Below are 534,197 nucleotides of genomic sequence, written 5' to 3'. Positions count from 1 at the left end.
AGGAGGAGAGCACTGTTTGGTTCCTCTGCCTCCTCTGTTCCAGAGCCCACCCAGCTGCTCCCCGATGTATTTCAAGACCCATGAGACCGAAGCTAGCCTTGCTGTTCAACAGTCCTCCTGAAAACGTGTTCCCGTGTGCAGGGGACACACCCCTCACCAGTGATCTGACCCCCACAGTAGAGTGGGTGGGATGAGAGAGAGCTCCCTGGTGGTCTCAGTGCACATCTTCCCCGGCATGGAAGGGCTTCCTGGCCTTCTGGCTTCACCCTCTGATGAACCCTGCTAGTTGCCACCTGCTGTATACTCTCAAGTTCCGCTAGATCTCTTGAATGCTGCAGGACAAAGATCCCTTGACCTGCCTGCCTGCTCACCGCGCCCGCTTCTTTCCCCTTTCTGCCTTCTGAGACACTTGCAGTTTCCTCTAAATGCCATGCTCCTGCCTCTAGACCCTCCCGTCTGCTCTGCTTGCCCTCCCCAGCCGTGCCCTCCATCCCTGATCTTCCTTGTGTCCCTAATTATGCATGTTTTCCCTGTGAAGCTGTTTCCGGAGCCCACACTGTCCCTAACCGATGTTCTTTTGCACTTCTGCCTAGAGCTCTGGGGCAGGCAGACTGTTCTGTGCCTTCTCTCATGGTCTAAGTTCACGCCTGGTTCTTCAGAAGCTGTTAGCACGTGTGTTTGCACTGGTTTCACTCATGGCACTTTCATTATGCTGCGACTTTTCTGACGTCTTAGCGGTCCCAAGCAAGTGACCAACTTTCCTGGCTAACCAGTGTTAGAAATATTTTCTAACAGCGCCTCTCCGCCGGCTCAAAGAATTCCAATCAGACCAGATTAAACCAAATTAAATGCCCGTGTTTAATAGAAGGTGGTCCCAGATGGTCAGGAACATGGCGGGGGGGGGGGGGAGACAGAGGGAGCACACACCAAACCCAAAACCATGTGTTCCTAAATACCCAGTGGGAGTGGTCCTGACCCTTCCCAGGGAGGGGTCAGCGCTTGGCAGGCTGGGAGTTGGAGTCCAAGTGGTTGGTGGGCTGGGATAACACTTCCAACTCAATATTACAACCAAGAACTCAAGACTGAAAGTGAGAAAACATCCAGGGGAGGGGATCCTGGAAACAGATAGGAAACATACATTAGGGTCCCTTAGACTAAGACTTAATTTGCTGAATGCAGTGGTGAGCATCTGTAGTCCCAGATACTCAGGAGGCTGAGGCAGAAGGATGTCTTTGAGTATAAGAGTGCAGGACCAGCCTGGGCAAGACAGCAAGATTTGCATTGAGAAAACAGGAATTGGGTTTGGGGCAAAAGAGAGAGAAAGGAGGAAAAAGAGAGGCAAGGGAGAGGAATACGGAGGGGTGGGAAAGGGAGGTGGAGCAATTATTAAATATTACAAGTATTGTCATTTATTGCTCTGAAAATTCAGGGTCGACTTGCAGAAGAGTTCTTTCTATTGCTTACGGAAACAAGTTGTTTTCCCTCAAGGAATTACCAAAGCAGGTCCAAGTCCTAACGTATTCTTTGAAACCAGTTCATGGGGGAGAAACCCAGACTGGAATAAGACCAGTACCTGACCCTGGACCTCACATTTCAGGCCCTCCTGGAAGGCTGGGGTTCGGCCTTCTTGGTTTTCAGGACTAGAATGAGATGCTGATGTGTCCTTATACGAAAGAGTGATGTCAGTGTTTATGGCACAGCCTCTTGATAGCCGCCTGCCTGCTGCCCTGGGTTTGGTTTTCATCTAATGTAAAAGCTCCACCTAGATCTATTAAGTTGGATTGGAGGGTGTGGGCTAATAGCTTTGCCACGTCTCCATGAGTCACTTCTGCTCTCCAGATGACAGGAAGACCCATCAGAGGAGCTTTTGTGGTAATGTTTAAGAAAATCTCTGTCTCCACTGCTTTCCGGCTGACTCTATTCTACACCATGATAAATGAGCTATTCCTAGGCCAGAGAAAGAAATGGAAGCTTTGAGAGTAGAGTCCCTGCTGTGTCAGTGCAGAAGGCCAGCTTGCCTCCTTCACCCACCAAGGGCTGTGGGAACTCTGTGTATAGGACTAACCATTGTTAGGTAGAAGAACACCCCCAAATACACATTACTGATCTTCTCGTGCTTACAGAGTCTACGGGGCAGGAAGTCAGATGGGACACAGTGGAGTTTGTATTTGTCTCAGTGTCTGCGACCTCACTCGAGAACCCTGGAGTAGCTGAGATACCTACATGGGCTGAATCCTCACCCACTCCCATGTCTTCAATCACAGGAAGCTCAGTTGGGACCATGGGATCTTGTGTGCCTTCCTGTGGCTTCCCCATGTAGCATGATGCTGGCTGCAGGAGAGGCAGGGAACAGGTTGGAATTCTATAGAATGTCTTTGACCAAAACCAGTTGGTTATAGCAAGTCCTTCAGGCCAGCCCATGTTCAAGGGTAGGAAAGTCACACTCTGTCTCTTTTTGAGGGATTCCCAAGGACATACTGGAGGAGAATGTGTTTGATGGGCATCAATGTGGTCATCTTTGGAAAGTATCACTCATTCTGTAGACCAGGCTGTCCTGGAACTCACAGAGATCTGCCTGTCTCTGCCTCCTGAGTGCTGGGATTACAGGTATATGCCACCACTGCCAGGCCAAGTATCACATTCTTAAACTACGCCTTCCCACTAATAAATCTGCCATTCTAGGCCGTGTGGGTATGAGAATGACTGTAATTTAGAAGTTGTTTTTCCAGAGACCATCCTGTTGTCAGTCATCTAGCTAGGACATGTGCCATGTCATGCGCATAACAGATACAGCAAACCACCTGCAATGCTACTTCTGGAAACCTTGGCTTGTATTCCAGAAGCCTCAATATGAGGTACTGGACCAAAAAAATTCATTTTAAGTGTAGTGGAGGTGTGAACAAAACAGCCATTTCCTGGACAGGGGATGCAGCTCAGTTAATAGAACGCTTGGCCGACATGAACAAAGCCTGAGGTTCAGTCCCAAACCCTGCACACAGGTGTGGTCCCTGCCCTGACATCATTGCTTCTGTAACTCCAGCAGTACCCTCGAAAGTCCCAAGATCCTGTTTTTTAAATTGATAATGTTGCCTGTGCTTATAGTTCATGGGTGGTACTACCAGAGAGATTTACTTGACTGGTACTGGGGAGAGGTCAAAGGCTAGTTTATAGAAGGGAATATATTTATCTTATTTTTTTTTAAATTTTGAATGATCCCACACTTGAAAGATTGAACTTTTAAAGAGATTTTAGAATTTTACAAATACTTTGGATTTTAAAAGAGATTGAATATTTTAAAATGACTGGATTTTTAAGTGTTTGAAGCTTTGAAGACTGTAGGACTCTTAAAATTCGGAATGTTTATAGTGTAGTGTTGTTATTCAAGTGTGATATTGGGGATAAACAAGAAAGGAAAGGTTATGGATCAATAGTGATATGTTTACGTGTGTTAAGCTGACAAGGGGTCAATTGTGCTAGCTAGTTTTATGTCAACTTGACACAAGCTAGAATCATCTGAAAGGAAGGCATCTCTATTGAGAAAATGCCTCCATAAGATCCAGCGGAGGATCATTTTCTTAATTAGTGATTGAAGGGGGGAGGGCCCAGCCCATTTTGTGTGGTGTTACCCTTGGGCTGTTGGTTTTAGGTTCTGTAAGCCATGGGGAGCAAGCAAGTAAGCAGCACCCATCCATGGCCTCTGCATCAGCTCCTGCCTCCATGTTCCTGCTCTGCTTGGGTTCCTGTCCTGACTTCCCTCACGGATGGACTATGATGTGGAAGTGGAAGTGAAATAAACCCTTTCCTCTCCAACTTGATTTTGGTTATGGCATTGCATAACAATTGTAACCCTAATTAAGATGGAAATGAGACAGAATCCTCAGAAGTTCATGGACCAGCTAGTATGATATACACAGTCTCAAACATCAAGAAATCCCATCTCAAGCAAAGTAGAAAGTAAATACTGTCACCTGAGGTAGTCTCATCTCCACATGCATGCTGTGGCATGTGCACATTCACATTCGCACATATGAACACACATACACATAAACGGAAAAAGAATAAATATTTCTGAATAATGAGGGACTAACCCCAGAATGTCTTTGGGGACACAGTCATGCCCTCCGATGACAATGATCAGGAACTCTCAGTCTAATGTTCAGTATAATCCCTATTACAGATCCACTCATGGTGATCTTCTCGAAAAATGACCCTACCCCCATCACTCCACCCTACAAGTAAAGGTTGTCCTGATTTCCAGAGCGAGGCAGAAGGCAACTGTAGCCAGCCTTGGCCAGGTTCCCTTTCCAGCTTTGGGACCCTCTACAATGCAGTATTAGTCTCCTTCCACAGCTGCCCAGATCCCCTTCCGTTTTCCATGCTGGCCTGATGTGACCTGATACTGCTCTCTTCAGGAAGACCAGACTCTCAGGAGCGCCAGGTAACACAAGAATAAATTTGATATCCTCTGAATGGCCACAGCCCTCATCCTTCCTCTGAGATGGACGCTGGGGGAGAAAAGGTGTCCTGAGTTCTATTCCCAGGTTCCTCACCCCTGAGAAGGACTCCATGGCTGCGCAGTCAGTACTCAGGTTCAGATAGGCAGCATATATTCATATTTCTTTATCTCAAGGGAGTTGAAGCCCGGCTCTGGCCTCCATCCCATTAGCTATCAGGGGTGGTTTTTCTTAATTGAACACCGAATGGCTCTCATTTAAAGCACATGGCAATAAAGCCGGTACGATTTTTAGTCTCATTGTAAATGAAAAGACAGAGGCACGGATGTTTAGGCAACCAGCTCAGGATTGCATTGAGCTTCTGTGACTGTGCCCTGCTCCTTTTTTGAATCTGGGTCTCATGGAGCACAGGCTGGCCTGGAACTCACTGTGTAGTTGATGATGACCTTGAATCCCAGCTCTGGGATTTCAGGTGTGCACCTCGCCACCTGGTTGAATACACTGCTGTGGATCAAAGCCAGGGCTTTCTGCACGTGAAGCAATCACTCTATCAGCTGGGCTACATCGCCAGCCCATCAGGTCCTCACTCTAATTCTCAGATTTTTCAGGCACCATTTAAAACATGAGTGAATAAGTGGCCAAGATCCTTTTCTGATTCCCTAATCCATTTCTCCTTCCTCTTCCATGTTTCACCATCACTTACCCATTCGTGTTTCTTTTACCCACACTACTTCTTTCAAAGAACTTCATGAGCTGTAATCGTTAGTTCTAATGCCAGGTGCCATTCTAGGGATGCAGAGAAACTCTTATTACATATGGCTGGAAATGGTAGATTTTTGAAATATTACTTCAAGTTGCTATTGGGTCACAATGCTTTCTTTTTTATGCTGGGGTATTTTTCTCTTGTAACGTTTAACTCACGAGCAAAATGTTCCAGATAATTAAGTCCTGACTTACTTTCCCTTGGACGGTAGAGCTTATGCCACAGAATGGGGCAAGTCCTGATTAATCTGGATATTTTCTGTCGGTTAGGTGATGCGTGTGATTTGACCAAACTTAAGCATATATCTCATGTGCTTCAAGTGGATCTTATTCTTAAAAATCTGGGAGAAGGTTGAAGGGAAGGGGAGAGGAAGGGATGGGAACAGAGAAAAATGTATAGCTCAATAAAATCAATTAAAAATTTGGTTTTATCTTCCATGTATGAGTGTTTCCTGGTATATATGTGTGCTTGATGTACATGGAGGCTAGAAGAGGGCACTGATCCCCTAGAACTTTGGATCCTCTAGAACTGTACTTACAGAAGGTTGTTTGTGAGCTGCCGTAGGGGTGCTGGGAACTGAACCCGGGTCCTCTGAAAAAGCAGCAAGTGCTCTTAACCACTGAACCATCTCTCCAGCTGCAAAGCAGGTCTTGTTCTAGGCAGGGCCTGCTTGGGGTTTGGAACAAGCTTGTGACACCGCAGATTAAAACCTTACTAGTAAACCGGGCGGCGGTGGCGCACGCTTTTAATCCCTGCACTCGGGAGACAGAGGCAGGTGGATCTCTGTGAGTTTGAGGCCAGCCTGGTCTATAAGAGCTAGTGCCAGGACAGGCCCAAAGCTACAGAGAAACCCTGCCTTTAAAAACCCCAAATAAAATAAAAATAAAAAAGCAAAAACAAAACTTTACTAGTAAAGGTATCATGCTGCATGAGTCTGCTCATGCTCTGTAAGATACCTCTTCAGCCTTCCATCCTTATTGTGCTGAAGAAGAAACTGAGGCACAGAGAGGTTCTGTGACTTGTAAGGTGGTTCTGACTGGCAGGCCGGCAGCCTCCACAACTCCTTTTCAAAAGCAGAGATATGGAGAGAACTTGGGGACATGTGTACAGATGGCCCAACCAGAACCACACTGCCAAGGCCTAGGGATGAGAAGCTCAGAGGCTAGCAGTGGCTGAAGAGAGACAGGCTCTGGGGGGAAGAGTCATAGACCCAAGGGCCCCGGAACCACATCCCCACCGCAGGGGAAGCACAGAAAGCTGTAAGGGCTTCTGGAGCCCGATGCTGCATATATACTGGAGTGGGGTGCTAGCTCTGGACAGATGTCTTGGGTGTGTGTAGAAAGGGGCAGGTTTTCAGTGATCAGAATGTGAACGGGTGGGGAGAGTCATGCCAGTCCCTGGATAGCCTCCTGTGCCAGCCCTACCACCCTGTTCTTGCTGGTGCCTGTCCCTTCCACCCATCCCCAACAGCCTCCAGTCATCACTTACCTACTGACTGTGGTCCCTGCCTTGACATGGATGGTTATATGAGTAAAGTCCCCCACCGTTTCAGCCTTCTTTCCAGGTTCCTTCTGCCCCTTGCCATGGCCCTGGGCTTTTATCTTGAATTCCCTTCCTACCATGCTCTACCTTTCTTTAAAAAATGTACTTATTTTGTTATGGGGGAGGGAGTATCAAATGAACAAGATCACTTTCAAATGATAGTTTTTATAAGATGTTATAAACTTGTACCTTTTCACCATTAAAGCGCAGTGTGTGTTCCTTTGTGATATATTTAGATAAAAAGAATGGTGCTCTTCTACATTCCAAAAAACAAAAGGAGGTAGAGCCACGTATCACAGAATTCGTCTCCTTAAAGTGTGGGGTTCATAGATGTGTGCTGTATTCATGAGGTTGTCAAGGTGGGCTTACATTGCTGTTATCCAGTTCAGGACCATTTTCTTCACCCCGCGACAATCATGACGTCTCTTAGCAGTTACTCTTCCATCACCCACCTCCTGGTGTCCCCAAATCTACCTTTGTCTCTATGGGTTTGTCTAGGCTGGACATCTCATACAACTGACTTCTGTGCTTATACAGCTCTTAGTGTAATAAAGCGACTTTGGAGTCATTCAACATGAAGCAGGCCATTGACCCTTGTCAACAGCACGTCCTTTGCTGTGCATTATGAAGCAAATGCTGTTGAGACTGACGGGCGATGGTCTCAGCGTTGAATTCCTATCTATGGCAGCCTAGCCCGCATTTCCAAGTTGTGTGCAAATGGAAAGTTACAGGTTGCTCTGTCTGCAGTAGCAATGGAAGCCTTTGACGTGCTGAAGGCATCTATTAATCTCAATGCACCCCAGAGACTGCAGGCCAGTGTCAAAATGAGAGTAACTTGACCCACAATTGGAATTCCCTGTGCAAGGCACCGGGTGAGGTCTGCACATTTGTACGTGCCGCTCAAGGCCTGCGCCACCTTTCTGCAAGGCATACTGCTGTGTGAGCTCCTGGGCTCATAGAATCCTTTCTCATACCCTCGGGGGACCAGATGGGAAGGGCACCTGGCCTTGGTTATTATGTTCCTGGCCTTCAGGGTCCAAGAAGAGCACCCCATCCTGTCAATGGTTGCCAAGGCCCTGCCTTTGTCTGTCAGGAAGGTGTGCTTAGTGACTTCCTCCTTGCTGCAGGGCAGGGTACTGCTGCCAACCTGGCTACTTTGGGTTTCTGGGCCTGCTCGGGGATTTTTCTCTCTTCACAAACACTGCTGTGCTGGATTTTTTTTTTTTTTTGACTAAGTCAGCTAGCTGTTAGATTTTTCCCTCAGAACTCCATGCCAGCACTCCATGGCACCAGTCTTGCCATCACAGGCCATGGTATGAAGTGGAACTGGGGCTCTGGGGAGCGGTGTTGTCATGGAGCACATTCGTCATTTCAAATGGGCAAGGTCAACATTTGCCACACCCCAGCCTGATCAGCGGTGACCAGCATTGGGAGGAGCCTGGGTTCTACAAAGCTGTGCTACCTAAGATGTCCGCCTGCTCCTAGTTCTCAGTTCCTCTGTCTGGGTCACCTGAGAGAGATGCTACCTACATCAGTTCAGGGCAAGATGCAGGATCCCAGGGCTAGGCTGGACCCAAGGGGAGGAGACAGTCGTTAATGGGGCAGCCAGAGGCCTCATAACTGAATGGGAATTAGAACTAGATCAAGTGAGAGGTAGAAGTTCAGAGCCCAAGAAATTATGTAAGCAAAGGGGATAAACAGGAAGAGGCTTCTCAAAGGCCCACACGGGTTGGCAGGGGCCTCAAAGGGGTTGGTGGCCAGTAAAAGTCCAAGTGGTATTAAAGGGGACAAGGGATGGTGGAGGGCTCAGGGAATGCTTCTGTGAGAATGTTTAGGATCTGTCTAGGACATTTGTGCTTGTTTCTCCAGGGACCTCTGGGACATGGGTAGTATAGATCTATGGCTAGAATTAATTGCAAGAGAAGTGGATTAAGCCCAACCTGTGGATAGATTCATGTTTATAAAGATGTTTCCCTACCCAAAATCCAGGCCAAGGCAGACACTCATCTCCATGACCTCTTCTTGGCAAAGGATGTGCTCTTTTATCCTGATCTGTTATTTCACTGTTGATGAAGTACACTGTGGTATGAGGACTTTCAGTAGCAGGAGAAGACTCTCAGATACATTATGCTGCCATTTCCCACGTGACAGTTTAAGCATCTTGGTTATCAAAGGTTGGAGGAATTTGTCAAGGGAACTAGCTGTAGTGTCAGTCACACACGAAACCCTCCATTTTTCTGTTTCCTCCTTGTCTTTGGTCCATGAAAATGTCTCATATTTTCTTCTAAGTTCTACCATGCTTACAATGGCTTTCCAGTGGTTTACTGTATGTGCATTGTGCTGAGGTCTTCAGATGCCCAGCAGGTGCTGTTACTGTAGTTTTTGAGCACTTCTATGCAATCCCTAGGCAGTTGGGAGATGGTTCCTTTTACCTAGAATCCGAAGTCCTCTCTGCTTCCATGCTTTCTCCCTCTTTTCCAGCCTTGCAATAGTCAGTGTGATCTTTGTTTGTTTTGAAACAGGGTCTCAATATGAATTTGTAACACTTGTGGCCTGGAACTCAATCTGTAGATCATGCTAGACTCAAACTCAAAGAATTCGGCCTGCCTCTGCCTCCTGAATGCTGGATTTAAAGGTGTGCACCACCACACCCATGTGGTGCTTTATTTGTTTATTTGTTTGTTTCTAGGAAATTAGTTTTTGTTTTCTCCTTTCATAAGCCTTCAAGCAGTGTCCCAGCATTCTGTTTGTCACCGCTGTTTTCTCAGGGACCTGGTACAGCACAGAGTTCCCAATTTCTCTTCTATAGTCAGCACTCCTGTTTCTTGGTAGAGACTCCTTCCTGAGTCTTAAAATCCTAAGGCTATCATCCTTAGGACTCACTTGTTCTTTCCCTCTCAATTCTTCTACTCTAGTTAGAGGGGTAGGAACATGGCCCAGGTTAGAACACATGCCCTTTGAGCCACCACAAATATTGGCTCATCAAGTATGTACATGAATCAAACTATGCCGGACTTTGGCCTTGACTCTTTTCCTCCCATTTTGAAGACATCTTTTCTTTTCAGGTCATATTTGGAATATAAAGATAGAAGCCTGGTAAGTTTCAGCTAGGAAATAGAGAAACAGGGATGGAGAGATGGCTCAGCAGTTAAGGTTACTTGCTGTTCTTGCAGAGGACCTGAGTTCTGTTCCTAGCCATCCACACAGGGTAGCTCACAACTACCTGTTGTAGAAGAAGTTTCTGTCCCACCAACAGCTCCCAAGTAAACACACAGAAGCTTATATTAATTACAAATGCTCGGCCAATAGTTCAGGTTTGTTACTAGCTAACTCTTACATTTTAATTAACCTGTCTTTCTTGTCTATGTTTTGCCACACGACTTGGTACCTTTTCTCAGTATGGCATGCCCATCTTGTTTCTCTCTGTGTCTGCTTGCAACTCTACACTTCTTCCTCCCAGCATTCTCATTTTGGCTCTCCTGTCTAACCTTATCCTGTCCAGCTATTGGCCAGTCAGCTTCTTTACTAAACCAATCACAGTGACATGTATCCACACAGTGTAAAAGAATATTCAACAACTTTTGACTGAGTTTTTCTGTCTTGCCCAGTTCCTGCAATTGTTAGGTCCCAAAGAAATCACACAGAGGTCTACATTAATCATAAACTGATCAGCCCATTAGCTCAGGCTTCTTATTAACTCTTATAACTTAAATTAACTCATTACTCTTATCTATGTTAGCCACATGGCTGGGTACCTTTTTCAGTGAGATGGTCACATCTTGCTTCTCCTATGGCAGGGCATGACTGCAGAGAGATGGGTTTTCTTCCTCCCAGAATTCTCCTGTTCTCATTGACCCACCTCTACTTCCTGCAGGTTGCCCCGCCTATTCTTCCTGCCTGGCTACTGGCCAATCAGCATTTATTTAAAATATAATTGACAGAATACAGACCATTCTCCACACCAAACAACCTGTAACTCTAGGTCCAGGAAATCTGATGCCTTTTGACCCCTGAAAGGTATCTGTTTACACATGCACATGCATTTACATAATTTAAAAAGAAATGCAGAAACCAACCAAGACAGTTAATTAGTAGAAAAAGAGACTCTTGATGATACTACCTAAGCTCCTGGATTCATCCTGGCTTGAAATTTTAATACCAGAATTTATATAAATCAGCAAGTTGGCTTTTCAAGACTTGATCAAGATAGGGCTAACACGGAGGGTGAGACCATGTGTGATCTGATTATCATCAACTGTTTCTCTTGCTTCTCAGTGACCATCCGTACAAATCTTCCTGCAGTTCCGCACTGGGCCATGCTCTTGGTGTTAGGGCCTTCACGCCATCAGCTCTTACGCTCACAGGTGGCCGCGTGTCTGCATATAGGTGGTGTTTTTAGGGAAGGCTTCCCAAGCTGTCTGCCTAGCCAGGGTCTCCCCCTAGCCAGGGTCTACCCTTCCCCCACGGAGAGTCCTACTTGAGCTTTTGTTCCCAACTGAGTCCGTCACAGTCATGAAGAACAAAGCCCTTCACAGCGAGGTCGTTTCTTGTTTCCAGGCCCTTTTTTCTGTCAGCTATCAGCAATATGAATTTAGAGACTGTTCATTTGGGAAGGGTGAAACAGTGTCTCATGCCATAGCCCAGACTGTCCTGGAACTCACTACATAGCCTAGGTTGGCCATGATCTTAAAGCCTCCTGAGTACTAGAACTGCATGCATGAGACACTCTGCCCTGCTGAAAACTACTTATCTTACGCCCCACAATGCGTTTAGTATGTAGTAGCACATCATAGAAAATAGGCGTCCTGTTAATATTTGTCAGTTGCAAACAAAAAGTATGAATGTTTGACTTGAAAGTTTTTGATTTCTTTGAGCTTTGTTAGCCAGTGGATAAACACAGGTCATCCCGAGTCACAGTCCACTACAGGAATCTCCCTAAAGAAGGTGACAGCCTCATGCCCAATCTAGTCCTGGGCTTTATGCAGACTTCTGTCTGCATACCAGAGTGGCCCTCGCTCCCAGGAGATGGCAGCGTTGTATAGTCTCTGATCTGCCTAGGCTTTTAAACACTTCTCGAGTTCTGGGAGCTATCAGGCTGGACTTTGTCCTCCAGAGCCCTGGAACGCAAGTGAGGACTGGCTGAAAGAACTGTGTGTGTTCAAAAGAGGAGAGTCTTTGTCCCGGGAACGGACGTGTGCAAATCCAAGACAAACAAATCCCTGATTGATCCATCTGCTTTTCTGTGTGGTTTGAGAACTCCGTCTATCTGAGGATAGCTCAAAGGGCCCCTTAGCCTCTCCCGGAAGGCAAGAGTTGGGCTGTGGAAGAGTCTCCCTGCTTGTAATTTCTCTCCTGAGACCCTGAGGTTGCTACAGTGAGAATAGATTGATCCAATTATCCCCACAGACCCACATGCGGTCTTAGATCAGTCACTTATTATGTGACCAGGGACAAGATCCCCCCTTTCAACACACACACACACACACACACACACACACACACACACACACACACACGTACACACATACAGTAGCACTGCCTGTTTCCCAGGTTTCTGACTAAGGCAATCATGTGAATGTGGCTGGAACATTGTAAATATCCCCTTCCTCACTCTCCCTCCCCCTCCTCACCCTGCTACCACATGCGTAAGGATGAACGAGTGGGGGAAAATTCACAAGGATTTTTACTAGAAAATGTCTAAAACCAACCTCTTCCTACCCAGCTCTTTCATCCCCAGTGTGACTCTAAAGTAGATCACCCAGGGCCTTTGGTCATTGGACTACGTCCAGTCAGGTAATTCATGTCACCAGCCCATCCCACAAGGCAGTTCCCGCTGCTCCCCAGGGTGGAGACCAGGTGCTTCTGGGATCCTGGCTTCACCATGGCCCAGAGGCCTTGGCTCCATTTCAACGTGTTTCTGTCTTCTGTGGCAGAGCATCTGGCCTGTGGTGCTGGAAGGCTGGAAGCGTTTTGGCCTCGTGTTGGGCCCTTATCTCAGAGCTGTGTGCGCCCCATTCCTGCCATGTCAGGACCCATTAGAGGGCCCTCTGCTGAGGCTTTTGAAGGAATAATCTGCCTGTAGAGGGAAGGGACTGTGCCAAGCCAGGCCAGATGGAGTCAGTAATGAAGGCCCCAGATTAATCTTGCTTGTCTCTCCTTTCCCACACGAAGGCTCAACCCGAGTACTTGGCAGTCTCAAGACAAATTACTTGTCAGCTTCAAAGTGTGAGCTCCCTTCCAAGCCAGATTGTTTGCACTTTTTCCTTCTCTCCTCTTGTCTTCTTCTCCTTCTCTCCTGAAATAAACACCAAAAGGTTTTTTTTTCTTTTAAATGGGGTGCCTAGGAAATGTGCTATTTTTCCATGGTTACAATAGAGGCTCCCATTGGGTATTTACTGAGTGCTCGCTACATACATTCCACTTATTTCTCATGATATCCCTAATAGGCAATGGTTGCAATGGCACCATTTTACAGATTAGGAAAGTGGGGTTCAGAGATTGAGGACATACAGCTAGTGAGTTGTGGAACCAAATTCAACCCTAAGTGTCCAATTCCAGTGACAGCACAAACACGCTCTTCCGTCTTTGCAGTCAATCTCTCTGAAATCTTGACCTCCAGGGAAAACCTAATTCTGAAGCCAAGAATGCACTCCCTACTCCTTCTCATTGTTAAAAGTCCCTTGGACTCAGGGATTGAGAGTAACAGATAAGGATTTGGTTCCCAGAAATACTAATGCTGAAGAAGACTCTAAAAACAGCCCCTTGTCATTGAGATGTTTAGGAAGATCCCGCAGCTAAATATGTATTTCCCCATATACCCACAAGTCATGTGAGCAGTGGACAGGGCCTCAAAGTATAACCAGGTGTGGTGGCACATGGCCCAACCCCAGCACTCAGGAGGCTGGGGTGGGGAGTTCACGAGTTTGCATTTAGCTTAGGTATCACCGTGAGATGCTTTCAGAACAGCCACAAAGGCCAGAGGTGCTCCAATAAGGAAACTCTATCATCCTCACAGGCCCCCCAAAACCTTTGGCCCAGCTATGTTTCTCTAGACATCCCTGGGAGCTTCCACTGAAGGAACCCTCATAACCAGTCTGAGGGTCTTGCCGTGCACAGAACTGTGTTTGGATTAACACAGCAGCAGCACTTGGGAGCCAGCGAAATGCAGTCTGTGTGTGAGGTCACAGCCCAGGTCACTGTAGTCCTATAGGAGCCTGGCTATCATCTAGAGCATAAATAAACTAAGACCAGGAGACCAGCGAGCCCCTTAGGTAGACAAGCATCTTTCAGATGCTCGGTTTCTGAACGGCACCAATGTGGGCATTGTGTAGTGGTAGGCTAAATTAGAAGGGCGGGGCGTGCCTTTCCTTTGCTCCAATAGCTCTGGTCCCACAGAGCACAAACATTGCAGAGAACAGGATGCCATACTGAACCTGTATACGTGTCTACATGTCTACTTATACATTTCCTGGCAATTCTTCATAAGAAGAGATTTACTTCTGGGAACTATCGTTTTCACTATTATTTTGTACGCCCTGGGGGTTTCTACCACTGGGTTTCTACCCAGTAGCCTAATAATGTCCAGGCATTTCCACTGAACCAGACTTAGCAGCCACACTCCTCGCCATACCCCATCGTCCCTCTCTGGTCCTGCTTTCTGCTTCCCACTACTGTCTCCTGTTGGCTGAGTCCACGCAGACTCCTGTGGACAGAGGAGCCCAAGGAGCGTCTGTGAAGATAGCCATGGGATGCAGAGTCACTCAGAAACGGAGAAAGTGGGCCCCAGACTGTACAAGTAGTTGATGGTCCAAGCCTGGCCCCTCGTGAATGAGGGTATAGACAGTGTTCCTCTCAGAAAGAACAGGAGATGGAGGTGAAGGTTTGAGGTCCTAGGCCTCAGGTTTGCCTGAACACTGGCCTTCCCATGATTCTAACATGTCAAACTAATATGTAGCAGCAGCATATGTGAGCCAGGTTGTGGGCAGACCCCAGTGCCCATCGAGACCTTCCCCCCAATACAAACATAAATACCATCTCCCCATTACCTGTTCTTTCCCTGGTTTTCTCACTCTGATTGTTCCAAAGAAAATAGTTTCTTTGATAATAAAAGGTAAAAGATTTATATGAATACAAGAGAGAGTCAAGTATAGCCTTAATCCCTTACGACCACTGCAGGATACTCTCTTTGAGGGGATCTGGGCTCCTCTTCTTTGGTTTTGGCCCAGGTCCTCTACTAGCTACAGAGGCTTTCATTACTCATTTCCCCAAAGGCCAGTGCAGGATGCTGCCAAAAGGAGGATCAAAGTTCAAGAGGGAAGATCTACACAACTTTTTTTTTTTTTTTTGGAGGGGGGATTTTTAAGTCCTGGGCTCACATGAAGACCTAAGCGTTCTAGTCATCCTAACTGTCAGGATGAAGCAATAAGCAGTTACTGAATAGCTGCTGTGTGCTGGTTGTTCTATTGAGAACTGTGTGGGATACACTGAGTCACTGGACAGCAGCTCACCCCTCCTTTTTCCTAGGCAATCCTTTCTCAAAGACTACTGAGCCGTTTGTTTCCTTGCTTGCTTGCTTCCTTCTGCAGATACTTATGTGCCAGCTGGGCGATGCAATGGTGAACAGAGTAGGGCATGGTCTCTGCCCTTAAGGAACCTCAGCTTAAAAGGTGTTAGTCTGTTTTGTGTTGCCGTAACAGAATATTGCAGATGTAGTGCTATTTCTTTTTTAAAAAATGAAGAATAGAAAGTCGTTTCTCATACTTTGGTATTTGTGAAGGCCTTCATCATGTGTCAAGATATGACAGAGGGCAATGCAAGGCAAAAGATCATGTGGGAGATGGCAGGAGCAAGGGAAGACTTAGCTCAGAGCACAAAGTCATAGACTCAGTCTTCAGTGAGGCTGGTTGGCCAGTGAATTCCCTGGATCTGCCTGTCTCTGCCCCCGCACCCAACATTGGGGTTACTGCTATGCACAAGTAGGCCTGCTTTTCTTGTGAATGTAGGGGTTTTGAATTTAGGTTTTTATCCTTGCAGAGCAAGCATTTTTACAGAACAAGCCACCTCCCTGGTTCCCTAGGGTCAGTGTTTTATTATTACAGATGGCTGGTGTAGTCTGTACTTTCAAAGATAAGTCAAGAGCAGTTCAAGAAGGGGGAAGTGGAGAGTTAGTAACCAAATGAGCCTGAGAACTATGATGTGTGAGTCACCCAGGGTCCTTGTCTGCACGGTCCCACCTCCGTTTCTAAATCTTCCCTTGATCTATTCTGTACACATCTCTATGAAGTCCTCATCTCAGAAGTCAGATGAATCTCAGTACTCACTCTCGGCGATTCTGTTTTTTCATTCCGAGTGGGTGGCTGACTCTGAGAATGAGTTCAGGGTGTTGGTGCTTCAGTGCCATTCTCAGCAGGAACTTGGCAAAGCCCAGGCAAGGGGACATCAAGTACTGGGTCCTTAGGAGTCAGCCTCAGTTTCCCAGAAATCAGTCAGCAGAAACTCTTTAATGGGTGCCCGGAACAGGACTGAACAGGCTAGGGATCTGGGCAGAAGTGGGATAGAACTGGCATTAATCCAGAAGAGAGATGAATCCAAAACCCCCAGGACCCCAGAATCTGAAAATGTGGTCCTTTTTTTATAAGCAATTAAGTTCTTTTTAAAGGTTCATTGGGACCCAGGATGACTGGTGTCTTTATAAATGGGGGATATTTAGACATAATTTGGAAGCTCTGTAAACCAGTAGCAGGTAGAATACACTAAAGTACCCCAGGATTCACTATGGACCCTTGTTTCTCTCCAACTAGGTCCATTGTTCACTTCCTTTACTTTCAAGCCATCCTTAGATCAATAAATTTCAAGTTTAGGTCTGTAGCCACGGGCTCTCCCCAGAACTTCAACCTTCCAAACCCTGCTGCCGGTTTGTCACCAACCCAAGTGACTTTTAGGCTTCGCAAACTCACATGCCTTACACAGAAGTGCCCAACCTCTGAACTTTTTTTTTTTCACTAGAGTGGTGGTTAATTTTATGTCTCAACTTGATTGGGTCCTGGGGTGCCCAGATAGCTGGTGAAACATTTCCTTGTGTCCGTTTGTGAAGACGTCTCTGCATGAGATGAACATTTGAATCTGCAGACCGAGGAAAGCAAATTACCTTTCCAAACATGGAAGGTGTCATTTAAGCTGTTGGATGTCCTCATAGAAAGAAGGCAAGGCAAGGCTGTGTTTGCTCTGGGCCTCGGACTGGAGCTGCAGCTTGCACTTGCCTCCTTCTGCAGACTTAGGCTAGGATCATGCCATTGGCCACACTCAGTCTTCAACTCATCCGCTACAACCTTGAACCTCTTAGCTATGTTGCTTACGATCAAATTGCTTGGAATAAACCCATCTCCTTGCCTCTCCTAGGGCATATCTGTGCGTTCTGTTTCTCCAGAGAACCCAGATTCACAAGCATTCCTCAGGCATAATTACTGGAGTTATCTTTCAATGCTTTCTATCCGAGACACCTGAGATTGCTTAACAGTTAACCGTAGAAACCCAGGCTGAAAGTATTTTTCTCTTCTTTGAGCTTGCACGGCTCCTGGTACCTCTCGCCAACACTGCAGCAGGGGCTCCACTTCGGCCCCTTGGAGGCCATTACCCCCTTCTTGCATTACTCTTTCTGTCCCCACCCCAAAGACTGCTTTGGGGGCGGGGCTCATCTTCCTAATAAAATATGTTCATCCAGAGCTTTGTCCTGGTCTCTGCTTCCAGGGTTGCCCAAATCCACATGGCTGTTTTCTGTTTCATGAATGATTAGGTCAGAGTAGAAGATTTCAGAGCAACTTAAGAAGTATTGTCTGCTATATGCTTTGAAGATATTCAACTGCTTCTATAGCCTATATATTTATGTCTTGTTATGGTGTACCATTTTAAAAAATAAAAATACAGGTTCTTGTTAATACTGACAAAATCTAATCCTGGAAAGAAAACAGATTTTTCATAGCTAAAGTTTTCAAGGTATTTTCTCTACCATGGGGTGCTTCTTTCTGGCAGGCTTTCTGTTTGATCTTGACCAAAGTATCTCACCTCTTTTCTTCTCAAGTATAAACCCAATGAGCTATATAGACATTTTCTGAAGTATAGTTTAGTACTGAGGTTCTGTTGGTCTGTATGCAATGCCAGATTATATTTTGCAAGCCAAGTCCTATATAGAGATGGGGACAAATTTCCTAGGACCTGAGGAAGATGTACTATTGCCTGCTAGTGGTCTAAGCTTCTGAGTCCCTCACTGCACTGCCCTTGTAAAGGTTTTAGCAATGTGCTCCTGTGGTCCAATGTTAGTGTAAAATAAAAAATTACAATATAGAGTAGGCTGCAACATCCCCAGTGGATGCCTGAAACTATAGACAGTGTCAGCTCCAACAGATGAGCACGTGGCTGATGTGACAATGAAGACGTCTAGTAAGTGACTGACAGGTGGGTAGCTTATAAAGCATGGATACACCGGCCAAAGGATTGATTCCTGTCTCTACAGTGCAGAATGGTATACAAATATAAATGGAGAAGGTGCCGATTTCTGAAAATTTCTGTTTAATATTTTTAGTCCCTTGTTTGCCTGAAGTAACAGAGTCTAGAGGGTGAAACCATGGCAAAGGAAGCTACTGAAGTTTTTCTGGGTGAAGATTCCTCTGTTTCTAGGAGTCAAGTTACCCAAACCTGAATCTGCCATGAGTTAGTTCTGGTGTCATTTTACCCTGGCCACAGCCCAGTGCTGTTCTAGTACAATGATCACAGGCTGGGTAGCTCACACGGAGAGGACCAATGAGTGTGTTCGCATTTCAAAGTAATTCCATCTTCTAACCCCTAGAGATGAAGTCTTTGTATTGCTGAGCCATCCTCTGTATCTGAGAATTCTTCTTTCTGGCCGACTTTGTGTTTATTTAGAGACTTTAATTAATATGTTTTAGTCTAGATTATTGCTGACTCCCTGAAGTGAGTTTTAACACATGGTAGATCATACTTGTTGAGTAGACTCTTAACTACCAAGGGCCTTGGGTGAATCAACACCACTGTCTACTCTTTCTTAAAGTTACTTACTGTTTACTGTTTGACAGGCACTGCCTTAAAACATTCATGTTCATCCACCTTTCTGGAGAACATTGTAAGGTGTTCTCCACGTCATACAGATGAAGGAACCAAGGCCCAGACAGGCAAAGAAAAATGTTCCAGATCACACCACTAGGAAATGGACAAGTCAGGGTCAAGTCAGCCTTTGACCACAAGCACTACACAATTTTACCTTTAGAGGCAAAGAAAAGCGTCATGGCAGAATGTCTTCATAGCAGATATACTTGAAGTAAAATGCATTTACAAAATGAAATGGACACGCTACTTACAAGTCTTTACCCCTTTTATTAATGTTTTGTGATTGTCATACCGTACATACATTGGCATTGCCCATCCGTCCATTTCTCCATTCACCCATTCATAACTTACCCATCTATCTGCGCATCCACTTATTTACCTGTTTATTCATATGTTCATCCATCCACTTATTAAATGGATAGCTCTATTCTGCTGTCCATTCTTTCTGCCCACTTCTCCATCTAACACACACATCCATCCTCCAGTCCTCCATGGATAGGGCCTAGTCTAGTATTTGGACTTCACCATCCGTTCCCATTATGGCTTTTCTTAACCATTTCTCACACTCAGAACAACTTCCCCTCTCTTTTATGTTCATACAGATTCTACCTTTTCCCCACACTGAGCTCAAATTCTTTGAAGTTTTTTCCTAATTGTATCATCCTAAATAAATACAACCTAACTCTAGACTGGACATTATATTAAGAACACAAGACTGAGAGGCCGAGGCAATGACTCAGTTGGGCAAGTGTTTGCCATTCAAACATGGACCTGAGTTTGGGTCTCCAGAGCTGACATGAAACCTGGTGGCGGGGCACACTTGTAATCTCAGTGCTTCAGAACCAGAGACAAGAGGATCTCTGGGATTCACTGCCGACAGCTCTGGCAGAGCTGTTGAGAGCTCCAGGCTTGGTGGGAAACCCTGCCTCAAAAGTAAGGGGGAAAATCAGAGCCCTACTTCTTTAAAAGCACCCTGAAACATACACACATGTAAAAGAATTTAAATGGACTTACCATATTAACAGGGGAGAATTATTAATTATTTAATGAGTTTAGAAACCACGTAAATCCTCAAATGGATAGTTGTATCTGCCGCACTTTTCTATCTACGTTGGAATGTGCACGATCCCAGAGACCCCCGGATGCCTGGTTAATAGTTGTTGGATCAAACATCTTCAGTGGTTTACCTACATCTCTCAGTTCTCAAGAAACAAAGGAGCCAGGAAGCTTTTCAGGAAATCTCTGAGGGCTCCGTGGAGTCTGGGGCTTGACGTGCTGGCTTAGTCTAAGGCTCCAGCAAGACTCTCCCACTGGGTCCTGGGATTCTCTGCATCATTGGGGCTCTTGCCAGGTCATTTTGGCAGCAAAACTCTCCCACCCAACATCTGGGGAAAGCAGTTGCAGAAATGACTGATACTGTAGTCATCTGGGCCTAGATCTCTATCAGGGATTCTCTTTCTGGAGGACATGGGGGCAGATGATCAAACCCAGGACCTCAAGTATGTTGGGAAACTGTACTCTATAACACAGCTACTATCTGATCCCCACGGGGGTCTCTTGAAGCCACAACTAAGGATTCTGAAGGGTGGGTCACCAAGCATGTAGGAAGTGGCTAGCCAGGGGACAGAGCAAGACATGGGGCTGAGACATTCCTGAGCTCAAAAAAGTAGGTAATAGTCCTGCTGCTATCATAGGAAATAGCATGTATAGCTTAACAAACTTCCTGAGAACTGAGGGAATCACTATGAGAGCTGCCACTGGGCTATCAATTATACGACTTGTCCGTTTTACCTAATCTATGTGCGGGGATGCTTCCCTTCATTAGAAAAGAGGTAAGAGGCTTGGGATCTTTGCACACACCTGTAATCCCAGCCCCTTGGGAGCCGAGGCAGGAAGATAAGTAACTCTCAAGGCCTGTGTGGGTCTCAGAGTGTGTTTGAGGCTAGCCTGGTAACTTAGTAAGACCCTGTAAAAGATTATATAAAAGATTTTAGCAAAACAAAATCCTGAGGCTGTAACTCAGGGGTGGAACTCTTGCCTGTGATGCACAAGGCCCTGGACTCAATCTGCATCACCGCAAAAGGAAGGTGAGGTTGGTGGAAAGGGAAACTGGAAAAGAAAATGGAAATGGTAAAGTAAGAATTTACGACAAAGGGATGCCAAAGCTGAAAGACTGAGAACCCTCAGGATCAGTTCACCCTGCAGTGGAGAAGAAGACCTGGGGAGGACGTGTGTGTATGTGTGTGTGGGGGGGTCACAGCAGGTTCTGCTACCATGCAGTGCTGCCAACCCTAGCAAACTTCTCAACTATAGCAGGCACTCAGTATTTTTCCACTAAATGAATGAGTCTACGGCCACATCCATTTGGGAATGGCCACAGGAAGGAAGGGTAGGAAACCGATCTGTGCTGTGTGCAACGGTAGGACACCCAAATGCAGATTCTGTGCTCCTGGCCGCTAGCTGTAACACAACTTGGACTCCAGTCTTGAGAATCCACTCTCAAGATGATGAATAAAGAACTAGAAAATTCCAGGACAAGTTGAAACTGGATAGGTAATAGAGATCCATAATATTTTTTATAGCCACCTAGGAGATGCTATCAGGTTGACCCAAATAAAAAGCAGTCCTTCCTTTCCAAACTAAGCCATTTGTTATGTAAACCAGTTGCTCACCAAATTAGAGTTTGATGTCAGAAGAAGTAAGGAGGGGATAGAGTGAGGAAAAAGTGCAGCAGTTTGAAAGAAATAAAGAAGAAGCGGCAAGTTCTGTGGGCTTCACATGCCATGTTGATACAGTGGCTCAGCTGACCACAGCGGTTGGGTGACCTTGACTGGATTCTAAATCTAATTTCACCATTTACCTGCTGGTTTTAGACATTTGCTAAATTCTGGGTCTTAGTTCTCTCGTTTCCATAGGGAGCTAAGTTCCATCTTACGGATGTGTGAGAAGGAACAAGATGAAAACATGGACGTGATGATAACTTCTCATGTTGTTGCTAAGAGCAAGGCCGGATACATGGCCAACTTCATCCTCCATCAAGGACTCCAGTCTGGGGACTCAGAATCTTCAGCATCTTGTACAATAAGTGGCACAAACGAAATTCAAAGGAAGCAATGTAGGATTGAATGGAATCGTTTCCTCCTTGACATTCTCCCTTTCTACCCAAGGAATACTGATGGTTGCTTCTAGAGTTTTGAGCTGTAGAACTTGAGAACAAATAAACTAGGAGCTGCACTGGGGCCATTTTACTTCTCTCGCCTGCATTCCAGCTACAGATAATTTTAGGTATGGTAAAAAACAAAACCAAACCCCAACAAAAACTGGTTGGAATTAGAAGTAATTTTCCATATGGAAATGCAATTTCTGTAGGTTGAAATGGTGACATATTAGTAATTTTATAGGTTTCTATTTCGCACTTGTTGCCTTAATTTTCCTCATTGTGTGGATGGAACTGTGAGTTGAAAGGATAAGATAGCCTGGATCTCAGTGACTTCTGGTTGGGAGCAGTGAACCCCCAGATCCTGAATTTCTTGTAAACAACTTGTTTTCCTATGCTCTGAGACAACCTGCAGTTGCTCTGAACACGAGACCCTCGGGAGTTCCTGATGGCAGGAGATTGGTTTCTGGTGGTTTTGGCTGGGGAATGGCTATCAGTTAAGGATCACTATGCTCTGGTACACAATAAAGGGGGCATTCTTGGGGCATTCCTGTTTCAAGGATGACATGTGTCTATGTCTGTGTGTCTTTGTGTGTTTAAATCTCCAGGCCCTTGCCGGAGGCTCACGAATGGTCCTGTAGTGCAGGCGCTGCAATCAGGAATAGTACCGTAGTACCGGTAGTACAGACGGTAAAACTTCTCACTCTGGATTGTACTCAGGAATCTGCGGGGGCCTTGATAAAATGCATATAGTGGATTTGTGTGTTGGGGGGAGAAAATAATTACTTTTTCTGGAGCCCCCATGTAGTTCCTGATGGCTAATGGACCAACCACTCTGAGCAGTTGATTTAGGTTTTTGACCCTGAAAGGGCTGTTGGGGTTGCCAGAGAAGTCAGATAAGGAGACTATCAAACAAGCATCCTGTGGTTTATTAAAAAGGTGACTTTGGGATAGACATGGTAGCTCACATTTGTAGTTCCTCTGAGAAGCTAAGGTGAAGGTCAGTGAGAGTTTGAGGCCAGTCAGGAAGACAGGGTAAGACCCTGCCTCAGAAAAACCAAACCAAACCAACCAACATACCAACCAAACAAACACCAAGACAAAATAACCTAAACAATTAATTTTCCTCTAGTTTAACTTTTCTTGGATGCCTACCATGTACTAAGCATGTGCAAAGCTATCTGTCAACCAGAAGACGCCTCCAGTTTCTTTTCCTATTGCTCCTTCTCTCCCTCCTGCCCCCTCCCTTCTTCTTTTCCTCCCTCATGATCTTTCTCTCTTTCTCTTCTTTTCCGACTTCTCTTTGTTGTTGTTATTAAGGTACAGAAATCAACTTTGGGTTCATTAAGGTGAAGGGAGAATAAAGGAGAAGACACAGACTCCAGACAATCTGGCTGACAATGGAATAGAGGTGAGAACCCAGATGTTTCCACAAACTCTGAAGATGGCAGGCACTTCAAGCCCTGTAGCCCATTGGGGGGGGTGGCTTGGACACCTCTTAGTTGCCTCCCAGTCCCCTCCCATGGTGCTGGGGATTGCACTGGGGGCTCCCGCATGCTAAGCAAGCACTTTGCCAGTGAGCTACACCCATAGTTAAGGACACATGCTCTTGATGGAGACTTGACTACTCCAGCCAAGCCTTCCCCCCTGCCCTACTCCATAACCACCACCATAAAAACATTTAATAACTCTCCATTTCCACGGGAGCCTAAGCCCATGGCAAGGGTTTCAGGTGACTGATCTTGGATTTCATACTCTGTCTCTAACTGCCAGGGGGCCAGCAGAAGGAGGCAAGGATGCCCCCCCCCGCCCCAGTAAAGCGTGGGTTGTTGCTGGGTAGCCACAACTATGCACAGCCTAGTTTCCTTTCTTCAGCTTTCTAGAAAAAAAGAAAAGAATTCTACTACCCTTCAATTACCGAGAACCTCAAAGAAAGAAATGAAAAGGATAGCCATTAGTTTAAAAGTCTGATGACCCGAATCTAAACAGTGCCAGGCATTTGATTCTGCTCAGTTCTAGGAGAAAGGCATTACTTTGGTTTGAAAATCTGTTATCAAGGGCGCTGAGGTGTGTTCTGCCCCTCCCACCTTTCCTCCATTCTATAGATGAACAATGTGCTGTCCTCTTCCGTCCATTTGCACGTGCCTGTGTTTGATGACCACTAATTGATCACCTGATATGAGTCAAGATCTGTGACCTAAGACAGCAAACAAATATAAACAGTTCTGACTGAACGCCGTAGTGAGGCGTGATCATGACATACGCAGAAGGAAGCGCTCCAGTAGAGTTAATCTGAAGGCCTCTGAAACGGAGGAGAGCTTTTCTCTGCAGGGAGTGAGTTGTATCCACCTCTGGTGGTCAAATTTACTCTTCCAAGCAAAATGTTTTTAGCCTAAAAGCTCTGATGTTTTCAAACCCTCACCCTTAACTTTAGAGAGTAAGTCACCTGCCATTGCTACCAGTAGAGGGCGACAATATGATGGCTTAGAACTGGTTCTTGGAGAGGGAAACCCACAGGAAGTGTGCTTAACTTCCCTTATTTATGCAGGAGCCGGAAAAATAAAGACAGACAATAAAAATCTTCCCCCATTTCTCTTCTAGAAACCTGTTCCAAAGCTTTATGGTCTGTTCTCAGGTCCTTATACCTTATACTATAAAGAAATCAGGTCGGATGTAAAATCAGACTTTGGATTTTAGCAATAAAAGTTTGGGACAACCAAAATTAAAAACAAACCAAGACCAAACCAAACCAACCAACCAACCAACCAACCAACAACAACAACAAAAAAGCATGCATTCGTGTTAAGATATGTGTCTTTGTAGAGTAGTTGTATCTGCAGTATTTGTAAGACAACTACTTGGTGATATTCTGGGAAATCAAGAGCCTGCAAAGAAAGCAGTCCATATTCAGGAGAAATAGAAATGTCATGGTTGCACATGTGGTGATGAACTTAATGCTTTAGCTGAGAGATGGACCTTATAAAGCGTGTAAAGCAAATAACTCTACACTGTGATCTGAGACCGCTGACTCCTACGGACCTCTACAGACTCAAGAAAGTACAAGAGCATCTTCAGAGTTGTTTGTGTAGCTGGTCCTTCAGCTAGTTGAAATACATAGGTTTCTGCATGCTTGTGGCTCTTGGAGATCTCCAAAGCATAGTCTCTGTCCACAGGAATTTGAAAACTACACAGAGAAGTTACAGAAGCTATTTATCAACAACAAAAGCAGCTGTGTGTGTCCTTGGAATGGACAGGCTTGTGATGGAAGACGGTCCAAGTGCTGGGATAAAGTAAGGGTTTCCCGATTGGCTGGCACCCTGGCTTTCCGATACTGTAGGGTGAGCCCAGGAAAATCTTCCTCCTTACTGGGAACCCTGAGGCGCAAGCAACAGAATGCTGGGTTTGGTCCTGGAAGCAGCTTCTGATCTCTATGGAAACTAGGCACATTCACTGCTTTGAGTCTCAGCTTTCCTATCAGTGCTGTGGGACACAGTGTTATCAGTTTAGGGATTGTGGAAGATACTCTGTGCAGTCTTTGAAAAGTATTTAGTCCACTGTGGTTAGGCTCTTTGGCGACAGGGTTTCTCTATGTAGCACAGGCTAGTCTTAAACTCCTGATCCTTTTTGGGATTGTGGATGCAAGCCGGGGTAAGGAAAAAATGTAAATTGCAGAGCACGGCACTGCGAGTTAGAAGGGAATTGTTTCTTGCTAGAATCAGCAGGGGAGGCTTCCTGGAGCAAAGAGCCCCCAAAGGATGGACAGTTTGCAGGAAGAACCCAAAATCAGGCATTCTCTTAGGGGTGGGATGGACAAGCAAGGCATGGAGCTTCAGCTCCCGCCAGACCTTTATAATGGCCGCTAGACTCAGGGATGGTCACTCTGATGCAACCCCACCCAAGAGGCTGTGAGAACAACGGTTTCCCCAAGCCTTTTGTTCCTCTGGGCCTTAGCGTTTGGGTCAGTCATGGAAGACAGGAATGGTTCATCATCAAAGGCTCCTTTGGGGCTAACATTCTCCATCTTGGCCCCGCTTCTTCCACAGTGGATTAAAACAAGCATGCACATCTGTATTCACCGGGTCCAGGGGCTTTTAAAATTTACACATGACTCTCTCAGTGCTAACACAGGAGCCAGTTTCCTGCAAGTCATTTCATCCATTTTTCCATCCATATATTCATCGACAAAGTGTTTACTAAGTACCTACTATGTGCAAAGTGTTGTCCTAGGTGCCAGAATTTGCTTTCTGTTCACATCCCAGTCTGATGACCTGATTTTAGTGGCTTTCCATTCTCGAGTGTTAACTCCAGGTCACACCCAGCATGCCCTTGCCTAGCTCTCTGCTTTTCTTCGTGTTGTTACCCATCTCTGTACCATCCTTGCCAGTGATCCAGGCTGACCAACAGCTAATGATTCAAATGCTTACAAAAATTCTTTAAGTCTGCTACCAAACCTACCTTGGACCCCGTTCCTCCTGATGCCAGCCCATGATTCCTTCCTCTGAGCTCACGCAGCTGTCCCTATATTTCAGTTCATGTTTTCTGTGGCTTTCTCGCCTGCTGGATTTGCAATTGGGTGAGGCAGGCAGTGAACCATAATCATCTTTGAAACCCCAGTCCCTAGCATACTGCTTGGCACCTGAGAGCCAATTAAGTCTCTGATGAATGAGTTTGTTGAGGCTTTGGAAGTGGGTCAGAACAGGGATGTGAATGGGAATGACACTAATAGTGACTACCTTATATCACGTACTTCTCACGCGTCAGACTCTGGGCCAAGAGCTATACATCTGATCTGTTTAGTTAAATCCTCACAGCAGACTGTGGGGTCAAGGAATTGAGGTTGCTGGGAGAGCGCCCCTGGAGTCAGAGGCCAGGCTTGGAATTCTAGCTACTTGAGCCCACCATGGACTCCTGCATTCTGTTCCTGCAGGAAGGGACATGGCTAACAGTACAAGTGGTAATAAAGGCTTCCTCTCTTCGCCAAACTAAGCACTCTGAAATTGGACTGTATCTGCTTCGGAAAGCAAGGTATCTTTTCCAGTGTGAAAGGGGTGTTCCCTGGACAAATACTGGTCTTGTCTAGCTCCACTTTGTGGCAGCTGCGTGCCTTGCACACGTTGCCTAACTCTTCCTTTTGCCTTGATATCCTATATGCAGTACGGAGTTAGGGTGCTCAGCTTCACAGGGCTCTTCGGAAGGAAGGTATGGTGATGCCAGGGGTATGCCTAGGGCTTGTTTCATGTGTGTATTTGTAAGTAGTAGTAATGGTCCTACATACTAAAAAGGAGGATTTAGAGAAGAACGAGACGGCTGATGCAGGAAGATCAAGATTTCAGAAGCAAGCAAGCAAGCAGACAGAGTTGACTGGGAATAGAATTTGGGGGAAATACTTATTTTGAGGTAATAGAAAGATCCAGGAGTCAGAAGACTTGGAAATATTGAACAAAGATGAATAAGAGGAGAGGTTGGTCACATGCTTCATGTGTGACCATTAGGCTGGATTTGACAGAGATCACTGGGAACCTTTGAAAGAAGACAGTGACAGCCCCTGGTGGGAGGAAATAGATGCTGTAGGTTCAGGATACTACAAACAGCAGGAATAGTGACTCGGACATCTTCGTAGTGCTTTAGGTGGTGAGGTGCTGTGGTCTGAATGTTTCAGCCCCTCAAATCCATATATGGCTATCCTAATTATCAAGATGATGATGATATTTGAAAGCGGAGCTTTTAAGAACTAACTGGGCCATGGGCATGGGCTTAGTGTCATTATACAAGAAACCAGAGAGAGACACTTCTTAGCCCCTGTATCATGTGAGAACACAATAAGAGGGCATTGTTTGTGGAAGACTTTTGGCCCTTACTGTTACCAAATCTGGACTTCACAGTCTCCAAAAACACGAGAAACAAATTTCTGTTGCTGCCAATAAATTCAGTTTATGGTATTTTTTAAAAGCAAGTTGAATATTCTAAGACAGAGAGTCTCAAACATCAGTTGCCTTAGAGGGATTCAAGATTAGCAAACCTTCCCAAATACATTATTTAAAGTGATAAGCCTTCTATTTCAAAGTCCAGGCCAATAGCGTGCTAGGGAAACACAGACTCCCTCCCCAGCTCAATTCCATATCTGTCTAGATACTCCTAGGATAATAGGAAAGGTGGCTAGCCTCAAGTATTCAGCTCATGGAGGAGACTCTGATTTAAAGAAAAAAGAGTTAAATGCATGATGTTAGGCGCAAGAAAGTCAACAGAAAGCAGATGCAAAACTTTTTAGGGGGATGTGTCAAGATCCCAAGTGGAGGACTCATGCTAGCGGGTGGTGGGATGGAGAAACCAAGGGTGGAGAAAGCACAAACAAGTCAGAGATGTCGCCGAAGGAAACTAAAGGTCCTCTGGGTGGCCCACTTGTCTTAGAACAGAAAGAGACAGGCCTGTTAACCACGCCACGAGGAGTGGTTAATGGTTAATGGGCATCACGCATGCCACATTGGCCAAACTTCAGTCACAGGGCCATTCCTAGGGACTGGAAAGCATCATCCAATTGTATGCACTATCTTTCTGCATTCGTGGGGCTGAGCATGGTGTTTAGGGTACAGCAGATGCTTGGTAAACTGGTGAGTAAATTATTTTTACTAGTATCCTACTTGAGGTTCAAAGATTGCTTAGATCTAATGCCCCAGAGGTGAACTTACTTAGAGCTGTTCTTAGAAATGCTGACACACTGCAGGGACCTATTCATCTTCTCTATACCTCTATATGTAGTCTTTATATGTGCTACCTGGGTTAAAGCCGAAAGTCCGTGCTTAGTGAACCTGCCAGAGTGATGCTGGCTTGCTTTCAGGGAGATAAAGATCAGGGTCTTTCTTCCAAAGCTCAGGGCTGTAGGAAGTTGAGCTTATTAGTCAACGAGTACATTAACCAACTACAATTTCCAATCAAATATGAGATATCCAGTCCTGCATTCTGTGAACCAGAACACCACTTGAGTTCTTTAGTCCCCTGCTGAGCTAACTAGTATAGTACCAAGATGAATGGGCAGGTTACTGACTAAGCTAACGAGTCTCTAGATAATTGAAGGAGTTCCCAGTCAAACTAATAAGTCACAAAGCACCACAGATTCAAATGAGCCCTCCTTACAGTTTAAAACTCAGGGGTTGGATTCATCTGTGCGACTTTTATAATAGTTCTTTTAATGAATAATGTGATCTTGGAAAGGAAAACTGGTGAGGTGGGTCAGAAATTCCCCGAAGGGCAAACAAAGTGCTTCTTATCAAACTGGCAAAGCAAGCCAGGATGCATAGCATGACGGGAACCATATCGGGCAGGGAATGTTAGGGATATTTTTATAAACAACTCCAGAGCTATCAACAATGCAGGGCCAGGGCAGAGATTCCCATATATGCAGATGCTATTTCTTGAAGAACAGTGCTTATGAAAGGGAGTGGGTGCCAACGAGCCCAAGAAGGACGAGGGAAGCCAGGCAGGCAGTTGTAAAATAAGTCAGTGCCGTGGCTAAAGTCTCTGACTCATTCAGGCTGGCTTCCGGAAGCAGAGGCAGGCAGGGTGGCAGGGTGCTGGTTACATGTGAAGAGTGTGATAGATCCTGGCGCTGAGAGACCTGCTAAGCATTAGAAGGCAGCTGGACCCATAAGGATGAGAGCCTGGGTAGAGAGGAGATGGGTCTCAATCCAAAGCACCAGGTCACTGGTACTATACAGGAATAAACCCTGCCCCGACCTGAACCAAAAATCTATCTGGTGAATCTGGTTATCCCTACAGAGGATAATTTGCCTTAACTTCTGAACTCTGGACAGTATCCTGTCTCATGAGAAAATAACCCCTCTCAGAGCAATATTCCTACTATCTAGCAAGAAGCCAGGCCATGCAGGCAGCAGGTGGTAATCCTCCAATTGTTTCCCAATAGCTATGGTGGTATGGGCAATTCCCTCAACCTCTCTGGGTTTCAGTTACCTCTTCTAAATGACGTAATTCCGTTTTTGAGTGTTGGCAAGGACTACTTATGAATTTGTGCCACAAGCAGCAGGTACTTAATGAAAGTGCTGCCTGCCATCTCCCATTGTGGGAATGAGATAAAGCCCTCCTACATGAATGGCATGTCTTCTTCCTCTGGTCCAGTATGGATATGGAGTGTGTGAAGTATCAACCGCATCTTCCTCCTCCTAGACATTGGTATCACAGGCAGAAATGTCAACCACAGTTCTGTCTTCCTGGGTGACTACAACCTGAGACTGCTCCCCTACAAAGACCTGCCGCCAAGATTAAATACCTATTGTATCCAATTGTATGTAATACCACCTGTATGTAATTGTGCCTGTTGTATGAAATACTGGTGCAGCATTTCTGAGCTTCTGTTGGGGCATCTCCATCAGGCCCCACAGCTACCTGGTCCCAGCTTTTCTGTACATTTGTGTCCTTCCTTCATTTTCTGTTGCCCGAGTCAAGTCCATCCCAATGCCTCGCATATCTCTGCTATCTACCCCTACTCGGTGATCTTTGGAAATCCCTTACTCCTTCCCCTCATGCCTACTGTTCCACTTCTGCCAGGCCATGCCATGCTCCTGCCCACTGGCTGCCCTGGCTCGTGTAGGCCTCGACTGGCTTAGCCTGTCTAGCGGAAGTTCCTTTTTTCTCCCAGTCTTTGCTTAATACCAAAGCAAGGTAAGCTTATTCTTCTATGGATCTTGGAAAATCCAGGCAGATGAAGTGGTGGCATTAGATAAAGGTTGAGCTCCCCAGCTAGACTTTATATAAGGAACCAAAAGCTGCTGGTGAATAAAGCAGCTCTGGCCAAGTTGTCCTGTTTTTCATATCCACAGAGAATAATGTGTCAGTTAGTGCCAAGTTCTGTAGATGAAATAGTCCAAAACAGTAACCTGACCTAAAGATGGGATCCAATTCGGGACCAGATTATGTTTACAGAATCTGCATGAACTGGACTGGTGTGAAAGGGTATATGCTCACAGTCAAACAGGCAACACCTCTCGCTCTTGGATCAAGTTGGGGTGAGGTTTATTTTGGTAAGTCTCAGCACATGTAAGGGTCCAGGTTTGAGTTTAGTACAAGGAAGGAGCTTTAGCTCCCCCTCATCCACTTCCCATGATGCCCATACACTCTGTTTGTCCACCCTGGCTTTCCACCCATCACACTCCCAGTATCCCCAGCCGAAGCTTCTGTCCCGCTCTTCCCCTGCTCTTTTCCCTCGATGCCTCCAGGATCCACTGCATCAGAGAAGCTCTTCGTATAAAATCACGACATATCCCAGCACCCTCTAGTTCCTCTTTGCGGTGACTTTTCTTTTTCCAGATTACCATGCGATCTACTGTGTATTCTTTGTTTATCATCTGTCTGGCCCCACTGGAGGACAGGTTCTAAGAAGAGGAAAGTTCATTGTGCCTGTTGCTTCTACCCACTCCACAGAACAGCCAGGCTCCTGGAAGGCTTTGGCAAATACTTGGGGGGCAGACATTAGACTCGGGCATTCATTTGGGCTCTTGTTAATGTATAGAGACTCAACTTAGGAGCTGATCATTAATCACACTCTACAGAGGAGGAAGCTGAAGTTCAGAGAGGTTAAGTGACTTGCCCAGGTCACCAACTGGCTAGAGACAAGGTCATAAGCAAACCCCAGCTCTCTCGGCTAGCAGTAGGAAGCATGTGGTAGGAGCTGCTTACGTCTTCCTATTGCTCCAGTCATTTCCCAAAGGGCAGTATGCTGTATCGCCTGAGAGACAGCCCTTACATGGAGCTCTGACTCCATTTAACTTGATTGATTTTGCTCCTGGACTTGTCAGAAATCGGAATGTAGAGGTAATGGGCAGAGACTAGGGGTTTTAAGTACAGACCGCTTTTTCAACTCAGCCAGCCTCGATTCTGAACTTTGTTTATTCCGGGACTAATGCAGAAAATATATGCACTAAAAAACAAATTAAAAATAAACGATAAATGAATTAGAAACTGCCCGGGGATATCAGGAACTTATGTACCATGCTATGTGGCTTTTGAGTAAATATTTGCTTTGCAAGCCAAGAAGCAATCCGTATTTGCCTTGGCCGTCTCTGACTGAAGGGCACATATGCTACTTCTGGGTCTGCATAGTCTTCAGGAAGTGTATACACAGATCTGAGCACTCCAGAGACTCTGAGAGGAGGAGATAACTTGGGATTAGACAACCGGGCCTTTGGTTGAGTTCTGCTCCTTGGTTGTTGGGCAAAGTTGACAGCTTACTGCTCTTTCTGAGCCTCCTCAGAGGTCCTCACCATCCTCTTCCATCAAGCCCAAGAGGGTGCCAATAGCTTCACAGTGAACGAATGGCTTGATGCCAGACAGGGTAGGTTGAGGAGAGGAGAGTACCAGCATTTCCGCCATCTCTCCCTTCTCTCTGTTCCATGGAGCCAACTCCCTTGTCGTTTTTGCCCTCCCCTTAATCAATTCTCTCCCAAGATTGTAGTGTCTGAAAACTTTAGTTTTGTTCTTTGATCAGCGAAACCTGGCCTAACAGAATGGCCAGCTTCATGGGGTGATGTGATGGGGATGAGGGCTCAGAGACTTCTCCGTCTGGCAACCCTACTTAGGAAACCAGAGGATAGGAAAAACATTCTCTGAATATGTCCATTAACTGACTTGTTAAGATTCTTCCAGAGGGACTCAGCAGCCACAACTCTCAGCCCGACCCTCCTAAAACTTCCGGGTTAGTAATGAAGAGATGGCCGTGGGTCACCCACATATTATTCTCTCATGACACAGTGAGAGGGAGGCACATCCGCAGGAGAGGCAACTCAGTCTTGAGGTTAATGCCAACCTTAGTTATTTTTTAATATTTTTATGTGTTTGAGTGTTTTGTCTGTCTGTCTATATGTTCACTCCATATGTACAGTGCCCGTGGAGGCCAGAATAGGACACTGGATCCATCTGCAGTTACAGCCCATAGAAGGTTGTGAGCTGCCATGTTGGTGCTGGAAACCAAACTCTGGTCCTCTTCCAAGAGCAGCAAGCACTCTTAACTGCTGAGCCGGTCTTCCAACCTCAGTTTCGAAGAGGAACATTCTGGCAAAACTTCCCCCCAAAAATGGCATCTAAAATTCAGACCTGAAATCAGCAGGCCTGGAATTACTTGAGCAAGAGTGAGAAAAGAGAAAGGGATCCCAGCTGAGGGGGAAATGGGGGTGCAGTGGAGGGCAGGGGGAGAGTGTGCAGCCACAGAGGCAGGGCGTGAGGTCAGGGAGAGGGAAGACTGCCATAGGTCTCACCGAGAACCTTGTGAGCCACTTGTAAGCATTGGGTACCCACCTGAACTGGGAGCCCTTGGGTTCTGTCCCCCGAGAAGTGGTACCTACCTGAATTGAGGGGATTCCGTTCAGCTCTGCGTCTTAAGAAGGTTATTCCCATCACCCTGTGCAGTTCACTCCAGCGGGAGACGAGGCTGAGAACCCAGAGCCCAGTAGTGGCTTAGAGAGAGAATGATGCCGAAGAATCGTTTGAGTTTAAATGGCAGGCCTGGCTGCTGAAAGATCTAGAATGTGCTTTGCTTCCCATCCTTCCGCGGACTTCCACCACTCCCTTTCTCCAGGCATTCTCAGATAAGATCCCAGGAAACTGGAGTTTTGTCACCCTAGAACAATGGGATCCACCCTTCATCAAGGGAAACTCTCTCATCGTGTCCCTTTGCCAGTCCATGACACAACTGTTGTAGCACATGAGGCCCAGGACCATCTGAAAGAAGTGAGTGACTCTGCAGCCCCCCTCGAGGGCTTGGGAACCGCTGCCCTGGAACGTGTGTTGAGAAGCCACAGAGACATCTGTCCCTGGAGCGCAGTGCATGGCTGCCTTCTCTGTAAACCGTGGGGTGCACAAACTCAGCTGGTTCTAATTGCACAGGGCATGCCATATTGTTGCCCGATGTAATGTCAATTTTTATTTATTTGTGTTTGTGAAAAGCGGGCCTGATTAGACCACTTAAAACTACACAGGCTAGTTAGAGCCAGGCTGGCGTTAGTGAGTTCAGCTGCCCTCCCTAAAGTCATCAGAGCTTCCAGCTCGGCCTCCCTCTGAGAATGTAAACTTGGGGCCTTATGCTATCATGATTTCTATTTCATCCTCACTCTTATAAACTACCATATAAAAAGCAGCCGCCAAGGGTTCTTTCTTTCTTCTTCTCCTTTTTTTTTTTTTCCAATTTCATTTTGAGGCTTGGAAAATCACAAAATAAAAATAGCCCTGAGAGTGGAAAGTTTGGGGGAGTTTGTTTAGCTGTCTTTGAAATGTACTTTCTGGAGGAAGAAGAACGTCCTAAGATCCTTCTTTGCATAGTACTTTACTGCGGGCTTAATTTTTATGGCGTTTTCTCCCGTTTGATGCTCATGGAGTCCCTGTGGGACGCGAATCGCTACTATCTTCATCTCGCTACCTCAGCACAATAGACGGGCTCCAGCTAAAACCACATGAGTTGCTATTGTCAAGATACCTATAAATCCTGAGCCCCAATCCTGGAGTTCTCCTCCAACCTATGTCTTCCCCAGAGTCCCTATCCAGGCCCAACTTCTGCTTCCCTTGCTAGGCCATCCCCAGGAAAGGAAGACGTTCAGGCTGTGTCTGGACAACTGTAGGCTCAAGATGGTCACTCAGCACACTCCTCCCTCTCAGGAACACACTATGTCATATAATAACTACATATAAGCACTCTGAATTCCACCACAGTCAGTCAGCTCCTTGGGGAGAGAGTCTTTGTCAGTCATCTATGGCCTCAGACCTTGGAACAGAATTTGCTACTTAGTGGGTGTGACTAGGTACCTGTTTCCATAGAAACATTGCTAAGCAAGGAAACTGTGACTTGAAATAATCCTACCATTTCATTCGATTTCCTGATTATAATAATGAATCAACCACCATTGTCCTGGTTAAAATTGGGCTGTTTAGAGAGTGGTGGAAGCCCTGTGATCATTGCTTACCTCATGGTTCCCCAAACTGTGTCTTCCAGAATGCCCTGAAGCACATAACTGGGTGTTCCGGAAAAGTCACAAGTTCTGTGATGTATAAATTTGGGAGACACTGATTCAATAAGTTCAACAACAACCAACCAACCAAACAAACAAAAAACAGTTTTTAATTGCAAATGTCTTCAAAGTATAGATTCTCCTCCAGGTCTGGTTCCCTTCAAGATCTCCCCATCTGCATGAGTTTCAGGCATGCCATACCATTTTCAATTGTTACACACACACACACACACACACACGCACACACACACACACACACCCCTACACTCACTAAAAGAGATCTCATCTATACCACATTCTCAGACTGAGGCTTCATTTTCCCTCCTTCTCTTCGGCTTCGATGGTTTCTGAGGAGCGAAGCATCCCTTCTTCTGAAGCCGATGAGTCGGAAACACACTGGAATCCAGCCAGTCACACCCCCAGCCAGTCACACCCCCACGTCGGGATCACTTTGTAGTTCACCCAAACTCCCGAGAGCCACCTGGGACTTGCCTAGACCTTGGCTTCAGCATGCTGGCCTCTTTCCTCAGTCAGTCCTGTTCTTCTGTGTCATAGTATTCTCTGTGACTCAAACACACCAGTATCCATTTGAGTCTGGCTCCCAGGAAATCGGACCTCATTCAAGAGAGGTTCTTCAAGTATCTAAGGACGTAAATGTTAACAGGAAAACTTGAAGCTGAATTTTGAGCTGGCAGCAAGAATAACTGGTGGTAGGTGGCGTGTGGATGACGTCTGGCACAAGGCAGAAGTGTGGTCCAGGATAGGAGTTACGGAGTTATAAGAGAATAGAACGGAGTGGGTAATGGCACTGAGTGGGTATGGCTGAAAGCAGTCGCAGCTTTAGAGAAAAAGGAGGCAGACGGAGGCACCACATTCAGCAGCATGTACTAACCCTTATCTCCTCGAGTCTCAAGTGGGAAGAACTTAGAGAAATGCCCAGAACGGATTCAGAGAGAAGCAGAGTTTGCTGGACCCATGCAGAGCTATTTCAATAGTGTTGACTGCAGTGTGGTAGGAATGGAATCCTCCACGGTGGAGGAGGACATCCTGGTGATGTTCTTGGCAATCTTTGGACTCTTCTGGGCTGCACCTGCAGTTCACCACATCTAGCTAAAGGCTAATGCTTCCTATTCGGTTGCAGGTAATGCGGAGACCTTTGCCTTATAGAATAACACATGATCTCCCCATTTCCTTATCCACCAGACCAGAAAACAATAGGCTGGAATTTCAACACACTTTAGCCGGAGAAGTGTTCGGCCTGTCGAAGGAAGCAAAGGAACTATACGCCAGAGAAACTGTAGAACCTAAACAACATATGTCAACAGAGACTGGGAAAATCACGTGGAATGGGATCCTGAGATTACTCAGTTAAGTAGGTGGGTAGGAGGGGATCAGACCTTAAATTTTGTTGCAAGGACTTTGTCCCTGATGAGGCCTCTGAGAAATGCTATTCACGCGCCTCCAGAGTGACTCTCGGGAGGTTGGAAAGAGCGGTAATCCCCAGCAAGTGAGGTTCCAGTGCCGCAGTTGGTATGGAGCCTGTCAGAGGGAGTTAGCAAAGGGCTTACAGAAGCCTGACTAGTGGAGCGAACAGCTAGGGAAGGCTGACTAAATCCGCCGGAAGATGATAAACCCACAGGGCAATCGCAACTAGCAACCCACTGGCAGAAAGAACAGGAGATGCCTGGCCCAAAGGAAAGCCGCCATGGCTCGGAAGCTCAGGGTTGGCTGTCCTCGGTAGACTGGAGCCTGTGCTGGGAGACTGGGGTGATTCATGATGCCAGTGAGGATGAGGTATCAAAATCAGAGACCAGATATTAGTGGTCACCTGTGAGACACACCAACAGTACAAGGAGCACAATAAGCGACGGCATAGGAAAAGCCAAATCTGCCGGAAGCTATGGAGACGGTAGGGTGTGGGGCATGTGAGAGGAGGAGCCAAGGAGCTTAGCAAGGGAACTTCCTTCTTATCATGGCTCCCCGGTATTCGCCTACAGAGCTTGGACCGCACTGCCACACCTCTGCTGTCTGCATGTTGAGGAGCCCACGCGCAGAGGGGAACACCCAACAGCCTGTTGTCTACTCATTGCCAGCACCCAGTCCTTATCAGGAAGAGATGGTTTGTATCTCATAATGGGGACACAAACGGACATAGATGGCACCCAAATGACTCCTTTCAGTGTTTACTCTTTAGGTCCAATTTTAGAGGTAAATAGCTAAATGTAGCAGTCGCTCCTTGAGAAGGGCAGAGTGACCCAGTGTTCTGCTCCCTCCGAGATTGGCCTCTGAATCACGGAGTCAGGCAAACAAAAAGATTACAAAAGGTAATCTATAAAAAGTCATTAAAAGACTTTATGGGATAGCCTTCCTGATTATTGGTATACCAAGCAGAAGGCAAGAATAGTCAAGTTTAGGGTCTGAAGAAATGGCTCAGTGGTTGAGAGCGCTTGTTCTTGCTCGGGACCTGAGTTTAATTCTCTGCACCACATGGCGGCGACTCAAAACCACCCATACTCGTGGGGTCCGATGCCCTCTTCTGGCTTCTTCAGGCCTCAGGCACGAGCAGAATTACCATAGAGTCTGGCTATACTACTCTAGGCCTATACTGAAAGCATTTCATATCTGCCACAGAAATACTTACACATCCTTGTTCACATCTCCTCTGTCACAATTGCAAGGAAATGGCATCAACATAGATGCCTATAAACACATGGATGTAGAGTGAAAGTGTGGTACATGTACACAGCGGAATTGTGAGTGTGTGTGCGCGTGCACATGTGTGTGTGCCTCTGTGTGTGTGTCTGTCTGCGTGAATAGAAGCCAGATATCAACTTTGGGTGCCTTTCCTGATTTCCCCTTGGCTTATCTTTTGAGACACGGCTTCTCTTTAAACCCGATGTTTATTTACTTAGTCAGGGATCCCTCAGTGTCTATGCACCTTGTACTAGGTTCACAGATACAGACACCATGTTTTGTTTTGTTTTTTAATATAGGTGCTGGGGATCTGAATTCAGGCTCCCATGCTTGTGTGGTAGACACTTCACCTACTGAGTCAATTCCCTAGTCCCCACAATAGAAATTTTTTCAGCCTCAAAGAGAAATTGAAGTATAAACTTTCCAGGAAAATGAATCAAACAGGAAAGTATGATCTTAAATGAGGTAAGCCACGCTCAGAAAGATAAATACCGCATATTTGGATTTTTTTTATTTTATTTTTATTTTTTGGATTTTCCATAATTTTTGGTTCTTGTCCTGGAACTAGCTCTTGTAGACCAGGCTGGCCTCGAACTCACAGAGATCCGCCTGCCTCTGCCTCCCGAGTGCTGGGATTAAAGGCGTGCGCCACCACCGCCTGGCTATTTTTATATGTGGATCCTAGTGTCTAATTTTTATATATGTATAATTGTGTGAAGGTGGGTGTGGGCAGAGGTCAGGAGAGTAGGAAGAAGCTCATGGGGGATGCGCTTGAGGAAGTGGGGGTGGAAAGGGTGATATAGAAGCGGACGGGGGATACTGGAATGGGGAGGCTAGGCAAGGATGCAGAGGAGAGGGCCAGGACATGCAAAGTCGACAGCTGCTAAAGATGTACAAGAATGAGAGAAGGAAACCTGTCTCTTTGTACATTAAATAAAATAAATTAAAGAACCAAAAATGGAAGAAAGAGAAAATAAAGCTCATAAAGCACAAAAGCAACAAGTTATTAATCTACCGAAGTTTCTTCCTGGCATTGTTCACTTTTAGATCAAAATGCTAAAATAACAAAAGGTACCCCGAATACAGAGTTCCGGCCTCTCCCCCTCCCAGCTTTGCATCCTTCTCTATGAAATCCTTATTTCCTGCACTTGGAGCCAACTGCTGGAGGAGAGCGCTGAGGATGGATTTTGCAGTGGGGCCTGGGGCGGAAACAACAGAGAGAGTGGCCGCCTGTGACGTCTATTCCGTGGGCCGCTCTGGCGGCCCATAGCTTTCTCACAAAATGAGATTTCATCCAGCAGTAAACAACTAAGGCTACAAAACTGTTCCGCCTCCTTGACCAGCAAGTCCCATTCTTGGAAACACTCTTGTGAAATAACACTCAGCGAGAGAGGCAGGGTTCCGGTGAAAGACTCTCCAAATTGTGAAAGCTAACAGAAGGATCCAGTCCTACGGGCAGGTGAGGAAACTGAGTCTGAAAGGGTTTCCTGCCCTGCTGGGACCCTGTGCTCTCAATGCCCTGTCCCCTGATGTGCAGCTCACAGCTGTGTCTAATAGAAAAGGACCGGAGAGTGGAGCAAAGGGATTAGGGTTTATTTCTAATTGTTTTACGAATGATAAACAGTTTAAATTTGGAGAAGGAGAGATGCCTCAGCCGGTAAGAGTGCATTCTGCACCGTGGAGGACCTACGTGGGGTTCTCAGCAGCCACAGCAGGGATCTCACACAGCCTACAATTCCAGAGGAGCCCATACCCTCTTCTAACTTCCTTTGGCATGTGTATGCGCATACACACACACACAAAATAAATAAATTTTTTTTTTTTTTTAAAAAGGGGGAAATGTCCTGTTCCTGGAAGCTTAGCCCTGATCACACACGGATACTAGGATCTCTGCAGTGGGGATGATCACACCTGAGCACACACGGATACTAGGATCTCTGCAGTGGGGATGATCACACCTGAGCACACACGGATACTAGGATCTCTGCAGTGGGGATGATCACACCTGAGCACACACGGATACTAGGATCTCTGCAGTGGGGATGATCACACCTGAGCACACACGGATACTAGGATCTCTGCAGTGGGGATGATCACACCTGAGCACACACTGCACTAGGATCTCTGCAGTGGGGGTGACCACACCTGAGCACACACGGATACTAGGATCTCTGCAGTGGGGGTGATCACACCTGAGCACACACTGCACTAGAATCTCTGCGGTGGGGGTGATCACACCTGAGCACACACTGCACTAGAATCTCTGCGGTGGGGATGATCACACCTGAGCACACACGGACACTAAGATCTCTGCAGTGGGGGTGACTACACTAAGTATCTCCTTGCTCATCACCTAAAGCACCCCAAGGGCTTATTTATCCTATGCTTGCCCTCTTCCCTCCCTGCCTGCCTTGCCTGGAAACTGCCCGCGACACAGTAAGCTACTGCTCCTACCAGAAACATGAATATTTATTTTTGGTTTGTTTGTAGACAAAAACAAAGGCCGAGGATCAGGGCTTCTGTGGTTTGGATATAGTTGACAAATATGTCTCCCGAACGCTCGTGCACTGGAAGCCTGGTCACCACTGTGACAAAATGCAAAGGTAACCAGAGTGTTAAACGGTGGGACCTACCAGTAGGGTAGGCACAGGACTGCCCCTGTGAGGAGACAATAGTGAAGAGTGTGTTAGGTCTTTCTGATGGGCTGAGTTCCTAAGAGCGGTTTATTAGAAAACAGCCAGCCTTGTCCTCCTTCGTCTCCTGCTTCCCTTCTTACCACATGAGTTCTCTCACGCCTGCACCTGCCGTGTGATGTCACCCACCACAGGATGACCTACCTAGTCAGCAGTTCTAGTCAGTGAAGCATGATTAATAAAACCTCAGAGACTGGTATTGGGGTTCAGCATGAAGGTTAGAAAAGCAAAACAGCCGTCAGACTTGATGCCATTCTGTTTGAACTTTGCAGTCATCAAATCGAAAATCAAATACATATATTTCCCTTTTACATTATCTAGCACCAGCTATTTTATTAGAGCAACACAAGAATAGACTAAAACCACTGGCTAGCATGCTTACCAGAGGGTCCCAGTGAAAACCCGGGAGCCTGTGCCATAGGCAAAGGAAGAATTTCTTTCCAATGTCACTGCCTCAAGCAACATGGAGGATGCATGGGTATGGGAATAAGTGTGATTTGGTTTCCAGTCTTGGATCTCCGCAGTTATAGGTAAGACCTAGTTTTAAAGAAATACACACACACACACACACCTTTAACTTTTCGTAGAAGCCCCTAGAATGGCCTAGTGACTTTTTCCATAACTAGTAAAATTAAATTTGTGGCCAAGAAAATGCACACGTTTTTGTGCTGGGATGTTTCCATAGAGATGAGGGTCAGCCACTACTTGTATGGGAATCCTTGGGTCTTTCTAGCTCACTGGCTATTCAGCAACCATAGCTGTGATGGCAGCAATCCTTTTCCTTCCCCCAGGGCTACCTGCTCCTGTAGTCTAGGTGGCTAGCGTCTCCTTAATCCATCCTACCGGAGAAGCAATTGGATTGCAGGTGTGAATTACCAATGGATAGAAGTCGTAGACAAACTACACAGCCAATCCAGGTAAGAAATGGTGGTGTCTTCAGGTCCAGGTGCAGTAGACCAGGGCTATTTTGCCATCAGCACAGCTGCTTCTGAATTGTCCTTTCTGGCTGTTCCCAGGATGAGGGGTTTTCCTTTCCTGACTTTAAAAGTGGTAGGGTGAGGGTGTTAGGGGACCGGAAGTGATGTGGTTTCTGAGATCCCCGCAGTCAGTAGATCTCCCTGCCTTGACTGATTGGAAGGAAGCAACAATAGTAAGAGCAGGAGCAGACATGGTAATTTGGAGAGTAAAGGCACAACCTGGGTACAGGGTAGAAATTAGAAGGGGTGGTCCCTGTGTTCAGACTTCTGGGAGGCACTAGGAAATGCAATAACTTACAGTTATTAATAAGTTTAGTAAGCCAAGTAACTTAATAAGTTGCATGACTCTGGGCCAGGTAACTGACCTCCCCGATAGTGAAGGTGCCTCGTCTGAAGAAGGGGGACAGTCCTTCCTGTGACGTAGAGGCATAAAAAATAAACTGACATGTCTGGAAAGGTGAGACTTGTCCAGCCATTGTTGTGCATGGGGGTACTGCATGGTCCCCTCTTTCCCTTCGCTTGCAAAGGTAAGCTGCTCACAAATCAGTGGAAAATGGGGCAAGGCGTTGTCAAGGCTCTGGTTTTAGATGACAGGCCTAAGTGAGAACCCACAGAACCAGGAGAAGACTGCCATCTTGGGGAAGAGGACCCAGTAGGCATGTGGCCACCAAGGAAAGACAGTAGCCCTTTTCTGTGTGCCCAGTCTCTCCACTGCCTGCCTAGCCTGATCTAATCACACTCCTATGCCTATTCCAGGAGCGCCTGCTCCATTGATGCAGACTAATCTTACATGGGAAGTGAGGCATCCTGCTCTGTGTGTCTGATCTCCGGGGATGAGGAGTAGCTAGCACCACGTGACACCATATCATGTTTTAGTAGCTCACTGTCTCTCACTGGGCTGTTAGACTGAGTCATACTTATCCCGGTCCCTTGGGACCTCGCCTGGTGCTGCGCCTGGCTCAGGCGAGACAATTTTGCACTTTGAAATGGTAAGCCAGGATTTGGGTGATGGGAGGACTTCATTCTCCCCTTCTCTTTGTGTTTTCCTCTTCTGTTTCAAGCAAATACGCTTTCCTGGATCAGGGCGGGTTAGGCTGTTTCGTAAGAGCCCACTCTAAAATCTCAGTGGCTTCACTTAACAAAAGTTTATTTCTGACTCATGCAATGTCCCCTGTGGTTATGGGCAGCTCTCCAGGACAGCTGTTCTGCATACAGTGGCCTAGCAATCCAAGACTCCTTTGATTTGGTGGCTCCATCATCTCAACACAGGGCCAGGCAAGAGCCAGCAGGAGGCACAGGCTCTTCGCTCAGTCCAGAAGTGCATCTGGTGACTGCCTCTGCGGGCCCAGCCAGATCGAGGCATATGACTATTCTCTACCTTAAGACTGTTAGGAAAAAAATGGAAAAGAAAAAAGAGAAAAAAAGAACAAAAAGAAAAAAAGAAAAAGAAAAAAGGGAAAGGCCGCACATGTCTGTGGACCAATCATGTTTATAAGGTCTCAAATGAAAAGGTAAGTTAAAAGAGTTAAAAGTGAGAAATGACTACCACCCTGCCCCTGCCCACAATGCCTGAGGCAGGTGGGAGCGCTGGTCCTGAGGTCATAGGAGTGGGAGAGCTGTCCCTGAAGCTATAGGTATGGGAGAACCAACCCTGTGGAATTGAAAGCTGGAGAACCGCCCTGCTCCTCGCTCATGACTGCAAGGGGTAAACTAGGCAGGGCAATGCTGGAGAGCCCACCCTGGTAGCAAAGATACGGGAGAGCTGGCGGGCTGACCCAGTTCCAGAACCAGGGTTGTGTGTCGGCCTACCCCAACGTCCACCCCTTCTGTGATCTGCTGGAGCACTGGGTTGGGGGTTGGGGGTGTATCAGTCCTCTGAACCCAGGGCTGCAGGATCTCCACGACACAGGACAGCGAGGATGTGTTCGGGAAGAGTCCTAATGAGGACCCAGCAGCAATAGTGTAGCAGAGATCAGGGGCCTTGAACCAGAACAATGAATCTTTTTTTTAATAAACTCCTGCATATAAAAATATATGGATAAAGGGGTTTACTGCATGAAAACAAAGTGAGACTACCAGTATCCAATTCCTGCATTTATTGGTCTCCCACTAAGTGCAAGACGCTGGACATTTGTGAGACACATACCAGGTGTCAAGCATGGCTCTAGGGACCGAAACACAGTAGGTAATTAAAACCCGTCATGAGTTTCTGTGCTCCTGAGAGATGGGCCATAAACAGATATGCAAAGTGTCAAATGTTCCATGAAAGAAAATAAAGGGAGAAAAACAGAAAGAGAGCATGCTAGAGCCCCTGTTTTGCATATGGCAGGGAGACCTTTGAGATAGGTGCTACTGGCGTGGGTGAGAGGGAGGCAGTACCGTAAGCGCCAAGAGGACTTAGGGCAAGGGCTAGGGTGATTGATTGGTTAAACAGTCTCTGTGGAGTTGGTGACACCAACATGAATAAAAACCAAACAGGAGCCCCCAGCTGTCTCCAGTACATTGGAGGAGAGAGATGTACAAACGTGTGTTCAGTAAAAAGTAGAGTCGCCGAGGACACAGAAGAGAGAGCTGCCGTTTCCATCTTTATGGAGGTGAATTGAGGCGAGAAAGTGGAAGTTTTACGATGTGTTGTGTATCTTGTCTATTGCTACGCAACGCAAGAAACATGACTTAAAAAGATGTCTTATTTCTCCCGACTCTAAGGAGCAGCCAGGCTCTGCCAATAGTTCGGAAACATTTATGCTGCCCCAGTCCTCCGTGCAGTGAATTTAGTATGTGATATGACATGGGGGTGATATCTAGGCTGGCCACCTATGCCTGATTCCCCATTGGTGTGGCAGGGACATCCAGGGCTGTTTGTAACTGCTCCTCTCTCCAGGAAAATTGTCTAGTCAAACTCAAATTTTCTCGCATGGTGTCTGGACCTCACAAGAGTGAAAATCAGCTTCAAAGCCACACAAGGCCTGGAAGTCCCCTCTACACAGTTCCCAGTGTATTGCACAACTCAAAGGGAATTGAAAAACAGCCAAAATTCAGAGGAGACAGACCTGTATTCCTGTCCAAGGAGGAGGACCTGAGGAGTCCGTGTTTTTAGACAATCTAAGTAGAAGCAGCAGAACCCAACACATGTGTCTGTCCCCACACTCTTCCTCCTCACAATGTATGCAGGTCCCTGACTGCTGAGTGTCCACCTTTCTGACTCATTCTGAAGCCTCAGGAATATTATCGGCATTAGGGTAAGAGATGATGTTGTACCCAGAGCCCAGACCCCCCAAAGACAACCAAGAGAGCAGATCCGATGCAAAAGCAAAGAGTCTTTAAAAAAAAACAAAAAAATATTATTCCAGCATGCTGGGGCCGACCATCCTACACAAAGGCAAAATGGCCACAACCCCAAGAGGGAGGTGGGGGCTTTTTTAAGTCTTCCTGAGGGGACTGCCATTTTAGACACGCCCCTTCGTCATTTTAGGTATGATTGACCTAAGCAAATGGAAATCATATTAGTACAATTTAATTGGCTAGGGCTCGTCAGGGGTTAGTCAGGGCTACAGTTTTCCACTTTGGGGCAGGCCTGGACAAGTCCTGGGCCCTGTTCCTGAGCTGCTCTGGAGGCTGGCTCAGGCCTGGCCTGGCCTAGCACTGCATGCACCAGGCCTCCTCCTTGTTGTTGGGAGTGTTGGAGATTGATTGCCCTTTATTCATGGCTTTTCCTCTCAGGAAAGAGAAATTGAGGCCTGATCTCCGAGGAAAGACTGAGCAGCCTGTCACGGCATCTGCTCAGTCCTGTCAGTGAGACACACTTGCTGTCCACCACAGAGGAACAGTAATGGCCAACATCGTCTGTGGTACAACACTGCTGGCCTCATGGCTCCGTGTCAGCCAATGAGCAAACTGAGGGTTGGTAGAACTGTGGATGGTGCTATCTGCTGTATTTTTGTGACAAGCTGGAAGTTTTAAATTTTGAAAGTACGCAAAAAATTGAAAATTGGGACAGAAGAGATAGCCTACCAGGCAAGAGCCCTTGCTACCTTTTTATTTATAATAAAAAATAGTTATTTTTTTTTTTGAGACAAAGTTTCTCTATATAATGTAGAAGGAGCAGCGGGCTGCGTTCCTGCCGCCCCAGCTCCCAGCTGCCTGGCTAGCTTATGCCCTGAAATAATTACACAGAAACTGTATTTTTTGAAACACTGCTTGGCCCATTAGTTCTAGCCTCTTACTGGCTAGCTCTCATATCTAGATTAACCCATTTCTATTAATGTGTGTAGCACCACGAGGTGGTGGCTTACCAGGAAGGATCTTAACTTGCGTCCATCTCGGAGAGGAGAGCTATAGCGTCTGCCTCACTTCCCTTCTTCCCAGCATTCTGTTCTGTCTACTCCACCCACCTATGTTCTGACCTATCAGGCCAAGCAGTTTCTTTATTAATTAACCAATGAAAGCAAAAGATAGACAGATGACCCTCCTCCATCAATATAACAGTCCTACCTGTCCTGGAACTTGTTTGTAGACCAGGCTGGCCTTGAACTCACAGAGATCTGCCTGCCTCTGCCTCCTGAGTGCTGGGCAAACCCTTGTTGTTGTTATTGAAGACCTGAGCGCAGTTCCTGGTACCTATATAGAATGGCTCACAGTCACCGGCAACTCCAGTCCCAGGGCATCTGGTGCCCTCATCTGGCCTCTGCAGGTACCTGCCTGCATATGGTTCACATACAGAAAAGCAGGCATGCACAGATATACCTAAATAATGTTCTTAAAGTTAAGTAGAAAAATCATACTACATGGTAACACATTTTAAAAAGTCCTTGAGAGGAAGACTGGGGGAAGGCAAGCATGACTGTCCTAGAAAGAGGACTTCCTAGGGGCCCAGAGGAGAAGCAGGTGACATGGGCCTGTCAAGGGGTTCTGAAATAACCAACTTTGGTCTCAACTCAGGAAATCAGACTTGGTTTTCAGCCAGAATGAACTTGGCACTCGTGCGCACCTGGGCCTGGGGAAATAGCCTAGCTGGGCTTAGAGGTTCAGCAGGTTGGAATGCACAGGCAATGTTATGCATTGGGCTCTGTGAGCTGAATTCCCCAGCAAAGCCCAGTGCTGGCAGTTGACCCGCTTCCATGGGGTTTGAATCCCCACGTGTGCCATAATGTGTGCAGATTAATTTTGTGCTAGAAACTGCTGGGAGTGCAGAACTTGAGGTACCCTGGCGTAAACGAGGGTTGCAAAATAGGACTGTGCTCCCAAGAACGGAGGCAATAGACATATGTTACCCCTTTTGGTGATGTGGGCAGCTGACTTAGCCAGGTTCCAAACTGAGGGGCCTGGAGGTTTCCTCTGAGCTTATGAGAACACTGGCTTCTGGTTCTTTAAAATGTTTTGGTTTTATCCCTTCAGCAAAGCACAATCCTGATGCAGAGGCAACAGTGTAAGTTTTTTCTCCAGTGTAGCAGTGAGACACACAATGCATCCAGAGGGTCGTGGCCTGGATGGTACCCATGGTACACAGTGGCTTTCAACACCATCTGGGCTTTGACTTGAAAACAAATTCGACCATTTCTAGGTTGGGTGACTTGCATGCCTCAAATCCGTAAAGCAACATAATGACACCTGCTTCTCAGAGTTATAGAGATAAATATTTTCAGTGTACTACTGGTAAAAGAATATCGCAGAATTTTCAGCATTTCATAGGCATTCGTCAGTGGGAGCCGTCGAACTTCCTTTAGCTCAACTCAGTCCAGCTGTTCAGTGGCTTTAGAGGTCGGGTCCAGACTGCTGTCCCTGACACAGATGAAGAGATGCTTTGTGCTGTGGCTTCAGATCAGACTATCCAGGAGGCCGAGTTATGGTGCCTGTGTTTTGGAACTCAGGGACTTTCCCTGGATAGCCCAGAAGAGCGTGGCTAAGAAGCTCTTGCCTCCTGTGTGATGTTTTGGCCGCTGGAGCCTGATAACTATTGCCATGCACTCTCCCTCTGGGTATTTCAAGCTCTTCCCATAAAGCTTCCTAGCCAGAACAAGCCCTTGGGAATACAAGGGACAGTCACAGATTAGAGGGTAGCTCATCACAGAGGAAGCCTTCCGGGTGGGGACTCCAAAGTGTATTTCGTCAGGAGATTCAGCTTCTGTTTTTAAAGTAAAGTGATGTTTTAAGCTTCAAATATTTCTGTATCTCCATCTTCGGTGTTTGTCTAGTTTTTAGTTTGCTGTGAAACATTTTAGAACTGGCCCCCGTGTTTCTAGTGGTGGGATATTTGCAGCAAATTCCAAACTTGCAAGCCGTTCACTCACCAGTGGCAGGCAAACCCAGGGAGATGGATGGAGTTTCAGGCACAAACCGAGTGATTCTTGCAAACCAGGCCCAGCACAACTGCAGAAAGCAAGAGATAGGGCTCAACCCTAGAGGAACATAGGTCCTGGAATGCCACACTTCGGACTGTGGGCCTTTCCTGTCCTCAGGCAATGCCACTTCACCTTTGTGTATTTGATTGGTTTCTTAATTTCCTCTGAGCTGTATTTAACAATGGCCAGTGTGGCTGCTGTCGCAAGCCTTGTAAAGGTGTAAATGATCGAGCCGAGTTGCCCACGTCCTGTTCATCAAGTCCATTTATGCTTGTGTTTGCCATGCTGCTCTCATCAAAGCAGGGCAGCAAAGGCCCCATGTTTAAAAGACCCTCTGCCTTCTGCCAGCTCCTGGGGAAAGTTTAACTGGAAAAGGAACACATCAGCTCTGACCCAGAAGTGGTACCCACACGCCTATCCGCATCCCATTAGTGACAAGAAGGTGCCTTGCCACATCATAGGCAAGCGGAAGGTGCCTTCCACAAATACCTCTCTGCGGTGGAGGGGGAATGTATAAAATAAAGGCAATAATAATCGCCATATAGAAGTTGTTAGGACGTGTAAATGTGCATCTCATCCCTTCTACGGTGTCCGGCCAAGGACAGAAACTCAACAAACGCTTAACTGAGAGACGGATGAGTGAGGCTCTTGCCAGTTGTTTCCCCGCCAGCTCCCACTGGTTGCTATGGCTACAGTTCGTGGCGCTTTTTAGATGGGAGCGTGTGCAGGGGTGACGGGAGGGACTGAAGTTTTCCCAGCTACCCAATAAAGTAGCTGAGTGCAGGAGTGTGTGCGGGTCTAGTACACGTGCTGGCCCGTGTGAGCACGGGAGGGATGCTTAATAAAGCAACGCGGGGCAAGTGAGTCTTGCTGAATGGCAGATGGGTGATGAGACCATTGTCTCCAGGGAGCTGAACTGAGGGTGGCTACAGACCACCTCAAACCAGGTGGTCTGTAGACCAGGCCGTAGACCAGAGCTGGGTTCCCCTGACTCCCCCTCCCCCCAGAATCTCATGAGTTTGTTTTCCTGGTTGTCAGGTGGGAAGGTCAGTGCCGGTCCCCTCCGGCCGCGAGTGTGACAGGACTCTGTGTAGCAGGCAGATGGCTTTGGGCTCCTGGGGTGACCTCAGCCATCAAATTGCCCACTTGTGTATTCAAGGCAATAAGTCTTGGTAGCAAAACATTGGCAACTGTGGTTGGGCTCAGGTTGGAAGTTAAAAGATGTGGTTTCCAAGCCTGAATGTGCCACTGACCTAACGCGGCTGAGCAGAGCAGAAGGGAAATGGGCCGCATGGCTCCACAGCTCTGCCTCCAGCGGTGGATTGGAAAGAAGTCTTAAGCAATGTATTCAATCAACCCAAGACTCAGTTTCCTCATCTGAAAAATGGGAAGCCATAGTCACGCCACCTTCCACTCCACTCTCTTTGCTCAGATTTTGAAGGCAAATTAACACTGTAACTTACGTTTCTGTGTCTCAAGAACCCCCATTTGTAAAATAGAAGTTTCTACCTACTGTGTTTATTGGGAGGATCACCTGGACTATTTATGTGAAGTGCTTAGACTACTGCCCAGCCCGAGACAAACAGTTGTGGGCAATAAATAATAATAGGTACGATTACAGTAATCATTGCTACCAAGATAACGAGTGTGGTGGTGTCTCGCAGTTCTAAAGCCACGAATCAGAGGCGTCATTATGAGAGCCTCAGGCCTTGCCTTGCCCCAGCTGGTGAAGTTGCTCTGGGTCTATTTCCTGGTCTCTTTGTAACAGTGGGGCACTTCTCAGACACAAGAGAAGCGCTTACTGAACTTGATGCTACTGGTTCCCATGGCCAAGAACTCAAGGCTCCCCTCTCATTCAGGTCTGTGCCCTGGTGTTTCTCCCCAGCCTGTTGAGGTCTGTGTTTTCTTTGGTAAACTAATCATGTTCACAGAGCATTTCTGCCACATGCTAACACCATCCCTGGTGGGTGGGGCTGGAGATGAAAGGATTTGCTGTGCAAGGGTGCAGACTGGAGTCAGCGTTGCTAGAACCTGTGTCAGTGCTATGACAGCTTGAACATCATTGGCCCCCATGATCCTATAATCCCACAGGAAGTGGCACTATTAGGAAGTGTGGCTTTGTTGGAGTGAATATGGCCTTGTTGGGGAAAGTGTGTCACTGTGCAGGTGGACTTTGAGGTTTCATATACTCAGAATACTGCCCAGTGAGTCAGCTGACTTCTTGTTCCCTGCGAGATGTGGGACACTTGGCTCTTTCTGCAGCACCGTGACTTCTTGCACGCTGCTGTGCTCCCTGTCATGATGGACTGAACCTCTGAAACTGCAAGTGAGCTAGCCTCAGTTAAATGAGTTTTTTTTTTAAAATATGAGTTGCCATGGTCATGGTGTCTCTTCACAGCAATAATAAAAACCCTAACTAAAGACCTGTGTGTCAAGCGAGCCTATAATTTCAGCCTTGAAAGAGAGACAGAGCAAACTGGCTACAGAGACTAGCCGTATCTGCAAACTCTGGATGCGATTGGCTCTGCCTCAATGAATAAGGTGGCAGTGACTGAGGATGACTAATGACATCAACCTTGGGCCTTCGCATGCCTATGTGCACACACGTGTACTTCCACACATGCAAGACATGCATAGACGCAAATGCTCAGCACGCATGCACTAGAAGTTACAGTTAACAACAGTCCAGCTTTTTATTATCAATGCCCACAGTATCCTGTATCTCTGTAGCTATTAGAGTTGTCATATGTCTCTCATATCCAGTATTTTATTTGATTATCACTACACCACCAGCACTTGGGTGTTATTTTTCCCTTTTACACAAATAGAGATACTTAGATTCAGAGAAATCGATTAGTTTATTCACAAAGAAAGAGTGAGCCAATGAGAAGACTGAGCTTCAGAGGCAGGCTGCCTGATGTCAGGCTCTATCTTAGGGTTTTGTTGTGGTGAAGAGACACCATGACCATGGCAATTATTTTAAAGGAAAGCCTTTAATTGGGGCTTGCTTACAGTTCAGAGGTTTAGTCCATTGTTCTCAGGACTGGAAGCATGGTGGCGTGCAGGCAGACATGGTGCTTGAGATGTAGTTTAGAATTTCACACCCAGATCCTTAGGCAGCAGGAAGAGAGAGTGACATTGGGCCTGACTTGAGCATTTAAAACCTCAAAGCCTTCCCTTAGTGACACACTTCCTCCAAAAAGCGTCACTCCTACTCTAACAAGGCCACACCTCCTAATAGCACCACTCCTTGTGAGCCTATGGGGACCATTTTCATTCAAACCACCACAGGCTCTAAGCCTTCCTTTGTTTTGTCTCTAATATTATTAATTTCGGTCTTCTTTCTATTTCATTTGACTGGTATGGGTAAGGGTTTGCCAATCTCTATTAGTTTAGTTTTTCAAAGAACTGTTCATCTTATCAATTATCTTTATATTTCTATTTAATTGATTTCAGTTCTGATTTTATTTATTTTCACCTGTCAGTTAAAAAAAAATCTTACATTTTTTAGGGTATGCAAACATGTTTGCATGTATGTGGAGGTCAGACAACAACCTGTGGGAGTCAGTTCTTTCTAAGGTAGTGTCTATCTTTGATTGGAAGTTTGCTTATAGAGGTAACAAAGAGAAGAATCTCATTTTATGACCCAATTTGTTAGTCTGACTTTTCACTGAGAAAAATGAGTCATTTATATTGATAGCTATTGTTAAAAGACATGTATATAACTTTTCCCTAACGACGTAAAGCAGCCTACATCACAGAACACAAATGACCAGGAACAACTCATTGTGAGACCTCCCTCATTACTTCCTATACCAAGGATGTCCCACGGGGCTTCTGGGATATCACTCAGAATTTAACTTGAGTGTTTTTCCTGCTACCTTTGTGTTTTCTAAGGCTAGAAACACAGGATATTTGTACCAGTTCAGTAAAGATGAGTGAAAAGATTATGTCCACACAGTGATTGCTGCATCAGAAAAGAACAGTGTTCAACATGATGTCATTGCTTGGTAAAGAGTCCTCGTATGGACACATAGACTCTTGCAAGGACTTGAGAGTGGGAGACCCTCCTCTGTGTTATTGTTAGTAAGATGATTAGCAGTGATTTTGCAGTTTCTCTTCTCTCCAGACTTCTGTATTGTAGTATTGATAGAATTACAGTAATAGGTAATTATGACCATAAAGAAATTAGACTCAGAATTAGGTGGTCATTTTCATATATGACAGAGGCTCACCTGCCAGGTCAGTGTTCCAGTTCAGCCGAGGGAACCTTTTTGCATCGTATGGGCCATCTATTTCTATCTTTACTCTGTCTTGTCAAAAGTTTAAATCTCTCTGCACCCTTTGTGATATATGGCCTCCTTGCTCCCTGAATCAATTAGTGCCCCATCTAACTTGTGCTAAGGCCCCAGAGAGGGAAGGTTTTGTAGTTAAGATAAAAGCTTTCAGATTGCTAACCATCTGGATATCTCAGCATTAGCTGTTAATTCAGAATTATTTCTATGTGATTTATGTTTTCCAAAAAAGTATTTTCTTTTGATTTTAAAACACCACATTGAAGGCTAGATAAGTTGGCTGTAATCAGCCTTTTTACTGTGGACTGGCACCATCTTCAAGACTGACTGTTTGTCCAACCAGGAACAGCTTAGACTGGGCACACTTTCTCCCAGGCCACCCTGTTCTTTCATGAGGAGTTGGTACTAAAATATTTACTCATTATCTTCTAACCTCATAACCCTCCAGGCTAAAATAAAGCCTGCCTGCCAGACTGTGGCCATTTGAGGATTAGGCCGGAAGAACTGGTCCCTGCACGGTCAGGTGACAGGATTCAGAGCTGAGATACAATCTCTGTCACCCACCCCACGAGAGGGAAGGGACAGATGCCGTGCAGACGGCAAACGCATCATTTAAAAAGAACGCCGCCCCTTTCTCAGTCACTCGAAACCCCCTTCATCGCAGGGTCTGGTTGAAGCTCTTGCATTTTTGAGTAAGGATCAGGCCTGCAAATTCTTACTACAGGAAGCTTCTGGAGCTCATTCACACCTGCAGACTCTTAGCTGAGCAGCCGCCCCGGGGAAATGAATTTTATTTCTAGTTCTGACTCTGCTTTACGGATAACTCCCATTCCAGTCACTTTGCTTCTGAGGTCTGTTGTCTAAACGAGAGCAACAACCCTCGACTCACAAGGCTCTAGTGCAAAACGGAGGAGACTGGGCAGGGGGAAGCCCCATCTGTGCGAGCATCCCATCGACCACTGTTGGTGCCCACTGTGATGTTCTCAGACGTCACTAAGTCACCAAACTGGGCTTATTGAGCCACTGTGCACTGACCACTCACTCCAACGGGTGAGCTCCAGCTCCACTCTGCCAGTCCTGGAGTTCCCTGTCCTATTCTTCAAGAGTTCCTGTAGGACACTTGGGAAGAGAAGGAAGCTGTGCTGCTCTCAGCAGCATGGGCCACACCCTGTCACTTTTGAGTTGGTGATGGTGGTTGCATTTTGTTATTTGGCTGTTTGTTTTAAGACATCCGCCTCCTGTTACACAGCTGGGGCATAAAATCAGGCTTAAGTTGTGGGACTTTCTGTTTACTTTGCACTCAGGAGTTTAACCGAGGTCAATGCCTTGGAGTCTGTAAAGAGAATTCTAGCAGTTTATAGCTACTAAATCTTCTGGTGTATAAAGGAATTTTAAAAAAACAAAAAACATTGACCTATGCAGTCTGGTTGTGTTCAGGATAAATTCATTTTTGTTTTGCATTGAAAATAATAACAACTGTCTAGATGTTTATGTTTTCATTTTGCGCAGGCAGCCTTGACAATGCTATTTTTTTTGGTAGAAAAAAGTAGAGAAATAAACATGGCAGCCTTCACAGCTGCAGATCATTGATTTGGCCGCTCGAGAAAGGGAGAAAGAGAAGGAAAAATAAAAAGGGGAGGCCAGAATGGTGATTTGTCTTCTTGCTGGAGGACGACTCCATGCCGGTTTTCCTAGAACCCTCCTCATGTTGCCGCTCCGAAAGGCTCAGAGGTTTGGGACACATTGGATTTGTAAATAGTGAGAAACTGGGTTTCTAGGGGGAAAGTCTCCCCACAGTTATTAACCCTTTACACTGTTGCGTGATGCACACGATAACAACAAAGGAAAAGATGCTGACGAGAAGAGAGGGGGCTCCTTGGCTCCCGTGCAGCTCTCTCCCACCCTTTGGCACATCTCCCCGGGGTGATGGGGCGGGGATGCTTCGCACCCTGATCTTTCACAAAACAGTTAACAGCGTTTACTGGAGGCTTACTGGATGCCAGGTACCGTCGGCTGCTACTCAGTCTCTTTGTCAGCCTGACATTCCCATAAGTCCACAGGATCATTTTATCCACCATTATCAATTACACAAACATGAGTTCGTCCTTTCTGTTCCTTTGGCACCACATCGTGTAAAAACAGCTGGATGAATTTTCAGCCAGTATGAAAGGTATTTGAGGATGGCCTCATTTCAAATAAATGCTCCATGACATCCAAATGCCACCATGGGAAAGGCTGGGGTGACAGGGAGAGCTTCCACTGTCCTGCAGAGGTAGCGTTATGATGTCACAATCTAAAGATCCCATTAAGGTCAGACATTTCTGTTTTTAAAATTCCGCTAGAATAAATCTTTGGGTGAGGAAGCTCCTTGGGTTCATTCTATTTCACAACACCCATCGTTTTGCCCCGTAATGAGTATGCATACACTATAGAGGATGGAAAGCCCCTTAAAGGCCTTAATTCAAGGCCAGGAAGGGTTCTTTCAAAAGACAAAAATGTAAAACGTCAGTGAGAATGAGAAAGACACTCGAGGTCCAGAGAAGAGATGCACAAAGAGATGTCTTATACCAAACAGGACAACTGTCATTGACAGATTGACACATGAAATATGCCTTTGTTCCAACCAGCTGGACAACACTTGCGTACGCAATGACTTTTTCTAAAACAAAATTTAAGATTATTTTAGGGTCTGATTATATCATTACAATGTAGAACACTCATTTTTTTTTTAAAAAAAGTTTCTGTTAAACTTATTGATTTCTTGTGTCCTGATAGCTTGACATTATAACAGCAATACTAAGTTAAAACCCTGGTAATAATCAAGAGGATGGGAGATGCCCTGCTTAGCATCGTGTGTGCTTTGTTGTTAACGGTCCTCACAGTGTTCCCATGAGGCCTTGCCTTCGGTATCCCTGGCTCATGAATCTGGGCAAACCTGCTCCCAAGTGTGTTACTTTCTATTCTTTTATTCTGTTTATTTTGAAGATGAAGAAACCAAGACCCTGTAGAGTCAAATGACTTATCCAAACCCCTCAGCTAATTGTGACAGAGAAGGAATTTGAGCCAGGTCCTAATTAGTCCTACATGCTCCTCAGTTTTCATTTCTTTTTTTTTTTTTTTTTTTTTTTCAGTTTTCATTTCTTACTTTACTAATGGGCTAATGATGGCCACCATGGATGGGCACCTGCCTCCTCCACTCTTACAGAGCTGACAGACATAGGGTGGGGCACAGACAGTTCGATGCCTAAGGGCAAGCATTATCTTTATGGCAGATAGCAGGCACATCTTCCTAGGGAAGGGGAAGTAAGTCTGTTTGCCAGAATGTCTTGGTAAGCAGCTGGTGGGTAAAGGTAACCTCTGGAGTTGGCAGAATGAATGAATGAAGTGATCAAGTTGCTCCTGAGAAAATGAGAAAGACAGAAGAGGGAAAAATAAAGGGAGAGAAAACAGGAGAGAGGGCGAAAGTAGAAGATCTATGAAGATAGAGAGAAGGGGGAGAAAAGGAATGGAGGCAAGAAGCGGGGGGGGGGGGGGAGGGCGGGGACCAGTACGTGGAAGTGAGGCTGTGGATGATGAAGGCTTGGGGCCCTGTCCCCGTGCCATGCCTCCCCAGAGCTCAGTGAAGTCTGTGTCACAGAAGCTTGCTGTAGGACAGTTTTGTACTAGAACGGCAGGAAGCTCACAGGAGCGCGGCTAGCTCATGCTACACACTGCACATGGTGAAGGTTCCTTGTGACTAGATGCAGAGTTACCATTGACTGGCCTGAGCTGTCCAGATCTTTTAGTCCTCTTGACTAAAAGAGTGTCCTGAAGCAATATACAGTCTCACACCCCTGGCAGGATATTCTTGACCACACCTGGGTTGGGACTGTGCACACTAAAGTGCGTAGGCATGGAAGCAAGAAGTGCAGACGAGGGAACCAGGAAAACAGGGAATTCACAGTAGCCTTGGGGAGGATTTTGGACTTTCACAGGCCGCCAAAGAGATGCAGTGGGTCTCACTGAGCTGTGTCAGACTGGAAACACGCCTGTATAAACAGACAATCAAACCCGTCATAAGAGCGCGCTGTCAGCAAGTGCAAAAGTGTAACAGAGTGTAACAACTAACCTTCCTTGGGAAAGCTAGGGAGACTTCCTGGAGGAGGCAGAGGTTACTAGTATGCCATATAAAGTCAAGCTTGTAGAGAAAGGAGGTACGGAGAAGAAATTTCTTGGGGAAGGCATAGTAGAATGGGGGGATGGAGAAAGGTTGAAGTAGGAGCAAGACTAGAATGCAGAGAAATGATGAGGCTTGGGATAGAGGAGATCCACCGCTGAACTTTAAGATGGCAAAGTTTCAGTGATAAGGGCTGGGAAAACACGGAGAAATGGCGACATAATCAGTGTTTGTTTTTGGAATGAAGGAAGAGGATGGAGCTGAGAGGAAATGTGTCCTGTGTCCAGGTGAGGGACTTGATCCGCATGCGCGAGGCAGTAGCCAGGCCATGGAGAAGAGCAAAGTAACTGAAAAATTGCTAGCCAATACAGGCTGCCAAGACTTGGCTAACTACGCCAAGAAGCTCACTGCTACTTTTCCGTCCCCACACGTTGCTGTGTTTACATGGCCTCACGCCCTTCCTTTGGGCCAGGAGAGAAACTGTTTCCCAACCGTTGGCTGTACCAGCCCAGGCAGAAGAAAGGGGAGCACGGGAGAGTGGGAAGCCATGCCTATGTTGGCTGCTGCGCATGTGAAGGGTGGATCAACTACAGGTCAGTGGGTTGGTCATCGGCCTTTCCAGATGGTGGCGGATGCAGCAGGGAGCAACAGGGAAGCGAGAAGCAGGAGTCCCCCTGTGCACCGCTGCCTCCCAGGGTAGCAAGTCAGCTGAGGAGCGGGACTGCATCCCCCAGAGTGAGTACTGAGTCAACGAGGCCGCTAAGGACGAGCAAGGACACTGTGGGAAAGTGGCGGGAGTGCCCTCTTCGCTCCCAGGAGATTGTCTCTGTCAGTTAGCTTGAGCAAAGGCCTCATAACAAAGTACGTTGGCGGCAGGAAGGTCCCTCTGAGATCTGAAGTTGAAGGATGCAAGAGCGAGGAGTAATGGCAGTTCCATTTTAGAGACGGCAGTATTTGGCACAAGCGATGTTGAGAATTTTGCTCAAGGCTCCCCAGGCCGCAAGAGTAGGTGCCTGTAATGGCAGGCGACACACAGGTGGAATGCGTTCGGTTCAGGCATTGCGCTCGGCACTTTATTTGAATTATGGCACATCGGTGAAATAAGCATTTATATTACCCTGCTTTATTGGTGGAGAAATTGAGACACAGAGAGGCTAAGTGGCCTGGCAAATCACATTGCACACATGACGGAGCCAGAACGCAAGGCCAGGCAGTCTGGCCTCCGAGCACAGGTTCGACCGTGGTACTTTGACTTCTGCGTCAGCCAATTCTGATTTCAAGTCCACTGTTCTCTCCAAGACACTGAAGCACTCAGCTCTTGGCACCAACACATCAAGTCTCCTTCCAGCAATCTCATATGTCAGGGCTTTCCAAGGTACACCTCTGGGGAGTCTGTGATCTCAGTGGTACTCCTAGGAAATACATTTCAAGAATCCCGTGTCTTAAATTCAGATTGCAAACAGTGCTAGCAGTGGGGTAGAAATCCTAGTAAAACTTCATCTAATTAAAGAACATCTGTTTCCTGGAATTTGACAGCGTTCTCAGAGAAGAATGGTGAGGCTGGACAACTCTCTGAGAAAGTTTAAGTGTACTTTCTCATGAAGCTGTGTTAGTTGTAAAAGCTATAGAGATGAAGTGAAGGGGTAAACAGTCTGGATTTTACTACCTCTAAAAGAAGGAAGGCAGATACATTGTCTATCTGCCCAACTCTAAGCCATTCCATCTCTCCCTTCCCAGTCTAGTGCTAACAAGACCCAAAAACCAGCCAAGGAGAGGATCTTTAGTGGACGAAAGGATTTTTTTTTTTTTGGTTTTTCGAGACAGGGTTTCTCTGTGGCTTTGGAGCCTGTCCTGGAAGTAGCTCTGTAGACCAGGCTGGTCTCGAACTCACAGAGATCCGCCTGCCTCTGCCTCCCGAGTGCTGGGATTAAAGGCGTGCGCCACCATCGCCGGGCTGGACGAAAGGATTTTGGCAGGGAAGTCAGCATAGTCCAGAATACTGGGAGGGGCCACTGTCTTTCACTGACTTCTGGAATTGGGTTGAGCACCATGGCCGGACAGTTGCAAAATGTGGGCCGATCCTTGAAGCATTTTGCAGTGTGGCTTTGCCAGCATCTCCATTACAAGCTAGATGGAGCCTCGTTCTCACCTCTGGAATCTGGGCTGTCTTGTGACGTTAGTAGTAATTGTGGCAGAAGGGACGGGACATCAGTTGTAGGCTTGAGGACTTGAATCAAGACCTGTAGGTTAGCTCTAAGAGTTCTGGAAGACTACCACTCTCTCCCATGCCCCCTGCCTGGGTGATAGCACAGTGACCAGCTCACCTTCTAGGATCTGAGACACCTGGCTAAGACCTTAAAGTCTCTGGCAGATTCTCTAGCTCTGGGTAAACGCAAGCTCTGGGAACACTATTAGATCAGTGTGGCTGTTCAGGCAGCCTCTTGAATAACAATAAATGTGTGTGTGTGTGTGTGTGTGTGTGTGTGTGTTTAACTTCTAAATGTATTTGATCAGATTTCCATGAGTTTCCAAACTTGGCTTCACTTCCTTGGAAGGGAAACTACCAGCCTTGAAACCCTTAGTTTCAAGTCAAGAATCTAGTTGCACAGGTCTGAATTCAACCTCTGCTTTGGCTACACACCAGCTGTGCACTTTTGGTTAAGCTGCTTAACTCACTGTGTATCAGTCTGACTGTGTGAAGGGGGCTGGTCTGTATGTGGTGGTGCTGTGGGGATTAGGAGGGGTGTCTGCTTAGAATGTGTTGACTAAATGGCAGGTTACCTTTCTAGCCTGTTCTCCCCAGTTCTGAAACTGGGCTCCCTCTCCGAATCCTGTTTGGGATTCATATCACCTACTCAACTGGCATGTTGCTTGCTTGGAATCTTGTCTTTGGCTCTTGATCCAGTTTCTAGTCTTGTGTGCACTCAGACTAACATACCAGGTGCCCCTTGGTGCATGCTAGCGCCAGAGCAGAGCAATGTCAAAGTCATGTTTCAAGTGGGTCAGTGGATGAGTGTGCTTCCCTATAAGTTCCCTCTCTGCTGCCCTGTGATGACTCTCCCATCATGCACTGGGCCCTCCCATTCCCAAGTAAGGGTAAGCTTTTTTCTGTTCCCATGTGCTCTGCAGAGACTCTGTCCCGCTCACATGTCCGCACCGACTCTCTCCCTTCTGCTTTCCCCCGTGCTTGTCTGGAGACCCGCATAAGAAGCTCAGGCAGCATTGACTAATGTCCCCCAGGAACAGCATAGCGAGGCCTGGGCTGTCAGATGACTTGTGGGAGAGCTGCTTGTCCAAAGCTTAGACACAAAGCTGGGTGAGAGCAAGCCTGGTGACGTCACCGCCTTTTGTCAGATCAGAGGTTCCTCGCTCCGAAGGGAAAGGCAATTACACGGGGAGATGGGCTGGAGAGCACATGTGATACATAAAATGCAGCGAGATTTCCAAAAACAACACGCTGGTTCATAACTACTCACACTTGGGGAGCCCTCTGCACCTCAGTGCTGGCGTTTCACAGGCGACGTCTCGCTGAACTCTCAGCAGCTCTGGGAAGCAGCGTCCCTGGTCCGCATCCAGGCAAGGGCTGAGGTCACGCGGTGAATGACAGAGACTGGGCCCACGTACAGCTCTCTGGACCCTGTCCTCAGCACCCTCTATCATACTGTTGTAGCTGGTATATTTCCCACCATGATTTAGGCCTGATGTTTTTGAAACTTTCCCATGGAGGCTTCCCTGCCAGGAGGCAGGAATGAACATCCTTCAGTACAAAGGGCTGCCAGGGCTCATGTTTTATGTAAACAGTTCGTTCATACTGTGAATTCGACTTCATTGTTTACATTATATTTACATTAAATATATTTTGTATTCTCAATGTAAAAGTAAGACTTTGTTTTAGGTTTTCTTAAAGTCCGTGTTTTAGGAAGAAGTTTCTTCTTCACTCTTGGCAACTTCAGGGGCCTGGAGCACCAGGTTCCATCTAGAAGCTTCTAGGCAGTATGGAAGGCAAGCACATTCTCTCTGAAGAAGGCTTTATGAACCATCACCTCAATAAAGACTTGTTGCTCTGTTTTTTAAAAATAGATTTATTTTATGTTTACATTTAGGTGTGTGTGTCTATGTATATGTGCGTAGGAGGGCAAGTGCCTATGGAAGCCAGAAAAGGGTGACAGAGCCCTTGGGGATGGGCTCACAACCAGTTATGAGTCACCTGACATGAGTTCTGGAAAGCAAACTCTGGTCCTCTGCAAGAGCAAGAGCCCTTAACTGCTCAGCTATCTCTCTAGCCCTTTATTTGGTTTTCAAGACAACATTGCCCTATGTAGACCAGTCTGGCTTAGAACTCAGGATCCTCCTACCTCAGTGTCTTGAATGCTGGTATTATAGCCCTATATCACTATGTCTAACAAGTATGGGACTTTTTACTTAGGATTGTTGACAGAGGCTTCTTATCTCATGCCCCAAATATTCTCCTCTGTGCTCATGCCAAAGGAAGGACATGCTTGCCGGAATTGCTCAGTGGTCCAAGGTCTAACAAAACAAGCTTTTGCTTTGTAGTTACACTGTGAGAACAGAAAACATGCTTTGCAAATGGGAGCAGAGGCAAAGGACCGTGTGTGTGGGAAGCTCACCTATAAGGTCTAAAGATGAGACAGAGGGTCTTGGAGTTAATTGTATATTATTTTTCTATCATTGTCTGCTTATCTGTGTCACTAGAGACCTTGAGGGGAGCCTCATTGTCACTCAGCGGAATTCCTTCCTCCCACTCCTTCCAGGAGGTCGCGGTTTTTGGCATCACGACTAGCTTCCCAGGGCCCTGAAGTTTCAGCTTCCTCAGGCTCTGCTTACCTCGTCAGTCCTGTTGTTCTAGACAGACCTCACTAGGCCATTGCAGAGGACTGTTTATCCCAGCGAGGACTCGACACCAGCGGCTGTCAAGGACAGCACAGACAGTTGCAGCACACTGAAAACACACAGACTCTAAATCGCAGTCAGAGGTACAGAGACTACCACAGGAATCCACCTCTTTGTTGCAGGTTCAAAGTTCCTAGGAATCTATTGCAAGCAATCTTACATTCGTTTGCAGACATGAACATGAGATCTGCTGGAGGAGAGAGAGAGGGTAGAGACAGGAGCTGGGGACAGATGGTTTCCATAGCTACGTGTACAAGGGCTTTTTCCATGCCAGGTACTAATCTACTAATCTAAACATCTTAGGAGCTCAGTTAGCTTACTTCCATTCTATCATCTCTGTCTGTCTGTCTGTCTGTCTATCTATCTATCTATCATCTGTCTGTCAATCATCTCTTTATCAATCATCTGTCTTTATCTCTCAATCATTTGCCTATTTATCAGTCATCTATTATCTATCTGTCCTGTGTTTCTGTGTGTGTGTGTGTGTGTGTGTGTGTGTGTGTGTGTGTGTGTAGCAAGGCAGCATGGTGGGGGGAGTTGGAGATTAGATCCAGACTTCACAAATCATAGGCAAACAGTCCCAGCTCTAGACACCAGAGTTTCAACTGCCATCAATATTAACTGTTTGTAGATATTGATGTAAAATATTGATTGTCCATGTCCCTGAAAAGACTAGTATCTGAACCATCTTTGGGGGTCTTTAATGTTAGGTGGCTGGCCGAATACTCAAGCAGGTAGATCTCCCACAATCCTTAACAACACACTCCCAGAGAGAAATTGCTATTTGACTTCCCTTTTGTAAATGACTTCCCCTTTGAATGAGAAAATGGAGGCTTGGGGGTGTGAACTTGTCCAAGGTTATGTAGCTAGCGAATGACTCTGCTGAGGCCCAGCTGCTATGCCATAGCCTGGGGCCTCCTTACCTGAACAGGTGTGATCCAGGTCAGCTGGTGTGCCTCAACTTGCCCACTGGTGAGCAGGCTAGCCCAAGATGCAGTTGCCACACCCTGTGAACCATTACCTAAGGGCATTTGGTCAGTGGAGCCTCTCCTGCATGCTTGCTGGACAGATGGAAAGTTTTCGGTCTCTGAGCAACTGAGTAACAGCTCAATGACTGATGGGATAAATACTTGGGCCACTTGTCCCATTGGGTAAGGTAACTGTAGGTTACATGTCTTTGTCAGCTTCCAGGTACGCTATCAAAATGCCTGAGGCTTATAAGAAAAGTGGCTAATTTTGACTCACAGGTCCAAGGTCAAGAGGGGAGTGTGTTTTGCTGACAGAGGTCCAAGGTAGAGCATAGCATCACAGGGTTTGAGATGGAGCGTGCACGTGAGTCGTCTTGTCTCTCCCCTTAACGCCACATGTATTCAGTCACGGGCCCTCCACCCCTGGGGACTTAGGCAATCCTACTCTTTTTTCTGAAGTCCCACTTCTAGGCATATAATTGGATTGAATTACCTAATTCTGTCTCCTTCATATATCGCAATAGGAGTAACATTTCGACACAGGAACCTCAAGGCAGACATGTGGCCAGATAAAACCCATAATCGTGCATGATCTTTGCTGTTCTCCCCAGATTTCCAGCTGCTGGAAGTTTGCTGTGAGAGCTCCTTCAACCAATAGGCTTTAAGACGCCAGCACACTTTGGGCATGGTCTCATGTACTATAATGCAGATGAAAAGCACTTGTGGGCCTCTTGACTGCTGGATTCAGTTCCAATTCCCGGGGCACTCAGAGGATTGTGAATCAGTTTATCTCCAGATAAATAAAGCTTTGTTATACTCCATTCTGGGCTATGGTGGAACTCTTTTGTATGCCAACAAATTGGCACCCGCCAGGGCTGTAGAGATGGCTCAGTGGTTAAGAGCATTGCCTGCTCTTCCAAAGGTCCTGAGTTCAATTCCCAGCAACCACATGGTGGCTCACAACCATCTGTAATGAGATCTGGTGCCCTCTTCTGGCCTGCAGGCATACACACAGATAGAATATTGTACATATAACAAATAAATACATATTTAAAAAAAATAAAACAAATTGGCACCCACTATCTGGGGCGTGGATCCACGTAAGGCCTAAAAAAACTTAAGGGAAAAAAAAGGTCTTCTAGACCCACAAAAATGGGAGCCCAGACCACCTTCGTGGTAACTCAGATAGGCTCTGTTTGCTGGCTGCAAGCAGTGGCGTGGCTTCTTTAAAGATGACTTCCTGGTTCGTGCTGGTATCACAGAATGGCTCTGACTTTTTATGAAACATTTAAATGGGTTTTGTGAGCAGAGTGTTACAAGTTGCTTAATGGCCACCTAGACCCACTGTGCCCCTGGAGCTGGGGTAGTAAGAACGGCTCATAGAGCTGGTGGTGAACTTACCTCTGCTATGTTGAACTAGGTGGAGCCAAAAGGCAGGGAAAGCAGCCTTTGTCCTAGCCACACTGCTTAGCATTTTAAGAGGTACTTCTGATCAGAAAATGATTACAGATATGCAATAAAGACAGATTCAGACTTAAAATACTTCTAAATGAGTCACAGTGTGTTTTAAAAATGTATGTAGGTGGGGCAGACGCACGCGCCGGGTGGAGGAGACCGGCCGGGAGACGCATGCGCCGGGCGGAGACCGGCGGGCAGTCGCGGTGGATGTGGGATAGTCCAAGCATGAAACAGTGAAGCCCACACTGAGAGCAGATCGCCCCACTACAATTAAATCAAGTAGGTTTCTTGGGGCCTAACCTGCAGAGTGGGAGGCCTTTTATTGGCAAGGTCCACTGGCCCGTCCCAGAAGACCCTCCTGGGTGGGGAGAGTGTTCTTGACCCGCCGCGGGTCACAGGAAATGGGGAAATGGAGCAGAGGCATTCCCCGACCCCCTTGACCCCCCCCCCCCCCCCCCCCGTTAGTCTGCGAGGGCTGGTCCCCTCTGCTGCTGGGGCTGCTCCTCCTCTGCTGCGACCTCTCTCTCCCTGGCCCATCCCAGCTTGTGCCCAGGGGCCCCCTTCACTCTCCCTCCCTTCTGCGGGGCCACGGGATCACCCATTTTAGCCTGTTTGGTCTCTGAGTCGGGAGCTTGGGACAGAGGTCAGTGGGAGTTTCTCTGTTTTGGTGGATGGCCTGCAGAGTGGTAGGCCTTTTGTTGGCGAGGTCCCTGGCGAACGGGGAGCTTGTTCCTGTTCCTGAAGACCCTTCTGAGTGGTGAGAGGGATCTTGGCCCGTGGAGGGAGCCAGGAAACGGAGCAAGGGCATCTTGTAAGTGGGGCCCCTGGCCAGCAGGGAAATCTGATCCTGCTTTAAAAGACCCATTAGATAGCATTGATAGGAGGAGATGGGCAGGCACCAAGGCAAGAATTCACCCAACAATCTGAAAAACAACATGAAAACACCAGAACCCAATGATCTTACAACAGAAGGACTTGAACACCCTAACACAGAAGAAGTGGAAAAAATTGACTTTATGAAAGCAATGGAGTCCCTTAAACAACATGTAAAAAATGCCCTTACAGAAATGGATGAGAAGTATAACAAAAAGTTTGATGAAATGAGTAAATACATAAATGATACCCTGGGAAACCAAAGAAAAATGATCAAACAGGTAATGGAAACAGTTCAAGAATTGAAAACTGAAATGGAAGCAAGGAAGAAAACACAAACTGAGGACCAGCTGGATATGGAAAATCTAGGTCAACGAGCAGAGACTACAGAAACAAGCATAATCAATAGAATACAGGAGATAGAAGAAAGAATCTCAGATTCTGAGGACACCATAGAGAAAATAAACGCACTGATCAAAGAAAACAGCAAAGCCAACAAATTCTCATCACAAAACATTCAGGAAATATGGGACACAATAAAAAGACCAAACCTAAGAATAATAGGGATAGAAGAAGGAGAAGAGTCACAGCTCAAAGGCCCAGAAAATATTTTTAACAAAATTATGGAAGAAAACTTTCCCAATCTAAAGAAAGATATTCCTTTGAATATTCAAGAAGCATACAGAACACCAAACAGACTGGATCAAAGAAAAACATCCCCTCGCCATATAATAATCAAAACACAAAATATACAGATTAAAGAAAGAATATTAAGAGCTGCAAAGGAAAAAGGGCAAGTAACTTATAAAGGTAAACTGATCAGACTTACACCTGACTTCTCTATGGAAACCATGAAAGTCAGAAGGTCCTGGATAGAGGTACTGCAGAAACTAAGAGACCATGGATGCAAATCCAAACTACTATACCCAGCCAAACTATCGTTCACTATCAATGGAGAAAACAAGACATTCCAGGATAAGAACAAATTTAAACAATACGTAGCTACAAATCCAGCCCTGCAGAAAGTAATAGAAGGAAAATCACAACCCAAGGAATACAACATTGCTAACACTGCCTACAATAACTCAGGCATCTAGCAACCCTTCACTGGCACAACTCAGAGAAGGGAGACACACAAACTCTACTACCAAAAACAATAAGAATAACCGGAGTAAACAACCACTGGTCATTAATATCACTTAATATTAATGGTCTCAATTCACTTATAAAAAGGCACAGGCTAAGAGATTGGATATGAAAACAGGATCCAACATTCTGCTGTTTGCAAGAAACACATCTCAACCACAAAGACAGGCATCTACTTAGAGCAAATGGTCCTAAGAAAAATGCAGGTGTGGCCATACTAATTTCTAACAAAACTGACTTCAAACTAAAATCAATCAGAAGAGATCGAGATGGAAACTTTATACTCATAACAGGAACAATTCAGCAGGATGAAGTCTCAATCCTAAATATCTATGCCCCTAATATAAAAGCACCCAGTTATGTAAAAGAAATATTACTAGAACTTAAGGCAGACATCAAACCACACACACTAGTAGTAGGAGACTTCAACATACCTCTCTCACCAATGGACAGATCAATCAGACAGAAACCTAATAGAGAATTAAGAGAATTGTTGGAGGTAATGAAGCAAATGGACTTAACAGACATCTATAGAACACTCCACCCAAATAGGAAAGAATATACCTTCTTCTCTGCAGCTCATGGAACCTTCTCGAAAATTGACCACATACTTGGAAACAAAGGAAACCTCCACAGATACAAAAAAAATATCAGTGTCTACCTGTGTCTTATCAGATCACCACGAATTAAAGTTAGAAAGCAGCAACAATGCTACCGCAAAAAGCCAACAAACTCATGGAAACTGAACAGTCAACTACTGAACCACACCGGGGTCAAAGAAGAAATTAAGAAAGAAATTAAAGTCTTCCTTGAATTTAAGAAAATAAAAAGACAACATACTCAAACTTATGGGACAAGATGAAAGCAGTGCTAAGAGGAAAGTTCATAGCACTAAGTGCCCACTTAAAGAAAACAAAGAAAGCATACATTGGGGACTTAACAGCACACCTGAAAGCTCTAGAAAAAAAAAGAAGCAGACGTGCCCAGGAGGAGTAGAAGACTGGAAATAATCAAACTGAGGGCAGAAATCAACAAAATAGAAACACAGAAAACAGTCCAAAGAATCAATGAAACAAAATGTTGGTTCTTGGAGAAAATCAACAAGATCGACAAACCCCTATCCAAATTAATTAAATAACAGAGAGAGAACATGCAAATAAATAAGATCAGAAATGAAAAGGGGGAAATAACCACAGACACAGAGAAAATTCAGAGAATCATTAAATCTTACTACAAAAGCCTGTATGCCACAAAACTGGAAAATGCAAAAGAAATGGACATTTTTTTAAGATAAGTACCATATACCAAAGCTAAACCAAGACCAGGTGAACAATCTAAACAGACCTGTTAGTCGGGAAGAATTAGAAATTGTTATAAAAAAATCTCCCTTCCAAAAAAAGCCCAGGACCAGATGGCTTCAATGTAGAATTCTACCAGAACTTCCAAGAAGAGCTAATACCTATACTCCTTAATGTATTTCACAATATAGAAACAGAAGAGTCATTGCCAAATTCCTTTTATGAAGCTACAGTTACCCTGATACCAAAACCACACAAAGACCCAACCAAGAAAGAGAATTACAGGCCTATCTCACTCATGAACATCGATGCAAAAATTCTCAATAAAATACTGGCAAACCGAATCCAAGAACACATTAGAAAAATTATCCATTATGATCAAGTAGGCTTCATCCCAGAGATGCAGGGCTGGTTCAACATACGCAAATCTATCAATGTAATCCACCATATAAATAAACTGAAAGAAAAAAAACCATATGATCATTTCATTAGATGCTGAAAAAGCATTCGACAAAATTCAACACCCCTTTATGATAAAGGTCTTGGAGAGATTAGGGATACAAGGGTCATATCTAAATATAATAAAAGCTATTTACAGCAAACTGATAGCTAACATTAAATTAAATGGAGAAATCTCAAAGCCATCCCACTAAAATCAGGAACACGACAAGGATGTCCACTCTCTCCATACCTCTTCAATATAGTGCTTGAAGTTCTAGCAATAGCAATAAGACAACATAAGGGGATCGAGGGGATTCGTATTGGAAAGGAAGAAGTTAAGCTTTCGTTATGTGCAGATGATATGATAGTATACATAAGCGACCCCAAAAATTCTATCAAAGAGCTCCTATAGCTGATAAACACCTTTAGTAATGTGGCAGGATACAAGATCAACTCCAAAAAATCAGTTGCCTTCCTATACACTATGGATAAGGAAGCAGAGAGGGAAATCAGAGAAGCATCACCTTTCACGATAGCCACAAATAGCATAAAATATCTTGGGGTAACTCTGACCAAGGAAGTGAAAGATCTATTTGACAAGAACTTTAAGTCTTTGAAGAAAGAAATTGAAAAGGACACCAGAAAATGGAAGGATCTCCCTTGCTCTTGGATTGGGAGGATCAGCATAGTAAAAATGGCATTTCTACCAAAAGCAATTTATAGATTCAATGCAATCCCCATCAAAATCCCATCAAAATTCTTCACAGATCTGGAGAAGACAATAATCAACTTTATATGGAAAAACAAAAAGCCCAGGATAGCCAAAACAATCTTATACAATAAAGGATCATCTGGAGGCATTACCATCCCTGACTTCAAACTCTATTACAGAGCTACAGTATTGAAAACAGCTTGGTATTGGCATAAAAACAGAGAAGTCGACCAATGGAATCAAATAGAAGACCCGGACTTTAACCCACAAACCTATGAACACCTGATTTTCGATAAAGGAGCTAAAAGTATACAATGGAAAAAAGAGAACATCTTCAACAAATGGTGCTGGCAAAACTGGAGGTCAATCTGTAGAAGAATGAAAATAGATCCATATCTATAACCATGCACAAAACTCAAGTCCAAATGGATTAAAGACCTCAATATCAGTCAGAACACACTGAACCTGATAGAAGAGAAAGTGGGAAGTACTCTACAACACATGGGCACAGGACACCACTTCCTATGTATAACCGCAGCAGCACAGACATTAAGGGCATCATTGAATAAATGGGACCTCCTGAGACTGAGAAGCTTCTGTAAAGCAAAGGACACTGTCATTAAGACAAAAAGGCAACCCACTGACTGGAAGAAGATCTTCAACCCCACAACTGACAAAGGTCTGATCTCCAAAATATATAAGGAACTCAAGAAACTAGACCAAAAAGACTAATCAACCAAATTATAAAATGGGGCACTGAGCTGAACAGAGAATTCTCAACAGAAGAAGTTCAAATGGCCAAAAGACACTTAATGTCATGCTCAATTTCCTTAGTGATCAGGGAAATGCAAATCAAGACAACTTTAAGATACCATCTTACACCTGTCAGAATGGCTAAAATAAAAAACACCAATGATAGCCTTTGCTGGAGAGGTTGTGGAGAAAGGGGTACACTCATCCATTGCTGGTGGGAATGCAAACTTGTGCAACCACTTTGGAAAACAGTGTGGCGGTTTCTCAGGAAATTCGGGATCAACCTACCTCTGGACCCAGCAATACCACTCTTGGGAATATACCCAAGAGATGCCTTATCATACAACAAAAGTATATGCTCAACTATGTTCATAGCAGCATTGTTTGTAATAGCCAGAACCTGGAAACAACCTAGATGCCCTTCAATGGAAGAATGGATGAAGAAAGTATGGAATATATACATATTAGTGTACTACCCAGCAATAAAAAACAACGACTTCTTGAATTTTGCATGCAAATGGATGGAAATAGAAAACACTATCCTGAGTGAGGTAAGCCAGACCCAAAAAGAGGAACATGGGATGTACTCACTCATATTTGGTTTCTAGCCATAAATAAAGGACATTGAGACTATAATTCGTGATCCTAGAGAAGCTAAATAAGAAGGTGAACCCAAAGAAAAACATATAGGCATCCTCCTGAATATTAACCTTCATCAGGCGATGAAAGGAGACAGAGACAGAGACCCACATTGGAGCACCGAACTGAAATCTTAACATCCAAATCAGGAGCAGAAGGAGAGAGAGCACGAGCAAGGAACTCAGGACCACGAGGGGGGCACCCACACACTGAGACAATGGGGATGTTCTATTGGGAACTCACCAAGGCCAGCTGGCCTGGGTCTGAAAAAGCATGGGATAAAACCGGACTCGCTGAGCATAGCAGACAATGAAGAATACTGAGAACTCAAGAACAATGGCAATGGGATTTTAATCCTACTGCATGTACTGGCTTTGTGGGAGCCTAGGCAGTTTGGATGCTCACCTTTCTAGACTGGGATGGAGGTGGGTGGTCCTTGGACTTCCCACAGGGCAGGGAACCCTGATTGCTCTTAGGGCTGACGAGGGAGGGGGACTTGATTGGGGAGGGTGAGGGAAATGGGAGGTGGTGGTGGGGAGGAGGCAGAAATCTTTAATAAATAAATAAATAAATAAAACTTTCAATATTTAAAATAATGTATGTAGGCATGGGAGAGAGAAGAAAAAGAATATAGACAGTTATAGAAAATAGTTTTAATAAATAAATCAAAGTCTTTAAAGAGATAGTAAAAGCAGATAAAAAGATAATAAAAGAGTACAGACAGTCATAGATTAAAAGAGTAAAGGAAAATAAGCCATGTAAATATGGAATATATATTGAGAGTCAAGATTATGTATATTATTGTGTTTTCTTTAATTTTTTTGACTACAGAGAGACATTTGATTCTGGAGGTTGCTAAGCTAAACCAACACATATGTTTTAAAGGTATCTTGGCTTCAAAATTTGAGTCTAGGATACATACTTTGGAAAAGAGGTTCTGCTTTTGTTTCCACAGAAGATGAGAACCTGTGAATTCCTTCCAGGCTAATGTGGTTTGATGAAACCAGACCCCCAGAAAGATCTCCATGAACCCCTAAAAGTACTTTGCCAAACAAACAGCAGGAAGCAGTTTGGAGAAAACTAGATTCAACTTCCCAAAATGATTGTTCATTTCCATTTTAAAAGGGTTGGTTATAGTAATTAATGGTCACAGTCAATTTCTAAAAATAAATAAATAAGGGGATATGATTTATAGAGATGAATACTTTATATTGGTATGGACTTTGGTCTATTGATACAAATTTAAGGTTGATTTGCAACACTGTATATATATGCTCTTGTTTAAGTTATTGTGTTTGTGCAGCTCATTTTAAAATGTACAGTTAAGAAATACAGATTAATAGATAGTCATCTGTAATAATCAAACATTGTAGTCATGTTAGTTTTTCTAGATATACAGAAGTATATTTCAGCTAGAAAGGTAATCTTCAAACACCTCAAAGAACTGTAGAATACGGCATTTAAATTCTGTTGACGTGAGACATGATGTCCTGGTAGTACTGATCTTTTCCCAAGAGAAGGCTGGGCACCAAAGACTCTCCACTTGGAGCTTGTTTTCTTCTTGGCAAACTGTTCTTTGGGTAAGGAACTGCACCTGCCCCGATCACTGACAAAATGTACAGTGTCCAGACTGGAGAAGCAGAATACAAGCAAAAAGACTGCAAAACCTTTCCAAAACAGGGTAAGACAGTTTTTCAAATTTTCCTACCTCCAAAAATTGTCTGTCAGTTACTCTAGGCCTTAGCCAAAGTTGGTTGTCTCAAGATTGCAAGTGAGACTTTGAGTGATTGCCCAAGTATCCGGTTGTCTCAATCATTTCTTGCACCTTTTAGAAGTTGCTTGATTGTAGTTCCTGTTTACTCAAGTAATATTATTTCCCTTCTCAGGTCTTTGATGGGGTTGAAGACTATATAATCATAGTAACTTTCCTCTCATTACTTAGCCAAGCAATTTTTAATATAAGGTTTAGACTCCTTAGGATATTATAACTATTGAAACATTTAGTATACGTTTCTTGTTTGGTGTGGTTCATGCTGGTTGTTAAGTCTAATTTTTATGTATATTTTTTTTCATCTTTTCCCTGAACAATACTTGATATTTGTTTTTATTGTATATATAATTTTGTATTAGATTTAGAACTCTCTTATTTAGACAAAAGCGGGAGGTGCTGTAGGAACTCCTTCAGCCAATAGCTTTTAGATACCAGCCCACTTTGGTTGTGGTCTCATGCACTATAAATGCAGACAAAAAGCATATGTGGGCCTCTTGGTTCTGGATTTAGTTTCAGCTCCCAGCATATGCAGGAGACTGTGGATTGCTACTCTTTCTGTGAGTTTATCCCTAGATAAATAAAGCTTTGTTATACTTCATTCCAGGCTATTATGGAACTCCTATGAATGCCAACAGAAGTTGGCTTGAATTGTCTTCTTCTCTTGTCTCCTTTTCCATTGTACAGTGATAATATATTAACCTTCTGTACCCAGGGGCTCATGAATCAAAAGCTTTGAACTGAGAACCAGAGGATTTGAGTTTTCATCTTTCTTCTAAACCAACAGCTCTCAACCTGTAGGTCATGACCTCCTTGGGGGTTGAATCACCCTTTCACAAGGGTCTCCTAAGACCATTGGAAAACAAAGATATTTACAAGATAATTAATAACAGTAGCAAAATCACAGTTATAAATAGCAATGAAAATAATTTTATGGTTGAGAGTCAACACAACACGAGGAACTGTATTAAAGAGCATTGAGAACCAGAGTACTAGGCCGTGTGCTCTTGGGCAAGTCATTTGCCATTTCACTCTTCATTTGCTCATTTTAAAATCAGAAACATTGAATTTGATGGAACATATATGTATGGTTTCCATTCATGTCCATAACTGTATTTAACAGTTAAGTTTTTAGGCCCTTTTACCTGCCTTGAAAAATCTTTCCACCCTTGTTTTTTTTTAATTAATTTATTTAATTATTAAAGATTTCTGCCTCTTACTCGCCACCACCTCCCATTCCCTCCCCCTCCCCCAATCAAGTCTTCCTTCCTCCTCAGCCCAAAGAGCAAGCAGATTTCTCTGCCCTGTGGGAGGTCCAAGGATCACCCACCTCCATCCAGGTCTATTAAGGTGAGCATCCAAACTACCTGGGCTCTCACAAAGCCATTACGTGCAATAGGATCAAGAACCCATTGCCATTGTTCTTCAGTTCTCAGTAGTCCTCATTGTCTGCTATGCTCAGCGAGACCGGTTTTGTCCCATGCTTTTTCAGACCCCGGCCAGCTGGCCTTGGTGAGTTCCCGATAGAACATCCCCATTGCCTCAGTGTGTGGGTGCACCCCTCGCAATCCTGAGTTCCTTGCTCGTGCTCACTCTCCTTCTGCTCCTCCTTTGGATCGTGAGACTTCAGTCCAGTGCTCCAATGTTGGTCTCTGTCTCTGTCTTCTTTCATCGCCTGATGAAGGTTAATATTCAGGGGGATGCTTGTATGTTTTTCTTTGGGTTCACCTTCTTATTTAGCTTCTCTAGAATCACGAATTATAGTCTCAATGTCCTTTATTTATGGCTAGAAACCAAATATGAGTGAGTACATCCCATGTTCCTCTTTTTGGGTCTGGCTTACCTCACTCAGGATAGTGTTTTCTATTTCCGTCCATTTGTATGCAAAATTCAAGAAGTCATTGTTTTTTACTGCTGAGTAGTACTCTAATATGTATATATTCCATACTTTCTTCATCCATTCTTCCATTGAAGGGCATCTAGGTTGTTTCCAGGTTCTGGCTATTACAAACAATGCTGCTATGAACATAGTTGAGCATATACTTTTGTTGTATGTTTGGGCATCTCTTGGGTATATTCCCAATAGTGGTATTGCTGGGTCCAGAGGTAGGTTGAACCCGACTTTCCTGAGAAACCGCCACACTGCTTTCCAAAGTGGTTGCACAAGTTTGCATTCCCACCAGCAATGGATGAGAGTGCCCCTTTCTCCACAACCTCTCCAGCAGAGGCTATCATTGGTGTTTTTGATTTTAGCCATTCTGACCGGTGTAAGATGGTATCTTAATGTTGTCTTGATTTGCATTTCCCTGATTGCTAAGGAAGTTGAGCACGATCTTAAGTGTCTTTTGGCCATTTGAACTTCTTCTGTTGAGAATTCTCTGTTCAGCTCAGTGCCCCATTTTATAATTGGATTGATTAACCTTTTACGGTCTAATTTCTTGAGTTCTTTGTATATTTTGGATATCAGATCTTTGTCAGTTGCGGGGTTGGTGAAGATCTTCTCCCAGTCAGTGGGTTGCCTTTCTGTCTTAGTGACAGTGTCCTTTGCTTTACAGAAGCTTCTCAGTCTCAGGAGGTCCCATTTATTCAATGATGTCCTTAGTGTTTGTGCTGCTGGGGTTATACGTAGGAAGTGTTCTCCTGTGCCCATGTGTTGTAGAGTACTTCCCACTTTCTCTTCTATCAGGTTCAGTGTGTTTGGACTGATATTGAGGTCTTTAATCCATTTGGACTTGAGTTTTGTGCATGGTGATAGATATGGATCTATTTTCATTCTTCTACAGATTGACTTCCAGTTTTGCCAGCACAATTTGTTGAAGATGCTCTCTTTTTTCCATTGTATACTTTTAGCTCCTTTATCGAAAATCAGGTGTTCATAGGTTTGTGGGCTAAATCAGGGTCTTCATTCTATTCCATTGGTCGACTTCTCTGTTTTTATGCCAGTACCAAGCCGTTTTCAGTAGAGTTTGAAAGTCAGGGATGGTAATGCCTCCAGACGATCCTTTATTGTATAAGATTGTTTTGGCTATCCTGGGTTTTTTGTTTTTCCATATAAAGTTGATTATTGTCTTCTCCAGATCTGTGAAGAATTTTGATGGGATTTTGATGGGGATTGCATTGAATCTATAGATTGCTTTTGGTAGAATTGCCATTTTTACTATGTTGATCCTCCCAATCCAAGAGCAAGGGAGGTCCTTCCATTTTCTGGTGTCCTCTTCAATTTCTTTCTTCAAAGACTTAAAGTTCTTGCCAAATAGATCTTTCACTTCCTTGGTCAGAGTTACCCCAAGGTATTTTATGCTATTTGTGGCTATCGTGAAAGGTGATGCTTCTCTGATTTCCCTCTCTGCTTCCTTATCCTTAGTGTATAGGAAGGCAACTGATTTTTTGGAGTTGGTTTTGTAACCTGCCACATTACCAAAGGTGTCCACCCTTGTTTTATTTGATTTCCAATATGCTTCTTTGATTTAGACAGGGTCTGGATATTCTTCCAGGTAAGAAAGGAGATCATTGAACACCATAAAGAATCACTTGCCTGTTCTGTTCCTCTAAATATCTTAACTAATTTGCTTATATTGTTACCTTGCTTGAGCAATTCCCTTATCATAGTCTTCTAATCTTTACCTCCAACTTTGATGCAAGGCATTTCCTGTTTACTGATTGCTGAGAAGCATGTGGAATCATGGCTAAAACAGGAAGGGCTACAGAGATTTTAGGATATAAAGTTCCATCTTTAATAGCCTCGGTCAACTTGGGTGTTTGGGCAGTGAGGATGTGGGTGCAAACTTGTTCCTTATGTCAAATTCAGTTAGCCTGGGAATTGTTTAAATGGACTTGGATAAAGAGGCAGCATGAGACACATTTCATAGTGATACAAAGTCTGGGCTCTTTGAGGGCTCTACTATGCAGATGGGATCTCCATATGAATGGTTTCTAAAACTGGAACTGACATAGAGTTGGTATCATCTAAATATTTGGTTAGTGCCAATATAAGAATGTTCACATGAAAAATAGCACCATGGGAGTTCTGGAGATATACCATGTTCTACTGGAGTGCTGAAGTCAACCTTCTAGAGACTTGAGTGATGTGGGATGTCCTTCTGAATATGTGTTGCTTTTATTGGTTAATAAATAAAGCTGCTTTGGCCTATGGTAGGGAAGAATATAGCCAGGCTGGCAGAGACACAAGAAGAGAGTAGGCATAGTCAAAGAGATGCCATGTAGCTGCCAAAGGAGAAAAACACTGGAACACCAGAACCTTACCAGTAGACCACAGTCTTGTGGAAATAAACAGATTAATAGAAATGGATTAATTTAAGATGTAAGAGCTAGCTAGAAGTATACCTGAGACATTGGTCAAACAATGTTGTAATTAATATAGTTTCTGCATGATTATTTGGATCTGGGTGGTTGGGGAATGAAAGAGAAGCCTCTAGTTCACTTGAGACAGACCTTGAAAGGCTGCCCAAGATTCAGTTTGCAGAAGGCATGGCTCATAGCAGAGGTGAAGATATTTAAAATGTGTTCAATAAGATGGCTAAGGACTTGTGACTAAGTCATAATGTTTCCATGGAAACATCCCATGTGATGATCCCAAATAACACTCCAGGGCCTGGAATCTCCTAGGAGACACACATGGGTCTTTGTGGTGGTTAATAGTTATTGCTAACTTGAGAAGACCCAGGATTGAGACAAAGCTCTTGGAAATGTATGTGACAGAATTTCTGCTTTGAGTCAGTTGAGGTGGGAAGGACCTCAGAATCATAACATAGTCAGTATCATAACAGGGTGGGGTCCCTTATGGAATTAACAGCAGAAAGGAATGTGAGCACCAGCATTCATCTCTCTGCTTCCTGACTGCAGATACAGTGTGATTAGCAGCCTCACGGTCCGCGTCTTCCTGTCACAATAGACTGGGATCTTTAGAACTGTGAGCCACAAAAAACCTTCCCTTCCTCAGGTTGCTTTTGAGAGTAACAAGAGACTTGGCCATGACTTGGAAGGAACTATAGTCAGCTATGAGGGCATCATGTTGATGGAAGGAAGGATGCAGAGGAGTCAAACTGAAAGAGAAAGGGTTTCAGTCATACTGGCTCTGTCTCAGTGTTCTGAAGGAATTGGGACTAGGGAAGGAAGAAAGTACCAATCTCAGTAGAAGTGGTTACTAAATTACTATGGTTACTATGACTACGATTTTTTTTTTAAACCAGGGTTGGCAGCATGCTGTCTTGGCTTTCTAGCTAAGCCTTTGTGTTTCTCTCTCTGTTGCTTCCAGCAGGACCAGTAAACCACCAGTGTGAGGGCTCCTCAAAAAGAAAGAGATTTCTATATTGTTACTGAAATTTTTTTAGAAGTTTAGCTTATCAAGGAGCATAGTTCTTCTTCTCCTTCTCTTTCTTCTCTTGGTGAACAGAAAGTTTGTGTGGTCTCTGGTCCCCCGCACCCAGATGATTTCTTTGCAAACTGCTATGGAGCACACTGTAGAACAAGAGCATTTCCTGTGTTTGCCACCAAGGGCTTAACTAGTGTCTGTGGCAGGAGAGGTTCGCCTATCCCTTTCAATTATGTATAATGAAGACAATTTTGGACGTAGTTAGCACCAATCACATTTTTTCCTGTTCTCACTGTGCCTGCCTACAAATCTGCCCCATTACACTGTAGAGATGATAACCAATACGCGCTAGCATTTCATGCTAGGTTTAGAAGCCTGCCTGTTTCCTAGTGGAGTGCTCTGAGTGGGTGTTTGGACTCTGAAACCAGAGACCTGAACCCCTCACACAGACTCTTTCTGTAACTCAGTGGGAAACGCTGCCATTCTCTCCTTCAGTTTCTCCAGCTCTAAACAGGCATGCTGCTCATTCCCTCTGGCCTGAAGTTCTTTAAGCAAGTCCAAAAAGTTACAGAGAGATGAAAAACCCCACGGTAACTATACATCCTTGATACTGTTATGAATCCTGAGCTCAGAGTTCAGGGAGCATTAGCATAGACTAGGACACAGCATCGAGGAGAAAAGACAAATGTGCTCTCGGCTCCAACTGTGCCGCACTCCAGTCTTGCTGATCGCGTCTGCGTAGTCCCCTGGGGGATGAGCCTGCAAACGGTTTTGTACTCATTCCCCTAAAGGAAACCCCCAGCCTCACAGTTTTTGAAGGATCCCTTTCCCCACCTCCCCATTACCTGCCCTTTAATAACTGTAGTAAAGAAAAAAAGCGCCAATTGCCTGCAGCTTGCTCGCTGATGGCAAAGGAATCTGTATCTCTTTGGAAGCCTGCTGATCAAAGGCTGTGTCATCTGTGCAGGATGCGTTTCTCTGAGCAGGAGGCAGAGTAATCAAGATGCTTCTCTACTGAGCCAGAGACAGACGCTCTGAGCGAAGTGGGTCTGTTTTGGAAAACAGAGCCAGGACTCAACGATTGTGCTGCGAACGTGTGGAGATAGTAGTGACTGGAAAAGACACCCCACATTCCAGAGTTTTGGGTGTCTATGTCAAGAAGCAGAGGAAATGTGCCAATAAAATCTGGCATTTGTTAGAGAGATAAGGAAGTCTGGGGTAAATGGTGGTTCTGAGCAAGGCAAAAACAGAGAACAGAAATGTTTGTGCACTCTGAAGTCTTGGGTTTAGCTATACTTGTATTTATTTTAAAAATTTATAAAACATTCTCTTAAAACGATTGTGAGCTTTTTTTTTTTGAGTTCTCCCTTCTTAGCTCGACAATATTTATAAGTTATGCTGGACAATAGATCATTAACTGTGACGCTTAACAAATAACTATAGAAAATGGGTCTATGTCACACATTTCTCCAGGGAAATAAAGTCCATAAAAATATTAACCTCAAGAATCTCACTGTTTGTAGAAACAAAAGAAAATAAAACAAACCATAGGCACAGAGAATGGGTTTCTCTGTTCTGCAGAGGCTCGCTTGTAGCTCCACAAAACTATCCAGGGTAATTATTCTCAGAGTGACCCCTGTCTTGTGGTGGCAAGATCCAGGATAATCAGAATACCTAAAGCTTCAAGTTCTTCCTTACAATCTGAATTTGTAGTTAGGAGGCCAGACAAATGAGACGATGCATCTGCTTCTAGATTCTGGCCTTGAAAAATGTTTTGAAATGGGATGGTTTCCTTGCAGGCTTCCTGATTTAGTGTTTAGGTTGAAAGAGTGAAAATATTTTGTATTGACAGAAGATCAAGAGCAGATGTAGGCCAAGGTCTGAAAGCATACGTTTTAACTTACCTTTGTGTGCTGCGAGGAACTGCCTTGGAGCCAGAGTGAGATCTATAAGCATGAATTGTAGGCAGTGCAGGGCTCCTGTGGAGGAAATGGTATTTTTACTGCTGGTTTCCTCATCTCTCATCCTAACCATGCACAGCAACCCCACTAAAGGTTTACTAGGGATCTGGGCAGTGCTGGCCGTTTCCCTAGGAAACCGAATGTGGGTTATCAACCTACTTAAGCTCACAGCTGTTGCACCAGGAGTCTACGGGGATGGGGTGTGCACAGTTTTAAAATACTTTTATTCATTTGTTTTTTGAGAACTTTCTCCACTCCACAGCACTACTACTCCTCTGTCTCCCCTCAAACTACTCCATGTCCCTCCTTGCAAATTCATGGTCTCTTATTTAATTATTGTTGTGTGTGGCATGTATACATACACATAAACCTACCAAGTCCACTTAATGTTGTTCGTGTATACATCGTCTACGGCTGATTACTTGGGACTGACATCCCAAGAGGGAGCTCAGCCTTGGAGGAATCCTCTCTCAGCAACCATTGATCTTGTGTAGATCTTTATCCAAGGTAGGACCATGTGAAATTTCCCTGCCCACATTTGCATGTCAACTGGTGTTGTCATTGTTCTGCCATTGTTTGGTACAGTGTCAAGTTGGAACATTTGAAAGTCAGGACCTCAAAAAAAAAAATTAAATAAATAATGCTCACAAGATGGTTCAGTGGGCAAAGGTGCTTGCCTGGAAGCCTGAGGACCTGAGTTCAATTCCTGGGACCCACATGGTGTAAGGAGACAATAGACTCCTCTGAGCTGTCCCTGACCTCCACATGTGTGCTGCTATGGCACACACACACACACCCCAAAGGAGTAAGTAATTAACATCCATGCTGAGTTTCTCCATTGTTCAAAACCTATTAGAGGATTGGCAGATGTCTGCTTTTGCTGTTGTGTAGAGCCAGGAGGATTCAACGCTGTTGAATGGGTCCACGTGTTGGTGTTTGTAGACGACAAACCACAGGTACACTTGGTCCTCTGGAAGCAATGGCTAACTGCGGTAGGCTGGAAGATGTGGTATGAATTCCTTCATTTACTGGGGTCAGGTTGTGAGTGAGGAAGTATTATTGTCAGAGTGTGAGGGGATCATGGGTACCATGTAGCTCTAACGAGACCTGGCTCATCTTAAGACTCTCCAGCCCTCTGGTTCCCTCCTGGCTTTCTACAGTGATGGTTTCATGTTGTGTTGACAGTTCTACTCCCCTATACCAAGTAAGCAAGATATGTGAAATATATATATCAACTTTATGAAATATTCCAACTATATGAAATATCTCAAACTTTATACATTGGGTGGAATTTCATCTCCTTCTTTCCTCTTTAGGTTTTTTTTTTTTTTTTTTTTTTTTTTTTTTTTTTTTTTTTTTTTTTTTTTTTTTTTTTTTTGATGCAGGGTTTCTCTGTGACACCCTGGCTGCCCAGGAACTTTCTCTGTAGACCAGGTAGTCTAGATCTTAGAGATCTGCTTTGTCTCTGTTTTGGGATTAAAGGTGTGCACCAGCATGCCTAGCTTGGTTAAGATTTCTTAAACCAGTTTGTGCTTGGAGACTAAATAAATCAGAAGATCAAAATGGCTGTCAAAACGTCATTTTGAGACCTTTGAATCTTCATTTTGGAAAAAGAGAAATTCAGATTCCCCCTGCAGTTGTCTTTCTAGTATTTTCTGTTTTTTTCATTGTTGTTTGTTTGTTTTTTAAAAAATAACACTGCACTGGTATTTCAAAGCTAGGCTGACCAATGCTATCCTTCCTAAAGGAAAGCGCTACACTGCTTTATCAGTTGGGTCATAGAATACAGAACCAACTATTCATCTTGTCCCAACAGTATTTACTAAAGACTCTTGAATGTGGTGCATTTTATTTTATCCTCCAATAGGCTCCTATGTAGAAACTTTTGACATGTAGAGAGATGAAGAAACTGAAATCTTGCAAATGTTAACAAAACAGCTCAAGGTCATGAGCTAAGAAGCTGGGGAAATCCAGAGCAGACCTTTTGATTCTTGGTCTGTTTTCCACTGTGAAAGCAGTTCTTAAAACAGAGCAAGAAATAGCTACTTAAATCGTCAGTGAGAATATCGTCTGGGCCTTTACTTACCTCCTCCTCCTACTCCTCCTCCTCCTCCTCCTTCTTCTTCTTCAAAAAGAAGTTTTTTGAAAATAATTTATCTATTTTTATTTTTTTTGTGCATTGGTGTTTTACTTGCATGTACGCCTGTATGAAGGTGTCAGATCCCCTGGAACTGGAGTTACAGACAATTGTGAACTCTCATGTGCATGCTGGGAATTGAACCCAGGTCCTCTGGAAGAACAGCCAGTTCTCTCAACTGCTGAGCCATCTCTAGTACTCCTGGGGTCTTTCTTTCAAACTTCTAAATACAGAGTTACCAAGGACCCTGACTAGGGCAAGTCACTGCGCCCCTTTGTATGTCAGTTTTCTTTACTCTTAGAGGGAGGAGTGAAACATACCAAGGTCACAAACTGACATTTTGAGGGCTTTACTCAGTCCAGTTGTGTTTGTCTGGGCCTATATATATATTAATTTTCAAATGTTACCATTATTTCCTTACATTGTCTTTGGGTGTGTATGTGCACCACAGGCCACAGCACGTAGATAAAGGTCAGCGCACACCTTGCGGTAGCTTCTTCTTTCTTTCCATTTTTTGCATCCTGGGATTCAGACCCAGGCATTCACTCTTTCTGGCAAGTACCTTTGCCTGCTGAGCCATGCGGCCAGCCCACATTCTTTCCCCCTTAAAACCAGTTTATTGATTAATAGCCCACATAAAATAGAGAGCACATGTCTTATATGTACAATCTGATAAATTTTGACACATGACCACACCAATGTAAACCATGAACACATTCAAGACGATAGACACATCCATCACCCCAAGGTTTCCCCTGGCGGCTTTGTCGTGCATCCTTGTCTCTTTGTCCCTGGCTAACAATGCATCTATTTTCTTATACTATACGCACACACAAATTTGCATTCTATGATGCTTATATAAAGTAACATCATTTTTTGTGTATATGTATGTATACTTGCACATGTTATTATGCCACAACATGTATGTAGACTTCAAAGGACAACTGCTCTTTCTTTCTATAATGTGCTTCCTGGGGACTGAATTTAGGCTGTCTTAGTGAGAAGGACCTTTAACCCATTGAACTATCTTCTGGCTGGAAGGTTTGTTTTTTTGTTTTTTTTTTTTTAATTTTGATAAAATCAAATTTATCCATCTACCTTTTAAAGAATTTACCCAGATCATTAGACAAATGATTCACAGGCTTCTTAGGTCTACAGGCTTTGAATGGGCTGGAACTCCTCTCTCAAATACAGTGGATCATGGGGGATGCCTGGGTAACATTTGTTTTAAAAGGTGAGACATTAGAAACCCAAATAGCTAGCATCCAGTGCTTTTTAAAAAAGTATATTAACATCTTCCCAATATAGTCTATAGCATTACCATCAACATAATATTACAAGATACTTCAGGAAGGGAAAAACGGTTCCAGTTTGTAAGATCTAGCCACCAAAGCAGAAGAGACCATGAGACCAAAGAAAGAGGCAAACTGACTCAAGATGGTACGAGTGAAATTTATTGAGGACTCATAAACAACAACAAAAAAATGCATGTTAGGAAACTTCAAGATCTCTGCATCCCAAATCTCAGAGAAGTGCTTTATATGTTAAATCAAAGATGGACTGTGGCCAACCAGAGTGCCTCTGACCTGTCTCAAAATTGTTTCGTAAGGACTAAAATCAGTTAGGAAGCAGAACAAGCCAGTGGTCAGCGTGTTCGTCTTTCCCCACAGCTGTGTTCCATGGAAATCTTGTAGAAAGAGAGCAGTTCCAATCAAGATGCCTGTAATCATGTTGCCCTGAATCCCTATGCAGTCATTTGAAGTGACATTACTGAGATGATTCTTTGAGTGGGAAATATCCACGGTATATCATTAAATATTTAAAGAATAAAAAAAAAGGGAATCGTGCATTTAGTTTTGCAGGGAGATATTTGGGGATTGGGATGTAGATCAGTTGGTAGATCCCTGGCACAGCACTAAGTGCTTGTAGTCACCTGTACCTATAATTCCTGGTCTTGGAATGTGGAGGCAGGAGGATCAGAAATTCAAGGTCATCCTTGGCTACATAGTGAGTTCAAGATCACCTGTGATATGTGAAGCCTGCCTCAACAAACAAACAAAAAACAAACAAATAAGCATTTGCTTATTCTATGAAAAAAAGTTTTCCCTTACCTTTTCTACATGTCCTTTGTTTGCAATGCTACATAATTTTAAATTTAGAAGCCAAGTTCATATATTACCACAAATCTAAAAGGTTTGAGAATGTAATTGAAATTTGGGGCATTTGTATAGCCTTACTGGTTGAACCTCCCTCAACTTAACATTTTGATGTTTAGGTGTTGGGTGTTCAGTCAGAGGTGCTCAACCTATAGCTGCCAGCATTAAAACTTGGAAGATTTCAGGTAAGAGACCAGAACTTCCAATTTTTCTTAAAAACTGGGAGACTGGCAATACTGGCCACACCGTGCAGGATGTGCTCCTCTCAACTACGCTTTGCTGCAAGGCGCCGGCCTCACTGGGCAGCCCCAGCTGGAAGGATGGATGCAGTTACTGTGTTTGCCATGAGGGCAGAGTTGACTAATCGGAGAAGGTTTTGAAGTATTTAATTCTGAAAAGCAATGGTTTGACTTAGCTGTGGGTGCTCCATCTTGCCTTGCTGAGTGCAGAGACCTGCCACCTCACAATGAGATGTGCTCCGGGCCCTTTGGGGGCTCTGCTTTGGCAATTCTAAAAAGGGTTCGTTTATTATAGTTTCAAACCTCCCTCGGGAGGTCAAGAGAGGTAGCTCCCCCACGGCGGAACTGTAATGAACCAGGAGGTTCTGGAAGGATGGCCACAGTTACTGTTTTCACTTTTACCACGAGGGTAGAGTTGACTAATCTGGAGAAGGTTTTGAAGTAGTTAATTCTGGAAAGCAATGATTTGACTTAGCTGAGGGTGCACCCTAAGTCTTCTTCATTTGCTTTCTGTTATAAGTTAAAAAACTTTTTGAAGTATAAATATACACCATAAAATGCACACAAAATAGTACAGTTTAATGAGTTTTGGAAAATGTAACTACCACCCAGTTAAGATATACAGAATTTCTAATACCCTGCAAGCATCTTGTTCCTTTCCTATCTAATTCCCCATTTGGACTCAATTGTTAATCTAATTCTAGTAACAGTTGATCTTTTTTTATGCTCTTAAAATTATAAACAGTGCCAAAGAACAGTAGACCCTCTTTTTAATCTTATTTCTTCATCTGGGCATACTATTTCTTCTTCTTTTTCTTAATTATTTCCTTTATGTTTTGAGATTACAGTATAGTTATATCATCTCCTCTCTCCCATATACCATCCTCATCTTCTTTCAAACTCATGATCTTTTATTTCATTAATTCACAGACACACAGACACATACACACACATGCCTGCACACACATACTCAGACACATGTTCCTAAATATACAAATAGAACCTGTTCCTTCTGTGCGATGTTACTTGTATGTAAGTGTTCAGGAACGAGCAGCTAGTACTGAATAACCATTTGATGAGCTCTTCCTGCAGAATGCTATTCTTTTGTTCGACTTTCAGCATTCTGTCGTTGCCTGTAGTTCTGTATGTAGGGCTGAGTCCTCGTGGGGAATCTCCCATCCATTTTAGCCCGTCTATTGTTGTCCTTGTTCAGCTCATGTGTAGGCAGCTGTATTGTGGAAACTTCATGGCCTTAGCTTCTCCCAGAAAATCTCCTGTTCCTCTGGCTCTTACAATCTTTCCTCCCTCTTTTCAATGATCCCTGCCCAATGAGGGCAGGATGGTAGATGCATCTGTTGGGATCAGGATCCATAGCTCTGCATTTTCATAGGTTTTTGTTTCCTGGTCACTGTCTGTTGTAAAAGAAGATTTCTGGATGAGAGATAAGGACTACACTTATCTATGGGTACAAGGACACATATTTAGAATGAAGGTAGAGATTATTCTGGTTTAACACAGTAGCAGTTTTGAGCTCTTTTCTAAGATCTATGACTTCACTATCCCTGGGGAGTTAGCTGGGTTTCCAGTACCAGGCATGATTTCCATATTGTTGAGCAGGTCTTAAGTCCAATTAGAGAGCTGTTGGTTACTGCCAAGGTCTGTGTGCCCCTACTGCACCCTTAGAGTTAATATGCCATGCCAGTCATTCTTATAGTCCATAGGTGTCATATCTGGGTAGGATTGTTGGTCATTTTCCTCCTTTGGGGGCTCATATGGTACCTTCTGATACCGTAAAAACTCATCTTTGGAGTGAGTATTTATTTACTTTTGCAGACAAAGTTTTACCGGGTAACCCAGGCTGGACTTGAACTCTTATCTACTTCCAAAGTGTTGTAATCACAACTGGTTTGTGAGCCTAGTCAATTTGATTAATCAACATTCCTCCTTATCATTAATGGATAGCATTCTATAATATGAATTTCATTTATTAACATTGTGTTATTTTGTTTTCATTGGTGGATATTGCTTTTACTACTTTGCTAATGTGAAGAACGCTGAAGTGTATGCTGGTTTATAAATCTTTAGGTTATTCATGTATTTTTAATTTCCTTTGGATAATTATCTCAGAGTAAAATTGCTAATCATAACACAAGCATGCCTTTTAGGAAACATCTAGAAAGTTCACCACAGTGTTTGTAACATTTCCCACTCTTACCAGGAATGTATTAGAGACCTAAGATTTCCCCTTTTCTAGAATTCTGTGCTTTAATATCTGATTAATTAACCTTACTTGATTGGAAATAGTGGCTCATTGTAGTATTATTGTGTTTCCCCATAGTGGCTGTGAGCATTTTTTTGTCTGTGTGAAAGTATTTGCCATTTACATTCAAGTGCCCTGGTTTTCGAAACACCTTTCTAGGTCTTAACCTGTTTGAAAAATTGAGTCTCTTGTCTTTTTATTATTGACTTTAGGAGTTTCTGATATCATTTAGACACGTGCCACAACATAGATGTGTTCACATGGAATATCTTCCAGCCTGAGTCAGTCTTTTCTCCTTCCTAGAGGTGCTTTGACTTAACATATGTCTTTAATTTTGCTGAGTTCCAATTTGCAATTTTGCTTTTATAATTATTGCTTTCTGTGTCCCAAGAAACATTTACATAGCCCTAATTACAAGGCACTTCATTTATATTTTGTCCGCTGAGTTGTTCAGCGTTAGCATTCATGTTTAAGCCTTACTTCATCTGACTTAGGTTTTCACCATGAGGTAAGATCAAGGTTTGCTTTTTCCTGGCACCACTCCGTAGACTTTACTTTCTTCTTTGAATTACACTGATGCCTGGAAAAGTCAACTGTGTGTATGTTGACAGTCTCTTTCTGGACTCTACATTCTGCGCTAATGATAATTTCTACAATATTCATAGTACACAGCATTTTTCAATCCATGAACATGATAAAACTTTCTGTTTATAAATTCCTATTTATAATATTCCAGTTTTTGCATTTTAATGTAGTTTAATTTTCTTACTTTAAAATCAGAGGTTCTTCTTTATTTTTGCTGCTTTAATGTAATTAATTTTATGTTTGGTTTACAAAAGATATGAGGTTGGGGATTTCTGTTCTTGTGCTCTCTCTTGTCAGTTTTGGTAGGAAGGCTAAGGCAGCTTATCTGAGCGAGGATGGGTTGTCTTCTCCCCTATCACTTGAGAAATAAATTTTATTTATAGAAATGTGGTTATTTTGATCTTACATTCATACTATCACTGTGGTAGGCTACATTTCCCAAATAATTTGTCCCTCTGCTTGCCCTCATTTCATGTGATGCTGTAAGGTTGTTCATTATCTTTGTGATATTTCAGAACATGTGGTCACAGTCTTGGTGATGGTAACCTATGCTTTGTTACCTTATTTTTCTTGACCAAATCACTAGAGGCTTAGCAAGTGTATTAATACTGTCAAGGATAAATTTTAGGGTTTGTCCGTTTATCTCTATTACTTCCTTCTAATTTCTCTTTCACACACTCTCTCTCTTTCTAACCTTCTTAGTTCCTTCTGCTTTGCTGTTCCTTTGCTGGATTCTTCAAGTAAATGCCCTGGTTATGGCTCCTGATCTTCCTTTTCAGATGCAGATACTGATAGTCAAGAATTTCTTCTTCACATCATATTAACTGTGTCTTCACATTTTACTGGGTGATGATTTCTTGTCATTTACACATCCATTTTGAAATCTTTTCTACTAGGGTTATTAACACAGCGACTAATTTCTAGATTCATATCGAATCTCTGTGTTTCTTTTAATTGTGAGTTTCTGCTTTTATTGTTTTGCTTGTGATTTTTCTCCCTCAGTCTATGATACGATCTTTTAATTTTCTTCACTTTTTGAGGAAGGAAGGTCTTGCTTTGTAGCAGGGGCTGGCTCGGAAATTACTTTGTAGTTGCATCTGGCCTGGGAATCTTGCTTCTTCTGCCTCTAACTCCCAAGTACTAGGTTTGCAGGTGTGTGAGACCATGCCTATCTTGGTGAATGTTCTATAAATGACCGAAAAGGCTATATGTACTATTGCATTTCTTTTTTCTCATGCAGTTGGAATATTTATTAACTTTTAAGGCTACCATACAAAGCGATGTTTTTATCATAGCAACCTCATACATATGTGCTTTTATATGCTGTTCACCTGCACTTTTGTTTCCCTGTACTTTTCCATGACCACTGATGCAGCCGGTTCCCTTGTTTCCCCCAGTCAGTATCTCCTTTCTTATTATATTCCATCACCCTTTCTGGTTTTCACCTCCTTTAATATCCCTTCCTCCCCTCTCATGATCTTCTCGGTATTAAAGTTTGTGTACACACACACACACACACACACACACACACACACACACCACATCACACCACATTTGCTTTCTTTATTCATCTGTCAGTGGAATCTAGGCTGATTCTGTTTCCTGGCTGTTGTGAGTACTACAGCTAGAAACATGGCTGTACAAGGATCTTCCATTACTTTTGACTTGGAGTCCTTCAGGAATTTGGCCAGGGATGGTCTATTGGGCTCACATGGTAGCTCTATTTTCAGTATTTTGAAGCTCCATCACACAGTGTGTGCACTTTTGTTGTTGAGTGTGACATTCATAAACACCCACTGAACTGAGCTGGTTGAGAATGCTCACATTTTAAGTATCTTTAGTGATTTTCTATAACCCCCTCTATTACTAAGAGACGATTCCATTTTCTAACTGTGATGGCCTATTTTCTATTCTTCCTTTAAATTTGCTGAGTTTTTCTTCCTTTTTATTGAAAACATACATATAAACATAAGAAAATTTAGTTTATATGTGCTTCTGATGAGTTGAAGTCTTCTGCACTAACCTTCTTTAGGGATGCTCTTTGCTTTAGCAGTGATTATATGATGGTGGTAAAACCACCCCAGCAGTTGTGACTCTTAGGTCGTGTATTGTTAAGGGGTCCATCACCCCAGTAGCTTGGATTCTTTGGTCGTGTATTGTTAAGGGGTCCAGCTATTGGGATTTTGAGACACGGTCTTACCGTAGAACTAAAGCTGGCTGGAACTCATTCACACCAGTCTCAGACTCTTAATTCTTCTGCTTCTGACTCTAGTGCTGTACATTAACATGCCCAGTTAGTTTTTAAATAATTATTTATGTAATATTTTAAATACATTTTCTTCTAGTCGGTCTTTTATGTTTCAACTATATTCCATGAGTAGGGTACGTAAGGCATTTGTACTTTTCTATTTCTATTGCCCTTTTCTATAGCCTTAGACTCTCTTGGCATCAATGGAACTGTTCTACTAACCTCACAAAACTCACACTAAAATTTAAAGTTATGGCTAGATGCTTTCTAGTTAAACCGGACTCATCATGCCAAGAGACTAATAGTCAAGTAAAGAAGTTGCCATTCTGGAAGAGTAATTGGCTATAATTTTGGGGAGAAGAATGCTGTTTTTGTTTTTTTTTTTGCCTTATCTTGTTTGGCTTTTGAGACAGGGTTTCTCTGTGTAGCCCTGGCTGTCCTGGAACTCATTCTGTAGCCAACAGTAGCCTCAAATTCAGAGATCTGCCTACCTCTGCCTTTCAAGATCTGGGATAAAGGTATGTGTCACCATACCTGGCTTTGACTTTTATTTTATTTTTGAGTGTTTGGTAGATATCTATTACACATGGCATAGTTGGTCACACAGAGTCTTAGCAATCTATTCTGTGATTTTATAATTCAAAATTGTCTTTTACTTCATACAGCATCTGTCCCACATAGCCATCATTTAATAACACAGAGTATTCTGGGTCATATGTGCCAGACGGCAGCCTTGTACCACAGCTTGGTTTGGCTGAAGATTTGGTTCTTTTGATATACTTACTGCACTGAGATGGAAGATTTCTCCCTAAGCATCTGCCCTCTCATTGTGTTCGGCATTTGAAAACTGAGCATGAACTAGAACCAGTTAGCTCTGTGTGTACACACATGTGTGGTTCCTGGAATAACCCTTAATTGCCCATCATTTGTTTATTTTTGTTGGATGGTTTGAAAACGGCCTTGTTCACACAGTGCTTTACGTACATTTATCCACGTCTTGCTCCAAGGAATGCTGAGTCTGTTGCCCCGCTCCATAATTCCATAAGCCAGCTCCCCTCCTTGGCTACCCTTCTCACCCCACTGTTCCTCACAGTGACTTTGTCTACTTCTCTTCTTCAGTTAAGCCCTTCTGTTTGGATTTCATTCAGTGATATTGCCATCCTCATTGTTATCCGCAATTCCTGTGCCCCAACAGCATCTTCCTATCTTCAGCTCTGGCCTATAGGAGGGCAGCACGACTGGGCTTCTCTCTGTGATGCTGGTACCCTCGTGGTACGTTTGCCTTCCCATACTTGTTTCCTGATTTTCTTTCCTCCAGTTGTATCGTTCAGATTTATCTTCACAGCTTCAAATAACATGAAGCTGTATCTTGATATTTCAGTCAGAACATTATCTCTTGACTTTCCATTATGAAATATGTTTACTATCCATTGCCAGAAACACCACTATATACTTCCCATCCTGTTCTCCCTGGGTAATAATATAATTTTGACCACATTTAGTGTTTTAATAGTTTGTCTGCATGGTTTTTATCTACAGCTAACTAGATCACAGAATATCTTTCTTTTTCTTTCTTTCTTCTTTTTCTTCTTCCTTCCTTCCTTTCTTTCTTTCTTTCTTTTTCTTTCTTCTTTTTCTTCTTCCTTCCTTTCTTCTTTCTTTCTTTCTTTTTTTTCTTTCTTTCTTTGCCCTTTTGTTCAACTATTTTTATTTCATGGAGTTATTGATTACCTTACAGTTGTTTCTCTAATTTTCTGTATGATCATCACCAATTCACCCTAAAATACTTCCTTTAAAGTGAAGTCTGTCTCAGACCTAAACCCACCTGAGATTCTATCCAGTGATGACCTCTCTCCTGAGCTTTAGACCTATCTCAGTCTTGGTTTATTCTTCCTAATTAGTCATTCACTATGTCCTTTCCTTACTATTCTGAGAATTCCCTTCACCTCTCTGTTACCCTAGATTCCATGCATGGGACAGATTTCCTCTGTCCCCTGTTAGTTTATGCTGGGTTGAGTTATTTATATTTCAGTTCCACAAATCTGTGAGTGTATTCTGTTACATGACAAGAGGTAAGGATATTATGATAAGAATGTCAGCTCGCTTTAGCAAGTAGACTCTGTGGACTCACATAGGTCTTTAGCAGAGAGGAAGTGTGGAGATGGGGACAGGGAGAAATTTGAAGATGATGCATGACTAGCTTTGAAACTAGAAAAGGCATGAGGAAGGAACACAAAGAATGATCTTTGAGAAACTAGTAAGTTATAACTTTCCCTCTTGAGCCTCAGAAGAAATGTGTTTGGCTAACACTTAGACCTTAATAAAACTGACTGCAGATTTCGAGTCTGCAAAAGAAAAAATTGTGTTGTTTGTAAACCACCAAGGTTATAGCAATTTATTACTGAAGCTACAGGAAATTATTACAAGATGCATATATAATTTTTTGTCATTTTGCATTCTTTTCATATTCTAAATAATAGTTCAGCTGGGTATAGAATTCTTAGTAAAAAATACTTCTTCAGAATTTTAAAAGCACTACTCTAAGGCTTTTTTTTTTGCTTCCAATACTGTGGTTATAAATACTAAATGCTGCTCTCATTCTTATTTGTACCTAATTTGTTTCTGTTAACTATTTTATATCTTGGAAAGTTTTTAGAAACTTCTCTTTGTTTTTAGTATTTTGTATTTTTGCAATGATTTTTTTTTTAAGCCCTAAGAGTCTTTTGTCACCTAACATGCTGTTGTGCTAAGATTTCACTAGGATTGTTGAGATTTGGCTATGAAGAATCTTGCCTCATTGCTAGCTGGTGGACTTTTGGAAACTGCATGAAGACTCTGATGTAATCATTGGATTAATCTGTTTAACGATTCATAAATGAGTAGAACATTAGAAGGTGGTGGGATGTGGGACTCGGTTGGAATTAGTGAATCACTAGAAGTATGTCTTTGAAAGTCTATCTCTCACCTCTTCTGTTTCCTGACTTCCCTGAGGTGAGCAGCGACTGGAGCCAGCTGCCACAAGCATGACACTCTGCCCTGTCTCAGGCCCAGCACAATGGAGTCAGCTTAACCAGGGACTGAAATCTCTAACACCAGGGCCCAAAACAATTAAATTATTTTCCCGTAAGCTATTTTTCTCAGGTGTTTATCACAACCATGGAAAAATAATTTGAGCTTTTAATGTGTTAAAAACACATCTTTGAGTTGAAGCAAACTTTATTTGTTAACTATCTTATCCTGTTTTATACAATTATCTCCTCTAGAGTCCTTGTTCCTAAGAAGACTTCCTCCTCTGGTGGTCCTGTAGTTTCTTCCCGCCCCTTGGCTACCATCCCTTTGTGTCCCGAGCTTACATTTTCATTCCTCTATATTCAATTTCAACCATGATATTGTGAACTCTAGAACTATCCTTGTTTTCCTAGCCTTCTTTCTTGCCCTGTTGCAACCTGTTCTTGACTTATTAAGGAATATCTTCCTTGAGTTCTCTGAATGTTTGAATTACAGAAGGATGTGGGGATATCTATGGTTTCTCCTACCACAATGGTCTAATCTATCCCAGTTGCCTCTTCTAATTTTCTCAATCTCAGTCTTTTGTGTTTTGGGTCTTTCTTCAAACAATGTTCTTTTGATTTGTTTTGAAAATGTCTTTGAAATATTATTGAGATAAATATGTTTAAAAATAGACATCCAGTGACACATACACAAATGTAACAACTATTAAGGTAAAAAGAGGCCATAAGTTTAACAGAGAGCAAGGAGGCCCACACTGCAGGGTCTGCAGGAGGGAACGGAAAAGAAGAAATAATGTAATTAGAATCTCAAAAAAAAAAGTCAGCAAGTTTTTTGTTTTGGTTTGTTTTTTTTTGTTTGTTTTTTTTTTTTGTTTTGTTTTTGTGTGTGTAATTCTGTCAGGTGGGCAAGGATGACCCTGGGTAACAATTATTTGAAATGACCAACGCTGGTGCACTAAAGAATTAAAGAATTCTGGCCATATCTTTGCTGCATTTGTCTCCATCTGCCTAAGTAGCCAGACTTCCAGTCCTCTGTCTCTGTTTAAATTGTTCAAATGTAACCTTGGGCTGAGACCTGACAGAGATTTAAGGATGACAGCATATGTGGACTTTGTGAGCCTAAGGTGGGTGCGAGTTAACAAAGTGTTCTCATCAAGGCTTTTTCTTTGGGCATTAGCCAGAGCTAGCTGTGTGCTATGGTTAAAGTGTTTTTTACTTATATTTATAAAAAATTAGACATACAATAAAGTGAACAGTGTACACTTTCTGCTTGCTCCTCTCAGTTCTGAATTTACCCTTAATATATACCATATAAGAAACACTGGAATTTTCTAAGCATTTGTCATTTAAAGCAATCATTTTTAGGGGAAGAATTTGGAGGACAATTTCGGGAAGAAGACACTTTTTGCAGTTTTCATCATAGGCCATCCTCATGTTGCCTGGTAACATCTATTGGAGTCTGCCTGCCCGCCAGATGAGAACAGTCTCTCCGTGCAGCCTCTAGCTCAAAGTCTTTCAAGATGAAAACTGTGCCGGCTAGTTTTAACGTCAACTTGACGCAAACCAGTCGTCTGAGAGAAGGGAACCTCAAATGAGAAAATGCCTCCATAAGATTGGGCTGACGCCAAACCTGTAATGCATTTTTTTAGTGACTGATCGAAGTGGGAGGGCCCAGCCCATTGTGGGTGGTGCCATCAGGGCTGGTGGGTCCTGGGTGCTATAACAAAGCAGGCTGAGCAAGCCACGAGGAGAAGCCAGTAAGCAGCACTGCACTATCTCTGTACCAGCTCCTGTCTCCAGATTCCTGCTCAGTTTGGGTTCCTTCCCTGGCCTCCCTCAGTTGACTGTGATTCGGGATATGTGAGTCAAATAAACTCTTTCTTCCTCAAGTCTCTTCTGGTCATGGAGTTTCAACACGCTGGCCCAGAAACCACGTGACTTGCATGCAGTCACTTCTGGCCTGCAGATCACATCCTCAGCTGCTGCGCCTTCTGTGGTACCCACATTCTATCTGTAGGCTGCAGGGTGCGGGGAGAAGGGTAGCGCTGCTGGGTCATCGCACACCGCCTGGTGTCCTAAAGGCCTCCTGCCTACCGCAGTGCTCAGACTTCTCCGTGTTTCTGCTTTTGATCCTGCTCTCTGGACCATCCTTGGCCTCTAACAAGCCTCTGATGACTTGCTCAGTCAGACTGTTGAGACCAGCAGTTTTCCATGCCATCGAGGTGTCCCTGGTTACCTGAATTTGGCCTTCTCTAGTAAAGTGTGACTCCTTTTCCAATCTGCCATTCATGGAGTGATCTCCCTCTGCTCTGTGATGCCATGTAATTATCGTATATTCCTGGCTGCTCTTTTTTTTTTTTAAACCAAAGTTACTAATTCTTTTCATTAAACTCTTTCTACTCAATCTGTGTCTCTCCAGGTTAGACTCAAACTTCTCCCACGAGCTTCAATACACGCACACACTTAGGAAACCATCACTACATTGAGTATAACGAATGTCTTAACATCCGTGTGTCATTCATCCTCCCCTTACGTGACCCCAGGTCAACATTGTTCTGTTTTTTTTTCCCATCTGTATAGACTAGTTTACGTTTTCTAGAATTTTATATAAGTAGACTCTCATAGTATATATATATTTAAAATGTAGTTATTGCTCGGCATAATTATTGTCTACATTTAATTGTGTGTTAATAATTTCTTACTTTTTTATTGCTGAGCTGTATTGGATTATATGGATATACCAGAGTTTATCCATTTACCCAATGATGGACATTTGGGTTATTGCCAACTTTTGTCCATTACAAATAAAACTGCTATCAATTTTCCTGTATAAGTCCTTTTGTGGGCATTTCCTTTCATCTCTGTTGGATAAATATTTAGGAGAAGGATGGCTGGATCATATGGTAGGTATAGATCTTGCTTTTAACTGAAAAACACTATTTTCTAAAGTGACCGTGCTATTTTATATTCCTATAAGCAAAAAGTGAAAGTTCCAAGCTGTTCCAAACTCTGAATCCTCACCTGGACAGGGCTCATCTTCTTAGCATCGCCTTCTCTTTTTGTGGCTTGTGTGGCGTCTGATGATGGTTTTAATATGTGTTTTGCTAATCATGAATATTGTTTATCTTTTCATGGTTTCCACGCCCCCTTCAAACATCTTTTCTGGTGAAGGGTTTGTCAGGTATTTCCCCCACTTTAAGGGCCGGCTTGTCTTCTTGTCCTGGAGCTGTGGGAGTTTCTATGTGTATCTTGTGTATTCTAGAGACAAGTCCACCATCAGACAGAGGCTTTGCACTTTCTTTCTTTCTATTTTTATGGACATGTTGTAAAGAAAACTTATTCTATTTGTGTCTCTGTGTCAGTGTGAGGGTACGTACACATGTCTTAGAGGCCAGAAGAGCGCGTCAGATTCCCTGGAGCTGGAGTTACAGTGAGCTTACTGATGTAGGTACTGGGAACAGAACTCCATTCCTCTGAAAGAAAGGAAAGTGTTCTTTTTAAATTTCCTTTTCTGTTTTAAAAAATATTTATTTATGTGCATTGATGTTTTGCTTGAACATATGTATCTGTATGCATGTATATCTGTATGAGGGTGTCAGGTATCCTGGAGCTGGAGTTACAGACAGCTGTGAGCCACCATGTGGGTGCTGGGAATTGAACCCAGGCCTTCTGGAAGAGCAATTAGTGCTCTTAACCACTGAGCCATCTCTCCAGTCCATAGGCAAGTGTTCTTAACCACTAAACTATCTCATAAGTCCCGGTGATGACTTTTGCAAGGCAAAATTTGTCAGTTAAAAATTATTGAAAGTTAAGCCTTTTTGGTTAAGAAATTCACACGGAATAAAAGATTACCAAGACTTCCTTCTATGCATTTGTCCTTGGAAGTACTACACTCTGTACTCTGTGCCGGCTCAGGATTAGCTTTATCTACAGCCCTTACAGGCTTTGCTTTCTTTTGTATGTACTTGTTTGTTTGTTTGTTTTAGTGTGTGCTGAGAGTTGTGTGTATGTAGTGCAGGTGTGGTTCTGCACAAATGTTGTGCACATGACCCTGCGTGTGCCACGTGGAGGCCAGAGCTCTCCATCAAAAGTCTTCTTCTGTTTCTTTCCACTTTATTGATTTTGAAAGCAGTCTCTCACCGAACTGGGGGCTCTCTGTTTTGAGCTAGCTGGCCAGTGAGCTCTTGGGATCTGCCTGTTTCTGCAGCCCCACCCCATAATTCCCATCCTCAGTGCTGGGAATTACAGGCTTGTACAGAATTCCAGCTTTTTATATGACTACTGAAGATCAAACTCAGGTCTTCATGTTTCCCCAGCAAGTGCTCCAGCCCCTCGAACACTTCTTTAAGTGTTTCTGATGACAATTCTTTTCTGTCCATGTGCAAATAGACACAGAAAGATAGAGGATCAAAATACACATCGGTATTGTGTTAGGAATTCAAGTTGTGTGATCAAATTAATCTACTTATTCTATCTTATAGTGTAAGAGTTATAGCAAAAAAAGAATAATAGTAATAATTTATTTAGTATACAGATTTTAAAATTGTATAAAGAATGCCTAGTATAGTAGTTAATGCAAGCCTTTAATTCTAGCGCCTCAGGAAACAGGGCAGGTGGTTCTTTGTGAATTTAAGGCCAACCTTGTCTACGTGATGAGTTCTAGTCCAGCCAAGGCTACGTAATAATATCCCATCTCGAATAAATAAATAAATAATATTTTATAATGAATATTTTTATACTAAAACTACTTTGTACAATTAGTTCTATTACCTGGAAGAGAATGTTGTATCACAAAAAAGTTAAATAATTTGTTCAGGTCATCTAGCTAGACCCATGCCACACTAAACCTATGTTATTAATCAGTAATAAGCCAGTTAGCACACAGTGACTACTTAGTCTATGACAGGCGTTGTGCCAAGCTTTTGGGAAACATCAACTGTTCAGAGCATAGCTGGATGGTAAACATTAATGTATTTCTTTGCTGATGAGGAAACTGAGATGCTATGACCCAAGTTCCTACAAGCAGCTAAAAGCAGAAGCAGGATTAAATTCCACATCACCCGGCTCATGAGTTCGTACACATAGCCATCCTGTCATACAGTTTCTCTAAGAAGGAAAATTAGTCTTATATTCCTGGACTAAACCAACAAAATGCACCCCAAGGGTCTTTTATTCAATAATATCGTAAGGTGAAATAAATGAAATACAACTTTTTTAAAAATTTACTTCCTGTGGCACCTGACCGTCCTTGTAGCTATATTTTTGAGTATTCACAGTGGTAATAATTTGAGCTAGAGAGGGGGAACCCAAGGCAGAGGATTACCTTCCTGGGTATCCAGATCAGAGCTTGAGCTGGGAGCCCAGTCAAGAGACCAACTTCACCTGTGTTCTCTAATCTGCTTGTGCCAGTACTGGCTTGGCAGAGGCAAGGGCAGGGTCAGAGGAGGCCTGCAGGAGAGACATTTCAATAGTTCGCAACCTTTCTCCTAACCTGCCACGGGAGGCAAGGCAAGGGTGTAGAGAGAGAGAGCCAGAGAGAGCTTGATGTGGGCTTACGTACAGCCTTGGACTGGTTGGTCTGGGCTCCGGTAATGCTTTTGGCCAGCTTTGTGAATTTGAGTGGGGGAACTTTTACCGTTCCGAGTACCACGGTTCTCTTGTATAAAAATGCCCAGGAGGGCGTACTTGTTCATTTCCAAGGCCTTTTCCAGCTCTCACATTCCACAAGTCTGTGATTCTGTGATTAAGTTCCTGGAAGGTTTAACTACTGATAAAAGCGCCATTAAGTTCTGTATACTCGGCCGTGGCAGCTGTCTGTTACCTAAGATTCCCAGTCTGGTGGGGGACCAGGGGCAGTGTGAGTGGACAGGAAGGGTTCCTCGTTGGCTGGATGGCTTCGTACACTGCAGATGGAGGGAGGGCCACCTGCACTGTGCACGATAACCAAGCCCCTTTGATTTCTGTGTCACAGTGCACTAAAGCCAACCATCAAAGACACTCTCCCAACAAGAGAGCCTTATGCAGCACGTTCCCCAGGCGAGTGACTAGAGATAATTGAGACAGGACGGAGTGGGCCACAAGCAGTAAGACTTGGAAGACATACCAATTTGTGGGGGTGAACTGGTTGACCCAAAGGCCCTTCTGTCTATCATTCCCTGACCTCAGGTCAGACTCACAAAAAAAGGGAAAACTATTAAGGCAGCTGGGCAGGCTCTTGCCCTCCAGTCTTAGCAAAGAATAGGTGATTATTTGTCCTGCATGGCCTAGCTGTTCACCTGCCTGGAGGCACCAAGCTGGAGGTTTAGAGTCTGTGACCTGCTGGGATATACGCTGTTTATTCTCCACGTTTCTGCTGTTTAGGAGCCTGCTTTCCATGGAGCATAGGAAGTCCACGGAATAAGACAAGGAACAAATAAGACAAGGAACTAATTAGATAAAGAAGATTCTCCAAATGGTGGTCTAATTCTTGTTCTCAGACCAAGCTCTTATTGTCCTCCAGTTGTTTGAGGCATCCGGGACACTTAGAGCATCGAAACAGAATTCTTATTTGCAGCCAAGTGACGCTCATTTTAAAAACCCAGAGATGCCAGGTGGTGGTGCACATCTTTAATCCCAGCACTCGGGAGGCAGAGGCAGATGGATCTCTGTGAGTTCGAGGCCAGCCTGGTCTACAGAGTGAGTTCCAGGACAGGCTCCAAAGCTACAGAGAAATCCTGCCTCAAAACCAAAAAAATCCTAGAGCCGAGGCCGGGAGGGTACTACAATATTGATCCACTTTAGCCCCATTTACAGAAAGATTATAACATGTCAGGTTTGGGTTAAAATCGTTTAGTGTGCTCATGGGAATGGATCTGGATATTGTTTTGCCACCCATGGTCGATAGAGAGTGTGGACAAGCCATTCACTTTCTTTCTGCACACCAATTTTTAAAATTGTAATATGGGAAGTAATATATTTAATGAAGCAAAGTAACATGCAGTTTAGTTTTAATGACTTAAAAAGTCTCAGTGCATATAAAGCACCAGGCAAACAGGAAATACTTAGTAAGTGATCATGTGATCACTGGCAGGGTCTGAGCATCTTTGTGTTCTGGGGGACAATACTGATAAGGGTCCTTAGTTACTGGCATCCGTGGAACCTAAAACAGGGCCTAGGACGCAATGGGTGCTCATTTTATGTGATCCCGGGTATTCTCTGCAGGGGAACACTAAGAGCATTTATGATACAAAGTTAATAACTGAAGACCAGTAGAAAAGGATAAAAAACACAGTAAGTAGGAGGTTTAAAGACTCACCTAAACCAGAGCAAAGCAGGAAAAACACACCTTATTCAAAGAAACGGAATACCTAAGTGACATAACCAGTATAAAAAGGATCGAACTGACATACTACCCTATGTTTATATTTGGAAGGCAGAGAAACCCCTTTCGGGAAACCTGGAGACAGTGACAATTAAAGGACCCAGAGGAATCTTCTGTTCATGTCCCCAGAGAAGCAGAACAGATGACCTGGATGTTAATGTAGTGGGCCCAGGAATTAAAAACAAAAGGACACATGAGTCAGAGTGGTTTGTGTCAGGACTCCCTCTTCAGCAACTCTTGGGAAGGAAGAAATCAAAGGGGCATTGTATACTTGGGGTACATATCCCCTCACCAAGCGCCATAGTTAAACAGTGGCAAAGCAAGACGGCTACAATCTGGGTCTCCTAAGTCATCCAATCACACATTGGGCTGGAAGCCCCCCCCCCCCAAGTCCTTTTTTCTTAAGGGGTCTCAAGGGTCCGGTCAACGTCAGTGACTGGCCCCAAGCAAGTGGGGGAAGGGAGGGATGTTGGTCCTGCGGGAGATGCAAGAGCTGCTTTATGGGATGCACTGGAGGGTGCGGGTCCAGAAGGCGGCAGCAGAGGGCGCTGGGATCCCGGCCTGAGCCCGCCTCTGCCATTGGTCCGGGCCGGGGCTCTGGGTTGTAGAGTTGGTGGAAAGTGACAAGTTTGGCGAGAAGAGCGATCGCGGAGAGCTGGAGGAGCCGCCGCCGAGTGAGCCCAGAGTCCGCAACTCCAGGCACTGGGCACGGTCTTCTAGAGTCAGAGCCGGGAACACACGGTGCGCTAGAGCGACCGGGACAGCCTGGGACTGAACGGCTGGCCGAGGCAGGGCTGCTTCCGAGTACCCCGAGAAACCGCATTCCCGAGTACGAGGCGGCCGGGCGGAGGCGGAGGGAGCAGGTCAGAGGGACAAAGAGCTTTGCAAAGGTCCCCCCGGTATTCTGCGAGTGCCTGCGGGTGTGACGAGGTGGTCAGGAGCCCAGGGCGAACCCGTGGATGTTCTGCGCGCCGCCAGGGAGCCACCGCCGCCGCCACGAGAGGAGGAATGCACCGGCCGCGCCACCGCGGGACGCGCCCGCCACCGCTGGCGCTGCTGGCCGCGCTGCTGCTGGCGGCACGCGGGGCTGCTGCCCAAGGTAAGCGGCGCCCGCGCCCGGGTTCCACGGTCTGTCCCGCAGAGCTGGGAGGCGGACAAGCGCCTCGCCCACCCGGGAGCAGGGCGTTTGGCCGCCTCCAGCACCGATCGCCGGCAGGAGGCCAGCAAGGACTGGCCATGAAGCTCGGCTGCAGGCTGAGGTGTGCTGGGGTACTGGTCCTCGGTGTCAGCCACGATTGTCAGCGCTGACAGGAAGTATAGAAGGAATTGAAGGGGTCATGGGAGTGATGCTGGTCCTCTGCTTATCTCTTCCTGGATTCCCAGCGCACCCCAGCTGGGGTCCAGTTTGTCTACTTCTCTGTCTTGGAGAGAGTTTGCATCTCCAGCCGTGCCTCCGACTGAGCTCAGGCGGTCCGCGAACCCACTCAAACAAAAGTCCTGTGCTCCCGGGGACTCCGTTGGCCTCGCATCTCCACGGCTTGGCGCTCAGAGCCTCCCGCCCTGCAGAGGGTCACTCTGCAGGCCAAAATGTTTGCTCCGCCACTACCACTTTGTGCAAAATAAGCAGTCAGAGGAGGCCCACTGCTCCAGAGTGCTCTGGGTGTGCACGTGTGTGTGTGTGTATGTGTGTGTGTGTGTGTGTGTGAGAGAGAGAGAGAGAGAGAGAGAGAGAGAGAGAGAGAGAGAGAAGAAGAAGAAGAAGAAGGGGGAGCCATCTAATGCATACTTGATTTTGGTCATCTCCAGAGATAATGGCAACAGTTAGAGAAAAACTCCACGGTCAGCCAGAGCGTCTTAGTTCCCTGCAGGAAGCTTGGATCCTTGCTGGGTCTGAGCCGGTACACAATGAGAGCGAAGAACCCGCTGCGCCAGTGGAGACAACCAATTCATTCTTTGGAGGTTGGAGGGGGAAAGTTGATTAAAGTCTCCGGGGGTCTTGGGCCTCACTTTTAACAGGCATCCCTTGAGGTGGGGGGGAGCCCCTGGACTCTTCCCGCCCACACTTCCAGTCCCCAGCCTCTGTCGATAAATAATAAGTCTTCTGTCACTCATCTCTCAGCCAGTTAGAGAAGAGTCTAGTTTACTTAACAGCTGGGAAAAGATCCATTCACTGACTGACTGCCGTTTCATCTTCACTGAGAGTTAGGGGTGACTTTCTTGGTACAGAGCACTCTGCAAGGAAGCTGGGTGCGGATTTTGATCTCCTGGAGATGACTTTGGGACAGGAGCAGCACTCAGAGAGCAGAGTTCTGAAGTGCGTTTGCGCTAACCTCAAAGCTGTGTGTGTGTGTGTGTGTGTATACAGCTTCTAATTGTCATTAAGATGCACCTCAGCAGAAATTTTTTTTTGGGAAACCCTGATGAAATATAAACAGTTTGGTCTCATGGCTGTTTTGCCTGGTGATGCCAAACATCTGGCTCTGTGCCATTACACCTGGATGTAAAGAAGAAAATGGGCCGTGCTGTTGACCCGATGTAAACATTCTCCTGAGGTCCATGGTCCAGCACAACTGGGGGGGTGGTTCTAAGTAAGGCTGGGTTCCTGGCACGGCACCCGTGATTAATTGCATCATTCCTGTGGGCTCCTTTTGCACTTACCTTTACAATAGCCAGTGCTTTTTAGGTGACGGCCTCTGCTGGTGGGAATGGGGTTGGGGGTTCGAATGTAGGGTTGCTCATTTTTTTTGGTCATCTGCTTTTAAATAACCATTCACACAATGAATTTTCACGTGTAAAACTATACTGTTATCAGCAGCTTCCCCAAATTCCCCTGTCCTTAATTGTGGGCTTTCAAATGTTAGAAAGTTCATTTTGCCTATTCCTGTTCTATTTCCTAATAATGGGCTCAAACCTGTTGCTCTCTTACCATCCCTTAAATCCCTTTCCTTTTTTTTTTTTTTTTTTTTTTTTTTGTAAACTCTTGACCTCTGTTCTGGCCTGAGGTTTCTAAGGTAACCCTGTCAGTGGCTCAGGAGATCAGTGTAAGGAGGTGGGGGGGGGAGCATGGCGTATATTTTATCTATTTCATTGTAAAAAAAAAAAAGGTGGATCAATATTTCTCCCATCACTTTACTATTTGATTGGCAGGGAGGAGGAAGCCTTCACATGCATTGTTTCCTTTGCACATGCCTCCTACCTTTCCAAAGCTGAACCTCTGTAGACAGAGCTCCAGTCATTGGAACCTACCTGATCCTTTCTCAGAATCCTGCTCATTTTGTGTCTTGGCTGCTTGAAACCAGAGGGAGATGTTCCGAGACTCTGCTGTTATTTTCCAAGTCTCCAACTGCCGTATCAGTAGGGGTCTATCCCTACTGCATTTAGGATAGGAGTCTCCTGAGGGTCACGAGCCTGTAAGCTTTGTTGGTTAATGAATACATTGAAGGCCCAGGTCAACCTCATATTTTATTAGGGATGCTTGAAAAATCTGACCTCGATGACTAGGTGGCACCCCAGAGGCAGGGTAGGTAGGGGGTGTGGTCCGGCAGCCTCTGGCAGGGTTCATTTATTAGTGAGTGGCGTAGGGTATGTATGTATGTATGTATGTATGTATGTATGTATGTATGTATGTGGTTCTGTGGGTTTATGCACATATGCACATGCATGTGGGTGTTCCTATGAAGCCAGAGGTCAGTGTTGAGTGTCTTATTCAATTTCCACCTTGTTTTTTTGAAATGTGATCTCTCATTCACTCAACCTGGAGGTCATCCACCCAGCTAGGCTGGGTGGCCAATGGGCTCTAGGGATCTCTTTGTCGTGCCTGGGGTTATATGTGCACGGCCAGCTTTTCCCTGAAGGCTGGGGATCTGAGCTCGGATTCTCATGTTTGCATGACAGGCACTTGTGGGTTTGTTGTTGTTGTTGTTGTTGTGTTTTGTTTTGTTTTTGACTGAGTCATCTCCCAAGACCCAAGACCAAGATTCCTTCAAAAACTCAGTTTTGTTCTATTATATTCTCTGTCTCCTGCATGTGAAAATGGGCTCTAAATTCAACTTTTCAAATGTTTCTAAACACATGCCGATTGCATCCAAAGTAACATTTTGCCTGTTGTTTGATTACAAGCACCTACACCATCTCAGATATTTAAAAAAAATGTACATAGTATATTCGGAAGAGCCGATTCTTTTAAACCCTAAGTACACTGATATAAATGTTGATTTTCAGAGAAATGGGTTAGTGGTTCTCGTAAGCCTTTGTTAGTACTATCCCTCGGAGCTCTCACCGTCATCCTGTGAGGACAACCATATAACTAATTCGTTGGGTTAGGTGAGGCACGGAGAGGTGAAGTTGCTTTCTCAAGGTCACATGACCAGGGGATGGCTTTGCTGGGCTTGTAAGCCCCGAGAGTTGCCATGGTTATCAGAACTGACCTCTATCCTACACAGTCTCTCCTGGGTTGGTTCTTATAATTACCTTCTTTTAACGCCTGGGGTAGAGGTGGTGCTTCCTTATGTTTTTAAGGGCAGCAGAGAAATGTTTTCTTTGCCATCACCTAGAGGGCCATGGCTGCTCCCACCAGTCTTGCTGTTAGTAGAGAGACAGACTGCAAGTGCTGGGGCTGGCCAGAGCCTCTTGGTCTAAAAGAATTGCATTTTTGCATTGTGGTAATGCCACTTTGCTGTGATTTTAGGAGTGTGTCTGGTAGCTCCTTCCAGCTAGCGATGAGATGTCTGTTGATGGAGTACATGTGCATTGGCAGTTCGGTCATTACCAGGGGTGGAAGAGGAGGAGGGTTGATTTAGCAGAGGGCTATCTAGGAGGAGAACTGACTGCCAGCTCAGGGTCCCAGTAAGGAGCTGATCCAGGCAGGTCCGGCTGCAGCTGGAAAAAACTTGACTTTTCCAGGGGCTTTCTCAAACAGAAAGTCCTGGACCTGGCTTCACTGAAACTCTGGGTTATGACAATGGAGATGGGTCTCTGGACATGCAGGAGGAGAAAGAAACAGTCTTCTGGGACTCTGAGAAAGTTCTGCGATTGAAGGGGGAAGGGTGAGGGGACGGCTTCAAAAATCTTTAACTAAATGCAGCTGCCTGTTACATGGAGCCTGACTTGCATGCCAGGAATATCTCAAAAGCTAACGAATACAAAATAAAAATAAACATCAGGAGAAAGGCTCACTCTTTGCTGCAGTAAGCTTGGTTGGGGTTTTCAGTTTGTTTAGGAATGGGATAATTGTGGCATCCACTTTATTTTGGTAAGGCAATGAGTCGCGGTGGATGTGGTGTCATTGGGATGTCCCACACCACCTGACCCCTTTCCTTGCCCCCATACTGCCCCCAAGAACACCCAGGCTTGGTCATCCGTGGGTCCCAGAGCTCAAGCTGTTGCTCTTGAGTGAATTACATTGGAAGAGAGCAGATAATTTAATGGGATAATCTTGGCAGACTCAGTAAATTTCACACCCCATCTCTCACTAACAGAAACGCAGCGGAGAGCTACAACATTCTCAGATGAAAAGGTTGTAGAAAACGACCCCGCTTCTCAGTAACTGTCTGTCCATAAATAAGGTTCTACAGAGTTTTGATCCAGAAACTGTTATTAAACACTGATAAGTCAACCCCATAATGCTTGACTTCCCCCACTTTTCCATAGAACCAAAGTTGTTTTTTTTTCTTATATATATATAAAAAAGTAGCCTCAAAGACCAATCAGTCTAGACTGTTTATTTTTACAAGTATGTACATATAGAATGGGCCTTCTTTGATAGCCATTTCAAGGGGTGATTTGGCATAACAGAGATAGAATGAGATTACTTTCATTACTTGGTTACATGTTAGTCATATTTGTATTGTCGTGACCAAAAGCTTTAAAGAAACAGTTTTATGGAAGGAAAGGTCTCTTTTGATTTCCAATGTCAGAGGGATTTCAGCTTGTGGAGGACGAGGTGGGCTGGACAGCTCTGTCCATGGTGGTAGGAGCGTGAGGTGGAGAGGATGTTCACATTGTGACAGAACAAGCATGGCAGCAGGTCAGGACCTTCAAGGGCCCATTTCCAGCAACACACTCCTACCAGTCAGGTTCCTCCTCCTCCAAAATGCGGCATTCAAAACCGCTCCATAAACTAGGGACTGACGGTTCAAAACGTGAGCCCTTCGGGGACATTTAGGATTAAAACACTAACCAGTTTCCTGTCTTTTCATAGTTTCCTTATTTGTAAACGGGGGTTAAATTAGTATCCAGGCTGAAGGTGGTTTGTGAGAATTAAAGAACGCTTGGGTAGAAAGCGTCCAAAGACGCCGTGACCCGGAAGTGGAAAGCTGCCAGCCTCCGTGAGGACCCTGCGCTTCCCGGAGAAAGCGGAGAGATGGGCTCCCAGTCACCGACTGCCATGTAAGAGACACAGCTGAGACTCCTACAGCGGCGCTCCTGGGTTCTCCTGGAAGGTCAGCAAGTGCCTATTCGGTCACTGTAGGGGGCCCCACAGGAGGAGATTCCAAGGTGCTTTTAAAACAAAGGCTTTCCCCCCAGAACCTTTAGCTCTTTGAAGAGGAGCAACCTCCTGCCGGCATTTGGCCGTGGTGACCATTTAAAGATTGGGAGTACCAAGAAATGTTCATGCTACCAGAACAAAGATGAGTAATGCCGTACCGGGAGGGGAGAGGTAATCAAGGAAGTTCTGAAAACAAAGCAGAGTGTGCATTCTTGTTTTTCAACAGGAGAGCCTGTTGTCCGATGTGTTTCAACTCTTATTTATTATATGTGAGGTGCGTCGTCAGAGAAGTAAAGATAATCCTTGCTCCAGGGAGAGGGAGGAGGGTGGTTCTAAGCATTCTGAGCACCCACTATCTGCTCGGCATCACTTTACAGACTTCCGCATCTCAGCAGCATTGGAGGTGGGATCTTCCAAGTCTGTTTACAGATAAAGGAAACTCAGACCCTGAGAGGTCTGTATTGTAGCCAAACTCAAATTATTATAAAATCAGGATTTGGGGTTTGAATCCGGAAACTTTGACTGACACACGTGCCCTGTTGCCATGTTCTTGAGGTGTGGGGAGCTGTACCAATGAGTAGACCCGTTATCTCTAGACACCAATCGTCTGTCTTGCAGGAGAATTCTAAAGGCTGTGGGGAAACACAGGGGCGGTAGAAAACATGAATTCTCAGGAAGGTGGAGGGTGAAGGGCAAAGAGGACATTGCCTCCTTCTCAGGAGATTGGGAGCCCTATGAACTAATTATAGAAAATGTGTAGTGCAGTACCGTGTGTGTGTGTGTGTGTGTGTGTGTGTAGCACAGTACCGTGTGTGTGTAGCACAGTACCGTGTTTGGAGCACAGTACCGTCTGTGTGTGTGTGTGTGTACTACAGTTACCGTGTGTGTCTGTAGCACTGTACCATGTGTGTAGCGCAGTACCGTGTGTAGTGCAGTACCATGTGTGTAGCACTATACCATGTGTGTGGCACTGTACCATGTGTGTGGCACTGTACCATGTGTGTGGCACTGTACCATGTGTGTGGCACTGTACCATGTGTGGCACTGTACCATGTGTGTGGCACTGTACCATGTGTGTGGCACTGTACCATGTGTGGCACTGTACCATGTGTGTGGCACAGTACCATGTGCGTAGCACTGTACCGTGTGTGTAGTAACATGTGTGTAGTGTAGTAACATGTGTGTAGTGTAGTAACATGTGTGTAGTGTAGTAACATGTGTGTGGTGCAGTAACGTGTGTGGTGTAGAAATGTGTGTAGTGTAGTAACATGTGTGTAGTGCAGTAACATGTGTGTAGTGCAGTAACGTGTGTAGTGTAGTACCATGTGTGTAGTGCAGTACCATGTGTGTAGCACTGTACCATGTGCATAGCACTGTACCATGAGTGTAGTGTAGTAACGTGTGTAGTGTAGTAACATGTGTGTAGTGCTGTACCATGTGCGTAGCACTGTACCATGTGCGTAGCACTGTACCATGCGTGTAGCGTAGTAATGTGTGTAGTGTAGTAACGTGTGTAGCACAGTACCATGTGTGTAGCACAGTACCATGTGTGTAGCACAGTACCATGTGTGTAGCACTGTACCATGTGTGTAGCACTGTACCATGTGTGTAGCACTGTACCATGTGTGTAGCACTGTACCATGTATATCGCATGCTTGTTTGGCCAGCAAGAGGCTTGGGCAGGATTTCGTCTGCTTCCAATGCCCTTGTGTTCTTGCCCCCTGATATCTCATTTTGATGTCATCTGGATGTTGAAAGTAGCTGTGCTGTCCCTACACGGAAGGGCAGACAGACATCAAGACAGTTTCTCTAGCATCTTTTCTCACAACCCCAAACTCAGGCTTTGGGTTGAGGGAGGAAATCAACCACTTGGGTATGGTGCCCCAATGAGTCCTCAGTATTGACCGTGAACCGTGGTATTTATTCTAAGACCTCTGCCAGCATATACCTCTTCCCCTCCTTCATCACTAGTCACACTTTGTTTTGCTGTTACTTTGAGCTGAAGGTTCCAGTAGGTCCACCGGAGAGACAAAGATGGTCATTGCCTTGGAGAATTTTCCAAGCAGTAGATTTGTGGTGATGATTACTAGCTGGTCAGTAAATCTGTTTCATCCCTTCTTGAACACGTCATTTACAGCTGTCTTCTAGTTAAGTGAGGCCGTGTGACTAAACACTAGCCAGTGGAATGAGGCTGAGAGGGCCAAGAGTCACTTGCAGGATCCATTAAGACCTTCCCAGGCAGGTTTCTATGGTAACTTGAGAAGTTATGTTTTGGGGACGCCACATGGTAGAATTTCCTGGGAGCGTCCCTTCTTCACTGCTCTGTAGCTGAAACCAGCAGCTGATCCACACTGGCTTGGATTTTATGTAAACCAAAAACAAGTGTTTATTGTTAAAGCTCAGATTTTGGGGTTTTCCAGCTCTAGCTATTAAGGCTATCACACTTAACCAAATAGTATGAACCACAGCATATCTCAAATTAGTTTAGCGAGGCAGGACCAGCAGTTTTAGATAGAATAGAATAGGCAACCTAGTTTTGGTCTGATTATCTCCTATGGGGGGGGGGGTTTCTATAAATTAAACCTCATCTTGAATCATTTATGGCAGATACTAGGGTCATCACTGTGGAAGATCTGGAAGAACTGGGATTGGCTGTAGGGCAGTTCACTTTCAGGAGCCATAAAATAGACTTTTGTAGCCTCAAAGTTCGGAATTAGCGGTGACCAAAAGCAGAATCCCTGGAAGGGAGAGGCCCTCAGGGAAGATGTGAGCTGTGTTGAGAGAGCTCAGGAGTGGCGAGGGTTGTCAGCACGATGAAAGAAGGGATGGGAGAGGAGGAGCAGAGCAGGCCTTGGTCCTGCAGCAAAGGGCTGGATTCTGCACCAGCCTGCAGCTAGCCGCTCTGCTCTGCAGGACTCCTTCAGGGTTATTCTGGGGCCTTAGATGGGAATTCACCATGGAGTGAAGGAGACCTCTAGGTGGAGGTGAGTAAAGAAAAGACTTGGAGCGGTACCTGGCGCCTAGAGGCAGAAAGGGGAGAAAGAAACAGTATTTCGCTGGACTGTGACTATTTACTTCCTCCTCCCACGAGTGCCCCAGAGACTTGCAGATGCCTTGGACCAGCAGCTCACCCGTGATTGTGCCTCTTTTCCTCCTCCGTAGCAGCTTTGTTTCATAGTACAGGCTGCTAAGTATTAGTCCCATTGTGCCTGCTTGATGAAAATCCTGGGGGTCGTAGGACAACCTAGAATGCTGTGTTGTACACCTTTATGGGTGTCTGTTTTGTTGCTAGGGATTGGACTCAGCTTGTTCTCAGCTCTCCTGCTGAGCTGCACCCCAGACCTCTGAGTCCTTTTAGTATTTTAACTTGTATGTTTTCCAGGGAACCCTACGAAAGAAGCAGTCATTGATTACTTTCATTGGATTGAATTTTTTTCCCTCCATAGAATTGCTATTTTCCATATAAGGAAACCGAGGCACAAAGAGTGTTTTGTGTGCTTATAGCTTATCAAGAGGGAAAGTCAGGATTTGAACCTGGATACCTGGAACCTCTGGCTTTGTCCTTAATCATGATGCCACTATACCACTGTAGTTCTGCTTTCCCCATCCTCCAAACTCTACTTGGTGATTAAAACTCTACATGAGATCCTAGCCAAATAGCTGAGTGCAAATAATTATAATTAAATCTCTTGATTTGTGTAGGGCATTGCGGCTTAAGGAATTATTTCATGCACAATATTAACTTTAATTTTCCAACTAATCTAATGAAATGGATTTCTTTTTTCTCTTTAGTCTTCCGTTCTTAAGTCAGGCAAGTAAGGTTGGCAGTTTACCCAAGGTCACTATGCAGGTGGCAGGGTCTGTCTGAGATGTGGACCTTCTCCTTAAGTCCCAGGGGATGTTTCACACTGAAGGATGGCTGTGTTCACAATTTATGCCTCTGACACATGACGGGTTTCACTGTTGTTGACCCAGCAAGCAAATTGGCCTGATTCTCACTTGTCCTGCTGACACAATCCTCAAATCAGCCACCAGTTTAAGGAACAGTCTGGAAGTATTTGTAGTGTGGTTTGGGACTGGCATTTCTTTAACCGAAGGAAGTTCCTGAGCAAATAGCCTGAGAAAAGCTACCTCAAAGTGAGGGCTTTCCTAAGGGGCTGGTGAGGGCATCTGGTAGATCAACCCGGAAGAGCAGGCCGTTGGCATTCCATGGGTCTTGGTAGAGGGCTTGGCTTTCCTTTGCCCATCAGCACAGCAGCTTTGTGACCTCTGTAGGGTTGTTTTTTTTTTTTTTTCTCACCTGTTGAATGAGAGGCATACTGGGATGAGTCCACCGTGGGAGTCCGGGCAGGATGCTGGCGAGTGCTGGGCTGATGGTCTGTGGTCAGCGTGTAATTTGCAGCCACATCCCCAAGTGCAGAGCAGCACTGTGATTTTCACAGGATAGAGAGGACGAAGTGTCTAGACTGCAGGCCTGGCCGGGCCCACTTTTGTGATAGAGTCACCTCTGAGGGAGACTCTTAGCATCTACAAGTCTTAGGTTATAATTAAATTTATATTTCTCAAGGACAAGGATGTGAGACAAAAATAGATCCTGTTGCCTCAAATTCAAGACATTCTTGAAAGGCTCTTATCTGTTCTTCCCGGGAACTCGACACCGGTTCCGGATGGGATTAGAGAAGAGGCTATGAAAACAGCTTGTTGTACGTTTTCTCCGCATGAGTGATGATAGCCTCACCTCTTGGATTTCACTCCAGCTGAGTGTTGCGTGGTTTTGTTTTGTTTTGTCTTCTTTTACATAATGTTTCCATCCCCTGGAGGGGAGAGGTGGTTTTCCTTCATCCCTTTAGAACCTACCTGTAATGAGAAGTCCTGGCTGCAAGTGCAGGCGCTAGGAAGATATGGTGCTCACTGCTCAGAGGATTGCTATGTAAGAACTTGTGTGCTCAGCATCCACTTGGAGGTGACTGATACCCCGCAGCAGCAGGCTTAGTGACATCCATGGTGGTGACCCTGTCTTCTTTAGTCACAGCATAGTGCTCTGTCTGTAGTAGCGGCTGCGGGCCTCTTCCCACAGCCGGGCTCATGGTTGCCTGGCTAGCTTATGCCCCAAAATAACGACACACAAACTCTATTCTTTTAAACACTGCTTGGCCCATTTCTGTTCATGTATGTAGCACCCCAAGGAGCGCTTACCGGGAAGATTCTAGCCTACGTCCATCTTGGGTCAGAGCTTCATCGCATCTGCCGGGGAGAGGGGAGCATGGTGCATGGCGTCTGCTCCAGAGAGCAGAGCTGTCGAGTCTGAGCTCACTTCCTCTTCCTCCCAGCATTCTATTCTGTTCACTCCACCCACCTAAGGGGTAGCCTATCAAATGGGCCAAGGCAGTTTGTTTATTGACAAATGACCTTCCTCCATCATTTCCCTTTTTTCTGTTTAAACAAAAAAAAAAAGGAAGGCTTTAACTTTAACATAGCAAAATTACATATAACAAAACAGTTATCAAGTAAAAATTACAATATTTACATCTATTTTATCTTTATCATAACTAAGGAAAACTATAACTATAACTATCTATCTATTATTCAACTCCATCAAAGACTCCAGAAGAATACAATATTACCTAAGCAAACAAAAAGTAAGCAACTTCTAAACTCTAGAAATGACAGAGACATCTCACTGCCTGGACAGTCACCCAAAGTTCCTCTGTACCGTTGGGGCATCCATCTTCGGCCTAAAAGTCCATAGTATCCAGAGACGTTTCCATGAAGCAGGAAATTTAAAGGCAGTTCAGTCACTATCTGCTGTGTCCTGCAGAATGTCTCGCAGACTCTTTCATGAATCAGGAACCCCGAAAGATCATCTCACCTTTAGGCAAGTTCAGCAGTCCTCTCTCTGCGGGTTCTTTGTGTCCAGTTTATAAAATAGTCCAGGCAAGAGCAGTTTCTTGCCCAAATGGCTATCAAACTCCATAAGGATCCTCTTCGATGCCCATCTTCTTCTTGAAGTAGATTGGTGCTGCCAGGAGCAGAGTATCTCATTGTCATGAAAAACCCTAAGTTATTAAAACATTTAAAATACCATATTCTCTAGCCTTTGAAAGATATGATGAATGCCTATCTGAAATATATGCATGCACATCTAGAAAATCTAACTAACATGACTACAAACTTGACTATTATTGATAATTATCCATTAACAACCTATAGACATTACATTTTTAAGTGAACTACACAATCACAATACCTTAATCAATATCAGAAATACATATACATATAATAAAATTGACCTTAAATTAATATCAGTAAACCAAGATTCATATCAATGCAAATTATTCACATCTATATCATCTCCCCCTTTAAATGTAAAAGAACATTTATAAACAATATTTGGGAATATGGGCGCAGTTATTTCTCTCCAAACTGCTTCCTGCTGAATGGGGGCGCTGTTAATCAGATATTTCAGGGTATAACCTGTGTGCTAGGTTCATCTCAGTTGGCAGTTGAGCGAAGCAATTTTTTAAGGGTGTTCACAGCAACCCTTCAGGAGGACGTGGTCTATCATACCATATCGTGATCAAAGAAGCAATCCACAGTGTCTCATCTTCTGTGAAAACAAAAGAAGAAACTCTTTTCCAAAGTATCATATCCTTAGATCCAAATTCTGAAGTCAAGGTATTTTGAAAATATCTATCTTGGATTAGTTCAGCAGCATTTATAAACAAATATCTTTTAGCAGATGTTGCTCTTTCCTCAGCATTCAAACAATTCAAAGAGAGCATAATAGCATACAGTATCAAGATTCTCTGTGTATTTTCCATCTTTGTGCGGCTTTATTTTAACTCTATTTTGTTTATTTTTACTTTTGTTTTATATTTTCTGTATATCTTTGTCCTGGAATAACTCTTTAGACCAGGCTGTCCTTGAACTCTCAGAGATCAGTTTGTCTCTACCTTCTAGGCACTGGGATTAAAGGCGTGTGCTACCACACCTTGAAGTCTCAGAGGTCAATCTCCCTCTGCCTTCCAAGTGTTGGGGATTAAAGGTGTGTACTACCACACCCAACTACTCTCTTTCTTCCTTATTTTACTTTTAGGAACTTTAACTTTCAGCCTGCATATATTTTTAAACACACTGTAAATCATTTAAAGTTTTCTTTGTCTTTGAATCTCTCTTTACTGTATATCTCTCTTTTTCTGACCACATGAGTCTTTAATTTACCAAGCAATATCAGTAGGACGAAAGCCGTGCCATTCCTTAGCTTTCCAGCCTCATGGCGGAGATACCAGCTGTAGCCATGTTTATCACAACTCTGTGGCGTTTCAAGGTCTTTGCCAACAAGCAAACTGCAGCATTACATCCACAGACAACAATCAAGTCCTCTCTCTGTAGTCGGCCCTCCTGCCTCAAACAGTCAGAGTTTGCCCTGGCAGGATGGCCCAGAAAGCCGGCATTTTAAAACAGCACAACTTTTTTCCTGCTACGGCTGAAAACCGAAAAGCATGCCTTCAGCTTTTCACCAACACCGTTTTAAGTATTTCGTGGCAGGACCTCTTAAATGAGCTGCAAGGTTTCACAGCTGAAGCTGAGTCAGGAAGCCTCTCTTAGATGAGAGCACTTGCTTGCCTCTAGCAAGCAGAGCAGACCCGAGAAATTGCTGCTACCAAGAAAACACGCTTTACTCTATTCTTTCCCAAGCTTTCTCAGGCTTTCTGTGGATGCAGTTATCCACGTGGGCGCCATCTGTAGTAGCGGCTGCGGGCCTCTTCCCACAGCCGGGCTCATGGTTGCCTGGCTAGCTTATGCCCCAAAATAACGACACACAAACTCTATTCTTTTAAACACTGCTTGGCCCATTTCTGTTCATGTATGTAGCACCCCAAGGAGCGCTTACCGGGAAGATTCTAGCCTACGTCCATCTTGGGTCAGAGCTTCATCGCATCTGCCGGGGAGAGGGGAGCATGGTGCATGGCGTCTGCTCCAGAGAGCAGAGCTGTCGAGTCTGAGCTCACTTCCTCTTCCTCCCAGCATTCTATTCTGTTCACTCCACCCACCTAAGGGGTAGCCTATCAAATGGGCCAAGGCAGTTTGTTTATTGACAAATGACCTTCCTCCATCATCTGTCTTAGAAGACACCCATCTGGTATCTCTAAGACAAGGAATGAAGAACTTCCTGTGGCCAGATAAGCTTCGCTAGGCAGGAATGGTTGCTGGGATCTTTAGGTGTATCCTGTGGAGGAAGTAGGAGAGGAACTGAGCATGCTCAGTTTATTCTACCCATACCTATCTCTAGGCCACCGTCTGGGATAGGTGCCCCATGGTCCAGCAAGGAGAGAGAAAAGGACTAGAGAGGTCCAGAAAAAAACCCACTAGTTTCCCTCCCTGGAAGAAAGTGGAGGATACAGCTTAGAAATCCTCTTTACATCTCCAGATTGAGTTCTTAAAGGGCCAGTCCCCTGGATCTCAGGGCTGTGTTGATGTTGAACCATTATGTAGGTCAGTCAAAATGTTTATGAAGAGCTCTCCTGCACTTTTGTCTAAGGACTCAGGTTTAGAGAGCTCTTCAGCTGATGTGGGATGTGCCTTCCTGCAGCTCTCAGAAGCAGCACAGTCATCGATCTGTCTTTTTAAGCCAAGGCATTGGTGTGGTGATGAGGGGGGAGGGGTACTGCCCCCTCACCTGCCTAGTGACACCTCCTGTGTAAACTACCAGGTCGCCTCGGCTTCCGCTTGGTTAAATATTTGTTCAACACCTAAAGTGAATGCTGGGGAAATATATGGCAGTATCTTCCCCCGTGGGAAGTTTGCTGTCTTTTGTTAAGAAAGCAAGATTGACTCAGCTAAAATGGTCTCAGAAGACAAAGCCTGGCCTCTGTTCAGGGCATCTTCCTGGTCTCGCGACCCCAGAGCATGCCCACCCCTCAGCTCCCGTGGCTTCTGTCTCTCCACACTGAACTCTCGTTTGCCCTTCAGCCTTCAGTGTCTACAGTCAGCACCATCCCCATTTGCTTGTCTTCTGTCCTCTCCCATGTCCTCACCTCTTGGTATTGCTTCCACACACGCCATGTGTGTTTCTCTCACTCAGAAATGGCTCAATAGCCAGATTTGACTCCTCCCACTACTGGTCACTGCTATTTATTGATCATCTACTATTGGGACTCTCACTTTGCAAGAATTTTGTGTTTCATTTTTAAAAAGACATTGCATTTTATTTCGTGTGGAGGTATAGGCCTCACAGGTGTGGAGATCAAAGGACAAGTAGGGGGAGTCATTTCTTGGTTTCCACTGCATGAACTCCAAGTGTTAGTCTTAGTGGTATACATCTTTATCCACAAACTATCGTGCTGGGCCTGAATTTCATATTTCATAGTGGAATCTGCTTTTTGGTTTTTCTGCAATGATTGCGCTAACCCCCTCCCTCACTCTGTTTCTTCACCCAGTTATAGGGAAACTGCTCTGGTTTTATCATGAAGGGTTTGCAGGTTAATTCTCAGCTACCTAAGCCCAACTATGAGGGAGAAGCCCAGATGTACTCAGGATTTAGGGACAAGCTTTCTTGGGCAGGGAAGCTAAGAGATGCTCTTGGGTACGTCAGTGTTCAGAGAAAGCTGGAAATATGTAGAAAGACTTGACTATCTCATAGGTCCTGCTGAAGGGCAGCAGAGGCCACCTTGTGCGGAGGTTTCTTTTCTTCCCAGGTCTCTGACCTGTGCAGGAGAGAGTGATTCTCATAATGTTGCTATGTCCTGCGGTGTAGACACCTTACCTCACCAGTCATTACCCGAATAATGTGTTATTCTTATTCTTTAACCCAGGAGTGTTTGTTGTTTTTCCCAATGTGAGCATATAGAGCAATTGAAAACCAATGCAGTGCCGTGCGATCAAACCAGAATCACCAAGAGTCCAACCCCTCAGAGGCTAGTTATAGAGGGAGGCCTTGCCTGTATTCCCAAGGGAACCTGGAACTCAGGGATGTGAAGGACCCCAGGATGTTTTCCAACTCGCTTTCTACTCTACCCCCTTCTTTGTGGCAAGGCCCTGAGCTTACCATTGGTCCATTTTACTCATGGGAAGATTGCTATGTATGTGCATGTTGAGAGTGTGCCACATCAATGTCATTAAGTGCCCCCCACCCCCAACACTCACACGTGCAAAAGAGGTGTGGGTAGTAAGTTTTGTGGGCAAAGGAGGGAGAATCACTGGAAGGTTTTGTGGAGCTGGAGCTTAAGAATATCTTTCTCCGTTTTCCATGGCTGTGACAGAACACCTGAGACGGGGTAAGATACGAAACAGTTCCTTTAGCATCTGCTTCTGAAGGCTGGAAACCCAAGACCGGGTGATTTCCCCTTGAAAAGGCCTCATGCTGCAACACCAAATTAGAACAGTGGTGGGAACAAGACAGGAGGCAATCTTGGAGAAGACTATTAATCCTTAGAAACCCTCTAGAGAGTTCTAAAAACCCGGTACTGCCACAGTGGCAAATTTCAGTGTTGAATTGGGTGGGGAGGAAGCCATGTTTAAACCATAGCAGGACACAGTATCATATTGACATTTCCTTTGCCTCCTGAACAGGGAGTGTCAGAGAAAGTGAACACCTGGGTGCTTCTACTCTTGGGCCTGGGCACTGCCAGAGACAAGGACTACTCCTGTGCTTTTCTGACGTACAAGTCAGAGTGGCAATATCTGTGCAAACACGACAAGGAGGGGCAGAGAAAAGGGCTACCTGAGTCTAGAAGAACATATATAGGTATTCTCAGGAGCAAAGACCAGAATCTCACTTGAAATAAAGAGGGGGTGGGATAGTGGGTACCACCACAGATGCCATCAAGGACTTCCTTCTGTGACCTTGAGACTGCCTGCTGCCTTTTTCTGGCTCTCACTGGGCACTTTTTATACATGGTGCCTTTTCCTGAGCTCTTCTCTCCTGAGGGTACACGAGCCACAGTCTTTACTCTGGCCCAGACACTCTGGGCTCAGTTAGGTTGGGGCCCTTCCTCTCATTGTATTGTAAGGGTTGCATGATGCACCCTGTCAGCAAGTGTTTGCTTGTGCAATGCTCCCTTGAGTCCCTCATCATTGGGTGCTCCCTTAGATGGAGTCTGCTTCAGGGTCTGCCCAAGAAGAATATGGCCTGGTAGCTGTTGCATGGCATCTACTGGCTCTCACCAGGCCTCCTTCTTGTTTCATAGAGATGGGGATAACCCCAGTTTTCTTGACTGCTCCTAGAAATCAAGAATGGGTTGCTGAATAATTGAATGCCTCAACGGCCACCTTTTTCTAAAGAAAAGGACTCCAACTTAGAACAAGTTAAGCCTACTGTGGCCTATACAGCGGAGCCATGACAGTTGCTTTCTCATGATGAGAAGTCTTTCACAACTCTGGCTTTTACTTTGTAAGTTAGCCCCGTTCTTTTTCTAATTGGCAACAATTCCTATTTTCTGTCTCAGTCCTTTTTGTTAGGAAAACAACAATCTTGGTGTCATAAGAGGAACACACGGACAAAGTGACGATAACCCGGCAAGATTTCTTTTTGTATAAAGAGTGTACCATAACCCATACGTGGTTTACGTGGTTAGTGAGCACAATTAGTCCAAATGGCCTGTGTCTTTCATCACTGGCATAAGTGGTTCCTGCCTCTCATCTCATTGGTTGAAGCTTCAGTTTTCCAGTCTGACATGATTGGCTAATTGGTACAAAGAGGAAGAGGGAGATTCAGGAAATACTGTTGGGTTGGCTGCCTTTGCCAGAGCCCTCCCACCCTCCATTTCTCGCATCTCTCTCTTTTGGAAAGTCTGCCGTTTTTGCACTCTCCACAGAGAAGAGGTCTACCCCTGCTGTCCCTGAGGAATTTTGAAAGAAGTCCTTTGTGATGGTTGCTATTGATTGTGAACATGACAAAAAAAAAAAAAAAAAAATCTCAAAGACCAAAAATGAAAAACTAAACCAAAACAAACAAACAGATAATTAAGGAATCCCCTTTACTAGGGAAGTCTTCCCTGAGGAACAATTTATCTCTCTTCTTTACCTTTCAAAGGAGAGAGAATTATCCAAGATTTGAACTTGCAAGCCATCTATGTGCTAATGTACCCAGAAAGGGACCTTTGACTTTCTAGGCTCATCTATGCCACACAGAGACACCTTTTCTTCCTGCCAGAGAGAGAAAGGGGGCTTGGTCAAGCTTTTATCAGGTCCCTGTTGGCTGCTGTTTGACTTCTTGCCCCGCTGTGGTTTGCTCAGCAAGTTTATCAAGGTGCCTGAGACCACAAAACCTTTTGCTAGCATCTCGAAGTCTGACCTTGTAAGGAGTATGGCAGAGATGCTAGGATGCAACAGAGCAAGGGTATCAGTTCTGGAAAGGGTGGAGGGAGTGTCGTGGAGGAGGGAGGACCAGGAGAAGCTTCTCAAGGTAGGCTCTGCTGCAGAAAGTGTGTCTTGGATGCTCACACCACAGTTCCATAGGCACTAAGTGTTAATACTAGTAGAAATATATGAAATTATTTTGTAAATAAGTTCACAAAAGTCTGCTGTCAGTTCTGTTTGATTTTTGATGAACATAATAATTTCCAAGTCAAGCTCTATATGCCAGCAGGGCCACAACAGGTCAGAGATGAGACCCCAAATGTGATTGTTGGATGCAGAGAGGTTCTGTGCTTAACCCTACTGGTTGTCTCCCTATAGAACCAATGAGTTCTTTTTGGTAGTCCTGGGGTGAGGTTGTCTCAGTTTCTCTGTTTTCTTTGGAGAGAACTATCACATACTACATGGAGAAGGATGGGAAATGAACCTTGAAAGGCTGACCCGAGATGGAAGGTCAGCAGGCAGGCAGCAGTGTTTTGCGTTTGTTTCTTGGTAAGTGGGCTCACCTGGCCCCCTTTATTCACTCAGAGCACATTGATATGACAGACATTGCTCTGGATACCGAGAGAACAGCTGTGACAAAGCAAACATGCCTCGTGGGCGTGCGTGTCAAAAGATAAACATGTGTTCTTCACGTAACGTCAAGTGCCAAGGAAAATCTAGCAGGGCCAAGGGCTCGAGACCAGTAGGTGATGGCGGTGGAGGGGCTGTCATCACGTTGTGTGATCAGGAAGGCTTCTAGCTGAAGTGACTCAGACTGGATGACGCTCGAGATGAGCTCTACAATGGGCCTTGAGTGCAGGGTGTTCTCAGATCAGCTCCGGCTGGCAGCAGTGAGAGTTATGTAAGTGCCTATTGTATACCAGTCTTCACCACAGTACTGCTAGGCGGGAGAGATGGCTCCGTGGGTAACAGCACTGACTGCTCTCCCGAAGGACCTGAGTTCAGTTCCTAGCACCTACACTAGTAGTTCCCAGCTGTCTATAACTCCAGTTCCAGGAGATCTGACGCCCTCTCCGGAGCTCTGTGGGCACCAGGCATACATGTAGGAAAAGCACATATACACATAAAATAAAATTAAGTGATACAGTTAGGTAGGGCCTATTGCTATGATACCCATTTTCCAGATGTGGAAAAACCAAGCAAATGGGCAGAAGCAGCGGCCTGTGAATGTTAAATGAGGCAGTCCCAGACAGAAGAAAAAAGACTCTGTTTGGGTCTTACCCTCCCCCCCCACACACACACTCATCCACTCTGTAATCCTGGGCAGATGTGCAGGGCCTGTTTCCTGAGTTTTAGAATTGCCTAGTATATAAAAACCCAGGGAAAGGCTTTGCAGACTGCGTGTTACCATGAAAGTGCCAGTTAACAACTACGAATATGTTTACGTCAGTTATCAGTCCTTACTTCTGGAAAAGAGATGATGAGAAAAAAATACGTTTGAGACTTAACAAAGCTTCCCCTGTTTGCCTGGAACTGTGTTTCCCACTAAAGTCTCTGTGACCGAACTCAGCACAATGTCCAGTTGAGCTAGAAGCATCTTTGTGAAAGATAGACCTGGGAAGTAAAGTTGGTACCCAGGCTTCTTGCAATTCTAAGGAAGTTCTTGGAGCATCTCCCAGGAATTCTCCATAGATGAGTCTGCTCTCTACCTCACACACCTGGTGTTAGTCAGAGCCGTGTCGCTATAGTGAGGCAAGGTTGTGGCAAGGACCAGGCCCTAAGGGACAGTCAAGGCTTGAAGCACTTCTTTCCAAACTAATCTCTCTCTCTCTCTCTCTCTCTCTCTCTCTCTCTCTCTCTCTCTCTCTCTCTCGGTTAGGGAACAGCTAGTATTGTTAAGATTCTGGCTGTCAGCTGAGCGGGCCCTCTGGCTTCGCTGAGTTGCCCTGGATTCCTCCAGGAAGGGGAGAAATTATCTTTTCTTCTTCTTCTTCTTCACTGTCTGTATTTTAGAGTATTATCTGCAAGACCCGCATTGGAAGCCTTATGTGGGATCTGCTGGTTTGGACAGTGGAATGGGGCAGGAGGTTAAGCAGCTGCCTTTTTCATACTATCTGCTTTTTGGCCATTTAAAAGGAAGGTCCCGTCCACCACATGGAAAATCTGTGGCTCATTGGCGGCTATGCCTGTGGGTCAGGAGCGGCTGTGGGCCTGCTGTGTTCTTGGTTCTGAGGTGAGGCATTTTATGGAGTGAGTGCTCTTGAACTCTCAAGGCTGAAAATATAGTTCCAAGCCACAGAAGCCCTTTGAGGCTTCCTAGTGGCAAGAGTGAGGAGGCTTTGAATCCAGTCCCAACACTTAGACTGCGGAGTGCCAACACTTCCCAGGCTGGGCTGGGGGGGGGGGCAGTGCAGGGGGCCTTCAGGAAGGCAGCACCCTGCTGACTCTTATCTATTCTCAGTATTGGTTTAGAATAGCAGCTCGTTTTGGGCTACTTCTGTCCAAGTTAAATTTTTTTTTTTTAAATATTTATTTATTATGTATACAATATTCTGTCTGTGTGTATGCCTGCAGGCCAGAAGAGGGCATCAGACCTCATTACAGATGGTTTTGAGCCACCATGTGGTTGCCGGGAATTGAACTCAGGACCTTTGGAAGAGCAGGCAATGCTCTTAACCTCTGAGCCATCTCTCCAGCCCCCCCAAGTTAAATTTTAATTTAGGAAATGCCTTTAGGAAAACTTAGCATACAATTCCTCAAAGTTTTAATGATATGAAGTGGCTGACCAGAAAACAGTCTTTGCTTAGATAAAAATAAATAAAGATGTTATTTATGATACCTCCCCCCCCCACACCAGTTATTTTGAGTATTTTTTGTTTGCAAGAATCTGTGTTGGAAAGTGAGGAAGAGATTAGCATCCAGTCTGTCTTATCTCTGTGTGACTTTTGCATGTGTAGTATTATTTTTAATGGGAAAAGAGAATTATAAAGATGAAATTAATTTTTGGTTTTTCTCCCCTTTGGGGGAAGGGGACACTGGTGCATAGCAGGAAGAAATCTGGCCTGGAGTCAACTCTTGTCTGTCATCTAGTACTAATTCTAGATAGGTGTGGGACTCTAGGCAAAACACGCGCCTCTCTGACCCTCAAGTTCTTGTTCGCAGAAGAGTGGGCTGGGCAAGCTCTATGGACCAGGAGCAAGTTACCTTGTAGCCTGGAGGAAGGGTAGTCCCAGACTCCCCTCTAAGTCTCCTGTGGCAGAGTCTGACTTAATAAGGTCCCCAATGCTTAAATACTAAATTTATTTGCTAAGTACTCCCTACAGGTCAGCTCAGATGGCTTACTGAGGGGACAGAACTAGGCCAAGGTAAGTGATGGGCTTCGATTTTGTTCGTGTTTGCTTCTTCCCCTTGAAGTTTGGCTCTCTACTTCATTTTGAGCACAAGACACCGCTCTGTGAAAGCAGACCAGGGGCTCGCTAGCTCTCTGTACTCCCAGTTATTGTGAGGGACCCCATCTGTAGAAACACTTGATTGCATAGTCAATGGCAAATTACGGCACTCAGATTGGTTTGTTGCTCATCTTTTGTACCAATCTTTGCATGCTAAGTTTAGCAGCAGTAGTGCCGGGTGGACTTCCTGCTTCTGAGTCTCAGCTGTCCCGTCTCTAGGAAGGGATGACCGCAGCCCCAGGGAAAGCAGGGAGGAATTTGAGACTTGGCATCTCCAGGTTTGCCAGCCAACTCTCTAGGATAGACCAACAATGGATGATGCATAGGAGAACACACATGTACGTTTACTATGTTCATATACATTGGAGTAAGACAGTAACTAAGAACCAGGCCACTGAAGTTCGTATGTCAGGGCTTCTTGAAGAGAGGAAGAATGTCTGGGAGAAGTGAGCAGAGAGATGCTGGGAGTGGGGGATGGTGCTGATGCAGATGGACTATGAGGTCATGTCTCAGAAGAGCCTGCCATCACTCAGAACAGTCTCTGCCTAGATTTGGGGTCAGACCCCAAATTTGTCTTCCTGTGATCTGAGTAAGCTTCCTTGAATCTGTAGGCAGCTGAGTAGCATCTGAGTAACATTTGGGTACCTCACTCTTCTTTACGAACGCAGGCAAGTGCAGGTCTGTCAAATGAAAGGGAAGCTTTCAGAGCCATTTCTATGCCTGAAAGTTCTCCCAGCATGCCAGAGACGTATGCTTTGAGGTGCATGTTTTAGTCTCGGAGAGAAGACTGCTAGGAAAATTAGAGATAAAACATGCAAAGCTCCTGAAGTACTGGCGACTGGCACATCATGTTAAACCGCCAGTTGCTTTTCTTATTATAAAGTAGATATGTGCACAGCTTCCGTCACAACATTCTCCGTCCTGCTAGTCAGCTTTCTATCACTACGAGGAAGGTACTTGAGACAGTGAACTTCTAAAGAGAAAAGATTTGGCTTGGGTCCTAGCTGTGGAGGTTCTGGTCTGCTTGATTGGCCATGTGGCTCTGGGCACAGCAGCACATCATGGAGAGCTTACTTCATGGCCTGGAACTAAGAGAGTTGGGACGATAGTAGCATTCAAAAGCCAAGCTATGACAGGCCTCCACATTCACGGCTACAAGAGATGAGGCTCTCCACGATCTAGCCACCTTCTACACGGGCTTCTCTCACTAGGGTTTAAAACTCTTCTGGAATACTGGTTGTGGTTTATTTTGTGGAGACAGTCTCACTCTGTAGCACTGGCTGGCCTGGAACTCGCGATGTAGACCAGGTTGGCCTTGAACTCACATCCACCTGCCTCGGCTTCCAAGTTCAGGGCTTGTTTAATGTTTTATTTTTACACTTTTACACTGTGCATGTACGTGCACCTGCCACATCATGAGCGTGGAGGTCAAAGGGCATCTCCTCCTGCCCTGTAGGTCCCCCAAATGAGCTTAGGCCACCAGACTTCATGGCTAGCTCTTTTACCAGCGGCGCCATGTTGCTGGCCTGTAATGGTTGCTTTGGATGCATCACTGACTTGTTCCTCAAGGCATTAGAAGGGTTTCTAGGCCATCACTGGTGCGCCCAGCTGAGAGCCTGGTGTACACTGTGTGGCTTTGGTTATTACCGTGGGAGGTTGCAGGAATATGAGGCAGCTTTGCTGTTTCCATGTGTTTATATCTCTTTGCCTCTTCAAGTTAGAAATGGGTTATGGTTTTGCATTGAGTTAGGGGGAAAAAACAACGAAACCAACCAACCACTCACTCTTTCATCTGCTCTTTGTTTCTGTTTTTGCGTTTTTGAATAGCCAGTCTCTCTTCTGGAATTCCTTGTTTTGTTTTTTTTTTTGTTGTTGTTGTTGTTTTCCTTTTCGTATGGGGCAAGGAAGGGTTGAGGTTTAATTTGCCTCTATTATCTCAGTGCTCAGCATGTTGAACCTCTGCAGAAAAAGAGGCATCCCCTCAATATTTGTCCAGTCAATGGGTATTGGGAGGCTCAAATTTTTATGGCAGACGAGAGAGGCTGTGGGAGCTGCCTTCTGACTGGAAAGACATTGTCTATTAGATCTGTATGGCTCGTTTGGAAGGTATGCAGTTGGATATCTTTTATGGTCAAAGAAGAAAATCAGTATCAAATGGTTAATTAAAAGCAGAGGTCCAACATTTCCCCTTGTAATGAAGTCAGGATTGTGAATATTTTCCTTTCGTTGGCCCGGGAGATGGGCAGGCAGCCAGGCCGAAACGCAGGGGACACTGTAGAGACAGATAAGAGGGGTTGCCTTACAAGCACGAGCCTGTCAGTGTTAAACATGTGAAGAGATATTCTGTGTCAGGGCCGCCTCCTTTCAGATGTCTGTGCTCTGTGACTTATGAGGCTACTACTTGCGTATGGCCTTATTACAGTTGTAGCATGTTCTCTTAAGGGGAATGAGCTCCCAGGGGCTTGGGGCATTCGCATGGAGGATGCTCTTAGGAATGTGATGCCCAGAAATCTTTCTTGGCACCAGTGACATTAGTTCACCCCAAAACTGAAATAGCTGAGGACCAACCAGGAGTTGAGAAGGCAGAAATGGCCATGAAGGTTTGGTGACCTCTGTCACTGCAAGGAACGAAGCTTCTGAGGACACTGAATGGACTTCATTGTCTGGGACGTTAGCATAGGGCTTTGCTTCTTAGGTGTGAGCAGGCCCTCTTCATTGGCATCATCTGGAGTTTCCTAGAGACAGGCGTACTACGTCAGACAGTAGGCGTGGTTCATTTACCTGCCCCCAAGTGAGCAACCTGGACCTTGAAGCTGGATAGTCTGCATTTTTGTCTTTCTAGCCTGTAGTGTGGCAGCTGCTCCATCCTCGAATCCCAGAAGTGCCTGGAAGAAAGTGCTACTCAATCCTCTTTGATCTTAGATGTACCCCCTCCCCATGTTTATAAGATATGTGTTTTGCTGGTTTTCTTTCCCCTTTTTATTTTTCGGATGGGGGGGGGGAACAAGGTAAGTATAATATCCTTAGCATGTAATAGAACATTTTTTAAAAAGTTCTATTTTATTTCTCTGTGTGTGCCTGTATGTGAATGTGTGTGTGTGTGTGTGTGTGTGTGTGTGCATGTGTACAACTTACAGGAATTGTTCTCTACCACGTGGGTCCAGGAATTGAAGTGAGGTCGTCAGGGTGGCAGCAGGCACCTTTATCCACTGAAGCGTTCCACTGACCCGCAAATATCTTTTTGTACTTTGCTCGCCGTATGTGAAATGAGGTGAGACAATTCAGTCTTTGATGAATGGAAGGCAAATGAGTAATGGAGAGAGGCGGAGCTGCGTCATGACATCACATTGTCACATAAGGGTTGCCTGGACACAGCTACTGCGGCAGCAACACGGCATTAGCCTAGATTGGTATGAGACTAACAGGGGAGCAGGGTACACAGTGCGGATGCGCTGGACACAGAGAAGATTCCCCATGGACTTAGGACAGAATGGGGAGTTGGGAAATTTCCCGAGGATGATCAAATGGCACACATTTACAACTTATGAGTTACGTATTTCTGAAAATTTCACTGAAACTTGCAGACCTTGGTTGGTTCTGGGTAATGGAAGCCACAGGCAGGAGAAAGGAACTACTATAATTTGAAATTCTCTGGCAGCCAAAAATTTAAAGCACAAAGAAATAATTGAAGTTATTTTTATAGTGTTGTTTTAACTTGAATTTAACTTAATTTTTACTTTACCAAAATATTTTATATTCTCTTTTTGTATTAAGTCCTAACCAGAGCCTACTTCATGTTATGGCCCAGCTTACACTGGCTGTGTTTGAGGTGCTTCAGAGTCCGGTCTGAGTGGGTGACAGCTGCGTGGCTTGAGCAGTTTGTGGAGCCAGTAGCAGGGGAAACCAGTGTTTATCCCTAGTGCATGAACTGGCTCTTTGGAGACCATTTCCTATGGAGGGTTACCTAGGGGGTAGGATGGGGGGCTTTGTCCTGCCTCAAGTGATGTGACAGACTTTGTTGACTCCCCATGGGAGGCCTCACTCCCTCTGAGGAGTGGATGTGGGGGTGGGGATGGAGAGGGAACTGGGATTGGTATGTAAAATAGGATTTTTTTTTAGAGTCAGGTCTTCTAGGCAGCACGCGGGTGTGGGAGTGGGAAGGAGTCCGAGACTACTGCAGATGTCAGTGGTTCAATAAAGACTCCAAATAATTCACAGTAGATCAACTTATCACCATTTGACTCTATTTAAGAGGACAGAGCAGGGTGTGGGATATATAATTTTAGAAAACTCCCTCTCCCGCCAAAAGACTTTTCAAGTATTGGTGATCTGACTCCATGGGTGGAGGTGCTTGCTGCCAAGCTGGATGACCTGAGTTCCATCCCTCATGGTGGAAGGACAGAAATGGCTCCCGCAAACTGGCCTTTGACCTCCATGTGTGTGCTCTCTCCCAAATAAATAAATGCAATCAAAAGACATAAAAGAATAAAAAGGTTTGACATATAACATGGCAGCTATACTCCCAGGCTTGTGTCCCCAGAAATGAAACCATGCTGACTGTGCTAGAGTGGAGATAGTCGTGACATAGTGGACACACACATGTTCCTCCACGGATGCACGGCTAAGCGTACACTTCCACGCTATGGGAACTGCTCAGCACCAAAACAAGGAAGGAACCGTTGAGACACAGAAGTTTGACAGATCTAAGAGGGTTATCAAGAGTGGCCAAAAACGTATCTCAACAGGTTTTACATTTATAAGACATTTTCAAAATAACAAAATTAGATGTTTGACATTTTCTGGGGCCTAGAATGAGGGGGCAGGCAAGCAGAGTGTGACATGAGACATCTCTGTGATCCCTGTGAGGATGGGACGGTTCGACATCTTGGTGGTGACGGCAGTTTCACACATCAATGGGCAACAAAACTGTACAGAACCTGTAGACACAAGGACGTGAGTCACATCCAATGGGCAAAATTGAGTAAGACCCAAGGACTTACTGATCTGGAGTCCTGATTTTCCTGGTGTGCTGAATCAAGTAAAATATCAATGTAGGATATTTGCAAGGTAAGGAGGCACGGTGAACACTGCCTAGGGCCTTCCCTTCAGCACTGTCCCTTAAGGTGACTGTGGTGGCTCACCTGGAGGCTCTCCAGACTGTCCCCCAGTCTGAGCCCACCAGGACTGTTGGAGGCTAAGCTCATTTTCACGTTTTCATATTTGCATCTCATTGGCTCCCAGCAGTTAGTCCTCAGTAATGCGGCCAGTCCCCCGTGAGCATTCCACAGCCGGATGAACTTTAATCCTGGGAAGCTCTGAAGGGGGAGGACTCTCTGCCTCTTTTGAAGATTCTGCTCCCCATCTGAAAAGTTCACAAGTTAATTAATAGATGAAAGAAATGGGTTCACATGGAGCCCGAAAGGAGTCAGCCTAGCTGCCAGCCACCTGCAGGCCTGGGATAAAATGAAAGCAGCCCTTGACCAGAAGCCACCAGGAGCTCCAGCGCCAGCCCTTGCCTGGTCGTGTCCCAGAGTTCAGAGTTCTTCCTTCCAGACTCTATTGGCCATGGACGCTGGGCAACTTTGAAGCTCAGCCTTTGGGATTCATCTTCTCACCCTTTGAAGATGGAGATGATAATGTAGGCCCTTCCTTCCTCCAGAATCATGTTGCTAGGAGGGGGTACAGGAAAGTCTGCTGAAAGGGGAAGCAGTTCCCTCCAATGCAACTTTTCTCCTTCCTTCCTTCCTTCCTTCCTTCCTTCCTTCCTTCCTTCCTTCCTTCCTTCCTTCCTTCCTTCCTTCCTTCCTTCCTTCCTGTCTTCTTTCTAGACAAGATCTCACTCTGTAACCTGGACTGGCCTTAAATCCCGATGCTCCTGCCTCAACCCCTCAGCCTCCCAAATGCTGGGATAACACGCCTGAACCACCAGACCCAGCTGACTGTAGAGTAGTTTAAATGATTTCCAATGACACACCACCTCGATCACATCTGTCAGTGCAACCAGAAGATACAGAGCTCTGTTCTAAAAACCCCCTTTTTTAAAGGAGAGAAAAATGATGGTCTTTCGGTCAAAAAGAAATGTTTTGACTTGTTTTGTTAAGGTAATAGCAATAATCCAGCGGTGCCTGTCCAATCACCTCTGTGAGATCCACACATTCCTGAGTGTAGGGAGCATCGTTCATTAAGCAAGTTCTCTAGGGGATGTATGTAAGGAGCGTTGCCCTCTTGGGGGCTTATAGTGAATCACTAAAGGTTGGGACAACGGCTGGTCCAGTAATCATTGTATTCTTTAAGGGCCTCTCTCCTGACTCTTGACTTTCTCTTTTCGTTTACATAGCTTGGCTGAGTCCCCTGGTTGTACAGCTCAGCCAGCTTTGCTGTCTCCTATGGTGTTCAGTGCTAGGAATCGAATCCAGGCATATGCACTACCATCGGTGTATGCCTGGACCTTGGTACTAAAGTGGGGTATTTTTTGTTAACATGTCAGTTTCAAGTAGTATAAACATTGTTCTCTCTCTCTCTTCTCCTCTCCTCCCCCTCCTCTCTCATCTTCCCATTTGTCCCCTCTCCCCTCTCCTCCCTCCCTCTCCTTTGCTTTGGTCTTAAGGAAACTTGGAGAATTTGTAATCCAGGTAAGTTTCGTTTCGGGAGGGGCTTTCCCTACCTTAGTGTGTCATTTTCCTAGTTTGTTTTTCCTTGTGTTCTTGTTGGATCACTGACTCCAACTGTAATCACTGTGTCATAAGCCCTTTCAAAGTGCATTAAGACGGACTAGGAACATAGAAAAACAGAAGGAGACTAATCAAAATGACAACAGTGGCTCTTGATCCAGGATTTAATATTATTTCTCAAGTGTTTTATGAGTAAATGATTTCTTCCTTCATTTGATCAAGGCGGGTTCACTACCAGATGGCATCTAACTGCCTGTTCAATTTAGAGTCTCCAAATCTTACTGCTGGGAGAGACTTTGGACACTTTCTGATCTTGAGAAATAACCTTGAGAAGGGTGAAAGTCTAGGCCAGCCAGGTCACATGGTGGTTCTCTATGGCAACCTGTAGCTAATCTCCATCCTTCTGCCTCCTCTGGGAAACTGCCTGAAGGAAATAGTGTTGTAGCTGCAAGCATGACACCACACAGGATGGGTAAGGTGAGGCGCTCCTCGTCTTAGGAATACTGAGGTCTAGCGCCAGGCCAAGCATCCGAGCCAAGCCTCTGCAGCAGCTGGACTGGCAGTCCGCTCATCTTCTAGGTGGCACTGCTTCCGCTTTGCTAACATCTTACTTATTTGTCCTGCTAACAAAGCACTAACTGGTGACATTCTTCCTCATGCTGAGCCCTTCTGCTGTCCCAGGCTGGGAAGAGCTTGCCTCCCTGACTGACACTGGACTTCACATTTCCTGAGCTCTGTTCCTCCATGTAGATGGCCCATCTTCTCTCTGTTTCTGGATGGGACCCTCTTAAGGGCAAAGCTGGTGTGATGTCCATAGTGTGGGGTGCACCACAACACGAGGAACTGTATTAAAGGGTCACAGTGTGAGGAAGGTCCATTATTCTTGACCATAAATATGATTCCCTATAGAATCTCTTCCTCATCTTTTATGAATTAAATATTATCATTGTGGACAGTAATTACTAATTTTAGCTAGAAAAAGGAAGAGACCAGCACTCCTGCGTATGAACCAGAGGACTTACTTGCTATCTGGTCTCTTCTACTGGAGTGTCAGAGACTGAAGTGACCCTGAAAATTGGCCTTACAAGAGACAGATGAGGCTGAGCGGCCGTGAACCAGGCAGCTGTAGGTTAATAGATAATTTATTTTAACCTAGGTGAAGCCGGGGAAGGAAGAATGGGAAAAAGAAGAGTTTGCACACATCCAATTACCCTTGAGAGTTCTGTGCGCCTTTTCCTTAAGTGGTTGGCAGCTCATGGGATGGGGTAAACACCTTTACACAGCTGAGCAGAACTGCCTGTGGTGGGGGAGAAAGTAGTTAATGATCAGTGTTCCTAGGATGGACACAGGGGCGATTAGTTATTTGAAACTGGCCCAGCTGTGTAGACTACTTTTGACATCAAGAGTTTGTGTCCCCTTGAAGGACTAACTTGGTCAAGGAGAGACTAACCAAGTCCCAAATGGCTCTGGGGGCAGCAGGTATTTTCGACAGGCCTTGCAGGGCCTCCTCCCTGAATCTATCATTGTTCCTTCTGGAAAGGGAGAGTGAGGGGGGGGCAGGAGAAGGATCTGCTCTGGAGGCGTGACTTTGGCTCCGGTTCTATGAGTCACAATAAAGGAACCTAAATGGTTCTTATTTTTCCTGGGCCTTGTCTGCGGTTCCAGTGGAGGTTCTGGAGACCAAAGGTTTTCTCTGCTCACAAGCTGCAGTTCTCCTTGCCTGTCTGGTCTATTTGTGTTCTCTCTCTGCCCTTACTGAAAGATATAGTCTAGAGAAGTCGAGGTGACTTGGGCAGTGTGTGTGGGGAGGCTGCTGCTGTTCATGGTGGTGTCTACCTCCTCAGATCAAGAGTGGGCAACTAGAGAGGTTTTCGGAAAGTAAAATCTTACTATTTTCAAATAAGATTGCAGATTGAATCTGGTTATGTTAATGTCTTAGGTTATCCTTTATTTACGTGTATACACATATGTGGGGCTGGGTGTCATGGTTTGTGTACAGGAAAGCAAGTGTCTTTGGAGGTGAGAGGTGCTGGCTTTCCCGGAAACTGGAGCTATAGGTGGTTGTGAGCTGCCCAGTGTGGGTCCCTTGGAAGAGCAGGAGATGACTTTAACTCGAGCTAGCTATCTGGCCTCAATAGAGCTTTAGTGGGACATGCCCACATTTATTCATTTACACTTCATCTATAAGTGTTTCCAGCTAAAAGCCAGAGTTGAGCTGTTGCCTTGTTCTGGCTAAAGTATTTGCTTCTGGGCCTTTATGGAGACCGTTTACTGACTCTAGGAGGTGTGGAAACATCAGAGATCCTCAATAGGCTTTGGGTGAATGAATGGATGGATGGATGGATGGATGGATGGATGGATGGGTGGATGGATGGATGGATGGATAGATGGATGGATGGATAAATGAATTAGTGGTAGAAAAGACAAATGAATAACTAGACAGAAAATATGTAATTCGATAACTGACTTCCTATTCTAGTTTTTATCTGTTTATTTAAGACAGCGTCTCATGTAGCCCTCCTGGCCTTGAACTCACTATGCAGTTGAGGAAGACCTTGAACTTCTGATCCTTCTCTCTCTACTCTCTGGGTGCTGGAATTATAGATCCAGCTCATCTATTTCTGGGGACCGAACCCAGAACTTCATGTATGCTAGGCAAGTGCTCTATCGACTGAGCCATACTCCCAGCTCCGTTTCTCTTTAAATCAAACAAGAGCAGTGGTGCTTATGAACTGGGCAGTGTTTACGAGGACTGCTTCCTACAGTGCAACTCTGCAGCTCTTAAAGTGCTATTAAAATATTACTACTGCCCATTAATCTTTATGTGTCAAGCACTCTATCAAGGCCTTTATTTTTATTACCCCATTTAGTTCTCATTGCCCCTCACAGTGAGGGAGAAATGGTTTGACCCTATTTTATAGAAGAAGGGATGGAGCTCAGAGAGGCTAAGCCACGTAGTGAGGTCACACAGGTGGTAAGAGGTTAAGTTGAGAAACTGACTCTCTCTGGTCTCTGAGTCCTTGTAGGTATCGCCTGCATTTCCTTTCTTAATTAGAAAGGCAGGAACTAAGTTTTGCGGGGGAGCTGGCTCAAAATAAAGACATGTCAAATAAGAATTATTTAAAACTTTTAAAAAATTGTGTGTATGTGTGTGTGTGTTGGGTGTTTCAGAAGGCCCTTACATTACATTATATTAGTTGGTTCTTCAAGTATGTGGGCCACACAGATTGTCAGGCTTGGCAGCAAGCACCTTCATCCACTAGGCCACTTAGAAGGTCCAGGATTGATTTTAAAATCTTTCTGAAGTTACTTGAATCTCCTCCTTAAAAAAACGGTACGGCTTAATCATCCCGCGGGAAAGCTAAATGAAGGAGCAAGTCTGTTCCTTGAAGGCACAGATTTGGGTGATGGACTGGTTAGTTTTATGTCAACTTAAAACAAGTTAGAGTTATCTGAAAGGAGGAACCCTCAATTGAGAAAATGTCTCCAGAAGATCTAGCTGTAGATCAAGCATTTTCTCATTTAGTGATTGATGGGGGGAGGGCCCAGTCCATTGTGGGTGGGGCCATCCCTGGAGTGATGGTCCTGGGTTCTATAAGAAAGCAAGCTGAGCAAGCCATGAGGAACAAGCCAGTAAGCAGCATCCCTCCATGGCCTCTGCATCAGCTCCTGCCTCCAGGTTTCTTCTGTTTGAGCTTCTGACTGTCACCTGGAAGTGTCAGTGAAAAAAAAAAAAAAAACTCTTTCCTCCCGGGTTGCTACTGATCTTGGTGTTTCATCAGAGCAATAATAACCCTAACTAAGACAGGCTCGTTTAAGGGAGGTAGAGATTTTCATTTGCTTAGCAATATCGTTTGTGGTGGGGAAATGCATGTGAAGGCTGATTTCCCTCCTTGCCCATCCTGGTTGAAAGGCTCGCCCTCCGATCCCAGCTGCTAATGACAGGAGCTGAGCATGGATAAGCGAGCAGGGAATATATACTTCCCAACCTGGTGTTTAGCGTGCTGGTTTAGAAGGCTGAGTCAGCAGCTCCTAAATAGTTTCTGTAAGCATCTTAGATCTGGGTTTCTGGGCAGCAGCTAGGGTGCTGCCTGAAGCAGGCCCGGGGCAGAAACAGTCACCTAGAGGAATTTGGCCTGGTGTCCCAGACAAACACAGGCACCCTGTGTGCCTCTTGGCAACAGGGCAAGAAAGCCGAGCCCTGCACCTATTTCAGACCAACGCAACCCCGTCAGAAAGGTTCTTGGCTTCTTCCCTCCTACTTTATTGATTTGTTGCCTGTGACATCAGCCCTTTGGGCACTCAAGGGGTTGGGTCAGCCCCTTCCTCTTACGACTTGTGTCTTTGCTGGAATGTGCCCCCTAGGCTAGGAGTGTGGACCCTTCGCCCAGTTCCTGTCTCTGCTTGCCCTTGCCCGCTCACTTACTTTGTTTTTGCCTCCATCTTTGATCTCTTTGGAGAAAAAGCTCAGGAGCCCTGGGATATCATTACTGGCCTCTTTGTGTTCCAAATTCACCCTGATCCACAGTTGGTTTCTTGGCTAATTTGGGACCACCTGGTCCTCGGGAGCCCGAGTTCCTCCAGGTTGCTCTGGGTAGAAAAACAGTCTTTGCTCACTTTTTAATCGTGGTGGTGAAAGTCTCCTAGTGACGAAGGCTTCTTGGATGTGGAGAAAAGCAGAGGCAGAGGGTTACCAGTAATTATGCTAATCTGTGAGCATTATATCTTCAAATATTACGCATTTTGGGGATAAACATTTCTGCTGTTTTCGAACTGTGCTCGTCTCTTTGTTTCTTGAGTGGTGGCCTGTAATTTTGTATTCCTTAGGGAGAATGTGCTGCCTTTGCATACTGACTGGCTGCGGGGGGGGGGGGGGGGGGGAGGGGGGCGCTCAGGCTTGTGTTTTCCTCCCTGAATATTCATCAAAGGAAGCCAGGAGAGCACTCAGGTCTATAATATGAATGAAGACAAAATGAATAATAATACTAATGCCACTTCAATGGCAACGCTTTGACTTTCAAAGCATAGCTCTGTGTGTGCGCGCACTCTACAGTGGCAAGGGTGCTTTTGGTGACTTCTCATGGTGATGATGGATCCGTGTGAGCTTATCTGTCAGTGTAGATGAGTTGAGACACTTCACCTCAGGGATTCCTCTTCAGTGTGAGCCGTCATGAGCTGCTATGAATGACAGCTTCCCAGGTCCAGTCCCTGACAGACCCATGTGGGGGCTGCCCATTTGGCAAAGTTTCTGGAGCTCTCTCCACTAGAGCCTCAGGGACTTGGGGAACATGGTGCTGTCATCTGGCAGAATGAGAGATGCCATGCCTTCTGTGGTTGGAACTAAAGGAGATGGAGTCCCCATCTGGGGGTTGTGTAGAACCCACAGACAGCCTTTTTTGGAAGCTAGCCACAGGCTGAACCATATTAACTATTTTAACAACAGCTGAGGGTCTGCCCTGGGACACTTGCCTGCCACCAGAGACCCATCCCACATACTATCTCACATAATCATTTAAACCAGTGCCTTCTCAACTGGCCCTGAAAGAAAGCAGACCTCCTACGGGGTTCGGGAGATGTGGTCGCTGCGTGGGTTCCGCCAACATGAATTTCCACAGCTTCACTCTCTTTGTCCCTGGCGGTGTCAGGTTGCTGATGGATCCCCACAGCCGTCCCTGGGGACTGGCTCAGGCTGCCTCTGTGCATAACACGGGTCACCACAGGATGAGCCTCGGAGTAGTTGTTGTTGGTGAGCCTTGTGTTCGACAAGGAAAGCGAAACCCCTTGCCCCTGCCTAGTGTATCTCAGATGCTCAGCCCACAGCAGGCGCTTTCTTTTCTTGTGGGTGACAGATCTGTGAAGTTGGCAGGGATGCATTTTGTCCAGCTGGCATTCTGGAAGGGTCTGTCTGATGCTCTGCACACCTGTTGCTGCCCAGCAGGAGATTGTAATGAAAGAGAGGGAGCTGTGTTTACTGTGTGCCAGGTACTGTGTTGGGGGCTGGGTGCTAGTGGAGAAGTCAGGAAAAGAGGGGGATCCACCCCCAACAAGATGGTTTTCAAAACATCACATATGCAAAAGGAAAGCGTTCCTATAAGGGGCAGCTTCTAAATATGCCTTGCATGATGGAGCGGGCAGAATGTATCTTCTGGGAGGAAGTGGAGCTTTGCATTTCCGGCCTGCCTGTGCTGTTGGATTTGTGACTGTAAGGCTGCCCTGCACGAGGTCTCGGCAGTGTGATATAAATGCCCCGCTGTCTCTGTCCACAAGAAAGATGGACCCGGGGCAGCGGGGAGAAAGGAACATTTTCTAGGTCTGCCTTGAAGATTTGTGTGGCGCTTTGCTCCAATCCGTCCCTGTCTCCTCCAAAGGTCCCTAAGTACTAGAAACCATGCCAGTGTTTTGGAAGATTCAGGTTTGACCACTGTAAATTGGTTCATATTTCCAGCAGGGCAGTTATTTAATTTCCTGTTGGAAGTCTGCAAATATTGGCACTGTTTGCTTCTTGGCAAGGGACCAAACCCCAGAACAGTGTCATTAGCCAGCTCTGGTACATAGATTAAAGCACGATCGTCTTAATAAGAGGCCATCCCTGTTTGGAATGGGGCTTCAGGGGCTGCGAGGGCGCAGAAGGCACAGAAGAGCTTTCTAATCAAAACCAAGAGCAGGAACTGCGAGGAGAAGCGTTAGAAGGAAGGCAGAACTCAGCTTTCTCGTCTCAATTTCATTTGTTTGTGTTATTTTTCTCTTGACTCTGGGAGAGCTCTGGGAGCTGAGACTGACGGGTTCCTAATGTGTGGCCCCGTGCCCCTTTTTTCTTGGGACGTCCCCTCTCTTGGCAGTTTGGCTCATGGGATCCACTGAGCTGCTGCAGAGAGAGGTAAGGTGAAGTATAAGCGTCTCCTAGAGAATAGGTACACAGTCTCCTGTGGAGATTGACTTTTTTGTGTTGGTGGGCATGGACTAAGGCATTCTGCTGGTGAGACTTGTGTTCTTGTCATTTTGGGGATGAGTTTGCTGACGTACAAAGGCGGCACCCCCGACGGCGGCCATCTGAACTTGAGTAGGAACTCAGCTACACTGCTTGGGAAGTTCATGCTCTTCCCATAGGTTGTGTCTGTACCCAGAAAGGTTCTAGAGTTTAGAGTTTCAAATTTCTTGAGGAAATGGTGAGAAGCTTGAAAATCTGTATGTTAGGAGGTCTGGAGGTTGATTTCTAGATGCCCCTTGCAGAGAAAACCCTATCTTTCTTCAGCAGGGGGCTTTTCCTGTCAGCTCGGTGGTGGAATTAGCATAGAGATATGCGTTTCCCGGACTAAATGTGTCAGCGACAGATGGAAGGTGAAGAATCTTCCTGGTGAACATCCATTTCCCCCCGTGCGCAGTCTCCCACCACTATTCATTCAGTCGCCTATGCTTTCATTTGTTCCTCAGCTGTTCCACGTTTCAGCTTTGCTTCAGTCCTTCTGGTTCTTTTCTTTATGGCAGTAGCCAGACTGGAATTTCTTCATAAAAAGAGGGCTGTGTCTTATAGCCTTCTCCTACGAAAGAAGAAAAAAAAAAGGCCTCTCAGATTGAGGTAGAGTCCCAAGCCTTTGTATCCTTCTAACTGAGCTGAACTTATGATTTGACAGAAATGAAATGGCGGTGATACTGGCGGCAAATACACGAGCTCTAACTATTGTCCTCTTCTGTGCGTGGCACCAGCACTAACTTCCGTGTTAGTTTATCCCACGTATCCTTTGAACATTCCAATCCATAGAGAGCAAGCTGAGCCATTCAGTGGTTAATTCCTGAGCTGGGACTTGGATCAAGTGTGGAGACTTTGCGACGATGGCTCTCCGTTTCAAATTATGCTCCCCCGTGCTTCTGTTCCAGGGTCTAGATGAACCATCTGGGAAGGTGATTAAGACAACAGAACTGCTAATGTCCCAGCAGAAGCTACCAGAGGCTTCTCAAGCTTTTCTGGGATTAGGTGTGGTTCAGGGTCCTTGTCAGGTGGTCTCCAAGCAAGAGGGAAAAGTTTGGCCCTCCTGAGTGTCCCCTAAAGTTTTGGGGATTTTAGAGTTCTTCGTGGGTAGTTGACATCTTCTACTTACATCTTAAAAAAAAAAAAATAATCCAGGGGCTAGTATGATGGCTCAGTAGTTACAAGCAATTGTAACCTGTGGAAGATCCCAGGACCTGAGTTCAGTTCCTAGCATCCACATCAGGTAGCTCACATCTGTCTGTAACTCTGGCTTCAGGGGATCAGACACCTCTGGCCTCAGCACCTGCACTCATGCGCACATACCCACATGCAAGCACACACAAATGCATACTTAAGAATAATAAAAATAAATCTTAGAATAATCAAAATATCATTGGGTCATTAGCTGATTTTTTTTTCTAATAGTGAGATTACCTTAGATCTACAAACACATCCTCTTTCCTTTATGGGGCAGAAGATGGTATTTGTGGACACTGAGTGAGAGCAGCAGATACAAGTGTCGAGTGTGTAAGTCCCTTTTGTAAGGGGCCAAATTTGAAAATTAAAAAAAAAAATTGTCGGTGGTTCTTGAATCACTTCTTGTGGTAGTAATTATTTTCAAGGCATATGTATGTCTGTGTTCAACTGCACATGTACCTAATGTGTGCATGTTTGTGGAGGCCAGAGCACATCCATCTTTGGATGTCATCCTCAGGAACACAGTCCGTCTCCTTGGAGACAAGGTCTTTCATTAGTCTGGAGCTCCAGTTGGGCTAGACTCAGTGAGCTCAGGGGTCCCTCCAGCTCTGGGACTGACATATATGCAGCTACACCTGGCTACATGGTGTTGGGGATTGAACTCAGGTTCTCAGGCATGCAGGGCAAGCATTCTATCAATTGATCCACTCCTGTCCCCAGACCATACTAGTTCCATAACCCCTGGGCCTCCTTGTGTCAGGAACTGTTGGGAGAGGGAGAGAGAAAAGGTGCAGCCCCTGGCTGTGAGAGGCAGACAAGGAGGTTGCGCCCTGGGGAGGCCGGAGGGAGATGGCCTATCTGTTGCCTGTGAGTGCTTGAGTGGATGAAGAAAATGTGCTGTGGATTAAAGCAGAGTTCTGATCTCACAGCTGACACCTGGCAACCATGTGATTTGGCCTCCCTGGTCTTCAAGTTGTCATCATAAAATGATATTATTAATATCTGCTTCATAGCATCATTGTGCATAGTATCTAAATTTTTTCACACAGCGATTGTCAATACAAGGTACGCGGTTTAGGAGACATGAGAAAACTGAGGAAAATATATATGCAAAATAATCCAATCCTGAAGGTATTTTACAAATGTCACCGCAAAACATTATGAAGATGTTAAGAAGCATGGATAAAACGGGAACCCTTTTTTAAAATAAACCAACGCTAGCGAATTGAATAAGCAAAAGCTTCCAGTTTGTTTGGTAAAATGTAATTGGTAGGGCTTCAAAGCAGCCGCTGTCATTTTGGTGGGAGTTGTTGGTGAGGACACAAGGACGGAACTGGTAAACTGATTGATGTGTGGGAAGCCATTGTACTGTCTGGTGGTTTCTATAAGGCACGCTATGAAGTAGATGGTTCTCTCTGCCCCTGCCTCCTTGACATCTGGCAGTATTGTCCTCCATGTCCACGTGGATCTTTCATGAAATCTCTCTGCCTTTGTACCCATGTTCAGTAAGGTAGATTATGGAAATCGAAGCTGCAATTCCATTGACTTTGGTTGTTGCTTGTTTGCGTTTAGCATATGGAGGACTTTAGGGAGGTTAAGAAGAGGAACTTTATACATGTTTCCTTATGGAATCTGCACAGCCCACTTTCGGTATCAGGCAGGTCTTATTTTTATTGCCTTTGTATACATACAAAGGAGGTGAGGAAGGAGAAGGGATAGCTCACCTGAGGTGCTGCAGCTAGGAAGTGGAGGAGATGGGGCTGGAACTCAGCCCTCGGCCCCAGGCCCTTCCTACGACCTGGAATATGCTCTTTCCACCACTGGCTTCTCTCTAGCTGGGACTCTATGAGCAAGTCCAAGGAGTGCAGCGAGGGCGGTGGTTTCCAAGATAATGCCAGGGAAAGACACACTGGAGCTATTGTGGAGTAGGTACTTACCTACATTGTGCCTGGGTGGAAACAAGGTGCTTTGCATAATTATTACATCTAACCGTGGTACCATTTCCTGTTTTGATCCACGTGCACCGAGGAGCCAGGTTCCTTTCCCCTCAGATTTACCTGGGAGAGGATTCTGGTGGCAAGATCCCAAGGCAGATGAGTAGAGCACCTCGCTTCCATTTCAGCTCAGGTGACTCCTACCTGCCAAGTTGGTAGCTTTGATTTCAGGGAACCTGCACATCGCTGCACAGTTTGTATCACTGGTACCCATTGAAAACTGCTGGGACTTCAGCTGTTGCTTTTCAAAAATCTCTTAGTGAGCGGTTGTGCTCATGATCCCTAATGGCAGGGCACTTTGTGTGCTTACTTTGAGTTTTGAACCATAGGGAACAACTCTGGCCCAAAAGCAGAAATCTGTCTTCTGAAACTGAACACAAGTCTCTCAGCAGCTTAGCTCGGTGGGGAGCCACTTATTATATAAGCTGTACCCCAGGTCTGTGGGTTTCCCTTGCCCAAAGAAGAGGCGGTGCCTGGAGTTATGAGGAAAACAGAAAGACCCACTCCTCCGCTGCGTGACACTTAACAGACTGTTTCAGCCGGGATGATTTTGGCTGGAGGAAAAAGTAGCTTAAGGAAAGCCCCAGCTGGTCCAAGTAACTTAAGCTGAGCTATTCATGAAATATTATCTGACAGCAGTTCCCCTCTCCTGAGCGGCGAGAGGCTGGCTCAGAACCGTCTCAGGAAGCCGTGTTGTCAGGCTAGGCTTGAGTATCCCAGATTTAGCCACTTCGTGCCACAGAGAGTTGCAGGGTGGGGGTGGGGGAGCGTGTTTAGCACCAACTTTTCTGAGTATGAGTGTATGAATAGAAGATCATTTGGTGGGGCCAGGAGACACACGAGGTCTGAGTTCAAGTCTCCAGCACCCATGGGAAAAAGCTGGGCACAATGGTGTGTCTGTAACTACTCCAGGGATAGAGGGTGGGGAGAGGCAGGCTCCCTGGGACCACTGATCAGCCAGCCTTGCTGACTCAACGAGCTCCAACTTTTATTGAAAAAAAAAAAAGTCTCAAAAACTAAGATGGAGACTGATGGAAGAAGATATTACATGTTTTTCTGGCTTTCACACGCATGTGTGTCAGGAGCACATGTACCTACGTACTCATGAACATGAACATACAGCATACACCTGTACACACACACACACACACAGTGCATGTTCTGGACTGAATACTTTAGCTCAAAAGTCAACCATAATTGATTTCTAATGTAGGGGGCTTTACTTACTGTCTAGTACTGTGTGTGGTGATGTAGGAGACACAGAGACATGGGAAATATACATACTCTAAATGTCCCATGAAGGCAGAGGCTTGTCTATTTTGTGTACTCATGAAGGAACAGAGTCTAGGACATATACTACACTAAAGAGATACTTATTGAATAAGTCAGTATAGGTCTCTGCCCACAAGGACATACGACTTATTCTGTATTAATATTTATTTTTTCACTTCACTTTTGTATCTTGGAGCCTACAATCCCTTAATAAAAATAAATAGCTGTGTATTAGTTACCTTTTTCATGGTTGTGACTAAACACGTGATACAATTGCCTTCAGGGAGGAAGGCTTGATTTTGGCTCTTTGTTCAGTGTGGGGCAATGGAGGTGTGGTAGATGTCTTGACTCGATCTGTGGTCGTGGGGGTATGATGCAGCTGGTCACATTGTGGTGCCCAAAGGAAGCAGAGAGGGCACAGAAGCACAGCTGGCTTATCATCTTCAAGGTCCCATCCTTCCCTGCGATGCTGCTCCTGCTAGCTAGGTCCTATACATTTCAAACATTGTACAACCTTTCAAATGAGTATCCCTGGCTGGGGACCAAGTGTTCTTCACACATGAGCCTGTGAGGGACATTTCATAGTTAAACCAGAGTAACCACTGATATGTTTGTAGTAAAAGAAAAATAAGAGCAAAGAAGGAAAACAGAGAGGAGACAATTATTTTCATTTAAGCTTATGGCCTGTAAAGTGTTTTCCATGGCAATGTCTGCTCTAATAAGGTAGGCTTTGCCCTTGCAAGCTGGTTTTGTGATGTAGTTCTTCTTCTGCTTACCACCGTTAGTGTGAACAGCTTTTTATATCTAAAAATAATTCTCAAACCTTTGAATTTTAAGCTGTGTACAATCTGACTTCACGTGGGATTGTTTGACAGGTCTCTTGTCCTCTATTGCTGGGCATTAGGGATTCCTCTGTCCTTCCACTTTTGCTCTGTCTGGTTGCTAGTGTAAACATGCTGTGGCCTAAATCCTTGTGCATATTTATGATTATTTTCTTGGCAATAATTCTTATGAAAGTACTGGTTAAGAGAGCAAAGGCTTCTGGTGTAGACAGTACAGTGCCTACCTGAAGACTGGGTGAGTGCGTATCTCTCTCTGCTTCACGGAGAGAAAGTGGCCTCCCGCTCCTCCTGACTCTGTGTGCTGCCCCTTTTGAAATTTCGAGCTTTCTGGCTTGTGAAAGGAAACGGTGTTTGACCCCCTTAATTGACAGGTGACGTCAAGCATCCTTGGCATAATTTGCATTTCTTGATTTGAGATTTGCTGGTTCATATTCATTGTCTTGCTCAGAGTTTCCTGAAGATTGCCCTATCCTTGATCCCTTCTCACCCACATGGGGATGGCTGTCACACTCAGGCCACAGTGAGCACCTAATGAGTCCCTCACACCTCTGCCCTACTCACCTAGTACTCATACTCATCTGCCTACTCACCACCCACCCCCTTCATCCGTCCCTTTATTTCTTCCAGTACTGAGAGCTTCCTTGTTGCTAGGCAAAGAAACACAAGTACTTTGGAAGTTTTGGTATTGTTTCTATCAACTACACATCCTCTAGAAAGGACATATTAATATGAATGAATACAGAGTGGCTAATCCACATTTTTCTCAACTTCAGTGAACTTTCATTAAAAAGGAAAGAACTGAATTTCTTTTCTCCCATGAGGAAGGCACAGGCAAAGATCAACAAGCTTCCTGTAAGGGGCTGACTAGTAGAGGCTTGAGACTTTGCAGGTCCCGTGACTTCTGCAGAATCTGTGTCGCTCTGCCCTGCCAGAGTAGAAGCAGTCACAGGCAGTTCAGGTACCAAGGAACGGGACTGCACTGAAGATGTTGCTTCATAGGACTGAAATCTAAATGTCATGCAACTTTCATGCGTCACAAAATGTTAGTTGTCTTTTGTGCCCCCTTAGTCATTCATAAATGCGAAACACGGTCCTTAAGCTTATGGGTCATATGAAAATGGGGCGGGGCAAGGTTGCAGTTTGCCTTTTGCTGACTGCTGGTCTAAGGTCTCAGAAGCAGAGAGAAGCCCATCTGGGTTTGGCAAATAATACCCAGAATTGATAATAAGAACCAAGTGCAGCTGGGGCTTGATTCTTAAGACTTCAGTGTGTAACCCTACTGTTTTAGTATGATTATCTAATTTCTGAGTGCATTTTTACTATACATTTAATCATTCAAAAAAATTCCTGGTGAAATCTTAAAAAAAAAAAAAGGAAAAAGGAGAGATAATGCTGGGTCAAGACTTTGATGTGATTTTTTTCCCCTAGGCGTGTATGTAGTGCTTACATACGTATGAGATCATTCCGTATAAACAATGCTGATACTTCTTTCATGTCTCTTAGTATTATATGGTAGGCATTTCTTAGTGTTTTTGACAATTTCAGTTTTAATAAAGCCATGGGAAGATACTGCTGCACATCATAGAACAGCTGTGACTAAAAACAAATGATCAGTACCGCGTGCCGGGGAGGATACGGAGAAACAAACTCGAATCCAGTTCTGGTGGAAATAGAAACTACTACAGCTGCTTTGGTGACAGTGTTTGTCAGCATCATTGGGGCAGAGACTCCACACACAGCTGCACCCGGTTACCTGCAGCCGCCAGTGGAGTTCTTTGCAGTGACAGCTACTCAAACGACAATAGGATCCTTGACTTTGTTGCTGAAAAGAATTTTAGGTTCAGCGGCTATGGAGCAAAGTTTAAGAAGAGGTTTCCTGTAGATTTAAGCCCAAGGTTACTAGACGGGCTGTCAGCATAGGCTGGGATGCACCAAGTGTGGATAGGGGAGTTGCAAGAGAGTAACCATTGTCTTTGCAATAGCCATAGGCAGGATTTTGGTGACTTCTGAAGTTACATCTCAAAGGGTGCTTCAAGACCCTACATGAGATCATAGAGTCCTTCATGGTATGCACAGGATAGGGTTACAGCTTCTCAGTTAAGACCCTAGTTCATAAGGCTGCACTCGGGAACTACAGACATGCTTTTCCTATAAACAGAGTTTACAGTCCTGCGCCTGAGGTTCCCAGGAGGTTTCCGGTTTGCATCTGGGAAAGCAGTAAGACCATCCAGGAAGGTCATACACATTTAGGAAAGCAGTAAGACCATCCAGGAAGGTCATACACATTTAGGAAAGCAGTAAGACCATCCAGGAAGGTCATACACATTTAGGAAAGCAGTAAGGCCATCTAGGAAGGTCATACACATTTAGGCCTTAAGCAGGGTTCATTGGCGTTTTAACATTCCTACTGGAATAGGAATATTGTTTGTATGTAGGTAACCTTAGTGGCAAATTTTGTTAATAGATTATTGGCTGGTGAGAGACCCCATCAGAGAGAGGGGCTCCTTTGCCTTCCTGTGTCCCCTTAATCTTCCCTGTATTTCTATTATATCTTAGTTTGGCAGTTTCTTTTTTAAATATAAAATTTCAAGTACTTACTTGAAAATTTCATAAATGCACACCATTTATTTTGAAGATATTCAGTCTCTAATTCTCCCTCTAATTCCTCCCAGATCCACTCCCTACCTTCCCATTCTCCTCCCAACTTTGTGTCCTATTTGTTAAAAAGTAGTCTACCAAGTCCAAGTGCTGCTGCCAATATCATTCACAGTAACCCGAGTGTGGTAGCAGCAGAAACATCTGTGAGTTGATACACAAAGTGTATGCGTGGTGCATTCGCGTGGTGGGATATGATTCAGTGTGGGCTAAAATACAGACAGACTGCAAGGACGCTGTGTCGGGTGTCTGGGTCCCTTTATATTACATGTCTAGCTAATTGAAATACCTGGCAGAAGAGGCCAGAGGCAGGGCCAGAGGAAAGATGGGGGATGGAGGCAGTCTTCTCAGAGGAGCTGTGGTGATGGCTATGCAGCACTGAACTCTACCTTAAAATAAAAATCACCACATTATTGCCGAGTATCTGGTGAAATTTACAGTGCAGTGTGATAGTTAAGTATAGTCTTTGAAACTTTTTTTTGCTTTATTTTATATTTAAGTGTGAGATAAGATCTCACTTTGCAGCCCAGACTAGTCTTGAACTCAATGACATCTTCCTGCCCCGGCCTTCCAAATGCTGGGATTACAGACATGTACCATCATACGGAGTCAAACTGAATTCTTGGTAGCATATTATTCTGTCATGAGAATGTACCCTGTTTACCCTGTAACTTGAAGAAATACTGTATTTATTTTGTGTGCAGTCAAAATTCATGCTCGGGGGTTAGGTTTGGGTCACTGGGTTAAACAAGGATTCTATGGAGCATATGTGCCTTTTAATGACCTCCACACTGCTTCCAGCCTGGTGGACATGGCTTCCTCCTGAGTGAAAGAGAGGTAGATGCAGAAAATACAGGCCCCACGGGGTAGAGGGATGAAACAGAAAACAATAATGGTAGTCCTGGTTTCTCTACTACTGTGAGGCCAGAACACCTGCCCCCCCATCCCAGTCCTCACCGTGTCCTTTCTCTCCTTGTACTGATGGGGAGTCAGTAAGAACTTGTGGGAGTCTGAAGTGGTCATTAAAAAAGAATGCGAGAGCCCAGGAAACGGTGGTCCCGAGAAGCGACTGACAAGTACGTGCTGTACAGACTGAGGCATCCCACGAGTGCTGGCAATTGCAAGGGTATTAATGCGACTCTGGGTGATGGGGTTGGCTAGGAACTAGATTTCGTGTTCTGAGATGTCAGGAGCAGAACCCACGGTTGGAACACTGACGCCGGAAACATTTTTAAAATCAAAAGCAATGCAACTGCAGAAACGACCAGCATGCCTTGCTTACCTTTTGTGAGGGAGCTGGGCCCTGATGGCAATGGGGCGTAAGCAGGGTGGAGCTGGATGATTCTCCAGGTCTCCATGTTCTCTGATCCCAGCCATGTTCCCGGCTTTCCTAGAGTGCAGCCAAGAACATCTGCACCCAGAGAACACAAAGGAGAGCTATGGAAACCAAACTCATAAATGTTTTTTTCATTAGCCCAGGCTCCCAGCCACCAATAAAGTATATACTTTTAAAAATCCTTCATTATTTTGTGTTTTTTTTTTTTTTTAAATGAGCACACTCTTTTTATTTCTAGGTCAGAGATTTTCTTAAAATGTTACTTATCAAGCATTTATCTGGTTAATTATCCCAAAGGTAGCAGCATTCTAGGCTTTTTTTTTTCCTTTTTGCATAAAACAGCAGGGGGGAAACTATTTAATAAAGTCGCTGTAATCTGAGACTGTTGGTGGTCTTGGGGGAAACTGAAACCCAGGTTTGGCTGATACTGTGTAATGTGAGTGCAATTAGTAGCGGTTTCCCTAAAGCAGAAAGAGATGTAGCAAGACAATGTGCAGCGAATTTAGGTTAGAGCTGGGAAGCTTACAAATCCTTGTTGTTGTATAGTTACTTTAAGAAACAGGGACGCCTTTGTCTTGATGACGTCATTTCCCGAGCACTAATACATTTTAAAACTGCTTTCTGTTAATTTCATCTGTTTGAGGAGAAGCCACAGCCCACCCCCACCTTGTGATGTGGCTGCTGGCACTGTTTACACGCGGAAGAGGACTCCTGATTTTGTCCCTTGGAAGCCCCAATGGGAGCAGCTTCCTCCACCTGTTTCTTCCTTCAGGAGGTCTGACGAACCAGTTTCAAGGGATTGGCCTCTGGTAGGCTAAAGAGTGAACCCACTTTCTGTAGAGCACACTGTGTTCCAGAGCTTGCGATTTTGTCCCGGAAAAGTAAAACCAGCATGTGTGGCCACATGGCAAGGTCTTTAAGGACAGCGAATGTGTCATGGTGGGCTGTCACGCCACTCTGGCACATAGCAGGCAGGCAGGCAGGCAGGCAGGCAGGCAGGCAGAAGATGCTAGCTGTTTTGATGCTCTTCTCCAGATAGGAGGTGTGATTCAGTTCTCCGTAGCTGTATATGTGACCCTTGCTATTCCTTCTGGAACTTTCTGGGCCTCCTTCTGCTGAAGCATCTTGGCGCTTAGCATTCTTTCTGCCTAAATAAAACCTAGGTACCTGCATAGATCATTTCTTCATCTCTGTCTTTGTTCATATTATATCATCTTATAACCTTTCTCCCCCTTTTCCTCTTATAAACTGATATAATGCATAGTGTATGTTTTGTTTGTTTATTTGATGTATTGCTTGTCTCCTGCACGTCTAGAATGTAAGCTCCACAAGGCCAGGGATCTCTGTCTGATCTGGTAATTACCATGTCTCAGGTGGCTAGAACACCGTAGTTTATGACTTAAGTTGATGAGAGAGTGAACATGCCATCACCGACTGTCCATACGACCATTCATTCTCTTGGCACCTTTGCTTGGTTCTCCGTCTGCTTCATAAAAAGGATCAGATCAGATGAGCTGCTGCACATTGAAGCTCTTTTGTGAAATGCGCTATGTGAACGCATTTATTAGTTTCTTCATTACCAGACACAGTCCCCACCTTCACAGTGCCCAACGAGTGGGCAAATGCGTGAGTGCTTTTCGTAAAATGAGTTAGTAGCTATAGTAGGAACATGCATGAGCTGGAGAAGTATCTGGGAGGGACATCTAGAGTGGGGGACAGAACTCCAAAGGACTTCTGGGGGGAAAGGACATGGAGGCTGAGATGTAGAGATGGAAATGGCATGTTGTAACAGTGGGTGGCAGGGGGATCAGACGAGGGCATGAGGAATGCCAAGTTCAGAGTCTGGGAGTGAGAAAACATGAAATATGTGTTGGGGGTGACTGCCCATGATTCAGTGTGTCTGCCACAACCGGTGTGCAGGTGAAGCAGGAACAGAGATGGGGATTGCCTTGCTCTCTGGGGTTTGATTCTGAGGGCAGGTGCGGAGCTCTGAGGAACTTGGTCAGATTCCCTGCGCAGGGATTGTCTTATGGAATAAGACCTTTCTCTGCCTCATGAGGGAGTGAGAACATCAGCTTCTGGGAAGTGGTCTTGTAAAACAGGAAAAGGGGCTTCTAAAAGTGAATCATCCAGTTTTGGAAAATCTATCAAAATTCTCCCCGTCTGTCTGACTGTCAAAGCAATGAGTTAAGAGACTAGAAAGCAAAATCTTGGTTTGAGGCTGAATTGTCTTCCACACACAGCTCGCAGTGTGAGTAAAAAGTAACTCAGTACGACAGATGGCACCTGTGTCTCCGTGCACTAGACAGCAAGCCATAGTGAAGTCACGCAGTTTCTACTCTGCTTCCACTCCGGAAGAGGTGAGCACTTCTTCCTCTACCAACAACTATGCTTCAGATGGTGGAGGAAGGCCCCAGACCAGCTCTGCAGGTCACCTATCAGCAACAATGAGGTACTGGGAATCCGGGAATCCCTTGCCTTCTCTCAGCCTCAGTTTTTTTTTTTTTTTTCCCTAGAAAGCTGACTTTGCCTTCCACTGCTGCTTTAGGCTCAGTGAGCTTAAAAAAAAAATTGCTTTTTGCTTTCTACCATGGCATGTTTCAAACATGCTCTCAGCCTTACTGCTCCACCAGGGAGTTTACTTGATGCAGTTTCACACTTATTTAGGATATGGAAAACAGGAAGTGAACTCAGCCAAAGTGAGGCAGAAACTCAGATTGCCCCCCCTCCATCACCTGCCAACGACTCACCAACTTCATTAGGTACCATACCTGCCCACATCTGGTGTCACCAGTCCTCTCCCGTTGGCTCACACTAGCTACTTGCTGTCCCCCTTCTGACAGTGACTTCATAAGTGTATTTCAGGTTGCTCTCAAGGCAAAGTGCCTCTTTTATCGGTGCAGTTATGTTCAGCCACTGTGTGCGAAACTCTGACCCCATTGTTCCTAGACTTCTGTCTTTTACATTTTGTTGTGAGTGGTGTGCCTCACCCCTGTTCCCCCCCATGAGCCCTGTGGTTTTTAATTGCACAATTTTACCTAGCGTGGTGCTTTTCAGGGCCTTGTATGTTACAGCTGAACTGACTCCGTCTAAATCATCTCACACAATTCCTGGCAGACAACAGCACAGTAGCTGTTCTTCTGTTAATCTGAATCCACTTAAGTATGACTTTGGGTGGGACAAGGCTCAGTAGTTCAAACACTTAATTTACGCCTTGACTGTGTGTGAGTCAGTCGGACGAGTCCTGAATGCAGGGCGGTAGTGCTTTTCTCCCTCCTGCGCCTGCTGTTGGGACGCTGCTGGGGTAGCAGGGACAAACCAGGTACGTGCCTTTGAGAGCAAGCCAGGAAAAACTGCTGGGGGACTTGGGTTGCTCTGGGAGAGGAGGATTCATGCTTTCTGGGCCCAAGGCTGGTGTGTTCTCCAAGTGCCCAGTGATGGCTCTGGGTGATGGTTCCCAGTGCCAGCTGCTGGCGAGGAGTCCGGCTTGGGTTTTAAAGTTTGATCTTATGGATTTATTTACCTAGAGGCAGTGTGCATGTGCAGATGCTACAGGGCTGACCAGAAATGATTTCAGACAGAAACAACCCAGTCTTTCCAGCAATTCGTGGACCTCTCTGCGGGCCATTTTCTGTAGGATAACTAGCCCATGTGCCTATTTAACACTGGTTCCTTTAGTTACTGACCATGAAATGAGCATCCCTCACACATAGTCCTGGCTCCAGCGAGCTTGGGATAGTGGAAACACATCATTACCGTCCATCTGTCCTCTTCTGTTTCGTTTTCTTCCTTCTTCCAACTCAGGGAAATTAATTCTTGATCTGGTTTTAATTTTTCTCCAGCATCCTGACTCATGTTTGCCTTCCCACTAAACCCAGGATGTTAAGCCCTCATGACCTAGCAGATGCCTTTTTAGTCTTACTGGGACTAAGATGGGTGAGCATCAAGAGGCCAGGGACCCTCGAGAGAGTTCTCGGCTACCCTCAAATCTGTAGAATGACATACAACCCAGAGGTCTCTATGGGAAAAACCATTCCCGGATTCCTAGAGGCATTCAAAATGAATTACACCGAGTGTTTCGGTTTGTTTGTTTATGGATATTTAAGATTCTAGCTTTCTGTTTGATGTCACTATTAAGAATAGAGGACGTTTAAACATGTTTGATTTCGTTAGATTAGCCTCTCCTCTAATCATAGAAGGCACAGTGTTGTTTACATGCTAAGTTTTAACAAAACTATTAAAAACACTTAGCCAAATGCCACTTGGAGAAGCAGCTGTCCTGCTCTTGTATTTTAAAAAATAAGTTTCTCTTTTTGTTTCTGTAAAAAAAAAAAAAAAAAAAAAAAAAGAACATGCGGGAGCTAGGATCGCTTGGAGTTTGATTTCAAAAAAACAAAAACCAAAACCCAAAATCAAGAGTCATTATGTTTCTTCCTTCAAGATGAATTGCTCAGGGCCCCTCTCCTCCTATCTGTTTGTCTGGAAAATGTGCACAGTGCTCTCATTTGGGAGCTCAGATGCATGCAACGTTTTGATGAGCTGGCATGACCTTGTGGGCCTGTCAGTAGTAAGCAGGCTGGCACTGCCATCACACAAGCCGATAGCTGGGCCAGTTCTGCTGGAAAACTAACAAGCACTCTTTCTTTCTCCTGCTGGGTAGACTGCAGAGAGCAAGACCTGTGGTAGTTTACAATTGGCTAGGACACTCAGCCCAGGCTTTGCAGCCTACACCTTTGGCCTAGTCCATGGTGGCTTCAACCTCCCTTCAGATGAGGAATGCCGCCTGTTTAACACCGTCCTTTTTCCTTTGGTTTAGAAAGATCAACTCTTAGCTCTGTTCTTCATTGACTACGTGATTTGGGGCAAGACAATTCATCACTCTGAACTCTTGCCTACTTATTAAAACAAACAAAACCCAAAAAACTCGACAACCCTGTAGCAATCATCTCTGATTTCCAGGGCTGTTGGAAAGTAGCTAGGACAGTGGTGCTGAGCACATAGGCGGAACTAGACCCACTCAGACCTGGCCATTCTCTGATCCTTAGCGCGGATTATGGTTCAGTACCATTGACACATCTCCAGCGTAAAAAGATGAGCGGCTTCAGCTTGTGGCTGCCAGAGTAGCCCAGGGCTACAGAGATGAGCCCTCATCTGGATTCCCAGTTTTTCTCTAATCTGTGCTCTCAATGAACATTTTGAGACTGGCTGTGCGCACAGGTTCTTTTGCTCTTTGGAAGAATACAGAGGAGAAGGCGCAGACACTCGTTTATGTGTGGGTCACGTGTTCCAAGCACACATTTTCCTGTGTGTTATGGTTGGAAAGTACATGGAAGTCAGCCTTGCCTTTGAGAGCCACAGTCTGGTCCAGTTCATCAAATGCTGCTGTACACGAAGGGAAGAGAATGCAATCTGGTCTGAGCAGGCACTTGTGTGTGGCTAGGCTGCAATGAAGCAGGTTACGTTTTCCTAGTACACAGCCCTTGGGATTTTGAGTTCCATGGAGATGATTCTTTCACTTATAACTGAAGAGATGGAGCAGAAGAAGCTGAGTTACTTTGGGTAGAAGTGAACATCCGTCCATGACAACTTTTCTGGTGTAGCGACACAAGCAGAAAACATACTCACTGTTCTCAATTCCAGCATCTGAACAGGAGGAGAAGTTCTATATTCAAAAGGAGGAGAAGTTCTATACTCTGAGTTATTCTCCAGAGGGTGAGTAGCTCCAGAAGGTGGAATTTCAGATCTGTCTTGCTTTTTGGAAGTTATCTCATTCCTTGCTCTTACCAGTTTCACTGCAGTCAGGACCGTGATGAGCCCAAGGTCATAGGGTTTGCCAGACAAAGTCAGGATTTCGACTCAAGTCTGTACCATTCCAAAGTCCAAGCCCTTGACATGGTGCCCCAGCCATAATGCACCCTCACAGTGGTGTCTGAAGGCTGTTTGTAGGAAGAGCACATGTCACATATAACTTTTACAGCAGCGGTTCTCAACCTTCCTAATTCTTGGATCCTTTAATACAGTTCCTCATATTGCAGTGACCCGGAAACATAACATTATTTTTGTTGCTACTTCATAACTGTAATTTTGCTATTGTTACGAATCGTAGTATAAATATCTGTGTTTTCTGTTGTTGGTCTTGGGGGACCCCTGTGAAAGGGTTGCTTGATCCTTGGAGGGATTGTGACCCACAAATTTAAAGACTGTTTATGTGAACCAGTATGAAAATTAGAGTTATGAGGATAGGTCCTGGCGGGTGCTGGAATGTCAGGTGATTTAGAGAATATGTAGGGAACAGGTGGACATCAAACTGTTGTGTTCCCCATACCAGTGTCCTACAAATGTCATGATGTGAAAGGAGGGGGGCTCTGCAGATAGTTTTGGGGATGAGACCCAAATCCAGAGGCCACCAAAGGGAAGAGGGACAAGCTTGTAGATTTCCCTCTAATTCACAGCAACTTTGTGTAGGCTTTCAATATTCGACAATTCCAGATTGAAATTGATTTCTTAAAATCAATGATTCCTAATTTAAATAGCTTGGAATTCCGAAGGCATGCCTCGCGGTCACACAAAATAGGCCCTGCTCCCTCTGAGACTTCAGACGCACTTGAATTTCTATCTTTAAGTATGTCTTATTCTCCTCTTTGACTCTCAGTTTATAAAACCTTGAGTATGGGGGGTTGGGGTGGGGGAAGCCCTGAGTGTCTAGTCCCGAGTGAATGTATACTGTTAATAGGAGCTGGCCATGTCAAGGACCCTAGCCTCAGACAGAGATGGCAAAGCCTTCCCTTTTGGTCTATGTATAGATGTAGATAGTGTATGCAGAAATGCCAGTTATAGCTCTTCCCTCCACTTCCCCAGATTATGCCCTGAAGACTGTTCCCCTACAAAGATTACTCTGCCAAGATTATCTTGATCTCGATTCAACCATGCATCATGAATCCCACCTCCTTATTTATCTGTATGCAATAGCCCCACCTCTTTGTTCAACTCATATAACAGATGCACTGAGCTTTGGGATGCTGATAGCTCTCCATCTGAGGGCCCAATCCACCCAACCCTAGCTTTTCTGTGTATTCCTATGTCTGTTGGTTTGGATTGTCTTCATTTCCTCGTATTCTCAGTCGGGTGCATCCCTGGAGCCATTCTAGATATGGCACTTGAAGGTTGCATGGCATTGCTGATGGCGCACAACCTCATAGAAGCATTTTATACAGAAGGAAAGGTGCGAGGACACTTAACATTGGAGACCTGTCTTGGGCAAGTGGCAGGGAAGTCTGGACTTTGCTTCCTCCAGCAGCGGGGACAAGCAGAATATTTCTGTGCCCGCACAGATGGTGTCAGGCACCTGTGCTTCCCACTCAATTCCCAGTTTTATTCTCCTCTCGCCATTGCATGGTCTGTCCATGACAGCCACGTGACAAATGCTGAGCGTGCCAGATTTGTTTTCATTTTGTATTACATATGAGTTTGGCCTCCACGGTAGGGCTGTGTTAATTTCCCAAAGCTTTACCAATCGTTGTATTCTTTTTAAATATGCATACTATTATTCTTCTTGGGGCTGTGTTATGACTGGTGTTTTGAGAGTGGCTAAAGGATTTCTGGTTGCATATGGAGCCATGTGTACGTGATACACATTCCCAGATGTAAACAGCTGCCGAAGTTCATTATATAGTTTGTGTAGCATTGCTCCGGCCCTTCTGCCAGACTCGGCTCAGCTCAACATTTCTGGCCAGCAGAGCCAGTTTTTCCCCCCCTTAAAGAAAATCAGTTCTGGATGGTGTTTTCTACAAGGTAGCTTTCTGGTTGCCATTTTGATATTTGTGACTGATGGAAAGTATGCATGGTCTTTTGTGTGAGGTAAATTAATCTTACGTTCTAGTTGCATGGTAACTAGTGGTTCCCTGCACTCTCCATCCAGGGTTTGGAAGTTATATGCGTATGTCTTTAAAATAATGGGCAGTTGGTGTCTTTAAAGAGAGCTGAGTTGAAGAGGGAAACTGAGCCATGGTTTGTAAGTGGTCATGGGATTTCTTTTGCCGTTTATTAATTATAAAACCCAAGGACTGATGTAAGACCTGAGACCGTTACCATGGCCATGATGCACCCGTCACATGGCCTTGTAACTCCCCAAAGCCCCCACAACCTTTCCGACCTACCTATTTTCCCCATACAGGACACTCTTCCTCTCATCTTGGATGAGCCAAGGACTTGTTAATTTATTCTGGTCAGCTAAGTGTGAAATCTGCCTTTCAGACCGAATGCTCTATTCAGTTGAATAACGGACCGCGATATAAACACAATTCCCAGAACAAAGTGGGGGCACTTCTGAAATGTTTTAGCAAAGGTCAGTGGGTATCTCTTCCTCCTCACCTTTCTCCCCCCCGCCCAATTCCCGTCCTTCCTTCTCCATTAATCTACCTGTGAAACAACTATTCAAAATGTTTACAAAGTATAAGAAGTATAAACAGGTGCTTTTTTTGCAGTGAACTTCTTTTAAGATTTGTTTGTGTATTTTATGTGTATGGTGTTTTGTCTGTATGTATGCATACCAAAAGAGGGCACTGGATCCCATGGAGCTACCATATAGACTGCATAGAGTTATATACAGTTATCAATTGTATAGGCTGCATAGACAGCTAGATGCAGTTACAATTGTTAACTGCCGTGTGGGTCCTGGGAAGTGGATGAAGGTTCCCTGGTAGACAATACAGACTGTATAGACGGTTATATACAGTTAGAGTTGTGAGGTGCTGAGGACCAGTGCTCTTAACCGCGCAGCCGTCTCTCAGGCTCTTGTGCAGTGAACTTCTAAGCAATATGGAAACTCTAGTTCTCTGAAGAGCTTGAGAAGATCCAGTGGAGAGAAGATAGTAGATGTGGGTCAGCAAAGATGGCTCAGCAGTCTGAGAGCACACATGGCAGCAAACCCCAGTTTGGTTCCCAGTACCCACATGGCAGCTCACAACTCTCTGTGATTCCAGTTTTAGGGGAACTGGTGCCCTCTTATGCTCCATAGTCACAAGGCACATACATGGTGCATATACATACATGTAGGTAAAGTATATGTATTACAAAATAAACAGATGTTTTGAGTTGTACTGATCACCTTTCTCATTGCTACCTCTCTCCAAATTGTTTGAAAGCTAGTTTGCTATAATTAAGACAATACAAGCAATACATGTACATCAGAAGAAAATTCAGAGAAAGGTTCAAGCCAGGTTACTGCCCTTCATGACGGGAGAAGGACACAGACTCCTACTCCTAACCACAAAGCTATCTGCAATTGATATCTGCTAGCAAAGGAAAAGTTAGTTTTCTTCAATGGACTCTCACTGGGTATATTAATCACACTTCAAGGTAGGCCTCCTGTCCAGGAGTAGTTGACCAACACAAAATAAACTCAATAATATCTGTGTAGATTTTTGCCTCATTTTGCTTTGTTTAGATATTTTTTTGAATTATTGATCTTTTGCTTATTTATTTTGGTTTCTGGTTTTGTTGTGGGAGTCTTTGTGTGTTAGTGTGTTGTTTTTTCATTTTTAGTTTTGTTTTAGAGATGGAGAGAGAAAGGGCATGGAAGTGGGTGAGGGGTTTGGGAGGGGTTTGGGGAAGCATGATCAGAATATATTGTATGAATATTTGTATTTTTTCAATTAAAATAAAAGCAAAGGGGAAGAAAATGAAAATGAAAATACTTAACTCTCTCCTAGGCTCAAATGACAGTCACTTTTAATATTTTGCTATAGCTTCTTTAAGACTCAATTTCCTTTATTCTTTTTTGATCTTTGCTATCCATGGTGGGTTTTTTGAGACTGGGTCCTGTATAATATTATTTTGAGATGTGTTATATTTATTTATGTTGTGGAACATTTGTTTAAACATGTAAAGATGTTTTGCAGTCTTTTATGTTGAATTTGTTTAACTCTGAGAAGCTTTGTTGCTTTGTCTGTCTAAAACACCTGATTGGTCTAATAAAGAGCTGAATGACCAATAGCTAGGCAGGAGAAGGAGGGGCAGGGCTGACAGGCAGAGAAAATAAATAGAAGGATAAAAAGAGAGAAAAAGCATCTAGGAATGAGAGAAAGTGGAAGACTCCAGGGGCCAGCCACCCGGCTACACAGAAGACACAGAGTAAGAAGAAGATATATAGAAATAGGGAAAAGTAAGAGCCCAGAGGCAAAAGGTAGATGGGATAATTTAAGAAAAGCTGGCTAGAAACAAGCCAAGCTAACGCTGGGCATTCATAAGAAAGAATAAGGCTCCGTGTGATTTATTTGGGAGCTGGATGACAGGACCCCTGAAAGAGTGAAGAGTAAAAACAACCAACAACAGGGTCTCATGTAGCCCAGGCTGGTCTCAAACTCACTATGTAGCCAAGGCTGTCTCTGAACGCCCAGTCATCCTGCTTTTACACCTTAAGTGCCATCATTACAAACATGAGCCACCATACCCAGCTAATTGTCAGTCTCTTAATTACACTGACTTTGTATCAAGTTTCTTTCACTTTACATGACAATATATTTTTCTCAAGAGTCCAAGACTTCATGACATTACTCTGAGAGAGCACAACCTTCGATCTACTCAATTAGCTATTTAGCGCATTTTGCCCCCATTTCTTTGAAAATAAAATAAAGTAAATATTTTTTGGGTGGTATGGTGATAGGTAAAATAAAATATTTGATTTATTTGATTATTGCTTATTGTGCTGGTTGTCAAACACAGGGCCTTGAGACCCCTAGGTGAAGACTCTGCCACTGGGCACTTAAAATAAATGTTGACGGGTAAGCATAGCAGCTGTATTTTGTCATCTGTTATATTATTCACATTAAAAAACAAAGAAACTTTGCATCTGAGAGGAATGTATATTAAAGTAAATTACTCCACCAACACACTAGGAATCAGAGCTGGCAAATAGAGTTTCGCCTTCAAAGTTGCCTCCAGCTTTACTTCCCAGCCCTTTGGCTTGGAGTACATGAAGTTCATGTGTCTACCCCTGATGCACTGTGAGTTTGTCTTGCTTGAGAAGACCTTAGATCTTATTCAGTCTTTAGAATCTGTAAATAGTACCCTCATCAAGGCATAAAAGCCTGTCCACTAGGTGTTTTGGTTTTTCTGAATTACCCTTCAGTACAGATGGAGAGTAGTATCTGTGATGGAAAAGGAAAGCTGAGTGGGCCTGGAGCTTCTGTGCCTGACCCCCAACATATGCCATGAAACACTCCTGGTTGCCTGGAGGAGGCAGTGGGCAGCTTGGGACTCTAAAAATAAACATCTGAAAAGCTTTTTCCCACTCTCCCATTTCTGTTTGGCTGACTTTTGGTTTTCCATTTGGAAAATGGGAATAATAATCATACATTTATGTGTATGTAGAGGTGTATTAAATAAGTAAAAACCCAGTAGGGACTCAATAGTGTTAATTATTGCTTTTTCTCCTGTGCTTCTAAAATTCTGAGTTGAAAATGATTTAAACCTTCAGTAACACTGATAACACTCTTTACTATCCCTCAGTAAGTGGCCTTTAAAGTTTTTTTTTTACATTAAAAATAATTATATTATTTCTCCTTTTCTAGCTCCAACTCTTCCCATGTACCACCCTTGCTCTCTTAAATTCATGGCCTCTGGCCACTTTTTAAAAAAGTTCTTGCTACATATACAGACACATACATATATGCATACAAACATATGTGTGTGTGTGTGTTTTCTTAAATATATAAATACCATTTGCTCAGTCTGTATACTGTTTCAGGAATGACTACTTGATATTGGATGACCAATTGGAGGGCTCTTCCTTGAGGAAGACCATTTTCTTCCATTCTGCCTCTTCCTTAGTTGCCTGCAGTTCTTCATCTAGGGTTGGGGCCTTGTGAGATTTTCCCACTCTATGTTAGCATGTCTGTTGGCGTCATCTTGATTAGGTGGCCATATTGTTGAGACTTCATAGGTGTAGATTCCATGACGTATCCAGGAGACAACAATCTCACAGCTACTACACCTTTCCTCTGGCTCTTAAAACCTTTCTGCCTCTTCCACAATGTTCCTGAGCCTCAGACACAGGAGCTATGTTGTAGTTGTATCCTTTGGGCTGGTCATCACACACAGGAGCTGTGTTTTAGATGTATCCTTTGGGCTGGGCATCACACACAGGAGCTATGTTGTAGTTGTATCCTTTGGGCTGGGCATCACACACGGGAGCTGTGTTGTAGATGTATCCTTTGGGCTGGGCATCACACACAGGAGCTGTGTTGTAGATGTATCCTATGGGCTGGGCACCACACACGGGAGCTGTGTTGTAGATTTATCCTATGGGCTGGGCATCACACACAGGAGCTGTGTTGCAGATGTATCCTATGGGCTGGGCACCACACACGGGAGCTGTGTTGTAGATGTGTCCTTTGATCATTTGCCACTTTCTATAATGATCTCCATCATTTGCAAGAGAAGTTTCTTTATCGAAGAATGAGAGTTGCACTTACCTGTGGGTAGAAAAGATAAATATTTAGAATGCAGTTAAAAATTTTGCTGGTACGGACTGAAATCCCAAGGTCCAAATCAGGAGCAGAAGGAGAGAGAGCATGAACAAGGAACTCAGGACCGCGAAGGGTGCACCTACATACTGAGACAATGGGGATGTTCTATTGGGAACTCACCAAGGCCAGCTGGCCTGGCTCTGAAAAAGCATGGGATAAAACCAGACTCGCTGAACATAACGGACAATGAGGACTGCTGAGAAGTCAAGAACAATGGCACTGTGTTTTGATCCTACTGCACGTACTGGCTTTGTGGGAGCCTAGGCAGCTTGGATGCTCACCTTACTAGACCTGGAAGGAGGTGGGAGGTCCTTGGACTTCCCACAGGGCAGAGAACCCTGACTGCTCTCTGGGCTGAGAGGGAGGGGGACTTGATTGGGGGAGGGGGAGGGAAATGGAAGGCAGTGGCAGGGAGGAGGCAGAAATCTTTAATAAATAAATAAATAAATAAATTTTTTAAAAAAAGAATTTTGCTGGTTTAGTAAACTGACAGCTGTAGCTTCTACTACTCCAAGAGCAATGACACAACCCTGAGTAGTCGGCTAGGTTTCCAGCACCAGGCGTGATTTCCCTCTCATTGAGTGGGTTCAATTAGAAAACTGTTGGTTGCTGCCACAACATGAATACCACTATTGTATTCCTGAAGATACGGTGCCATCCTGGTCCCTGTTGTGACTCATAGGTGTCAGAGTTGTGTGGGACTATTTGTAGTTTGTTATCTTTGGAACATCCAACACCATAAAAGCTAGTTCTTAGGAAGAGGCTTTCTGGTTGGATCCAGCTCAAATCCTCTGTATTCCATGTCTGAATCTGAAGTGCATGGTGTCTTCAGCCACGGGGACTTACCTTCCCTCCCTGGGGAGCAACCAAAGGTAGCAGCAATAACCTATCATGTTTTGGGAGTCTATGGGACCTCTCTGACTGGCAACCCATAAGGGGACTTAACATGCCTGTTGTGTGGGAGGATTGTTAGTCAGTGGGACTTGGGGGAAACCATTGTCACTAGATATGAAAATTTCACTTAAATCATACATTCATATGTAAGCTAAATATGAGTATGGATAGACTTATATGTATTATATGTAATTTTAGGTAAATAGATAATATGACTCCCTATGACATTTTCAGACTTCCTTCTTGCCTCCTCCTTTCCGCTCCGGTGTTGACTACCTTCCCTATCCTAATTACCCCCCCAGCCCCCATTTTCTCCTTCAAATTACTTTTACCCTGTGATTTCCTTCTCCATTGTCTCCTTTGCCCCATTGCTCCACTTCACATTTCTGGCTCTGGCAGTTACTCCAAGTTTTACATACTCCCAACTCACAATATGACAATACAGAGTTAGGAGACAAAGATAAGAGATGACATGTGACATATGCTTATTTTTCTGGGACCAGGTTTTACTATTAACCCTAGCTGGCCTGAAACTGTGTAGACCAGGCTGGCCCTGAACTCGTAGAACTCTGCCTGCTTCTGCTTTCTAACTGCGCAGATTAAACACACGAGCTGCTCTAACTGGCTCTTGAGCAATTTCTTTTTATGGGTAATTAATTCTTTCTTGGCTGGCTTATGCTGGTGGTGAGGAATGAGCCACTACTTTTTGCAGGAGGTTCTAGGTGCTCCGTTATGAGTATTGTCTGTTTATAAGTGTTATCTAGTCATGAGTGTGCAAGGCTGAATGCATCCGCTCATAATGAGGGAGAAGAAGGTTACAGAGGGTCGACTGATTTCCCGAAGACCCTGAATCTGCTAATTATAGATGAAGAAACAAGCTCCAGGCTGACGTTTTAGCCATCACTCTGTTTGGCAGTTCCTTCAAGGGAATGTTTATAAATTTAGATCCCTTAGAGCTTTTTACTTTTAGTTAATTTAGTGTGTCTTCAATGAAGTGGATAATTTATTTTTTCAAATGAGTGAATGAATGAATGAATGATTCTGCGGATAAAAGAACTTTTCTCTGAAAAGACACCCCGCAGTACTGCTTTTTAAATGAACTTGCAACTGTGATTTTTGGACCAGATTCTGCTACTCTATTGTGTGCGAGAGAATGAGAGACTTGAAATCGTGTGTGTGTGTGTGTGTGTGTGTGTGTGTGTGTGTGAGTAACTGGCTGAGTACCATGTGACACCCTGACTCTAGGAAGTCTGGATTGGCATTAGACAGGTAATGGTGAAACAGCTTTAGTGTAAACAACAGCTGCAGCCGAGTCTAGATGTGCTTTGGGCTTTTTGATTGATAGTTATATATTTAGTGTATCCCTTGCGATAACTGTTCTACTGGGCGTGATGACACTTCCTTGGAATGCTCTGTCCTGGGCTGAGTGAGGGTCTAACAGACCTTACATGTTAGGCTGAGACTGGTATTATCCAATCTCATGGTTTCAAGCACTTTTGATGTCAATAGCTCCTGCAACTATACTTAACCCTGCCTTCTTTCAGATTTCATCGTCAAGGTCCATGCTTCATAGACTGCCATTTCCCAGCAGCCTCTGCTCTTCCATCTCAATGGTGCAGCCCAGACCCCTTTCACTCAGACCCAAAACCTAGCAGTTCCCTTTGTTTCCTTTCTTCCTCTGTCTTCTACACTTTGCCCATCTCTAAGCCTGCTGGATTGGTTTTGCTCCTAAAGATTGTCAAGAATGTGAAGAAACTGAGACTTCTTTTTCACAGCAAACTAGTTGGTGTCATGGATGCCGGCAGTCACAAAGGGCAGAGAAAGGCCAGCTGCTGGCTTCTCCATGACTCAGTTCCCGGAGAGTTACGGGTAGAAGTCCACTTACACGTGAGATGCATCGTGTTGCACAAGAAACCTGATCTGAGAAAACCAAATGCTGTATCCTAGGAAACACAGGTGCTTTGCCTGCCCTTCACTGGAAAATCATCCCCCCAAAGCCACTCTCCACAGAAACAGCTTTGAAAAAAAAAATAGTCCAAACCCAAGGCAGCCAGCATGGTGCTCATGAGCTGTACAGACTCAAAACTCCATGAATGTCTTGGAATTCTTCTCTCTGCTCTTCCTCTGCCTGCTGGACCAGGTTGCCCTACCACTCACAGGCCCACTCTGGCAACTTCTAACTGATCCCTTAACTTTAATTGGATTTCCCTGCATTTCTACCCCCTGTACCTTGTGGGAGTGAGCTCTGGGGACACAAAGTGGAGCTGGTTTCCCTCCTTATTTGAAGTCATTTTTATCCCCTCTTCAGCAGCACGTATTATAAAATTGGGATGATACTGAAAAGATTAGCACGGCCCTTACATGAAGATACATGCAAGTTTGTGAAGTATTCCGTATGGCTTTTTTATATCATACTACAGAGATACTTACAAACCATGTTTACTAAGGCACTTTCACAATAACCAGAATACAGAACCAGCCCAGATGCATGGATCAAGAAAAGGTGGTGTGATGTGTGTGGGGGGGTGGTAGTGGTATGTGTGTAAGTAAAATGAAGTTGATTGCAGTCATATATTAAAATGAAATCATGGCATCTGTAAGGGAATGGGTGGAACTAGAAATTTTCCTATTAAACAAAACAATCCCGATTAACAAGTATTCTGTTTTCTTTCAGATATTAAAATGTGTGTGTGTGTGTGTGTGTGTGTGTGAGAGAGAGAGAGAGAGAGAGAGAGAGAGAGAGAGAGAGAGAGAGAGATGATAGTAAAAGAGGGCTATTTGAAGTGAATAAGGGCACTAATGGGAGGGGGAGGAAGGTAATGGCAAGAGAAAAAAGACAAACATTGGTTGTGTTCTCATGCAGAATCTACATTTAAACACACATATAACATGAAAACAAATAAGGAAGATCTATTTGGGTGAGGAGAAGGGCAAGAAGGCCAATGGGGTGGCGAGTAAGAGCTACATATGATGATACACGTACATGAAACTATAATGAAACCCATCGCTAACTAAAAACAATGCATCTGAGTATGGTGGCACACATACTTAACCTCAGCACCAGGAGGCAAGGGCAGTACAGTCTATGTCGGTTCAAGTCCAGTCTGGTCTACGTAGCAAAAGTGAGGTAGAAGAATCAGGCCAGCCCAAGCCAGCCAGGGCTACAAAGCAAAATCATGCTTCAAAACAAACTAACAAAAACCAATTAAACCAATGAACTGCCTTCTCATGGTTCATGGGCAGATTCCAAGCCCCTAGGAACAACTGCCAAGGAGACGTCATGCCAGTTCCCTGGTCTTTTGAGCCTCTGAGGCAGCTTAGGTTGTAGTTTTGTTACTGACCATCTCTTAAGCTGTTGTCCTCAGTTTCCTTACCTGTCGAGTTGAGGTCACAAAGACATCATGGTGTGTTTGTGGGGATTCATTCAGCTCCCACATAGCTGGCTTTCAGTGCACGCTGGCTGTTCTGGGCTTTCCCAATTTTTGACTCACACTTTAACATCTGACCGAGTGGGTTTCTTCCAGTCCTGTTACACTGTACACACTGATGCCTCTGTCCCTGCCACCCAGTGTTTCTGAATTGTCCCCCTTTGTCAGGTTAGGCTGCTTCTCTGAGTCCCCTCTTCCTTCACTTGGTTGTGCTAGAAAGATGGACTGGACCGGACGACTAGACGGCATGGGGGCTGTTGGCGTCTATTCATGAGTCAGTTTCTGTTATCGGACTGACAACTTCCTGGGGATGGTGGCTACTTTACTTTGTCTCACTGGGATGGAACATGTTTGGCACAAGATGACAAACAAATTCAAAAATAAGGGGGAGTTCCTGGTCTGCTGGGGTGTTTGGGTTGCAGAGGTAGTCTACAGGTAAGAGAGTCCGGGTTCACGTTGGGGACAGGGATGTGAATGAAGCACTATAGAAACCCAGTGAAGTGATCCTGTAGAGTGTGGCTTAGGGGCTCTGTTCAAAGTCACCTTTTCAGTGAAAGACAGCAGCTCCTTCTGTGTGCCTGTAGTCATTCCCTCCCCTGAAAGAAGCCATTGCAATCTGCCTCCTTGTAAGAACTTTGGAATACAATGAAGGCCCTGTTACCTGGTGGGGAGGAGCAATGGCGCTTCGTTTTAATTAACTTGTCTCTGTAGCAAAAAGTGACTTTATCCCTCTTTTGCAGTGCCTGGATCTCCCAGGCCTAGCTCGAATCACTGCCCCAACTTTCCCACCTCACTGGGGGCATCTCACATAGGAAGTTTAATTTTGTGAGTCTAATTCCTTATGAGATGGAGGCTCTTTAGGAATTTGTATTTTCTTCTGACTTGTTGATTGTTGTGCTTTTGAATTGAGGAGTGTGACCACACACTGTAAGTGAGCACTGACTGACTGCAAGTCTCCGTGTTAACACCTCTAGCTTCTGAGTAAGTCTTGACGGCAGAGGGCACATGACCTCCGGGGGCTCTTGCCTTTCTTGGCAGCTGCTGTTTGCATTTTGTTAAGCACTGAATACATTGAGAGTAAGAAAGCTTGGGTTCTGAGCCATGACCCAATGCTAGTGGCTGCTGATATCGGGACTGGGTTTCTGGAGTCTGCCTTCCTTTGCTTTGTAGTCTCGCTCCTCTTTTTATCACATCGCTGGCATTCTGCTGCTTTCCTCTGAAGTTAATGCTTATTAGAAAAGATGCTGAGGAATTTGGTGGTATATGTCTCTTTCCCTTTTAGCCCACAGTTTTTCCTTGCCAGTCTTTGCTTCTTTTTTTTTTTTTTTTGGTATTCATGTATATATTATTTAGGCTGGGATTGAAGCCAGGACCTTCCTCCTTCGTGCTAGGCAAGTGCTCTATTGCTGAACACTCCCAGTTCCTTTCTGTTCTTTCTTGATTTATCTGTCTTTGTAGATTGACACCTGCATTCTGCTCTTGGACACCTACAATGACCTTCATACTGAGTTCTAATGTCACCTCATGCCCGTGGTGCACCCAATGTGCGTGTTCCTTTTGCGCACTTGGAAATCAGATGACGAGATGTCCATCAGCATCTCACAGAGGCGGGGTTTAGTCTAGACGTGTGATTTATAAAAGATCACAAAGCTCTGAAGCTTAGTCATTATGTCCAACCCCCTCTGGAGGATGGGAAGTTGCCATCCCACTCCACACAGCTCCCCTAGGCTCCAGGACCGTCTGGAGCGCTGGCTTTCAGGGATTGGGTTGCGTTCACGTTCAGTCCTATGCTATTCTTCTGAGGGCCCCCGAAGCCCACTCCGCTAGACCAACATATGTTTTGTGGGTAGAGGGGTGGTGAGAGGGAAAGAGAGTGAGCACAAAAGAGTGAGAGAGCACACAGACTGAGGCGTTGTGGGCTTTGCTTTCTTGTGGTGATGAGGTGAGCGAGCTCTCACATCTGTTTCCAGACCCTGACCCCAGTACTGGCTTGTTTCTACTAAGCCAGTGCACCTTTTCTTTGTAATTCATGTCAGTTTCCCTCACAGCCACCTGCACAGGCTCTCGCGCTCTCTCTGGCTTGCTCTCAAGGCCGTGAGTCTGTGCTTTGTGTACTTGCCGTTCTCGATAACTCTTTCTAGGATTTAATGTCATTAAAGATGCTATTCATCAGCCTGCCTTTGTCTGAGATGTCTGTGCTGGCAAGCAGGCAGCGAGGAGCAGTCGTGTTCTCCCCAGCCAGATGCAGGGTAGCTGGGGTTGGGGGGGCATCCAACCGAAGCGCATTCCTACCATGACTTGGCAAAGAAAGAGCTACTGAGATTACTGGAATAATCCTGGCTTCTGACCTGGATTTATCAGCTGAATCTAGGGCCTCACGATTGGAAAGGACCTTAAACTCAGCGGTTCTCCTTTGAAATTTGAAGGAAGCACGGTAATAGATAATTTAAGGTTTCGGAATGCTAAGACTTCCAAGGAATTGAGGCATGACACATAGCCTTGCTCTCCCATTCACTCAGGCAAGGACTGATGTCTATACACATGCTTATGCAACACACTGTCTCATTGTGAGCGACTCTTCTCTGATGTCCTGACTACAGCTATAGGAGGTGACCTGGCTTCAGTCTCAGGAGGGTGACCTGGCTACACCCTCAGGAGGGTTACCAGGCTGCAGCCTCAGGAGGTGAACTGGCTTCAGTCTCAGGAGGGTGACCAGGCTTCAGTCTCAGGAGGGTTACCTGGCTACAGTCTCAAGAGGGTTACCAGGATACAGCCTTAGGAGGGTTACCTGGCTACACCCTAACGAGGGTTACCTGACTACAGTCTCAGGATGGTGACCTGGCTAACAGCTTCAGGAGGGTGACTTGGCAGAGGAATTGCTGCCCATCAGTTACTAGGGTACATCTGGAGATTCACCTGGCCACAAGGAAAATTCCTTCCCTCCTATCCAAACTGGCTTCCCAGTACCTCTGGAGAAGCCCTCCACTTGTCCTCACTGCCCTGCATGTCTTCCACTTGACTAGTGGTGACTGCCTCCTCCGGAGTGGCAGGAGCCAGGTGACTAGCAAGGGAAGGGAAAGCAAAGGAACGGAGCTAGAGGGGCCGGGCTGGGCGATCTGGATTTTTCCTGATGTGCCTTTTGAGAGGGCTTTAACTTTGCAGTGGGAACAGTACTTGGTGACTCTACCCACAGGGAGTCCTGTTTTCCTTTGTTCCACCCAGAAGTTTATACATTCTTTGTACTGCACAAGATCCAGCTTAGTGCCCCCAGTTAACGCACCTGCTAGTCTTCCAGGTGCAAGCCCGCATGGTGAGCAAGGAGCATCAGGTGGGCCAAGAGAGTTCCATGTGCTAAGCATGCTCTCTCTGCGGTCCTGGGCTAGAGGACATGGATGCACCTTCACGTACCTGACAATGCAACAAGAACCCTTTGTCTTCCCAACAAGGCTGGATTTAGTTAATCCTAGTGCACTGAAAGGCACTGTGCTTTAACACTTGGTAATTAAAATTCTAATCGGTGAATTCCAGCAGTCAAGGGACCAGGGTAACTAGAATATTAAACTGCAGCTGCATCCCTTTGCAGACTTTCTCATACACCTCTGAGGCTTCATTCGAACTCCTCACTGTAGATCCGAAGTCCTGTGGTTAGTCAGTGTGTGTGATGTGGAGAAACAAAAGTTGATGTCTTTGAGTCCTCCCAGGGGTAAGAGTTAATGGAAAGCAGAGCCTTTGAGATCTCCTTTTGTGTCCCTCATGACCGAAAACAACGCTTGGGAGGGACTGTATGCCGAAGTGGGCATCAGCTGGAGCGTCAGGATTTATTCAAGTCGTGAAGCAGCCTGGGAAAGTGGGTGCTCACTACCTTCTTGATTAATAAAGAGGTCACTTTATCATCGGGCCTTTGAATCTGCCTTTAATGGCTTCAGCAGTTGATTTTGATTTCTGACAGGGTATGGTCACCTTACAAAAAAAAAAAAAAAGGAGACCCCGGTGGGCAGGAAAGAGCATCTTCAACCCCAAAGCACAGGTCGGTGTTTTTCAGTTTGCTTCTGTGAGAGGCAGACCAGGTGGCCATACACACACGCAAGAAGTTTCTGTCTGCTGAGTGGAGGCTGCTGCCTTTGGGCTATGCCTTTTGTAGACTATCAGGGACTCTAGGGACATCCTCCTTTTAGTGAAGAAGATATTTAGAAGGATATTTAAAATGTATGTATTTACTTATTCACCCTGTGTATGCTGTACTTGTCACAGTGGGCATGTGGCAGCCAAGGATGGTTCTGTCCTTCCACTGTGGGGTCCAGGGATTGAACTCAGATTGTCAGGGTCTGTAGCCAGTGTTTTCACCCACTGAACCATCGGATCCTGCCCCCCGATTATATAAAAGTAAGTAAATATTTTAATAACGAAGAAGAAATCAACAAATATCCATTCTGTTTAAGATAGCAGAGGCCATGCCTGGCGGCGGTGGCGCACGCCTTTAATCCCAGCACTTGAGAGGCAGAGGCAGGTGAATCTCTGTGAGTTTGAGACTAGCCTGGTCTACAAAAGCTAGTTCCAGGACAGGCTCCAAAGCCACAGAGAAACCCTGTCTCGAAAAACCAAAAAAAAAAAAAAAAAAAAAAAAAAAAAGATAGCAGAGGCCTTCAAGACTTGTTCCTTGATTTGAGTCCTAACCTCTAGGAGGCCTCATATCTTATTTTCTTCTTTCTTTTAATCTAATTCACTTGAATATTTGTGAAGAACCAATAATGACAAATACTTAATTTTATCAAACCTTACAATGATGAAGATCTGAATCCCAATGGCAATTTCTTGTTATCACACATTGCATTCTAGTATTCTTGACTTAGTTCGCTTCATGGGCAGCCTACACTCAGGAAGGCAGGGCAGTTGAGACACTTAGTGCACTGGCAGGAAAGGCAGAGAAATGTGGCCCTCCTCCTGGAGCCTCAGAAGAAAGAAGAAGCTTTTGTCGACAGAATTTCCTAGTGCTTCCCCCTGTATTTCAAGCTGATAGCAACATCCAGGGGTCTGTTCCAGTGATGAAGAAATGTGTCTTCTTAGATGAGAAGAAAGGGCAAAGAGAAGATGCTGGATGTTAGAACTAGAAAAGCCTTGTCCATCCGTTTTCAGTCTTTGTTAATGAGCTCTTTAAGAAGCATTCCGTGGACACACACATATTTGGAAGTAGTTCTAATTTTAAATTGTTGTTAGCAGTGGTTGCTCTCCCATCTTTATAAACAGAGCCACGCAAAAGAACTGGGTTGTCGGTTCACCGCTCGTTTGCTAGCTCACTGGTTCTTCACTAATTCATCATTTAAGTTGCTATTTTCAGCTAGTCGCTGTGCTGGACAGGAGGGCACAGAGGTGACTGTGAAGCCACAAAATGTGCTAAAATGTCCCCAACCACACTGGACCTTTTATTCTCTAGAAGATTTATGGCTTTGCCACCATGATATATGTTCTATTTTTTAAAAAAATTGAACTATTTTAAGTATGCAGAAATAAACACAAAATGACAGAACCCTTTCAGATGCAAGCATGCTTTTTTTCCTCTTTAGATAATTGTTCAACTAAGTTCGATGTCTTCTCATTCCTGTGTGTGTTTGTTCCTATGTGAATATAAACCTACTACCATTACATGCCATTTCTCTACCAGTTCAAAGCTTCATATAAAAAAATGAATATACTGGGCACATCCTTCCATATCTTGATTTTATTACTTCAGTATTATGCTTTTGATATTAAATTTATTAATTTAGGGTCTATGACTTAAGCCTGAAAATTGTTTTACTTACCATGGGATAGCTTGGCTATTGTAAGATCATGTCACCATTATGTACAGTTCTCTCCTATTTCTTCCTGTGTTATAAAACAGTGCTGCACAAAAGTTTTGTAACAGTGTGGGGTGACATCTCTAGCTAGAATTAGAATAGAGGATGCATATCATTGGCCATTATCAAAATTTGTGAACTGCCCTCTGAGGGTCTTGATCCACCATGAATGACTTTCTGTAACAGATAATCTCCTGCTGCCCTGCCCCCTCTACAGTTCATGGTGTTGGATGGATTTAGAAGTTTCTGTTTATTGGATGACCAATTGAAATTTGTATATATAAAGATAGGCCAAAAGGAAAAAAAAAAGTAAGTAAATAAATAAAATTTTAAAAAAGTGAAAAAAGTGGAGACATGCTCCTCTCTTTCCCAGACTAGCTCTATAGTAAGAGGGTAGGTGTGAGTGTCTGGCTGAGTGGTCATCCTCATCCAATCCCTGTAATGGTTCAGGCACCCTGTTAGGCATCTGTGACACAGAATACATTATGCACCATTCTAAGGGAAGTGATCCAAAGGCACAGGATGTAGGAGGCAGATGGCAGGGGGATGGGTGGTAGGAGACAGTATCCCAAATTTACAGTGACTTCATTGTGATGGGTGAAGACCAGAGGGCCCTAGATCTGCAATCAAGCCAAGGCTGCTGCCAGCTGCCCTCTGGGCGTTAGTGCCCACCTCTATAAAGTGAGCTGTTGCATCAGACACCCCTTCATGTTCTGGTTTTCTTTTTCCCATGTCAGCATTCTATGTTTCTAAATGGCACTGTTCCTTGGTACTTTGAAAGGTTTTGGAACTATGAATACTCAGTTTATCTTGAGGACAGAGGAGGACTGTGCAGAAGCAGCCGCTCAGCAAAGAAGAGTTAAACATGCTAAGAAAATCCACTTTGAAACTGCAATCTAAGTTACATGTGTGTAGAAAAGGATCAGTGTCACCCATGCAGAGAGACGATGGGAGACTAATAATGTCCAGACTGCAGGTGATTATCCCATATTTCTACTTTCCAAATTTTCCTTAATAGCCATGTAGTAATATTCTTGGAATAAAATAATAAGCATATGCAAACAATTATAAGTTCATCTGGCAGGAAAAAAGGAGTAAGATTTACAGAAAACATATGCCAGGGAAAGGGGGAACACCTGTAAGTGAAAATGGGTTGCAGTGATTTCTCAGACGAGCCCACTAATCCCTCCCCCAATGAAGGCTGGCATGTGACGTGTGTCTTTGTGCGGCTATCGGGAGACTCAGAGAGGACAGAGGACAGCCGAACTGGCTTCTTACACAGAAGCAGTAGCAAACACAGAACAGAGCAACCAAGTTTCTCTTACTAGAGTTAAAAACCAGAGTGGTGGAAAGCAGAATAGCTAGAGGGATTTTAACCTTTAAGTCAGGCACTCCTCCGATTCCAGAGGTGTACAGGAATCCATGCTGTGTATGAGGTAATAACGAGGAGGGGAGGGGTCACACAATCTACCATACACTGGGCACCAGAGATGGAGAACTTTCCCTAATTCTGAATCAGCTGTAGAATGGAGGATTAACCTGGGTACAGACGACTGAACTGCATGCTTCAGGTGGGCATCTATCAGTGGCACCTGGTTCTCTATGAAGTCTGTTTCCTCACACGAGGCATCATGTCGGGTGTCCTTGAACTCCAGGCTTTCTTCCCTAGAGCTGACTATGCTCTCTCTCGAGAGCTCCCTTCGGTAGCCTGCTCCTTCTTTCCTGAGGCAGCCCTTCAGATCTCTGAAGGCAATTCTCGTGGCTATGCCTCACATCTCCCCTCTTACCCATCTTTTCTGGAGAGCTTGGAGAGCTGTTTTTATTCACAGACGCCCTGGCGGAACTTGGTTGTATTTAGATTCACACTGAGTTTGTCCAGATGTGCCAATATTTTCATAGGCGATATAAATTAATTCTCCAGAATAAATAAAAGATACCTGGTGTGGGCACTGATTAATACAAGTTTGTTACTTTGGTATGGAAGGTAAAAGGCTGTGAAAACACGTGAGGTCATTTTCACCAGGTCAGGGTAGCTGTTGATGTGAAGCCCACTTTCAGGACAAGTCCTCAGCATCACAGGTCAGGACTGCCGCATGCTTTAACTGTGAGAAACTAGAGGAACACTTGTAGTGGGGCTCAGCCTTTACTTAAGGACTTTGCAGAGGCAGAAGAAAATGTAATATACTTTTGCTTTTACGACCATGATCCAGCTAGGCTTTGCCGCATAAGGAGGTGAAGAACTTAGATGTAGATGGGTAGTAGTGTCCTTATAAGCAAGGCTCACATGTCTGAAAAGGCATAGATTCTTTAGGAGAGGAACTTTGAAACAGAATGTCCAAGCATTTCCAGTGCGCTCTCCCTCCCCACTTGTGTATTTGCTTCAGAGTTTTTTTTTTTTTTTTTTTTTTTGGAGAAGCAGAGTTCAAGTGATAGCCCATGTTTTGATATTGAATTGTGAGACAGTAGCAAGGATATAGCCTTCCCACATCACAGTCAGAGTGTGGCAATGGCTGCTGCTAGGGCTTTGAACCCCTTGGTATAGCTGGCATTGTGCTTTCCCCTGGTGACACCATTGACTTCTTTGGTTCGGGTGGTAGGTGCCCTCCTTAGCCTCATTCCTCAGTATGTATGGTCCAGAGCAGAGACTCGCTCATGCCCTGCTCCAAATCTTGTTTCCATTCTGACGGAAACAGATTCTTCCGCATTAAACAGAACACTGGGGTCATAGTAAAGGGTCTCTATAAACAAACATGCATGAAAATTTCCCCAAATTAAACATTTCTTATTTTTACCAAAGCTGTTAAGCCAAAGCTTTATCAAGGATTCATTTCCACAGCCAAGTATACCTATTATTTCCTATGTTGTTCACTTAAGAGATGGATAATGGTGTTGGATTAAATGCAGAGATCACCAGATTCCCAGAGGCAGGGCGACACCAATTTTAACTCTCACTGCACTAAGTCTTCTGTGGCGGCAACCCACTGCCTTATTCTCTCCAGATCTCAGTATTCCCACCTATAAAATGTGAGTGAGAGAGAGACTCTGGGAATAAAGATGCCTTCTAGCTTCTCACAATCCATAATTCATGACTCCTAGCTTTAGGAAGAATAAGATGTCTTTGTTCTTTAATGGAAGTCTGATGCCAGCCATTGCTTTGAATTTCTTATTCCCTGTGCCCCCCGCCCCCCGCCGCTAAGAACCTACGACTTAACTGCCCCACTGTCCATCTATTTATCACATTTGACAACAAATTTGTCTGAAATTACCCAAATCCCAGCCCCATTTAGGTGTGGCTGATTGCCCCAAGGGGGAGGGTTCTGACTCTGCCTTATCTGCTGCTGTGAGTTGAAATCAAGATGGTACGTCTTGGCTTCCTGCCTTCTTCCCTGGGAGACTTTCCGTGTGGTTCCAGCAGCTCCGTGAACAGCCAGGTCTGGAAGCAGACTAGGATGGAGATCCTAGAAATAGGTGAAACTTGCTGATTTCATGAGTTTCTGCTCGGCATGCTTCTCAGTAGAACTGAGTACCTCCCTCCTCACCACAGCCCAAATTGTTTTCTGCTGAGTGTATAGGAGACGGACAGCCATATTTCTCTTTTGCCTCTGAGTTATTCCCCCATCATGGGTAGAGACAGAATCTGTTGGGCTTGGGCCATGTCGGGTGAACTTTGTCCTAGGGAGATACAAACAAATGCGGACAAACCAAGTGTAATTTCCCAAAGTCCAGCTTGGAGAACCAATGACTTTGTCGGGCGTCCTTACAGAGCCTGGTTGGGTTTCTTACAGAAACACAAGTTATCCAGAAGCAGCCGCACCACAGAAAAGTCTCGTCCCACTGTGGACGATGGCTTCCCATAGCTTCAGTTAACCCTCCTTAGCACCTCCTGAGTCCATGAGGCTACATTCAGTTGGGGCAGAGTCATATAAATGGCTGGGGAGTGCAGGATGGGGTGGCTGGAATCTCCAATGAGGTGACCTCCCGACCTCCGTGAGAAAGCATCCACATCTTAGAGGCTTGACCTTGAAGGTCTCTCCCAGGTTGTCACAGCTGACCTGATGCAGGTGGTGGCCACTATGCTCCTATAGGGTGCTATAGTAGATTGTATCTCATGTGCAAACTTTGCCCAATATGTGGCAAAAGGAAAAGATTTGTGTTTCTCAATTTTTGCTGTGCATTGGTGCTGAGATTGCCACCTTCTGAAACAGAAAACACGCCTCCTTTCCGACCCGGCCCAGTATCAACCTGAAGTAATCCTTTCCAAGCAGTCACAAGGTCTCTGGCAATTAATAATCTACTGCCTCATGGCATTTTTCCGGTTCTGATAAATATTTGTTTTTTTATTTCTTATCTTCCCTTATAACAAATTGTTTCTCCATTGAGGTTGTAAATTCTTTGAGGCCAGGGGCAAATACAAAAAGAAGTATTTATTGCTTGGTTCTCTCTTCTTTGGGGGACTCAAATCACAAGTAAAAGTTGTTCTTTAGCTCAGCAATGCTCTGCTTATTTCTAAATTCTCTTTCTTTCAATTTGAATAGTTCTTAATTTTTTAATTTTCAGATTCACTCGTCTTTACTTTGAATGGCTAATCTGCACGTTAGTTCGCCTAGACTGTCTTCATTGCACATATAGAATGTTTAACTTGCTTGATTTGAGGCTTTAAAAAAATCTCAATGTCTCTAATTAAATTTTGAAAAATGTGAACTATGGTTTTATTTTGTTCTGTCAATTCCAATACCCCTGTGTGTCACCTCTGGATCCATTTTGTTTGGTTGGCCTTTTCCTCCTTTAGAGGGTCCTGTGTTCCAGGTTTTCCTTGTCTGCTAGCTTTTGATTGGGTGTCAGACATTGTGAGTTTGATCTCATTGGGTGCTAGATAGCTTGTGTCCTTGTTCATATGTCAGTGTGCTCTGGGATGCGGTTAGGTTGCTCCAAAGCAGTTTGATCTTTCTGAGTTTTGTGTTGTAAATCTTTGTTGCTCTGATTTCTCTGGACCATCAGCTCTGTGCTCTCCACTCAGGTGATGTCCTGGACTCTGCCTACTTCCTGTCCTTTCCCATCCTCCTGTTGGCCACACACTTTAACCTGGACACTCTCTTACAGGACACACTACATGTTTTTCCTTCTAGAGATCATATTCCTTCATTGATGGTTACTTTGGTCTTGACAATTACCTGCTTCTCTTTCTGTCCAGAGGCAGAAGGTATCTGTTTTACTGCACCTATTTGAAATTAGCCTCCATGTCTGCATTCAGGCCCCCACGAGGACAAATAAGGGGCTTTTCTCTGGGCTTCCATTATGGCTGCATATTATAACCCAGTTTTTATTCTTTTTTTCTCTTACGTTTTGTTTCCTTGAGAACAGGGAATGGCTTTTTTTCTCTGGGTTTCTAATGCCTAGTAGTTTTTCCAATAAGTATTTGTTGAATGGGTGAACGAATGAACACATCAGATTCAATTTTTGAGTGGCAGTTTATGAACGAGTTTTGGATGTAGTTATTTTAACAGAAGTGAGGTTGCATTAGAATGGATGCAATTGAAGTTTTTCAAATTTCTAGGTAACTGTTTTCATGGTTCAGGATTTTTAATTTTTTTTGTGTGACCTATTTATTTTTTGTAGCTTCTCACTGGAAGGTTTTTGTTTTTGTCACTTAGATAGTGTTTGAAATGACATGAGGAAGGAAAGCAAGACAGCAAGAACTAAGAAGCGAATAGCCTAGTGTACGCACCATTGACATTGTCTGACTTTTGGGTAACTCACTTTAGGGCAGACCCGCGGCTGTGGGCTATCCACTCCTGAAAGGATCTGAGGCGATTGTTCTTATCTCAAGTACCTTTTCCATGTTGGATATACTTGGGTAACTGCTCTGCAAATAGCCCTCAGCCTGTCCGCTCTTATCAATTGGAGATAATTGACTGTGGATACGTACCACCGGGACCAGAGCCAAAGACAAGTTCATGCATTTGGGTCTTAAAGGGCCAGTAGCCTGGGCTGTATTTTGTGAGCCTCTTGAGGCCTTTGCTCCATCTGCTCAGCGGCTGTTGGTACCGTAGGTGACTCTGACAATGGGCAAGATGGAGAGGACTTGGAGTCTACTGCATGTAGGCTCAGTGTTAGCTGGGAAGTAGACATTACAGCATCTCATCTGCCATGTTTCTTCTTGGAGCAGATGAAGTACTACACAGTAGTTTCCATTGTAGGTCTAGGTGTGCAGGACCCCTCCCTCTCCTTTGTAGCTTATTCAAAAGGCAGGCATCTCTCTCTGTAGTTAAATTGAACCTAGTGGCTACCAGCACTCAAGGCAAATAGGGTCACGGTACCTGTGTTTCCCATTTATTTTTTTCTCCTTAACAGTTTAATGTATGTTCATTGCTTTTAAATGAAGTGCTCATTTTCCCAGCATAGTTTCCTTGATCTAAAACAACCCCCCCCCGTTGCTGGTGATGATATTATTAAAGATATCTCCATCCTCCCTGGTTTTGTTTTGTTTTGTTTCCTTCTTCTTCTAGGGATCAACAGCCAGGTCCTGGGAGGTTTCCATGAACAGAAATGCTCCACATGAGCCAGGCAGTTCAATTCTGCTTCTTAGGTATGGATGAAGGCAGCCTCTCTGGTTTGCACAGGTGAAGACAGAGTGTATTTTGCCTATTTTTCTAGAATGGCAATGATTCTGTGGCTAAACCAAGATTAGACCCTGTCACTTTAAAGAGTCTGACTTTCTGCTTCAAGAGGAAACTGTGTTGCCTTCTGAACTACTGGTTGAGTATGGCTTTGAAGTGCACTTAGTATTTAGATCTGATGACAGTGTGGTTTTCCTCCTCTCTTGTTTCCTTGCTGGTCAGATATAGTTTCCCTGCCCTATGCTGCCTCAGAGACCCTGACAGCAAGTCTCAGTGCTATCAAGAATGCTAACCAAGATGCTTCTTCTTCTTTGTCCTATTCTTTGATTCCTGTGATCTTGCCCACTACGTAATAAATTTTGTTATATTCCGCTCTATCAGGTACAATAAGTGCCCATGTAAAGAAACCGATGCATACATGAACATATGAGCAGACTAATCTCTTTATTTACCTATTTACTAGTTCTATTTACTATTCAAGGGTCTCCAGGGTCCTAGTTTGACTGTGTAAGTGCTGTCAGGAAACAGGAAGTGGGATAGTAGAGTGAGAAATTAGTCTGTCTTAAGAGAGTCAAACAGAGAGTCCGTGAAAAGATGGTCTCAGGCTGAGCCTGCATTCACATGACACACACACACACACATACACCCCAAGTAAACAAATATTTAAAAGGTAGGCGAACAGGTGATACCTTGCATACGTTAGAAAAGGAGTTTGACCCATCTTGTGTGCCCTTGCAGGGATGCTCAGAGCAGCTGGAGGAGTTTTGCGTGTGATTTCATATTCATGCTCCCTGCAGCTACCCAGCACAGCCCTATGGTCATCCTGCACCCTTTCTAGCTGGCTGGGATCTTGAGTTGCGTGCTCTTGAGAGCAGTTAACCCTCCCGCTCACCAGTGTTTCATCACAGAGCAGACCTGTGAAGGCGATGGTCCCACGTGTTGCCCGCAAGACTCTGTGGTGCTTCTGTTCCCACCCCCACCCCTCCAGCCCTGGAAGGCAGCTTCAGAATCTCTGCGATGTTTATCTTCGTTGCTAAATACTTGGAGCAGACTGGTGTGCAAATGTCCTCAATGTTACAGAAACCTCATTGGCTTTTGCTAGTTGGTGGTCTCAAGACCAATCACCCATCTATCCTGGTGCTTGAGACTTAACCTGTACTAACTGTCCCTAGACATCTAATTGCATTTCTCTCCACTTCCCTGCAGATAGCTCAATATCTATCCTCCTGCCTTTCCCCTCTTCCTATATCTTGACTGCTGCCCACGTGGTTTCTCTTTTACAGAACCCCCCCCCCCCCATTTGCCCCAAAATACCCAGGACCTTCTGTTCTTTGAAGCTTACTTTCAGGGAAAGTGTGGCAAGAAAAATATGTCCCCTTGTCATTCTACAGAGAATTTGCTTTTTAGGTTAAATAATAAATTAACATACGTGTTGTTTTCTTAGAACCGCGCCCACCATAGTAGGTGGTCAGTACCTAGCTATAGCCATTACTTTGTTCAAATCCAGTTAGCTGCCCGTTCAGCCCTTCCGTCTCCTCTCTGCTGCACTGCTCCTGCTCCAGACTCAGGGACGCAGAAATGAGGGCGCTGTGGAGCTTGTAGACAGAGGCAAGCTGTCCTCCACTTTCCTGGAGAGTGGTCTTGGCAGGAGGTTGGCCTGACCCCACTAGACCTTCCTCGCCCCTATAGTCTCTCTTCTGTTCGTTCGTGTTCCTGGTCAGAGTGAGGCAGGGGCAAGAGCAGAGGCTTCCCTATGGACAGGGGCAGATCTGGATTCTAACCTGGTCCCTCATCAATCAGTTCCCCGTGCCAGTCTCTTCCTCTTCAGGAGAGTAACAAGGAGGGAGGCAATTATAAACTTGGCCCAGAACTTCACTCTTCTGGTTTTGTAGAAGCTGTAAAATAGCCCCATGACTATATTAATAATCCATATTTTTTAAGGTGAGGAAACTGAAAAAGAAATGTCAGGATGCTGGCCTGTGTGAGCTCCAAAGAACGGAAAAGTCCTGGGAATTTGTGGAGGAATTGGGGGCATTCTGAAAAAGAGAACCCTGTGGGCAAGGGTCAAGGTGTAGGACCCCGGCAGAGGTGGGCAGAGAGCAGTAATATGGAGCCAGACCCAGGCCCACTGCACAGCTCACACCACACTTCTTGCTGTTGTGCCATGGCAAACTCTGCCATGGTTACAAGCATGCTACGATTTCTGACACACAGGCCAGAATGATACTAACTGCCATTACTGTTCTATAATTCAGGCCTTTTCTCAGCACAGGAACTCCAGGGACATTGCTTGGAACAATTCATTGGATTATGGGTATAAGAAGTCGGGTTAGTGTCCCGTTTCAAAAGGAGAATGCTTGGAGACCATCTTAAAAAAAATAATAAAAATGGCAAGCAGAATCCAGAGGAGCACAATATTAAACAAGATTCTGTATTGGAAAATTTTTGGGGGAGGGGAATGGAAGCGCTTTGGGTAGCTCATAGTGTTTTCATCAAAAGCAAAGGAATTAATGCGTTGCTCAATCCCATAGACTCTCTTGGCAGTCACGGCAAATCCATAGGAAAGACGTGCACTCTTAACTGGTAGAAGCCAGTCTGCCCTCTCACACCCCTCCCTTCACTTTAGTACAAAGCTGACAGTGGTTCGCTGGATGGTGTTTCAATAGAGTCAAGTTTGCTTGCCTTGAACATGACTGAACCAGAAGACTAGAATTTCGCTGTTTAGAAAGGAACTCCACTCCAGAAAAAGCCTGTCTGGGAGGGGTCTGGAACTGTTGAGCACAGCAGCCTCGAGCCTTCTCCACCCTTTGCCCATTTCAGCAGCAGAAGGCTGTTATTGTGAGCACGTGATAAAACAAAGCTGTTCCCTGAGACGGGGCTGCCAGAACTTTTATCTTTGTGGTTCTCTTGAGTTTGGGGCAGGGGATAATTATAGCAAATGTAGGTTCAAAGTAACAGTTTCCATCCTGCTAATCGTCACTGTTTTGATTTTTCTTTCCTAAACTTTTATTTGTTTCGGTCCCCTTTCGTGCATACTACACAATATGCGTGACAGAGCAATGTATCTCGGAAAGGGCCAGGAAGTCACTTCTGGATACTGGGTAACCAAGAACATTCTATAGTCCCATCTAATTACCCTGCAAGACAAATCCGAAGGCAAGTTCAGCATGTTGAAACGCTTGCACACTGGGAGAAGCCAGAATCCCCTCCCCTTCCCGTTGCCCTCCCCAGCAGCTTGCTGGGGGCTCTGTTCTATCTGAGTTCTTTCTGTGATTGCCTGCTGTCAGACCAGGGAAATCTGGGTTTGGAGGAGTTCTTTAAGATCACGGTACTTAACAATAGAGCGGAAAGCCACCAGGATGCAGAGGAAGTGTTCAGAACACTTCAGGAAATCTTGAAAGATTAAATATTTGTTCCAGTCGGCTAGCACATCAGTGTTCCCATTCTTTCTGTGATGTATGAAGTTTAGAATTGATCTCATGTATGTCCCAAGGCTTATTAGAATGAAGAAATTGGAATATTTAGCATAATCTATAAAAAAAGAATGTTCGTGCGGTTTTGATCTGATGCGAACAGTAAGTAATGCGTATTGCACTCTCTCTTCTCCCTTATTTCAGGGTTTCTCTTCCTGTGACATTTCCACAAAATGCTTAGAAATGAAGTTTGCTTTACTGCAGGCAGGATGCACACAGAGTCTCTCTCGTCTGATCTGTCTGCCAAATCTCTTGACTTCATAGCTCTCATAACCTAGCTAGTCTCCCCGTGGCTGTGGGGGAGACATGGCTTTGAAAATAGAATTTTGAGTAAAGAAATCTGGAGGTTAGAGAGGGGTGGCCAGGCTCCATGGCTCCTGGTCAGTTTCAGTGCTCAGCCACATGCTGTCTTCCCTAAGGCCCTGTAAGAACCACTGCGTACATCTTGCCTTTTTCAGAGTGTGTTTTGCCTCTTGGTATGGGTGTTTTTTGCTGTTTAATTCATAGAAGCATGTGGCCTCCCTGTGCCTTGGTACCATCCATCTGTATTGTGGGGTTATCAGGTATTTCCTGAACAACTTCGGGTTGTAGCGGGGAGTAAGCGATCCTATGCAGAGAAGCCTTTTAAGAATGATTAAGTATAGCACAGGCATAAAGTGACATAAAAATCATCAGAGCCTTTATTAGTCAATTCTACTTTTGTGACCCCATAAAATTTGATTCCTTCCAGCTCTGGCAAGGATAGGGTCTTGCCTAGCTGTCTTCTTTTAGAAAAGCTGAATGCTTGCCAATAGCCTACAGAAGTTAAGGAAGCAGCGAGATGCTCAGAGAGTTCAGGCCTCCCCACTCACCCCAGAAAAACTCTCAGGCCATTTCTGCCCAGCCTTACTGTTTGTGCCAACTCTTTGGGAACTAAGGCAACCCTCTCCTCTCTCAGGTTAAAATGGTACCAAATAGAAGCCAAAACACTACAGCTCTTTAGTTCTTTCAGTCCCGTTTGCTGGAGCTGTCTGTGCCCCTGTGGCTATGCTAGCGTGGAGTGGGTAAAGACAAGTGGGGCCAGGTTGGGGACTGGGCTAACAGTCTAGGAGAAGGAAGATAAAGATACAACAGACGTTCTTGCCTCTGCAGTTTAACAAACAAGATGTCTCTGGGAAAGCCATGCTCTTCTGTGGGTTTAGGTTTCCCAGGTGTGTGGTGCAAGCCTGGGCAAGACGTTTGGAGTGACCTCCAACCCTGAGGTTTCTTTTAACTTGCCCATCTGTTTGTCTGTGATAACCCAAAGCTGTGTGCCAGACCACCTTCACAGAGTGAGGGAAGGGAGGTTATGAATCTGATGGCATATTTTAAATATTTTAATTTTAATTTGTATATGCATATATGTATCTGCTCATGCACATCCTGGTGCATATGTGTGCAGGTGCCCATGGAGTCCAGTGTAGCCCATCAAATTCCCAAGAGTGAAGTTGTCTAAAGGTGGTTGTGAGCTAGCTAATGTGGGTCTTGGGAATCAAACTCCGGTCTTCCGTAAAACAGTAAGGACTTTTAGCCACTGAGGCATCTGTCTAGCCCCTGGTGGTATATTTTCAACAATCATTATTTGTGATCAATCTCATTGGTTAGTTGCATTATCGAGCATTCAAAATTAGCATTGCCTTGTTTTGTCTTATCTTAAAACAGTGGACCATAAATGGTGGTACTTACTCATCTAACCTTGCAAATGAGGTAGAAGCAAACATCTGGTGGGCACACACGCATGCATGTGCTACTATTACTACTGATGTCTGTAGTGGTGCGGGTACTTCAGTGATAGGGGCCATTATAATCAAGTCATCTTTCTTTATCCTAAATAGGACTATGCCTATATGTTAGGTTCTAAGTGTTCATCTCTTCCCCCCACACATATTCACACATGTGTGATGGTTTGAATAGGCCTGACCCCAGAGGCTCATATATTTGAATGACTGGTTATTAGAGGGTGGTCCTACTTGACCGGAATTAGGAGGTGTGACCGTGTTGGATGAAGTTTGCCACTGGTGGTGGGCTTTGGGGTTTCAAATGTTCAAGCCAGACCCAATGTCATTCTCTCTTCTGGTTGCCTGAGGATCCAGATGTAGAATTCTCAGCTCCTTCTCCAGCACCATGTCTGTCTCTATGCCACCATTCTTCCTGACTGATGACAATGGACTAAACCTCTGAAACTGTAATCCAGCCCCAATTAAATGTTTTCCTTTATAATAGTTGCAGTGGTCACAGTGTTTTTAAACAACAATAGAAACTCTAACTAAAACAATACATATACGTGTACATATAACTAATTTAATCTATACAATATTTTAAACTAGGTGTTTGTTATGAGGCCATAAACTAAGAAAGACAGATGAACCCTCTTCTCACATCCCTAAACTTAGCCCCATCCTAAAGTGTGAGGAGTGACTAGGCACAAAGTTCATTATCTGAATTCCATGTTCAGAGAATTCATAGACCCAGGGAATTGGGTGTAAATTGAATTCATGTGCCCAGCTGTGTACTTTTGTACCAGTGTGGGAAGGGCCGGTACCTGAAAACTTCCACCATGTCTTTAGAATTGTCCCTGTTCTGTCCTTAGCAGGACCTGCTGGGTCAGCACTATACCTGGATGAATGTTCTGGGTTGCTAGTTAGGACAGTGCATGGTCAGGTGAGCTCATAGGAACCAGATGTCTCCAATGTCCGTCCCTCGTTTAGTTGATTGGACAATGCCATCTTCATCCTTTGAAGCCTTCTGACTCTTCTGATCACCTTTTTCTTTGAATTTTTAGAGTCACGATTTTTCTTTTGTTTTAATGCATCCTTGCTGACTTTTCCAATCTTTGTTCAGTCCACCTATGACTTTTCAAATATTTTACTATATATTTTGCGTTGATTAAAACTAGAATACACATACACACACACCCCGTTAGCTACAGATCTCAGAAACTGAGAGCACAGTCAAGGGTAAATCTTTAAAGAGTTCCAGTTATTAGAAAGATGACAAAATTCCACTACAAAATAGGTTTGTTATGCTCTTGGCCAAAGGAGTAACTAGCATGTCTCTGTTTTAATCTGGAAAGTTTTACCACCCGAGGCCTGCATGTTATAATGAAGTGGTGCACAGGCATGTGTGTGTGTGCACGCACACATGTGTGTGTGCAGCATGGGGGATTAAAACCAGGTCCATGTCGGTGCTAGGTGAGTTTTCTGCTGCTGATCTCCAGCCTCCCCCTTCGAATAAGCTTACAACGTTGTTTCTTGTGAGCTCTCACACTGTGGCTAGGCATGGACTATGAGGTCAGGCTTGGGTTCAGATTGCAGCTGTGTTCCTGACGAGCTGGGTGACTCTGGGCAAGTTTATTTCACCTCTCAGAGTCCCCTTCCCTCTCAGAGGAGAAAGCAATAATTATATATTACTCAGAGAGCCGGAGGGAGTGAAACCAGGCATGTTTATATATTTAACGCTAGCCTTTTATAGAATAAGCACTTGATAAGCGCTGTTGTTGTTAGTGATTTTTATCATCATTAAATTAGCATCTGTAATGTGGGAGACACAGCGCTGGCCACGTAGTAGGCACCACAACGGGCACTTTACTGGATTTGATAGTGTGTGTTCTTCTGTGAGTGAATCAGGTGACCAACAGTAGCTTTTTATGAGTGGAGCAAACGGAGGCTCTGCCTTGAAGCCAGCTGTCCGCCCAGTGAGTCGGCTAGCAAGCTAACACTGGAGTGGGCAGAGTAAGGCAAACAGCCTCGAGCTGTGCTAAGGTGCACCCCCTTCCCGGCTGAAGGAGGAGAGGAGAGGGGCAGAGAGGTTACTTTCAAGAACTGCCACATGTCACCAGAATGCCCCCTCCTCCCCCGGCATCAGTGCTGTTTGGCTGTCTTCTCTTTGCCCAGGAGAAGCCAAAATGTTAAATTGGTGCAGCTTACAAGATCTGACAGAGAAATTCTTCACGTCTGGCCTGGATGTCTAAGTAAATTTGGTCTACTCCTTGTGGTCTGGGGCAAGTGCTGGAAGCCATTAGAAATCTGAACAAAACCCTCCATTCAAAGACTGCTCGTTTCCTGCTGGGGTAATCCAAGTATCAAACAGAAGAAACATGGGTGAGGAGAAAGCGGCTGCCCAGGGCAAACCCCACCAAGGTGTCTGCGAAGTCATCGCCCCAGATGACTTAGAATGTTACTTCCACTTGATCATCTTGAATAAGTGGTTTCGTTTGAAAAACGAGAGCTGTGCTTTCCCTCCGAGAAGGGCAGTGGGGGAACGGCCTGCGTCTTGTCAGTCAAGTTTCGGAGCTGGCTCTTTCTGCTTCCCTTGAAGTCCCAGAGTCCCTAGTTTGGGGTTTCGCTTTCATTAGTTATGGTGCAGGGTCTACTGCCTTGGACCGGGCAGCTCAGCGGCTGGCAAAGCCTTTATTAAGAAGGCTTTGTGGAGGAGCCTTCGCTTATCTCGGGAAATATCGGAGTTGCTCGTAAACTGCTTCCTTTTTGTGCAGAAATTTATTTTCTGTGACATTCCAGGTGTTCTTTTATATGGAGTTGAAAGGAATAGATTTGATAGTTATGTTGGATTCTTTGCCCCCACTAAGAAGAGTGTTTTTTTTCCCTTGGTGGATTAATCGAGGTTGAAATCAGATAATCTCTGCGAGACCACTGGGTGCCCACCTACGGTGCTCTATTGCTTTAGTTTCAGCTCCGCTGTGCCATGTTGGGAAGCTGTTCAGTGCCTGCGCTTTCACTGCTTGAGGACCTTTTTCTTTTCTTTCTTTCTTTCTTTCTTTCTTTCTTTCTTTCTTTCTTTCTTTCTTTCTTTCTTTCTTTCTTTCATTTTTCCTTAGGACAGTCTCACTCCCGCCAGACTGCACTTCTGGAGGAAGAGACAAAGCCTTATTCATCGTAGCATGCGTAGTACCTCATCAGACACACAGCCAAGGCCTTTTCAAAGTGAACCAATGAAAGGGGCATTTTTCTTAGACCTGAGTGATGGGCCAGGTGGTCTCACCCAGCAAAGGGGCTGAGCAGGCTCCTCCCCGCTTCCCCTGAGGTGCTCAGCCTCTTCCTGGATTCCATCTCTGCCTTGCTTCTTTTCTCAAAGGCGGTGGATGCAGGAACGCCTCTCCTCTTTCTTCCTGGAGGAATTCAGCTGCAGAATTAAATAGGTGCAGCCCATTCTTTCCCACATATTATCTGTGTGAGATGTGAAGTACGTGGAGAGATAGCATCGCACAGGAAGAACCCAGCCATTTCGGTGACATTTAAGGAGTCATGGCTGTACACATAGCAGCAGCTCCCTTGTCAGACGATGGCAGGTCTGGGTTATATCAGGAGTCGCATGGTGTTCCCTGTCAGGTTTTGTTCCCCCCTCCGAGTTGTGCTGACCTCTCAAGAGAAAATATTCCCCATCTAATAAAAGTCAGGGCAGATTTATGGGCTTGCTCCTAGCCACTTGTCCTTTCTCCTCGAACAGAAAAATAAATCTAGGAGAGGAATCATGGTCACCTTTGGACCACATAGATGGGGGCAGGGCAGGGCAGGGCCCAGAGTTCCAACCTTCTCTGGGCTTACTTAGCTCCTTCCCAGTTCCAACTGCTGGGGGATGTTGAGACTTGTGGTCTGCTGTCAGTGGCGAAAAGGGTCATTCTCAGCCTGCTGGGCCTCACTCTGGCACCCAGGTGGTACTGAGCCTCCCTGACCAATCTTGTTGGTCTTAGTGGGAAGGACTCTTGGTAATTAGAGGCCCAGAAGAGTGTTCTTTGTTTTGTGGCCTCTGCTGTGACGGTTGCCTTTTGACCAGTTCTCCTAAGTGTCCTGTCATCATGTCATATCCTTTGTTCAACAAGGATGTGCTAAAAATTGACTCTGCCTTCAGTTCCCTGTGTACTTCAGCAGTGACTTAAAACAGGTCCTGAGTGTGGGACATAGGCTTTAGTCTGGACTTCAAGGACCTTGTCACTTAGGGAGAATGAGAAATGTGGCCAGGCCCTAGGATCTAGTGGGATGACTTGAGCAAGGGGCTTGGAATCTTGAGTTCAAATTCAGCCTTTGCAATTTGTTAGGCTCTGGGCAAGTTCCTTAATCTTTTGAATTCTTTGAAGGGTAAATAATGCGTGCCTTCCCAGAAAGGTCACTCGAGGGTTTGGCATAAGGAATGGGAAGAGCCCAGGCAAGAGCTGATGCCAAAGCCTGCGCAGTGTCTGCCCAGGTCTAAGCCATATGGGAACCCAGGGCTTCCCTGGGACTTGAGGGAAAGTGGACGGGAGCTCCCATCCATAACCAAGAAGCTATCTCCAGTTGACAGCTGCTGGCAAAGGCAAAGTTGGTTTTCTCCAATGGAGTCTCACTGGGTAGACAAACCAAACTTAGAAGCAAAGGGTAGGTCCTATGCCCAGCGATAGATGGCCAACACTAAACAAACTTGATGGTATTTTTGGATTTTTTTTGTCTCTTATTGTTTTGTTTGGGCTTCTCTCCCCATTTCTTCTCTTTAGTGGTTGTCCTTTCTTCCTTCCTTCTTTTCTGTGTGTATTTTTCATGCTTTTTCTTTGTTTTTGTTTTATTCTGGCTTGTTTGGTTTTTTTTTTTTTGATAAATGTGTTTGTTTTCTGAGTAGCAAAAAGGTATGGATTTGGAAGAGTGGGGAGGTGGGAAAGATATGACAGGAAATGAGGGAAGTATTTAAAATTATTGAATTATTATTATCAATAAAAATAGTGATACAAAGAAGTGGTAGCACCTATTGTTTTTTGTTTGTTTGTTTGTTTTTGTTTTGGATAGGTGAAGTAGATAAATCCCTACACAGGTTCTGAGCAACAGCTGTGTACCATTTCCCTGGGCCATCAGGACAGGAAAAAGGCACTGAGCAGTTCGTAGGGGATATGTACATAAACTGAGTGCAGAAAGATGCGTGGGGTTTGGAGTGTGTTAAGGGAGAATAAACACAATATTGCATCTGAGACATGTATTTTTACACCTCTTTGTTTGTTTTCAGTACACAGTTACTCATTCTGCATGGTTATTATTAGCATTTTTTAAGAGGGCACTAACTGATTCCAGCCAGGCATCCTCACTCATACTTTCTGAGTGGCTAATGCTTAGCTGACATGTTATAAAGCTAATTTGTTTATAGTCGTGTCACATAATTATACACGCCGTATATAGTATGCTTTGAAATTATTATTTATTGCATAAACAGTGCCACAGAAGCTGAACTCAAATCACAAGGAAGAGTGGGTGTGGGTTCGCAGCCTTGGCAAATGTGCAGCAGGGACAGCAAGCACTCAGTGTGTCACCATTTGCACAGATAGCTTTGGGGCTCATCAATGGAGCCTCTGCACTTTATACATGGACGTTCTCTCGTACATACCCTTGGCTTTCTGTTCTCCCCAGACTCCCACCATAGTAGTCATAGTGTGCTGCAAACATTAATCACGTGATATTTAGAGAACCCCCAACTCAGACTTGGACTCTGAAGAAGAGAACCCCACTTCTATCATTATTTGGGTCCATTCTTTGCTCCCTGGGGTGAGAGTAGGAATTAAGGATGGCAGAAAGAGAAACCACAGTTCGTCATCCCAGGCAACGAGGTGCTTTGGTTTAGAAATTTAACAGCATTGTCTATCAGAGTGAAACAAGCTGCTTTGTCGTTTACGTTCAAAGACGAAGAACTGGATGGCAGTATTTAGAGGCTCTGACACGTGCGGGAGTAAGGGCTCTATATTATCAGCTTCAGCAGAGAAAGTGGGGGTGTGTGCAATTGTAAAATACTTAGCTCTTTAGCTTATTCTGGAATGTTTTTACTCAGGTTCAATGCACCTGATGATGTATGTTTTGTCTTACTATGTGTGTCTTGTCTTGGAGGATGAGATAAGTCATGGCACATCTGGGTTGACGGGGTGGGGTTCTGGGGGAGAAAAATGATAGCTTAACACTTTCCAAAATTTTCCAAAGTGGGCACAGTGCACCTGACATTTCCTGCAACCCAGAGAAGCTGGCAATGCAGCCGAAAGTGAGAAGCAGTCTTTGAAGTTAGACAGTGGGGGTTCAAGTCTTCACTCTGGCACTAGTTTGTTAGCCTCGGGGCAAATGACTTAATGTTTCTAAATCTATGAAGAAGATAATTATAACAGCTACCTCGCATAGTTATAGTGAGGATTAAACTGGATGATATAAATAATACACATAAAACAATGCCTGGCATGAACAATAGACACCCAATAAATATACTGTATTGTTATTTCCTGCTTCACATTGTAATTTTATTGCTTTGCAAACTGAATGTATCCTCGGAGCAAGGCAGTATTGGATCCACATATTATTCTCAGTAGTTCGAAACCTAAGAGAAGTAAACAGTTCTGGTCATTGTAATAAGCATGTAGTAGATAATGTCCATGAAATATGGTGCCTACAGAGGAAGACTATAAAAGGGGCCTCTGGTTTTAAAAACTGTGGCACTCCAGCTGAGGAAGTTATTCCTTTATTTGGTGAAAGCTTGTGACCTTCAGTAATTAATGGGAATCAACTTATGGAGAGACTAGATTACTTGCTATAAGAGATTGTTGCACCACAGAGCCCCTGACATCCACACACTGGAGTCCCGGTCCCTCGGTTGTGTTTACTGAATTGTGCCGCATGTTCCCCCTGCCAAGTGCCTTGGAAGGCATGAGAAGAACTGGAGACCTGGGAGCAGTGAGAAAAATTCTAGGCAAATGGAAACCGGTTTCCCTGCCCAAGTTCGGTGGAGCATTTGCTCTAGGCGACCAGGCAGGCTCCAGCTCCAGAGACAGTGTCTTTACACTACCCCTCCCAGTCGTTTAAAATATAATTTAAACTGACATGACTTGATTTTTGACATTCTATCATGGTCTCTGTGGATTTACCATAATGTCCATTTTTTTCTCATGCTCATCCTCACTGGAGCCTGACGGGTAAACGCCACTGTGGGAGCTGGTCGGAATGGAACTCGTCCAGGAAATGATTAGGGAACTTGAAGCTTTCTGAAGCTGGGTGCAGGGTGGATGAAGTCATTATTATTTTAATGAAACTTGTTTTAGCCGGGGTCTCTTAACCATTTGTTTTCTAGTATTAATATTGAGTCACTAATTTACACTAATGAGACGCTGTCAAAATTGAACAACACTCTCATTCTGGGTTAGCCAACATATAAGATATAACTTGAACTGTGGCTCCACCGGGGCTGGATATTAAACTTGGTAGGGAAATAGAAACAAGCAAAGTGTCTGGTTCCAACAGAAACCGCTGCATCTATGAAGAAATCCTCGCCAAGCTATTTCATCTTATGTACAGGGGTGGTCTAGAGCAGTCCTGTCAGCAAGCAGGTATCACCCTTCCTGTGACATCTACAGACTTCTCTGTCTACTGTGCGATCCATATACATCACTCTTTTGAGAGTTATCTGGTGGATCATCCATTGTGAGAATTATCTCTTAAACCTGGGAATAAGCAAGGCATAGTGGAAAAGATGAGCATTGGGAGACACAGATATAGGTCCAGATCTCCAGTCGGCAAGGAGCACATTAGCCTCCTTTTCCTTTGGTTCTCTGTAACACAGGGTAGTGGTGTTTTTAGTGTATTGGTATCCAGAGCATTAGTAGAGATGGCATGAGGAGCTAATGGCATGCCTGGCATCTAGTTGGTGTTCATTAAAGGGAGGTTTAAAGATGTGCATACCATCCAATTAAATTCCTCCCAGATTTATTCAAGGCCACCCAGCCTTTCTTGGCCTTCTCATCCATTATCAGTTATGTGTGTGTTCTGGAAGACAATCTGATTTTATCATTAGCTCAGAAGGAAGGCAAGCCTACTGCCAAAAGATGCTTCTCTCTTCCTGTTGTATACAGGAAGGTACATATGGTATTGGGTCATCCAGTACTTAACTTCATGGTGCTAATGGTCTGTGTTAATTGTGATCTTTTTTCTTTACATCATACAATAGTAAGAATATCTTGTGCTTTCTTAATCTCTCTTGTTTCTCCAAACCTAGAAAAGAACTGTATGTGACTGTGGCTAGGACTGAGAAGCGTCTCTGTAGAAGGTGAAACATTTTTATTGGGATAACATTTTCCTTTCTTAGTTTAGCCTTCTCTTTGCTTCTCTGATCCACTGTGAGTGTATCTGTTTATCTGTGTCTATGTGTGAATGTGTGTGCATATATGTGTATGGGCATATGTTCATGCTGGAGGTCAGCCTTGGTGATGTTCATAGGAGCCTTCTCTCTTGACTCTTAGACAAATCTCTCATTGGGACTTGGGCTTGCTGCCTAGACTAGGCTGTCTTACCAGTAGATCCCAGAGATTCTGTTACCTCTGCCTCCCTAGAGCTGTGTTTACAAGTATGTACCATCATACCTGGATTTTTGTGTAGGTTCTGAGGACCAAGCTCAGGTCCTCATGTTGGTGAAATAAGGTTAGAATGCTTAGCCATCTCTCCAGCCCTTCCAACTCATTCTGTCCTTAGAAACAAAATGGAACAGACAAACCAACATTTGTATTACAGTGATAACACCCAGAAAGAGTTAATAAGCATTGTCTGGATCCTAACTCTGACAATGCAACCTCTTTTTGGTGGACAAATTCCAATCTAAGAGTGAACCATACAAATAGCCCAGCCCCACTGATGCAGTAAAAGAAAAATTCCTGCCAAAAATCCCCAGAAATGGTTCAAGAAAAGAAAAGAACTCTTACTGGAAAATACATTCCCTTATGGATAAGGATGCTTGAAATCGCAGAAGATTCTTTAATTATGTCTTTTCCTATGTATTATTGTCCAAAAAATGGAAAATAATCTTAAAACAACCACAGAAATACCACACACGTGCTTAGAGCACAGCAAAGCTTTCTATACATTTTGATTTTAATGAAGAATGTTGTGCTTGGCGCTGGTGAGATGGCTCGGTGACTGAGAGTGTGTACTGTTCTTGTATGGGTCCTGAGTTCAACAGCATTCATGTCAGGTGGCTCACAATGCCTTAGGGGGTTCAACATCCTCTTTTGGCCTACACGCACATGTACACACTCACCACACGGGTACATACATGCACATAAATAAATAATAAGTAAATGTGTTTTTAAAAGAATGCTGTACTCCTGAGAGGCATTGTCAAACTGAAAAGCATTGTGATAGTTCTGATGGATATTTCCTCTTGGAGATGCTCCTTTTCTGGAATGTGTTTATAGATCTTGACCTTGGATGCTTCTCCTGACTCAGAAATTGGAAAGCATTTTCCTAGGGGAGCCAGGACTGAGTGTGGGCCGCTGCCATGGTTTGGACCGGCGCTGGCATGCAAGGAATCATCCCATCCTTTGCAGAGCCCTGGTGCTGGAGGCATAGCTTCTTTGTTTATGGTGAAATATAAACAATGGGCAGGGCTCTCTCCCAGAGCAAGGTGATTGCTAAGTAGATATCTTCCCAAACTCAGTAATGAAAGAGGAACTGGCGAAGGAAACGGAGGTGAGAAAGTGCATTTTCCTTATAATTATCTTTCACTGAAGAACTCTCTTCTCTTGTTTCGTCTCGTTTACAGTGTGGTTTGTCTCCCTACTGTTAAAACTTGTTAACTTCTTGATTTAACTGGAAAAACCTTTCTTTTCCTTCCTTTTAGGGTCTGATTCCTTTGGTCTTCCGGGGGGTGGTGCAGAGCTGTAAAGGGAAGGACCGGTGACGTCAAGGGTAGTGGCAGCGCAGGGCAGGAAGAGGGGCCTGGGGGTTCCAGGGCCACATCTCTACCATCCCACTAGGAGCAGGCGTGGTCTCTGCCACTTGGCTTCTCACTTCTGTTGGATGAGCGAGTGCAGCTCCCGCACTTGTGAGATGCAAACGGTCCTAAGCTGGGGAACTTTCCCTGCGTGTCCTCTATGCTGATCTCTGGGTAGTAAAGACATGAGCAACCAGATGACAGCGAGGGTACCCCCTGGGACTCCTCTCCTCTTAGTATGCTTAAGACCCTTTTGGAAACACAACAAATACACATCCAGCAAACAGCCCTGGTTAGTCCCTAATCTTAGGACATTGTTTGGACATGTTCTCTTGTTCTGTGCTGAATGTGTTCTAGTGTGTCACTGCTTTTCATAAAATGCTGTGCAAGTATCTGATCAGCATGCCCCATACACTGTCCATGAGCCCTGTGTGCAGAAAGCATGTTACTGTCCTACTGCTGGAAAGGGCAGTTTCTTGGATTTCTACGAGGCCACCGTACTTCAACAGGTGGACGGTAGAGTGACGGCTGGGAGGACACCCTGAAGTCAGTGGCCCCCATTTGAATGCAATTGCCACTTAGTTTGGCCCTCAGGGGAGCTTACATAACCGCTCTGCATCTCAATATATTCATCTGTAAAACTGAGTATGCCATGTTAAGTTTTACTGACCTCCCTACAAAAACCTCTCACATTTTATTGTCTAGGGCACAGCTGATTTTTCTGTTGAGGCTTTGCCATTCGGTAAGACTCTGTTTAAACCCTCGTTCTGACAGTGTCTGTTCCTATGCAGTTACCTCACCTTTTTTCACCGGCTTCTTTTACGTCATATGCAGAAGGCATGTAAAAGCAAACATCCATGGCAGTGTTGGTCCCTCCCTACGTAAGATTCTTGAAGACAGTAGTGTCGTTTATACTTCTTGTGACTGTAATGGATGTTACACTAAGTTGTTCTTGAATTTTTTTTAAAAAGTCTACCCCATGTGTCGTGTTGATAGCTGCCTCTTAATTATAAGAGTTGATATTTAAATTGAACCTTCACTTTGGGTATCAGCGTATAGTGGAAGAATAATGTTCTTATATGTTACTTCAAGCTATGTTCTTACAACTAAGTCTTTTGCCTGGTTGTTTGGAAGGCTGTAGTCTTTGCCACTGGGCACTGTGTAGTTTACTCGAGTTTTAGGATAAATTAGCCTGCAGGATCCCTTTTCTTTTTAGCAATTGCTGTCAAAAATTCCTGAGGAATATTGGGCCTGGTATTCACTAGTGTTTCAAATGGTTTGTGGGTTGAGTGTATAATCAGGTGAGTAGCAAAGGTTACAGCCAATATTCCTGGGACTCTGGGGCTCATTTTTCTTGTGTCCATAAAGCTTTGAACAAGAGACTTTAGACTATTTTTTAAAAAATGGTTTATAGTTATTAATGTTTTCAAATCCTGGTTGGATTTTAAAGGTAAGTTAAACTGCTAAAGTGAATATAAATTAAAACCAGTTAAACAGAGGAGTTCCTACCCCTTTCTGCCTTTGGTGTGCCTAGAATTCCATAAATTTTAAGGGTTTCGAAAGCCTTGCCTTGTTTTGAATGTTTCTAATAAGAAGGAGTGGAGTGGCTCACACCTCCTGAGACATACAACAGTTGCCGAGGAATGCCACTTGGCACTCACATAAAGAAAACACTAGTCTGTTGATTCATAAAAAATGTGTGGCTGATTTTCCTGGGACATGTGCATTATTTTCACGAAAAAAATTCATTTTTCACTCCCTCCTACTCTGTGCATTACTTGCATGCGTTTGCAATGCATCAACTCTGATCTCCAACGTTTCCGATCCCTGCTTTCTCTCCCTGTCTCCATCCAACTACCCATGGAGACAAAGATCACACCGGGAAGGGAATTGTTTTCTTTTTTCTTTTTCCTGATGTTTGTATAAAATCATGACTATTTATTATTTATTCTTTGTGAATTTCACATCATGCACCCCAATCCCACTCATTTCCCAGTCCTTTCATATTCTCCCTCCACTCTTGTACCTCCCCCCCCAAAATTTAAATAAAAAAAAAACCTCACCATGGAAGCTGCGGTGTGTCACACACTATACTCTTGTTTATTGTTTTCTTGAGACAGGGTTTCTCTGTAGCTTTGGAGCCTGTCCTGGAACTAGCTATTGTAGACCATGCTAGCCTCCAACTCACAGAGAACTGCCTGCCTCTGCCTCCTGAGTGCTGGAATTAAAGGCATGAGCCACCACTGCCCAGTTACTCTTTTGTCCAAATGGCTTTGCGTGCAAGTGTTCATCACCATGAGTTACTGGTCTGGTTCAAGGCCTCTGGCTTCTGCTACACCATCAATACTGGATCGTTGCAGGCACTTCTCTCAGATATCTTGCTGTTGCCCTGTGCCATGGAAATCCTGCAGCTCTGGTTCTGTAGGACTGGCCCCCTCAGACGCTCCAGCAGCTCAGAGATGAGATGGATGTGGGGCTGGGCCAACTCAGAAGGCCTGGATCTGGACCTGGGTGGTAGCTGAGTTGGTTAGCCCACCAGCTCTCCCATACCCAAGTCATCAGGGCCAGCTTTCTGATGCTGCCCTGGTGAGAGAAAAGGTCAGCTCTCCCTCACCAGTGGCACCAGCACCAGCTCTCCTACACTGCCCAGGTAAGGGACAGGGCCAGTTTTCCCATACCCATTCCAGGCATGGCCGGTGAATGGAGGGGCCAGCTCAGTGCAGCCCTTCGACAGCAACATGGTCTCTGGCAGCAGCTTAGACCACAGATGTTTGCATGACCTTTGATGGGAACATGGGCATCAACACAGACCACTGCTGTGGCAGGGCTGTGGACCTAGACATGGCCCTTGGTGCCAGCATGGCCCAGCACATCACCATAGTCTCAGGCTACTCACATCAGGCTATTACTTACCACCGCTGCATCTCTGGTCCCGTCTCTCTTCTTAGCACACAAACCACTCCACTTTTCTTTCTCTTCCATCTTTCTATCCCTCCCACCTTACCAGGGTGAGTGGGCGACCTGGGGAATTTTCTTAAATACCCCATTTTCCTATATGCAAGGGGCAGAGGGAATGTGAGAAGTAGTCTCAGTGTGTCTGCAGATGAGCCACTAGGAGACAAATGGGAAATTGTTTCCATAAAAGAGTGTGTGTATGTGTATGTGTGCCTGTGTATGTCCGTATGTATGTACCTGTCTATTGTGTATATGTGCATTGTATATGTGCCTATGAATGTGTGTATGTGCTTGTGTGCATGTGTTTGTATGTGTGTTTATGTATATGTGCGTGTGTACGTGTGTGTGTGTGTATTGTGTATATGTGCATTGTATGTGTGCCTGCGAATGTGTGTATGTGCATGTGTGCATGTGTTTGTATGTGTGTCTATGCATATGTGCCTGTGTATGTGTGTGTGTGCGTGCATATGTTCCTGTGAGTGTGTGCATGCACGTGTGTGCTTATCTCTCCACCCTTCTTCATTATGTTTTCTGAAGTGTTAATGTGATTTAGCTTGGCTGTACCAAAATGAGGTCATGCTGACAGCTTCACTCCCTAAACCCAGAGCTCACTGAGTGAAGACTGAAAAGCTCATCCAGTAAGAATCTTGGTTTCTCGTCATTGTCAGTGGGGCTGCCAGAAAAAAGTGAAGAGCCCGTGCTGGCTTAGGGAGCGATGACTTTCCTGCAATGAAAGCAGCATGTTTATTTTTTTTTTTTTACTTCTGAAAGATCTTCATAGAAAATCTGGACTGGCACGGGATTAGTGCTCACTTCTCTACCTCAGACATTCAGTTTGTAAAGCCGAGGTGAGGCAGGTGATTTCCTTTCAGATGTCTGATGTAGAGGAAAGAGAAGCAACTTTCAGTTTAATCCTCATTCAGCCGCCAAGTCTCAAAGAGGCGGTAGTTTCGCCCTGACTTGAAAGAAAAAAATATTACCCAGGGTGCACAGTGAGAGTCTTTCCAGTGGGAAGCCATAGGGGTTAAAAATGGCCTTGGTACCAGATCCACGGAGACTGAGCTCACAGTGGACGAGGCTGGCCCAGCTCCCACATTGTATGATGGGTGATCCAGGGATATGAAGGCGCCTGGGTAGAGGCTAGCAGAAGGCGACAGGCCCTAGATGGGGTGCGACAGGCAGGAAAGATACCCTGCGTTTGGGGAAGACAACAGCAGCTCCTCAGGGCAAGTCATATGACTTGGAAATCACGTTGTGTTGCATTCAGACCACAGGCAACCTCTGTATCTTTCTTTGTGGGCTGTCCTGAAAACAGTTTTCAGGGAAGATTTAGGCTTCTGATATAAAAGGAAAACCGTTCAGCTCCTTGTTCCGAAGAAATGACCTGTGAGGACATTTCGGAAGGAAACCAGTGGACGGATGATGTGGAGCCCATTTGGTGCATGCCATCCTAGCTCCGCACTCCCTGGGAAGAAACTAAGGCATCCTTGTTGCCATGACCAGAGTGGCTATGTGGGCCGCTACTACGGGATGGCGACACTCTCCCTTTCGAGGGCCTGGCTCTCGTCACAGGACTACCTTCAGGGGCCTCTTTGTCCCTTTTTTTAAGTTCATTCCAGCCCTTTCTCCTGACACCTGCTTCCCGCACCTTGTTTTGACACACAATCTCAAGCCACTGTCTGGGCAGGTGCTTTGGCATCAGAGAGTCCATAATGCTATTCTTCCCCTTCTCTGTCAGCGTGGAGAGTACACCAGCATCTGCCCATGGGGACCCAAAGACAAGGGGGTCTGATAGAATGTCCAAAAATGCTTATGAGCACTTGGCTTCCAGACCTACCTTAGTACCCTTAAGCTTGTATGTCTTTCTCACTTGCTTTGGAGACACTCTGCTGTCCTTTGGCACTGAGGAGCTGGTTAGAAACAAACCCCATTGCTCCTTACTCAACCGTGGTGCCCCAGTGGCAGCCTCGAGACCATCTTGTCTTCTCATTGATCACCACACTGCAGCTTGTATTCCAACCCAGGAGTCTGATCACTGGCCCGCTTCATAGAAAACCCTTTTCTGGCTCTCACCAAAGGACTGAAGCTGGTGTGGCTTGTTTTCCAGGACCCTGGATCTGACAGTAGCATTATTCCCAATCCCTTCCTTTCCCACAATGGCTGAGGCAGAGCCCTTTCTGCTCCCATTCTCCATCCTGCTTCCTATAGACCCCTTTCTCTCCATAAGCATGCTCCGACACTCCGCAGCAACCACGTGTCTGCCTCTCGCCTGTCCAGGAAGGTGAAGGCCATGGTTGGTTAAGCCACTCTTCTATGTGAAGCTAGCCACTTCACAGATTCTGAATGCCATCTACCGAGTGACTTCACTCATTTACTTACTTTTCTCTAATAGTTTTAACAACAGAATAGACTAAAACATATTGCAGAGACAGTTTAATTTAAAAGAAAAGCAACCTATGAGTCGGGAGAGAAATGGGAGCCTCAGGATATTGCAATGAGTCAGCTCTTACAGTAAGAACTTGAACACAATGTACAAATACAGATGTCATCACCTTATGGTGCTAAGAAAGGGGGATGTAACTCCATCCAGGTTATGCATTTAGTTACCGTGGCAGTAGGGTCTGGTTGTTATTTGAGGCTGGCCCAGAGCTTGCTCTCTACCAAGAGTTGCTTCAGGCTGGCATCCTTCTGTTTTAGCCTTTGGAGTACTGGGATTACAAGTGTGTGCTGCTATACCTAGTTCAGATTACTCCTGGGTTGATTATTATTACAAAATGACCTTTTATACAATAAGCAGTCTCTTACTGGACCCTGGGGAGATGACTCACGGCGTAAGCACTCACCGTGCAAGCCTGAGGACCTGAGCTGGGATTCCCCAGCACCCACGTAAAAGAAGAGGTGCTCGCCTGTGTCTCTGAACTGGGAAGTGGAGATGATATTGGTAGCTGCTGAGGCCTTGCTGCCCGGCCAGCTTATTGCTGAATTGATGAATGCTGTGCTCCCCGAGAGATCATGTCTTAAAAATGAACAGGGTGCAGAGAAATCGAGGAAGACACCCCAGTGTGGACCTCCTGTCTCTATATGTACCTGCAAAAGCGAGGGTGCTCCCCACATGCATATACCGTGGTACCCACAAATAGACAATGTCTATCCCATGCCCACAGAAGCTACTCTCGGTGTCATGTGGATGACTTCTGCTATCCCCTAGTGTGGTTTTGTCAAAGGAAGGGGGTCTGTGAGAGAACGTGGTTGGGCTAAGGTAGAGATAAGAGCCTGCGTATAATTTGTGGAGGCCTTCAGACACCTCGAGCGACAGCCTGTGATGTGGCATGACGACTTAAGGTCACAAATGTTGGGGTACTTGCCCTTTCTGACAATGTTTTCTTTCTGACAATGTTTCTTGTGTGTATTCTGTGGGACTTGAAGATATCCTGTGCTGACAGGATTCTCTGGCCAGGGAAGCTTCCGTATCTCATCTGAGTTAGCTCTCAGAAATGGCGACTACACATCCACAGACCCAGAGAAGTCTATGGCCAGGGAGAACTGTCAGCTTCAATAACTCCTGGTCCTTTAAACCTACATAATGGCAGAACTTTGATTTGATTTGCTTTGACTTTTGCAATGCTGGATAATAAACTCAAGATCTTATGCCTACTAAGTAAGTATTCTGTTCCCTTGTCTAAATGTTAGTTCAGGACTTCTCTCAACAAGAACCCAAGCAAATGCTAATATATCTTCAACAAAGTAGTGAAAATCATCCATCTATTTTGGTGAGAAGAAAGTTGAAATACAATTTCAAAATTCATAGTTACGGTGGAGTGCTCAGTAAAAGGAAGAGGGAGAGGGAGAGAGAGCATCTTCCTGGAGGACACTGGTGAGGCCTCACCTGTTTAATAATGACTTTGAACTTGACGGGGCTAGGTTGCCAGATCTGCTGTGTCTCATCCCAATAACAGTGGAAGCATCCTAATGTCTTTGGGCCCACATTCCCAGCTGTGGGATATGGCTAACGACAGCGGTGACGACGACGACGGATCTCCTTAGAGTTAAATGCGATGATTCCAGGCAGCACTGAGAGCCAGTCCTGCTTCAAAGACACAGCTTAATATATGTTGGCTACAATTATTAGTATTGCTGATTAAACGATGCCAAAGAATTAATAAGCATGGAAAGATCAGAGCCTTTTACTTAGAACAAAATCCAGAAATGTCTAATGGCCAAAGTATTCTTCCCATGGAGCCCTTCCAGCCTGCGGCTGGGATATGTTTAGAAGCTGTCGGCCAAATAGGTTCCAAGATGGGGAGAACCTGTAGGCTTCCTCTTAGTAGAGCGGACCACAGTGGGTACTCAGTACTGCCAGGGAAGTCATGTTGTACAAGTGCCCTCTAATCAGTGATTGTAATCAGCCTGGATGACTGAACGTAACACCTTCCTTTAAACTGTTGCTGTAAGAGATGTGTTGCCTAAGCCTGGGGTACACATCTGTCACGTCAGCACTTGGGAGATACTGAGACAGTCCAAGAACACTGTGACAGAATGCCCGACCTGATGACTGGAGTGAGGGGAAAGCTTATTTTGGTTTATCATTTCAGAAGTTACCGTACATCATGGCAGGAAGGATTGTGAGGAAGTGGCGTATTCGCGTGGTAGCAAACAGGCAGCAGAGAAAGCAGGCTGAAGCCAGAGGCATATATAGCCTTCAAAGGCCCATTCCTTGTGACATGCTCCCACCAGGCAGGCCTCAGTTCTCAAAGGCTTCCACAACCTGCAAGACCCACCACCGGCTGGAGACATTTCCTATTAAACCACGGTGCCCTTCCTCTGTCTCTTCTCCCTTCGGTTCTGCTACCCACCTCCCACGTACAAATCATCCATACAAGGTTCCAGATTGTGGTTTGAGTACAATACTAGAAATTCCTCCGGTCCTTGAAAGTTACTTATGGAAATGAAGGAGATCCTCCTGCCTCAACCCTCTCCTCCTCTTCTTTGGGAAAGTCTGTTTTGTGTATACTATGAATGTGTAGTCATAGTGTTGGGGATGGGGTGGAAGGCCTAAAATACCCTTTCCTCAGCTAGAGTTGCACAAAGAAGGGCTAATTTGTAAATCATGACTAGCTCTCAGACGTGCTGCCGTTTCTGTCTTTCCATGTGACAGCTGCTCTTGTTCTCATCAACGGGCCGTCTCTTCCCAGCACTGCAGTGGGATAATAAATGATTCTCCTTATGACTTTTGCCTTTTATTTTAAGTAGCTGTCTGTGGCATATCCCATGGGGAGGCAATCTTCATGAAGCTTGTTTCTTGGGCATTAACTTTGGTAGACCCCGGAAGCAGCCAGAGTTTTCTACCCCTGTCATTTAGACTTTCTAAAATTACCTTTAGCTAGTAGGTGTTAGGATACATACAGTTGAGAAGGTACTCAAACTGCTTCTAGGCCCTTCGACAAGTATGAGGAATGAGGTGAGAGCTGTGTGCAGGCCTTATGGCCGGTGCATGAATGAAAAGACAGTGAGGCAAGCTGGCTAGTCTTCCCGGGCATTTTGCTCAGAATTGGGTGGAGAAAGGTCATAAGCATGGTGGTCATTTGGCTTTCTCTAATGCGAATTAATATTAGAGAACAATGGCCACCTATTGTCATATCCAGAAGGATTTTTGTGTGGTGATCTTATGTGTACACAGAGAAATCCATTTCAATAAGCTAGACCTCTGTTAAAGCAGCCATTTTCTGAGTTAGTTTTCTGTGCAACCATTTTCTAGGCCTACCATTATGAAGGTGACTATGGTTTGTGCCCTGAAGGAAAGATGGCGTATCATAGAGTTTCAAGGTGAGGGTCAGATCCAGGGAATTGATGAGTAACAGCTGTCTGGAGGGTTGTGTGGGGCCCCATTCTGCAGCAGAGTGATCAGTACTGCCTTCCAAGAGGTAGAAAAGGAGAGAATGGTGAATGTTTTCTTTTCTATTCTTGGTCTTCTGGGAGACAGGTAGGCTATTGTGGTTCAAGACGATAGGTGGTACAGGAAAAGATCATGCAAAGTGCTGTGGAAACAGCTAATTCTGTGTAGGGCACAGAAGAGGGAGCTTTTGAATCAAGGCATGGCACATTTATAAGCATGTATCTGATGAACTGACCAAAAAGGCAGGCAAAGGAGACACAGACAGAAGTGGGCCAAGGACAGTAGGGAAGGCACTAGCTTTCTGTGTACTAGGAATACATACAGTTCCACTAGAGCCATGCAGGTTCTGACACACACCATCTTGAAAATATTTTTCTAGAAGGATGTCCCCAGTGGTGCCCTTCCAACTCTGACCCCTGACCCCTGGCCTCTTTGTTTCCAATGAGATGATTAGACCAAGGTGGCATATATGGTGATTACATTAGTTGGACACACAAGTCTGGAAAGGAAGAATAAAATTATGCTTTGGTTAAAGGGATCAGTAGTACTTGATCAGTAGATCAAGGGATCAGGCCAAGACAGATACTTGGCCTGGCAGTAACGGACATGAAAAGGAACATATTTGGCTTGCAAATCTATCCATCATAAGCGTGATGTGATCATATTCAGAAAATAGCAAGATTGAACAAAGAGTGAAATAGACAGAAATCCTCTCTACTCCCATTATGGTTGCATCATGGAAGAAACATTCATTGTGAAGAGCTATGAAGAGAAAAAGTAAATGGCACGTGTCCAGAGGAGAATTAGTGTACTGAGCTGTTCTGAGGTTGTTGAAGCTGGAAATAACACACACACACACACACACACACACACACACACACACACAGACCCTATCCTCAAATATTACTGAGGTAGTCTAAAAGGCAGGTATATGTTGGCTAGAATCTCTCTGAGTATCTCTGTGTCTCTGACTCTGTCTCTTTCTCTCACACACATGGGGCGGGGAGCAGTTAGACAGTTATAGAAGGCAAGTTTTCAATGTTATAGGAAGAATTTATGGATTACATAAATTTTGAGCTCCAAAGGATCTTCCAATTCTGAGAATTCCCCTCCATTCTGGCAAAAATAACATCCCCACACTGTACTGTTTCTTAAGGCCAGAAAACGAACATTTATACATTTGAATCTGGTCTTCAAGGTGTCTCTTGGCTGGGAAGATTTCCTGTTAGGGCAGGTTTCTTGCCTTGCTGTAGTGACAATGGGACCTTTCTGTCTCTTTTCTGGACCTTTCTTGTTCTGTTCTTAGAGTCTCCACCCTCTCTAAAACAAAGACCTCCCCCTTTCCCTGCTTCCTGGGCCAGTCACCCTAAGACACTGCGTAACACTGCCACTGGAATGAAGGCACTTTCCAGTAAAAATAGCAGTAACCTGCAGGAGACGGCACTGAAGCTTCCTTTCCCAACACCAAGCTTTTGCTGCCCCCGTTATGGCTGAGTGAAATGAGTTGCTCTCAGAGTCCAGAGAATACAAGCTGCCCCGCTGCTGATTGGCGTCCTCTGCTAGTCTCGACTCTGCAGCCTGTGTTGTCTCTGGCCATCAGCCCGTCAGATGTTTTGGCAGCCTCAGTGCTGACTCTGACTTCTCACGCCAGGTTGTTTTGTTGCTGTGTGAATGGGCTTCCCATCATCACGACCCCACCCCCGACGCTGGTTCAGGAGGAATCCACCCAGAAGGCTTTGAGGATGGGAGAATCGCGGATATATACCGTGGTCATCAGACCCCGTGGGGTAGCTTAGTGGCCAGGCATGATTCTACTCTGTTGATTGGCCAGCTCTCAGAGAGAGGACGGATCGGGGGAAGAGCACACACAGGCCAAGCAGGGATCCAGTGCTGGCTCACAATTTCTTTCAAAAACTTGCCTGCTAATCACCTGTTTCCATTGCCAGGAATGCTTGGCTGACTAATGACAAGACAAAGGCAGGGAAGGAGGAGCATCCTGGGTTCTGCCCCAGAGCAGTAATCCCTTCCCGCCACGCAGGCTATTTGGTGGTTTGGGTGCAGACAGTGTGGCTGGTTCTTTTCTTCTCTCCCTGATAGCTGGCCAGCAGCCCTCCTTAAGAAGTTGGACTCTGTACCACGTCAATGGCCTCTCTCCAGCGCTTCCCATAGCCTTGTGACTTACTCATTCCTATTAGCCTTCTAGCCCGCTGCTCCTGGGAACTCTGTAAGGTCAATGCTGGAGTCCACACTTCTGGATGTCCCTTGAAGGTTGCAGATCTTTTCTCCCAGTGTCTTCTCACACAGGTCTGCCCCAGTGCCACGGGCCTAGGATGCCCTAGCTGACAGTCCACCTTCTTCATTCTGACCCTGAAGAGTGAAAATCAGAGGTACAATGTTGCTTGCTCAAGATGATACAGGCAGTTGGTGACAAGAACCAAGATCTGGCCTCTTAAGACACATTTGAGGGGGTTTTGTTGTCTCTCACATTGAAACATTGCCAGGACAAAGAAGAAGAAAATGTGTCTCCGTAGAGAGCCATAGTCCAAGGGAGAAGACAGCATTTGTATTGAGCATTTTGACTCATGTATGGAAGATTCCAGCAAACAGAGGCAAGAACAAAATGCTGTGAAGATACAGGGGTGTTGTTTACTGGTTTATCGAAGAGAGATGGAGAAGGTGCCTCAGTGAGCTGCAGGGATGCAGTAGTTAAGTGAATAGGGTGACTGAGTTCAAATTTCCCTTGCTGGCTGGCTCTCTTTGTGTCCTGAGAGGGGAGAATATGGGTGGAGGGAGGCACAAATGTTTGGATCTTAGAGAGGGAAACCAGGAGAAAGAAGCTTACCTGAGCCGTGTCATCTGGTCCCAGGCCTCTGTCTTGATTTTCCAATGCCCCTCACCTGCTTTTCTGCTGTCTGGGAATTGAAGTTTTGGATACACTGTTGCTGCGGCTGGGTAGGTTGATTCTTCTGGGTGCGACAGTCACCTGTGTTAAAGACTCTTTGCTTATGGGACACTCTTTCTCTTGGAAGTGTGGCATTTGTGCTGGGTCATTTAGCAGGGTGCTTTTTGAGCTACCATCCTTGTTCTCAGGACGTTGCTGTATGACTCTTGCCCCTTTCCCCGCATCATGATTTGTGTGGGAGCTGGGATATAGTCGTTGGTAATCCTGCTGCAGCAAAGCTAGCTGGTCAGCAGATGTTCTCAGACGAGGGTGCTGCAGGTTTCTGGGTCTTTCCCATGAAGACTGGCTACTACACCGTGTCCCTTAGGACTGACATGTCTCTCTTATCCAAAAGAGACTCTTATTTTAAAAGTGAAGAACTTACTCACCCCCAACCAGATCTAGACCTGATGGAGAACCCTAAGGTCTCTGAGCCATTATTAGGAGATGGCCCCGAAGAGAGAAAGAAACTGAATGATTACAGTTAATATGGATAGGTGATGTTTTATTGCTCTGTTTAAATATGGATGGAAGGATTTTTGCACCTTCCCCGATTCCTCCCTTTCTTAGGTGAGTTTCTAGGCTGACAGTGCAGGAGACTGAGTCATTCTGTCGGGAGAATGGCCGGGAGAGTGGGTGGGTTTAGGCATCTCTGAGGGAGAGAAGAGGGGCCATGTAGGAGCTCACCTTACTGTGCCCTGTCATTTCCTATTTGGTTTGAAAAATGGGGGAGGGGGAATTGGAGTGCACAGCAGACTATGCTTGCCCATGGGAATACGTGCAGGGAAGAGGAGAGTGTGGACTTGACATCCTGAGAGGTCAAAGCAAAGTGATTTTGGGGGTAGGATTCATAAGGTAAGTTTTGGACTGTTAGCTTATTCTTTTAATTAACATGGATGGACTATAAATGTCCATTTGTGAAACGTGAAATTACTTCCTAAAGCAGGTCAGAGACATTCCTGTCATTCCAGAACGTTCTCTTTCATGCCCTTCCTGTCCTTTCCACCCAGCTGGTTCCCTTACCACATACCTCCACCCATTCACTGCCTGACTTCTTCCATACCTGTTACACACAGAGCGTTTTTGTTTGTTTGTTTTAAAGAAAACAAATGTTCATCATTCCTCATGTGAATGCTAAAAGGAAGTGGTGGAGGTGGTCCGTATAGGAATGTGATTTAATCACACAAATAAATGCCCATTTGGGAGCAGTCTTCAAGTCTCCGACATGGTAGGCCTTATTTCTGAAAGGAGCCTAAGGGTACGCCGTACGCCAGAGCAGGTGGTGGCAACAATCATTGTGCATGTGTCCTGGCCTCTTTTGTTCTAAATGTTCCCTTGTGACACTCCATGATAAGTACCATTTTCCTGTTGTACATGGAGTGAAACTGGAGCTCAGAGGGATAGAGGACACCTGCTGGGGCCATAGGGTCATCAATTCTGGTTTAACCTCAGGAGACTCTGCGTCCAGTGTCACCCAGATAGGTCTGTGAGTGATGGACCGTTAAGTGAGGAGCAGCTAGATGCAACTTATTTGTGAAGATACTGCCTATCCAAGAATATTTTCATTTTCTCATTATTTTTTTAAATATTTACATTTTTAAACACTATAGTTCCCCTGTTTAACATCAGTGGGTATCTATAGATTAGACCTGGTGCCCAAGGCAGGAAGCCTGAGAATATGTGCCATTAAGACTGGTGACTTTTCCAGTAGTTTTTCCTCTCATTCTAGTAATTACTGATTCTATGACTTTCACTTTCATAGCTTCTATGTGAGTGCCCAACAGAAGTCACATGTGGATTCGGCATTTGATACTTACCATCCTGCATCACAAGCATTGGTTTAGCTAATTGTTGCTTTATAACAAATGATCTCCAAATATAGCAGGTTGAAATACTTGCAACTTTCACAGCGTTTAAAGGTCAGGACTTAATAAAATGGGTAGCCCTGTAACTCATGAGATCGAAGTCAAGTTGATCCGCTGGTGCGTGTTTGAGGTTGACCTAGGGTTGGAAGTTCTGCTTCTGGGCTCACTTGGTGACAGCTGCCAGGTGTGAGTTCTTCAGCTCCTGAGCATCTCCAAAGCACTGTTCACGGCATGCCTTATCCTGAACGAGGACCAGAGTGAGTGACGAGACAGTCCCACTTGGAGCCAACGTCCTTTGCAACTTCAATTCAGAAGAGCCATGCTGTGGTTTCTGCCATCTGCTAACAGCTAGAGCTTCCCCTGGCACAGTGGTGAACGTAGGAAGGGACCACAAAAGGAGATGATGCATAAATAGCAGGACCATCTTGACAGATCCTTACCCTGGGCATTATCAGCCATACTTTACTGATGAGAAATGGATGTTCAGAGAGATTCAAAAGTCCCCAAATCATACCTCCAGGAAGTGAGCAGACTGGGATTTGAATACTGATCTAACAACCTACTTTGCCTATGCTTTCTAGATGAAGACCTAAGACTTGGAAGCCTCAAGAAAGAACAATGCATGTTCCTAAGAGAACCCTAAACTACTCCTATATATACCATCTTTTATAGTTCATGTATTTTCAAAGATGTGAGTATAAATTTTAAAAATAGACATCAACTTACTTAAAAATGCACATAAACTCAGTATTTGAATTTACTTGCCTCTTTTTGTATCAGTCTGTTGGTGATTCAAAGCTGTTTTTGTTTAGGTCTCAATTACATTGAATACACTAATATAGTGGTTCTCAACCTGTTGGTTGAGACCTCTTCAGGGGTCAAATGGCCTTTTCACAGTGGTAACCTATCCTGCATTTCAGACATTTACACTATGACTCATAACATTAGCAACATTATAGTTATGAAGTGGTAATGAGATAACTTTATGGTTGGGGTCATCACAGCATGAGGAACTGTATTAAGCATCAGGAAGGTTGAGAATCACTGCTCTAATCCATATTCTGATTGTATATGAATGAAAGTACCCTGTAGGTAAAAGTCTGTTTTTCTCTGGGATAAGAGTAAAATGAAATCTCATTCACAAATATCTTGAGGACACTAGCAAACTCTGAGAGTGTAGCCGGCATGTTTTAGTCTTGAAGTGGTTGGTGAGAAGATAGTGTTTTCCCTGACCATATAAGCCACCCTGGCTTACCACATCCAGGAGAGGACATTTATATAGCTGCTTTTGCTGCAAGAGGATCTGACCACTGAGATAAATCTTCCTGTCATAACCTACTTAAGGGGACTTCATTTTAGGGAAATAATTTGGGGAGATGGGGGTGTTATATGGTCTCTAGCTGGGTCATTAAAAATGTAAACATTATTCTACTTTTTAATGTTCATACGAAGCAAGTAAAAGCTACACGTTGCTGAATCTCCTCCTCTTTGGAAACCTTGGAAATCATATAGAAACTTGATGATGTTGCCATCTTACTGTTCTTCTCAAATTCTTTCCTAATTTTCAGGTTTGTCCTGGCTAGTATAATGGGATTCCTTATTCATTCCAAATATTCTTCCCTTTAGCACTTACTTTGTGCTATTGTGATGCTGGAGGTATTAGGTATAAAATTCCCATAATGGACGAGGGGTGAACACAACAGACTCCTTGATTCAAGTCACTCACAGTCCACAGGAGACTCCCATACACTGATGGCTACATCCAGGACGGATCTTGCTTTATAAGAAGCCACAGAGGAGGGAGTCCTTGGATTGGAGTGGGGGGTGCAGGAAGACTTCACAGGTGTGAAGAAGGCGGAACTGAGACTAGACGTGTTGGGGGAGGGTTCTGGATGAAAGCGGCAGCAAGCAAGGGACTGAGACGTGGGAGAGCGGCGGTAAGGGCTGGAAGGAACCGGTTGCCAGTCACACAGCTGACAGACAGTCTGGCTTGTTTGCGAACGACTTGCCAGGGCCCTCACTGGCGATGCTTTTTCTGCCTTCTTAATTTCAGCAACGTGAATGTTGAGCTTGTCTAGGGCTGTCCCATTTCCAGAGGTTGCATCATAGATTCTGGAAGACACTCCATGGCAAGGATAATAATAATATATTGTTATTTATTCCCATTGCCATGGCTAACAACACCTTAAAAGCACATTTTTCTGCTTGATGATCATCATGACCCCTGGGAAGAGATCTCTGAGGCATCACATGGCTCTCCAAGAGACAGGTGTGGGAGTGTCTCCTATCAAACCAAGTTTTCAAGGCAAACTCACCAAATGCTAATCCCTCCAGTGTTCTTGAGGCTTACAGCTGTCACAAGTTCCAGGTCGCTAAGAAAATCTCCCTGTGAAATTGATTATGTAATGGTTTCCATCTGACCTGGAGGTTGGACGCGTCTTTAAGCAAATGAAAGAAACCGAGTGTGCCTTCTGAAGCAGGGTTTGCATGCAGAGCAGGCTAGTATTTGTCTCCGTGCTGTTACACATTACACCTGTGGCACTTTCAACTGCAGCCCGCTGCGGCTGTATTTACTATTCCCCAGATGAGAGAGCCGGGGAAGGCACAGTTAGTTACATGCTATTTCCTCAAATTCCTCAACTAGTGAGTAGAGAGGGTAGGCTTTGACTATTCCATTTTCTCCCTTACAGGGAGCCCCATGCTTATGCAAGCCTGTATTGGAGTACAGCCAGTAGTCCTGTGTTGGCTCAACCCTTCTGCCACTAACGAGTCCTATGAATTTAGAAAAGCTGGCATGTTTCTCCTTCCTTCCATTTCTCATCTGAAGCATGGAGAGAATAATTAGGGCTCCTGGTCCTGCAGTTATGTAGCTATATATATGTGTGTGTGTGTGTGTATGTATAATATATATAGAAAGAGACTGGGGAGAGACTAGAGGGAAGGAGGAAAAGGAATGACTGGAGAGTCTGGGTAACTAGGCACGAAGACGGGCTCTGTGGCCAGTCCGTTTCCTGAGGCCTCATGGAAGTGACGATGCTGTGTTCTTCTGACACCTGCGCTAAGTGACAGAAGAATGCCGAGCGCAGCATCTGTGAAGATGGGCCTGTTTGTCTCCCTGGCGCCAGCCACACTGGGTATGATTTTCAGGACCGTCGTGGTGGACGGTCTACAGAGAGGAGATGTTTCTGGAAGGAGCAGTGGACAGTGTGCTTAGGCAATAGACATCTCGGGGCTCAGTGTGGCTGTAAGGACTTTGTATCTAGAGGGCAGCAAGGCGTGAAACCTAGGACCTGTGTGGTACTTCGTGCTACCAAAGTGACGGCAGAGCTTGGCAGCTCAGAGCTCCCGGATTTGGTGCCTGCATTTCCAGCTTTGTTTCCACAAGGGTGAGGGACAGGTGGATGGTCCATCTTTTGGAAGGGCACACAAAGACTGCGTTATTGGAGCATGGAGAGGATGCTTTAACTTGACCCATGATTGCTTAGAAAACAGGCTGATTTCTAAATTTATTTCAAGTGTATTTTCTGTAATATTACATAAAAAGACCTTTGAAAATATGTGTATAGGCTTTTAATTTTTTAATAACTATATGGTTCTCTTTTGGTCTTTGAGTTCCAGGTATCAGGGCAGCAGGCTTCCTTTTCTTTTTCTTTTTCTTTTCTTTTTTTTTTTTTTTTTTTTTTGTCACTGAATGACATTAAAATAGTGGTGGTTCTCTCCAAAGAGCATTAATGGATAGGATTGATTCGATAAGTTTGTAAATGAAAGCAGTTTAATGGTGCTCATAAGCACCACGCTCATTCACTCCCATCCTCTTCTCTCTCCTTTGTGTATCCCCTGCATTGGTGCAGTTGGTTTTCTGAGCCTGGTGCTTACGGACATCAGGTCAGAATGATGGATCTAATGTGGAAATGTAGGGGCTTGAGAGGAAGGAGAAACCCGAGAAAGGAGAAGCAGAAGGGGTCTGCTCCTCAGCTATTTACTCCCAGAAACAATTGCCCTGTGCATCACAGGTCAGGAGACTTGACGGTGAGTTAGCAAAGCAGAGGAAATGGAAACATTAGTTACAAATATAATTCACACACTGTAGTTCACTGGGATTGGCCGATAGATTAGAACGGACATATCCATACGGTCCAAACCTGTTCTCTGCTGCCAAGAACAGCACACCTTACTTGTACTCTCTTCATTTGGCCAAGATTGTGGCACTTCAGACCTTTGACAGGGATGTGGGGGTCCTGCTGTACTTGTTTTTCCTCAGCTCCCAAAAGTTCTTGGCTATGAACTGTACAAACTTTTGTGCAAATGCAGAATGCCTTAGTGAAATATATTTGGAGCATACACAACACCAACAAAACTTTACAGTGTGGTTGTATTTTATGTAAGAGCGAGGGAAGAGTTATAAAGCTCCCTAGATAAATTCTCTGAATTGCTTAAGGTAGAGATGGCATAAGGCAGCATGCTAGCACAATAGCATGGAGTCACAACAGCGTGCATGCTGGCTGGTCAGCGCAGATGCTTGGACGGTGTTACTAGACCATTAAGTTCCTGTAATGGGTCCATGTTCTTCTTGAACACAGCGTTATTACTAGGGTGCAGAACCACAAACAAATCACCTGCGTTTTCCTCCACAAATAAACGAGAGACACATATAGTTTCTAAAATTCCTTTTGGTAGCAGGTAATGTTTCAGTGTTTGGGTGTCTGCTTCCTTTCTGTGTTGCTCAGATTGCGATTATTTCTATGGAAAGGTAATCCCTGAACCTTGAAGTGATGTGGTTTCTGTTCTACTGCTTGGGCTCCATGCTATGGAGTCTTTCTCCTGGGAGTTTGCTGACTACTCTTTCCTCTGAATGGCTTCCTTAATTGGTAGGTACTAAAGATTGCTTCCAGGAGCAATCCTTTCTACTTTAAATTGACTTGTCAAATTAAAAGTGTTCCTCCCTCATCTAAGCCAGGAGCTGGGTTCTGTGTCCACGTCACGTGATCAGCCTAGGCCAGCGATGCTGGCAAAGCATCAGAATTGATTGACAGGATGCTGAGGAAAAACTGGTCTCTGGGTGCCTGATGAGCCAGCCTGAATTTATTATAAACAGAGGAGGAGCTAGCCACTGGAAATGGGGAAGTGACCCCTGCATTTTGTTTACTCCCTCCTCCAAGATGACTCCTCCCAGCAAGGCTCCTCAAGTGTGTCTCATGTCTCAACTTAATCCATGCACAAGAAAAGGACCAGATTTCGATTTCTGACTCTTGCTGATTATTGACTAAATTTAGGTAAATCTCTTAATCTGTTTGAGTTTAACAATAGTGAGCCCGGAGAGCTACTAAATGGGTCAAATGAAGGAAAAGTTGTGGGATGCTTTGTAAACTCTACAAGGTCATAAAACATGAGTTGTTATCATTAGCAGTATTTTACTGTAGACTTTTGCTACAGCCTCTTCAGGTGTTCGAACTTTGTCTTTCTCAGCACTAGCAGCTGGCACTACCTCTGGTCTGTCACACGCTCACCTGGGATGTTAATACCTCTAGGTATTCACTATGACAATATTGTAATTTAAATATTTTGAAATTAGTTTTTCACTCTCTAAAAAGTGATCTTTGGTAGAAAGGATATGCATGGTACCTTGAAAATTTTAAATCATAGAATTGTGTTTTATTCAACACTTAACTGAGTGTCTGTGGAATTATTGAGACAATGAGGGTCCTGAAGATACCCAGACAAATGTCTGTTCCTTGGACATTTCCTGTTCTGGTTTACTGGTAGAGGGCAGAAGTGAATGAACAGAGTGTGTGTGTGTGTGTGTGTAGGAGGGTGTTAATTAGGATTTCTATTGCTATACAGAGATACCATGACTACAGCAACTCTTATAAAGAAAATTAATTACAATTTCAGAGGTTCAGTCCACTGTCGTCATGAAGGGGAGCATGATGGCATGCAGGCAGACATGGCTTTGACTACACCTTGATCAGAAGGCAACAACGCGTAGACTATTTCACTGGGTGAAGCTTGAGCAGATCTCAAAGCCCACTCCACAGTGACACACACTTCCTCAAACAAGAGCATTCCCACAAACATACCATAGTAAGAAAGCCACAACTTCTAATAGGGTCACTCACTTTAGGGACCATTTTCTTTCAAGCCACCACAGTGGGTACTTTTTTCTCATTGGAGTTATATATCCTGAGAGTGTTCTGGTTCTAGAGTAAGTCCATTTTTGCACATTTACTGAATTTACTTGGAATTGTTTGCTTCTCCTTTCTCTCTCTCCATCTCAAATGTAAGCTCCATGAGCCTCCGAGCTATGGCTCAAGAAAGTGTTTATTTCAATGCCTGCTCTGCCGCCATGTTTCCTCTGGAACGGCATCAGCTCTTGGAAGCCAGAGGTTTAGTGTCTCCTGCTCACCAGTGTATCCCCAGAATGCTATCTGATACACACGGGGCCCCAATATTTGTCAAATGAACGGTCACACTGTGTTAGATAAAAAGAGCACGTCATAACTCATAATCCTTGGAAACCCCATGGACAAACGCAAGCAATGCACTTTTGTTTGTTTAAAGAGGACCTTGTTTGTGGTGGCTCAAGAAGGGAGAAGCACTCAAGTACCAGAACAGATTGGGAGAGCTTTTATTTTTCCTTAAAGGGACTGTGGTAATTCTTCCCCGTAGAGATAGAACTGAAAGGGCCTATCAGCCGTTCTGGGTCTGGGGGAAGTGTGGAGGGATGGGCTCCGAGAGCCCCCCGGGACTGAAGTGCCCTTTGCCAGGCAAGTTTGCTTGCTCATATTACCATTTTCACACTTAGCACCAAGTATGATTTGGTTGGAGAAAGGTATTTCCAAGAAGCCATTTTTACTATATGGGGGAGAAAAGTTGACTTCAACGAGTGCCTTAATTTTCTTTGGCTAGGAGTCTGGTAACCATGTGTCAGAGTGTGGTATGTATGTGGGAATCTCAGATATGAGTCAGTTCTGTCTCTAAGCCATAAGTGAAAAAATGAGGCTCATGTTGTTTCTACATTGTACCCCTTTTCTGGTTTTTCTTAATTTTTGATAAAGCTTTAACAAAAAAGATAGAAATTGTATACAATTCCACATTTAAGTGGAAACCACTGCTAATGTTTGTATTTTTGACTTATGTGGAAATTTTTCTTTTTTTTAATTTATTTATTTATTTAATTAATTAATTAATTTAATTATTAAAGATTTCTGCCTCTTCCCCGCCACCACCTCCCATGCCCTCCCCCTCCCCCAATCAAGTCTTCCTCCCTCCTCAGCCCAAGGAGCAAGCAGGTTTCTCTGCCCTGTGGGAGGTCCAAGGACCACCCACCTCCATCCAGGTCTATTAAGGTGAGCATCCAAACTACCTGGGCTCCCACAAAGCCATTATGTGCAATAGGATCAAGAACCCATTGCCATTGTTCTTCAGTTCTCAATAGTCCTCATTGTCCGTTATGTTCAGCGAGACCGGTTTTGTCCCATGCTTTTTCAGACCCCGGCCAGCTGGCCTTGGTGAGTTCCCGATAGAACATCCCCTTTGCCTCAGTGTGTGGGTGCACCCCTCGCGGTCCTGAGTTCCTTGCTCGTGCTCTCTCTCCTTCTGCTCCTCCTTTGGATCGTGAGACTTCAGTCCAGTGCTCCAATGTTGGTCTCTGTCTTCTTTCATCGCCTGATGAAGGTTAATATTCAGGGGGATGCTTGTATGTTTTTCTTTGGGTTCACCTTCTTATTTAGCTTCTCTAGAATCACGAATTATAGTCTCAATGTCCTTTATTTATGGCTAGAAACCAAATATGAGTGAGTACATCCCATGTTCCTCTTTTTGGGTCTGGCTTACCTCACTCAGAATAGTGTTTTCTATTTCCGTCCATTTGTATGCAAAATTCAAGAAGTCATTGTTTTTTACTGCTGAGTAGTACTCTAATATGTATATATTCCATACTTTCTTCATCCATTCTTCCATTGAAGGACATCTAGGTTGTTTCCAGGTTCTGGCTATTACAAACAATGCTGCTATGAACATAGTTGAGCATATACTTTTGTTGTATGTTTGGGCATCTCTTGGGTATATTCCCAAGAGTGGTATTGCTGGGTCGAGCAATTCATGTTCTCTCTCCGTATATATGTGTGTGTGCCTGTGTGCGTACGTGCACCTCTATCTACCTGTTACAGTTTTTCTGAGGCAGAGACTTGCCGTCTAGCAGTCGGTCACACACTCACCATCCATCAGCCTTCTCCTCTCAAGTTTTTCTTCTCCCAATTAGGAAACAGTGACAGATAGTATTTACCACGGCTCTCTCTGTGTCAGGCACTTTCCTGATGCTCGCTCTATTAACTCACTTATTCTAACAAAGCTCTGTGATGTAGCAGCTCTATTATCCTTGCCCCCACTTTAGAGATGGGGACACTGAGGGCCTCTTTTCTTCCACATTAGCTCGCTTTAGTTCACTGAAACCGGCACAGTTAGTTATTAGACTCCTACTCAATATCTAGTCCCCCCTTTTTTCTTTCTTAAGAGAACCCTGATTGTGGGGATCAAGAATGCACTTTGCAGGAAAACGTTTCCCAGATTCCCTAGCTGCTGAATAGCCATGCTACATTGTTTAATCAATGAGAGCAGTAGGAAGTGCCCAGACAACTCCCTGCCTTTTCTTTCTAATGGTTTCAGAGAACCGTAAGTGTTTTGTTCTGTAAGTTGAGGTTGGGGTAGACTCCAAGTCGTTTTTCCTTTCTGGCTCACTCTTGAGTCATTCACGTGAAATGTAGTTGGATTCATTAGTAGTGCCTGTTATTTTTATTTCATCCCATCCCCACTGGTTTTCTTTATTGATACTAGTTTTACGTGTAAAACTGTAACATGGTCTAGAGAGTCAGAGTGGTATGTCCCTCCTTGTTGTCCTTTTACTCATTGTACCCTCCCATCACTGTACCCCATCACTGTACCCTCCATCACTATACCCCATCACTGTACCCCATCACTGTACCCCATCACTGTACCCTCCATCACTGTACCCTCCATCACTGTACCCCATCACTGTACCCTCCATCACTGTACCCCATCACTGTACCCTCCATCACTGTACCCCATCACTGTACCCCATCACTGTACCCCATCACTGTACCCTCCATCACTGTACCCCATCACTGTACCCCATCACTGTACCCCATCACTGTACCCCATCACTGTACCCTCCCATCACTGTACCCCCATCACTGTACCCTCCCATCACTGTACCCCCATCACTGTACCCTCCCATCACTGTACCCTCCCATCACTGTACCCCCATCACTGTACCCTCCCATCACTGTACCCTCCCATCACTGTACCCTCCCATCACTGTACCCCATCACTGTACCCTCCCATCACTGTACCCTCCATCACTGTACCCTCCATCACTGTACCCCATCACTGTACCCTCCATCACTGTACCCCATCACTGTACCCTCCATCACTGTACCCCATCACTGTACCCCATCACTGTACCCCATCACTGTACCCTCCATCACTGTACCCCATCACTGTACCCCATCACTGTACCCCATCACTGTACCCCCATCACTGTACCCCATCACTGTACCCTCCCATCACTGTACCCCATCACTGTACCCTCCCATCACTGTACCCTCCATCACTGTACCCCATCACTGTACCCTCCCATCACTGTACCCTCCCATCACTGTACCCTCCCATCACTGTACCCCATCACTGTACCCTCCCATCACTGTACCCTCCATCACTGTACCCTCCATCACTGTACCCCATCACTGTACCCTCCATCACTGTACCCCATCACTGTACCCTCCATCACTGTACCCCATCACTGTACCCCATCACTGTACCCCATCACTGTACCCTCCATCACTGTACCCCATCACTGTACCCCATCACTGTACCCCATCACTGTACCCCATCACTGTACCCCCATCACTGTACCCTCCCATCACTGTACCCCATCACTGTACCCTCCCATCACTGTACCCTCCCATCACTGTACCCCATCACTGTACCCTCCCATCACTGTACCCCATCACTGTACCCTCCCATCACTGTACCCTCCCATCACTGTACCCTCCATCACTGTACCCTCCATCACTGTACCCCATCACTGTACCCTCCCATCACTGTACCCTCCCATCACTGTACCCCCATCACTGTACCCTCCCATCACTGTACCCCATCACTGTACCCTCCCATCACTATACCATCCCATCACTGTACCCCATCACTGTACCCCATCACTGTACCCCATCACTGTACCCTCCCATCACTGTACCCCCATCACTGTACCCCCATCACTGTACCCCCATCACTGTACCCTCCCATCACTGTACCCCATCACTGTACCCCATCACTGTACCCCATCACTGTACCCTCCATCACTGTACCCCATCACTGTACCCTCCATCACTGTACCCCATCACTGTACCCTCCCATCACTGTACCCTCCATCACTGTACCCTCCATCACTGTACCCCATCACTGTACCCTCCATCACTGTACCCCATCACTGTACCCTCCCATCACTGTACCCTCCATCACTGTACCCTCCATCACTGTACCCTCCATCACTGTACCCTCCATCACTGTACCCTCCATCACTGTACCCCATCACTGTACCCCATCACTGTACCCTCCCATCACTGTACCCCCATACTGTACCCCCATCACTGTACCTTCCTGTCACTGTACCCCCATCACTGTACCTTCCTGTCACTGTACCCCCATCACTGTACCTCCCATCACTGTACCTCATCCCCACTCACCTTCATCAACTCCATTCATTTCCGATCAGTCTCATTCATTTAAGGCTTAGATCCTGTCTTAGATGCTTTCCTATTGCTCTCAACAGACATCATGATCAAGGCAACTTATAAAAGGAAAGGTTCATTTTGGGCTAACAGTTCCAGAGGAATGAAAGTCCATTGCCATCAAGGCAGGGAGGTGTGGCAGCAGTCAGGCATGGTGGCAGAAACAGCTGAGAGATGACATCCTGAATCATAAACTGGTAGCAGAGAGAGCAAACTGGAAATGGCTAGTGGCCTGCTCCACAGTGACACACTTCCTCTAGCAAAGCGACGCCTACTAAGCCCTCTGCAAAAGTGCCATCATTTGTGGATCAAGTGTACCATAGAAGGTATATACATTCCACACTTTCCATATATATGTGGAACATAGGAAAAATGTATGTGCTACACATGGAAACAAGCATACATGTAAGGGTTATTATACATATACACACACACACGAACATATTGTTTTTCTTACATAACAGCTATCGAAACTTTCACAATGAGGGTTTGGTGTAGATCATTATGAGGAACGGAGTACTATTGAGACCAAGGAGAAAGTTTGGAGAAGGTCCCTTGTGCTTAGAAGTGGCTTTGTGATGGCTGACATGGCAGCCTGCGGAAGTTTGTCAAGACATAGATAGAAAAGGGAAAAGGAGCAAGTGGACAGTTTAATGTCAGCCAAGAGGGGCCAGGCCAGGGGCGACAGGCCAGAGGAGCCCCACAGTGGAGGCCATGACTACCCAGCTGGGGAATGTGACCCTTTGGGGACAGTGTGAGGAGAAGGTGGTTACCAGGTGACGGCAGAGCCCTAGCGTTGTAGTGTTGTGTGCATATCCTGCTTTATGAGGTTTGTAGAGAGTTCGAGGATTTTTCTAATGATTTGGTTTATATTAACACCACATGTCTGTGTTAGGAGAAGCCAGGCCCCAATAAATGAGAGCATTTTCTCACAGCCAGGGGCTGACAGAGTCGGAGAGAGCAGCACACTGACTCACACTCTCGGGACCTAAGAGCTCAAAAGAGTGGGAGGTGACCCTGCACTTCTTAGTCCTGGTAGGCGTCAACCTTTGCCAGCTTCTTTGGACTGTTTGAGTCACTGAATCCCAAATACTCAAGTTCATCAAGACTGGAAGCAATTTTCAAATGGCCTGTTATGGATTGGATCCTGTCCTCCTCTCTGCCACACCTAAGGATATGACTGTTTTTGGATGCAGAGTCTTTGAGGAAGAAATTAATTAAGATGAGGTCACTGGGTAGGGCCCCAGTCCAGTATGACCAGTGTCCCTAGGAGGAGAGGAGACTAGGGTTTGTGTGTCTAGAGCAAGGGTCCTTTGAAGTAGCTACAGAGATTCCATAAGTCCAGGAACCAGATTTCATGAGAAACCATCACTGTGAGCCATTTTTATTTCAAGCTTAGAGCCTCCAGCAAAGTAAGAAAATGAATTTCTGTTGTGTAAGGCACAAACTGGTGGTACTTTGTCATAGGGTCCTCACAAACCAACCAACCAACCCATGACTTAACTTTCTCTTTAGGGATTCTGGCGCCTTTACCCTGCCCTGATACCGTGTTGTGGCTTTTCAGTACTCTTATCCCTAAGAGTCCTCGCTGGACCCCATTGCATGTTCCCACCACAGCCACGGTGACTCGGAGGCAATAGAAGGAAGCCCATCCCAGAGCTGAGGAAAGCAGTAAGGGTCGAGGCTCTAAGGACAAGGCTGTAAGGTGGCCATTCCCTGCTAGGTAAGCTTTGTATCCCCCTGAGTGCGATGCAGTGGTTGAGCTAGCAACCTCTATGGTCATTCCATGCTCCTCTATTCTACACACTGGGGAAAGAAGCAGCATTCTGGTTTAAAATTCACGAGGGGTTATAGGTATTTTTTTTTAATCAGATCATTTTAACTTTTTAAATTTTCTAAAATGTTATGTCTTGCATGTTGCTAGCAGGATTTATAAATAAGGCAACCAGACCTATTGTTTTTTTCTCCCTTATGCTTGTATTATATGTGGAGGGAGCCAATCATTTAGCCAATGCAAATGGCAGAGCATCAGAAAAACATACACTCATGTTACCAGACAGTGCGCACAAGTAGATGTAGACTGAATGCCACATGCAGGAAAGACGAGGCTGGCGAAAGCCGTCACAAGTATCTCCTTAGGATGTCTTGTCTGGGTCTCAGCAGACTCTCACTGTCATGGAAACAGCTACCTTGTGTCTGCCTTGTCTGTCCTCACAAAGAAAGAGTGTCCTAGAGCCCGTGCAAAGGAGGCAGACTCAGAAATGGCAGATGCAGCCACATAATCTCAGGAAAGGAGCAAGTTCAAAGTCAAGTACAACTGAATTCTCCCAGCGACAAGCATAGCCAGTTATTTAACTCACTAGTAAGTAAAGCAAATAATGCACTTGAGGTTACTGGGGCAAAATAGCTTAGCGGATATCATAATCACTGTCAGCTTTAAGCTAAGCATGCCCAAACTTTGCAATTTACAGTGGCCTTCCGTTGTCTTGATTCCTGTGGCCATTTCCTGGAGAATGGTTTGCAAGAACAGGTGAACCCCAACTCTCATATTACATAGTGCAGGACTAAACTTGGCAATGGCCTTGCTCCAGGACCCCTTTCTAGGACTTGGTGAAAGGCTATGCTCCCGTTAGCCCGGCAACAAGAACTTCTTGCTCTTAAACGCCTACGTGCACAGATAGGACTCTGATAACTCAGAGCTTTAGCTTAAGATTGATGATGAGGCCAACACTCCTCCCGTGTCCTTTTTTGTTGATGGCAAAGATCCCTTTGGAAAGGGATCTTGTTTCATCTCCAAAGTCCGTCCGCAGGCTGTTATTCTCTCTCTCTCTCTCTCTCTCTCTCTCTCTCTCTCTCTCTCTCTCTCTCTCTCTCTCTCTCTCTCGTGTTTGTGTTTGTCAAAGACATGTTATGTAAGGCTCAGAATGACCTTTCTGAGAATCTCATGCAGCAGCTTGTGGCTATTCGGGCTTTCCCCTGAACTTCTCTTAAATGCATAGCCAGCTGTGCTCATTCCCTTAAGCCCTCTGTGCCTGCTCAAGGTTAAACCTGCAGTCAGCTCTAAGTGTCCAGAGGGTAATTACCCAGATGCACCTAGGAGGGGTTTAACCCGTTGCGCCCCACCCTCCCCACCAGAGTCGTGGGGGAGAATCACGTTTGTGTGAGAGAGGCACAGCTAGTGAAAGTCACACCCCGTCCCCAGAGGTCATTTGATCTTGTCAAATACACTTTTACAGAACATGTGTGCTTTAGTTCTATCTTAGCTCCTGGAACAACAGACTCCATTTTGTTCACCTCTGACACATAAAACTTTTTTAGTTTTGGTGGAAAGAAAAGGGACACATCTTTCTCAGATCACAATGAAGTGATTATTGGATTGTTCCTTTGCTGAGAACAGCAGACAAGAGAGAAAAGTTGTGAAAATTCTATTCACGGAAGCCTGGGAAGAAGGCAGAAGGACAGGCCTGGAAAGGAGCACTCTGTGGATGCTGTGGGCTAGCATTTGGGAGCAGAGTTGGTTAAAAGCGAGATGTATGTACACTTGCTTAGCTTGGGACCAGCTCTCTCCATAATTTTTCTCTCAGATACTCCCGGGGGCCGTGGGTGCGAGCTTGAGGTGGGATCCCATGGGCAGGGCCACTCTAGCTCCTGAGTACTCGGTGCTATCACTAGCAGCACAGGACAACACCCTGCATGGGGACCTGGCAGTGTCCTTGGAGGTGTAAGTGCATGCACTCCAGCCACAGACCTTTGACACCCGGACGGCCTCAGGCAGGTTGCCAATGTCTGCTGGGCCCCAGCTTTCCTCTCTGTAACAGGGCCATTGAGACTCACCTTGGACAAAATGAAGCCAACTATGTTAAGTCTTTGGTATATCCTGAAGTATCAGATATTTTATGATAATTGCTCTGTCTTGTTTATGATTTCCATCTTTTTTTATAGTTTTTTGTAGTTTTCTTGGGTAAACAGCAGTTAGACATTAGATTATATAGGTTAAATTCAGGTGCACAAATAATGTATTAAAATGTCTTATAGTCTAGTCATAACTAGTATTAATATTTTGCTGTATAATAACTGCATATGTTACATTTTATATTTACCTATATGAATATGCATTCATCAAAATGCCCCTAATTTCCCCATACCTTTTATAACCTATCTTTAATAACAAAGCGTGTTTCCAATTGTCCACAGTCAGTAGCATGGGGCTCAGATTGTGCCCCTACCTCGACAGGTTCACCCTGCTTCCCTCTGTGCTCCAGGCTGCTCGCTGGGGAAAGCCAGTCCTCGCTCCTACCGCCTTATGCATTCCATCTGCAGAAAAGGCTGCACACTGGCCGGCGTAACTCCAGATGCGGTGGAGCCCTGCAGTTCTGCTCTGGGGCTGGGGTGGGGGTGGGGACCGTATCAGTCCTCAAAGCCCTGGTTTCTTCCAGCAGGCCAGGTCTCGGATGAAGACTGCACTACTAGGAACTGACTTCTCCTCAGGGGCTGGCTAATACAAGCCAGATGTGCAGGGAATTCAGGCCACGCAGGGTCAAGGTGAGGTAGGAGAGAAGGAAGTTCTCTGAGCCATAGAGGGCTTGTGTCACTGTTCCATCCTGCCCCATGTTCCTTTCCTCACCTGCTTTCTACCTGAGCGCACCCTCCCTTGCCTGCCCCTTAAAGCTCCTTTCTTTGCTCCCTTCCTCCCTTTCTCCCTCCCTTCCTCCCTCCCTCCATTTTCTCCCTCTCTTCTTCCCCAACCTGAGATGAGTGATATCCACCACATATGAAGGCACAATCAATCCCTTTTAGTTAGTGTAGCTTCTATTGGTTATTACTGCATGTGACTACACTTGAGGTTGTATTTTTCTGATGTTGTCTTCAGTGATCATCTGCTAAAAAAAAACAACAAAAAAAAAAAAACCTTGAAACCCATGCTCCTCCTTATTCTCCCCACCAAGAAGATCTGGAAGACACAAGCAAGACATGGTAGCTTTTTACCCTCTGTATGACCTTCAGGCTGCAGAGAGAGAGAGAGAGAGAGAGAACTCAGATAGAGCTCAGTTCACCCAGCCTCATCCCCCCCCCCCCCGCCACCTTTCAAGTGTGGGAGGTTTGAAGTCTACACACATTTTCCCAGGACGAGGCGCTGTACGCATCTGGGTCGGCTTTGTTCCCGTTTTTTCTTTTTTCAAGTTAATCAGCGTGGTAACTGCTACATGAAACCGAGGGGAAAATGGAATAAATATGTTGGAAGTGCTTGAAATTGATAGGCACTTGTTGATTGTCCTCAGCCTCACTTCCTGGCCTCGTTTTAAAACATTCAAAGAGTCTGAACAATGCTTGAGACTTGTTTGGCATGCTGGAAAACTGTCTTGTCTCTAATGTGGAAGAACTTTGATCTCCTCGCTTCCTGGGTGTAGGAGAGTGAGGAGAAGGGTGTAAGGATCCCCAGAGCTGAGCAGTCCTCCAAAGATTATCTTCCCCTTTTTCTTCTTCTTTGAGGTGGGCAGTATATTGCTATATGGCCCAGACTGGCTTCAAACTTCTGGGCTCAAGTGATCCTCCTGCCTCAGCATCTCAAGTTGGTGATTCTAGAGATATGTGTCTCCTCACCTGGGAGCTCCCTTTGTAAGACCCTTATCTATTGCATAGTGCAGTGCACCCAATCTAGCCTGCAGTGCCCTAATCTCCTTTGGTTTCTTGAGGCAGAAACACTGGACCAATAGAGAACTGCCCCAGATACCCACATAGGAAGAAATGGGAGCTCTGGATGTGGCTTAGTGATGGGCGTTGCCTGACATGAGGGAGCTCTCAGGTACTAGAGCCAAATAAAATAAACCCACTGGGCAAATGCTAGAAATGCCAGCTAGTGGAGAGATGTAGATGACAAGACAGCGCTGTTGTCAGGCATCTCACTGTTATCGTCACAGGAAGGACTCCCCGGCTAACTTAGAGATGGGCAGGTCCTGTGAAGGCAGAAATGGTGCAGGAGGGCTATGCCCAGGGTCACCTGGAGATGATAATGTGGGGACGGCTAGGAATTCTGAGTTCATGCTTGAAATGTGGCCCTGGAGTCCCATCCCTTCAAGCCTTTCTCTGAACCGTAGGACACCTCACTCAGCGGTGTGAACACCAGCCCCACACTTGGACTGTCTCCAGGCCCCGCTTCCCGTTGACTGCTTGTCTCTCTGACCTCCTCCTTCCTCTGTATGACTTAGAGGACTGTGACTCTCAGGGTACCTGGCACAGTGTCATCTACGGGGGAACTTCAAGAGCATGCGTGGAAGCAAACTTGCTGGCGTGTCATTCAGTAGATGGAGACCTTCCTCCAGTGTGCTCTGTGTTCCGCCACACCCTTTTACTCAAGCCTGAGATATACGTTTCTAGATTTTTCTCTAAGAGGGAAAAAGGGTTCCCAGAGAATCAAGGGATAGCTTGTTCCTTATGTGTACTGGTCACTTCAGGAGATCCTCAGAGAAGGAAGTCACAGGAGGGCGCTAGGACCCCCGCTTTGTCAGTATGCTTCTAAGCTTGTGCACTCCAGTTTGAACCCAGGAAGCTTGTAGCATCAATTCTAGATTGAGAAGGCCTGGGTTTGAAGCTACCCTTGTATTCACAGGCCTCATTTTTCTACCTGTGAAACAGAGATAACAGCTGCTGCCTCTAAGGGTAGCTTTTGTGGCCTCTGGGTATAGCATGCCTGTTATAAAGTCGCGAATACAGAATGAACTAAAGTTTAAGTGTTGTCCTGAGAGGAATGGGGAAGACACCATGAGGAAGAGGCTAGGTTCATTCAATAAGCATTTATTTGAAAAAAAAAAAAAAGACTTTTTATTTATTTTATGTGTGTGTGCCTGAGTGTACGTTTGTATATTACATGAGTGTAAGAGTCCACAGAGGTCAAAAGTATCAGATCCCCTGGAATTGGAATTATAGACGGTTGTGAGCTGCCATGTGGGTGCTTAGAACTGATCCCAGGTCCTCTGTAAGTGTGGTAAGCATTCTTAACTGCTGTGCCATCTCTTTACACCCTCAGGGAACATCTGTTGAGAACCTAGTGCGTGTGATGTTTATTGGTGATAAGGACAAAGACACAGTCTTGACATCCACCCAGGTGTTCTTAGTCTTGTGGTGACAGATAAAGTTTGTCTGAATTCGAAGAGAAGATGGATCTTAAAGGCAGAGTTTACAGTGTGCCTTGGTGCCCAGGGATCTCTTCGGAGTATTGGAGAAAGGCAGCCAGGCTCTGGCCTAGACTTGGAAGAGGAGGAGTTTACTGAGAGGGGCTTGGGGTTTAGAGAGGATGCATGGCACTAAGAATATAAAGAGATGCGAATGCAGTGGCCTGGTGCTGGCCAAGGTAGGGAGTAAGCAGGCCACGGGGGCGGGGGGCAGCAGCAGGACGTTAGACAGCTAAAATGAGCAGCTGGACAGGTTCTTTTCAATCATGGGAGGCTGTGAACTCTTTAAGGGGTTAACAAGGTGGCGGCTCTCATCTCATCCTTGGGGCCCTTCGATCTGTCCTTCAGCTGCTCCACTCTCAGTCCTGGGAGGCAGGATATCCTTCATCACGATTGGGATTAACCAAACAAATTAACCTTGGTGGAAGGGGAAGCGCTCTGGATAAGAGATAGACAGATTCCACTGTGTCCCATAGCGACAGTCAGCTTTGCTGGCTCTACTTGGCTGGGTCATTTAATTTTCCACCCCACTCTAAAAACTGTTGTATTTCTAAAAAAGGAAAAAGAAAGGGGGAAAAAACCCAAAACCTGCATCTTCGGGAATGCAGTGTGGTTTTACTTCTGGGAAGGAGTGATGAAAATTGAGCCGCTCAAGTTTTCTATCACTTGATAAAGGGCAGAGTATATAAATGTAGTTGTAAAACTCTCTCTCCAAACTGTTCTTAAAGGAAAAGCTGCCCGTGCATAGATGATGTAAGTTCCCTGCTGCAATGCAAGCTTTTCTTCTGTTCTTTACACGCTTTTCCAAGGAGGTGGCAAATCTCCAATGTTTTAAGCAAGGGTTTCAAGTGTAAGGCCCAACCTCAACCTTAGCAACAAAGACAGCCCCAAAAGGAGGGGGATGACTTGGGGGATAAGTGTGCATCTGGGAGTGAATGGCCTGTCTCTTGTCACTGCCTTTCCCCATGGTGGTGGCAGTTCTTGTTTATCTAATGTGTTTGTTGAGCAGCTACTCAGCCATTAGCTACACACTCCTCAGTGGTGGTTTATTTTGGACCGTGACTCTGTGCTCGAACTGCCGCCTCCTTTGATTTTCTTAGCTGGGCTTAGGATGGTCACACGACTTGACCATTCTGTCATCGTCTTTCTCTCTGGGAGGCTGGTCTAGAGCCCTCCGTAAACTCTCTGTCCCAGCTTTTTGGATAGAGGCAAGGGGAGATGCCCATAAAAACTAAGGAGGCTGGAAGGCTCTACTGGCTCTGCTGATGCTTGGAATGGCTTTTCATGGCATGCGAGTGCTCTGTTGTCTGCCGTCTAGGGCCTTGTCCTAGCACTCCATTGCCCGTGAGTGCCAGCTTTGCCTGGAGCCTCTGCTAGCCATGCAGATGCAGGTATGGGGGAAGGCCCGACGTGCCTCTGAGAATAAACCCTGTAGCAGTGGTGGGAGCTGTAGATTAGATAACAAAAGCTCTGGCTTCACTCCAAGGAACTGTTAGTGTTTTCAAACGAGTGTTCTGAGACGTGGCACACTATGAAATCTGTAATCCCAGCACGTGGGATGTGGAGGAAGGAGTACCAGGAGTTCAAGGCCAGCCTAGGCCAGATAGCCAGACTCCACGGAAAAAAGTTAGAAGCGTTTGGTAGCCTATAGTGTAGATATGCACACACATCAACAGATGCAAATAAATAAAACCTAAAAATGTAGAAATGGGGGTATTAATAGGTAATGAGGAAGAGTGGGGTGAACACATGGGACATTGAAAGAGAAAAAGAGATTTGGGACATGGGATAGGCTACTAGGGTAAATCAGGGTGACTGAGGATGGGGACAGGAACAGGAAGGAGATTAGCGAAAATATTCTTTGTTTGAAATGTCATATTCTAATTACAGTTTTAAAATAAAAGTATATAAAAAGTACTTTGGTATATGGTTAAAATGATTAGACTTTAGTAGCTCTTGCTTTCTTTTTCAGTACAGCTAAATAGCAAGAACCCTGAGCTAAACTTGAGAATTCAGGATGGCGAGACACAGAAAATAAACTGTTTTATCAACGCGGACTTTTCAGTAGAGACAAATGGTAAGGGAGGAGAGTGGGAGGACTCCAGCTCCCAGAGTGCCCACGGGCTATTGCTGTTGTGTTGTGTGGCTTGAGTTCCTGGGAAGAGATGTTGTCACGAGGAGAGAGAAAGCAGTATGGCCGTGACCGGGTGCGGTGTACAAACTTATCACTCTAAAGTCAGAAGGAGGGAGGGAGAAAGAGGGAAAAGGGAGAGAAAGAGAGACAGAGAGAAGCTGACAACTCTGAAATTCCTTTGTAGGTTGTTCAAATCCATTTGCATGACTCTTAAGGCTTTTTAAAGTGCAGTCAACTTACTTTTTTCCAGATTGTTCATTGCCCTGGCCAAGTACCAAATGTTTTGTTCACACATGACCCTCAAATCCTTCTTTTTGGCTTGGCAAAGGACAGTTCCTCCCAACGTCCAGTTTAGAACTGATCAATAAGGTCAATCTTTAGAAGAAAAATTGACTGAACTCTGCCCCCGTTCCTTCACTCTTGCATCCCATCTGCCCTAACAGGAACTGATCTCTTTCTGTGCAGCTTGTCTCATGAGCACTTCTTAGGATCAAGGAACCCAGTCTGGGAGAGCAAGTTGAGGTTGCCAAGCATCTTATGGGGGCGGTGTGTTCAGAATGCATTGTTCCCAGTACGGTACTGGACCAAAATGGTCTCCCCCTTCACTAGATCCAATAGGTGTGGCTCCCTCATGGTCCCCGTGTGGACATCTTCTTTTAAAGCAATGAGGAAATAGAGTACCTGAGAGTTGAGTGTATGCCCAAGACCACAGTAAACTGACAAGTGGCAAAGTCAGAATTTAAATCCGGTACTGATTCTGCGGCCACATTGCTGAGCCACAAACAATGCAGCGGGGAGCAGAAGTGCAGTCCCTGCCACACATCATCCACTCAGGGCAGAAGCCCAGGCATCACTGCTTGTACAGTGTTGAGCGGACAGCCCAGGGAAGAGCTTTACCATGGGCACTTGGCACTTGTAGAACTGAAGATGCTTAGTATCTTGTAATGTACTGCTCAGTGGGTCAGTCATACCCAGAGAAGGATCTTTGCCTCAGCCTCAACAGTATTGCCTGTGGGGGACAGTGTGGGACCTCTTTCTATGAGGATATGTGTCTTTCTGGGAAGCTGGTTCTGTTCTGGGAATCTGTCCCCTGGGGCTCACTCTAGAACGGTTGAGTTGTTTTTATCCCTTTCTTTTCCTAACCTCCAGAGCCTCCCCTTTATTCTGCTCCCGAGACTTATAACTGAGATGCACCCCGACACGTGGTTTCCCATTCCTCGTTGCAGAGATGGTCACGGGAGAGGCTCTCAGAACCCTGCTTTAGGAAGGAACAATAACTTTAACCCAGTCCCTGTGATCTAGTCACTGTTGTTGCGAGCAGGGGAGATGAAGAGCATTTGTGGGGCCCAGCACTTCTGTGGGTGCAGAACCGACTGGTATATACTTGCAGATGGTTTGAAGGGGGGGGGATTGTTGGGATTGAGGGGAAAGAAAGTAGAATCTAATTGGAGATAGTAGATGGCACCCCCCCCCTCCCGTGAAGCAAGGAAGAAAAGACTTTGCTTCACAAACACAGGATGGGAGGGGTTTCGTGTTTAGTGTAAATACACCTGCCATTTGTTCTCCAAAGCGCAGGGTCCGGGTTTCGAGACAAACTAGAGTTTTGAACATTGTGCCAGTGGAATTTGTCTTTCTGTGCCCAGGAACTTCTGTTCACTTTGCTCCCAACAGAACCTAGAGAAAGGCAAAGTGTCCTAACTGGTTTAAAGGTCTCACCCAGCTCTGCACCCACGTGGTTTCAGCATGGCACCCTCAGCAGACAGGTACCCTTGTGACCAATCCTAATCATTTTATTCTGCTATTCCCATGCTCACCACTGCATTAGAGACAGAGGCAGAAACCCTCTTTAAAAACAAACAAACCAAACCAAAACAAAACAAAAAAACCCTGCTGCTTTTTGCCCTAAGCTCATCAACCTGTCCATTGCTCGGCTCCAGCTACTGGGTCTGACTTCAGGCTTAGTCTGTCAGTACACTGGCCTCCTCAGAGCCTGGACTGGTCCCCTGCCTGCAGACCCTTCCCCTTTCTCTTCAGCTTTCAGTTCTGTCCATATCAGTCAGTGTTCTGCATTATTTCTTTAGGGTGCTTTCTCTGAATCTAGCCCATCAGTCAGAGATATTGAGCCCTTCCTACACTGCTCTTGGTGCCCGGTGCCCCCCCTTTGTGGCTGTCCCTGCTTATAACTGTGGGTTTGTATAATTACTTGGTCAATCTCTCCATCTTCTACTAGGCCGTGGGCTTGTTGGGGCTAAGTTGGCCTTGTAACACTCTGGCACTGGCACAGCCTGGCACTTGGAAGGCCCCACCAGTGTCTGCTCAGTGAAGAACGGAAGAACATTTTCAAGTAAAACACCTGAACAAATAGGAAGGAAAACAATCCTAAAGTTATAATTCTACAACTGAAGAAACTCCATGTTTGATTTTTTTTCAGTGTATGCTTTTTAATTTTTGCTCATTCTTAAAAAAATAACATGGCTTTTCATTTAACAATATTGTGAACAGGATTAAATTTCCACCAATTGTATTTAATTTCCTATCATCTTTTTAAACCAACCTTTTTTAAAAAAAAAAAAAAAATGAGCCCCTCCCCAACGATCACGTGGTATGTTGTTTCATGGAAACTGATGCAGAAATAACGCCATGTCAACTTAGCCAATCAACACTTCACCTTTCCCCAGATGAGTACATGCTACAAAGTCAAGGCTGGCTGCACAGGCAAATGGAACCACGCGGCAAAGGATCTGTAGACCATGCAGGAGAGCGCTGGCCACAGGAAATGGCTGTGACTGGCCGTGGGCAATGTGATAGGACTGTTAAAGTTACCACCTGCTCCTGATAAAAGCAGGCATCTTGTGTGGAGTGCCCTCATGGCGCAGTGACGTGGGCAAGCAAAACCGTTGCCCTGGGATCATCTAGAACCCCCTTGGTCTGTGACAGGACACCGATGGAGAGTGCCACTTGCCTTGTTTCAGGCTGAGGCAGTGAGGAGAAGCCCACCTGGAACCCACAGTGCTGTGGAAGAGGGAGTGATTGGTCAAGCGATTACACAGATTCATAGCAGACAGCACAAGACAGTGACTCGCTATGCAGATTCCCACAGGACCTTCGGTTTGACTGACCCTGAGGGACTTTGGTTTACCACGAAGGCACGGAAGAAGGGTGAAGAGGGGTAGCCACAAGGGGGCACTAAACCAGAGCTAGAGATAGGGAGGAGCAATGATTCTTTGATTCTTTGTCATTGTTTTGTGCTGTCTCCTGAAGAAAGGTCCCTTCGAGAGTCCAGATGATGGCAGGCTGCTTGTATTTCAGCCACCAGACACTGTGTGCTTCCTGTGACGGGGACATCTTATGCTCTAGAACCTTGGATCAAGGAGGACCTTACCGCTTTTATCCCAGATTTATACACTAAGTCCTAGAGACATGAGGAAGGTGGAAAACAGAATTTGAATGCAGGTCTGTGTGAGCCCAAATCCTGTGCCTTCTTAACCGCTATTAGTGAGGAATCTCAGTAGGTTCTGAAGAACGGGCGCTCTCCTCTCCCGAGCCTTTGTGACCCAACGGCATGAACAGGAACAAGGCGAGCTCTGTGTCCCACTTGGGGAAAGTTAATACTTCACTGCTCTCCAGAATTTAGGAGCTTGGTAAAAACTCACTATTAAACAGGGATTTTCTTTAATTCCTTTTGTTTAAAGATTTTCTTGTGAAACACTCTATGTACTGTGCCTCCCTCTGAGACGGCAGCAGTGCCAGACCGTTAGGGAGTTTGTATAAATAGAGAGACGGCCAAATGCTGCCCACACAAGTCGTGAGGCATGAGGCCGAGTGTGTGAAACCGTTTCCCAGGCAGCCAGGGCTCAGGGAGTGTCCTAGGACCTCACCTGCTTCCCCAGATCTGTGGACAGGGCTGTCCAGGTCTGAGGATAAAGATTCAAAAATGTCTCTAACTGTTCATTGGAAAAAACAGAAGTTTGATAAGGAAATACAACCATTTAGTCTTGAAAGGTCAATATTAATTATCGTTAATGTATATCTGGATTTTGTTTTGATTTTTCAACTGACACTTCTTACAAAAACCAGGAATATCTAGAGAGTAAATACTGGGACAAGAAGGCTTTGAAACATCTTTGAAATGATGGTTCAGTGCCCAGGGTCAAAGTGTAGAGCTGGTTTTCTTCATGCATTAGAAAAAAGACCCATTTTTGTATTTAACATTGTTTTGGGAAAGACTGCATTATATTGACACATTGAGAAAAAAAATTCCTTTTTGTTTTTCTACAACTAATAGGAGCTTAGCATTGTGACTAAGGAGCAAAGAGAACCGGTGTGGATGAATAGCCTCTTTCTTTAGCTGTAGAATTTAATAGCTGCCATGGAGAGCGTTTTCTTTTAATCAGCAAAAAAAAAAAAAAAAATTTATTTTGTCCTTGACATTTATGCCAAAAACCAGCCCAGAGAGTATGTTTTATAGCCAGCGCTGGATTGCCCTAAAGGTAGAATTTTCCCATGTACAGTAATAGCTGAGTACAGTTTACGTTAGATAACCCATCTGTTAGGTAATCTGCAGTATTTTCCCAAAGAAGAGGATGCCTAGAGACGGAGGAGCATCACAGGTGAGCACGTACCTGCTTCCTGCCTTGAGTGACCAGTCCTGAGTCTGTTTCTGGATACAACAGGGGATCTTATGTGCCAGTATGATCACATTGTCACAGTGATTAATGTAGCTAAACATCTAACATAGCCCTTGGCAACTACTGAGCAGTTACTAAATACTTGTGATACATAAATGATATAATAACTTAAGACTTGCCCCAGAGAAAGCTTTCTTTATGATCTGGTGATTATAAGAAGGCATAGAAAACGAGACAGTTCAATCATCTAGAACAACTAATAAATGTAAGTTTAGCAGAGGCACAATAAGATATCGCTTAGGATACTGCAAGCTGAGGTTGTTGGAGAGGTGTTTCTACCTTATTAAATGTGATAGGAAAACTGTGTCTATGGCCTCTTAATCTTTACCTATTTGTAAAATCAGGACAGGCTACACATGTTAAGCATTATGGAGATTGCAAAGAAACACATGATATAGGCCCTGACCTGATGGAATGTTTAGTGTTTTTGTAAAATGAAATAGGTAAAAATTAATTACCAAATAATAGCCTCCAAATAAGGGGAGCAGAGGAAGAGCCTGGCAGATCCCAGGTTGTAGCACTGACAATTGGGAGGAAATGTGGGCCCCACGACAGAGCAATGGAAAGTCTGGGGAGAGGCGAGAAGGAAGCTGGCTGTGGTGGGAAAGAACAGGGCAGAGGGAAGGAGAAGTGGTTGGCAAGAGAAGCTCATTAACATCCAAGGCTCCCTTTGAACCTAAAGTGTCCGTCTGTCTGGACTGATCAAGCTTGTCCGTCATGCCCTTGTCCACTGCCATGATTCATTACCCTGCCTCTCTTATCAACGTATCGCAAGTAAGACAAGAGGCAGGCACAGATAGGAGGAAGTACTTTGCTTCTCACTACTATGCCAAACATAGCTTACATACCACCACTGATGGCCTGTCAGCCCACCTCTCCTGGACACTTAATCACAGCTCTGGAATCCACTGGAGCAAGTTTCCTATGCAGTACCATGTGCTTCCTTCCTTCCACATGCTCGCCGAGTTCCAAGGTGGCCCAGGCTGCACATTCTCTCTCAAAGTCGAAGTGCCCTGGCAGGAATGCAGCTCCTCCGTGCCCCGTCAATGGGTGCTTAGCTTAGGCTGGGTATTTGCTGTATGTCTGGCACTATTCTGTGTTTTTTCCACGTAAAAATTCAGTTACTTCTCTAGAGGGAAGAAACAGTCGAAACAAGGGGAGGCCTTATGAGTGTACCGACTTATTAGATAATTCATCTTCAGTTCCTCCTACAAATATTTATTGAGGAGTATTTTATGCCAGGCACCAGGACTCAGGCCTGGCAGAATTCCTGAGTAGACAATCAAAGATTGGAGTAATTCAGTCATAACTGAGCTGCCAGGATGGATATTTTATCAGCGTTCCACATTCTGAATTGACTATTCAACATACTTTGTGTCCATGAGAGCGGTACTGTATTCAACTTTAACATGCGTGCGGATCTCCTGGGAATCATGGAAAATGTATATTCTCCGTTGGCAGTGCTGTGGCAGAACTGGGGAGTCTGGGTTTTTAACGTGTCTGCTGGGGATGGCGATGCCATGTGAGCCCTCGGAGTGGCCAGGTCCAAGAGAACCAACTCACAACAAAGACAACCTGAGGTCAGCGGCAGGAAGAGATGATGGCTACTTGCACACTACAGAGCAGCAGGCCTCAGCTTAGCATGGTCCTCACAGCCCCTCTGACCATCGTGCGCATTTGGCAACACCAGTGCCAAGTGACACTCCCAGTGTGCCTTAAAGGAACAGTGCCAGCTGTCCTCTTTGGGAGAGACACGTGGTCAACCAGCGGCCAGGACTTATCTGTAGACTGTTGAGCTCAGTGAAGTCATGGGGGCTTTCTGTGTCTGTAAGGCAAAACTCCGTCGATGCCAGGGGTGGCAGATGAGAGTGTGCAGAGGCTCGTGGGGGAAAACCAAAGGAAAGCTGCAAAGGAAGCTGCTGAGAGAGGGTGGTGAGTTCTTGCAAGCTGAGTTACCACTGTGTGCCTTTCCGACAGGGGAAGTGTGATCACAGCCTATCCTGCCGATTCTGGGGTGCGAACCCTTCTATATAAGCCCTCTGGGATGTAGACCCTTCTAGAACAAGTCAGCTCAGCTCCAGATTCCCCCAGCCCATTTGATAGCTGAAAAACAGCGCCACCGTTTCCCTCTCTGCTGAACCTGTTATGAATGAGGGACGATCCAGCTGGGCTGAGGCTCAGTGGTAAGGCATTTGAGATGCTCTGGGTTTGATCGCTAACGCTTCAACAATGGTAATAACTTATTGTTATTACTATTATAGAAGTCTGTTGAAAAGGGAAAGTAGAGAGTGGGTAATATTTATTGAGCATTTTAAGCAACATCTTTTATGCACTCTTCATAACTCTCACGAGGAAGACATTATTCTAGTTCTATAAACGAGGCACCTAAAGCTCAGGTGGGTTCACCTGCCCATGTTTTCATTTGTTTCTCTTAACGGAAGGAAAGCCCTGTCAACTTCAACTGGATTGTGCTTGCTTCATTTGGTCTGTGAGTTAGCAGCCTCAGGTACCTGGCTAACTGCTCATTGTACACATGTTATTCCAGGACTCCAGTTTAGAATGCAGCCAAGAGTTTCTTGATTACACCTGTCTCTTTGCAGGAGACGGAATCCTTTCAGAAGTCTTGGAATTTTAAACGTGTAGACTTTTTTAAGGAGCTCTACAGCTCGCCTCCCCTAGGACCAGGGAAGACGTGCAGCCGGAGACCTAGGTTTCTTCATTCTTAGTGTTGATGCGAGTGGTAAGGAGGGGCTTCTGCTATGTAATTTGCCCGCGCTTGGCAGTATGTGATGCCCATTGCACAGACCGTCCAGGCAGTGCTCGCAGCCTGGAGTCTGTGGTTTTTAGCTGCTTGCATTTCAGGTTAGAGGAAGGTGGCTACTTAGGGAGCACAGGTCTGGAAACTCCCAATGGGCCAGATGGACTTTAGTTTTGTTCTTCTAGCCCCGCCACTTGCATTTGCTTCTCCAGGGTCCCGCAGCCAGGAGGCTGACCACTTTGATGACCACCTGGCCTTAGAAACCAGCAGCGCCTGCAGAGGGAAAGAACCACTCAAACTAATAACAATAATAATGAAAGCGATTGCCAACTTCCTCTGTGGCGTGTAAAGCTTCCCTGGCCAAGACCTGTCACATCTCATCATGTCACAGGGTGTGTGAGATCACGGGGCTCGGAAAGCCCTGGGCAACTGATGGGATAACACAGATTGCATGTGACACCAGCCCTTCGGAATCCCAGCATGCCACAGCGGCCCCACTTTGCTCAGAGCACATTTAACTTATAGGCCGCGTGCTGAGATTCCTCAAAGTCTCACTGTGACATCTAGAAAACCTCACAACCCTGCTAGCTTGGATGAGCTAAATGCTGGTAAGGCAGTGCCCCTCTCAGGGCTGACGGGAAACCAAACCAGTGATGCCAGATCCACAAAGCATTCCAAAGTCTGTGCCATCTTCATGCGTCCCTTCTCATCTGTTGCTTTGCCTTGGAGCTTTTCTTAGACCCACTGCTCCCTGTCTGAGTCAGCCCTCTCTCAAGGCTAGTGGTTGTACTGACTTGTTGCTGCTCTCCTGCTTGGCAGTATCTGTAGGGTGAGACCCTTCCTCCCCTCCCCTCACAGTCTCCTGTGGTTTTGCACTGCACTTTGGATCTATCTATAGCTCTTACCTTATAAGTCATTGCATGATCTGGGCCCCGTCCACTTCCCTGCCTTCACAGATGCCTCTTGTGCTCTGGGTCATGGAGCACCAACCGTGGTGACCTTCTTTCTGTTCCTTGACTCACTGAAGCCACAGACCCAAAGACCTTTCTTTGTCCCTGACACTCTCAGATCATGGTGTGGTTGGAAATATCTCGTTATTTATAGGGGTCCCCTTTTCTCTGTGGAAAGTCACCACACAACCTTCTAACACATTATCCTGTTCTAATTTCTTCACTTAACATTCTTTCATGCAGTATATTTTGATCATGTTTTCCCCTCTCTCAACTCTTTCCAGATTCTTCCCACCTTCTGACCCACCTGACTTTATAATTTTTCTGTTGTTCAAATTTTCATTTTTATGTTTTAAAATTTTCTTTCTGCATTCCTCAATGTCTGATTTTCATATTTGTTTGATTATAGCTCATATTCTTTGCACTAGAAAGTCAAGTTGATGACTCTGCTCACGGGTACCTCTGTTGCCTAGCATACAGGAGGCACTCAGTAAACATCAGTTGAATAGCTGAATGAATGCTACCCTGGCCATAACTAATTTTCAAGTAAGAATAAGTATAAACAAGTGTCTTAGAGACACCATGACCAAGGCCGCTTACAAAAGGAAGCATTTAATTGGGGACTTGCTTACAATCTTAGAGGGTTAGTCCAGACTGTCTTGGTGGGGAGCAGGGGAGCAGACAGACGTGGTGATGGAGCAATGTCTGAGAGCTCACTCCCCTGACCTGCCAGATAGAGACACAGAAAGAGCAAGAGTAGGCCTGGTATTCATTTTTGAGAACTTAAAACCCACCCTCAGTGACAGACCTTCCCAACAAGACCACACCTCCTAATCCTTCCTGATCAGTCTATCAACAAGGAACCAAACCTTCACATTTATGAGCCTTCAGGAGCCATTCTCATCCCAACACCATAAGAGATGATTTTCAATATGTATCTTTCACCTGAGCCTTGAGAATCTCCATTCATAGGTAGGCCTAATAAGAAGAGGCGGGTGCATGAATGAGCCTTTGTTCAGAGCAATAGGGTGTGAGGGAAGACTGTCTACTTTGGCTCCCTGCTCCCAAAGGCTTTATTCAGTTATTGGGTAGGAGCCTGCTCTGGGCTGATCTGTGTGCTGAATCTAGAGTCCACAGCTAACCACGAGAGGGTCAAGCTCTACTTTGAGCTATAGTTGGACAAGGAAGACTGGCATTGAGCACAAGGAGTTTTAAGTAGAGCCAACAGATACCTTCAATAAGGAGAACCATGCAGAAGATGCGACGAGTGTTTAGCAGCAGGCTCATTTGGAGCATCAGTGCTTACTCCCTAGTCTTACGGTTTAGATATAGTTAGAGTGTGTCCCCAAAGGCTTGTGTGCTGCAAGCTGATCTGCTGACAACTGTGGGAACTGTTAAGAGGTGGAGCTTATGAGAAGGTAGAGTAATGGCGCGGGTGGACATTCATGCGTGTTTATCCTAGCGAGGGATTAATGTAGTTATTTCAGGATGATTGTTCGGCTGCACAACAGTTGGTTGTTAATTAAAACAACAACACAGAAATCATACGCTTAGCCCCCGAGTTTCTTTGGTTTCCCATCTCACCACACGATCTCTCCTCACAAATCCCTACTTTATAATGCTTGCTGCCATGAAGCCCTCCGTCGGAGGCTGAACTGAGAGAGATAACTAAACCTGAACTCAACTAACTTTCAGTTCCCAAACTGTAGATCCGGCTGACCTCTTTCGTTTATAGAGTACTTCGTCTTAAATATTGTCTTATTGTAACAGAAAATGAAATAGCAATACAATACAATGAGTGACATTTAAACAAAGCCTGATGGGTCCCTGACTGTCCAGATTTCTTTTTTTTTTGTTTTTTGTTTTTTTTGTTTTTGTTTTTGTTTTTTTGTTTTGTTTTGTTTTTTTTGTTTTTTTTGTTTTTCGAGACAGGGTTTCTCTGTGGTTTTGGAGCCTGTCCTGGAACTAGCTCTTGTAGACCAGGCTGGTCTCGAACTCACAGAGATCCGCCTGCCTCTGCCTCCCAAGTGCTGGGATTAAAGGCGTGCGTCACCACCGCCCGGCTCCCAGATTTCTTACAATTAACTCGAGGAGGATACACATCTGTATAGCTTGGATCAGAAAAGGTTGTAGATGATTGGGTATTCTGCTACCAGAAGGCAGACACCCTCTCCTCTTTCCTTAAGTTCGTGTGTACCAGTGGATTAGAAAGCCATTGCTCATGCAGGAAAGGCTGTTTTTCACATTCACACCACTGGTCAATGGGAGGTGAGGCCCACATCTTCGATGATTTCCTAGCCTATATTCTTATAGACAATTCGGGTGTCCCTAATCTATAATCTTGAGAAATGTATGGTTAGGATGCTCTGCCCTGTGGCTTTTATTGCCTTGGTCACGTGTCCAGTCTTAGATTTTTGGAGTTAAAATGTTGGCTGTTGCCTTTTCCAGTCCTAACAACATGTCACCATATCTGTAGTTCTGTGAAACCTGGCAAATGAGAAACTGTAATGCAGTTGGCACCCTTCTGCCAGCTGGCCTGACGATGTGCCACTTTCAAGTTGAGCAAGTGGTTTTGAACCTTGAGGCCACCCCTAAGTACCCACATCCCTGCCCTAATATCATCAGGAACTCTTTGTAAAATGGCCAGTGCAGATTTATAGAGGGGGTTGGGGAAATGCTCATGAAATTGATCTGAGAGTGCTTGGCAATTGCCAGCTTTATAAAAATCCGAGGTAGAAATAATTACTGATTTTGGAGGATGGATTTACTTAGGAAAGCTCCGACTGCATTGAGGGTGGGCCCTTTCCCTGTTGCTCCTGGCATGTTCTCTTCAAGTAATGTTTGCAGCAGTCTGGGTGGTTCGTCTGCTTAGAGCCATCCAGAAAAGTTGGTGGGAAAAGCCAAGAGGCCATTGGCACTTAGCAACTGGAGTTGGCACCAATCGTGGTGAAAGACGTTGCTTTTATTAGAACTTAGTCATTTTACGGCAGGCGTGGCAGAAGCGCCATCTATGCAGATTTAAGATGTTAATGCCATCCTTTGGGTGGGTAGAGTGTCTCTACCTGCATTAACAGAGGTCCCATGGTGTAGACACAGCACGCCTTTCACGAGTATGGTGCTAGGTTTATATACTTCCTCCCAGAGAGGCCTGTTGGCAGTCCCGTGGTCCCATAGTGTAGTGTTTGAATCCCACCTCTACCACTTGGCTTTTGCTAACCTTGCGATCTCATCTGCAAAGCAGAAATCTTAATGGTGTTGGGGAAGAGGGCGGACTGTCCTTTTACCCTCTGGAGGTCTGTGGAGCCAGCTCACAGCACACTAACTGAAGGAAAGGTACATAGATTTATGACCAGCACAGTGCAACACATGAAAGAGAAGGGAATGTGTCCGACCCACTGAGATTTAGAAGCTGCTGTGCTCTTTTCACAGGGAGAGGGGAAAGTGGATGGTTTGGGGGAAAGATGAATGGGCCCTCAGAAGTAGAGATGACAGCTTGTGACAGAATCTGTCTGGGCCTGGTGACAATCCCCAGCCTCTGTAGGAAGTCAGGCCAATAAGGGGAGCGCAGAGAAGTTGCTGCCTGCGTCTGTTATTCCCGAAGTGCCCCCGGCTCAAAGGACTTGGAATATGAAGGAGGCATATTTTGGGGAGCCATTTTCTCAACTCCTCCAGCATCTACCTCACTGGGCTCTTTTCAGGAGTACCCGGTTAATGGTGCAACCCTCAGAATGGTGCTGGACATGGACTGTCCAGTCGTGACTGGCTCCTCCTGTTGTCACTGGCCTGCAGCTGGGCCCCAGCTTCTGTACCTCACCTCATTCTCAGAGGCCTTCAAAGACTTCCTCGGGATAACTTCATTTGAACCCCCCAAATCTGAACACCCATGTGGACTGTTCCTTACTAAATTCTAACGAGGAAAGGTCATGGTGTGCCCTTAGATTGACCCCTGGCAGAGGTCGTGCTCATAAAAGTCAGAGGGAGGGATTTGGAAATTTGACACAGCTGGAGCATCCCAGATAAAAGGGTTGACTTTTAAAGACTGTTACAGTTTATATCAGCTGAGGTACGATTCGGTAGATGATACTTCCTGTCTCAGAAATTGGGGGGCGGGACTTTTGCTTTTTCTATGCTTCTCCTCCTATCCTGGTGTTTTGTTTATTCTCTTTGTTTCGTGGGACTCTTACCTCATTTGTCTGTCTGTAAGCACCAAGCCTTGGACATCACCATTCTTGGATAGCTGAGCCAATAAACAGAGCAAACTGAGCAATGGGTGCCCATGTGTGAGCAGGTTGACTCAGGCCAGCTCCCATTCATCCTCAAAACCCACTTCAGATCCCAGCTCCTCTAGGAAGCCTGCCTGGACTTCCTGCATGCTGAGTGTGTGAAGTGGGCCTGGTTACATGGAGACTGTGAGCTTCTGGAGGGCATACACCATGGACTCAACCGAGGCATGTGTTATGTAATTCTCTTCTATCTCTGCATCTCCTAGTACTTGGGTGCTTAATATATGCTTGTTGATTGAACTGGCAAATGAAAGAGAATGTGACAGAAATCTATCAAAACTGGTTACCTCTTGGAAAGAGTTTTGATCCCCCTAAACTGGAGTGGCAGATAACTTTCTAGGGTCTTTTTGTTCTGTGTGATTTCGCTTTCAGGAGCTCATCTGGTCCTTCTGTCTAGAATCTTGGAAATCGACACTGGAGTTCTAGACACCTAGAAGTCTAGCTCAGGCCCCGCGCATGGCAACTACACTGTCTCTACAGGGGGGAGTCTTTGGTCAGCGCTCAGGGCTTTGCTAGCTCTTCTTCTTTGGTCCTTCAGAGGCAGAGATTCCAGCATTTTTTTTTTTTTTTTTTTTTTGGCTTTGTGGCAAACTGACCAAAATCTTTATCCATTTACCTGTAATCAGGTCCTTTTTTTCTGGCCTCAAGATACACATTTTCCCAGTGATGGACCATGGACCAAGGAAAGCAAGTCATAGAGGGATTCTTTCCAAGTTAAAGTACTTCTTAGCCTGAAGGTCTACAAGCCTTTGTAAAGCTCTTTCTTGTAGTCTCCAGAAAGCCCCTTCTTGCTGCCCTTGAGTCCACTGATGTGCAGACAACATTTAGGCAGACACTACGCAATAGTTTCCTGATGTCACAGTTGGCCAGTCTGTTAGCTGTGTCAGGAAATGGACACCCTGTGTAAGGTGTAGGGAACACAGAGCCTTACAGAATTCTGAACCCAGGTACAATTCTGAGCTCTATTCCTGCCAGAATGGAGTGTTGTAAGTCAATCACTTTTTGAGCATTACTAATTTTCCCTGTGAAACGTTGTCTTACTGTGTGTTTATGTGCATGTATTCTATATTTTATGCATGTTTATATGGGTGTGGATGTCTATGCCTGCAGAGGCCAGAGACTAACACATCTGTATCTTCTTCGATTGCTCCTCACCTTTGTTTTTGGGGAAGGGTCTCTCACTTCAACTGAAATTTATCAGTTTGACCAGCCTGGCAGGAAGTAACCTCAGGATCCTCTTTTGTTTTTGCCCCTAGTTGTGGGATCAGACACACAAGCTGCTGTATCTGTCCTTTTGTCTGGGGGCTGAGAACCTCATGTTCATGTGGCAAGTGCTTTATCAGCTAAGCAATCTCCAGATTCTCCAAAACTTCTTTCTAATTTCCCTTATTAATGCATGCTCATTAATGACCCCTCTACATGCAGAATCAGATGGTGACATTTGACATACTCGAAGGCTCATCCTTTTTACTTCTAAATACCCATCCCTCGCATGTGAATCCTTAATTAGGTTACTTGAGATGTTAGTAAGGACCCCTGGAATGTTGATTCCCTGCTTAAGCTATGCAAATGGCAACCAAATGTTACCCAGCCTATGCCCTGTAGAACCAGATGTAACTTAGAAATAGCAGTGGGCATCAAGCTATCAGTTGCAAAAAGCTTTGAAATAAATCACAGGCAACATATGTTCAGATGTTTTATAGAGAAAGACTCTGAGACCTTTACTGTCCATTTTTACCTGAGAAATTTTATGTTCACCTTGGTATATAGACATAAACTACATGTACAAATCAAGTGACTACTGATTATAAACCATAAAGGAATGTCTTCTGAAACAGTTCTTTGGTATGTTTAATTTAACCAGTTTTTAAGTCAAAAGCAAATTTACATACAAATGACATGAATGTGTCTACTAATTTTTACATGGAGAATTCCAGTTTGGCTATTTGATACTGCAATTTGTAGACCGTCCTCAACTATTTTTTCTCAATTAATTGGCATTTTGCTTTTATAATTGTCAGTGCAGAGAATGCCACTTTGCATAAGTATGTATAGAGTATGAAATGGCAGAAGTGTACTTATGGCCATTTGGATAATTGTTGGAAATTCTGTCCTAATCCCATGCCAAAATTCATTTACTGATTTTTTTAAAAGGAAGCTCAGGCCGGGCGGTGGTGGCGCACGCCTTTAATCCCAGCACTTGGGAGGCAGAGGCAGGCGGATCTCTGTGAGTTCGAGACCAGCCTGGTTTACAGAGCTAGTTCCAGGACAGGCTCCAAAGCCACAGAGAAACCCTGTCTCGAAAAACCAAAAAAAAAAAAAAAAAAAAAAAAAAGGAAGCTCAAACAACCCAAACCTCACTTTTTAAAATCAAACATTCAAATGCAATAAAACCCAAAGACATACTAATCAGATGCTTACTTGCTGAAGAAGGGCGGTAGGAAAACACGAGGAGTCTGTTTCCTATCGTGAAATCTTTATGTTTCTCTAAGAGAAGAAACCTTCATGTGTTCCACGAAAGCACTGTACGCTGGTGCCATATGCATGGTGGCATGCATCTCCTGAGCACATGTGCTGTGTTCAGAACCTGCAGTGGCGTTCAGGAGGCAACACGGAGAACACAGCCAGCAAGACTTCGGATTTTTTACATGGTTGATTTCCAATTCATTTCTCGTCATCTGCTGGCAAATGTCCCACAGCCCCCACATCTGTTTAACAAGGATCATGAAACACGCTTTGAGACAGAATGAATTCAGGTTCCGCCTTCGTCTGTGGCTGTGAGCAAGTGACCACTTCCCAAAATCACAGTCTTTACAATAATGCCAGCCCCGCAGGCTTGCAGTGAGGAACAACTAGGTATATATAAGCACTTAGCTCAGGGCCTGGCACCAAGCCCCAGATATTTGGAGCTCACATAATCAACGCCAGTTCTGGTCAGTCCTGAGATCCTCGGCAGGTGCCTGTGGGACGAGTGAAGGTGACATTACCTGGCACGGGAGGGAGGTGGAGGTGTGGTAAGGAAGGTTTTTAGCAGGCCTCTGGGGGCTATGCTAGGCAAGAAGGATGACAGGGGATTTACGGATTTGACTCCTCCAATAGCCAGAATCCAAAGTGGTGCTCTGCTTGGCAATGGGAGAGGGCAGACAAGAGCGTAGACCTCTAGGGGGCTCTCCCAGTCTCCTTCCCTTTGGTCTGTCACCTCAAGGCAGGTTCCCTATAGACCCACTGTCTTTGTTGTTGCTAACGCTGAGGGAGGGGTGCCCTTTCAGGTGGCACTTCCTGTAAGGGAGATGCTATAGCAGGCAGGCATGGTTTCTCTGAGTCTCCGCAGAGTCTCCAAGTTAGTGTCATCTGTTATTTTCATCTGTTTTATAAAGAGAAACAGTCCCAGGGAGGGCCCATGACGTTCTCAGCCAGTTTTGGATGCATTTGCCGCTGACTCTGTAGTCGTGATGATGGGCGTGTGTATGCTGCTTCCCCAGTTCCTTGCTGGATGCTCATTCTACCTGTGGGTGTCTGCTCCTCAGTTTAACCAGCAGCTTAAAGACTGAAGCCATGCGGTGGATGGGCAGGTGAGGGACCTTCGGGAGCTGGTGCGTGGACTTGTGGAAATACTGACCCCTTTTGCTCTCCTGGGCATCAGTCCTTTACCCCTGCTGTAACCATCAGGAGCCCAAGAAGATCCCCTTTCCCCACCTTATTGTAGGAGCTGAGTTTGAGGCCAGGGGCCAGCTCAGCCCTCATTTACTTTGCTGAAAGTTACAAGAACTCACCTTCGTTTAATTTCCCCTAAATTAAATGCTGTGGATGGATGAGAAGGTGGAGAGCAGCCGTTGATCCTGAGAAAAACTCAGCCTACTGGTGTGACGTCTGGTGGAACTGAATGGGCAGGGCAGTGTGTGGGCAATGCCTGGTGTGTCTGATAGCCTGTGGGACCTCAGCCCATGATATTGTCTCTGAGAGTAAGTCCTATTTTCTTACATATAAAGCAGGGCTGATAGGACTGGTCTCAGTGCTTATGGCAGTCAGTGAGATTTTCTAAGTTAAGTCCTTAGGGATTGGCAGGGCTAATAGTCCTCAGACTAGTCTATGTAAGACCCTGGCTTCAGTTCACAGTACTGCTAAAGACAAATACTGAATTTTTATGGGCAGAGATCATATAACATTTATTGAGTACCAGCTCCCATAAGATGTTGTGTATGTTTGATTTGATTAGAGTTGTGGAAAACACTATTATGCCTATATGTTAAATGGCACTATTGGGTCTCTGGGGAGTTCAGTGAGAAAGCCAAGGTCATGGCCTTGAGGTATAGTTGGTATGTGATCTAGGGCGAAGGCCAGAGCCTGTGTCAGCACTCACAAATGCCATGCAGATGACAGTGTTGAATGTACATAGTCCAGATGACTCCTGCTATCTTCTTGAGTGGAGCACATCAGACCTCAAACAAGTTTAGTACTTGAGTATTTGATGTGGGGTCAGTATGGTCTATACACAGTGAACCCCAGTAGTGAGAAAGGGGAGAGAGATAGAGTATGGCAAGCCTGGAGCCCCAGGACTGGGAATCAGCTCTTGCCTCTGACCTTACCCCCAGTTAGTTGCTGCTTTGTGGCTGCTAAATTCCTGGGGAGCAAGGCGATGGCTATGAGTTCTATTGGAGAGAGCAAGCAGCCTTGATGGGGTTCAACAATAAGGACGATGGGTGAGATACACCATTGATGGGGTTCAACAATAAGGACCCATGGGTGAGATACACCATTGATGGGGTTCAACAATAAGGACCATGGGTGAGATACACTGAGAGGCACCAGGCAGTAGCTCTGGAAGCATGGGGATTTAGAACTTCTAGGGAGGCCCCAAACTCAGCCCTCCCTGCAGCCCTGCTCCACACCTGCTGTGAGCCTTCAACTTGTTAAAAACAGTGATGGCAGAGCTCACCTCATATGCTTTCGATATGGCGTCACAATGGCACCAGGCCTGTACAGTCCTCAGTATAGCATCTGACCCCTGCAGTAAGCATGTGACAAAAGCTTGGTGTCACCACCGACCAAAAGAGCACATCCTACCTTGAACTCTACTCATTTCCCAAGTGGACTTTATGGGACGATTTTGACAGATAAAGTTGTTTACCGAGTTCTTGCCCTGGCTCTGATTCATGAGGACTGCTGGGAAGAATCAAAATCAACACATTTATACTTCACAGAAAGAAAATATTTGGGTTGGCTTTGGCAAGGTTTCCTTCCTTCTTATAAAAGTTTGTTTTAATTTTTTCCCCCTGCTTTTAAGATATCAGGGTCTTGAGGGACAGCCAGCCTATGCCTAATGTCTGGGCCTGAGAAGATCTTTAAGGGGGAGGCCTCTCCAGTGAAACTGAATTTTCAGACAGAGCCTGCCATAGATTTCCTGAGGATTTAGATGACATAAAGGGGAGTTAACCCATCTCACATTGTAAATTATTTTTTCAAAGGGAAGATGGGGGAGCCAGGGAACAGTTTGTCATTCTTTTACGTTTTGACTCGACAAGAATTTACCCATCTGCACTTATCTAGAGCTCTTTGGTTTGGGAGAAGTTGGGGTCGAGTGTGGAGAACTTTTATGAACACTTTTAAAAAAGCAATCTGCTTGATTTTTGTTGAAATTTAAAATGTGATTCCCCCTTAGGAACAAAAATTAGTACCTTGTCTCTGAGTAGCAGGATTAAAATTTCATCATTTGTCTATGGGAGCAAAATTTATGTTTAAAAAACAAACAAACAGACAGACAAACAAATAACTTAGTAATGCATGCCCAGAAAGTCACTTTCCTCATTCAGTTGGGGCAAATACATTAAAACTAATAAACTAGTAAAACTAGTGAATAGTTTTACTATTAGTCAAGCCCAGCTAAATGATGGAATAGTTAGACTCTCTAACTGTGAGGCTCTGGAGTCTGAAAGAATAAGTAGGAATGGAAGACAAACTTAGTACTACTGCCTATGCTTAGACGTCAGTGATGCTACTGATGGTGATGAAGGGAAAGCAAGGAAGAGGAGACAACTATGCAGCATCTTGGCCAGCCACCTTTGGTACCTTTTGCTACTTATCAGCTCAGCGAACACTGGCTCGAAGTATGTATTTTTCATCCTCATCTATTGGTATCCAAGCAGTTGCTCAGCTCCACAGAGGTGTAAACCAGACATTCTAGATTCAGATTCAGAATTATGCTGCAGCGTCCAAGGAGGAAAATGACTGTGGAAGGGAGTTTCTAGAATACAGCACAGTGTCTGTTGGAGCTGAGGTGTCCTGAGTACTTTGGGAAGAAATATGGAAGAGGCTCACCTCTGCCTGGGATCCTGGGCTCACTCTAGGAGGGTCCACATAAGCCGTATCGGGAAGGCCAGTGGCACAGTTTCTCTTTGGAAGGAAAAGAAATCAAGGCTTTGCCTTTGAGGGCACAGCTGGTGGCAAGTTGTGGCTCCTGGGAGACCCAGTAAAGTGGTCAAGGTAGGTACAGATGAGGCCTGGCTGTGCTGAGGTAGAGAAAAGCAAGTGTCTCCAATGGAAGCCCAGGTTTCGCTATGTGAGTTATTTTCTTTTCCCCCATCCTGTGGTTAGGTTGCCGAGAGAAGGCCTCTTCTCAGGATTATATATGGTGTCTCCATGCTTGATTGCTGAGAAAAGAAACCAAGACTGTATTTAATCATCCACTGTACAGTGTCAAAAAGGTCCTGACACTCTGTCTTGTCACTGCCCGGTGGTAGTAATTTATAACTTGAACAGCAGCTGGGGCAGGAAGGAGCCTTGAAAGCAGTCCGATTTGCTGGTTAACTTTGGTTAACCCTGAGGTCAAAGCAGTTTCTGTCTAGCACATTAGATAATGTTGGAAGCAGTTGATATGTTGCAGGTAGCCTTACAGGAACATCCATGCTTGGGATAAAGAGTTATTTATGAGGTAGCTGTGCTTTCAAATGTAAAAGAAAAAAAGCTCTGTAGTTATGAGGGCTCTGGTATCAAAGCCCCAGTTGGGTATCACTGGCCTTTCTGAGATGTTGCAAGGGAGACTAGCCAGGAATGAACCAGGAAAAGCAGAAAGGCAAAGATGTGGATCACAGTAACTGCTGGTTCAAATACCCTCTCTGAGAAAAGATGTGGATCACAGCGACTGCTGGTTCAAATACCCTCTCTGAGAAAAGATGTGGATCACAACGACTGCTGGTTCAAATACCCTCTCTGAGAAAAGATGTGGATCACAGTGACTGCTGGTTCAAATACCCTCTCTGAGAAAAGTTTTGGCCTTCAGCCTTCCGGTTGGTTGCCTTAGGTGTCATGAGTTGCTATAGACAACATAACGTATTGGTCACTCTCAAAACTCTTGTCGCCGGGTGGAGAGATGGTTTAGCTGTTAAAGGCAAGGCTCAGAGCCGGGCGGTGGTGGCGCATGCCTTTAATCCCAGCACTCGGGAGGCAGAGGCAGGCGGATCTCTGTGAGTTCGAGGCCAGCCTGGTCTACAAGAGCTAGTTCCAGGACAGGCACCAAAGCTATAGAGAAACCCTGTCTCGAAAAACCAAAAAAAAAAAAAAAAAAAAAAAAAAAAGGCAAGGCTCACAACCAAAATGTCAAAACTCATGTGGCAAAATATCACAAAACTATTAATTTGCTGAATTGACTTAGCATAGTGATTCCAAAAAGAAGAAGCAAGAATCATTGACTCCTGACAATCTAAATTCTTCCCACTCAGGCTATAAACAAGCCAATCCTTGCTGTATTGTTAATAATAAAATAAACACTTTCAGGCAATAGTAGCTTTTTTTTTTTTTTTTTTTTTTTTTTAAGCGTCTTTCCTTTAAAATACTGAAAGGCTAGTATTCTCCCAGATTCAGATGCAGGTAGCCTTACAGGAACATCCATGCTTGGGATAAAGAGTTATTTATGAGGTAACTCATAGTTTAAGAACCACTTTTTAGGGGTTGGAGAGAAGCTCCATGGCATGTGCTGTTTTTCCAGAGGAACTGAATTCAGCTCCCAGCCTACATCAGATCGCTCACAACCATCTGTAACTCTTGTTCCAGGGTACCCATTGCTTCAAGCCTACAACGGCACCTGAAATCATGTGTGTATTCCTCCCTACTCCTTACAGGGAAACATACATACCCATAATTTAAAAAACAAAAGACACTGTCTTTTTGTAAGAGGGAGTTCTTTTCCAACTAGTTTACAATGGGAATGCAGGACTGAGGAAGGAAGAAAGAAATTGCCCCTGGCTCTATTTAGATTCTCCCCCCACCCCCCACCCCCGTTCTTGTCTGTCACTGTACAAACCACATACCACACGAGAACTGCTCCTAACAGAAGCGTTTCTGGCTAAAAAGCTGAAGTAGGTAATATAACCAACCCTTTTGAGCCCCTGGGAGGGTAAGCATTTGCTTTAGCTCCCTACAAGGCTATCATGGGAAGCAAAAGAAATTCAATGTCTTAATAATTCTCTCAGTACTGGAGAAGAAGCACCCAGGTGCTCAGTGGTGAGCATAGACTCTTCTTTAAACCTTTCCCCATCCCCTCCAGCAAGCACAGTGACATTTGTTGAAAGATCAGGTAGGCAGCCAGCATCCTCTTTATTTCATCCTTGGCCTAGTTTTTGGTTCATGCCCAGTGTATTTCTTGCTTGAACTTTTGGGTTGATAGTTATCAGAGCTGGGAGCAGTGATGTGGTCCCTCAATTAGAAGCTAACTAAAGAAAAAGATAGGTCAAGATGTTACGAATTTTCTGCTTCTCAGGACCTGGACTGAGCCCTACTCATTTTCTGTGTCTTAGCCCCTGAGACTTACTGGGATGCGAACTTGGCAATGAGTAAGGTCTGTTTCCAGACAGAATTTTCGGTGACACTGGCCTTTTCTCTTGTGCCGCTGCAGAACCACTGGACACTTGCTCTTCTGAACCGAGTTTTGAGCTGTGGCTGACTTGTCTTCACCCTGCCTCCAGCCCTGTGCTAGGTGGGCTCGTCTAACAATGCCTTTGGTGCAAGTGTGTGTGTGGTGTGTGTGCATGAGAGAGAGTGAGAGAGAGAGAGTGCTGTATGTTCATGAAGAGATGAGATTCACCTTGTTTTGTTTTTCTATTTGGAGACTGAGTCTTTCACTGACCTACAACTCACTGAGTGGCTGGTCTGGCTGTCTGTGTCTCTTTGGCGCTGGGATTTCAAACACATGCCACACTATTCCTGTGACTGGTTTTTTGTATTTTATTTTATTTTTGTTTGTTTGTTTTTCTGTTTTTGCATGGATTTGGGCAATCAAATTTGTGACCGTATAAGCCCTTTCCCTGCTGGAGCACCCTCCTAGTCTCCCTGTCAGATGGTCCTGAGTGTTCTAAAGACTTGGGTTATAAATGAGGGAACTACGAAGCGTATAAGTCTGTTAGTTGCTCGCTCTGCCATGTTTGTTGAGTCTGTCATCACGGAGTCTATTTGGGCAAGTACGGCAGTATTAAACAGGCAGAAGCCCAGGCTAGACCACTGCAGTGCTCAGACCTTCCCTAGTGCCCACTACCTCTCAAGCCCTGTGTGCTGTTTAACCTCCTTGGATCCATGCCCAGGGCTTCCCACTGTGGGTTGGCTCTGCACATACTGACTAGACTGTGAAATTGCAGGTTAGCCCAGGGTGTTAACCATTCTTTCACTAAGCTAGCTTTAGCCATTTCATTTCTGCTGTTCAGTTTGGTTTATAATATATTTAGAATTTTATTAAGAAAAGAATTATGTTTTTTGTGTGTTTTTTCTTGTTTTGTTTAATTTTGTTTTCCATTTCTAGATCAGGGCTTGTAAATGCCTTCCCATTCACATTCTCGTCTTACCTGGGAAATTTATATACGTCCTTGCATATATAGATATGTAAACTGTGTATACAAATCAAACTGATGGTAAAATAATTTAAATAAATCATAAGTGTAAAACATTTCTTTAGGGAATGTATACCATTTTCCCATTTTAGAAGAAAACGCCATATTTTCCAACTAGTGAGAATGGGTGTGCTTGCTTATGTTTAAAGAAAGAATTAAAATCTTGGTTGAGCAGGATGCGGAGCATCTTCAGTGTGGCACAGAACGGCCCGGTCCTGTGGTTTGTAACTGTCCATGTTGAGAATGCCACTTGATAGAACTTTGCAGCATGAAATCGTAGAAGCGCGTTTACGGGCTGTTTCAGCAACTTATAGAAATTATGCCCCAATCTCATGCAGAAATTCATTAAGTATTTTTTTTATAAAGCTCAGGTAAGAACATCAAATAGCAATTTTAACAATCAAACCAACTAACAATGCAATCCAAAGTTACACCAATTTGATACTTGTACACTGAGGAACGGCAGTGGGGAAATTAAGTTTGATTTCTGTAGTGAAGTTATTGTGTGTGTAGGCAGAAACCTTTGTGTAAACAGTGAAAGCCCCACAGGCCAGATGTTCCTATGGTCTTGAATCTGAGGTGGGTGTTGGCGGGATGGTGAGTTGGTGCTGGGTAGTTTGATCGCCTCACAAGGCAGTGCACGTACGTTGTGCTCAGAAGCAAGCTGCAGTGAAATTTCACTGCACATGGGCAAATGCTTCCGGAAGCTCCTTAGATTCTGAATTAGTGTTTTGTCATGGCATGCTTAGTGATCATATGGAGTTTTGAGCCACAGTTTAAGATGCCATGTCCTAAATAACTCTGTGCCACTGAAGGAAGAAGAGTAAAGGTGACTTTAGTGATTTCTGAGCAGTCCATCAGGTTCTGTCTAGTTATTGCTACCCCTACGTTCCTCGCATTGTGCCTGTCAGTGGCTTCCTTCAGACTAGAACAATCTGAAGAACTTTTAAAATTCTTGGTGTCCAGGTCACTTTCAACGCCATTAAATCAGATATGGGGGAGGGGAGCATGCTAGTATTCGTGCCAGAATTTTGGGGATCTTAGCTGTTATGGAATGACTGAGATTATAGCGTGGGCCTCTTCTCTATGGAGAGGAGGCTTCAGATAGCTAGTCATTGAGGAGGTTAAACTGAAATCCCTCCCCGCCAACCCAGAGAAAGAAAAATCAAATAAATGAGTTGTATTTTAGTTAAAGAGAAAATGTCCAAACATTTCAGAGATGGTACTGGCCACTGCTTTGGTCTGAATGTTCCCATTAGAATACACAATGATCTCTATGATGAGCTATTAAAGTTGGTACCAGTTGGTACAGGTAAGGGGTGACTAAGTCATGAAAGCAGAGCCATTCTGGAAGTTTAGCATAAGATGAGCTGTCACAAAGTCCAGTTTAGCTCCATCCCTCCTGTCACATGATTCCCTGAGCTGCCTGGGGACCTTGCAGTGTCCTGACCAGCAAGACTGCTGCTCAAAGCCACCCCTCAGTTTTGCAGGCTTCATAACTGAACTGATGAAACTTTCTTCTTTACAAATTACCTAGTCTGTGGTATTGCCATAGCTACAGAAAATGGACTAGAACATTTACAAGAAACATGTAACTTAGAGAAGATGAAAGCAATGGAAGGAAAATGCCCATCGGCTTCTAGAGTGCATTGGCAGTCAGGTGCTCGTGGAAGGAAAATGCCCATCGGCTTCTAGAATGCATTGGCAGTCAAGTGCTCGTGGAAGGAAAATGCCCATCGGCTTCTAGAGTGCATTGGCAGTCAGGTGCTCGTGGAAGGAAAATGCCCATCGGCTTCTAGAGTGCATTGGCAGTCAGGTGCTCGTGGAAGGAAAATGCCCATCGGCTTCTAGAGTGCATTGGCAGTCAGGTGCTCGTGGAAGGAAAATGCCCATCGGCTTCTAGAGTGCATTGGCAGTCAGGTGCTCGTGGAAGGAAAATGCCCATCGGCTTCTAGAGTGCATTGGCAGTCAGGTGCTCGTGGAAGGAAAATGCCCATCGGCTTCTAGAGTGCATTGGAAGTCAGGTGCTCATGGAAGGAAAATGCCCATCGGCTTCTAGAGTGCATTGGAAGTCAGGTGCTCATGGAAGGAAAATGCCAATCGGCTTCTAGAGTGCATTGGCAGTCAGGTGCTCGTGGAAGGAAAATGCCCATCGGCTTCTAGAGTGCATTGGCAGTCAAGTGCTCGTGGAAGGAAAATGCCCATCGGCTTCTAGAGTGCATTGGAAGTCAGGTGCTCATGGAAGGAAAATGCCCATCGGCTTCTAGAGTGCATTGGAAGTCAGGTGCTCGTGGACCTCTGATTCCATGGCTCCTCCTGTGTGACCTTCAGCCGGGAACATTATTCCTTTCTGAACTGCAGATTTGGAAATAGGGATGGAGGGTGGTCCAAAGATGAGAAGTTATGCCCTTGAGAAACTTGTGCCCAGTGCAGGCTTCTGTCCCCTGCCTGTTTCAGGACCCAGCTCCTTTTCTTAGATCTGTCACTGCACAGGGCTGTCGAATCCCTGAGGTTTAAAGAATTTGAGAGTTCCAGGTCAGCCACGACTGACTGTTACGGAGAAACCCTGTCTCGAAAAACAAAAAAACAAACAAAAGGGAATTTGCATTCTCCATGTGCTGTCTGGATTCCCATGGGTGGTGTAGTAGATTTTTGCATGACCAACTTGTAGAGTGAAAGCTAAAGAGAGAGAGAGAGAGAGAGGGAGGGAGGGAGGGAGGGAGGGAGGGAGGGAGGGAGGGAGAGAGAGAGAGAGAGAGAGAGAGAGAGAGAGAGAGAGAGCGCTCAGATGGGCCTCAGTGGCCAGCACACTGAAGTGGCAGAAGGGCTCATCTGATAAACACATTTTCTGAGAGTCAAAATGATGATTTTCTGGTTCTGCGATGATTCACGAGCCCCACAGGAAAGGCAGGTTTTCATTCATTCAGTTATTTAAGTGACTATGTGCCAGGCTAAGAATAGAAGTATCAGGTTATGACATTTTCTTCTATTAAAAAAAAAAAAGAGGAAAAAAATTGATTCCGTGACTTGGGCAGGGATGGTACAAATTAAGCCTGGAACATTTTGTTGTGCCAGAAAGTATGCAAACATAATCAGTGATGTCTAGAAGATATAGAAGCCAGGTTAAAAATAGCAAGTCTTGGGCAATTTTCATGATAAAGTATCTAAGAACACACTGAATAAAATAGGGATCCATAAGTCTATTCTGTGATGATAGATGGATGGAGAGATAGATGGATAGAGAGATAGATAGATAGATAGATAGATAGATAGATAGATAGATAGATAGAAAGATAGATAGATCATAGATATATAGTAGATAGATGGTAGCTATAAAGATAAATATATAGATATATGGTTGGTTGTATAGATAAACGAATAGATAGATGATAGGTAGATAGATAGATAGATAGATAGATAGATAGATAGATAGATAGATAGATAGATAATCATTACAAATAGGTAGGTAGATGATGGATAGATGACAATTACTAAGGTAGATGATTAATTGGCAATAGATAGAAAGATGGATAATTAGATAGCTGAATAGTTCAAAGATAGTTGAGGGGTGGCTCTTCATCATAATGTCATGAAAACTGATATTTATAGAAGTAGTGGACTTGGAAAGATATCTTTTGCAAGAATCATCAGTGGTTATTAAATCTAGAGTGAGTAGGTTTGATAATGAACAGGTTATATGGATTGAAAGTATCTTCTTGACTTGCTCGTGGGTTATGATGGAGAAAATGGTAACTAAGACAGTTGAGAAAATGGATAAGACCATGGCCAAGTGATCAGGTCAGTATCACCAAAAGGCAGATGGCTGTCATGAGGCATCCAGATGTCCAGATGCAGGAATGCAGCAAGCTGCAGAGAGTGCAGCGTCACTTGCATAGCATTCTGACTGGGAATGAATAACCTGCATCTAATCACAGGAAATACCAGGTCAGTGCAAGCAAGGAACATTCTGCGTAATTACTGACCTACATTCATCATAGGCAATGCCATGAAAATCAAAGGCCAGGGAACTGTTCCAAGTTAAAATAGACTAAAGCTACATGACCAATGTCTGCAGCCAGTGATCCTGGCTAGAGGGGAAAGAAATACAATGAAAAACATTATTGAAACAATTGAAAAATTGGACTGTGGCCATGACAATAGAGTTAGACCAATATTAATTATATGTGTATACTATAAAATATGGTGTATATTAATGCAGAACTATTTAGGGCTGTGATGTGCACAACTTAAACTTTTCATTAGTTTAAGAAGTGAATTCCTGCACAGAATGAGGTGGCAGCGTAGTGAGATGCTGAAACTGACAAGTTTGGTTAACAAAGGCTTCTCTGGGTTGTTCTTGCAACTGTCCCACGCATTTGAAATCATTTCAATGTAAGTGAGTTTTTAGTTTGATTTTACTTGTTTTGGGTACTGGGGTAAGCCAGCCTCACAATCTGCCTTCACTTAGCTCTCTTAACCTCGGGCAAATCCCTGAGAAGGTCTAGTCATTGGTTTTCTTGTCTTTCTGGTGGTGATAACCCCGGAACTTTCTGCTTTACAGGGACATAGGTGTGACAGGCTTTCTGCAAAGAACTTAGACAGTTAATAGCTAGTGACACTTCCTCTAACCATGTTCATACTTCCCAGACTTGTACTGGCCTCTAGGCTCCAGCCCCTTCTCTAAACAGTTGATTAAGCTTGCTAAGGGTAAGGTTCTGCCACCATCACTGCCCATAGCATTAGAGGGTCTGGCACACATCACTCTATAGCCTTTATAGTGTTTCTTTTCTAAAGATGTATTTTTATTTATGTTTATGTACACCTGTGTGTCTGTGCCACCCATGTGCAGGTGCCAATGGAGACCAGAAAGGGACATCAGATCCCCTGGAGCTAGAGTTATGGGCATTGTGAGCAACTCACTTGTGGAAGAAACTGAGCGACTATTCTCTGAAGAGCAGTGAGTGCCTTAACAGCTGAGCCATCTCTCCAGCCCTTTCACAGTGTTTTCTGTGACATGCATTGTGCCAAATACTTTATATCTTTGTGTACATTTAATTTCTACTCAAACCCTGTTAGGTAGGTATAGCTATTCTCAGTCTTAATGAGGGTGGGAGCAACAGGGATGGTTGGTTCCAGAACTCTAAAATTGTGGAGTATCATTGATATATTATAGTGTTTGCAAATAACCTGTATTCCTGCTCCCATGAACATAATATCATATCTAGATGATGTATAATTTCTAACACAATGTAAATGATATGAGAACAATTGTTATTCAGAGAATAATGACTATATATATATATATATATATTCAGCACTAAATCCTTTTTTTTTCATCAGTATTTCTAATCTTGAACTGTTTGAATCTGGTTATAGATCCCATGTAAATGGTGGGCTGGCTATATAAGTATGTTTGCAGAGAAGGAGACTGAGGTAAGATGAATCAATAGAGTTCAGATACAGGCAGTCTACTCTTAGTTTGTGCTCTGAAACAGGAACCCCATGTGCCTCTGAAATCTATAGCCTCCATGCCTCGCACCCCTCCCGGCACAGCCTAGAACAGACCTACTAAGTCTCTATACAGTGAATAGTACAAAGGAATATTTCAGGACATCTTAGCACTTTGGAACTTGTTGGAGCTGGTTGAGCACTCACTTCAACTCACCTTTTGTAGCTACATTCAGATTTTCTGACCAGGTCCATGTTGTATACAGTTAATTTTAGCTCAGAGAGACAGGGAGCATGGTTCTCCTCCGTTGTTCTTCATTCTTGTCTGTGCTCTGGAGACAGGGTCTCTGTAGGCAGTGTTTGTATTGCTTTTATTGTGAGTGTTATGTGCCAGAACATTCTTTAAAAAGTTTTTTATGTTTATTTTTGTGTGTGGGTGTTTGCATGTATGTTTATGAGCCATGTCTGTACCTGGTCCCTATAGAGGGAGGAAGAGGCTTTGGATGCCTTCGAATTGGAGTTACAGATGATTGCCGACTACCACTGGGAAACCCCAGCCCCCTGCTGGGGAGACAGTGCGGCATTGCTGAGGATCGTCCCAGCCCTGGATACATCATTATGGTGTTTGTAACTTTAGTACAGTTATTTGCTCTCGGCTTCCATTTAGAATGGTTCCGTGAAGTCAAAAGGCAACCCGTTTATGCTATTGTGTTTTTATTGGCTGGTGCAGTGAGTGGCCCTTGGAAAGAACCCTTGCCCCCTTATATCACACCTTCATGAGATTTAGAAAAAGGCGCCCTCTCTGACCAGATTTTGTACTGCAGGAATGACGTCTGGTGACATCATTCTTTACCTTTGGGTAAAGAAAAGGCCCTTTTCTTTGGAGAGCACAGTCCTGTGCTAGAGACACAGTTTGGGACACAAGGCCACACTCTGCCCCAAGTGTTCCTCGCCACTTGTATACTCTGTGCAGAAGCCACTCTGTTCATCAGTCACTTGGGAAATGTTTGTAGAATGGCAAGTGACAGGTGATACTTCCTCTTTTCCCATCTTGGACCCCTGTGGTGCCACCACTGAGCCAGGGAACTTTCCTAAAGCTGCTTTGTGGGCTGCGGAAGAGTCTTTGAGTGACTTCATGGATGACAAAAGGTGGACCAGGAAACAGACTCTCCAACCTAGGAAACGTAGGTGGGCTTAGCAGGCTCAAACCTAAGAGTAGACCTTGGGCTTTCTGGCCTTCACTTTGAAAATAGCCAGAGATGCCTACACTGCTTTGACCTCCCACTGTGGTCCGCAAGCTTCCCCAGAGGCCACACTCTCGGGCCCAGGAAGCTTTCCTGTTAACTGCTGGCTTTAGCAGCAGCACAGACACTGGGTGACCGTCCTTCTTCTGCAGTCTAAGTAGCCCTCAGATGTCCATGTCATCTGATCACAGGCAGCCCCATTGCTACTCTTCTTTTACTTGTCATTTATGATAATCATTTTCCAGTTAAAATAATTTTTTTCTTAAGATTGCTAAGTATTTGTTACAGAAGAGGTATTAAAAAATATAATTATCTTTCTCAGTCATAATTATTATAGATACTTACGTATAATCTTTCAGTCTTTACACACACACACATACACACACACACACACACAGAAGCCTCACTTCCCTTTGCCCATTGTATTTTAGAACAGCTTCGCAGGTTCAAGATTATGTCAATTTGTAGAAGTGATCAAGGGATCGGCAAACAGAAAGCATTATTCAGCTGTTAGGGACAGGGTGAGATTATGCTGATTATGCCCTGAGTTCCATGGGCATGCGCTTCTAGCCTGTCATTCCTGAAACAAACTTGCTGTAGTCTGAGTCTCTGATGCCAAATGTGCAATACACAAAGGGCCTGCATCCCAGGACATTGGCTGAACCCAGTGCATTATGTTCTATCTTTATGATGAAATACAGATTTCCTATTAAAAGGAAAATCTCTTCCTTTCAGAAGGTTGCAAAAGATGATACTTACCAAGGGCGGGAGGGGGGAGCAGAATCCAGCTGGTTAAATTTAGGGCGCTGAAAGAGATCCAATTGGCAGATAGTCCCTGGCCCCAGGCCCACAGCATTTTCATTTGATTGTGCACTGGATACATTTTCATTCATTTTAAGCCCGTGCCTTTCAGGATTTTGTTCCTCGGAGTCAGGCAAACTAGTATCAATAGCTCTCTGGGCCCCCATCAAATGACTTGATTTACTTAAGTGGTCTATTTTGCTATTCCTGTAAGGAGGGATGTATATTTGCTGATGCATTTCCGAGAATTCTTGGGCAAAGGAATTCTGGGATTCTGACCATTTCTATCCTTGGTAGCCTTTCTGGAACTGGAGGATGTTGGGTGAGCAGTGAGGGCCGAGCACTGAAAAGAAGCCACACAGGAGACCTGGCTCGACACCTACTTTTGACACTGACATAATGGGTTCAGCTGTGGCCAAGTTTCCTAACTGCCAGGGGCCTTCATTTCCTCACTTGAAGAAAACGGGGGTAATCATTTCGCCTCTACCCCTCTCCTGGAGAAGTCGGATAACTAATGACCTCATCGGTGGCTTAGATTTCAGCCGCACATTGATATCACCTGAGGAGGTGGTGACAATGCTTTGACTAGTCTCCAGCCTGACCAGCACCGCAGTCCATGGGCACAGAACCTGAACCTTAATACTCATAGGCGGGCACACATATGCACACACGCACACACGCATGCACACATACCCTCTGAGATTATGTTGCACAAGGAGGGCTGGAGACTCTTGAACGTCACAGACTATTTTGATGGGAGGCTTGAGAAATCCGTCATGAGAAGAGATTAAAACTGCCTGCTTTGCATGGCCCTTGCCATTATTTATACAGTGTCACCTGAAGAGCGGCAAGACAATGAACATCACATTTTAGGTGGAAACCAAAAACCACCCGCGTATTTCCATGTACACTGAGTTTCTAAGGATGCCGCACCCTGCGGATTCCTATGGGATAATGCTTTCCCTCTCTGTGGTCCACTCACTATAGTTCACGTTTTTCCTCCTCTATGCAATTATGTTTAGGGTAGTTGGCTTCACCCTTCTCCTTTCTATGCTGCTAGAGCGCCATGGAATTGACGTCATACTTTGCTAATGAGTTCTGGACTGTGGTTTGAAAGGTCGAACTAATGGCGGTGTGTTTTTGAGAAACAGCCTCACCAGAACATCCGATGCTTGTCTCCCATGTCTCCAGGAGTCCACTGACACATACAGTAGACACTGCCACCTACAGAACATCTCCCTTTGTCACCCTCCTATGCCTTTACTTGTAGGCAGCCGGGCTTCCTTGGTTCTATTCCCATCTTTCCTTGGGTGAGTCAGAGCCTCCCATTATGTTCTAACTGCCCAAATCGTAGATCTTTTACATAGTCTCCTCTTTCTCACACAGGATTTCTGCAACAAACTTAATGCACACTGGTCATTGAATTATATACAGTTGATTAAAGACCTTCCGTAGCAAAAATACAGGAGGTTGTAGTTATTACAGCAGTAGGATCTTGTCAGTGGTTACTCCATGTTCCTGGCATTGCAGGGATGGAAGGAGAGCTCTCTGTGTTCTGACCAGTCCCTCCTCTCCTACGATGTCGGGCATCACTGGGATATTGTGCTGTGATAAGACTGTTTTTATGAGCTATAAGCTAGTCTCAGCTTCTCTTTTGGTCCAGCGCTGGCTTGCAGTTGCTTCTGTTTGCTGGGATGTGGCTTTAGGCAAGAGCTCAAGGCTCCTGGTTTGTGCTTAGGAATAATGTGAAACAGTCAAACTGATCCATCCACATTGATTCCTTCTGCCTGAATCATTGCTGTGAGGCTTAGAAGGTTTGGGGAAACTTGGCCTGGAAGAGAGTGTGTTCCTCTGATTTCCGTTTAACCTTTTCAGGGGTCTTGCTTCAACTTTCTTTAACTTTGACTCTGGCACAAAGCCACATATATATTCAGCTTTCTTGAAAAGATTTTCCTTCATTAACCAATGAAAATCAAATGTGTTTGTGGTGTATAGTATGATGTTTTTATATGTGTATACATTGCAGAACAGCCAAATCAGATCTTCCATATAATATTTGATCACACTCTTGGGATTTTGTTCTTTTTATTTAATTTCTAAAGCAGTCTTGGGAGAAAAAGATTATCATTTCCTCTATTTATAGGGATAGAGCAGAGACTTGGATTAGCAAGGGAATTTCCACGGCTCCTGAACATCTGGGACTTGAACCCGGGTCTTTGGATTCTGAGTTAGGCTCCCCTCTTGTGCACAGACTGTGTATGTTTGTGACAAGACTCAGGACAGCTTGGCAAAGAGTGTGTCCTATGCCAGGCATGAGCCTGGCAAGGGTTAACATGGGGCTCCCACCACATGCCTCCCACCCAAGAAATTAGCTGGGCTTTGCCAGGCCAGTCAAATCCAAAAGCTGTCCCTTTGGTACTTAGGTTTGGCTGAGGCTGCCATGATTGACCAACATACCAAGTCTCCCCTAGTGCTGGAGGCAGAGTCAGAATGGGAAAAGAGTCTTGGGGGAAAGATAGTTCTACCTCTCCTGACTTATGCTCCATGGGGATTTGAGAGCATCCTCGCCCAGACGGCTGTCTCGGCTCCATGACGATAGGCATCCTGGGTAAATACTGTGATAGACTAAACACACGTTGCCCATGTTGGCTGGGAAGCAGCAGTCAGGGAGTGGGCTCCGTGTAGTCCCTGGTGCAGCAGCCTAGTTTGTTAGTCATCGCCATCCCAGCAGGCTGGCCTGGACAGAGATCTTTCGCATGGACTTGTGTGCTACCCTCGACGCTAATGTGAGCTTTCTGAGAAATAGAATTTCTGTTCTGACCTCCGTGCCCTGTTGTTATAGAGAATGCAGACATAAAGCAATTCTTGAAATGGCAGAAAGCAATTGCATCTAATGGGGGGTACCTCTGCCAAGGAAAACATGCTTAGTTTTAAAGCATTCCCACACAAACAGGGACATTTGAAAACTACTCCTGGATCTGCCTTGGAGTCTGAGCGCTTTTCCGTGTCCTTTAGTAACCTCTAGCACACCAGCCAGCTCTATGCAGACCCCCCACAGACTGTGACAGAGGTAGACCGGCAGATGGGAAGTGACAGCTGAGACCTGTGTGAACTGGTATCAGTTAGAGAACCTTCCAGGGGCTGAGGCAGGGAGATTTACAGTGGGAGCAGATTCCATAGACTATAATGTCCCGCTTCCATCTGTTACACTGCAGAATGTGAGCCCCTGTTGGGTCTTGAACTCTTGGCCCTTCTGTTAGGTGATACCAGTGACTAAGCAGCATGTCATCCAACCGTCAGAAGTTTGCATTAGGAGATAGACAATCTGTCTTCCAAATGCTTGTGGACAGATTCTACTTAGAAATAATAATACCATGTTGGTAACAATTGCAGTCATTATGTGTTTATAATATGCCAGGAGTAAGTACTTTCCCTAAATTATCTCCCTCTGCCCCTCCCAGGAATTCTGCAAGATGAGTTCTCTTATCTCCAGCCGACAGAGAAAGCTGCAGCACAGAGTGGTAGATAACTTGTAAACGGTCACACAAGCTACAATTAATCCTCTCAAGCCTGAGCAAGATAACCCATTGAGATAACCAAGAAAACAAAACAAGAAAACATTAGTTGGCAACTATATTTATTTTAATCTCATCCTTTATATATTTTATTTATGTAAAATGTATGCAGTATGTGCTATGATGGTACGGAACTGTATTGTGTAGTTTCTGAAAAAGTAAATCCACACATAATAGAAGCTTGTGGTCAAATATTCCTCATTGGTAGTACGAACTTGGGGAGTACTTTGAAGTTCAGTTGAAAGGAAAATCTCTTTTCCTGATGAGTGACTAATATTAATAGTACCATAGGAAATTTGATTACTTCAGCGTGTGTAGGACCCTTGAAGGCACATAATTTCGTCTGCTTGCTCGTCACCAGCTGCCCAAACCAGGCTTCACTACAGAAGATGATAATAAGGTTTGGAACCTAATTGGGCATAGAATCCTGTAAATAGAATGTGTTTCCCCCAAGTTCATGTGTTGAGACCCTAACCCTAATCCTAATAAGACAGTCTTAGGACTTGGAGGAGCTGGGAGGTGACATGGGACTGTGGAATTCTTACGTGTAAGATTAGCTCATAAAGAGGTCTCAGGAAGCTCCCTTGGTCCTTTCCTCATCTCTCTGTGACTAAACGTATAGTTTCACCAGACCCTGTCCCTGACCACACCTCAATTTTATTCGTCCCAGCCTCTAGATTATGAGAAATGAATTTCTGTTGTCCAGAAGTCACAAAGTTTGTCACCGTGGACAGTGAATAGGTTATCGCCATTGGGTATTGGGATACATCCAACGACATGGTACAGTATGTTTAATGGTCATCCCTCATAAGCAGTACAGTGTTCAGTGTGCTGGGAGGAACAGGCGTGAGTGTGCACTGCCTTCCTCTTACACATAGCGCCCTTAACTGACAGTAGGACCCAGTGCTTTCTCCGCGGAAAGAGCTGGGACTCAGGAGCATGGAAGGGAGAGAGAACTGTAGCAGTAAATGAAATCAGGTCTATGTATGGGTACCACAAAGGGATTTTCCCTGATTATCTGCTCATGCAGGGACACCCTTCCTTTTCCATACTCCACCTCCGTGTGTGGTGCTATCAAAGAGGCAGGTTTTGAGCCTAGTTATAGGTAAATTGGGAGAAGAAAAATTACCAGAAATAATTGTCACCCAAACCCACTCGTTTTATTCCTCTGCTCATTTAAAAAAGACACAAGCTGATTCTTTGAGTGCCCATGCATCTCGCCTGAGCTCACACGCTGGCGTTCTGACAAGGCTGCTGTTCTTCCTTCGCCATACCCCTCCCCTGAGCTGGACATCACTCTCAGGATGTGTGTAGTCTTAGCCGATGCTGGAACTCTTCCAGGTGCTAGGGCATGGAGATGCACTCTCTCAGTGACCAGTCTGGTTCTCCCGAATTTGAACCATTTCCAGAAATGTTTTAAGTTTCTCAAAATGGATAAGATGGAGATTTATGGCCCATTGGGTCTTGTTGTTGTTGTTTTCTTTTTTTAAAAAAATACTCAGTTTGGCCAATGCCTTATGTGTATAATTTGAGGAAAAGAAAATTAGTTTTGTGGGCTGGGCAGATCTAGGAGGAAGAGTTTCAGTTTTCATTAGACAACGCATGTAAACTTGGGCCTATTTCCCAAGTCGGCCCAGTTGTTTTCTCCTTTGTCCCATAAATGCCCGGAAGATCTCTTCTTCAGTTCTGGAGTTTCTTAGAATGCCAGCCATTCCCAGACTTGACTGTGTATCAGATGGTCAGATGCTGGATGCCCTTGCCAGACTCTCCATATTCAGACGAGCCTGACTGCAGCTTCCCGCTTCAACAGTCTCTGCATATGAACATGAGAGTAGTCAGTCAGAGTTTTGGAACTGGTAGACCAGACCCCTTTGAAGGAGAGAGTAATATGTGTAAGCCAAACCTGCAAGGCTTAAACTATTTCAAAATAGTGAAGGAAGCAAAAATTGGCATTTAAAGTTCATCCATACACTTGAGTCCACAGGGCAAGATCACCAGTCATTATAGCATGATGAAATATAATGAAAAGCTTTCATGGGATAGTCTCCCTAAATTTACTAGAAAGTTCTAGTCTCTCCAAAGTAACATGTCAAGTAAATCCCTAAACTTTGCATCTTTTGTGAGAAGAACTTTCTTCTAGGCATGTGACTGAACTTTTTCTTTAGAAGCCAGAGGAACTTAGTGAAGGCCGGTATGATTCATTGTCTTTGGTCATTAGCCATAGAACCAACATGGCTTACTTTCCCAGAGGTTGCAGAGAAGCAGGCAAGAGAGGGTCAGTGAATTTACCGAGTTCCTCTGCCCTGATCCTATTTATCATCTGGGCGTTCATAGAATGTAGGAGGTGGCGGCTGAACCCTTCGTACCGCACTGCAAATCCTTTTTTAGCATGGCTGTGCGACAAACATTGCTCCAGGCAGGCTGCACCGTTGAACCAGACCACGTCTTTATGAGCCGACATTCTTGTGGTAAAGACAGACAATAAACAAGTAAATGAAATACTAATAAAGAACATGTCAGTTCGTGATAAGTGATGTGAAGAACCTACCGGATCATGGAGGGGACTTGTAGAGAACTCACCTCAGGGATGAGAACAATTCGTACAGACTCTTGGCTGGCAAGACAAGTGCCACCTGTAGGGGAGAGAGAGAGAGAGAGAGAGAGAGAGAGAGAGAGAGAGAGAGAGAGAGAGAGTTTCTCAGAACATGAGCACGAGTGTTGGCCAGAGAGAGAAGAGAGTGAGTGATGCTTTTTGCTGTGCTTGGCACAGCCTCTCCAGGGCCCTGGGAACAGTCTAAGCTATTTTCTGTTTAGATTTTTTTTTCTCCAAGTCATGCTTCACCCACCTACTGGCTCCTGGTTCTTGATGGTCAGGCCCTATAAAACCCCCGTCTGCCCTGGGAATGATGTCCAAAGGCCCCGAGGAAAGACAAGCATGTTGTATTTGAAGACTCTAAAGAAATAAAAATAGACCTGTGGTCAACATGCTGCGTGGTCACTGATTTCCATTAGTTTGTTGAGTATGAGGTGCTCTTGAGAGGCACATGGTTCTCTGTCCTTTCATCTAGAGGAGACAAAGAGAACAAAGTACAAAGTGCCAACTGGCCTTGGGGGACATGAAGCAAGTGGGGGGTGTGGTTAGATACAGAGTCTGAGGGTGGAACCTGCATGCTTGCTCTTGTATAAGGGATAAACATAGAAGTTCCCCTAGATCTTGTGAGACCTAAGATCTGGAGGGTGATGCATAAGGAGAACATTCCAGACAGTAGAAAGCTGAACCTGCTACTGGAGGGCTCAGGCTTCATTCTAGGGTAATAAGCATACTTTTGACTATTGGTGCTTTCAAAGTCCAAGTAAAGAAAGAGCATTGGATAGCTAGGGCCTCAGAGCTGGCTTTGGGTTGGCCATGGAATGATCCAGTAGAAAAGAAACCATGCAGAAGAGCAAGGGCCACTATAGTAGATGGAACAGGAAACGGACAGCTGTCTAGGAGTCGTAGAGATGATGAGCATTGCTGGTCTAGAGTCCTTCTTGACACAGGACTAGGGATGGGTTCCAAAGTCCAGTTTACCTAAGTCCTGGAAAGCCTAGAAGGCAGGCCAGATAAGCTTGATATTAATAAATATGAACCCCCAGGTAACATAAATCCAGTAGTTAGTGATCCAGAATTTCTAGGGATAGTCCAAACTGTCTCTCTGGTCAGAGAGAACAGTGATAAAGAGTGACAAAGGATTTGGCATGGAGCCAGACTGTGTACCCCTTCTGCAGTGCTTCCTGGAGGAGTGACTGTAGAGATCTGAGCTCCGGTCCAAAGCTACATGGAATAGGAAATAACTACACAGCTTTTGCTGGAATGATATTCTGTTTGGATAAAGAAGAGAACAGTGAAATTTTGAGGGTCTAATCTTTAGCTCTAAATTGGGAGAAGGAAAATGACAGAAGGTAACCGATTTACTAATGTTGATAGAATGAGTGTTAGGAAGACATCCATCCATCTGTCCCTCCGTCCATCCATCTATCTATCCATCCATCTCTCCATCCATCTATCCATCCATCCATCCATCCATCCATCCATCCATCCATCACTTCATCCAACTGTTTATTGAAGCTCCAAGGTGCTACCTACAAGCTATATGACGTGATCAATGTTTATTTGGTTTCCTAGAATCTGTTAATAATGACGACACCTGCCTTAGTCATGGTTGTGATTAGAGATAACATGTGCTCATGTTCAAGCCAGGGTTTGGGACTTAGATGCTCAATACATGGAAACTCCTATTGAGTTTTGGTAAGTCGGGGCACTTTAAGCAGAAAGTTGCTACCATTCGACAAGATGTGCCTCAATGAGGCCTTCTTTAGATAGGGTGAGGGTGAGGGTCTAGAGGGGAAGGGGTAAGTTTCCTTTTTTTCTTACAAGTGTTTACTAATACTCTTTCAAAAAATTTATTAGTGTGCAAGGAGTTCAATTTTGTTGTTTTTTTTAAAGATGAAATTAATCTTAGTTGTTTTCTTATCTCCCCTCTCTCCATCTTCCTCCCTTCCTTGCGTCCCTCCACTCAGCATAGCCTTCTGTGTACTTTCATGTCACGTGTAACCTTTTGTCTTTTCTCCCTTTCCAATACCTCTTATTTCCCTCTCCTGGCCTCCTATCTATTAAAGTCTAGATGGGAAGGGGCAGTTTGAATGTATATTATGGGTAGTACTTGCAAGCTGAAGAAGAAGGTTGATTCAAAGATAACAAGGAAGTTTTAAGCACAGAGAATGTGAAACTAGATTCTCTACCTAAAAGAGAGGGATATAGAAGGAAGTGTACTTGGAAATAAGTTTCAGTTTAAGATGAAACTGTGCCAAGTGGAAATAGCCTTCAGGTTTCTGGCTATGATGTGTTTCAAGAGTGAGATCTGGGCTAAGCTCACAACTTAATATAATCATGACTACTGTGGTGTAATAGAGCATAAATTTGGTTGCCATAAAGATTCCAGAGAGAATTGGCTTATATGAGGTGACAGCATAAGCTATTGGAAGGGCATTTTAGGTTCCTATCCCATTGCTCCACCTTATTAAATATAAGTGAAGTCAGGATGGTTTTGTCAGTGTGTCTATATCCCACCCACAGAAAGAGAAAATAGAGTAGAGAGACCACACTCATCCCCTTCAAGACCAGACCTGGTCATATGATCACACTTAGCTGCAAGAGAGGCTGGCTAAAGGGTCTACATTCTAAATTATAATTCTGTTGTCTTGGAAGAGGAAGAGAGCTAGTATTCAGGCCCTCCAGTGGCCTTAGCCACACACAGAGTTGAATAAAGATCTGAGGTTGGGTGAAGCACAGCCAAAATGACTGCCACAGAGCTGAGATGGCTCAGCTTAGTAAAGCAAATTTGAGAATATAAAAAAACAGACGTAGTGGCGGGCCCTTGTAATCCTAGTTCTTGGGGAAGTGGAGACAGGTGGATTCCTGAGGCTTGCTGTTGAGATAGAGACCATATCTCAAAACAAAAATAACAGCCAACAACAAAATACAAACACAAAAAATAAAACCAAGGTTGATGTCTGGCCTTTACCCACAAAACATTACACACATGTGAATATAAGCACACACACAAAGAGAGAACATGCAACAGGGGTGATTAAAGTCAGGTAAGACTCTTAAGGCAGAGGAGGGGCCCAGGAAGGGTAGTCATATACAGAAGATACATAGTTGGAACAGGCTGGTGAAGACTGTGCACCAGAGATGTGGACAGATGAAACAGACCCTCTAGAGTCTGAAAGACTCGACTCTGGTGACAAATAGCTTAGGTACAGTCTAGCTTGCAGAAGCCATGGGAGTGGGACAAACCGAGATGGTGCGCCTGGGTCACACTGGAAAGGGTTAGCAGACAGAAGGACCTCGGAAGAAGGCAGAACCTCAGGGCTGCCGGGCTGAGTGAAATTTAGTTCACATGTCTGAAAGGGTTTGATGATACTAATTTACTCTTTTATTTTTTTTAATTGGAAAGAGGCTTTTAAAACAAAACAAAACAAAAAATCCTCTTAAGTAAAAGGAGTAGATCCTTTTGGGGAGTTAGCTAATGTGTGCATAAATTTTTTTCTTTGGCAGGTTTTTTTTTTTTTTTTAAATTCTCCTCTTTCAGATAATCTTATCTCAATTTGGAATCAGAAATCTTATTTATAGCTTTTCTGGAGAGAATTATTTTGAGGGGGCAGATTCTTTGCCCTTTGGACTTACTTTCTTTTTAAAAGCAGATAAGTTATCCCTCCTTTTTCTCAGGAAAGACAGTTGAAATATTAATTTAAAAACAATGATTGTACGCTGAAAGGGGACATAAATCAAGGCAGGCAGCATACTTTCAGCTGCCTCCTGTTTTATGGGCTTTTTCTCCTTTGTCTTGTGGAGGAACTCTGGAAGTTCCAACTCTATCTTCCCATGAGGACTAGATAGGAACTTAGCAACTTACACCCCAGCTCTACCTCTGGTGCTGACCTAGCCAAGGGCTTGGCACTTAAGACTTGGGAAAGTCTACAAGCACACTTGGTTATTGGAGTCATTGCAGGGACCATGGGGTAGATGTCATCATACATATAGCTTCGTGCTGGAGTTTGCCAGCTTCCTCAGGGCAATCTTAGGTCCTGCTGTTGCCTCAGCTCAACCAAGAAGAATGGGCATTGGAACTCTAAACTAGTCAGTGACAAAGTCTGGCTTTGAAGGTCATCTGACTCTGTAGCCTATGTCTGTATGCTTAGCCTACGATTATCTCTACAAAGCTCTGGCCATGGAGTGCTGTTTGGAGAGAAAGAGTAAGTGCTGCCCCAGGGTATCCCATGACTTCCTTCTGCTCTGCAGCCTGACCCCATGGCTTGTGTTGGTCATGGTGTCTTGCACCGGGGCCTGGCCAGGGCACTGCAGCCTGAGGTTGAAGGAAAGATGGGCCCTTTAAGTCTCTTCTTACATCTGATCTGAGCAAAGAGCTCTGCCATTCTGTATCTGCCTGGGGAGTCCCTGGGGTGAGTTCCTGTATGGGCACGGAGACCTTGCAGGATATTTGGCTCTTCTCAATGGGTTTACAACCAGCATCCAAACACACACCTCTTATTCCTAATGCACGCAGGGACTCACTGACAGAGGCTCAGAGCTCAGCCCTCATGAAGCTGAAAAGAAACTTGAGCAAAACCAGGGCCTGCCAAAACAGTAGGCCTTGATTCCTCTTGGAGCTCCAGAATCTAATTTCTACAGCAACAAGACTGAATGAGTTAACTTAAGGGAAGGATTTGTTAGGGTTCCCAACATGTGGCGAGCTTCAGTAAGCGCTATCTGTTATTTATTATCCGATGAGCCTAAGGTGGCAGCCTGGATTCCACCCCAGCCGTCTTTCGTCCAGCTCACACAGTAGATCTGAGGGGCCTGCCTGGTTTTCTTTCATTTATTTTGTGAGTTGTCCATAATGACCCTGATGTCTCAGGTGTGGAAAAGGCTTGTGGAACCAACGCTTTTGAAGATCACATTGTTAAAACTTATTTTCAACTGTCGTAATGCGATAGACGGCTATGGCGAAAGGACTCGATGTTGACTAACGAGCATCAAGGAAGAAATAGGTCTTCCTTGTCTTCCTCCAGTCCTCCGTACCATTTTTAAAATGACAAAATCATTCTTGGATACCCTTTCAAAACCGAAGCCCAGTTCCCACGCAGATGTAACAGAGCTGCAAACATTGCCTCACGGATGTTCTCGCAAGGAATGTGGTTTTTGTTAAGTCTCGTTCTTGTTGGGGTGAGCCAGTGGAAGCAGGAAGGAGTCCTGGACCCAGGCCCTGGCCTCTGAACCCCCGACCGGGCCAGATGTCTATTAAGGGAGCTCATGACTAGTGAGTCTGTAGGAGGCCTAGAGTTGGAAGCCTCGCCGAAGTTATCTGCGGTGAAAAGTGTGGCTAATGTCCACCATCACTGGCAGTTCCTTCTGATCTCCCGACAAAGCTTCAACTGACCTGCTCGTGGGAGTGTCTTGTAGCTTTATCTCATTGCAGGACCTTTGTGTGTGGAGTTCTCATGCCCATCACAAGCTGTTCATGTTGCAAGCAGGTGAGGCTTTCTCCTCCACAGTTCTTACCTCAGTATCTAGAATATCAGTTCAGTTATGGAGATCAAAGATGCCAACACATTGCCCCAACCCCAACTTGCATTTTCCTAGAGGTACAGACGATGAGGATCCATACCCATCCTTAAGTCCCATTCTGCTCTAGTCCCCCTCAGTGTCTCAAGGTCAAATGGCCAATGGGCAGGAATGGAACAGCACGCTGGTTGCAGGTCTTTACAATATACCCACTCTGCAAGTCTGTCTGTCAGTCTGACCGTGTGTTTGCTTCTGCATTTTCATTTGATTCCAGAGTTTTGGGACTTACCCTCACTGATGGCCAACTCTCACTGGCCTTCCATCGCAGGGCTTCCCGGAACACCTTAGACCATCTTGTGGCTGTAATGGCTTCTGTTGCAGCACTATATCAAGTTTACTTGACTTGTTTTCTTATGAATTGACATAGACTTATCTATGGTTATGTAAGTATGGCTGGAAAACACCCCATAATCCCTGCCTGTGTTTTCTTTCCTCTTCCATGGAAATTCCTTTGCTCATCATCAAACATGCAAGCAAGTAAGGAAGGAAGCAATCAAGCAAGCAAGCAAGCAAGCAAGGAATCAGTCAATCAATCAAGCAAGCAAGCAAGGAATCAATCAAGCAAGCAAGCAAGCAAGCAAGCAAGCAAGCAAGCAAGCAAGCAGCAGTATGCCAGTTAAGAAGGCTGCCTTCTTCATGAATCTCACTCCTACTGTCTAGCCCTATTTTACATCTGTAAATCTTTCTTGACAGTTTTGACCCAGAGCCCTGGGGTTATAGTTTTAAGAGAATGAACACCAATAACAGGAGGACAATGTTCACATTGCCCAGGACACATTTTTTTTTCTTTAAGTGCATGCCCTGAGTCCCAAGGGAAAGAAGCACATTTCCAGAAAGGATTGATATTTCTTCTAAACCCAAATCTAGTATCTCCCACAATTTAATATTTTACTTTCTTGTATAGAAAAGGTTGGGATGCAGATAGCAGTGTGGGACTCTCTGGGGCATCTGTGAAATCTTTGGGATGTTCTTGGCTTTCTGCTTCATCTACATCTATTGTAGTTTCCACTCTCAAGGTTACAAAAATGACATCTATCATATCAGCATTCCAGGCATGGAAAAGTCGAGTGGTACAGGACACATGAGGCGTGCGCCAACTTGCCACCTGCTGTTGACAGAAGGCCATTTGTTTGTTCCCAACTGCCCAGACTCAAAATAACTGTATTAATGAAATCACTGCTTGGCCTATTAGTTCTATATTCTTTTTTTTTAAAAAATATTTATTTATTTATTATGTATACAATGCTGTCTGTGTGTATGCCTGAAGGCTAGAAGAGGGCACCAGACCTCATTACAGATGGTTGTGAGCCACCATGTGGTTGCTGGGAATTGAACTCAGGACCTTTGGAAGAGCAGGCAATGTTCTTAACCACTGAGCCATCTCTCCAGCCCTAGTTCTATATTCTTATTGGCTAGCTCTTACATCTTAATTTAACCCATTTCTATTAATCTGTGTATCGCCACATGGCTATGGCTTACTGGCAAGGTTCTGGAGCATCTGTCTGCTGTGGGTGGCTACATGGCATCTCGCAACTCCGCCTTCTTTCTCCCAGCATTCAGCTTAGTTCTCCCTCCACCCTTCCCCCACCCCCCGCCTAGCTCTACTCTGCCCTATCACAGGCCAAGTCAGCTTCTTTATTTATTAACCAATGAAAGCAACACATATACAGAAGGACTTCCCACACCAGCCTGCCTTTGTAGCAGCATCTATGGAATCCCAGATAGTATTGACTTTGTAGCTTAATGATCAGAGCTTGGGCACATGGTCTCATTAGCCACACCTAGACACAGTATCACCCTTAATAAAACTGGGGTGTGGCTAATAAATAACAAATCTAAGTCAAAACAGAGTAGCTGCTCTGTCTCATGTGATTTGACCCATGGTTTGGATTTCTTATTTCCCTGAGAGCTCCCACATCTGGAACAGAACATGTTGCTCAGGACAGAGTATAAAGTAGCTTGAGTTTATCTCTGTACCTCCCAACATCTGAGTTCCAGCCTCCTACCTCCCACTTTCTGTAATAAATTCTTGATTCTGAGTGAGCAGGGATGCCAGCATTCAACCAGAATTTAGAAATATACCATAGTAAGTACTCACAGTCTCTTTTGCCCTGTCGTTCCTTCAAAACTTCTCTATTCCAAGTCCCCTTTTTGCTAGGTGACATGATTCCCTACACAGGAGGTGGGCACTCCTAGCTGATCTGCCCCAGCTTCTGTTGCTATCATTGTCTTTCTCTGTTCAATCTCTCCTCTAGCTAGGATTAATTCCCTTCCTTGAATCCATCATGACCTCAGGCAACACATCGACATCTCCCTGCCTCATTCACAGACCTGTCCCTGGCACAGAAAATCCCACTTGACACGACACAATTGACAAGAGCTTGTACAGGAAGGCTCCTTCTGAGGTTGCAAAGCCCCTCGAGTGCTGTGCTTAATGGCGTTGGTGCTAGCCTGCCTTCACCCTCTAGACCTGGGTGGGCTCTTGGAGGGCAGAAAAGTACATTTCCCACTGGCCTCTCTCCTTGTTGGATGCATGAAGACAGAGGTCCCAGAAAACATTTGTCTGGTGGAGATGGAGGCCAGGCACACTGTAATAGAGATGTCTCCCGCCTTCCTCACAGGACAAAGCCTGCTTGCAGTCGCTGATATATTAAACTTCTCCACAGCACTCGCTCCGTGGTCACAGCCATCATCGGAGAAGGACCTAGTTTGTGCAGCTGAAGGGTCTCTTGAGACACTGCCAGTCACTTGAATAAAATGCTGGGCTTTGTCTAATGGTTTATTTTCACATAGGAACAGGTCCTTGGCGCTAATCCTATTTGAGTCCTGGGCTCTGTGGAGCAGAAAGATGAGCCAGAGACCTCAGGTTTCATTTGTTGTTGAAGTTTGACCAGACATTTGGTGTAAGTGTGTGTCATGCATGACTTTACTTAAGTAATTAACATTCCTGTCAAGGCCCTGTAGAAGGGTCCTATGTTACCGAGTCCCTCCAAAGGCCACTTTAAACCTTTGAACTCCCAGCCTGTCTCTTATTGCCAATTGCAATATGCTTAAGTTTCATTTAAAAAATACAAAAAAAAGAATTTGATTTTTGGGGAGAAATATTTATTATTAAGAGAACTAACCTTGGAAAGTAAGGTGATTTCAAAATAAAAAGAGTAAGTACAAAATGTCGTGCAAGAATACTTGGGCAAGGAAATGTCTAAAAATACTTTTTAAGTTAAGAGAAAGGAAGAGTGTAGGTAAATCTGGCAATAGTCTTCAAATATTTGGGGGCTGGCATGAGAATAAACAAATCAACTTACCAAAAGACTGAAATCTTTTCTTTTTCTTCTCCCTCCTTTTGCTTCCTCTTTGTTACCCATCTTCCCTTGCCCGTGACCGCCTTTCCTTCATTCTTCTCTTCTTTCAGCTTCTTCTCAGGGTTGTTAAGAGCATGAGGCCTATGGAAGGAGAAGATGAATCTCATTTACTAAGAGACACCTCTTGAATGACTGAACGAAGGTATAGATGCTATCACAAGGTGATGTGGAGGCTGAGAGGCTGAGTCTAGAGGGGACAAGCCAGGAGTATGTCCGTTTGTGGAGGTCATGTGATCACAGGAGCTGATGGCAGAGGTCTGCTGCCAGGAGGGGGCGGTGGTCAGAAAAGTCTTCCTGAACTTTAGTGATGATGTAGCTGCATCCCAAAGAATAGTCAGATGAAGGGATGGGGAAAGCGCCTTGAGTGCAGTATGCAGCAAAGCCTGGAGGCTAGTGTCGGGGTACAGGCTGTGACCCCAGACTCTCTCTACTCTGTCTGTGGGAAAGCTGGAGAAGAAGGGATGGGGGATAATGCTGGCAAGGTTGGAGGTGGGATGCATGGCACTAGGCTTTGCCTGGAAGGCCAGGACACTGGGTGGGTTTTAAACAGGAGGGCTGCTCTGGTGGGTGTATGGACAATGGCTTTGAAGGAAAAGAGAAAGCACTTTTCAGTAGATTAGAAGGAAGGACTGAGAGGATCGGATGGAAGCTGAAACTGGGTTTGAAAAGAACTGGGATGTGGACTTGAAAGGTTTACTTGACTCGATAGAAGATGCTGCCATGTCCATTAGACTGTGGATTTCTTAGTAACGGATGCAATGCACTGTCTCTGTATCCTGCATCAGTATCTAGTACCTACAGTGGCTTAATTTTTTTTTTTTTTTTTTTTTTTTAGTAACAATTGCTTGGTGGGGATTTATTTAAGGCGTTATTAAATTGCAGTAGCCTACGCATCATAGTTGTGGGAGCACTGGTTGCCTTCCAACATCAGTTTTTCTTTTAGAAAAAGAACGCCAACTTGAAACTGATTTTGTTGCTTCCCAGCTTTAAAAACTGCGTTTCCCACATCCTCATAGAGCTGTGATGTCACTGTGTGAATTAGTTGGTTTTTTTGTTGTTGTTTGTTTTTTAATTTTTATTTATTTATTTTTTATTGATTTTTTACTAAGCTCTACATTTTTCTCTGCTCCCCTCCCTACCTCTCCTCTCCCCTTCAACCCTCTCCCAAGGTCCCCATGATCCAAATTTACTCAGGAGATCTTGTCTTTTTCTACTTCCCGTAACTTAGTTGTTATCTGGAAGTTCAAGAAAGTCTTCTGCTGCCCCTGCCTCCTTTTTGCTGTTTGCAATTCAAACACTGGTGGCTTCCATGGTGGGGGTGGGAGAGCAGAACAGGGGAAGTCTTCCCCTTCTGATTGTGAAGCTGCCTCCCAGTCCTAGATCACTTTGAGCAAGAAACGTACTTCTACTGCGGCTGCTTCTTAAAGGTTAATATTCTGGAGCAGTGTAGCTAAGCCTACTCCCAGAAGAAGCACCTAGAAATTGCTTTTGTGTACACAGTCCCCTTTGACATTAAACCGCACTCCTGTGTGCTGTGAAATCATCCGTATCAGACAGGGAAAGAAACTAAGACTCCTAAGTTTTGTTTGATTTCCTTACTCTAAATGCCACTCGGGTTCAGCCCTCTTTTCTGCCAGGCGACAACAAATGCCAGCCACACTGAGTCACCTGAACCGGGCCATTTTCACACACTCAATTTGGGTTGAGTTTCGTTGTACCTGTTTAACATCTTATGGCTTCCCTGGGATAAGTAAACCAGTTCCACCTATTGTGCCTGTACATGTGTGCACGCACACGCAGAGAGCTGGCCCTCCATGTCTGCTAACCACCTGTGTATAAAAACCGTAGTCCAGTGATGGTTGGGCCTGTACTTCAGATCTATAAATCATGCTAGTGACACCGTTCTGCACTTTAATAATTATTTACATAGCATTTGTGTTGTCGTGGGAAGGATGGGTAGCAGAGATGATTTAAAGAGGAAGGAGATTCATGGGCCATTTGCAACTATGTCACACTTTCTGTAAGAGATTTGCACATCTCTGCCTTATGGTATCCACAAAGGCATTCTAGGATGCTGAGGACCAGTTGTACGTGTGAAAAATAGACAGTTGGGCATCGTGGTGATCCTGGTATTTGAAGGCTAGGTGGAAGGATTATAAATTTGAGGCCAGTCTGGACTACTTAGGAGTTCAAGGTTGACTCAAACGGCATTGTGAGACCCTTAGACACATAAACAACCCGACACAGCAGTCCTAATGCAGTTCACTTCGTCAGGTATTTGTGGAAACCTTATGGAGCTCTCGGGCTGTACGAAGTGCTTGTGTTGGCTTTTGAGAGTTCAGAAGAATTTCTTCCCCTTCTAATTACACATGGATGGTGTGACAAAGCAGGCATGAATTAACCCGGCTATGCAGAGAAAGCCCGCATGCCCTCAGCAATGGCGCCTTCTGATTGTATGCCCGTGGAGCCTGGTGTCTCTGACAGATGGGATATGATTTAGCTCTTAGTTCTGTCTGCTGCCTGGCTCTTCTCACCTGTTGTGTCTAAGCATCTTGCTACGGGGCTAGCGGCCTGGCCTAAAGCTTCGGCAGCTCTTTGAACCTTAAAGTGGCTCATCAGTGGAAAACAGAAAGGACTTGTTAAAGGGTTCACTTAGGCATAAACTTTCTCCATGCCTTTATGCAACAGGTACAGGCAACAGAAAGCTCTAGCACTTATCACTACTATTTTACAAACACTTTCAAATGTGTGACATATAACAATGATTTTATTCTTTCAACTCTGCAAACTAGGAGTATATGTATTTTATAGATGAAGCCGCTGAAGTTCAAAGTTACAACCTCTACTTGAACTTAGCACAGTGAGTGTGTAGGTGTGTTGAACTCAAATCCATCCAGCTCAATATGGCTCTAAAGCTCCCCATTGGGATCTCCTGCTGCCTTGGTTAGTCTCTGATCTAGATACTCATAGCACGTTCCTACTGAGCCTTACTGCAGGGTGAGACAACCAAGCACAGCATTCACTCACAGCAAGAATGGCAATCACCGGCGGGTTATTATCATGAATGGTGGTTCCATGGCAAATGTTGGTAGTAATCGTAGCAAGATTTCTTGTTGGACTATCTTTGGATTGCCAGCCCCCAAATAATGATGTGGAGAATTATTATTAATTATGAAAGCTTGGCCTCAGCTTATGCTTTTTTCCAACTCACTCATATAACTTAATTAGCCCATATTTCTAATCTATGTTTTGCCTTGGGACTTGGTTACCCCTCCTTAGTAAGGCATGTCTGACTTTCTCTGAGTCTCTGACAAAATTCACACACCTAGATTCTTCCTCCTCCTCCTCTCTGCTCCCCGCTCCCCGGAAATCCCACCTATCCTCTCCTGCCTAGCTATTGGCTGTTAAGCTCTTTATTAAACCAATCACAGCAATACATCTTCACAACGTGTACAAATATCCATCAACAATGTTCTTACATTTCGCATTTCTCGATATTACATCTGCTTGAGGAAATGGCCCGTTTTGTTAACTTGAGAAAACAAACCACAATTTGTATTATTTTCTTTGTAAAAAGACGAAAACCCAGCCTTGGATTTTCAGAATCAAGCAATGGATGGGCCCTGCTCAGCAGAGTCTTTCACAGCTGCTTTTAGAACCCCTGAGAACTAGACTTGCTTGGAGAGGCTTTTATTCCCTTTTGCAGCTATTACTTCATTCAGTATAATCTTAACACTTTCCTTCCTGGGTCTTGGGGCTCAGAGTTGGTGAGATCGTTACATATGAGGGACAGTCCCTTTTAGGAGACTATTTCAGATTAGTTGACCAAATAGCAAGTTGTTCTTGTGATCTTGAAGCACAGTTGAGTGACAGTGATTAAAAGAACCATGCTACAGAGGGTTTGGAGTCAGAGTTAGAGTCCAACTCGTTATCTACTGTGAGACCTTGGACAAGTCGCCAAACCCTTCACAACCTCTTTAATACGGTATATGAGTGTCTTTGGCTGTGACGAGGGCTAAATCCTATGCTGGAGTCTGAATGCATTGCCTGCCACGAAATGCCAGACATTTGTCACTCACAATCCCTTATCATTCCGTTCTTCATATTCTACCATGCAATGTCTCAGGTGTGGTTGAAACTAGCGATCTCCTTTCTAAGTCGTGAAACAGGCAGGCATGAAACGAACAGCAATCGTGAAACAGGCAGGCATGAAATGGACGCTGCCCCACGGGTTCTGTTACCCAGAACTGTCAGAGCCACGGCCAGAATCCGCTTCATTAAACGTCAAGCTGTGCGTGTCGAGTCTGTGCCACCAGGTCTGTGCATGCTGCCCGCACAGATGGTAGGGCACACCCAGGCCGGCATGTTGACTTAGTCATCACCATGGCATTTAATGAGAACAGCCAGTTCTATGCTAAAGCCTGAGCTTTAGAGGAATAAGTAGATGCCAAAGTTTATATCATTCTTGCTGGCCAATCTAGTAGAGAAAATACAGTCAGCCTACCTCAGGTCTTCACCAAGCCAGCTAGGCTGAGGTGACATTTTAGACTAAAAGAACATAAAGCCTGAGTAAGTTTCTTAGGGTGTTACGCCTCCCACCAAAAATTTGCCTCCTACAAAATGTAGCACTTGTCTCCAGGTTCAGCTGGGCAGGTCCAATCCAGAACCTTTGGAATCTTTTTGATGTTGCTTGCCATTTTGTGTTGACTTGGCTTTTGTGTTCTGTTTTGTTTTGGGTCCTTTTGTTGCTGTTTGGTTGCTTCTGAAAACTTATCAGTAGAGAAATTAAATAATACTGCTTTGAGTTCATCAAGTTTTCTCTTTCATTTCTTGAATTACATATGGCGAGGCTAACTGGAAGGTCACCTAACATTGGACCGATGAGGTTGAAATGTTCTCACCGCAGGGCCATTTCATAGACCAGATGCTGCTGCCTGCCAGGGAGCCAGCCCTTCACATCTGTTTTCTAATGACCCTTGTGCTCCAAAATCAGACGGTTGCTGTCTCCTTGGATTAGGTGATGCCCCATCTGATTGGAGTCTCTAGATCTCTGTGGGATGTTATTCAGCTACATCAGGTTTTAGATTTTCTAGAATTAGGTCCTAGGGGGACTTGCTGCTGTTTAGGAGAAGCTCGGCCTAAATGATTGCTGTAACCAAAGGGTTTGGAATGATGCTGGTTGCACAGGAAGCACTCAGCAAGTGTAGCCATCCCAGTGGTGATGATTATCCTGCCATCTTGTCAAACTGGGAAGGTCAGTTCTTTAGTCCTCTATCCAACTATCGGGATGAGCATAAGACGTTTCCATTTCGTCTTGAGAAATGATATCATGAGATCCCAGGCTGGCAAAAGAGTTGGTGGGTGACATAGTGATACTATCTTACAGAGGAAAATAGATAGGGTTCCTTGTAACTCCTGTCAGTCATTCTCTGGAACTACGTCCGCCTTTTGTGCTCACTCGCCATTTCCAGGATTTGTTTCAGAACCCAGCATGTGGGAGACTTTCCGTTAGCATTGAGCTCACCTAAAGTGATCTTCCTAGTCTTCAATCAGCAATTTATTATTTATGACACTTTATCACTAGAAGCAGTGATAAAATCAGCTTCATCTCAGCTCCTTCATTCATGATTGGAAAGGGTAGTGAAGCTGTAGGATGTCAGGAGCCCTTGTGACATTTGGGTGCCCGTAAACTGGCAGTGTGCGGCAGCATTTTATGTGCTGTACTTGAACTCTTTCTATTGCTGTGATAAAGGCTATGACCAAACGCAACTTGGGCAAAATAAGAGTTTGTTTGACTTACACATCCTGATTGTAGTTCATCATTGAGAAAAGCCAAGGAGGGAATGAAAGAGAATAGGAACCTGGAGACAGGGGCAGAGACCCCAGAGGAATGCTATTTACTGGCTTCCTCCCCATAGCTGGTTCAGCTTGTTTTTTTAAACAATTAAAGACCACCTTCCATGGGTAGCAGTGGGATGGGCCCTTTGATATCACCCAAAAAATTGCTCCACCCCTGATTTGCCTATAAATCAAGTCTCTCAGTTGGGACTCCATTTTCTCCAATGACCCTAGCTTGTGTCCACTTGATTTTAAGAATGCACCAGCGCCTATCCAGGCAGCAATATGAAAACAGACTATAGATCGTCACAAAGTATCCTGAAAACTGAATTAGACAGAAGTTTCAGAAGCCTCCCTTAGAAATGATGCTTTCTGTTTGCTTCATGTTGTGCTCTGAGAATTTAGAAATCAGTGGGAGTCTCTCAAGGGAGACTCCCTGTCCTCTCTTCTTCCCCTTCACTGTGTGTGTGTGTGTTTGTGTGTGTGTGTGCGCACGCGCATGTGTGCATGCATACATATGTGCATGCATAGTTTAGCATCTATTTATAATTTATAGGTAGAATGGCAAGAATATTTTCTATCCGATCAAGAAAGGTAAAGTAGTTATTATATCTGACCTAGTGATTTGCTTTGGGGTGGAGATATTTAAGACAGAGATTCTCAATGTAACCCAAATTGCTCTTGAACTCATGAACTTCCTGCCTCTGCTTCCTGAGTACTGAGATTGGAGGCATGCACAACCACCTGATACCCAGTAACTCACTTTGTGGAATCTGTTCTGGAGATGTGTTTGAGAATCTAGATAACAATTTTCAAACGATAAAGTTATTAGTAACATGCTATTATTTCTGGTGCCAAAAATGAAATAAATGCAATCTCAGCTAATTGAAAGTGCATATTGAAGTAGAGGGAATAACCCCAAATGGTTGTGTATTTCTAGATTTTGAGATAATAAAATATTCTTATTCTCTTGCTGACATTTCTTTAAGGGATTTGGAGGGCAGACAATGAGTATTTTCATATGAGAAACTATATTTAAAATCTTAGACTTTTCTTAGAGTAGATTTTGTTCTACTGACTAGTAGAAACATCAGCACTAATTTCCCTCTTGCACAAGAAATGTCATGCCATAAGTGAGAGGTCTCATTGGATTCCCTCCCCAAGTTTGTTTGTATGTACCAAGTAGTCGAGGGCTTGACGGGAGGACCTGCTCTGAACAGTCCTAACTATGTACTCATGGAGCAGCATGCTGGGCTTCTTATCTGCAGCCCTGTAGTTTCATGAGAAAGAGATAATTTATGTGCAGCTCATGTTTCCTTTTCCTGTCCCATAGATTCTCTCATCTCTCATGGTTGGATTTTTCTCTTGACTCTCAAAATGTCACCTGGATGTAGAATGTCATTGATGTCTCCTTGAAGCCTGGGCATCACTAACAGGGTGATTGCCCATCTGCCCATCCTCAGGGTCTTCCTGAGCTACAAACTCCTACAAACAGTGGTCAGACAGCATTCTCTGGGGATCTTAACAGTCCCCTAAAACTCCTGACTAGTCCAAAACTGAACTTCATGTCACTTCTGTGCCCAAACCAACTGTTCATCCTATGTTGCTTGCCTCTGGAGGTAACTTGATAATTGCCCATTGTCTGAGCCAGAAATCTCCACTCCTATATTCCATCTCTTGGAATATGTAGTTGTATTGAGTTCCCTCTTCCATGGATATGGTTTATTGTTTCTTTCTTTTCTAATCTTCCTTCCCAGGCTCTGTTGCTGCTGATAATTTCTCCCGTCCTAATAAAAACCTGTTCCTGACTGAAATGGTGGGCGTCCACCGTCTATGCAGCAGTTCCTGTTTGGATGCCCTCTGTCCTCCAAGGGCACTGAAGTCCCTCTCATCTCATCCTACTGGTTTCTGCAGTCTCAGGGTCTGCCTCATTCCTTATGTCAAGCTAAAGTCCTCTCTTTATTTCCATAAGATATTCGGCTTCTTTTATGATCGTATAGTGACACATCTTTGTCTAAAATGGTCCTCTTTTCATCTTCCTTCCTTTTCTCATTCATCAATTAGCTGGACCATCTTAATCCATTCTTTAGATCAGAATTCATCTGTGATTTCCTCAGTGGGTGTTTCTTGAACTCCAATGTCTAGGTTGAAGACTGAGCTGATGAGTTTTAACTCTCAACTTGACACAACCTAGAATCACCGAGTATCAATGGAGGAATTGCCTGGATCAGACTGGCCCATGCAGCTTGACGACCAATTCATTCGTTAACTGAGATGGGACGACTCAGCTTGAACAGAGTGGTACCTTTCCTAGGCAAAGCCTGAGGGTGTGAGAGTGAAGAGAGCCCTCTGAGCACAGCAGAACTCAAGCAGGCATCGTGGGCACATTTGTTTCTTTCTGCCCTTGACTGTGGACGCTGTGTGACAATTGTCTCAAACTCCTGCCTCTGTGGCTTCCCTTAAATGATGCCTGAACCTGTGTTGTAAATCAAACAAACCTTTTGTCCTCTGTTGCCTCTGGTCAGTGTGTTGTAATCACAGTGACAGAAATGAAGCTGAAAAAATACCACCTGTCTATCTCACACTGCCAGGGCTATTTTCCTTCACCTGAAGACATTGTGCTCCATTAGGACAGGGCCCTTCACAGTCGGTGTTTCTAGATCTAGGGCAGTAATAGATAGTTGTTGGTACTTAGTACATAATGATGAAAAGGGATTTTTGTTTCTTTAGGTTACATTAATGTGCCACAATGATAAGTTTATAATAACTAGCAATTGATGAATAATAATAATGAGTTATACTGTTGCTTTATTCCTTTCTGGGCCTGTAGTTGGACTTTTCTTCAGGACTGCCAGATCACAAATAATGGCATGGGGACTTATTATGAAAGCTGGGTCAATAGTTTAGGCTTGTTTCTAACTAGCTCATATAACTTTAATTAACCCGTTTCTATTACTTTGCCTTCTGCCTCGTGGCTTTATTAGCACATCTCCACAGTGCTCATCTTGCCTGTTCTGTGTTTCATGGCGTCTCCACCCTTCTTTTTTCCAACCTCCTTTGTGCCTGAAAATCTTGTTAGCTATTGGCCATTCAGCTCTTTATTAAACCAGTCAGAGTGGCACATCTTTCCACTCTACAGGAAGATTATTCCACAACATGGGACCAAACACTGCCTGTGATTCTTTCTTAGAAATTAGGAAGTTCTTCAACCTCGCTGATCAATTGATCCCAGCTGGCACCTCCCCTAATCTCTAGACCCTGCTTGGATGTGTCAAAACTCTAAGGTTATTTACATTTAAAAAAAATCTGAAACATGAATAAAAACAAGCAGGCCTTCCATGCAAGATTGTGGCCAGAAAAGGGAGTGACCAAATAAGAGTAACTGCTGGCTGAGATGTAACTGCTGAGAGGTTCTTTCATGGAAACATCTTCTAACATCCTAACATGCATAAGTTTGTCCCAACAATGTTATAAGTTGAATATAATCATTTTCATTGTCCACATGAGAAATCAGAGATCCTGAGACATGGCCAGTTTGTGGACTCAACAGAGAATGGAGAACCAGCTTAGGGAGTCAATCAAATTCCACATACCCACGGCCTCTCTTCATGAACTATAAAGAACGTTTAGCTCTAGCCAACAAGGCTGTTGAGTTGTCCTTATCTTCCCCTTCTCATCTTCCTCTTCTTTCTTCCCCTCCCTTAGACATTGTCTTCCAGTTGCTCTGGAATCCAGTCTAGTCTGATCTCACTGTTATTTCTAGAGTAGATGTATATATTCTTCATGAAAGGCAATATAGTGACTTAAAAGTGGTCTCCAAATTCAGAACCTGCACTTAAACCACAGCTCTGCCACTTAGATCATATTTGACTTCAGGCAAGTCATTTCCCATGCCGTCCCCATCTATCCAATGCAGACAATGATACTACAGAACCGCAGACTGTTACATGGGGCTGACGTGTGTGGTGCACTCAAAACAAAACTTGGCTGGAAGCAAGCACAGTGTGCACCTGAGTTTTGCAGTTTGAGATGATCCTAGTAATGTTTGCTCAATGCAGTATTGAGGCGTGGTAGTTCCAGGGTAACTAATAAGGTGCTGTAGAAGCCTACCCAATTTTTCCTCTCACGTGGACTTTAAATACACACCCTGTATAAAATATAACTCCGGAGGATAGAAATAAATCACCTGTAAAACCTCACGTGAAAGCTGCTCATGAATCACGTAAAAATGGGGCCGAGTGTAAAGATGGCGTACAGATTGGGTTAAAGCCCTCCTTGTAAGCTTCTAATGAGTGGCTCTGGAAGGGCCGGGTATGCAGTGTGTGTGGTCACTGGGATCAGGCTCTTTATCTACCTGAAGCATGTGAGTAGGAGGAACTGATGGAGGCTCAGAGCTAGTCAGCAGATGATGAAGCCTTTGTTCTCAGATTCAGCCGGAGGCTGGGAGGAAATACACCATGGTGTCGCCATCCCCAGCAGCCATGGTTTTCTCTTCAACTCTGGCCATTTGTTTTGCTTACAATTTTCTAACCCATATATCAGTAGAACCTGACCATGTGCCTCAAGGTCCCCAGGTTACAAGGCATTTCCTTCTTGAAGCTATTTCTGAGTCCTTTAACTGCCTGCATCTTCCATCTTTGGGCAATGCTCACTTCTCATGACTGCCTGCATCTTCCATCTTTGGGCTATGCTAACCTCTTCTGTTTATCTTGGACCTTGTTGTCAGTGTTTTTACTGGGTGTTTGCCCTGTCTCTGGGCTCCCAACACCATAAATTTTCAAACCCATTCTCTCACTTAACCCCTAATACAGTTCTGTGAGTCCAATGTTCCCATATTCACTTTGCTGACAGGTAACTGAGGCTCAAGTGAAGTTTGCTGCAGGGGCAAAACCACACCAGAGGGGCTGCAGAGATGACTTAGCAGTTAAGAGTACTGACTGTTATTCTAGAGGACCCATGTTTATTTCCCAGCGCTCACATGGTGGCTCACAATTTTCTGTAACTCTAGGCCCAGGGGATCCAGTACCCTCTTCTGACCTACTTAGGTACCATATAAGAGGTATACAGATAGACATTAAAGCAAAACATTTGTGTGTGTGTGTATGTATGTACATATATTCTATTTAAAAAATTATTTATACACATATATATAATGAAATCTCATAGGAAAAATTTTAAAAAAACCAAAGCCAAGGCAGAGGCCAATGGTGGAGCCTCTGTCCTTTACCCAAGGTTTCCTGTCCGAAGTCTGGTGTCATATGCTGCTCAACCTCATATCTCTACATAGCGTCTGGATGTTTGGTTCAATATGTTTTTATATTCATTCAGCTTCTCTATTGACCCAGCAAAATGGTATGTCTCAGACACCCACATTAAAAAATAGAAAGAGATCTACAGAAGGAATTAAGGTGACATTTTAATGACATTTTGACTTCCCTTAGTAAGCTAGCAGGAAATAGGGTTCACAAACCCCTGATGTCAGCAAGGCAGGCAGCAACAGACAAGCAATGAAGAAGGCTGAGCGTGATCCACTGAGAGATTGCGAAGCCTCCCTCTGGTGGACATGCTCACTCTGCCCAGTGGAAGTGACCAGCAGTTAACTACTGGTTGTTGCTGTGGTGGAGTACAAGCTTTGTATTATGGCTTTTTTTTTTTCAAGGAAGGCGGAAAATTTAAGTTTGGATTTATTTGTACTATTTCTTTATAGTCAAGTTTTGAAAACTATCTTAGTTTTTAAAAAAGACTGAAAAGCTAAAGAACATGTGGTACGTGTGGTTACTATGTGTCGCATTGAAAAGCTGCAGGCCAAACTGAGGTGCTGCCCACAAGGTTTGTATTTTCAAGGTCGAAAAGCCAGCACTATGGCACAGTAAAGCCATCCTTTCTCCTCTTGGTCCTCATTAGCCAGGATGTGGGTGTCACTGGCCTGGAGGCTGACCTAAATTTGCAGGTCTTCTGGTGTCACTCCTGACCACATCTGCCCCACTTCCTTCCCTATCCTAACAGAGATGACTGACCTGTATCCTTCCTACGGAGTCCCATGCTCTGGATCCTGCTCTCTAGTTCACATGGCCAGCTTTGCTGCAATGGGTTAAGGTGCACAGACGGCACGCCAGTGTAGCCCTTGAACTGTCCAGTAGATTTATGTCTTTGCTGCCTAGGGAAGCCCTATCCCTGAGCAGGTGGTATCTGTGAGAGTGCAGTTCTGTCCTGGGGTCTCTTGCCGAGTCCTGGAGGAAGGTAGAGGTTAGGAACGACTTTAACAGAGATCTACAGAAGCAGAATTCATGATGGCCTGTTAGGAATTCTCTTCTTAGCTTTGTGATTTAGTGACTACAAATAAATCGAACTATTGTTCTTTGAAACTATAATGCCTGGTTAGTGTTAGGGATGTTTGATCACTGTGTGAAAATGTGTCGCTGTTTTACCTTGCCTGCCTACGCACCTTCTAATTGGTTTAATAAAGAGCTGAGTGTCCAATAGCTAGGCAAGAGAGGATAGAAGGGACTTCTAGAAAGAGATAGGAACTCAGGGAGAAATCTGAGAGATGGGGAATTCACCAGAGAAACACTGAGGGGTTAGACATATGGTTGGAGGAAAAGAAATGAGTCACGTGGCAAAACATAGATTAACATAAATGGATTAGTTTAAATTATAAGAGCTAGGTGGGAACAAGCCTTAAGCTAAGGCCAAGCTCTTTTTTTTTCTTTTTTTAAGAGTTTTTCTTTATTTGACAATTTTTTATTGACTTTTATTGAGCTCTACATTTTTCTCTGCTCTCCTCCCTGACTCTCCCCTTCCCCCTTCAGCCCTCCCCCAAGGTCCCCATGCTCCCAATTTACTCAGGAGATCTAAGAAGTCTCTTTGTCATTATTTACGAATTGGTTGTCCAAAGAAAGTCTGGTAACAGGTGAATGATCGCTATATGCTTATATCAGTGTATCATACCTCTGGTATTGGGATTGGGCCCATGGTAGCTTGAGGTGTGGTTTAAGAACTACCAGTACCAGGTTTACTGGGTGTTTTGAAGACTGTCAGTGCGTCTCGTTCCTTGGTGTGTCATCAAAGGGTCTGCTGTGGTTACGGATCACTGCCCAATCTTGCTACTCATATAGATATTGTATGAACAAGTCATATCCAAAGCCTGGCTGTTAAGTTGTCCCTGATATCCAGTTCTATATTTTTGACCTGGAGCAGAAGTAGGTGAATTGTCACTCTGTGGCCTATGTGGTCAGATGAATATGAACATCTCTCTCTCTGAACCCCAGAGTAACTCCGTATTTGTACCAAGTACACAGTAAACATTATGACAAAGTTGGCTTCCATATTCCAGTTCATATCCACTTTTTCCATGTCATCTATGTCAATAGAGTTATTTTGTGCTGGGACTGACAGGTTTCAGACAGTCATCACAGCTGCCTTTCCAGGCTCCAGTGGCCATGTTTCTATCAGCCATCTTATCATGTCCATCCTCATCAAGTGAATACAAAAACATGTAAGGAATGCCCTTACTGGGACAAGTTCAAGTGATCTGATTACCAGAAGAAGATCTATCTCTCAAAACCTGGTACTTGACCAAGTTTAGTGCAGATGAGTTTAAAGTCCTAGCAGCTAAGAAGTGGTTTGTTCCCACTGGCTATGTGGTCATCAGATATATCCTTAGTCACGATGCCCTGGACACACAGTAGATTTGTAAGGGCTTTCACTGTGATTAGTCAAACATGTTTGCGAATAAATTTAATCTCCCTTCTATTGAAAAAAATGAGTCAATTTCTGAGTTTCACCCCAGTTCTCTGATCCAGGAGTATGGTTTCTGCAATGTTCTTTCTAGAAATTACAACACAGTTTTACCATTTCCCTCCATTCTCCTTCATTCCTCTGACAACTCAAATCCTTTCCTACTGTCATGCTGTCTCTCAAGTTCCTAGTCCCTTCTTTAATCATCTGTTTGTGTGCACATGGGCACAAATATATAGATTCAGTGGTGCTTGAATGGATGTGTTTTCAGAGTTTACCGCTTGGCATTAGATAACCAATGAGGAGGCTCTTCCTAGGGGCAAGACTCGTTCCACTCTCAGCATCCTTTAGTTGCCTGCAGTTCTTTGTTTAGGGGTGAGGCAGCGAGATTGCCCCCTTCCATGTTAGCATGTCTGTAGGTAGAATCTCAGGAGATTCTGCTCATGGTGTTTAATCTGTATCACGTGACGAGGGAAGCAAAGACCTCATTATTCCATCTGCTCTATTCTCTTGCAGTGTGTTTGTGAGGTACTGGGTGATTTCTCAATGTGTTGGGCGATCACCACTCTTTCCAAGGATGTTTTGGGCACTACATGGATGAATACTTTTTTTTACTTTCAAAGGGTTTTTTTGATTTAACCTTCATACAGCGTTTGTGTGTTTCATTAACTCCCTAACTCATAATTTTGTGAGTTACTTTGCTTAATAGTCAGATTTATTTAAGTAAAACTGTGAATCAACTTAGAAAAGAAGAATAAATCTTAGCTCCAGAAATAAAAACTGTAGAGTGTAAACAGGTGATATTCGGGAAGCATTTAGACAGCTGAAGAGTTTCCGAGCAAGGACTGAAGATGAATTAAGGTGGAATTAAGTTCTTCCTGGCCATGTGCCCTTGGGCACATATCTTCTCATAGCCCAAGTTTCACTTTCAGAATAATCAAAGTATTAAAAGCCAGTTTTGTTGGGCCATGGTGAAAGTCCTTTGAGAAAATATAAATGAAAAAGTGTGTTCTGAGCGGTCGGGAAATATTGTTGAACGCGAACATTACTGGACTCTTCCTGAAAGTTTAATTGAACATGCATGTTTCATGTGGACACTGCATGATCCTCCCCAGAATGTTAGAAATATGAGCTGCTATTTTCTCATTCCTCTCTCTGCATTTACCAGATAATAGAAGGGGAGAGCCCTGGATGGAGTGTGAATATTTGGCTTCTAGTTTGAGTCCGCGCTACCTCCAAAGAGACAAATCCTGTCTCACTGTGCTCCAGTTTTATAAGCTGTAAAGTGAATTTCCACTAATAGGCTTGCCAATGCTTTCCCCCAGCCCAGCATCCTATTTGTTCCTGTGCTCACTCCCCATCACCTGTAACACATGGAAACTCTCAGAACATATGTTTAATAGCATCGCAGGTACACTACGCTAGGGTCACCCAGCGGACTGATTCGCTTTCAGGCCTTCATGTGGCAGTGCAAATGGATGAGAAAACAAAAACCAGAAGATCCTAGAACAGGAAATCTGGAGCCTCCTCAGCGAGAGATAGTTCCCAAAAGAATAAAGGCTGCTTCTCTCTTTTAGCACCGTAAATTGGCAGTGTTGTGCAGCTCGCAGTGGGATCACACCAACGTTAGATTGGAGATCGAGACATAACTAGTTGCATCTGTTCCCTACTCTAATAGAAGTAGTGATGAATCTGTATTCTTCAAGCTCATCTTCAGGCTCTGACAGAACGAATTAATTGCTGTTGTGGCATGGTTACCTGGCGGACAGCTCCAGGGAGACAGTTTTTTTCAGGTCAGCTCTCTCAGTTAAGCAGAAATGTTTTTCTCATGCTGGAAGTATAAAACAGAAAAATGGGATAGTGAAATTGCTGAACACACACGAAGTGGTGCCATGGTGTCCCCACCCCGTGCCAAAGCAAATTTCTGAGCCTTATGTAATTTCTCCTTGGCTGTGAGGTCTCATGATCCTGTCTGAGGTTGATATAGCGGGCTTTGCCTTAGCCAGATCCTGCCCAGCCCTCCCTTGGTGGGTGACATCTTGTAGGCATTAGGGACCCATGATGGTGATTGATGAGAAAAACTTGTATCACTTCAGCTCATATCCAGTGTCTGGTCATCTCTGCAAATTCATGCTGGGGGCAGGGGTTGCTAAAAAAGATAGTGTTTATTGGCAGCAGAGTAAGTCACAACTTCCAAAGGCACATTCGTTCATTTGGAAAATATTTGTGATCATTCCCTGGGCCAATAGCACTATGGGGAATTTTTTAAAAATGTATTTTATATGGTTTAAAAAATTATATGGTAGGGATTTTGCTCTTGAGGAATTTACAGCTCTTTGGTGCATCAGGGTAGGCGAGGGACTTGTTTGCAAGTTGAAGAATCAGACAGTGTGGCAGTAGTAGGGGTGTCGGGATAATCTGAAAATAGTAACTCCAAAATTCTAAACTTTCTGACCACTGACATGAGTCCACATGCGGAGAGTCTCCCGCTTCACCTTATGTGACATGTCACAGTCAAAATACAGCTGCTCCAAAAGCATTATGTGAAATTGCCTCCAGGCCATGTGTGTCAGATAAACATGAAACAGACATATTTCCTGTTTTCACCTGTATGTTGTCCCCTCCCCCCCACTGATTCCGTGTATGTATGTCAGTGGTACATTGTACAGCCTGAAGAAATCTGAAACACGTCTGGTTCCAAACTTCCCATGTCAGGAATTCTTATGATGTAATAGTAGAAGCCAAATCTACCACCAGCTTTTGTCCACTTGCTCTGATGGAGGCAGAACCTGCAGGCTCACAGCCTCTCTGCCACTTCTTTCTCGTGATTTCCGTGTATTTTGCAGTTATAATGAGACCAGCTCACCCTAGAGTGGAGCCAAATGATGACTCAGGACCAACAGTCCGTGTTAGTCCCTGTGACAAGACACCCGAGAGAGACAGCTTAGGTGGAGGGGAGTTTGTTTTGGTTAACTGTTTCAGAGGCTTCAGTTGGCATCACTGGAGCTAGGATTATAGCTGGGCAGAGCCTCCTGTCAGGGAATGCGGAGCAGAGCAGGGCTGTACATCTTGTGGAGGCTGGGAAGCAGAGGCTCATAAGCAAGGTCCCCATAGCCTCTCCCAAGGCCCACCCTGATGCCATCACTCCATTTCACTAGGTCTCACCTCCTAAAGGTTCCCGTAATAGTGTCACAGGCTGGTGACCAAATGCCCTCAGGAACATTTGAGATCCTGGTTGGCAGTCTTCCTCCATCTGCTTCTCACAAATGATTTACCACGATCATGATGCTGCCAGGGTCCTGAGAGAAGGGGGTGCGCGTGTGTGAAAGTTCAGAGAAGGTTGAGGTTTCCCAAGAAAGGCTAAGTGACGTCTCTCTATGACCAAGTTGTTATCTCTCCTTGCTTGGAGAGGGGTCCATAATCTGATGGGCCATATTCTGAAAGAAACACCCAGTGAGAAGAGACCTACAGCATCCACATGCCCAGGGGGTAGACTGCACCAGAGGGTTGATCTCATTTCTTAAAAGCCAGTTGTCTTGGAACACTTTGCCTAGACGGAAAAACTCTCCTGGTCCACAGGAGTGAAAAGACATGGCAGGTAGGCAAGGGCCTGATTCCAGCCATCAGCGTTAGGCTTGTCTTGGAGAGCAAAGCTCCTCAGCATAGAAGTGGGGGGATCCTTGGCCATCAGAGACTCGTGCTGAGTTCCCTGCTCTGGTGCACCTAGCCGCCACTTCCATTCAGGTCACGCACACACCTGCCATCCCTTCCTTTGCAACCTGTCCCCTGAACAAAACCTGAACACACTTTGCCTGCTGTGTTCTAAGTGTTTGGATCCCACCACCATCCTTTTGATTTTTTCTTTGTAAAGATATCCTGTCATAGTAGCAAATAAAACTAAAACTAAACTATAAAATCAGTAATTAGAATGTGAAAGGAATAACAATACTGGTAACCCGTAGTGAGTGCCCTTTCAGTTGCCTGTCATGTGTCACCTCAATGGATGCTCTGCAGAACCTAAATTACTGCCCTCCATTGGCCAGGGAAGGAGACGAAGCTTGGAAAGGTTGTGAAAATTCAACGTTGCACAGCTAGAAGAGTGGGGAGCAGGGGACAGGACCCTATTCTGTTTCCCTTCAGAGCCCGAGATTCCTTCTACTTGACCACATTGCCTATAAAACAAGGATGGTAATAGCAGTTGCAAGGCTGGCTTTGCAGGCCTGCGGCGAGGATCAAATGAGAGAGTAATTGGGAAAGCACTTTAGAAATTGCAAAGGACTATATAAATATATGGTATTATTCTAATGTATCACTGGCCTACAAAAACACTGCTCAAGCATTGCGTTTAAGGGAAGGCACACCAGCCCATTATTCAATAAGATAACACCACATGTGAGCCTTTTATCATCGAAAGAATGTTTATGAAGTCCACAAAAGCCAAGCCATTAGGAAGGTTTTGTTTTCTGGGTAGACTCAGCAAACTTGGAGCCGGCTCAAGAAGTCTTTAAACAGTCAGGAAGTAAAAATGAAGAGAAGCGTTTAGTGTCAGAGAATTAAATGTTCTTTCATGGACTCCGGGAGTTGAAAATATACAACGTTTGATAAGTTAGACGGTTCCTCGGAGAGTCTTTCAAGTAGTGAATGGGGATCCCGTTGGCACGAATGGGAGTTGTAACAGTGATGTCAAATGATGACAGTAATTTTCAGCGGGGTAAAGTGGGAGCATTGGCTGTCCAATCAGACTTCTGGTTTTCCTGGGACCTGAGTAAATGGCTTCATCTTCATGCGCCCTGGTTATCTTATGAGTAAATGGGAATAAAAATAGCACCTACCCTGTAAGGCATCTGTAATGGTCCTGTGAGTCACCAGAACTGAGCCTGGCACATAACAAGGCATTGGCAAAGGTTATTTCATGGCATTGTTACGCTTTGCACAGCCCACAAAATATTCCTGAATAGCACAAGAATTGAAGAGTGGTGCCAAAGGCAGCTGAAATCACTCAGGACCTGGCCTCGCACATGCACTGCAAGGGCTCCGAGCTCATGATGCATTTCTTGTGTGTCTTTTCCTGGGGACGTATGAGCAAACATGGGCTCACTTCAGATAGGGAACCAGCAGCAGACCAAAGTGGGGACACCAAAGTCCAACCTGGTGAAGCTGTGAGTCTGTTGAAGTCACTGCAACAGCATTGACATAGTGTCGGAGTCTTGTCTCTCTCCGCCCCTGTAACTGTTTTCTGAGTCTATAACCTTGAGGAGCTCCAGGCTCTCTACAACTTGGGATATTGTTTACTGTTTCCTGAGCCTCATGAGCCTCCCTCCAGGACGCAAAGCTTCCATTTGGAGGCTGTCTCTACCCGACAGCACTGTCGTCTCTTCTTAGCAATAGAAGAGTTTGTCACGGGTGGAGACACTGATGTCCAGAGACTGTGTGATGATCTGAGCTGTTTAAAAACGTTTCCTCTTAATAAATAAATAAATAATAAATAAATAAATAAATAAAAATTTCCTCTTTCTTTACTTTCCCCCTCAAACTCCTATAGATCAATGGTTAGTTGCTGGCCCTCCATCCATGGATGTGCTCCTGAAAATTGGGTGTCCAGTGTCCAATACATTTCCCCTCTACGAAGACACAAGCTGCAAGGGCGAGAGGCCTCTCTCAAAGCAATGCCTAGGACTGCTGAGCCTGGCTTTCCACACCTTTCAGGGCTCTGGATGTCATCAGCACTTACCCCACCTGATGGAAGTGCTTTGCACTGGATTTTAGAGAAATAATCAGTGTGGCGGAAGAACGGCGCTGGCATTGCACAATCCATCAGGGGTCCTGTCTGCAGCTGGGCTGATTTAGATGACATCATGTAAACGGAGACTGCTCATTCATTTCCTGGCCACCCAGACCCGAGTAATCACACAGAAACTATATTAATTGCAACACTGTTCGGACAATAGCTTAGGCATATTCCTAGCTAGCTCTTACATCTCAAATTAACCCATTTCTATTCATCCCTGTATCGCCACAAGGCTGTGGCTTACCGGGCAAGGTTCTGTTGTGGCGTCTTTCTCCTTCAGTGGCTACATGGCATCTCTCTGACTCTGCCTACTCTCTCTCTCTAACTCTGTTTGGATTTCCTGCCTGGCATTACTCTGGTAAGTCATTGACTGAAACAGCATTATCCATTGCCCAATCAAAGCAGCACATGCACAGAAGGCCATCCCCCATCAGCATCACCTGCTCTGTAGTATTAAAGCTTTCCTTAACTCTGCTATTCTGGAGAACAAGGTCTCGGTCTTCGGGATCAGTAGATTGGAAGTGTAACTTTCGAAGTCTCACAGTCTTGGTCCGAATCTGTCATTAAGTGACTGTGAGGCTTTCAGCTGAAGTTAATTCCTCAGAACCACAGTTTCCATACTTACAAAGTGATGCTTCCTTGCGAGTTGCTGTGATGATCAAATAAGAAAGGGCGACTGTCTGGCCCCTGTAGCTTATAGAACCTAAGTACCAAAAAGTAGGTCTCTTTCTTTCACTCAGCAAGGGGCGTGTAACCCTTCCTAAATAGATTTCACCCTTCCCATTTATATGGGCATGTGCATATGCCTGTGTGTTCATGCCCTATATAGTTTAAGGAGACCACACTGAAGCATGGCATTCTCAGTTTTGGCACAAAAATAAGACATTTAGGCCAAATGGCCTAGCTTAATTAATGCTTGGGACAATATGGCCTCTAACTAAGATGGAATGAGCGAAGGTGGTCTAATGACAGATAATAAGTGTGTTGGTAATATTTTCCTACAAGGGGTTACCAAATTTCCTTGGGAATCTCAGATTTGGAATTGGCCAATCACTAACAGAGATTTCAGACTGTATCATGTCTTTCCTAAATTAAATATTTGTCGTCCGAACCCCAGCCAGACCCTGGCCAGTCACATTTAGTGGCTAGCCATTAGTCTCCTTGGAGGCATGCCACATGGAAGAGGATTAAGCTGTATGCATAGCTTTTGGGGGCTCAGTCAGAATTGTGCTAATTCCATCCTGGGGCCTAGCCCTGTAAATATGTTAGAGTGTAGAAGCCTCTGTTGTCTTCACGTTCACTTTCTTGTGTCACACATAAGGTTCTATGGGAGCTCCTGTGCAGAGAGCGCTTGGTGGGTCATGTAGCCTTGAAAAGTTAGGTCAGGAGTACCTAGAAATGCAATATCGCCTGAAATGGCATTTAAGATCTTGACTCCATATGCAATATTCTTAGGATGTTTCTTTTTGTTCCTTTCTATGTGTTGTTAGATAACTAAAAAATAATATATACAAAATAGGAAGTCTCTGGTTCGTACAGTGATACTATTTATCTGGCAGTGCCGGCCCTTTAATGCTTGACTTAAGTGGATTTTTAACTAATGAAAGCATTCTTCACTAAATTCCCAACAGTCCGTTGTTGAGTGGAAATTGGTTTTGGTGGATTGCCCACAGGTCTCTGTCTTCCCTGGGAGACTACCTGTCACAGTACTGCAAGTTCACTACAGAGTGACTGCAGGTGTTATCCTATAGGACCTAGCAGGGTCTGGTTCACCACTGAGTTACTACAGGTGCTGCTGCCCTATAGGACCTTGCAGGGTCAAGTTCACCACTGAGTTACTGCAGGTGTTATCCTATAGGACCTAGCAGGGTCAAGTTCACCACTGAGTTACTGCAGGTGTTGCCCTATAGGATTTAGCAGGATCAAGTTCACCACTGAGTTACTGCAGGTGTTGCCCTATAGGACCTAGCAGGGTCTGGTTCACCACTGAGTTACTACAGGTGCTGCTGCCCTATAGGACCTTGCAGGGTCAAGTTCACCACTGAGTTACTGCAGGTGTTATCCTATAGGACCTGGCAGGGTCAAGTTCACCACTGAGTTACTGCAGGTGTTGCCCTATAGGATTTAGCAGGATCAAGTTCACCACTGAGTTACTGCAGGTGCTGCCCTATAGGACCTGGCAGGATCAAGTTCACCACTGAGTTACTGCAGGTGCTGCCCTATAGGACCTGGCAGGGTCAAGTTCACCATTGAGTTACTGCAGGTGTTATCCTATAGGACCTAGCAGGGTCTGGTTCACCACTGAGTTACTGCAGGTGTTGCCCTATAGGATTTAGCAGGGTCAAGTTCACCACTGAGTTACTGCAGGTGCTGCCCTATAGGACCTGGCAGGGTCAAGTTCACCACTGAGTTACTGCAGGTGCTGCCCTATAGGACCTGGCAGGGTCAAGTTCACCACAGAGTGACTGCAGGTGCTGCCCTATAGGACCTAGCAGGGTCTAGTGACCCCTAAGCTGTCACTCGTCCTGAGTCATTGATGGACTCTGTCTTCTGAGCGGCTTGTATCCGTCTCCACTTGTTGTGTCTAGTCCATCAGGCTCAGGAAATCTGATAAGCTGGCTTGTGAAAAGGGCGTACCAACAGCCTCTGTGTGAAGACACTTTGCGCGTTCTTAAGAACTAAGACTTTGGAGAATCCTTCTGAGTAGGTGTGTCAAAACCTAAGACCACTATTTTGCCAGATACTTGTTTACTTAGCTGCCATATTTGAGACCCAGAAACTCATCCCGGTTTTGAGAGCAACCTATGAGTCACTACTAATTATGAGTGTTTTGTTTTTGTTTTTTAAAGGAGATTTTTTATAAGGCTTTGAAAAAGATCTGTTCCATCATTTCTCTTTTTTTCTGCCTGTCACTGAGCCAAATGTGGACTGTTTTCCCTCCCCTCACTGCCCCTGTCCTTAGGATGGTGAATGTATAGTTGGGGAAATGTATAGAGAAAATAAAGTTAGGAAAGAGTATGGAAGGTACTACTGTGTCCTTCATATCTCAGAGAAGAGAATGATATCTGCTTGGAAGGACAACAGACAGAGAAAGAAGAGTTCATTCTCTTCCTCCCTTCCTGTATGTCTTTCTATAACTCTCTTGTTTCTACCCAGAATAAACATTTGTTCAGCACCAACTGTATTCTTTCCCTGAGATTGCAGTAGTGGATGAGGCAGACCTGATGCTTGCTCTCATTTGAATATCAAAGAATGAAGGCATGAGGAGCTGAGGGGAGGAAACAGGTTCCCCATGAATAGAATCAGAAAGGGCAGAGCACGGCTAGAAGGTCAACTATAACTCAACATGGCCGGAAAGCGTGGGGAGGTGGGGCGGGGCAGGCTGCAAAGAGCCTACATGTTCTGCTGGTGCCAACAGAGATGCCCTAGAAAGGTTCTTCCCAGGGGCGGCTTCGAGAAGTGCAGCCTTTGGGTGCATTGTGATACTCAAAGCCGTCAGCCACAGAGGAACCCCAAAGGACACATGGCAAATGTAATGTAATTTCAATTTCTCCCTCCACCCTTCCATTTTGAGAATCCTATCTCAGTTACCCAGAATCCATTAACAGCCTAAGGTTAACCTCTCTTCTTTTCCCTTGAATTTTATAGCATTTTCAAGCAGTCAAAATGTGAAGAAAGTCCTAGAAGCTACCAGACTCCTGTGGCTGCCATGGCCATAGTTTCCCTTGGAATGGTGTCACTTATACGTATTAACAATTAAATTACGCCTCATGCCATACTGGTTCTTCAGTCTCATCACGAGGCTTAAATGTGACCATGGATGTGGGTCAGGCCTGTTCTCATGTCTGCTCCACGAGCACTGAGCCTCCTGTTCTACGCTCGTTCAAGTCTGTTGGTGCCACCTTCAAACCAGTCTCGCTGCTTCTTAGGGACGGTGTGCTCCGCTGCTCCCCACGAGACTGCAGGCCCTCCGCCGTGGCGACCTCGTATCATACTGGCTTTGAGTTTAGGTTATTTCTTTGGATTGCTCTGAGCACTAAGGTAGAGAGACACATGCGTTCCAGGAAACAGAAAATCCAGCTTTAATTTCTCACTGCGTTTGAGCTAGGAGGGTAGGGTTCACAGAGACCTTAAGTAGAACAGCATTCTCAGTATTCCCTGGTTCCATTTGGCCAGAGGCACTAGCACTGGCTTCGGTTTGCTATTTACATTCCCCCATTTTTATATAAATTGTTCTATATTAGCATATATTTTACACTGTGACCCAGTGTTTCTCGGATCCTTTAAGCCGGGTTATTTGTGCATTAGTCAATGTCAACAGGAGTAGAATCTCAAATTGAGTGCAGACTACAGCCCAGTTCCCTTGCCCACTCTGTCATGCTGAAACGGATCCCTTGTTCTAAGACTTGCTGTGGAATACACTCTATTTACATTAAGGAGACCTCTGTATATTTAAGGCATAATTGTTTTAGGGCCTTCATTAATTTTTGAACTGTGAGCCTGAGACTGTCTTCTCTTGTATCTTTTCTGAAACAGCGGAAGTTAGAATCTTCCACAAAATAATAATAATAGCAAATTGGTCCTCATTAAAGCAAGCTGGCGGTGGTTTTCTGGCCGTGCGCTTTACAAACAGTAGAAGGATCTGATTGTAAATCGGCTCCAGAGCCCCACTCTCCCAGTGGCCAGACTGGGAAACTCCGGGATAAAAGGTAGTCTGGATTTGTATGGAAAAATAAAAAAAAACCTTGCTTTGCTTCTGTGATTGATGAAGTGTTTATTCTGCCATGCAAACTTAGAGGTGGAAGTTCTCAGAGTTCATCTAATCGAGCCCCTATTCAGAATAAGCGCTGCCTCCTCAGGTCTCTGACAAATGGACAGTTCATACTTCCTTAAGAAGACTGGTGTGATTATACATAATATTAAATTATCATTTTAGCCATTCAGTGTACATAGTTTAATGGCATTAAATACATTTCACAGCCCTGTACAGCCATTGTCACTGTCCATCCCCTGTACTTTTTATTGGCTAAAACTAAGCTCTCTATTCTTTCAAAAACTGGCAGCCCCACCCCACAGCTCCTAGTGACCAGACCCTCCCACATCCACAGGTGACCAGTTCCCACCACCACCCAATCCCCTGGTGACCAGTCCCATGCCATATCTCCTATGACTAGTTCTCTTTACCATATCCGCTAGTGACCAGTCCCCACTACCACATGCCCCTGGTGACCAGTCCTTAGCACCACCTCTCCTGGTGACCAGCCCCCTCCACCACATCCCCTAGTGGCCACTCCCCCTACTACATCTCCTGGTGGCAAGCCTCCCCATACCCTCTGGTGATTAGTCCCCCCCATTACAAGCCCTGGTGATCAGTAGTCTGCCTTTAAAATCTTTATTTTTATTTATACATATATTTATTCCTCTGTGTGTTTGCCTTGCTTTGGGGGTGATCCTGTAGAAGCTAGGAGGGAGTACCATATCTCCTAGATTTGGGGAGTGTGTGAGTGGGTGCTGGAAACCAAACTCCAGTCCCCTGGAAGAGCAGCAAGTACTTTTACCCACTGCACTATCTCCCCAGCCCCTAGTCTGCTTGCTGATGTAATGAATTTACCTGTCTTTGGACCTCAGGTAATTGAGTCATACCATACTTGTCTTTCTGTGATTGACTGGCTTATTTCAGTTACCACACCATCTATATGGATTGTTCTTGTTGGACGGTATTCTAGACTTCCATTCCTTTTGAAAGGCTGACAGCACCATATGGTGGGAGCATACTCATCTTCTTTGTCCGTTTATCCATCAAACACACATTAAGGCTGCACCATCCTTGGTCTATCATAAATGCCGCCATAAACATCGATGCCCATGTCTGAGTTCTTGCTTTCAATTTTTCTACAATATGTTCCTCCAAATCAATGACAGAAACAGACATGTTGATTCGTGTGGAAATTACGGCTTTCAGTTTTTAAGGGACCTACTGTACTGCTGTCAAAATGCTCCCGCCGTTCTAACAGTTGCTAGATTGTTCTCGATGATGCTCTCTACAGACCGACCAAGGCATATTTCTGGGTTTTAAAAGTTATTTTCTTAAAATGATACCATATACTTATAAAAATAATGGACATTGTCCAGTGGTGAGCAGACAGTAAGCCCAGCTGTAGGAGACAGGGTTGCCTACGTGGAGATGGCTCTATGCCGAAAGCATGGGGAAGACTAGAAATAGAAAATGAAATGCTCTTGTCTCAGAAGATTGCACATTAGCTTTTAAAAAGCAAAACCCAGAGAAACCCTGTCTTGAAAAAAAAAAAATCGGCTTTGATTTTGAAATTTGTTTTTTTTGTTGTTTTTTTTTTTTTGGTTTTTTGAGACAGGGTTTCTCTGTGGCTTTGGAGCCTGTCCTGGAACTAGCTCTTGTAGACCAGGCTGGTCTCGAACTCACAGAGATCCGCCTGCCTCTGCCTCCCAAGTGCTGGGATTAAAGGCGTGTACCACCATCGCCCGGCCATTGATTTTGAAATTTGGCTGAGCTTAAGCTTAATATCAGTCATTTGAATTTGAGTCAAATATTTTGTCTTTCCAAGTCTCAGAGATGTTTTGTCTGTTTATGTAAAGTGTGAGTAGCAATACTAACTCTTTAATTAGAAAAATGAAACAAAAATTAGTATAAGATACTTTATTTAGCGTCTGGAACAGTAGGCTCTCAGTGACTGTATTGGGATTCTGGAGTCACTGGTTGGTCTGTTGTTGTTGGACACCCTTGATTGTTGGGTTGTCTTCTTCAGGTTGAATTAAAGTCTATGGGGCCAGTGAGATGGCTCAGGGGGTGAAGGAGCTTGCCTCTCAGTGATGCAAGTCTGATAGCCTTAATTCAGTCCCTGGAACCCACATAAAGATGGAGGTGAGAACTGGCTCTGCAAAGCTGCCCTTTGACTTCCACATACACAGAACAGCAAATCCCAACCTCTCTTTTTTTTCTGATGGCTAAGATTCTTCATGGCTCTCACACTAGCCTTTGCTCAGCTTGAAGCATTTCAGACTTTCTCTATTTTGCTGGCTATCTTTTGTCATCTCCTTGAGTGGGGCCAGAACTACCTGCTCCTGGGGACTTTCCTCATGTCTACTGGGGTCAAGGGGACTCAAGGACTCTTCTTTTGAAATACAGTTTGTTGTAATTTTGGCACAGAATTGTCACCGGACAAACTGAAGGTGGTGTCTGCGGTCTGAGCCTTTCCCATTGTTGAATAAACACCTAGAGACTTGCCCAGGAAGAGAAGCCTGGGTGGGAGGGTATTTTGGCTACAACTTTAAGGAGCACTTTGAACCTGAGTCTTCAGACATGAAAGTCCAGGGAGGGTCTTGTTCTACCCCACCTGGTCCTGTAATTCATTGACTCTCCAATGCCAAGTCAAATTGCAAGTTTCCGCATTTGCCCTCAGGAGGGTAAATGGAGCACCCTGGAAATGCCAGGGTTGCTCCTAAAAGCTCCCAAGACTTTGGCTCGCTTTTAGTTACGTGTCTAACTCACCCAAACACTTTTTTCCTTAAGACCTCTCTGACATCCACTAAATGTTTCAATTTGACTATGAACCTTTTTACCCTTAAAATTAAATTTTTCAATCTCCTTTTCCTGAGGAGGAAGTTGTAACTTTGTCAAAGATGAGATGTTCCAGTGGCCCTCTCTTCCCTAGCCTTAGCTGAGTGTCTGAAATCCACTTCCTGGACTCTTATCCTCCCAGGCATATCACGTTGACAGAGGGAACGGAAAAAGCCAAATTCTCTTCCTGACTTTAAAAACAGAAGAGAAATGAAGTGGGGGGGGGGGGCGGGGGCTGGCATTTCCATGGAGTTCTCAAGAGCATTTTATACGAAGCACTGTGCGCGTTGAGGGATAGGTGAAAAGCACATGCCTTTACTTTTTTATTTTTTGCATTTTTTTTTTTTTTTTTTTTTTTGCTGTAAAGGATGATTGGATTCCCTTACAGTTGACATGGATGGGCTTTCTGGCATGGGCTTTTGTAACTTCTACTTGAACCACAGAGACTGGATTTTTTTTTATTATTATTATTATTGTTTTTTAATTAAAATTTCCACCTGTCCCCATTTCCCATTTCCCTCCCCTCCTCCCAAATATTGCCCCCTCCCCCCACTCCCCTTTCCCTATCCCCACTCCTCTTCTCCTCCCCCCACTCCATTCCCCCTCCCTCTCGATACTGAAGCCCAGTACAAATTCCCTGCCCTGCGGGAAGACCGAGGTCCTCCCACTTCTATCTAGGTCCAGGAAGGTGATCGTCCAAACAGGCTAAGCTCCCACAAAGTCAGTTCATGTATTAGGATCGAAACCTAGTGTCATTGTCCTTGGCTTCTCATCAGCCTTCATTGTCCGCCATGTTCAGAGAGTCCAGTTTCAACCCATGCTTATTCAGTCCCAGTCCAGCTGGCCTTGGTGGGCTCCCAGAGTTCATAGCCATTTGAGATATTGGACATGCAGAATGGTGATAAATAAAGTCAAAGCAAAGTGGTAATTAATTTACCAGTTTACCACATGTGTATATGGAACAAAGTCATACTCCTTTGGGTTGAGCGCCCCAGCATAGATATTACAACAGTGTCTTCAAAACATGGAGGCTATACTCTAAGACCCCCACTTAATGAGCTGCAGTGAGCTGAATGCTACCAGTCTTGTGACATAATGTTTACATAACAGTGGCATAGTGGTTTCTTGAACAAAAGTTTAATAATGGCAATAAGTGATCAATATGAACTTTTGTTCAACATGGCTATAAGTGATCCAATAATCAGATGACCACTGAGACTAAATAACTAGTTGTCTGTAGATAGCAAAGATATCCATAACAACCAAGGTAGAAAAGGGTGAGGTGGCGGGAATATCTTCACACTAAGTATGGTGTTAAGTCTTAGAATTTTCCGTGTAGTCTTTTTAGATCATTTTTGATATAAGTTGTGAAAACTTCAAAAGACAAAACTATTGGATCGGATGGTGAGGACAACCAGCCAATACCCAAGCCAAGTGACAGGCAGGTCCTCTTCACCAGGGGCCTCCCGTGGTCTGCTGTGTCTGAGGCTGGTTTGCTTGTATGAACACATGGTTTTTGGTCTGGCTCTTGGGGAATTTGGAAAACATCAGGACTAAATAACTTGAATTTCTTTTGGTTGAAAACTCATGTGTGGGAGTGTGTTTGCAACAGAAAAGAAGGCTGCTATTAACTTTTCAAGGTGTCTGAGAAGCCAGTCAACACCTCAACAGGGTTGTCGGGAAAGGTGATGACCCATCTTCCTGCCTTTGTCACTCTGCTGACTGTGCCACCCATGTTTTAGACTTCAGCGTGGAAAACACAATGTGACAATAGGAAGTGAGAACAACTGGTAACATCTGTTTGGTGTGGCCAACTCTACTGGCACAGACTCTGACATTGTAACTTTCAGAAAGAATGCTTTCAGTATTTTTTCCTGTTTGTTTTGCAAACTTAAAGAAAAAGTGCGCATCCCATTTGTAATACATACAATGTGGGCAGGCGTGAAGCCTACATCGATGCAGAAGGTTGACTGTCACACACACCTCTCTGGCAGGACACTTGTGCTGAAAGGGACGAACCACGTGAGAGTGCACCCTGATAGAAGGCTTTAGTTGGGAGAATGTCACAGTGCAAGGAAAGAACTAGGATTCAGGTCTTGGTGACATTTTTCAGAGCATTCTATAACTGTGGTTTTTCATCAGTGATGTAGAAATTAGAGTTTTGCTTTGCAGGCTATAGTAGAGATAAGAAATATTAGTCTGAATATTTTACTAATTTGTTTGCTGACGTCCTGTCTTCTATTCTCTTTCCTCATCCCCCTGCACACTACATCATGCCTGCCTTTTATATCTTTGTGTCATTAGGGTGGAGCCTGTACTTCTCACACACATTATTACAAGTTCATCAAATATCACATAGAAAGATTATAACTCAGAAAGCCAGTGACCAGCCAGTGGTCCCCCCAGGTCCCAGCTTCCTGGTGTGGGAGACCTTGAGTCAGTCTGTGCATTCTGCTCCTCTTCACAACTCCAGGCAAGAGTTAACGCCCCTTACCAACCTTTGTCGGCCGTTGCTGTTTCCTTCCTACCTGCTCTGTTGAGTTGGTCTCTAGGGTCCTATAATACATTGCCCCAGAGGCACTAAGAAATCCTTTTATAGTCTCCCCATTTCGCACATATAAAGTATATAACAGTTTATAAACTTAAAAGAACATACAATGAAAAGTTCATCTCTTTCTTGCACCTGGCCTATTAACTGTCCTCCTTCTCAGATGCAGACATTGTTCCTAATTTTTGGGTATCTCCCATTACAGCTATTTCTTGAGGATGTGGATTTATATGTGTAGGAATGTAGATGCATGTTACATGCTTGGTTTTATAATTACTTTTTTCTAGACATGCTTTCCTTTTCATTCTTAACCTAATGGTGTATGATGCAGATCTGCGCTCTGTTCTATTGAGACCTTTGCATGCACTAATTTATTCATCAGGTCTTGCTGTTTGAGAAACAGGTGATTTCCACTCCTTTTCTCTTCCAGACAGCATCCTGCAGTCCTATCAAGTGTCACTTCCTCCAGGTTAGGGTGCACCTGCATGCTGCATTCCTGGAAGAGAAGCTGCTGCTCACATAGCAGGACTTTTTATGTTTCCATAGAAACTGCTAAGTGCAACCAGTTTATACTCCTCCCACGCACCAGCACTTATTTCTTCACAGCCTTTTCCAGGCAGTGCATCATCAAACTGTTTTATATTTCCAATATGACTTGGACAACACAACTGCCTATTGAAGTTTTAAGGATTAAAATAAATTATTTTGTGGATGTTTCTGTGCCTGTGTGCACACACATGTATGTGTGTCTGCAGAAGCATCTTCTCCTGGGAGCTAGGGTTACACATGGTTGTGAGCGGAACATGTATGTGCTAGGACTTAGATTCCAGTCCTCATAGAGATCAGCAAGTGCTCTTAACTGCTGAGCCATCTCTCTGCCTCTTCATGTGGAAGTTCTAATATTTTGCATTTCTTATCAATGAGTGCAGTATGTTTCTACCTATCTGATATTATTGCATCTCTTTTCCTGCAGGCTGTCAGCTCATTCCCATTGTCCACTTGTTTGTTGTGCTCTCCATTTTGCTGTGTAGAAAACCCTGTGTGCTGTGCTCTTGCAGTTGGTCCTCTGTCTTTTGAGTTACAAGAATGTTTTTCTCTCTAGCTTACCGTATGTCATGTTTGGGTCTTGTTTTGTCCTGTAGTATTCCTTTAATATCCTCTGGTTTACCACCTTTATTTCCATGGTGTTTGGATACTCTGTCAAACTTCATTTCTCCTCCATGCTAAATGTGCACTTGCTTGCTGACAGCAAGGCAGGAAAGGTGAAGAAAGGCTATAGATCTTGTGGGGAAAGGTGTATGCAAGTGGGGTGCTCCCAATGGAACTCTGGTTGTGAAGTGAGGGACAGACATACTCCTGAGGAATTCTACCACCCACAGGAAATGCCCCCAACACCCTGGTCATCTCTCACTGAAAATAGATAAGCGTATTTCAGAGAAGAGAGCATTCTCTGTCAACATAGGAACTGTTGAAATCACTCTCTCATCTGCAGGAGAGCAAGGTGCCCATCTTGTAGATGACACTCACGAGCAAACAGACTTCCTCATCCTTCATGTATGCGGTAGCTTTGGCCGTTCCTGTTCATTGATGTTGACTGACAAGGCCCCTGAAATAATGCTTGTGATAACTCGGTGGCAGGAAGAGCCCTTCCTTTTCAAAAGTGAGGGACGCTTTGGCACATCTGAAGCATGGGCTTGCATTTTTGTTCAAAGTTCCCAAGTCTATAGCCCCAGACCTATTGTGTGTAAAGACCACGGGTACAGTTAATTGCCTTTCATTTCCAGTGCAAACAGTGGAATACATCCTTGGCAGATGGATGGCCAAAGGAAATGAAGAGTCAAACACTGATTACATGGAGAGTCATCTTTCATCTCATGAGGGTATGACATTAAATCTGTTGAACAAGGAAATGGCCACACCGCCATGTTTGACTAGACATTGCTGTGACTGAGTTCTTTGTTCGTACATAAGAGAAGATCCTTTATCCTCACATCATTGAAAGAGAACCTGTCTTTGCCTCCCTTAAGTATGGCCATAGGAGTTCGAACACGTGGTCTTCCCAGACTGGGGTGACTTCCTGTCCTCTGATGTTCTCCAGAGCACTTGACAGCATTGTCAGAGATGCTTGCTTCCCTCGGGCTGTCGCTTTAGAGCCTCAAGCTTACCTTAGAGCATGCACGAGCATCTCGAGTCTGGTCTTGTATTTGTTTGTCTTCAGGGGAGAAGATGGAGACTGCGAGTTTTAGAACTGTAAAAACCGGTTCTAATCTTGCCCTTTTCAATGTGTTCACCTGTTTTCAGAGTTTATAGCTTTAGACTATAAAGCTTATTGAGCCTCGTTCCCCTTATCTGTAAGTGGTTGCTGCCCATAAGTAATTTACGCACCAAACCAGCCCAAGGGTTAGTGGCTTCAAACAACAAGCATTTAGTCGGCTCATAAGTCTGTGGATCCATGATTCTGATTTTCACTGAACGAGGCCGAGCTCTGCCAACTCTGGGAGTTAACACCAGTCACAAGTAGTTTAGATTTGATGGTGCTGTAATAGACTCCATCACTTCATTGAAGATGAAAAGGTGTGGGTCCAGGGAGGAATAAGCTGTAGGAGTCTTGCATGGAGATAGTTCTTTTCCTCTTAAGAAAACCAGCACCCAGAATAGATGTTCATTTACCACTTCGCAAGGTCCAAGACAATAGTTCTGGCTTTCATCTGAAATGTCTTTGTCTTATACAAGGTCATGATTTGACCTATTCCCCAGCTTGTAGTCCTGGTCTGAAGGTTCTGAAGTCTTTAGTAGGAGGGTTTCGCTGGCAGAAATGGGTCACTGTGGACGGGTCTTTGAAGGTAATAGCCACTCTAGGTTCTGGCTCGGTTGCCCCTTGACAAAGGTCCTTCTCATGTTCCTGCAGTCATTAATTAAACAACCTGCCCTAGCATGACTTCCTCGCCATGCAGATTTCAAATCCCTCTGGAACCACCAGCCCAAATGTAAAAACAATACAATTGTGTCCCGGCTGGACGTGAAGAAACCCAGACTTGGGCATAAACTTTCCCTAGGGAGAGTGTTAGAGCCAACCACACTACCCTGGAGAAATAAATCCTGTGCTAGCTTGAAATGTCTCCCAGGGGCTGGGAGGCATGTGGAGAGCACAGGGATTGTGCCACTACTGTGCTTTCGGGACACATTTGCTGGCTGGTGACTTCTCTCCAGCCTCAGAAGCACATCATCTTGGTGACAAAACAGAACACTCGAAAATGTTCTGCTCACCTTACAAAGTAAAAAGTGTCTTCAGGGAGCAGGAGACAGAATACCGTGGGATTGCACAGAGACGCTGGGAAGGCTTCTGTTCTCTCTTCGGGCTCTGCTTTATGTTTCGCTGTATTTAATTCTCATTATTGATCTCCCCAGGCTTTCAATAAAGGCACAGTTCAGGAAACCCGGTCCAGAGCAACAAAAACACTTAAACCGGAACAATCTGTGGCAAATTAAGTATTTGAAAATTAGCAGCTAGCCTGATGCGGCATGCCCAGGCTGATGTGGCTGGAGGAGAGCCATTTACATTCTGTAGGGTGGTAGCCACCTCTTGAATTTACTTCTCAGAGTAAAATGATTTGCACTAATCCTGGGACCCCTCAATGCCGTTAACTTAAATGTGATTTTTCAGGAGCAGCCAGAATCTACAAATTACACTTGCAGTGTATTTTCCCCCTGAAATCTCCCCTGCTTCTGCCACCACCTTTGATTCCTCACACTTTGGAAGGTTCAGAGAATTGAATTTAGAGCACAGAGTTTAAACAACTTAACAGTTAAAACAGACAATCAAGAAAAAAAAAAAAACCTGAATTCTAAAGCGGCATGAGAGCCATGAGGGCTGCAAGCAGCCAGGCTGAGGCAGAGCTGGGGAGCAGGAGGTCATGGGTATGTTCTGCTGACATCTGGTAACATGTCAGGAGACCTGAGGCAAGCTTTTCTGCCTAGCTCTGGGTTTCTTCAAGTCTAATCAGACCGCGATAATCTTGGGCCTTGGGCCTTCCCACACGGAGTCAGGAGTTAATAATGCCTGTTTGCGAGCTGCCTTTCTTGAAAGGAAAAGTAAGGCCTAAATACAAGGTGCTTGTCTCACTAGGAGGTGCTTGAGATCTTAATGGCTTTCTCACTGGCATCCAAAGTGGGCTTCTCCATGGGAGTGCTTAAGGCGGCTGGGAATCAAGGCTGCAAAGGGGTTTGCGTCTCTCTCCTTCCGTGCCTCAAGTGGGATTACGGCTTGCTTTTAGAGTGTGCTCAACTTGCCCATCTCACAAAGGGTTCCACAAACGAATTGAGAGCCTGTATAACATAGAAAATGGTTCAGACAGTTCTGCTTTGCTGCTGACGCGGTCAGCCTAAAATCTATGTGTCAAAACTAGTGGGCAAACAATTGGGGGGGGGGGGAATTCTTCAAATTAAAAATAACATTTGACTTTGAAAGGTTCTCTAGAAGTACCAGTTTGTTTCTTGGTTAATAACCATTAATCTATCTCAATACTGGAGGAATTACCCCAATAATATGTCATTCCCTTTCTCTCTGATTTTGAAACCACTTCGAAGTTCTCAATTCCTTTGCTCCTTTTCCTATTTCACTCACTTAGGAGGCCTGTCAGTATTTGAGCTTGTCACCTGAGTGGTCTGTCAATGACCAGTGCTGGGTTATGGAATATGTCAGACTCACCCAGCGAGATTCAAGGGTTGCAAAAGCCCAGTCCAGGAATCTCTGCTGGTTGCCACACTCCCCACCTGGGTTCTGGAGTGGTTGAGTTGCACACCCTTTGGCCGGGTCTGTGGTTAGCGAAAGTCTTTATCCACAGCCATCAGAGCTACTTTGCAAAAGGCTGACTCACCTGACCTATCTCCAAAGCATCCTGAGAACAGTCTGTGATCATGACAATTAGGCCCATTTAACAAGGTAGGCACTGGGGGTGTGAAGCAACTCTTCCCCGGGTCATGGCCAGGTTATGGTAGAGCCAGGATTTGAACACGTCCAACTTAGAAACCAGTTCTTTGCCTCCTGCTTCCCTCACCTCACCTTGACATTCCCCAGAGCTGTCTGAAGTCAGCGTGGGCACAGAGGAGGTCAGAGTTCCGATCCTTGCTCCCAAGACATTTATGGTCTAACTAGAACGAAAGGGAGGGAATGCTTGAAGGCCAAGGATGTAAAAGGGAGCGACAGGTGTAGAATAGAAAGGTTAGGCTCTTCTATTTTTTTTGGTTTTGCCTTTTTAGTAGCAAATGAATATCACTGAATCGCCATGTTTATTTTATTTTTTCTATTGAATTGCATGGTTGTCCCCTTGTGATTTAAGCTGCACGAAATAGAATCATTCTGTTTGAAGCTCCAACATGAGAAAGATTTTACTGGTGTCACGAGGACATTTGTTCACAGAGATGGAATTTTATGTTTTGATACATACTCTTTGGGGCCGGAGAAATGGCTCAGTGGATGAAGTATTTGCCATGAGAGTATGAGGGCTAGAGTTTGGATCCACAGAACCCAGGAAGATAGTGACTTCAAGGCCATCCTCCACTCCCTTGCAGAGCCCCATCTCCAAAAGCAACAACAAAATGTTGTATTGCTTGTGACTCAGTGACAGAATGCTGGCCCACCAACTCAAGTCCTCATGGTAAGACTCCAGCACCAGCCCCCCCCCCCAAAAAAAACCACTTTTCTGTATTGGGTTTTGACACAGATCTCTATACAGGCAGACTAGAGCGGAAATCATCAAACTTTCCATGGTATCATGCTGAATGAGCAATGATTTTTCTGTCTCTTAGTGACCAAGTATAAATTAAAAGGTAAAAGGGAATGAAAGCTGAGAGCCTGCTGCACAAGTGTTAATGTGTTAGGTTAGCCGTCCAACCCCAGCAGGTGCCAGCGTTGCTAGGGAGATAAAAGCACAAATGACTCCATGCTGGTTGAAAATCTACCAAGGATAGATAACCCGGGACAGACTCTCTGTTTCCAACAGAAGGCTCTCTCAAGCACCCAAGCTGTGCAGGTAAAGGCAGCTCTGTGCTCAGAACAGAGATGCCAGCCAAGACTGCCCTTCCTCTGGCGACAAGAGTTTCTGAAGGGGGTTGCTGGCTTCACTAGGTCTTTGCAATTGTTCACTCCTAGAAAACCTTCAAAGGAGACATCTGGAAGATTGAGCAGGTGCCATCCTAATGACTGAACTTGCCACCAACCACAGAAGGCTTAAGAGCAGCACTTTCAGTCAGGACTAGCTCTTCTGAGACTCTGCTCGCCCTTCCCTGCCAAGCCCCCACAGCATTTGTTCACTCTGTTTAAATTCTTTATTTTCCTATGTTCATTCCAGACCTCGAGCTCTGTGAAGCAAGCACTGCCTTGGTTTCGTTCGCTACCGCTGAGCTTGTCTGGGTCAGAGCTCAGTAAATATTTGTTGAATGGCTAGATGGATGGATAGGCATTGGATCAATGAACAAGTGAACTCAGAGGCATTAAGTTCTCGGTGAAAAAAAAAGTCCTTTTGTTCCTTCTGGTCATTCATCTTCCACACTGCTACTATATGTCCTGTGGCTTTAGGGAACAGTCAGTACAACTTAATTCCATCCCTTGTGTATAGGACTCAACCAAGGCTTCATTTATTTAGCAAAACTCAAGAATAAATTCTCAGACAGTGCTGAAAAAGCAATGCTAAAGGCTGCTTTCTTGAATCGCTTACCTTTTTTTTTTTTTTTTTTTTTTTTTGGAATAGCCAATGGCCTTGCTACATAGATTTTTACTATAAAATGGACTATAGAATATGAAATTGGACCATATGTAGGCCAAGAAAACCAGGAAAAAGAGATGGATAACACCATGGATGAAGATGCAGAAGGATGGGGGAAAGGAAACATGGCCAGGAGGCACCTTCTAGGGGAAGAAAGTGGAATGAAAAGTCACATGACGATAGAAATCTAAGAGTGAAGTGTGTTGATGTCCTTAGACCTCTAGGTGTCTGCAGCCACCAGGAGGAAGTTGGAAGTGGCACTTCCCGAGAGAGTCTTAGGACCAGTTTCCGAACAAGCATTTTGCAGCATGCTTCTCTTTTCACTCTGCCTTTGCCTGCTTACCATGCAGCCAGAAACAAACTAATCTGCTACTGTACTGAGCATCCGTTCAGCGCCTTGTGGCCTCAAGGGCTGGTGAGAGATGACGAACACCGCTTCACTCCCTTGAGTAAGATCAACATTAACCCATTTTGAAGTTTCCCTTGGAATTTTGCACTGTCCTCAGAGAGATCTTGCTTCCTCAGTAACAGGCTAGATGCTGTATTTTTGTCTTGAAGAAAACTGACACACACACACACAACTGATAACAAGGAAAAACCTAGAAGCCTCTAACTAGAAAGCCTTGTTGTGGCTGTAGATAAGTAAAGCCATTGAATGCTTTCTGATTGCTAGTCACAGATGCCTTTGTCTTTGTTTCTTCCCCTTGCATTTTTAGCATCCCTTTTCCCCATTGTGGTATACATTCGTCCTTTGTGTTGTCTTATAGCCCTCTGTCTCTAGCTGATGTACATCTATTGCATTTTTAATTTTAGGGTCAAATCCTATATTTAAATGCTGTAACATGTCCAGCTGATCAACTTGTTATCACTTCCTGCATCCAACTCTTTTACTTTATTGGTGTGTGTGTGTGTGTGTGTGTGTGTGTGTGTGTGTTGAATATCTACTATAGGGAAGAAGAATGGCTGATTTCAAGTAAAATATTCAGCCTCTCTTTTAAAAATGATACTAAAACTGCCTTTTAAAAATAATCACTTTTCAGGACTGGGGGACCCACCCAGTGGTTAAGAGCTCTTGCAACACACCTGAGTTCAATTCACTGGGTGGTGCACAATTGCCTGTGACTCCAGCTACAGGGGATTCAATGTCCTCTTCTGAACTCCGTGGACACCCTCACACAAGTGGCACACCCCCGCACAAACACACGCGCACACACACACACACACAGAAATAATAAAAACCAATCTTAAAAATACCATATCTCATGGAGTTATGATTGATATTTAAAATATCTCATCTGCTTGAGTTATTACTTTCTGTGAGAAGCTGAAAGAGTGGCTTTTGAGCTAAGAAACATCTCTCAGAATCAGCCTAATTAGGTAATGAGCTTGAAAGCCCAAATTATCCTTGCCATTGCCCACGAAGCAACTGGTAATTAGTGTCTAGGGACACTTGGGGAACAGTTTCCCCGATTTGTACTTTTGTCATTTGTCCGAAATTAAATACAATCAGCAATCCAAACTCAGGTTGGAAACACAGAGTGGCACAGCCTTTGCTTCCTGCGGAGCTGATGCTATAAAAGGGACCCTGGATTCCTGGCAGCTTCACGGTGAGAAGCAGTAAGAGGAAGCTTTGCAAACACTTCCCGTAAATGCTCTCAAGGTCTGTCTTAGTCCCCACCCCTCACCCAACCTTTGCTCCTTGCCCGTGTTGCCACCCTAGTTGGCCGGCATGCTTCTGTTCCCAGGCTCCCAGGAGTGTTGTTTTTCATCAGATGGGTCATAGCGATCTGTCCTATAGCCCAAGGAACTGTCGTGGTGGGAGGAGCCAGAGTGGGTGACAGTAGATGGGAGTCAGGATGCAGTGGAGACTCCATGTCTATTAATACTTCCTAGTAATTGCACCTGCAAAGGCGCCCATCCTTGGGCAGAAGTCAGGAGAAAAATCCTCCCTCTGTGGATTCACTATCAGTGGTTTCTTACTTGGGTCATCTTTCTTTGGGGATTCACAGTTCGGCATGTAACATGCTGTTAGATACACTGCTGCTCACCTGCCTTCAGCTGCCCTTGACAAATCTGTAGGATGAAGGAGCAGACCAGGACCATGGGCAGGGCATGTGGCACATGTCTCTTTCCTTCCTGCCTGTTCGAGGACAGGGAAGGTCTGCCTAGTGCCCATGTGTTTCTGCGGACAGGCTAGAAGTGATCTTGGCAAGGTTTCCGTCGACGGACATTAGTCTGTGGCACGAAGGACAAGGACATGTGCCATCTCTAGCCAGTTGGTGGAGGCCCAGCTGTTGATAAGGAAATATGGAATGTGCTTATTTCTAGACAAGTGAGATCCAGAGATGGGGTGGCTCTCACAGCCTCAGTACTAGGCAGCCCAGGCCACCAGGAGGCTTGTGGGTAAGCCAGGCACTGTGCTCCAATGTCAGGGATTCTAGTTACTTTGGAAGTTCAGCTTATTTCCAATTCAGACCTGGTTTTAGTGGCTACTTAAAATACCCTACCTTGCAAAGACTGTATCACAGATGCTGGGTTTAATAGGCGAAAGGAATCATAATAGATTGATGATGTTTGCAAGGGACTGAAGGTGGGGTGACATCATATGTGCGGTGTCTGATGACCTTGGTCCCCTCAGAGCCTACCCAACACTAATGTTCTACAATACCATATGGGTGTCATTTGTATATAGCCCAAGGGGAAGTTACAACAACCCTAATGTGTGTAAAATGATGCCATGCTTGCCTTGAACTTTATAGAAACAAGAAAGCCATTCTATGTGTAGCAGAGTCTATTATTGAAAGGTTTTTAAATCTTCATAGTATATTGTGTCCTTTAGAGGGTTGATTTGCATACTTGCTTTAAATTATGGTGACTTTGAAAATTACTGTTTAAGTGTAGTTACCACAGATGACACTGCGCGTTCAAATGCCTCGCTTTCATTTGCCTTGACTTAAAGAGGCAGTGTCAAGAACTGAATTTCTCTGCCCATAGAGTCGTACACCCAGTACAGGAAAGCAGCAGGCAAGGCAACACTGTCCCCTGATAGGACTTCTGAATGCATCAGTCCGAGGCTGGTCTTCTGGCAAGACTCTTGATAAAATGTGGTTGTCTCTGTCGGTATGGTTTTCTGTTGACATAGTTCTTTACATTTTAACCCTCAGGGTAGAATTTTAAAGTCAAGGTCTGGCCTGCAGCCTGGCTGGCTCAGAGGCCTCTGTGATGGGGACCACAGCTGGCCGCTGGAGCTGCCTCACTTATACTAAGTCATAATACCATGGCAGTTTGTCTCGGAAGGAAAGCCCTTAGGATGTAATACTTCTACCAGCCCGGAAGTGACCTTATGGAATAATGCCCTCCCCCTTCTTTCTCGTTCCAGAAACAGAGCTGTCAGTCACTGCTGAGCTAGTGCCTACCTCATCCTGGAACATTTCAAGTGATGTCGACAAAGGTACATGGAGGGGAAAACACGGGCCAGAGGAGGAGGGAGAAGATAAAGCTCACCCCTAAGCCCGGCCTGCTCTTCCTTGTAACGAATCTCTGTCCACATCAACAGGGAGAGGAGGAGGCACCTGCAATGAACCCCTGGCTCACATTGTGATGACTTAACGTTTAATTATTTGGAATTATTTCTGAAGAACTTTTTTTTTCCTTTTCTTTTTCTCTTCTTCCTCTAAAATGTTCCACATGGTTAAAATGCTTCAAGATGTGAAACGGGGCCGTTCCTGACCTTCCTGTCTCTGCATCCAGGGTACCTTGTTTGGGGGATTTGCTTCAGCCTAAGCCAAGACTGATCAGAGCTGTTGGCTGGGTGACCTTTCTGGACCAGCATTTGATGTGCTTGTGGGGTTCAGGACCCAGCATTCAGAATGCTTGTAATTGCCTATGTGTACAGACAGCAGCTTCCTATGTGCACGTGGGGAGCATGTTCCTGGCGCGGAGTTGTGGCTTTGCATTAATTAAGGCCTGCCATATGCTTTGGCTGGTCTGAGGAGATCCTATGGCCTAGGCAGGGCAGAGCCCAGGTGTGCTGGCTCTGTCTGCCTCCAGCCTTGTTTCTTTTTAGTCCCCCTTGACTTGCTGCTATCCCTAGCTGGATTTCTGCTTCTTCTAGTGTTTCCTCTTTCTCAATATGGCTCATCCTTTGCTCTTCCTTTGCTCATACCCATCCCCCACCTTCTGCAAGGAGCTCATTCTTTCTCCTCGAAATTTCCATTGCCTCATTCATTCATTCATTTATCCATCCATCCATCCAGCCAGCCAGCCAGCCAGCCAGCGATACATTGTTTAAATTCTTATTAATTCTTTCTCTGGGTACTATTTGTAGAATTAGGATCCAGAAATGGATTTTTTTTCTGTATATTCTTCTCTTAACTAACTAGGTGCTTTAAACACCCATCTTCCCTCAAGGCTGGGAGAGCTTTATAGGTGGATTTCTACAAATCTATCTTGGTTTTGGGTGGTGGGGCTGATAGTGATAAGGGTACAGACTCTAGTCCTTATTAAATCCTCAATGAAGGTGGATAAAAATATGAACTCACCATACTATATGCAAGAGGCTATTTTGATACTTCAGATGTTCAAATACTCATGTCCAGCAACCTGCTGGGTTTCTCCTTTAGCTCGGGTGTGATTCTGAGTTCTGAGACTGTAAAGGGAAAAGGAGTTTGTGTCCTTTTCTTATCACCATAAAAAAATATCTCAAAGGAAGTGGGGCAACCCTGTTCAGGCTGACAGTTTGTGAGGGTACAGTCCATCATGGTAGGGAAGTCAAGGCAGAGTTCATGGTGGTTCAGAGCTGTGGCAGTGGAATTGGGAGGCTCACGGTTGTGGCTGTGGTACTGTGAGGCTGCTTGTAGACCTGGGGACAGAGAAGTCAGATTAGAACTTGGACTTGGCAATAACCCACAAGAGACCCACTACTTCTAGCTTCATCCTGCCTCCTAACAGTTCCACCACCTCCCCAAACAGTGCTACCAACCAGGCACCAGGAATTCAATCACACAAACCTGTTTAAACCCTTAACAAGTGAAAAGTCACCTCCATCATTTCCTTTTGTGACCAGCTCTCCTGTCACTAAAAGCCTCACTGGGAGTGTGTTTCCTGTCTGAGGAGAGAATACTTTATAGGAGAGCACAGTAGATAGCAAGTGTTCTTAGGCATTTCAGAATGCCAGCAGGGGACAGAGAGAGACAGAGAGAGAGACAGAGAGACAGAGAGAGACAGAGACAGAGAGAGACAGAGAGAGAGACAGAGACAGAGAGAGACAGAGAGAGACAAAGAGAGAGAGACAGAGAGACAGGGAGACAGAGACAGAGAGAGAGACAGAGAGACAGAGATACCTTTTTTTAGCATTGAATTGAATCTATATTTTTCAAATGGTATTACTGTTATTCCTCTTCTTATCAGGTAGCCAAACAAGACCTAGGAGGCAGTAGAATTCTAACGCATGTTTATGGAATAGTTTGAATGGGGAGAGGAGACAAAGAACACCAGACAACTCAGTTTGCTTAGTGCTTATTCTGTGGCAGCTGCTGTGGCAGATGCTTTCAGTGTGTGAACTTACGGTGCAAGTTCCTTGTGACAACTATGGAGTCCTCACATTCAGGCCACGTGCAAATCACCAGCCTCCCATTCTCAGTACCAAGAAACATGAATGGGCCAGAAAGGTCTAAGGCTGCTGGTGAAAAACTCACCGGCCCGGTGTGCGGTCTCTGCACAAGCAATGTCTGTGATAATAGTTGCTTTTTGAGAAAAAAAGCAGTATCTATTGAGTCGCTGGGTAGTGGGCAGGGGAAAACCCACTCAGGATCTTTCACTTGTTCAGGAGAGCCTTGCAGAAAACATGGGAGCTTCCTAGTGGTTCTTGCTGTCATGTTGTGTTATATGATTAATGGGGACTGGTCTTTCATCCCCATCTAGAATTAGAGAGCTGCTTAAGTAATCCACTTATTCATTGCTTAAATCTTCATTGATTTCTTTTCTGGGTCGTATTTGAGCAATTAGAATCCATAGACCAGTCAGGAAAGGGATCCTGCTCCTTGTTCCATGAACTTGGAGCTTCATTGCAAATAGCAATATCCAGATATATCGTTAAAGCCTTTGGGTTGCTTGCTTTCAGAGATGGAGCTATGGCAGGTGGAGCCCATTCCCTAACCACATAGGCAAGCTGGTAGGAATAAAAATGAAGTCCACTGTCAGGCTGGCACACAAAGAGAGGGATCACTGGGTTGTAGAAATTAAGAGTGTACTCAATGCTTTAGTGGTGACCAGTGATGGGGAGATAAGATGAAGGTCCTGTGGGAATGTAGGAAGTATGTGTGATTCTTAGGGTGGTGCCAGGATCCCGGCCATGGTCTTTGGGCCTTTCTGCCCAGTCTGCCAGCTGAGCACACTGTCTCCCTGCATCCACATGAAGAAGGAATGAAAGAAAAGCCCTACTAGGCACACGAGGATACTTTTCTTCTAACCCATCCCTCCCAGCTGACCTCCACAGCCTCCCCTTGAAAGCTGCTACTGATGGACCAGCAGGGGGTGGGGGTGGAGGTTTCTGAAACAAATGTTTCAGAAGGAAGTACCAGCTAAAGTGGACTCAGTGGCTCATCCTCAGGACCAACATGGGACACTGGAATGAATGTCTTGAGAGCCCCGTTCCCTTCACAGGTTCAATTGCAGGTTCTTTACCCAAGCCAAATGTTTCTTTTGGAGAAATTGACTGGAAATTGTACCCGTAGGAAGCGGAAAGGAGGGAACCTGTGGCTGCAAAGAAATTGTAAGGTCAGCCGCCAACTACAGATAGTTCTCTGTGGTGACAAATGGGCTTGAGAGCATTGTTTAATGGAGATTTGGCTTTCTTTCTCAGCTTGGAACTTTATACATTACAGAGACATTGGCTCTGACTAGTACAGACTCTGTCTGGACTTTACCCCGAGTCCTGGCTTCCTTTTGTGGTTGTATCTATTGCCTAAAATTGTTTTCCTGGCCAAGAAGAACACCTGTGGTGTTGTCTGTCTGTGCAGAGCTAGGGTGGCTACTTGCACACCATGACATACAGACCTGGACTTGGCACCTTAACCCAGAGCTTCACCATCAAGAGCCATGGCAAGTCCCTAGTTCAGGGGTGGTTGCCTCCGCTTCCGGCTTGATTCATCCTTGACACACAAGTAGTCTGCATTAATTGTATTGGGTGACCTGTAGCTTAGAAATCCATTATCAGCTGGACAAAATAAGGCAGCAGTGTCATTATATTGTGCTCCTAATTATATAAATTTGGAACAATGGCAGGGCTTAAAGGTGACAAGGTACTTTGACACCTAGCACGCTGAAGGTCCTCCTGGAACTTGGCTCTCTGAGAGCTTACTCCACTTTGTGTCCCATCTTCAAAACTGGCATCTAACTGAAGTGCTTTCTCATCAAATCCCCGGCATTGCCACATGGTAGTGAAGATTCTCAAGTTGAGCAGTTTGAGTCTTCAGCGACATCTACTCATGCTTACACAGAGGCCAGCAATGGACAAACCAGAGAATCTCTGCTCGGAGATAATAATTGGTCCATGCATGGAGGACTCAATGAGCCAGACACTGCCATTTTATCCTGAACTTCATCTTGTCCTGTGCCCTGTGCTAGCTCTGCACCCAGCACACAGGCTCCCTTCAGCATCTCTGGAAAGCCAAGCTCTTAGCTGGTGGAGCTCTTTGAACTGTTCTTTCTTCTCCTCAAGGTCTGCTGGTACTCTTTCTTTCTCTGCCCACCTCAATTGTTGTAAGGTAATCCTTTTTAAACAAGCATGCTACTGGTCTAGAAGCAGCTCCCTCCAACATCAGGCTTTCTCTGAGACTTTTGTTAGTCTGCTCAACAAACCCATTCAGTTTTGCAAATGGACTTTCCAAAAGGAGGCCTATGGGATTCTGTCATAAAAGAGGAGGATTAGGGATGCTTGTGGTCTATCTTGATTCATTAAAGCTGCTCATAGGAGAGACTCGCCATTAGGCACGCTTTCTTGTCCCTGCCACTTCAGTCCCTCACACCATGGCTCCTTGTCTGCAGCTCTTAAGGGACATTCAGCTGAGAGGAAGGAGGCCAGTAGGGTGCTCAGGAGGTGACCAACTTCCTTTAAAAAAAAATCCTAGCCCCAAACAGACAGAACAGTCCAACAGCTTGGTAGTGTGTATGCAGGCAGACCTCTGCACCACTTAAACTGAAAGAGATATTTAGAGATGTTTACCTTCCCCCTGCCATGAGGATTTGATTCCCTACTCCTTTGGTACCATTTTCCTTGACTTTCTCTGACTTTCTCATTCCTGCAGGTTCCATGGGTGGACTCCAGCCTGCTTCCTTCTGGGGTTGTGAGGGATCCTCCTACGGGATCCACTTTGGTAGTAGCTTTGGAGTTTGGCTTTAAACTCCATCTAGAAAGCTGTGGACCAGGATTGTGCTTATAGGGATCATAGACAGCCATGAACTTAGGGTCTTGGTCAACCCAAATAAAGGCCCATCGGGCTGTTAGGTGGAGAGACCACTGGCTAAGGGCCTGTGAAGGGGGGCAGCCCCTGCCTTAGCTGCTCTGTTACTCTCCTAGCTATGCTACTGTAGTGCCAAGCTTTCCACTGTCCCCACCCTATTTCAGTCATTTGTCACACTTGGCTGTTTGCTCTGGTGAGAATCTGCCCCCGCCCCCTGCCCAGTCTTTTGCTGTTGATAATTGGCCCAGGTCAGACATCACTATTTCCTTGACTCCCCCTTCCACATCGGTGTTCACCCGTGTTCCTTGTCTCTTGCTAGAACATGTCTTCATCCCTGTATGTTCTTCTCACAGTCCTCCATCTCTCAGGAGAGGAGTATGTGTTGAGCATCTTCATCTCAAGTAAAGCTCTCCCTGGATTCCCTCTTGTAGGGGCAGGGCCAGCCGGGAAGCTCAGTGCGCAAGTGGCTTTGGGAAGACTCGGAATTCCACACTAAGAGCCTCAGGACCAGGAATCAGCCTCACTTTCCTGTCCTGGTGGCTCAGTAGTTTGAATGTTTAAGTGGATGTGTTAATTCAGAATGTGGAAGCAAACATTTTTAATGCAGCCCCCAGAAACTGTAAGAAGCAAGAAATGGGTTCTACCTCACACCCCAGAGGAAGCTCCATCCTGCTAGACTTTGAACATCTAACTCCAAAACCAGGATACTTATATTTTTATTGTCACAGTGATGTCAGGAGCGGAATAGACCTAGGCAAGTTGCCCGAAGTCACAAGAGAGTGAACCTGAAGTTTGAACCCAGGTTCAATTAATATTAATATTAGATTATATCATCTCAAATCAAATGAAAATGTTATAATAAAGTTTCCTTAGATTTGTTTAATGAACAGAGATTTACTGAGCGAATACTGCAGTTATCTCTGTGCTGGAGGCTGAAGATAAGGAGGCAATAATGAACAAGACAGATGCAGGTTAATCTTTGAATGGTGTTACAGATTTGAGTGTGAAACATCCCGTGGGCTCTTGTGTCCCCAAGATGGCACAGTTTTTGAAAGGTTGTGGAACCTTTAAAAGGCAGGGTCAAACTGGAGGAAGAGGATCACTGGTAGACTTTAGGCTGTTATGGATTTTCCTGGCTCCGGCCTAGGTCTCTGTTTCCTGATTGATGCCAGGTAACAAGTCCCTGCCACACAGTCTGCATGGAGCCCCCTGCCATGCCTTTTCTTCCCATTTTTCCAAGATGGCTCAGGCTGTGTGCCCAGATAAATCCTTCCTCTCCTAAGCGCTTCATTCTGATATCACAGAGATGAGGAAAGTACATTATACAGGTATTTAACTCTAGTTCAATGGGAGAGACCTTAAATGATTACTTTCGTCTGCATAGATTTACTCAAAATCATGTCGATCCTGCAGTGGGAGGTGCCACAAAGGAGGAGTATAAAAGCACAAGACTTTATTCTGGAAAACAAGCAAAACAATCCTTGCCTGCTCCTTGGTAGGCCCAACTAAAAGCTACCAGAGGTAAGGTCAGCCTTGTGTCCTCTCTAGCCTATTCCTGGGAGTCTGAACTTGAAACTGCACCTCAGCCGGCCGGGGATGTGAAAGTTGGTCACTATGAAGCAAATCTCTGAGAATAGGGACCCACGAAAGGAGGCAGCGAAGCTCGCACACATGCGAGCTCTGCAACCCATTACAGACATCATCAAGAGGCGGCGGGGTGTGGGAGGATTTCTTCAGACAAGGTTGCAAACTTTGGCATTCCAGCGCCAGGCCCGATTTCCTGGAGGGCTGTGAGAAACTCCCTAATTACCCTTCATTCCGGACCATGTTGTTTCAGAGCAGCTCTTGCCAAGAGCCTGTGCTTAAATGTCGCTTTGCTTGGTTGTCCTGCGCACGATGCTCATGGACTCGGAAAAACTACCTTGCTGCCTCGGCCGAGTAGGAGGTTCAGGCCCCCAGATGTCTCAGGAGCTCTTGGCTCAGCTTCCAGATGTCACAAGGAAGGCTGATTTACTTCTCACCAATTTTGTTTTCTTTTTTTGTTGTTGTTGCAAATGAGTCCATTTTTATGGATCCTAAATTCCACCTGACCATCTCAGATCCCTGGAATACGCTAGGATAGACTGACCTGTAAGGGTGTCTTGTCTGTAACCTTTGCTTATCTTCTGGACTCGGAGGGAGGGATTCTCCTAAAGGACCTTTTCCCGTACTTTACATCAACATTGCTCCCCCAAATCATATCCACTCTTTCAGTCAGTGGTCACATAGACTCACTATGTGTCAGGACCACACAGAACTGAAGCAGTTGGCGAAAGCATCAGAGTCCCCACTCTCTGGGGGGGTTAGTGAGTCCCAGATGCCATGCCAACTCTTCCTGAATGGTTCCTGCTGAGTTCCATCAAAACCCTGGGCGCACGCTGCTGTGTCCATTTTATAGATAGGAAAGCAAGTCAGAGCAATGTAACTCAGCTAATAAAATGCAGAGCCAGAACGTTGGGCCTCAGTACCCACTGTAAGCCATTTCTATTATATTCTGGCTCATTAGACTTAGTACAGTAGTTGATTCTGTGATTTAACATATTTCCAACTTTGTATCTTATGTGAGTCTGGTCCTAAGAAATTTGTATGATTTTTTTTTTTAAGCAGGAGAAGGATGTAGACTAAATCCTGTTCCAAATAATAGCTTGTCCTTTGGTGAATGTAGACAGTTTTAACTAGTTCAGTTCTTGTCTTTACAGAATCTACAGACCAAATTTGGCATCTTCTTGTTTTCCCTCTTTTCCCCCTTATGCTATCTCACACACTTTTGCTGTTTTCTTGCATGCTCCTTCCTGTGCCAGCTAATCGCCCCTGGAGGCAGGGTCGGCCACACATCCTTTCTGGCCTGTTTTCCTGTGGTAGTAAGCTGAGTAACCAATTAACATGTGCTCTCCTCTCTAATAGTCTAGCAAGAGAAGGAAACCAGAGTGGGTACGTGTCTTAGTCTGGGTTTCTATTGCTGTAAAGAGACACCAAGAGCATAGCAACTCTTAGAAAGAAAACATTTAATTGGGGTGGCTCGCTTACAGTTTCAGAGGTTCAGTCAATTATCATCATGGTGGGGAGAATGGTGGCCTGCAGGCAGACATGGTACTGGAGAAGCAGCTGCAAACCCTACATCTTGCAGGCGACAGGAAGTCAACTGAGACACTGGGCAATATCCTCAGCATAGGAAACCTCAAAGCCTGCCCCCACAGTGACACTTTCTCCAGCGAGGTCATAGCCATTCCAACAAAGCCACACCTCCTAATAGTGTCACTCCCTAGGAGATTATGGGGGTCAATTACATTTAGACTACCACATTCTAGTCCCTGGCTCCCATAGGCTTATAACACTATCATAATGCAAAATTCATTTAGTCCAACTTCAAAAGTCCCCATAGTCTACCACAATCTCAATAATGTTTTAAAGTCCAAAGTTCAAAGTCTCTTATGAGATTCATGAAATCTCTTAACTGTAATCACCTGTAAAAATAAAAATAAAAAAGCAGATTAATACTTCCAATATATATTAATAGCATAGGATGTACAATGACATTCCAACATGTAGGAAAGGGAGGATAGTGAGAAAATATTGGGCAAAAACAAGATTGAAACCCAGCTGGGAGAACTCCAAACTCTGTACCTCCATGTCTGATGTCAAAATGCTCTTAAGATCTCCAACACACTTCTTTCTCTTGGGCTGGTTCCATTCCCTGTCATCAGCTCTTCTGAGGACTCTGGCATCTCTAACATTATGGATACTCCAAGGCAATCCAGGCTTCAATTTCACAGCTTGACACAATGGCCTCTCCAATTAGGCCTCCATTTAGGGACACTTCTGACACATGCCTGGCCTCAATGACTTCTTTTAAGCACAGACACAAATTCCATAACCTTTTTTTTTTCTGTCCTTAAGCCTAAAACCAGAACCATGCAATCTAAGTTGCCAAATTCTGCTGTTTACTGGAGCTTGAACATGCCCCCCCCCTAATTTAATAACATCTTCACCAGCTTTCTGTCCTTCAGTGCCCAAGCTTGACTGTCCTGAAACTTAGTGTATAGACCAGTGTGGTAGTTTGAATGTATTTGGCCCCCATAATCTCATAGGGAGTGACGCTATTAGGAGGTGTGCCTTTGTTGGAATAGGTATGGCCTTGCTGGAGGAAGTGTGTCACTGTGGGGGCAGGCTTTGAGGTTTCCTATGCTCAGAATACCACACAGTGTTTCAGTCGACTTCCTGTTTGCAAGATGTAGGACTCTCAGTGACTCAAGCCTCACATCTGGCACACACTGCCATGCTCTCACCATGAAGATAATGGACTAAACCTCTGCAACTGTAAGCGAGCCACCCCAATGAAATGTTTCCCTTATAAAAGAAGCTGTGGTCATGGTGTCTCTTCACAGCAATAAAAACCCTAACCAAGACAACCAGGCTGGCCTCAAACTCAGAGATCCACCAGCATCTGCCTTCTCAATGCTGGGATTAGAGGTATGCCTCACCATACCTTCCCCAAGCTTCTCTGTAGTTCATTTTCACAAATGGAAACATAGCTGGGTGAAGTCTTGCCCTGAGGTCACCACTCCTTTATTCCATTTCTTAATCCATTTATCTCCTGGAACACAGGATTTAGCTCCATTCCAATTCCTAGTGCTCTTTCTCCGAAAACTTTACATTTTGTAATTTACCCTGCTCAGCTTGCTCCTTTTCATCATAAATCTTCATTAGAGTTACCACTAATAACCATACAACAGAGTCTATGCTAGGCTGTTTTGAGATTTCTTCTGCCAATGAAATTAATCCAAAACCTTCACGTTAGCATAAGGCAGTAATCCAAAAACTCTTCATTTTAGCCTCAGGCAGAACTCTAGGGATTAGGACACAAAACAGCCACTTTCTTCACCAAAATATCACAAGAATGATCTCTATGCAACATAATAAAATTCTTTTTGTCTGAAACCTCTTGAGCGAGCCCCTGACAGTTCAAATAACTCATAGCACCACTGTATTCCATGTGCCTACTAGCATGGCCCATTGAGCAGTGTTTAAAGCATTCTACTGCTTTCATAACCCAAAATGTCAAAGACCAAATTCCTTCAAACAAAAACATGGTCAGGCTTATCACAACAATACCCCAGTACCTGATACCAACTTCTGTCTTAGTTTGGAGTTTTATTGCTGTGAAGAGACACTATTACCATGGCAACTCTTATAAAGAAAACATTCAATTGGGGTGACTTGATTACAATTTCAGAAATGCAGTTCATTGTCACCATTTAGGGAGCATGGTGGCAGCAGTGTGTTGGCAGACACAGAATTGGAGAGGTAGCTGAGAGCCTTGCATCTTGCAGGCAACAGGAAGTCTACAAAGACATTGGAAACGTCAAAACCCACTCCCACCATGACACACTTATGTAGCTGGGATTTCTTTTACTCAAGTCCCATGTTGGAACGCCAAAATGTTGTCATTGGTTTTTTATTCTTTGCTCTTTACTTTTTGGCCCATTGGGAGCCTGCCACTCTGCTCCCAAGTAAATCATGACAGAGGCTTATATCTACTTACAAATGCCTGGACTAAGCTTGACTTGTTTCTTGCCAAATTTTTTTAAATTAACCCATCTACCTTTTGCCTCTGGGGTTTTACCTTTCTCTTACTCCATAGCTGACTGGGTGGCTGGGTGACTGGCCCCTTGTTCTATCTTGCTTTGTCTCCTTTCCCCCACATTTCTACTCCTACTCTCTCTGCCTGCCAGGCCACCCTATCCTTTCTCCTGCCTCGCTATTGACTGTTCAGCTCTTTATTAGACCATCAGGTGTTTTAGACAGGCAACAAATCGCAGCTTCACAGAGTTAAACAAATGCAGCATAAACAAAAGCAACACATCTTTACATCATTAAACAAATGTTCCATGACATAAACAAAAATAAACACCTTAAAATAATATTCTACAACGAAACACTTCCTCTAACAAGGCCATACCCACTCCAACATAGCCACATCTCCTAATACTGCCTCTTCCTATAAGATTATGGGGATCAGTTACATCCAGACTACCACAGTACATGATAGATAAATGAGTGATGTACTCCATACAACTCAATGGGGACAGTAGCTGAGTATTATAGGATGGAGAAGAAATAGGAAACAAAGGAACACATCTGGATATGCCCTGCTTCTCTTCTCCTCTGCCCAAATGAAGGTCAAAATTGTATGTCTATTTTCTCATGTAATTCTTCATGGATATTTTTTTCAAACAGTGTCTTCTTTTTCATAATCAGGTTTCTGCTCTTGGCATTCTTGGAGACATAACTGTCGTCCCAGAATGTGAGAAGAAAGGATGGGCACGATCCCTTAGGAGAGGCTTCTAAGAAGTGTTTATATCATCAAACAGCATGTATGGCTCTTAGGTTTTACCACAGAATCAGTGCTGTTAGCAACACTGATTATAACAACGTAATAAAAAGTATAGCAATAATTCTGAATGATTCTAGAGTAGCTTCCACATAGCGGACAATGTAAGTAGTCCCCTATGCAAATGATCTATTTCTACTTGCTCCCAGGAATCTGGGCCTTAGAGAGACTGAGTATCTCTGTTTCATTTCTGCTGCTTTGATAAAATACCCTAACCCAAAGCAGCTTAGGGGAGAAGGGCTCTAATTTAGCTCCCAGTTCCAGGTTATGGTCCGTTACTAGAGGAAGTGACAACATCAGGAACTCAAGACAGCTAGTCCCATCCATTCCTAGCCAAGAGCAGAGAGGAAGATCACACACATCCACAGCTGCTTACTTGTGTTCAACTCAGCTTCTCCACTCTTTCAGTTCAGTATCCTCTGCCTAGGGAATGGTGCTGCCCACAAGTGGATTTGGTCTTTTCACATCAGTTAACTTTATTAAGACAGTCCACAGAACATGTTCATAGACCAACACAATATCAGCAGTCCCTCGCTGGGACTCTTTTTCCTGTGCCAAGTTGACTCTGGAATAGGAACAATGTATTCAGTTTCGATGCTTTTGGGTCTGTGTTGAGGTAGATCATAGGTAAGGGAGGACAAGTGGAGACAAACATCTCCCTTCATGGTGGCCAGGAAGCTGACAGAGTGGTAGGGCCCAGGGTCCTAATACCCACTCAAGGACATCCCTCAATGACCTACGGTCAACCCACTAGGCCACACATAGGTTTCATCATCTCCAAGTAATGCCACAGGCTGGGACCAAGCCTTTAACACGCGACCTTTGGAGGACATTTACAATCTAGACCAGAGCTGGGGACATTCTTTGGCTAATTTTGCAGTTTTCTTCCACTTTTAAAAATTGTATACCTTGGGAATTCTTGACATATCCTTGACAGGAGTTTAATGGAAACAGACTCATAAATCCTCCCTTTTCCATCATTTTATGAAAAAGATTTATTATAAAACTCTTACTGGGATTATTACAAATTATCATTAAATCATTTCATGCATTGTTTTCCCGTCATATTTATAAGACCGTCTGGAGGGCACTGCTTTGGGAATGTCTTTTCTAATAAAAATTGACCGGCTTTTGGACAATAGGAGCAGTGTTTTTCAACCGAAGTCTGAGCTGTCTGGGGGGAGAAAGAAAATATGCCAGAGTTGTCACTGGGCTCTGAAGTCAGAGGGATGGGGTACTTAGCTCCACTCTCCTGATGACATTCCATGCTGAAGGTGGGTCCCTGTAGACTGCTCCCTCCGCGTCAGCTTCTGGGGCAGGCAGCCAACATCCTGAAGCAGCTGCCATGTTCCTTGGGTGATTCATGTGTGAACGCATCTCCCCCAGAAGAATGTGGGCCATCATGTTCTTCCCAGAGTGCTGCTCTTATCATCCCTGAAGTGTTTGCTCATGTAAATGGATCCCAGTTGGAAAGTGTAAGGATCGTGGAGGATGCTTGCCCCATCCTAATACATAACCCTTTGGTCTGTAGTATCTTATATCTGGCCACATTAGTTTTCAGTTAACAGAACTGGGCCTTATATATGAGCTGATGTACATTCTTGTATTACATCACAGATAAATTTAGATGGCCGTGAATCTCTGTCTCACAACCCAAATGGTTTAGCTCAGTTTTCCTATCATCCATCATGCAGCCTTGAATTCGGGCATAAGGCTCTATCTATGTACATGGTGCTAGCGATATGGGAGAAATCCAGATCTATACTATCTAATTCTTCTCCACTCTTGAGGACGGTACAGAATAACTGCCAGGTGCATTCAGAAGGAGTCCGTTGCTTTTCTTTCCTCCTGCCCTCTTTTCCCAGGAAAATAGACAGGCTTCTTCACTCATGTTTTTATTATGCAAAACAGATCATTTCCGAGTGAGAATTGGGCCAGGAATGATGATATTTTTGTGGAGGGTAGAAATGTCATTAAAATGTGACCATGAGCTTGACATTTCTTGGGGATCTTTTAGCCCGGTCTCCCATGTGTCTAACAGATGTGACTCAGAGAGAAGAATAAACCATACAATCAGTAGTTTTTGTGGCAGAAGTAGGAGCATATTAGCCCTAACAGCACAGATTCTCAGTGGAGGAGCAGGTTTTAGGGGAGGTATCAAGGCATCATTGGCTTGGCTATAGTCCTATGGAAACCCCAAGATGAAATTCTCAGCTACCTGCCATTGTTCTTTGTTCCCAATCTTAAAAATGAGGGTTAAAAAAAAATCAAATGGGTTTTATTGAAAACCTTACTCTGTATGGTGTTATCATTTATCCATAGTAAAATTTTACTGTTTTTAGTTGGGTGTTTTTAGTTGTGATGTTCCCATGAGTGTGGGTGCCCTTGGAGGCCAGAGGTGTTGGGTACACCTAGAGCTGTGGGCTGCAGGAAATTGGTATGTGAAATAGGTTCTGGGTCCTGGGAAGAGCAGCCAGTGTTCTGAACTACTTGGCTAGCTCTCTGGTCCCCAACTTTCCATAGCTTAAAATTTATATTTTAAATGGAACCTAGAAAGTTCAAAATCCTAGAGGGGAAAAATAGAAAGGTGGTTTCCAGGAGCTGAAAGGAAGGGGGAGAGGAAAATAATATTTGTTGAGTGAGGGGGTTTTAGTTTAAGAACATGAAAAATGTCTGGAGGTGGCTGGTGTAGAGTACTGTGATGACCGTGGGGTACTGTGATGACCGTAGAGTACTGTGATGACCATAGAGTACTGTGATGACCATAGAGTACTGTGATGACCATAGGGTACTGTGATGACCATAGAGTACTGTGATGACCATAGAGTACTGTGATGACCATAGAGTACTGTGATGACCGTGGGGTACTGTGATGACCATAGAGTACTGTGATGACCATAGAGTACTGTGATGACCGTGGGGTACTGTGATGACCGTAGAGTACTGTGATGACCATAGAGTACTGTGATGACCGTGGGGTACTGTGATGACCATAGAGTACTGTGATGACCATAGAGTACTGTGATGACCATAGAGTACTGTGATGACCATAGAGTACTGTGATGACCATAGAGTACTGTGATGACCATAGAGTACTGTGATGACCGTGGGGTACTGTAATGACCATAGAGTACTGTGATGACCATAGAGTACTGTGATGACCATAGAGTACTGTGATGACCATGGGGTACTGTGATGACCATAGAGTACTGTGATGACCGTGGGGTACTGTGATGACCATAGAGTACTGTGATGACCATAGAGTACTGTGATGACCGTGGGGTACTGTCATGACCATAGAGTACTGTGATGACCATAGAGTACTATGATGTCACAGTATTGTGATGCCTCAGTGTCTGATGCCTCAGAGTGTTGTGATATCACAGAGTGTCGTGATGTAAGAGTGCTGTGATGTCACAGAGTATTGTGATGTTGCAGAGTATTGTGATGTCACAGAGTACTATGATGTCACAGAGTGCTGTGATATCAGTGTTGTGATGCCTCATTGTTAATGCTGTCACAGAGTGCTGTGATGTCACAGAGTGCTGTGATGTCACAGAGTGCTGTGATATCACAGAGTGCTGTGATGTCACAGAGTGTTGTGATGTCACAGAGTGCTGTGATGTCACAGAGTGCTGTGATGACACAGAGTGCTGTGATGTCACAGGGTGCTGTGATGTCACAGAGTGCTGTGATGTCACAGGGTGCTGTGATGTCACAGAGTGCTGTGATGTCACAGGGTGCTGTGATGTCACAGAGTGCTGTTATGTCACAGGGTGCTGTGATGTCACAGAGTACTGTGATGTCACAGGGTGTTTGATGTCACAGGGTGCTGTGGCGTCACAGAGTATTGTGATACAACAGTACTGTGGTGCTGCAGAGCGCTGTGAAAGTACTTGATGTCACAGAACTGTTTTCTTCAATGGTTGTAAGGAAGATGCTGTTATGCATTTTGGTCACAGTGAAAACAACGTACAGTTTCTTCACAACACTTGGAATCTCCAGTGCCCTTTCCACCTGCCACTCCCTTAAGGCTTGGGTGTCCTGAAGGAGAATAATAACAAAACTGAACTTTTAATTGTTTTGTGTTTTGTTGTTTTCAAAATGATCTCACTATTGTCATTGCAAAATATGGAGAAAAGCATGGCTGGCCTCCTTAGCACCATTTTATAAATGAGTTTACTCAGCCCCAAATTTGCATGGTTGTAGGTACCAAAGTAGAACCCAAGAATGATGTTTTCAAAGTCAAGGATGACTCAGTGTAAATGTTTCAGATCAATGCCTGTTAAGCTTGGGCATGGGCAGGACATTTAGAAGATTTTTTTTTTTTTTAGAATTTTTAACTCTGACTTGATTTGAATATTTTGAACACAAATTAATTATGTTGCCGCATTGTCTGAATACAGATTAACTGGGGTTTTGCTGTATGGTAATGGCCATGGCAAGAACTTCTAGACTTTATCATCTGCTAGGACCTGTTCTAGGTGCCCTTGCTCTGTTAACTCATTTATCAAAAGAAGTGCCTTTTTTTTTTTTACTTAGAAGTCATATTTCCATTCATCAAGGGTAGGATTGTCGGCATTTGGGGGCGCAGGAGGCACAGCTTCCCACCGTCACCCTCCTTGCCTGAGGTGTTCCCCTTAACTTTTAAGGACCTTGACTCAGTTCAAATCATAATTGGTAGCTTTAATGCAGAAAATAATTCCGTGTCCACCCAGCATATGAAGCAATAAGCATGAAGGCCAAGAGAAAGACACTCAAGAGAAAAGACATGACACCCTAAGAACGTGACCGTGGATATCTAAGAGAAGAGGGGAAGGAAGGAAGACATGCGCAGATGTGGACATGGCTCCCAAAGGGTCAGCTGCAGCTCACCTTCCTGTGTTGCTATGTTGTTGTTACTTGTTTGTTTTGTTGTATATGACTTTGGCAGGATTTGACGTTATTATACTTAACGGGTCCCTAAGAAATTGAGTGGAGATCACCTGGTAGTTCCTGAGGGGCACCTGAAGGATTTCCGTTGGTTAATTGAAAGTTTAGTCCTCAGGGACTGGGGAGAGGGAAGTTATCAGTTTATTTAAGATGCTCAGGTGATTTCTAGGGAAAGGAATGACGTTCACCTCAGTCAGGGTCCTGTATGTTCTGGCCCTAAGCCTGAGGTGTTTTTACTTTCACCTTTAATACCTGTGTACAAAAGGGACAGGAACTCTGTAGGCAGCCCTTCCAGAAAATATGAATGGTGTCGGAATTTCTGCTTTTCAGCGGATGTGAGGCATCAATCATTCTCTAGGGTGGAAGGCTCTTTTCTTCTTCTGTCTCCAGAGTTTTCTGTGTTCCTCTAGTCTGCCTCTGCACCTGCTAGCCACCCTCCCTGTGCTTAGTACACTTTATCTCGTAGAACCCACACATCAGTCTGAGGCAGCAGATCCTACAGGAGCTTACCATCTGAAAGAATTTGCCTGTCTGAGGAGACAGGTGGAATGGCCAGGATTTGAACCCAGGCCCCCCCCCCCCGACTGCTTCTCTGCTGCTCTGATTGCACGCTGTGTCTTTTGAATTACTGTCATCTCTCAGGATTGATGATGTTATCTGCACGGTTGGGACAGTGTCCAGGGATGGGCACTAGTTGGTTCACTTCTTGAGGGACTTCTAAATTTCACCCAGAAATTCTGGCTAGAAATCTGATTCGGTTGCTGAAAGCACTGAAATAGTTTTCATGTTCATGCGCAATTTGCTTTCTCCTTTTCTTTTATTATCCTGAGACTTACTGTAAATCACCTCTGCCATCATGCCTGGGGGTTCTGATTATGTTCCTGGGGTCCTGCTAAGAGCAAGGGCAGTAAATTGCTGCCACTTTGTTTGAAAATTTTTTTAGCCACAGTACATTAGCTGTTTTTGTTTGCTTTTCCACTGGCGGTGTGCACACTTCTCTCTTAGAATTTGTGTTTCTTGAATGTCTCATTTGTGAATAATGTAGCTCGCATTGATGGAGTGATCGGAGAAAAAAAGGATACAAGTGGGTGGTGTCCTGTTTGTCATCTGTTAAGATTCTAAAGCTTCCATCATGAGAAATGATTTATAGTCTTTTTCTCTCTTTCCCATGGGTTCATGCACACACACACACACACACACACACACACTCACTCACACAGAAACATGCACGAAAACACATACTCTCTCTCACACACACGCATGCATACTCTCATGCAAACATATTCTCTCACACACACGCACACTCACACAGACACGTACACGCACATGTACACACACACGCACACACTAACTCACGCATAAACACACACACCACACTTAGTCTCCTGCTTTCTCCCAAGCTTTCCATTTGCTTCCTTTCCCCCAGAGTAGCTGCTAAATGACCAATGTGATGCTTACTGTGGAGTGAATAGGAAAAAACGCGCTCTCCGGGCTTCCCTGGGTAGTTTTTATTTGGAAGATTCATAGATCAGAAGGTCAGGGGACGTGCTTTATTGTTAAGTTTCTGTTCCAAATTTCCTGACAGTTTTTGTAAATAGAGAAATAAATAAACAGATAAATAAATAAATAAGCAAACTCTTTAACAGACAAAAAAAAAAAGAAAGAAAGAGAGAGAGAGAGAGAGAGAGAGAGAGACTCATAGAAACTAGACCCTAAAAGATTGTTAACATTTTAACAATAGCTGTGTTCTCTTGGATCAAGAGCACTGACCCTGAGGTCCCTCCACTTCTGGTGAGGTGACCTAAGAGCTTCTTGATTTGCTGAACCCACTGGGCCATCCTCAAATGCAGTGACCCTTCAGACGTGACACTCAAGGCCTTTGGCGGTTGGCACTGAGTTCAGGGGCGACGACACGTGCTTCTATTTTTTGATTAAAATGGAGAGGAAGGAGGCCCTAGGCAGCGTTAGTGCCACGGCTGCAGACTGTGCTTCAGCCTGTGTGGCTGCGCTTGCTCATAAATCCCGCAGATGCTAAGAAGCTGCAGTGCTGTGCAGAGCCCCGAGGACTTTGAATATTAACTGGTTTTCCTGAAATCACCGCCCTGTCTAAAGTGGCTTTGGAAAACAATTCAGTGGGTTGAGGAGCAAGCTAAAGTTAGGGAGTTTTCAATCCTGACCAATAAGCCATATTAAAACCACGAGTATGTTTTATTTTACTCTATATTCGATATCGTTCGGGGAGGCTGCCTACCTATATACGCCCTTCCATCTGGTGGCTGCCCCTTTGACTCACGTGGAAAGCTCCCAGCAGCTGTGATTATATTTCATAATCTTGCCCCATTCGTGAAAGTTATTGGCCAGACTGATGGCCCCTGACCCAGGGGGACCAATCTGATTATCTTTTCTGGAAATGTGGGCTTCATTCTTTAGCTATGGCCAGTCAGTGTTTGTGAGCTGTATGTATTGAGTGGGGGAGGGGTTGATCATTTACCATGTGTTCAGAGAAATAAAATAGCTGACCTCCAAGAAGAGATGAAAGCATGTTTGTGGAGAATCAGATGTCAGAGCTGGAGGGAGGACCCGCTCAGAGCGCCTGTCTAGTTTTGAGCTCCTCCTTCTCCTGAGGCCCAGGCAGAGTCGTTGCCAGGGTTCTTGGAGAACCTCTTGAGCCCTTGAGTCTCCGTCACTTCTTCTGCCCCTCCCCTTCTTACTCAGCCTCGTTAGTGCCTGTTACATTCTGCCACAGGTCTTAGGACAGGTGTCTGTCTCCAGTACCTAGTCACACATAAATAAGTTCATCCTACCTCTTTGGTACCCTGGAATTGAAGTTGAGAACAGACTTCAGATAGTTTAGTCTTATCATCTCTTGTCATAGCTGAGGAACCTGAAGACAATGGGTATAAAGAAAGTGCTGGTCAAGCAGGCTTCCTAGGAGCTACTGGAACATTCTGCGTGGGCTCCTCACCTTTGTTTCCTTGCAAGCAATCTAATATAATACAGGTCTTGAATATATCTACAATTCTAGAAAATGAACTTTACCCTTTAGAATCTAAAATGGGCACTGTGCATCAGGGACCTTTGGATAGGTAACAACATACTGTATAGTACTCTCGCCTCCCTCGCTTCTCTTGGACATTGGCCATTGTCAGTTGGATGCCCCTTGTTCAGGATCTCTCCCGTTGTCGCTGCTCCAGTCACCCTGAGGGTTTCATTATTTAGTGTGTGGTGACTGGTCTAAGGGACTGGGGCAGCTGGGCTCTCAAAGCCTGCCCTCCCTGTGGTGGACTATAGTTATCTAATAGCCGAAGGTCCCCAAAATGACTGCTCCAATCCTCTTCTAACCTGACCCCTGAATTCACTTGCCCAGAGTCACTTCGGCTTTAGGGCTACAGGGAAAAGACCAGGGATTTCTGGTTTAATGGAAAGAAGGCCAATGAATTTGCACGCTTTCCACTTTCCACGTACAGGTGAGAGGAGGAAACAAGCATCGCCCACGCTGCTCAGAGATTTCGTTTTGAGTTGGAAGCCCTCCCTCATTCCCGGACAACTGCTAGTTTCAGGCTTTAATGACAATGACATGCACTGCACTTTGTGGCATTTGAATGAAAATGGTCCTCATAGGGAGTGGCACCATTAGGAGGTGTGGCCTTGTTGGAATGGGTGTAGCCTTGTTGGAGGGAGTGTGTCACTGGGGGTGGGCTTTGACGTTTCTAATGCTCAAGCCAGTTCCAGTACCTGGTTCTCTCTCTTCCTGCTTCCTGCTGATTCAGATGTAGAACTCTCAGCTTCCTCTCCAGCACCACGTCTGCCTGCATGCCACTGTGTCCCACTATGATGATGATGGACTAAACCTCTGAGCTGTAAGCCAGCCCCAGTTAAATGCTTCCCTTTATAAGAGTTGCTGTGGTCACGGTGTCTTCACAGCAATGGAAGCCCTAAGTAAGACCCACTTCTTTCATCCGTTCACTCCCAGACAAGTGGCTTGGGACAGGGTTTCATTTATCATGCAGCTCTATGCTGGGAATTTCTTAGTCTGTAGTAGACAGAAAACTCACTTGGGTCCTGATAAGAAAGAGTGAAAGAAGCTTCCAGAAACATAACCTAAGGAAATATTGCAAAGGGGGAAGAGAAGGTTTAAGCATAAAGATTTCATTAAAAAGTATTTAAAGACTAAAGAGATGTCTGAGTAGCTAAGAAAAGTTACTGCTTTCCCAGAGAACCCAAGTTCATTTCTCAGCACCCGTTTCAGGTGGCTCCCAACGCCTGTAGGTATAACTCCAAGAGGATCCGAAGCTGCGAGGACACTTGAACTCTCGTGCACGTACTTACATACAGATAGACACGCAACCTCAAAATTAAAAATAAAGCTTTTTACATCTTTAAAACTTAACAGAAATACAGTAAGGCAGGGATCTAACCATTCAGCTAGTGAGGCTCTTCGGTGGCAGCCTCTGAGGAAAACCCACTTCAGAGATTCTGCATCTACCTTCTCTGGATTTATGTGGTCACGTGTATTGAGGAAGAAGAAATAAGAACCCCAGATCAGGACACTGGCAAATGCCTCTTCGTCCATCCGTCTAGCATAAGGAAACCGAGCAAACTCCTGCTATGTGTTACACAAGCTCGAAAATACAAGCTTGTCTTTAACCAGCTGAAAACGTCGAGGAGGACCGTTCCAAGTTCATGGTCATCCTGGCCAGCTGGGCTTCCCGGAATCCTGCTCAGCCTTGTGTTTTGGCTACTGGTTCCTGACGAGAGGGGTGCATTTATCATCTCTTCTAGTCTTGCGTTAGCCTGAGCCAGACCTGCTTCTCCTGCCTTTCTGCCTGTTATACCTCATTGATGGCCTTCCCTCAAGCAAGAGCTGTTATTGGTTCCCAGTTGCTCTCACCCACTGTGGACTGTCACACCTCTGGGCCTTCATGTGGTCATTCCTTATCCTATAGGACAGTCTCCTCTCCCATTCCAAACAGACTGAACTAATGGAAGGTACCAGAGGACTGGGCTGGGAACTTTTGCAATGACATATTTAAAGATGTGTTCCCTGTTTAAATGTAGAGGTACGGTGGGAACACGAAGGATACTGAGACCATGCTGTAAATTTGCCTCAGGGCTGGCCCTTCAGGTGGCTGCAAGTAAGCTGGTAGTTCTCATAACAACTTCGCTATGGCACACAGTGGGTATTTATCCGGCAGGGACTTAACACGTGAAACACCTGCCATGCTGGCGAGCCTGCATGAAGAACTTCTTACCAAAAATGTCACTAGTGTCCCTTAGGGAAACAGTGGGGAGGGTACTATAGGCAGAGGTTGCCAAAGCTGCCCTCTGTCTCGTGTGCCTTGTTCTCCTTAACAACTGCACAGTTCCTGCCCCTGGCTCCCCCCAACTGGCTCTGCCCTCTTCTCCCAGGCTGGACATGCTTTGCTCTGAGCACAAAATGGTCCCTTCCATTCCTCTTCCCTTATTCTCATCATTTTTATGGATTTCTCTTTTAGTTAATTCCGTTCTCTTGCCCTTTGCCTGATAAAAAGCCCACTACTGCCTGGACTCTCTATTACAGTGGTTCTCAGCCTTCCTAATGCTGCAACCATTTAATACGGTTCCTCACAATGTGGTCACTCTCAGCCACAACATTATTTTCATTGATATTTCATAACTGTAATTTGGATGCTGTTAAGAGTCATAATGTAAATAATTGTGTTTCCCAGTGGCTTCCCAATGAGATGGCGACTCTCAGGTTGAGAAACCACTGCTTTGTGACGACCTGGTAACACTGCCTATCTCAACCTCTTTCTCTCTCAACTTCTTCAACATCCAGCTTGTTGACCTCCCATGGATCATGAGGTCACCCTGGCCCGTTCTTTCCTATCAGTTCCCTGGAGTCCTTCCCACGTTCTTCTTCCTCCAGGAGCTGAAGGATACAGCCTATGTCACTTCTCTCGTGGAAACGCCACAGTTGCTAAAGGTATCTTTCTTTGAAGACCCTTTGGACACTCCTGGCCTATAAAATGGGTTGTTTCACTCCTCGAGGGCTTTGGCCATTCTGCCTTGCTCAGATCGCACTCTGTCACTATGGTGAATGCACTGGCTTGGCTCTAGCCAGGGTTAGAACTATTGAACACAGACTCTTAGCACGTTCATCTGCCTCTGGAACATTTGACCCAGCTCCCCTTAGCAATCTTGTGTTAGCCTGACCAAGTTACCATAATGAGAAAGGCCTGATTAGACCTCTAAAGTTGACAGTTTTCTGTGTTGAATTGATAGTTTCCCCTCTTGCTGCTGTGAAATTAGTGCTGTATTCTGTTTGTTTGACGTGTGCATGAGTGTCCACATGTGTCAGGCCCAGGGGGAAGCCAAAGGCTGACACAGATGTCTTTCTCAACCGCTTCTCCACTTTACTATTTCAGGTGGGCTCTCACTGAACCTGGAGCCTTTTCAGCTGCACTGACTGGCTGGCAAATCCCAAGGTCTTTGTGTTCCTAGCCCCAGCCCTGGGGTTTCAGACACATGTGAGCAGAGCCCGTCCATTCTGTGGGCTCTGACAATCTTCCTGAAAATCCTCCTGTTTACAGAGCCAGCATGTTAGCCCCTGAGCCAGCTCCCCAGCTGCTCCCCTAGTCCTTATCTGCAGATTGCTCAATGTTTGCTTTGCTTTGGGTTGGGTTTTTTTTGCCAAAGCTCTAGAGCAGATAATGTCAAACAGTTGAAGAATTTGGTTCAAACTTTTAGAGCAAAACCATCCCGTTGATAAAAGAGACCATCCAGGTGACATACACTTCACTAGGGACCTGAGATGTGGCCAAGTCAGCAGATTCTTTGAGAAAGAGGGTGGGGGAACTGGTCTGTGCGTTTTTTCATGGTCCTAGAAGTTTACACTCTGGGAAAACCTGAAAGGAGATTGCCAATCTCTGTGGAATCCAGCTGGAATATTGACTGAAACCAGAAGGGATTCAGGTCCTGTTCAATCAAGCTAGGATGGGAAAATTGAGATGCTCTAACCACGTGATTCCCATAAGACTAGAAATTCATTGGCCAGAACAACGCCCTTTTGTTTTGAAAACCAAGGCTCCACTTGGAACCATGAGCTGCTTGAGAATGTATTAGGATGGGGCAGGCTGGTGCCTCAGACTGACCAGGGCAACAAAACAACAGATAGTCCTGGAGCAAGGTCCTAGATGCGTCCTGGTTGTTCCTCACTCAGGGTTCATGGACAGAAAGCACAGCTGTGACCTTGGCATGGCATAGACACAGTCCCAGGCTCACACAGAGAGGACTGCACACCAAGCTGATGCCGAAGCCTGCCTCCCGTTCAGGGTACTCAGAGCTCAAGACTGACTTACGATGTGTTCTGTTTACATTGGCCTGGAGCCCAAACCAGAAATGTATTTCAGGCCTGGCCTTCTAGATGCTATCTCCAGTCATTTAGAGGTTTGTTACACAGCACCGCTCATCCTGTCCTGCTCCAGTTAAGGTCTGTCAGCATTTTTCAAAGGTTTATAATTCAACCATAATGGAGGAGATTGCCACTTTCAGAGTTCAGCTTGGCATGTAGGGCCTATACCTACGAGTCTGAAACTTTGGGTCCCCCGAAAGCCTTGCCCCCGTTCCATTTTTACGTTTGACTCTTACTGGGTGATAGTGAACCGTAGTACTAGCTTGTGGTTTTGTTATTTTTAGTTTGACATTTAGACGACTAAGGAAAACTGCCAGTCATAAGGATCGTGGGGTATGTGTATATTTTCAGGGCCATTTTCAGGTTAGATGGGCAGGAAAGGTCAGAGACAAGGCTGTCTACATCTCCCTAAGTCAAGGGAAGCAATTCTCAAGCCCAAGCCTGTGTTCAGATTTTCAGCTGGAGAGTTTAATTATGTATCAAATTGAATATATCATGTGGAGGATTAATAATGTTTCTGTTTGTGCATCCTGAATATTCCTATTATTTTAAATTTTAAATGAAATACCACACCTAACAAGCATGACCTAACAAAACAATATTCTTACCTACATATAAAAATGCTCAATGGTGCTGAAGAGGTGGCTCAGCGGTTAAAATACTTACCAAGCAAGGGTAAGGGCCTGCGTTCAGTCCTCAGAATCCACATAAATTACATAGTAAGTATGGTGGCTTGCTTGTAACGCTAGCCTCAAAAGGCAGAGGTCATCCTGAAGCAAGCTGGCTGATGAGACTACCCATATCGATGATCCCTGGTTTTGATTGAGAGACCCTTCCTCGATGAGTAAGGTGGAAGAGTAATTGAGGAAGATTCTCAGTATCAACCTCAGGCCTCCATGTGCACTCACACACACACACATGCATGTGCACCCATGCAAACATACATGCACAAACATGCATGGATACCACACACATATACACATAAGAAGAAGAAAAATTACTAGGCCAATAAAGAGATAAGCTCAATTGGATATTACAGCACCAAGGTCTACTGTCTCTTCGTGTTTCTGATAGACTGCTTTACCACTGTGTGACTTGCAAAGAACGGGCATTCGTTTGTCACCGTTCTGTAATCTGGACGGCTAAGAAGAAGGCACAACCACCTCCAGCCCTAGTGAGGTCCCTCGTCCTGGCTTGTATGTACCTGACTTCTTCTTGTGTCCTCCTACGGTGGGTGAGGCAGACAATCCCTCTTTTATTATGAGGATACAATCTCATTTATGAGGGCTATACCCTGTGACCTAACCACCCACAAGACCTCACCCCCTAATGCCATCATACTACGAGACAGGATTTCAACATGTGAATTTAGCGGGTGAGGGGGGCAGCACATAGCCTCAGTTCATAACATTTACAAAAGTTCATAACTAGAAAAAAAAAATCACTGCACTTGGTGACTGCCCATGACCTGCAAGAGACCCCATGCCTAGGAGACAGCAGGTACTGAAGGCGAAGACTACAGTCTGTGGTGTGCGAAGGTGTCGCTGGGAGGCCCTTTGACTACTTAGCTGTAGGTGAAGTTCCCCATGGCAACAGAGTGTAAAGCAGAGGTTGGATGGGGAAGGTCGACAACATGGACAGGAGGGTCCTGACAGGAGAGAGTTCCCTTCACTGCCTCCAACTTCTGAAACCTGGGAATCACGTTTAAAGCAGGATGAAAACCCCACACATCACAGGGCTGGGCTGAAGATAAAGTACAGTTGCATCCATGAAGAGCCTGAGGAAATTAGCATGAGCCGCGTGACCCCTCTTCCTTACACCTCTATGGATCGCAACTAGACACAAACGTTCTACACTCTTGGATCCAACCATAATTCTTCACAGATCTTAACTGTAATAAAAGGAAAACTCGTTTTCTGAGTGCTGCAGAGCCCATTGGCATACAACCGTCCTACTTGTACAAATAACCCGCCCCTCAAAGCAGTTCTCTAGGTAGCCATACTTTCTTAAGCCCCTTCGAGATGTCTGGATGTGCTGGGCTCAGAAGGAGGCATAAGCACCATCTCTCCCGCCTGCCCAGGTATATAGGGCATAAGTTTTAAAACGTGGCGCATCTTCTGTGTTCTGATGTGTGTTCCTTCCCTGCCTTTTGACCGTTTGTTAACTTTGGTCCAGTGGACAGACACCCTTCAAGATCCTCAGCCCCAGCATCTCTTGATCCATCATACTCCTGTTCCCAAGCAAATGCGAGTGGCCAGGCAGAGTATCCCCTTCTGTTGAAAGTGATCTGCCCTCGGGCCAGCGGCAGCTTTGCTCAGCCAAAGATGCTTAGCTGCCTCTTACCCACTCGGTACCTGGGAGAAGACGTCTCGCACAGAGTCCAGGCAAGAGTCCTGCGGGGGACCTGCCTTCGCTCTGCTGTGGGACCTGAGGCACCATGTTTTCCTCAGCTCTGGATTTTTTTTCTTTTGAACTATAGAGATTATGGCAGGAAACCCTTTTAGGGATTGTTGTGGAATCCCATAATATCAAGGCTTAGCAGAAAACAAGGCTGGAATCTCTGGCCAGAAAATGGTGACTGTTTGACTGTGCACTCCTTCCTATGAGCCTCCTGAAGAGAACTGGGCAGGGCCATTTTGCTCCTTTTGAGACTCTACCTTGGGTCAGTGAAATTATAATCTCTGGAGGCAGGACTCACCTGACAAATTTTTTTTAAAAAAATGTTTTTAATGTTTATCTTACTCAACCCTCACAATTTTCTTGTGGATAGTCACTGGCCCACTTTACAGCTGAACAAACTGAGGCTGAGAGTGAGTGACAGCAAGGAAGAGGTGGTACCTAAGTAAGGAGCCAAGCTCTGCACCTCCAAGGCCCCTGTTTTAACAGTTATGAATAGTGGCCCCAGCGTGGCTGTCATCCTCCTGCCTTTCTCTTTGACACTTCCTGCTCCGCCTGTCCAGACCTGTGTTCCATTTCCCAGGTAACTGGCCGTGGGTGTTTGGAAGTTCCCGGCTATTTCGTCTGATATTTATTAAACACAGCTTGTGGCTCCCACTCAAGAATGTGCAAGCTGATTTAGATTATGCTTTGCATTGAGTTTATTAAGATAAAAACTATATTCTGAGGTAGTGAGTCAGAGGTATTTATGGTGGAGTGTGGGGACAGCGGCTTGCAGGTTCCCAGTGTGAACAGGGTGCGAACTCAGCCCGTGCAATGATCTGACCGTGTCTGGCAACCATCCTTTATGTTTAGCTAAGCGTTTTATTTCATGTTAGGAACCCCTCCCTCCTCTGCAGAAAAGTCTTTGGCCGAGGCTAGTCCTAATGGCAACCTGCTTCCAAGCCATGGCTGGGTTGCCATGGCAAAGACCTGGGAAACATTTCCTATCTCTGTCTTTCTCACCTGTCAGAATGTGAACTTAACTCGTGGCCCTGCCTCCCTGTGGAGAGGTGGGCGGGCACTTGAAAATGAAGCCATAAATGCTGGGAGGGATTTGTGGACCTGTGGATGTGACATCTTGTCAAGTAGTTGGTAATAGATGGGGTGTCTCCAGAGCTGGTTTGCCTGAAAGTCCCTGGAGCCTCCTATTGCCTTAATCAACCCACGTTTATTAAATACCTGTGAAATTCTCAGTAACTCAGGCAGGGCCAGGAAAGAAGGAAATGGAGCCTCGACTCCCAGAGAACCCATAAAGCCCCTCCTTTTCCTGGCACTTCACTTTTTAGACTGATTAAGTCTCCAGTGAAGGGGCTTTGGCTTCCTGCACAACCGTGTCCTCCAACTAGTCCCAGAGTAAGAAGCCAGGCTTGGCTCCCTTGTTTGCAGGGCCAATGGGGATTGTCTAAAAAGGTACAAGAATGCTGAATCCTGGTAACAGTCATGGACAGAGCAGGAAAAGATGTCTGAGTTGCCTGGAAATGGGGATTTCAATGGGTTCTGGTGTCCAAAGCTTTGGGTTCTGGCTTTGTAACTTTGAACACTACCTTTCTATGTAACTTTGGGCAATTGCTTAGCCTCTCTGTCCCTTAGCTTCCTTATCTCTAAAATGAGGATAATATAGTGTCTGGATCATAGAATTATTTCAAGTTTAATTCCATGTGTATTATGCTCGAAGCAGTGGGTGGTGCCTTGTAGATATTTCTTTTAAAAAAGTAAAGGTTTCCACTTTCGACAGACAGGTAATGGGGACCAATGGCATTAAAAAGACATTGGCACTTTCTTTCCTACATAATCAAAAAAAAATCATAAAAAATTCCACCCCTAACTTTTGCCTGGACACAATAGTCACTTGGGATGGATTGCCCCCTGGCTTTCCAGCTGCTGGTATAGAGCAGGGCCTCTTAAACTTTCCCTACCCACAGTCCCTTTCACCAAGGAAAGTCTGATATGGCCCTATGTGTACTAGTAGGTAGAAGATGTGTACAGGTTAGACACTGACTGATAGTAAATTGTGAAGAACTTTATTTTAAAACAATTTTGTGAATACACGTAATTTTACCATTTGCTAATTAGTGAGATGGGTGAGCTTATTTATTTTTAGATAAAGAAAGAATTCAGCTTTGCCTGGATATTTGATGCTGCAGGATGTAGAGTATGTTCAACATTTCACAATTGATTTGATATTTTGATGCTATAATTTGCAGTGATAATGATGGAAATTTGATTAAATACACAATACAAAATGGCAGAATTCTGCTTAGTGTCATTTCAGAAAGTGCTGGAAATTTTATCCTAATCCCATGCCAAAACTCATTAAACAATTTTTCTTAGATGTTTTAAAAACAAAACTCAAGTCAACAACTCAAATAGGAATACTTAATGAGTCATGTGGTGGTTTGAATGGCAATGGCCACCATAGTCCCCAGGCAGAGGAACTATTAGAAAGGATTAGAAGGATTAGGGGTGTGGCATTATTAAAGAAGGTATGGCCCTGTTGAAAGAAGTGTGTTGCTAGAGGTGGACGTTGAGATTTCAAAAACCCATACCAGACTACCTTCCCTCATCCCTCCCCCATCTGTCTCGTTCTTTGACTCTCTCAGCAGATCAGGATATAGCTCTCAGCTACTGCTTCAGTGTCATGAATGCCACACCATACTGCAGTGACGGTAACAGAGTAACCCTCTGAAACTGTAAGCAAGCCAATGATTAAATTATTACTTTTATGACTTGCCTTGGTGTCTCCTCTCAGCCATAGAACAGTTACTAAGACAAAATGTTTATTTTCATATAATACTTTTATTCTTTGAGAATGTCATGTATAGAATATAGAATGTATATTCATCATATTCACCACTCCCATTCCTCCCTCCACCTCCTCTGAAATCCCCTCTCAGACACAGCCCTTCAAACTTCATGTCCTTCCTTCCCTTTTTAAGAAACCCACGAGTACCAGTATTGCCTGTGTACACACAGGTATGGGGCCATCCACCAGTGCTTGGCCAACCTGCAAGAGACCACACTCAGAGAAAACTGAGTCTCCGTCCCCAGTAGTGGTCATCTGTCAGCAGCTCCTCAGTTAACAGTAGGAGCTCACAAGCCATTTCCTACCACGTGCTGGAATGCTGACTGGGTTGATCTTGTACAGGTTTTAGGCAGGCTGTCACAATTGTGAGTTCGTAAGTATGATGGCCCTGTCATTTCTGGAAGGTACTGTTTAGCTTTAGTCCCCTCAGCACTTTGGCTTGTAAGACCTTTCTGCTTTTGTGGGAGGAGATTTGATATAGGGAGATAGGTACGGAAGGGAAGCAGGTTCGGAGACAGTTAAACCTCATATATAAATATGGATATACACACAGTAGCTTTAGATTGGACTTTCCCTACACTGGGGATAATACTCATCTTAGAAGTCATAAGTTTCCATGCCTAAAGCCTAGTGCTAGGTGTGGGATACCTCCCTGGAGTTGTTGGTTAGAGGCACCCCCCCTCTCAACAGCCTTGACTATTTCACTAATCTTGGGTACGCACCAGAACTTTATGGTAAGATGCTATTAATTAAGAAAAATGCCACATACTTTGGGGAAAGGACTTGAGGATATCAAACTGGGTAATTCCCTGCAAGTTTCTTCCCTGCAGGATAGCTTTCATATTTCTGAAATGCACTGTGTAGGATACTGAAGGGATTGAGTCTTCAAAACTAAACCGAGTGTGAACCGCAAAGGACAACAGCACCAAACCTGGAAAGATGCGTCGATGGGTGCAGCAACAGTTGCATGAATAATATGGAGATAACCATCACTTTCTGTGTGTATGTAAGACACATTCCAAAGGGAAAACCACACACCGGGTACTTGAACTCTGACTCAGAACCTATAGCTGGGGAGCTCGTGGGCACTAGGCCTGAGCCTACTGTCATTATTTGTGCTACATGGACACAGTATCAAGTGACTTTCTAAATATGTTTCTCTGCTCCCATAGATTAGTGCAGCTCTTGATCAGCTCTCCTTATCAGAGAGGTGTCTTGGTGTAGAGAACAACAGTTGATAAAGACTCACAGTGAAGAGAGCAGGTGTCCGCGGACAACTCAGTCACAGATGGGACACCCACAGCACAGCAAGTTTTCAGAACAGTCTCCAAACATAAAACAGTCCAAAGACATACCAAATGGATAGCTTGCATGCTGAGGAGTGACACTAGGAAAATATTGGAAGTCTTTGTTTTGTGTAATTAAGCCATATGTTTCAACAAGAGTAGAAAATTCTGCACATAGGCTGAAAGCTCGACCGTCCATGTACTGACATTTTTGTAAATGAGCCATGGTTTGCAGGTGCCCTCACTGGAGTGATGTGGTGTCCTAGAAAGCACAGTGCAGAGAGTGTACATGTCTGTGTGCTCAGTAACAAGGTGCCGAAAGGTACCCAGTGTGGCCTGATAAGAACTGCCGGAAATACCTCAGACTCCTCTCATGTTTGATTTTGAATCACTTTTGGTCATTACATGTTTGGAAACCTTCACTGTTGCCAGCTTGTTTTTATGACCTCTGCATTCGGTTGTCTGACCTCATAGATCATCCGTGTTCTTGCAGTCATTCCCTGCTCTCTGACTTTAGCTCAAGGCTAAAGCTAAACCATCGTCTTGAGAACTTGCCAAGAGACCCTTCCAGAAGCTGAGGATGTGCGGACCAGGAAAGGCAACTGGCAAGTGTGATAGAAGGATACAGGACCTGAGTCCCAGTCCTACCTGTGTCTCTCCATCCTCTGAGCCTCAGCTTACCATCCTGAAGCTGAGAAAGCAGAGCTGCGGCTGTAGCATGTGATAAGACAGTCGTAGCATACTGTGCCTTCCCCAGCGCCATTCATTGCAGTTAAGGGAAAAGTCAGTTGCACTCAAGAATGGCTTCCATGAGGCAGCATCTTGACTTCAGAGTCCAAATCTTTCATGTTCCATGGTGAAATGGGATGTCTGCATAAATAATGCCTCTTGAGCACCAAGGGTCTGGTACTGTGCATCCCGCCTCCCAGAAAACACTTGTACTCCGGGCTGAGCACACTGCTTCAGGAAGGAGCCAGTGTACTGGTTAGTTACTTGAGTGTTTTCAGTATTGCTGTAAGTAAGCTTGCTGTTTCAGGGAAACGGGACCAGCTTTCGTTGCCAATAGTAAAATGTGAAGTTTCAAACAGAAAGTAGAATTCTGGAAAACATTGAGCTATCACCATGCACTTAATCCTTTCCCGATCTTTGTGGATGACTGGAAGTGACAGAAATATATAATATGGTCTTTAATCTCAGCCCTTAGGAGGTAGTTACAAAAACAGGTCACTCTCTGTGAGTTCGAAGTCAGCCTAGTATACATAGAGAGTTCTAGTCTATCTGGGGCTACATAGCATGTAACCTGTCTTTTCAAAGGGGGGTGTGGGATGGGCCCATGTGTGGAAGATGTATTTAGTGATTTCTATATGGACACTCTTAAGAAACCAAGTGTGGGTTGAAGGTCCACTGAAAGTAAGAGACCAATCAATCCTTTTTGATGCAGCAGATTAGGGAAGTTCATTGCGATGGTTTCATATTACACATTGGAACGTGAGACAGCTCCTGTAGCCTGATTTGGGTGTAATGTCCAAGGTGAATGTTCTGACTTACCTGAAAAGCTATTGAATACCCCTCCCTCTTCCATATCTGTGAAACTGGAGTGTTCTTACCCTGTAGAGTTCATCTCAGCAGACTAAATGCTAAAACAAGAGACAGGCCCTGATCTTAAATCATAATCTTAAATAGTACATTAGCAGCAAGATAGAATGATGACACTCTTCACTTCTGTGCATCTTTCTAGAACATAGTTCTTTTTCAGTAAAACATTTATATTATTTACTGGGTTCTTTTAGTTTTCAACAAATTAAACAAATTGCAAAATAAAAAATTCTCTTTGGAGTTCTCAATATTCCAAACAGTATATAAGAGAGAACAAGAGGTTTGAGATTTCTATTTTTATTATTTTTATTTTATTTTTCTTTCATACATAAAGGCATTTGATGACCAAGCCCAACCGTCACTCCTACCCCACTCGCTACCTCCTGTGTGTGAGAACTTCTGCCCTAGAAGCAGGGACTCTGGAGATGAACTCATTTGTTGTAAATCTCAGCATTTGTTCATCATCTTGTAGTCCTGATCTGCTCCCTCACCTCTCTCTGCCTTACGTTTCTCATGAGTAGGATGGTCATAACTACAGCTGCCGGGACAGTATGTCCTAGGTAGGTGTTAGCCATGACAAATGCATCATCATCATCATCGTCATCATCGTCACCCACCTTTGCTCGGGAACACAGAGGGGGTGGAGTCAATGGAACCAGAACTTTTTTCTCTGAGTTATACCCACCTTCTGCTGAGCTGCCATCGCATCATTGGTGGTCTAAGAAGGAGGGGAAAGCATGAGACATGTCTCATTGCCCAAGCACGCATTGTCAGAGGCACCGACTCCAGCCACCAATGCACAACAGTCAAATGCACAAACAGGCCAAATGGTGTGGCCTGGTATTCAAGTTTGGCGGTGGCTCTGGGTTTGTCCTATGGAAACATACACTGCCCGAAATAGAGGAAACTCCAAGGGTCTCCAGATAAAAAATAAGACAATCAAATCCCCGAGACTGCTATTCCAGTGACAATTTAATCCTCATGGCTGTTAGTGGCAGAACCAGCCCCTGGATCCTACGATCTGATCAACTTCTTTTCCAGCCTGCAATGGTGGCTCAAACTCTGCATGCATAGCACAGAGCTAGGTCCCCTAGACTGACACATGAAGCCAGAGAACAGTCCAGGAAGAGACTAGACCCCAGGCAGGGGCTTGGTAAGAAAAAGAGGACGGGCTGGTGAGATGACTCAGTGAGCGGAGGCACCCGCTGTCAAACCAGATGACCAGGGTTTGATTCATGGAACTCACACGCTGAGACAGGTTCAGCCTTCACACACACACACACACACACACACACACATCGAGAGAGAGAGAGAGAGAGAGAGAGAGAGAGAGAGAGAGAGAGAGAGAGAGAGAGAGAGTCTATCTTTTTCATTTTATGGCCGTCAGAGCGCCTCGTGTCACTTAGTTGAAATGCCACCCTGATGCTTCTGCCCTTGGCCAAACTCAGTTGCAGTATTTGTCAGCTTTGTAGCTCCAGTGAGTAGCTGCATAGTCACAAACAAATACGCATCTTGTCCTTTGCGCAAGGCTCTGTTTAGTGAATGCAGAGATGCATTTAGCCCCCCCCCCCTCTTTTTTTGTATCTCTGGAGAAATACTGACCTCAAGATGTCCTGTGGCCCCCGGTGCTTTCAGAGAGAGGTGATCTATTGTAGATATACCTGTGACCATGCAGAACAGTCAGGCAGAGGCTAGGCCTCCCAGGAGAATAGAAATACCAGGCTCAGTTCTACCGGGGCTAAAGAAGAGATTGGCCAGCCAAGATTGTGCGTGTGTGTCCGGCCTCCATGGACTCTGCTGCCCGGGCATGTGATGGAGTGGTAGGCCTACGGTGCAAACTGGAGGGATATGACTTGGAGCCAGTATGGCCATAGGCATTAGGCAAGTCATTTGACCTCTGTGACCCTAGATTTCTCACCAAGAAGGAAGAGGTCATGTTCCTTCCTTGAAGAGATGGGGAGAGGGGTGAACACTGCAGCAAATCCTTGGCATACAGACTTTGTTTCAATCTGTCACTGGTGCCATTGAACTTCATGTAGTGTTGGCTAAGCCTGAGGCTTGAAGGCCTTGGCTGCTGATACATTGGGGAGCCAGCTGTGTGAACAAGGACTAGTCAGCTAACATCTGGTTCATAATTCCCTCTTCTTCAACTGGGGGCTGTGAAGAATGGGCCTTTCCCACTTACCCAGATGGCACAGGGCTGGAGGAGAGAGAAAGGAAGGAAACCTCCGTGGCACCTGAAAGGCCTCCCACAGAAGTCACGGTTGCAAGACCCACGATGGCACTCTTCAGTGACTTCAATTCCTGGGCTTCGGCAAACCCTGGCCTCAGTACTGCGCACATGTCACTCAATTTAATTTTAATCTTCTTCTTACAGCTTTGCCAGCTGGGACCTATTTGCTGCTTAGTTTTTACATTAGCTGTAACAAGGTACAAAGAGCTTAAGTCGTTTGCCCTAGGTTATATAGATAAGCTCGGGAGCAGAGAGAACACCTGAATATTCAAACCCAGCCAGTCAAATTTCAGAACCTAATGAATATTAGTTACTAGGTTTATATGAGCGTTGTATGGTTTGCTTTTCCAAGTTTCTGTCTATAAAGAGCATAGAGTAATCCTTTGAGGCTGTTAAGCTATGGTACTTCACGGAGCTGTTAATTAGCCCTTCCTACCTTCTGGGCATCTATCAAACATCTTAGGAACATATGTGCCTATACTCAGGCACAGTCGTACCCATGGGCCAAGGATGGGTGGATTGATAGATGCGTAGCTCATAAGCAGAGTACAGAAACATGCTCCAAAATAGAGATCAGAATATGCATGTTTTAAAAAAAGGCCTCTAGCGCAATCCTTGATGGACTCCCGGTACCAAACCTCTAGCGCAGTCTTTAATGGGCTCCCAACCCCAAGCCTCTAGCACAGTCCTTGATGGGCTCCTGGTACCAAACCTCTAGCACAGTCCTTGATGGGCTCTCGGTCCTGTTGGCGAGAGCACAACCACTTTGAGACGAGAAGTGTGGTCAGAGCCACAGTGAAAGGTGAGCTTTTTCTTCCCACAAATAATGATAAACGTCACTCACAGGGACAACATGATCCTGTGAGACTGCAGAGCCTAACAGCATACCCCACCCCAGTCTTCCTGTGCAAACTTAAAAACAATAATCATTTATTTTTATGAGTCTCTTTTATAAGCTTTGGGGTAATTAAATTTGGGTAGTTAAATATCTCAAGAAACAAAAAGTTATTTCCCAATAAAATTCCATTAAACTCAACAAATTTACTGTGTTCTGTGGTGTCCAATATAGTAGCTACTGACCACATGCAGTAATTCAAATTTACAGGCTCAGCTAAAGGCAGACGTCTAGGCACAACCAAGGTATACGAAGAGGTGGCTGGAACCTCGGGTGAGGACCTAAGGAATCTCTCCACTCCCTTTTTCTTTGACTCCAGTCTTGAGCATCTCTTGTGTGTAATCATAGATGCTAGGATGAAGATGGAAATGACTGTTCTACTCAGAGCACAGAATTCTACAAGAACCAGACAAGAACAGATAGGAGAGAGAATATCTGTTAGGGAATAACCTATCCAAGGAAAAGCAAAACCAAAGAAAATTTCATATTGATAAATAGCAGTCTTCAACTATTGAACTTAATTTTGAAAAATAACATATTCTCTGTAACTGAATTTCACAACTAATATTTATTGTTGTCTAAACATCATTGAAAAACAAAGTTAAATAGATTTCATTAAAATTTTTAATGTAACAAATCTCAAAAGCAGCCAGATGCAAATGTAATCATATGATAATTCCACTTATATGAAAGACTGGCATCAGCAAAATTACTCCTATGATGATAGAAATCAGAACAGTGGTTGCCTGGGGGAGGGATGGGAGGCAAGGTTTGGGAGCTGGGAGCAACTACAAAGGATTCAGGAACAGTTTCTGAGGCGTTGATCTATCTGGATAGGACATTGGTTGCACAGGTGCATGCATTTGTCAGTACTTGTGGAACCATTTGAGTTCAGTGCGTTACATGGAAAGCAAATTACATCTCGGTTAAAATTATGTGCTGAATTGATAAGAGATGGACAGATTAGATAGGTAGCTGACAGAAGAAGGATGGATGAATGACTGGACAGATAGATGGATGGATAGATGGATGAACAGGTGGCTGGATGGATGGATGGACGGATGGATGGATGGATGGATGGATGGATGGATGGATGGATGGACGGACAGGCGGATGGATGGATGGATGGATGGATGGATGGATGGATGGATGGATGGATGGATGAACAGGCGGATGGATGGATGGATGGATGGATGGACGGACGGACGGACGGACGGACGGATGGACGGATGGACGGATGGATGGACAGATGAATGGATGGATGGCACAACCTAACTTGTTCTGGCTCCATGAATAATACTATGAAAGTAACCCTTGCCCCTTTTCCTGGCAGTGATCTGATCTCCATGAATCTTGTGCCACCAATAGGAAGGTTTGGGGTACACTTCCTGATTTGGTGTGGTGTGGAGATAATTGGGTTGCTCTTGCTTTTCCCTGTGTTTGATTCTTTTTCAAGGTGGACAAACAGGAAGAATGTTTGTTAGAAGTTGAGAGGTGAAAAGATTCTAAGTAAATTTCAATTTTACTGTCCCTTTGTCCTCGTTTCCTCCTCTTCTTTGCTATATTATTATTTGCAAGGAGGAACATGTATTAATTTTATAATCTGTTTATAATCTGAAGTTCAAAAAGTCATCTTTCCTTGGCTGAGAGAGTGTGGCTATCCATGAGTGCAATTCATGTGAACGCTTGGGTCTCTATTCTGATCAGTCAACACTCTCCATCTGGTCCTGGGAGCTGTATCAGCAGCCATGGGATCTTAGTAAGTACTGCCACCTCATTCCTTGCCTGTGGCCATGTACTGATTTACCTCATTGTGATACTAGAGACATACTGTAATATCCTGAATTTGCTTAGGCGTCTTCTTCAGCTCTGTGTCCCTCTCATTGCCTCTTTTCTCTTGTCCACAGATTCTTACTTAACCCTTGATGAACCGATGAACAACATCACCACATCACTGGGGCAGACTGCCGAGCTGCACTGCAAAGTGTCTGGGAATCCACCTCCCACTATCCGCTGGTTCAAGAACGATGCTCCTGTGGTCCAGGAACCTCGCAGAATCTCCTTCCGGGCAACCAACTACGGCTCTCGGTTGCGGATCAGAAACCTCGATACCACAGACACTGGTTACTTCCAGTGTGTGGCAACAAATGGCAAGAAAGTGGTTTCCACCACTGGAGTCCTGTTTGTCAAGTTTGGTAAGCAGCCTTCAACTGGTTTGGCCAGAGTTCATTGTGCCAGGACAGCCAGAGTCCATAAGGGCACTTACTGAAACCCACAACTGGTGCCATTGTATTTAATTTAGAAATAAGTAATCCACAGACCAGTAGGGCATTTCCATGGTCAGGAGGAATAGAGGAGGCCACTTCTCTCTGACCTCACTTCCCCTACTAGAAACCCCTGTGCCGTGTAACTCTCAGTACAGGTAGTCCTCACCCTGAGGTGTTGGCAATGGCTATGCCTGCCCATATGCAGTCACTGAGCCTCCTAGAGGGGCAGGGGATACTCTATTATAGTGCTTTGCACTTGTCTACGCAGTGTTCAGACCCTGTGCTGCGGGAGTTAGTCACGTTCTCACCGGTATGCTGGGATTCCTGGATAGAGGTGGTTGGGGGGACCAAAATCAAAGGAGGGAATCCAAGAAAAATCAATACAGGTGGGATCAATCATTGTCTTTGGTGGATACAGTCTTCCTCACCCTCCAGTTACCCAGACTGCGTCTTTTGTTGTTCTTGTTTCTCTAGGGCCTGCTCCTACTGCAAGTCCAGGATCCTCGTAAGTACTCCACATCTCTAAGCTCCGCCATTTCGAAGCATTTCTCCGTAGGTTTCTGGGCAGAGGCAATGTTGTCCTGTGCACGAGCCAGAACACTGTGTTTCCAGATGCCGCTGCCTTCGCTTTCTCTCTGATGTGCAGCCCCACAGGAGACCAGCCCTGGCAGTAATCTCTAGTCTGGCAATCAGGAACCCGACGATGAAAGCAAACCTCTTCCTACATTTACTCTTTTTAAATGAAGCTAACAGTTAGCGGCAACAGTGGATTTGGTCAAATCAAACAAAAAAATGATGGAGTGCTGGCTTAGGAACTTTTCCTCCCACTATCAGGGTCTGTTTTACATTCTGCAAGCATTTCTGATGCTGTGAATTATTGCACAGGGCAACATTAGCTGATCACTTTATTTTTTATTCCTTCCAAAGAACTCAGCAGCCAAAGTTCTAACTCACAAAGAGGAGGGGGAGCACCATGGAAGTTAGATTCCTTCCAAGTCCCTTGATAATGGAGTTTAAGGATTCCATTTCTGTATATGATGCTATTGTTGATGCGTTTATTATTCTGGCGGAGGGATTCTCATCTTTCACTCTAGAAACATCTACTTGAGAAGGTATTTCTTTTTTACTCCTTATGTATATTTTTATTTGGAGAGAAAGACCCATTTATTCAAACTTTGCAGGGAAACGCACGCACACACACACACACACACCCGCCTTGCCTCTGTATTCTGTAGACTTACGGGCTAGAATTCACCAGGTCTGCCGTAAGAGCTTCAGCGTGCCTGACTTGGACCACACCAGTATGAAAAGTAACAGCCACTTAGCCGGCTCTAATCCCCTCTGCGCCTCTTAATTAGAGAGTGAGGTATTTTAGGGCATTGGTGTGTACCTGGAGGCCCAATGGCCCACAATCCCATTAATAAAATAGGTACTGGGTAAAAATAAACATTGGCCTTCAGCCACACTGCTCTGCTGTTTCATCAGCCAGTTAAAGGCAACTGTGAAAGAGTCTTTAAAATCACCGGGTGCTAATTGCCTTCTACCTACCACCATCTAAAACATGGCTTGATCTCAGAGCAATCGGAAGTTCGGCCACTCAGCCTTGCATCTCTTGAAGCTGACGTCTCCTTTTTTTTTAAGCTGTCTCACTAATTCCATTGTATATGGAATTCTTTTGAAGTCTTATTTAAACAAAGATTAAAACTTTTGTTACATGCCTTAAAACCACTTCCCACACGGGTCCCTTATTTGTTCGTATTAACCCGTGTTTCTAATGTGGCTGGTAATCGGGTCACAGGCGGCTTTTGTGGTTCACTAACTTTCCTTTGCCGTGCAGCCCAAGGCTGTTGACGTTCAGTCTGCTGCTTTTGCCTAAGAAAGATAGTTCTTTGTAATCCCAGTGGTGTTAAATACTGACCTGTCCTCCTTTCTGTCCACATTGACTTTTTCTTGATGGCCATCTTTCTGGTGAAGCCAGTATGCTGTGATTTAATTTTATACAGATAATCTAGCGACTTTGTGAGTATAGCTACCTGAAGAGGAGACTGAAGTTCATTAAAGATACCTACCCACAGCTAAAGGGATCTGCTGAGATTTGTGTTTCATGTTTGCTGTCTGAGCACCCACTTAGTTTAGGTGGCACATGGTATCAATAACTGCCATGCTTGCTTGGGTCAGTCATGTTGATTTGCCTAAAAATCTTCAACCCAAGTTGACTTCACAGGGCCTTTTCCAGCTCAATCTCATTTTGGCATTCCTTGTTGTCATTTTGATGATTTTATTTTCTTTCCGCGGGGTGTGCGAAGGTGTGTGTTGACACCAGAAGGCTATGTCCTCTTCCATCCGGTTCTGCTTTCTTCCCTTGAGGTCAGGATCTCTCACTGAACCCAAAGTTAGGCTGGTGACCAGCAAGGCCCAACGATTCTCCTGCCTTCTTTACCCCTGCCCCCTGTACTGGGGTTGCAACCACTTACAACCATACCTAATATTTTCTGTGACTTCAGAAGATTTGAACTCAGGTCCTCATGCTTCTACAGCAAGTGTTGTTACCCACTGAGCCTTCTACCCAGCTCCACTATTCCTTTCCGAAAAACCCATAGCATTGTCTCCTATCTTAACTACCAGTGCTACTCTGTCGCTAGGACTTCCCAAGACTAACTCCCAGACAGTGTGGTAGTTCCACCTGCACCCTCAGAGTCCCCAGGGATCAGGCAAGAGGCTTCTGACAGCTTCCCACAGCACATTTGTAATAAACATTTTAGGTGTCCGCTCTACATAACGATGAACGGTATATGTCCTCTATGACCGAGGGATGTAAATTTCATAGCTGGACATTAGAGCAGTCTCATGCAGCTCTGGAAGCTAGAATTCTGATAGCAAGGCATCTGTAGGTTTGGCTCATCCTGAGCATTGCAAGGAAAGCTTTCTGTTTTCTCCTGAACTTGTATTCTCACCAGAACTTGCTGACATCCATCGGCTCATGGACACATTATTTGAGTTTGGGCTTGAAGCTCCATGGTGCTGTCCCAGCAGAGTTCTCCAAATAATCCCCTTCTGTGAGAAGCAGCAGTAGCACCGTGCTAGGACTCACATTGTTGCTTTGATTGACCCTGCAAACACCCAACTTTCATCTAAGATTGCATTCTGCATTGCTAGGGGATAGAGCCTCCTTATTCTAATCTGTGGAGAGGGCACAGTTCAGTAGACAACTCTTAATATTGCAAAATCTTGCTCAGTCATGTGATACGCTGTTTCTCCAAAACATGAGAACTTTCACAAGTAATGATTGGGATCTAATGAGATACCAAGATTATAAATGCTCTGATATTCAAAATGCTGTTTGCTGTGCAAAAAAGAAAAAAAAAAGAAAAAAAGAAAAAAAAATTTACAGCCGCGCAGAGAAGAAACCTGTGGCCAGGTGACTGGTTTTTCTTTCTCCTACTGAAATGCTTCCGTCAGTGCTGTCCTCTCCATATGTAAGACAGCATCTCCTGCCCTGACAGAAGCCCAACACCCGCAGACTGCCCATCACTGTCAACTTGGGTGGGGATGTGTTCCCTGGGACCAGAGCAGTGCTGATCTCATGAGCGACATTTAAGGTTCTGTTTATACCGGGCCAGTCAGAAGTGCTGAGTCTCAAGGCACAGAAGGGCCCACGTGGACTCCTTACTTTTATTAAATTCATTTCATAGTTCTTTTCTTTTATAATGTGGGCACAGGGTGTGCTCGGACTTTCTCTTCCCCCTTCCTCTCTTTCTGCATAACCGTGTTGTTGATCACTTTAAAGTGCACACAACTCAGTGTTGGTATCATCACAGTTGTGCAAACCTCGTTACTACCTCACAATACCCGTACTTTGGTGTTAGGCTTATTTGACTTTAGCATAATAGTTTGGGGTCCAACCACATTATAGCATCCCATACTTCATTGCCTTTATGAGTGAATGATATTCCACTGTGTAGTTAGATCACATTTCATTTATTTCTTATTGTTGGACACGTGGGTTACTTCTGATTTTTGTCTGTTCAGCATAAAGCCATGTACAGGGCTTTGTTTTGTTTTGTTTTCAGGGGATCTGGTGTGTGTTTTCAGCTCCTTGGGTATGTACCCGAAAGTGTAATTCTGGGAACATATGAAGATTGTGTGTTTAAATTTTTGCAGAGTGGCAAAGCTGTTTTCTAAAGGAGCTGCACAATTTTATATTAACAAACAACGACAAAAAGGCAAAAGGATTTTAATTTCTCCACATGTTCTCTGACACTTCTAGTCTAAAATTTGTATCTATCTATAGATTATTTGTCGATCTATCTATCTATTATCTACCTATTTCTATCTATCTATTCATCTATCTATCATTTATCTGTCTGTCTGTCTGTCTGTCTGTCTGTCTACTATCTACCAGCCATCCTGGTGTCCAGGGTCCTTGACAGAACTTTAGTTTTCATTTTCCTAGAACTAATGGTATTGAGTATCTTTTTTATGTACTTAATGGACATTTATGTATCTTTGGGAAATGTCTCTTTAAAAATTCTTTGTAAATACTTTGATAATTTAATCTTTTTATTCTTTGCCTACAAGGATTCTCCACATAGTCTCTATATATATTCTTCTCAGATATAGGACTTCAGATGTTCCTGACATTCTCTGCATTATCTTTACCTTTTCTTGGTTGTGTTCTTTAGAGTACATTAAAAAATGACAAACTATATCCACTCTCAGATTTGGTCATTTACACTTTTGAGAAAACATTGCCTAACACAAGCTCCCAAAATTTTTCTTCTATCTTTCCTTCTTATGATGTTAGTTCATAACTTTAGGTCTTACATTTAGATTTTGGTTTGTTTTGAGTTGACTCTTGCATATGGTACGAGTATAGTCATTCTCCATATCCATTCCAACAGTGGCAGTATCATTTTCTTACTAAAAAGACAATCTTTACCCTTTGTGCTCTTTAAACCTGTTGCCCATAAATATATGACCTTATTTCTGTAATTTTACCCATTGATCTGTGCTTCTTGCCTGTGTCAGTCTTATGGAATACACTTTACTACAGTTTCATGGCATTTGTAGGGAGTTTTGAAGTCAGGAAATGAGTTCTCTGTACCAATCGGTGTTTCATTGGATAACAGAAACAGTAGAACATATGTAGATAGATGGTTGGTTGGTTGGTTGATTGATTGATTAGCAGATAGATAGATAGATAGATAGATAGATAGATAGATAGATAGATAGACCAATTGATTGATAGATTGATATTACAGAAAATTGGCTGTTGTGAACATGTGGACTGGCGAGTTCACAGTCTATGAAATCAAACACTAAGGTGAGCTGAGCCATAGGGCGCTCCTCTTGCTGCAATCCTCAGGTGAGAAACCTCAGTTCTGCTTTTACAGGCCCTGAAACTAACTGGGTCAGGCTCATCCAAATACCAAGGACACCCTCCATAGTCAATCAGCAAGTCCTGTCAGAGCAACAGCTAGTCTAGGGTCTAAGTGAGTAGTTAGGACCTTGACAATGTGACAAATAACAATTGGCCATCGCATCTTCAATGTTGTTCTTTGCTCAAGACTTTTCCTGTGTTCTGGGTCCTTTATACTTCTAGGTGTATCTTAAAATTGGTTTTATTAATAGTTATGAAAATCATGTGGGGTTTTGAAAAATACATTGACTATCAATCTTTAAATTGATTTGGAGAGTATTCCCATCTAAACAGTGTTAAATCTTCTGTTCTATGTACATGGATATATCGTTTCATTTATTTAATTACCCTACATAGACTTTGTTGTACAAATCCAGCTCCCTTTGTAGAAAAATTATATTTCTGCATATTTAATTGTTTTAATATTAGTACTACGGCATTGGTTTCATTTTTAGATTATTTATTCTACTCTATAGTTCATTTCTATAAACTCATCCTATGTCCTGGAGACTTTATGAGCTACAGACATGACCTTGATCCTTAGCTCTAGTGTGTCTGTGTATGTGCCTCTGTATCTGTGTCTCTATGTGTCTGTGTGTGTCTGTGTCCATCTGTATGTGTTTATATCTGTGTGCATGAGTGTGAATGGAATGTGTGTGTGTGTATGTGTGTGTCTTTGTGTGGAATGTGTGTCCATCTCTGTGTGTTTATATCTGTGTGTGTGCCTCTGTGTATGTGTCTGTGTGTTTATTCCCCAGGACTCTTCATCTATAGGATGATGTTATCTGCAATGTCAGATTCTTGAGGTCCTTCCTCCTCATCATGGATGCTTTTTATTTCTATTTTCTACCCATCGGCCCCAGCTGGACTTAACCATACAGTGTGGAGTAGAAGTGGTGAGAGGGCAGATCCTCCGTTGAATTTGATGCCAGCTATGGGTTTTACGTAGATGCTCTGTATCGGGTTGAGGAAAAGTTGCCTCATTATTCATCTTTTCATGTGTGGTTTTCATTATGTGAAGATATTGAGCTTTGACAAATAATTTCTCTGTGTTCATTGAAATGATCATGGGATTTTGTTAGTTCTTCTTAGTGTAGTGTATTACATTGACTGATCAAACTGTCATTCATAGAACATATTCTACAATATAAGGTCCCTTATGTATATTACTGGACTCCATCTGCTTACATTCCTTTAAAATACTTAAATTCTTTAATATATATATAATATATATTATATATATATATATATATATTAGGGCTGGAGAGATGGCTCAGAGGTTAAGAGCACTGGCCATTCTTCCAGAGGTCCTGAGTTCAATTCCCAGCAACCACATGGTGGCTCACAATCATCTATAATAATAAATAAACAAATCTTAAAGATACATTTTTTGAGACATGTACAAATGGAAGTCAGAGAACAGTTTGCAGGAGTTAGTGTCCTTCTTCCACCACGTGGGTCCTAGGAATCAAATTCCTTTTCCTGCTGAGCCATCTCATCTACCCCTTTCATTTTGTTTGCTGTCATTTTATTCAGGGTTTTGCTTTATATGTTTATAAATGGTATTAATCTCTAGCTTTCTTGTGATATCTTGGCATAGTTCTGATAGAAGCTTAATACAAAGCTCTTCAAATGAATTAGGAAGCATTTTCTTGTTTGGCAAACCTACAAGGGAATTCTGTTTATTCATGCAGATACTGATATAATTCACCCTGAAATTCACTTGAAAAGTTTTAAAGTTACTAGTTCAGCTTCTTCACCTATTGTGCATATATTCTTTTCTTCCTAGTCATTTGGATAGTTAGTGTCTTCCATGAAGTTGGTTCATTCTGTTCAGATTTTCCAGGCTGTTGGCATATAGTTATTCACGTTATTATTCCCATGTTGTTCTTTTCATTTCTGTGACATTAGTAATGGCATCTTTCGTTTCATTCTTGATTTTAGTAGCTTGTATCATTTTCTCAGTCAGAGTAGCTAGCCAAGCATTGGTTGGTCTTTTTTCAAAAATAAAAAAAAAAAACTAAATAATTCAAATGATGTAATACGACCGTTCTGGATATCAGCTTGCCTCCCTTGTGAGATTGCTGTGTGGTGTCATTCTCATTTGTTCAGAGACTTTCCTGGACTGAGTGTATACAGTCTTTATTTTCCGTCAGTACAAGCACGTAAGTCAGTACACTGTGAGCATGCTCTCTTGGTGAGTAGCCAGAGGGATCCTTAAAGCAGGGATTCTGCTACTGTTTGCCAAGGGTCCCTGTGAGTGTGTGGGCCCGCTGCCTCCGGTACTCCAGCAGCTAACATTTGTGCCGTTGCTTCATGTTCTGCTGTTGTAGGGCCTCCCAGAGTGCCAGAAGGAGGAAACAGGGGGTTGTTTCCTGGTCATGCACAGCTTCTCTCATGCAAGTACGCTTTCTCCCTATATCAGAAGGTTTAGAGGCTAGTGGACATCTCTTTACTTCGATGCCTTTCAGCTTTGTGGCCCCACTCTTGTTTCTCCTAGATGGGCCTGCTACAGGGAAATGTGATCACTTTTTTCTCAGCCAGTGTCATGGGACCAGGACTTCACCACTGTGAAACTGCATGGCTGGTCAAATGAAGACAAGCTTGTGAGCGGGACTTTTCCAGAGTGTCCAGCAAATCAAGTCATGTCAAGTGTCTGGAGATCAGATTTTGGGGGCGTTCAAGACCCACACTCTGCCTTCCCCAGTGACTACCATTTCACAAGGTGGAGGTTAGGCTTTGGGGACACTCAAGACCCATTCTGCCTTCCCCAGCGACTGCCACTTCACAAAGCTATAAAGAATGTTGGAGAAGAGACCAGGGAAAATTATACCATGGGAACTTGTGGCTAACAAAGCTCAGCTTTTGTGGCTTCTGTCTACCCTCTCTCCTAACACGAGCGACCCTGGTATGGCACTCACCATACGCTTGGCCTTCTCTGCGTTGAAGGTGTATGTGCTTCTTTTCTTTCATCCTCTGGGGTCTTGTTCAGTTCTGTGTTCAAAGGCTGTGCTATTTGAAAAGTATCCATCATATTTAGGGCTTCCATTGCTGTGATAAAACACCACGAGCAAAAGCAGCTTGGGAAAGAAAGGGTTCATTTAGCTTACAACTTCCAGGTCACACTCCATCACTGATGGGCACTGGGTCTGGAGCTCAAAGGCAGGAAGAAACCTGGGGACAAGGCCTGAAGCAGAGATCATGGAGGAGTGTTGCTCACTGACTTGCTTCTCATGTCTTGTTCAGCCTCCTTTCTTACACAACTCAGAGTCTCCTACTTAGGAGTGGCACTGCCCACCGTGGGTTAGTCCTCCTATACTAATTATTAACCAAGGAAATACCTCAAAGAAGCAGGTTTTTCAATTGAGGTTTCCTCTTCTAAAATGTCTCCATCTTCTGTCAAGTTGACAAGAAGTTAACCAACACAATATCTATGTCACCAGGATGTTGAAGATTAGATTAATTAACAAAATGCTTCATGTCAGAGCCTGGCGCGTGTTAGGAGCTGAATAACGCTAGCTAATGTTATCATTGTCATCACTCCTGTTTGAACAAAGAAGTCAGCGTCCTCCTGTGGACAATCTGCCCTGCCATGACCCTCAGCCAAAGACCTTGAAACCTTTATTTCCTTTTCTCTCATCAGCTTTTGGCTGAAATCCCTTTCAGTGAAAAAAAAAAAAAAGAGGCAAGTAGCTTTTACTGATTTTTTTTTTACCCTCTCTTTTTATCTGTTTCCAAGTCCCAGACATAGTGAAAAAGTAAAGCTGGGTGCTGGCCCACCCCAGGAAGTGATAATATAGCTTTCAACTCTAGATAAACTCAAGGAGATCTTTCAACACAGCTACTCAGGCAGTTCGGAGTCCTGTGGAGAGGAGACCAGGAAGTCACTCAGCAGCTGGGCCAGACCACAGAGGGACACCATTCCAGTGAATCCAGCTAGCCATGGTGTCCTCATCAAAACCATCTTAGACTTTGCATTCCTCAGAGCAAGGACAGATGGTTGGAATGTGGGCAGATTAGACAAGAAGGATGTCCAATCCCAGGGGACAGACCCAAGAGTACAGAAGGTTGAGAAGCCAGCCTCTTAGGTCACAGCCCACCCTTGTCACTCAGCAACCTCTCCTGTATGAACAGGGTGCGGAAAGCTCCCATTCAAAGGACACTTGGAGCGATCACCTACCTCTGTGTGCTGGACACATCCAAAAAGAGAAAAACCCTTGCCTTCCAGCCAGGCAGATGCTTTCTGGAAGCTCGGCTTTGAGCTTCTTGCTCCTTGCATTAGCTGTGTCCGCGAGTGTGTGTTAACCTGGGCAGTAGATGGCTCTGCATTTCTAGCACACTCCTAGGGCTTGGTGGTGCCACTGGCTCACACACTTTGAGAAACAAACACTTGAGAGATGTGTGTGAGTTCTAGCCTTTCTGTGTCACTCACTAGCAAAGAGTTTACCTTCTCTGGCACTGAGTTTCTATTTTGCTCACTGAAGAGCTTGGGCTCAATGTCTCCTAAGGTTTCTTCCAACTGAATTTGATACCTAGTTGAAACTCAGTGTATTATTTCCTCTATTATTATAAAACCTCATCAAGATTCTGAGTTTCGTGCTGTCAGTTCCTACATTCTTTTTCTCTACTCCAGGATGTTAGTAGTTCTCTTTTCTGTCATGAACATACATTCTGTCTATTCCAAACAAAACCCTATTCAGTTATATTGAGTCAGTAAGAAAATAATGGCCCCTAAGAGCAGACCCTGAGATTCTGAAGAGACTGCTAGATGAGGAGGCTAAAAACAGGAAACTACTAGAAATTTGTTTCCTGAGACTCTCTAACTTTATTTGGAAGCTGGAGTAGACACCAAGCTCCACTCTATGCCTGGGGTAGACACGGAGCTCTGCTCTGTGCCGGGGAGGTGGGGAGACACGGAACTCTGCTCTAGGCTGGGTAGGTGGGTAGACATGGAGCTCTGCCCTATGCTAGGGATAGACACACGGAGCTCTGCGCTGTGCTAGACACCTGCATAAAGGCATTGTACTGAAGCTTCAAAAGCACAAACGTTCTTGTTGCTAAGACAAAACTACCTGTCAAAAAGCAACTTAAAGGGGGGCTGGAGAGATGGCTCAGTGGTTAAGAGCATTGCCTGCTCTTCCAAAGGTCCTGAGTTCAATTCCCGGCAACCACATGATGGCTCACAACCATCTGTAATGAGGTCTGGTGCCCTCTTCTGGCCTGCAGACATACACACAGACAGAATATTGTATGCATAATAAATAAATGTTTAAAAAAAAAAAGCAACTTGAAAGGGTTTATCCTGGCTTACACTTTGAGGGCCTGTAGTCCACCAGGGCTGTGGAGGTGTGATGCCAGGATCCTGGGGTGGGCGATCACATTCAATTGGCAGCCAAACAGAAAAGAGACCTGAATGCTGGTGGTCAACTTGCTTTTTCCTTTTTGTGTAGTCCCAGATGCCAGCCCATGGGAGAATACCTCCTAATTTCAGGGTGAATCTTCCCTCCTCCGTTAGACCTGGGAAACACCGTCATGGACACATCCAGAGGTGTGTTTCCATGACGATTCTAAATTATAGTCAAGTTGACAAGATTAACTGCCTTACTTGGCCTCATTGAAATCTAAAGACAGACATTAGCCATTCTCACTGTACAGATACAAAAGGGGATTACAGAGCTCACGCTGGTGTATCCCCTCCCCTTGTTGAAGGAAGTAATTAAGAATATGTGCAAGAACTACATATTTGATCATCTTAAGCATTGCATGGCTAAAAGAACTTACAAGGCTACAATGATTTATATTCATTAAGCAATTTTAATGCAAACAAGGAGGTGGACTCTAGGGATAGCAGGAAATAATGTACAAGTTGCTCAGAGATCCTAGTGAGAGCATTTTGCCCTACCAAAACTGGGTCACATAGTACACCCTTTCTTGGCAGGTCTCAAACTTCATTGGCATGAATGTGAAAAACATGAATTCTGAGAAAGCCAAAGCCGGTTCATCGCTGAGGCCTCTTGTAGAGAACAGTTCACAGATGTCCATTCCCAGCTTTACAGCAGACCTTAACTGGAACTGCACGACTTCCCTGAAGCTACATGAAAATCATAAATCTATTCCTTCCTACTAGACATTATCAATCACCTAACACCTCTTACCCTAAACTACTCACTGTACAGAGTAGCATTCCTATGATAAATATAGATACTAAAATAAAGTTCGTTACTTTATCTTTACTCCATAGTGACTGCCAATGATCACTGCTTCCAAAGTTTAAATTGCAGTAGGTCAGGCCAACTGAGATTACCCAACACTGTTGGCCTCGCTTTTATATAAATTGGGAACCTGCTCTTAGAACTTGGAAAACAGTACAGTAACACAAATGCAAATTCTTGCCATTGGTGTTAGAAGTGCCCCAGGAATAATTTATTAGTTATCATGAGTCATTTCATCAGTCACCCAAGAGCAGACCTAATATATTTATTGCCAATCTCCAGTGGCCCTACCCGCCACTCATTTTCAAAAACTAACAAATATAAATTTGACTTTTCAAGAATATCTTAAAAGCCACACATACACATATATAGTACATGATATTTGATATAGCTATGTATTAAAAGGTGGTTGAAGACTGACACACAATAGTTATTCATTATTCCTAGGATATTTCTAACCCCAATGGCAAGAATTTGCATTGGAGTCACTTTAACTGTTTTATAATGAAATGCCCTATATTTTTTTTGTAACTCTTCAGTGTCCAATATATATAAAATATAAAATAAAGTATATTTTATAATGACAACACACCTTTTGATGCTAAATTTTTATCAGAAATAATTGCTACCATTGGATTTAATAAGATTTAACTATTAAAAACACAGATCTGCCCGGTGGTGGTGGCACACTCCTTTAATCCACGTACTCAGGAGACAGAGACAAATGGATTTCTGTAAGTTCGAGGCCAGCCTGGTCTACAGCCAGTGTTGTTACACAAAAAACCCTGTCTCAAAAAAGCAAAAGCAAAACAAAACAAAAACACCGATCAATTCACTTTAAATACAAAGTTTTCTAGTAACTAATAAAACTGCTTTATCATTTTTTGTGTTGATTTGACTTTGAACCACAATTTATTGGTTTCCCAACTACATCTAACCAAATTAAGTAAATGTGCTAAATCTTAAAGCAACTTAGTACCATTTATATTAAATTCAGAGGTATCTTGATATTAATAAATTATTCTTCAAATTTTTTCTTGTAGTTTTTGTAGCCAGTTCACAAAGTACTGTCAGTTACAGTTAATATCTGCATGAGTTTCTCCTTCCATGGAATCTGTGAGGTCAGCTGGTCATACACAGTGTGTAGCCGTGACAGTGTGTTACAGGGTGATAACAGTAAGAACCTGTACCGTTTTGACTCTTGAGTCTTTGGTGGCGCACACTGGAATCAGTTCACCTTTGTAAGCCTCTTCCGTGACTAGTCAGCAAGCCCTGGTGATGAGCAGGGCCGTTGTCTGTGCTTTCTCACCATGCCAAGAAACACTGGCAGTGATTCCTCTTGCTCACATATCTGAAAGGGTTGGAGCATCTCTATTCTACCATGTTTTCTAAAATCAGCTTCAGAAAACTTAAGCACAGATATTTTCTTATTTTTTCGTGTTTTTCCTTTATTGAAAATAGATTCTTTTCTAGTACAGTATATCCTGATTACAGTTTTCTCTCAGTCTACTCCTCCCAGTTCTTCCCCATCCCTCTTCCCCTCTGGATCTCATTAGAAAAAAAACAAAACAAAACAAAACAGTCTTCTAAAAGTTGACCACTGTACATGACAAAATATAATATAAGATGAAGCAAAAACTACCATGTCAAAGTTGGACCCAGCAACCCAACAGGAGGAAAAGAATCCCAAGAGCAGACACAGGAGTCAAAGCCCCACTCATTCTCCCAGTCAGGAGTCCCATAAAAAATACTAAGCTAGTAGTTATAATATATACACAGAGGGCTTAGTGTAGACCCATGTAGGCCCTGTGCTCAGTCACTGTGAGCTCGTATACACCTTGTTCAGTTGTTTCAGAGGGCCCTGTTCTCCTGGTGTCCTCCATCCCCTCTGGCTGTTACAGTCTTTCCATCTCCTCATCCCTGGGATTCCCTGAGCTCTGAGGGGATTTGATGGAGACCCCTCATTTGACTCTCTGCAAATATCTGGCTGTGAGTTCCTGAGTCTGTTCCCATCTGCTGCCAGAGGAAGCCTCTCTGATGATGATGGATACAGAAATGACCTATGAATATAGCAGAATAACATTAGAAGTCATTTTATTGGTAATTTTATTTCTTTAAACACCAAGAGTGTTTGGTTTTACCCTAGGTCTCTGGGTTATCTAATCTCTGGTTCTTGGTTACCCAAGCAGTGTTGGGCATGGGTTCCCTCTCATGGAGTGAGTGGATCATATGTCAAATCAGACATTGGTTGGCTACTCCCACAAGTTCTACAGCACAGATATTTTCAATATATATCTAAAGGAGGTCAAAATGATCTGAAGACCATTGATATTGGCTTAGTAAATTCCACTAAGTCTAGATGTTGGCCTAGTGGCTGGAGTACTATGTGTCAGAGTCTAAGTTTCTGTCATACAAAACTGAAATTCTTTGATAGATATAAAAGATGAAACAGTGCCCAGTCTACAAGTTCAATTTCACAGGCCATAAATTAACATTTCTCATGAATTTGAAATTTCCTTATGGTAAAATATAACCTGAACTACTAATATGCCAACTTCTTTAATATCTCACATCTCATCTAAAAAATTATGCACAATTTTTTAAATTTCAAATCAGTTGACACTTGATTTTGTAATGACTTAATGGCCTATCTGTGAGTAAAATAGTATTCTTTTCTTATCATTCGTCTGTTTTAAAAATGGCTTTATAGGGGCTCAAGTTATAGGCTATACATAAAGCCCTGGGTTCTGTCTCCAGCATGACTTTAAGCACTCCTTAGAAAGGGGCTGTGAGCTCATCTTCAGCTGTATAGCAAGTTCAAGGCCAGTCTGGGCTGCATGAGACTCCATACCGCTCCCCATTGTTCTCAAAACTGTTTACACTTACATGCCCAGATTATATTTAAATTGCATACAAATGTTTTTCCTCTAGGGCATTTAATTCTGGTTTCAGAAGATCAATTTCATCCTTTTTTGACTACTGCTAGGGAACATTTTAAGAACAAAACTACTTATGTCGTTGCTGGAAATGCTTCTTCAATATCCTTCGCTTTATTATTTTTAGTTTAGGTTTTATTTAAATATGGCAAACAAGATTTATATGTGTGGCCCTGCTCACTTGACATTCATCATGAATTTTGTGACATACTTTATTCCAAATTCTTTTTTTCCAACACAGCTCTGCCCCACAGAGACTTCCCTGAGTTAAAACACTACAGAACTCATGACTTCTCCAGAAGACTACGTGTTTGAATCAGCTTTCTGTCCAGGGCTAAAAATAGACATTCGGAAAACAGGAGTGGTAGTCTGACAGGATTTCAAAGCAGTATTCACCAGGCTCCATTTCCTCTTGAATTAAACACACATATGTGCGCATGTGTGCTCTCGCACACAGACACATACGATTGTTTGGGTGACCATCCAGATTAAAGAGAAGGGGTAAATTGCAAAGAGAAACACACAAGGTTGCAAAGTAAAATGTTATTCTTTTAGATTAAGGTTCATTTCAAAATAGCCTACTGGCGCGGCTAGCAGATCCTGGGGGTTTCTGACAGTTGCCGATGCAACCCGGTTCATACGCCTGGAGTTAGCATCGCAAAAGAGCCCGTCTGTAGCGCTAAGTAGTTCTGTTACCTGACTTTTCAGAGAAATCCTGCTCATTGTATCATTATTACAGATAATACACATAAAATTAGTCATTTTGACTATTTCCCATGGCACAGCTCATTGGCAAGCAGGCTTTAACTATCTGATTGCTGAACCCTATTTTTAGCCCAGGAAGAAACCGATCTCCACTTAGTAGATTCTCCCCTCCCCTCACCAAACACTAGCCGGCTTTCTCTCTCTAGGTTTGCCTATTTTTGACCCAGTAAAACCGGTCGTGGAGCTGGAGGTGGCAGTGAGAAGGGTTCCCTCCTGCTGTGTGCCAGGGGCCCAGTCAGAAGGAAATGTCCTTCTCCCTCTCACCTGCCACACTGTCCTTCCCTTCTCATACCGCGTGTCCGTCCACGTCCACGGCTTAGGTCGTGAGGCAGGACACTTCCTTTGTAACATTTGTGCCCCTCCCTCCCCCTGCAAGGAGGGCAGTGGGTTAATACCCAAGCCCCGGGGAAGTGCCTGGAGGGTGAGGCCAGACCCTGGCTAAGAGTGGAGAACCTTGGGAGAGAGGTCTTTTCTACAGTGATAGCATCGACTCAAGGGTTGTCCAGGCTGAATGACACAGGGCATCCCCTGAGCAGGGTCCCTGGTCCACAGCAAGCCTTTCAAAGAGGTTTCTGTTTCGCTCCTCTTAGGGCTCTGTTTTCCATGGTTTCTCTTTACAACGTTGTATGCAAATGGTCACAGTGGTTCTTTTGGTCCTTGTTTGCTGAGGGAATAGGACCATTCTCCAAGGAAAGGGGTTCTGATGCAGAGCCTGGATCAACCCTGTCAGTTCTTACAACCACCAGGGACCCCACGGTGATCTTAATCAAATATCTTAGGCTGACCTTGGTTTGGACAGCCTGTGCTCCTGCTGCTTTCTTCACGAGGCAAAGTGAATTATGTATGTGAATGTGAGGTGGGATGCTGTTAACAGGGGCCAACATATATATGTTTATGGAGAGGGAAGGACCAAGGACTCAAAGTCAAGTGTTGACAGAAACCATGTTAGTGTTTGAAATAGTACTTTATCCCAGGGATTTGAAAAAACAAAAACCAATACAGAGCATTGGCAGGTCCCACAGGCCTGTCAAGGAATAGGAGCCAGGGTGACCTGTACTTCTCATACCAGGAATCTTGGGGGTTGTGGGTTGTGGCACCATGTTTGTGACCGAGCCCCTAAATGTCCTCTTGGTATATAGCTAAGGGTTAGAGGGACTTGGGGTGTAGTGCCCACCTGAAAGTCAGAAATGAACCAAGTCTAGATCTTAGATTTCTACACACACGCTGGCTTCCTCCGAGAGTCTAGGCTTTTCCAAATGTGAACTCATAAGATGGCCTCAGAGTATGTGTGCTGAGGAGACAGCATCAGCATCATTTAAGACACCACAGAGTCAAAGAGTGTGCTCCACACCTTCTTACCCACTGAGAAGCGCTGCAGACCACCGTGCCTTCTTACCTATTCCAGAAGCTGTAGACCAGATCCCAATCCAACCCTGAACCCATGTGGCTCAACCTACTTCCTGTAGGCAACTAACTCTATGTGTTCAAGGTTTGTAAAGCTTTCTGGGTTAAAGAGAGCAGCAAAGCTGGGGAACAGTGAGAAAATACTGTTTGCTATCCTCAGCCAGCCTGGGGTTCCCGAGCCACTCCTCTGATGATCCTTCCCTCTCCCACGGCCCCCCGTGCTTTTCTCATTCTCTTTATGGGAAATGGGCTTATGATGCTATTGAGGCCCAGGAGACCCTCTACAGCCCCGTACGGAAAGTCTCAGCCAGTTGCTACAGAACCATAGGTTTATCAACACCGGGCTCTAAGAACTGGACTTGCTGAGTCTACACACTCACCTCCCAGTTTCCCCACTATGAACATTCACACTGGAGATCCCCCACTTCAGTGGAAGTGCTTGGCTTACATGGAAATGCTTGGCTCGGTAGAAGAGTACTTGGCTCGGTACTCTTGAAGACATTCGACAGTCATCCCACAGCTAAGACATTGCAACTCCATGGAGGGTTGCATGGCAGAAAGTTCAATGCAGTTGGATTGTCTGAAGATGGATCAGCCTGCCATCTGAACACTATTAAGAAAGCTCACATTGGCAAATGATGGGGTCTCTTTAAAGAGATCTGAAGGACGGCCTCCAATGAGCTGTCCCATGAGGAATGAGCCATTCCCAGAGGACTCACGGGGCATGCAGGAATGGGAGGCATCCTTTGGGGTGAAAATGTTGTGTCAGAGTAGAGATCCCTCCTCTGTAGCCCTGCCCCTAGGCTGGCTCCCTTCTCTAGAAGTCAGGATAATAAGAGTTCTGGTTCTGTCAGTGCCTGCTGCCTAACCGGTGCAAGACAGCCATCTTCAGTGCCAGGAACCTGTTGCAGGAAAGTGAGGCACACCAGCTCTCCTTGCTTGTTCAGTGGCCAGCCTGCCCTTAGTTCTGGTCTTTTGTTGTCGATGTGGTCGATTTGTTTTGTAGCTTGGCAGATGGGACCCAGGCCTTGCACATGCTAGACAGGCACTCTCCCGCTGAGCGCATCTCCATCATCTATTCTTCTGTGGACAAGAACAGCTTGCCTTCCTGAAGGTGGAAGGGAAGCCACTACCTGGTCAGTCTTGGCCAAGTAAGAGTGACTGCGTGACCAAGCTGGTCCCTGTGGGAGACTTAAGTAAGGATCCAGCCTTTGCCCCTAAAGCCCCCGTTCAGGTATTGGAACCCATAAACACCTGTAATCTCCATTCCCACATTTGACCCTTTTGGGTACTGCTAGATAAAATAGATATTCATTAGTTGGAGAGTTAAATGTAATTCTGGGAGCTCGAGGTCAAGGGGGCAGAGCACGTGCTTGGGTTTCCTGATAAGGCTGGACTTGAACTGGGCTCCAAAGATAGAAAGGATTAGGTGTGGAATGCAATGTTCCTCACAGTGGTGATTCACACTTCTAATCCCACACTCAGAAGATGAGGCAAGAGGACCATGATTAAGGCCTGTCTGAGTTATCCAGATCATATCTCAAAAAAGAGTAATAATAATAATAAACAGTGACAAAAGCCTCAGGAGAACTGGTTGCTTCCCGTAAGCAAGACAGGGAATGCTTTTGGAGACTAGGTGGGGCAGGTCCCAGAGGCTTTGAAATCCCAGGATGATGAAGTTTCCACCTCCCTGCTTAATTCTTCAGTGTGGGTTTATACACAGGGTTAGCAAAGACACATCGGCTTGTGCTACCTGTCCGGGCTGGAACACACGGCTGTGCTTGGTTTGTGTTAAGAGGCTGGGTCCCCTGAAAGCCCCTTTGTCCCTTGGTTGATAGCAGGGGAGTTCCTTGGCCTCTCAGGGATGTAGGTGGTTGTAGCTAAGCACTGTGTTTGTCTTGTACGTGCGTTCTCAGGACAGCCCCTGGCATGTGGTAAGAGTGGCGGGAAGATCTGCCTAGTTTCCGTCAGCGTCTCAGGGCACCATGCTAAGCACCAGCGTGCTTAATCTCATTTTATGCTCCCAGTAGCCAGGGCTTTTTGGAATGCTTGGGGATTTTGACTTGGGAACACACTTTCCAGTCTGTGCCTGACCCAGCGATAGGCCTTGCAGTCCAATGAGATCTGAGCACATTCTCTGAATTTTTGAATACTTATTGTGGAGCCCACCTCTTGTTCCTCCTGCTTTCTCTGTTAGCCCCTCCTCCTCAGTTAAAGTCCCTCCTGGTTTCCCTTTCTGCCCTTCATAGAACCTATGTCTATATAGAGAATCCCGTCTCTAGCATTCCCTCCTCCCTCATCCCCCATGATCCCTTTCTACTTTCCTGGATTCTGTGGTTACTTCAGGTTTTACACTCACTTCGAAAGACTCAGAGCTAACATTCACAAGGTCGAGAGAACATGCAGCATTTGTCTTTCTGGCTCTGTGTTCCCTCGCTCTATATTTTCTGGTTCTATCAATAATCTGAAAATAACCTGATTCCATTTTTCTTTCCAATAGAATTGCATTGTTTATGTGCATCACATTTTCCTTATCTGTTCATCGGCTGACAGACATCTAGGCTGCTTCCATTTCTTGGTTATTGTGAATAGAGCACCTATGAACATGTATGAACAAGCCTCTCTGTAGGATATCAGATCCTTTGGCTAGTGCATGGTATTGTGGGCTCAGATAGGCGCTTTTAGCACTCTGAGGATTCGCCATGCTGATTTCCAGAGCGGCTGCACCTGTTTGCCACGCCATCCACAGAGAATGGAGCACCCTTGCCAGCATTTGTTTTCATGATCTCGGTCATTCTTGCTGGAGTAAGATGAAATCTCAAAATAGTTTTAATTTGCATTTTTCTAATGCTGTCGTTATTGAAGACTTGTTAGGGCCTTGCTTGGCCAATTTTTTTGTTTCTTCCTTGAAGAATTGTGTCCAGATCTGTAGCCCATTTCTTTAATGGATATGACGGTTCTCTTGGTTCTTTGTTTTTGTGTTCTTTACATAGTCTGGATACTAATCATCTATCAGATAAAAAACCTGGCAAAGATTCTCTCCCACTCCGTGGGCTTCCTGTTCTCTGACTGGTTGTTTCTTTTGCTGTGTGGGAGTTTTTTAGTTTTATGAGGTTCCATCTGTCAGTCGTGGACCTTAAGCCCTGAACAAATGCAATTCTGTTCAGAAAGCCCTTTCTTGAACTATGCCTAATAGGTACTGACTATCTATGTTTCTTCGGGGGAATTTTGGCTTTCAAATTTCATGTTGAGGTGTTTGCTCAATTTGGAGCTGACTTTTGGGAAGGGTAACAGATATGGATCAAATTTTATTCTTTTACAGATGAACATCCATTTTCCCTCCACCTTTTGCTGAAGATGCTGTCTTCCCACAGTGTGTATAGTATCAGTGGCTGTAGTTAGATGCACTTTCATTTGCATTACATTTCAATCCATTGATCTACAAGGACTGGTTTTACTGCTATAACTCTGTACTAAAGCTTTGGAATCTGATATGATGATCTCTCTGGCAATTTCTTTTTTCTTTTCTTTTTTTGGGGGGGGTTAGGATTGGTGTGTGTGTGTGTGTGTGTGCGCGCGCGCATATGCAAACATGCATACTTCCAGATGAATTTTAGGGATTTTTTTTCAGATTTTTTTTGTCATGGAGTTTCTATTGGGATTGTGTTGAATCTATAAATTGCTTTTGCTTTTGATAGGATGTTCATTTTCACATAATTAATTCTATCAACCATGGCAGGTCTTTAATCCTTCACACTTGTAAACATTTAGAGAACAAATTGTAAGCTTTTTTTAAAAATGCCTACATTTCCTACCTAGAACACCAGCATGCTTTCCTAATGGAGAGGGAGTAGCAGTACTTGCCACCAAGCCCATCAACCAACCCCAAAGTGAAGTTCCATTAGCGTCTCTCAGACTTAGTCTTCCCAGCCATTTCTGTGGAATGTCAGTAGCCGCATCTTCACTGTCTCAAGTGAGATTATTCATGCTCTTTGAAGCACACAGATATAATCTGCATCCAACAGATGCTACTCCGTAGTAATGCATTCCAGGTGCTATCCTCATGCATTCACACACGGCTACTTCAACTGCCCAGAAATCATCTCTTCCTTGCTTCATCCACATGGGATGCTGGACGTCTTGCTTTGTTTCTTTGTTTTGCTTTGTTTGTTTGTTTCCTAAACTCACTACTATTAAAATCGCTTTCCAAAATTGCCTTTGTTTGGTTGGTTTTGAAAAAACCATTTGTAGCTAGTACTGCGTTGCTCGTCTCATGCTTGTGGTTCTGAGAGTTGGTTTCTGTGCATCTGCATCTGTTTGTTTGGATTCATATTCTGGCTCTGCCCACACCTTCCCAGAAAGTGGGAAGAAGGCATGACAGGAATGTCAGCGGAGGCCTGTGACAAACTGTGACTCTGCTAGTTTGATGGATTGCCAAAAGAAAATACAACTGTTATTTCCCCCGTATCTGTACCCTCCCATGTGTTAGTCCCGGTCTCATCTTTCTGGTGGCTTCAGTTTGGGTCTTCCCGTCATCTGGATCTCCCTGCCCTTTGCCAATTAGAATCCCTGTTCATTGTGGCTGGAAGTCATTTCCCTTGTCTTGCTGGATCTTATCTATCGGAGTAGCATGGACTCTTCAGAACAATTTGAGTTGTCTATCTGTTTCAAATCAAAGCCCCAGCCTTTTGTTTGGGACTTAGAGTAAGAGTTCCCAGAGTTCTTTGAAATTGGACACTCTTGAACACACCTGGAGACAGCAGTGAGCTGGCCCACAGGTTCCCCGGTTGACAGATGCACAAAGCTAAGGGCAAAGGTGAGGTTTTCATTTCTTCTCTGGGTCCTACAAGTCCTTTGAAATCTCTATGATTGGCCCATTCAAACAGCTGCAGGAAATCCTCAAGCTGTGTTTTCTCCAGATAAGCATCCAGGTCAAAGGAAAGACTTCAACATGCCTTCTTGAGAAAGAAAGGCCACTAAGATAAAGGTGCCACTCAACCATGTGTGTGCTACCTTAAGAGTGGCTGCCCATACCAATGCCCTCTAAAAGGTTCAGACTTGGCGAAGCATTTGGGGACAGTGGAGGAAGTCCATTTGTCATAGCTCAGAAATTTTATGGTTAGCTATGGTTACCTTTACAAAAGTAGGGGCATAGTTCACAGGTAGAGTGCCTGCTGTAAGGCTCAATTCCTGGCACCAAAACAAACAATGGACTACAGCACAGAAAGTCTGAGTAACGTATTTCTTTATCTTTGACTCAAATTACAACATGAAATGTTAATGTTTTCATCCTCATGACACTTAGAAGCATTCTTAGTAGGTATGATGAGATGTATGTTAATATTTTTAATTTTTATGTTTTACCATTTGTGTATATGATGGGGTGCACAAATGTGTCACTGCACTGGAAGACAGCTTCGAGGTGCCAGCTCCTTTCTTCCTCCTTCACGTGAGTTCTGGGGATCGAACTCAGGTCAGGTTTGAGAAGTAAGTGCTTTACCTGCTGAAGCATTTCATTGGCCCCATATTTTTAAGGACTGTTAGTTACCTTGTATTTTGAAACAGCAGGGACATGGTTACCTTTTCACTTAGCTTCAGTAGATCATTTTTAAAGCTTGAGCCAACTGAGCAGCCACTGACTGGTTATTTAGAAGGCGTGTGGAAGAAAATGAGCTAAATTACCTTAGCCTCCATCCCTTGTTTATAAAATAGGAATAATATACCTGTCCTAGAAGATTGTGATAAGATGCCATAGTATGGTAACATGGTACCTGGCACACAGTAGAACCTCAAGACAAGTATTTTTTTTTTCCCAAAATAAAACTGCAAATTTTAGTATTGAACCCAAAAAAATCATTGGCATAAGATGTAAAGTTAGTGAAAAGGCTGGTGCCCAGAGCCTTGGTTCTGTGATTGCTATGTAAACCAGTTACACTTTTACAGTGAGAATCAGGTGTACACTCCCAGTAACATCTGCACTTCCTAACTCTGGAGCAGCGTTTTTGAGGGCACCTCCACATGGCCTAGAAGATTCCCTTCCGCAGAACTTGTGTGACCGTTGTAACCCTGTGCCCTGAAGGCTGTTGTAGAGATGAGACTGTCATGGAATAAAACTGCCCGCAACCCCCCTGATCCTTGCCCAGGGGCCTGCTCTGTGAGTGGCAGCATCAATGCTGTCTTTGTTCCACCTGCAGTGTCTGGCCCACAGCTGAACCCAAGTGGCTGGCGCTATGGGGCAACCTTGACCTAAGAAGGCAGTCAGCCAAGCTGAGACCCCTTCCTGCCCCCACGGGCTCTGAACACAATGACTCTCTCCACTGGGGAAAAAGCTTAAGAGATGCCCATGGCTCTCTCTTGGCCATTCTAAGTCATTTCCAGTTTCATGAAGAAAGATGGTTTGAAATGCAGTGTTATTGCCAAAAAGGCCAGAGCCACCGGCATAGAATTGTAAGTTCCTTTTTAATGACAACATACAAGTGTTGCCTTCTATTTCTTGAAATCATGCTACCATTCATAGGCCACTGAATTCCCACTAGGTGTAGAGACATACAAATAAAAAGAGAATATCCCATGTCCTTAACTACTATGACAAACAAAACATTTCCTAGGGACTATAATGGTCACCCAAACAGAGAAAGAAATTCTGCCTAAGAAACTAATAGTGCTAATAGCTGCAATGTGGAATGACCACACAAGGAGATCAGCACTTTGTGCTGTGTGTGTGTGTGTGTGTGTGTGTGTAGTGTCTGTAGTATAGGTGTGTATATTCATGTCTGAGTGTTTTTACGTATGTGTTCAAGTGTGCACATGTGTGCATGTATGGGAGAGACCAGAGATAACACTGAGTGTCTTTCTTTGCCTTATTCTACTTGTTTTGAGACAGGGTCTCTCCCTGAAGTTGAAGCTCACTGAGTAGGCATGACTAGCTGGATACAACTAGGTGGCCAACAAGCCCCAGACATTCTCCTTTTTCTACATCCCTGTGTTGGGATTATAGCAAGCACCACTGTGCTATTCTATTGTATGGGTATTTGGTCTGAACTCAGACTCTCATGCATGACAAACATTTTACTGCTAAGCCATGTCACTAGATCTACATAATGCATTCTATCTCTGTCACTCTTGAAACACATACGTAAAATTAGCCTGATTCCCTCCCTCCCTCCCAGAAAAGCCAGGCTAAGAAGATAGCACCCGATATTAAAAAAGAAATAAGAGATTTCCCACTAGATGAGGAAGGTAGACCCCAGAGCAAAGGGAGTGTATGAAAACACCGATTCTGTTGACACTTTCAAATGTGTCGCTACTCCCACAGCAAAGCTAAGATAGGAAAGAAGGTTGTGACTTGAAGGCAAGATGGTCACGTTTGTTAGTTGGTTTTAAATATGTGACATCTACCTCTGTGACTAAGAGGGGGCGGTGGCCTGGAGCAACTAAGAACACAAGACAGTGACCTGTGGAGACCATTCCTTACCCCATCCTATTGGAGAAAGAAAAGATCTGAGGAATGAGTTTGCTGCTTCTTCTTCTTCTTCTTCTTCTTCTTCTTCTTCTTCTTCTTCTTCTTCTTCTTCTTTTTCTTCTTCTTTTTTTTACATTTATTGATTCTTTGTGGATTTCACATCATGCATTCTGATCCCACTCATCTGGCTGGTCCCCCCATCTACCCTCTGCCCTTACAACCTCCCCCCAAATCAGAACCACATTTCAAAGAAAAAACAAAACCCAAACAAAGCAAAAACAAAAGAAGAATCTTGTCATGGAAGCTGTAGTGTGGCCCGCAGAGACACACAGTTTAGCCTTCAGTCTGGTCATGTTTATTTGCAAGTGTTCATTGTAGGAGTCATTGGTCTGGCTCGAGGCCTCTGGCCTCTGCTACACCACCAGTAGTGGACTCTCACTGAGGCTCCTCACGGATGTCCAGCTGTCGTCCTGTCATGGAGATCCTGCTATTTGGGATCTGTAGGCCCATCCTCTCCACATGCTCCACTAGTTCACCAATTGGGGGATATTGGGGGAGGAATGAGCTCAGAAGAGGAAGCATTGAGAGCAGAGACACATGGGAGAAGTGGAAAAAGAGGGAAGGATGGGCTGTTGTGCTTCTGGGGTCATGGACAAGTCTGTCAAAGAAAGAGGGAGGTAAATAATTATCTTGGGGACCTTAATGGGAGCAGGCTTAGGATCATTGCTGAGGATGGCGGTAAGGTGCTTGGCGCAAGATCCCGTCTCGTCCTGAGGAAGGAGCGTTCATGTGAGCCGTGACTGCAGGTCCTGGCCGTGCCTGGGTAGAGTGAGAGCGTTGATGAACGGTGACTGAAAGAGACTTTAGACATTTCAGTGAGACAGTAGACCTGTTCCACATTGTTCCAGAGGACAGAACTGGGTCCTGATTCCAATGGGAGATCTCCCCCTGCCTGGAAACCTCTCAGTAACTAGTGCTGTCCTGCAATAGGAGCTGGCTCTTGTTGGTTTCCATCACTGCCAAGGATGCTAGGTGGGAAATTTGGAACACTGCATAGGATGGCCTCTCCAGTTCCTCCTGACATTAAGGTTCTATAAGCATACAACGTGTGAGTGTCAAACCCGAAGAAAACCAATCCCAGCTTTCTTACAGGTTGCCACACATTCTGACATGAGAACCCTGATTGTAATTTTCAATGAGATCTGTGTGGGTCAGCAACTGTAAAAACTGTGTTTTTATTTTCTAAAGGATTCTCATTAGGATTGTCAAAAATCACACAATAGTTTGAGAGTGAGGCTCATGATGTACGTAGCCAACAGGATGTGAGTATGTGTACGCTCACTCTAAAGGGGTTTCTTTCTGTCTTCATGCCATTTTCCCTCACCATGGATTATGATCAGACCCTAGCTGGGTACCCAGAGGACTCTCTGCTCTCAGAGGATGTGGAGGCCCCTTCTGTGTTCTGTATCCATGAGCATCACTTACATCCTGTATCTTCTTTTCTTCTTTCTTCCTGCATGGGAATTGGCTGCTTTCTTTCAGAGAACCTATGGTTCTATTTTGGTGCTTCTCATTTGGGGGTGGTTTTGCCTCTCAGCATATTTGACAATGTACAGAGTCATCTTGATTGTCGTGCCTGGAATGGGGGTGTTGCTGGCATCTGGTGGGTGGAGGGCCAGGATGCTGCTCAAAGTCTGACTCAGAGGACAGTACCTCACAACAAAGAATTATCAGGCCCAAAATGTCAGTGTTTCTCAGAATGAGGAACTCTGGTCTGTTTTTCTCTCCCTTGGAAATCAGCTGCCATCAATACATTCTGGAAAACCTCAGATGCCTCCTTTTATTTCCCAATTTAAGAATTGTTGCCTGGCTGTTCTGCCTCTTTGAACTGCACATGCACCCACTCCCGTTTTCATGCTGTGGCAATAAGGGACATTTTAAACTCTCATCGACCAGAAAAATCGCTTTTAGTTCAGGTCCAAACAAGAACCAGATCTCTCCTTGGGTGAAGGCAGAAATGTCACAGCTTGCTGAGAAACAGCACAGGGCATTTCCTGATGGCAACAGCCATGGGCCAAGGACCTGGCCGAGGACAAGCTCCAGATGCGTCTGTGTGTCCCCTTTACTTGCTTTTGAGTAAGGTCTTTAGAGAATTGGATAATGACACTCAACCATGAAGGGCTTCTACTTTTCTTTCCTAGCCACAATGACTAGGGTTCTCCTGTTCGCCTGGACTTTTGAGAAGTCACACAAAGCCCATGCCACTTGTTACACCTTTCTGTGTCCCAAATGAGGCCCAGGTCTCCGTTGAGTTAGATCATTTGCTACCCTTTGGTGCTCACGCTAACTCCTCCACTCACAAAGCAGTCTAGCAGAACTCCCTTGTGTGTCATGGCTCAGCATGGAGAGGTGGTCTGATACGGGCAGCCCAGGGTGACGCTGACCTTCTCATGTCTTATATCTACAGGTTGGGTGGCCTTAGTGGACTCATTCAAACTCTTAGACCCTCGATTATGGCCAGTTGATCTCAGTTAAATGGCTAAGTGATAGGCCTTAGATTTTCTCATCTCTGCAATGAAGACAGCTATCTTTTTCCTTCCCGGGAATCTATTGGGGGAAAGAAAAAGCACCAAATGCAGAAAAATTTTTATGAACAAAGTCATTCTTATTATTTAATTATTTTTCCAAAGATTTATTATTTTCAATTATGTATCAAGGTGTTTTGTGTATACGTATGGGTATGTGCACATGAATGCAGGTGCCTACAGAAACCCAAGGATTCAGCTCCCTTGGAGCTAGAGTTACAGTCACTTATGAGCCACTTGACGTGGGTGCTGGTGACTGAACTCAGGTCCTCTGAAAGAGCATCAAGTGCTCTTAATCATTGAGTCATCTCTCCAATTCTGGCTCAACTATTTAATATCACATATTATATAAGTCATATTTCTGCCTCTCTGATGAAAAACCTGAGAAAATCAACTTGAAAGAGGAAAGAGCTAGAAATAAGACTTCGGAGTCATTTGTTTTTAGTAGTGATTAATTTATGAGAAGGATCATGTATAATGAAACTGGAACATGAGAAGAGATGGAACCCAAGGATTAACTCTGAGAAACTCTTGCATTTGGGGAATTTGAGGAAGAGATGCTGGAGGAGAGAATATGCTCATAGCATCAATCCACATGAGACAATAATTATATAGATTTAGATAGTGTCATAAGAAGACAAAGTCAATAAGAAAGCATTTTAAAAGAAATTAAGAGTTAGGAATTGTGGAAAAAGAAAAAGCCAAAGGCTACTTGGAGTTTCTGGTAGATGGAGAGATGCTGATTCCCACCAGACAGAGTGATCAGTGAAAGGGAGGCACATGTGGCGGGAGGCACTAGGGTGTATCATATGACTTGTCTGAAATCTCCCTTCTCCACCAACATGCTTTAAGATGTATGGCTCTTGGGCATTTTCTAGCTGCAGTCCTTGGAGATGCATCATGACCTGCAAGCCAAGGGCACACTCTGCCCAGACAGTTCTAACCTAGTGACTGGGCTTAGAAGAGAGACAATGATTGAGCCCTGTCCCCAAACAGGACTCTATATCATCCTCTACATGGATCAAGGAACATTATGGAAGAGGAGCAGAAACTATGAGCTGAAGATTGGAGAAGAGTGCTGGGAAATGGTGTCATGTGGGCACGCCCTAGCAATTGCCCATACAAACTCATTGTAGCTGTGGGGACCTGCACCCCTTCATCCCGCCAGGTTGTGGGTTCATGATACCTCACCTCTCATTGAGGGTCTTCAAGACCTGATCATTTATTGTTACTCTTAAAGACGTGTTTTCAACTGGTCTCAGATTTAAAAAGCTCTCAGCAAGGACAGGCTATGTTTCTTGGCAATCTGTCCCTGGCGTTTTGGCTTCATTCATTCTCTCGGCCAAAAGTTTAGCATATTCTACAGCTTCCTCCTTGTATTTCTTCAATATGTCAACGTTTGTGTTGCAGGACATGTGAGTAACAAGAAACTGAATCTTGTGTGCTTTGGTACTGGGCTCCTGACCTTCCTTACTTAAGAGCTCTAACAACTTACTGGCAGACATCATCTTCTTTAGAGAGATTAAAAAGGTTTTGGATGCTGCTAGGTCTTTTGGGCCCCAATCAGCTAGGCCCAGTATTATCTGTCAGTTTAGGAATATCCTTCTCTCCATTTCACAATAAACAAGTTGAAAACACACAGATTGGCATCCACAGTGCATCTGGAACAGACTTGCACTTCCTCTTTCCATAACAAAAATGCCCTTTATTCAACAGCAGGAGGATTCTTCCATAGATCAAGACACCTTGCTTCTTGGGAAAACATTGTTTTTCCCACCACTGATCTGGACCACATAACCCTTCCACTCTTAATCCAGAGCATCAGCAGCTACTCCTGCGACCATGCACTTCTCCTAGGAAGTATGAAGCTTTCATTCAACATTTGATTCAATGAATTTCTGACAGCCAGTGGCTGGGAAGGTGGAATTCAGCTTCATCTCAACATGGCCAGTCCCTGGGGAGGTAGCAAGGGAAAGAGGATAGGCCTGAATTTACTATGTTTGACTGTGTGTGGGAGAAGGACATTGAAGCAAGCAGTAGTCCTGTACAAGATGCTTTGTGTATACATGTATATGTGTGTCTTCCTGCCTGCCTGTCTGTCTGTGTGAGTACCTCTGGAAGAGGCTATTAGGGAAGAGAGAGAGAGAGAGAGAGAGAGAGAGAGAGAGAGAGAGAGAGAGAGAGAGAGAGAGAGAGAGAGAGAGAACAAACCTTATGGAATTATAATCATAGAGTCAGTGGGAAGACAAAAGCTTCTGGGCCCAAGGAGAGGGATTCAGCTCTGTTGGGGCCAATTAAGTCCTGGCCTTCAGCTGCTCTTCCCTGTCTAGAGCCTTCTAATTGAAGTTACTAGAAGCTGTGCCTAGCTTAGAGGATCAGAGGATGGGATTTTCACTGTTGGCCATTGACTGCAGTGTATTTAAGCCTCCATGGTGCTATTAAAGAGGGGCTTTTGGTACCAGTGTTTGAAGGTCCATGTGTCGGTCCGTCTCTGCGTGTGTATTCTCAACATCCAGCCCCTTGCCCGAAGCTCAAGAACTGGGTTCTAGCGCATAGAGCGCAGACCGGGGCTGTGGTGCACGGCACAACTCCAAGAAGAAGAGAGAGACCTCTTTGGGGATACATGGAGGGGACAGAGCCAGAGTGACAGATAAAGGCTTAAAATGATGAATGACTTATTCAGCATTTCCTCCAACTACAAGTCACCCAAGCCCCTTCTGGGAATAAGAACATGGCATAGGAAGGTGTCCACAGAATAGAGATGATGCAGGGTAGCTGGGGAGCTCAGTTGAGGTACCTGCTAAGTCATCCTTTAATATAAAGACAAACCTCACCTTAAATGCTTGCGGTGATGTCACTGGCCCAAGGAACTAGGGCCCTAATCATTAAGAAAGAGAAAGAAATATTTTTCTAGCTTGAAATTTTTTCTTCCTCAAAGAAAAAGGGTGGCATTGTGATGTCTGCTTTACTTCACTAACGCTCATGGGAAAAGATCTGGTCTGTGAACACCCATCTCCCTTGTTTGAGTGGCATTGTCCTATCTTGTAACAGTGAAAGATAAAGATAATTAATATGTTTGTACAATGCCATGCAGGTCAACTTGGTGCCTGGAGAAGACGTGTAACTTCTCAGAGCCAAGGCTTGACATACACACACGCTGCCCCAGTGCTAGACAAGAAGACATGCCCACCCTGTGCTCACCCCTCAGCACTTCCAGCTTCAGAGGAAACCATTATTACTGGCATTCCCACAAGGAAAAAAATTCAAAGTCTGAAGGTGCCTAGGTCCCAAGTACTTTTTCCATTAAAATAATTGTTGTCAAAATATAATATGTGCAACCTTCCAGCATCTTAAGAAAGGGACCCCAGAGTTAGGACAAGCAAAACAGAGACCAGTTGCTGAAATCACAAACATGGTGAAGACCAAGTGCTCCTAGCATTAGAGGTGACTCTGGGGGCCAGTGCTAAGGGAGGCTGGGCCAGGATGAGTCAAGCATGTTGGATTCAAAAAGGCTGTCGATTTATGTCTGCAAGCATTGCTTATAGTTGCTAATCACCCTCAACATCCTCCAACCAAACAAAGCTCTGTATGCCACTGACTTTGAAGTATAACTTGGAGATGGGCCATCTGACACCCCTCCCCCTGCAGTGGGCCGCACAGGTGTTGGCTTCCAAACTTGTCTTATTCCAGTGATGGCAAAGTTTGCAGGAATGTCATGAGAAAAGATTTATAATACTTTCTGATCCCTCCCAGTTCCAAATCACTGTATGAATAATCTTTCTCATAGCATGCTAGTCAGTCTCTGAGCAGCCTTCGCCAAAATCAACCAAGTGAGCAAGCTTAAGGAAATAAGTTTTTCCCTTTTAAAGAAATCATTTTTGCTGAAGTTTTATAAAGCTCATAAAAAAAAATTACACGTTGGCTTGGATTTGGGAGAAAGACTGGCTTTATCTGAACTCGTTTGCCAAAAAACATTTAAATGAGCACGTGCAGGACGTAAAAGCGCTGCAGATAGCATCAATTGCGCCCTTCCCAAACGCCACACTGTCCGCTGCAGGTGCTAATGAATTCCGCAAGGAAGAAGGTGGCTGCAGGAGAGTTGTGACAGAGCTCTCGGGTTGGGTGCCATGGCACCCACTGAGGGGCTTCTGACCCCACCGTCCCAGCTGGACCTAACAATGGTGCTCCTTGTTGCAGCCCAGTGTCAGTTACGAGAAAGTTCCCATTCCAGAGCAGGGCTCAGCTCTTCCTAGTCCCAACATGGCTGGTTGGTTCTTTGAGGATGTGTTTATTCAGCCCAGTAAAAACATTAAAAATGGGAATAAATCTGGGCTGGCCCCAGAAATGCTTTTCACCGCAGCTGTAAACCATAAAGCATGCACAACGGTGGGCAGCAGCCCTCCACCAAGCAGCGCGGAGAGCGGGCCCAGAGGTGGCCGTTGCATAGATGGCTGCCACACAGCGCTTCCCTGAAAAACCACTAAGAATGGACAGCGTCTAGAAGGTGCTAAATTATTAGTGCTAGTTTTTTTTTTTTTTCAAGAGGGTAGGGTGAGCAATAATAAAAACCATGTGTTCGGCAACCTTCTTGGCCACATAAAATAGAGAGGCCTGTGACTTTAAATGTTGTAAAAGGGGTTAATTGTCTATTTCTGAATGTGGCAAGTTTATTGATCTTGTTAACAGCGCTGGAGCATGTGCCATGGGTTACTATGACAGGAAATAAAAGTACCCATTCACCCCGCTTTCATGGGCACTGTGATTGGGTCTGCAGCCCAAGTTAAGGAACATAGAGACGGATGTTATACAGTTCATCCACCTGCCGCAGTCTGCACGCCTCCCCAGGTTCCAGTTACTCGTGGCTCCACATGTCCTGTCATTTCTCACATACCTCCTGTGGGTCAGTTCCTTTCAGAGAAGCTGTATTCTTTGTTCATATAACAACCAAATGCCATAGGCAAGGACAAGAGCTGTTTGACAGATAAAGCCACTGGTAATCAGAGAGGTTAAGAAAAGCTTCCATTATTCTAGAACCATTAAGCAGAGGTCCAAATAGAGGTCTGGTTATCTGAATAACCCACTTGTTCTATTCACTCCATGGGCATCACTGACGTCCGCTATGCCAAAAACTGACCTACTTGGTGGGGATGGGATAACATATTGACAATATTCCTGCCCACGTGGAGCCTGGAGTTTGGAGCACATTAAGATAGCTTTCAGAAACCCCCGACTTCCACATACATAATCGACATCTCTAACCTCAGCATGTTCTTTTGGGGTTAGTGCTGTGCACATGGGTTGCCTCACTCCTCGTCGGACATTAATTAGGGCCTCTGAAGTACAGTTGTCTGGTGCTTCTTCTATTTCCAGTGTTCCACTTACTACTCAGAATGTGGAGAGCACCTAGTCTTGTCTCTGCTGCCGAAAACGCCATCATTCTCAGCAGTAGCCAGCTCTCCATGGATATAACTTAGTAACCAAGTGTCTCAGTTAGGGTTTTTTCATGCTGTGAAGAGACACCATGACCACAGCAACTCTTGTAAATGAAAACCTTTCATTGGGATGACTCGCTTGCAGTTCAGAGGGTCTGTCTATTATCATCAGGATGGGGAGCATGGGGGCATATAGGTGAACATGATGCTGGAGCAGTAACTGAGAAGCCTACATCTTGCAGGCAACAGGAAGGCCACTGAAACACTGGGCAGTATCCTGAGCATTGGGAACCTCAAAACCCACCCTCACAGTGACACACTTCCTCCAGCAAGGCCACCCACCCTAAGAGTAACACTCCCTGTGAGATTTCGGGGTCCAGTTGCATTCAGACCCCCACACTGAGATAAATCGTTTAGAGGAGGAAAGGTCTGTTTGGGCTCACAGTTTCAGAGCTTCCAGGCCATGGCTGTCTACCCTGCTGCTTTACACAGATCGGCATGACAGAGCATGTCAGGGAAAAGCCTGTTTGCCTTATGGCAACCGAAACAGAGAGAAGACTTTGGAGGGAGAGGTCCTAAAATCTCCTTCAAGGATTCTTGGCCAACCTCAAGAATCTAACTTCTCTCCCCTATGGCCTTTCTTGTAAAAACTTCATCACCATTCAAGGACACTGCAAGCCAGAGACCAAGCTTCTAACACACACAGACAAACATGCATGCATGCACATACACACACAAGCACATGCACACACACACACACACATGCATGCACCTCTGGAAGACATTCCTGCTACACTACAGCACTCTTATAATTCCAGGTTTTATTTAGAATTATCCCCTGGTTTCGTTATGAAACACTGTGGAAGGTGAGATGCTTACATCGTCTCGTTAATGCTAGAAACAACCACGCCCATACGCCTCACTTGGCAGTTACGACGTGGTGCCAGCGAGTCGTGCTTATGTTCTTACATCAGTGTGAAGCAGAGCTGGGAATCTGACAGTAGCCAGGAACTCAGAAGGGTAAGTTTTGAGGTATTTTTATACTCAGGACACCCAGTATTTCAGTGGGATTTCATGCACCTGAAACTGAGCTGTGAAGGAATCCCTGGCACCTGAAATACACAAAGACTATGGAGACTGTTCTGTAGACCAGGCTGGGCGTGAACTCACAGAGATCCGCCTGCCTCTGCCTTCCAGTGCTGGGATTAAAGGCGTGCGCCACCACCACCACCTGGCTAGACTGTTTTATTCTGTGGCAGACGTGGCAGATAAGGGGAAATGTGCCAGCTAGGGTCACTTTCAGTCCACCAGCCACTGATGCAGTCATCCACTCTGACCTTTATGGCAAAGGTCATTTTGGCATGCTTCACCCTTCATTTTGTAGTCCTTTCAAAGGTCCTGTCCCCCCGTAGTTTTCAAAGAAATTCTTGTGTTCCTAGAAAGGTAACAAGTCTCATATTGGCTAAAGTCAGGCAGCAGAAGATAGATTCACATATGTTTGTGATAGTTGCTTCTTAAGAATCATGTGACTAGAATAATACGTGAGAGTAGTCACCATTTCTGAGAGAGGGTGGGGCCACACCCAGGGCATGGATCAATTGGTTAAAGACCCAAGCCAGCTGGAATCACCAAGGATCTTAGCAACACAAACCCAACCCTTTCTATAAGTTCTGGCAGAATAGTTTCTACTTTAGGTAATGTAGATGTAATCCTCATTTATAGTCTTCCATATACACAGAAATGTCTTTATTATTGCCTGTGATAAGCGGTAACATTGAGAAATCATGGTGCATCCAGCAGCTACAGGCAGATTCCAGAGACGGGATGAAAAGATACAAAAAAATATAGTTAGGAGAGACCTGAAGCCCACAGTTTAGTCAAATGGGAACAAAATTCAAAGAATGAATCCCAACCTGTTTGGAATTTCTGTCACTGTATTTGCTAACAAGCACCTGAAATGTGAAGACTTGGGGGACAAATGAGTTTTTGTGTAACTAGGTTCTGTTTGGTTTCTGTACGTGGAAATGATGTCTGGTACTGCACAGCACAGCACTGCACTGCACAGCCTAGTAGACTGGGTCTCCTGGGAGTGCTGTCTTAGTTAATGGAAGTCTCCTGCCGTCACTGGACATTGTTGGAGGAGTGACACCTTACCAAGCTACAAGCCACTGTGCTTCTGAGAGCACTTTCCTTAAAATGCTTGTCCAAGATAAATCCTTAATCTTTTTCCCGTAAGCACATTCCACTTACATCTCTGATCCAAAGGATGTGGCAATAGCTATGACTTCTCAGTATTATAGACGGAGACAATCTAAGGAAGGAGACTCCAGTGAGGCAGGACGTAGAAGTGCCACACGTTGTCCTGAAGGGACTGTGGGCACGGGTTGTTTTGTGCATGAGGAACAGTTCCTACCTTCATCTGCGGCCTCTCCTCTCCCGAGTCAGAGTCCTGCTGGATGCCAACCACCGTCTCGCATTCCTGCCTAAGAGAACACATTGGGCTGGAAGATGACCCAAACCAGTCCAGTTCTAAGCCTCCTACAAAACTTCTAGTTGGAACCTGTCAAAAGACCTTGCCTATGTCTCTTGAATGTGTAATTATAAGTCTGGAAATATCCATGGTCATAAAACCAAGATCCTGAGGTGAGAGAAAGACGGAATTATCAGGGTCTCTGAATGTGAGTTCCCTGGCCAGGTCCACACCTGCTTTGCTCAGATAGTGGCAAGTAGATCAGAAATTTTCCCCCTTTCTTTCTTTAAACTAGATTTAGGCGTCTACCATTTGTAGCCAAGAGCCCTAAGTGATACAAATTAGGGCAGGCCCAGAGAAATGTGGACCCCAGTGATCCGACAATCGGGAAAAATCATTTGGATAAGACATACATTAAATGACATGCCTAGTACTCATAGCAAGCCTCCTGCCTCGCCTCCTGAGTGTTGGGGTTACAGGCAAGAACCATTATGCCTGGCTCCAGAGTAGTGTTAATGTGCCTTCTAATACATTTCTAATACCATTACTCACCAGTGTAAGGGCTTTATTGGTATTTTCAAAAGTGCTTCTATGAGACATTACGAAATGATTGCCCTCAAAATCGCTGCCCATTTCACCTTTAGAATACTGTCTGGTTTCTGGGTTAATGCTTAGCTATACTTATAGATGACTCAGCAGTTAAGGGCAGCTGGTGCTCCTCCAGAGAACCAGGTTTTGTTTCCTAACATCCACAAAACAGCTCACGGCTGTCTTAACTCCAGATCCAGGAGGCCCAGCTCCCTCCTCTGGCCTCTGTGGGTACCAAGCATGCATGTGGTTCACAGACACACTGGAAGCAAAACATCCACACACATAAAAATAAAACTTTTAAAGAAAAAGAAAGAAAAATCAAACCAGCAACTTGGGAAGTGTTGGTGTGGGCCAACGTTCCTGAGGGACGTTAAGTGGAGGCTGAAGTGGACGGAAGTCACTCACTAAGCTCACTTCTGATCCCTGAGGATGTTAGAAGCAAAGTGGGGTGTGTCTCTGCATTTCTATCAACATTTTTTGTAAGTAAAGACAGAGTAAGGGAACGTTTGGCGCGGATTTACCGGACAACATCTGCCATTTTGTCTTCCGCACAGCAAAGAGACCAAGCCTGCTGTCTCTCAGCCACATTCACCCCAAGCCCAGAGACCTCTTAGTTCATTAAAGGGTCACCCACAGACAGGGGGCAAGGGGGCAAGGGGCACCTTTAGGGGAGAAATAACCATGTTCATAAATATGTCTCAAAACGGGGTCTCAAAAATTAGATCTTGATTTAATTTAATTGATGCACCAAAACACTAATTACATCTAATAGCCCACGGATGCTGTGCTGCCCTAAAGGAGAATGCGCGATTGCTCTGTTTAGTTTAGCTTGAGCACCTGTGGCCACTGTCAGGCGGGTAGAGAGCAGCAGTCAGAGATGAGTGAGTATATAGCTCGGACTGTGCTGTCACTGAAGGGCAAGGAAATGACCCAGAAACTTGGTATGCTGGAATTGGTTTACAAGAGGAAATCAGTTCCCACCTGGTATGGCCATTGCTGCAGAACACCGTCTGGATGCTGTTTGCACTTGATCATGGAGAGGAAGAGAGGATGGGGGTAGGTGGAGGAGGGGTTGTCCTGGGGAAATGAAAATGGGGAACTTCCTCCGTGAATAGCTACATGAAGTCTGAGCTGCGGGCTATAGCGGTGCTGTGTGGCTGCTCATATCATTAGTGAGCCTCGATTGTTCCTGGTGGAGACCCTTGTTGGATTCCACAGTTCTCCTTGTTAAGACCATAATAGGCATTATGCCTAATTCAGAACAATCCTAGGAGTTTGATGTGTTTATTATCATCCCTGGAAATTTTAAGTCCTTTTTCTGAAGATGACTAAGGACAGCTAAAACTCCAAGCCCAGGTGATCTGGGTCTGAAGCCCAGGGTCGCTGTGCTATGCCGCCCAACCCCCACCCCTACCCCTGTGCTGGTGCTGTTTCTACGCCTGCATGCTGATTGAGAAGAGATTGTTACAGGCAGAGGTAGGGTTGCTTCTTCCACAGTGAGGAAGGTCCTGCTAGAGAATAAACCCTGGTGTGATAAACTATGGGACAGCAGTGTGCTTCTCTCTCATTCGTTATTAACAAAACTGAACAACAGGCAAGGCAAAATGTAAGACGACACTGTTCTGTTCCCAACATAAAATTCACCATCAGGCTGTGGCTTTGCTTCTCAGCACTGGGATTTCTTGAAACCTGGATTCCTGACCTCCGAATCACCACAGAAGGAGCTAGCTATGGGCTGTGTCTCCTTGGATGCCTAGGACCTTTGACCTATAGCTTCTTTGAGAGTCATTGAACTTATTGGTTATAATCACTGCAACAATGTTTCTTTTCTTCTTTTAAAATTACTTACTACAATTAAGGATGGAATTTCATGGAAGTTGGGGGCAGTGGTCATACTCTTGAGGTTGAGATTTCCTCCTGCCTCCTTTCCTCCTTTTCTTTTACATAGTCTGCCCGCCCTCCCTTCCTCCCCCAGTCTCTCCACATACCCCCTTGTGTCCATCTCTCTGTCTCTACCTTCCTCTGCCCCATCCTCTTCCCCTCCACGCTTTCTCTTCCCTCTCTGACAGGGTCTTATTTTGTAGCCCAGTCTGGCTTTAAACTTTGGCTCCTCCTGTCTCAGCCTTCACAGTGCTGGACTTGCAGGCATGTACCACACAGTACCTGCCTCTCTTTTAAGCAGGGATCAAGTCTCTGACTTTCTGTGTGTGAAACAGGCATCCTACTATGCCTCACAGGCATTCTTTAGACAAGACAAGCATGGTGGTTTGAAAGAAAATGGCCCCCAAAGGGAATGGCCCTATTAAAAAGGAGATGTGGCCTTGTTGGAGGAAGTGTATCACTGTACAGGTGGGCTTTGAGGTCTCTTTTCTCAAGCGTCACCCAGTGTCACAGTCAGCCAACTTTCTGTTGCCTCTGAGTCAAGATGTAGGACTCTCAGCTCGAGCATCACATCTGCCTACATGCTGCCATGCTCTCTGCCACGATGACAATGGACTGAACCTCTGAAACTAAGTAAATCACCTCAATTTAAATATTTTCTTTATAAGAGTTGTGGTCATGTTGTCTCTTTACAACAATTAAAACAAAAACTAAGGCACCAAGAAAGGCTTACCCTTGAGACTAAGCAACGTGTACATGATGTGTCTCCGAAGAGATGAATTGTAGCTGATTTCACACGTCTCATCAGGAAGATTCTCTGTTGTATTATGGCAAGAACACTAGGAAGCCTGACTTTAGCCCTGACCTTCCTTTTCAGTGTGTCTGGGAAGTCACTTTGCCTATATTGACATCTGCAAATGAGGAAGTCTGGAGAAGTAACTATTAAACACACTTCTGCAAACCCTGAGAGATTCATGGGACTATCTTGGGGGACTTAAGGGACAGCATGGTAGAGGAAGACAGACTTGTCTAAACTAAGCAGGGTTAGTCCCCATCCCTGCTGTAACAAGAATAAACGTTCTGGTTGAACTCTTTTTAGCTGTATCCATTTTTTTTAAAGATAGGGTTTCTCTATGTAATAGTCCTGACTGTCCTGGAACTCCCTCTGTAAAACCAGGCTGGCCTCAAACTCACAGAGATCTGCCTCCTAACTGGTTCAATACCATACATACAAAATACACAGAGCAGGCCTGTTTCCCCTGTGAAAACATTGTGTTGAGCATCTTCCATCACTGCTAGAGCTCATGAAAGATGCACATATTTTCACAGCTTCTGCATTGGGCAAGCTGTCTCGGTAAGAGAGACTGCAAAGGGCAGCTCTGAACTCAGGTTGGCCTTGCCACAGCTGGGAAGCCAGAAACCATTATCCATCCATGTAAAGCGTAGGTTGTATTGTCCTAGGCCATTTCCTATGCTGCCCTACCCATCCTTGTGAGAGAGATACTGTAATTGGTTGTCTTCTGGACAAGGTAGATGAATCCGTGTGTCAACTGTGGCTCATCGTTGTTTTTGTTTGTTTGTTTGTTTGGTTGGTTAGTTGGTTCTTCTGCCCCAAGACCAATGAGCTCCTGAGAATGCCCAGGCTTCTACCAGCTCTGGGGGCAGCTCAACGTCCTTAGAAGCTGTCGGCAGGGCCTTGTGGTTTAGAGCAAAAGACATCCCAGAAACAGGATCTCAACTGACATTATTTTTAAAATGCTTTGTAATTTCTCAAGCATCAAACCTATTTCCCCCAAAACAATGTTTCGATTTATAAAACAGATCAAAGAAGAGAAGCAATAGAATAATTCTATCAAATTTCACTTTCTCACACTATGCTATGGGCTTCTCTTTCCTGGATCTTTGGGTTTCTGTCCTACTGGTGACATTACTAAATCCAGTTTATAAGGAGCACACAGGTTGGCTCTAACCACCTTTCTATAATGACCTGCCTTTTTTTTTTTTTAAACAAGTGTGCCTGGTAATATGAGAGGCCTTAGCAACCAACCTTTTCAGTCTTCTTTGCTTATGCAGGAACAAATGACTAAAATCCAATTGCATGCTCTGAAGGTTCAGTGTGTGGCCCCATTGACTTGCTCTCTCCTGAACTAAAAATGTGAACTATGCATAGTAACACCAAATTAGCTAGAAACACCAAGTTCAACAAAATGCTTTGCATTTTGAAAAAAAAAATTGATTCAAGATCCATGGTATTATAATCTCTAGCGTCCAACAACTGTAAATTATACAAATTATGATGTTAAACATTAATAGAGGATACCAATAAAAATTCTGAATTCTGGTTACAGGAAGCCATTGAGAATGGATTCTACAACTATCATATTGAGGGAAGCCAAATACAAGAAACACAGATTTTATAACTGTATAATTAAGATGTTTAAAAAATATCCTCAAGCCGGGCGGTGGTGGCGCACGCCTTTAATCCCAGCACTCGGGAGACAGAGGCAGGCGGATCTCTGGGAGTTTGAGGTCTACAAGAGCTAGTTCCAGGACAGGCACCAAAGCTACAGAGAAACCCTGTCTCGAAAAACCAAAAAAAAAAAAAGAAAGAAAAAAAGAAAAAAAATCCTCAAAACTGAAAAATTTATGTAGAAACCACAGAATCTGAGTAATAGTTACCTTTTGAAAGAAATCAGCAGAAGAACTGCTGTGGCTGCTTTAGGGCCTATAATGTTCTTTATTTGGGTCATGTAGGTATAAACATTTTGTAAAAGTTCATTGGGCTCCATCATTTGCATATATATTATTTCTGTATCTATATTTTTCTTAAACTGTAAAAGCTTTGCTTAAATGTCTAACTCACTAGATATTACTCATAAAACTTACTTCTGGGTCATACAATGTGTATCAAATAAGAAATTAAAATCGATGGTGGTGGCACACACCTTTAATCCCAGCTCTTGGGAGGCAGAGGCAGGTGGATCTCTTGAGTTCAAGGTCAGCTTGGTCTACAGAGTGAGTTTTAGGACAGCCAGGGCTACACAGAGAAACTCTGTCTCCAAAACATGCCAAAAAAAAAAAAAAAGAAATTAAATTCAACATTTTAAGACTTGAACAAATCTAAGGCAATATCTAATTCAGTACAAAATATTTTTCTGAGACCAGAAAACCAAGTACAATGATAGACTCTAAATCAAGCAACATATAATTGGATGAACCATGATTAGGCTTCATATATTTTATCTGTATTAACAAAGGTATTTTAAATAAGCTTCTTAGGCTAGATATCAGTTAACTCTGAAGTGTACTTTTTACAAGGAACAAAGGGTTTGTAAAATAAATAAACAGAGTGAACAATGCAGGCAGTGTTTGCACAGAGACCATCTGATGATAGGACCCTGAAAGATAAAATCCCTCCCTCCGAGACCATCCATGAGATGGCCATCTGGTTTGTTTTCTGAAAATTCTGGCAAAATTACTCATGACATGGGATCTTCCCAGCTGAATTTGAGAAAGTCTTTAAGGAGAACTGTAAGTCTGACGGTTATGTGACCGCTGACGACAATGATACCGTCTTTTGAATAGAATGCTAGCTGCCTAATTTGCTCAATTAGTTTCCTAACTGCTAAAGTACCACAAATTGAGTGTCTAAAACAGATGTACTGCTTCAAGATGAGAAGTTAGAAGTCAAGATGAGCCTCCCTGGGCTAAACTTTCCCATGGCGTTTCTTGGCTGGTAACTCTCTTTCGCCTTCAATCAATGTATTGATTTTTTGCCTCTCTCTCTCTCTCTCTCCACTATTTAAAGGACTCTCATGATTACATTAGATCCACCCACATAATCCATGATCACTGATTACCAGCCCTTGTTCTACTGGCAACCATAAGTTCCCCTTGCCGTCTTAATTAATCTCTTCAGAGGCTTCAGGGTTTAGACTGTGGACATCTTTAGGGGTGTATTTCCTCTATTTATTTACTACAGATAAAGTTGCATTTGAGTATTCTTAAAGTATGTTTACCTAAATTTTCTGTGTTAAGCCTCAAGACAATGCTTTAATTAGCATGAAGTTGTGTTTTTCTAGGTGAGGATAACCGTTTAGCAGGGGCTGGGGATTAAGTGTAAGGAGAAGCCAATTACCTCTGTTTCCAAAGCTGGTGAAGGAACAGTTGGGAAGAGTGGTCAGAGTCTCAATCCCCTGCCTGTGTCCTCACTCAGTGGAAAACTTTATTCTAAACCCAGACCCTCCTGTGGCTAAGCTAGATGGGCAATGTGAGATTTCAAGTGGTTTTCATTTCAAAGGTTAAAGCTTTCAAGATAGGAAAATTGGCAGGTGGCAGATGCTAATTGCTACTCTGTGGAGCAGTGTTTGCAAAGCCCTCCAGGTCTCAGTCAGGCGTCACAATTGCTCTGCCTCGCTCTCCCTATGCTCGCCCCTCAGCCTGGCTCCTATTCTCATCACAAAGAAGTATTTCTCTCACTCCAGGATGCTTTGGGCCTTTAAGATTTGTTCCAGAGCCAGATTGGGTGGGGGTGGGGTCTCCAGAGCAGTGATAAAGTTAAAGCCTTGAATCACTGACTGTGTGGGCGTGTTTGGGGGGGGAACAGTCCTCAAGGCTGCAGCCTAGGGCAGAAGGCCCTAAACACCAGCATCCAACTCCTTTGCCATGAGGCAATTTCTCTGCCTGCTCATTCCCTAGTCCCCTTGAAACTGGGTAGGAGATTTCGGATTTCATTGACTGCAGTCCACGAAGCCTAAGATCTCTGCTTTGTCAGACCCCTTAGCCAGGGTCTGGTCACTGTCTGAGACACTTCCAGCAGCACCCATTTCTACTACCATCACAAACACATGTGTATACATACACACACACACACACACACACACACACACACACACGTGCATTCAAGCACCACCTCTGCTATAATTCTCAAATATAGGGAGCTCTAGTGTAGTGGGAAATTCCAGGCTAGTTTTAAAAGTGTGACCAGGAAGTAAAGGCATTTTGCTAGATGCAGACCTGGTTCTATTTATTATGTCCCGATAAGTTTTCTGGGTTTCCACACAGTGCCATATCCCTCCATGTTCGTAAGAAGAGCAAATCTGGAGTCTGGGTTTCCTCTAGGCCAGTGGTTCTCAACGTTCCTGGTGCTGCGACCCTTTTGTACAGTTCTTCGTGCCGTGACCCAGACCACAATTACTTCCGTTGCTACTTCATAACCATAATTTCACTACTGTGAATCATGATGTGAATACTTTTGGAGACAGAGGTTTGCCCAAGAGGATGCAACTCACAGGTGGAGAGCCCTGTTCTAGATCAATCCATAAGCAGAGAGTTGTAAACAAAGACTGCTCTTTCGTTCCAAGATGCCCAGACCCAAAAAAAATCACACAAAAACTATATTAATTACAACACCGTTTGATTAACCCATTTCTATTCGTCTGTGTATTGCCATGAGGCTGTGGCTTACCAGAAAGGTTCTGGGTCCTTCTCCTTCAGCAGCTACATGGTGTCTCCCTGACTCCACCTTATCTATCTCTCTATCTCTCTCTCTATCTATCTATCTATCTATCTATCTATCTATCTCTCTATATATATATATCTATATATCTATATATCTCTATAGATAGATAGATAGAGAGAGAGAGAGAGAGATATAGATAGATATAGATATATAGATATATATTTGAATTTCTCGCCTGACTTTATTCTGCTAAGCTATTTATTAAGCAATGGTAATATAAAACATATTCACAGCATACAGAGGGGAACCCCACAGCAGAGACTCTCTGTTCATAAACCTACTGCATACCTGATGTCCTGTGTTGCAGCAGGATGTGGAGCAGGTGGATGCTGATGCAAAACTGAGACCCTCCCTTATTTTACTTCAAGACTCTGGGAGTCTGAAATAGTTTCCCCAGTAATCATTTCCCCAATAAAAGGTAAGAAACTGATGCTGTGGCAACATAAGTGGCTCAGGAAATTTGAGGAAATGACATGGAGGCCTGGTTAACACTCCATGAAGCATGTTCATGTGTGTGACGTCATCACTATGAACCCCGGGGTCACAGCTGGGTAAAGCAAAGCAAGGCTTGTACTCCCAGGGAGCTGCCACACTTGCGTGATATTACAGTAAACTGGCTGAGGGAGCGAATCGCAATCTTGCCCATGGAAATGAGCATCCTATTGACTGACTGCTCCTGAGCTGGGCTCTGCCCGCAGTGCATGAAGTCGCACATAGCCATACAAGGCAAGCACAGGATGGGCACTGAGACTTACCAACCCCCTGGGTTGGTGGATTAGAGTCATGTTTGAGGTTCGTAGCCTGGCTTGTTGGAAAGCATGGCCCCTGCCGTCTGTGAGAAGTAAGGGCTGCTAAGTGACAGTGAGTGCCAGCTGCTGTCACCATTGTCTCATAGGAGCATCTGGACCCCTCGCAGGCCACGGGAAGGACGTTCTGTGCCAGCTACCTCCCAGCTGAAAGCACGACAGCAAATGCAAGCTGTTTGTAGTTTCTAATTGGCTGTAAGTAGCGAAACCGTGATGAAAATAGATTAGTTGTCTCGGTGTTTTGAAGTTTGCGTGTTGAGTAATATTTCTCCTGTAATAAATCTAGTTAATGCTTATTTACGAAATAACTAAAGTTCAAGTAATACATGCTGATGTTGCTGAAGTAAGTTTGTGGGTTTGTACCAAAAATAAAGACCAAATGATTTAATTGTGTTGTGGAGCTAATTGGCTGTTTGAAAGAAGGAAAAGGGATGGAGAGTAAACTCAGTGAGAAGCACTTTGCTAGCCCATCTGAGGCCTTGGATTTGATCCCTAGCATAACAAAAGCTAAAATAAACAAATACTATTAAATGTTGAAATTTTATCACAGGAGATAGAAATTGTTACTAATACATAATGGACTTAAATTGTATTTAATTCTGTTGATTTTCATTTAAAGAAAAAGGAAGTTTCAATATTTCCAAACATTATTAATTGATGACTTGATTTATAGATAGTAGGTATCCAATTACTTCAGACTGACATCATTCAATTTTGATAAACATGAGCATTCTATTTCCTTCTGATTTTTTATAAACTTGTAAGATTATTATGGAAAATATCAAAATTCCTGCTGACACATGCTCTCCCGTGAGCCAGCATGTCCAGACAGTTCCTTGGCCACAAGGATTCATCTGATTCTACAGAATCAAGAGGCACTCCTTGTTCCCAACCCAGATCCTGTCTGGTCAGAAACTCGACCTCACCAGGCCTTTCTGGGGCCTGGGCCACAGCGTAGATCTCCCGTCAGATTGCGCATCTCAGGAGGCAAGCTTCTGGAGGCAGGCCGCGGCGAGGCCAAGTTATTTGGGAACACTAGTCACTGTGTTTATTTTTACAAGCCAGATGACAGTGCACACTGGAGTCTTTCCTTGAAATAAACGGAGTTTGGTAGGAGAAAGGGGAGGTTCAGGGTCACAGAAGAAGTCATAAGGGTATTTTGTAGATAGGAAGTTTCATTTTTACCTTGTGTGCTGGTTTGAGGGGGGAGAGGCAAAATAGTTGAGCTTCTCTGTGTACAGAATGAAGTGGGAGAGCTTCCATCCAGAGAACAGTGAAGTCCTTAAGCCAGGACTCGGGACCCTGCCCCTGCTGCTGTGGACAGATGATGTGGACAGTGATAACGATGGCATGAGGACGGAGTAGCTGCCCACCGTGACTCTGTCACATTCCTACGGAGCCCATAGTTACCCTTGACAGATGCCGGGGAGCTAGATATGAGAACGTGGGGTGAATCACAAGGACTAACTACCGCTCTGAATGACCCCGTGCAGAGGAAAGGACGAAGTGCCTTACCAAAACAGGCCATGAAGCCGTCACTCGTAGCCTGAACATATTTACTGAGCACCTACTTTGAGCCAGCCTCCTTTCGAGGAACCGAGGGAGCAAGAGTGCAAGAAGCAGGTCAAAGACTTAATCTGTTTCTTAGAAGGAGAAGCCGTTCTGGAGACCACAGCTGAGAAGAAACAGAATGAGAGGGAAGAGAATGACAGCGTGAATTTCAGCTGCCCTGCAGGAGTTGATAGAGAAGACGCCATTGGGCAAAGCAAGAGTGAGGTGAGAGAGTGAGCAACGGGGCTGTCCAAGAGAGTAAGCACATTCCAGACAAAGGGGGGCCTAGCGGGACGGTGTGTCAGCAGAAGCAAGCTTGGTACCTACCATGGGCCTGCTGCTGTCCTAGGAACTGAGGACGCAGGAGTGGAAAAACAGTTCAAGGAATCTTGGGAATAGACTGGGAAAAGCTTCAAGGTCAGCTGACATCTCCTAGCAATTTGTGAGAAGCCCTGCAGGTGTTGACTCCAGAGTCTCCCATCAGTGGTGAAAAGCTTGAACCTGCTGGTAACCACTGCCCTTCCTCTGGCAGCATGGGAGACCCAGGGTAGGACTGGGTTAGGTTTGTAGAGCATGGGAGACAGACTTGAGGAGCTAACGCGTCTCCTGGTGGGTAGCAGGGTCCGACCTCCGAGGTTCTCCTGTTTGTTTTAATAACTCTACTTAGCAGTGTGGAAGGTCTGGAATCGGATCTGTTTGCTCCATTTTTACATTTCAGACGGTTAAGTGAAACCAAATCTATATTCCTGTCAATGTGGAAGCACAGAAGGAAAATAAACTCCAACTCTTGGTGTAGACAGTGGAAGAGGAACAAGAATCAAGCTCCTTTATACCGACTCCCTTCTTTCCGCAGAGATGCCCCTCGTAGTCTCGCAGGCTTTCTTTGGCTGGCTGTATCCAGTGGGGAAGGTGAGGAAGCCCAGAGCACTGTTGCTGGAGCTCACAGCTCTGCTTTTATCTGCCTGTTTTTTATTATGTGTCCAGTGTGTGCTAGCATTGTGTTGCTTGTGGAAGATCTATGACGGGGGCATCCATAGAGGTGTGTGACGATCAGGTTAGAAAAGCCTTCCTAAACAGTGTGGTGTGGATCTCAAATCCAAGAAATTAGGTTTCATTCTCTTAGTAACAAAATAGCTTGCTCATTATGTCTGCTGAATTTACCCCAGGACGGCAAACTCGGCATACCTGTTTGCTGTCAAAAACTGCCCTGTGCATTGTGGGATATCTCGAAGTGGCTGTTCTATACACTAGATGCTGGTAGACTCTGTCCTCAGTTTCAACAATCAAAAATATCTCCAGCCCTTCCCAGGTGCCTCATGAGGTATAGAGTCACCCCTGCTGAGAATCACTGGTCCAGAAAAAGAAGTCCCCACCAGACCTGGTGCCCCTTACAAGCCCCAGGTCTCCAAGAACCAAACTCTCCTCATGAACAGCTGGTCTCATTTTCGGCTGAAGCTTGAATGATGAAAAAACAGACTTATAGAAGAGCAGGAAGATGTCACCTTAACACTGGAAAAGAGTTTCCCACTTTCAGAGTTAGCGAGAACCTGGGACACCAGCACAACTGTCCTGAATCTCCCCCGCTGTAGACACCCAGGTGTCGCTTAACCTCACTGACCTGCTTATCAAAAGAAAACGTACAACTCTACCAGAAACCCACATGGGAAAGTGCCCCTCTTTGTGCTCTACAGACAAGGAAGCTGAACTTGCCAGGCAAGATGGCTGTCAAACCACATTTACCACTCTTCAGTGCCAGAGCTAGGACCCAGTCCTTGCAAACCACAGCACATTAGAAAAATGTGTAGATCTGGGTGTAGTGACCTATGTGTGTATTCCCAACACTCAGGAGAGCTTTTCACTTGAGCCTCATGGGTCGGTGGAACCGCAGAGCTAACCCTTTCTGTTTTGATAACATTTCCTTTGGAAAGCCTCTTCCTTCAAGGTCACAAAGCCTCCTCTATGTGATCTGGCTTTCTGGCTTTGTCCATGACACATGGGGTAGCCTATCCCGTAGGGTCAAGGACTGTTCATATGGGCGATAGGAACTTAAAACTCAAGTGTCCATGGAATGGATGGATGAATACGTGAGCAAGTGCAGGGGAGTCAGACGATAAACATCCACAGAAGTCAACTAGGCCTGTTTGTCTTTCCGTGTTGTCTATCTTAACTAGATTTTATGTATAAAAACCCTGTAATGTGGGAAAGGAGACCATGAGAGGCAAGTATTTCCTTATCCATGTGATGAGCAGTCTGAAAGTCAGACAGCACCTTTTGAAGGTCACACTGCCTGTTCAGTATAGAACTGGGCTTAGAATCCAGGTCTAAATTTGAACCCTAGGGGCAGCAGCTAGGGACTATCTGAGTTAGGATTCGAGCATGCGTTCTCTAGTCCCCGTTCTTATCCTTCTTGCTCTTTGTCTCAAAAAGGGAGGCTGAGAGAGGATTGTTTTTGTTTTCAATTTAAGTTATCTTAATGGGAAACAACAGTCTGCTGTCCTGAGAGTTTGGTTATTCTCATGCTATGGATGAGAAACCACTGAACAGGGAGTTGGTGAATTCTCATGAGCTCTTCCACAGACCCCAAGTCTTGGAAGCAGAATGTAGGGATTTGAGAGATGTTAGTAGACAGGAATAAAGGAACTTGTTAGGAGAAGTCTGTAAAGACCTCAGCTTAAAACCAGTTAAAACAACAACAACAAAAGCCCAAATACTTTCACACCATATCTTTGTGAATTTGTATCACTTATTCTACTAAACCTTTTCTTCCAAAGTGGCTGGTGAGATTCTTAGAGAAAGGCTTGAAGGGACGATAATGCCATTCTGAAAGTTGGTCCTAATCCTTGTCTCCTGCGAGCCATCCTCTGGTGTCAGCCCCTGACGTTCTCTGAAGGTTTCTCCAGCAATCCTCTTGTGTTTGTATTCTTACAAGAGAATGGGTTGTTTTTAGGAACCAGGCATGTGTACTTTACAGGTGGAAAAGTCTATGCAGTTAGTGCTGCCATCTGGCAGGACTGGAGGAAGCTTCCATCTCTGCAGGGACAATAGCTGTTATATCCAAGATGCATCCGAGCTGGACAGCACTGCCTGTATTCCAGCCACTCTCCTGAAGATAGCATTTCCTAAACCTGAGGTTATCATGAGCAACTCACTGCCAACTCATGGGTTAACTGTGCTTCCCTGGATTCTTATTCCTGTATCTGAATTAATTCAAAGGCGAATATGATGATCTTCCTACAACTCCCAAGAACACTCTGGGGCATGGGTGCTCAAACAGCTAACCAGAGCTTCTGGTCCATCACAAAACCTGCATGCAGTACAGCTCATGGGCCCGAATGCTTGGCACACAATCCTTTGCCCACAAGGATGCTGTGGTGAAGCCGGGAATGGGCTTTGAGAAGGCAGCCCAGGGCAAGCCAGTTCACATTTCCTCATCTTTATCTGTGGAACCTTGAACAAACAAGGTGCCACATAGAGGGGAACATGGAATTGAGTTCTTTGAATCCATGGAATAAAAACATATGATTATAGGTAACACGATCGCCCTGTGTTTTCCTCTCTTGTTGCCATGTGTTAGATCTGGGAGCACTTTGGACAACTTACAAACGAGTCACATGTGTTGGGTTTTAAAACTTGTTTACAGTGGTTTATCCAAAGCTCATCAATGAAACATTTTTAGAGTTCTAAAACCAGGTCAGATCCACAGTGACAGAGCTGGAGAGTGTTGACTTGCATCATGTGCAATCCTAGTCCCTACCCCTGTCCCCAGAGCTTGGGCTCCTCTGCCCCATACAGAATGTCCTGTGTGAACAGAACCTGGGAGCCTGGCAGTGAGACAGAAGGGCTGTACTACATTGTGGCTCTTCTGCTCGGAGAATGTAAATTGTTTTTTAAAAATGTAAAAATAAAGTCATTTCCAAGTGGACTGGTCTGTATGGGTAGCTAGCTTTGAATGAGCACCTTTTCTAAGGGACATCATAAATGCTATGTGATGAGTTTATCAAATTCTTAAAATAACCTTGAGAGGCAGGACAAGCAGCATCCCCAGCAATGCCCAGAAAGAAAAGGAAAGAAAGGGTCAATTGTCTAAGTCGTAAGGCTAGCGAGTGGCATTGCTAGGATCCTTGCCTCAACCTCTGTCATGGATACCAGAGACCAGGATGCTGATAGCTACAGGAATTTATAGTCCACCAGAAAAAGCTGTGCACTGACAATTTGGCACTAAAATTCCCCTGGTTGCCAGGTGGTTATGGACAGACTTTATAAATGCCACCCTGGATACCTCCTTTGCCCAGCACCTCTCAGATAGGATTTCTCTGTGATCATGTCTGACTGCCTCCCTATTTTAACTGACTTCATCTCACGTGTGTATTTGGGCAAGCTCATCCACCCCTATCCTGTCCTGCAACTTCAGGCCTGCCTTTCAGCTCCCCACTGGGATTGTACCATGGTCAGTCTGCCAGGCTCACTCATCCCACCTGACCAGGTTGCCCTGGTAACACAAACAGTGGCCAGCACATAATAGGCCTGTAATAGATGGCTAATACACGTAAAAATACAAAACTCAATGAAGTATCTGCCACATCTCACTTTCCAGGTCATCCTTTCCTGAGCCGTCATCTTCCATCGCCCCGAACACCCCACACGTGCTTTTCCTTGAGATCGCACAGAGGTTCTGGTGTTCTTTGTTTTCTTTTCCTGTTAAAGCAGTACTCGTGCCAGGATCTTCACTGTAGAAATGGGGACCATGCTTTCTTCACAAATGTCCAACAAATAGCCTGGCATTAGGACTTCCACGCATAAAGGCAGAGAGACAGTTCATAGCTGTCAAAATAAAAAAGAACTGTGTGGTCTGCTTTCACATAAACATTGCTGCTTTCCCGAAGCATGCAGAGGAAGCAGGATGTGGCCTCCTATGTCCCATTTGACTGTGAAAGGTCACTTCTTTGATTGAGAAATTCTAAACATGATGACCAATCAACCCACTATCCTGACCTTCTCATCCATGCAACCTGGCAAACGCAGATGAGAAAGGGATTAGAGGGCACTTGTGTTTGATCATTACACACAACTGTGATTTGGTACACTACGCGCGTGTCACAGTCACTCACACAATGTCCGTGTTACTTCAGGGACCATACGTGCAGCTCCTGGGAATGACTTACTAGTGCCAGAACAGACCAAGACACCACACTTTCAGGGATGCTCCAGGCTGCCACTTCCAAAAGAAAAACGACAGAGCTTGTAAGATCCAAGGGTCATTCCCTTGGGACCTGATAGAACTGGTTTACACAAAGGCAGCTTCGACACATACCAGCCAGCCCCGCTCCATCTATAAAATAAAGATAGCACTCTTCCTCTTGGGACACATAGGTTAAAAGGAGAACTTTATTCGTGCTTGGCCTGACTCCTGGTATAGGTGGATTAACCCAGTTTCTCCTTGTGTCCCTAAATTATGCCTCTGCTTTTACTTATTCCCCGGTGAGCTGGGGGCTGGGATGATAGGCACCCACCTGGAGGAAAGATAAAATGCTAAACAGTAGCTGAAGGTGGGAAACATGAGCTGCTTTTTGCACACTGCCGCTTGGGCAGCTCCGGGCCATTCCCAGTGCACACCATGACTGACAGTCAGTTGGGTCACTGAGATTAGACCATCAGCATCCTGCAGCCTAATGCCAGCTGTTAGACCGTCCACACCCATGTGATACTATCTGTGTGAAATGTTGAGACACAGAAGCTTAAAGGCTTAGCTGTGGGGGAGCAGGTCATTGCTGCAGGGGTGGCTAATGGAAAGGCATTCACTCTGAAGGATGCAAAGGTGTCATGGCAGGTATGAGCAGACGTCCTGACAACTCTGTGCCCTATCACGCCCCTAAACGAAGGACGGCGGAGACTCGCTTAAGTGGGTTATAGGGCCCAGAGTGTTGACAGAAATTGTTTAGGAAGGCATTAGCGAAAGTAGCGTCTTGCCTATTCTGATTGACATAATTCAAACAGTCATCAACTACCTCTTAGTACCAGTCAGAAATGGTGAAAGATGGCATTATAGAGCCATCCAGGTGAACTGTGGGCAGGGACCCTGAGACATCTCCCCTTGTCTCACCCCCTCTATCCACAGTAAAGATAGTCAAGGCTCAGGACATTAATTATGGGATATGTGACAAGTTTCCCATCAGCCGTAGTATCCAGTTAAAACTCGAATTGCTTGCCTCTTCTATTGTTGTAGGAAGGGTAAGTTAGGCTAAAATAAAATGGCTAGGATTTCTTTAAGTAACTGTAAATAGCTGGTGTACATTCACATCTGGTACCTTGTTTTACCACTTAATTAAAAGACTCTGGACATATTCTTAAAATTCGTATATAGGTCTCAGTTTTGCTCATGTGTGTAAGGGGACAGCTAGAAGTCGCCACTCGGTTTGTCATGAAAACTGAGCGTTCAACAGTCGGCCATCCTCTCCCTGCTCTCTACCTCGGCTCCTGCTCCATCCACACCAAGGTTGGCCGCAGGGCCGTAGTGTGAGGACCTGAGTGTGGACTTGGGGAGATTGCTGCATTTCTTTCTGACTCTAAGTTGTGATAATTCACCCTGATTATCAACCTGATGGGTTTGAGAAGCACCTAGGAAATTAATAAAGTATATTTCTGGGTGAGTCTGTATGGGTGTTTCCAGGAAGGATTAGCCGAAGCAGAAGACAGATCTCAAATATGAGTGGCACCAAGCCCTGGGCTGGAGTCTCATGGAATAGCAGAGGAAAGGAGAGAGCCAGCCAGGAGGGACATTGCTCTCTACTTCCTGGTCATTGTAATCCGAATGGCTGTCCTCCACCACGCCCTGCCCACTGTGGTAGACTGACACCTCTGAACCCAAGAGGGGAAAAAAAAAAAAAAAACAACCTTCTTCCTTGTGATGATGTGAAAGAAAATGGCCCTCAAAGGGAATGGCATAATGAGGCGGTGTGGCCTTGTTGGAGTCGGTGTGGCTGGCCTCATTGAAGGAAGTGTGTCACTGGAGCCAGGCTTTGAGGTCTCCTATGCACAAGCTACACCCAGTGTCCCAGTTCACTTCCTGTTGCCTGTGGATCAAGATGTAGAACTCAGCCACCTTTCTAGTACCATGTCTGCCTACATACCACCATGTTCCCCACCATCCTAATGTACTAAAACCTCTGAAACTGTAAGCTAAGCTACCTAAATTAAAGTTTCCTTTTTCGAGAGTTGCTGTGGTCATGGTATCTCTTTACAGCAGCAGAAACCCTAAGACACTCCTTTAAGACATTTTCTCAAGTATTTTGTCAAAGCAACAGAAAAAAATGCTAACGTAAAAGTAGTACTATCTGCCTGTGTGACACTTGTGTGGTGTCCATAGCATCTCTAGAGAATGCTTAGGGCATACACATGTGCCAGTTAGTGGTCAACATAATTATGGACTCTAGAACGATAATAAGGCCCCAGAAAGCATAAAAACGTAGCGCTAGGAATCACTGTTCTTCTTTCACTCAGCACCTATCTCATGAGGCCTTACTTTATTCCAGACACAGTTTGGCCCAGGGGACACAGATTTACAGCGTGCTGAGCCGAGGGACTGCTTCTCATGAGCTCCCAATCACGGAGGAAGCGAGCCCACCCATTCCACTGTGCTTTCAAGTAACCCGCACTCCGTGCAGGACCCCCACTTCCAGCTGTGGGGTGATGCTGAGCAGCATACTGGCTGTTTCCGGCTTGCGAGGATGGAGCAGTGGCCCTTGAGTCACAACTTTTTAGGGTTGTGCCTGTCAGATCCGCACGTGGTAGACATAAAGGAAGCTACCAGACGGGCAGCTTTACTGCTCGAGCTCTTTAAATTGCCAGGCTACATTTTTAGGGAAGCCACATGAAAGAAGGCCACTTTGGAAATGAGCATTACCTCAAAAGAGACTACAAAAGCAGTATGGCATGCTGCAGACTCGTCCGCCACGCTTTTACTGACGTTGTGGTGTCATTTCGTCCAAGACGTGACTGAACCTCTCCAGCTGAAAAGCTTTCGCAGATGTCCTCTCTTGCCGGGGATGATATCCAGCAAGTGAGCACAGTCTTGTATGCACACACACACGTACACATCATATGCACATACACCATGCACACATACATTCATGCACATATGCACTTAAAGGACATTTTAAAGATCTAAGCTACCCTTCTCTTTGACCTCAGTAAGTCTGTGTTAGATGAAGAACCACTGGCTGGACTCAGGATATGGCCTCTGACCTCTACTCTGCCATCACTGAGATGAATTTCCAGGTTCTCCTCACTCAGGGGGAAAACCCTGGCCCATGAGGGAGTTTCCTGTGCTATGTTTTGGGTATCTATATTCCAGACTATAGGCTTTAACAGAATCCCTCTTTAGTTGTTCTAATATTTCCTATGTTTTTTTCTCTCTGGAAAGATGATATGCTCCCTGGAGGTAGATGCCTAGCCAAGCCATGTTTTGACTCTTTCTCTGAGGTGTAGGAGAGTGGCTGACAGTAAGCGTGTCCTTGTTGTTGGCCTTAAGAACCGACATAGTCAGCAATGGCTCTGTGGATCAGTGCATTGTAGTTATCATCTGCTAACTCATCCTGAGGGACATAACGGGCAGGAGACTAGAGATTCAATTACGAGGAAACTGGGAGAAGAAGAAAGTGTCTCGGCACCTCTGGCACGGAGACCCCACCTCGCCAACCGAGAACTGCTTATTAAGCAGCGGTTCCTTGATCTTTTCACTGCCTGTTCCTCATCCTTAAAATTACTGTTTAGCATGATCCTAAGACTCAATGAGATAATACTTGGAAATGCTGTGTGTACACAAAGCTAGTCACAGCGTTATCTCCTACTTCAGCTTTGGATTTGATTTTGGTTAGGGGGGAATGGAGGATTATTTTCTTCTCTCAAACCAACAAAGGATATGAGAAAAGGATAGAAATCACATTTTCCAAAACCACTTCGGATTATGGAAGAATTTAGATTTCTTGGTGTTTGCCCTTTTCTCAAAGCAGCCTGCCCGTGGTGGGCCATACACCAGATGAGTCTGTTATAATCATGTGGGTTTTGCTTGCCACACACAAAAGATCCTATGATATAAGCAGTGTGGAGCCAAGTAAATCACTGATGAGCAACTGAGACTTAGCGTTTGGAAATGCCCCCATGTCCCCCTATCAGGTAAGTAGTGCCTGTTCCCGTGTCTGCCGTCTGTCCTCAGTGCCACATGAGCTGTTCTGGGCTCCTAGGTCAGGTACTCCCTCCCAAGTTATTTCCATCGTAAACACAGACTCAACCTGCTTTCTAGACAAGGACATCGCTTACCGGAATTTTGTCTCCATAAAAATCACAAAAGCAGTCAAGCTAAAATGCCACCACACTTAAATAACTTCCGTGTTTCATAAGAAATGTGACTGATTCTCAGGGCACAACAGAGTGGTTAAGAATAGATGGAGCCGACGCTCACCCTCACTTGGGTCCTCACCAGGTCAGGGGAAACTGGGAGACCCTTTTGAGCTTTGGTGGCTCACACTTAGCAGTAGGTCACTGGCAGGGTTGTGCGTAGGAGCGAAAGGGGTAAGACACTTAAAGTCCTGCTCCCCTTGCTATTCACTGATGGGTGCTGTGGGTGCGGCACCTGCAGGCCAATGTGGACCGGATTTGACAATGATAATGAAACATTTCTTCTGGCCCTGACCAGCATTGCTTTGATGGGCCATGGTAACCGAGGACTGAGGAAAAGCACCCCTGGCTCCCTGAGGTCGCCATGGCGCTGCTGGTGTCTTTCCTTGCAAAGACATTTCACCCAAGGGATTTTTTTCAGGCATGTCCCTGACCTCACTTAGCCTCCAGGTAGAATACTGTCCAAGCCGGGTGGGGATGTTGGCATGTATTGCTTCTTCACTGAGGGGATGTAGCCTTCTTCTCTGGTTCTCCCAGCCCATTCCCCTTTGGCAGAACTTTTCTATGAGGCAGTGGAAGGAAAGGTGAGTCATAGGCCTGGAGTAAGTTTTTCATTCTTACTGAATCTGAGCGCTGCTTGAGAGTGACGGACGGGGTGGGGCTCTGAAGCACGCAATCCCAGAGACACTGAGGTCCACAGAGTGTGCAAGAAACCCTGGGAGAAGCATAATAGCATACTGATTCTGGGGAGAGAGAAATGAATGCCTGAAATAGCTAAGCAGTTACTTAAGACCACATGAGCAAGTCAGGCCAGAGTGAAGGCTTGGTAGCTAGGACTTGTTTGTCTGAGCCTAAAGCCCTTGCTCCTGGGCGCTGCTGAGTTTCTCAAATTCCAAGTTATTTAATAAGAACATGGGGGTGGAGCGAGCTTTTACGATAAAGGCAAACCTTACAGGTGGAAGGCTAGAAGTTGGGTCAAGCCAAGTGAACAACGATGTGTGTTCTTGAGAAGTAAAGCCTTTTGGGACTTCTTGACTCTTCTTGCAGAGGTGACATTCCTCTGACAAGCTCCCTGCCATGGATCATGAATGGAGTCTGCTGAGCAATCACCATTGTTCCCAGTAGAGCCTAACATCCAGACAGCTGGGACATGAAAGGACTGGGACCCAAGTGGAGCACGGGGATAGTGGCCCAGAGGAGGACGCAACTTGAGGCAGAGCTGAGTGGGGGTGCTTCACAGTTGTTAGAGGGACCGTAAGCAGCACTGGCCAATGGAAATGACATGTAAGCTATGAGCGGTAGCCGTATTCATAACTTTAAAGTTCTGAAGAGTCACATTTTACAAGTAAAACTGGTGACAGTCTAATACAATAGACTCTAAATGTAACTATTTCAATATGTAATCATTATAAAAATAATACTGAAATATTTTACTTTTTAGGGAAAGGTATGCTAAGCCTTTGAAACCCAGAGTGTATTTTATACTCAACCACCACTAGACAGATAGGTACATAGATAGATAGATAGATAGATAGATAGATAGATAGATAGATAGATAGATGATAGTTGATTGATAGATATATGATTGATAGATAGATAGATAGATAGATAGATAGATAGATAGATAGATAGATATGGATAGATAGATAGATAGATAGATAGATAGATAGATAGATAGATAGATAGATGATAGATGGATGATTAGATAGATAGATAGATAGATAGATAGATAGATAGATAGATAGATAGACAGACAGACAGATAGGTATATAGATATTATAGATAGATGTTAGAAATGATAGATAGATAGATAGATAGATAGATAGATAGATAGATAGACAGATAGATAGATAGGTATATAGATATTATAGATATATGTTAGAAATGATAGACAGACAGACAGACAGACAGACAGATAGATAGATAGATATGGATAGATAGATAGATAGATAGATAGATAGATAGATAGATAGATATGGATAGATAATAGATGGATGATTAGATAGATAGATAGATAGATAGATAGATAGATAGATAGATAGATAGATAGATAGATAGATAGATTCGTCTTAAGCAAGATGCAGATATACTTCCCCTGAGTCCAGAGGAGGCTGTGAGGCTGTCCAGGACTGAAAGAAGAACTCTGTTTTATGTGCTCACCCTGGGACTCAGACCTGGTCTAGTTTACCAGCCTTCTGTAGTTGTGAGTTTATCTTGCCTCACATGACTTCTTCAGCATCCCTCTTTATGGTTACACACTTATCAGTGGAACATACTTCATTTTTTAAGCTAACAAATCCCTCCATCCTATCTTTTACTTCTTCTCATCTTTCCTTTCTTCACAAGATCTTGTCCCAGCAGTGATGTGCTTCACTTTGTTCTCATCTCTTTGATCAGAACACATGACCACATTCTCCTGTGGTCTGTGGCTAGCAGAGACACTGGTCAGCCAATGTGGGCAGTTCTGCTGAAGTTGGAAAGAAAAGCCAGGTGTAGTGGCATATGCCTTTAATCCCAGCACTCGAAAACAGAGGTAGGCAGATTTCTGTGAGTCCAAGGCCAGCCTGGTCTACAAAACAAGTTCCACGACAGCCAGGGCTGTTACACAGAGAAACTCTGTCTTCAAAAGCCAAAACCAAACAGACCAGAAGTTGAAGGGAAAAAACAGACCCAAGTAGATAGCTAGATATCTCTACTGTTGTCCTGCCTGGGACATCAAGTCTATGAACCAGGTATCTGGGATGTTCTCTTCACTGTTGTAGGGCAGTGGTGGCCCTCAAAGGTCAGGGCATTAGAAACATGCACTCCAGGTTTGAATCTTAAGTGTCTTCCCAAGTCTTTTCTGTTGATGGCTTGGTCCCAGCTGATGGCACTGTTGAGGAACTGGTAGAACTTGGGAAGAAGGGAAGTTACAGAGAAGATGCCCTTGAAGGAAGCATTGCGCCCTTTGAACTCTCAAGCCCCGTTTCCTGGCCGCCAGAGTTGAGCAGATTTGTTCCACCGCGTGTTCACACCACAGTGCTCTCCCCTGCCACAGGCCCAGGAGCAATGTGCTGTCCAAACATGGGCTGAGACTTCTGAAACTATGAGTCCAGATGAATCTTCCTCTTTTCGGGTTGTTTATCTTTAATGTTACCACAGTAGCACAGACCTAAGCAACAGGGACTTGGGTCTAACTGCTTTTGCTCACGTTTAAGTTCTTCCAGACTCTGTCCCTGTCACTGCCTGAATGAGTCCGTGTGTCCCGTCCCCCCCCCCCCCCCCCCCCGCCGTGCTCTGGCACCCAGAATGGAGGCTAGTTACAGTGACCACTCATTACCTGTAGGACAAGCAGACTGGTCTATAATTGCCACCCTTCCTGCTACGTCCTTAGAGGAGGAAATTCTGAGGAGGGAGACCTCATGAACAACCACTCCTTGTGCTAACCATTCCTCTTTCCTTAATCCTGGGGCCTTTAAGGTCAGAAACGATACCATCTGCCACCACCTGTCACAGACCAGGTGCCCCATTAAGGAAGCTTGAATCAAAGAAAAAGTAAAGGTCACCAAGCCCACCTTGCACAGCTGTCCCTTGTGGGCACCAACTGACTCCAAGCAGGAGTTTTCCATCTGACTCTCTGTGTTTTGTCAAAACCGGAGATGAGGATGGAAAAATGAGATTTCGTGGATGAACTTCCTAAGAGGTCAGGTTAGGTTATGAATTGTGTACTGTCTCAAAAGCGGTAGGAGTCAGAAGCATCATTTAACTCGGTGGAGCTTTAACTAACCACATAACTTAGTGGTACAGGAACGAGCGAGTAAGAGGAAAGGACTGGCTGGCCTTTTCTCCTCAGCCCTTCTGCCTTCAGCTGTGGGGGCACTGGCAGTGCCTCATCTTCCTCCCATTTCCCGAGAGGCCATTGATGGACTCCTCTGGCTCTGTGTTCCTCCTGGTTCCCGCTTTGATGTTCATTCTTTCCCTGATTCATATAGATGTCATATAGATGTTGAATGTATGCTCTTAAGACAAGGCTTCTGTTTTGCCCGTTTATGTGTCCCCAAGAGTGTGAACAGCACATCCCAGTCTCCCCATAAATTCCATGTGCCAGGACATTGAAGACAAAGGGAGAAGAGAGGGTTTAAAGGGTGTGAGTGTCCTGTGGGGAGCACAGGGCTGTCCTTTGAGCCTTTGAGAAGAACGCTCCTCTGCTGTCCAGGGTCATCATCCCTCTAGTTCCGTCAATCATTCTGCTCTGACGTCGCTTTGGTTCTCAGTGACTGGGTTGCTTTGATGACAGTGAATGGCAGTTGTGTGAAGCCCTTGTAGCATCTTCTTGCCAGCTTATTGCCTGAAGTTCAGGTGAGCTTAGTGAAGTAAAGCTGAAGGCAGGTGGCTCCTGCCTCTTTAAAAAGACATTCGGAGGCATGAAGGTCTTTAATGTCACTCAGCTTTTTTGATACCATTCCTTCTCAATGAGCCAGTAGAGCAGCGGTTCTCAACCTGTGGGTCTTGACCTCTTTGGCAAACCTCTGTTTCCAAAAATATTTACTTAACGATTTATAACAGTAACAAAATTACAGTTATGAAGTAACGCTGAAGCAATTTTCTGCCTAGGGGTCACCACAGCATGAGGAACTGTGTTAACGGGTAACAGCATTAGGAAGGCTGAGAACCGCTGCAGCAGAGAGGACTGTAAACCATGATGATGCCCACACGAAGGAAGATGGGCCCTCCCTTCTTCATGCTCCCCGTAACTCTCCCTACAGATTTAAGTCTGCCAGTCTCATGGGGACACTGGAGACCATTTAGATAAGGCACATTATAAAAGTGGGTATCAGACTACTGTTTCATCTCTGAAATCCTTTAAATGTGGCGTGATAAACATAATCAAACACCAGCACGAGGACCGATACTCTTCGCAGAGGAGCACCTGCTTCTTGTTCCACCGCAAATGCCCTTAATTTTATTTTTGTGTTCAGTGAACTTGTTTCTAATATGTTGGATTGAAAGACATTATTACCGCAATTTAGGATCTTTGTGTCATGTGCCTGTCATGACATGAAACTGACTTGCAAAACCCAAATTTGAATCCTATTTTGTCACTTAGCTGTTTGTGCATTCATGGGTAGATCCACCAGACTCTTAAAATGTCTGCTAAAGAATAATGCTAGCAGCAGAATGGACAGAGAGAAGGCATGAACCTACATACTGTGTACATACAAATAATGCAGAAGTTGTATGAACATGTGAAGAAAATGTTTAACTCTACTGAGAGTAAAAAGTGATATATGAACTTTAAAAGTGATAGCACTGAACAGGTATTTATCAGCAGTGAATTCAGGGAAATTTATATTATGCCCCGTCAATGATAGATGTAGATATATTTATCAGTAGTGAATGCAGGGAAGCCTATATTATCATCAGCCACTGATAGAAGTAGATATAGTAGGATAATTTTCTTAGGTGCACTGGGTGCATTTTGTCAACTTGACGCCAACCTAGACATCTGGGAAAGCGGCCTCAATGAGAAAATACCTCATTAAGACTGACCTACTGGCAAATATGCATGGCATTTTCTTGATTAATGATCGCTATGAGCAGGCCCAGATCATTCTGGGTGGTGTCAGGCCTGGGCAGGTGGTCCTAGATAGTATGGGAAAGCAGAGAAAACCAAGAGGAGCAAGCAAGTCAGCAGCCTTTCTCCATGGTCTCTGCTTCCAGTTCCTGCCTTGAGTTCCCACTCTGACTTCCTTCAGTGACAGCCTGTGATATGGAATTAACTGAAATAAAACCTTTTCTTTATTGGTCATGGTGTTCATAAATAGAAACCCTAGCTGAGACACTAGGTAGCTGCCTGCAGGTATATTTTGCATATGTTTTACCTAAGGAAATAATTCCACTTAATTGTTTCCAACCTAGAGAATAATCATAGCTATAAAAAAGATACGCAAGGACATTTATGTCAGTGGGTTTTTTGTAAATAATGAAAGGCTGGACCCAACCTAAATATTTAATGTAACCACTAAAAACAAAATAAAAAAAGAGAGAGGGAGAAATGGAGGGAAGGAAGGAAGGGAGGGAGGGAGGGAGGGAGGGAGGGAGGGAGGGAGAGAGGGAGGGAGGAAGGAAGGAAGGAAGGGAGGGAGGGAGGGAGGGAGGGAGGGAGGGAGGGAGGGAGGGAGGAAGGAAGGAAGGGGAGAGAAGAAGATAAAGGGAGAGAAAGAGCGGGAGTGCCCACTAAATTTGATGACCTGAGTTTGAGCCATTGATAAAAGAGGAAAACTGACTCCCTGAGGTTGTCCTTTGATCTAAACACCACATACACACACAAATAAATAATTGTAAACAGTTTGCTGAGCCAGCTCTGAAGCTCAGTTGAGCTGAAATTAGTAAGAAATGAAGAGATTCCTAGCGTTGCCTCCCAGACCTCTGGTCCCCTTGATCCACATCCTGGACTAATCAAGACTGCGAGCTGTGCGTCTATCAGTGTGGAGCTGGCTTCTTGTCATAGCCGACTGAATTACCAGCTTCTCCAAGCCTGCTGCCTGTGGCAGGGTTCTTTTCTTCTCTGTCAAGAGTGCTGGATGCCTCTGCCGTCCAGCACTACTCTAGTCGCTTTGTCAAACAAAGCATGAACGCTAGGGTTTCCTGACATTCTCATAACTACGAGCATATGATTTGCAGTTCATATTGAATAACGATGTAAGAAATCTGCCAAGAACACTCTGAATACTGTTTCCAGGACTGGTTCCTAACCCATCACAGCTGCCTGACCACAGAAGGGGAGCACAATAGCCGGCCATGGCCCAGGTCCTCCTGCCTGCACAGTTTGTATTGAGTTACTAGGAGCCATTCTCGTGGGGAAGTCACTCTCCTGGAAAGCATTTAAGATGACGAAGGCTAAGGATTTAATGTTCTAATGAAAAAATGTGTCAATATTTAAATCAAACGTGTGAACACTGAGTGTTTTTACATGTGCTTGCTGTGGGGATTTGAAGGCAGCCATGGGCCCTCCAGACAGGAGTACAGTAGATAGATGCACCGCTAAACTTCCGAACAACGACAAAGAAAAACATGGCATAATTGCTTCACTCAAAGCCTGCCAGCAGATTAATTGCCTCCGAGATGGATTGTACGCACTGTCCAAAAACTGCAGAGTCTACGGGAGTCCCTTGCTTTCACTAGGAGAAAACATATGTCACCTCTCACCATAGATGTTTATGCCTTTTCAGAAACCTGTCTTTTTCAGCCTAAAAACATTCCAACTGGAAATGACTACAAAGGCAGGAGTTGATAGGTTAGGGGTGTTTAGTAATGCTTAACATGATATACACATGGAGTCAGATATGACTCTCTGCTCCAAGCTCCATACCACAGCAACCTGGCCCCCAGGGACCGGGGAGTCCTTTCACTCCTACTTAGAAAAATCAGTGGGAGGGGATGAGGAGCAGGGAGGCTGTGTTTAAACTGCCAACTCTGAACCGAACCAACTTGGGGGTGTGGAGGCTCATGTGAAGCTAGCTGAGTGAACTCAGGATTGGAGATGGGGTCTGTTTAGCCCCTAGTTTGGGGTGGTATTCAGAGGAGGGCTTGCTGTAGGCAATGCTATTGGAGTTTGGCAGAGGTAGAGGGCTTTGTAACTGACAGGAGAGGCACAAACAGCAAGTCCATATACATTTATCGGTGCCTTCTCTAAAGCAGACTGTATGTTCTAGGCTTTGTGGAGAGTGAGGCTGAGGTGGGGTGGGTTAGCACTGCAGAGAGCGCTAAGATCAATCACAGCTTTTGAGGAACTTCCTGCCTGGTCTGGGAACAGATGTTCAACGGGTTACCGTCGTAGAACAAAGTTTGTGCAGGATGCTGTAGAATGCATCCCTTTTCCTGGACCACTGGTGACTTCAGGAGAGCATCTTCAAGGAGGAAAACCTGGATGGGGCCTGAAAGGATGAAGAGCATGAAGGAAGGCCAGGGCAGGGTGATGTAAAAGTCTAGGTGCTCGATGAACTGCAAGCTGCTCTTGCAATCCAGGACCTGAAGGGTGCTGAAGAGATGGCTTGGACCTTGGGTCACTATGATGGTGGTCAGTCACTCCCCCACTTTGCAGTGGATAGCCATGTCGCAGGTGTGAGAAAGGTGTCCCCTTCTACCACACCACAGAAGATGGGTGGGTTTCTAGGGCTAGGAGTGGAGGTAGACAGGCCAGCTCTGGGGCAGCTGTAGCCATCTTGCTGAGACATGCTGAGCTTTTCAAGTAGAGTAACCATGAAATGCTCGACTTGGAAGGAACATTGGGCTCAGGAAGGACATGTGTGGTTCAGATTATAGGGCACACACATGAAGTGGCTGAGGACAAAGGAGGCTAAGTGACCTCAGCAAGGTTGACGGCAGCCAAAGCGAGTGCAGGACCGCGGTCTTCTGATTTCCAGCCCAGTGACTTTTCCACACAGCAATGCCAAGTTCTGCGCAAGTATCCTGCTTCAGTTAGGTAATGCCCTGGAAAAGCTTGGAACTTACTGGGCCAGCATTTTTCCTGTCATTATCCAGTCCTCCCTGGATAGAGGGAGTGCGAGTCAAGCCAGCCTGTGTGGGGGCGGAGCTTTCCTTCCATTGTCTCTCACTCTCGCTCTCTGCTCTCACCTCCAATGTCGGCCTTCACAGCTCTCCCCTACTTCTACAGGAAAACCTTCATCATCTGTCTACCCATCCTCTCCCCCTTCTGAGTCTGAGCTGCCCGCAGTAGGAAAGGGCACAGATTGGGTCGTTAGCAAAGGCTAGTCCCTTCTCAAGCCTATTTGCTCAGCTTCCAGGTCTGTATGCTGTATCACTGCTGTGCTCCTGGACAACTCTGAGGATGAGGAATCTACTGAAATAAAGCTTTCCCCTCTGAACCCTCTCCTTACCTATGCACACAGAGCCAGGCGTGAAAGTGTAAATTATAAGTTTTGTGTTGTCTTTTTCACTAAGTCATATGTGAACTCATTTTCACATATATTTTTGTCAGCTTTATAGTATTCCTTAAAGTGGAAACATTAGGAAATTTGGAGCAAGATTTATTGATTTCTGAACCCCAGTTCCTTTAAATATAAAATGTAGATTATATACTTACCTTGAGGGGGTCCTGGCATGAGACACCCTACTTTCACTTGCTTTCTTGCTTGTTTCTGATTGGGAACAATAAAGCACTTTCATAAATACCTAGGTCTAATTACAAAGCACACTCCAAACAAAAAGAGGAAGGGGGTTTTAATATATAGAGTATATATATTTAATATATATAGAAAAGTTAGTGTATTACTGAGCACCAAAGGACTTGATGACAGCTTGTGAGGTAGAAGTGATAGGAAGATTCTGTCTTGACTTGAAAATTAAATGAGTCAGGAAATTCATTCTGGTCACCTAAGAACAGGAAGCGTGATTTGTGGAAGGTTCCACCTGGGGGGTGACACAGATTTCTGCTAAGATGACTCTCTGGTAGCCTTTAGAGAACAGAGGAGGAGCACAGTCCTCTTACTGAACAGTGATGCATAGACCAGAGGTGGTGAGGTCTCTATCCAGGAGCAGGCAAATCCCGAAAGTGCTATGGACGCTAATATAATAATTAAGTAAAATTCTGCTACTTTTCAAGGCCCCTGTCCTCTGTTGAGCCAAACTAGATGACAGGAGAAAGGTCATAGAGAAATTGGCTATGAATTGCAGGATTCTAAATGGGGTTAGAGTCTTGCTCTGCTTCTACCAAACAGAGAGATGATTCAATTCACCTATTAAATAATTGTTTCCTAACAGCAACTTGTAGGAAGATAGCAATGGCCGACATTTCTGTCTGTATGATGTGAGCATGAAGAGTAAGCAATGTAGCATTTCAGAGTGGACCTGGTGGGGCTGGGTTCTGGCTTCTAGCTGGGTTTAGGCCTGTGAGGAGTGCTGGGGCATGGGGGCATCAGTGGGGAGGCAGGAGACTCGGGATTGCAATTTTGACAGCCTGGGAAGGGAGCCTTAGAGCAAAAACATGAACAGGCTAATGTCCTGAAAGGCCCCTCCAACTGCTGTGTGAGAACGGACCAGGATGGGACAGAGGTCTTGAAGACCATGCCAGGAATGCAGGAAGAGGTCAGACAGAAGACTGCTGGAGAGATCTTTGCAGCAAGAATGGTCTCCTTTCTAGCATCCCAATGGAGTCAGGTCAACTGCCTGGCCCAGGAACTACTCCTAGAAAGATGTTGAAGGAGACCACTGCACAGCCTCCCAAACCCTGCATTAGGCACAAACCACACCCAAACACCTGTTTCCCAGAGAGACCCTTTATTAAGTGGGGAAGAAAAGTTCAAGTGGCTGCTTTCGACTTGGGCAAAAAAACAACAGCGGGGGGTCATTCTTAAGAAGAGAAAAGGAAAGATCTGTGTTAGAATGGGCTAGAACAAAGTGGTTTGTTTTGATGGGCCATGTTAATTAGGTGAGCCAAAGGGGACTTTTGATTGCTGGACTTTAATACTTTGATAGCTAGATGCTGGTAGTCAGCCTTAGGAAGAGGAAGTGGCCAAACAAGGGAATAGACCTTGGTAACTAGCTTTGGGAATGTAATCTAATGGCTTTTAGTGTGGCAGAGTGTGTGTGTGGGGGGGGGGGCGCAGAAGGCAAGGCCAGTTAGAGTCATGTTTTCCAGGCTCAAGCTCAAGCTGGACAGGGTCCCTTTCGGAGTACTCACCTTAAGTCATGCAGATGAAGTAGGTGGAATAATTCATTCTTTGTACTTGGCTGCTAACTCAGGATCACTGCTCAATAGAACTAAACAGGCTCCCTTTTCTATTGCAGTGTCTTACTCCAAGACAGGGCAAAAAGAGAGAGAGTAACATCTTAATGAGTTTGAAGAAGAGTATTTTTAAAAGAAGGGGATTGTAAGAAATATCAGATATGAATCTTTTCTATCAAATACTTTAAGATGTGTGTTTAAGACAAAGAATTCAAATCTTTTTATTTTCACACACATACACACGTTGTAAGACTTTTACACAAATGTTTACCCCCACCACCAGTAAAACCTTTGTTTACACAACGAACCACTTGCTATATTCCAAGAGTCTGACATTCTGGAATAGTGACCCCTTTCTCCTTCCTTCATGTCCTCTGTGCCATTTCTTTTCAGACTAGCCAGTTGAATTAAGACTCTGAGGCCAGATCCCAGCCAATGGGGAAAAGACACAGTCGCCACCTGAGTTAGAATAAAAGTCAAACGCACCGCCCACTTCAGTGCCACAGAGTGTTCACACTTCTGAGCACACCCTCTTGGGCAAGAGTAAAGTTTGCTTTATCCAGGCATATGCGCGTGCATACACACACACACACACACACACACACACACATAACGGTTCTCTTCCTAAACCAGAGAACACTGAGCATTGAAGGCAAATCTGGGGAGATGATGAAAGCAAAGGCTGATAGTATGCATGCAGGCAGAAGAGTAGAGTCAAGGGGAAGTAACGAGTTTTGATTAGAAACATTAGAAGGGCCGAACAGTGGTGGCACACACCTTTAATCCCAGCACTTAAGGAGGCAGAGGCAGGTAGACCTCTGTGAGTTCGAGACTAGCCTGGTCTACAGAATGAGTTCCAGGACAGCCAGAGAGAAATACACAGAGAAACCCTGTCTCGAAAAACAGAAAGAAAGAAAGAAAGAAAGAAAGAAAGAAAGAAAGAAAGAAAGAAAGAAAGAAAGAAAGAAAGAAAGAAAGAAAGAAAGAAAGAAGACACTAGAAGGGATGATTTCTTTACTGGATGAGAAAGCACTTAATGATAGTCTCCGAGGGAAGTAGAGATTCCCACTCAAGCATGTTAATCCTTGAGTCCATTCAGATATTCAAATGGAGGCTGAGGTTAAAAGAGTAGTGTTTTCTGGAGATGGGAGTTCGAGTCCTCAGCTTAGGGTTATCAGCATAGAGCTGGTCATTTAAAGCTAAACATGAGTAGAACAGACAGAAAGGAGGCGGAGCCTGGAGTCCAGCTCTCAGGACCGGGGTCTTGAGCTATTAAAGGAACCAAATGAAGGAAAAGAACAATATTCTGGAAGCCAATGGGAAACGAGTGTCTCCTAAAGGAAGGGTCAGCTAGTCCAAGGCTGCCTCTGGTTACTGGAGTCAAGGGCAAACTCGTTCAGAAGACTAGACTGTCTAAGCCGAATGGGAGGACTAAAGAGACAAGGGGTGGGCATTTTCTTTAAGAGAAATTTTGCTCTTGAAAGCTAAGGGAAAATGCAGAGACAGCTGAGCAGAGCAGGGTCATGAGCGGGTGAGGTTGTTTTCGGGCAAAAGATGTTCTGCTCCTTCATGGATGGCAAGAAGGACAATAGAAAAGGGTCAAGCCCAGGAGTAGTAGAGGGGTGGGATCCAGATGTTCAAAGTTGGGATTTGGGGTGGAGCAAGAGGGCCATCCATTGTAAAAAGGGATAGAAATGACAAGTTCATCCATCCTTTTCTTCTTAAATGCTGGCCACTGAGACTTGGCCTTCCTATTGGCTCCTTCAGACTTCATGGGTCATGCCTGCTTCTGCCCCAACCTGTGCCCAGAGTTCTCATTCATGCACAACTTCAAGTCTGACCATCTTTGCTGCAATGGCAAGGAACGGCAAGGTGGCAAGTGACAGGAGAGAGACTGACTCTAGACAACCATCTGTATCAGCTACTCTTCTTGGTGCCGTTGACAAAACCAGCTTCAAGGACAGGGGTTTACTTGGGCTCACAGTTTGAGAATAAAGTCCATTGTTGGCACGGAAGCCATGGCAGCTCATCTCAATGAATTCAGCCGGAAAGCAAAGAGCAATGAGTGCTGGGACTCAGCTCGCCTTCCTCTTTTTGTTCAGTCCAGGTTCCCAGCCCGTGTCACTCTGCCACTCACGTTAGGGTGGATCTTCCCCCGTGAGTTAACCTTGTCTAGAAACTCCTTTCCGGACACGCCAGGGGATTTGACGCCTGCGTGATTCTAGAGTTTGTTAAGGCGACACTCAGCATCATCTCCCACAGTGTGTGAGCTGAAAGCAACCAGTTCAGAGGGAACGGTCTGTGCCAACTTCCTCCGAGTATGGCACAGAGCAGACGAGTCAAAGCATAGCCAAAAGCCATTGATCTTCACATGCACTGCCACAGACAAATACTTTGTACACAGTATAACTTTTGGTATCAAACCAATTTTAAGGTTAGGGACATAAGGTCCAGAGAGACCCAAGGCCAAAAGGGTTTCAAAGTGTCTTTCTAGTCTAGCCACATGGGGGCTTGGTGAAGCCACATGGCTACTTTTTCTCTGTTCCTCCAACTGCCAAGTTTAAACCGGAGCCCTGCACACTAGCATCCAACTGAGGGACTCCAGGAAGTGGGGAATGGACGTGTGCCTACCCACGGGCCTCTGCCTCCTTCTATACCTTTTCCCAAGGAATAAGGAACTCTTGAGATTTCATAGCCCTTCCCAGAGACTCCGTGCCCAACAGACGCTGTTTGTCCACATCAAACACTCCTGCTTTGCCCACCGCAAACCAACCCCTATTTTGGCTTAAACTTCTACAACATTTTTACTTTAGTTGCGTTCATTTTCTGCTGAAATTGTTTCTGCGCTGTGAGTTTTTGCTTCTTCGGTGTATGATGGAATATATTTTCTTCTGTGTGACCTCTTCCCTGGGGCCCTTTCTGGTAAGGACCATCTCAGGTGTGGCAGAGACCTTGGGTACAAACAGGGAACGCAGCTTGGGAGCCTTGTTCAATGATCAGAAACTTCACATCTAACTCCTGAGGCTTCGCAGTCTCCATGGCCATTAAACACTTGTAGCAAAATTCCAGCACTGCTTTGAAGCCACCAATTCTACATTCAGGCCCATTGCTCGGTCTGGGTATATCTCTACCAGTATACTGACATCTTTTGGTTAGTTGCGACACGTTGAATACACATACCCCGGGCAAGTTTTTAAGTGAGCACCAAGAGCTGAACCTCTTAGCTGCAAAATTTTTGTGGGGCATCCTGCATCAAAAGAGAAGCAAACCATTTTCCTGGGTCACCCCAGGCTGCCAGGAAGAGGCCACCTTTCCCATTCTTAAAGTCCCCGACATTCTAAGTTTGATGTGGCCTCTCTCTATTGCCTTCTGGGGACCCAGGGACTGGATATGCCTTCAACCCTCCATTGCTTTGTATGAAGCCTTTTGTAGATACCATCAGCAGGAGTGGGAGACAAAGCTGAGACAGACAGAAAATAAAAATCTAGGGAGTGGGTTCCACCCTACTTCTGAGCCGTAAGATGACATTAAAACTGGAAGAAGTCTCTGAGTTCCCCTTTACCACTCTCTCCACAAACCCAGTACTTCAGTTCGTGGCCAAAGACATAAAAGAAAAAAGTAGGGGAAATCAAATCAACCCTAGTAATGTTTGCGGTAGGAAATCTGCCCAGACAGGCTTGGGTGAGTTGCATAATATTCCAAAGTCCTGTTATCCTCAGTGGGAGATTTCACGGGATGATTTGGTTGTTATTGGAGACACACCGAAGCTTAAATGAAGGATTTCTGATAGAACTTGGGGACCCTGTGCTCGATGGAGCTCCGGCTGTCTCCTCTGGCTTCCTGGTTTCAGCCCGACTGCAGAGGTAGAGGAGTCCCTCACAGCAGGAAAACTGGAAGCATCCAAGAAACGTCTGAGAAGGTGAAGTGCACCAGACCACGGAAACCTCAGTCAACTGAAGAAGAGAACCCGCTCCTTCCCAATAGTGTCTCCTTACCCTTTAATACTGCGCCAGTGCGGTCCTATGGTTTCAAGTGTGTCCTTAAATAGGAACTAAATACATTACATGCCTCATTTTCCTTCAGATTACATTTGTGAGCTACAAGCCCAGGGAATTCTGCTCTCTTTCCAAGCTCGCCGCGGCCCTGCATTCCCAACCCCACCCTGAACACAGCCTGTACCTTCCCATCGCTGGGTTGGACACAGTCGCTGTGACGTGTTTTTCTGGGAACTATGCAGAACAGTATTCTTCTGTTTGTTTTAATGGTTCCTAGCCAAGAGGAGGAAAAAAGCCTTGAAATTTGATTTAATTTTTTTTTTTTTTAAGCAAAACCATGATGTGAGACCGGCTCAGGCTAGCTTCACAAGGGGACAAACACTCACTTGTCTGTGTCCAGGGGCGGGAGCCACTCACAGCACTTGACACAGCCACTTCAGAACTTCTAGTGCTCACAGGGGCATTCCGGTGACCCACAGGGGAATGTCAGGGCTTTCAGAGTCCCAGCCCGTAGCCATAGGTCTCTTGAGCGAGCCGTCAGCCCTCTGAACTGACGGGCCTTGATTGGCTCACTTTGAAAGTTGACCTCAGGGGTCAAGCATGTTAACACGTCGTTCTCTTTGATGCCCACATTCAAACTGGTCTTTAGCAAGCAGAGCCTGTGAGAGAAGACGGACATAAACATTTCACCCATCACCTTCCTGCAATCAGCCATCCCAAGGTAAAGCCTGCTTGAGACCTCAGACCCTCACTCTGCCCCCACCTGCTCGCTCTCCGTCTACACCTGCCCAGATGCCCCATCACCGGAAGCTGTGTGCCCTGGCATGCACTATTAAAGCTGATAAGGCTTACATCGTACCCCTCACTTCCTTCTGGCTGACAGCTTGCCAAGCATATGTCACACTGCAAGTCCTCTTGGGGAAATGAAGACTTTGCAGGGCAGGCAGTCACTCTGGAAACTACATCTGATCGTAACTGTTCCTTCGATTCTCCATGTCTCTGGCGAGCTTCTGTTTACCCTGGAATGGTTTGGCACCCCTCACTTGGACTCTTCGTTGGATCCTGTTTCCTTTTTCCTAAAAAGATTTTAATTGACACATAATTATGTATATTTATGGGGTGTTCCGTGTTGTTTTAATACATGTAGATGGTGTATAGTGATCAATCAGACCAGACTTTGGGTCTCATTTATCATTTTCATTGTTGTGTTGGGAACATTCAAAACTGCTTTTTTTTCTAGCCATGCTAAATTCTAAAACAAGCCACTTAGCTGGAAGCTGGAGCCAACCCACTGTGCAAGAGGACAGGAGATCTTATTCCTCGCATCTGGCTGTGTTCTGCACTCAGGATCTCAGTCAGATTAACCTGGCAAAGGTCCACAGTCAAGTCTTCTCTGACTTGACCTTTGAAATCCCAGCCACCACCTTCTCCCATGCAATGTTCCACCTTAATACGCATGAGATTGTCTTTTTAATTTCAGTGAACTTTGCACAACATAAAGTTAACCGTTTTTTAGTGAGCAATTTTGTACAATGTTGTGTGACTTTGACATCATTAAGTAAGGAATTCCCCAGTCCCTCAGCCCCTGGAAACTACCAATGTATTTTCTGTCCCTGTAGAATTGTCTATTCCCAATGTTCCCTATAAATCATATAATATGAACTCTATGACAGTATAGCAGGTTTCCTTTATATAGCTAAATACTATTCCACCCTAGCTATCAAAATATTTTGTCGGTTCACTTGCCTTCTCATGAACACTGAGATGTTCCCACACTTTGGCTCCTGTGAATGGAATGGGCAAGGCTTTGTGTATTCTCAATCTCTTAGGTTCTGCTCTAGAGATAGCAAAGTCCCTCTGTATTCATTTTCTTCTCACTAAGGAAAGCTGTGCGTTTTAACTGGTCCGGCTTCCTCCATAAAGCAACTTTTAGAATGAAATTCAACAGTCAGAATTCATTCAGCAACTGCCTGGTAGATGCACCCCTGCCCTTGCCCCTGTATTATGATGAAGAAGAAATCATTTGCAATTCAAAGAGAGTTCTCAGGATGGGCAGTCTAGGTCAGTCTGCTGCAGTCCTGTGGCTGGGGCGCGGTAGGGTGAGCACTGTGCAGGTGGCCGTCATAGGGAATCAGAACTCACCGGGATGAGTTGATGAAGGTGCCAGCAGAAGGTGGCAGATGCCTGACTTTCCCGGGAGAGTTCTGAGGATATGACTGGATGGAAATGATGAGAAGGGGGTGAATCAAAAGGGCATCTCAGGCCTTAGAGAGGGTCCAAACCCCAAAAACAAGCCAGCTGGTATGACTGGAGACTTGTAAGAGGAAAGTTTGTGCAGGAAGTGCAGCCGGCAGAGCAGGAAGGAGGCAGGCAGTCTAGCCCGGACTGGACAGCATCATCTGTATCTCAGCAGCATGCCTTCCCTTGTCTCGGGAGCATCCTGGAGAGGCAATCCACCCACTGCCCTCTCCCTTTGCGCTGCTTCAATGTCCTTCCAACCTTACACTGGAGAATGTCTCTGCTGGATCCCACATAGGAATCGGGATGGTGGCCAAAGCTGGCGACCCAGCATCTGAAGGACCCTTGAGAGGCATGGGACACCCATCACCTGGCTTCCAGGCAGCGTTCCAGGTGGCAGCAGTGGGTTCCTGGTGCCCTTTCCCAATGTCCTCTGCTTCGTGATGGATCACAGCATGGCTTCGTGACAGCGCCCTGACTGCACCACCTTGGTGTATCCCTTTTTTAAGTGGGGGTCAAGAAACAAAATCAGGAGAAGTGCATGCTGGGAGGTAGCCGACTACTAAATGCAAAGGAAAAGAGCAGCTGGGACTTGACTGGCCCCACCCACCGCTGCCACTCACACTGTAAAGGGGAGGCACACAGTTCAGACAAGTGTGGAAATGGCTGCCCATAGCTGCCCCTCCTCATGCCTTCCCGCTTTTCCAAAATGGGAGCCTTCACACCCCTAGGTCTTCATAGGCTTGTGCTCTACTAAATGCCTTGATATCATTTTATAAGCGTATGAAATCAGCAGTGATTCATACAAAATAAAAACTTGCTATAATGTCTGATCTGCGAAAAGATTGAATTCACAGCAGTCCCGAGACACGGAACTGGGGCAGACCTGACCACAGAGTAAAGTGACCTGGACATGAAAGTCCCGTCTCAATCCTGGCTGCACCCCTGACTGTCTTTGCACATCCCCGCAAGATACTTAGCTTCTCTGAGCTGGAATGTTCCCTCCACAGAGGACGAGAGGAGCTGGGCAGGTACTGCTTGGAGGAAAGCCGATTCCAGAGGTTCAGCCCCAGACAGTCTGACCTCACAGATCAGGGCCGAGCATTGTTCTTTGCAAAGTTCCAGAAGAGATGCTTGTTTTAAAACCCTGTGTTGTTGTTATGTGTGTGTGGTGTGCATGGGGACACACGCCACCACATTCCTGTTGCTGGATGATGACTGTGTCTGATCAACTTTCTACCTTCATGGTAGGACAGGGAGGTTCCAATGGTGGAGCTTAGATGGTCCAACTGGGGTGGGGGGCAGGGAAAGAGCAAGTGCCTTTCCCAGCTGAGCGTCCTGCACACAGCCAAGGCTCAAAAGTGACTCAGATGCATTCCCCACTCATTTGGGTCTTTTGGTTTAGGATTTTTAAAAACCTCTGTCCCTCGGAGACTGGTCAAAATCACAGAAGTTGTGGGCAGAATCAACAATTGTAGTCCACCTGCAAAAGTGAGCGGTTGTTAAGACACAGGCAGCCAAGGAGCTGTGTCTTGCTTTAGTTTGCAAAAGAAGAGACAGTCGGTCTTTTTAGCAGTCTTGAACTAGGAAGGTGGTAAGAAGTTTAGCCTAAGCCTCACTCATAAACTCCGGGAACTCCCAGTGGGTTAAGGATTTATATCTGGGGGTATTTCCAAGATTTTGTCCTCCCAAGAGATATAAATGTGGGCCTTGAGAGTTTACCGTAGGGAGGGAAACTGTTCTCATGGCAACGCTTTACACCGATGTGGAAGGACAGAAAAGCCAGGCCCGGGTTAGCAGGGGCGGTGGGAGTGGGGTGGACGCTGGTCTCTGCACTTAGGTTTCCAAAAACCAGCTTGAGGTCATCCAGAGCCGTCTTTCTCCCCATAGGTTTACGGTATTAGTTACCCAATAAAAGCGGGGTTAATTTTACAGCTCAGGTAAGATGTAAGCCAAAAAGACGTCACCATTCCTGTAGGATTTATGAAAGTAAATGCGTGGGGTACGTGAGGGGCCGTGCAACCCTGAACTCTCGAGGTTTCTCTCTCAGGTAGTGTGCTCGTTTATCGTGTATTTGGAGGTTAGGTTTTCAAGGCTTTGCCACACAAACTATTTCGGGATGACGGCAAAGATGCTTTGCCCATCTTCACCTTCAAACCGAGCCATTTGGAGAATTAATGGAGGAAGCTGCAGAATAGGAGTGTCCCATCCCCTGACTTTTCGCTCATTTGGCAGCTATCCTGAGCCTTCTAGTCTCCTAGGAGTATAAAACCTCTAGGTGGGGAAGCCCAGCCCTGTATCTCTGCACACAGCCATAGTAAAAGGGGGAAAAGGCACTTAGTAAATGTCTCCTTTTTGAATGAGCATCCCCTGGAACCACTGTAAACACTTTAGTGACAATAATGTACCATCTCAAGGGACTTGGATAGCAGTCAATCATGGCAGTACATGCTTGTAGCTCCTAATCTCTTGAAAAACTGAGGCAGAACTATTACAAGTTCAAAGTCGGGCTGGACTGGACATCATAGTAAGACTGGTCTCAACAACAAAATAAGCCTGTCTGGGGACAAAACTCAATGGAAAGTATGTACTTAACATGTATAGCATGTATGAGGCCCTAGTTTGATCTCCCACCCTGCAAATTAACACACAAATAAGCTTTTCTATGAGTCGATGGGCTCACAGGGCTTTTATCTATAGGGCAGTGATTGCTACCTCTATTTTAAAGGCAAGATCCTATGATGTGCAGGGCTGGGCCAGTCTGCCGAAAGAACACAGGAAGAGTGTTTTGGTACTGTGTCTTCTAACTTAGAAGAAGCCACAGAAAGCAAAGGGCTGTGTGTAGAGATGGTGTTGACCCCAGCCAGAGGAGGAGCTGGTGTCAAGGTGAACCCCCGAATGTAGCCGGCAGTCTTCAGTGTGCCCAGATCTGTTGTCCCAGGCTCTGGTTCCACCCTCTGCGTGCACAGCCACTGAGGACGTTTGTGGGAAGGAGGGGTCCTATCCAGTCCTGATCTCCTGTTTCTTCACTTGCAACCCTATAGCTCCTCATCACTGTCTGCTGTCCCCTGTCTTCAAGATAGAACCTAATTTCTTGTTCGTGTAGTATTATCCTTTGAAAGCAGTCCAAGCTCTTGCAGCTCTGTTTAAAGTTTGAAGGATTGCAGAGGTACAAGTTCCTTGGGTGTTAGTGGCTCATCTCAAATCCTTCAGTCTGCAGCTTGCTCCGGCTTTTCTTCCAGGTAGACAGGACAGGTCTTACCCAGTGAGAAGCCCTGAAACTCAACTGTCCCCCTTCCTCCCAGCTGCACCAGATTCCTACCCTGTGGATCTCCTAATTGACTTGTCAGTTGGCCTTTGTAACAAATGGAGCAGAAATGATCTGCACTCAGAAAACAAAACACTCTAGAGCATGTGCCCAGATTTCCAGCTCGCTTCCTCTTCCCTCTCAGGGCTACATCATCTTCCAGCCCACCACCAGCTGCAAAAATAAAAGTTCTTTCCCATATTTAAGGATGATTTTGCGCTTCAGGATGATTTTCTGGGGGTGTAGGAAACTTGACCAACGTGACCAACAGATGTTTTAAGGGATGTTTTGAGAGCTGAATTAAAAAAAAAAAAATTAAGTGTAGTCTTCATTATATAGTGCCCAACTGCGCCCCCTTGTGACCATTTAGGGCATTTTGCACAACCAGAATGGTTGGTGTGCCTAGGTAGTTAGTTCTGTGTTAAGAATCACTGTGCTTTGTTTTTGTTTTCAGAGACGAGTATGAAGAAGATGGATTCTGTCAGCCATACCGAGGCATTGCGTGTGCACGATTTATTGGCAACCGCACTGTGTATATGGAGTCTTTGCATATGCAGGGGGAAATAGAAAATCAGATCACAGGTAGGTGACATCAAAGAAACGATACTTACATAACTGCTTCTCTCGCCAGAAGTTTTTCTGGGCTTCTTTCCTGACAGAGGATTAGGCTAAGCATGGGGGGTTGGGAGTGGGACCATAAAGAGGCATGAGAAGTGATCTCTGTGCTCTGGAATTTACATTAAAATAATTTATTAGAGGTTAGTCTTGGAGGAAAAGGAAGCTTCAAGAAGTCTCACATTCATGCAAACACTCAATAAATATTGCTGAATGCTTTCAATGTGCTGGGACCAGACTGGACACTGGGGATATGAGAGTGACTGAGCCAGGTATGGCTTTGCCTTCACCAGGCTTGCGTTTGGAAGTGGTGTAACGTAGGCTAAGAAGGAATGACCTTGGACGAGAACTTTCATCCCAGAGCTGTTGTTACAGAGAATCTGGGAAACTACTGCTCTCCATGAATGCCACAGTGAAGCACTTCCTAATACACAGGGCAGGGAGGCTCAGGCCACCAGGCACCATTTTGCACCCAGTTATGGTGACCACAGCCATTTCGTGCCCCTTTCAGGAGGGCAGTGACCGTGTCCTTTGCAGTGTGATAAAATGACCTCCGTGACATTCTTGCAAAAGCGGCCAAATTTAGCAAATGGGGATATGGGTACCCAGTCACGTCTACATTTCAAGATGGACGGCCAGTTGATTTTAGTATAACTGTATCCTATAAGTTCCTCTGAAGGGCATATGTAGTTGTTGTCTTAACTTGAGGACTTAAGAGAGACATGGATAAATCCATGACACAGGAAAGGAAAAGAGCCAGAAATTCTGTTCTCTAAGCAACTTGACAGAACTGAGAAGCAGCTGAGGGGGGTTGTTGAACCAGAATCAAGGGCAGGCAGGTGATGTTGCCTTTTGTTGAAGCCCTCAGGGTTGAGCAGACATAGGCCTAACAGGAAGGAGATGCTGAGCTCAGTGTTTCCATCCAGTACAAAAGCATTTGAACAAACTTTCAAATAAGAATACACATTAAATAAATTCTGTTCTGCTATAAATATTTTGTAGTTAGTGTATAATAGCGCTCTTTTGGATGTGTTCAGTGAGTACTGCCTTGCTGGAAAATATTATAGTTTCATTTTGTTTTTGAAAGAAAGATCATTTTATTTTGTTTGACCCAACACTTCCCAGACTCGTTTGGCCTCTGTCGCCCTTGCTTCTCAGAAGCCATTAATGTGCTATCAGCTTAAGGTCCCTAGAAATGATCTTTGGGAAACTGTGTAAACAGCCTCACGGGCAGCCTTCAGGGCTGGTGCCCTCTTGGTTTAGATGCCATGTGTGTGACGCTAGGCTACCAGACCTTTGAGAGCCTGTGGTGCATTCTGGGACAATTGAATTGTGGTCTTCCGGGGCATTGCCTCATTTTCCAAGGATGGGATAGAAAGTATTCAAGCCACAATGAAATGAAGCAAGCTCCAAAGCCACCCAGCAACTCCTGCCATCTGGCAGCTGCGTCCTACGCTCAGCGCAAGCCCTGCCTGAAACGAGCTCTGAGCTGGGGCTCTCCGATGTCTTAGAGCCTCACAAAATTAATACAAAGTATGGGGCAAAACACAAAGTTCTATTGCTTTGTGGGGGGGGGGAAGGAAAATATATTGTACGTTAACCCAATTAATTCTTTTTATTAAGAAATGGTGCATGTGTAATTTAATCCTGTTTTTCTAACTTTGTAGTCAAAATGATTTTTTCAAGCCAGTGAAAGTGAGCTGCTTAGACATCTGAAATAAATCTGCTCGCCTTGGCCTTGTGGGCTTCGCCTGGCCGGTTCCCGCAGTGTGTTTCTCCCTGTCTCTGTTGACTGGATCACAACAGAGATAAACCTTGGCCCCTGGGAGTTAATAGCTCTGTTTGCTTTTCAGCTGCCTTCACCATGATTGGCACCTCCAGCCATTTATCTGATAAGTGTTCTCAGTTCGCCATCCCTTCCCTGTGCCACTACGCCTTCCCGTACTGTGACGAAACCTCATCTGTCCCAAAGCCCCGCGACTTGTGTCGTGATGAATGTGAAGTCTTGGAAAATGTCCTGTGTCAGACAGAGTACATTTTTGCCAGATCAAATCCCATGATTCTGATGAGGCTGAAGTTGCCAAACTGTGAGGATCTTCCCCAGCCGGAGAGCCCTGAAGCCGCGAACTGCATACGGATCGGCATCCCCATGGCGGATCCTATAAACAAAAGTAAGTGGTGGTTCTGACGCTGACACCCGGTAACTATTCATACTGGGACTGTGCCCGCCGATCACTAACCTTCCAGTGAGCTGAATACCACGCCTGAGCATTCTGTGGTAGCTTAGACAGAATTGCCTTGGAGATGTTTCATGAAGACAACTGAAAAATACAGGATCTGGTTTCTCAAGAACTTAAACACAGAATTTACCACATGACCCAGCAATTCCACTCCTGAGGACATAATCGGAAGAATTAGAAACAGGTCTTCAAATGGAAATTCACAGAAGTGTGTTCACAATACGGGTTAGAGATTATCAGCAATTAAGAGCATTTGCTGCTCTTGCAGAAGACTTGGGTTCAGTTCCCAGCACCTGGATGGCAACTCATAATTGTTCTTAACTCCAGTTCTGAGGGATCCAATGCCCTCTTCTGGCTCCATAGGCACTAGGCATAAATGTTGTGCATACATATGTATGCAGCCAGAACACACATACACATTAAATTTAAATTATTGCTGTTGTTATTATTATTATTATTATTTTGGTTTTTCAAGAGAGGGTTTCTCTGTGTAACTTTGGAACCCGTCCTGGAACTCACTCTGTAGCCCAGGCTGACTTCGAATGCACAGAAATTCACCTGCTTCTGTCTCCCGAGTGCTGAGATTAAAGGCGTGCACCATCACTGCCCATCTCAAAAGACTGTTCATGATAGAATTTGTCACAAAAGGAGCTGAGGATGTAGGTCAGTTGATCGAGTGCTTGGTGGACATTCACAAAGCCCTGGGTTCATTCCAAGCACTACATAAACCAGGTGATGCATGTCTGTAATCCCAGCACTCAAGAGATGGGGGCCGAGAGGATCAGCAGTTAGAAGACATCCTTCCCTACACTATGAGTTTGTAAGTTCAGGTCCAGCCTGGGTTACTAGAGACCCCACCTCAAAATAACTTTTATTATAAAATCAGATGATGAGATATATATATATATATATATATATACACACACACACACACACACACACACACACACACACATTGAAATACCACCCATAAAAAGGAAGGAAATACAGAGATACAACTGGGTGAAACTTGAAAGTACGGTGCTAAGCGCAAGAAACCATTACATGATCCCAGTTATAGGAAGTGTCCAAAATAGACAGATCCATTGAGACGTGAAGCAGATTCGAGGTTCTGAGGTAGCGATGGTAGGAAGAACTGACCGATGGATATGGACTTCGCTTCAGGGATAGCCCTGTTGTAAGAGGTAGGAGGAAGGCCATACAATCTGGAATGTTCCAAGTGAGCTCGTGCTCAGTTTCATGTTGTATACACTGAACCACACTTGACAAATGCACGTGAAGGTGTGTTCCCCTCCCCCAGTCTCTCACCACTCCTGACAGTAGGCTATCCCTCTCCCCATGTCCCTTTTATCTAGAATTCATTTTCTTGTTAGCGAATGCCATTTTTGTGGTCCTTTGGGCCATATGCAAGAGCCCGCTTTCCCGCAGGCAGCCCCTTCCATCAGCACAAACAGCCCCAAGTCTCCTTGAAACACAGACCGCACTGCCTCCAGGAGAGCCGTCCTGTGAGTTACCCCTAGGTTCCTTCATCACGCAGTTTCTAAGACGGCCAGTTGGAATGGAAGAAAATGGTTGCTTTGAATCTTTGAGCCACTCACTTGTGAACCATAAGAGATTACCCCTGTGCCCAGGTCCCTTCCCACTACCATTTCTTTGGTATTCCCCCATTAAAAAACACTGCAGAAGCTCATTTTATCCCAGAAGCATAAGCTTTAAATCCTCCCAGGAATGTGAGTACAAGCCCAGCTAACAGGGAGAAAGGCCCAGCCCTCCCCACTGGCAGAGGGACCTGAGTCCCCATGGTAGCATGGTCTTAGGCTGCCCTTCCTTCCCTACACCCACACAGCTGTCAAGAAGGACAGGGTCCCTGTGACTCTTCCTGTGATTGTCTCTCGTGTTTTCCAGATCACAAGTGCTACAACAGCACAGGTGTGGACTACCGGGGGACCGTCAGTGTGACCAAGTCAGGACGCCAGTGCCAGCCGTGGAATTCTCAGTATCCCCACACCCACAGCTTCACCGCCCTGCGCTTTCCAGAGCTCAACGGAGGCCACTCCTACTGCCGCAACCCTGGCAACCAGAAGGAAGCCCCCTGGTGCTTTACCCTGGATGAAAACTTCAAGTCTGACCTGTGTGACATCCCAGCATGCGGTAAATAAAAGTCACTGGCTCTAATGTATTCGGCCACCTTTCAGGCATCCTGGTCCCCGTGTAGAAGGCAGCCTAGGAGAGTGAATGTGGTTGATCGGATGCTCTTGATCCCAAACCATCTCCATCTAAAAGGCGCCTGGCTGTCTCTACAGGCCATCCTCAAGAAGTACCTGTAGTCATTGCCCTGTGGTGGCCACTTTCCAGAGGCACAGGTCAGATAGCCAATCACAGTCATCCCTGTTGAAAGTGTGTTTTCCCAGGACGCCCACAGACACGGGAATATTCTTGGCACACAGGTGTATTGGAAGCAGCAAGAAAACTGTCCCATCTCACTGAAATCACCCATGAAGCAGGACGACTCTGCAGTCATGGCTCAGTAGCCCAGGGCAATCTACTAACTTGTGCTCTTTGTCTCGGCCACTAACAGTACAGAGGGGTAAGGATGTCTGGGAGGAAAATGGAGTTGCTGTGGGTTTGTTCACTTCTACTGAATGGTTACCGGGTGTGAGAGAGGACGAAAGTGGTGGTGAGAAACACCTAGGGGTTGGAGATACTTTGGAGCTGATTCAACTTTATGGCCCTAGTATTTATGCCCTGGTGGACTGGTCCCAGTGAATAGGTGAGCTAAGATGTCACTGCCGAGACAGCCAGACTGACAGCTTCAGAGAAGGACTGAACAAAATAAGTGGTCACAAAAAACAGCTAACTTAAGTCGTAAGGTGCTGGGTTTCTGAACGGGTGATAGTCCAAGCCACTAGTTGTAAACCCACTTATCAAGGAAGGGGGAAAGACGGGGCCCTGAGAGTGGCCTACCCCGAAAGAGTAAGGAATAGGTCCCAGAGCAAGGAGGAGGATTAGATGAGGTCCCAGAAGTCACAGACAAGCATCAGAGTGTTCTGAGCAGAAGGCTGACATCTCGACATGTTAAAACAGAGAAACTTTATCAAGAAGAGAGGTGGAGGAGACAGTGGCCTGTGGGCGGGTTCAGGGTGTATTGGAAACAGGTGATAATAGGGACACTGGCTGGTCAGATGTGGGCTATGAGGGAAAACTCGAGGGGGACGCCAGAGCTTTGGGCTTTGGTAGCTTTTACAAAGAGGAAGAAAGTCACAGAAAAAGAATTTTTGTGTATCCTGGACCAAATACTACTAAGAAATACATCATTTGTTCCATCTGGATGATAATGCCTTATCCTTTAGATGAAGTCTTTTCTGTTTTTAAAACAGGGTCTTCCTATGTAGACCAGGCTGGCTTTGAAATCTTCTGAGTGCTGGGAGTTTCTAAGCATGCACAACCAACCCTGTCTGTCTCTAATTGATGTCCGGTCTTTAGGTTTCAGTGAATGCTGTTCAGAAGTAGGAAAGTCACTCACCCCCAAACTGGAAACTCTGTTTACGATATGATTCAAGGACCCACGTGCTATTCTGATGTCACAGGAGAGCATCTACCATGTCATCTGTAGAGCATCTACTGTGTGCCTTCAGGATGCTTGCTGCTCCGTGACTTTTCATCCCCACTTAAAGCTCCTATGATATGGAGAAAGTGGCTTGGGTATGTGCCACTGAGGGTGAGAAGGGTCAAGGTCTTACCAGTATCACACAGCCAGACCCTGACAGGATCTGAAACCCTCATCCCCAGCTGGAAGCTCTGACTATACTCAAAGGTCATGCTCTTCTGACAGACACTCTCCTCTCACGAATCTAAATACCTTATGACAAATACAAGTTTTAAAAATGCAAGCCTTAATCTCCGGGCTCCACCATGCTGGTTGTAGACTTCGCTGATGGTGATAGCTCATTATTTAGTGGCATTAGTCAGTCAGTTGTGCTGGAAGAGCACAGCTTATTTCTTTCTCAATATCAACTGGCAGACAGCTTACTCAAAATTCTTGGGGCTGGTTAAGTCTTGTTGTATGAACAGTAAATTTAGATAAACATTAAAACTAGACATGAGACAGTTTTTGCCACTTAGGATTTTGTTGCTTAAAGTTGTTTTTTTTTTTTTTTTTTTCCATTTTGAAAGAACACGGTACCTCTTGAATTCTTCAAGCCAAGCGTCATAGACACCCATTAAAGGAGCAGGGAATCCTTGGCATGTGACTAATAAAACGCTACTGAGAGGCAGTGGCTCCCTAGTGCAGAAGTCAGAAGAAAGCCAGCAAATACCAAGGCTTCTCATAAGCTCTAATAAGCCCTAACAGAGTGGCCGCAATGGAACTACTTTGTAACTGCTATAGTGTGCCCAAAATCTTTTCGTTTCCTCCAAATAAATAAAAGATAAGATCCATGTATCAACCTACAGTCAGCCTTCTAAGCTCTGGAGTTTATGTATGCGAGCATATGTGGAGATAGGTAGTTAGACAGATGGATGCATACATAATACATACATACACACAGATAAATACATAGATACACAGATAGACAGACATATTAAAAGAATTTCGGAGCTGACAAGGTGTCTCAGAGGGTAAAGGCTCTTGTCACAGGGTTCCACTCCAGAGATCCCCCGTGGTGGGAGAAGCCCTGCAAATTGTGCTGTGACCTCCACATACGTGCCATGGTATGTGCGTGTATAAACACACACACAAATACATCTAAGAAAAATTGTAATAGCTTCATCCTGCACTGAGCTGTATGGTGTGGGGCAGATTGGAAATGAGTCATTTTCCTTCTTCTCAAGTAGGATAGAATTTCAAGGGAATGGTCTTGCATTCTCTAGTTTGGTCAAAGCTAAGGAAATTTCAAAATTATCATGGGATTTCTCATTTTCCAACCAGCAATTTTTTGTTTTAGTTTCGACTCGGTAAGGCTAAAAGAAATAGTGCAAGCTTTAAGCAGAGAAAGACTGACATTTGTTATACTTTCTAAAATACCAACACCCCGAGTTTGCTGATGATTGCTTTATCTATGAATTTCACTCTAGAATTGAATATAAAACTAAGTTAAGCCTAATACAGCTACTTAGAATTCTGGGTTTGCCTGGGCAGGGTTAGGTGCATGTGTCTAGAGGATTCTCAAAAAAAGCTTTATTTTTCTTTTTTAAGTTCAAAAATGATATGAGCAAGGCCTCAGCTCTCCTTCTCCCTGTTTGTCGTTCATGTCCCATGTGTTTCTGACATTAGAAAGACTGTCACTCACTGAAACCAGCCTGTGTTGAGCTTCTATGCTTCAGTCTGTGAATGAGCTAGATAGACCACACCCTACGAAGACATCCAATCTAGTAAGGGGAATCAAATTAGAAGGTCAGAACCACATCGAGCCCTATTAACTGGTTCCCGTCACTGTGTCTGCCATCTTTGAAAGCTAATAATATGTGCTATGCACCATCGTGATGACTGCTACCAGTCAAATATCTTGCCAGATACTTACACCAGTATCTGGTCTAAGACTCGGTTGATGCTCAATAAAATACGTTGCATTGATTAATTTCATTCTCTCTGGAAGATAAGGGATCATCTCCATTTTAATGATGGAGAAGCTAAAGAGGTATAGGTTTTCCTGCTCCCAAGACAAAAGCAGGTCCCTGGACTCTTCCTGCCCTTCCACCATGCCAAACCTCTTTCAAGAACAAACTCGGGCTTATTTTGGAGGAATGATCATTCTCTTATCATTTTCCTTTGCTCTTTCATCATCCTGATTTCTGTGCTTTGGGATACCATCCGTTGATAAAGTGCCCCCACCTGGACCTTTGTCCTTTCCCCACTGAGTCCCATCTCCATCCCCAGATGCGTCCAGTTGTCAAAGCTGGCTGTCCTCTGTAGATCCCGCCTGCAAAAAGTGCTTCACTGTTTGTGACTCACCTGTAGTCCTTGACCACCTTTCAGGACACCATCTTTGGATGAGGTAGAAACTGAAAAGGAAAGATTTCGTCAGCGTCCTTCCCAGCTGGCACCTGGACACAGTTGGCTTCACCCAGTCGCTGACGTCCTCGAGGCTGCTCTTTTCCTCATCTCTGGGGTAGAGCTCTGGGTCTCCGACCTCTGAGAAACCCCCTCTGAAAGGTCTAGCCTTTCCCTTTTCGCTGGGTGTTGTCCGACTTCTTTCTGCATCCTCCACTGGTTGGGTCCCTCTATTGGCTCAGGTTGGTAGAAGCTTGTTGTCATGGGGAACGGTGTATGGGGGTATGGGGAAGAAGAACGCTGCCTGTGTTACTGTTTTCATGTTCACAGCTTGACCCTTGACTTGACCTTTCACTGCATAAAACCTGCTGTGTGTTACCTATTTCTCCTTATGTAAAGTTCTCTCCTCTACCAAACAAGCGTGGCTCCTAAGCGGCAGGACAGTTTTTGCCGGTGCCAACCATGAGAAAACTAGTGAGCCACGTGTCTCCCTTTGGAGTGCTTACAGCTGGCCCGCGGCTTTTGTTTTCCCTTTTAGCGCCTTGGCTTGCAACAATTTGCCAAAGAGCACATTGTTAGGCTCTGTACCTGAATAGCCTTGACTTGTCCCATCACCTCCCAAACACACTCTTGGGCTCTGCTTTGTCACAGACCATTTTCTGCAGTGTGGTCGTTTAGCGTTCTGGGCAGGGCAGATGTTTTCCAGATTGCGAACACTGCCGTTTTTAGCTCACTCTGTCAGCAGCCTTCTCCCGTCTTTCGTAGAAGACCTGTTGCGAGGTAATTTGTCATTCCGCCATTTCTTTAAGCCGAAATTGAACGTTACAGCGAGCCGGATGGTGGCGAGGGATGGAGACGAACCTTTTGTAGTCTGCAGAGTTCTGAAAGGGCTATTTTTGCACTATGGATTTCTAAAATGCACTTTAGTTTCTAGTCTTTATGTATTTTTAACAAAGAAATGAACGTTAGTGAACCAAAACATCCTGCTCGGCCATGTTAAAATTTTAGTCATAAAATAATGTGCTTTCAAGGTCGCCCTTGTGCAGGAACCATGCTAATCTTACCTGTATCCTTTCAATTTTAGTAAATATGTGCATGTGTGTGGATCTGCATATGTAAGGTGTGAGTGAGTGCAAGTATCCACGGAGTCTAGGAGAGGGCATCCGATTCCCTGAAGCTGGGGCTACAGGCGGTTGTGAGCCATCCCACACAGGTGTTAGGAACCGAGCTAAGGTCTTCTGTAAGAGCAGTGTCTGTTCTTAACCAGTGAGCTATCTCTCCGGGCCCTGCTGATTTTTAACCATGCCCACGAAATGCTCAGTTGTCAACTCACTGTGTGGCTGCTCTCGAAATAAAGTTTGGGAAATTCCTCACTCTTTGGACCCACACCAATATGAACTGCCCGTTGCCTGTCTTTGGTGACGGAATTCTGATAGTTCGCAGTGATGGTTGCTATTGACTTGGTAGCAGTCATTCACGCTTCTGGCAGGAAACAGGCGGCGCCAACAGAATAAGGAGAGTTTGGAGAACTGTTTAAACAGGTATGTCATGGAGGACATGGAGCCAGGGAAGGAGGAAGTTGAGTTCCCACATGCTTTCCTTGTAGCTGTCCGCTACTGCTGTCCCCACCTTGCTGTGGAAGCCAGAGATCAGGGTCCCCCATTGATGGTGCCCACAGAAGTCAGCCTTGGCATGGAAGTGGACAGGAAAAGACTAGGAGTGGATCTGGCTGTCTGAGGACACTCAGGATTCACTGACTTGGCATTGCTTTGTAGGAACCAAGAGTTTTGTAGGGCCCTAAATACGTTGACTCAAATTTATAAAATCAGAGAACCCTGAGAGGTTCCATGAGGCTCACCAGCCTCTGTATAAACGCTGCCAGGTGCCTCCAGGGAGGGAATACTTGTTCTCCTCTGAAATGGGCTGGTTCCCAGCATTCCCGGGTCTGTCTCTGTAACATGGAAAACAAAACTGATGGGCTGAGGGTACAGGGCAAAGCTGGAGTACTTGGCAAGTGTGCATCGGCCCTGGTCTCTCTCTCACACACACCCCACCCCCGGCACTACAGATTCAAAATGTCTGCTCATCCTAATTTGGCTTTCTCCTTGGTTCCTCCTTTTCCTTACCTATCGTCTGCCTCTGGGTGGTTGCTGTATTTTCAAATTAGAAGGTGCCTCTTTAGAATAGAATACATCATTTAGAATAGAATACATCTGCTTACCAGAGCAAGCATTAGTCCGTGATGTGCTTGGTTATTTCCCAGATTGACAGTGGAAGCTGCTATTTGGCTGACTGACAGGAAGGCCATATATGATGTCCTGAAGGCATTTTCATCATGCTGTGTGTGATCCACTTCAACCTTGAACTTGCCAATGAAATGTATTACTAGCCTTCAAAAGGAAGAGAGTGAGTTACATCACTCTGTGTTTGAGCTTTGTAAATCATGGATTTTATGAAGTCTTTCTTCGGCTAGAATGCAAGTTCTAGTATTTGTCTATAAATTTCTGCTGGTGTTTTTGTCCTAAGGTCAGCCCTCTTCAAGAAGGATAAGGAAATCACTGACAAAGTGAAACAGGCAGTTCCCCTACAGCGTAGCCCACTACAATTTCATTGTGATTTGTTGTTGACCAGTACCAGGCAAAGTCAAATGGAAACTTATAAACCCACCCAATGCCAGTACTACCCCACCTTCCCTCCACATCACCCATAAGGGCGTCATGCATCAGATACAATACTTGGTCAAATAGTTTGCTGAAGTTTGAACGTACTGGACTTAAGACTCTCAAATCGGTCTGCTAAAGGTGAAAGAGGTTTTTAACTTTTAAAGCCCAGTCAGTAAATGTTTTCACTTGAAGATTAGCTCAGGAAGACAGTGAGCCTTCGTTGATAGAAACTATTTCAGTTTTAAGCATAGGATTCATTTGGGAATAAACAGTCTGTTCTGGGTGTTTCTAGCCTCGAGTCAGGGGCTTAAATGCTGGGCATATTTGCCAACTGAAGACCTAATTGTGAGTCTTTCTTCCTTGGTCTAAGCCTATATTAAAATATCACCAACACAGCCATCCACATACTGCAGACCCACTTACTCCATGGTTTTCGGATAAGTGGTAGGGATTCCTGTATTCTCTGGTTTTGACATCTTTTTCAGATAAGACTTGCTTTGTTTCCTTTGAACTCTATGGTTCTGTAAAATGTCTCCCCACCTTTGTTGTTTAAAATCAGTGCATTGTGTCTTAATTCAAGAGCAACATCTCAGGTGATAATTTCACTTTACTGAAGTCCCTCTTAAATAAGGAATCATGTTTTCCTTGCTTTATATCTCAGGGTAAGACAGGGCACTTTCTTCGTTATGCTTAGTCACTACTCAAAGTATTGAATAGCATTGTAAAAATGAAATAGGAATGCCGGGGATATGATACCAAGCTGTTGATTTTTTGGAAGGAAATTGGCTGTGTGATCTTTACTACATTGTTGGTTCCAAACTTCCCAGGTACTCGATGTGATGTAACTAAGAAGCGCATTTAACTTTTAAAGTTATCCCAAAATATTAAAAACCTTCACCATCCTAATTTTTGGACAATTTCTCAGCACTGCATTTGAGGTTTCTGATAACCTTTCAGGTGAACAGTAAGAACAAGGGTCCTTTTCCCAATGCCATGTATATGTCTGTGCTAACTATGGTCCCCATAGACGGGAGTCCTGCAATCCAACACGACGGAAAGAATCCCATCCGATACTGTGGGTGACTGTGTGTGTCGTAATTTAGGAAGCGCAGACGCAGTGATAGCAGACGACACTGCGGCTGCCTGGCTATGGCAAATCATTTATTCTTTCCCAGCTTCAGGGTCACTGCATCTAAACAGAGTTCATGCCAAAGTTCTCAGTTAAAATGAGGAAAATGTTTTAACTGGAATGGCCGGCCAGGGCCAGTGAGATGGATCAGTGAGAAACGGCTCTTGCCATCAAACCTGAGGACCTGGGTTTGATTCCCAGGACCCACGCGGTGGAAGGCAAAGAACCAACCACCTCACACTTTCTGACCCCACCGGCATTCTGTGGCACAAATCACACCACACACACACACACACACACCACACACACTACACACACAAACACCATGTGGATTTTTTTAGAAAACTTTAATGGCCAGGCAGGGGCTAGTTTTACAATTTCTAGTAAAGATTGCCCGTTGTCCTGTGGTGCACCTTTTTTAAGGTTTCTTGTTGTTGTTGCTACTATTGCTGTGATGAAAGAAACTGGACCCCCTTCTAGCCAAGAGCAGACAGTGGCATGGAGAGGAAGGGCCTCAAAGTCTTGGGGTACCCTGAGCTCGTCTTTTCCCAGCATGACCACCTATTATCCCGTAGGACTGTTGCACTGGGCAGGAAGACTCTCCGCCTGCTATGCTCCCGCCATCCTCCATGTAAGCAGAGGAGGCAAGTCTGGGTGTGTTAAAAGGACTTAGCCTCTTGAAGTTTATTCTCCAGCAGACCCACAGGAGCATTTTTCCCAGACCGCCCATTTACAATAAAAGACCTTCCTTCCGTGCGTAATCTGATAGAGAATGAAAGTAGAATAGACTCCTTTGTTGGCAGACAGGTGAGACCCCACTTTCTCCTGTTGTTAAGACTCGGGGCTGGAAAAATCACTAGCGTTACATTAGTAGTGAATTAGCCTCATTCCTTTTGTAATCGTTACGCTCATAATGATTTCACCGAAGATCCAAGACTAAGAGCAGGGTAGCCCGCTCATACCAAGAAATTCTATAATGTTAATAACATAGCATCCAACAACTGGATAGCGATTTTCAATTATCCAGGGTTCTTTCATGAACCTGATCCCATTTGAGTCTCACAGGAACCAAAGAAGATTGGGAGACTAGCTATTATTATTCCTGTTGAATACAGGAAAAGGTGGAGATCAGAGAGGGTGATTCTTGCTTAAGGTTATTTGGACTTTCCGACTCCAAGTGTTTATCCCAGGATCCCTTTCTAGGGGAAAACTCTGGAGTTGCAACAGATGCTAGAAAAGGTACTTTCCATATTACTGTGTTTACAGCAACTCTATAAAACCCATAGTTTTTCATTTTATATATGAGTTTGTTTGGCATGGTTAAGCACTGGCCCAGCTTGACCTAGACGATGCCAGTGGCAGTATTCACGAGTGTTCACCTTTAAAACATGTGCTTCCTTTACTCTGCTAAATTGTCTCTCCCCTGGGTACACAGTGTGTGTGCATGAGCGCTCACCTCAGACCCTGTGCCGTGCGCACGTTCTTCCACTCCCCTGATTCTTTTCTATCTCTCCAGAGACACTGCAAACACAATCACTGCTACAGAAACTCTCGTGTTCGTGTGAGCCCTAGCAGTCCCTGGGTTTGCTCTTGACACACCATGGTGGAAAGCAGAGGGTTGAGAACTTCAGGGCTACCCCCTACCTTGCAGGTTGTCCCCATGGCTTTCACCATGAGATGATAGATGCCTAAGATCAAGAATTCAACCCTTGGTAGCACAGGGTCACAGCTAGAGCTGGGGGCATGGAGCAAAACTGATTGGGAGACACCAGCCTCTGACCCACCAGCTGCATGTCCTCAGGCTAGCAAGGGGCTTAGCTACCCTTACCCTCAGACTCCTCATTATGAAAGTAGGGGGTACATGTTGCTTTTCCCCTGGAGTTGGATGTCACCATAAAATGAGTTTCAAAATTTCCTTTTGAAAAGTACCTGGTCATAGTAATAGTCATAGCAAGCATTATTTTTTGCCAGTAGAAAAAAATAGTAAAAATGTTATTTTTTATTGAGCTCAATAACCAAATGTAAACCCTTCCCCGAGTCCTTGGGAGTGTTAACACCAAAAGAATGTTCTCAACATCCAGTTTCAGGGGAGGGGGGCTCCTTTTTAAGGTTACATGCTGAATGTGTTTGAAAAGAAGGCAAAAAGTATGGCTGAGTACTCTGGTATCTTATCTAAGGAAAGGGTCTCAAGGAAGGGGGAAAGTAAAGACTATTTTCCTTTACCCACGCCGAGGGACCCCCCTTATTTAAAGGGACTCTTGGGGCTGCACTGTCCTTCTGTCTATACTTGTGCATCAGCCTCACAACAACGTATTGGAATAACATCTTCTCCTTTCTTTCTAAGAATGTGAGGGTCTTAAAGAAAGAGGGCGTGCAGTAATTCATTCTACACTCCCAGTTCCTAGAACAGACCCTGGCGCACAGTGGCTTGAATTTGTTGACCCACTGCAGGAGCCGAAGGATAGCTGAGTGGGGGCATGTTGTTTCTTCTGTAGAGTAAATAAGCATCTCTGAATTCTGTGTCACTCAGAATGTCCACACTTCGGACTCTTGGTGGCCAGGGTATGCCCATTTTCATAACCCCTCTAATTACCATCCCATAATTTATGTACCAGACAAATAATTTATTGATGATGACATATGCCCAAAGTTTTTGGTTTTACTGGTCAGGCTCAAATTAATAAAAAGAAAAGCATACCTCATATCCTTCTGTATGTATTATATTCTTTGCCAAGGGATGGTAAAATGGGTGTATAAGATTTCAAAAATATACTTCAAAGTGTTAGCACTCACAATTACTGGGTTCATATGAAACCATTCAAGGCAAATTCTGGGGTTTCAAAAAGTGTCAAGTTTTACAGTGCTTCTGTGTCGGAGGGACTTGTAGACATCCTCCAGAACACTTAACTTCCCTTCTAAGTGAGAGAAAGTGAGACCAGATTGCCCAATGATTTGCTTGAGTTTCACAGCTTGCCAGCCACTGAACTCAGCCTGCCTCCAGGCCCCCACTTTCTCGAGGCCGTGCCTTCTGAAGCAGGGCCAGGATGTTCCAGTCATGTTGATCCTGGAAGGTGCGGGCCTGGCCCTGCCGGCCCCTGACAGCCAAGGCTGCACCAGGCTGTGGCAGTTGGCCTGGGCTGACAGTCAGTGGAGAAGAGCCCTGGGGTCTGCTTTAAGTTCAGTGCACACAGCTCGTTCTCATGTCGCTTGACTTTTAAGGTGTGGGAGAAACGCAGGTCCGCTGCTGGAGAGGGGCAACGTCATGGGTTCCCTCACACATCCTAAACCTTCATAATGTCCCTCTGTGGTTTCCAAACATTTGAACTTTAAACTTTTAAACCTCAATAAACTATATTAGGGGCATGATGGAAACAAATCTTAGTAAGTATTAGATTCTTTTTTTTTCCCTCACTGTGTATAGAATAAATCGTTTAAACTGTGCCATGTAATATTAGACATTTTTGTTTTAACAAGTTTAACTCTTGTCCTTTTTTTTTCTTCTGCACCCAGATTCCAAAGATTCCAAAGAGAAGAATAAAATGGAAATCTTGTACATCCTGGTGCCAAGTGTGGCCATCCCGCTGGCCATCGCCTTCCTCTTCTTCTTCATCTGCGTCTGCCGCAATAACCAGAAGTCGTCATCACCGCCAGTCCAGAGGCAACCAAAACCTGTCAGGGGACAAAATGTAGAGATGTCCATGCTAAATGCATACAAGCCCAAGGTAAGATGAACGCTGCGGTTCAGGGGAGAGCAAACCACTGCAAACCCCCACCACACACACTCCCACACGCAACACTTGGAGGAGCCACAGGCAGAGCTCAGCAAACACAGAGACTAACCCTACAACTCTGCCTCTGCCAGAGACAGCTCAAGCTTCTGCCCCAGGGTGGGGCAAGCTAGACCACGGCCTTACACTGGAGCAATCGGGCCAGAGGGGCTCTCTGCCAGACCCACAGGGCTCAGAGTGGGAACTGGTTTCCAAATTCAAAGGGAAATCCATGCTCTTTTAACCAAAGTGAGAGAAAAGAGATCTAACATTGTTTACAAACTTGCCTGTTTTTATGGCACATGAAGTAAATATAGAAATCTGTTATACTATGTAATTTTGAATGACTAAGATGGTAAATTATATGTCATGTGCTTCTTGTTACTGTGATTTATTTTTGAAGAAACCTTTTTTATGCCTTTAATAGAAAGGTTTTCCTCCTGGCCCTCTTTGAAGCTGTTGGATGGTTTCTCACCTGAGCCTCCCCCGATTCCGCTAGATCAACCCCTTTTCTTGTTACTTTTCCTACAAGTCTTTCAACACGTCGGTTGCTCAAGGTCGTGGTGAGGATCCCAGGGTCACCGGCCTTGCTGTGAATGCAGCTGCTATTCTAAATCCAGCACTGTGGTCCACAGCACTCCCTCTCAGGATGGACAGCATCTCGGTCCAAGGCCCTTCTACAGAGCCTCATTTCACCAGCTCCAAGTTCATGCTTCCAAATGCTTACCTTTTCATCTTGTTCCAGCTCCAGAAGACCATACATGCAACAGATCCATCTGACTCCTCTCTGTGTTAGATACTGTATTATTCTCTTGACCTTCATAATAAGATTTAAGGAAAAACAATGTCTTCACACTCAAACTAACTCATCTCCTTGCTTATTAAGTAAAATAGAATTATGGAGACTATCACACCTCATAAGATTTTATTTTGCTTAATGCTTTAGACTTAGACCTTTTTTTTTTTTTTTGAGTCTTCTGCAGTTACAAAGTCATATTTGTTGGTGAAGTTTTCAGGTTCATTAAATGCCAAAAATTCACTTTTAAATATTGTTTCTTAAGCTAAACCAGTGCTCATTAGTAAGCATGAATTTCTACCACTGTACATACATACATATTGCATGTCCTAGAGGTAAGTTCATGTGGTATAGACCGGGGGGGAGGAGTCAGTGAAAGTAGAGGTTTCATGCTTTTGAAAGTCTAGCTTCTGGCTAGCTTGTTTGAATGCACTATAGTCTTTAATGATATGCCACACTCAATTCTTACTGCTTCATACTACTATAAGGGTGAAGGAAAGAGAAGGAGCTGTTATAGGTGCGTATTCTCAGACTAACAGTAGGCTTTTTGGATACTTTTAAATATGCTATGCCTTTAAGATTACTGTGCAACAGCCATTGTTCTGGGAGGTTCTTTCCCTATTGTTTCTGTGTCACTCAAACAGTTGATAGCAATGGGCACAGCACACAGTAGCTAGTCTCTGTCCTAGGGAATCAGTCCTACTACTGTGCTGGAGTCCATGGAAGAGGGACTTCCATTCATATATATATTATATATATAGTAGCTTATCCTTGCTCATTATCTTAATTCCATTCTTGCTTGCTTGTAATTCAGGATCTCTAACAGGCAGGCATCTTGGAATTAACAGTTTTTCAAATAAAGAATTTAGAGACCTCTGCGACATAAATAGAGAATGTTAATACATACTGATTAATATAAATTACCAAGACGTATGTACCAGGAGCTTTTATTTCCATGATCACATTTGATCTTAACAGGCATTACATAAAGTAGATACTATTATGCTGTTGTATAAGTAGGGCAACTTAGACCCCCCCCCAGCAAAAAAAAAGTCAAGAAACAGAAAGAAAGAAAGAAAGAAAGAAAGAAAGAAAGAAAGAAAGAAAGAAAGAAAGAAAAAGAAAGGAAGGAAGGAAGGAAGGAAGGAAGGAAGGAAGGAAGAAAAGATGAACTATCACAGTCAACATCAAAGGCTTAATAATCTATGTAGATAAAATGTGAACAGATTTTCTGATTCTAAATAAAATCTTTGGTCTTACTAGCTCATAAAGGTTTTACAAAGTATTCATACACAAAAAGTGGGAAGGATCAGCAAGCAGCCACTGGATCCACTTGGACAGTCTATGCTGGATAGCCAGGGATAGCCTGGCTTCTCGGAAAGCTGGCAGTAACCAGAATTACAGTCAGTCACAAGCCAAGTGATGTACCACAGCCTGGGGAGGAACATGTAAAATATGGCCAGAGTAATAACCCTTCTCCACCCTCCATGATGAAAGAGACAAACGTAAGAGGTATTGGCATGAGGCTCCAAGGGGCAGACATAGTTTTCATTGTTTCCAATTTTTGACATATTCCTTGCAGATTTTCCCAGTGTGGAGGTTTCTCCAGAATAGGACTTGGAATTTAGCCACAAATGGCTCACAAGCTCTTCTGGACCAAACCAGCAAGTAGGGCTGGCTCAAGTACTTGACTGGGTTGGGGGAAGGGAAAAGAAGCAACAAAACAAATACTATCTCCCCTCCCCCCTGAGGGATTCGGCTCTGAGTCACCCAGTTGTTTGCCTTGGTTCTTACCAAGTGCCTTTCCTGAAAGAAGCACAAAGGACTTTGTAGACCTTCAAGAAATTTTCTAAATGTAAACAGTCAGTCTCTAAGACTTCTTTGAAAGGTCACCACCACATAAATATTGCATGTGCCTATAAAATCTAAAAGGAAGAGACACTCATAAGAAAGAGCGAGAAAAGGCCTGAGATCAAGCAAACAATGAGAGTAAAACGGAAAGGCTTTTTGGAGCCAGGCGTGAAAAGGGATTGAGGGGTCGATGCCGGCTTGCCCTGGCCTTCCTCAGACTTTTCCTTGCCCTATTAAAAAGCCAGGGACCCCCAAGTTCCTTATTCATCCAACCGCGTGTATCTTTCAGGGTGGAAACTGTCTGTCTCCATCTTTCCTCACTAGAGGAACTTCTAACATTCCCTGTCAGTGTTTGGATTAAAGAGAGGCTTCCCCGGGAGATTAGAAACTGACCTTTTCCCAGAAGACAATAAGCAGCCACAGCAGACAGACTGGCTGCAAGGTGGGCCTGGGCCCTGGAGTGCTAGGGTGGGATGCTGCAAGAAGAGGCTCTTGATGGGCCCCAGTTCATCAGAGTGGCGGCTTAGCAGAGGCGTGGGAGGACAGGAGGCGGACCTGTCTCCCTGTGGTACCCTCTTATGGCTCAGCGCCTCTAAGAAGCCACGAGCCCTTCACCTGTTTCTCGGCTCTTTGAGAGAAGTAGGCTATGTTTGCTGTCTGTTATCCTTTTTTTTTAAACGAAAGATTTCAAGCTACTTAATTTTTTTAATGGGTTTTCCAGAGGTGCCCAAACTAAACAAGACTTTTCTGTATTGCACTGTGAATTTTACAGTTTAGGGGAGTTTTCCTTGTTTTCTTTCTTGGGGTGTTTTGGTTTGGTGGAGGACTATAGAAAATGAGGGACCTGGATACGGACTTCCCTTCCCTCTGTCTGTCTCTTTTCCCTGCCTCCACTTCCCCAAACACTCCCAATGCTCAAAAACAGCGTCCAGTCTGTGACATACCTTAGCAGGGACAGAGGACATTGAGCCTGAGGGTTAGCTAGGCAGGTGAAGAGGCTGAGACATGGGGAAGTTTAACAATGACCCCAGAAAAGAAGAGCAGGCCTAGGCAGGTCACAGCCCAAGCCGCTCCAGGGTCAAACTCCTACAGTTCCCGACTGATGGGAAGAGCTGACTCGGGAAGCTTCAGGCGACCTCACCCTCATAGCTTGCCAGCTGCTCTGGTTTTGTTTTTTTTTTTTTTTTTACATCTAAACTACATTTCTGTCTGTCTTTCCTCTTCCACTAAAGTGGTGGCAGAATATACTGAAGTGTGTCTGTGTGTGTGTGTGTGTGTGTGTGTGCATATATATGTGTGTGTGTATGTACACCCTTGTATATATGTATTTGTATATGTCCCCGTCCCCTTTTCCAGGTCTTCCAAGCCCTGCTATGATCTGGCTGCCCTCTTTTGAACACCTGTCCCTCCTGATGCCATGTCATTTCTGTCCTCAATCACTTTTCCACTCGTGCTGGAGAGGTAGTTCAGCACTTAAGAGCCCCAGCTGCTTTTCCAGCAGAGCTGGCTTCAATTCCCAGCACCCATAAGGCAGCTCAACCACCGGTAACGCCAGCTAGGGCATCTGATGCCCATTTTTGGCTTCCATGAGCACCAGGTATGCCTGTGGTGCACAGACATACATGTAGGCAAAAACACCTACACCCTTAATGGATTTTTTTTCTGTATACTTGTTTGTTTTTAAGGAAGGCCTTTACCACTTAGTCTCCCAAAGCTCCTGAGTTCGCCATCCCATTTCTCAGCCTTCTGGGGCTCGCAGATGGTGTGATTTAATGCAGTGGCCCTCTCCAGGGCCCCATCCTTTTAATGTCTCCGAAGTACCTGACAGTCCTAACCACCATCTTGAGATCCTTACCCACGGCCTTTCTTCCTGTCTCCTTTCATTTCCTTTGCTACTGCTTCTTCACTTCGCTGGAGGGAAACATCTCTTTTCTATTTTCTCTGTCTCATTCTATTCCCTGGCAGGCCTGAGCTCCTCCAGGGGTAAAATGACTCACCAACTGGGAAGGACCAATCTCACACTATAGAGTTCAGGCTGGCACCCCAGAGTCCCCACCGTCTAAGCCTAGCTGCTGTAGCCACATTTTGCTCCCAGCCTATTGCCAGGAGGTAGTAGTCTGATAGTCTTCAAAGAGCCAGGATTTGGAGGTAGAAAGATTGGATTACAGATCTTGGCTCCATTATCTACTGGCATGAGATCTTAAACAAATCATTTACTCAACACTTCTCTGAACCTTTATTTTCTCACCTGGGAAGGAAAGATAAAAATAGTACTTAAGAAGAATGTGTTTGACGCTTTTGAAGGTAGTGTGTCTGGCACCTTGCAGGTCGAAATAGCTAGAAATCCCTATTAGTTTGGTTCCCGTGATAACTACAAAATCTTCTGAAGCCAGATGCTCTGACTAGAGCAGTGTGTGTTTGGAGGAAAACAACAGGACCCAGCAGCCCCCAGCACAACTTGAAAGAGACAAGCAAGGGGATCAGTTGAGATGTAGACCTAACTCTAACAGCTGTGGGATTGCAGGTGCCCATCCTGATGGCATAAATCCCTGCCTCACTTCCAGAATCAAGTGCATTAGGGTTTGAGAGGGCGTGACAGTGACAGCTGTGAGGTACCCACTCCCTTATCTCAGCTGGAGAGCCCCCGCTGCCATCCTGCTTCTGGGGAACGAGCCTCATCAACAGGGATCACCAGTGGACTGAGTGACACACGTCATTACTGACGTGCGGCTGTAGGATCTCCACAGACCTTGCCGAACTTCCTGGGGAAGGAAATTTTTACTCGAGTCTAAGTTTGGGGTGAAAAAAAAGGTAAAGCTTGAGATTAATATTCTCCCAAAGTCCCACAGCCAGCAGGAAACAAAGCCAAGCCTCCAACCAGGTCTGCATGGTTCCAGGGTCCAAAGACTTCCTTTTAGTCCACTACCCTAATTTTCATATTTGCTGAAACACATGAGCCCATAGGATCACAGAATAATTGATCTGTTACAAAATCAGAAACATCAGGGGCTGGAAAGATGGCTTTGTAGGAGCATGTACTGCTCTTGCAGAAGATGGGAGTTCAGTTCCTCGCACCTACATTAGGCAGCTAATGACTTCTTTAAATCAGACACCCTCTTCTGGACTACCCGGGCACCTGTATTCATATGTCTGAACTGAGCCTCTTCTAGCCAATTACTCTGTCATTTGAGCCTATCATGTGAGGAACACACGCACATAGACATGGCCATTATATGCTCTTGATGTTTAGCACATGAAAAGGATTCAAATATGCGGCTGCTATAGGCTGAGATTACGGCATTAATGCGGGAGCTGTGCTTCTTCTCACAATCAAGTCAGTGTGTAAACTGGCTATTCCACATTATTAGTATCTACGTTATTATATGACTTGGTACATTAATATAGATTAGATTAGTTGTGTGGCAAATGCAACCAGCCTTTAAAATATATCCTAAGTAACTGGCTCTATATTGAAGGCATAGCTGAGCTATATCAAGAACCTTGAATCTCACTAATACCTCAGGGCATATTAATGCAGTATAGTAGAGAACATACCCTGGAGCCTATTCATTGGTCAGTAGCTTATCCTTTTCTTTCACCTGGTGTTTCCAAAGCATCTCTTTAATCACCTTGTAGGGATCAGAACTCTTCCATCAGCTTCTTCAGCCACCCCATGATCGCCTTTGCAAGTGAAGCAGGGGACCCCGTTTGCTGAGTGAATAATCTGGACATACATCTCCATTTATATCAGTGACTTAGAAGTAAGGCCTCCAGACCAAGATCTACCTACCTGGGGACTGCTGGACATGGGGCATCTGGGCCATGCAGAATCAGAGATTCTGGGGTGGGCCTAACAATCAGCTCTAACACGTGTGTTGTCTAGGTAGATCTGATGTCTACTTAATGGAGACGTGCTGGTTGGTTCTTGAGAGTCAGAAAGGAGTCTGTCTCCAAGGCAGACAGATCACAGGGAAAACTGGGATGCCAGAGGTTGCTCACCTAGCAATGCCCTTTGCCTGTACCCCCTACCAAAACTACACCTCCCATGTTGGTAGTACCAGGGCCTGTCTCGTCATTCTCGGATGGGCGAGCATAAATGCTGTTCTTTGGAACCTCCTCTGCCCTTGAAAATGCCTGTGTTCAGGTACCATCTGCTTTTAAACAAAACACCCACAGGGTCACGGTTGACCTGGTCATCAAAAACATGGGAAGTGACTTTGCCTTAAGTGACAAGGATGGCAAGGGGTGCAGAGGCAGTCAGGGTGACCTTGTGGATATGAACTTCAGCAGTCTTCTCTCAGTAGCTGCTAGTGGAGCCTCCTTCCTGCTCTAGGCTCTCTTCCCCTCCCACGCCACACTGTAGCTCCTTCTTCCTATAAGAAGAGGAAAGTATAATTATTATTATTATTAATACAGTGTTCTGCCTGCATGTGTAGCTGGAGAGTTGGGTGCCATTTTGTAGCCAGAGACTGCTCGTTGTTTTCAAACTATATTAATTACAACACTGTTTAGCCTATTAGCTCAGACTTCTTATTGGCTAGCTCTTATATCTTAAAATAACCCATTTCTATTATTCTATGTATTGCATTGAGTCTATGGCTTACTGGGTAAAGTTCCAGTGACCATCTCCTTCAGCAACTACCTGGCATCTCCCTGACTCCACCTATTCTATCTGTATATCTCTGTTCTTATTTTCTACCTGGCATTACTCTGCCAAGCCATTGGCCAAAACAGCTTTATTCATCAACTAATAACAGCAACACATATACAGAAGGACATCCCACATCATGCATGTATGCCTGCAGGCCAGAAGAGGGCAACAGATCTCATTACAGAGGGCTATGAGCCACCATGTGGTTGCTGGGAATTGAACTCAGAACCTCCGGAAGAGCAGCCAGTGCTCATAACCTTTGAGCCATCTCCCCAGTCCAGAAGAGGAAAGTCTTAAAGGGAGCTTTGCTCTGTAAATGACGAGGGCCGCACAGATTCTCACCTCACTTCCTAGGATAATCAATGTAAAAGGCGCGAGAGATAGTAAGCCTACTACCAGCTCACTTGCCCAACGCATCTTTTCAATTGTATTCTCACCTGAGGTGAAACTTCCCCAAGGTAAAAAGATAGAGTCATTTAGATGGCTCTTGTTACCCATCTGTGCCCATCTCTATACTAAAAACAGTTTTTAAAACCCTGTCAATGACTTATCCCTTCCACATGACACATTAAGAGATCCCTTGATCCAAAAGCCATCATCATGATCTTGGCCTCAGGGTCTGTGTCTTGGTCAGACCTAGAACGGATGCATACTGGACTCTATCTTACATGTTCTTTCCCTTCTGCAGAGCGCTCATTCCCATTCCAGCCCAGTGGCTCTCCAAACATGACTGGGGGAAGAAACCCTATCCGACCCTGGCCAACCCATCGACTTCTGCATCAACTTCTCCCCCACTCCCTCATCATAAATGATACAATTTTTAAAGCCGAACTGAGGCAGATGTATGTTTACTTTGAGAAGTAAAAATGTTAACATTTAAACTGAAAGCCTGCTTCGGTTTTAAGGTTCTTAATTGCCTTAGAGCATATAATAAACGCAGCCCATCTTGTCATTCAACTAATGGAGGAGTGATGGAGAGATAGGGGCCGGGACCCTGCTCTTCCCAGGGTGCCTTTGTACTTAGTTTACTTTGGCACCGTGCCTCGTGTGTATTTTACACTTCTTTACATTTTGTACATCCCTGTATGACAAATACTTGTCAAACAAAAACTAAACAGATTTATAACCCCTTAACTTGAAATGAACCAACATTGAACTGCCAAAACTTTATGACTTCATTTTCGTTCATAGTTCTCCACTGCATTGGTTCAAACAGACAAACCCCACTTGAGGTCAAGCAGAGGTCATTTCACTTTCATTACTAAAATATAATTTACAATATGCCAGACCTAAACAAGTTTAGCCTAAAGGGTTTGTATAATGTAAACCATCTGTTCCTTAACAATACAGCCAATTTCCTGACATCTCCGAGCAGTCTGCTGACGGCTTCTTTTAAGGGGTTTTATGATTTTTTAACTAGTTAAGGATTTATGTAAAATTCGAAAATGAGTCTGTAGTTAAGACTCATTTGTACCAAGTAACTTGAGCAGTTTCTTAAATGCAAATCGCTGTGTAAATGGCTCCCCTGAAACTAAACTTGGAGTCCGTGTTTCTGGGCGTTTTCTAGACCGGCCGCTGCAGGTGCTCGGGAGAGTTTCTGAACTGTGTCATTTGGATGTTTTCCCTACTCGTTCCCACAGCCAATGCTCAAATTTGGTTTTAGGGTGACTCTTGTCAACCTTGCCCTCCTTAGAGAAGTCAAAGAAGACATGCGTATCTGCTCTCAAACTTACCAGTGCTGTTGAGCTATGACAAGATGCAGTTGGGTCAAAATGGAGCCTTTCATATGCACGAATAAAAAGAGAGAACCGTTTATAACATCCGAGGATACACCACCATCATTCAAGTGGCAGAGCCCTGCCCAGCCTCCAGAGCCATTGCTCAGCCTGGCCTTGCTGGCCAGACCCTTGGCATAAGCTTTCCTGGACATTCTCTACTCTTTCCTCTGTCCTCCTTCTCCACCAGCAAAAGGAGTTCTTGGAAAGGCGAATGTGAGAGAAGGAATTTGCTTACCTCAGTGGAGGCAAGGGCAGTTCCAAAGACTGGGGGCATTGGCCAAATTCCCAGTCACCCCTTCTCGCCCTGGACTCAGAAACTTGGCCTGCTCTTGTCTCTTTCCCACCTGATCTCTGCCTCCAACTATGCATCTTAGGAAGAGGAGCAGTCTGCCTGCTGCTCAGCTTCTCCCCTGCCCTCAGGATCCAAATGAATTCTATATCAACTTGAAAAACACTTGTTAAACAACTAAACAACTATACCAAACCAAAGAAAGTCTTAGAAAAGAAACTTAAGACACATCTTTTTTTTTTTTTTAAAAAAAAAAAAAAACAATTAAGGGAATTGAAAGGACCTCTAGAACTAATTGAGGTCTGTTTGCAGATCTAAATCACTGACAAAATTTATTCTACTTTGGGATGGCTCCAGAGTGGTGAAGAAATTCAAGATTATTAGGTACACATTGGAGCTCGCTTACAGGCCCGTGTTGCCAGTTAAAGTTTGTTGTATGCTGTTCAGACGTTAACTAGTCTTAGAAAACAGCAAATCCAAGGTGTCAACCCAGATTTGCTTGCACTCAAAACTCAGTGATTATTCCCAGAGGTATAGGAGAACACCCAGGCCTTAAGTCCTTGCTCTCAGTCTGATAGGCCATTGGTTTATTTCCTGCTTCTCATTATCCTAGGAGAGATTTTAGTGCTCAGTCCCTTACCCTTCCCTAGCATCAAGACCTAGAACTCCTGCTTAGGTTTAAAAAAAAAAAAAAAAAAAAAATCAGTGAACACCTACCAAACTGTTTAAGAGGCCACAGCATCCACTGGGTTCCTTCCAGTTACTTGATTACCATCAGCTGTCATGGGAATCCTTACCTTAACATCATGCAGAAAGGATTTATCTCGGGTTACTCTGCCCAGAAATAGTAAGACCATCCCATGCTTTGAGAAAACCAGTCAGCCTACATGATGGAGAACCACTGATCTAGACCATGTGAGAAAAAATAATAGGTAAACTTATAATGGCAGCAAAGAAATTCCTGATTAGTCAGGAGGAAAGACTAATGTATGATTTTTCATTTAATTACTCTGTTAATTCATGTTTTTAACCTAATCCTGAAATTTTTAGTGTATAAAATAGTTGAGTTGAAAAATCTCTGCGTCCCCTCCTTCTCTCTCTAACTCCCACTTCTATTAGTAGCCACTACTACTCTGAAATTCCTTTATCAGCTCTCTCAATTTTCTTACACATATATAAAGACATAGGAACAGGGTCTTTCTATTTCTCCACTTTTATGCAAAGGTCATGTATGACATTAGCTGCTCTGCTTTTTATGAACTAAAAGCATTAGAATTTTAGAGACCACTCCATGCCTACACATAGAAAGTTTCCTTATTTTCCACAGCTTTATAATATTCTATTTAGTAGCCACACACACGCACACACTTTTATGCCTAGGAATTAAACCCAGGGCACTGTGCATGAAGGCACTTTTAACCCTTGAATGGTAGGCCCAGTTCTTGTTGAGACTGGGTGTTGGCCCAGGCTTGCTGCAAACTCCTAATATTTCTACCTGTGTTTTCTGAATTGCAGAAATTCAGAAAATTTGCAGAATTTAGAATTGCAGGTATGCATTTGCCGAGTGCTAGAATTGCAGGCATGCATTTGCTGAGTGCTAAAATTGCAGGTGGCATTTGTTGAGTGCTAGAATTGCAGGCATGCATATGCTGAGTGCTAGAATTGCAGGCATGCATATGCTGAGTGCTAGAATTGCAGGCATGCATTTGTTGAGTGCTAGAATTGCAGGCATGCATTTGCTGAGTGCTGCATTTTCTGAGTGCTAGAATTGTAGGCATATGCCACCATGCCTGCTCTACCTTTTTCCTCCGTTTTCTGTTTACTTGTTTGTTTGTTTTCTCTTTGGGGGTTTGTTCTGTTTTTAAGATAGGGCCCCACCAGGTAGCCCAAGATAGCCTCCATCTTCCTTCCTCAGATTCCACAATGGTAAGATTACATGCACCTGCCACCACACCCAACTTCTTTAACAGTTTTTAAAATCAGTCTCCTCTAGGGAGATACTTGAGTCATTTAAGTACTATAATGGATAGAACTATAATAGCAAACCTAAGTCTACAAGGAAATTACACGTACCTTTACCATTACCTTCAGCACAAGTATCCCACCTGTTTACCTTTGGTATGTCCCATCTCTCCTTTCAATGCCAAGATGTCCAGTTTTAAGAAAGGTTTTAACCCACACTTTCCCTTTCTTGCAGAGCAAGGCTAAGGAGTTGCCTCTTTCTGCTGTACGTTTTATGGAAGAATTGGGTGAATGTACCTTTGGAAAAATCTATAAGGGCCATCTCTACCTCCCAGGCATGGACCATGCACAGTTGGTGGCTATCAAGACCTTGAAAGACTATAACAACCCCCAGCAGTGGACAGAATTCCAACAGGAAGCCTCTCTCATGGCAGAACTACACCATCCCAATATTGTATGCCTCCTAGGCGCTGTCACCCAGGAACAGCCTGTGTGTATGCTCTTTGAATACATGAACCAGGGAGATCTCCACGAGTTCCTCATCATGCGATCCCCACATTCCGATGTCGGCTGTAGCAGCGATGAAGATGGGACGGTAAAATCCAGCCTGGACCATGGAGATTTCTTGCACATCGCAATTCAGATTGCAGCGGGCATGGAATACCTGTCTAGTCACTTCTTCGTGCACAAGGACCTTGCGGCTCGCAATATTTTAATCGGAGAGCAGCTGCATGTAAAGATTTCAGACCTTGGGCTTTCCAGAGAAATTTACTCTGCTGATTACTACAGGGTACAGAGTAAGTCTTCGCTGCCCATTCGCTGGATGCCTCCCGAGGCCATCATGTATGGAAAATTCTCCTCTGATTCCGATATCTGGTCTTTCGGGGTTGTGTTGTGGGAGATTTTCAGTTTTGGACTCCAGCCATACTATGGGTTCAGCAATCAGGAAGTGATCGAGATGGTGCGGAAGCGCCAGCTGTTACCATGCTCTGAAGATTGCCCGCCCCGAATGTATAGCCTCATGACTGAGTGCTGGAATGAGATTCCTTCCCGGAGACCGCGCTTTAAAGATATCCACGTCCGGCTTCGATCCTGGGAGGGCCTCTCAAGTCACACCAGTTCTACCACTCCCTCGGGTGGGAACGCCACCACGCAGACCACCTCCCTCAGTGCCAGCCCTGTGAGTAACCTCAGCAACCCCCGATTTCCCAATTACATGTTCCCGGGCCAGGGAATTACACCACAGGGCCAGATCGCTGGTTTCATTGGACCAGCAATACCTCAGAACCAACGCTTCATCCCCATCAATGGATACCCAATACCTCCAGGATATGCCGCCTTTCCCGCTGCCCACTACCAGCCTGCAGGGCCTCCCAGGGTGATTCAGCACTGCCCGCCTCCCAAGAGTCGGTCCCCAAGCAGCGCCAGTGGCTCGACCAGCACTGGCCATGTGGCCAGCTTGCCCTCATCAGGATCCAATCAGGAAGCAAATGTTCCATTGCTACCACACATGTCGATTCCAAATCACCCCGGTGGAATGGGTATCACTGTTTTTGGAAACAAATCTCAAAAACCCTACAAAATAGACTCGAAGCAACCATCTTTGCTGGGAGACTCCAATATTCATGGGCACACCGAATCTATGATTTCTGCAGAAGTATGAAATGTGTGACCTTTAAACATACTCTATACCAGACAAACTGGACCGTGGCAGAAAAGATTTATATTCAAATGTTTTTATTGAAGGTTCTCGCTTAGCAGACATTGCAATAGGTGTCTTCTGTGAAGTTTAACTGTGTCTTACTGGAAAGTCAACCAGCCAGGAACAATAATGCATTGTGGGATTGACACTCCACCATGGTGTGTGTTGTGGTGTTGGGAAAGGACCGATTCAAGTACTGAAAACCGGTGAAGAGAAACAGAACGTTGTAATTACTTAGTAAACCAAAAAAAAAAAAAAAGAAGTCAGATGGTGCTCTGTGTATTTGCCGTTGGTCACCATGGCTGATCTACCCCCAAAATGTATATACTGTAGCGTTTGTCTACCTGCTGTCTCTACTTCATGACAGATGTTCAGGAACTATTCTGACTCACCTTAGACTCTAAGCGTGTTTGAATGGAAGTGGTGTTTAGTACCACAGAGGGAACTTGAGGCCACGTTTGAAATCTCGGATGGAAATGAGCCATACAGACTTGTCATGTCCACAGAAGTCCTCTCAATAATCGGGTTTCTCTGGGATGGTGTAGGGTGGTGATGTGAACCTCCTCTTCTCATCATGAAGGCCTTTTCCAGTCCCTTTTCCACAACATGTTTACACAGGTCCTAAAGAAGGTAGATGCGGATACTGGAAATGGCTGTAGATTACAATTGGGGTCATTGCTTTAGGGATGGGGCACCCAAGGAGGCACAGTCAGGAAAATGGTCCCCAGCGTGGATCAGTGTCCACGGAGGAGGACCGAGGGTTGTTTCACTGTTCCTTTGGTGAGCTCCTCTCTTTAGGAGCTTCCCTGGACCACTCATGCTGCAAACGGGTGATGCTAGAGGCAAGCACACCCACACCCATGCCTTGCCTGCAGCCTGTTTACAAGTTGGCCAAGGTCTTGGGAGTGTTTACTGTCAAAAGACTGTGAGCAAGAGGAAACCCTGTGATGATGCCAGTAGCGAGCAAATTTAAATTCTCACTTTTTTTGTTTTTTTTCCCCCCTGGAGATGTTCACCAATTACATTCTAGCACCAAGAAGTATAACAATTTATTCATAGAACTAGCTGGAATCCAAAGACAATACATCCTATTTTGAAAAACATTATAGGATGTCTAAAAAACATACTGAATGCTCTCAAAGACTACAAAACCCCGAATTCCTTAACTTGGCAAACAAGCCGTTTGATCCTTCTTGCCTTTCTGAGGGGATGACATCAATTGTGCCCATCCTGGCATTGAGTTGTCAACCACATTTTACCAAGTTCAGAATTCTGTGGGATTCAAGTTCTGCATAGAACGGAATTTTAAATTTTATTTTTCTCTTGTTAAAAAAAAAAACTCCTTTATTCTAAGAAAAATGTCAGCAAATCTTGCTTTTATTTTAAAGCTATAGGGACTTACAGACGTATAAGATGCATAATAAATCCTGGAAATATTCCGTGAGAAAAAGAAATATTTCTTGAGTGGAATATAAGAAAGTTAGGAAGACCTTGATGTTTCTGCCTTTAAAGGTAGAATTTGCGTAGAAAATCTGTCTACCAAAATGTGTCTAGTTTTCCCATACAAACATGAACTTAAAGGTACTGTGAACTCAGAAGAGTTGGCTATATTCAGATTTACCAGGCAATAAATTAAGAGCTGTTTTGTGACGTGGATAAGCTGATTCTATGTAACATTTCTTGAGGTTGAGTAGAGGAGGGGATTTGTATCCTTTTGTTGCTATGCAACTGTTTAACGATGACGCTTCAAACCACAATTTTGTATATGATATGACAATCAATCGTTTTCCAAGAATATTTATTTTGAGTAAACACAGTCCCAGTGAATCTGTGTTTTCAAGGAGTCCCTTAGAGGGGGGCTAGCATTCCATGAGCCAGTGAGATACCTTCTCTGGAAAGTCATTATTATGGTTAAAAAAATAAATTCAACTTAGTTTTTTATAAAGAACTATAACGTTTATTTTTAAGTCTTTTATAATAACTGAAGCCATGAAGGTGAGCAAGCTAAATTTCAAAACCACTTGTTAGAATTATGAAAACAGGCCTGAGGTGCTGCGGCACGCAGCCTCTTTTGTATTAAATGGTACTTTTTTCACAAGCTGAAAAATCTTTCACTTTGTTGACCCTATTTCGTAAGCTAACTTTATTTTCAGGTGTTTTTTTAAATAATTTCTCTGCACAAAACTGTCTATGATTTGTATCACAGAAGTGAAAATATATCTGCATTTTTATATCTGGTCTGTTTCCTTCTTTCCTTTGCTTGTGTTTAATTCAGTGTAGATTTTCTTCAAATATACAACGGCAATGTTCAGCTAGCTCACACTGCCGTATCTTCCCTTATCCTCACTGCATGCATTTAATCACTGTATCGATGTTTGATTTGTTCTTATGGGCATTCCAGATAGGGAAGCATGGACTTGTAATGACCAAAAGACTATTTTATATTGAGGATATACGCATATGTATTTCACCACCGGAGATGATATTAAACACTGATCATTTTATGCTGCTGTTTATTAAAATGTTTACTATGAAAGATGCCCTGAATATTGCTGTCATAGGAGGCTCTGGAAGTAGCCACGTTGTTTCTAATGACTGACGTTTCTTAGAAGGAGGGATCACAATTCTTATTTTTGTCTTACTTCAATTAAATGACATTTAAGTATATTTTAAAAATAGACTCACTGGGCTGGGAATATCACTCAGGTGATGCAGCACTTGCTTGGCATGTGTGACGCCCTAGGTTAAAGCCCCAGCGCTACAGACGAGGCCAGGTGTGGGCATGGGTTTGTTAGTGACCATGGGTGGAAAATAGAATCCTGACGCGATCATAACCAAGTATAATCTGCCTGTAGATGGCAACCTTTGAACTTTTAAAATCAAAATGACGCCGGGCGGTGGTGGCGCACGCCTTTAATCCCAGCACTCGGGAGGCAGAGGCAGGCGGACCTCTGTGAGTTCGAGGCCAGCCTGGTCTACAAGAGCTAGTTCCAGGACAGGAACCAAAAAAGCTACAGAGAAATCCTGTCTCGAAAATCAAAATAAATAAATAAAATCAAAATGACATATTTATAATGGAATGTAAAAGATTAGACGTGGGATTGAAGTTGGCTTATTTTCTGCTTCGATGTTTCCATATGAGTTTAGCAGGACTCACACTTTAGGACTCTAAGATTCGTCTGTGCGTGTCTTAGCACATCCAACTTGGATTGTGACCATCTGGTAACATAAGAGAGATGCAGTCATTTAAGTGACACAATATCACTATAGCCTGATTTGCCCAAAAGAAAAAACTCCCATCCAACAATTAATACATGCTGTCAAGGAAAATGAGTATCATTATGAAAGTTCAAAGGACCTGTTCATCTCTGCTGTTTAACACAGAAGGAAGCACAAGAAAACCTTCAGGGCCTTCTCCATCTGTCTTAACGACAGCCGTTGTCACCACCTCAACCACCAAGCTTAATAAAGCAACCATAGCCAGCACAGTGAGGTGGCATGGGTTTCACCTCATGCTTGAGTGCCTGGACCTTGCCTTCATTCCCACTTCCTTTTCCTGTCTCTCCAGGCTCCTGTCCCCATCCCCTCAACCCCAAGGCCCTTGATTCCCCTAGTTCCCTGACCACCAACACCTGCAGGCTCCTGACACCACGATCCCACATCGCCTGTAATGAGGCACAAATGCTCACTGGACAAGACTCCTGCTCTCGGCATGCCTTTAAGGATGGTTACCTATTTTAGCGTTTCTTCCTGAGCCGGCTACCAAGAGTACCCAGGGACTTGTCAGCAATGGGAATTATCAAGTCCTTCCTTGACTCAAGTACTAAACCTACATTTCTATGGGTAGAACACAGCAATTTGTGTTTTAAGAATCTTCCGCGTGATTCTGACAGACACTGAAGATCAAGAGCTACAGAATTGACAGGGGTGGGGTAGGGATGGGTAGCCTTTGCACCTTTATTAATGTCACAGTACACAATGACTAATAACATGTCAGTCATTCATTCCTCCAAAGGAAAACCTAGCCACACAAAACCACAGCGCTGAAGTTAAGCCATTTGTTAATCCGTTGTATTTTTCTGGGGCTAGGGCTATAGTTCAGCTGGTGAAGTGCCCACCTAGAATCTGTAAAGTTAGGGGTAATATCACCAACAACCCATCCCCAAAAGGATTCTTCACTTAGACAGAAAATTAATAATGAGGGGGTGGAGTAGGGTGGGGGGAGTTGGCTCAACAAGTCATGGCCCTTGTCCTGCAAGCCTGGCAACCCGAGTGACCCCCGGGACCAGTGCAAAGGTGGAGGAAGAGAACAGGCTCGACAGAGCTGCTTTCACCGTCACCACATGTGTGCCATGGCATGCGCACCCCTTCACAGTGATAGAAATAAATGTATTTTTAAAAGAAAAAACACAGCACAGGCTGAGGTCAGTGGCTGAGGGCATCCTGAAAACTCCAGGAGGCTTTGCATCTTCCCCTGCTCCCTCCCTTCTAAGGGAACCCTCACCTTGTTGGATCCTGGCTAAATGCTTTTACCTTCATTCAGGGAACCCTCACCTTGCTGGATCCTGGCTAAATGCTTTTACCTTCATTCGGGCAAGCTCAAAGGAGCTATTTTCTTAGTACAATTTTTTTTTTTAATTTCTAAACTGATGGTTGAAAAAAAAGAAAAACATTCCCTCTGTGCTTCACCTTATGAAGAAAAAAAGGGTCCCTAAACACCAGCAATCTTATCTGTAGGGAAGGCCAGCTCCTAGTTCACATCATACTGGAAGCCACCCAGAGGCCCCTCTCTCCCCTGTGCTTCCTGTGACAGTTGGCGGAAATGGTCACCTGCAGCTTGGTTCCCTAATCAGCTGCAGTCCATCTGGACCTGGCAGCCTAGGAACTATCCTCTGTGAAAGCCTAGCTCTCCAGGGAGCTATGGGGCCTAAAGGCTAGGAGGAGGACAGCAAGAGGGGTCCAGAATGGTGGCAGGGTGAACTTCACACTCTTCTTAATTTATAGAGCATCCATTTCAGTCTTTAGCTCAAATACTAAAGAGGAAATACCAAATGAGAGGAGGAAAGGAGTGAGGAAGCGCACACAAGGGGGGCTGCAGCCTGTCAGACTCACACCTGAAGTTCTTACCATAAATGCCAAGATCCTGGGTCACTGAAACCTCAGGAGAGTGAGCCTTATAAACCATCAAAGTGTTCAAGGTCAAGGAAATCCTCTGGGAAATTAGTATGGGGAGGTTTAGAACCATGGATATGTAAAGGAAGACAGACTGATGACATATTTATGAGAAGCCGAGTTCTAATCACCTAAGAGTTTGCGTGTTCACAAATAAGTACCTTAACACTGGCTGATGGGGGAGGGGGAGCTCCAGTCCCTTCCCTAAGTGACTATGAGAATGAATGTCAGCTACGGAGGAAAACCCTGTCTGAGGGTTAGAGAAAACATTGCCTAGGACTTTGTAAAAGACAGTATCACAGAAATGAAAACTCAAGGAATGTTTAACGTGAAGAAAAGGAGCCCGTGTATCAGTTCTCATTGACCTGTACTCCTGATGTAAATGTAGACATTACAGACTAGCTACACAAAGCCAGAGATCGGGGCTCAGATTCTGCTGGCTTTCGAGGCAGAGTGGAACTCTCACAAGAAACAGTTGTCACGCACGTGTGTCGGCAGAGGTGGGTGTGCTGTGGCTTCCCTGTGTGGCGTCTCTGAAGGACAACCTGTTTCACAGCATAGAGAAAACAAGAGTCCTAAGACATGGTCATTCATCCGATCTTAGCTCAGACATGCTGCTTGTTAATTCAAGTTCTGAGGCCAAATATGACTGTAAGGCATGTATCAATTCCCACCAGTTTGGCGGCAATGAAGGGCACATGGTCATGAGAAGGGCTCTAGAACATGTTAATCACTTTTTTTTTTTACATTTTTTATTGATTTTTATTGAGCTCTACATTTTTCTCTGCTTTCCTCCCCGACTCTTCCCTACTCCCTTCAACCCTCCCCCAAGGTCCCCATGCTCCCAATTTACTCAGGAACTCTTGTCTTTTTCTACTTCCCATGTAGATTAGATCTATGTAAGTCTCTCTTAGGGTCCTCATTGTTGTCTAAGTTCTCTGGGATTGTGGTTTTTGTACGCTGGTTTTCTTTGCTTTATGTTTAAAACCACCTATAAGTGAGTAGATGTGATAATTGTCTTTCTGTGTGTGTGTAGTATCTCTTATCAGTCAATCACTCTTAAAACAGTTAGTATACAAAATAATGAGTGTCATTATGACATTTTCAAAAATACATCTTTGTACTTTGCTCACAACCATCCTTCCCTTGTTGGCCCTTCCTCACTTCCCATCAGTCCCCTTCTTTCCCCAAAATGGCTCCCCTTCTTATTTTAGTCATATGGCAACTTGTTGTGGAATAATCTTTTTTGTGCAATGTGAAAATATGTCACTCAGATTAGTTTAATAAAGAGCTGAACAGCCAACAGCTAGGCAGGATTTTGGGGCCAGAAGAAGGCAGAGGCGCCAAGAGATGCAAAACAAGCAAGATGAACAATATGGAGATGAGGTAATAAAGCCATGAGGCAGAAAGTAAATTAATAGAAATAAGTTAATTTAAGTTCTAAGAGCTAGTTAGAAACAAACCTTAGCTATCAGCCAAGCTTTCATAATTAATAATAAGTCTCATGTGGTTATTTGGGAGCTGGCAGGTGAGACAGAGAAAGACTCACTGCAGCAGTTGATAGATGGTAAATGATGGATAGATAGATGATGGATAGATGATAGATTGATAGATATATATTGATGGATAGATAGATGATAGAGAGATAGATAATAGATGATAGATTCTACATATGAGAGGAAGCATGTAATACTTGTTATCCTTTCTGCACATTTCCCTTTCATATCCCTCCTTCTATTCCTTCTATTTTAAAGTCATATAATTATATATTTCAATCTGAATTCTGCATGTAAAAGAAAGCTTGATATTTGTCTTTCTAGGTCTTTGTTTCACTTAATATGATGTTAAATCCATTTCCCACAAGGACATAATTTCCTTTTTTAATGGATAAATAAAACCTCATGGTCTCTGCATACCATATTTTTATACATTTCCTGTTGTGGGTATCTGGTCTGGTTCCTTATTTTAGGAATTATGAAGCATGTAGCAATGAGCATGGCTGTGTAAACACCTCTGTGGTGTGTTGATGGAGATTCCTTTGGAGACAGAACCAGGAGTGCTACAGCTGGGCATACAGTAGCTCGATTTTATATTTCTATGATGATCCTCCCATAGTAATTTCCATAAATAGGTGCTAGTCTGCCTCCACAGCAGCAGAGTCTGAACCATCCTCTTCCCCATATCCTCACAGCATGGGTCTGCTTGATGATTGCCCCTCTCATTGAGGGGGGATGGGATCTGCAAGTAGTTTTCATTTCCATTTTTCTGATGGCTGAGGAAGCTAAACACTTTTCTCGTGTATCTCCTGACTATTATTTCTCCTATCTTCTTCTATGCCTTCTTCTAACTATCCAATTTATTTTCATTTATTGATTGAGTTATTGGCCTTTTAGTGTTCACTGTTTGGAGTTTTAATATAGTTAAGAAATTAATCCCCCGTAAGATGTCCAAATATGCATAGCTCACAAATATTTTCTTCCATTACAGAGGTTCTCTCTTCCCTCTGGTGAATATTTCCTTTGTTATACAAAAGGTTTTTAATGTCACGAAGTTCCATTTGTCAATTCTTGTCATTATTTCTTGAGCCGTCTGAATCCTTCCAGAAAGTTCTTGCCTATGCTTATATCCTTTTAAAAATTTTTTTATTATATATGTGCTAATTGCTTAAATATTTTCAAGACTTATCATTTAGTATTGGACAGTCCCTGGGGAAGACTATTTCTCCCACTCTCAGTTTTCCTTAGTTGTCTGTAGTTCTTTGTGTAGACTGAGGTCTCATACACTTTCCTTCATCCACTTTAGCATGTCTTGTTATTCTTGATCATCGTGTAGGCAATCATATTGGTAAGATTCTATGGGTGTAGCATCTGACATTCCTCAGATACACAATCTTATAGCAAGCTCTCTGATGCTCTGGTTCTTAAATCTTTCGCCCCCTAAGGTTCTCTAAGCTTTATGTGTGGGAGTTGTTTTGCAGACATATGTACTAAGACTGGGCTCCACAACTCTGGATTTTGATTGCTTGTGCTTTTCAATAGTAGTCTGTTTCAAAGAGAAGTTTCCTTGATGAGGGGTTAAGCCTACACTTACCTGTGGCTATAAGGATAACTATTTAGAATGTAGTTAAGGATGGTGATGCTTTAGTAGTATGACAAGTGTGGGTTCTTTTCGAAGAGCCACTACTGTAGTGATATTTTGTTTGGGATCTAACAAATAAAGATTGCCTGGAGATCAGATTGCAGAGCTAAGACACCAGTTAGCCATAGAAGTCAGGCAGTGGTGGCACACGCCTTCAATCCCAGTACTCTGGAGACAGAAGTAGATGGATCTCTGTTAGTCAAGGTCACTCCAGGCTACACAAGATTGAATCTGTCTAAAAGAGAAGCAGAGCTCACACAAAGATGATCCCAACACTTGGGATCACATGCTTTTAATCCCAGCACTAGGGAGGTGGAGACAGGAGTGATGTGGCTGGGTGGAGAGAGGAATAAGAGATGGGAGGAGACAGATGTGCAGATGCAGTCTGAGGATGATATCTGAGGATTCATAGAGACGGCAGTCAGTCTGAGGATTTGTAGAGACAGAATCTCCCCTTCGGTCTGAGCATTGGCAGAAGCGAGAGTTCTCTAGTGGTTGACTACTCTGCATCTCTGATCTTTCTATGTTAACCCCTATATCTGATTCTGGGTTTTTATTATTAAGACTAATTAGAATTTGTGCTACACACAGCTTCACTGGTCCTGGGTATTTGCCTAGGTTTCCATTACTAGACGTGACTCTCCACTTGTTGAGCAGGTCTTAAGTTTAATTAGAGAGCTATTGGTTACTGCCAAGGTGTCCATGCCACTACTGCACCCTCGGGGGTACGGTGCCATGATGATTGTTGTTCTGGTTCATGGACATCCTAGCATGGCAGGACTGTTGGTTGGTTCCTCTGTGAAAATCTTGCATGGTGCTTAATGGTACCCAGAAAACAAGTCATCAGGGAAGAAACTTTTGGGTCTAGCTCAGTGGCTTCTGGGTCCTGTTTCTGAAGCACATAGTGTATTCAGAAATAAAGACTTCTACCTCAGGTAATAGGGACTATCAAGGAAAATAGCAATGACCTGTAATGTTTGGGGAATCTCTTGAACAATCCTGATCAACAATTCTAAAGAGGACTTCTCATGCTTGATGTTGGGGTTTGTTAGAAGATAATTTGAGGATCAGGAGTGTTAATTCTTTTATAAAAATTGATAGAATTTATCTGTAAACCCCTGTGGTCCAGGACTTTTATTTTTGGGGAGACTTTTTGTTATTACTTCAATCTCATTGCTTGTTAGAGAACTACTAAATTATATCCTCTTGATTTAACTTTGGTAAACCATAGGTATCTGGGAGTTTATCCATTTCTTCTAGATTTTTGAATTTTTGGAATATGAGCTTTCAAAGTACTTACTGCTAAATCTCTATATTTCATCAGAATCTATATTAATAGCCCCCTTTTATTTAATTTTATTTAGACCTCTTTCTTTTGAGTAACTTGGCGGAGGGTCATTTAATCGTGTCTGTTTTTTCAAAGCACTAGCTATTTCCTGGATTCTTTGTATTGCTCTTTTAGTGCACATTCACTAATTTCTATCCTGATCCATTTTCACCCCGTTTAATGTCTTTAGACTTCACTTTTCTTATTTTCCTAAGACAAATAGGCACATAATGATGATATTTGAAATGTCTCTGGTTTCTTAATGTAAAAACTCATGCTTATAAACATCCCCCTAGAAGTACCTTCACTATATCTAATAAGTTCTGATAAGTTGTGCTTTCATTTTCATTTGATTATGGGATTTTTAAAAATTTATTCACTAATTGAAATAGCACCCTGCATCCTACCTGACCACCATGGATTAAAGATGGATAGGAACAACAACAGAGACAGCAGAAGTATACAAACTCGTGGAAACCAAAGAACTCACTGCTGAATGAAAAAAAAATAAGTCTCAAGATAGGAATTAAGAAGGAAATTATTTAATCCCAGCACTAGGAAAGCAGATGCAGGTGAATCTCCGTGAGTACCTGCATAAAAAGAAAAAAAAAGGAGATCTCATATTAGCACTTTCATGGCACATCTGGGAGCTCTAGAGCGATGGTTCTCAATGTGTGGGTTGTGACACCTTAGGGGGTTGAACAACCCCTTTCACAGGAGTCACCAAAGACCACCATAGAGCAGATATTTACATTATGATTCATAACAGTAGCAAAATTACAGTTATGAAATAATAACAAAGACATCTTTATGGTTGAGGTTCATCACAACATGGGGAACTCCATTAAAGGGCTGTAGCATTAGGAAGGCTGAGAGCTACTGCTCTAGAACAGAAGAAACAACACACAAAAAGAATAGATGGCAAGAGAGAAACTCACGGTTGAAATCAATAAATAGAAACAACAACAAATCAATGAAGCAAAAAGTTGGTTCTTTGAGAAATCAGTAAGATTGACAAAATGTTACCCAAGTTAACTAAAAGACACAGAAGGAAAATCCAAATTAATAAAATTAGAAATGAAAATGAGGGTATCAGACAATGAGAATCATAATCAGACAATCCAGAGAATCATAAGGACATACTATAAAATCTGTGTTCCTTCAAACTGGAAAACCTAAAAGGAATGAAGAAATTTCTTCATAATAACATACCAAAGTTAAATCAAAAAGGTAAGTGAAATAGAAATAGAAGGAGTAAATAAAATCTCCCAACCAGATAAACCAGGGCAAAATGATTTTAGTGCAAAATTCTACTAGATCTTAGAAAAAGAATCAACACCAATACTGCTTAAATTATTCTGCAAAATAAAAACTGAAGAAAATGTCCTAATTTTTTTTATGAGGCCAGAATAGATCTGATACTAAAATAATACAATGATCATATAACAAAAAAAATCACAAGCCAATTTCCTTTATGGACATAGATTAAAAAATTCTTAATAAAATACTTGTAAGACTAATCTAAGAACAATACATTAATTTAAAAAAAAAGCATATACCATGATTAAGTAGACTTCATCTCAGTGATGCATGATTGGTTCAACGTACATAAAACAATTAATGTTATCTATCACCTGAACAAAAATCACATGATCTTCTCATTAGATGCAGAAATAGCCTTTGACAAAATCCAATATCCCTTCATAATGAAAATCCTAGAGAGATTTGTAACACAAGGAACATACCTAAGCATAATAAAGACTATTAAGAACAAGACTACAGCCAATATCAACTTAAATAGAGAAAAACTCAAAGCATCTCCAATAAAACCAAGACAAGGTTGTTCACTCTCTCCATACCTATTGAATTCTCTTAGCTAGAGCATTAAGACAACTGAAGGAGATCAAGGAGATACAAAAAAAAAAAAGAAAGAAAAAAGAAAAGAAAAAGAAAAGAAAGAAAAACATCAACATATCTTATTTGCTAATGATATGATTCTATATATAAAAGACCCTGAAAACTCCACCAGGAAGCTTCTGAAGCTGATAAACACCTTCAGGAAAGTAATAGGATACAAAATTAACACAGAAAAATCAGTAGCCTTCTGTAATGGTTTGAAAGAAAATGGCCCCCAAAAGGAGTGGCACTATTTGGATGTGTGACTTTTGGGGGGCAGGTATGGCATTGTTGGAGGAAGTGTGTCATTGTGGGGGTTAGGCTTTGAGGTGTCTTTTGTTCAATATAATGTCCAGTGTTTCAGATCATTTCCTGTTGCTGGACTCTCAATTGTGTCTCCAGTACCAAATCTGCCTGCATGCTGCCATGTCCCACTATGATGATAATGGACTGAACTCTGACCTGTAAGTGAGCCACCCCAAGTAAATGTTTTCTTTTAAAAGAATTGCTGTGGTCAAGTGTCTCTTCACAGCAATAGAAACGAAAACTAAGACACCTTCCAAATGACCAACAGACTGAGAAATAAATCAGAAAAACAATGTTTTTCAAAACAGCCTCCAAAAAACAAATATCGTGGGATGACGCTAACCAAGCAAGTAAAGGACTTGTTTAATAAGAATTTTAAGACTCTGAACAAAGAAATTGAAGAAGACATTCAGAAGATGGAAAAATCTTACAAGCCCATGCATTGGTAGGATTAATACAGTGAGAATGGCCATCCTACCTAACACAATCTACAGATTTAATACAATCCCCCATCAAAATTCTAACACAAGTCTCCTTCCTGGTCTTGGAAGTGAAATTTTCAGTTTCATATGAAAGGATTAAAAGCAAACAAACAAACAAAGAGATAACTAGAGCAATCCTGAATGGTGAAAGAACTGCTAGAATTCTACCTGCTCTGGTCTCAAGTTATACTGTAGAGCTATAGTAATAAAAACAACATGGTATTTACATAAAACAGACACACTGATGAGTGGAATCAAATTGAATACCCACACATAAGTCTACACATCTATGGACACCTGATTTTTTTTTTTACAAAGAAGCCAGAAATGTACACTGTTTGGAAAAAACAAAACAAAACAAAACAAAAAAAACAGCATCTTCAACAAACACTGGTCAAACTGAATGACTAAATGTAGAAAAATTCAAAATAGATCCATTAGATTTATATTTATCATTCTGCACAAAATTTAACATAAAACAAGATATATTGAATTCAAAAGAAAAGAAAGTTGGAAATAGTCTTGAACTCACTGACACAAGAAATGATCTTCTGAACAGGACACTGATAGCATATATACTAAAAATGACAATTAATAAATTGAACCTCAGAGATCTGTGTCATGCTCAACCATCACCAGAGAAGTTTCTCCTTCTAGTAGGTGGGAACTAACAGAGGGGTCTACAACTGGACAGTGTACAGAGAATGAGAGATGTTGGAACACTCAATCCTAAATGGGATGTCTTCATCAAACCACTCTCCTCAGGGAGCTATAAAGAAGAGGAGACAGGACCAGAAAAATAATGTCTTTAATATATAAGAGGACATATGTTCATAGGAACTCACAGAGACAGTGGCAACATGCACAGAGCCTATACAGGGTCAAGTCAGAGATACTTGTAGAACTGGAAGTGGGTGTAAGAGCCAAAGTTAACCTGTAAACCCCACATGCCCAAGGACCAAGTAACTTCTTAGAATGCTGGGAGTTGATCTTGGTGAATAACAAACCCACTGGGGAAATTTGGTGGCCACATGATTTTGTCTTTAAAAAGTTCCATGTATCTCATCACCACTCCCTAGGATTCCAAATCATGTGCTGGGTAGTATTTAATTAAAGTTTGCATCAAATTTGACTCAAAATTGTGGGATTGGTCTTTCCTCTTGAGAATCTCTGGATTAACTTTTGGAAGCCCTAGTGAGATGAGAAAGACTATTCCACCACAAATTCTGATGTTAGTATCTTTACTCTGGCTTGGGGGATCCCAGACAATGAATGGTCTTGCTCAAAAAGGAGATATCAAGAACTTTTGATAAGTCTTGAAGCCTTTTTAGCTTCCTATGATACTTTTCTATCTGGTTTCTAGATTCTGGTTCTGGGGTACTATCTTAATTAGGGTTTCTATTATGGTGAAGAGACACCATGACCACAGCAACTCTTACAAAGAAGAAACATTAAATTGGGGTGACTTATATTTTCATTTTATTTTAGTTCATTAATATTATAGGACAACATGGTGGTATGCAGGAAGACATGGAAGACATGGTACTAGAGAGGTGAGAGTCCTACATCTTGACTTGCAAACCACAGGAAGTGGTCTGAGACACTGGATGGTATTATATATGAGATGTCAAAGGCCACCTCCCCAGTGATACACTTCCTTCAACAAAAGAATGCCTACTCCAATGAGACCACACCTCCTAATAGTGCCATTCCCTATGAGCTTATAGAGGCCAATTACATTCATACTACCACATTTCACTCTCTGGCCCCCATAAGCTTATAATAATACTATAATCCAAAATGCATTTAATAAAACTTCAGAAGTCCCTATAGTCTATCCCAGTCTTAACAGTGTTTAAAAGTTCTAAGTCCCTTTTGAGATTCATGCACTCTCTTAACTATAATCTCCTATAAAATCAAAATCAAAAAGTGATCACATACTTCAAACATATTGCACAAGATATACATTACCATTCTAAAACACAAGGAAGGGAACATAGTGAAGAAATACTGGACCAAATCAAGACTGAAAACTAGCTGGGCAAACTCTGAACTCTGTGTTTCATGTCTGACATCAAAACACTCTTCATTCAGATCTCCAACTCCTTTCAGCTTTGTGGACTGCAATACACTTCCTTCTCTTAGGCTGGTTCCACTTTCTGTTAGAAGCTCTCCTCAGCAGGTATCATACAGCTCTGGCATCTCCAACATCTTGGGGTCTCCAAAGCAATATAGGCTTCTCCTTCACAGTTTCACCTAATGGCCTCTCTAGGCCTCCTTTCAGGGATACCCCTGACATTTGCCTGGCTTCACCAATTTTTGTGGTTGCATAGGCAAATTCTTTTATCCTTATCTCTAAAACCAGAACCACATGACCAAAGCTACCAAGTTCTGTTGTTTACTAGCACTGGGATATGGCCCCATTATTCAATTATATCTTCACCCATTTTCTGGTTTTGGTGCTTACCTTCACTGCCTAAGTTTGGCTGTCCTTGAGCTTGCTCTATAGACTAGGCTGGCACCAAACTCAGAGATCTTTCAGTCTCTGCCTCCCAAGTGCTAGAATTAAAGACATGCACCACCACACCCAGCTCTAAGCTTTTCTTTAATTCTTTTTCACAAGTTGGAAATCTAGCTGGATGGGATCTTGTACTGAGGGCATCACTCCCTTTATTCTATTTCTTAATTTATCTCCTTGAACACAGAACTTAGCTCTTTTCCAATTCCTGGTGCTCCTTTTCTCCTCAAATTGTTCTACATCTTGTATTTTTCCTTGCTTAGCTTGCTCCTTTTCATTATAAATCATTAGAGTTATCACTAATAACCACATGACAGAGTCTATACTAGTCTGTTTTGAGAATTCCTCTGCCAATGGAATTAATCCAAAACTTTTCACTTTAGCCTTAGGCAGACTCTTAAGATAAGGTCACATATTAAAATTCTTCTCCTCTGAAACCTCTTGAGTCAGGTCCCACAGTTCATCAAATCACACTTAACACCATTGTCTTCTATGCTCCTACTAGTATGGCCCATTTAGCAACACTAAAAACATCCAACTGCTTTTCTAATCCACAGTCTAAAGGTTCCTATACCTTCAAACACAGGCATCATCTGGCCTATCATACCAATCCCCCACTCCCAGTACCAACTTCTGTCTTAGTTAGGGTTTCTGTGGCTATAATGAGACATCATGGCCACAGCAACTCTTACAAAGGAAAACATTAATTGGGATGGCTTGCTTACAGTTCAGATGTTTAGTCCACTATCATCATGGTAGAAAGCAAGGCAGCATGCAGACAGACAAGGTGCTGGAGAAGTAGCTGAGAGTTCTTACATCTTGACCCATAGGTAACAAAAAGTGGTCTGAAATACGAGGCATGATTCGAAATTGTGGAAATGGTTTTTCTCAGGATTAATGGGGCAGGGGGAAGTGGACATACTCTCCCATCCTTAACCAAGAAGCTATCTCCAACTGACATCTACTTGCAAGGAAAAATTTAGTTTTCTCCAATGGAGTCTCATTGGGTATATTAACCACACTTAAGGATAGGTCTCATTCCCAGCAGTAGACAGTCAACACAAAATGAACTTTTTGTCTCATTTAAGCATTTTTTGGGGGGATCTTACTGGTCTTTTATCTGTATAATATGGTTTCTGATTTTGTTGTTTTGTGTATCTTATTATTTTCTTAAATTCTGATTTGTTTGTTTCCTTTGTTTGCTGTTTGTTTTCTAAAGAGAGAGAGAAGGGGCCTGGAATTTGATGGGTGAGGAGTTGGGGAGGATCTGGAAGGAGTTGGGAGAGAAAAAGAATGGTCAGAGTATATTGCATGTTTAAAAGAATTGGAAATACATAAGTAATTTTAAAATAAAGAACTTTGTACACTAGACTAGACAACTTACTCCTCCATCAGGAAGGCCCAATGGCCAGCGGCATGTCTCCGGCGTCCTTGGTTGTTGTCACAATCCTCTAAAAACTGCAATCCATCAAGACAGCTGCAGAATGTGTCCAAAAGGGTGACCGAGGGTACATTCATAGACATGGCATGTCACACCATATCCAGGCTTCCTTTTTCTAAAGGAAAGTCTAGAAGTCTCTGTTTTCAGCTACAGCAGCATAGGAGCTGGCTGGCCTTGAGTAAGTAAGGTTCCCTATTCCCTTATCTAGGAAGTGACTGATGCACAGCATCCTGGATAACAGGATTCTGGGAAGATAGTACAGCTAAGTGATAAGGTATGCACTTAGTGAACTTGGGGACCTGGCTCAATCACTCACACCACCATAAATAAATAAATAAATAAATAAATAAATAAATAAATAAATAAATAAATAAATAAGAAAGAAACCAAGGGCTTTGGCATCTCCCCATCACCCCTTCACAGACATACAGACTTATTAACTTCAGTTACTGAGCAACTATTTTCTCGCCTGAACCTTTATCTGTTTTATAGGTTTTGTTTTGTTTTTTTTAATGAACTAAATCATGGTAATTGTAGAGGAAAAAACTAGCAAAGTTCTCAGCAAATTCAGCCTGTACCATTTTACAGCTTTGTTTGTAATGCCAATCTTGCAGATGATTTAGTAAATCATATCTACATATGTACATGTAGATATAGACATAATTATATAAATGAACAAATAAGTATGCACCATGTGGTAGATGCTGAAAAACATCATATTATAATTCCTCATGTTTTATACAATTTTTATAAAAGAATACATTATTTTCCAGTGAAGTTAATGGAGTGCAAAATATTCTATTTACTTATTCATGCCTATAGTATAGTGTAGAACACCCTGCACTGATGCTGAAGAACGGGGGTGGGCTTTGCCCACCAACAGTTTCCAGCATCTCCCTTTTAACCGGCCCCCATACATACACAATAAGTAAGAACAGCTTAAGATGCATCCCTAGGCCATCCCTAAACCATATGCAATCCCCTACCCTTGCAAGCTGACTACCACTTCCAAGCCTGTCCCGTGTTGAATTTCTGGAACTACCCCTGGAGGCCAACCGTGGAAAGGCACATGAACGTGACCTGCAGGGAGGCAGCCTGGAATCTTGTGCCTTTTAGACACCCATCCACAACTGCACTCAGATATTATAAATGCCGTGTCTCCCGACAGATGGCATTTTCCGGTGGGGAAATGAAAGGAGAGCCAGTTCTCCTAAAACACTTCAGCACATGTAGCGTTCCAGGCGGACCCCGCATTCCTTCATCACAGACACCTCCAGCATCTTCCCCTAACATGGTTCTGAGCATGACTTTCATAACTTTGATTATGAGGGCTTGAGTGCCAGCCTGTCACAGGAAACAAATTGGGTGCTTTTTAATGGCCACGGTCCAAAACAAGTAAATGGCTTTTATCAAGTTATTACACAATTCTCACAAAAAAAAAAAAAAGAAAGAAAGAAAAAAGAAAAGAAAAAAAGTATCTTGGTACTGAAACTTCCATGCCAAACCAAGCCAGTTTGCAAGGGGCTCTTCTCCGTTAAGTCCATTGTCCCAGACACACCAGGGCCACACTAGCCAAAGCCTAGATGGTAAAATCAAAGCCAGTGTGTATTAGTTCTGAGCACTGTTGTTGCTCTGCTTAGCTCTAAACAGAGATTAGGAGGCTTACATCTCAGGTGCCTCGCAGGGAGAGATCATATTATTTTGCTAAATAATTCTGAAATCCGGGGCCTCCGACTTTGAAAAGATGAGCCAAGCGTGCCTTCAGCTGAGGCTTTTATTAGTGAAAATAAATGTTTTAAATGAGAAATTTCAGGAATCCAAGCCACTGAGCTTGGCTGCCCACCTCTTTCTTCCTGTTTGATCTTTGAAGATTAGCATTCGGTACTTTTCGTGACATTTATATTGAGGAAGGAATATAAGATTATTAAAAGCAGAGAAACTCAATATTGGGAACGCACATCAAAAGGTCCTCATGACAAAGAAGAGATCGTCTGATTTGAAGCCCGTGACTAGAAGCATGTGTGCCGCACTTATTTTCTGGTTAACAGCGTAACATACGTCAAAATATGATTTAAAACACTTCTCGCAGCTGAGCTGACATTTGGCGCTCCTCCACCTTCTTTTGCTCTTGAGGATGGGGCTTCAAATCCAAACGAGGTTAACACTTTGTACCGGGACATATTCCTGGTGGATGAGGAAAACAGTCTTTTTGTTGAAGTAAAATGAAAACATCTGTGCGGGTACCTAGGGAAAGAATTATTTTTAAAAAAGAAGGGGTGGGGGAGGGGGAAGGCCTGGTTTCAAAGCTGGAGACAGCTTCAGGGACATTGCATACGTCAAACAATTACACTGTCTGTTGCCCGGCTCACCAAGGATGATGAAAATTTGTATGTGAGAGGCAGTTGATCTTGAATTTTAAAAATTGCTCCTCCATATTTATCCCCTTGCTTTGTCCCAGAGTCACGTGGGAAGAGCTATTCACTGGTGTTCGAGTTCTTTTTGCGGTAAAGCAATGTGTCTTGATCAGCAGCTGTGTCCTCCCGATAGATATTACATTTGTTTGACATGGATGCAATCTGAGATAAAGTCAAGCCTCCCTGTTCTAAAAATCCAAAATGTAAAGGACTTCAAACTTTTGAGTTGCTGGCCCAAAATCCAGATTCAGATCTTGGTGCATTTTGGACTTCAGATCTAGGGGCTAGAAGTTCTTGTCCAGCAAAGTATATATCAATGTTCCAAAGTCTGGAAAACATTTCTAGTCCTAAGAATTTCTGAAGAAGCACACTCTCACTGCGTATAACAGCATCTCCACACTGCAGTCATTGATCACAATAGTTCCATCAACCTGATCCAGGCAGGGCTTGATATTGTTATCTTCTCAAGGTCTCACAGAGCATCGGCTGCTGTGATCTGGAATTCGAGTCCCCTTCTAAGCTCATGGGATTGTGGCAGAGCCCCATGTCTTGCAGTTGGTGGGTGGACGCTCTGATTCCAGTGTTACCCCTTGGTCATGTTTAGATGCTGTCCACACTAGCACATGGCCTCTTCCATTTTCAAGGCTAAACACAGACAATGAATCTGCCATGTGTGGATTCCCCTGATTTTCTGGATCACTGACATCTAGAATATCCTAGTTTCTTAGGGCTCACCTGAGTCAATTAGGTCCACACCATGAAATTTCCTCTACTCAAACACGAGTGTCCCACCTAACTTAACCATAGAACAAACCCCATTATGTTCACAACCCTGAAGATGACACAGGAATTATGTGTGTGTGTGTGTGTGTTTGTCTATGTCTGTGTGTCTGTGCCTATCATAAAAGAAATATACAAATCTCACCTTTCAAACCTCTAGGCCCATTTTTAGGAGGAAAAGACAAACGTGGAACTCTGAGAAGGCCTTAAGACTTATTTGAATCTCCTTTCCACCCAATGGAATGAAAATTCTAAAGTACAACATATAATTAACTATTTCCCAATGACTAAGCATTTTGAGCAATATATTTTATATCATATGTATAATCTGTATGCATTTATAAGTTACAGAAATCAAAGACAGTACTTTCTGAATGGATAAGAATACTCCTTTAAGCCAGGTGGTGGTGGCACATGCCTTTAATCCCAGGAGGCAGGATCTCTGTGAGTTCAAGGCCAGCCTGGTCTACAAGAGCACAAGAGCTAATTCCAGGACAGGCACCAAAGCTACAGAGAAACATTGTCTCAAACAAACAAACAAAAGAACACTCCTTTAATACCAAATACAAACAAACAAAAGAATACTCCTTTAATATCAAATACAAACAAACAAAAGAACACTCCTTTAATACCAAATACAAACAAACAAAAGAATACTCCTTTAATATCAAATACAAACAAACAAACAAACAAACAAAAGAACACTCCTTTAATACCAAATTGGGGGTAGGCATTATTTAACAAAGTGATGGTCTGCTTTTCCTGAATGGACAATTTAATGGGAGAGATGCTCAGGAAACTGTCAGGCTAGTCCCACCTGCTCTTCCTGCTCCACAGTCTCAATCCCCTACCTGTAACCACCCAAAGGCCACCACTCAACACCCAAATTTTTCGTATTCTCCTGCAGGGTCTAGCCTGGTGGGGGGTACGCCCCTCCCACTCAATACTCATTTTCCCACAAACCACCAGATTTGACCGGGATCCCACAACCAGTGCCAGTAACTTAATGTGGCTTTTCCACCTTCATTGCAGAGGAACTCTAGGCTGGGCACAGGATGCTTCTTAACTATCTGTCAAACCACAGGACTCCCCCATGTCAGATCCAAACTTTTCCTCAGATCTCTCTATCCTGACACTCCCAGCTTGGAGCATCCTATAAGCCAGGCCAATTCCCTCTGTTCATCTGCTTCACTTCACCAAGCTATTTCCAAACTCTAGACCCCCCAAAATCTTCTTTTCCCACAACATGCTTTATCCATAACAAACTCAGAACTAACAAAGGAAGTCCACATGCCCAGATCTCATTGCAAGAATAAACAAAACATGATAGATCAAACCAGTATCTTCTCTCCGAAGCCTACCAGTCTCATAGAAATGTGTCCCAAGGACAACTACGTAGATGAACTTTAGGACACAGAACTGAAGCGAATCAAGATCCTCATGAAAGAATTCAAGGACTTTAAAGAAAACACTGCTGCGGGAGCTCCTTCTGCTCCTTCAGCCAATAGCTGTTGAGATACCAGCCCACTGGGGCATGGTCTCTTTCTCTTTAAAAAGCAGTAGCAGCCCTCTGCTCCCTCTCTTGCTCCAGCGACTAAACTCCTTTCCTGGCTGTCATGTAGGAAGGTGTTCAGTAAGTTTTTCCCCCTCAAATAAATAACCCTTTGAATCCAAACTGGTGTGGGATTGTTTAGCGCTTTAAAACACAAAGAAACTGGCACAATGAAATCACAGAGAAACGGTTTCAGGAAAGCAAACAGCTGTCTGATGCCCAAGAAAACACTAGAAACAATGAGAACAAGCCAAGATGAAAGTGAATCCAATCAAAAGACTAAAAACACTGAAGAGGACCCAGGCTGAAATGAGATGGAAGTGAAACTCCATTGCTCAACTAGATAACTCAAAAGAAAGCTTTACAAGCAGAATGAATCAAACAGAAGACGGAATGGCAAGTCTCAAGGAGAAAAGGGGCGAGTCTAGGGGTTCTCAACCTGTGGGTTATGACCCCTTGTGGCTGAATGACCTTTTCATGGGGGGGGCACCAAAGTCCATCAGAAAACATATATTTCCAATGCTCTTCGGGACTGAGACAGCACTCCTCTATCTCTCTTCAGTCAGGTCTGCCCACATGCAGATGATATGTCCACCTGTGAGTACCCAAAGTGATGACATCATTGTGACAAACCCTTCACATACACCCAGACAAATACTGGTGTATGTCACAGGGTTGGCGCCATAATGTACTCATTCAGAACAGCCAAATGTGTGTAGAGCGCAGCTACTGTGTTGAAAGCAGTGGTACTGGAGGTAAAATGACACTTCATGAATTATAATTACAGGCTAAATGTAAAATCATGCACTATGAATATATTCAAATATACAGTGATATAAAACATGCATTTCTGTACCATAGGAACTTAATCAATCTGGATGCTGATTCATTTTTTTATATTCAGCTGTGATTGATGAGAATACTGCCCTCTGGTGATAAGTAATGGGTATGTAAAAAAAACAGAATGGGATAAACCATAGGAAACTTTAATGAACTGTGTTGACTGAACCAAGCCATGTATCATATTTTGTGTTATTAAAGTTATTGTTATATATTATTTTCACTAAAAAACCATCCCATGACAATGGATCAGGTAGAGAAAAATGTTAAATAAAGAAAATACAGTGAGGGTTTTTGGTTTTTGAGACAGGGTTTCTTTGTGTAGCCTTCACTATATTGGAACTATGTTCTTAGACCAGGCTGGCCTCGAACTCACAAAGATCCTCCTGTCTCTGCATCCCAAGTGCTGAGATTAAAGGCATGCACCACCACACCTGGCTATAGTGAGGATTTTTTATGGTATGGTTTTACCTTAATAATTACAGCAGGATTTGAGAAAGACCAGGGTGTTATTTGTTGTAAAGTTTTATCAGCTAATCTATGAAATTGAACAAATAAAACACCATTTAATGGCAGGCAGTTGAGCTTTGCTGTCAAATATATAATATATATTTATACATATAATATAGAATATAGAAACAAAGCTAATGGACTCATGAAGGAATTCTAGCCAATCCAAGCATGGCAAATATGACTCTGGCAGGCTTTGCCCTTTTTCTCCATTCCCTCTACCTTGCTAAGAATGATTCTATTATAGTCTTAAAGGTCTATTCCCTTATTTAGTCACTTCCTCCCCCTGAGAATGACTTCCAAAGTCCACTTGTCATCCAGAACTTAAAGCCCCCTTTGAATCACCTAATTAACATGCCCAATCAAAACAAAACACCCCATCCTAAGGGGATGAGGGCTCCCCTTTTACCTTTATAAACTGACATTTGACTACCGGGTCACACCAGTCTCCTCTCTGTCTAGAAGCAGTTCTTTGTCTCTAGGGACAAATACCCTGTCCCCTCTCTATTGTTCCCTTTCCCTTCTCCCTCATCTTTTATCTCCCGTTTTTGTCTCTTATTCCCTGTGCTTTTTTCCCCTGGAGCAAATAAATCTCCTTTGTGCTAAAAACCTACCAAAAACTGGTCCCTTTACTCATGAAAGCCAGATTTGATACTAGTGACAAGTACAACAAACAAAACATAGCAGCTATTGAAGCTTCATATTTGATGACACTCAGAATCACCAGCGCTATGAAACTTACCATTGCTGGGGATTTGCTGTTGCCAGCAGTCAAAGACATTGTTCAAATAATGATCAGAGATGAATTTGTGGTTCAGGATGTCCCTCTGTATATGTGTTGCTTTTATTAGATAATGAATAAATTAATAAAAGATAAATGTTTGGACCAAAGGCTTAGCAGAGTGAAAGCCAGATGGGAAATCAGAACAGAGATAGAGAGAGTAGGCAGAGTTAAAGAGATGCCATACAACTGCCGAAGGAGAAAGATGCCCACCAGAATATTACCAGGTAAGCCTCATGGCATTACATAGACGAATAGAAATGGGTTAATTTAAGATATAAATGTTAACCAGGAATATGCCTAAGTTATTGACCAAGCAGTATTATAATTAACATAGTTTCTGTGTGTTTATTCAGGTCTGAGCGGCTGGGAAAAACAAGCATTCTCCATTTATAAATTTGTTACCCAACTGAGTGCAATTTCCTTATCTAAAGACCCTATCTGGATAAGAATAGGTAATGTGTCCACTGGATACCAAGTCTGCGCTCCTGATCTGATGTCTTAGTATCTGTCTCCTAATTCTTTGTTCCTTGTTAGTCATTACTTTGCTTGCTACATTGTTTTTGTTGTTGCGTTTTTGATTTTTGGTTTTTGAGACAGGGCTTCTCTGTGTAGCTCTGGTTCTCCAGGAACTAGACCAGGTTGGCCTTGAACTCAGAGATCCGTCTGCCTCTGCCTCCTGAGTGTTGGGATTAAAGGTGTGCACCACCACTGCCCAGCATCTGCTGATATTCTTCATCAGCTAATCCAGGAAATTAAATATGCTCCACTTCCAATATTTAATGTCCAACTTGATGAACCTAGATGTCGCAAACTGTTCACAGTTACTGATTTGCATGAGGCATAGTAATGATGGCAACTTTAAAGATGGATTTCTTTTCTGAAAATCTTTTTTTTTTCTGAGAAAATTTTATTGGCCTTTTGGATAAAATTTATTTGCCAGGAAGAATGATCCCATCATACTTCTCCTGAAACCAGAACATGGCTTCCTCTTTGCTGATTCTGTGTTTGGCCCCAATGCAGCCTGTCCTGAGCTTCTTGTCTGAGATGCTGAAATCTGGCCTGCCCAGCACCACATAGAAGTCTAATCCGTAGATTCCATGCCTGGGTCATATTTGATGCCCAGGTCAATGTGTTCTGGAATCCCAAAGTCGAAGTTCCCAGTATCTGAGAAGTTATTTTTCCACAACTTATCCTCCCGCACCTTCAGGCCTTTCTCCAGAATCTCTTCTGCCTTGGCTCCATGGACAGTGCAGTGAACAGCAATCTTTTCATTTCTCCTGATGCCGAAGGACCTCATGGTGTACCTAGCTTTGGAAAAGACAGGTGTCTGGCCTGTGAGCTGCTCCAACACCTTGGCTGCCCGGGTCAGTCTGTCCCCGCTCTCCCCAACACAGATATTGAGGCAGAGCTTGCGGATGCGAAGTTCCCGCATGGGATTCTCCTTTTCACCTTGATCTTGCGACATGATGGAGGACAGGAAGAGAGAGCAGGACTTCCCTCTGCAAATCTCCTGAAGCAACTACTCCATGTGATGTATTTGACACAGCTGGTTCATTCCTGAAAGAACAAAAGCTCTCTAGGGGAAAGGTTTGTGGTGTTTGCACAGAGAATATAGGGCTAGAGGAATATACCTCAACACAATAAAAGCTATATAAAGGAAATGCATAGCCAACATTATCCTAAATGACAAATATCATAAAGCAATCCCACTGATGTCAGGAATAAGACATGGATTCCACTATTTCCACTCCTTTTCTATATGTACTCAAATAACTAGCTGGAGCAATAAAGCAAAAAATAAATAAATAAATAAATAAATAAATAACCAGAAATTAAGGGAATACAAATAGGGAACAAAGAAGTCAAATTATCCCTATTCTTATGAATAATACTACAGTAGAGATGGTACTATACAATCCCAAAAATTCTACCAAAAAACTTCTAGAAATGATAAATTTAGCAATGTGGCAAGATACAGAATCATTTATACAAATCAATAGATTTTCTATACACAACAACAAACATTCAGAGAAGGGGATCCTGGACACACTCCCATTCACAATAGCCTCAAATAAAATATCTAGCAATTAACATAACCAAGGAAGTGAAGGACCTCTGCAAAGAAGAGACTTTAAACCTTTAAAGAAAGAGATAAAGACACTAGCAAATGGAAAGACATCCGTGGTCATGGATTAATAGAATAGCAAAAAATGATGGTTCTCCCTAAAGCTATTTCCAGACACAATGCAATCTCAATGAAAACCCCTGTCTCACTCATCACAGAAATTCACATGAAACCGCAAAAGATCCTGAATAACCAAAACAATCCTGAGCAAAAGAACAGTACTGAGAGATTGCCATTCCAGATCTTAAGATACATGACTGAGGGGCTGGAGAGACGGCTCAGAGGTTAAGAGCATTGCCTGCTCTTCCAAAGGTCCTGAGTTCAATTCCCAGCTACCACATGGTGCCTCACAACCATCTGTAATGGGGTCTGGTGCCCTCCTCTGGCCTGTGGGCATACACACAGACAGAATATTGTACACATAATAAATAAATAAATGAATATTTAAAAAAAAGATACATGACTGAGCTACAGTAATAAACAATACGGTATTGGCACAAAAACAGACAAGTAGACCAGGGGACTAAAGACCCAAACATGAGCACTCATAACTTCAGCCACTTAATATTTAACAAGGACATAAGAAACATTCACTACAGAAAAGCTCATCAGCAAATGATGCTGGGGAAACTGGGTGCCTACGTGCAGAAGGATAAAATTAGATCCATATCTATCATCGTGCACAAAAGCTAGCTCCAAATAGGTGGAAGACTGAAGACTGAAATCGCCAGAAGAGAACTTGACCAGCGCCCACCGTGATACTGGTGTAGGAAAGAATTTCTTGAATAGGACTCATTTGCTCAATAATTAAGGCCAGCAATTGACAAGTCAAGTTCATGAAATCAAAAAACTTCGGCACAGCGAAGGAAATAAAAGCATTTATATTCGAATGGGGAAGAAAACCAGTGGTGGAAACACGGTAATCATATGCAAAGATGACCTTTAAAATGATGAAGACGGAGGCATTATGATCTGGGGAGGTAGCAAGGTCTCATCAGAGCGTTTTAATCAGCACACATAAGCTCACGTATTAGTTTCTGTCTATGGTGCGGGTCCTAGGAGAGGATGTTCTGTGTCTAGGAGAGGCAAAGCCGTTAACTTCAGTGAAGTTCGGTGAATGCGTGCAAGCTCTAAAGAGGAGGGCTGGGGTTGCTTTCAGCTATCCAGCTTGGAAAAGACGTGAATAAATTGGGGTAGAAGCCTAGCTAGGAAGCAGGAATGGTTTGGGTTGTAGTTTGGAAGTGATGAGCTTTGGGTACCAGCCACGTAGCTGACTGTCCCTGACAGTCAAAGAGAAAGGCTCACGGTGAGCAGGCGTTCTCGAGAGGCTTCTGCAATTTACAGTTCAAGTCTTGGGACACAGGGAAGGCCCTCTACACCTGCGGTGTCCCGGTTCACTGAGAGGCGGGGATTGTCGTCTTGAATGCTGACTTCATTGGCCTTCCCCACTGACACTGTTCATCGATTGGCTAAGAGGATTTACAATCCCGTAGCTAAAGCCGACAACTTCAATGCAGCACCTCCTTCAGAGGCCTGTTGCTTAGCAACTGGTTTCCTTAGTCGAGCTGAGCCGACACAGCTTTATTTCACCTGCGAGGTAAAAGAGAATTTGCTAGCGCTGCTTCAGGCTTGCCCTTTCCTTTCCGTCTTCACGTGCCAATACGCGGTCTTCTCTCAAGTGGTTCCCCGAGTTTGTCTTGGGGGGTGGTGCCTGGCAGTGAGACACCTCAGATAAGAAGGACTCCAGTCCTCCTTCTAGAAGTCCTCACTTGGAAGGGTCAGAGGAGGGAAAGAAAGTCATTGTTAAATCGTAATCTTAGCGGTCATTTAACTGGAGAGCTAGTAACCGTTAACCAGGGGTCAGAGGATGACCTGAGACCCTTGTCAAGAGCTCTGCCCAGAGTAAACCGGATAGTTCAGGGACAGGTGGCAGTCCCTCCGCTGCCTCAGCATGTACTCCAGAGCTTACATCTTGCTGGAAAGAGAGTTCAAGGAGTTACAGCACAAGAGAAATGAGGTAAGTACAGGGCGTGGAGGGTTCTGCTTCATCCCGTGAGACTGTTTAAGAAGCAGGTTAGTCCGTGCTTACTCTATCAGCCATGATTTAGCTACACCGACTTTCCCACTACAGTATTCCAGAATTATAACTACTGTTTCAAAGTCATGAGGGGTAACAATTGTAAGTACATCATGAGGGGTGATTTCTCTAAGCTGAAACCCTGGGCATCAGAGTGTGTCGAGGAGTGACTGACAGATTCGGTCATACTCATTAATATTGTAAACTAAGTAGCCTTTCTTTTTCCTACGGGCGGGCGAACTAGCACTCAGAAAGATTCAGTGTAGATTTGTACCCCAGGATCCACTCCATCACTTTCTGAGCATTTGTTTAGAGATCTGTGTTCCACTGCATACTCCCTAGACCTTTTTTCTTTTACCAACACAAGGCATAGGTGTCTTTGCCTCCTAATATTAATGCAGCAGAAAAAAATAAACACGCTTTGCCCCAGTGACCCCGGTGAAGTTATTGGCATTCATTTGTGCCATGGGCTTATTTATGGAAAATGAAAAATGAATGAGAGGGAGAAATGGGGAAAGGCTTTTAAAAACAGAAACAAAGCCATCTTTAGAAGAGTGTGTGCAGTGGTACCAACAATAGCTCTGTTGGTGACGATTCAGAATACATGTTCCATTTCACTCCTACTATAAACACAATTTTTAAAAACCCTCTGGAGATGCTCGGATCAACTATATAAACATTACAGATGCATGGACCTCGTGCCGAATAACACTTCTGCTCAGTCCAAATGTTGTTGTTCTCTGGCATAAAAGAATCGAGTGATGGGTTAGAGCAGTGCAGATAATGCAGAAAGACAAATACAGTGTTTGCTTTGATAGTCACCTCATGTACGTATTCACGACGCTGGCTCAGAAAGAATTTGCTGAACTTATTCAAGTATACTCAGCATAGCTGTCACGGTTTTCTGTGAAGCACATTCTTGAATCTCCATAGAAACAATACTTAAATGTAGGAAAAGTTTGTTTTTATATACAAGATTAACGTGGGAATTTTTATTTTATTTATTTTCTTAAATCAGTTTTATAAAATTTAATATAAAAAACTCACACACCAAAATTAACCAAACCGAAAGTACATACATTCCAATGAACTTCCACACAATTAAAACGGCCATTCAGAAAAGAGATTATGTAAAATAAAGAGAAAAAAAAAAAAGAAAAGAGGTTATGGAGCTTCACATTGGATTTTACACTTTCACTATTGAATGTAGTTTAATGCATTTATCTATTACCAAAAGCAAACCAAAAAAAAAAAAAAAGGCAGAGTTAGAACTAGAAAAACAATTAGCTTTTGTTGTATGTTGTTTTTGCTCTTTTTGCTTTTTGGGAGACCATCACCCAGCTCCCAAATAAATCATACCGAGTTTTATTATTACTTATAAATGTCCGGCCTTAGCTTGACTTGTTTCTTGCCAGCTTTTCTTACCGTAAATTAACCTGTCTACCCTTTTCCTCTGGTCTTTTATCTTTCTTCCTCCTGTGTATCTTACTCTCCCTCTTACTCCGTGACTGGCTGGGTAATGGCCCCTGACGTCCTCCTCCCTTGTTCTCTCATGCCTCCTCTCCTCTTTTATGCTTCTCTCTGTTTGCCAGTCCTGCCTGTCCTCGTTTCTGCCTCACTATTGACCATTCAGCTCTTTATTAGGACCATCATGTGTTTTAGACAGGCAAAGAATTACAGCTTCATGGAGTTAAACAAGTGTGGCATAAACAAAAGTCACACACCTTAATATTTCCCAATAAACTTTATATTCTCTTTTACACATAAAACTCCAACTCATAAGTACAATGGACTTGAGTTTAGACTTTTTAGTGAAAATGACCCTACATCCTACCTTCCATATGGCATCCATCATCTTCAGGAACTTTCAGGAAACACATGCTTTCCAATCCCCCACCATTTCCTCCTTTTCCCATTGGGATCTTAAATGGCCACGCCCCACGCCCTGCACATATGCAGTCCTTATTTCCCGGTCCCATTAGCAACTTCTACTCTTAGCAATTGGTTTTTAATTTACTATTATTTTAAGTGTTTCCTGGCATCTACCTTAAGACAAACAATACCTCCTCCCCACATCAACAAATAAACTCTAAGAAAAAAGTCAAAATGTTGAAATTCATTGAACCCCAGAATCTGATTTTCAAAGATACAAAGACTATTTTAGTCTGTTTTCTTTCTTTCTTTCTTTTTTTAATGACAGGGAATCATTGCTTTTCCTACAAGAGAAGACATGATGAGCTGGGAAGCTCAGATTGAAGGGCTTCAGAATTCCATCTGGGAAGGTTCGTGTTTCCAAATTCAATGTCTCCAGAGGGGATGGGTGAGTGGGGGAGGACTGAGAACAACTCCACGGCCTCACTCTTATTCCCTCATGTTACTGTATTGTTTTTCTTTTACAAAAAATTTATGTCTTTATTATTTTTATGCAATAGAATTTGTGATTTGTCTGCATGTATGTCTGTGTGAATGTGTTGGATGCCCTGAAACTGGAGTTACAGGCTTTTACAGCTGCCCTGAGAGTGCGAGGAACTGAACCTGGGTCCTCTGGAAGCGCAGCCAGTGCTCTAACCACTGAGCCATCTCTCCAGTCCCATGTTACTGCATTTCAAAGAAGCAAACACAATAGAGTGTATTGATCAAGATTATTTGCCAATAGTCTCCGTGAAATCAGAGAATACCTATCAAAATTCCTGTTGACTTCAGCATTCCACAGTTATTTCTTGGTTTTCCCTTTGTAATTTTCCCCTAAATTTCCAGAAGTCAAATCCTCAAGGAAACTGGCCCACTATAAACTATAACAACTCTGAGTTATTTCGATTATTTATTTAAAAGAGATTCTTTGGGCAAAGTGGGTAAGACAAACATATACAACAACAACAACAACAACAGTAAAATATACTATATACTATACACTGCATGTGTGTGTGTGTGTGTGTGTGTGTGTGTGTGTGTGTGTGTGTAGTATATAAATATTCTACCCGCTGCTAGGGATCTTGGAGAGAATGCCAAGGAAGGGAGGTGGATTAGCAATTCCACCCGCAAGAGTCAGGAAGGCTTTCTAAGGAAGCAACATTTGAGTTGACACATGAGTACAAGCCAAGCTCTAAAGGAGAAGAAGGACATTCATGTTGCAGGCAGGAAAGGTTGCTGCAGTTTCTGGGAAGGAGGAGATCAGCCAATGAGAGGAGGCAGTGTGCCAGGGATGGAGGGAGGGAGTGTTCAATCAGGCTAGAGCTAACCATAACACTTTAATGGCATCATTATTTCTGTATTACAGGATTTCTTTTTCACTTGACAATAGATTTTACACCAGAGTACAACCTTGTTCCTCCAGTTGTGAAATTTCTAACAATTCCTTTCCATCCAAATGGTAAGAACTAAGTGAGACTCTTATTATTGTTTTATTGTGACTTTGTCTATGCAATCTTTTTTTATGGGGGGGGTAGTGTTTAAAAGCCATGGTCCCCTTTAGCAACTTACAGTTAAAGTCAGAATACTCATTGGAGAAACTTTAAAAGGCAGAAAAATTGGCAATGTCTTTGAATCCGAATAGTTAGTATAACAACATTTATGATATTTTACCATAGCTCCTCATTTTCCTGTGTACAGTTTTCTGCATAGTTAAGTTGTTACATAGAGTTTTGAATTTGGCTTTAGTTTAGATAGTGTGTCATTTTCCTGCATTTTAAAACTTCTTGTTTTTAATAATGTGTGTGTGTGTGTGTGTGTGTGTGTGAAGAAGTGGTGATTGTGCGCATAATTGTGGTGCCAGTGGAGGAGAGAAGAGGGTTTCGGGTCCCCTGGAGATAGCAGCTATGAGCCATCCAGCGTGAGTGCTGAGAACCAAACTCAGCAAGTCTCTTGAGCCATCTCCCCAGCCCCTTTCCTGCATTTTCATACATCTGTCAAAGATCATTTTAAATGGCTGGATAGTCCACATGTTCATGCATCATTTATTATTTTAGTTGAATCTAATTTTTCATTTTATAAAAATAATACACCAGACAGCTTAATCTTTGGGAAAAGAAATACGTTAGATTGTTCTGCTGAGTTCTCCATAAAGGGATTGCCTGAAGCTTTAAATTTTCTTTAGTTGGGTTCTAAGATAGAAGACAGCCTAGGGTAACTGTTTGTGGGCTTGTGCAGGGGCCTTTCCATGATACTACAGAAAACCATGACTTCTAAACATAAATGTTTACAGACCTCTATAGCTATGCACGTTATAAACAAGCTAAAAAAATAACAAAACTGCATTCTGAAGACTCAAGGACCATTCATGGTACAGGACAGAATATCTATACGGCATAAAGAACCCTTGTGAACTAGCAGAAAGCAGTGTGAAACCCATGAACAAACACTGGATAGACAGAACACAACAAAACAATCTCATTGTGAAGAATATAGATAAAAATTAAAGCGCAACATATCATGATTCGTCACTTCTGCTTACAGAACATTGAAAGACATTAAAATTCAATTCTAGTGGGCTTGAACAGACATTATCCCCCGCCATAATGGGACCTTTTAGGGAAGTGACTTGACACTTTCTAATCACATATAAAATCCATATATCCTACAGGCCAAAATCCCAGGTTTATAGATTATTCTGTTAGATATAATAGCACAAAAGTATACTCTATTGAAGAATGATCATTCACAGTAGATTTAACCATGGCCTTGTGGCAGCCTCTCCCGTACATTTCAAATCATCTCTGGATTACTTAACAATAAAAATGCTATGTGCATGGCTGTGCTACTACATTGTTTCATAAATAATAACAAGAAAAATGTCCACACAAGTTAAATATGAATGCTAATTTTTCTGAGTATTTCTGATACTCAGTTGAATCCATGGATTCAAAACCAATGCTTACAGGGATCCCACTATAATGACAATATCCGTTGACATAGGAATCTTTTTTTTTAACCACAGGAAGTTTTTTTTTTAAATATTTATTTATTATGTATACAATATTCTGTCTGTGTGTATGCCTGCAAGCCAGAAGAGGGCACCAGACCTCATTACAGATAGTTGTGAGCCACCATGTGGTTGCTGGGAATTGAACTCAGGACCTTTGGGAGAGCAGGCAATGCTCTTACCCTCTGAGCCATCTCACCAGCCCAACCACAGGAAGTTTTTAAGTAAAACTCTAAGACTACATCTTTCCTCTATATAGAAAAGGAAGACTATGAAAGCTGGATTTTCTTGGTCACTGCAGTCCCTAGAATCATCATTGCTTGGCACATAGTAGGTGCTTACATATCTTTTTAATAAGCTTATCTCAAGGGCCAGTAAAGTGATCCAGCAGGGAGGGGCACTTGCTGAGCAACCTGACAAGCCCCAGAACCCACATTGTGGAAGGAGAAAAATGATTCCCTCAGGTTGTCCTCTGACCTCTAGACATATACTGAAGTTCATGTGCATGTGCACACACACACACACGCACACACACATGCACACACATACACAAATAAATGAATGTAAGTAAATTTTAATAAATAAATACAGCTAGAAATATGTTGCAATTTATTTTAAATGAAAAAGAACACTTTGAAAATAAAATATAAAGTATCCTCTCACATAACAAACACATGAGCACTTACAGGTATAAGGTGGAAGTCTGTAGATCAGTGTGGCATAAGAGTGGAATTGATAGGCAGGGAACATTCAGGTTTTACCTTATATTTTCTTGTTTACCCTTTTTCTCCATAGTCCACTATTATCTTTGTAATTAAAATCTACTTTTGAAATTGGGCAAATGACTTGTGCAATCGTAAGGGGTTGACTTCAAATCCCGAGCAGGCATATAGAAACCCAGCCATGACCACCCATACCTATAACGCCAGCCCCGCGGAGGGAGGGGCTGTGAGCAAGGGGATTGCTGGAGCTTGCTGACCATAAACCTACACCAGTTTCAATGAGAGACCCTCTCTCCACGAAGTAAGACGAAGACGGATAGAGCAGAGTACCTGACCTCCTCCTCTGACTTCTAGGTATTACAGGCATGCACACCCACACACACATGTGCATGTCAATCACACACATACACACTCACACATGAGCCTCAAAAAAAAATCCTGTATTTGAAATGTATAATATCAAATTACTACACCAGGAGCCTATAATCAGCCAAAGCTGGTGGACGCGGGAGAACCGCGCAGTGACTATCATTACATGAAACAGGAAGAGAGGAAGAAGAGTAGGTCAATTATTTATAAACTATGATGCTTTATAAGTTTTGAATACTAAAACTAATACACTGTTTTAATACAGTAGACCCACATACCGGTCATCCCAGTATACACTTTTTGGACAACCAGGACAGCTGGAACACAAATTACACAATACGCAGCATCTTACATGCTATACAGGTAAGAATACAGTTACTGTAATGCACTCTCTTCTTCTTCTTCTTCTTCTTCTTCTTCTTCTTCTTCTTCTTCTTCTTCTTCTTCTTCTTCTTCTTCTTCTTCTTCTTCTTTATTCTTATTCTTATTCTTCTTCCTCCTCCTCCTCCTCCTTCTTCTTCTTCTTCTCTGAGATGGGGCCTCACTATGTAGCCCCAGGTTGGCCTCAAACTCATGATTCTCCTGCCTCCATCTCCTGGGGACCAGAATTATGAGCATGTACCACCATGCCTAACTTAATGCTTTAACACATTTAATTCTCCCACTTAATTATCACACAAGGGTTAACATGTACACAGCATATTTAAATGCTTAAAGGATCTGAGCGAGCTGGCTAGTGTCAATCAAAACTTCTTCATTGGGAACTGAGGAGTGGATCTTTAGCTGCAGACTACTCTGAAGAAAGAAACCATTGAGATGGTGTGAATTATAGACATACATCCGGGCTTTATTTCAGCTTCTAACAGTGAACATGTCTCTGGAGTTGTTCCTAATTCCTGGGCCTCACCTGTCTCAGAGAGGTGAGCTACTAGCTACACCTTAGAATATTCAGCTTTCAGCTGCTCTCTCTCTCTCTCTCTCTCTCTCTCTCTCTCTCTCTCTCTCTCTCTCTCTCTCTCCTCTCTTTCTCTCTCCCTCCTAAGTGTTCATATCATACCTGTTGAATAATGAAACCAAAGATACTCTCTCCTCGGGTCAATAAACCAAGGGGCTCGTCACACCCCAGTTACGTCACGCACCTCTCCCTCTCATACGTCTTTTCTGATTCCTTTTCCTAGGGTAAAATTCATGGCATTGGTCTGGAGGGCACTGGCTTTGCCAGGTACCCGACAGTATTTAGATTTCTATCCGATACTATGGCACTTCAATGTACATACTATTTCCTAAACTGTTTTCCATTGGACCAGCCTGTTGCCTGATTGAAATGTGCCAAGGAGCTGAATTCTCACTTACTCTTCAGTAATTTCATTTAAACCACTACCTTTTACCAATGTTTACTAGTAATGGACAATACAGACACAAATCATAATTATTGCTTACTTTCTTTTGAATTAAAAAACCATATTTCTAATTACCATGTTGTTGCTTTTCATAGAGATGGTACTTTAAATATTGTTTAAAATATTTTAAAAATAGTAGTCATCCCACCAAAATAAATGCAATCTTAAATAATTAGAAAATTCCACATAAAATAAAAAGATAAATATCAACACTCATCCATAAAACAAAACCATCAGCTGCAATCAAATGGATGTTATAAAACCTATCTCTCTACTGTTACAGGCACTTGCGGAAGATCCAGAATTCTCTGTTTATCCCTGGAGTCTTTTGTTTTTGAAATTCTGCCACCATGACTCTAATTTAAAGACTGAGCCTTTGTTCTCAGTGTGTCTGAGTTACACATATGCTAATCTACTAATAACATATAGTAGTAGTATATACAAATATGCCAGTTTTTAAAAGTCATTAAATACTTGCAATAGCCGTGTATATGTCATGTGAATAAGTCTCTCGCACACAGCAGTTAAAGAGAAAATATGCAATAAAATTTGCCAGATGCGCCTTGCTGAGTAAGATTCTCTCCAGCCAGAGACCAAAGCTTGCTCTCAACGATGAGTTTCTTCTGCTTCCCACCCACTTTGAAAGGTAGGGTGGAATCCTCTCTGAATCCTTATTTGGGCAATTACTCTGATCTTGGAAATGTAGGCTGAATGTGTTTCCCAGAGAGAAAACTCCAGTAAAAGCAAAGAATTCTTGTCGCTTTTGAAATATCAGATGTCAAAATGATTACTTTCATTTGAGAAAGTCTGCTATAAGTTCCGTATTTTTGTTTTGATTTTGCTTGTGGTTTTCTGCATGCATTTATTATTTACTGCGTGCCTCCCTGCAGCATGCACGTGAGGGTCAAAGGGCAACTTGCTGGAGAAGTTTCTCTCTTTCCACCATATGGGTCCCAGGACTCAAACTCAGGTAGAGAAGTTTAGCTGCAAGCACCTTCACCCATAAACCCTCGCTTGCCCTAGTTTTCTGTTTGTTTTAAGGTAGGGTCTCACTATGAAGTCCTGATTGGCCTCAAATTCACCATCTCCTGCTTCTATCTCCCCAGGTGTGTGCCACCACATAGGACCTTTTCATGATTTTCGCTGATTTATTATTTTACATTTGTCTCTTTATGTGGGGGTGACAGACTTTGAAACACATGTGGAGGAGTGCACAGAGAAATGCTCATTCCTCGTGGCTTGCTCAGCTTGATGCAACCCAAAACCACCTGACTGGAGGTGGCACGGCCTACAGTAGGCTGGGTCCTCCTACATCAATTGTTAATGCAGAAAATGCACCACGGGCTTGTTGACAGGTCAAGCAAATGGAGACAATGCTGCAGTTAAGGTTCACTCTTCCCAGATGGCCCCAGTTTGTGTCAAGTTGAAAAACAAAAACAAACCAGCACAAACAGTAAGGCATGCAGTAATTCTGCTACCGTATTTTATTGGCCTGCATATTATAACATGCAATGTTCAAAATATTGAATTCATAAACAGATATTTTTAATTTAGGGTAAAACAATTTTTTGAAGTGACTAATAAGCAAATCATGGTTTAGTACAATTTTGGTAACCACTGGTCAATCCAAGTATATGGATTCTTTGATATGCAGAATTTTAAAAAGATTCCCTCAAGACACTAACCTACATACTACTGTGAATGGAATACATACAGAATTTTGGTTATCAGTCAACTCACCTTAAGACAAGAAGGTTAGTCTATACTTTGCAAGATGCTCGTGGTCTTTAACATCAGAAGGCAGAAGAGGGAGGACAGCTGAAGAAGGGTCAGATGCCAAGCTCAGGGAGGTTCTCTTGCACCATAGCTGGCTTTGAGACGCTAAACATCAAAGACAAGGACAGAAGAGATGTCTGTAGGAGCAGAAGGTGTCCACCAGCTAACAGTCTGAACAATAATGAGACCCTCAATCCTACAGCTGAAAGGAACTGAATTCAGCCAACCTCATGCTTGTAAGAACATGAAAAGTGCTTCATCCAGATTCTTCTGACAAGAGCCCAGCCTGTTGACACTGGGCCTCTGGCCTTGTTAAAGCTGGAAACTAATCTACATTCTGGGTTTTCCACCTAAAAATACAGATTATAAGATTGTTCCTTTTAAGATGCTAATTTGTGGTGGTCAAAAAATCACAGAAAGCTGCTGTAGGTACTAAATTAATCATTTAAAGACCAAAAGGGATAGCGACATGTGTGCAATCTTCGTACCTGTGTGTTTAGACATGATCTAATGTAGTCTCCTATTAGTATGTAATGGGAGACTTTTTTATTGTCTTCCAATGTTTATCTTACTTTATGTCAAAATCCAATTTAAACTTATATGATAGAATGGATGTTATAGAGGATAAAAGCTTTTGCTTTGACCCCAGTTTTTGATGAATACACACAATAAAACCAAGATAAAGTGAGTTTCCTGGGCATGTTCTGTATCTTTTATCATCTCTACAAACCTGTCTCCTAGTATGTCTAGACACCAGCAGTCCCCAGGGAAGCAAGATGTGAGGTAACAAGCCACGAGCCTCATGGTAAAATCTAAAATAATAGAAATGGATTCATTTAAGCTATAAGAGCTAGTTAATAATAAACCTGAGCTAATAGGCCAAACAGTTTGTAATTAACATTAAGCCTCTGCGTGGTTATTCAGGAACTGGCAGGCAGGAGAGAAACATCCAGTTACACTCACTAAATGCTTGTTGAGTTTACATGCATTGACTTGTCTTGTTATTCCAAGAAAAGTTTATTTTGAACTTGTTTGTTGTATGTGCTTTCTTTCAGAGGCTACTTTCTAATCCTGTCCTAGAAAACCCAGTGAATTTGGAAGCAGCCAAGCTGTTGGTTAAAGATGAGTCTATGTACAGAGTAGTAGTTCAGAAACTTTTCAAGCCAGCACCGCCAGGTAAGAACTACTTGCCTGGTTTTCCTTGGAAATTAGCACCTATACGTGAACTATTTAAAGCAAATAAGTGATTGAATAAATCGCTGACATGTAAGGAATATTTTAATATTTTCTGTATCCATTTTCAGTAAGGAAATGGCATTGCATTTCCTCTCCTATAGCTATTTGTCAGACCAACCGGTGTGAACCTTTTACATTTTTAAATTTTTTGTTTTTTATTAGTATGTGGTTTGGATGGGTGGGTAGACACAGCGCGTGTGTGGATGAGAAGAACACCTGAAGAGCTTAGTTCTCTCCTCCCACCACGGATCCCCACTATAAACTCATGTCATCAAGCCTGTGTATCAAGGGATTTTATTTATTTTTTACCATCTTGCCAGCACAGTATACTCCTTTTTAAAATATCAATAAAGATTTCAGTCTCAATGTATTTACATGTTATGGTCATGTAAACGATAGAGATGGGCACTATCAATTAAATATCCACCCATTATCATATGGCATCTGACTTTTATTCTCACATCTGTAATGAATGTTTCCCAGACCCCAGATGTTGCTGACCTTTGCCTCCTTTCCTCTTATTTAAGAAAATATTCAACATTTTCTTCCTGGGCATTTTCTTCCCAGATATTCTTTGCAATGGTCCTGTGGGAACGACACTGGAAACACTCCAGTCTCCTGCTTAGTTATTGATATCCTTGGGTTCCTGCCAGCATCCTCCACTCTGTGCTGGCTCCTGCCACCTCCATTGTTCCAGTGTCGTCTCTCCAGTCAGAGGGTTTTCCCACAGGCAAGCAATGAGACGGAGTTCCTTCTTACCTGCCCTGGCCCTCCTAGAAGCATTCAGCAACCTTGCACACTAGTATGATTGCCTCTCCAGCCTGCAGACTTCCATCACTTTGCATACTTTCCTCTCCTGTTTTTATCGACCCCACCCCCGCTTTCCTTCTAAGACTCCACACTTCGCAGTTCATTCGGAAAGGCTTGTGAAAGCTTGTACCATGGTGATCAAGTTCAATTTTTCCTCCTCCACAGGCTTTTGGATCTGATACAAATTAAGCAGTCTTAATCAGAAGTCCTCGCCAATACCTCCAGGCATATGCTTGATTTTTTTTTTTTTTCAGAGTTCTTCCAGCTTTTGCTGGCCCCTTTGAAGTTGATGAACGCTTCACACTGACATCTCCTCTGGACCTAGCGCTATTCCGTACCATCCACAGAAATATTCTCTAGAATAGTACTGACTCTCAGGAAATATCTGGAAGATGAATGAAGAGTAATTCATTTAATCTTTCACGGAAACCTACTATACCCTCATTACAAAAAATATTCTGTGTGGTGAAGTTGTGCCCATATGCTGGTGAATAGCATTTTTTTAAAACTTGGTTTAAAAATTTTTCTGGATTTTGATTTTGTCCTGCTGTGGGACAAGTCTGAAATCAAAGCTAAATATGGTGGCACACACCTGCCATTCCAGTACTCGGGAAGCAGAGATGATGAGTTCAGGCTAGACTTAGCTATGCAGCAAGACCTTGACTCAAATAAAAGCAAGCACTGTTTACTTTCCCTGTTTCTGTGACTTAAAAAATTTTTTTTATTGCAAATGCAACTTAAGGAAGAAAAGTATTATTTTGGTTTATAGATAGCAGTCATCGTCCATTGTGGTGGCGAAATCACAGGGAGAGAAGCATAAAGCAGTTGGTCACATTGTACATACAGTCAAGAGGCAGAGAGCAATACATGCCGGTACTCAGCCAGCTTTCTCCTACTGATGCGGTCTAGAACCCAACCCCAGGAAATGGTGCCACCCACAGTGGATGGTTTCACCCATCTCAATCAAACTGGTCAAAAGACTTGCACACAGGTATGCCATCTCCTAGGTGATCTCATCAAGACAATAAAAATTAACCATTGCAGCTCTAGCCCTTGTCAATGTGACAGCCAATTACATCACTTTCAGCCAATACCTTCCACCTCCTGTCCCTAAACTCTCATGTTCATCCCATGATGCAAAATAGAACCCAACTTCAAATGTCCCCATAATCACTAACAGTTCCACCAATGAAAACATCCAAAGTTCTCTCCTCATTCGAGACTCGAGGCCAATCACTTAGTTGTTAATACTATAAAATACAAACAGTTTAATACTTCTAATATACAGTGGCACAGAATAAACATTCATATTCCAAAAAGAAAGAATAGGGTCAAAGCAATGAATGATAAGATCAAAGCAAGACCCAAATCTGGAAAAGCACCAAATCTGGCAGCTCCATGCCTGGCATCTAGAGCTCATGGTTAGATCATCTGGGCTCCAAAAGGTTCATATTCCCATACTTCTCCAGCACTGCAGCCAATAGCATATAGAGAATTTCTCATACCAGCTCCATTCTATGCCTCTAGCTTACCTTGGTACACATTCCATGGCCATAACATCCCCAACATCCTGACATCTCCCTTGTAACTTAGGCTCCACATTTAATGCCCACTTTAGGGCCTCCTTGCAGGGACTCCAACCCTGTCACACTTCCTTGCCTTTTACACTGCCTGGAACTACAGAGTAGGACTTCATGTCTTTCTCATTCTTGTCTCTCTCATTCTTGTAAAACTAGTGCCACACAGGTGATACTAGGAAGTTCCTACAACCCTGGGGAAATACTTCTCTAATTAGTAGCTTTCGAGGAGCAGAAAGTCCCTGAGGTTTAGGTTTTCACCCTTCAGATAAATTCAGTTTTTCACAAGGTACAGTCTCTATTAGGTGAGGTTTTACCCTGAGGACACCTTGCCCACAGTCCAAATGAAAGCCAAGCTCTTCTGATTGGTGCCCATCTTCAAAACAATTACAGCTGTTTTTCTCAGCACCAGCCTAAATGCTCTCCTGTCTTGAAGTTTTCCCCGCCAAACAAATTAGTCCATCAACTGTAAATTCAACTTCACTTAAGTTCTCAAAAGCACAGGCTCTTGGCCAAAATATCACAGGAATGGCCCATCCCACTTCCTGATGGAGGTCTTGTTCCCTGACTGGGCCTGCATTGCCCATGTGTCTCTGGTCATTCTTGTCTCTTAGGTTCCCATCAGAATAGCTCATGTAAGCTCTGCTTGCAGCATTTAAGACTTTCCTGGCCCAACCTCCAAAGTCTTCCACATCCTTCCGTGAAGCCAGTTCTAAAGGCCTAAGAACAATGTGCTCAGGTCTCTCAAAGCACAGGCCACACTTATCAGTACCAAACCCAAGTATTATTTATTTCCCTATTGCTGTCATAAAACACTCTGACTTTAAGTAAGGAAGGATTTGTTTTGGCTCACAGTGTGAGGTTACTAGGATACACACGTTGGAGCCCACAAGACTCTACAGTGACTGCACAGCTGACAGACCAATAGTCAGATCCACGGGAAGTGTACACATGCTCGTCCACATGAAACAACCTATTGTGCAGAGCTGCGGGAACACTTGTCTTTTGAAAAAGTCACTGTCATAACTGTGGAAACCTTGTGGAGCCATGATTCTTCCCTTCAAAATGGGATTCGTTCCCTGAACACCTCAGCAGTATAACCTTCTGTGGGGGCAGTGGAATGATCTTGCTCTATTCCCCCACATCATGAGACCTTAGAGTAATAACATTCACTCTTTGTTCTAACAGTCAAATTTACATAGAGTCAGTCCCACAAAATTACCTGCTAACAGACCACAGAGAAATTTCTATAGAATACGGACACTGAGCAAGAAGGCAGCCTGCCCCATTTTTGCTAACAAAAAAATCTGGGCATCCCCAAAGCTGTTTATCACCAAAGAGATTTGATGGCAAGAATGGGTGAATCCAGGATTCAGGGATGTTTAGTAACTTTATCTAATGGTTTGGAATGTCAGGTGCTTCCCCTTGAATGCTGGCTCTTTCCTGGGTCGGGCCACCTGTTCCAGAGTACTGCTTTGTCAGGTTCTTCCTGCCCTGTTTTGTGATTTTCATATGCATACTATTATCCTTGCCTGTGGAATTTTCCAACTATGTCATGTAAAAACCTCATGGAGCCGGGCGGTGGTGGCGCACGCCTTTAATCCCAGCATTTGGGAGGCAGAGGCAGGCGGATCTCTGTGAGTTCGAGACCAGCCTGGTCTACAAGAGCTAGTTCCAGGACAGGCTCCAAAACCACAGAGAAACCTTGTCTCGAAAAAAACCAAAAAAAAAAAAAAAAAAAAAACCTCATGGAGATGAGCCCACACTCTTCTTCTCCTCACTGGTTCTACTTCTTCCCTTTCCTCTCATTTCTTCTCCTTATTCTTCCCCTTACTCTTCTTCTTATTCTTCCTCTCCTCCACGCCCCCTTCACTTCATTTTCTCCTCTTGCACGAAAAATAAAGAAGATGCAGATGTAATGTACTTGAGTTATTTTTTTACCCTCAGATCCTTGCCTGCCATAGACATCCAATTCTGAGCCCTGAGGTGGTACTGAGGCTGGTACTCAAGGCCCCCAATATACACAGTCAAGGAGCAGAGACCCATGAATGCCAGTGCTTAGTCAGCTTTCTCAGGTTTATACTACAGGACACAAGTCTGTAGATGGAAGTTCCTGCCCCACTAGGTCCCACAGTCGTTCATTCCCAAAGAAATACACAGAGGCTTATATTAATTATAAACAGTTTGACTTATTAGCTCAGGCTTATTATTAGCTAGCTCTTAAAACTTAAATTAACCCATAATTCTTATCCATGTTTAGCCACATGATTTGGTACCTTTTCTCAGTGCAGCCTTCTCATCTTGCTTCCTCTGTGCCTGGGTGGTGACTGCAGACTGAGCCTTTCCTCCTCCCAGAATTCTCCTAGTCTGGTTGTCCCACCTATACTTCCTGCCTGGCTACTGGCCAATCAGCATTTCATTAAACCAATACAAGTGACAAATCTTTACAGGGTACAAGAGCATTATCCCACAGCACAAACCCGGGAAATAGTGCTAACCATAGTAACTGAATCTTTCCACTTTAGTTAATCTAGTCAAAATGAACCCTCACAGGCATGTGCAGAGGCCCATCTCCTGGATGGTTCTAAATCTCATCAAGCTGACAACTGAAATTGACTATCCCTGAAGTCAGTCTCCTTTTATTCTCCCTGGTAGACTTCATCCTTACAGGTTTACCATCACAACTTTACCAGCACACCATTCTGAAAAGCCAGCCAAACCAGCAAACACCCAGAAAAACAGGAATGAACCAAATAGCAGTCCTTAGCAGTTGTCACCATTTTATGTGTGCGTGATAGTGAAATGTGCAGAAATCAAAGCCAGCTGATGTGCCTCGGCTGGCTCACCATCTTGACTGTTCTGAGAGTAAAGTGTAGGACCCCATGACAGGAATGGCTTTCCGAGGTTGATGGGGGAAGAGCATGCTGATTTGGAGACAGCGGCTGCTTCTGCACACCAGGAGGAGGAAGTGGCAGGAAGCTTCCTCGGCACCATATTAGACAGAAGTACGTCTACGTGGACTTGTGTGAAAGCTACACCCAGCAGGAAGCAACTGCTTGTAAACACTTGCGAAAGGATCTCTGCAAGATTAGAAGAATCCTCACTTTTATATTGTACATTTAAAATATTACTACAAAATCCAGGAAATGTGTAGGAAGAATTATTGTCATGTATTAGACAATATGAATTTGAGTCAATGCATGAGAACCATGAAGCAATTCATTTGATCATCTCTTTCTTTAGCTTTAGATGAGAGCTATGTCCTCAGTGCCCAGTATAGTAGCAGACAGAGGGATTGAATAAAAATTTGTAGAATGAGCGAATGAAAAAATAACTTCCTACAAATTTAGATTTAGATTTTACTTCCTAGTTTACTTAGTACTTGAAAGGGCTTTTAATCATCTTGTCTTCACCACCTCATCCTTGGGGAGACATTCAAAAATGGATTAGTTGAAGGCCACGGAGCACCAAAGGATCCACACAAACCTTCCCAGTCTCTTGTGCTTCCAAGTTTAATGGGTGAATGCTTGTTTAGGGTCAAATCGTAAGAATTTGCATGTGTAAAATGGAAGGCCAATGTGATAGCCAAATGCAGTGCAATGAATAGGTTCCCAGGGGAACTCTTTACTTAATGTAAACCAGCAGTAGGAAATGTGCATCTACCAAGCACACGTTACACGGCTTCACCCTCCTGTCTGGTGGGCCCTCGTCTGAAATACCTGCTTGCTCCACTCGGAACATCACACTTGCTACGGCTGAAGAGACTGCTTTGCTCGTGCAAGATCAAAGGTGGCTGGAAGGTGCTTTGCAGGCGTCTGAAGAGCTGCCCTACAAAGGAAAGATTTTGTCTGTGTGGCTCCAGAAAACTGTGGTCCCTGACATTTACACACCAGTCAGCCTGTCCTAGGCCTTTCAGACAGTGGCCACTCAAGTCCAGCACTTGCAGGCTTGGCCCCATTTTCTACCAGAATATATCTCGACTGCAATGGAGATGTTTTCCTCAATCGTCAGTGTCGTCAATTAGTTTATCCTAAGCCCAACCTTCCATGTGATATGTAGACATGCCAATGCACTCATTCCTCAAGTTCTCCTCAAATAACGTCAGTGTTTGCCCAACCTACATGGCGATCCAAGCTCTGAGTTCAGGCTTTCGTGTTCTTATAGGCTCCCGTTCTTGTGACTTGGCTCCCTTGTCTAGAGTGCTCACACACCCGAGGCTGCCTAGTACCATCCTGATCGAACTGTTCCTAGTGATCCCTTTAGCTTGCGGTGTGCTAGTTTGGGCTATGAATTATGAGGCAGCTGACAGGACTCCTAACTGGCCTTCCCTAGAGGCAAAGGATGCCGTAGCTGCATCCTTCATGACAGACAGTACCACGCAAGTCCTTAAACAGTTCTCTAACTCCAGTTGCTTAAAAGAACAAACAAAGTCAATTGGTGAGGTAGTAAGCTCTTCGTCCAAATGGTGTTAATTTATAACCACCAGTATTGATTTAGTAGAGTTAAATGGCCATTTTCAATGTTATCTAAGAGGTCAGTTGCCTAGTTATGGTGGAAACTGGACAAGAAGCCACTCAGACACCTTCCAATGTGCACTTGCTAGTTAGGAAAATTTGAAGAAAGAAAGGTCTGGAAGGAGCCAATGTGTAGCAGCTGTTCGCCATCCAGACTGACTACTGTGACCTTCCAGCTTGTCATGGAAGGGATGTCGTATCGGCTCTGTGTCCTTTGTTGTTTCTCGAGCTGTCCTTTGCTTTCTGGGTGCTTAATACGGTCACATGATGTTTATCTTCTGAGGACCATGCTTGCTTTGACATTTGAAACATAGGACTTATATAATTTTACATTTTTTTTTGGTTGAAGTAAAATCTTGAGTATAAAAATAGAAACTAATTTGGAGTAAAAGGTAACTAATTCCGGTATAATGATTGCTTTTGTTAGCCAGGTGTCTTCATGTAACTTTTGATAATGGAAGATTGTTTTAAATTTCAGATGCTAGTTTTAATAAACTATATTATAATAAACTGGCAGATGAGTCAATAAATTAGCATGCGTAACTGGCAGATGAATTAATATCTGAATAAAGGGAATTACAGAAGTCGGGAGGATGGTACTTTTTTACATCATACACCTTTTCAAAATTTGGTTTTGAAATGAATTCCTATTAGGTAGAGTTTTTCACAGAAGTCCACACAGAAGTACCCTGTCTAATATAGAGTTTCGTGCTACTTCCTCCTCAAGGCATATGTATTCAGATAATTCTGTTCGGTTATACCTAGAAAGATGTCAGCACTTGATTCTCCACTTTAAGCTCCAGTTTAAGCCGAGTTTCTAACTTTTTATAACATCGAGTAACTTTTAAGACCATTTTCTCTACACAGAAAGCTGATGAAGTCTCACAGAATTGCGAGTCTCCATTTTATTTTTGGACTACATGCGTGGGGAGGCATGCGGGGTGGGGGTGGGAGCGGAAAATCTTCCTCTGGAAAACGGATTTTCTAGACACTGGGGGAAAGGAAATTTAGTCGGACCGCACTGCTCACTTCTCACATAACAGAAACTTCAGAAGCATCCCTGAGACCCAGCGACTGCAGCATTCTCTCACACATCCTGTCCCTTAGGGCGGAGATGCAGGAGGGGAGTTGAAACGGACCTCGGGGTGCATCGCCTCGCTGAGATGGCCCGCTGAACTGTTTCTTTGCCTCTTTGTGTATGACCGGCTCACAATAGGCCAGGGACTTCTTAGCGAAGTGTCTAAATTGTTAGCTTTGACTGAAATGTTAGGTTTATATTTTTATCAAAGAAACGTGTTCATAGCTTTGAAAGACAAAAAGTAGAACTTAGTTTTGCGTAGAGCATTTCAAGACCTTAGAAGCCCAAACCGGTCATCTTTGGGTGCTGCCCCCTGGAGGCAGCAACGTTCAGCGCTCTTAGCTGTTTTTTCCTGCATAGACCACCAGAATACAGATCAGCTTCCCTGCTAGCTATCTGAGATTTTCAGTTATTAGTTGTTATTTATAGACTTTATCTTATGCAACAAAAAGATTGGCCTCTTACATTGCTATTCATATCTACTCTTCTTTCACCTCATAGTTTTCATTATAGTCATATGTAATTTTTAAAATGTGTTAATACTTTGTAAATGCTTTTAAATTACTTTAAAAATGCTTTGTAAATATTCCTCACAATTCAGACATGGTGGTTATCTTTCTTTTCTTTTCCAGAAAGGCTTGATTTTTTTTTTCTTTCCCTTGCTTCTATAAATTCCTATCTATTCTTTTGTGAAATTTCCTGGTCAAGCTATGAAATAGCTCCTAGATATTTGATCAATAGTCTTCCCTTATTTTGTTCCTGTTGTTAATTTCTTAGGTTAGTGTACAAAATAATGTGTTTGGTTTCATCAAGGTGTCCTTACACATAAGCATTCTTAACTTTTTTTTTATATTTATTTATTTATTATGTATACAATATTCTGTCTGTATGTATGCCCGAAGGCCAGAAGAGGGCACCAGACCTCATTACAGGTGGTTGTGAGCCACCATGTGGTTGCTGAGAATTGAACTCAGGACCTTTGGAAGAGCAGGCAATGCTCTTAACCACTGAGCCATCTCCCCAGCCCTTAACTTTTTTTCAACTGTTCCCTCCCACTACTCTCCCCTATCTCTCACCTTTCCTTTACACGTAAACATTGCCCTATTTCCCACCTCCTCACAGAGCTTTTCCTCTGCATCTCATGATCTGCCTGCTAAGTGTGGCCTGTTTCACTTGATGCAATGATTTTCAGTTGTACTCATTGTCCTTTATAACTGCATAAAAATTCATTGTATATGTAGACCACATTTTCTTTGTTCATCTGTTGATGGACACATCTCAATGGGCCCATTTCTTGACTATTATGAATAATGAAGCTATATGTGTAATTATGCCAATAATTCTGTGACTGGGAGCCTTGAGAAATATACTCAGTTTTTTTGGTGAGTCTCCATACTAATTTCTATAATGGTTATTTAAGGTTATATTCCTGTAGATGGAAGTTTCTGTCCCACCTGGTCCTGCAACCATTCCATCCCAAAGAAACCCACAGATGCTTATCTTAATTATAAACTGTTTGGCCTATTAGCTCAGGCTTATTATTAACTAGCTCTTGCAACTTAAATTAACCCATAATTCTTGTCTATGCTTAGTCACGTGGCTTGGTACTTTTTCTAAGTGATGCATTCTCATTTTGCCTCCTCTACATCTGGCTGGTGGCCGACTCTCTATTTTTCCTCTTCTCAGAACTCTCTTAGTCTAGTAGCCCCACCTATACTTCCTGCCTGGATACTGGCCAATCAGCATTTTACTAAACTATTATAAGTGACAAATCTTTACAGTATACAAGAGCATTATCCCATCATATTTTTACTGGTGATGAATGAATAAGAATTCCTGTGTTTTGCACTGTTTTTATTTTGATTACTACCTAGTTCACTGATTGTTGTACATCTGTTTAAGTGGTTTAAATCTTCTTGACTTAACTTTGGTAGGTCATATGTATCAAGAATTTATGTTTCTTCTAGATTTCCCAGATTTTTAGAAATATAAGTTTCCAAAGCACTCCCTAATGAATCTCTGTTTTTTTTTTCCCAGTGGAATTTGTCTTAATCTCCTTTTTTACATCTCTCATTCCATTAATTTGGATGTTCTCTTTATTTTGGTTATTTGATTAGGGATCCATCAATCTTATATTTATTTTTCAAAGAACCAGCTCTTTGATTGAATCTATGCATTATTCTTTTTTCATTAATTTCTTCCATGAGCTTCACTATTTCTCACCACCTGATGCTTTTGGGTTATGATTTGTTTTGTTTCTTCAATGACTCACCAGTCCTTTAGAGACTGTACTGTTCAGTCTCCATTTATTTGTGTTGTTTCTGCAGTTTTCTTGCTATTGATTTCTGATTTTACTCTACTATAATTTAATAATATATGAGATTATTTTGACTGCTTTTTATTTGGTGAAACTTGATTTTTCCAACCTAAAATGTGATCTACGTACTTACAGAAAGTTCAATAGGCTGCTGACAAAAGAAGAATATTGTTTCCATTGGATGAAATAGTCTGTAACTGTTAGTCTGTTTGACCTATAGTATAGGTTAACTCTAGGGTTTCACTTGTTGATTTTAAGTTGGAATGAATCTAGAGAGAAGAGTGGAATAATTAAATCTGCCACTATTACTGCATCAGCACCCATCTGTGCTTTGCATCCATTAGTGTTTAGCTTATAAAACTATGCATCACGTGGTTTAGAGCATATGTATTTACAATTGTTATATATTCTTAATGGGTTGTCTCCTTTAGTAATGCGTACTCCCAGTCTCTATCTCTCTGACTCATTTCAACCTGAAGTCACTTTATCAGCCATCAGACTGCCATGCAAGAGGACTTTAGTTTCTGTTCCCTTGCTGGGTTCCTTTGTGATCTCTGATTTTTAACCTGTGGGTGTCTTCCAGTGAGGTGCGTGTCTCAGAGACAGCAGAATTTGCATTTAGCTTTTGAATCCTGTAAGTCTATGTGTCTTTATCGGTGAGCTGAAGCCACTTACATTTTGTGTTATTATATAGAAAGGTTTACTAATTTCTGTAATTTGCTGACTGTTTTTCTGGTTGAATTATTGTTTGTTCTTTTGTTCTCTTCTATTAATCCCAAGGATTTGCTGCCTTACTGTGTGAGACTGATGGATTCCCCCAGCTTTCCTTTGTTCCATTAGTCCCCTCCCGAAATCCACCTATGCCATCCTCTCATAATGAAGATCGTCTCGCTCAGTCCTCTCTCTATAAAATTCCTTTTAGTGCCTTTAGCGATGCTGACTTAGTGACCACAAAACTGCTTTATTTGGATTTGTCTTGAAATGTCTGATTTCCTTTTTTTTTTAAATAGCACTGATGGATATAGCAGTCTTGGTTGGTGTGGTGGTTTAAAGAAAACTGGCCCCCAAAGGGAGTGGCACTAACGAGAGGTGTGGCCTTGTTGGAGAAAGTATGACACTGTGGGGATGGGCTTTGAGGTTCCCTATGCTCAAGCCACACCCAACGAGGGAGACCACTTCCTGTTGCCTCTAAGTCAAGATGTAAGAGTCTCATGTCTGCCTACACACCATGTCACAGCATAAGAATAATGGACTGAACTTTTGAAACTGTAAGCCATCAATAAATGGGTTCCTTTAAAAGAGTTGCCATGGTATCTCTTCAGAGCAATAGAAACCCTAACTAAGACAGTTGGTAATTATTTTTAAGGATTCAAATGTGTCACGGAGAGATCTGATATTTGGTCTCTGTAGTATCACCCTCTTACAGCTATTGATGTGTCTTTGTTTTGTATTTTTGACATCTGGACTCTAATAGTGTGAAGTTCTTCTCTGGTCATGTCTATTTTGGATTCTAAATACTTCTTGTGTTCAAATGTGTTTTTCTTTCTCTGGTTTTGGGAAATTTCCTATTATCATTTCTTTGACAATTCTCTGTGCATCTTTCTATTCTTTGTATTCTTAGTCTTTGTATTCGGTTTCATTTATTATTATTGTGGGGCGTGCAGTGTTAACACACACAGATGGCTGAATGCATGTGGATGTTGGAGCACAACTTCATGGAGTTGGTTCTCTCCATCTACCTTTAAGTGGGTTCTGACCATCTGTCAAACCCAGGACTCCAGGCTTGAGCGGGAAGCACCCTTACCTACTGAGCATCTTGTTGGCCTGATTTTGCCTCTGACTGTATCAGTGGATGTCATGGTTATTCCATCGCATCCCATTTGATACTTTTCTTATTAGTACAGCATTTCATCAACCTGTCTTGACAGTATTTCTTCTGCTTGATCGAGTCTATTGATGTTTTCTGTAGAAATTATGTTGATTCATTGATTTTTTTCTACTTTCAAACTTTCCCTTTTTTAAAATCTCAATTTAATCTCAAGAAAACATGAAGTTTTCTTCCATGTTACTGACTTTTTCTTCAACCATATGGCTTATTTCTTATTCAAATTTCTGACACTCTCTTCTCTGTTGCTGACTTTCTTCTCTATGTCTGGATTGAATTCACACACTTGTTTGCACCCTCTCTCAGGTCACTGATCATTTTTACATAAAATCTTTGAAATTTCCATCCAAAATCTTCCTTATTTCAACAGGGACTGAGGAGTTAAGGACTTTTGAAGGAGTCAAGTTACCATTTCTAGTTTCCCGCATGTCTGGCTCACAGTATATGTATTGATTGGTTAGTTACAATATACTCTTGGGAACTGAATTCCCAGTGATGCTCAACCAGGAGGAGATAAACCCCTGCGCCAGCAACATCAACCAACAAAACATGGAAATACACTGTGGTGACGTATTTATATGTGTCTGTACCTATGTGTGCACAAATCTGCATGCATACACATGTATGTCTGTGTGTATCTGTGGGGTGTGTGTGTGTGTTGTCACCTTGATAGGATCTACAATTACCTCAGCGACAAATCTCTAGGCTTATCTGTGAGATATTTTGTAGTGTAGGTTAATTGAGGTGGGAAAAACTCCCCTGACTGCTGAACTGAATAAAATGGAGAACATGAGCTAAGTACCAGCCTTCATCACTCACTGCTTAGTGACTGTGGATGTAGTGTGAGCTGCTTCTGTTAGCTGAATGGATGCAGCACGAGCTGCTTCTGCTAGGTGACTGTGGTTGCAATGTGAACTGCTGCCTCCAGCTTCTTCTTTCTTGCCTTCCTTGCCACAGCAGATTGTGTTTTCTTTTTTTTTCTTTTCTTTTTTTTTTTTTTTGTTTTTCGAGACAGGGTTTCTCTGTGGTTTTGGAGCCTGTCCTGGAACTAGTTCTTGTAGACCAGGCTGGTCTCGAACTCACAGAGATCCGCTGCCTCTGCCTCCCGAGTGCTGGGATTAAAGGCGTGCGCCACCACCACCCGGCCCGGATTGTGAGCCAAACCAAATCATTCCTTTCTCAAGTTCCTTTTGTCAAGTATTTGCCCAGCAAGGAGATAAGCAAATCTATGACACTTAAAATCAATGGCAATTCACTAATTTGCACCAATGACCACAAAACTCCTGTAGCGTGTATTGTGACATTAGAAATGAGTTAAGTATGGGAATAGTGGATGGCTGAGATACAGGGAGGGGAAGGGGAAGGGGAAAGCGGGGTGGGGGCAAGAAGTCAGCACATGAGAGGAGAGAGAATGTGGAGAATGATAAAAGACATTATGGGGCGGGGAGAAAGAAAATTGTATGGGGGCGGTGGTTTGAATGAGAATGGCCCTCCGAGGCTTGTACGTCTGAATATTTGCTCCCTAGTTGGTAGAAGAACTGTTTGGGAACAATGAGCAGGTTTAGCAGGTGTGGCCTTGCCCTGGGTGACAGTTTAGCCGAAGGGTGTCTCCCACGGAGTGCAGGAAGCGACAACAGCACTAAGATGTGTAACAGGCGAAGGACCTGCCTTTGTACTTTCAGGGCTTCCTGAGTGTTGGTTTCTCTCCTGGGGAAAGCTGCTGTGAACTTGGACTTCAGAATTCTCAGGTTCCGCCCCATGAGTGACAACTGCATGGCTTCAGAATTTGACCCCTCCTGACCTCAGGCTCAAAGGCACCAAGCTCCAGAGCCCTCTTAGTTGATAACCTGTGTTCCTAGACTGCAGGGGTCAGGCTCTCACCCTCCTCCTCCTCCTCTTCTCCTCCTTGTCCCAGCCTGAGCTCCTCTCCTGCTGCCTGTCCCTGTACTTCCTCAGAGTCTGGCCCTGATGCTTTCCGCTGCCCCTCTGTGTCTTCCCTCCCCCAGGGGCCACGACAGGCCCCTGAGAGTCTTTCCAACCTGTAGGTGTTCCCTAATCTCAGGCCCTCGGGTCACTCAGTTGTTAACAATAGAAAGGCCCACTGCTGCATGACAAACATGGAATCTCTCCTCCACTGACGCTACTCCAAGGAATCACTGTCTCGCCAACACCTGCAACTAGATTTGAGGCTTGTGGGAACCGTGGGCTTGTTTTGAAGGTAGGCCTGCCTGCCTGTTCTAGACCTTCGGCGTCCCCTCCTCCACCAGGGACCAATGCCAAGGCAGCTGTAGTGTGTTCTGCTTGTCTCTCGGTGTCATGGTGTGTCTTTCTATTCCCCCTGATCTTTCCCAGTACCCTTCAGTTCCTTCAGGAATTTCTGAAGCTTTTATCTTTGTTTCTCTCACTGGGATAAAGTCTGTTTTGTTTTGTTTTTTTCCTGTGTCTGAACATCTCCTTCGCGGTCCCTCAGAGGAGGAGTCTTTACTTCTTCCCACTGTCTGTCCTCCACGCTGCTGTTCAGCCCCGAGTCTCCACGACTGTCTCTGCAGAGGGCGAGCATCCTGCCTCCATTCTGGGCGGGGTTCTCTGGGGTGAGGGTGGGAAATGCAGGTCTGTGCTCGGCCCCCGGTGTCTCCTCTCAGAGTTACCTGGCACCTTTGGGCCCCGAGTTCTTTCTGGAGTACAGCTCCGCTTGCCAGCTCTGCTTGCTGTCTGTTGGCCTTTCCTGGTCGTGCAGCTAGGTTTCCGCTTCCCAGGACCTGCCAGCACGGTTGCCATTTGACATCTGCTTTCCATCTTGACATTCTTTCTTGTCAGTTTTCTTCCACTTCCTCGATGTTGTGTGCAATACTTTTTTTTAAAATCCCTATACCGTGATTTTATAGAGGCTTTGGAAAGAATGCACATAGCACCACCTCTTCCAGTTCCAAGTCACCAGAACCTTTTTCTGTTTTCTCTTTGCAGTAAAGGAGGGCGACCTAGAGCTTTCTGAAAAGCCACAAGGGTCTATCAGGTAAGTTTTTCTTGATTGGCATCTCTGTCAGTTTTTCAACCCAAGCCAATATTAAATGATACTGACTTTCTGATTTGTCATGAAGATACTCAAAAAGATTTACGTTTATTTTATTTATGTGTATGTTGGTGTCTACGGAGGAGAAAAGCGAGCATTGGTTCCTGAAGTTGTAGTGTCGTGATTGTGAGCCTCCTGATGTGGTTGTTGGGACGTGAACCCTGATCCTCTGGAAGAGCAGCAAGTGCTCTTAACTGCTGAGCCATCTCTCCGGCCCCACATTTTACATCATTTAGTTTAGAAAGGGAACCATATATTTCTCTCATAATAAATTATTTTTAGGAAGAATGTGGGAAATTATTAAGTTCTTTCTATTGAATCTACCTTTGATGGATCTATAATGAACGGATCTGTTTTATTTCTGTTTATATCTGTTGTATTTGCATTTTAAATGGAACAAAAGTGCTGTCGGTGAAATAAGCATAAATCATTGTAGACCACAAAACTCCAAGAATTTTAGAAGAAGATGTGATTAGCCCTAACTCAGAAAACAGTCAGGGCCAAAGCCATTGTATCTTTCCTTCCTTCGTTCCTTCCTTCTTTCCTTCCTTCCTTTCTTTCTTTTTTCTTTCTCTCTCTTTCTTGTTTTCTTTGTAACAAATTTTATATTTTGATTTTTAATTGTGGGTGGGGGAGGTTCATATGAGCACAGTGCCCAGATTGGCCAGTAGAGGGTGTCAGATTCCTCCAATGGGGAATCCAAGGGACCATGAACTTTGCAGTGATTACACATTGGGGATCAAACTGGTTCCTTGGAAGAACAGCAAATCCCCTTGAGTTCTGGGCCATCTCTCCAGCCCCCACTGTAAATTTTAAGAGAAAGCCTGGCAATGTAGCAAGACCTTGGCCTTGAGCGTGTGAGCAAGGTGCAGTCTGTAGAGTCTCCTAAATTGTAACTACTTGAAAAAAGTGCTCCAGCCTTTGCTTTCTTGAGCTTCAAACTTAAAGCCAATTAGCTGGTATTGAAGTCATGCTTGATTTAGCGCAGGTTTCCTTGACTATAAGGAAAGTAAACTTGGACCATTTAGGTCCTGAAACTGTGCTGAAAGATCATGTGCCGTCCAGTGAATGGTCCATTTGGCTGGGGCTCCCCGAAGGTGCTGCTGTACACTCAGTCTGTGGGCGAGAGCACCTTCCCCATCCTGATCACACTCTGATCAGTGGTACACGCATGACTTCTTGTCATCCATGAAACATGGGTAGCCCTGGGACCGCAAACGTTCTTGCTGCCTGGGACTTAACTGTTTGCAGCATCCATCACACAGTGCCAACATTAACCGACAAGTCCAGAGAACTTGACCAGGAGATTGTCTCTGGTTTGATTTCAGCAGTTCCTCTGAACCCAGACAAGGATAAATGACCCCGAATCAAGTCTGGTTTATCAGCCTCACTTCGTGAAACCTTGACTTCTCTAGAGAAGCCTTCAGGTAGGACAGAGTAGGGGCTAGAGAGTCAGGACTTGAGTATGCTTCGTGGTTCTAGTATATATCATGATGAGATTGGTTGTGTGGGTTCCCATGTTGGCCCTTGATATGTTGTTCACGGCTCAACTGTGTCTTCTCTCTTTGGGTCACTCATTCTTTGTTTACCGGTGTTTGTGTTTGTGTGTTCATGTTATATGTGTGTGAGAGAGAAACAGAAAAAGAGAGAGATGGAGAGAGGAAAGAGAGATGGAGAGAGGGAAGAGACATGGAAAGAGGAGAGAGAGAAAACAGGTATACATGTACCATGGCTTGCATTTGGAGGCAAGAAGACAGCTTTGGGGAGTCACTGCTCTCCTTCCTTGGTGAGCAGGGTCTCTCTTGACTCCACTGTCAAATGCTGGACTCAAGAAAACTGGCCTTTAAATTCTAGGTGATTCTCTTGTCTGACTCTCACCCGTCTTTTAAGAGTGCTGGGGTTACAGATGCACACTATCATGGCAGCCTTTTTCGGCAGGGTTCCCAGAGATTGAACTTGCTGGCCCCCACCTTTTAAATAATGTATCACAATGAACTCTTGCAGAGATTATTCAAGGAGAAATACTGCTCTTAGCAATGTGACATCTAGCCCATTGGTTTGGAGCTTTGCAATAACTTCATGAGCAGGAAGGAAAGATACACATGTAGAAATGTGTTCCAGAGGCATGGCCTCTGAACACAGAAGATGAAACAAAACTCAAGCAGACTCGAATCAATTGCCTGGAACAGAGGCAGGGAAGCAGAGGGGTTCTGTTGATGTTGAGCTAGGGGTTCTATTGATGTTGAACTAGGGGTTCTATTGATGTTGAACTGGGGGTTCTGTTGATGTTGAACTAGGGGGTTCTGTTGATGTTGAACTAGGGGGTTCTGTTGATGTTGAACTAGGGGGTTCTGTTGATGTTGAACTAGGGGGTTCTGTTGATGTTGAACTAGGGGGTTCTGTTGATGTTGAGCTATGGCGTTCTGTTGATGTTCAACTGGGGGTTCTGTTGATGTTGAACTAGGGGGTTCTGTTGATGTTGAACTGGGGGTTTTGTTGATGTTGAACTGAGGATTCTGTTGATGTTGAACTGAGGATTCTGTTGATGTTGAACTAGGGGGTTCTGTTGATGTTGAACTAGGGGTTCTGTTGATGTTGAACTGGGGGGTTCTGTTGATGTTGAACTGGGGGGTTCTGTTGATGTTGAACTGGGGGGTTCTGTTGATGTTGAGCTCAGAGGTTCTGTTGATGCTGAGCTAGGGGATTCTGTTGATGTTGAACTAGGGGTTCTGTTGATGTTGAACTGGGGGGTTCTTTTGATGTTGAACTGGGGGGTTCTATTGATGTTGAGCTCAGAGGTTCTGTTGATGTTGAGCTCAGGGGTTCTGTTGATGTTGAACTAGGGGGTTCTGTTGATGTTGAACTGGGGTTTCTGTTGATGTTGAGCTCAGAGGTTCTGTTGATGTTGAACTAGGGGGTTTTGTGATGTTGAACTAGGGGGTTCTGTTGATGTTGAACTAGGGGTTCTGTTGATGTTGAACTGGGGGGTTCTTTTGATGTTGAACTGGGGGGTTCTATTGATGTTGAGCTCAGAGGTTCTGTTGATGTTGAGCTCAGGGGTTCTGTTGATGTTGAACTAGGGGGTTCTGTTGATGTTGAACTGGGGTTTCTGTTGATGTTGAGCTCAGAGGTTCTGTTGATGTTGATCTCAGAGGTTCTGTCGATGCTGAGCTAGGGGATTCTGTTGATGTTGAACTGGGTGTTTTGCTGATGTTAAACTGGGGATTCTGTTGATGTTGAACTGGGGATTCTGTTGATGTTGAACTAGAGAGTTCTGTTGCCGGGCGGTGGTGGCGCACGCCTTTAATCCCAGCACTTGGGAGGCAGAGGCAGGCGGATCTCTGTGAGTTCGAGACCAGCCTGGTCTACAAGAGCTAGTTCCAGGACAGGCTCCAAAACCACAGAGAAACCCTGTCTCGAAAAACCAAAAAAAAAAAAAAAAGAGAGTTCTGTTGATGTTGAGCTAGGGGTTCTGTTGATGTTGAACTGGGGATTCTGTTGATGTTGAACTGGGGGTTCTGTTGATGTTGAGTTTCTGCAGTCAACTGAGATTTCTGCATATCCTCTAGAATGTCACACACCAATTGTGCCACAGTCTTTTTCATGGAAGGGCAGTTACTTTATCCCTGTCTTTAAAATTAATTCACCAATCACGCCGTCCTGTAGCAGACACTATACTCCATGTTGGGGACACACCCCTTTAAATTGTGACCCCTAAATTCATGAGGCTTGTATTCTAGAATGCAGAGCTCTTCTGCAGGAGAGTAATCAGGGACAAGGACAGTGTAGGAAATGTCTTCTGCCAGATACCCAAGGCCACGGGGCAAACACTGATAGGATAGCTAAGGAGGAACTTGAGGAATGCCAAGGTCAGAATGAGTTCTACTTAAATGAGTCACTCTGAGCAGAACACTTACACACTCACACACATACGCATACACACACACACACACACACAGAGCCTTTTCTTTTCTTTCTAAACTTCTTTTAGAAGTCTGTACTTTTTTTTTAAACCTTAGCATCCACACTTCGTAGGTGCAGTCTGGTGTTAACTGAGCTGTGACCATTTGTTGTTGAGTTGCATAGACTCAAAGGCAGATGTAAACCCAAGGAGCCTAGGCAATATTGAGGAGAAAGCTTCCTTGACAGCACATGGAAAGGAGACCTAGAAGCCTGCTCTCAAGAGGAGCCCAGGCCTGGTGGTCATTTCTAAAGGCAGGGCAGGAACTCCCCTGTGGACCAGGGAGCAGGGCTTTTTTTGCAGAGAGTGACATAGGAAAGCATGTGCCCCACAGACTGCTAAACACAGCAGCCCCTGCTGTTCACAGGCAGTGAGCGAATTCCAAGACCCCCAGTGGATGCTGAAATCACAGGTAGTACCAAACTCTGTGTGTTTGTATGTGTGCATGCTTCTGTGCATGTGTCTCCCCCTGTACATCCGTATTCATCACTTGTTTTGTTGCTATAACAAAATACCTCACAAAAACAACTTAAGGAAGGGTTTATTCAGGCTCACAGTTGGAGAGTGGGAAAGTCATGGTGGCAGCTGGTCGCTGGTCACATTGCAGTCAAGAAGAAGAGAGCAATGCATGTTGCTGCTTGGCTCTCCTTTTCCCTTTAAAAGATGCTTTGGGACATGGAGCTAGAGGATGGCTCAGCAGTTTAGAATACTTGTTGCTTTTGCAGAGGAACTGGGTACCATTCCAAGCGTGTACCATGACTAATCACAGATAACTAAAACTGCAGAGAGCAAAACTATGGGTAAGGGGTGGGCTACTACAAATTATTTTTCACAGATATTATGATTATCTCCACAGTTAGATCCAATTAAGTATAGAAAGCTTGAAAACTGGCAAGTGAATATAGCAAAGACCCTACAGACAAAAGTAATAGTTTAAATAAACTATATTTGTGTGTGTGTGTGTGTGTGTATCCAAATAGGGAAAATAAAGGTCTTCGAGACAACTCACCATCTTCTCGTCTCAGCCTCCCCAGTGCTGAGGCTCTAGAGGTGTGCTGCCAACAAGAAAATTTTTACATGTCATTGTAATAGTATCACAATGTTTAAAAAAAAAAGATACATAAGACACCTGTACTGAAGTCCACAAAATATTTTAGAGATAAAAGTTAAAGGGCATAAGGAGGAGAAACATCTACTACTTGTTGCTTAAAGAGTGCCATATTATTATATATATATTGTTTGTACCCAGTTTAAGAACTGGTTGAATTGTGTTCCCCCGGAACCTTATAAGCTACTTCTAGCTCTTGCCTAGGGTTGTAAAAGGACAGACAGTAGCAAGGCCGTTGAGATAACAAAAAAGGCTGACCTGTGATATCAGCAGGTGCTGTGCTAGAATGTTGTGATGAGACTCACTCTGATTCAGTCCTGTTCGTGTATGCATAAGTGTACACATCGGTGTATTGTGGGTGTGTGTGAGTGTGTATGTGTGTGTGTGTGTGTGTGCGCGCGCGCGCGTACATGCACCTGTAACCATGTGCACTCACTGGTGGACAAGGGGTGATACTGGGCGGACTGAACATTGGATGGATTGCTCTATCCCTCTCTGTCTTATGAACTCAAGACAGGGTCCTTCACTGATCCTGGAACTTGCCACTGGCTGCCCAGCAAGCCCTAGCTATCTTTCTGTCCAAACTGCACCCGTGTTGGGACTGCAGGTGCAAGCAGCCAGTCCAGTTTTTACATGGGTTCTGGAGACTGAGCTCGGGTCCTCACATGTGGCAAACGTCCTTACCCAGATAGCCGTCTCTCCAATCCTGGTTTAATCATTGTCATTATAATTCCTGTTCTTATCCCTGAACTAAATGCCCTGGCTGGAGAGCCTAGGCTGTCAATCCTGCTGTCATTTCGAGCTGGGTCTCCGCATGATGTGGAAAGAGCATGAGAAACACCGGGGAGACAAACCCTGGTATCTCCTATGGTAGCTTTCACAGACAGTTATTTGACTGGACCCAGACTGTGATGAGGAAGAAGAAGAAGGAATGCAAAGGAGAGAAAGTCTGTAACTAGAAAATATTGCACAGAAACAGAAGTACAATATATAAGAAATTCAAGATTTACAGGAAGTCTTAAGAGATCGTGGGGCTCTGGAGAGAAGAATGAGAGACTGGAAAAAGGAAGGGCGTGGCCAGCTGATGAAGAGTCAAGTTTGAGAGGGCTGAGACTTTATCCCCCAGAATTAGATGACAAATACCACTTCCCACAGAGGCGTCACCCTCCCTGGCATAAAGAGTAGAAGGCAGGGAAACAGCTAGGAGGCTGTCTAGGATGAGCAGTGGGAAATGAGGAGATACTTTGGGAGGGCAATTAAGGAGGCCCGTGACTCTGAGTGCTGATGAGGTGCTCAACTTGGCTCTTCTCATGCATGCTTTCACTGAGTACTTATGACCCCTTGAGAAAAGTTCTTTCTCTCAGCAATGAGGAAACCAGTAGAGGAAGGTTACATAGCTCACCCCGTCACACTGTCAATAAGGAACTGAGCCAGAGAGTTTGCCCTGCTAATTCCAGCCCCTGTAGTCTTAAGAACTAGTTGGTGCTGCAGAAGACATTTCCAACCAGTCAAAGTTTGAGCTGAATGCTGCTTCCATAAAACAGCATCACCATTATTTTCTTCTTTCAGGCAGTGAGCCCTCTTGCTGGAAAATTCTAGAAAAAAAAATGTACGTTTAAATTGCTCACAGTTTAAACATCAGGATGAATCTTGTGCTGTTTTGCTCTATCCCCTGGAAGGAGACTTACATCTTTATCCGATGTATTCACGCTCAGCATACCCTATGCCCATTGGTCACCCAATAGCCATTTAGGCCATCACGGGATGCTGCATATTAAACCTATATCACTTCATCTTTTCACATAGGCATCTGTCAACTCACATCATGACAGGAAGAGTGAGTGCAAGGCAATAAAATAGTGTAAGACACAGAGAGACTATTCTCATTCACCGCGCTTTATTATAGTGTGTTGTCATAATTGTTCTGTTTCTGATTACTTAGTTTTTAGATCTATTTATTAAATTTTATGCATGTAAGTGTTTTGCCTGCATTCATGTATGGGTACCATGTGTGTGTGTGTGTGTGTGGTATCTCCAGGAGTCAGAAGGCATCGTACCCCCCTGGAACTGGAGCTAGAGATGGCTGAGAGGCACCGTGTAGGGCTTGGAATGGTACACAAGTGCTCTCTGAAAGAGCAACAGGTGCTCTAAACTGCTGAGCCATCTCTCTAGCTCCATGTCCCAAAGCATCTTTTAAAGGGAAAAGGAGAGCCAAGCAGCAACATGCATTGCTCTCTTCTTCTTGACTGCAATGTGACCAGCGACCAGCTGCTGCCATGACTTTCCCACCTTCCAACTGTGAGCCCGAATAAACCCTTCCTTAAGTTGTTTCTGTGAAATATTTGCTACAGCAACAAGACAACTGACTAATATAGATGTATAGGGACACACACACACGCACACACACACATACAGAGAGAGAGAGAGAGAGAGAGAGAGAGAGAGAGAGAGAGAGAGAGAGAGTTTGGTACTACCTGTGATTGTGATTTCAGCATCCACTGGGGGTCTTGGAATTCGCTCACTGCCTGTGATAAGCAGGGGCTGCTGTGTTTAGCAGTCTGTGGAGCACATGCTTCCCCGCATCACCCTCTACAAAGAAAGCCCTGCTCCCTGGTCCACAGGGGAGTTCCTGCCCTGCCTTTAGAAATGACCTCCAGCCTGGGCTCCTCTTGAGAGCAGGCCTCTACATCCCCATTCCATGTGCTGTCAAGGAAGCTGTTTCTCCTCAATATTGCCTAGGCTCCTTGGGTTTACATCTGCCTTTGAGTCTATGCAACTCAACAACAAATGGTCACAGTTCAATTAAACACCAGACTGCACCCTTACTGGCTCCTTATAAGTTGGTGTTACTCATCCTCTGCTAAACACTGGTTTAGAAATTGTTTTCCTTAATGGCTTCATCTGTTAATCTGTCTCTGTCTCTTTCTTTTTTCCATTCCCAGTTTCACCCTCAGACCCCTAAAGGTCATGTTGGTTTCTCTGTCATATCATCACCCGAGTCGGCCTCTGAAATTACACTCATATTTTACTTCAGACCCACATAATGCTGTCTGTTAGTAGAAATCTAGTCTTCTGGGCTTCAGAAAAGATTTGACCCAACAAGCCTTCATCTCTCATGCATCAGGTGATTGGCTACCTGATCTTCCCTCAGCATTGGTTTCAACTGTACCTGCTCCTAACCTTTGCTCCCACCCCGGTTAAGTCTCAGTTAGCTCATTACCTTTGTCACTTCGTTTCCTAACTGAGCCTACATTTAGTCTTATGGAATTTACCCTGTGTGAGACCCCTGAGGACACTGTCACTCAAGCCCCAGCTCCTTCTTTACTTTCCTGTTTAGGAACCACTGATGGCCCTCAGTTCTGATGAACCAAGTTGGTCAGCCAGTTCTGAGCCTTCTCTGCCTACATGGGAAGATCCTGTACCACCAAGCTCCACCCATTGGAACAGGCTTTGGCTGCTCTCAATCTGAACTCTCCACTGAGCTCAGCTGCCTCAGCCTTGTCTTCCCTTCCTCCAATATGCTCTGTGTGTGCATGCAGGCACACCAGATCCAAGTCCTGAACATGACTGAGTCTGTCCCCTGAGCCTAGAATGCCTCCTCCCTTTCTACAGACATGTGCCTCAAATGACTCCCCGATGACTGTCAAACAAAAGTTTTATTGTCTTCCTTCAAATTCTTTTGTTTATTGCCACTTCTAAAGAAGTACAGTCAATATATTATGCTATCTAAATGCAACACCTTATTATGGGACTAAAGAAAGCTGTTCTCTTCTCTCTGTCAGGATTATGTGCTATATCAACAGAATAACCCAACTTTACTGCCCAGTATAATTTTTAAATTTGCATTTCCTCCTTTTTCATCATCAGAGATGATAATCAGTATGTTGTTGATATTGATGGGAACTACAAACATATTATTTATCTCCTTGTTAGTTTAGTAGTCTAACTAATTAATTTTAAATATAGTGAATATTATTTTAAGGGACTGTTTCCTCTATATAATTGGAAATGCAAACGTTTAAGATATTCTGCTTTGTGTATTCAATCTAACCACCGTTATACCTTTTAGGGTAATATTTTTTAATTATTCTGAGAAAAAGAAAAGCAATCCCCAAAGGGCTAACAGTTTGAAACTGAACAGGACACCCCTACAAAGGGAGAGGGTCATAGGTCATCCTCAAACAGACAAAAGACAATGGAGACGATTGTGCCTAAAGATGGTAATTTTTTTTTCATGAGACAGTGTGTTGACAGTTTCCTTCCTCTTGGGTCATTGTCGTCTGTTAAATGACCTGTGACAGCAAATTGATCTCAAGATTTTCATGCAAGAGATACAAGGCAGCCTTTCATTTTGCTGCCCTCTCTGCAAAACGCTGAAACATTTCGGGGGGCAAACTCATGTTACCTTAGCATATTGTTCGGCCGCGTGAAGCTTGGCAGGCTGTGCTGGAAAGCACTATGAGCAATGGTTAATTTATCTTCACACATTTCAGACGTCTACTTATGTATGATTGGAAAAGTAATAACACATTTGAAAACTGTTAGTTTTAAAATTAGGTGTCATAAACTGCTAACTAAATGGATGCACTGATCCATTTAAATATTGCCCCATTAATTTCAGAATTGAGTCAAACACTTACCTTAAGGAACTTACAGTTGACCCCTAAAAATTAATACTAATATTTTTTTGACTGAAAATGTTTCTCCTTCCAAAGAATTGAAAAATTAAATTGAAGATCAGATATAAGGGATATTACACCTGATGTTTAAGCATCTACGTGCACCAGTTATCTGGTGACTTCACATGCCTGAATGTTATCTCGAAGTAATGTCTTCTTTACAGAGCCATAAACTGCTCTGCTCAACAAGTTCGTAGTAAAAATGCATGCAGGTGTAGCGACTTAGGAAGTGGTCTTCAGTTGCCACTTACTGCATTACTAGAAGCTTCTCTCTCCTGTAAGGACGTTTAAGAAAACTTTACTGTAGAGTGAAGAAAATTACAAATATAATGCTTCCCTTAAGGATCCTTTGAGATACTGGCATTAGTCTTTTTACAGTGCAGATAAATATGCACATAGATGGGCATTTCTATTCATTACTGAAAAATTAGACAGTTTGTCTTTTCTGTGATTTTACTTGTCAGTGGCAAATGTGTTTTATTCATCTATTCAATGGGTAATTCTTAGAGAGGTATGTCCAAAACCCAACCTGATGGCACACGCCTGTAATCCCAGCACACAGGAGACTGAAGCAGGAAGATTGTGAGTTCAGACCAGTTTGGGGTACATAGAGGGCAAGACTTGCCAGGGACACACATACCTGGTCTCATAAGAATGAAAGGAAAGAAGGAAGGAAGGAAGGAAGGAAGGAAGGAAGGAAGGAAGGAAGGAAGGAAGGAAGGAAGGAAGGGGAAGGGAAGGAGAGTATCATAATTTTCAAATCAGCCTCATTTGATATGATTGTTAGCTGAATTGTATGCTCTGATAATTTTAAAAGCAACCTTACAAATTATATTTTGTTTGTATTTTCAGAGTAATTAAGAAAATCTCATTTAATGATTACTACAAGACATGGTCTACGATAGCCACATCACAAACAGCAGAACACTCCAGAAATCCATGTAAGCAGATCTAACCTTCTTCTGTGTCCTTCTAATATCCATTAACCATTGGATCGTTCTGATTGTCTTACTTTTAAAGACTAGTTGACACGTCTCGGCTATGCAAGAGCAGTAAGCTGTTTGCTGGCTCTCTGTGCTACACTAGTCACTCAACAACTGTTAATTTAGTGCCTCATTTGTGTAGAGCCCTGACCTGAGTCCCCTTAAAAGCCAGAAGAAGAGTAGGCAATTGATGGAGTTCTTAATCTTTTGAGGTTTACTTAACTGCCTTCGCCCAAGAAAGGAGAGTTCACAGCTGGGTGGATCTTTCCATTTCAAAGACAGTTATGCCCCAAGTGAGAGCCGGCACAGAGAGCAAATGCAGGCAGAAGAAGTGAGAGCCCAGGGAGGGCAGTTCGGCTACATCCCTGTAAGGAAGCATTGTCTGGGGACCACAAAGACAGAATGTGAGAGCCGGACAACTGGTTCCATTTAACTGGACTTTCAGAGTATATGTCTTTATTTCCTCCAAGTAGGCTATCCCAGGCCCCACACACTGCAATGAAAACGTGGCTTTGCCCCGGCCATCCTGTCAAAGTGGCATGGGCCTCCTGAAGTCAGAAGTGACTGCGGAGCCCAGAGTCTGCAATGACGTTCTGAAGTGCTTTTCTCTCCTAGCTCTTGCTGCCTGTGCTCTCATTCATGCGCATGCTGCCCTGCGTTCGCAAGTTTTATTCTTTTTGCCTAGGTATTCTGCCTCTTTTCCCAGTGATGACCTCGTCCCTACCCTTCTCCCCATCGCCCTGAAAGGCCTCTCTCGCTGCCTTCCTTTTCATCAGTCAGTGATGCCCAACCCACACCTCCAGCCAGACCCTCTTCTGCACACAAGGGCACATGTGCAGCCAGGCCCTGAGCCCCCCACCTACACATGGTACAGGCATGCCATTCAGATATCCTGAGCCCAGTTCTCCCTGGAGCTCCCAAACCTGCCCCTCCTTCCTTCTCTGCCTTAGGTACTGGGAGCTCATTATTTTTTTTCATTTTCTTCTGCCTAATAATCCTTAGAACAACCTTATGCCTTTTAATTTTTTTTGTCTTCTTGATTTATCTCTTGTAACATTATAATGCTTCTACTCACCTCTGTCCTCAAGGTCACTGCTTTAATTTTGAGTCTCATTGGGCATCATCTCATTGCAGTTGTTTCCTAACTATAGCAAAAAAAAAAAAAAAAAAGTTGTATTTATTTTTCAGACATAAGATAAGGCAAAGGTACTATTAAGCTTAACAAATATAAAACCAAGTAAGCTAGATAATGTTTATGAAATCACATGCTCTCTCAGGAAGCTGGTTATTGATTATTTTCTGATTATACATTATCATCCCCACTCACACATGAGTGTTTGAAAAAATCATTTAAAGGGTATTATGATACACAGATTTTAGCAACACTGTTAGTTCAAAGAATTTTATTGCTGATATCAAAGTTCATGGGTGTTTAATTTCAAAGTTTGGTGGCCAGATGCACCTTAGGCAGCGGGTATGTTTCAAGGGCCATGAATAGAGTATAGAGAGACACAGATGAATTTGGGGACAATAAACATTTATTGTGAAATCATAATGTTGAAAGATACTTACTCCAGGGACCAGGGGCTAAGAGGCAAATTCCTCCAAGACCCAACCACCCAAAAAATGGTTTCTGATTTTTTTTTAGGACGGTAATATGTAAATGCACGGGGGGGGGGCTCAGAAACTTTACTCATAGGCAAAAGATACAAAAATGTGCCAAAATTTGAGAGAGTTTGGGAACAATTGCCTCTTAATAAAAGGCGATTTTAAAATGGAAGAATATCATGGTGATTTCCTGATAGCGGTTCCTCCCTCAAAGGGGTTTGACTCGGGCGTGTTGGGTTTTGTTGTCTCTACATCCGTCTGTCACTAACCCAGTCTGTAACTCATGGTCTGCGAAAGCAAGGGCCTGGGCCTAGTTCTCCGTAGCCCAGAAGTATTCCTAAGACTTTGAGTCTAACACTGGATGGCAGATTTCACAATCCCACTGCCCCTCCTTCCCCTGGAATGGCTCTCAAAATGTTCCAAGAGCCTGCCTTCAAAAATAGCCAGCACCTAATTTTCAAAAGCAAATGCAAACCTGACAGAATCTGCCGGCCTTGTTGTCTTTTGATAGTTCAGTTGGTTGGGAGCCAACAGTGGCTTTTTCTAATGGCCTAATTTCCTCGCAGTAATGAAGATAAAGCTTTAGGTCGTAGACTGCTCCTCCAATGGCTCAGAGCGCAAAGGAAACCTCCCAACTTCAGTTACACGTCCATATTCTTGTCGCTGCTGAGGCTATGAATGGCCCGTGCATATTTTAAGAGATTTGTATTTTATGAGTAGGAGGTAGTTGTATTTTGATTTGCCTATTAACACTTTTTCATATTTTTGAGCCACAAAGCTATGTTTAGATTTTAATACCATAACCGCCAGGAGTGTATTCTTTCACGATACAGTCTGTAGAGCGTGTCTGTATATGCTATGCTTCTAACCAGGCTCCTTCATCATCCCTTTATTTATTCATCCGATGATATTTATTTACTGAATATCTTAATATATAATAACAAATATCTGCCCGAGGGACTAGACATGATTCTAACCCTTTGTTCTTCAGATGAGAAAACGAGACTTAGGAGAAACCAGGTAATTTAGCTAGGGTCATCCACATGCAAGAAAATGTCACATATTCGTCAGTCTGTTGCTGTCCTTGGCCCAGCTGCCTTGTTTGTAAAAGTGAGAGCAGTCACAACACAATGACTTCATAGGGTGGAAGTGCTTAGAGATCAGCAGCCAGTACACGCGCCTGTCCTCAGTTAGTAGCACTGTGGTCCAAAGACTTGGATTAGACCTCTGCCTTGCATTTCCTTCCTATGATATATTCTGCCTTTATAGCATGACAATGTGTTATCCCAGCAGAGTGTGAGATTTACATTCAAATGCTGAAGGATAAGCAGCGTTTCTGAAATGCACGTCATTTCCATTCACAGTCATAGGAAATCATACAGAGAAATGTACCAGCGACCCCGCTGTTCTCTGCCCATCACTATAAAATGTCAAATCAAGGGCTTGGCAGAGAGAAAAGCTATGCATATGGTTGTAGGAACAGCTCTTTAAGGACAGAATACGATCCCCATACGGAAATGCTTACGTTCCAGGAAAAGAATTCCTGAGAGCGCCATGCTGTGCGGCGCTGAGTGGAGGCTCCCTGGTGCTTGTTTGCTGTCAGCGGGCGAACCAAACAGCCTCCGGCATCGGGAGGGGGGGGAGGGGGGTGCTTGCTTTCACCCCAGGAGACTCTCAGTCTTTGAGGCTTCCCAAGGCCCTTCCTTCCTTGCGAGAAGCAGCGTGCCTGCTTCCAGAGCCCGGCCTCACAGCCTCAGCTGCTCATTAGAGCCACCTGCGGAGCCTGTAAAAATTCCAACACAAAGAGCACACCCAGACCAGTTCCACCGGGGCTGCCAGGAGGACTGGGTAGTGGGAGTTTTGAAAGCTCCCTGGGCGACCATAACGCACAGCCACAGGTGGGGACAGCATGACGTCAGAAGTCAGCAACTCTTTAGCCCGATGCTAGTTTTGCAACATGTGGGTAAGAAAATTCAAACGAATGGCTTGCCTAGTTGAACGCCATCTTTCATTCCTGTTAACGAGCAAAGAACATTCGCCCTGCTCTTAGGTGCTCTGGGGTTGTCTGAGATAATATGTCTGTAAAGGAAACACAACAAATGCAAGCCGGTGCCATGTTTTCTGGATGTGAGAGTGTGAGTTCCTCGAGAGAAGATGAGCGACTTCCAAGTCACCTTCTGCTTCTGCAGGAAAAGCGGCACATCATTGCCAGTGGCAAAAGAACAACTGGGCACACAACAACCTGAATTCTGCTAGGAATTTAGAGACCTCAACTCAGACCAAGCCAGGATTCCTGGCTTCAACGCCAAAGATGAGGCAAAGTTGAAAAAAAAAAAAGTTAAAAGTATTTTGGTATAGATATAAGCATGAAAGTCAAGAGATAGGCACTCAGAAGGAAAGATAAACCCAAGGGGATTATATGTTTCTCTAGAGAAAGTAGGGAAAATAAGGCCTGGGCTTCTCACAGGAGAGTGGTAATTAATTGTCTCACTATTATCCATAGGGACCTTTTGGTGACTCTCAAGTTATCTTTCCAAGGGTGGCTCTGAGATTCCTGCCCTCTTTTGTTCTCATTTGGTAAACGAGATTATAGAGTGGTTCTGGAGGTGCCTTGGATGAAATTATAATCTGATAAGGAAAACCAGAAGCCTCTAGGGTTGCACAAGGACTTTAGTACACATGTGTCCTTTCATTGTAAATGGGGTTTCTGGTGAGATTCCTAGAAAATTACAGGTTTACATCTGGGAAGAGAGAAAGGCCTTAAGCGGTTGTTAATTGTGCATTCTTGCTTTCCTGCTTGCTAGGGGCTTCACTGGATTCAGAGGAGAGGAATATTTCTCTCTTTTCGTGCCCCCCTAAATTTTCCCTGCCTCTTTTTAAAATTTTTTTTTATTTTATTAAAAAAAACAAATCAAAACAAAAATAGACTATTTTTTTTATTAATTTACATTCCAATTCCAGTTCCCACTTCCTCCCCTCCTCCTATTCCCTCCACCTTTCCCCTAACTCCAACTGCCAGGCTAAGAAGCCAAAAGGAGCCTACCCTACCTCAGGCATAGCAAGACCAAGAGCTGACTTATGAGCATGGAGGCTTGTTAGAACCCAAAGAGACCTAGAGGGTACTCCTGCCTTTCCCTTGGTGAGTTCAAAACAAAACAACACACACACACACACACACACACACAAATCACATAGAGAAAGTATCTGTATCAGCAAGATTTGTCCAGACTGTAATGCAGCTTTTTAGGTTCAGATGAACCCACATTGTCCCAACATTGACTATCTAGGTGTGTCTTTGTAAGCCATCCTGTGAGCTTTGGAAGACTTTCTTACTGTTACTAAGAAATAAGATTGTAAGTTTTTTATATATACATTTCAGAAACCATATAGATGTGTTTTGTGGACAGGCTATATGACTGGCAATAAATTTCTGACTTTTGCTTAATAAAATTAAGGGATTCGATTATTTTAAAAAGATAGATCCCTGCCTCTTTCTGTCCTGTCTCATTATGAAAAAAAAAAAAAATGAGTAGGGAGGCATACGGTCCTGAGTTCTCTCCCCCACTGCTGTAGAAACAAACAAATTCCAGAGTGGAAGCAACACTGTAATTTTCAAGAGAAAGAATGATATTACGAAAGCTGTGGAAGGAACCCTCTTCTGCCATGACTTGTGAAACCATCCCACAAGCAAGAGATGTGAGGATTTCACCCTCTAGAACTTGGACCCGCTCCTCCTCCTTTGTCCTTTTCCTGTAATCAGCATCGCTCTTTGAATATGTACATCCTAACAGTTGACTGTCTTGGAGACAAGAAGATGCATAAGGAGTTTACAAACGGATGGTAGAAGACAGATGAGCAGAAAAGAAGTCATAGAGGTCAGATATGAGAAGCCTTCAAGGTCTGTAAGCAGAACTGTGGTGTCTTCACCTCTGAGACGAAAGCAGTGAAGCTGGAGTCAACACAACATGAACGCACTGCTCGGAGAGGTGGCCTGGCCTCTCTGGGTTTGTAATACATAAAGTGGGGACCGCCTGCCATACAGCTTCACACCCATAAGGCAGGAAAGGCCTTTCAGAAAAGTAAAGAAAAATACAAATTTTTTAGTAGAAACTCAGCAAAATCTTTAATTTTGTCCATGCAAATGGAAGATGGTTGCTATGACGACACTGGAACATTGCTAGTCTGTCAGGGAAAAATGGTATAACAGCTCTCCTCCACACCTCCTCTACATCCCCACCGCCTATAGTAAGAATTCCAGGGGCTGGTAAGATGGCTCAGAGGTTAAGAGCACTGGCTGCTCTTCCAGACGTCCTAAGTTCAAGTCCCAGCAACTACATGGTGGTTCACAACCATCTGTAATGAGATCTGGAGCCCTCTTCTGGTCTGCAGACATACATGCTGGTGAAACACTATATATATATATATATATATATATATATATATATATATATAAATTAATTAATTTTTTAAAAACGAATTCCAGTTACATATGCCACTCACCTAAAGGAAAGACAATTCTTCGCTAAGAACTCGAGAGAGCTAAGATTTGCTTCTTCAGTGGAATGCAGGCTCTACTGAAGCACCAGCATGAAGAGTCCAATGGGGCCTGGAAGGCAGCGTGGCTGTGTGTGCTCATGTGGAACTGAGGAAGAGAAAGGTTAGAGTCTTCCTAGGAATGTTGGTGAAAAATCATCTCCTTTAACAGAAGGAAAAAATTTTCTGTCTAAAGCAAATGGCATTACATTCCAAAGAAAAAACAAATCCTCGGTCAGGCGTAGTGGTGCACACCTTTAGCACCAGTGCCCAGGAGGCAGAGGCAGGCAGAGCTACGTGAATTTGAAGCTGGCCTGGTCTACAGAGCTAGTTCCAGGGCAGTCAGGGCTACACAGAAAAACCCTGACAAAAGAAAGAGTAAACCACTGTTAGAGATTCCAAATAACAGTAAGACTAGTAGAGAACATCTGGCCAGTTAGGTGGTTCAACTACAACCTAGAAGAGGGGAGGGGAGAGGAGACGAGAGGAGAAGAGAGGAGAGGAGAGGAGAGAAGAGGAGAGGAGAGGAGGGGAGGGGAGGAGAGGAGAGGAGAGGAGAGATGGAAAGGGGAGGGAAGGTAGAGAGAGGGGAGAAGCCCATGTGGATCTGTGATGTAGGTTAAGAGTACAGTTTTGGGTACATTTTATGCGAATTTTTTTTTTTTTTTTTTTTTTTGGTTTTTTGAGACAGGGTTTCTCTGTGGCTTCGGAGCCTGTCCTGGAACTAGCTCTGTAGACCAGGCTGGTCTCGAACTCACAGAGATCCGCCTGCCTCTGCCTCCCGAGTGCTGGGATTAAAGGCGTGCGCCATCATTGCCCGGCTTATTTGATTGGCAGCATAAAGCTTGTGACTAACCACAAACTTATGAGCCAGTAAGGTAACATGATTTCAAACTATTCTAATGAAGACATGAGCTAGGTTGACAGAAACGCAGCACACAGTGGGCCGGCAAGTCCACTTGCACCTGTACCAGTCAAACAAAGTAAAAATCCTGCTGTTCGGGAATGCTAGGGATGGAAGCCCAGGGCTCTGTCACTGAAATGAATTCTCTGTCGTGGACATAAGGGGGTTTTGTTTAGTTGTGTATAATTGCATGTGTCTGCTAGTAGAAGCCAGAGGTGTTCGATTCCCTGGAGTTGGAACTATAGGTAGTTGTGAGCTCCACGTGGTGAGAATTGAACCCAGATCCTCTGGAAGAACAGTAAGTGCTTTTTTTCCCTCCTGGTTTTTTGAGACAGGGTTTCTTTGTGTAGCTTTAGAGCCTGTCCTAGAACTTGCTCTGTAGACCAGGCTGACCTAGAACTCACAGAGACCCACCTGCCTCAGCCTCCTGAGTGCTGGGATTAAAGGCGTGCGCCACCACTGCCTAGCCAGCAAGTGCTCTTAACCACAAATCCATTTCTCCAGCTTCGGGATATAAATTTTTAATAGGTTCATCAACTAAGGTTCTCACGAGAACAGTGAAGATGATTGTCTCTAGAAAAACCAAATTCTAAGAAAACGTTGAAGGAGCCAAGGCTTCCTTAAGATCTGCCTTCCAGCATTAGAGGCTCACTCCTTGGGAGAGGGGTGAACTTGACTGGCATGGATCCAGAAAGATGAACTGGGCCAGAGACAACTCCCAATGCTCAGATTAAGGGAGGCCACGGTGGACTTTGTCATCAGCTAGGGGAAGGGGCAGTGTCATGGATTCCCTTGGGGCCAGCAGGACCATCTGTTTGAGACTCTCGCTCTGTGAAAGATCCAGATCTGAAATGTCCCTGGAATGTGGGTGTCCAGCAGAATCTTTACTTGGAGAGTATAGGCTCCGGAAGCAAAACCAAGTGACAGTTCTCAGAATAGAGATGAAAACGTTGTTACTTCCAATCCCAAGATTCAATTTTTCACTCCAAGCACTGAATTAGAAATTCATTAAGCTATTAAGGTCCATGATTTTCATGAGTTATCTTAATACTTTATTTCTATTACTAAGATACAAAGTTTCTGCAAGTTTAAAGACAAAATTGGCTTTTATTAGTGAATCATGAATTGGGTAGCAATTTAACTACAGGATAGGAGATCTTGGGTCCTACAGGAACCAGGAAACAACCAGGTCCGTTTTCTCATGAGGGAACAGCAGAGGGGACTGCCAAGCCTGACTGGGACCTTCCTGTTGGTTAGTGTAGTCTGCTTTGTTTAGGGACTCTGTTACTTACTTTAAGCAGCACTGTGAACAGAAAATAAAATAAAATAAAAATAAAGGAAAATCCATCTTTTTTGTTTTTCTTTCCAAGACTGGATTTCTCTGTGTAGCCTTAGCTGTACTAGAACTCACTCTGTAAACCAGGTGGGCCTCAAACTCAGAGATCCATCTGCTTCTGCCTCCCTAGTGCTGGGATCAAAGGCATGTACCATCACCCAGCTTGAGGAACTCCATCTTGCAGTGATATTGGGGCCTAGTGCAGGACTTCAGTCCAAAGCAATGATCTACCATAAATTTTATTTAACTGCATAAATGATATATAAACGAATGTCATTATAATGAAAACAATTTCTAAGTCACAATCTACTTATTTCAAACAGTATTGAGTATTACATAGAACCAATAAAAAGAAAACATTTGCAAAGTCTTTAAGCATTGTAACATGAACTATACAGTGTGTGCAATTGCAACATATCAACTTAATGAAAAGTGAGGTACTTTCGACTCTGAACTATATTAAAGAATGTATATAACTATTTCTTTTTTAAATCATTTTATTTCAGTTGTTGGAGATCCAAAATTCATGGGTCAGTACTACAAATGGAAGCAACAAAACCGACAGCATCATAAACAATGGAAGCTGAAGTAAGACATTCCAAGCGTTTTGACTGTGTGTTGGCATTAACCTTGAGTGTTGGCGATTCTGCTCTCTACTATCTACTGAGCCATTGGCAGAAACCCTGGGAAGAGCAGCCTATGCCTTTTCTAAGCATGAGAATAATCATAAGAAAGTATAATTTTCTTTCACAGGAACACAGGTAGGAAAGCTAGTAAGCAGAGACTGCACCTTTGTTTCCCGGCCACCCAGACCCAAAATAATCACATAGAAACTGTTAATTACCACACTGCTTGGCCAATCACTTAGGCATATTGCAAGCTAGCTCATATGTTTTAAACTAACCCATTTTCATTATTTTGTATTTTACCATGAGGCTCATGGTTTACAGGTAAGGTTCTGCAGGCGGGCCTATTTGTCCTTTGGCAGGTACATGGCATCTCCCTGACTCCGCCTACTTTCTCCCAGCATTCTGTTTAGTTTTCCCATCTAGCTCCATTCTGCCCTGCCACAGGACCAAAGCAGCTTTATTCATTTTCAAAACACATTCACAGCATACAGAGAGCAACGCCACATCAAAAGCTGGCATCATGGAGAGAGGACATGAGCCCTAGAGGAGCAAGTTGGTCCTCTTCAGAGTTAGTTATCACCAGTTAGTTACCTTTTCATCTTTCTCATACCTCTGACTTTGTTTTCCCAAAATTTCTCATTCAGGAGCCATGTGTATACACACACATACATACACACACATACATACATACATACGTATATATACATACACACATATATACACAAATACATGTATATGTACAAATATATTTATATATATGAATAAAGATTATGTATACATATAAAATATTTATTCTTGTATAATTTAAATCATTTTATTGGAGGAGGATCTGGGAATAATGTGCTTGCCATGCATGTATGAAGACCAGAGTCCAGATCCCCAGTACCCATGTAAATGCCAGATAGGCCTGCTGTCCCTCCTTGTAATCCCTGTGCTCAGAAGTCAGAGACAGGGGGTTCTGTCAAGCTGGGATACTTTTTACTAACCAAATTGGAGAGCTCTAGGTTAAGCAAAGAACCCTACCTTAGTGGAACAATCAAGAAAGACATCAGATGTCAACCACTAGCCTCCATCCACATGTGCACAGCCACACACGTCAACACGTAGGTTTACATGCACATATACACACCCACATGTGCACACACCACATACAACAAATAAGGGTGGACTCACTGTACAAAGTGATGGGTTTTTAATTTTTTTCCATTCAAATATAACATACCTTCAGGACATATTAAACACTCCCTTTCTCTCCCTGCCCATCTCTCTGCTAAGGCTCCTTTCTCTTCCCAAACAAGTCTTTCTTCTATTCTTTGTCTGTGTGTGTGTGTGTGTGTGTGTGTGTGTGTGTGTATGTGTCCTGAATTCCACATAGGAGAGAAAGCAGGTAAGTAGTCTGCTTTCCTCACAGTGTGTAGCAAATGTGCTGCCATGAGGCCTGGGAAGGGAAGACCTTGGAGCCCCCAGCTTCTTCATCTCGCATTTTAGCTCTTGTTGTCAGCGGCCAGTATTCTGGGTTTTTCAGATTGAAACACACGACCATTAAACATGCTCTCTGTTATGAATTTGAATAAAAGGCAAATAGGTTTTTCTCTACTTTTTTTTTCCTACAAACTTTAACAACAACTTTTCTTCAGACCAAAGCAGAGAAACATTTTTATATCGAGTTCCTGCTTTCAGCATAAATAACAGGCAAAAAAAATAATGTATCAAGCTGCATGTGAAGGAGTATGGACATGTTTTCTCTTGAAGGCCTATGTCAAGTTTATTTTGCAGTTGAAAAATTTACTCAGAATCTAAGACGGTCATTGCTTTGACCTGACTCCTTTTCCTGTCTCCTGCAATGGAGCTGTTCAGATTTACTTGTTTGTTCATTGGTTCGTTATGTTGGCCAGAGTCTCCTGGAGCCCCAAGATTTGGAAAAATGAGGCCCATGTCAATTTCAACTTAGTCACTCACGTCTACATGTGGCTAAAATAGCTGAGCTGTTTGAGTGATCGAACACTTCAAAATACATTATTTTGAGTTTATAGGTCAAGTTGTGTGCAGTGGCCCTGTCAGAGGAAAACGCTCACACCCTGTGCCATCTGGTGGCTGATGAGGATATGTGCAGATCAAAGGCCTTTGCTTCTGATAAACTGTGGAATTGAGTAGTCAGGAAAGAAATCACTTCGAATAACGTTTTTAAAAGATGTTTCACTTATATGCATTTTGTAGTGGCATAAATATTTGTGTGTGCAAATGAATGCCAGCATAGAATAAACCTAAGGAGCAGTGAAGTTCAGCTTCTTTCCAGATAACTACCAACAATTCTTAATGTTTATCAACGTATATGATATGTGACACAGTGCTCAACTGAGAGGCTCGAGTAGAAAATGTGAAAAATTGTATAGGTAAGCCATAATACTTTTATGTACTAGAGTTTGTTATTTCTTTTTCTTTTCTTTTCTTTCTTTATTTTCTTTCTTTCTTTCTTTCTTTCTTTTTTTTTTTTTTTGTCGTTTTGATTTTTGGTTTTTGATTTTTCAAGACAGGGTTTCTCTGAAGCTTTAGAGCCTGTCCTGGAACTAGCTCTTGTAGACCAGGTTAACCTTGAACTCACAGAGATCCGCCTGCCTCTGCCTCCTGAGTGCTGGCATTAAAGGCGTGTGCCACCACCACCCGGCTGAGTTTGCTGTTTCTTTAAAGATATAATGTTTAATTTTACACATGAGTGTGTATCTGTGTGTATATGTGGGGGGTGTGCATGTGTACATATGTGTAAGTCACATCCCCTAGAGATGGAATTACAGGTAATTGTAAGTTGCCCAATGTGCGTTCTGGAACCTGAACTCTAGTATTCTGAGAGAGCAAAAAGCTTTCTTAACTGCTGAGCCATTTCTCCAGCCTCCCTTGTGGTATTTTTGTTGGGTCTGTGTTAGCTACTTTTCTCACTGTTGTGAACAAATGCCCAAGGAAAGAATGTAAGAAAGGAAGAGTCTGTTTTGGCTCTCACTGTGAGGGTATCTGCCACCATGGCAGGGAGACATGAAGCAGGAAGGCAAGGTGGTTGTCCCACTGTGTCCATAGCTGGGAAGCAAGAGATACGGGCACTGGAGCATTCTCCTTTTCTCATTTTGCTCAGTCCAGGATCCTCCCCCACGCATGGAGAAGCGCTACTCACAGCCAAGATGGCTGTTCCTTCCTCAGTCGAATCTCTCTGGAAATAAGACGTGTTCAGAAGTATGTCTCCTTAGCCAGGCGGTGGTGGCGCACGCCTTTAATCCCAGCACTCGGGAGGCAGAGGCAGGCGGATCTCTGTGAGTTCGAGGCCAGCCTGGTCTAGAAGAGCTAGTTCCAGGACAGGAACCAAAAAGCTACGGAGAAACCCTGTCTCGAAAAAAAAAAAAAAAAGAAGTATGTCTCCTTCATGGTGCTAATCAAGTTCAGTTTAAAGTAGCCATCATGACAGGGTGAGGGGGTTTCAGAACTACTGGAGACTGAATCCAGGGCAGGGCACTACACTGTTAGATAAGCCCTCAACTACTCAACTAAATACCCAGCCCCTGGTTTCTTGAGACAAGGCAGACTTTGAACTAACTTTGTAACCTGGGCTAAATTCAAACTTAGGCAGGTATCCTCCTGCCTTAACCTCTTGGGCCTTAACCTCTTGGGTGTGGGAATTACAAACATCTCTCTGTTTCTTTTACAATTTTTTAAATGTTTATTTATTTATTTATTACATATACACTGTTTTGCCCGCATGCCAGAAGAGAGCACCAGACCTCATTATGGATTATGAGTCACCGTGCTGGGAATTGAACTCAGGACCTCTGGAAGAGCAGCCAGTGATTTAACCTCTGAGCCATCTCTCCAGCCCTCTGTTTTAAATAAATGTTTGAAAATGTCTTCTTTACACAGATATTTCCTGTTTAAACAAACAAAACAGGGGTTGGAGATGTGACTCAGTGGTAGAGCCCCTAGTTTAGCACATCTAAGGACATTAGCTTCATCCTCATTAATTATTCACTCATTAGTTCATTAGAAAGAAAAATGCAAATTGAGATGTTTATCTGCATCGTGTTTCCCTTCTCCGGTTGTTCCTCCTGCTCACTGCCAGCATCTGGCAGTACTTGATTCTTACTCTGACATGGAGACCTGAGATTTCTTCCCAGAGTGCCTTCCACCCAGAGTATCTGTCCCAGCAGAGTCTTTACCGGGACCCTGACTTAAGTCTTGGCCTGAGTCAAAAGGTGGCCTTTGATGTATGTGGTTAAGTGCAGGGGCCCTGGAACTGTCTGGTTATCGTCCCTGGGACCTTGAGCATCATTCTGACTCCTTTTGCTTGATTTGTGTCTCTGCAATAGCACCTGCCTTCCAAAGAAGTCTCGAGGATTCACTAATTCAATATGTGTAAATGTTTTTAATGCTGCCTAGCACACAGACGCGCCTGTAGGACTTGCCATTGTTCATTCTGCCTCTGCTCTGGTTCTTGTTCCCATCACAGATGGAAAACCTTTCCTTGGAAACAGCAGAGGGAAGAGAAAGGCAGATCTTGGCAGGGGCTTTTGCCCTCTCAGAACGTGTCACCCTGGTCATAACACAACCGTCCTTGCAAAGCTGTTTTGCATTGAGTTTCTTGAACGATACCACATATTTAAAGTTTAGCCTAGGAACATTCAAGAAACATTAGTTCCTAAGGAGTGGGGAATATGGAAGTGTATGCCTCCCCCCCCCCCGCCAGCTTTCCACAGAATGAAAATAATCTCTGGCAGAAATATGTAAAAAATGTAAATTTATCTCAAGTTAGAAAATAGCACGTAGCTGACCACACATCTCTAGTGCCATTGTGCCTGCAATTTGCCTTCTCTGCTCCACCTCTCTTCTGCCTGGTACAGCGTTGCACAAGGGCACAGCATTGCACAAGGGTGGCGTGGATCCAGCACACACTTCTCCGTGTGAAACTGTCCTCTGTGTGCTCTGAGGTCGCAAATCTCCCATCCTCTCTTCTGTAGTATGCAGTTCCTGCCTCTGGGGGCATTGATATAGCTTTGCATTCTCTGTGCTTCATGGAGTGGACAGCACACAGTAGGTTCTCAGTTAACTGTTGAAAAAAATGCATGTACATCTTGTCTCACCATTTAATATTAGAATTAAAAGAAATCAGTTTTAGAAAAAAAACCTGAAATTGAAGACTCATGATGTAGATACCATGGTTCTGTTTGGGGATTCTAGGATATAGTCCATAAACCGGGATTGAAAACTGGAAATATGAAAGTCATAAATATTTTATGCAAATTCTAAACTCTTTCATGGATTTTGGTTTCTATTAATAGAAACTCATTATCATAATCAGTACAGAAATATTCACAATCAATCATGTGATTGGGTGTTCATTTCTAAGGCTTTTTTTTACACTGCTTTGACTGTCATTTGAATATTCATAAATGCCTTCTTCCTAAGACATGGGAAAGAAAACAGCTCTAACATCTGATGGGTGGTCTGAACTTATTTCCTCAGGAGAAATAGTGAATATATAAAATCAGAACATAACGACATAACGAAGGCCCTTCTTTAGACACCCTTGCTCATGCCCAGTGGAAAGTGCCCTATGTTACAACGAATCATTACTTACCTAGCAACAGAAGCAATCTCTATCCAGAGTCTAAGCTCTCAGAGTCAGTAAGGTATCTAAGTTATTAATTCTGGTGGAATTTCATGTTCAGTAGACAAAGAATCCTTTTTCTTTTTCTTTTCTTTTGGATTTTTGAGACAGGGTTTCTCTAGCTTTGGAGCCTGTCCTGGAAATACCTCTTGGCCTCAAACTCACAGAGATCCACCTGGCTCTGCCTCCCAAATGCTGGGATTAAAGGTGTGCTCCCCGCCACCCAGCTGACAAAGAATTCTTAAAAGAACATCGCTCCTGTGCACACACAGCAGACCCTACTTTTCTGTCAACGTGACACAAGTTAGACTTATCTGGGAAGAGAAACATTAATTGGGAAAATGCCTCCATCAAATGGCCTGTGGGTAAGTCTGGAGCACTTTCTAGAGCGTTAACTGCTAGAGGAGAGCCCAGCCTATGGTGGTAAAGCTTAGCACCCCATGAGGTGCCAGCTGTAAACAGTGTTCTTCCATGGCTTCTGTTTCAGTTCCTGTTCCCAGGTTCCTGCCCCGAGTGAGCCAAATCAACCCTCTCCTCCACAGGCTGCTTTGGGCCCTGGTGCTTTATCACAGTTATAGAAAAACAAACCAGTAGAGTGTGCTAAAGCGTTGGTCTGTGGTGCCAGCAGGGATTGGTGGGCTCTTCAGGAGGTGGGGCCTCGTGGAAGGGAGTCAGAACACTGGGGCGTGCTTTTGGGGGCACAATGAGACTAAAACACCTTCTTCTTTTTGCCTTCTGACCACTATGGAATAAGTAGCTTTGATTCACTATGATGTCCCCCCTTATCAAAGGATCAAAATGATAGGACCAAGAGACCATGGACTGAAAACGTGATCTACAAAGAAACTTTTGTGGATTTTTTTGTTTGCTTGCTTGTTTTGTTTTGTTTCTTTTTTAAGTTGACGACCTCAGGTATTTTGTTCCAGTGACAGAAGCTAAGAGAGATGTATAGAGGGGACAGGAAGTAGCATGGCAGAATAGAATCTTCTCACTAGGCATTTCCCCTCCATCCCTGATGCTCTGCTGGGGCTGACAGGCAGGGCTATCAGATATATGTAAAGTCACAACTACCCAACCCCACAGCCCGTCACTCAGGCTGGCCCAGTGCACAGCACCACACCTAGGATCCTCGCCTCCACTTCCAGCTTTTCTCTAACTTACCAGTTTGAAAAGAATGGAGGCCCAAAGACCAACCAGGTGTGTTGATAAGCACAAATCTCGCTGGAAAGCTGTGACAAGTATTTCCAGCTTACCTAGTAGCACATACTTCCTGGAGATTTAAAGTCTCAGAAAGTGTCCACATCCTGTCTGCTCCCAGGCAGGAACAGATCATGCCTGCCTTGAAGGGAGAGGGGTTTGCATGTACGTGCATCTCAGTGTCAAGGTCGACTCTTACAAGGTCTTAATTTGTTCTGTTGGAAAGGAGATGGATACCTGCGTCATGTCAAATACCAATGTAAAACTTTCTTGTGTCTGTAGAGCGCACTCTGGACTCAGCTGCCCTGTATTTTGACTTATGAAGTTGGTATGTATTATGTTTCCATCTGATTTTAACCGGTTGTGGGTTTTTTCATCTGGTTGTGTGTATTTAAACTTGTAAAACACAAATAATCTTTCTCTTAGAATAGTGACTACCTTTTCTTCCAGTTACATAAACTCATTTAATGCATTTCACATTCTTCGGTGCTGTCCTTTCAGAGTGATTGGATTTAAACACCGTTCTTATAGGCTTACATAATTACATAGTGAATGTATTTTTAAGGAAATCCAGCTTTGTTATTCCCCAAAGATTAGACCTTTAGTGCCATCTTGTGTTTAAAGAGAGAATTGGCATCAGCGTGCACAATTGTATTTTTAAATATAGATAAAGAAAAAATATATAATCAGGAAAGAAAACATTCTCTAAAACAATGATCTCTGCCAGGCATCGTGGCATACACACAGAGTTCCAGCACTCTGGAGGTGGGAGAGGGGAAGGTCAAGGGTTCGAGGCCAACAAATCAGAGTTATCTGCTGTAAGAGACCAAGAGGTCGAGCATTTGCCTAGCCTTCCTGAGGCTTTGGGTTTGACCTGCAGTCCCCAAAACAAAGAACAGCAAAGAGAGTAATAAACCATTCCTGCCAGGCAAGTACTTTCTCTCTCCTCAGATGCTGTCAGGGAGTCGGAACGCCCTATCTCACAATGCACCCACTCAGCTCGAATCGTCTTTCCTAGTTTTCTTCGAATACCTGATGGTGTTCAACATTCCTAAGGCCTTCCGCTTGTCCGTGAAACCATCCAGGAAATTAGAAAGTAGCTGCACGTTATAAAACAGTGAAAAAAAGGGTAAAAATTAAAGTAAATAAATAGAGTTTAAGCTGTCAAAGGTTACACATTTCCTAACAGCTGAAATTTAGATTCTGGCATGCATTGCCTCAGCCAGGCGCCAGGGCAGGCACTGAGGGCCTGGGGCTGGGCTGGGAGAAGGTGTGATTCCAAGAGGTCAGGGCAGAACCAGATCGCAGTTCATTCTGGAACATCTTAGACCGGCTGTCTCTGGCACATGAAACTGTTATCTCAGAAGAGGCCTGCGGCCTTTTCCTCCTCAGCGACAAGCTCTCCTTTTGAAAATCCGTGTATCCAGTTCCTTAAACGTCTTTTAATGAATTCTTGGTTCTTTTCTCTTCCTCTCATGGAGGTAATCGATCTCACCAATTTACTGTGGCTTTGGGACTGTGGCAGAGACTTGGTGGACCCTGACTTAAAGAGTAGGGTTGAGCCTGCTGCCCTCCACTTCTCTAGCGGCGTACAGGAAACACAATAAATGCAAAGGGGACTCTTCTGTTTCTCTTCACTTCCGCTGGAAGTCTGAAGGGCTCAGGCCTGCTCTAGTCTCTCTCCTGCCTTCCTTCCCCTCTCCCCAACTCCTGGAAATGCAAGGAAAGATGACTCTGTTCCCTTAAGCATATTAAATTATGTTTCAGTAGGAGAATGAGAAGACAAGAAATCTTATTAAAGCGTGTTACCTAAAGTTGGCTTGTTTGTGGAAGAACAAACTAATTTCATGATTCCCTCTATGTGCATGAATCTACTTCTCAGGAGCTTGTTGCAACTTATAGTACTCTTGACATTATGTAAGACTTTTTAAATGAACAAGCATTAAGGGGTTTTGTTTGACTTTTTCACTAGATAATTGTGGTATTTTACATCACCATAATTTAATTTGCATTTCTCTAGTAACAGCAAACATTTTGTTTTCATAATTTGATTTGGAAACATTACCTCATTAGCACAGGCTATCCTTGAGCCATCTGGAGCTAAACTTGCACTCTTGCTTCTCCTGTCTCTTCCCATGTGCCGGAACTATGGCATCTGACCCATGGTAAAGCTAGATAACTTCAGGTGATCAGAGCAAAGAGCAATGGGAACCCATGGACAATGAGCAAGCTTGGCAATCCAGGTTCCACCCAGAGCAGTGCACCTCTGCAATCCCAGGCTCCTTTGGTGAGCCTGTAGGCAGAGACAGGAGAACTGCACAGATGTTTTCAGTATCCGGATGACACAGCACAGACGTAAAAACAAAAGGAGCCCTTCCTCAACAAGGAGGAAGGTGAGCACCGCCACCCAGAAGTCGACCTCTGACCTGTACACCCCCACACTTACGCACATGCGTGGGTGATAAGTAACTTTAAATCAGATATTCTTTGAGACAGAGGCTTCTCAGTGGGAAGAAGAGGGGTAAAATCAATTTTTAGAATTATCTGAAGTCATATTTACTATAAGGAAAATTAAATCCTAATACTTCTTAATAGCTCTTCACTGACACAGACCTGGGAATTCTCTGTGTTCTTGTGGCCTTGAGCGGAGAGACCTCATGACTTTGGAAGACTGGGCCTGTTCACACAGGCCCGTAATCCCAGATCTTGAGAAGTGGAGGCAAGAAGATCAATGAGTTCAAAGTCATTCTCACCTACAGAAATTTTAAAACTAGTCTGGGCTCCACCAACCAGACCCTGCCAGAGAGAGAATGAACATCAGGTGGGCATTAGAGGCGTCTAGCCCCCAGTAAAAGACTCCTAGAACTGAAAAAGAGAACTGACCAAGGAGGTTTCAAGCTGATTCAAGGTACCAAGTCACATACGCACTTAAAGAAAATCTAAGAAAATTCAGAGCCTGACTACTCAGAATTACAGTTTTTATCCTCCCATACCAAACAACTAGTTATGGATATAAGCAGGATTGTGAACCCTGGCCAAAAGTCATTAACATTGATGATAGTATTAGACAAGGACCTTCAAGTAGCAATATCATATCTGATAAATGATGGCCCACTCAAAACAAACTCGGTACTTTTGGAGATTTTTTTTTTTTTGTCTCCTAATGCTTTTCCTGAGCATTTTTTTTAACCTTACTGACTTTTGCTTATGTTATGATTTCTGATTTTGTGGGTTTATGGGTTTCCTGTGCATGTATGTGTGCGTGTGTGTGTATGTGCTTCTCATGACTTTTCTTTGTTTCTGCTTTTTCCTCTCTTTATTTTGTTGTATTTTGGTTTGTTTTCTTATTTGCTTGTCTGTTTTCTAAAGAAAGAGGGAAAGAAAAAAAAGTCAGGTGGCGGTGGCACACACCTTTAATCCCAGCATTCAGGAGGCAGAGGCAGAAGGATCTATCTCTGTGAGTTCAAGGCCAGCCTGGTCTACTACAAGAGCTAGTTCTAGGACAGGTTTCAAAACTACAGAGAAACCCTGTCTCGAAAAGCCAAACAAAAAAAGGGGGGGCGGGTATGGAGTTGGATGGGTGGGAAGGTGGGGAGGAGCCGGGAGGAGATGAGGGAGAGAAACCATGGCTAGAATACATTGTGTGGGGAAAAAAAAATTATTTTCAGTGAAAATAAAACCTTGAAAATAAAGAAAAAATAAATAGAAGACATGCAAAAGAACAAAGATCATCTATAGATTAAAAATAAATCAGTATGGTAAAAATGCATACTGTATGGATACACATACACAATTTTTATATATGCTTTTTTATTATTTATTAAACTTTATCAATATGCTAAAATTATGTAAATGTGTATATACAACTTAGAATTCCATTAAAATTAATATTTGCAAACACACCCACACACCCTTTTCTATAGGAAGACCAGAGAATACTCTTCAGTGAACTTGAAAGTGTAGCAGTCGGGCTCACTTCAGCAGTGTGCACAGTAAGCCTGGAGCAATACAGAGACAATTAGCAACGCCTGCACCAGGGTGGCTTGAGAACCATGATGTCTCCCATAGTTTCAGCATGGCACCTCCAAAAGGCCATCCAATTCTCACAACCAATCAAAGACGCTGACATGGATAAAATACCTGATAAAGGAACCCAGCCATTTGCCAGCAAAATGAGCAGTGACCTGAAGCCAGCAATGTGGATGGAAAAGTCAGGAATGTGAAGGAAAAAAGTAAAGTGTTAGGAGGTCCTGTTGCAAAAGAAAGAAGGAAGGAAGGAAGGAAAGGAGGAAGGAAGGAAGGAAGAAAGAAAAGAAAGGGAAACATTGAAAATTAAAAACCTCAGCAACCAAGTAAAACCACAGTGTAATACATTACACATACACTCAACCAAGAGAAGAAAGACTATCAGAGATGGCAGACAAGCCCACAACACAACACTGTACTCAAACATCCATAAAGGGGAATAAAAAAGTCATGTCCACAGCACCCAGGAACTCCGGGATATGATCAGAAGACCTGTGGATAAGAATCCACAGAGCAGGAAAAACTGGAATAAAAAATTATAATCTATGCTATGAAATTAGAACAGAAAAATTTCTAAATCTAGAAAAATAAGTGGACATTAAGACAGAGGACACCTGAGACCGTCCTCTGGCCTGTGCATACTTGCATACATTAGAGAAAGGCAAAACAGAAAGCACCAGCTCATCTACAAAGGCTAATACATCAGACTGTGTCAGCGCTCTCTTCCACCACCCGCAAAGCCAGGAAAGCATGGCGTAACGTCTCTCAAGCTCTGGAAATGCTAACCCAAAGTACTATATTCAGCAAAGCGAGCTCCTAAAACTGACGAGGAAAATGACTGTCTTATATTACTAAGTGATCTATAGACGCAACCCAAATGTCATCAAAATTCCAGTAACATTTATCCTGAGGTTACTGGGGTTGCATCTTCCGTTTGTGAGAAGAGAAAAAGGAATGAGTCTTAGCATCATTGCCCCTCCCCGAAGGGTGACAAGTTAAGACATAAGAGGCATTAAATGTATGCATGGATGTAGAGAAGCTGTGTGTGTGTAGGGCCTGGCGGCACTGGCCTTGGTTCTAGGCATCCACTGGGAATCCCGGGCACATGTAGGGCAGGGGCAAAGGGGACATTTTAAGGCACCAAGTATGTGGTCATCTGTCATGGGGGCCCTTGCTATGCAGAAGGCTATTTTTACCTGTGCAATATGACAGCATTCACCATATCAATCCCCAGCACGTTTGTTTCTCTCACCACTGCCCCTTTGGAGAGCATAGACTAAAATAATGTCATTGTTGGTCACCGTGTCCAAGAATGGCACTATGTTCAAGCCCATGGTTCCCAGCCTGTGTCCTACCTTTCTGTTTCATTCAACCTGTTTGAATGAAATCAAATCTTCCTCAAATTAATATACACTTCCCATAGTTTATAGATGCCTTTTTTTTCTTTTATTTTCTAGGTTTGAGCTCGCTAAGTATCGGTTTGATAGAGAAAATAAATCATCAGGGCACAGTAGAGATCACTTCGTCCAAAGAACGGTTGACTCATCTCCAAGTAAACTGGATTCAGCTTGTTTTTTTCTTTTATATCTAAGCTATTGTTTATAATAATAAATTATTGTTCAGCTCAAATAAGTTTGAGTGCATGAGGATTAAAAAGTATGCTTCAGCCAGGCGGTGGTGGCGCATGCCTTTAATCCCAGCACTCGGGAGGCAGAGGCAGGCGGATCTCTGTGAGTTCGAGGCCAGCCTGGTCTACAAGAGCTAGTTCCAGGACAGGCTCCAAAAAGCTACAGAGAAATCCTGTGTCAAAAAAAAAAAAGTATGCTTCAACTGTGCCAACATCAGTCCACTAAACCAATTACATGGGAATTAAAGATTGTTAAATTGAACTATTTTTTATACTTTCAAGCTTGCTATGCTTTTTAACGTGTTAATATTTGAAAAGTTGAGGCTAAGTTTAAAACTGTGAAAAAGTAGCCAAAGCCAAATGCTTGGAAACTGCTTTGTTGACGTGGTTGTTGCTGACGTTGGTGCGAATAGTGGTGTCTACCCGTGCTCCGTCCGATTGGCCTCCACTGCTCATGTCTGCTGCTGTCACCAGATGGCAAATCCCTTCATCTCATTCCGTTTCCATCAGGGTGAAACTGAGGTTGTTTGGTTTTCCCATGCCTGTCTGTCGTTTTGAGTACCACCTCTTACTCTTATCCCCCCAGCTAGTGGGTGACATCTCTTTACTCTTCATTCTCTGCATTATTTTAATTATTTAGAAAAGTACACTGTTTCTTTGTATCCCACTCCAAATGCTTTTTTTGTTTGTTTGTTTTTCGAGGTAAAGTTTTTCTGTGTGGTCCTCCTGGACCTCACTCTGTAGCCCCAGCTACCAGGCTAGCTTCTAGCC

At 44.2% G+C, this 534,197-nt stretch overlaps 2 protein-coding genes and 2 pseudogenes across 2 annotated transcripts; 2 read left to right on the top strand and 2 right to left on the bottom strand.

Annotated features, from left to right (window-relative positions):
- Positions 1-99,106: 99,106 nt before the first annotated feature.
- Ror1 (receptor tyrosine kinase like orphan receptor 1) lies at positions 99,107-450,617 on the top strand. The gene is made up of 9 exons (XM_057785200.1): positions 99,107-99,548; positions 306,675-306,746; positions 343,672-343,959; positions 344,506-344,536; positions 419,180-419,307; positions 421,194-421,511; positions 423,486-423,731; positions 434,872-435,083; positions 446,691-450,617. The coding sequence occupies exons 1-9, from the start codon at positions 99,458-99,460 to the stop codon at positions 448,116-448,118; spliced, it is 2,814 nt and encodes a 937-aa protein (XP_057641183.1). The 5' UTR covers positions 99,107-99,457; the 3' UTR covers positions 448,119-450,617.
- Positions 428,568-428,666, bottom strand: LOC130884570 (U6 spliceosomal RNA; annotated as a pseudogene).
- A 21,629-nt stretch (positions 450,618-472,246) lies between the features above and the next one.
- Positions 472,247-472,782, bottom strand: LOC130884305 (60S ribosomal protein L11-like; annotated as a pseudogene).
- A 2,559-nt stretch (positions 472,783-475,341) lies between these two features.
- Positions 475,342-520,895, top strand: Ube2u (ubiquitin conjugating enzyme E2 U). Its single transcript, XM_057785232.1, has 8 exons — positions 475,342-475,459; positions 477,720-477,801; positions 478,797-478,889; positions 481,794-481,891; positions 485,760-485,880; positions 501,086-501,134; positions 511,792-511,880; positions 520,810-520,895. The coding sequence occupies exons 1-8, from the start codon at positions 475,394-475,396 to the stop codon at positions 520,893-520,895; spliced, it is 684 nt and encodes a 227-aa protein (XP_057641215.1). The 5' UTR covers positions 475,342-475,393.
- Positions 520,896-534,197: the final 13,302 nt, after the last annotated feature.

This window comes from Chionomys nivalis, chromosome 11 (genome assembly GCF_950005125.1).
Source record: "Chionomys nivalis chromosome 11, mChiNiv1.1, whole genome shotgun sequence".
Lineage (NCBI taxonomy): Eukaryota > Metazoa > Chordata > Mammalia > Rodentia > Cricetidae > Chionomys > Chionomys nivalis.
This window is presented reverse-complemented; position numbering and strand designations above follow the sequence as displayed.

Bases quoted from the DNA above. Each gene is read 5' to 3' on its own strand.
- Ube2u (XM_057785232.1), top strand. From the start codon at position 475,394: ATGTACTCCAGAGCTTACATCTTGCTGGAAAGAGAGTTCAAGGAGTTA. The intron at 475,460-477,719 runs GTAAGTACAGGG...TTTTAATGACAG, and splicing joins TACAGCACAAGAGAAATGAG to GGAATCATTGCTTTTCCTAC. The intron at 485,881-501,085 runs GTAAGAACTACT...TTCTCTTTGCAG, and splicing joins TTTCAAGCCAGCACCGCCAG to TAAAGGAGGGCGACCTAGAG.
- Ror1 (XM_057785200.1), top strand. From the start codon at position 99,458: ATGCACCGGCCGCGCCACCGCGGGACGCGCCCGCCACCGCTGGCGCTG. The intron at 419,308-421,193 runs GTAGGTGACATC...TTTGCTTTTCAG, and splicing joins AATAGAAAATCAGATCACAG to CTGCCTTCACCATGATTGGC. The intron at 435,084-446,690 runs GTAAGATGAACG...CCTTTCTTGCAG, and splicing joins TAAATGCATACAAGCCCAAG to AGCAAGGCTAAGGAGTTGCC.